Genomic DNA, 518,039 nt, shown 5'->3' with positions numbered 1-518,039 from the left:
AAAAATCCAACCCATAAAATAAACAGACTACAGGAGTTACCTGTGACTCCCACCACTGCCGTAACTTCAAGGTAACAAGAAGTCAATAAACCCCCATCAAGAAAATCCCCACTGGGATTTGGCAACTGAGATTCTGAAGCAGCAGTCATCAAGAGAAACTAAGTGATTCAGTAAAACATTAACGTTCCCAGAGGAACCGTATTTGGGCTGCCTTGATTTGGTGAGAGAGGCAGCCCTGACCACTTAACGAAGGCAAAGCGTAGGCCATTGAAAATGCTCCTGTTTGGATGACGTCTGTACAGCCGCTCTGCTATCGACTTGCTTCCTGCCTGTGATTAGGCTGTGTATCATCCCTAGCTGTCCAGATGCCAAGGCAGAAGGACCCTGGGGTAGTACTTTCTCATCCTACACTAGATCATTTCACTGCTCAGGTGGGATTCAGTCTCTGTCTTTCTCTTCCCCCAGATCTTGCAGATCCCCAAACTGATGTCTGACAGCGCCTTCAGTTTGCAGCATGCAGTAATTCTGATTTCAGTGGGGAAAGCAAACCCTGCTTTTGCCCTAACGTAGCTGAGATCAGTAACTAATTTTCTCTCTTTCTGGGCTCTTTCAGCACGGGCAGCTTTGTCATGTCTCCCCCAACATACTGTGTTCTCTACAGCAAGGAGAGAAATGCCACCTCACATGGCTGAGCACATCGTTGCGGTGATCCAAACCAGCCATGTAACAGCCAGGACAGATGCACGTACCGAACAGATAGGATTTAGGAATCAGTGGGCTACTTTCCGTTGCTGCCTTCTCAGATAGACAGATCTACTTACAGTCAGGCTCTTATGGTCTCCAGCATCTCAGCATCAGAGCATATTCTGATAATGAGTACATAGAACCTTTCCACCCCACTGTCAGGTGGGGAAGGACACTAGTTAGCTTCATTGCATGTATGGGAACCCCAGAAAGCAAAATGGATTCCTCTTGTCTTACCTCAGCTGTTTAGTCCAACTGGTTATTACAGCTATTAATCAGGGAAGCAAGGCCACTACCTCTGCAAGACTCTTCAGTCCATCTGATGCTATTGGACAGATCTGACATTAGGAATATCCTGTCTCTCTCTGCTGATTAGTGATTTGGTCTTCAGCTGGGACCGTATACCTGATGTTCAATGAGTTGAATCTCACCCTGGGGGAAGAGGGGCCTTAGGGAGTTACGTGTGTTAGAGCAGGGAACAAACCGAGCTCTCCTTAGTTACAGCCATGTGCTCATACCACTGAGCCATTTTCTCTCTTATTTGTGTAGACGGAGAGGATTTGGGCTTCCAGCAGGGTAAACAAGGATTTAACTGCTTCCTCCCTCCTCCCAAATAACTTTCCCTGAAATTAACATGGTAAACACAGCCCTCATTCTCAAAAAAACGTTCTGCTTGGTGTTGTTTTTGTAACTGATCCTCTGCTGGAAAACAAGCAACTCAAATTCGTGCTAAAAACAACCCAAGGGAACCTCTTGGCAATAACATTACAAGCAGTCTTACACCCTGCTCCACTGGGTCCTGTGACAGAAGAGTGGATGGACACCCACCCATGAATGGGTTTATAATCCTGTGTGATAAAGAAACGCTAGGGCAGCTGGCAGCACACAGCAGCACAGAGTGCCTGGCTCCCCTCCAGCTTTGTGACCTGCTTGTCAGACAAGAGTGGACAGAGCGGCATCTAGCACTTGGGGTGAGGAGCCAGAAAGAAGCTGTGGCCTCATGCTGGGCATGTGTGATTTGCAAAGGTGGTAGCAGGAAAGAGGAGGGATGTTTGACATAGAAAGCAGAAGACTTGACAGGCTGGAGTGTTTTCACCCTCAAATACTCCATTGTGAGAATGACTTTCAAATAATGACATTTTAGGAAATAACAATCTTCTGTTCGTAGTTAACATCATTTAAGGCTTAACTGCCTCGTGAAGGTTAGAAAGTTGTTCTTTCAAAATGAAAATTCTCACATAACTAGAGAATGTAGAAGTGGGTCTAACCTGCCTTTGCAGATTTTCCTTCCCTTCTGTCCCGTAACAATGAGTGCACACAAATGGCCCGATGGATGTATCCAGAGAAGCACAGTGGCAGAAATCAAAGATAAAGACCAAGGTGATGAGTAAGGAGGAGGCAGAGTCATAGACAGGAGAAAACCAGGGTTTGTGCTACTCCTTTTGACTGAGGACTAGCGAGAAATGTGCTGCCTGTCACATAGTCTAGGAATATGTGGTGGAACTGTGCCTTCTAAATGTCTTTACTTACAGTTAGGCCCAAACACACAAAGCAGCTTACAGCACTTTCGTTCATAGGTCTCAAAGGGTGCAGCACAGAGACGAGCCCATGGTAATCCCTACTGTAGAAGGGATAACAACAGCCCGGAGCATCGTATCACTGAGTAGCGAAGCTGGGAATCTCACCTGCATCAATCCTGTCTCCGGACAAAGCTGCTACTTCTCTATGAGCACAACAGGTAAGTTTTTCACAGGCTGAGGCTAGGTTTTCTTTGGCATAGTGTGTACCTTTCCTTCACAAGGGAGCTGAGAATGACAGCTAGCAACCAGTCCTCAGCCAGAGCCTCACTGCGGCTGGAGGCAGAGCAGGGCCTGCAAGGAGAGTGTGTTGGTACAGTAGGACAGCAGTTCCAGCCAGGACGGCTGAGGTGAAAATCCTGCACAAATCCGTATGAGACACTCTTGCAACTCAAGACATCCATCAGCTAATCCTCCCTTTGGCAAACTCCTCACTTACCCTTTCCATCAAAAAAGCTTGGATTACAACGGCTGCTGTCTTAATGAGTGAGACTCTGAAGGAGGCTGGTTTCTCCGCGACAAAAAAATAAAATACTTTGCACTGTCTGGATCACCCTGCCTCTTAAGATCACCAGACTTTTAACAAACTGTTACTGAGCCTCAGGAGAGAGGCAAGTACTAACCCGGGGAGCTGTGCTATGAGTTGAGGCTGAGAGAAGCTAAGTGCCTTGTCTCATGCCACAAAGTAATCATGACGTGAACTGGGCACAGAGTGTGCGTGTCCCACTGTGCAGGTTTTTGAGCAGATTGTGAGGCCAAGGCCCTGGCCATTCACTGTCACTACAGACCGAATGGTGTTCTTTGGCAGAGGAAAGGTGTTAACTCACGTTTCCTGGCCACACTCCAATTTGGCTGACTATATTCTTGCTTTCTTAAATTCCTGCCCCACCCAACCAACCAGTCTTGACTGCTGATTCCCCCAGTCGCTTGTTGCTGTTGGTTGTGGAATGCCTCTTTTTCACCCTGGAGCTCACTGCATCGTGTTGCTTAAACGATCTCAGGTTGTAAGGTTATCTACCATGACATTCCCTGTTCTGGAGAAGCGCATTTGCAAGACAGGTTCCCCTCATTCCTTTCCAGCCCTTGGAAGTGTGACTGTCACAAGAAGGATGGTGGAGTAGGGTGGTCTCATCTGCTGTTGCAGAGCTGATGTGCTTACCGAGGGCTTTCCAATTTCTCAGTTCCTCTCATCGCTATTTTGCCTGTAACTATCGGAACAAACTGCCCATGCCACTCTAATCAAAGAAATGTGAAGTTAGCAAGAGGCCCCAAATACATTTCCTGGCAACAAGACAAAAGTAAGTCTACTGAGAAGTTTATGCAAAGGGAATATTTCTAGTATATACAGTTCTGTCTTGTTCTCAGATGCCCATACCAAAGCAATTACTGTATGGGACATACCGACTAGCTGGAAGAACCTGTTCATTCTGGGTCTGTAATGGCGTCTGTGAGGAGCTCAGCTTCCTGGTGTGGAAGACGGTAAGTGTGTGTGAGGAAGGGAGGCTGGGACATGTTTATTTGGGAGGGTAACCTTTCTGGGCTGGGAGCCTAATTTTTAATTTATTTGGTGGTCCGGGAAAATTTGTCACATCACATTCTTCAGCTCCTATTTCCACTGAGGCGATTACATCACCCCGGAGTCTTAGCTAGCTAACAGGGATGCAGCTGTATAAAGCGCAGGTTGGCCTTTTCATGATGGCAGCAACGTGATTTGTCCCTAAGACAAACAGAGTTGCCCAGGAGAGGCAAAAATCTGGGTCTAGCCAGGGAAATGCAGATCCAAGGCCAGCTCTGAACTTTGAGCCAGCTCACGGATGTTTTTTTCCATGTCTACTTTTACCCCACCCTTGAGCTCCTCACATCAGATCCAGACACGCATGTGGCCTCTATGTTCCTGTAAATACAACGGCTGCTGTTTCTGAGTTCCCAGAAGAAATGCCCAGGATGAGTACCAGGGCTTTCCAAGTGATAACTCCAATGGTCTGAGAAGCATTTTGATGGTCTGGAGTTGCAGGGCATCCTGCCTTCTTGACAGCACTGTGTTTTGCAAAACAGGGATAAGGGATAAAGGCCTGCAGGAGTTGGGGCAAATACTGAGACACAGGGTTGTGGCAAAGTGCTGAGAGCTGAGGAAGGTGGAAGGGGAGAACCCTAGAATGTGGGGTTTCCACGGTAGAGAATCAGTGGCTCTCCTACTCGCATACTCACTTTTTGGTGTCATCCTACATGCTAGCGTGAATACAGGAGAAAACTTGGTGTCTGCTGGGTCACAACCACTTCCTATGGCATGCCTGGGTTCAGACTCTCACTGTTCAAAGGGACTTTGGGGTATTTACTCATGGAGTCTCTCAGCACCTCTGAGAGGTGTCCAAGTCCTTTACTACTGTTACAGCAGTGGTAAAGCAGTGCGAGGATTCGCCTTTCACAGCCAGAGAGTGCAGCAGTGTCAAAGGCAGAAGGAGAAAACCTGGGGCTGCCTGGTGCTCAGCTCGCCGAGTTCTCTTCCAGACCCTGCTGCTTCCTCTGTGGAATGCTGAATCTGCTTGTGAACCCCCGTCTCATGTTTCTAGTCTATCTTTACATCAAAATCTTAACAGCAGTTTAAAACTGGCTCAATTAGTTTTGATAAAATGCATCTCTAAGTTCTTGCAGGCAGGGATTCTGTTTTCAAAAGCTGAACTGTTCCTCCTGCAACGCAATGCAGCTGTACTCTTCAAGAGTTAATAAATCCATGCGTGCCCTTTAAAAGAAAAAATGAAGAGGATTTTTTAGACATTTTTAGGCAAAGCTTCTTTTTTTCTTTTTTTTTTTTTTTCCATGAAGCCTCCTTGGTAACCAGTTAAAACAAATTCCTCCAGACTGTAAACTAGAGATAATGGAGTTCGCCTTTAATCTCAGTCCGCTACAGATCAAGTTACCTCTTAGAAATTACTTATCCTGGCCAAGCAAATGAATTGGAATTGATGTTCTTAATTGTTTTCTAAATTGCTGTTCCCCACTCCCTTCCTCCCCTTCTCTCCACACAGCTGTTTTGCATCAGGGTCTAGTCTAATGGGTACTGTCACTCACAGGAGGGGGTGAAGTCATGTGGTCATAAAAGAGAAAGATTGGGGGAAGAGAGGGAAATACCACCCAGTGCATTATCTGGCTGTGACACACACAAATTGAATAGAAATAATTCCTCCAAGGGGGCTAGTCCCAACAATGGACACAGTTTTGTCTTGGGCTAGAAAAATGTGGAGGCTCACTCCGTTCTCTGATACTTGTCTCTCTCTCATAGAGAAGGAAGATGATTAAAGTGCTAGTTTGGGACACAGGAAACCTGAGTTGAAACTGCTGACTCTGCGGCAACCTCCTTTGTCTGGTTTTGTGCAATTTGCTTTGTTTATGCCTTCGTGGCTGCATTTGTAATACATAAATAATACAGTTCCTTTCCTTTTTCCTCAGGGCAACAATGGTCTTTCATTAGCTGTACCTTACAAAACAGCTTAACCTGCTCTCCATCTCCAAAAAGTGCTTCAGTACTCCCTATAGGTGTCTACCTATATTAGTCTCCAGCTCACTTGGAACTTGCATTGCAGAGCCTTTGGACACTGGGAGTATCAGGCCAAGATTTATCAACAGAATCCCATCCCTCCACATCCTCTAAAGTGGGGACAGATCTCAAGTCTTAAGCAGGAACCATTTCCTGAGGATATTCTGCTCATATAAAAATCATTCCTGCATATGAAGTGTATAAAAACAAACCATTTCGCCAACTTCTGTGTCCTGCCACTACGTTCCCTCCCAGCCTGTAAATGACCAATAATCAGTTTTGCTGCCAGCAGTTTTCCAGAACTCAGCTGTTCCCTTTCAGACCTTGTACTTCCATGGACTGGCAGTTGTTTTCTGCTCATCTGTCCATTCAGAGTAGAACCTAAAAGAGCAGAGGTTATCCTCTTCTTAATCTCTCCCAGAAGGTCTTTCTTGACAAACAACACTCTATCACTTACTCTCGTTACACTGGCGAGTTAGTTTTCTGAGGGAGACCAGGGGGACAGTGAATTTGCTGCCCAGATAAAATCCTGAAGTGCGCGCTGGAAAAGCAGCAGACTCTTTGATACCTGTTTGTGATATCCGAGAACACTGTGTAGCGTAACTCCAAGAAAAAATGGCAGGAGGAGGAGTGTTACACAAAATGAGTTAAAAAAATCATGTTAACTGCTGAAAACAGTGAGGAAAGCCAACTACCATAAGTGTGGAGACTTTTCACCTCCTTTCCAGTAGAGAGAACATAAAATTGTTTGGGTTCATTGCAGCACTCAACACAACTATGAGGTACCAGATCATTGTTGATACTAGCAAAATCATGTGCATTTATTCTGCAAATGCTAGCCTGCGAGAACTGCACATTTAGCATTCTTCATAACTGGAAAGAGACTCTAACACTGACCGGCCTGTCCTTACAGACACAGCCACTCTGTTTAAGCAGCCTTGTTTCTTAGGAAGTGTAATGCAAATAGTTACGATGATTCATAATAACATCACGGTGCAAATACCCTTACCTCCCTGGAGAAAGAAGGAGAAGAAAATCTATGTGTGACAAACCTCAGTTACATGACTGGGAGGTGACCTGATGTGGTTATGGAGAAAATGGTGTGAGAATCCAGAGGGGACAGATTTTGCTTTGCTTTGTTCTTCTGCAATTAGTCACCTCGGAAACAGGTAAGGCCAAGAGCTGGTCACTGTCCTGGAAGGAAGAAAATCAAATATGCAGGTGTTGGGTGTTGTAAGCGAGGTTTGCAAAAGCATGAATGTGAGTTAGGAGCACAGCATGTTTGCATGTTTGTGTGAATCAGGTACTCTTAATTGTCTCAATCTGGGATTCATTCAGCTGTCTCGTAGTCAAGGTGCCCAATTCAAAGCTAGTTTTCAGAGATCTCTCAGAACTGTGTAGTGTGACAGGCAATTCCTGAGGCTGATACATCATGCCCATCGCAGGCAGCATGCTAGAAGGCAAGGTGCCTCTATTAGCAGTCAGAGGAGTGGTCCCTTACCTGGTTCTGTCAAAGTGATGCAAACCAGCAAAGACTTAGTATTTAAAGTGACTAAGTATGACTGTGGCTCACAGCAGAATGACCTCTAGGAAGGGATGGCTACAAAAACGTGTAGGTAGGGACTAGCATCCTTCTTCTGCCTTCACACATGGGCACTATTTTTCAGTCTGGGAGGGAAAGCAGACAAAAGGTGATTAGAGCAATGCTCAGGAAGGAACTCTGGCCTTCTCATCACAGCTTCCTTGTATCACAGGAGGATTTTTCTAGCTATCAGAGCTATAAGCTGAGCTCCTGCTCTTTTTGCTTCTCACCCCGTTACCAGTAAGGAAGAATCTGCAACCAACATTTTGCTGAAGAGGTGCCGGGAAGAAGGGAACCCAATGTGCTTTTTCTGTAGCAGTGTGTGCTAACAGCAGGAAGGAGAAAAAACTCATTTATGTCAATGAAGCAAACAGATGTGACCCTTAGATGGTGCTACCCTTGCTGACATTAGGTACTTGCTGACTCCTTGAATAGACCCATTCAAATCAATGTAACTGCTCTTGGAGCGAGGTTCTGCTCAGTGTTAATGAAGATGTCAGAATCTGGCCCATGGGGAATAAATGTGTTTAGCAAGAAGGGGCTCTTTTATAACCTCTTTCCTAGAACATGTTTGGAGGCCTACATTTGCAGCTGGTTCCTATCTCAAAGCTGGGCCAAACCAAGCCCCCCTCACCAGAAGATGCAAGCATGCCCAGACTTTTGGAAGTTCAGCCCCAGATCCAAACATTAGGCCTGATCCAAAGTCGATAGACTCCCACTGACCTAAACAGACATTTGGCCCGAGCCTTCGTGACTTGGGTCCATCCTGACACAAAGCAATACACTGTACACCAGTACTACTGGGGTGTCTGGGCCTATGTCTGTAAGAATCTGATCCCATTTCTTTTTTTTCCTCATGCTTTTACATTTTTTTAGGGAAGGGATTGGTCTCAGGGAGGCATAAACTCCCTTCTTTTCCATCCCTGATTGAGTATCAAACTCCTCCGCTGAGATTTCTCCATGGAGACATTGGGTTTTCCTGGCAGGCAGGGTTGCAAACTACTCAGCGGAATGTCTACAGCTCTGCAGCTCCGGAGGAGCCAGGAGGCTGGGCATCCCAGCCAAGGGAAATACTGCTGTCGTCCCAAGAACACTTTCATGGAGACTGAGGTGCATACTGGATTAGAGGCGGCTAAGCTGTGTTCTTGGGAGGGGGTTGTTGGTTTCCTTTTTCCCCTCGAAAATCTAAAGCACAGGGAAGAGAAATCCATAGATGAGAAATCTGGGGATCCTTGTGGATGTTGCAAAATGTGGTTTGTTAATAGATCTTTTTACTTCTGGTACTTCTGGCTTGTTCAGCACATACGCACACATACACACATACAGAGAGTAACTTGGCGAGCTCATGTTTTTGTGGCACAGCACCAGGAAATGGGAGTTCCCCTCCCAACAGAGAAGATCAGGGCAATGAGGCAAAGGTGGGGAATCAGACCCAGCCTGAGTCTCAGTGGAGCGCTGGCCCGGACAACTCTTACACAAATAATCTCCAGGAGCTCTGAACCCGTGCTTCATTGTGGACACAGACAGTGCTGTAGAAAAAACAGACTGAAATTGCTTCTCTTTCATGGCATCTGTAGTGTAAAAACGGTTTTCGTCCAAGACATTTGTGGTCGGAAAATCCTGACACCTCATAAATTATCTTCGAGGCGCAACAAAGCTTCAAAAAGATGAAACCCAATGCTGAGGTCAGCAGGAATTTTTTTGCATCTTCTGCAGTGGAGGAGCGTTTTCAGTCTCAGGAAAACCACCACAAAAAGAGGCAGCAAGAAAAGAGAATATATCTTGGCACAAGAGCGTCAGTGCTCAGGGGAGTTAGGTGCCTTCTATTATTTATTTTTGGCCACCTCTGTGTTCACACATCATCAGAACATGGTCCAAGAGACCAGGGGCAGCCTGATAGCAAGGTGGCTGCTGCAGTTAGGTGACACTTCCAGGTCCACCCAAACACTTGGGCTAATTACCCCTGCATAGTGCTGGGGGTTACATGGGTTAAGCATCTTCCAGGATCGGTCTGACAACACTTTGTAGGTGAGGTGGGTGCAGGATGGGGGTGAAGTACTGCAAAACCACAGTAGGCTTCAGTGTGAGTTTGCTGAGAGTGTGGAACAGTGTTGTGAAAAATGCTTTATGGACTCTATCAGCTCATACACACAAGCAGGCAGCTGGCATTTTTTAAAGCTGTTTTCCTATTCCTCTTGACTACAAATGCAAACCCAGCTTCTGGAGCTCTGGCTGCCCTGCTGCTTGAGGCTAAGCAGGCTGCTCAGTCCCTCACACCTTCCCATAACTATAGCTCATCTGAACAGGGACAACTGCCTGGCAGCTGCCCTTGCTTTCTTCTTGGATATTTCTTCTTTGCTACATAGAGGAGAGTTTCCTGCTTCCAGACAAGAACAAAGTGGAGAAACAGGACCATGAGGGTGATGCCACACACATACAGCCCTTTTTAACACAAGAACCTCTGCAGGTTCTTAGTTACCACATGTGGGTATTGGAGTGGCAACCAACTGTCCTCTGCAGCACATCAAACCCTGTGTTGGTCAAAACAGAGGGAAATTGAGGTGGTGCTTGAAAGGAGAACAGATACCTGGTGTCCAGGATGACCTGTGGTTCCTCTGCTGTGGTGTGTGGCAGGAAGGACCTAGCCAAAGCCAGTTAGTTCAGGAAAGAAGGGCTTTTACATGGGGTGAGAAGTGGAAGAGATGTTTCTAAGAAGGCAAACACTACTGTCTCTGACAGGAAGAAATCATCTGTCCTGTAGCAGGCCCTGTTGCTGCTCCTACCAGCCCGCTGCCCGAGGTAACTGCTGCCATCCGGACCTATGCCTGGCCTTGCCCTGCCATGACTGTGGCAGGAGGTCTGGGGTGCCATGCGGCGCTGGAGCTGGGCCTGCAGCCCAGCGAAGGCTTCCTGCGGAAGGTGATGCCCAGGATGCGACAGCCAGCCCTCTTGCAGGGTTGCAGCATGAGGGGATGCTGCCAATGTAAAGCCAGTTTTCAGGCAGGGACAACAACCCCGTGGGACAGGCAGGGGGTTTTAGGGATGTTATTTATCCCCTGTACTGAGTGATCATCAAAAGGGCTCCATTTTAATCTGCAGTGTTGCCTGTTGCTTTTACGTGCCTTATTTTGGAGAGCAAAGTTATAGGGTAAGGTACGAACTGCTTTCCATTTTTGTGGGTGAACAAAACTTTCGGGTTTAAAACTTCTCTCCATATGTTCAGCCCTCTTTGAGTCCCTAGCAAGGTCTGACCTCCCTGCCCACTTAGTAAATCAATGGTTTCTAAGGCATGTAGGACTGATTTTATGGCAGCGAGATGCATTTCACTAGATTTATGTTATTAAACTGGAGGAGGGGAAGCCTCCTTTTATTTGGGGCAGTCCTTGAGTTTTACAGGCTTGTTTGAGTAAGTAATTATTTTGGTAATGCTGGGGCCTCCTTTATTGAATCGTAAATGCATCCTGAACAGCTCTTGGAATAACAAGCAGACTTTTCCCTGAAAGTCTATGGATTGCCCTGATTAGCAAATCTGAGCATTAGTAGTTTACTCTCCGATTAGCTTTGCTGCTGAGGGCTGCCTTGGTTTGCTTCTCTGGGGCTACTCACAAGATTAAGCGTGTATGTAAATGTTTGTAGGATCAGTGCCACAAAGGAAAAAAAAACCCAACCCAAAAGCCGTTTCTTTGGAAACATCCTCTCTGACCATGTTAGGAAAAAGGATCAGATAATTGGGATCTTTATGATGCTTATTATAAAAAATGTTCTGGAACTAGTTCAAGCACCAATCAGAAACCACATTGTTCCACTAAATCACTTTCAGATGCCATTTCAGATACAGAATACAATTACTCCTAGTTTAAAAATATAAATGTTCCCTTCATAAAACACACACACACACACACAATTTTAATTTCTTTTATTTTTATCTGTCTTGGCTGGTGTTCAGGCCTTCCACAGATGATCTATCAACAGATTTTGTACCATTTCTTTCTGCCAGGCGCTGTGCAGAGCCCACCGTACGGTGCAGAAGAGCTCTGCAACATGGACATTGGGACTTTACGTACAAAAGAGCTCTTGCACAAGCTGGGGGGCTGGAGGCCCAGGCTTGGATGTGTATGTGCTTAAGAAATCAACTCAAAGCAAAGCCTGGAACAAAGATTCTGCCCGAGTGTTGCATTAAAAACCCACCCGATATGCCTGGAGAGGTTCCTGGCCTGTCATGTTTTGTTGCTGGATAGCTATGGGTTTTGTGAAGCAAACTCCCATCCCTACGTGGTGGCTGCCACCCACGTGCTATCCTTGTTGTTAGGAGAGTGTGGAGGCCATCTGCGATGAGCTCAAACTGCACGTCTGGCCCTGTTCGCAACCAGAGGACCCACCTGCCGTCCGGGCTGTTTATGTGAGAGCACACACTGAGGTGCAGGCGAACGGGGAGGCGTGAAAAAGCTGGAGGGGGAAAAACCTGTTACACTGCAGGCTGGATGGGCTGGGCACCCTATGCTCGCCAGGAGCCGGCACAGCGTGAGCCCGCTGCCCCAGCACAGCCCCTGGTTAAGACATTTAGTGTTGGCAGACACATGCGACCACCTTCCTTCTGAGTCAACACACAGATGGGCACCTCTGGAGGGTTTCTCAGCCTCTCTGTAAGGTGTGACTCGTTTCCTAGGAGGGAGCATCTCTGCAGAGAGTTACAGAAGGAGCCAGAATAACTCGATAGCTAACCACTCCAGGGCTTTGGTAGGCAATAAGCTGGTTGGAAAAGGTCCCAATCTGCCCAGCAGCAGCCCTGGGGTGGGCTTCTGAGCCTTGTACTTTCCCGGTGTAGCTGCTGGGCTGCGCAGGGGACTTTTTCCACCTCGCCAGAGCACCATGCTGCCTCCGGGTTGCGACTGTCTGGGAAATTTCTAATGGAAAGTTTTCCTTGTTGTCAGGAAATCATCCTTCGTCATTTCTGAAATCCTTCTCAAGAGCGGTTCTGTTTTGGTGAGCCCAGCCACGAGTCTGCAGGAGCGCAGCCTGCTCTCCTGCCAGCCGGCTGCCTTGTTTTCCAGGGCTTGGGGCCCCTGTGCTACATTCAATCCTGCTGTGGGACGGGAAGCCCACAGACACCCAGTGTTGCCCCAGAATCCAGACAAACCCCCCAGAGATGCCAGACCCCCAGCGACCTGGCAAGAAGCCCTGGGAACCTGGGATCAAAACAGGGATAACAAGGCTTAGCTTTCTACCCCAAGGCTAGGGATGCTTGGGGATGCTGCCATCTTTCAGACACTCCACGGGCCGTGCTTTTATTTTTTTCTTTTTCTGGGGCGAGCAGAGGGATTTCTCAGCATCAGGGCAACGTGAGAATCCTGGGGGCTGCATTTTGGAAAAATTTGTATGGAAACATTTTCATACTTTCCAAAACAAAAGATGCTAAGGGGTTTGTTACTAAGGGAAAATTCCTCCACTAGTTTTGCAGAGGCTGAGATTTCTTAGTTTCCTTAGCGCCACTGATGGCTTCTTTAGGAGGGCTTTAGTCCCAACATTGAGAGGAATGGCCTTTGGACTCAGTGGTAGCTTAAATACAGCATGTGACATCCTGGCCCCAAGGAAAGCAGTGGACTCCCAATGACTTGCACCAACAAGTGAGATCAGGAACTCCGGCGTGGTGTGTTAGCTGATGTTGCTTGGGCCTCGTGGTGGAGTAAGGGATCTTCTCTGAGACAAACCCTTGGCTGGGATGACCACAGACCACTTTGTTCCTGGGTCTCCGATGGCTGGGAAGCAAAGTCTGAATGGAAAACAAAGCCATTTCTGAAGAATGGATGTTTAACCTGATGTACAAGTTGAAGAAGCATTTTATAGCAGTCTGAAATATATCCGAGAGAGGGGATTTTCAGAAGCACAGGCTGTTCTTCCTACTGCCAGTGGCTGATTTTGCAGTGGGAGCAGACTCCGACTGATGCAAGGTGACTGTGGAAATTCGACCTGCAGTGCTCAGGATTTTTAGTGTTTCTGGCCAGAAGACTGGAGCTCTTGCTGAGGTGTGATTACATCTGTGATGTTTTGTTGTTACAGTAGAGTCACAGAGCCTCATTCAATGGCCAGGACCTCCCTGTACCTTGCCAGATCCCCAGAGAACATCCTGGAGATTTGCGATCCAACTGGGCAATACCCTACCCAAGTCACGAACAGCTCATGATCCACTTCAATGAGGATTTTTTAATTGTTAGATATTAGTGTCATTAATCACTTTGTTTTTCAGCAAGATGGTTGTGGCCTTTGCTGCAACATGCTGGTTTCTGTTTAAGAGACAGGTTGCTGACAAATGTTTCACAACCCTTGCGTTACGATGTGCTGCTTACCTCAGCGATGCAAGCGTGCTCTGCAAACAGGAACATTTTCGACTGATGTGATGGGGAGATGTTACAGATCCTGATGTTGCTAACCAGAGATGCATTATCAGATTTGGGGCTATTCATGAGGCACTAGTCATTGGTAGTGTGTGATTATTCAGGCCTCTCAGGTTTTCTATTTATGAAGATTATATTCCTAGCCCTTCTGATTACAGAAAAATTTCTAGCACCGCACCTGAAAGCCTAACAAAACCTAGAAAACCAGTAAAAACATGTCACATTTCTTGTTCTTTTGTCTCTTTTTCTTTCTTCTCTTCGTTTTCATGCCTGCCTCCTGACTAAATACCAAGGCTTGGCAGCATAGAAAACTGCAGTGAGAAGAGAGCCGAGATTGTGTGCATGGGTTTAAGCTGCAGTATCAAAGGTGCAGCTCCAGCCTCAGATCCAAATATCACCAGAATTCAGCTTCTCTTTGCTCTGATGGTTGGGCTTGAGCTCTTCTGCACAAAAAAAGCTTAATTCACCTATGTGGAGGTGCGGAAAACCAAGTGTCAGTAGTTATTAGCAGCAGCGGGACAAGTGCCATGTATGCGCCTCTTCTGGGGCTCACTCCTCATTCCATGGTAACGTTGAAAATGCCAGAGGAAGCAGAAGCAGCAGGAGCAGAGGTAATGGGCTCAGAATGGTGCCAGAAGGCCACGAGTGAGTTTCCTTGCAAGCTGCCCATGGAGAGGGCCCGTCAGTGTGCACCAACAGAGCCATATTTCATTTGCACTTAAGAACCCAGGATTGTCCTGGGAGGCTGCATAAGAAATGAGGCTCCGTGGTCAGTGCAAAACCAATAACAAATACTGCGTTCCCTGCTACCAAGAGATCAGAGCACAGGGGGGGTGCCTGCAGCAGAGGGAAGCTGGGACAAGCACAGAACAGCAAGGGTGTTTGTTAGTTCTTCATTGTATCTCTCACCAGGTGTAACTAACCTCACCACCATCAATAGGGATTGTGTCCATGGAATGAACCCAGCTCTGGGACCTAGTGGACAATTTTCATTAGAAGATTTTTAAACAAGACATGGTATTTTTTCTGCAAACATTAAAAAGTACCTGTTTTGAGTATCTTTTTTTTTTGGAGAAAAGCAAAGAAAACCCAATCTTTCCCAAAATGAAGCGTTTCTATAATGCAAGGAGAAAGTTCTGTTTCTACAGTTTTTGAGTGTTCTGAAATTTTGTATTTTCCAAAATGAAATGTATTTTGTAATAGTTTTCACAGAAAATCAGTGTCAAAGTGGAATTTGTGTGCTCATAGGTCTATCAGTATAGTTGAAGAAGTTTATTTTCAAAATCACCAATATAAAATTTTTTTAGCTGCTCTGGAAGAGCAATGGAATTCAAAATCATGGAAAAAGTTCATGAGATGGAGGACTAGAAAGAGGAGAAAGGAAGGTGGCAATGAAGAGAAACAGAGACGGGTTTAGGAAGGAAACAGAGGGCATACAATGAAGAATCAGCAACATTAAAAATGGAGAAAAGCAGGATGAAGCTGCTTGCAGGATAGATCCCCTGGTGTGGAGAAGTCCTGTGTAGGAGGATGACTCTACATAGTCCACAGGCCTTGACCCAAGTTCAAGAGGTTGTGCAAGACTGGAGGATGGGGACGCGGTGAACACTGTATCCCTTTGTTTCGATCTATGTATACATTTTATGCAACCTACCATAAAAAATAACAGTGCTAAAAATGTCATGGGCTTCGACTGTCATGTGTCACCAAAGAGATGATCCCTTAGATCTCCAAGAAGGTTGCAGAGATGGGTCTGTGTGTGCTTTGATTAGTAGCGTGAGCAATACACAGAGGCCTGGAGGTCCGGTTTCTGTGGGGTGGTATCGGAGCTCCTGGGTTCAGGATGAGCAGGGAGGGCCCCTGAAGAAGGCAATGCTGCAGGCTCAGGAAACGTAAGGAGTACTGTTCCTGTGCACTGCTGGGAGCCTGGAGATCATCCAGAATAGGGCAGAGCTTAGCGAGCACCACAACAGCTTCTCCATGGCCAAATACCGGAGCGGGGCTGACAAAGGAGGAGGATGAAGATGACGCTCTTTGCTCCCAGCACCCCTCTGTCACTGGCAGGCAAACCTGTCCCCGAGGGCAAATTCTGTAGAGCCAGCTGCAGCCATCTCCTTCTGCAAAAGAGGCTTGCGGGGGGGGGAGGGGGGGGGGGGGTGGCCCTTGAAAACCGCCTCTTGGGTGTGCTCCAATCTTGAGTAAACACTTCAAGGACACCACGGAGGTCCCCTGCCTCTGAGGCAGCACGAGCCAAAGTGATAAAAATTGAAATAAAAACCCCAAAACAAAGACAGAGGAAAGAGGGAGAAAATGCTGTGAGGCCCAAAGGGCTAAGGATGTGGGTACTGCTGGGCTTAATTGTCTTCTTCCGTGCTCTGCAAGGAGGAATGTTGCTGGGACAGCGTTCCTGTCTTTTGGATTGTTACTGGTTGGGGGTTTTTTTAGTATTTTTTTCTTCCCCCAAAGCAAACAGGCAAGTGACGTAAAACAAATGGAATTGCAGTTCTGAAGCTGGGAAAGTTGGAGATGAACCCAGGCTGCAAAACCCAGATCTGGGTTTTGAACTCCCTGTGTAGCCTAAGGCTGTGGAGGCCTTCAGCTGGGCTAGGTCTGCTGCGTGGAAGAGGGGGCGAGCGGCCAACTTAAGATTCGGGTTCAGGTTTGGATTCTGAAACAAACCTCCCTCACTGAAAGTTCAGGGCCATTCTCAGAGGCTCAGGAGGGAAGCGCCAATTCCAGCCCTTCTCCTCTAACAGGTTTTGGACTTACTGTAAAAATTCATCTGGGTCCCTAATGAGGAAAGCCATCTTCTTTGTGATGACAGTTAAATATGTGCTCAGGCTCATTCCTCAGTCAAAGGTTTACATTATATTAGGTTTACATTATTTCTGTACTGTGGGTGCACCCTGATTTCACAAACCTTGCAGGCTACTCTTGCTTAGAATATGAAGAACTTCTAAAGACTGTTGAATTAAAGCAGGTAGATGTCTTCTCGCAACCTGCAACCTTGTTTCCATTATCAGCCTTGAATCCACATCATTGATGTGTTCTACAGGGACGTGAGGGGCTGGAAACATCTGGAAATGACACATAAAACAAAAGCTTTGAGCTCCAATGATGACTGCAAATCTGTGGTTGTTCCTTGGTTTGAAAGCTGGAATTGCCCCCAAAACTCATGGGCTGACTGGACTGTCCACTGGATGGTTGGAAAGGAAGCAGTTATGATTTGATCGATGTTTCAAGCAAATCAGTGAGGTCGATTAAAAGTGAACTCTGAGAGCCTGTCCGCATTGTGGGTTAGCTGCAAGAGACTTGCTTGAGCTCTTAAGCCCAGAGAAAGTATTACAAGTCAATCACGCCTCCGCATCCTCATGGCCTCCACAGGCACAAAGTTGAAGGGCAGTTCAACGAGATGGAGCTGGTACGCACAAAGTAACCCCAGAGTCTGTGATTAACTCTGGTCGGTGAAAGAGGAGTAAAGGGAGTGCAGTTACTGGGTAGGAAATAGGGTCCATGAAGCATGCAGGGATTTCAGACACTGGGATTTTTTGCAACATTTATTGGAACAGACAGGCTAAGAGCGCTAAGGGATAAAGGATCCCAAATCAAACAGCCTAATTGGTCTCAAATGGAGTGACTAAGGAACTCCCTCCATTCCAAAATGGGTCAAATTGCATTTTAGAAAGAGATCTCTGAAATTTGAGTGGGATGCCTGGATGGAAAAGCGAATGGATGAACTCTAATTGACATGGATTCCATTATGGCTAATACCTGTGTCAGAGCTGCCACCGAATAGGGCCTGCAATCCAGTCTGGGGGAATTCCCTTCAGAGATGTGACCCAGGTGAAGCAGACTATTTGCTATGAGCCTGTGAGGAACTGAGACTTTAATTGCAAACATATGGCTGGGTAACTTTCCAGCAAGTGAAAACTGGGGGATAGAGACCTGCTCTGAAACAGATGATCCAGAAGGGCTTTCATCATCTCTGATCCTCATAGTGGGTTTCTGTGCTCTCATATCACTTTATGCTGAACAGAAAATTGTAAGGAAAGGAAATAGGATGTCAAAATATAATGTTGGCATGAAGAATCAAGTGATTTTAGGAAGAATGAGGGTGAAATTAAGTTCTCTGTGATTTTACTTTGATATGGTTCCCTGTTTGTGTCTTCTAAAAGGCAGCGGTCTAATCTTCAGCTTGCTCCTGTCCTGGAGAAGATGTAAGGTGGCTTGTGTAACGAACTGTTCTGCCTGGGATCAATTCTAATTAGAGAAGATGGCCTGCAGGACAAGATCATCACCCACTTGTGATGGGTACCAGTGTGGCTGCTTAAATTGCCTGTCCTGGTGTTTGGCAAGCAGGGTAAGTGCACTGCAGCAAGGAGGACCTGGGTATCAGCTCCAGGACCTGATTGGTTCCAGGGGTGATAGGGAACACCTCTGCCCCCACGTCCAGGATCAGGATCAACGAGGTGTATGAGCACAGGCAGAACTACAAGATAGCTGAGGCAAAGACCAAGGGCCCGAGTTCAAAGGCAGCTCCCACGTGAAGTGGGGAAGGGCCTTGTAGAGTTATTTCACGTTGTTTTTCACAGAAGTCTGACCCCAGCTTGCAGTGGCACTGTATAAGAGCTGGCCTGTAGCACAGGCGGCCAAAACCCAAGGAAAGGTGAGAAGCTGCAGAGCTTTTTGGTGCACTCAGGGCCCAGGGAATGCAGACTGTGGGTTTCATCTTGTTTTTTGTTATCTCTTCCGACTGTTCTGAAGGTTTTCCATGCTTTGTAGAATACCTTTAATACACGGACTTTAGGCAGTCCGTGTGTGCTTGTGCTTTCCTCTGGGACCTGGAAGCATGTCCTAATCCATAATGAGGGGCATAGAACTATTGCCCTGAGTGACTGGGAAAGAGTGAAGGGGAACGTGGGCTGGCATTGATCACAAGAACAGAAGGGATGAGCTCAAGGAATTTTTCTTTTCTGAAAGTGTTTTTGTCAGGTGACCTTGACAGGACAAAAACTTAACAAGACAAGAGCCACCTTGTAGCTAGACAGGAACGTAGCTGGGTCGGTCAAGTTTTGTTAGGTTGCATGGCATCTTGTGGGTCCTGGTTTGGGAGAGGCAGCTCCTTGGTGTCGCAGACAGCCAGTCTACGGGTAACTTCGGCCTTTTCAACACTGGAGTCATTTGACTCCTGAGTGTTGGATGCTCAAATTCTGGAGTGGATTGAGCAAAGCCCGTACTTGCTGTGGAGAAGGGATTTCTCCTTCCTTGAGCAGGCATCCAGGTAAGGCGAGCAGCACATCAAATGTCAGCTGAGAGGTTGGCTTTTGGAAGAGAGACAAAGATGAGTTTGAACAAATATGGCAACCTGTGAGTGCTGGTCTTGTGTCCATAACTACACTCTTCCACGTGACCTAAATATTAAGGTTTGAAGAGGCAAAGATTGTAACTAACTTACAGACTAATTGCTGCTTTGCGATGATGTTTAGCAGTTCACACAGGCCCAAAGCACCAATTTTGGTCAGGACAATTTTTTTAAGAGGAGTGTCCGGGACATCTCTGGCAAAGGCTCTGGTTGTGCCAAGTAGTCCTGCGAATGAAACCAAGAAAAGTTGGGTCTGCAAAAACTGAGGCATTTAACAGTAACTATTCCCTAAACCAGTGACCACATGTCTGAAAAGGAAGATTTATGCAAAATAGGAAGGGAAGTTTTGTAACAGCACTCTGTAATAAAATAACAACAGTGACGTATGCACACATGTACACATACACTCATTCCAGATAAGACCAAATATTCAACACTCCAAAGATGAAACATTTTTCTATTTACTTTTCTCATTGTGACTATGAAATATTATTTTTCTTGAACTGACAGTTCCAGGCAGAAATGCTGTAGAGAATTCTTTCAGCCACTGCTGGTGGTGAGCTCTCACTTTTGCTTGTACCAATGTAAGTACCCCAAGCCTTTCCTGCCTGTAACTCTTCTTGCATATCCCAGTCCTCCTGCCCGTCAAGTCTTGCTGTCTTTGCTCTATGCATCCCTTTCGAGGACACTGGAATGCATCTCCACTTAGATGTTCTGTTGTCAGTGATTTTAGCAGATAACTTAGAGGTAGGGATTGGAGTGGAGCCATCAGATCAATAGTGGGATCTGTTGGAATGGAGGAAATGCAGAAAGGAGAGAGAAAGAGGTGAAAAGATCGAAGTAGAAGAGAGAAGTGAAAAGGAGAAGGTGGAGAAAGAAGAGAAAGAAAGGATAGAAAAAGCAAGGATCCCAAAGACTGACAAATTACTCCGCTGAGCCATGTTATAAACTGCATAATTTGTATTAAATTGAAATATTGTTAATCTATAAAGGCTGTATTGTTCTCTTTTTCTCTTGGCCAACTACTGCTGACGTAAGCAGGAACTCTGCTCTGGGCTGAAGAAGTCGAGAGTCTAGCAAGCAAGCCTGGCACCCAGACTGGAGCTGGAAGTGGGATTTGGCCTCTGCTACAGAAAGACTTTGAGGACTGAGACTTAGAGGAACCCAGGGAGTGTGAGGCTGTTGTTCAAGCTTCAGACAGGAGCTTTTAGTCAGTGTTTCTTCTACAAAAGCTAATAAAAATACATCTTCAAATCTCTTCCAGGAAGATGTCAGAGATCTCCTGCGGAGTTAATGTGCCCAACATAGAGACCAGCTTAGTCATTACAGGACAAGGCACAGGGGTTTAAATCCTACTAGGAGTTCATATATCCTGCAAGCTTACTAAAGGACATGCTGCTTACTCCATAATGTGTATAAATGTATGTGCATAGGTATAAATATATATACATGCATGTGTGTATCACTGTGTATAAGCTTATGCAGCTATCTGTTTTCTCCTAATAATTCAGGAGTTCTGCCTTCGGCTTTGCAGACTCCAGGATCCTGGCCAGCTGGAGTGGGAGAGGCTGCCAAGTCCATCAGGTTGATGGAGCCAGCAGGCTGTTCCACCTGACTGTCTGGAAGCATTCTTTTGCTCTCTTGAGAGGTTCCCAGTGCATCTCCATTTCCTCTGAAAGAAGGTTCACCCATGACTGCCAGCATCTCTGTCAGGTCTTCTTTCTGTGGGTGCTTCGGCTGCAACACCCAGAGACCCATGGCCCTTCTCAGCCATCTCCCAGCTGCACAAGCCCTGAAAATGTCCAAAATGTAGCTAATGAAGCAAATTAAAAGACACAGACTCTTGGCTAATGCTATAGCTGCTTTACGGGGATAGAGGGGATGTTCTTCTCGAGAATTCTTTATATTTCACAACCTGGTGAAGACAGTAACAAACCATATTTTTCTGCTCTTTTAAAGAAGAACTTCTTTGTCAACAACTGAGAAGATCCTGAAGGGTCCCAAGGTGTGTGAGGACATAACAAGGGGACAGCTGAAATTTATGTCATTGTTAAGTTTCTGTGCTAATCTCATGAATGTTCATGCTGAGAAAGTAAATCCTTTGCAAATGCTCATGAATCTCTGGTATTCAGGTGTGCTGCTAGAGAGATGCAGAGACATAGAAAAGATTTTCACCACTTGATCTCAGCGTGTGGCTCTCATCTGGTGCTGTGTTCTGCCTGCTTCTTGCCTGGGATAGTGTTCAGAACAAGTGGGGTTTTTAAAAGTGATCCATATAGGGGAGAGCAAGAATATTCCTGTTTTGCCCCCTGCCCAGGCTAAACCGACTGCTCCAACTGCACCTCCCCTTCTGGGACCTCCTCCCAAGTTAAGGTGAAGGAAGCTTCTTCACAAGACTTGGAAGCAGAGGTTTGCACATCGCTTGCATTGACATTTCCGTTACCCGTTGTAGTCATGTCCTGCTGTTGTACTGCCTAATGGATAGTGTTGTCCCTTCCTGTGTTTCAGCCTTGTTTTACACCAGAAAGTACTATCCGAAGTGCATACACAGCAGTGAGGTGGAGCCCCGAAATGGGAGAGACGGACAGTGGAGAGAAAGGACAGGGGGGAAAAAAGCACCAGCAACGAGCCTGGGAAGTTCAGTGAATGCATAAGCAGTACCATTAGTGTGCCCTTGTGAGATATCTAATACGTAGCAGAGAGCAGCCTTGCTGATTCTGGCTGACTCGAACAGCAGGTCTCTTTTACCTGTCATTAACACATGAGATGTCCACTCTGGCGAGGAAATCTGTCACTTTTTGTTCAGCTCACTGTAGCTTGTCTGACATAGAAAAGATATGCAACTCCATGCTCTTTCTCTCGTCCTTAACGCAGAGGTTCCCAAACCATGGCAAAGATCCCTGTCAGCCTTCTTCATGTCTTTTGGAGCACTTACACTTTTCTTATTCAACTTTGAATAGACAGTTTTTAAGACTGGTTGGTTCTTCAGACCAACTACAAACTTTTATAACCTCACCAGCCATCCATGGATCAAGGGTGGGAAGTGCTGTTTTGGCCAAAAAGATGCCAATTTTTATTATTTCCTCTCTGATTTTTTAAATATAACAAGAATTCTGGTGAAGAAAAACTGCGTGTAAAAAGGAGCTGAGGATTAATGAAGAAGCAGATGGGAGATTTTTTTCGCTTACGTGGAAAGGGAGAAAAAATAAAACGGCTGTGGCTGCTTGTGGAAACATGGAAGATCTCCAGTATAATGAATAATAAGAATAATTTCAAATACATTTTCTGAGATCTGAACAGTATTTACATGCAAATACAATCTCAGAAGGTAGTGGAAAAAATCAGCTTTCCTAACATTGGCTGGAAAACAGGATTTGCAGTTCTGGAAGACTTGCAATTTCCATAGGAACCAGATGAGATGAAGTAGAAAGACTTAACAGCGGTGATTAAAAAGTATTTTGTCCTGAAAATAATCTAGCTGAATGACATAAATTACATTTAAGGGAGCAAATGGCTTTCTAGCAAGTTTAAAGAAACATGCCAGTATCTGCCCTTTGGTAACTATGTGTGAAAAAGCCTTAGAGAGCAGAGAGCTCAACTTTAGAGCACAACCTTAGACGAACCATGGGCACATCTTTGGGGTGGCACACTGAGTTGGTGTAAATCTAGTTTATGCTACCAGAATTTTGGGGTCCTGTTAATATTCAAATACATGCAAAAAACCCCCGTGCTTCACAAATAAAGAAAAGACCTTCATTATTTTCCCTTGTTCTGAACAGAGGTTGGAGGTGAATGATGTGGGCAGAACACTTCATCCCTACTGTTCGGGGATTTTAACGAGAGAAACAATTATGGATGATATCTTGCATTAAGAATTTGCCTAATTTTGTGTTTTGTTTTGGTTATTTTAGCAGTAATAATTTTGTGGTTTCTGTACTCACCTTCCCAAAGAAGGCAGCCATCACAAACAAGGAAGCTACTTCCTCTGCAGTGCTATTTCTGTTTTGTTTTATTAGTGAGCTAAAAAAAAAAAGCTTTGATCTACCCTCCAGCTTGATATGTAATGAGACATTTTCATTAAACTCTGCTCTTGACTGAACTTATATTAATCTCAGCAAGATAAATGCAGATACATGTTCTTATGTGTTTCTGGATGGTCATACGGGAACCTGCACTTAGACCTTGCTGGTGCGAGTTCAGTGGACACCACTGCAGGGACAGAGATCTTTCTACAGAAAATTCATTGCAGGCATTCAGAGCAAATGCATTTGGCCTGAAGCACAATTAATTAATGCATGGGTAAAGCTTGCTTATATGTGTTGGTCCTTCTCCCATTGAAGTTGATGGCAAAACTCCCGTGGAGTTCAGCAAAGTGGGATGGAATCTATACAGAAATTATTTTTCCCAGAACAACTTTGCAATAACCAGTGGATTTGCAAACTCCTCGCTCTGACACATTGAAATAATTTGGGACTTTCATTCCATTTTGCTTTAATTGGACTTACGCTACATCTGAGTCTTCCTAAGTGGGTTGCTGTGCCTAAAATATGTGCAGGCATGTTTGCACTCTCTGAGGGAACATGGAGGTTAAACTAGAAGGCGAGGTTATGTTAGCAAGGATATTTTCTTTTTATACTGCTTCCAAAGGCAACCCTATTTTGGGCTCACCACTCTGCCTTGACCGCTCTGTGCCTCTCCGTACCAAATCATGCTGGGATTTGATGATAAAGCACATCCTCTTTCCAGGAGCTGAGCCAACCCCTACATCCTAACTCACTGGTGTTCTGGTACCTTAGGCACTTTGTGGTCAGAAGGCAGACGGCAAATGCGGGTATTAGCTGTGGTGACGCTGGAATGTCCAAACCCTCTGAAGGAAGAGAAGAAGTTTCTTACAGAACTGCTGCCCATTTGACTCGCAGTTCCTTTGTTTTTACGTTTCTCAGACTGTGCCAGCTGAGATCGCTCTTAGCTGGATACCAGCACTTGCAGGGCCTGATTTGGTTCATGTCTTCTATAAAAGTTTCCCATCTCTGACCAAGGTATTTCAGATCAGGGTAAAAATGTGAGTAAATCAGAGCTGGCATCTATCCCAGACATATCAATTCCCTTAATTCCCTTCTTCCTGTGGCTTTGGGACAATCAAAATAGGGAATGTTTCCATTGCTATACCTTTGTGAAAGTACAATATGTGAACGCCATATCCTGAGTGCATCTCGTGTGTTTCCTTTGCTTGGTCATTACCAACGGCACAGCTTTCTCTGGAAATTATGTGAAACAGAGTACTGCAGTAGAGTAAATCATTTGGCAGGGCTTGGTTCCAGGGAAGATCAAAACCCCCAGTGTGACAGTTAATGAAACAAGGGGAAAAAAGAGGGAAGCTATCATCCCAGCCAGCCAACACTAACAGAGTCCGAAGGCAACTGGAGGTGCCAAGGTGTCTGCTTGCAAAATTTGGAGAGAGCTGCAGGGGTCGTAGAGAGGGCTGCACCGAGGCCAGTTCTCCTGGCAGGAAAAGCTGCTTATGGTAACAGAGGAGCAGTGGAGACAACTCGTCCTCTCCAAGAGGACACGTACTGTCTTTTTTAAGATACAGAACAAGCTGGCATTCTTCTGCATCCCTTGGGCAATGGTACTTTGCCATGGAGCTGACCTGGGTGGAGTACATGGAGCATGGCATGGATCCAGGGGTATAAAGTGAATGCACAGTAACTGCAAAGACAGGACGGTGTGAACTGAGCAGTGCAGAGCACCTGGTCCCCAGGAGAGACAACCAGCACCCTTCGGTGGGCAACGTAAAGGAGTTAAAGACAAAATGGGGCAGTCTGCTGCAGCACAAGCCATAAAATAGAGCAGTGAGCAAGGGCCTCCTGTAATGAGCCTATTTATCTCTAAAGCAGTGTGTCTCAGACTCTGATCTGTGGGCCTTTGGTGGTCTATAAAAACATCCAGTGGTGGCTCATGAAACAATAGTAAACCCTCTCTCCTCCTCCCCAACAGCCACAGAAGCAAGCACGCAAACAAAATGGGAGAAAATGGAAGCTACTATAGATTAACTTTCAAAGTTTAGTCTTTTGTTTATTTGATTTGATGTATGAAAAATACACAAGTTGGCCTTTGGATTATTATTTTTTTAATGAAAAAAGGTTAATCCTTGGACTTGAGAAGTTTAAGAAATGTGGCTCTGAGGGTGCTATTTTTGGAGCCAATTACAACAGCATTGAAATGTTGAAAGATTAGGCTGAAGCCCTTCAGTCTATAAAAGAATAATAAACCATAGTAGGATAAAATACTTCATTGCAGTGAGGATACAAAAGCCACCTCAGAGTGGTACGTGGCCTGGACAGAGGCACAGGGCCGACAGGGCTGGCACTGATAATTAATAGAGCTGTCAGTGCCCAGAAAAATAGACTGTGAGCTCTTGCTTTGTTCAAGTTACGCAATCTCATTCTCCACCTCCTGCCATCATCTAGAGCTGATTTGGTAGCATTTGCAAAACAATACGCGTTTACACAGTGTGCCCAGTGCCTGTTAGTCTCCTTCAGTTTTGTACAATCTACTCCAAAACGAGTTGTTAGAATGGAAGGATTGGCAAATTCATGAAATCTTGGAGTGAAAACTAGCTCTAACTGACCTTTTCTTCCTTGCCAATATTGTCATCTGTCATGTTTCTGGTTTGGGGACCAGGCAGTGTACATCTTGCAACTGTGTAGAGTTTGCTTGTCAGATAATCCCACTTTGACAAGTGTGGTTTCTGGGTTATTTGTAAAACACCTTGAGATTCATCAGTAGTGAGGATTATGTAGCTGTGCCTGCCTCTGATTTTGTGCAAATTATCTGCAAGCGTGGCTTACTGGAGGGTATGGCTGAGCTGAGGACCTTTCTAATGGAAGGGTAGGTTTGAAGAGAGGTAGGCAGTCCAAGGTGCAGAGACTATGTGAGAAAATGCCTTTGTGTTGTCTGCCTGAAACAACATGAATCCAGCAGTGGGAATGGCAAAAAGCACCTCGGTGCAAGGGGTAGGTGCCTGTGTGACACAAACAGCAGGTGACAACGGTGTCACTGGTTATGGGTGAGTGCCACATGTCCCCGCAGGCACATGGAGCAAGAACTTCACAGCCAATGAGTCAGCAGAGGTGCTGCCCTCAGGCATCTGCCCGAGGCTTGTTGGGCAGCAGTGGGTCATGGCCAACAACCCCAATCAGGCTGTTGATTTTGGAAGTTTCATCCAGCCCTTTCCCTCCCCAGCTGAGTACTGCTCCTGCTACCCCAGCCTGTTCCTGTGGCACGCTGCGTTACGTGTCACACCGGGGTACGAGCACAGCACTAACAGATCCTTATGCAAGGGTGCAATGTTGTCCTTAACACACCTTGTGCTGGTGACCAGAAGGTCAGACCACAGCTGTATGCGCCTTTTGGGATGTGAGTGGGTACGATGTGTCTCAAGCACAGAAAGGGAAAGCTGTCTTCATTCCCCAACCATGACCCAAACCAGAATTATCTCACGCATCCTTGGCATCAGAGCTTGGCTTGGCATGCTGACAGGGATGAATCTTGGGGTGAGTGATGGAGAGCTGGGGTCTGTGCCACATTCAGGTCTTAAGAAACCAGTCTCACTGGGCTTTGCAAGGTGGACGGAAATCTGCCCACCCTCGATGCTGTGAGTTTGACAGCAGAGCGGAGGAGCCTTTGGGGAATGAGGGGGAGGAAAAATAAGAGCTCTAAAGAAACTGAATTCTACCCCACATAGCAATTCCAACAGAAATGGAAAACAAACCTTATCAGAAAGATCCTTCAAACCAAAAAACCTAATGAGCTGCATGACCAGCTCCTGCTCACGTGGTGTCTCTGCCTTTTACTGGATTTAGTTCATTAGGCTTGCACTGAGTCGGCTGCATCAACTTAGAAAGGAGTGTAGATCCCTGGGCAGGACTAAGGTCAGGGGACTGCTGGCTCCAGGCATTGAGAGCTGTCCTGAGCAAGGATTTGCTCCTTGGGCTTGTGCATCTGCTCCCAGACCATGCTGGGGCTGCTGTCAGAAGGGCAGCTCAGAAGGGGATCCATCCCTGTGTCTGTGTGACTCAGGTAGCTCTTGGCAGACCCATAGGAAGCTCTGACTCCTGCCCTGATGAGTTTAGGATTGAAATAAGAATGATACGACATGCTTAATCCGCACCTACTAATTTGGTTAAGTTTTGAAACTCGGCCTCCCCTTTGCACTGAAGCAGAGCTATAAAAGCAAGTGGGTCTGTGAAATAGGTGAAGCCAGTCTACCTCTTGGTGTCTAACAAGAGGACCTTGTTCGTCTTCCCTTCACTTGGGCCCCCAATTTGGATCTCTCTCCCCTGTAAGGGTATTTTATTGTCATTAATTTACTGCTTCCGAGATTTCTGCCCCTTGGACTAAATGGGTTTCAAAACCTACCAACCCATTTGAATCTGATGAGGAAACCCGGGTAGAGGGTTAGCGCATCAGTGGTGTTTCCTTAGGAAACTGGCCGGAAGACCTGCCCAGTGCCCTTCTGCCTGCCCCGTTTCAGCTTTTTTTCAGCTTGACACTGAAGTCCCTTGGTGAGCAGCAGCTCCCAGGAGTGGCAGAGACCAGTTCCACCATTCACAGCCACCACGAGCTGCCAGGTGCCCAGCACATGGCTGCTAGTTCCGGCCCGCTCAGCATTTGCTCCAGCTGTCCAGCGTCTGCCAAGCTGTTTTGGGCAGCCATTCCCACCTGGTGCAGCCATGGCGCATCCCCTTCTCACCACCGAGCCAATGATGAACTCGGGCTAAGCAGGTGATGTTGGGATGGCTCAAGTTTTGTGGATGGGTCCTACTCTTATCAGGTTGTGTGGGTGGCGCTCCAGGGGCAGCACCAGGAGCCGCGTGTCTAATTCCGGCCTTTCGGATTTAGAGGATTTGGGATTTCGAAGGGGTCTGATGGATCCGAGCAGACTATAACTTCAAGCCACTTCTCCTCCCGATGCCAGCTCAGCACAAAAGCACATGAAAACATGCAGACACACAGAGGCATGGACAGGGCTGTCTGATCAACCCTCCTGATGACAGCAAAGCGCAGTCCTGCCTGGGTAACAGAGTCAATCATCTCGGTAAAGGAGAAGAGCGGTGGTGAGAGACATGCGACTTGAGTCAGAGGCTTTGCCAGGGGCTGTGAAATCAGGGTGGAAGGCAGGGGTTTCCAGAACTCACATTAGTTACAGGGAGGGGGCTTTCCCGGAAGGAGGAGAGGTCAGTTATGCTGGATAGTGCCTTGGCTTCAACTTTTCTAGGAAGTTATGGCCCAAAAGATTTCTTTTCCCTGCCAAGCGAGAGCCAGTACAACGACACCCTTCCTCCAGGCCTCCACCCTCTGTAACGCAATAATTGAAAAGGAAGATTATTTTTCTCTGTGCCACACATTAACACTGCAGCTGCCGGAGCCGCGTTCCCGTGCTGGATCCACACAGACCGGCAGCATCGTGGGGACCATGCCTGCAGCCCTGCTCTGGGGTGCAGGGTCTAGCGAACAGGGCAGCCCCGGATGGGCCCCAAAAACCACTGCTGTGCTGGAGGCAGCAGCAAAGGGTGGGAGCTGCCTCTCCGCAGCTCACATCCCTGTCCCCTTAGCTCATAGCTGTTGAGCTCTGAGCTTGCACAGAAAAGCCTCTGCCTTTTCCACCGTGCTCTTTCCTCCCCTGTTGCCTTCCATGTCCTTTTTATCACTGCAATGGGTCCAGGCTGCGCAGATCAGACTGGGAATCTGCTCAGAATTAAAACCACCCCATGGAGGCTGCAGCTCAGCCCCTGGCTGAGACAGGCTTGCAGGGCGGTGAAGTTTGAGTTTCTATCTTATGGGACTTCCAAAGGCGCGAGCCAAGCCCAGCTCCCAGTAACCATCCAGGGGGTCCTGACAGAAGATGGAAGACCCACCCATGAGGACCAAAGCCCTGGCAAGGGCTCCCCAGAGAAGCACACTGTCCTCCTGCCTGGGGGGCTGCAGAGAGCCAGGGGAGAATGTGCCTCTGGGGCACCAGGGAAGCATCACTGGGTGACACCACGTGTCTTGAATTTCTCCACTCCGTCCTGGCACTCCTTTTAGGGAGCCGAGGAGCGGCATATGGCTGGGAGGCTGCTGCTCTCAAAAAGCAGCTGAGTTTGCTGATCCCCATGCTTCATTTCAAAGCAAGCTTCTCTCCAGGGCGCTCTCTGGGCACGTGAAAATAACCTAAAGCCTGTAGCTAGGGCGAAGCACTACACAACTGCTGTGCAAGCCCTACACAAAGAAATTAGATTAATCTCTGACTGCTGCCCCTGCAGAGAGCTCCTCCAAACATTGCTAGGCTTGCACCAGTGCCTCCGAGGCAAAGCGGCTGCAGTTGCTCACCCTGCGCCTGTAGGTCCCCCGGCAGCAGCCATGCAGCCCAACTGCCACCCATTTCATCACGTACCATCTGTCACGCTGGAGGGACAGGCAGTAATGTCATCATGGACATCCCTGGTGTGTCACAGCCACTGGGATTCCTTCCATGTGGCTTCTCGGGTCCCGCTGCAGGACGGGCGAGGGTGGGAGCCGTCTCCACAGCTGCTTGTGGCAAGCGATGCTACTTTCATCATCAAAGCGGGACGTCTGGCAGCATGTGTGGGGATTAGCGTCAGATCCTCCGCTTGGACCAGAAGCTTCAAGGCCTCCCAACTCTGTCCCATCACCTTCACCCACCGTGTTTGCATGAGCTGTGCTTCTCTGAAATGAAGGAGGGTGGCCACAGGCTTCCTTGGCACGGCCACCGAGATGCACCAGGGGACAGGGACCCTGTGCCCCATCTCCAAGCGGGACGAGCCAGCGGCATGAAAGGGTTAAGCCGTGTTGTTGATTGTCACATGGTGCTGGGAATGCAAAGGGAGCGAGAGGCTGGGGAGCCCTGCGGCAGCGGCAGCAGCACATCTTGACTGCACATGTGGCCTCTACCACAAACACTTCAAAGTGCTTCCCTCAGACTGACGGAACAGCCTGACGCCGACTGTAAATGCCCTTGACACGCAGAGTGGAAAATATCAAACGCTTCGGCGTTCCCCCCGAAACGCAGCCTGTTTTCGCTGGGGAAGGCCTTAATGAACCTGCGCGGGAGAGGAGGAGGGAGGACGGGAGGTGTGACGGGTGGTTCTCATTTAGCCCATGTATGGGTACGCACCAGCCCAGGCAACTGGACTTAAATCTGAGGCAAATCCAAGTGCTCGAGGACATTTTAAGAGAGGCTGGGACATCAGCTCCAGGCGGCTCTGTGTCAAGACCCCACCGCGCCTTCTCCCCCACCCCGCCGCCTGCCCTGAACTGCGCCAGGAGGAACAAAAATGTTTCCAGACTGGACGTTTCTCCCTTTCCTTGAGGAACCCCCGCCTCCACCCATCCCTGTGCTGCCTCTACTCTACCACCCCCGGCCATGAAGTGCCCACCCTGACCTGGTGCTTTTCTGTCACTGAAATCCTCTCCAACACCGGCACAGAGCAAGCACCAGAGGAAACCTCATCATGGCCCTGTCCCTCTCTCTGGGCTCTGAGACGGGGCAGACCTCTTTTCCCCATCTGCTCTGAGCAGGACAGGCCTCTCCTGGGACATGGTCCTGCTCCGATGAGGAGGAAAAGCCTTGAGGATTGCAAGGGCAGATCTCAATCACCAGTAGCATCTTGGAGTCACTGGGGGCCCCCTGCCTGTGGGCAGCATCCGCCCATGGTCACCCACAACGTGCCAGGACATGAAGTCCTGGTTCGGAATGCTCATGGCAGGGGGGTTCATCTCATATCTGCTTCTTGGGTGATGCCTGCCAGGTCACTGCTCTGTGGTGGGGAAGAAAGGTGGCCTCCAGTCATGGGAACGAAGGTCCATGCCCATCCCATGAGGCATGACCCCATCTTGTGATGGAGGACACCAGCCTCGTGGTTGCATGAGGGACCCGCAGAGTCACAAAGCCCATGGAAAGGGCAGCAGCTACAGTGTTTCTTTCCCAAACCAACTGATGCTGCCCACAGGCTGTGCCTTCTCCTGGCCAAGGAAGGAGAGGAGCAGAGAGCAGGCCATGAAGCAGGGATAGCCACGTTGGCAAGACACTGCCTGCGCTGGTGGAGAAGACATGAGGTACTGAAGTGTGGCTCTTGACCAGCAGCTCTGGACCCTGAACCAGCATCAGAAAGATACAGAGTCTCCAATGGCCCCTTTTGAGCGTGATCCCCGCAGATTCAAGAATATGAGCACAAGTGATGGCTGAGAGAGCAAACATATGCAGGCAGACACCAATCTTCTGCCCAGCCAGATGCAGAAGAGGGGACAGAAAAACGATGGGCCTGTGTGCGGTCTCCTTGGCTCCAGCGCAACACACATCACCGGGAGGCTGAATGGGGCTCTGATGACTCTAGGCAGGGATCCATTGGTTATGACACATTTGGCATGAACGAAATTGCCTCATAAAATACTTCTCAGGTCAGCAAGAACTTGAGGGATCTCAGGAGGGAATTGAAGGAGAGGAAAGTTCAGATGATTGGCGGCAAGATCCCTCCTCACATGTTGGTAGCAAAAGCAGACAGGGGAGGGAGACCACCAAGGGGGAAAAGGTGTAAAATGGAGGAAAAATGGAGGTGTTTCAGGTCACGGAGCATCAGGTCCACTTTCTGAGGGAGCATATGAGCTGGACCACCTCCATCTCCCTGGGAGAGCAACCAATATTCCGGATAACAAACAAGGTAGAGCAGTTAAGAGGGCTTTAACGGAACATCTTTGGGGAACAATATTAAGAGGGTAAACAGAAGGCATAGGCGCCACCATAAACTGCTGACTCCTGGCAGCTCCAATGCTAAAAAGCAAACCTAGAAGCCTGGGCAGTAAACAAGAGGAGGCAGAAAGAGCCACTGGAGCCAAAAAAAGAATGGCTTGGGGTTTCCGAAACCTCACAGGAGGCTTTACCCATGAGTAGGCTGTTGGTCATACCCTCTGTTTGGAAAAGATGATATTGCCTTCTTTAGTGTTGCTGGTTTTTCTGAGACAGTGGGAGTCTGCTCGGGGGGAGCGGGCAGTGAGGGAGACAGGGTCCGGTGCTGGGGAACCCCCCCTGGAGCTGGTGGGGGATGGCAGGCCAGCACAGCCAGGGTCCTCCTGAGCCGGTCCCCGTGCTGACAGATAAAGATGGATTGATCGCTGAGTTGCAGATTGATGACTGCTGTCAGCCGGTGGCCTGCCTCGCTAGCCAAGAAAGGGAAGCAGACTCCATGCCCGGTCCTTTTAAAGGCTTTTTGCCTCAGGATATGATTTATTGTTAGAAAACAAAGGATGTTTAAGGAAAAAAGCCAACACAAAATAAAACATCTCAATTGATGAAAGCTGTCTTTGGTCCCCAGTGGCTTTTCCCCCTCTTCTTGAGCCTGGGAGCAGAGGGGGGATACATCCCCCCTCCAAACAAAAAACCCCAAAACAGCTTCCTTTGCCTTTTAGGTATGCGACTCCACGGTCTCATGATGGGCAGGGACTCCATAACCTATTCCCAGGCTGTCTCCCTGCCAGCAAGCATGACACTATATGCAAACACAGAAAAGCTCTGACTGGTGCTATTTATATGTGATGAGGGACCGGGTGTTTAAAAGCACAGAGGTGCCCAGCTCTAGCCGCTGATTCTGGAAAAAGAACAAATTCCCTGGGATGAAAATAATTAGGAGTAAAATTAAGGAGTGGAAGGAATTATTTAAACATGCATGCATGTAAATTGTTGATGTTAATGGTAAATAAAAAAGGAGGAATCTGATAGCAGTGAGTAGAATTGGGGAGAAGATGCAGACACCCGGGAAAAGAAGCTAAAGGCAGGAGTGAAAAATCCTGGCCATTAGAGTTAATGATAATAAGAAATTGTTTAAATGTATCAAGAAAAGCCAAATCCCATAACAAGATCCCAGACAATAATGGGAAAATATTCAGCCTGTGTGTAGAACAAAGTTATTTGTTCAGCATTTATTTTTCTCTTTGGGAAGAAGTAGGATGACACGTTCATACTTTAAAGAGATAATGAAACACTTTGTATTCTACCAGTGACGAAGCCGAATGTTAAACAGCAGTGATTAAAGTTAGACATTCTGCAGGATCAGATAACTTGCATCAAAGGATAAACAAATTGGCCCAAGAGCTCTCTGAACCATCAGTGTTGATTTTTAAACAAATCTGAGAACTCTGGGGAAGTTCCAGAAGACTTGGGAAAAAATCTGACACCGGACAAATAAGGCAGTAAATAAGATGGGCCATGAAAACAAGTGGTGTTTGGCAGGACATGGATCCAGAAAGACTGATCGTAAGAAAAACCTTTATGCAACACAGTCCATATGGACTCACAGTATGTCACGTAATTAATGTCAATCAGCTGCGGTTTGCAGAAAATAGAGCCTTTTTATTGTTTGTGATGCGATAAAGACCTTAATTGACAAGGTAGCATCATCCACTTTGGTTTTTGTGTGACACTTGGCTTACATCTTCATGGCATCCCAATAAAAATAAAGGAAAAAAACACCCCATCCCTGTACAAAACCAGTGCAGTTGGAATTGGTTTTACAGCCCTATAACCGAGTCAGTTGGAAATGTGGAGATGTTGTCTGGTTGGATTGTTCCTTATGGGACCTTGCAGGGGTCTGATTAATAAGAAGGCTTGATCATTGCTGGAGAAATGGGCAGACAGTCAGAGGAGGGGTAAAGCTCTACGTGGCCAGACAGGTCATTTGAGCTCTGTCTGCGCTAACCAGTCCTTGTGTCTTGTTCTCCAGCCTCTGCAGGGTAGGGAGCTATTGCGATGTGCCAGCATTCCCATCTGGGTTTCCTCTGTCTGCAAACTGAGGCTCTGGGGTTGCTGGTACATACCCAATCTGGAGCTGGGGCGCAGCCAAAGCATGCCTCCAGATCTAAGATTTGGGAGGCATTCTGGGATAACCTCATCTAGACACAGCCTGGGTCCCTTGGCCAGGAGGACTCCCCTCACCAGTACGTGTCTTAACCCAGCTGTATCTGGGGTCTTCTGTAGCTTGAAGTTTTGACCACCTGGCACCACAACTCAGATCCTCAGAGCAACGTAGCTCCCCACAATCTCTTGGGCTCGTGAGCAACGGGATCTATCAGCCGGAGCAAAGGTCCGTGTGATAGCAAGCGCTGTGCATCCTTCCCACAGCTACAGCTCAAAACCAGATGTTCTCAGTCATACTCATTTATTCTTTCAAGTCATGATAACGATCATCTCCATTTCAGTGTGTGTGACAGTCTGGCTATGCCCTTCAGCCAAGTTTCCACAACAGCAGTATTACAGTCAAATGCTTGCACCCAGAAGTATAGGCTGAAATGCTGGGACGAACATTTGTGGAAGCCAAGTGCCCAATTATTCCAGCTATGTTGTTTTCAACCTACTATGCTTTTTGGAGTCCTAAATCTTTTTCTTGAGGGTTAAAGACCTCCCTTAGAAATTTCTGATCTGTATATAATTACCGAGCACATATGAACTTTCATTCCTTATTCACTGCAGGGGTAGCTTGCAGTATCTTGACTAGGTGCTGGGGCACAGGCCATAGCCCCTGGCTTAAAAAAAGGGAATTGCTGACCCTGCAGCGCATGGAGAAGGTCAGGCTAGGAAACAGCTGGGGTCTTACATGGTGCCTTTGAGCCTGGGATCTTCCAGTGGTTTGATGTTGTAGAAACACCACTCCATGCATGGCAGGGGCACATCTGCCCAGGCTGAGGAGCAAATGCAAGTGGAAGGTTGGGTAGGCAGAAGGTAACTAACCCAGCACAGCATCTGTTCAGGGGTGACCCCCTTTCCCTGGGGAGTGGCCTGTCCCAGAGCAGTGTCATTTGTGGGGACCGGTGGCCATGACCATCCATCTCTGTCGTGCATTTGTGGGGTCAGCAGGACATGAAACCAAATTTCCTTTCCCTTGGCGAGCTATGTGCTCCATAACTCAGTGATGCAAACGACCACATGTTTGGCTGAAAAATGATCATCCTCAGGAAGAGAACAAGTCTATCACGCTAAAGGAAGGGAACAACTCAAAGCATAATGTGCAGAAATGACACCTCAGGGCTTCAAATTTGTTCCCCGTCAGTGCAGAGGAAGAAAGCTGACCTAGACGCTGTTGAGGTTGACAGGTCTTAAATTTAATCTGCTCTGAAGGCAAGACATGACCCCACTGCTGCACACTACAAGGCTGCAGCTGTTTTACCCATTGGCTTTTCCTACTCTCTGCCCACCTTGCAAACCTCTCCAGCGGAGCAGAGAAGTATTCCTGTCTGTGCAACTGACTGTCAAACGTGGACTTCAGCTAGGACTGTCTGGACCGAAACCCAGCCCCGAGGAGGGGGCTGTTGCCAGAGGATGCTGTCCCTTCTCGGGACCTGGCTGCTCTCTGCTGAGCAGGAGCCCCTCTCCAGCACTGAGGGTCTCCTGCCCAGCAGTCACGGAGGTATACCAAAGCCCCTTTGTTCCCTGCTAAGCCCTTTGGAAGACGTCTGGCTGAGCTGGACTTTCTCAGGGCCCTCGCTCCGCCTTCCTCAAGGCATGTACGTTTCTTCCCATTTAATTTTCCTGGAGCCCCAAGCTGGGTTTTTCTGGGTTGGTTTGTCTGCTGTTGCTGCTTTTGCCTTTTTATCAGTCTTTGTTATACATCATCAGGGACTTCTAATTTCAGACCCTGGTTCCTGCAGCCAAAACTGGGCTCTTGATCCACTCGGAGTCATGCCAGGGATTCTGACGACCACCACCCTGGGGGCTGGTGGTCCCTCCAATGTTCAGGGACCCACAGGCGTGAGACCTGGCTGATGGTCCCATTGGGCCCCACAGTTACTGTAGGCACAAAGTCTACCTGGATCATACTTCAGCTGCAGCTGCTGGAATAACCACGGGGTTTTTTTATTTTAGCGATGGAGCCAGAGCCCTGCAGAAGAAAAGGTCCTGCCAAGTCAGCAGAACACATCCATCTTCCCGGTGAAGCGAACAAAACTGGGTTTCAGGTTAATTGAACTGCCCCAAATGAAGCATTTTGGTTTGGCCTTCCTCATTTCCCTGTCTCCTCCTCTGTTCTCCCGTTGCGACTGTTTGGATTTAGGATCTGCTGGGTTCAACCCAAAGCCACAGTGGGGTCCAGTCCACTTGAATTAGTAGCAGACATAATCCGTATCTAAAAACCTGCACGTGCTTTTAGGTTCAATAATTTCCCCTATCATGGTCCAAAGACTTGCGCTCTGCGGGACCTTTGTTTATTTGCATGAGATGCTGTTCTCTTTCAGCACTGATTGTTCATCAAGGCAAGGACTATATTTAAGCTGTACCCTGTGTTTACACAGTTGGTTGATGCATTGTTGTGAAACTGTTGATTGAGGCCCGTTAGAAGATGGAGAGCACTCAGCACAAACGGACTTTGTGCTTCATGCATCTGCCAAACTCCAACCAGCCTCTGCTATTTCAGAGGCTCATGATCTGACTGACTTCGGGCGCTGTCACGAGGATGGAGAAAGGCCCGTCCTCTCACTCAAGGGACACTTCTTGCCAAGGCCGGAGGCAGTGATGCTTCTCAGTAAAATGGTTGTAATAATGTTTTAACATGAGCAAAAGAAAAAATAAAGAAAGAAAAGACCTCCCTAAACCTTGTTCAAAGGGCTGGTGGAAATGGAGTCATGGAATTTTTTGAAAAATACAAAACAAAACACAGCCCGAGGCAGAAACCCAGCATGGAAAATTGGAGCCTGGTTATAGTCTGGCAAAATTATAAGTGGAGAAACTTCTCTTCTATTCTATTCTGATCCTAAAAAGCTGCCTGATGTCTCCTCTCCGCTGGGAGGAGAGAGTAAGTACATGGTGGGTACCAACCTCGGTGCACAACTGGAAGGTGTTTGCATTCATCAAGAGGATGATGATACAAAAACCTTGGAGAACACAAGAGCATGAGATGTTCACCAGGGCTCAGAGGCCTCGTGGAAGACATGGGAAATGAAGAACCGCAAAGTCCTGGCCCTGCTTCAGCCTCTGATCGCATGGTACCGAGGGAAATGTCAGAATTCACCTTTCTGTCTTCCCTCCTGACCATCCTTTGGGCATGAACTAAGCAAAGGACCTTCCTACCTTCCTGGGGCTGGTTTTCAGAGCTGGTGGGCAGGTGGGGCAAGAGGGGGGCTTCAAGCTTGGCCACAGCCTCATGTGCCTCTGTGTCCCTATGCAAACTATGCACCCCGTCCTCCAGCACGTCAAGAAGGGAGGATGGGGGCAAAATACTGTGTAAGGGTGGTGGCAGAGGGGATCTACTTACTAAAGCCAGGAGGAAATGTGTTTTATATCTATAAGGAAATGGAGGCACCACATAATTTTCCCTGCTGGGATCTCTGTCCCACTATCACCGTGTGCTCACAGTGAGCGGGGAGGGCTGTGAGTTGTGCAGTGCTGGCACTGGCAGGATGGCCTGCATGCCCCAGACCAGCCTGGCCATGTCCTGCTTTCTCCATCTGGGACATCCCCGGGCGGTGAGTCAGAGGCCCTCAGGAATGTGTGTCTGAGCCACTTCCCCTTGGCCATCTGGGGAGCATCCTCTCCCTGCGAGTCATCCTTGTGAGGCCGAAGACTGCCCCTTCCTCCACTATGGGTGGACCTCAGCAGCTCTGCTTTGGGCACATCCACACGTGGCATCCCTCTGCTTGCCATCACCACAGCTGTGTCCGGAGCTCCTGGCTTGTCCTGCACAGACCCAGTCATGGCTGGGCTGCTCCATCACCTGATGAAATGAGACTTCATCTCTCGCTGTCCCAAACCTGGGCCTGGCATGGCCAGTCACGGGAAGAGACTAGGGAGAAACAGCAAGCTGCACGTGGCCACGGGATATCTCAACACTTGAAGACAAGAAGCAGTGGGACTCCCAAATCTGCCTGGACTGGGGAAGGTGGGGCAACAGAGAGGGCATGGCTTCTGTTGATGGATGGACAAATAGGTCAGAGGAACTGGCTGGCAGGACAATCTGTCACTGCAAGGGGCCAAAATGAACCCAGTTGGGGTTCATATAAAACTCAGTGGATTCCATTTCATATAGCATTTGGGTTTTTGTCTCATGTTCAGATAAATCTGGATTGGAGACAGCAAGTTGCCACTTGAGCTACTCTGAATGCTGTGGCTTATGAAGATGAAAATGAACTATCTGTCTCCTGGCTGTTCAGGCCCTGGGAATAGCAAGCTTTTTGGGGAAAAAAAAAAAAGAAGTTAAAAGCCTTACTTGCAGTCTTGCCTTTTTTTAGGTACCAAGGTCCAGCTCCACAAAGGTACGTTAGAAGTCCATCTCCTGTGGGAGCCTCTGTGGACTCCCTTGATCCTGGAATGAACTCCTGCTTCTTTTTTCGTTTGCTTAGGACATTAATTCAGCATTTTCCCAACCAGGGAACACCCAGCCAGGAGGACTGGGCCCTTTCTTGGGTTCTTTCTTGACAAAAACATCATTCAGTCTCAGGTACTCCCTGGATGCTGCCGGCTGGTATGAAGGCAGTGGAGTTGGACTGCAGACATACCAGAAGGGGTCTGTTGTACCTGGTCTGAACGGAAAGGGGACAGACTGCCAGCTCGAGCGCCTGGACGGACACACTGTGGTTAGAGTAGTCTTGACTTTTAGATGGCAACGATATTAAATGTGCGTAAAGCAGACAGACTGGTGCTAAAGTACTTACTGGGAACATTAATAAACCGTGGACCACCCTTCCTCATCATATGATGTGGTTCTGTCTATAGGCAGGATATGTAAAAACAATTTAAAATTAATTTAGCTTTTAAACCTTTTAAAAACATATAAAAACCCCAACCTTTTGATATAGGATTGGGCTGTTTTTCCAAGTGGGAAAATGTTCACATCAGGATTGATTTAATTTTTTTTCCCCCTTTTAAATCATAAACAGTCCCGGTACAAGAAACAGTAGCTGTTATTGATTAAAAGTTCATTTGCCTTGTCTTTGCTGATGATTGATATTTGGGAAGGAGGGATAGAAGAAGGGAAGGGTGTTGTACTTTGGAGAGAAAAAGAAAATGTGTCACATGCTACCTGCATCTTAGAATAATGTTAGTGTTGGAAGGCATACAGGTTGCGAAGAATAATAGTTGTTTTAAGGTTCAGTAGATCCTGGTCCTTTTTTATGTGTGTGTGTGTGTGTGTGTTTTAATGTGTCGGACGCGCCCTCTTTAAATAGCAGTGTGATGCAGGAGGGGAGCAAGGCAATTGCATTTCCAAATGGGATTTTTATGGCCCGTTGAAGGAAAGCAGCTACCCACTGCATAACACCGCGCAGTTTCCAGTGGCAGATTGTAAAGGCTTCCTTTCGCGAGCACGTGTGCCGCGCTGCTGAGCAGCGGTGAGCACAGGAGGCGCCGTGGGATGCTCAGGAGCTGGCGGGTTTGCCCCGACACCTCTGAACTTTTATTGGGCCCCGAAACCCTGAAATCATGCGTGAGAAACTGCGGGGACAAGCTGGCGTTGCAGGACATGGCCGGTGAGCTGTCTGGGGCTGAGATGGGCCATGGCGGGGGTTCTGTCCTTAGTTCCTTGCCCCGGGGCTGGTGGGAATCGGTGCACCCATTGCCCCAGATGCTGCTCTGCGTGCAGTACGCTGGTGGCCCAGAGGTTTTATAAAATCTCTGATCTTCCGGAAATCTCTGGTTTCAGACAATTTACAGGAACCACACTAGGATGCTGGAAGTGGAAGAGCCATTCGCTGTGAGGCCTTCAAAGGACTTAGACTCAATGGGGCACGAAAGGCATTTCTCGGTCAAAATCCTTTCCAGGCAAAAAGGACGGATTCAGAGAGGGTGAAATTCTCTGAATTCATCCCCGTTCCCCAAATTGTTGAATTGGGAAGAGGGGAAAAAGGGAAATGTTTTCCTAAGATATTTTCAAAGCAGAATGTTTCTAAGGGGTTTTTTTTTTCTTTCTTGGCCCAGTCTTTGGTTTCAGGACCTCCTTCAGTTTCAATAAAAAAATAAAATTCTTAAAAAAATATTTAAAACATCTGTCAAAACAGCAGCTTCTCAGTAGAACTGAAATCTGCTTTTTCCAAGACTTTATAATTTGCTGAAAATATTTGTGGCAAAATTTCTTCCCAGCTCGTTCCCAGTGCAAAACGCCTGTGAACTGGCAGGGCATGTGCACGCTGTGATTTGTGGAGCTCTTGGGGGCCTTTTCCCAGCACTTCTCTGAAGGTCCCTCAAAGTGTGAAGAAACCAAAAAATAAAACCAAAATAACAAATTTCCCGATAAAGGAGCATCAGGGTTGCGTCACATGTACTTTCAGACTGTTTTAATGAAACTTTATTGATTATACATGGAGATGTGGTGTAGTGGGAAGGTGCGACTCATCTCCATCAGCTTGACTTGCTTAAAAGTTAAAGAATTCCCCAAGCCATTGCTGCCTCGGCTGCCCCTGCCTGTCCTGGGCTTCACGTTTAGGGGCGATGGGGTGAGCTGCTGCTCTCTTCTGTGGCAGCAGAGCGCGGATCCCCGCGGGGCGGATGATTTTCGGGGAGACGGTTCTAGGACGGCCCTACCCACCTAACGTACCCTTCGTTAGCACTGATTTACACCTCGGCACAGCAAAAGTTGACTGTATGCTCATTAGAAACAGCGAGTAGCCCAGAGGGAGGCTTTCACCTAAAAGGCCAGAGTTAAGGGTGTTTTAGCCTTAGGCTAAGGTAACTTTGACTTAATCTGATTCATTACACGTTCTCTAAAAATTACTATGTCCATAAGGCAGAGGCATCTGGCATTTTATTGCACTTCTCTATGTTTTGAATTGATTTGAAAGGAGAGGAGAAGAAGGCGAAGGCAGTCCTCTGTCTGACACATATGGATGTTTTCTGGCCCGCTACCTGTGTAAGGGCAGACTTCTCTACATCCTCCTGATGTTACTGCTGGCTCTCCCATAAACACTGTGCCCTGCTTACTGTTTCCTTACCCTGGGAATCCCATCCTGCTCTTCTAAAGCAGTTTACGGCGGCGAGAAGCAGAAACCCATCTGAGCCACAGATCTGGAGCCGGGGTCCCTCCAGGGACAGGTCTGTCCCTCACCGCAGTGGTGTCGGGCGAGGGGTAGATCCTCTGCTGTTCCAGTTGGTTATCGACAGCAAGGCAGCCATGTTTGGCCACATCAGTTCACAAGTCTGAACCTCTTCCAGTTTAGATGGTGCAAAATCCCACCTCACGGGGTTCAAGCTTCTGGGATTTTTCAAAGTACGACAAGTTGGACTGAAAGAGCTTGGAAAGATCCCTCCCCTCCAGCTCATTAATGACTTTTGTTAATTACCATTAACCCTTTGCTTGCCCTGGCATCATCCCCAGCGCTTTTCATCCCACACCACCAGGAACGCATCCACATTGCAAATGTCCTTTTGAGAGATCCCACTCAGCAGAGAGGTCTCAGTCCTACAGGCAGGCACAGGACCTGGGCAGGAGTGACAGGGGACGTGTCACACAGGCAGGCCACCCCCTCTGCAAGGCATCAGCCCATCATTGCCCCGCGCTGAAGGGGCTGGTGCTAACCCTGAGCTGCCAGGGCATCGCTCCCTGGCTCCCTCCCCTCTCCCTCTCTGGAGGAGATGGAGTTTCAGGCTTTGCAGCACAGGCACCCGTGCCAAATCTCCTCTCCAATGCAGGCGCTCCTAATCATGCATAAATACGGCGGTGGATATAGCCGTCTGTGTTGCTCCAGAGAGAGCCTTTGATCCCGGATTGAGAGCTCATGTTTCAGGTGTTTGGGCAAATCAAAAGTACAAAATAGAAACTCCAAATTGCCTTGTAATTTTTAAGAGGCAGATCAGGAAGACACTGCTCACTGGATGGGGAACAGATGTCTCTCCACCGACTTCACTGCTGTCCGGAGCCCCCCTTCCCATGGGTACCTGCAGGCAGAGATGGTGGTGGTTTGGGGAACGTGTCTCAGAGCTTTATGGATCCTGTCTGGCAAGGGGGCAAGTCTGTCTGTCTGTTCAAGCACCAGCTCCGGTTCAGAGCTAGCCCTGCCCTCCTGCTCCTTTCACCTATGGATTTTTGGGACCGCAGCCCATCAGCAGCCTATCGGCCCTTGTCTCAGGGGCTTCACCAGAGAATCAAGTCCACCTGGGGAATAAATCAGCTCCCTGTGAAGCAGCTGGGGTTGGCAGCAGGATGGTCCTCGGGCCAGGCACCAGCAAGAGGCTGATGGAGCCACCTGAGGAATGCTATAAAAAGGGAGGGAGGAGGGCTTGCCCTCCTTCAGGTGCAGCAGTGGTGGGAGCTGAGGGAGGACGGGGTGAGGAGAGCTGCAGCCATAGAGAAGAGCACCCTGTTTAGGGAGCATGTGGGTTGTTTCCAGTGTCACCTTGGGGGCCTTGCCCTTCTGGAAGAGGAATCAGGTGTTTAGGGATGCTCTCATCTGAAAGTCCCTTCCACCAACCAGGGAGGACACACAAGGGGCACCCCACGGCAGAGGTGGTCCCACGGTGCCTTCAGGATGCAGGTATGTGAAACTGGGGTGCACCCAAGGGGACATCTGGCTGCACTGGAAAGCATATGAGGAGATGTGCCTGGACCCCATTACTGCCTGGTGATTGCCCCCCATACCAGCAGGGGTGGCCCAGCCTGGTGACCGGACGGTGCGTAGAGTGGAGCCCGGTGAGCCCCTGGGGGTGAGCCTGGGGCTGGTGGCCGGCTGGATGCTCCAGCAAGCACGATGCCCAGTTCCCCTTGCTTTGGTGCCTTGGCTGGATCTCCAAACCACTCAAAAGGCATCGGGGCTGTTGCTCGTCGCTGCCTCTGAGTCAGTGGAGGAGGCAAGTGGGAGCCTTGAGGTTAGGGCAGAGCCTGCGAGTCACGGCTGCTGGAGCCGCCAGGGCAGCAGCTGGATGCCAAGATGCTTTTTGACAGAAAACAGAAAAAACTGCATTTGGCATTGAGAGAAAACCTGAGCAGCAGGGCCAGGCCAAGAGGCTGCTTAGGGGATGGGAGGGGACAGTTGTGTTCGCCCTGAAGGCTGGTGACTGAGGGAGGTCTTAGTACCTGGGCAGTCCTGGGCTGTGTTGGAGTGGGAAAGGGCTTCCTCCTCCTCCTCTTCGTCCCCACTGAGCTGCCACCTTGGGCAGGTGGATGCATGGAGACCTGTTCCATCCATGGGGCTGGCCCTTCCCCAGGCAGGGTAAGCCAACATTTTGGAGAGAAATGGGATGTGGGGGAAGATTTTCCGGCAGTAGTGGTTATTTCATCCCCTTGGCCTGAAGTTCTTGGCTGTGCTGTGGGAAGCCTAAGTAACTCCTCAAGACACGATGTGCACTGATTCACACAGCAGAGAGCAACTCTGAAAGCAGGGACGGGCCTCGCTGGTGCCGCGGCTGATGCTGTGGAGGGGTGTGAGGGTCTGTGTGGCAGTGGCTGAGGCCAAGCAGTGGCCAAAAGTCTTCAGTGCTGGGGTTGGGTTGTGGATGGGATAAAGGTAGAAACCAGCTCCTGGGGCTGGTGTTTGAGACAGCTGATGGCCTCCAGATCTGGGGTCCCTGAATGGGCTTTAAGGATGTATTGGGAAGTTTCTCATGGAGGGTTGATCCCAAACATCCCTGATTATGTCAGAAGGGTTTTGGATAGAGGTTCCTAAGTTAGGCTGGAGTAGAGCATCATCAGCCTTGTACCCAGTGTGGTACCCACTGCTTGCTGTGTTGGGAAACTTGGGTCTATCTTGCTGGACCATGGCACAATCTTTTTTGTCACCCTGGGGAGAACTTCTCTGCCTACTGCCCTGCTACCCCCCCACCCAAGAGACGTGTCATGTCATCTGCAGCCCCCAGAGCACAGGACAGATCTGCTCATGCTTTGGCCTTCAGAGTCTGTGATTTATGCTCCGGGCAGGAGGCCTGTCACTGAGAGCACAACTTGGCCAGGATCCCTCAGCTGGGAGCAGACCGAGCGTCTTGGCCATGCCGAGTCTGACCTCAAGCTGACAGATGCCAGCTCCAGTGCCATGTTTGTGAAACTTCAGTGCTGTGTTCCCCTAAATCCTCCTGAATGTGGGGAGGGGGTGTGGGATGTGATGGGACAGCTGCTGTGAATTAGTCCTCTCTGCTAAATTGCCTCTGAGCCCTCCCCCCCCTCCCTGAAAGGCAAGCTGCAAACCCCTCTGAGTTTATGATCTGTGAGTTCATGCAGCCTCCATTAATTTTATGAGTAGATTTTCCTATATCTACTCTCATATATCAGCCACGGGAGCAGGAGGTGGTGGCAGCGGGGGAGCATGACGTAAGCTTGGTCTGACACACATCACTGCTAAGAGGGAGGGCATGAATGCCTGGCCTCGACGTGAGCATCAGTCCTCCCTCCTCCAGTCCTCCCATCTTCTCCCACTAATGCAGGGAAGTTCTGGGGATCCCCATGCAGAAGGGGACACTTCTAAAGTCCTGGTGGAGGAAGAGCAGCTTGTCATCTGAGCAGCCCTGGGAAGGGGCACCTCATGCTACAGGGTGAGGGTTGTCCCATCCTGCAGGATGAGGGACTATGGAAACCTCCATCCTTGGTCAAATCAGGATGAGAAATGGGAAAAGACTATAAATCACTCAGGAAAGCAACGGAGTTGGGAACCCAAAAGTCTCCGAAGTCCCAGAGCACAGATTGCTGGGCTAAGCCTCCTCTGAGCAGGGCCAGCTTCTGGTCAACAGAATTGGTGTGACCTGTCCACCCTGCGTTACTGCTGCTTTGAAAGGACTGATGTATGGTAGGAAGCTGGGATGATGAGCTGGATCTGGGGTGCCCGCAGGAGGTGTGAGCTGGGGACTCACCACAGGAGCCAGATGGGTGGCACAGGCTGCTTTACTTTCCTTGGAAAACCTCAGGATCCTTCCCCAGAGGCATGAAGGTGGCCAGGAAACACATTTGATGTGTTAAGGTTAAAGCTCCAGTGGGCAGGATAATGGGGATAACGAGAAGGGGCTGGAAAAATGCCCATTTTTGGCTTTAATTTGCCTAGCCTGGGTAGTGTAGGTGCCTCTTGAGTACAGGGAGCGCTAACCATCCCCAGAGCCCCTGGGGTAAATGGGCCACAGGGGCAGAATGAAAGAGGGACGCAAAACCCCAGACCCCCCCTATAAATTTGCGGGGTAATTGGCAGCATTGCACTTGCTATGAAACCCAAGAAGCAGCTAAGTCCCCACACAGGGGAGAGCTTTGGGAGGAAGGTGCAAAGCAGCCTGCTAGAAACCCTGGCTGTATTTCAGGCTCAGGTTCTCCTTCGCTTTCCCCTGGGGACCTGCTGCTTGTGTGGCTGAAGCCCAGGTGGGACTTGCTCCCTGCTCCTGGGGAGGAGCAGCTGGGGATGCAGGTGTGAGGACCCCCAGAGTGGGTCCTCTGCCCTGGGAACTGCCAAAAAGTCCTTGTCTGAAGCTTTGATTCCTCGAATCACTCCATGTCCGAGCAGGCTCATCCACCAGTAAATGCCGGTCTAAGTTTTTTGGCAGTGCGTTGCGCTCGTTGAGTTGTTGCCTGGAGACTGGCTCGCCATGGGGGTGCCAGGAGCTTGGGGTGGCCTTGGGAGATGCAGTGGGGCGGGTTATGGGGGGAGAAGGTGCTTGGCTTTGTTCTGCAGCTTTAGCCCATGCCAGTTCCAGGGTGGTGGAGAGCCTTCTCCATGCTGCTGGAACAGAGGGTGTGAGGCTGAGATGAGGCTGGCTCTGTCCTGGGGCTGCCAGAGACTTTTCCAGTGGCGCTTTGTTTCCACTGATCACCGGGGTCACTTTCCAGGACATTTTTTGATGATCTGGTCGTTCTTTTTGAACAAAACCTGACCATTTTTGTTCATCTTTCCAGCACTCTGTCTGTTTCCTGACTGGCAACACTTGGGAATTTTTTAGCAACTTTATGTTGAAAGACTTTAGGGATTATTTTTTTTCCAGGATCAATTTTGCAGTGGAAAAATCCCATTTTTCAGCTACCTCTGTGCATTGAGTCTGACAAAGCACCCTGTCCCAAACCAACAGTAACCAAACCACAAAAATTGTTCTCAAAGAAGCAATCAAAAAGGAAAGAAAAAGGCACCGGCGAGGATCTCTTTTTCTTTCTATATTCTGAGAAAGCATGTGAATTACCCTCCTTCCAGTTCTTCCCAGAACATCGTAGTAATGTTACAAATTTAGTCATAAAGCTGCGGTTGAATTATAGTTATCATTGTAAAACAATAATAACTATGCAGATACTTATTATGGTGCATTAAGTTACAATGATAGTAAATCTGTCATAATAACCATGGCAACCCTCTTAGCCACGCAGTAGGGATCCTGCGATGTTATTGATAAAATCTGCTGAACTCGGCTGTCTTACCCTCCGCAGAGCCTCTGTACCATTTTATTGGGAATGGTGATTAAATGATGTAAACCATATCTCCCCCGGCAGTCATTTGTTCTCTTCGTTTGCGTGGAGCCCTACAGACGAGGCATTAAATGCTCTGTCATTTAACACATGGGGCCAGTGATAATTGTGGACCCTGGGTGAGACTCGCCTCTCTGGGAGAGTGGTTTGTAGGATGGGCTCAGGCCGAAAGGAATGGCGCTGGGGGTAGGTTTGGCTCGCCGAGTGCTTTTTTTGGGGATGGCCGGTGTTTGGCTGGGCTGTGCAGGGTTTCTCATATCGGGGTGGGCTCTGGGGCTGGCCCAGGGGTGGCTCTGCGGGGATGGCTGGAGCCTGCGCCTAAAACCAGAGAGGTGTCCCCCAAAAGAGCGCAAGTGCAAGCACTTGGTGGGGAAGATGCTGAGCCTTCCTTCAGGCTGGAGATGGTTAACAGTGCCGGGAGTGTGCTAGAGGCAGGTCGGCGGCCATGGGCTGACTCAGGCTGTGGTCAGGCCTGAGCGCCCAGCGCAGAGGCTCACCTCGTGCGGCTGCTGCTCTGACATGTTTTATGGCCCTGCGTCGTCTCACTCCTGCTCCTGTCCAGCCCCGCCACTGCCAGAATAACCCACAAGAAAGGCTGTTCTCATGAATTTCCCTGACTTGTTTTGGGGTGAGGGAAGATCGTGCCTCTTTGGGCACCTCTGGGAGCCAAACCACAGAGGCTCCTTCTTAGTTTCCATCAATCTCACTCGTGTGTGATCTTACGCAAACGTGTGGGGTGATGCCAGGGTGGGCACCAGGTTGCCCAGGCAGGGATGTGCACAGAGGCCTCAACAGCTTCCAGTACCTCCTGGTCTCATCTCGGAGACCTTCCTGCAGCCTCTCCCCCTCTGTCCCATGACAAAGTGGGGCCACTTTTATCCTAGAACTGCCTCTGGTTTTGCCAACCTGGTTTCCTAAGGGCTGTGGGATCGCCGTCTGCCTTTTGAGGCTTATTTCAGATGAGCATGGCAGAGGGCTGCGGTTTGCAGGGATGTGGGAGATGGTGAGTTTCTGGGGTGGTGGGGGGCTGCTTCTGTGCAGTGTGAGGGGGATCCTGAGCCCAGCTCAGCCATATTAGCCAGCGGAGAAGCCACATGACTGTGCTGGGCTCTGCCTGAGCCATGTGTGAGCTGGCTGTAGGCTCAGACACACACCAGCACGTGCCGGCTGCTGTGGCCGTGGGTGGCGTGGGCTGTCCAGGGCTCGGGAGCCAGGGCTGGGGTGCAGGGGGAAGAGCTGGGCTGCGGCAGGCTCCGTCCCCTGCTGTGCTGAGCTGGCTCCCGCTCCCTTGCCCTTGTTGTCCTCCCTGCCAGCGCTGCCAAACATGGGCATGTTTCTCCTTTTGTCATTTTTCCATTGTAATGTTTCCTGCTGGTTTAGGAAAAAAGGCTAATAATTTATCACCGTAATAAGGATTTTCTGGCTGAAGAAAAGCCCATTAAGGTCTTGCTGAGTATAGGAACCCAAGTTCTGTTGTGAGTGTTTATATTTTCTAATTACTCACAGATGACTCTGGTTGTGTCAGTGTGCAGCTGGGTATAGGACTCTGAGTGCTTGCTGGTTTCTGCCCCATTTGTTTACTGGTACTCCATGTGAGTCTGCCATGGTCGGGAAGAAACTCAAAGACTTTGCCTGGAAAGGAGAGAAGATGCTGGGATGTGCCGGCCTCACTGAGCTGCGGTGGTCCTGCGGGATGCTTTCGGTGTTTGCTCTTCTTTACCCACCCTCTCTGCCCCAGGAAGGGACCGTCTGCTGTCTGACCGCAGCTGGTGTAGGTCAGTGAAGTTGCAATGAAATGAGGCAACCTCAGCTCTTGCCAGGGAGAGAGCTGGCCCTTCTGAGTAACACTGTGTAAAATGTAGCAATTAAAATTAAAAAAAAAAAATTCCTTGAGGAAAAAGTTTTGTTCTTTATTGGGCCCCAGGTATTCAACTGAACTCACCCTAGGCTTGAAAATAGTGCTGGTGGGGCATTTTCAGTACTTCAACGTTTTTATTTAAATACTAAGTTAGGGGGAATGTGTCTCGGTATAAGGCAGCTTTCTCCATCCTTACACTGGGGAGTTTCCCAGCCCTGTGGAAATCCACCTGGCTCCATGTAGGTACCAGCAGAGCATGTGATCTTCGGTCTGAGGTGATTTGAGGTCTCTGGCTGGAGGTGGGAACAGCCCCTATGGGGTCTTGGGATGCTCTCCCCATCCGAGCATCGCGCCTGCCTTCACTTGTGTGGGTGAGCGTGGGTTTGAGAGGTTACAGAATCACAGAATCACAGAATCAGAGAATAGTAGGGACTGGAAGGGACCTCTGTGGGTCATCTAGTCCAACCCCCCCGCCGAAGCAGGGTCACCTACAGCAGGCTGCACAGGACCTTGTCCAGGCGGGTCTTGAATATCTCCAGAGAAGGAGACTCCACAACGTCCCTGGGCAGCCTGTTCCAGTGCTCCGTCACCCTCAGAGAGAAGAAGTTCCTCCTCATGTTCAGACGGAACTTCCTGTGCCTCAGTTTGTGCCCATTACCCCTTGTCCTGTCACTGGGCACCACTGAAAAGAGCTTGGCCCCATCCTCCTGACACCCACCCTTCAGATATTTGTAGGCATTTATAAGGTCCCCTCGCAGCCTTCTCTTCTTCAGGCTGAACAAGCCCAGTTCCCTCAACCTCTCCTCGTAGTGGAGATGTTCCAGTCCCCTCACCATCCTTGTAGCCCTCCGCTGGACTCTCTCCAGTAGCTCTTCATCCTTCTTGAACTGGGGAGCCCAGAACTGGACACAGTACTCCAGATGAGGCCTCACCAGGGTAGTGTAGAGGGGAAGGAGAACCTCCCTTGTCCTGCTGGCCACACTCTTCTTGATGCACCCCAGGATCCCATTGGCCTTCTTGGCAGCCAGGGCACACTGCTGGCTCATAGTTAACCTGTCGTCCACCAGGACACCCAGGTCCCTCTCCGCAGAGCTGCTCTCCAGCAGGTCCACCCCAAGCCTGTACTGGTGCATGAGGTTGTTCCTCCCCAGGTGCAGGACCCTGCACTTGCCCTTGTTGAACCTCATCAGGTTCCTCTCTGCCCAGCTCTCCAGCCTATCCAGGTCACACTGAATGGCAGCACAGCCTTCTGGTGTATCTACCACACCTCCCAGTTTGGTGTCGTCAGCAAACTTGCTGAGGGTACATTCTAACTCTTCATCCAGGTCGTTGATGAAGAAGTTAAACAAGACTGGGCCCAGTACTGACCCCTGAGGGACACCACTTGTCACCAGCCTCCAACTAGGCTCAGCGCCGCTGATGACAACCCTCTGAGTTCTGCCATTCAGCCAGTTCTCTATCCACTTCACCGACCACTCATCCAGCCCACACTTCCTCAGCTTCCCCAGGAGGATATCATGGGAGACTGTGTCGAAAGCCTTGCTGAAGTCAAGGTAGATAACATCCACAGCTCTCCCTTCGTCTACCCAGCCAGTCATGTCATCGTAGAAAGCTATCAGATTGGTCAGGCATGATTTCCCCTTGGTGAATCCATGCTGACTACTCCTGATAACCTTCTTTTCTTCCACTTGCTTGATGATGGCCTCCAGGATAAGCTGCTCCATCACCTTTCCCGGGATGGAGGTGAGGCTGACCGGCCTGTAGTTCCCTGGGTCCTCCTTCTTGCCCTTTTTGAAGATTGGAGTGACATTGGCCTTTCTCCAGTCCTCGGGCACCTCTCCAGTCCTCCAGGACCTCTCAAAGATGATGGAGAGTGGCTCAGCAATGACATCCGCCAGCTCCCTCAGCACTCGTGGGTGCATTCCATCGGGGCCCATGGATTTGTGGACATCCAGATCGCTTAAGCGATCCCTCACACAGTCCTCCTCGACCAAGGGAAAGTCGTCCTCTCTGTAGGCTTCTTCTCTTACCTCCGGGGCCTGGGATTCCTGAGGGCCAGTCTTAGCACTGAAGACTGAAGCAAAGAAGGCATTCATTAGCTCTGCCTTCTCCGCATCCTCCGTCACCAGGACACCCGCCTCAGGTTGGCATGAGGCATGCCAAGAGGAGGTAAAGGCTGGCAAAGGATGGTCTGGTGGGATACAGGTCAAGTCCTTATCGCTCCTCTTCTGCAGCCGGTGACCATCTTCCCTTCCGAGCCGCGCTGTGCTCTGCTCTGCTCCCAAAGACCCTCTGCAAACATTGCTTTCAACTGCTGGGATACTTTCAGTTTTGTGTAAGGACTTGTGGACAGATTTTATCATTAAATCTTAGGTTTAGGGGTTTTTTGTTCATTGCTGATTGGAAACTTATCAGTATAATTACACAAGCATATGTTTTATAGGTTGCATATTAACACTATTAAATGGCAATCTGGTATTTACTGTAAGTTATATTAACTGTTACTGATTACTATTACAACGAATGCTGACATAATTATTGAATGAGGGCCATTTTAAATTGCAAACTCCCTATATATGCCACTGTGCAATACTCCTCTCTATTACTGAACTGAGCAAAGGGACTTCAAGTATCCAGACTCCTTGATGTATTTATGTGGCTGAAGGCATGATGGATTTCATATGTTGCAAAATCTGAGGTCTCATTTAAAAATAATAACTGGGCTCTCCAGGTTGCCAGCTCTGCTCAGTGCCCTCTTTCCTCCTTACCTTGAGCATTGAGAAACACCCTGATAGCCCACACACCTTTCACAGTGCCTGAACTCCACCAGTATGGTGCAGTTTTGGTCTTTTTTTGATTTGCCAAAGTCTGCAGACACTGTCTCAAGGACTTTCAGCTCTCAAGGCAGATTTCCACTCCACGGTGAGGGCAGGGAGAGATGTGCTCTGGACAGGGGACATTGCCACAGAGCATGATGGCCTCATCCTGCCATCACCATGGGACTGTTTGAAGGTTGGGATCACCTTCAGGTTGAAATGTATGGAAGTGGGGATTGCTGTGGTGTGGCACCCTTGGAGCAGCCCTGATGAGGTGCTGCTTTCCATCGGGTCTGATGTGGAAGGAAGTCAGGGAAGCTGGAAAGGTTTGATACGTCAAGAGAGCAGACATTTGGGAGCTTGTTAAAATTGGGGAAGGGGGGGAAGAATATTGGTTTTATAAAAAGGAACTCTAAATGACTCAGGAAGCAATAAAATCTCTGTTTCCAGCTGAGTAGGTTGGGTTACACTTCAGGTTGCGAGCTGGGATGGGGGGGGAAATAATCCTGTGCCTCTCATTTGGATGTGTGCATGGGGATGTCTGTGCAGGGATGGGGCATGACCTTCTCCCGGGCCCACGAGGGCTTAGAGGGACATGAGATCCGGTGGCTGGAGTGGGTCCCAGGATCTCTCCTGCTCCATCCGCTTGTGGGACGGCAGCAGTGCAGCCTCCAATGGCCACTTATTAAGGAATATGCCTTTGATATAGGGCACCTGGGAGCACTAAATAATGACTTATAATGGGCCATATAAAAATAAAGACTCATTTCATTCTGGCTGTGGCTCACAAATGAAAGTTATCATTTCTCTGGCTCTCCGAAGGGACTGGGAAGCCTCTGCTGTCCTAGCAGTACGAAACCTTGCATCACAGGAGGGGAAATGAGGGGGACTCAGGTCTTCTATACTGGGGTTGTGAAGCCTTGAGTCTCTGTTTCAAAAAACTTTCTCCCTTCCTGGCTCTCTTGGGGGAAGATGGGTCTTGAGGAGGAGTCTCCTGAACGCTGTACTGAAGTTGCCCAGCAGCAATGTGTTCTGGGACAGCCATTGGGGGTAGCTTGGTCAAAGCTTCAGCAGCTATATGGGGCTGCTCTGCTGGGGAGCTTGGGAAAACCCCTTCTCATAGTTTTCCTGGCTGTGGGACAGAGAATCATAGAATCATTAAGGTTGGAAAAGACTTCTAAGATCAAGTCCAACTGTCAACCCATCATCACCACGCCTGCTAAACCATGTCCTGAAGTGTCACATCTACATGTTTTTTGAACACCTCCAGGGATGGGGACTCCACCACTTCCCCGGGCAGCCTGTTCCAATGCCTGACCACTTTTTCGGTAAAGAAATCTTTCCTAATATCGAATCTGAACCTCCCCTGACACAACTTGAGGCCATTTCCTCTCATCCTAGTGCTAGTTACTTGCAAGAAAGAGCAGATGACTGAGGCAAGCATCATCTATCCAAGCATCCTGTCCACTAGGACACCTTGCCCAAAAGCAATGTGGAGGGTAAGGAGTGAGCTTGTGTGCTGTTAAACCACCCGATCCTGGAGCACTAAGGCTTTGCTTGTCTAGTGGAGACCTTCCCTGCAGGGCTGGCTTCTTTTGGTGGCCGTGATAACTGGGTTTGAGTGTCTTTGGCCAGCTGCAGGGTCACGGGCTGTGTGGAGGGGCAGTGAGGGATGGTGAGGGGGTGGTGGGGGAGCAGCCCTTGCTGTCACAGAAAGGCATCTCTGCATCACCTGCAGGTTTAAGAAATCCTCTTGGACCAAATGAACAATAAAGGGGAAAAGGTCCAGTGCAGCAGCGTCTTTTAGGATGTTCCCAGCCCAGGGAAGGAGCATCCAGTTTCTGCTACCCCTCAGGTTTGCCCTACCTGAGATGCATTAAATGCACAGCTCGTTGTGTGCATGCTAGTGCTGTAAATTCATAGCTCGCTGTGCTTATTGTGTGTTTCTAGTCTGCTTTCCCAAGAAAATGAGTCTTTTGCAAACAGCTTTCTGCCTCTTTTCCCCTTTTCCACCCCACAATCTGCTTTCAGATTTGATCCACCTGCTGACAGCGAGGCAGAGGTTTAAGGTTTCCGTGAGCTTTGTGAGAAATGGGAGGTGATGAGCAGAGCTGGGCTGGGGATGTCCCCACTGAGGACACGGTGGCGTGAGGACCTGGCGTTTATCAGACACCAAAGCTTGGGAGCTCGTGCTCTGCGGCTTCAATCCTTGGGTGCTGTTGGGGCTGGGAAGTGGTGTTGGGCTGCTCTGCCTTGAGCAAAACGCAGCATCCACAGAAGCACAGGTGGGTGCTGTTTGCTCTCACGGCGAAAATAAAGTTCGCAAGTCTAGAGGACTTCACTGCCTTGAAGAAAAAGCCGCTCTCCTGCCTGCACCGTTGTCCCTGGAGAAGCATTAAGGAGTGCAGAGTGGACCTGGAGGAGACGTCACCTACCAGCCCTGAGGGCTTGCTAATCGGCAATATTTTACATCTAATAGGAGCAAAGAAAGGCAAATAGTCTGTGAGGAGAGATCCACGGCATATACTATTGGAATAACAGATGGAAATATTATATTTTTTGAAACATTCTTGCTGCAGAGCTGCCTCTTTGAAGTGTGTTTGAGCAGAACACACCGTGCCAAGAACAGGGTGAGAAATTATTCGTGTCAGCAGAGCTGGGATCTGGCGTGGCCCAGATGATGTGGAGCCCCAGCTTGGGAGGGGGGGAGGGTACAAGGGTCTGGCTGGACCCGTCCTTTGCAGGCAAATCCACCAGCTGTGCCCAGGTGAGATGGTAAATCGGGGGCTTCCCAGAGATGTCACTCCCTGCACATGGGGCTAATGGCCTGTGCTTGCTGGCAGTGCTGCCCATTACATTTGCACTGGCACTTTTTTCCCCCACAGTGATAAATGTCTTTCAGGGCAGAGGAAAGGAAAGGATTAAAGCTTTATGGGACCTCTCTCTAAAAAGCATTAGATCGTGGCTTTTCCTTCCACCTGATGCTCTTTTTCTTAGAATGAAAAGTTTCATATTCTGTCAATTTGGGGGAAATTAAGGTGGGAGCAGGGCACCCCCAGGATGGGGCATTAGATCGGAGGCTGCAAGGAAGAGATGAAGGGAAATGGTGATCGAGGCAGGTTGCAAGCATCCAGCACCACTGAGGGAAGGGAGAGAGAGGTCTTCAATGGGGGAAGTGCCCCGCTGCCTGGCTCCCACCAGGTTGGCTCTGCAGGGCTGGGGGACACCGAGTGCCGGGGCTCAGAGCTGGGACAGCACTGTCATGTGCCAGGGCATGGCTCAGTCTCCCCAGCTAGCAGGAAGAGGTTTGGGTTGAAAGAAGCTTCCTCCAAAACATGCAAGGAAGGAATAAAACAAGGTCAGGCAGAGTGACAAGGCTCTCGGCTCTGTTTTAGGGGTCCCTTTGGGTGAATAAATACCTCTTTGCTCTGCAGCAGCTTTTTCCAAGGCCTGGCTGTGGAGGAAGGGGGCTTTTCGTGCTGGGCTGGTGGGTTTGCTCCTGAGATGCTGGCAGAGATCTCCAGCCTGGAGTGGCCCTAAACTTGAAGTGGGTGTCTTGGGAGGGCTGTCCTGTGAAGCCACCATCCTCCTTCTTGGAGGTGTGTGTGCAGTGCCTGCTGTCCCAGGCTGGGCTTGGCAGTGGGCACAGCTGGGAGAAGAGCAGCTGTGTCCCCTGCACCAAGTTGGGAGGGGAACGGAGTCCCTGGTGGGAGAGGAACAGGGCAATATCTTTTCTTGGACATGCTGAGCAGGCAAGCACTCATCTCCAGGGCGGTGGGAAGCAAGGGAGGCTGAAGCCCTGAGTGGGCTGTAACAGCCCTGCCTGGTACACAGCAAACCCACACTGAAACCAGAGGCACCTTTGCTCTTGGTGGCTGGTACCCAGGCTCCCTGGTGCAAGGAGAGCTTTGAGGTGCTGACCTTATCCAGCAGATCAGTCCTCTGGGGTTGTAGGGTAAACACAAAGAGTTTCAAGGCAGAAGCAGCCCTGACACTTCGCAGCTTCTGCAGGCCCTCTTGCCCTGCCGGGGAGGATGTTCGTGTGTGCTGGGTGCGCAGAAACTGCATGGCTCCAGCTTGTCCCCAGCTCAGCCTGGCCAAATGGGACAACTGCAATCCCCAGAAATATTTCTCTCCTTCCAAGCAGACAGATGTGACTGTCCTTAGGGCTGACATTGTGCTATGGGTAAGTGGAAATGTGTAGGTCCTGAAGGATGCTGTGCCTTCTGGGGATTAGCAGGTGAGGCTGACTTTGTGCTGGTGGGTTCCCTGAGTGGGTCTGGCTGTACAACATTAGGACGAGCGTATATGGGTCCTCTGTCACGCAGCTTCAACATGGCTTCTCTTCACAGCATGGAGTGGTGCTAGCTGCTGGGGGCCATCCTGTGCCAGCAGGCTACAATGCCATCCTGTACCTGTTTGATCTCATGGTGCAAAGACGTGTGTGTTATGAGCTTGTGATAAAGTTCCTGTGATAAAGCAGTGAAGATGTGACAGCTCCAGACAGGCCCCAGCCCGCGCTCTGGGATACAGATGTTGGCTGTGCCACTCCGCATGCTGCCGGGGGATGTTCCCAGCAGAGCTGCACCGACAAGAGTGTTCAGGACTTGCAGATGTATTTAGAAATTTGCTTCCTTTCTGATGGGAAGTCAAGTTTGTGATGCTTTAGGGCTCTCCCCAGAGGGAAGCGGGACATCAGAGCTGCTTGCGGAGTTTCCCTGGCACGGCAGCCACAGGTCCTGGGTGCACCTCGTCCTTCCAGGGGGTAGAAAGAGGAGCCACGAGAGAGCAGGCAGTTTTCCATTTCTGGCCTGGGCTATGCTGCTTGTTAGCAAAGGCTGTGCTACTTCAGCAAGGGGGATTGATTTGGATGAGGCTGCAGAGTGTGCGTTTGCTTGGGGCTTTTCCTTCCAGCTCTGACCCACCTTCCCCCTAAGGGATGGGGAAACTGAGGCACAGGGACTCACCAATGTCCCTGCGCTGCCAGCAGGCACAGAGCAAGGTCACCCATGTCCTGCCTTTGGCTCGGCACAGAGAAGTGGCTGGACACAGCTCTGCTCCGAAGGAGCCCTGGTCTCCCACCCCACCGAGATCTTGGGCAGCCGCAGCAGTCTGCTTCCACCAGCCTGATGGCAGTTCCGCTCCTAATAAGTTAATCTGATGGGTTTTGTCATGAGCAAAACAAGAAATCACGTTTTTAATAATAAAAAAGGGTCCTGCATCTTGTTAACATCTGGAGTTCAATCATTTCTGTGCTCAAAACTGTGGAATGCTTCAGCACAATATAAATCTTGCCACTTGCTGTACATGGGCTCCAGATGGGGAGGGAGAGTTCATGTTCACTTGTAACCCATCTGGGTGCCGGTGGCTCCGAGCGGAGCCACCACAGCGTGCGGCTCCTCTGGTCCCACGCCGGGGGATAGCGGTGAACCTCCCGAGCGGGCTCTGGCACCGCGTTCGGCACCGGATGTTTGGCACAGGAAGGCTGAATCGTGGCACTCCCATACCCACGGCGCCCGTCTGGAGAAGGGTGAGGTCTCTCCCCCGCCTAAACACTTGCGATGCTGAAGGTTTCCCAGCACCACAGGGTGATGGAGCCACAGCTCAGTGTTTCCATGGGACCAAAGCAAAGACCAGGCTGGGCATCTCTGCTGGACGATGCACAAACTGCTGCCGGCAGCCAGCAGCAGGGCCGGAGCTGTGTCCTCCCTGATGGCACCTGCAGCCATCGGACGGGACAGCCCATGGTCAGGGTGATGGGACCCTGAGCCCCCACGGGCTTGAGTTGTCTGCAAGCATTGTCACCTCATTCTTCATCCAGATCACCGATAAATACATTAAATCCCAGACCAGAACTGTGGGACGCCTGATTGTTAACCTAACGTCAGGCGGAGAATGGAGCATTTATCTTTGCTCCGCTCCTTCGCCAGGCTGTAATCCGGACCAGCTCCTTCCCTTTCGCACAGCGGCTATTTAATTTCCTTAATAGTCTCTGGAGGTGGGCTGCTTTTGAAAATCTGAGTGTAGCTGTCACACCACGAGCACTTTTAATGAAAGCAAGAGAATTTATTCGCTCTGGAAGTTTTCTTTAACTTTCATTTAAAAAAAAATTGAAAATTGCATTTTTTGGTTAAAACCAAGATTTTTGCAGCTCGACACCAAAACTCGATGTTTTCTCTAGGTTTTTTGACATTTCAGTCAAGTCAGGCAAATTTCCACAAAAAGAGGTTTTCTGTTCTTCTAAAGAAAAAAAAAAAAGTTGCCTTTCACTGAAAAATGACCTGCTAAAAACTGTTTAGATGGAAATTTTTCAAGCAGCCATAGTCGGGGCATTGATGTGAGAAAGGCAGTAGTAGAGCTGCAGGCAGGAATAGGAAACGTGTGCTCGGAGGGTCGGGAAGCTCCATGCTGCTTGTGGTTTTGTCGGCATTATAGGTCAAGCGCAGCGTTTTGGCTTCTCTATGTTTTTAGGGACGTCTGGTCCACCAGCTCCGGGCAGAGTTAAGATGAGGGGAAGGAGAGGAGGGAGGCTGGAGGTGATGCACGACGAGCACGGGTCCACGGCCGTCCTGAAACGGCAGAGCTTTGCGGCCAGGGAGGATCTGGCCTCCCTGGTGATGGGGATGTCTAGAGCAGAGACATCGCGTCGCGTTCAATAAAGTGATGCTGCGGGGCTCGCACTGCAGCCGAGCTGGAGGTTGGGTTTTCCCTTGCAGGTGGTTTTCTATGATAACATGAAGGTTTATAAGCCCAGACGCACAGAACATGTGCCTAAATCTCTTCAGGAAAGCCACTAAAATTGTTTTTTAAAGGCATGTAGGCACCTCAAGCCCCTATCCACAAAAGCAGGTAAGCTTTTAATTCCCATTAAAAACCCTTGAGTGCCTAAATACTTTCCGGGGGTCTGGGTTTTACCAGCTGGTATCTAGGTCTTATCTGTTCCTTCAGGCATGTAGCTATCTTCAAATTGCCACAGTTCCCAGTGGCTTCAAAGGAGACTGGAGATGTGCCTGCTGGCTTCCCTAAATAGAGATCCTTTCCTGGACGAGGGCTAGATCAATGTTCTCAGTGTGGCTTTGATGGATGACCTACTGCTCTGGCAACCCCCTCCCCTCAATTTCCATCGCTGCCTTATTTATGGGGAAATACGGAGTCCGGGCATATGAAAATCAGTTTTCACTTGTATCAGTTTGGCTGGAAAACTCAATCTGCTCCTCCATGAGGGCTGAGGAGAATTCAGTGCTGCTCGTAGGCAGCTCTTAGTCAAGAGGACAGTGGTGAAGTGAGGGTCTCAGGGATAGGTGGGTGCATGTGCTCCATCCTGCTGGCTGGGACCTCTGCTTTGGTTTTTCGGGTGGTCTGGAGAGCATTTGGGGATCTACGTGGGCTGAGATCACCCGTGTTTTTTAAGAAACACGTTTTCCTGTGTCAGGGCAAGCCTGAAGAGGAAGCTTTTGAGACATACTTTGAGGCATGGAGCTGTTCTCACCTGGGCTGCTTTAATTAGCGTTGATTGATGCCAGGCTGATGGTAGAGAGGGTATGGGTGTCCCTGCCATGAGTGGAGGGAGGATGCCAGCGCCTTGGCATGAACCTGGTGGAGATGGCTCTAGAGGTGTGTGAGGAGACAGATGCTGGTCACCAACACAGCCAGACTGGTACGCTGGTCAAAACTCGGCCTTTGAAACTCCTTTTTCCTCCCTGGAAGGCTTGACTTGTGGCAAATTGAACGTTTCTACATAGAATGTCAGTCCTCTTTTTGAAGAGCTCCAGTTTTAACTGGAAAACCAAAAAGAGCCAAACTGGAAATGAAAAGATTTGGGCTGGAAAATGTTAGATTCACAGAAATTAAAAACAAAATAAAACAGGCTGAATTGTTTTCGTTTCAGTTCTCAGCTTTTCCTCCCTGCGAAATGAACTACCCCTTGTTCAACAGGGGAAGAGACAGACAGGCAGAATAAATCCATGGCGATCTCTGCCAAGCTGATCTGGGGGGAATATTCCTTCCTGACCCTAAAACTGGAGATCCGGTAGCCCCAGGCGCTAGCAGGATGCTCCCCCAGCCACCGGAGTGGTTTCCCAGCACCCCAGGACTCCCCGCAAACCCCCGTAGCAACTTAGCTAAGACCCCCGAGAGGGGATGGGGAGAAGACGGGTTGGAAATCATCTCCTTCAGATCAAAGCACTCTGGGTGTCCATCAGGCTTAAGAAGCAGGCGTTAGTTTTATCCGTGGCTTCTCCAGTACGGGTTTGCTGCTGCTGGCCAGCCTCTCGCTCTTCCATGCACTGATAACCAGGTGAGGAGGAAGGCTCCTGGCTTCTTCCTCAGCTTCTGTAACGGAGATGCAGAAGGCGACTCTCTCAGTTTGCTTTCCCCCTTGTCTATGGTTGAATATCTGTTGATGTTGTTTGCTAAACAAGAGCGCCGGTGGCAGAGGAATTAGAAGAAATCCCTTCTTAATTGGAAACAGTGAGTTTGTGTATTTTTTCAGTTGTCTATTTTGGGCCTTGTAAAATTAAAGTTATTAACTGTAATGCAGTGGTTTCCAGATTCCCACAGCCCTTTACAATAGCGGGGAAATTCATTCCAGGTCACTGGGAGCCTTTAATGAATACATTAAGGCTTATTATTAAAATAAAGTACTTGCAGCTTTATGGGAGACATCTGGCAAGGATGCTTGTCTCTCTGAAGGCAGCAAGGCTCCCTGAGTGTCCTCTCCCGGTGTGCACAGCGGCAGAGGCTTTCAGGAGCGGTTCCCTGCACGAGGATTCCCACAGATGGGTCTGGGAGGCAGAGAGGACCTTTGCTGGATGTGATGGAGAGTGGTTGTACCAGACCTGTCTCCGTGCTCGCTTCACTGACATTTCGAGAGCCAGCCAGCCCCTCACTGGTGCTGCAGGTACCGGTGAGAGCCCTGCTAGGATGCAGAGCAGTTACACCAGGATAAAGCTGCTTTGTTCACCAGATAATGTGATGTGCAGGCAGCGCTGAGCTTCAGCTGACCCCAGGAAGGAGGAGAGGAGACCGGGCAGAGACAGCTGACCTGGGTGCAGGCCGGTCAGCTTGGAGCCAGCTGTTGGCCAGCTGTGCTTGCCCAAAGTGCTGAGCTAGCAGGGTGCCGCATCTGACGTGCGTCTTCGTATCACATCGTGTGAGCTCACTGGTGTGGCTGCACCCACGCAACATCTCCTCGCTGCAGGGACACATCATAAACCAACTCCTTGGTGCTGCATGGAAAGCTGGGAGCCCAGTCCCTGGGGTTTAGTGCCATAAAGCTCCCCGGGGTTCCTGGCCCGGCACTGCTGGGAGCAGGTAACTTGCAGCCAGGGTGTTTGCGTGCTGATGAGAACAAACCACAGCCGGCGAGGCTGCAAAGGGCTCTGGAACAGCGTGCAATCTTATCGCTGCTTTATCTCTATCCAGGCTTGATCCCGGCAGAAAGCAGGGCCACGTGGCAGTAATTGTGTTAGGAAAACAAACTAATCTCCGAGGGGACAGAGAGCAGCTGTTGGGCTATCGGCACTATCGGGAGAAATGGATGTGGCCTGCCAGCTCGCAGCAGGGGCTGCTTCGCTGCTGGGGCCAGGCAGGGGGTGGAGGGGGCAGAAAGGGAAGAAAAATAAGCTTAGGCTGCCAGGTGGGACTGAAGGAGCTTTTGTCGTGGCGTGACCTGCTCAGTGTTGCCTGCCTCGCTTTGCCCAGAAGCCCTCTGCTTGCCAGAAGGTTTGTGGAACATGGTCTGGTGGATCAGGCGTAGGAGTGGGGAGAGCTGGGTTTAACGTATTGGCTCAGCAAGAGCCAGGTTTAACCTTGGCAGATCACTTATCGCCGTCTGCCCTGACGTCTCCTCTGTGCTCCTCACCTAGTTAGGCAGCAGGCTTGCAGAGCTTCCTCTTGATGTGCTTCATAAAAGTTTTGCTCTGTGCCCCAGGCATCCCAAAACCCAGTGCTGACCACAGGTGAGCCATAGGGTGCTTGCCCTCCCTCCCCACCCCACTCCCACCTCTTCAGCCTGGTCTGGTGGCTCTGGACAGGGTCTCAGTAGCAGGGCATCGCTCCGGGGTGGAGGGGCTGGACTGTGAAGGTGTGCTGGGGAGATGGGAGAGGCTCTTGGACACGCATGCGGAGACCGGGATGCAGCAGAAGGAGCCTCCCTGTGCACCCCCTCCCCAAATTTGCAAGGGAGAGGAAACACAGAGTGGTCAGGCTTGTTTTGAGCTGGTTATCTCCTGTGAAGCTGATGGCAATAAATTAATAACAGCGATCCTATACCTGTTGTTCCTGGCCCTCCCCACATCTCCCCTCTGCGCCCGAGTCTCCAGTCCAGGAGCTCAGGCACTGCTGTGTGGTAAAACACTACCACAAGATGGGGATCCCCCCCTAATCCTGAGTGTGAGCGTCTTTGGGGTGGTGGAAGGGGAGAGGAAAGCAAATGGCAGAGGTGGGTCAGCCCCACAGGTCACACGTGAGACCTCCCTTCCCTGAGAAGCCGAATCGAGTCCCTGGCTTCAAACAGTCCCAAACTTGGGGAAGGTTAAAATCCAGCTCTGAAGGGTCTGGCTCCGACCCAACACAAACATTATTGTTGTTTCTGGATTATGTAGTTTAACAGAAAAGAAAATCCTATCATTAAGTGATGCCAACAAGATACACACTTGTGTCTTGTATTTCGTCTGTCCTATGAACTCTGCTAAGGCTCCAATGGAGACGGACTGAAAAAAAAAAAAACTGAATTACGCAGCTCCCAAAAGTTTTCCTGAAAATAAATTTTTGCCATGTTCCTTCCCAGCAGTTAATTAAGACTTCTATTAAATGCTGACAGGCACTTGATAACGTTATATATTGCAGCAGGCTCTGTTCGTGGTGTTATAATTATGGTAGTAAACCAGTTTCCATTATAGCCCTTCTTTTCATAAGCTCATAACTTTTGAAAACATTCGCTTTTCAGGTTGAAATTTTTGCATGCCTGTCCCTTAACCAGCGGGGAATTTTTTGGAAACTGTGAGCAAAATCCACCTAGTCCTTTATGAGTTACGGAATAGAGAGGGAGAAAAAATTAACGTCTTTTTCAGTGGGAATATCAGTGGGGGGGGAAAAAGGTACCGACATAATTTTTCGAAGTAGATGGATAGCAAAAACATGGGATACCTGATGCTTGCTTTGGAAATCGATAGGGTAGGCTTTGCAGAGTGCCTGGGGCATGTCCCATCCAAAAAAAAAATCCTCTCTGACTTAAAAGCCTTGGTGAAGCCAATGGCAGAGCCTTGGGAGAATCTGGTTGTCACCCATGGGAAGTGACTCTTGGTTGCAGGTTAAAAATAGAGGTTGGTAATTAATAACTCTTCCCTTCTGGCAGCATTTTTGAGGTACTGACAATATTTCTCATCTCTCGTGGGGATGAAGAGTCAGTCCTGAAAAATTTTGTGAACTAAAAAACTGAAGGGTAAGATCTTTTTAGGTCAATGAAAATATTTTTCTTTGATAATTTCAAGCTTCCTGTTTTGATAGGTTTTTTTCCTACAAGCAGCCTAATTTTGAAGAGAAAAGACCCTTTCAGCTAAAACCCTGGGATGTGTCACTGAAGGAAATGTAAAAGCCAAACATTTGGACAATTTGGAAGCATGTGTCAATTTTTTTCAAGTTGAAACAACTGTTCAAACCACCCTCGCCTGCAAAAAATTAAATGGGCATTTTCCCACCAGCCCCCCTCCCCTTCCCCAGTCCCTCGTATTGGGAGTTTCCCAGCTGGCCCACGTTAGATGGCGGATGACACTCAACGATGGGGCAAATGTGATGGAACCGCATTGGCAGGAGCAACGTGAACCACTCTGAAACCTCACTGGACTCTTGATGGGTTTTAACTATGCCAGGGCAAAAGCCCTGGGTGGCTCTGAGATTCATCCTCCTTTCCAGCCACCACCGTCGGGGTCCTTCAGAAGGGTCTCCAAAGGCACGTGGGTCCCTCGAAGACGTTGAAGATAGAGGTGAACCTCTACTGCAACCTTCACAAGCATCTAGGATGATTAACAGCCTACCTCCTGATGGGGTCTTTGTACTCCTCGTCAGGGCTGGTTCTTCTTAGTTGTCAGCAGCAGTCAAGGAAGGACACGTGGGAGCAGGGTTGGACGGAGTATGGCTGGAAAGCGATGCCTTTGCAGCATCATGTCACCTGGTGCTCTGGGCTGTTTTTTCAGACAGAGGTAAAAGAAAAGGTGTCCTGGAGAAGGATGTGGGGGATGAATAGAGGCACAGACCTGCCCAAGAGCAGGGCTTTGTCACTGAGAGATGGCAAATGCACTTTGGTAATGCTAATGAGTGATAAAGGAGAAGTAAATCGGCCACTCTCAACCCCCTTGTTTTTTAGAAGTGGATCAAGCAGACATCTAGCACTAAATATAGCAGTATACTTCCCCCTCTTCTCTGTAAAATGGGGCATTGACTGCTAAATTCAGCTGCGTACTTATATACGGCTTCACATTCCCCACTGATGGCTGCAGGGGGTTTCCAAAGACCCACTGGGTTTTCTGCAGTTCCTCTCCTGACCTGCTGCAGAAGAGACGACTAGTTAGGACCGTCTGCATGGCAGCTGGCAGTGGGTCTGCAGTGTGTGCTGCCCCTCGTGAGCTTGCTTTTCCCCTCCACCATGCCCCTGTGTTGGGGTCCAGAGGGACCGATGCCCTCCCTGATGCACTGTGCGCAGCCCCTGGCCGGCCCCGCTGCTTTCTTTGGCACGGCGGGAGCTCTCTTGGCTCTGGCGAAAAAACGTGTCTTGATACTGATGTAATTGAAATCCAAATATCGCTGAAGGCAGCTTATCTCCAAACATGCCCAGCTCTGGAGCCAGCATCTCCAGTGCGAACCCGCTGCCGCAGGCAGTGCCAGGAGGGTTGTACAGGTGGTGTTAAGTAAGTCAGCTCGAAACAACGGCCGGCAGCGGCGACTCGCTGGGGATAGAGCACTCGGGATGGAGCCTGTGTGCTGTGATCTTTAGAGCCAAGGGTCGTACGTGGCCTTGTAATTTTCAAATAATCCTCAATAGATCAGCCTTCCTAGAGCATGAATTTATTCCTTCATCCCTCCACGCCATCCTCTGGTGTCAGGTACTACAGGACCCTGTGTATGTAGGAAAAAGTCTGTGTTTTTTGTGCTGCTGGCAGTGGCATGGTGCTAATTTTCAGCTTCTTACCCCAAATTCCCAACAGAAGTGGGGGAAACTTCAACCACTGCTGTTCTCGGCGGGTCCACGTCACCAGTCTCACTGTGCTCAGAGGGGGGTTTGTGGCCAAGTGCTTCCCCCCGGCAGCAGCATCAAGGTGCGGGAAGCTGGGCTGCCTGCGAAGAGCTCACTGGGCGTCTCTCGAGTACGTGCTGGTGCTGCACCGCGCGGTTGGGTTCAGACTTCCCCGCTCTCCAGCTAACCTGCTCCCTCCACCCCAATTGTTTTTCCAGACTGCAGCAATAATTGAATGTGCAGAGGCAGCGGGGCACGGATCCGTGTCTGAGCCCTGCTCGCCTTCCGTACCCCGGCATGCTTTTGGGGGAGGGAGGAGGAGAAGCGGGCAAAGGTTTTTATCCCCTTTTAAAAAGCAGGAACATGGGACGTGCATTAGACTTTCTTCTCCAGAGAGTATTTCTGCATTTCGCCTCTCGGAGCCCGTCTCTCGAAGCGCGCACACCCCGCACCCCTCCCCGTGCATTCCTGCACAAACCCCTTTTGTTCGCTGCCCTCAGCCAATATACAGGCAGAAACAGCAGCCCAGATGTTCCCTATCAAACTCAGAGCCATGCCAACAAACTTTGGCACACATGAAAGTGTGCTGAGGAATGGGCCTCCACAAATACCATTTATTTTTTTCCCTCCACCCTCCCATTCCTGCAAGTATTTTAAATGTTAATGGCTTCCACGCCGCGACAGCCGGTGGGGGCTGCCAAGCCGGGCTCCGGGGGAGTCCGGCAAATTAGCAGTTCAGGTATTCCCGGCGCCTCGTCAGGGCTGTGCTAACCTCAAGCCCCTGCCCCGCATTTTCCCCGATGGCTTTCCAAGGTCGGGGCTGAGCCGGTGGTGGTTTCCCATGGGGGATGCTGTTTGGAGGCAGCGACCCGCAGCCCAGCCAATGGAGGGGAACGCAGGCGATGCTCTGGGGGGCTTTCTGGTAAATCTGTTTTCTCCTAGCACCGTCGAGGCTGGTTTGTGGTGACCTAGAAAAGCATAGTTAAAGATGCCACGGAGGCTGAGTGGCTGCTTTAGCCAAAGAACAGCGTGGCCAGGACTCAGCACAACAATTTGGAATTGAGCTGGCTTTGGCCACATGCGGATGGGTGAATGCACAAGTGAAAACCTTCCTCTGTCCATACAAAAGTCTACAAATCTACTTCTGAGGAGTAAAACACAATCTGCATGCACATACTTCAATAGAAGAGCTTCCTGTTGCACCTTGGCATGTATATGTAGTTAGAAGTTGCAGCAGGCAGGAGTTGCCGCCTATATAAGCTGCTGTGCAGGCTGGGCTCTGCTCCTCATTGCAGATGTTTCTCCTCCAATCTCAAATGGCAGAGCCATGTCCCACCTCTCTGGCTCCACCACTGAATCCCATGTGGTCTGTGCCAGATTTGGTGCTCACCGCCCTGACTTCAGAGAGATGGGCTGAGGCAGGAGGTGGCAAACACCACCCCTCACCCAAGCCCACGGTCACTGAAGCAAGCGAAGGCAATTTCTGCTTAGAACCATACAATGCTTTGGGTTGGAAGTGACCTTTAGAGGTCATATAGTCCAACCCCCATGCAGTGAGCAGGGACATCTTCAACTAGACCAGGTTCCTCAGAGCCCCATCCAACTTGACCTTGAATGTTTCCAGGGATGGAGCCTCCACTACCTCTCTGGGCAACCTGTGCCAGTGTTTCACTGTTCTTGTCTAATTTAAACATGAGAAGCCCATTTGTTCTAGCACCAGAGCTCTTCAAAGAGAGCCTGAACGCCTTTTTTTCCTTCTGCTATAATGGCAGCAATGTACTTTTTCACTACTCTCTCACATTGTAAAGAATGAAGCATTTTTGCTCAAATTAAAAAAAAAAAAAAAAATCCATCTGGATGAAGACCAGATCTGGCAAAGTTTCCACAGAGGGCGGTGAAACTTCTCCCCAGCAATGGGCTTATCTGAGATCATCCCCTCAAGGAGTGTGCCAAGATTTCCACGCTGGAAAAAGACCCTTCTTGGAGGGTTTTGCACAAGAAAGGACGGCACGAGCCATTGCAGGGTGAATCTGGCCAAGAGAGGAGGAGGCAGACAAGGTCCCAGAGGAGGCAGCACAGCTACGTTTCCAGCCCAGAGCTGAACGGAGATGAAGCAATGATTGCGGAGAGGTTCAGAGAAACAACCAGATGTGCATGCGATAGCCAGGGCTGCAGAAGGGAGAGAAAATGGGTTTGCGCAGTCCAAGTGCTGGACTCATCTCTGGCTGCAAAGGCGTGCTCTGACGGGCAGCAACGACAGCCGCTGCAGAGGGGGCTGACTGGGTGAACCGGGCAGCACACTGGGCTGGATGAGGGCAGGGGCCACTTTCAGAGACAGCCTCCCCCCACCCCCAGGCTTGTGCCTCTTGCAGCGGGGACAGTGACCCTCAAAAGACAAAGTCATCTCTGTATCCTTGTCCTAGCCAGGGACCTCGGAAAATAAATGTAGCCTTGGAGAAAAGGTTAAAATAAAGAGGTAGAGGAAGAAAAATGGTCTGAGCTGATGAAAGTCCCCCCTTTCTCTCTCTGGGGGGAGAGAGAAGGGGAAAGATAGATTGTGGTTATGTTTTTACAAAGGATCTGTAGGGACTATTTCTAGAAAGCAGGAGAAATTGAGCGCCAGTCCCTGGTCCCCTTCGTTAAGGAGGGAAGGCAGCACACTGAATTTGCCATTAAAATAGTAATAATAATAATGATAAAAAAAAAATACTATAGCCACTAAATTATCCTATTGAAAAATAAAATACAAAAATTAAGAGGTAGTTTCCATTTCACATGTGGTCTGGTTTAAATCCTGGGAGCAACGTGGCCCCCGAGATCTAACCTGTTGGAGCAGATCCCCGCTGTGTTCAAAGGCAGTGGCGAATCCTTGAATTTGCTCTCAGACTTGGGATGGGGTTGCTCAGGTTTTTGAAGCCCTGAGCAAAAGGAAGATCTCTTTTCATGACCAAGCAGTCTGTGGGAGAAATATATTGGTAGATTTGCATGAAGGGAACGGTCTGGGATATGAGGCAAGTCTCTCCAGATGCTTGCTGGATTGTTTTGTGGCTTATGCAGAAAGTCTGCAATCTTTGGGGCTTTATATAAATCCTGGAGGACAAAGGTCCTCTCTGTAAGCGCAGACACAGTCAGATTCCCTCAAATGAGGCCGATTTCAACAGTTGATCTTCGTTTAATGCTCCCAAGCCAGATGCAAAATTGCAGACTGAATCCGACCATGTGTACTTAAAAGGGTTTTCTAGTTGCTGGTGCACAGGTGTTGCTACAGGGAGGATGCACACATACCCTGATCTATGCTGGCCAAATAATCCCGCTTTTCTGAGCTGGACAGTCCATACTGGATTAAAAAGTAATGCTGGCTTGTTATCAGAACTCAGGATATCTGTTTGTCCTCTTTGGTTCATCTTCAGTTTCTCTGTTTGCAAGTGCATTGCTACACTGAGCACGCGGACAGGGACAGAAGAGCCTTTTCTCCTGCTAGGAGAGGAATCTGGAAACAATTACGAGCTGCTCATGCTTAATCACTCGGGTAAACCTTAAATGCCTGCCTTAATATTTTGCAGGACTGAAGATGGCATCTGAATTTTTGCGGTGCACAGGTTACACGGCAGAGCACACAGACTTTGACGGTTTTGCTCTGTTCATGTTTCAGGGGGAGCTGGTCCGGAGGACCCCACAGCTTCTCTGAAATTCAGGTACAATTTCAAAGAATACCTAAATACAAAGGAAAGAACCCCAAGTGTTTGCTTGATATTTGTGCAAATTGTCAGTTCAGTCATGTTCTTATGAACCTTTGATGAACCTGACCATTTGTACCTGAAACTGAACTGGAAGAAAGTATTGAATTAGTTTAAAAAAAAATAAGTCCCCTGTGAAAATGAAGGCAAGGAAAATAACTCACAAATCTGGGCCGAAGTCAGCCAGTGACAAGACAAAACAATAGAAGTCCTTTCCTTCCTTCAATATTGAATTGTTTCACTTCAGCATTTTCAGGCTGAAGCAGTTTGCTGTTTGAAGATCATCCAGTTTGAAGCTCTCTCTTTTTTTTTTTTTTTAATTTTCAAATGGACCTGAATGTAAGAGGAAAAGAGCTGTGGTTTTTAGGGGTTTTTTTGGGTTTTTTGTTTTTTTTTTTAAGATTAAATAGTTTCCAAGCAAACCAGAACATTTTGTTACTGGTCAAGCAAAATGTTTTTGGTTGACCCAAAATGAAACAAGTTTTTCTCATTATATTAAAAGTCTTTCCTCTTCAGCTTAGCTCCAGAACCAGAATTTTCCACCACTAGAAGAAACCAGTCATCCTGGTTCTCACCTTACTGCTGCAGCAGTGAAGTGTCTCATTTTGGTTGCCCCTTCTTCAATCACAGCTTGTTTTATTAACATTTATTGCTAGCTGAGATCTGTGTGATATCAGTGTTTGTAGCCAGGGTGTGGTGCAGATTGCTCTCCAACTATCTCAGATACCTCATCAAAGAGCTGTTAAGCCTCTGGCCGTCAGCCTGCTCATTTACAATATCTATAGCTACAGCTCAAACCCTGGGAGTGACACTGACGCTTGGAGATCTTCATTAATATGTGGCCCTGGTAAGCCTTGTGGGTGTCAGCTGGGTGTGCAGTCATGACAGTATTCGAAAACTAAAGAAAACACTCCCCCCTCCCCCCAAGAAACTGCTGAAAACCAGCTTCTACATGAACTCTGTCAACGGCAGCTACCGACTGATGGCATGACTTTCCAAAGCCATGAAAGGAAGTTATCTACTAAAGCCAAGTACTCTACAACTCGACGACCCTTTGAAAACCTCCTCCCAGATCCAGCCTCGGCGAGTAGCAGTTCTTCACTAAGAACATCCATAAACTCATGGGGTTTCACATCCTTTTTGTGCTTGCTGCAGAAAGAAAGCATCAACATTTTGTGAACTTTATTACAGGAAAGATGCAACGTTTCACCTTAAAGACTTCCAAATTGTACCACGCTTTATCTGCGGGGTGGCTAGCGGCCAAGACTGTGGGTGGAAGTAGAAGACCATCCCTCAGGGCTCAGTGTCTGCTCAGGTGCTGGCCGGGTGCAGGCGCTCCCAATGTGCTGCACCACAGGTAGCGTTTGTTTAAGATCATGCTGGACTGCTGCGTGCAAAATTGGCCACGCTATCTCAGAGCACCTCTTTATGGTGCTGAGAATAACCTGGCTGACTTGGGCTTCTCCAGCCTCTCACTGTGGTTGCAGGGCAGTACCAGGCAGCTGAGGGGACAGCGAGGTCCTAACCCTGCACATCTCTATGTTGCAGCTTGTTTGCAGGATGGGGAGGTGAAGAAAGCTAGTGCATGTCCCGAAGAGTCTGCAGCTTGCTGGTCTCCAAATGGGTTCCTTTGCCATGGGAGATGCTTGCTTGGTCATCCTTAATGTTTGTGTTACAGACATCTCAAGAGACCCTGAACAAGGAGGAGGTGGTTGTGCTCTGGACAAGACTTCATGAAGAAATGTCCAATATCTGACTGCGAGGATGCAGGAAAGGTGAGGGGGTGGCTTCTTTTGCAAATAGGTAGGTGTTGTCACACATCCTCCTTTGGCACTGAATGTGTGACCTGACCTGGTGTCACTTCAGCCACCTGGGCTGAAAACGAGCCAAAACAGTGTAAACTGGTTCTGTGCTAAGTCTTCATCACACGAGCAGCAGCACTTCTGGGGTACCTTGTGGGGATGCAACGGGACGAGAGCAGGGTCCCACATCACTCCCTGAGGGTCACCAATGTTTCATGTGCAGAAGGGATTTGTCTCACCCCGACTTGCTGAGTTGCAGCGGCCTTGAGCTGGGAGAGGTGAGAGGACAGCATCCTCCAGCACATGGCCTGCATAGCTGGAAGGAGATACATGGACCGGCCCTAGCACACGTTGGGCTCTGCTGTCACACTGGGGATATTTGGCACTTTATGGTAATAAAGTGATTTTCACATCATATAATGCTCCATTGCAAATACATATTACAAGCACTGCTGGCTCTTGGGCTTGGCCACCGTCTGTCCTTCTGTCTCGCCATGAAAAGATGATGATCTGCCACAGAGACTTTTGCAGAGGTGGCAGGAGCTACACAGCTGGCTGATCCCAAAAGTGGTACAACCGGCAGTGCAGACGTGCATGTCCATGAGAAGGGTGATGGGGCCACTACAGCAGTGGGGAGAGGTGGGAATGGTGGGGGAAGCATTAGAGTCACGGGAACAGGGCTGGGAGAGGTGTCAGGAGCTGGCCAGTTCTCAGCTGGCAGCCAGCACACCCCGATGGGGATCTGGGTTATCTAGAACGGGCCAACAAAAATGATTCGGTAAATCAAGGTCAAAAATGTTGCACAGCAGCCTGCACCCGTGGGGTGTCTGTGGGTCCCCGTCTCCTCTAGAACCAATCCACACACCCAAAATCGCCAAAAATCACATCTTGTTGTCCCAGGGGTGCACTGACCTTCCCTCTGCCTTGCCCAACAGATGTTTGTTGTTAAAAGTATCCGGTGATGGAGACTTAGGGTGTTCTGACCTCAATTCTCTCCATGTTTTGCTGCCCTAACTGCTGGGAAGCCCATCCTCATCTCTAGCCTGGGTCTCACTTCCTTCTTCAGCTGTCCACCATGGACACTGAAAACACATTGCCCTGTCTCTTTACAGCTGCATTTTATATATTTTAAGACTATTATCATGCCTTCTCCCCCACAATTCTCTCCCATCCAGACTAAACAACTGTAGTTCATTCACTTGAGCATGTAACAACAAGTTTGTTCGATGAAAATTAGATTTGTTTAGCGCAGTGGTTCTAATCACGTTATGCCAAAGATAACAAACATTTAGCAAATTGATCTTCAAATCTCTACTTTTGTCAACTGTTTTGACAGTTAGATTATAATTTTTACACAAATGGTTAGAATTAAGGCAATTGCTTTCTAATTTTTCTATGTAAATGTTTGAACTACCACTTACATTAAGAAATACAATTAAAAGTATTATAGAACTGTCATGAAATATTTGCTTCTAAAAAGTATTCTTTTAAAGATATTTAAAAACTATTTAGAAAGGATCTTTTTAAAGTCAGTAGCTGCAAAAATATTTCTTTAGCTACATGAAAATATATATAAATGACTGCTCATTTCCACTTGTTTTACTGAGCTCTGGTTTTGCCATTCACAAGTGGTAAATTTATAATCTTCAGGATATTTCTGGTCAGGATAAATTTTATTTTATTTTACCAGCTTTTTTCTTAAGGTGCCTTTATTTAGACTGCTTTTAATCCTGTTTAGATAGAGATAGACAACATTTTTGTCATGCAAACATTTTAAGAAGAGGAATTACTAAATAATATTTTTCTCTGTGTGGAAAATCTATCTTAAATAGTCTCAGCGAGGAAAGGAGGACCCCAAAAAGGTCTGTAAAAATTCTCTTTTTTTTTAAAAAAAGAAAACATATTGCATGCTGAGCTTGCTTTCAGTTCAGAAGCTGAACTCACCTTAAGGAAAATACCCAAAAGTTTAAACAAGAAAACATGGGGTGGGAGCCTTAAAAGCGGAGATGTTTTGAGGCTCAGTTTCAAAGCAAACACATCAGTGTTATGAGAAATGTCCTGGAAAAACCCGCTGCTCTCCCCACCCAGCTCCGCTTGCCACCAGCCCCACTCACGACACACAGAGGAGTGGGTTTAGCCCTGGCGCAGTGCGGAGGTCCCGAGCTTGTGCTCTCCCCCTGCTTTGGCTGCTGACAGCCCCGGGCACCCTCGGGAAGGAAAATCAGTGTCTGCACGTCCAGCTGGAGAATTAGCAGCCTGCTGGGATCCATGGCAAAAATCATACTGAATTCTGTAGCCCTGTGCTGTGTTTTCATATCCCATGCCCCCGGCGGTATTGGGACTTTTTCCTTTGGTCCAGCCCCACTGGTGCCGCACTCGGCCCTGCAGCATCCTGCAAGGAGAGGAGAGCAATCTGCCAGGAGCCCTGCTAGGATGTGCCCCCTCTTTCACTGGGATTTGGGAAGGAAAACTTGGACCTTTTAAAGTAAAATAGCTGTGGTTTCAAACATGGCCTTAGCCCAGGGGTCGGGAGACTACCCCTAAGGTCTCTGTGAAAGGCAACTCAGAGGAAACAAGGTCACAGCCTTAAACGTGCTGCGCAAGAGTCTGCCTCTTCACTAGAAAATGTGAAAAGAGCCACAAATCAGAAGATGTTGAAAACCATTGGTTTATATGGTTTAAAAAGCAGGTTTCCAAAGTTGTTTTTTTTCACTCAGTAGCTCTTTAGATAAGTGGATTTTCGTTTCCCTCTAAAAAATTCTTACAAACCAAAAGACTGCCTTGGTCCCAGGAATGACAGTGCTGACAGTTACTGGGCAGCTAAGGGGAATAGAAACTGGGGAGACAGAATAATGCTGTGTTTTTTAATTCAGTTTTCTCACTTCACTCCAGAATGAGGATAATGCATTCTACAGTAGAAACACTATTTCGATGAGGGATAGTTGCACAAATCCTCGAGGCAGCCCACTGCAGGATGGATGGCAACTGCAGGACAACGCTAGGGCTGTGTTCTCCCAGCATTACAGGGGTTTGAATCGCTGGCTACGGTGAACCAGCAAAAAAATGCACTGCACACAGAGACCAGTATGATACAAGGCTCTAGGCAGAGTCTAATCCACAGCCTGCTGAAAAATGAGCAAAACCCAATCGCCTTCAACGGGCTGCAGAGGGGTTACAGCTCCGTATGTGGGTGTCTGCAGCTTCAACACCTGAAGTGCCCCCTTGTTTCCAGTGCCACGCTGAGAAATCACATTGTTCGTCTCATGCCTGGAAGCTGCCTAGATAGTTCAGCAGAGAATCAGCAAAAGAAACATTCACAGTGTGGATGTCAAAAGCAGCCTTTAAAGGACAAATTAAATCGTGAATTGTTCTCGAAAGGCAGGATTTGCTCCTTGCTCACACAGTACCACGGCTTGGCTGGACACGGTGATTCTTCCTACGCCAGTCTGCATTACGCTCTGGTAAAAGACGGGACAGTATTGAGATGGATACAGTTTGATAGATTTTTTTCATTAGGAAGAAAAATAAACAGATTTAGGAATTTTTGGCTCTGTTTCTTTCGGGATGGTTTTTCCCTCAGCCTCTTCAATTATATGTCAAAGTCTTCGGGAAGTCATGACAGCATCTGAAACACAAGCAGAAAGGAAACTGTCCTTCCCTGTACATGTCTTTCCCTGCCTCACATTAGGGCTTGGTCTTTTACTGGGAAAATGTTGCTTTGTGTGTTACTGCGACAGTGCAGAGAGTGGTGAGCATAATTGGATTAAAAATATACATCTGAGTCAGGGAGCCCCTTGCCAGAAGAACTTATTTGGCTCTTAAAAACCCCCGAAGTTTTCAGTACGAACCAAACCGATGCAAATTGATGTTATGCCCTGGTACAAATCGCATCTGTCCTGGGTTGAAATGTCATCTGAGGTCTGACCCTGAGGTCTGACCTGGAGAGTCCAATTTGCCAGCCAGTGATGACGTTTCCACGCTGATTTGGGAATTGCACAAGAAAGGATGTTTTCTGTGATCTGTTGGCACTCACTGCTTCTAGAGCCAGGAGACTCCAGGCCAATTAGAGCAACAGAAAATGGATGCCGCAGTCACAGAGATCTCCACGTCTGCTAGCGAGATGGCAGCTCTTGAAGCAAAAAGATACGGGACTCAAATCCAGCCCCAGATGTAAAAGGAAGGTTTGCATTGTTGCTTGGGATGTTGTTCCAGGGGATGGAAAAGAAGGTTTCTGTTTTCACCTGGCCTTGTCCAGCCTGTGGTGCAGAAACGTTTGCTTGGAAAATACTTTATTCCTAGGTGGCAAATGTCCAGTGCCATGCTACGCTCACAGAAATTCAACTGGTCGGTAAACACGGCCAGCCTCCATTTTCTAAATCTGCTGTTGCGCTGCGGAATGACTTTACTGTGTTTTAATTGTTCCTGGAGAAAGCTGGCCCAACGGCTGGTAATTAAACCCCCGGCTGATGGAAACTGTTAAAATGGATTTCTGCTTTGCCTATAGTGTTATAGTTAACAACTCAAAAGTCTTTATACTTCTTCTATAAAACACATGGGAGTTTTATGCCTGGAATATCTGCGGCAATAAAGTGAAAATGCTGCTTCAGTTTTGTTTGTGGTATTAGAACTTGGAAGAGAAGAACGAACTAAGGTTCAAGAATGAGATCTGGCGTTTGTACTGCATGACGCACATTCGGTTGCTATCTGTGGGTTTGGTACAGCCCGTTACGGTGATTTAGATACCAGGACAGATTTAGATTCCAGATTCCTACACAGGCATCTAAAAGGGCATTAGGTGCCTACACCTTGTTGTGGGGCTGGCCAATGCTGATTCATTGTAAAATTCAAGCTGACACCTGGTTCTGCCATCTGGACTCACTGGAGTTTGAGAGCGTTGGAGTCAAGGTTGGATTTTGGATCTCGTTCAGATCTTTTCTGTGCTTGGTCAGGTTTCCCGGAGGAAGCCATAATCCCATCTGAAGGGCCACTCTGCACCCCTCAGCCCCAGGCTCAGCCGCGAAAGACCTCCCGGTCAGCGCTGACGGATTTGAGCTGATAACCACGCTCCCCTTCTCCTCCGCTGGATGTCTGTGACACCTCCACTTGGTATCAAGGCCTACAGCTGAGCCATGGGTGAAAAATGGTGGCACTTCTGTCCCCCGAAGGTGCTCAGCCAAATCCCATCAGAAACACTTACCGCCTGCCAGTGAGTGGCAGCTCAGGACTGCTTCTCCTCTGACCAGGGCTGGTATTTATGGGACGTGTTAGTCACGCAGGAGCTGTTAAAAGTGCTACTGCAATAAATTGCAAAGTCATACACCATCATGGAGTTATGAGTTTGCTGTGGGAGACAGCAATACTTCGGAGCTTGACTAATCCCTCACAGATTGGAAACGGGGAGGGATGTGGTTAGGCACTGAAAACGTCCCGTTTTCTGCCGATGATGTATTATTTAAGCCTCCAGTCCCCTGGATGGCTTCAGCTAAGCCTGGGGCTTGTGCCTCTGTGTTCCAGCCGGCTTTCTCCTGGTGGGAGGCCAGCTCGTCTGCAAGACCTCTGATACGCTTAGAATGGCCACAAGAATTCGGGCTGGATGGAAAAAAATGCGCTTTTTTCACGGCTACTGAGAGAGTATTGCTGTACATTGCAGGATCCTTTCAGTTGATACCTATGGAGCGAAGTATGCGTGCGCATCCTTGCACACAAGGCTCAAAGCAGACCTCCAGAAACATCACTGCGGGGAAAACACTACTCTTCCTTGCCGATTTCCTCATGGCAGTGTCACTGTAACTTAACAGAGGGCTGGAGCACCTTTCCTATGAGGACAGGCTGAGGGAGCTGGGGCTGTGCAGCCTGGAGAAGAGAAGGCTCCGGGGTGACCTTATTGCGGCCCTATAGTACCTGAAGGGGCCTACAGAAGGATGGAGAGGGGCTTTCACAAGGGTGTGTAGTGATAGGACAAGCGGAACGGCTGTAAGCTAAAAGAGGGCAGATTTAGATTAGATATGAGGAAGAAATTCTTCACCATGAGGGCAGTGAGGCCCTGGCCCAGGTTGCCCAGAGAAGCTGTGGCTGCCCCCTCCCTGGCAGTGTTCAAGGCCAGGTTGGATGGAGCTCTGAGCAACCTGGTCTGGTGGAAGATGTCCCTGCTCATGGCAGGGGGGTTGGAACCGGATGATCTTTAAGGTCTCTTCCAACCCGAACCATTCTATGATTCCATGATTCTATTATTAAAGCACACCAGCACCTAGGTGTGCAGCTGGCCCTGCCTCACGGCTCTCTAACTACCCAGCCCCCAAGGACGTGCTCCGTACACCCTGCAAGCGCTAGATGCTACAGAACAACCACCCAATTACAAATTATTAAAGACCGGGGGGGGTCGTGAGGATGCTCCTTGGCGCTTGCTTGACTTGGGAGCGGCTCCTCCTCTTCATTGCTGCCTGATAAGCTGGGGCTCACCGAGCTCTTCAAGGCATTACACGCTCAGGAGGCTCCCGGGATGCCCCACCACGCACAGCACCGGGGCCAGGCCCACAGCCGCCCAGCTGCTGGGGCCCGAAGCCCCGCCGCCCCGCCGCCCCGCCAAGGGCCAGCCCCGCTCTCTGCTACCCGACCCCTCCCCATCCCCTCAGGCCGCCATCTTCCCCGCCCCGACCCCGCCGCGGAGGCGAGAGGCCCCCGGCGCCGCCGGCCGGGGCTGTCCGCGGCGTTCGCCTGCGGCGCGGGGGCGGCGGTGGCCGGGGCAGCCGGGGGGGCCCTTCCCGCCGCACCGCCCCGTCAGCGGAAGGAGGAAGCGCCATGGCCGAGGCCTGGGCCGGCTTCTCGCAGGAGGAGCTGCGGCGCCTGCGAGGCCAGCGCCCAGGTATGGACCGCGACCGGGCTCTGGCGAGGGCCGGGGCTCCGCACCGGGCCGGCCGAAGGGCCCGCACCGGTTTGCGGGGGGCAGCGGGGCAGGGCGCGGAGCGGAGGAGCCCCCGTCCCCTCAGCCCCACTGTCGACGCCTCCATCCATCCCCGCGTCCGACGCCTCGGCTTCTCCAGGCAGCCCCTCGCTTCCCCCCGGCGCCGTCTCTCGCTGCTCCCTTCCGTCCCCCCCCCAGCCCCCCCCCCCCCCCTCTCCACCCGCACCCTCTCTCTCACGCTTCCAGCCTCTCCAGCCCTTTGTCCTGAACCACATCTGTCTGTCCCCTGCCCCGCTCGTGTTCCTAGCCACCTCTTTGCCCATTTTTCACTTTGTTCTTCCCCATTCTTTATAAACTCCCATCGGGCTGCCTGGGACCCTGCTTTAGCCCTACAGCCGTCTCTCTATCATTCCCTCAAGGGCTGCCTCCAGCAGGTGCCTCCTGTAGTCCCTCAGCCCAGGCCCCATTGCTCCGTCTCCTCATTGCAGATGCTCAGGTCCTCTACAACTCCTCATTCTTAGGTTAACAAAACACTTTCAGGTTCCTGGGTTTGCCCCCATGTTGCCTTCCATTGACACCCTGGCATGTCGTTTCCTTAGGTTGGTTTTACGCCAGTGTATTTTCTTGCCCAGAAAAGCAAATTCACAGAGTCTGTCTGTGATCTTAATATCTGGTTTTAATGCTGTCTCTCCCTCTCATCCATTGATAGACTTGTATGAACCCTTGGAGCAGCAGCAGCGTCGCCCCCACACTGGGAATAAGAGTCGGAAGCAAACGCCAAGGGAAAAAGCCCTCCAGCAGCAATGTCAGAAGCTGGGGCTGCAGGGTGGAGCAGCCTCTGTTCCTCCTGAGCAGTTGCTTTCTGTACCAAAACACAAGCCTTCTCATCCTCAGCAGCCTGTGCCACCGCCTCATCCTCCTTCAGCAGGAGATCAAAGGCAAAGTGACGACCGAGACCAGCAGAAGGAAGTGACACCAGTTGATCCTTGTAATGGCAGTGACAATGCGCAGACCCGCCCTGCAATGCCGAACTCCAAGGTGGAGAAAAAGAAAGTGGAATTGTTAGTAAGTCGGTAAAATCAGGGGATGGGTTTTATTCTGTATTGACTCACTCTTTTGTTCTACAGGAAAGCGAACTTTCTTTTATCTAAGAGGAAGGTTTGAGAGATCATGTTTCCTTCCTCTGCATTGCACCTTTGTTTTCCGTCTCTACTTGAGTTAAACCTGATTCAAGACCAAATTCCGTAGCGTAATCCGTGCAGATAAGCACCGTCCTGTCTGCAGATCATTTCCTGTGGTAGTGGGACTGTGTATCATGAAGTGCCCAAGATGCGGGACTGTCTTAATGGTTTCCGAGTCTCACCTCTGTCGTGCTGCATAGACAAGCAAGCAGCCACAACAAAAAGCTCTTCTGGAAGCAGATATGCTGTGATTTCTGTAACTTTGTGTTCCCCGTCACAGTGTTGCTGCAGATTTGTTAGTGCCAGAAGTGTTGGTAAGGAGGCAAAATTTCAGGCTTAAGCAGTTCTTTAGCTTTTGTGGTTCAAGATGAGACCAGTCTCAAGGCTCTCGCCCTGGGCATCAGCCCACTGTGGGGTGCCTGTCTCCCCAAACTTTTCTGCCCAATATAATCAACAAACAATAGCTGGCAACCAGACTTCCGTCCATCATTTGTATTCCCCCAAAACGGAGCAGCAGCTTTCCAGGTGTGGAATCTCTGGTTAGATATGTCCGTAGGATCTCGGAGGGGACTGAAGAGGTCTGAAGGTGCTTCCCACTGGAGATGCAGGACTGTGGCAGTTAGCAGCACTTGTGTGGGGAAGCAGACTGTGGCTTCTCTTGAATTCAAAACTCAAAAGGATCCAGGAGGTTCTGTTTTGCACAGATGTGCCTTGAGAGGCTGCAGCTGCTGGCCGTGCTACCTGCCATTTACCTGTGTGGCTCCTGGCTGGGATCCCCCACCTGCAGATAGCTGTCCCCGCACCAGAACAGCAGCGCTTAGAAGAACAGTTTCAAATACCTCATGTGGGTGCAGCTCACCGGTAGTACTAGCTGTTCAGCTCCTTCCTGGTGGTGAAAAATACTGATGTTACATGACAGGGGAGAAGACAGCTACAGCTTTGCGGAGATGTTTTTTGCTGTGAGGGGAGCAAATGACATTTAGCTGCAACAACCACCCCCTGAAACGGCTGAATTAATCTCAGCCTGTGCACTTGAATTTAAATCTTAGTAAAAATATTTCTCTGTATGAGCTTTAGGAATAGGGTGGTGAGGAGAAGTCTGAAGAGATATTATTGTGCAGAAATGGTTGTTAAGATTAACATAGCTGAGTTATTTGGGCATTTTTGAGCTATGCTATTTTCAAGCTGCGTCTGCTTAATAGAGGGCGTGAAGAACACTACAGGGTGGAAAAGCAGCAAGGCAGTTTTTGTTTCTCCTTCATCCTGCCCAGCTGTGTTTGCAGAGGTTGTCCCCTCTCACCTGAGACCTCGCCTTCCATCCTCTGGGACTGGCTGTATCTCTTGGTAGATGTGGCCTAGGAAATGGAATCCACATAACTCTTTCCCGGGTGGCAAAAGTGAATTCTTGTTATTCCTCATTGCTCATTTTCATTGTAGCTTTTACCAGCCTTTCCTTTGTATCAGTTTAATTATTTAGGGGCTGTATTGTAAAGCAGACCTGTGAAAGGATCTGTTTTATAGAAAAAAACATTTCCAAAAAAGAGGTTGTGTTGGCAGACTGAACAGATAGCGACTTCTAGCAGCCAATAAGAAACCTGAAACTACTTCTACCTAGTGGGGAAGCACATCCTTTAAATGAAAAATTCCATCCATTTCGGAAAAAGTGCTTTATGCTCTTTCTTCCAGCAAAGCTGAATTAACCAGCAGCTTACTTGCTTATGAAGATATTTGCTCTGATCAGCAGATTTCATCTGGAAATGTTTTATTGGTCTAAATGACTTCTTGCAGACGATTCTTCTTTCCTCAGAACTGAAACATGTTTATTGTTCCTTTGACATTTTAAGAGTTTGCTCCAGGAAATATGATGGTGAATATTTGTATCGTTTGGGGAACAGGGAGAGAAATGAATACTCCATTAATTTTGATCTTCTTGTCAATGAGCAGGCAGGAAAAATCACGATGGGAAATCCTCCAGCAAGAGCAGCGGCTGATAGAAGAGAAGAATAAACGCAAGAAGGCACTCCTGGCCAAAGCTATTGCTGAGAGGTAAGGCGCTACGCTATAAGGGCTGAGGCTGAGGAAGGGATTACTTTTCATCTGCAACCAGTTGCATATCTTCTGTTTAAATCTCACTTTTCCTCCTCTCTGTGCTCTGTATGTACTGCTCCACAAGTGAGCATCTGTGATCGACATTTCCCTTTTATGACAAGTGCTGGCTAAGAAGTTGTGACTAAGCTTTTCACACTTCTAAAGCTGCAGCTCTGTGCGCTGATGGAACAGTTATCACACAATTTGAGAATTAGCTGAAGTCCTTGTGCCTGTCAGTAAGGGCATGTCTGAAAGCTGGGGTGCTCAAATGCACATCCCTGTTCTGTTCCTGATCAGTTTTCACTGGATTTAGGGAATATTTATATGATTTCTAACCTATGATGGGAAACAATAGCTGTTTCTATTTGGGCTTTTGACTCTTTCTTATTAGTATGTGAAAGACGTTTAAAAGAGAAGATGATCAACTTTAAGAAGGTAGCATTCTACCACCAGCTGATTAGAAATTATAAAAATTCAGTTATTCTCACAGTTGTTAGCTCTTGCTCTTCAGGTGATCCAACTTTAAGGTATTGCACAGTGTTGTCCACTGAGATACAGGCAAGGCAAGGTTTGTAGGGAAGGGTACTGGAGCAGCTGATGACACTGGATTGAGGGAGGAGATGTGAAGCTTTCCAGCTCGCAGTGCTCTTGCGGACATGTGTTATGTTCTGCCCATCAAAGCTCTTGGGTAGCACAGGTGGACGTAGCCAGTACTGTGCAGAAGATTCTCTTTGAAGTTCTGAAAGTTTTTGTTTTCCTTTGCCAGGCAGAGATAAAACACAAGTACATTTGGTCTGACTCACTGTAGGACAGCAAACATGGGTGTGACCACCAGGCTGGGTTCTTCGTGGAGGCGTGAGGAGAGAGAGGAAGACTTGAGAGGTGATACCTAGGGAATTAACACCTGATATCCAAAGGCCTTCTTCAGGCTCTAAGCAATGTTACAGGATGTCTGTTTCTCTCCACCTGCATCAGCTGGTCTAACGAGAGATGGTGTCACTGCCTACATCTAGTCTTGCTTTCAAGTACCCACTTTGGCATGTGGAGCAGTGGCTGAAAAGCATGGTTTTGCTGGTGGTGATGAATGACAGCAAAGCGACGTGATGTAAAAGCTTGTTGAGAGTTACTTAGCTTGCTTGGGAGTGAAATCCATCAAAGCTTGCTGCCCTTAGCAACATCTAGTTTTCAGAGCATAGGAATGAGTAGGCTGAGTTGAAAAAGGTTACATAAGGCTTGATTTAAATCCTTTGTGTTTGATGTCAGACTTTCCATTGACTTCATTGGGATTTGGCTAGGCCTTTTGGGAATAATTTTACAAAATGGAAATCAAGCTTAGGTTTGGCGACTTTTTGGCCCCTACTAACTGGGCTTCTTTGAAAGGGAATATTTGGAGGGCTAAAGACCCTTCCCCCTCTCGCTCCCCCCCAAGCCATTTCCTGTTTCCTTACACTGAGAACTGCTTAGATACAGCAGCTTCTTGTGTGTTTCCACAGTGAAGAAACAATCCATTTTAGGCACTTTGATTATAGTCATTACGTAATTTTGCTGTAGTCCTATAATAGCAGGTATTTTAGATTCCTGTGGATATTATAAAAGATCAAAAGTCTTAAACCATAAAGGAGAAACCTTCTGAATAGCTCTTAAAGAAGTTAGTTGCTCTGCAAATGAAATGGGGCCCATTATGTCAAGAAGAGAGGCTTGAAGGGGGGGGGGGGGGGGCGGGGAGAGAAAAAAAAAAAAGAAGCTTCTTCCTTTTGCAGATCCAAAAGAACTCAAGCTGAAACAGTGAAACTAAAAAGGATTCAGAAGGAGTTACAAGCTCTGGATGACATGGTATCTGCTGACATTGGCATCCTGCGGAACCGCATTGATCAGGCCAGCTTGGACTACTCCTATGCCCGGTAAGCAACAAACAGGGAGGAGGGAATAGCCCTGCCTGAGTGGAGGGAAAAAATGCTGTTTCCTGTCACCGAAGCAGTAATGGAGTTAGGTCATTGTAATAATGTGTAGTTAAAGCGGTCACAGTCTGGGGGGCTTTCAAATCTTGAGGTAAAAAAGTGTGCTTTTTATTTCCTAATTTTTCCCTTGGAATCTGGAAACTGAAGTAGGTTTTCTGACTGCAGACTGTGCTTTCCAGCTTCATGCTGTCACGAGACATACTTACTGCTTTAACTGTGCAGTTGTCCATAAGCCCTGCTTTATTGTTTCAAGGTTGTTTATTTCTTCTCAGGGGGAAAGAGTTTTTTTTAAAAGTCCTAAAATGAAAGTCCTTTTCAGGGAAAATTGCTTGTTGATGACAGCTCTGGTCCTGTTGGAATCAATGGGACCAATTAAGCTTAAAACATGTAATACTGCTGAAGTGCTTTTGGAACTGGGACCAAAAATTGAAGGAAAAAGCAAGCTTTCACCCTTCACAATGTAGCTTTAATCACTCTGGTTCTGATGAGTTCCTTAAATGCAAGAAATTAATAGGAAAACCCTATTAGTTGTGGGTAAACCACAACATCAGTAGATAAACATCAGCATGTTTGTGTAGCCATTTAGTAAAATGGAAGTGTTCGGCTGCGGTTTTTGGTTCACGATTCGATGTGTTAAATGTGTATTTCTCCTTATGACTTCTCTGTACGTTGACCACAGGCCAATAAACGTGGTAATTAGCCTCTAAAAAAATAGCGGCAGTAGCTAAAAAATAAGTTTTCTTTTGTATAATTATCATTTGAAATATCTAAGATTAACTATAGTTTCAGTAGCGGAGTGCATATAAATACTGAATTTTTTATCCTCAGAAGGAAAAACATTTCAATGTATTTTAGGTTTAAGTCTGGTTTCTAAAACCATTAAATGCTCCTGGAAATTGCCTTAGCAAAACTTTGGAATGATGTGTCTATTTGAAATGCTTGATGGCAAAATAGCATATAACACAAGTGGCTCTGATGTTTGGAAGGCAGTTTTTGGTGAAGATAACAAAAGGGGATGCTGGTAGGATGACGGGGATAAACTTCACAAAATACTTAATGACTTTCATGAACATGGTAAGTCTTTCTTTTTGTGAGGGAGGGATTTGGAAATGCGAGTTAGATACTTTGTGTTGTAGCTTTTATGCATTATGAGCCAAAGCTGATTTAAGTGGTGTCTTTTTGACCAATTTTTTAGTTCTTGCCTTATATTTTAGGGCTAAAACACCAATAATTTCAGTGGGTCAAAAAGTGCAATATTAAATAGTCCTGAGCACATACATAGTTTGGGGCATTTGACAATTGCTGTGGAATGGAATTTTCATAAATATGATGTGAAGAATATGTGTGAATTCAGCCCAAAGGCTTAACTGTGCAGAAGTTTCCAGCATAGCGTTAGTTTTTTCTATTTCAGATACCTGGCCCAGGGAAATCTTGACTTTATTGTGAGGGAAACGTAAGCAGGCATCTTGTGCCCACTGCAGAAATAGCCTTACAGCTGCGTCAAAGTTTTGCAAATAATTGTATAAAGGAACAAATTTGGGAAGGCTTTTCTATGTCTTGCTTCCTTCTATTTCTCTAAGCAAAGGATCTCTCCTATCTTTCTGTTGCTTTGTTAAAGCAGATACTTGATTCTGGATTTATAAAACAGCTGGATTCTTTATTCAACCACCGTAAAACTAGTATTAGTTTTATGAATGCTTTGTAAGGTACATTTTGTAGTCAGTCTGCAAAAGCCTTTGCATGTTCCCTTCCCTGATGAGCAAGATTGCCTCTATCTTTCTATTAATTAAATCAGAATTAATATACAGATTCACTGAATGTAGTGGAAGATGCATCACTAATGTGGACACCAACCATTAAAGTGCTAGATATCCCGGATATATTAACCTCAATAAATATTTGGAATATTTCCTTTTTGCTATATTTGTCATGACAGGAAGTGCGAATTGGCAGGAGGTGTGTGTCAGGGGGATGCTTACAATAAAATTCTACATCTGTTGCCACGCAAAAGTTGTGATCACGATTGATGTCATCTGCTGTGTCAGTCTGTGCTGCTCATGATTTTCTGAAAATACATATGGGTGGCCGGAAGGGACCAGAGCCGAATGTAAATGTGTGTAGCGCCATTGTAGCATCTGTATCTGTCAGGTGGATGGTTTGGTTAGAAAAAACACAAAGCTGTTTTGCAGTGTTTCGGTTCAATAGGCAGGTGTTCGTTAGAAGTGAGAAAACACTACAATTTCTGATTGTTTCTTTCTGGTGCTAGTGATGCATCTCTTAAACAGGCAGTAAAATTGCTTGCTTGTGATTCAACCTGTAGATTTCAGACAAGCAAATTAACTCTTGGATTACAGCAGCAGTGAAGGCTAATGTGTCTGGAGGAGAAGATTTGATCGATTCACGCTGATTTTCTTCCCTTTTACTAATGCCATGAAATAGGTGGCATAATGCATTGCAGAGCACGTTGCATTTCAGGGATGCTTGAGGTATCTGTCCGCGTGTCAGACTGTAAAGTGCTTTGAGAACTAACTCCCTAGAAATGATGATGATTTTGCAGGAAGCGGTATGATAAGGCGGAGTCGGAGTATGTGGCGGCCAAGCTGGACCTCCAGCACAAAACGGAGATTAAGGAGCACCTCACGGAGCACCTGTGCACGATCATACAGCAGAACGAACTCCGCAAGGCCAGGAAGCTGGAGGAGTTAATGCAGCAGCTGGAAGTGGAGGCAGATGAGGAAAATCTGGAACTTGAGATAGAGGTGGAGCGGATGCTGCAGCAGCAGGAGGCAGAAGCAGGGAGACAAGCCAGCCAGTCACGCATTCATGCTGGGACCGCTAAGGAAAACCCCACTCCCAGTGCTGCGGCACAGGAGAGTGAGCATGCTAACCGTGCTGTTGCTGCTCTTGCTATGTCTGAACAGTTGGTTCAATCTGAAAACTCCGTTGCCGAATCCCTCTCCAGTACGGACAGCCAAATTCAGGCAGTAAATGTGACTCCAGGAGACTCCCCAGCTTGTTCTGCTACATGACTACTATAGTCACATAAGCCAGCCGGTTATGGACAATATGCTCTCTGCAGGCTCGTGTGCTGTATGTTATATCTGGGTTTCTGCCACGCCAGTAACAGGCACTTCATTTCTCTTTTCCTTTTATATTGTTTTCAAATTTTAGAGGGTCTTTTTCTCACAAGACTCTCATTTGGGGTTCACAGTCTGTCTTCATCGTTCTGGTTTAAGTTCATGTTCTGATGCCCAGCTGTTCTTGGGGCTTTGTACCTTCCTGCAACAGGATACTTGGAGGTGAACAGTAGGGTTTTTCCAAAGGCTTTCAGCATATTGATATCACAGATACCTGTTCTAAGCAGTGTGCAAGAGATGCTTATCTGCGGGAGGAAACGTTGCAACTTACCTTGCTTCTGAACACATTCTGTCCTGACAACTGCGATGGGATGTTTGTCTGTCTTTGTATCCGTAAGGGATTAGTTTTGAACGGTTTTTAATCCTGTGAAACCCAAGTACTTATTTTAATTATCTTCATAGCTGATACTCTTGCCTGTACCTGATTTAAAGGAAATCCGCATATTGAGGCAAATTGCGAAGTCAGTTGTAATATTTCCTATTTATCACTTTGCCAGTTTTTTTCAGATCATGCTAGATCACACAAAGCTATATATTGCTAGCATTATCATCTATTAAATCACAGCAGCAAGGATTTAACAAAAATGATGGGTTACAGTTTAAGACGTTGCAGAATGTATGATGTAGAAGTAGAAACACACAAATGAGACAGTGTTACTATTAAAGCTGTTCCATTACAAACATTTTTCCCTGTCGTAATTACCTCAAAGTTCCAATAGTTAGCCGAGGATCTTGTAATGAATAATCCTCACGGTATATTGGAAGCGAGCCCATTTTCATATAATACTCAGTGCATTTTCTTGCCTGAAGAGTGGGTTTGTACCTCACAAGAAGTTCAGCTGTTTTGCTCTGTTGCTGTTGAAAGGCTTTAAAAAACTATTCCAGGTGGAGAAGGTCTCCAGAATGAAAACAGAGGACCTAGGACAGCCTCCCATAGACCGATGCAGCTGCAGACTGTGGGGACAGTGTTCATAGTGATCCGCTTTGGAACAGAGGAAGGCTGCTTTCGTTGTGGAAATGGTTTCTGTAATACCTGACCTGAACGTGTCGGTCAAAGTTTATGAATGAGCTACTGAATGACATCATCAAGCAATCAAGCATATAAATGGGACACTGATTGTCTCTATGGCTTTAATAATGGAAAAACATGTCACTACATTTCTTTTTTATTCTATTAATAAATCAGTGCATCTTCTATGCAGTGTGTTTACTTTCCGTTGTGATACCTGATACCAATACAAGTATCCCAGACTGGTTTTCCACAGGAGGGGATAAATGACAATATCAGATCTGTCCTTTGGCAACTTTCTGACGTGTGAAAGTAAAAGTTTTTAAAAGGCCATTCTGAAATACAAAAGCTTATCAAGCAAAGACATGGCAGGATGCAGCTTGGCAGGAATCTTTTCAACTTAGCATGGCCCAGGGCAGCAGTGGAAAATCTCTACTGGTGCCTCCCATACACAGGAGAAAGAGGGATAAATCTGCTTCCTAGAGAAACCAGTCGTAGACAGGGCTTACTGATGTTTGAGACACGTATGAAGCATTGCTCTGTTGTTGCTGATACACTGTGTTCCCTGCTATTTTGCTGGAAGACCTGGCCTAAAAGCTGCAGCTTTGATTGTGTTGTGAGAAGATTGTGACTGACTCCCTTTGCTCTGCAGAATGGCTTGTAGCAACCTGACGATGGTTTTCAAAACTGGATACCATTAAGTGCAATAACAATTTAATTGTACCGTTCTTGTTTCCATCCTCTGCAGCTGTCCCCAGTTGCTCCTCCAGAGAATCTAAGTCCTAGTGGATAGGGCTGTTCCCCATTCTCGTTGTATTCAGCTCGTCGAGGGACATGCAGGAGAGCATCTGACAGAGAGTTGAATTGTAATGGCATTTACAGGAAGCACATGCATACCCTTTTGTATATAATTTGTGGTTATCTAATAGGCTAAAACGTGGTTGAAATAGTCCTACTAATTGCACCTTGTTACGGATAAGATTACTGTTTGAACAACTCGAACTGAAAAAGACAAAAAATTGAAAGTCCAAAGATCTTTTTGACAACTACTGAAGAATATGAGTTTCCTGGAAGGGAATAAGTTTATACCCTACAAAATTACTTAAAAGCTGAAAAATTCCTATGTGCCATCCTGATGGTGCTGGCGCTATTTCTGCCTGATAGGGAAGATGCTATGGTTAGAATCAGCAGTTTCTGTTCTCTTGCGAGTCCCTCATCGAAGTTCTGGCCAGGTCTATCTGTCTTTTAACTTCTGAGCTTGCAAAATGAAGTGAACTGGCTGGAAGCCACATGAAACAGCCGTAGGAAATAACAATAGGCAGCCTAGCATTTGGTTGCTCTCTCAAGACAGGGAGCTCAAGAGTTAAATTGTTTGATCTGAGTTATGAAGCCTTTCTCTGACGTGTGATATAAACCACTACCATGGTGTCAGTTCCACTTTGGAAGTTCGCAAATGTTTTGATGGGTGCCAGTGTGCTGGTTTAACATTCCCCCTATGCCGGAGCCAAGCAGTCCAGTCGTAATTGTAACAACATGTGCGCTGGTCAGAAATGCCAGGAGATGATTTTGGTGCAACAAAAGGCTTGGTTTTTTTTCTTTGTTTTTCCTTGAAGGAAGAGGAACAGTTGGAATTGAAGCTCTTCAGACAAAAGCCATTTCTACCTTTGTAGCAGCTGATGATTCTTACAACGTTTGACTCTGCTGTCACTGGAATGCATGGAAGGCAGGTGTGCTGCCCGCTGAGCTAGCGTGTTGTATCTCCTCAGAGAAATGGAAAAATGAGAAGTTCAGCGTAGATCAGGAAAGGGGGGGTAGATTTTTAAGTGAGGGCCTCTTGCAGGTAGAGGTAGAAGTCTGAATGTGAAGCCTGCAGGGGCTGAGCACCCATGGCAGGGAAAACAGCAATGTGCGATATCTGACAGTAACGCTGCAGGGCTCATCACAGTGCGGTTTCCTGTGGTGATGTACCCATTTCTGTGTTGGGCCACCGCATTACCGTTGTGGAAAGCAGTGGAAAACACCAATGTATACCACTGTGAGAATATTACAAAGCACAATATAATTGCCCATGTTGCAGTTTGGCCAGGATGTCGGGATTAACACTCCCTCCTCTGTCAAGAAATGTTTAAATGAGCACAGATGGTCATGGCTCGGCCTGGGGTTCCCATGGATGTCTAGTGCATGGTGTAAAACACTTGGACAATCCCCAATCTGATTGTATATCCAGCCAGATGAAGTTGGGCTCTCAAGAGGTTTCAGCTCAGGGTAGTTGTCTGGGGAGAGACTCAAGTTCTCCTTCAGCGATTCTTCTTCCTAATACCTTCTGCGATGCAGTGGAGTCTTCCCTTTGAGCTTGTATCCCATCTAAACTGAAGGAGGAAAAGCTAGTAAGAGTGAAAAGTAGTGGCTGGCCTAGTGCTTGGGGATACTGTGCTTCCTGACCAGCTGTATTTAGAAAATGCTAGAAAGGATTGCTTGTGGAACAGTTATGCTATTCTGGGGGAGTTCTGGAGCCAGAGAAAGGGGCAGAGCACTATCGAATTGCCTCCTGTGCTGGGATTCCCTCTGTTCTGCATTTTCTGCTTAGGACAGTAGGATCTGTAGACTTTCTGTTCCTAACACCCTTTTGTCAAGGTTCAAACTTGGATCAAAACACCTGCGATATGGATTGTCCCAGCCTGAGGCCTGGTACTTTACCATATGCCCCTCCTGTGGGATCTTGGAGCATTGGTGGGTCCTGGCCTGACCTTGGTACTTTTGTGTGATTCTGTGTCGGCGTAGTGTCTTGGGTTTCTATACTCTGCTCTTATGCATGCTATAGCTGTGTATAAGGATTCATGCAATTGCTGAGAGCTAGGTAAAATGTTTCTGCAAGCCTGATCCAACCCAGAAATTGAATGTTCAACACTTTGATATTATATCATGATGCCTTCTCCAATTCTGTGGGTATAAGCGGGTGTGGTGAGCAAGGGACAAAGGGTTTTGCCAGTGGCAATGCAAACAGGGTGTAGAGATGTGAGCTGGTATAATAGAAACCACATGCTTGTTAAGTGCCCTATTTAGGCTTGTCTGCGTGGTCCTATTAAAGCGAGTGTTGGCTCCTTTGATGGGGCACGAGACTGGTTTCCTTCATCATTTCCCCTGATTTATGTCCCAGCAGCAAACTTGCATGTCAGTGGGGAAAGACCAAGTAACAAGAGAAGTTAGCCAAGCCTCACCCCTGCGGCATGATAGGACCTCAGATCCTTCGAATCCTTGCCTTTGGCAGCCTGTTAGTTACAGGGTTTAAATCATGCCTTCCATGACACAGGTAGAGACACTAAAAAGCTTGGGCCTTTCTGAATTAGGGCCTGGATTGTGCAGTTAGAGTAATTTTCTCAATTAGCTAAGCATAAATCAGTATAACGAGGCGCTTGGGAGCACTGGGCAGGTTTAGTACCTTGTCTCTCCTGCCTCTGTCCATACCACTCCCACCTGCTTGTTTGGCTGATCTGCCGGTGATTTTATTTTTCCACACTGCTAGAGCTGAGCAGTAGGTTTTAATGTCTGAACTGGTTTTCACACCTGGCACATGTGTGCGAGAGGTGAGAACTGGGAGAAATCAAGCAAAGCTTGACCTCTTGCGTGGCAGAGATCTGGCAGTCTCAGCACCCCATGTCACAGCATCCTGCAGAGGATGGGGACAGTGCCCTATTGAATAGACAGTGGTGGGTGGTGGCATGAGTGGAGAAAGTCTAGCGGCAGCAGCGATGCCATTCGGTGTGGTATCAGACTGGAAAGCACATGCGGGGGCCAGGCGCTGCATTTGTACTCCAGAGCTGGGGAGCCAACCCGTGACTCCTCTTTCCAGGACTACACCATGTAAGGGCTGTGCTGCTTTCTGGACACTGCTGAATAATTGAGATGGGACAGGGTGCCCTGCAAGCCCAGTTCAGCCCAGTCTTCTGGTAGAGTGCTGGGACCCATTTGGGCAGTTGGTAAAAGCTTGGAGGTTCCTCACAGCGAAGCATGAAACCCCAGGAGCTGGAATAATCCATATTGTGCCTTGTGATCCCATTGGAGTGGATATAAACCATCCAATGGGAGAACTGCAGTGCTAGGGACACCTCTTCAGTCTCCTGCCTCTTGAAGAATGGGGGACGATGTGGAAAGATGGCTGAATGAAGGCACAGAATCACTGTTCACCCAGACCATGCACGGGCTGAAGACGTGGCCCTCGCTGAGTCTGGTTTTGAGGGTTGGAGCTGAGTAAGACAAAAACACCCAAACCAACCTTCATTGCTCTGTGGAAGTGAAGCATGGTCATAAATAAACCCCTGAATGATGGCCCTCTCTGACTTTCTCTATGCAGGGTTTCTTGCTTTTCGCTGAAGCAGCTGGCAGTGCCGGTGATGTATCTGAACTTCACATCTGATGTGATCCTCTCATGTTCTTGTTATCAGTGCTGAATCTGACCCTTCAGCTGTCTCTCTGACATTTAATTTCCCTGCAGTGAGCAGTGATGGGTCTTTGTTCTGGTTTGCAGGTGTTCCCTGATGATGCAGGGCCAAATTAAGCCCAAGATCTCAGTTTGCTCGTTCATTGGGAAGGCGTTGCTCTGAACTCATTGTGGCTTGGGATCTCTCAAATAAATACTGCGATGGGTGTGTAACGGAACAGCAGCAGTCAGGGTCTCACTGACACACATCAGAAGCAGCTCCAAATGTATAACTGCTGACCTCTTGTTGCTTCTGCGTTAGTACCTAAAAGCCCTGAAGGAGACCCATTGAATTATTTCACATACACGGCTTCCTCCTTCACAGAGCCCGTAAAGGAGGTAGTAGAACAAAAGACAGAATCACTCCATGAACTTCAAGCTTAGCAATATCATAAGGCGTCTTACTAGCAATCAATATCAAGTGAGGCCCTGGCTGCACTGCAGTCATAATGTCCAGCAGCAACAGAAATGGGAGTCCTTTAGCTACCTGCCGTGTAGCTAAAGGGCAGCTGACCTTCTTGACCATTGCCTCCACATGGCTGTGGACCATCATGTCCCCAGGAGAGCTGAAGGGCTGGAGAACCCTGGGAGACATTCCTAGGCAGCAGATAACAGCAACTCACTGTTAATGTGACTCCTTCACTAAAGGATGGAGCTAGGTATCCTCCAACTGGTGTCTCAGCAAGCCATGTTATCTTGCTTCCTTCCTTTCTCTGTGTGGAAGGGTAACCCTTTACACTGCCACAGCCTTAGGAGGTCATGAGCCATCAAAACTTTATAAACTCACTGGAGACCCTTGCTGTGAGCCTGTGCTGAAGTCTGGGCCGAGTATGCTCACAGTCTTTGCAGCATGAGCTCGGTACAGTGAAGCATCTGTGTCTTTGCAGGCTCGAGACACTTTTCGCATTCCAGTGTAGACAGATCCTCTGTCCCAAGGAAAGGTGAATCCAATTCAGACATCATCTTCTTCAAAGTTTCCCCATTTGGATCTGGATTAGGCTTCTGAATATCACCCAAACCCCTGCATCGTTGTTTTGAGTAGTTCCGTAGCTGTTTAGGTGATGCCTCTTGTTGCTGACTGTGCGTATTTCATTGTCTGTAGTGCTGGTGATGTCCTGGAGGTTGTGTCTCTGGCTTCGCTATCGTGAGAGCTGCAGCTGGTCCCATGTTTTGGTGGTTAGCTTCATGGCAGAAAAGATGATACTATTTGGCATGAGGATGTGCTCATAAAGAACCAGGTCCGTTCCAGCATTTTTCTAGCATGCTTCTCTGATCCTCCAAGCAGAACATCTTGCAGCTGTTTTAAAAAGTCATGCCTGGTTCTCTGCAGGATTTTCTCCTTGCTTCCAGGCATTTTTTTTCCCTGTCTGCTAAAATACCAATTGTTTTCTTTTCTGTGTTCCTCAAATCAAAATATTTAGCGATGGACTTTTCTCCATGACATCTCACTGCACCCCCTAACTACTGTGGAGCGTTCATCAGTCTCGCTGACATTAACCAGTTCTGCAGGAAACCAGCACTGCCAAGCGGGCAGGCTCCCACCCCTGGACTTGCTCAGCGTATCTGGTATTGTCAGTGACAGTCCCGTTGATGCTCTCACTTGCAGAACTCAAGAAGCTACTTTCCTTGGCCTGGCAGTTGCACCGGGTCATGCTTGGGACACTCCAGATGCTCCCTTCTGGCCTTGACATCCACAGAGCTAAATCTGTGTTTCACAGAGGGGGGAAATCACAATTTGCTTTCCAAGCCCTAGTCCATCTCCTCTGTCCCAACTGCCCACAGTGCTGGAGTCTTTCATTGCTCAAACCCTCCCAAGCCACCAACTCGTTTTCTCTTTCTGTGCTTCAACCAGTTGGCCTTCCTCCTTCCAGCAGCTGCCGAAATACTTCCTGGACCCCTCTTTTCTGCAGGCTAGGCAAATAACCAGGGCTTCTCAGAGCCCTCAGGCGGAGCAGGAGGTGGTGAGCACAGGGTGATACTGGAAGTGCTTTGGTTCATACAATTAAAACTCAGTAGGATTAAACTTGCAGCCAGTGTCAGAAGCCCAGGTCCCTGCTGCACTTCCCACTTCTCACAGGCTTTGGGGTTATCTGTATTCACCATTACACCCTAAATGCTTGCGCTTGGAAATCTTTGCTTTCACCTACCGTGTCTGCGAGCCCAGAGGTGGCTGTTTTGTGTTGGTCACCTCCGGAGAGGTGATGGATGATAACCCATCTGGGCATTCCTGGAGAGAACCAGAGGGAGACTTCCTGACGGGGGCGAGGCCTGGGGAAGGCATTTGGGATGGCTGCCATCCACAAACACATCAAAGGTGCGAATGGCTTTTATCAAGAGGCAGTAAAACTTTAATCCAAAGTCCACTTTAATGTATTTGCCACATATTTAAAAGGGAACCGATTTCAGAAATGCTTTCGAGAGTTTTAAAAATTCTCCCGGACCTGTGTCTTACAACTCTCTCTGCTCTGGAAACCTGATGCTTTTGTTTCTGGGCTCCCAGATGTTCAAGACTCACGACTGAGGGGAGAATGAGAACTGAAGCCGTTTCTAAACCTCTTCTGAAACATGGGCACAAATACCTTTTTTCCTAGCTCTAAACCTCTGTTACACTCTGATTTGTTTTTTTAATCACAGACCACGCTTACAGCAAATACCAGCTCCTCAGTCAGAAAGTGAGATATCTTCCCATTCAGTTGTCAAAAATCCCTCATTTTCAGCTCAGGAAGGCTGCAAGACTCTTGCTTTTTGACCTGCTGGGGTGCTTGCCTCTACTCCAGAGCTTTAGGCGAGTCCCATTTTGCTGGAAGAAATATACCTTTAGCATGGAAAACAGGAGCAATTCCCTGGCAAGATCAGAGAAACTGTAGCCTTTCTCGTTTTCTTTCTTTTTTTCTTTTTCTGCGGGAGAGTTTAAACATCACTGCTTTCATTTGGAAAGGGCGAGTGACTTTCCCATGCCGTAATACCCAGCAAGTGTTGAGAGAATGTGGTTACATAAAACCATATTTTTAATACAACCGACAGACTGTCTTGAGAGCTAAGTGTTTTTTGACAGTTTTTATGCACCTGTTAATTCAAAGCTCTTAACATGTGCCAGTTAAAAAGAACCAGGCACTAAAACATCCACGCTGTGGACGGCAGGGGCTCAGCTGCACACCAGAGCACAGGGAATCCACGCAAGGTAGAAACTTGGCTTCTCTTACAGGACCAACAGCTACACGACTAATTCTACTCAGAGCTTTTGTTTCCAGGTCCTGCTTGGATTTGAAGATTCCTGCTTCTGCTTTGGACCTGAAGAACAGCTGACGTTTCTCTGGGCTGCTTCTGCGTGCTTTTCACAGCTATTGCAGTTATCAGAAAGAAAAGATGACAAACCTCCTGTCAGGGCCATGTCCTTAAAAGAGATGTACCGACGATAACTCCCCAGGCTCCTCTGCTAAATTTGTGCCTCCTCATTTTCTAGATAATGGGGTTGCTTCTTCCAGTCAATGCTGAGGCAGGCATTGGCAAAGCCCAGATGGAAACCTGCCCCTCAATCCTCCAGCATGTCTGCTCGGGTATTGCCTCCAAGGTCCACAGCCTTGCTATAGACACATCAAGTGAGGCTGGGAAGTCCTCCTCCTCTTCTCTAAAATTTTCTTTCCACCCCTTCAGTATTCTCAAACTCTCGGTTTAGAGATTTTCTCATGGTCATTTTAAACCTCACATACTCCGATCTTCCCTCTTCTTTCTAGGGCTTTCTCCCCACACCTTATTTGCTCACATCCCATCTCCACAGAGTTTTGGCTGGCTCGCTGTCCACACTGTGGGTCACCTGGTGGCCTCATCCCTGTAGAGAAAAGTGTGAAAACTCAGCACCATCTAACATAAAGGCTCAAAAATACAGAAGGCAGGTACAACAAATACAAGAAAGCTTGGGAATTTTAAATACTCGCAGGTGCTGATACCAGAGTTTCTGTGATAGAAATGACCAGCTAACCCTGAAACAAGAGGCCACTCGTTTTTTTGTGCAAGCCTTAGGCATTTACGACTGTGCATTTGGGATGTGTTTCTGTGTAAGGCGGGGTTAGCATGCCACTGCCACTTTCCTGCTGTATGAACTTAGTAAACTTGATAATTGCACAGCCTTCAGGAGATGGAGCTGTGGCATCTCTAGACCTTTCCTTGATCTCAAGGCACGTGACGACAGTCTTTAGCGTTAAGCCCAAAGCTTTGGGCTCTGAAGAATCGAGGCACAGCAGAGAGGTGGGTGAAGGCCAGGGACGATTGTCCTGTAGGATTGGAGATAGGGGTTGGACAGGGAGGGAAAATGGCCCTGGCTCCACAAACACATGCAGATGGCCTGTTGGGCTGTTTAAGGCAAGCTGTGGCATCCATTCTGCGGTGGAGGTGAATCCAGCTGTCCTAGCTGGGTTACAAGCAGGCAGCAGGTTTGCCTGCAGCAGTGAAGGTACCAGGAGTTGGCCCTCACCCCAGCTGAAGGGAAAGGTACTCTCAGAGGACACAAAAGCATATATTTGCAGGACAAAGGTGCCTTGATACAGCCTGCATGTTGAGCCCAAGCTGAGAAGATCACTGCAAGGTGGTCAGTGGAGCTGATGGGACATGGAGAGAATGTGGGATGTCTATAGGCGAAGGTGAGAGAAAGCTCTGCTAGAGCCTAGCCTTGGGCACAGAAGGTTTGCTATGTTTGTGTGCTTTGTGATGCAGAGCCTCGTGGACCTGCCTCAAATTACAGCTCCAGTAGCCTGGACGGTTGGCTATGAGTGGGTTCTATTGCCAAGAACAGATCAAGGGTTGCTTGTCTCATACACTGCTCAGAGCTGATGCCTGTGACTCTTCTTCTGGGGATTTTCTGTAGTGGTACTGAACATCAATGTTCTTTCTTGCACCTCTACTGAGAGGCATAAATCCCTTTCCCTACAGGCTCCATTTGTAAACCCGATTGCTTGAGAGTGGGAAAACTCATAATGAATGACTTGTCGGGACGGTATTAGTATCTCTGAATGCTGCACATGAGCTTGAACTGACATGAGGGGGTTTTTTAAGCAGGAAATTCTAGGTGAGAACTTGTCAGCGCAATAGACGGAGCTAGGATTCCACATCCTTAACACACAGTGTGTGTATTGCAAAGTCACCTGGCAGGACAAACATGATCCAGATCAGGTGTGTGCACACTGTTGCTTTGTGTTGAATTAGCTAGAACATCTATACAGTGTTTATATTGGCTTCATGTTTTACATTGGCTGCAGGAAGACATACGACACCCCATCTGGCATGAATTCTGTTGGACTAAAGTTACCCCGTAACAATTCAGAGGATAAATTTGACTAGGTGGGGTGGTGTACACTGCATCAGTGTTTTGCTGCATGGGGTCACAGCAGTTTTAATCCAGTCCTGGGTACCCTCAGACAAAACTTTCTGTCTCAGTACTGCTTAACTGTGCAGGTATGTGTGATGCTCATGGGGATGTTTCTCTGAAGAAATGTGAGCTCTGCTCCTGCTGAGAGGTTATATTAGCATTATTTCTTAGCTTGCTACTTCAGTAGCTGTTGTGCGTGGACTTGACCTGTAGACCATGTCTTTTTGGGGTGCACCTTCCAAGCAAGATTCAGGTGCAGGTAGGGTGACCTCCTGTTCAGGAATGACAGAACTGGAAAGGATCTCAAGATGTCCTCTAATTCGTAGCTGCAACCAGATCCACCCTGTCTATCCTGACATAATTGTCCGCCAGTTTCTGCACCCTGCAGCGACGGAGAATCTGTCTTTCAACAGTAGAAGTTTACCCCAAGGCCTAACTGGAAACTCCACTGTTGCAGTTTAAACCGGAGTCTTCCTGCGCCATTAATGGTGTTTGACGAGAATGGTTTTGCCCCTTCCCAAGGCACAGCCCTTTTTCTGTTACTCTTGAAAACATTTGCACAGCAGTCTCTGCAGTGAGACAGGGAGTGAAGTATGCATGGTGGGAAGCATCCAAATCTTGCTCCGATCTGCACTGAGTTTCCAATGCTAATCGAGCCATCTGTGACTCATCTTCATGCTTGTGCGTCAACTCATGTAGATATCCCTCAGAGCAAGCAGAGCGCTGGATGACTGCATGCTCGCGTGGACAGCAGCACCAGGCTTCGTGGTTGTTGTCCTCCTGTGGGGACAGAGCTATGAGGCAAGATAAGTTCATAAGAAATGTATGGTGGTTGTTTACTGCTATGTTCAAACTCTGAAACACGCTCAATTTGCAACTACAAGGAAATGGTAAGAGTCATAATCCTTGCTGAGAGTCTGACTACTTTTGAAAACAAGTTGTCTCTCCTTCCATCTGATTTAAATTTGAGAACCACTCCATGTCCCAAAGCTGAATGATTTTATCACCTCTTCACCAGCCAGAGTACGTGATGACAGTTTTTTTGATCAAACTAGAGAATAACTTTGCTGAGAGTTTTCAGTTTTCACCCATCTGAGAAGCCCTGATGTTTCCTTAGAATCCCCTGGCCCTTTCGCTGCAAAGGTGGCTTGCTCTGAGCGCAAAACAGCTCACTAGGGCCGGAGAGCAAAAGGAGGTTGCAACACCCGCGGAGAGGTAGGAGCTTCTTTCATTAAGCTCAGAAGAAGATGCGTAATTACGTTTTTTTAAAGAGTGTGCTAACTGCATTCAGTTGGAAGCACTGCTCATGGGCTAAAATGTGTAAACCTCATTTAAGATGCTAAAATAGTTATTTTAATTGTATTGCTTTAAAATATGCAGAATAAAATAAAGCTGATCTTTTTTCCTGGCTTGCTCTTCTGTGGAGCACTTCCTGAACAGCCTGTTTTTGGATCGATGATGATGCACCATCTTACAGCCAAAAAAAGCTTGGTGGAAAGGTAATGCGAATGAGACCTTAAACATCAGAAGGCAGCAAAGTGCTCGAATGCCGATGCGCTTTTCCCAGCTGCTGCTGACAAATTAATTTCCAGGACAGATGCAATAACCGATCTGTCTTGGACAAAGGTTTTCCTTACCACAGTCACGTGCAGTAGTGAAAACAGCAATTTCCAGTGATGCTTTCTGCCCAAGAGTAGATCTGTTGCAGACCTCACATCCCCTCACTTCAGCTATCTCTGAGTCCAAACAGGACAGCTTGGTTCCCTCTAAAATCAAGTGGCATGTTCAGAGTGTGGATTGTCCCAAGGATCTTGGGCTGGAATTTCTCACCGTCAGCTATAGAGGGAGCCTTGATGAATGACTCAGATCTGGAACGGCTTCAGCACAATAGCAATTGCCCATATTAGAAGGAAATTCAGTAGCCAGAGCTGCAGGGAGAGCTGTACTGATCTACTCCTTAGGGTTTCTGGCCAGCCATGTCCTGGGGGTGAATGATTGCGACCTGGGTGAATAAAGGATGCCTTGTACTGTGGTCGGATTCAGATACCTGGGGGTGGGGACCAGGGAATGAAGCAATTCTGTTTGCTTTGAACCAAGACAGTCTTAAAAAAGGAAAAAAAAAAAAAAAGTAAAATAAACCAGAAATTCTGAGTCAGTCTAGGACATGGTGTTTGATCTGAAACACAATGTTCCATTTTACAGTTTAATTTCATTTTTTTCTAAAGTCAGGTTTTTCAATAAAACCTCCAAAAGGCTCATTTCACAAACACCTACATGGAGTCAACCTCTTTGCTTTGAAAACACTTTGGAATGAAATGTTTTGAATTTTAAAAAAGAGCCTCCTGTATTAGGCTTGTTGGGTTTGTTTGTTTTTTTGGCAAAAGGTGCTTGTCAAATTCCGCCCAACTTTGTGAATGGTTTATGTCCCTCCAAAATGAAACCCTGGTCAAAGTTACTGTTCACTGCACAAATTCACCCGCTGTATCTATGAATCCGTCGAAGGCAAAAACGGAGTCTGTGATTCAACCCGGAGCTGTTCCACCTCCTTGGAACCACGGAGGAGAACCCAGGGCGTTTTCATAAAGGCAGTGATTCAGCTCTCGGTAATCAAAACCCAGGCCCCTGCTTCCTTTCCAGGGGCATCTGGAGTCCCCTTGCTGCGAGTGGCCAAAATTCCCATTGTCTTCATGAGGAGTTAAAGCGCATCCTGCCACCGAATGAAGAAAAGAGAAGAGCATGGGAAGAAAGGGCCCAAACCCCTTTTATTTATCTGCTTCCAAGAAAAAACAGGAGCACGAGACACAAGGTTTGTTTTCAGGCGCTTTCTGATGACTCGGATGAGCCAACGAAACAGAGGAGAGCGGCCAGGAGAGCCCTCCGCTCCAAAAGGGCAGAGAAATATTTGCCAGTGCAGCAGCTCTGCAAATGTGTGAGGCTGTTAAGCTCCTAATCCTGTGTCTTATTTTTATGAATTTTCACACTAGTGGGATATAATGAACGTTGAGCCCAAAGACATTAATTACTCGGGTCCTTTTTTTGAGAGGAATTTCGATGGAGTGTAACGTTTTAAATTACAAGGTGCGAAATAAGCGCTACAAAACTTACAGCTTTAGTGGAGGAGCTCCAAAATCAAATAAAAATGTGAAACCGCTGATGAAGTCCAATTTACTGTAAAATGCCCTGGATCATGGTGTTCCAGTAATTTTTTTTCCCTACATACTTTGGTTAAAATAATTTATATCCGCTGCAGTGTTTATGTACCTTAAGCTTTATTTATTAAAGGATATGTATATTTCAAGCCCAGTTTTAATGAGACATGCTGAAATCTGTAAGGTACAGTGCAACTTTTGTTCTAATCAGCACTAAATCTCTTCTCTTTACTTTTTCTGTGTTGAAAACATTCATGTTGGACGGAAAGAGCTGTGTGTGTATGTGCGTGTATATAAATTTCAGATATGTATAAATATATATGTAAAGTAATAAGCAAAATTTATTTCTCTTTTTCTATCGGCAGGGCAAATACTCCATCATTGTTCAGTCTGAGCACTTAAAATCACGGATGGATTTTATCCTTATTCTTAGAACGGGACAATTACTTCTCTTTTTTAGGCAAATTATGTATTTGCCACAGATTGTGGCTGAAAATGTTTGTGAATTCACATCAGCTTGACGAGCTGTTGCGGCAAAGGAAGAAAAAGAAAGCCAAGCGTTTTGGCTTTGTTTTCTAATGAAATATTTTGAGGTTTTGTTTTGAAATGACACCCTTAAAGTGAAGTTAACATCAACTAAAAAACACTCCGGAAGCTTAGAAACTTCTTAAAATTGGGCATTAATTGGGGCCTTCGGGATGTTGCTTAGGGGATTTGCTTTGAAACTTTCTTCCTGTGTTATCATTCTTGCAAGGAAATAGAAAATATTTTTGCTCAGATGGATGAATTTGAAAACTATAATGTTTAGGGCCATTTCAGTATAGCATTAGGAGTAAGTTCTAAAAATTCTATTAGGTTTCAGGAACTTCAGCCGTATTTTGAAGACACTGTAGAAAGCCTGGCTGTCCTTGACACCTGAAGACAAGATCAAAGGTGTTTAACTGCTTAACCTTTACTGATAGTACTGCAATATGGATATGGATCTGATCATGCAATGTCCCTTTTAGTGCCTAAACTGCTATTAAAAATGGTACATAGGTTCTTAAACCCCTTTAAACATAGTACATAGCATGCGTATCGTGGGCAGGAAAGTGACTCTCCTTCCAAAACAGTTTTTGATGAAAATGAAAAAGCCCACTTCTGCCAATTTTTGCTTTAATTTAATGAAGAAAGGAAATAGAAAAATCTTCAGTTTGAAGATGCCCGTCACAGGGAGGGCAAAATAAAATCTCTTCTGTTTCTAGAGAAGTGGAAAATGGAAAATTTATGGTAAAGATCAGCTTTGCTAGGCTTTTGCCCAAACAGCTGCGCTTCAGAGGCTATCTGTAAAGTAGAGAAGGTTTCAGGTCTGGGAAACTTGGTTTCCTCCCCGTGCTTTCCTCTGTGCATAAAGCCACTTATTTTTCTGATGAAGTTAAAGACACAAGCTCCCAGCCGAGCAAAGTGAAGTCTGGGGGCAGACGGGGGAGGCTTTTCTCTGTCTTCACGGAGAATGTTTGCTTTAGAAGCGAATGCATTTCTTGAAAGCGAACCCCGAAGCCCAGAAATGGCTGACCAAGGAATTTAAAGGGAGAAACACTTGGAGTCGGGGAGCAGAGTAATAAAGTACAGGTTTGTTCTGTAACAAATTCCAGTGCTTGCAAGCCTTTTTTAGACATATGGAAGTCCATTTAGGAGGAAAATTGGTTGCAGCCGCTGATTCAGAACCTATTGGAATCAGTGGAAACATTTCCATTGTCTTCTGTCCTGAAGAAATGCTGTTTCTGTCCTTCCTTCCATCCCTAGCCTGCGCTTGCTCTCTGGGCCATATGGATTTCATCTCCCTCAAAGATATGTAAGAGAAGAGGGTTTGGCTGTTTAACGGCATGACGTAGCTATGTGGACAGGAATGGTTGATTTCTACTTGATTGGCTACAAATCAGGTAACCAACGCCTCGGCTGCACGTGGCTGGCTTCGGAGCAGTTATCTGGGTGCATCTGGCTCTCCTATCGTGGAGCCGAACGTGGCTTTAATCACATCAGCACGCTGACTGTGCCCCTCAAGAAGAGCTTGGAAGAATGAAGGTCTGTGTTTTGACAACCATCAGATTTCTTTATTGCCGACCATAATTGCTGGGCTGTCGCTGGGAAAGCGCACTGGATAATTGCTTATCTGGGTAGTACCCCCCTTCAGCTATTTCAGCTCAGAAACTTCTCTAACTTTAAACCCAGAGCCAAGTTGCCTGCAGAGGGTGGGCGAACCAAACCCACCAAGAATTGATTTTAAAGGATCGACTCCTGGTTCTCTATCCGCAAGGCAGGTTCCCAAAAATGGGGGCACAGAAGAGGATGGATGCTCACAAGCACTCCCTGTTCTCATAGGGTGTCATCACCTCCAGATGTATCTGCGATCCCCACCGCTATCTAGTTCCTGCCATCGAGGCCAGGACAAGTCCCCACAGAAAGGCTGGCAGCCTGCAGAGCCAGAAATGTTGAAGCATTTCAGCGTCTAGAAGAAAACGTCGATGTTTTCGGGCTGGAGCTAGGTTTGAGAGAGAGCATGAGATCAGATGTGAGATGCAGGACAGAGGTGGTTTTCTGCCTTCAAACAACACCCATTTTACTGGAACTGGTCCGAAAGAGGCCTCTACCAGGCACGCAGAACGTGTCAGCAAGCAGCTGAGCAGGGCTCCTGGAGCAGGGCTGACACATGAACGCGACAGACTACTTGCTGGCAGCGGAGGCAGAAACCTGGGGTCTGCGTTTTCTGGAGGAAATCACGACAAATCTGTGAGCACACATGGCAGGCTGAGAACGCAGGGCTGGAGCTCAGCTCCCCCTGCCACCTTGGACCTGCTGCGTGGCCCAGAGAAGTCCCTTGCTTTCACTGTCCCTCGTCCACTTGCGTTCACGTCTGCCTTGCTCCTTGGATGCTCCACATCCTTTGGGATAAGAACTTTACGCAGAGGTGCCTGTCTCCACCTCCTGTTTGTCATGCCAATCCCAGTGCTACCGTCATCTCCAGAGGAAGAGGACCTGCCGGCAAGAAAACCTTCCCTGAAAGCAATTCTGGGTATCAGCTGGCTCTGTCCCCCTCCCCTCTCTGGTGAACTGCAAGTTTCATGGCGATCTTCTCTGGGTACTCTGGACAATGAATGTGTTCCTTGTCATGTAATTGAATTAACCACTTTAGAAAGAAAAAGATGTGGTTTTTGCTCCCATTACAAAAACAAACAAACAAGGACTGATATTTATTACAGGCCAAGGCTACTCAACAAGTGTTTTCTGGAACTCTAATAAATTGCTGAAGAAAGTTCACAGCTGAGCCCTAAAGATGGTTTAGTTTTCCAAGTGGCTGGGATGTATTTATTTCCCATTTTCTTAACCCGCAGCATGGTGAACAGCTTAACGTGCTCTTTCCAGGGTTCAGACGGTGTCAACTCAAACCCATGCTCTTCGCCCCGAAACGGTTAACCGCTCTTTAATTAAAACCATGCCAATTATTCATTTTCAAGTTTTGCATTTGTTTTTCCCCATTAGCGCAGCCTACTATTTGGTTTTGCTTCCACGTCATTAAAACGGCTTCCAAAAAAATTAAAAAAATTAAAAAATAAACCCCCCAGCCACAGACCCAAACCAAACAACATCAGTATCCGGCAAGGAGCCTTTCAACCAAACGGCGTTTTGGGTGTCGAGAGCATATCTGTGAAGCAAGGGGCCAGGAAGGTTAGTGACGGTCGTGCTTTGTGGCATCTGGAGAAAGCCTTGTCCTCTAAGCAGTGGGCGAAAAGAAGAGGTGGGCTTGACTGTTAGACTCGACTGCGGGAAACCCTGAGAACACCAGTCTCAAGACTTCAGAAGGAGAGGAATGGCCGTTGCCCATCAGCGAGCGGGTCAGGGCACCCACGTGCAGCAGCCATGAGGTCTCCATCCTGTTGTGTTGCCCACGCAACGAGTAGTCCAGCAGCTCCGCAGCCAGGCCAGGGGCTCTCATCCTGCAACAGTTTCAATCCGGTCCTCACTTTGAGCACATCGCGTGCACGTGAAGATGAGTGTGGACAGATGTCCCTGTGGGAGCAAGGCACTTCAGTACAAGTTGGCTGTTAAGCACGTGCTGAAGTATTTGGCTGGATTAGCAGACTGCTATTGAAATGTTTGCCTTTTGAGAGAGCCCCCAAAACATTAGAAAGTTGACTTTTCTTCAGTTCATTACTGGGCCTGCCAATGACATCACTCATTTGCAAGATGAGGAAAAGTGTTTAAACGAGATTAAAAAAAAAAAATTAAACAAGACACAATTTTAATGACCACTTACAAAGGAGATTTATGGACGTGCATAAAGCTGCTTTCCATGGGAGAGGGACTAAGCTTTTAGCAGTTACCTTCCTTTGGATTTTTTTTCCCTCTTGCAATATAATACCCACAAATATTTGTGAGTTGTGACTGTGCTCCAAAGGGTTAGTCCTCTACCAGAAACGGGGGGTGGAGGGAGAAAAGATGAAAACAGTGGTGCCAATTTGTCTGCCCAGACTCTGATTATGGGCGGTGATTGGGTGTTTTTTTTCTTTCCTGCAGGGGAGAGAAGCTAGTGGGACGCTTTCTCTCTCCGGGGTTAGGGATATCTGATATTCAGCCCGAGAGCAGTCCAGCAGACTGAACTTTCATCTCCAGCAGTGAAGGATTTAAAAAAAAAAAGAACCAAAACAAAAAAACCAACCAAACCTTGTGGATAAACTTCTCAGCTAAATTTGCAGGAGAGTTTCTGCTGGGGAAATTGGGGCCATTTGAACGTCTGATTGCAAAAAGCAGAGATCTTTATAGCTTGCATGGAGAAGGGGAGAGAGGGAGGAGATGGCTTGGAGGAGCAGAGGTGGTTTCAATACATCTATTTGTTTATTTGCGTGCCCCGGGCCCTGCCCTGCTCCCGCCTGGCCTCCTATCCACTGACCCTCGGTGCTGATTAAAGCTCCCCGGTGACCTCGGAGTGCTTTCGTTACCCTGCCTGGTAATAAAACCCCGGTTAAACGGCTGGCTTATCCAAACCCGCGGCTCCTGACGCAGCCGGCTGTGGAGCCAGCTCAAGTCTGAGCCCTTGGGGACACGCGGCTGAGCACTAATTTAGCTTGGCTAGCTCTGTTTAGCTGGCCTGGGGGGTTCCTGGGGGCTGTCTCAGTGCCCCCAGGTAGCCATGGTAGGTGAGCAGGCAACCTGAAAGGGCCGCAGGCTGGTTTCTTACTAGGCAGAGCCCTGGGTCCTGAGGCAGGTAACCCCACTGAAATCCTTGAAGGGGATGGAGCAGGCTTAGTGCGATGAAGACAAGCACCATCCACCTGCAGAACCGCATGCTGTCACCCTGTGCTCACACGGCTCCTGGCCGCTGGACCAAAGCCACGGTAGGGAGATGTTCGTGCTGGTACTGCTGCGGTTTCCTGGTGGAACCCATGAATCCCCGTCTCACGTTGTCTTGAGAGGCTGCTCCCTCCAGCTCGGAGCTGATAGCCGCATGGGCATCCCTAGCAAGAGCAAAGCCAGGGAAGTGAAGGGCTGAACTCCAGTTCAGATCCACAGACCATCCCGGCAGGAGATGAAGACACTCCCTTCCTCATAGCCCCTCTTCCACTTGGTGGAAAGCTTATAGAAAAAGAAAATGGGAAACCAGTTCTTGGCATTGCCAGCCAGCAAATGTGCTTGTCATCTCTGTTGAAAGCTAGGTGGCAACTGTTGAAACTCAGTCTGTCTTGAAATCTGAAAACTGGGACTTGTACAGACAAACTGATGAACAAATTTCCACTCTCTCCACCCTCTCCTCCACTTGTGTTTTATAAATAACAAGGCAAGGGAAGGACTCCAGCCCTGACTGGGTGGGGGGAGGTCTGGGCAGGGCAGATTTGAAAACATAGGAGCCCTGTTAGACAACTCCAACCCAGGTGCTGCACAAACATCGCAGCTGCCCCTACCCTGGAAGTCAAAACTCTGAGACTTGAGGGTTCTCCCAGGAGCCGAACAGATGGGACTGTGCAGAAATACTATTCAGGAGGAGATTTCCCTGGCTGCATTTGGACCAGGAGTCCTTCCCCAGCCCTTAGCTGGTCATGCCACCAAGCCTGCTATGTGGTGCCAGTTGCCGTGATGGTTCTGTTGCTATGAGGTGGCTTTATCTCGGATTGGGTACCACGTACCTTCCCATCCTTCCTCACCCTCACCCACACGTGGCCAGAGGAGATGGCAAACAGAGAAGCCCTTAGCTGGTATCCTGGGGCCACCTCCCTTACAGCTAGTACCCAGTGAAAGAAGTGTTAAGTGTGTGGCCTTGCCCCACCATCCGTGTGGGGCTGGAGCCCCATGCGTTGTGCATGTGTGCACGTCCTCTCCTGCCTCAGGTTCTAAATCTTGTACAGTGTCGATGCTGCGATATTCCTAAATAAGCTCCCAGAGCCTAGTATTTATCACCCCCATGAACCAGTAACAAGCCACCTTGCGCTGACTGGAGATGTGATGGCACTTCCAGGAATGATTGTGTGTGATGTGAACTCAGCCCCTGGTTCAAAATATTATGCAGAGGAATAATAAATCTCAGTTTTAAATTGCTGCCCCACTTAAGCTTTGATTAGACTCTGATGGTCTGTTCACCCTGGAGCTGCTGGTATTAATCTGCATGCTAAACCCTAATTATAAACTGCTCATGGCATTTCCAGATGATATCAAGATGTTTGGGATTAAAAGAAACCCTGATGTTGAGTTTATGGCTTGAAATGACTGCAGACTACCTGATCCCCACAGATCTAATAGCACACTTCTGTGGGGGGAAGAAAGGAAGAAAAGAGGGAGATTGGACTGGAGCATGTAGCAGGAGTTTGCGGGGGAGAGGTCTGGCTCCAGACTGGAGTGTGTATATACACCCAAAGGCTCACACACACGTGTAAGGTGACACCCCTCTATGCACACGCATGTTCCTGCAGGTGCTCGCTGTCTCCAGCTCAGCGTAGTTCTTATCCACTCCTGGGTAGAGCAAGTGTAAAGAGGCTTGAGACCAGACATTTTGGTGAACCAGCGTGGCAGGGTGATGGGTAGAAAACTTTCCAGGGCAAAGGGATTCTCGTTTGGCTCCCCAGCACTTGGGCATCAGCAACAGAGTCCAGCAGTGGGGATATCGCTGGTCTGGACAAGGGATGGGACAGTACGGATGCAGCCTGAGAAACGGCCACCAGCAGAGAGATGCTCTGATTCGATGCCTCTCACCAGCTGGCCCCTAAGGAGCTGCGGCTGATGTTTGGGGGTGCAAAGGGGTGGAGGTCTCTCTCGGAGCACTCCCTCTCCAAAGTAGCTGCCGCTTATGGGCCTAGGAGAGGGGTGAGCATCATCCGTGCCCTCCCATCCTCTGCATCGCCCATCCGAACTGCTCGCACCCGGTTGAGGTCCGCAGCAGAGCGGTGCCGGAGGGCACCCAGCGTGTCTTAGAATAGCTGAGCACCTCGCACAGTTAAAGCCAAGGGGTGCAAAGCAGTAATAAATTGTGTGCGCGTTTTTGTCAGGTTTCCTAAAGGCACACACTTGTGCACTGGTGCTGGCTGTTAGCTCCTCCTTCTCCTTCTCCCTGCCGCCCTCCTGCAATATTGTTTTCAGACTGCTAGGATGAAACAAATTTGGCAGATCAAAAAAGGGCTGTAAGACATTACATGCTGACAAGCTTCGTGAAAGTAAGGTAGAGGAGGGAGACCCAAACTGCTTTCCCTCACTGAGCAAAACACCTCACCTGAGTGCAATAATATTATTAGACAGCTGAAAATCCACACCTGTGTGTCACAGCCTCCACAGGTTCTTCTGCCTGTTTCTTGTTTTGTTGTGTTTTTTTTTAATTCAGGTAGGAGAGAAGATATTTAGGGCACCTGGAACAAGTGGGTAGTCTATGCTGGGAAAGGCATGTGGTGTGGTGGTTGGTGCAGAAGAGCTGAGTGTGGGAGCAGAGCAGGTGAAGCCTTGGCTTACTCAGTGTTTGGTGCCTTCCTGCACCCCACTAATGCCAGCTACAAGGTGTGTGAGCTGCTCATTTGCTCTGAGTGTTTCTTGTTGGCTGCAAGACCCTTGGGAAGGTTCTCAGCTCCTGTTTGTTGTACCTGAAAACTCACCATGACTGCAGCTGTAGGTGCGTGGAAGCCCCTATTCAGACAGATGCGAATGTGAGAGGAACATTTCTGAGGGCTTATAGCATACTTGGGTAGCCAGTACATCGGAGCTGGGAGCCACAGGAGCTGTTAAGTGCTGGGTTTCACAGGAAATTTCAAGAATCGGGACAAATAGTCAAGTTAGAGACTTTCCCACTGACACTGCAGGTCAAGCTTGTAATTTTCTATGAGAAAAGAAAGCAGAAGCAAACATGTTGTTCATCTGCATAGGTGCAGATCTTTGGTTTTCCCCTTCTTGAAAGGCAACTGGGAGAGGGGGAACGGCAGAGTTTGTGGTTTCTGCCTCGCCTGCTCTGAGCATCAGATATGGTCACAGCGTAGGAGGTAGGTTTTGAGGCAGGGCTCCAGCTGGTGAGTCTCATTGATGTTCTTCAAAACTACAACCACTTTTAGGAGCAGGAAGGGCCAAACTGGGGTCTGGCTGCTGTCTGCAGTGTGAGGCTTGGCCTTTCAGCTGCGGGTGCTTTACTTAGCAGATTCCTAGCTATTTCATGACCTTTGGGCTTTCTCCTCTCCTACCCTGGCAGCAGAGGCTCAGAGGTCCCTGCCTTGCTGGGAGCATGAGCAGCAGGCAGTCATTGCCTGGGCAGCCTGGGAAGGTGGAGGAATGGGGCTGTGAGCAGCTGCCAGGCAGGCGCACGCTAGAGAGGAAAGGTGGGATGGGAAGATGGTGAGAACAAGAGCTACCTGTTCAGCTTGACAGCAGGCCAGCGGTGAGGTGGGAAATAGATGTCTAACTACCTTATGGCCTGTGGGATGTTGAAATGGTATCTGCATTTGCTGTCATGGGCCATCTGTGGCATGGGAGTCCTTTCCAGGCTCAGGGTCATGAGAGCTGGGGTATCCTATCGCCTCTGCTGCGGGTTGGATGCTGAGGACAAGCTGCCTTTGCATCAGTTTCCCCATCTGAAACAGGGGGAAGCGTGTTGAGATCTTTGGATAACAGCAGGCTGTGGAGTGGTTCACACCTGTCCTGTGGGTATTTATCCTGCAGAAACTTTTGGAAGTCCTAGGGTGAGTGCGCAGGCTGGCTATTGGATGCTCGTGCAGGAAGAAACTGATGCATCTGAGATGAGCAGCAAACGCCCTGTCCTTTTCTGCCTTCACTGCTGGTGGCTGGATGGGGGGGAAGGTAAATGCTAGAAGGCAGTACCCTTGAGCATTCAGGTAAGGTGATGATACCTACCTGTACTCTAACCTGAAATTTCCTAAAACTTTGAATCAAGTTAAAGGAAACGGCTAACGAAGGGCTGTTCCGTGCTTGTCCTGTAAAGACGGTCCTACTTCTGTTTCAGTGGCAGGCTGGGATCTGCAGCTATGTGGAGCCCTGGGACCCCTTGGCTTGCTCACCCAGGAGCTCAGAGAGCATGTCCTTCATCCCCTCTCTTTGCTCATCTTTCTGATTCTTTCTCTTCTGTTTGTCTTTTGCTCATAATCTTTGTGGGTCACTTTGGTCCATCGTTTACTTCTCGTGTGACTTATTTCCTGCATGTGAAGGTCCCTTCATCCATCCCACCCATCCCCTCAAGCTTGGACTGATCCTCAGTACAACAGGACACCCTGCTACTAAGAGCACATTCCACTACTTTCTCCTCGTGGGATTTTTCCCCTGGCACTATTGCTACCTCTACGTTCCTTAAGCTTCCCATTGGCAAACCATGCTCTCTGTGGAGGAGAGTATCATGGATGCTGCACTAATTCTGCCCTCAGGCACACACAGAACAGGGCAGCATTGCTTTGAAAGACTAGCTTGGGCCTAAAGGCACTACAGATGATCTAGGGAGAGAGGCATTTCATTATCTGAGGTGGCAGGACGGTCACCAGCCCTCCTGGAGTGCAGGGGCTTCCTACCATTCTCATTTCCACACTGCAGGCTTGCCTGGGCTTGGGGCCTGCCTGGTCACAGCAAGTTGAATGAAAAGCTGCAGTCCCGTGGTGTGTTGTGCAGTCTTTGAGGCCTCCCACTGTTACCAGCCCTCTTTCTTTTGAGACAAACGGAGCTGGAAGAGTTTCCCTTGGGTTCATCTTGCCCTTCAGCAGAGTTCTCCCACCTAGTCACAGAAATCCAGTTGTGTTGCAGGAGGCATCTGGGAAAGGAAGTGTTTAGACTGTTTATGGAACATGGATCTCGTGTTGCCATTCAGCCTGAAGGTGCTGTGAGTACAAGGAGCACCCGTGGCTCACTTGAGGGTAAAGCCACAGCAGCTGGTCTTGGAGCTGGGCCCCTTTACTGCCTTGCAAGAGAGACTCTCCCTGTGTAGCAGATGCACACATGTTGATGCGGTCCCCCACAGCACCATCGTGCTTTCACCCACTGTCATTCTAGGGCATCTGCTACTATTGGGCTGCATTCCCAAACCCTGAGGCCGGGTGGGAGGGTTGTCCGAAGGATGCCCTTAGGCCTAGGGGCATCTAAGGGGAAATACTTTTTACCAGGGATGTCAGTGAAGGTGGCACAAAGAGCTTTTGTTCCGGTTTCTGTGGCTTCTGTTTTCACCCCCATGGCAGAGGTTGCGGGGGGCTAGGAGCAGAGCCCTTGTGGAAAGGGATGTTTATGGCTGGGATGCCACAGCACCCACTCAGAAAAAACAGGTCAGTTGCGATATCCATTTGAAGGAAAACAGGGAGAAAGAGGGTAAAACCCAGCTCACCAGGAAAAAAGGCAACCAGATCTCTGGGAAAGGCAGAGAAAAGGGTGTTTCACGCACAGGGCAGCCCACATGGGTGTGCAAAGATAACTGTTCTTCAGAGCATGGAAGCGTGTACACCCTGCTGTGCCTAAACCTGGAGACCCTGAGAGCCAGGGTACGAGATGCCAGTGCACAAGAGCCAGCCAGATGCGGCCCTGCGCGCCTGTGTGAAGACACAGCTCCTTCCTCACCCAACGCGTGGGCTGCAGGACATCACGCACAGATGCTCCCTCACCTGCGGTGAAAGGGCCGTGCCGGTATGCGGCGAGGCGCAGGGATGCACGCGCAGCGTTTCGGGTGTATGCACACCCATGCGTCGCCGTGCACACGGGCAACCTTGCCCCGTGCTTTTCCTGGTCTCTCCAGCCTGCGCCTGCCAGCTTTGCTCGCCCCAAAGCCATGGACAGCAGAGCCCTGCCGTGCTCACTTGGGTCTTGGAGACTGCAAAGGGTAAACCGGGGCGGGGGGGGGGGGCCTGAAAGCAAACTAATGATGAAAATGTCTCCTCCATGCCTGTGCCTTAATTAAATGCATGGAGAGGCTCGGGGAAGCACATCTGTTTTCAATCTGGAGCCCTTTGATGGCATCAAATGTTCTTTTCCCCAGATCAGGGGGGATGGAAATTCTGGGCTGGCTGTGGCAGCTCGGAGCCCAGGCTCCAGGCACCGGGACGCAGCAGCCTTTCGCTGCCCCTCGGGGCCCTTCTGCGGGCAGCGAGGGTCCGGGGGTACCCCCCTGCACCTCTGCCTGTCCTGGGCCATTAGGACCAGGCCAGACTGGGTGGGACCTCTTTGCTCGCTGGCCTGAGGGGCTGCGAGCGCGTCCTCCTCCTCCTCCTCTCTTTTTGCTGTTTCTCTTTTTGGTCTGTTTTTTTGGTTAGTGTTTCTTCTCTCCTTTCTCTTCTGCTCTTTTGCTCTCCTTTTGGTCTGTCTTCTCTTTCTTAGTTCTGTTAGGCTTTTTCTTCCCCTTTCGCTATTTTTTTCCTCTTCCTTTCCTCTCCCCTACTCGCACTTTCTCTCTGCCCCCTTTTCATTTGTATTTCTCATCCTCGCTTCCCCCCCCCAGTAGCCCTCCACGGGCTCACCCCCCCACCCCTCCAGGTGACAAGGGCGGGGGACGACGACTCTCCCAACCGGGGGCTCCCCCAGCCATCCCGGGGGGGGGTGGGGGGAGCCGCGCCGGTGCCACGTCCCGGCGGGGCCCCGCGGGCCGCCCGCCCCCCCGGTGCCCGGAGCCGCCCCCGCCGTTTGAAGTGCCGGAGGGGAGGGGAGGGCAGCGGCGGGGCGGAGGGAGGGAGGGGAGGGCGGGGGGACGGGGCTCCCCCGCCCCGGCGGCCCCACAGCCGCCCAGCGCCTCCCGGCCGGCGGCAGCAGCTCCCCGGGCCGGCCGCGCCAACACTCTCCCCTCCGGTATGTTTTAAACCCGGCCCTGCCCGCTCCCTTTCGGCCTTCCCCTCCCGCCGCCGTCGGGTCCCGGCCCGGTCCCCCCTCCTTTGGTCCTTGCGCATCCCCCCCTCGAAGGACCGGCGGCTGGGGGGGGGGGGGTGGGGGCGGTGGGCGCCCGGGGGGGGCGAGGGCAGAAAAGCCCCTCTCGACGCCATGGCGTCCAGCTATGCCCACGCCATGGAGAGGCAGGCCCTGCTGCCCGCCCGCCTCGACGGCCCCGCCGGCCTGGACAATTTACAAGCCAAGAAGAACTTCTCCGTGAGTCACCTGCTGGACCTGGAAGAGGCGGGTGACATGGTGGCCGCCCAGGCGGACGAGGGCGGAGGAGAGCCCGGACGGAGCTTGTTGGAGTCCCCCGGGCTGACCAGCGGCAGCGACACCCCGCAGCAGGACAGTAAGTGCGGGGACAGCCCCCTCCACACACACACATTTCCATCCCTTCCCGGGGCGAGGGGCCGCTGGGTTTTGCGGAGGGGGGGAGTCTGGTGGGGAAGCGGCCGGAGGAGCCACCCGCCGGCACCCGCTGCCGTGCAAAAACGCTTTTTGCCCCCTTTCCCCCCCACCTCTAGCCGCCTCCCGGTATGTGGGGAGCGGGGGGCTGCACTGGGAGCCGGGGCGGGCAGGATGGGGCCGGAGGGCTGAGCCCCCCCTTCCATCGCTTGGCTGGACGGGGCGAGGCGCGGCAGGCGGCTGAGCCTCCATCCATTCCCCCTTCCATCCCTCCATCCATCCCCCCCTCCATTCCGTTCTCCATCCCTCCCTCCATCCCCTTCTCCATCGCTCCATCCGCCCCGTCGGAGCTGCGATCGGCGCCGGAGCCTACGGGACACCGGGAACCGACCGCTTGCCCGCCGACCTGCCCGGAGCATTGCGGCTCGCAAACAGCATCCCGACGGGGTGGGGGGTCCGTGCGCGGCTGCCGAACGGAGCCGCCGGTCCGCTCCACACCGAGACCCGGTTCTCCCGCTGCGGGGCCCGATCCGGGCAGGGCGCGGACCGGCCTCCGAACCTCCCGTCCTTAACGGGTCGTGGCTTCGGGAACACAAACAGCCGTTAAATATGTATGTTTATATATATATCTATATATATCTCCCAGGGACTATCTGCGATTTTCGTTGCGGGCTGATAGCGGCCGCGTCTCCCGTGGGGTGGGCAGGGGTCTCGGCCGGGGGGGGGACGGGGGACACCGTCGGGGAAAGGCAAAAAAACAAAACCACGAAAAGCGAACGAAAATTGCAATTTTCGTTCGCTTTTCGTGGTTTTGTTTTTTGTTTTGTGGTTGTTTTTGGTTTTTTTTATTCCCCTCGCCGGGGGCCGCCTCCGACCTTCTTTTTCCCGCGGATCCGATGTGGCTTTCTCGGTATCCCGGAGGAAAGGGGGAACCTGCCAAAAAAGCAGCCGTTCCTTGCACCCCCGGCCCCGGGGGTCCCGCTGCGGCTTTGTCGGGGGGTGCAGGTCGGGACGGGGGGTGCGGGGCTGCCGGAGCTCTCCCCGTCCCTCCCGGGGAGCCGGCTGGGAGAACGCTGGAAAAAACTTCTCTTCTCAGGACCCGGAAAAAAACCCACAACTTCTGGCTCTAAAGATGTATATTTATATATATTTTAGTGTATATGGCTGCTCCCCCGATTCAGCTCCCTGTGCCACAAGGTTGCGGCCAGGGAGCCCCCGAGATGCTAACTAAAAAGTTACGCAGACAACTCTTATTTTTTCCTTTTCCCCTTCAGTTCCCCCCCCCCTAGTTTCGTTTATTATATTTTATATGGACCTTATTTACTCCTGATGCCGCCCCTTGCCAGCTGCTGGGTTCTCCGGCGCTGGCTCCATCAGCCTGGAGAAGAGAGGCTGTGTTCCCCCGATACCCACCCTGCTCTTGGAGCACGAAGCGGACCAGTAATCCCAGTCCGAAGGGTGTGTTTCCCAGCTGGCATTGCCGAGCTGGGACCAAGATACAGCTTCAAATAAATCAGAAGTTCTCTGAATGCTGTAAAAGTTTTAATGCTGGCGCAGTGAATTAAGAAAGTTTTAAAAGTATTCTAAAGTAAGAAAAAAAAACCAACGGGGATAAATCCTCCGTGGTGTATTGGGCAGAGCTGTCAACTGGGCTTTCTGGCTCTTTCGCTGCTGCATTTAGCAGATCCCATCGGGCTCCGTGCCTCAGTTTCCCCACCTATTGCGTGTGTTTTGCGAAGCATTTTGCAATCCGGGTGGGAAAAGGACTGTGCCGGAGCTGGGCAGCGCTGCAGAGGGGTGGGCTTTCCTCGGTGAAAAAGGAGAGCTGGTTCAGTGGAAAAGCTAACGCGGGGCTCGGTCATTCTCCGTGTTACTGAGGGAGAGGAGGTAAAAACCATTCGGAGACAATGTGGGGTGTCTCAGGAACACTAAAAAGGTTCTTCCAGCCTGGAGGAAAGTCAGCTAGTGTGTCACCGATTTCTGTCCCAAACTGAAGTGAAAAGCCAAATTATCGGTGCCGTTTTTGTAATCCAAAATGAAGGGGAAAAGTTTGACACAGAAATGACAGAAGGTTTAGTTTGGACGTTTGCAGATTGAAGGAACGATTTCACTACTAGTTCAATTGAAAGAGGTTCAGGAGAAAACGTTTCTCTTAGTAAAAAGAAAAAAGCAGCGTCCCTGGGAGTAGCTGTGATCGTGATATTTACAGGGAGAGCTGTCAGCGTATTAAAGAGCTGATTTTTCAGCAGTGCTGCGAAGCTGTCACTCTCCCTGACTTTAGTTCGACTCGTGGCTCTGAAAACCAGAGGCTGAGAGCTGACAGAATTCACAGCAAAGCTCCCCACCTCTGCCGCTCCGCCGGGAAGGCTGCGTGAGCCGAGCTCCTTGTCGTGGCAAAGCCACCTGTTAGGATACAGCCAACTCTCGCTTTGGGAGCAGGGCTTCTGCTAACTCTGGCTAAAAACGGGATGGAAACGCGGGTCCCGGCTCAGCGATCGGCTCCGGTTGCTCCCGTGCCCTTTGGGGGTGGCAGAAACCTGTCGGTGGCCGATGGCTTCTCAGGGCTGGTGGCTCGGAGCGGGATTAATTCCTCAAACCCAGAGCTGGTAAACTATTAAGCTATTAGCTTTTTTTGTTTTGGTTTGGGGTTTTTTGTGTTTGGTTTTTTTTTTAGGATGGCATTTTCAACCTCTGCTTTTTGTTTTTCGCTTGGTTTGTTTGAGTCTCTCCGTTGATGGCTCGTAAAACCATGTGGAGAAAGCATGAGCAGCGAAAGAAAAACTGTTGCTCTCGGCTTTCTTTAGTGAGGAGCGAATAAACCCTGCTTCGGTCCGGCGCGTGCACGAGTTCTGCGTACTGGGTTATCACTGTGCTTTAATTTCCCTTCAGTATAAAAGCGGTGGCGGTTTGGGGGCCGTGTTTCTCTCCCAGGCTGGCAGATCACGTCGGGCTGTCGGGACTGGTTCGCGATTCAAGCTGGGGCGCAGGCTGCCTGCAGCTCCCCACGACTTCTCCCGCCTCGGCGGGCGTCGTGGTCCCTCGGTACTGCTGCTCCGTCCCGAGGAAGCAGAAGCTGTGCCAGGTCGGCCGGGAGGAGGTGAGTTGCTTTGCTCAGGACGGGTCAAGCAGAGCATCTCTGCTGGCTTCAGCCCCCTCTTCGCAGCTTAGGAGCACAAGGAAGGGCTTGGGCTTTCCCAGCTGGCACCTTGCTTGGTGGTGGATCTTGTTGCCGCAGGGTTTTGCAGAGGTCAGGAGCAGAAACGGTTTCAAGACAGGACGAGATGAGTTCAGGGAGGGCTGAGGATGGCTCTTTGCTGTGGCGGGGTGTGGAGGCAGCGTCCAGCTCCAGGACTGGGAGGATGAGCTGGGGCAGAGATTGCTCCGTTGCTGCCTAAGCTTACACCCTCTGACTCTGTCGTTACTGGCAGTCTGAGACAGGATCCTGAGCTGAAGGACCTTGGGTTTGCTCCCGCATGGCTGTTCTTTCTGCTTTAATTGCCTCTTTTTAATCAGAACAAGTGAGGTTGCTGCAGGAGTAAAAGGGTGCGTGTAAATATTGAAGCGGTTCAGTGTTTTTTTGCTGATCCTGAGGTTGTCTGCCGTCCCCACCCTTGACAAAGAAAACATATGCCTACTTAAAAAGGGTGGAAAAGCTCTGCCACCGCTTTGAGATGTGAAAAGCGATTCAGCTGAGTCTTGTGGAGGGTGACCGTGAGAGGAGGTGCCAGGGACGACTGCAGGGTTTGCTTTGCAAACCTTTGCTTTACCTTGAAGTACCAAGTGGCTCTTTTGTTAGTAAAGCACGACCCTGATTCCGAGAAGATGCTGAGACTGTAGACCGGGGATGTCCAAAGAACAGAAAGAGGAGGGGGGAAAAATGCAGGGGAAATGGATTAAATGTAGGAGATAATTTCTTCCTCCCCTGTCCTGCATAGCTGATGGGCAAAGGGAGATGCTGCGGGTTGCAGCTGGCTGCCCACGTCCCCAGGTTACGGATCGTGAGCCGGGGAGACCGGTGCCTTTAACCCCGCCGGCAGCGGCCAGCGTCCTCGCAAGGGGCTGCCAAGAGAGGCTTCCCAGAACCAGTCCTTCCCTTCCAGCAGCTGATGTGGAAAAGCTGAGGATCAGGTCAATATGATTTTTAAGGCGCTGGTTGTTTATGCTGTCTGCGTGAAAAACACAACAGCTTGCTTTTTCTTGGGGGAGTCGTCTTTATGCGTGCCAGTTGCACTCTGCATATCCTAGAGGCTTCTTGCAGGAAGAGTGAACTGGTGTTTGCTAAAGGTTGAACACCGGATAACTAACCCAGAGCCGTCAGAAGTTGGATTAGCTCCTTTCCATTTATGTTCCTTGGGCATATCTATTTAATTTCACTCTCGGGGTGGCTGGCGCGCGGTCATTCCGGCAAGTACCTCGTGGTGTTGGATATTTTTCTTACATCACTGCATCCTACAGTTTGGAGTGGAAAAACATTTTGTGTTTTTCACGTAAATTTTCTAGAGCTTCTGGATGCAGACAAAAGATGGAAATGTGACTGTGTCGCAAACTTGGAATCTTAAAAAAAAAAAAAAAGATAAAATTAATTCACCAAAAATCAAATGAAAATGGACAATGTTCTGTCATGTACAAAGGGAAAAGAGCCATCTGAATTTGAAGGAGGCAGCTGACCCAGTTTGTGAGTGCTGGCCATGCTGCGCTCCTCCTGACGGGCGAAACTCCACTTTTATTTGTTTGTGAATTTCACTTTTTTCTGATCATAATCAGTTTTGTTTCCTGGTTCTCATGGTCTCATAATTTGCTGATGGTATTTGTGTTTTCAATCCATCTGCACAAAGCTTCCAGCTTTTTAATTTGAAAAAGATTTGCTGAAGGTTTTCACTCCCATCCCCCCCCCCAATGTAATGAAAACATTTCCATGAAAATTAGATTTTGAAATCTCTCGTAAAACTTAAAGGTTTGGTCTAAACTGCTAGAACACTTTTAATGAACATCAGCTTTCTGTCATCTGCACCGAGTTTCCACTACTAGCCAGCCTATTTTCCATCTTTTTGGTGAAGTATAAAGCAGTGATTGCAAGGGAAAATATTATCTCAGGGTTAATTTGTGCAGTCCTTACTCAACACGAGTCATTGCGTGCAGTTCAATGGACCGCTTATGTGTATGCCAGTTGATTAGTATTAGCGTTTAAAGACTTCACCAGCAGCCTTGAGTCACGCAAAAAGCAGTTTTTTTGGGAGGGCTGGTGGAATATTTCTGCGTGGGCATGACACGGTTTTGCTGTCTGCGTTCGGGGGCACGATCCTTTTGCCTTTCGACAGGGATGCAACGCGCATCAAAAGACGCGACGTTAGGGAGCCTGGAACAAGAGCATGGATGGACTATGAGCAGGAGGGGTTGGGAGGGTTGGGTGTTTGACAGGGCAGATGCAGAATTATGGGGTCGTAATTCCTTCAAGGATATATTGTTGGGTTTTTTTTCTCCCGGTGACGGAGTTTTCTCCCATGGTTTTTGACATCACCAGAATGGCTTGATGGGATTATAGGTGTTTATTCCTGGTTGGAAGTTGTTTATGATATATTTAATCGTTTTTGAAACCCGTATTAAGTAGCCCTGAGGGAGCTGTGCTCCTGCTGGGGCTCCGTTGCATAATGAAGTACATCACGAGTATTTACCAAGTGTCACAATATTCCAGACTTGGGCCTCTGTTCCTGGGGAGGATGAATCACTGCGCTGCTGGTTCCCCACCCTCCTCGCCTCTCCGAACGGGGAGGCTTGGGTTTCAGGGCGGGTTGTGGAGATGTGCAGCGCAGATCATCACAGCCTGGCTGGAGGAGCTGTTGTCCAAGGCTCTGCTCTGACGTTCTGTTAGAACCGTCCTCGCGGCTTTACGTGCAGGGCACGGAAAGGTTTCAACTTGTGCGCGGGAGGTGGAGGACAGAGCGTAGGTTTTAAACCTGGTCCCCCCCAAGAATAAAACCTTGTATGGTCGCTGCACATAGGAAGTATCTTCTGAACCCGCCGTCTGCTCTGGTGGGAGAGAAGGCGGCTCAGAGGGGTGTGAAATCCCGGCGGGCTTTGTGGCAGTCCGGTGGGGTGTGCAGAAGGATGCTAGCATCCCTCCCCCCGAGATGAGTCTGCAAAGGCCAAAGCTGAGAAGAGAGGTCTGATGAGCAAGCCAGTGAGCATCTCTTTCAGCTTACGTAGCTTTCTGGGCTCCTCTCTCACCTCCAGAGGCTGAGAAAAGGTTATGCCTGTGTTTAAAGCACTGTCTCAGACAGTCTGGATTTGTCGTGCCCATATGAAGTGAACATTTGCCTTGGGGTGGCAGCCCAGGACCTCCTGGTGCCTTGTGTTCCTGGAAGGGAAGGGTAGAGAGGGGTGAAGGGAGCCAGCTGCGCTCTTAACAAGTCACCACATCCTATTGCAGCCTCTAGTTCATGTTCCACCCAAATTTTCCCCCATTTTCTGGCTAGAGAAATTTTCCTACCGGAGAAACTCCAGCCAGTCAGCGAGACTGCTGGGCAGGGCAAACATCCAAAGAGCCGCTCAGTATCTGGCGAGGACCCTCTCCACATCTTGATGAGCTGCTCAGGCAGCAAAACTCCTTCTGCACCGAGAGCTGGAATTCGTAAGGAGCCTGGGGACATGGCTTCCTGCTCTGAGCCCACCAGTGAATGAACTTCTCCTGTGGCCTCCTTGACCAAAGTAAAACCATAGTTATCTGTGGCCCCATGCATCTGGGGACAAGAAAAAATTGCCAGCAGCAGCCGCTGAGCAGGCAAGCTTGGAGATGGAAAATGGCATCCAGCTCTGAAGCAGAACAGCAGTCCCAGGGGCCCTGGGAACAAAGCCCTGGGGTGCCTGCGGGTGATGGAGCAGCGTGGTGGCTACAGAAGGCAGCGTCCAAGCCGCCTCTTGTAGACACTGTAGATGCTGGGTCAGTCAAGGTTGGGTAGATTTTTGAACCCATGGGGACCTTGAGTAGTCTGCTGTTTGCTCTTGATTTTGCTGTGTTTGTGGCGGGTGAGTTGGGCTGAGCTGCAGCCCGTGTGCCAGCGAAGCCGTGAAGACCTGATCAGCGCTTCTGGAAATTATCCTCCTTTCTGGAAGCGTCGCTAATACGACCCATATTTAAAAAAAAAAAAAAAAAAAAAGAAATCATGCTTGCGGCTTTCAAAGAGCCGTCACTTCTCCACGTCGGCTCAGCGGAGTCGGGGCTCTGCGGGGATGGATTGGACTTTAATAGGGAAAAGTGCCTGAGCCATAACAGTGAAAACAGACTGTTAATGCTCTGGGCCTGGTGCTGCAGAGAGGGCTGCCCTTGCCGGTGGGTCTGCAGGCAGCTCCTGTCCCCATGCAGTCTGGGCTGGTTTCCCATAAAGCTTTACAGCGCTCTCCCTGCCCCATGGCTTGGAACGCCGGTAACGCTTCATACTCGTTATCCTTCTGCGTCCTGTGCAGCATTGCGTTTCCCCCTGGATGGAGGGCACGGAGCGGAGGTTTACGAATCCAGCACCACGTTCCTGCTTGGGGTGGATGACTCCCATGCTGGCAGCGCTGGAGAAAGCTGGTGGCAAGCCTGTGCCTCTTTCTCAGTGTGCTTGGTCCCATTTGGCACTGGGAAGGCTGTCTCCAGACACGAGCTGATAGCACAGCCTGTCCAGTCTTGAGTGCTTGAGGTTGTCGGAACAAATGTATTGGTGATTTTGCAGCGCGAGAGAGGAAAAAAAGCTTTCGAGACTGGTCCAGAGCCAAGCTCTGCATCCTGCTGCCTTCACTCTGAATGCTGCCAGGAATCTGCCCCTCTCTGGATCAGGGATGGGGAGCCAAGGTGGAAGCACAGGTCTGGATTTTATGCACACACGCAGGGCAGCCTGCTGGGGAGGGCATTTGTCGGCTCCACGTGTTCCCCAGGCAGCGCAGGGCAGGATTTGTAGGGTGCGGCGTTTGCTCATGCTGGGAGCAGCCTGCCCAGAGAAGGCTTGCACCCAAAATCTAAATGGAAGCAGTGGTGTGGGTGATTGTTTTTTTTTTTTGCCCTCCAAACATCAGTAGGGATGTTCCAGTAGGATGACCCAGCCTGTCTTTTATCATGCCAAAATGGCTTAGTGCCCTGGCCTCAGTCTTGAGGTCTTTTTTTCTGTATCCTTGCTGCCATAACTTGGCCAAGTTCACCTCGCCGTGCCTCAGTTTTCCTACCCGTGTAACTGGGTACAATCCTGACCCCTAATTAGGGGATTTGAAATCTGCTGGGGGTGTGTTATAGAAGAGCTTGGCTTTAACAGCGATTCGGGAAGATTCTCCTCCCTCTGCATCGCCCTCAGCAAATTGCTGTTTCATCTGTCTCTGGAATCGACCACCTTCCGTGTTAATTAACTGATTAGCATTGAGGAGATCCCCTTCCATGAACTGGTGTGACTTCCAGCAAGTTTGTTCCTGCAGGGAACCCACCTTCTGCTCCAGTGCACCCGAGTGCACCCGATGCCCCTGGGGCGAGTTGTGTTTGCTGTGTGAACCCGGCTGTGGGGTGAAACAGTTTTTGGTGGCAGATCTTTGTGTACTGACTGAGATCTCCTGAACATCATGAGGTGCTTGGGCTCTCCACAAACCCAAAGAATGCAAAGAACGGCACGTGCGGGTCAGCTGGAAGGACCCTGGGGCGTTTGGCGACAGGCGGTGAAAGTCCCGGTGGCTGGTTGGGGTGGTCGTGCTCTTTGTCTTGGCTATAGCCTGGTCTTGAAGGTTTGGCCAACAAGATCTTTACTTACAGTTTGTTTCATTTGGACAACTGCTGATACATCTTGTGGAAACTAGGGGAACTGCTCAGGAGTAAGTGCTTGCGACGCATGGCTTGTTTGTGATTTGTTTTTCATTGTTTCTCTTAAAAAAAAAAAAATCAACTAATCAGTAAAACGAAACAATCACCTGTGATTTAGGAGAGGGATCTCTCACTGTAAATAACAAATTAGTGTCGGGAGACCGGGCAGACAGAATGGTTGATGAATATCCTGCAGGCTGAAAGTTGTTTATCAAGCCTGTTTGAAGACTTATGACTAACAAGCTCATTTACGGAGTTTGGAGTCTGTTCATGAACCGTTCTCCAGCTGGGAGGATGTGGGAATCATCAGAAAATGTATTCACAAGTTACTCGATCATTTAAAAAAATGATCAAACAAACAAAGACTGGGTTTTGGAAGGGAACTGTAAATTCCTCCTCCCCCCCTCACTGGGTTTTCTGAGGCATTCCCCTTAGGAAAACGAGGGGCCCGGAGAAGAATGAAGAACCCCACGTTGCTCACTAATGACCTATTTTGGTGCTAACCCTTCCTCTGAATGCCCCGCCACCAGCCAAGCCCTCCAGCTGTGGGAGAGCCGGTCCTCCACAGGAAGTGTGCTGCGAGGTCCGGTCACGGGTGCCCAGCGGGACAGCTCCATCTCATCTCCACCGGTGATTCCCAGGGGGGAGATTGGGCTTGCTGGGGGAAGTGGCTGCTCTCGCCTCTCTGATGAGCTTACGGAGCAGATCTCTCCCACGTCATGGCCCGGCGCGTTTCTGCATGGTGCCCTGTGAAGGAGGGTGGCACGGGAGCCGCTGGTGTCAACCTGCTGTCTATAAAGGGGGATGAACTCGGCGTAAGGAGCCTGTGCTGGAGCGTTGTGGCTCCATGCCCTTTGCAAATCTGCTCGCCTGGCCTTGAACCAGCTCTCCTGCTCAATGCAGAACGCTGCATCTTTATGAGGAGAGGCAGATGTTTTTCACCCCCAGCATCTCCTGTAGCTCTGCGTCATTTGTGGAGCGTCCTCTTGTGCTTGGCTGTGAAGAGGGCTCCAGGTGGGCTCTGTTTGGGCAAGCTGCATGCCAGAGAAGATGCGGACCGAGCCAAAAAAAAGTCCAGAGAAGGAACGCAGTTAAGAAAAGCTTCAGCATCCAGTTTAGGAGGAAAGAAGAGGTGCTTAAGCTCAAGAAGAGGAGGGTGTGAACTGATCTCCAAGCCCACCTACTTCTGTTGCAGCGAGGGAGCTGTAAGTGAGGCAGTAGGGAAATCCTCCCGGGTCTAGTGAGGGTGGGGAAACCCTGGAAGAGGTGGTGCGAGGGTGCTGTGGAGACCCTACGCACAGATCTGATGGAGACAAACGTGTGAAGGAGTAAATGGCATAGAGCTGGTCCTACCTTGGGAAGGGAGGAAGAGGGGTCCCTTGGACATCCTTTCCCCAAGTTTCAGTGACTGCGTGACTACAGTGAGAGTGTGCCTGCGTGCCTAACCCTGTCTTTCATCTGTCCTGGCCAGCACAATGGTGCTGCTTCCAGTTTTCTCCCGTTTTCCAAGCAGGTTGCTGCACTGTGCTCAACTGGGGTGCTTGTGGGGCAAGAGGGAAAGCGTGTGGGTGGGAAGGGACGCGCTCACTGGGGGTGACCCACTGCTGGGAAGCCAGGCAACAGATTTCCTAGACGTGCGTTTTGTCTTGGGCATCATGGGCTGTAAGTCACTGGTGTGACTGGAAAGACAAACTAGTCTGTGATTAGCAAGGAAACCGCCCCGGAAAGCTGCCCTTCACCTGTCTGGGCAGGCTGGTGAATGCTGTGTGCTCCTCTGGCCAGCGATAGCCTGCATCTGGGGGAGGTTACAGCGAGCAAGTGGAGAGGACGCCTTGTTCTCGGGGGATCGGAGCGCTCTGTACAGAGCCGGGTGCTGACTCCCGATGTTCTCACCGGCAGCGGCGCTGGGCTCCCTGTTCTCCCTGTCCCTCTTGCTACACGCGGCGCAGCTCTCCAGGCTTCCTCGGAAGGGCTTTGCTCTCTGCTGTGCTTCCCTGGTCTCTCTTGTTTTGCTCGTGTGATGTATCGCTGTCCCTCTCAGGTCATTCCGGGCACTTGTGATGATGGGTTTGAATAGCCGTTTCCATGACTCTCTAGGAAGAGGTCTTTCTTTTTTTCTCCCCCCTCTTTAATCCATCAGGGAAATGTAGAGCAAGAGCCAGTGGCTGGGAGCAAAAGCCAGACATGCATTCAAAGGAGGTAGGAAACATGCATTTTTTAACCATGAGGTGCTGTGTAACCACTAGAAATAACTCCGAAGGAGAGCATTGGCTTCTCCATCCGTGAATGTCTGGAAGCCCTTTTGGAGGAGCTGCTTTTGTCCGCCGTGAGTTGTTGGCCTCGCTAGCCGGGGTGACTGGGTGAAACGCTGTGGCCGGGTCTCGCACAGAACCCAGCGGACTGGACAGCTCGGCGCTAGCCGTGGGATGGATGGACGCGCTGCAGCATTCCTGCGCAGTTCGATGTCGGGGATATTCCTGCCAGGAAATTGGATCACAGGACCAGATGGAGAACGCAGATCCACTCGACGCGAGTCTGTTTACAGGTTTGAACCAAAACACAGCGAGAAACACAAAAGAAAAGCGATGTCCTCATCTCTGATCGTAACTCGGGCCCGTATGTGAACCAGCTGCCACACTCTTTTGTAGGATAGTCACCTCTTCCAAATCCCGCTGTTAGGAATAGCAGAGATAGGAAAGCCTCCGCAGAGCTACAAAGGGTGAAGATCGGACGCAGAAATAGCCCGGGGTCCTCTTGTACTTCGGGACCTCTTCTGAGATTACTGCAGCTCTGAAGAAAACAGGCTGCTGCGTGAGATTTCTGGTGTTTTGGGCCAGATTGAGAGTCTGTGTGAACGGTGCCTCTTGTAATCGCAACCCTGCAGTTTTGGGTAAAATAAGGAAAACAGGGAGAGCTGCAAAGCTAATCAGCAGTGGGGAGGGGGATAAACGTGCTCAGCATCCTCGCGGGACAGAGGAGCTCTGAATCGGTAGGGTGGGCTCCCTGGGAAGGTCAGAGGTGGCTGTGCAGGGCTGGCACCAAGGAAAGGGAGCAGAAGGTTTTGCAGGGCCGCAATGATCAGAGCCATCGTTCACCGCCTGCGTCTGCTCTCCATTTTGCGTTCACTCGTCACCAGCCGGGGAGGAGCCTGCTGAAATCGGGAGTAGCCAAAGAGCCAACTCCTGGGAGCATTCATAGCACGAAACCCTCATGGCTTGTCCTCTGCTTTGCCACCAAGCCCGCGGGGACGGGAACCTCTCTGTCCCTGGCCACGCTGGGCATTTCCCAGTACTGATGCTCAGTGTGCATGGACATGCTGTTGGCCAGGGAGGATGGAGACGCAGAGGTTTCCAAATGATCAAACTCCTCTTAAAACTTTGCCGGGCTGAGCTGCGTTCAAAACTCAGTCTGGCTGTGAAAAGTCAGAAGGTCTCTGAATTTGCCCCAGGTTTGACTCCGGGCAGGATTCGAGCTTCTGAAAAAATCCTGGTACCTCCATGAGCACATTAAACCTTCGCCAGGCTCCGGGGCGTTTGGCATCACTGCTCAGTGCTTGGGTACACCTCGTCGTGCTTCGCAGCCGAGCCGGGCGCTTGGGGGATCCTGTCTGTCTGCAGAGAGCATCCCTGGAGACCACCGTCGTCTTTGCCCAGGTCCTTCTTCCGAAAACGTGGCTGTCCACTGCCGCGATCGGGAGGTACCACAAGGTACGGATGTGAGTAGGGTCATCCCAAACTGGCCATGACGTGGAGTTTGCTGCAGGCCGTGCCCTGGCTGTTAATCCTGCTTTAGCGTGGTCTCTCTGTAAAGAGAAAAATTCTTGCACGCCCGGTGTGCAAGAGAGCGGGAGTTACCTCCTGGGGGAAATGCCCACCTTGACACGAGCCGGTCCTGTTGCTTGTTTTGAGAATGTTGAGGGGATGCTCAGCCCAGGGGGGTCAAGGATGTTGTCATTAGCTAATAGCAGGAGCAGCTTAGGGAAAAGTACTGGACTTCCCTTGAACAATGTCAACAGTCACAACGGCCAAAGAGAAGGGCACTTCTTGGGTGAGTTGCTTTACGTTGAGAAATGGACATTCTGTTCGACTGCAGCAGGCAGGAAATTTCTGTCGGTTCCAGCTGGAGGGGAGAAACCTCCTCCAAATTAAAGCAATTATGGAGAAAGCAGATGCTGTCGGTAAATACTTTGATTCTGTTTTTCATTTAAAAGCAGCATCTATGTTGGGAGGGGGGGAAAGATTTTTATAAGCCTCAAAGTGGAAAGAAACCACTTTATTTTACTTTCTCTTTTTTTTCCCACTGAATTTGTTTGCTAAAGCATTTAGAAGTAGTGTTAGAAACCAGTTCCAAACAGGCTTTTAATGTAGAGAGCCGAAAGCTCTCGGTTGCTGCCAGCGCCCGGTGCCCAGAGGCGTTGGGCGTTGGGGGTGATGCTGCCGGAGGGTTTGGGGAGACACGGAGGGCAGAACCGGAGGGGCTTTCCTGTTATTCTGGTGCCATCTACTGGTCCCAGCCCACGGAAGGGGCTGTGGCAGCGGGAAAGGGGAGGGAGACATGGGTGGGCAGCGTGGCGTGGCCGGGGTCCCACGCAGGAGCGCGGGCTGCTCGCCCTCCCTGAGCCAGACACGCGGATGCGATCGGTGCCGCAGCCCCCGTCGCCTCCATCTCTGCTTTCTCTGGGTTAAATAAAGATAGCACAGCCGTACCGAAACCCGGAGCTCAGGCTGCGCCGTCTGAGCCCTGGGCTCTTCCAGCTCCGGCCTTGCTGAGGAAGGCGAGGGGGTGTGATGTGGAGGAGGCAGCCCTTGGCGACAATGCTCCTCCAGGTTGGGATGTTGGTGGAGCAGGCAGGGCTGAGCTCTGGTGGGATTTTCCCTTCCCTTTGTCAGAGCAGCAACGTGCTCTGGTGTGGGTTCTCGGGTGTCGTGTAAGAGCGTGGGCTCACCTGGCTGCTTGGTCTCTTGCTGCCAGCGTGAACAATGCTGCTTTCCCTTTACTGAACCACCAGGTTTTCAGGAAAACTGTAGGAGCTGAATTATCTTCACAGTTCCCGTTCAAATTGTCAAATTGTGGTCAATATCAGCCAATGACTCAAAAACTGCCAGGAGGATCGGAGACGAAGAGCGTGTCGCATCGTAAGCGATGTCTCCGGAAAGCCATTTGAAACCGGCTGGGGAAGCTGGGCTGCCCTTGTGGAAGACATCTCCCGGGGGCTGGGTGCCCGGAGCAGCCCACCCAAGGACGTGGTCTCCTCTCCAGGTGCCTGGCTCCCGCAGAAGGCTGGTGCGAGCTCTGCCCCACGGCTTCTTCTGCGTCGCTCCTCTCTCCTACCACGCGTTGCGTGTTGGCGTTACTGTCCCGGTGGCTGGGCCAGCTCCGCGCGGTGTGTCCCTGCAGAGAGGATGTCCTCTTTGTTGTGGCTTCTCCAGAGGGCCAAGGCCCGTCTTCGACTTGCTTCGCTCCAACGTGGCAAGCTGCGCTCCGAGCAAGAGGCAGCCTGCCTTGAACTCAGCCGGCACAGGGAGCAAGGAGGAAGGAAAGCCAGGAGAAGCGAAGAGATCTTCAGTGGGGTTTTCCTACAATCTTTGCCGCTTTTTTATTTTACAGTTTTAAGGCAAGACCCGCTGCAGGAGACCTAATGGCTTGGGAGCAGCTTTTCTGCTGTGCAAATGTACTCTCTGCTCTAGCAAACACCCATTCGGTGACTGTCGGTAGTAACTTTTCTAAGTGCTTGGGTTTCAAGCCTTGACATTTCCCAGGTTCATTTTCTCTAAGGACTTGAGAGAAGGCAAAGCCCTTTCTGGGTGAAAACCGGAGGCGTGGGGAGTTTCTGGTGGCAGGCTGTACCTGAAAGCTGGCAAGGCTGATGCTCGGGTACCAGGGACTGCTGGGCGGGAGAGGTTCCCCCCGAGCTGCCGAGGCAGCTGCAGGGATTCAGCGCTGTTTTAGGGCAGCCTGGCCTGTTTCAGCCGGTGCTGGTGGAGCTGGTGGTGGAGCTACGGGGCGGAGGTGTGGTTAGGGTGGATGAGGACACCGGTCTCTCCGGACATGGCTCTGGGTGAGTGCAGCAGCAGGTCTCCCAAGGCAGGCGGCGAGGGTGGGACTCTGGCTTTGGCCGTAGGCTGCCAGGTAACCAGCCTGTGCCCGAGGGTGAGGAGTTTAGTTAGGATTTTATTGCCTCTGTGTCAGGGTGATAGATCCAATAAAGCTGCCAGAGCAACTGCAAAGCAAATGCCTGAGCAACAGAAGAGGTCTGTGGGAGAAACCTGCGCGTCATGTCACAGCCCGGGCTTGGCAAGCAAGGGGTCTTGAAGTCACCTGTGCGTGAATGATGATCATCAGGAGTGCCTTTGCCTCCCCTGTTCGTGTAAGGCAAGATCCGAGTGCTGTTAGCCAGAATGAAATGTAATGTTTGTTTTAGTGACACGTCCATCCTTCATTGGAGATGACGGGATGAGTTCTCTAGCTTAAAAGGAGCTTTTAATCTCCAGCTCCTGCAATCCTTCGAATGCTGGGAACAGAGTTGGTCAAAGTATTACTTCGGTTTAATTTATGTGGAGACTTGGGTTTTTCTTCCTCTAGCTTTTGATTCAGGAAGGCGTCTCTATTCATCAGGGGCATTTCAACTATCTGCAGAGTAACAGCAGTGTTGAAGCTGGGAGCGGTCCCTGCATCTGCTGTGGATTCGGCAGGACCGAGCCAGCGGCAGCAGATGATGTGCGGTTTGGTACGCTTCTTCCCGTCAGATGTTGGGAAATAAAACAAGATTCCGATACAATCATTTGATGACGTTAGCTTGGTCTCCCTGCGAGTCTCTGCGTAAGGAGAGGAGACTAAAAAGCCCTTTTCTTCCCTGACAGAAAGCTGGGAGAGGACTCCAGGGTCTGCCCTGTCGAAAACGCTGCCTGACTCCTGGAGCGGGGAATGGCCGAGGTTTTCCCATGCGGTTGTCTCGAGCTGGGCGTTTCAGCCCCTAGTTAGGCGCCTGACTGCGAGTGGCTTGGGCATCGGAGGGCTCTGCGGATGGGTTTAACTCTCACACTTCAGCTTTTAAAATAGGGCCAACAGGCTAATGATAGACCGTTACTGCCAGGGTGCCAGCTTTTGCCTGGCTCACTCACAGTGCCCGAAGCCTTTATGGGAGAGCTGTTGCTTACCACGTGAATATGCTGTGCCAGTACGACGGGACCTGTTGTCACTGCTGCAACTTCTAGAAGGACCGTGGCTTTTAATTCATTTTTTGGTTTGCTTTTTCTTTATTTTTAAGCTTCAGAGTCTGGGGTCATGTGAAAACTTGGGGTAAAAAAAAGTACATCTCTGGCAGCGTGCGTAAGTCAGAAGGATGAGACTCAGCCAGCTTCGAGGTTAAAAAAAAAAGCAGAGGGTGCACCAAGAGAAGGCACAGTCTGTCCAGAGCCGGTCTCCTATGGAGGCATTCGCACGATTCTCGGAGGGTCCAACCTGTGGTCCGTGGACGTTTAGGTTGGTCCCGCTTTGGCTGCTCCTGCTGTGCACAGACCACACTGGTGGCACAGCCGAGGCAAAACCATCCCCGCTTTCCCAGCCCAGTCAAGACTCAGACACACTTTCAAGCCAAGTGACAATTCCTGGGCTTGCAGGAGCGGGGTTAACTCGAGGACTGCAGGCATTGTGCGGGCTTTTACAGGGTTTTACAAGTGGAGCAGAGCATGCTGACGCGGGGCAGGCTGCCTGCCACAGGCTGCAGCTGCCGGCAAAAAGTCTCCTTTTCCCCCTCTCATTCTTGTTATTGCTGCACAAGTCCTGTGCACGGTTAAATAGCCTGCCAGGGCAAGGGAAACAGAGGGTCTTTGCCCGGTAAGCCCCTGTCTTTGTAGGTCTGCTGTCGCTGCGTGCCTCTGGCTCGGGCTGGGGAAGGAAACCGTAAAGCTCTTGCAGAGCGCAGGGATGGGAGCGTTTTACAGCTCGCGGAGTGGGCTCCGGGCTTGCGGCGGGAGAACAGAGCTCTGGCTGACCTCTCCAGAGCCCACCCTGGGAGCCGAGGCAGAGATTGTGTCTGGACCAGGAATCTCTGTCCCTTTTTCCACGTTGACTCGAGATAGCGCTGGCCCGGTGCCGGGGGCTGGTGACGATCTTTGCCTTCCCCACGCGTACCCGCTCTCCGCAGCGCGCTCCTGCGCGGACGCTGCGCTCGTCCGGAGCAAACACCAGGAAGGTTTCCCCGCTCTGAGGTTTCCTTTTCTGGAGCGCTCGGCAAGCTGGAGCGGAAAGAGGTTTGAGGGCGTGGGGAGCTTGCTGGCAGAGCTCTCTCCTCCTCTCGGAGAGGTGGGAATAATCCCGCGGTACAGGGGCTGGGCTGTCTCTCGTCCTGGCACACAGCTGAGCTGTGCGGGATCGGGAGGTGATGGAGCTCCCAAATCGCAGAGCCGGGTAACCCACCCATGGGGCTCCGTGCTCCCCTGACCTCTCCATGCTGCTGACTTCAGTCTGTCCCAGCTGAACATCCAGCCTGGAGGAACGGAATGCTTCCCTCCTGTTCCTCCTTAGTGCTAATGAGCCATGGGGCTAATGAGCTTGGGGCATCTTGCTCCGAATGGAGCAAGACGCTGCTGTGTGGCTCAGAGGTTCTCTGTAGCCCAGTTAGAGCCAGCGCAAGCCCGGCTCTGCCGGCTGCCCGTCGGCTCTGCACGGCCCTTGGAGAAATGGGCTTGTCGTGTCCCGAGCCCTGCGGCTGCCCTTGGCAGGCACGTGAGCTGGAGGACGGGGAGAGGGGTGTCACCAGTCGAAACCAGGCGTCAGCCTCCTGAGGAGGGGTGGGAAGCGGCGAGTCCCTGGTCCCTGCCGCTGAACTGGCAGCTGGCGCTGAGCGCTGCAGCCGAGCGTGTTCGCAGCATTTTATGGGGCATAATCTGCTGTCATCGAAGCCGATGGCAAATTCCGTACTTTCTGCAGCTGATGCTAAATAGGTCTTTTGAAGGTTGTAATTTCTCGTTTAACCGATGCCAGTTGCAAATACTTTGTGCTGAGGAATAACCCCTTAGCGCCAAATAAAACACAGTGGAAGTCTGCGGCGTGTTTTTCAGCGTATTGTTAGTTACAGCCCTCCTGACAGAGCACATTCTATGCTGAAGATGAATGCTTCGGAGTCTCTTGCCAATTCATGTCCGAAAGGGCTTTTCTTGGATGTCCTCTTCTCTGTGGAAAATGCTGTTCTGTTTTTCCAGCAAACATTTAATGAGCTGTGCTTAAAAGAGGACCTATTTCAGGACCAGACCGTTCTGCTTTAGTTCTTTCCGAGCTGGTTTGGGGCTCTTTGGGTGCTCTGATCTTTGTTACACCACGTTGCGTGGTGATGGCCTTTGCATAGCAATTTGCATGTTCCAGGACCTGCATGGGGGGTGTTTTGGTCTGCCCAGCACGACTCTGTGGTGTCCCTCGTGCCTGGGGTTGAAGGGTATTCGCAGTGTCTCGGAAAATCCAGGCTCCATCCAGGCTGCAGGTACAGTCGTTGGTATATTGGGACACTGGATTCCTGTGCTGGGATCTCAATCTTTCCGTTTGAATTCAATTTCTGTGACCGAGGGGTCGCCTGGAGAGCTGGTGTGAGCGGGCTTGAATGCGGGGCTGGTTGGAGGATGTGCCCACAGGGGTTCAGGCTAGCAGTGGCCCGTGGCCAGGAGCTTCGTGCCTGGCTGCTCACAAGTCCTGGCTTCCAGCATGTGGCTGGGACCTGGGGCTGGCAGGAGAGGGTGTTCAGCCTGAGCCATGATGACCATCCCTGGTACCCCCTTTCAGGGAGGTGTATGGAGAGCTGCAGGAGGAGGAGGAGGGAGGAAGCCACCTCTGGCAGTGAGTCACCTGCACGCTCTCTCCAGTGACCAGAGAGGTTGACAGAGCTCTCCTGAGTGAAGTGGAAGGCCCTCAAGGTTTCTGTGAGCAGCCAGGAGCAGCTGAGCTTGCTTTCCTAGGGACAAGGTGATTTCAGAAGTCTCCTCAAGGGATGCTGCTGGTGGAGCAGAGTGGAAAGCCCATCCCATGGCCACTTCTGCCTAAATCGACCCAAACATCCAGCCACCTGGGGTGGTGACTTGGTAGGTCAACGAGGCTGGGAGCACCACTGCACGGCAGAGTGAGGTAATGTGGGGACTGTGCAGGCTTGGTGCTCGCCCACCATCCCACGGCCACGGCTGTGGCTGACCCAGAGGGGACCGAGCCCGAGCTTCAGGAGCTCTGTGCTGCCTCAGACCGGGGACACCCCAGCACAGGGACACAGTGGTGCTCATCAGCTGTTAGGGTGCTGTTAGCCCTGCTGACCTGAAAGAAGTCCAGCAGCCTTCGTTTGTGAATCAGAATTGATAGATTTTCTGCAAAGGGTTAAGAGCAGAGCCGGCATCGATGTGGAGCTTCACTGCCAGCACTGATGATGGCTAGGAGCTTAGTTTGCAATACTCACAAGTACACCAGCTCGTATTTTTGTATGCAACTGAAATGAAATAGCTGCTGTGTACCTTCGTACCATACACTGTGTTTTAATTACTGGCTGTTAGTTTATTCTCCGTGCTGTGAAACTCAACAGCATGCATGGCACAGTTGTAACGTGAATGCATCCCGCTTCTGGTTTATTTTGAAGTGGTTTGCTTGTTGTCTGTACCCTGTAAGTACGGGACTACAAGATGCGTTATGGGCAAAGAGAGCATCACAAGACATCCTCCAAGAGTGGGATGTCTCAACAGACGGGCGAGGCGAAGCGGGGAAGGAAACGGAGGTGCAGAGGAGCAGACTGGCTTGCCCGCAGTCATTTAGAAAGCTGGAGCTGGGGAGTTTCCCTGGCTGCCAAATCCCACCCTGCTCCTCTGTCTGCTGTACCAAGCTTTGCTTTTTTGCTGGTTTTGTTGCCATCTCCCAGAGCTCTTCCCCCAAACACAGCTTCACCAGGAGCCGGGAGCGTGGCGTGGGCTCCAGGGACACGAGTCTGGCAGAGACCTGATGAAGTCGTGTCGCCAGTCCACCTTTCCCCCAGGGCAAGGTCGAATTTGCATGTGCTTTCCAGCCGACGCCAGTCCTGACACAGTTCCTCTAGTTTTAAGGACCTCTGATGAGGTGGAGGAATCTGTATAATATATGCTAATGCCCCCCTGTGAACTGGAGTCTGGTGGAAGGTCGTTTACTGGTTTCGGGAGGGTTTCGATCTGGAGCAGAAGCCATCATTCTGCAGTTCATGGGGAGAGGGACTGGAGAGGGGTGGTTTTAAACCTACGCTTACATACTGTGTTGAACGTGGCCCTGAGGCTAGCTGTGCTTTCTCTAAATATCCTCAAACATCATTGTTTTTCTAGTGGAAAAACATCACCTGGCTCCCATAGGTTTTGTGCAATAGTTCTTTACTATTTGGAGAACTTTTTTTTTTTCCCCAGGTTTCCCATTGCAATTCATATTCAAATATCAGTGTTTCTTGGCTTAAAAATTATTTGTACTTGACTTATTTTATTTTTACTTTATTAGTAAAAAATGGGCATAATGAAATAACCAGCAAATGATTTTGCCAGAGGGTTGATCAAAAAAGTTATAAGATGTTTTCCCAGGGAAAAAAAAACTTTCTGTTTAAAAATTTCTCTTTAAATATAATTGACATTTCTAAATATGACTGACACTAGGAAGTTTGTAAAAATCCCCGTGCTAAGAGGCTGGGGAACAGGAATTTGGTGTGTTTGAGAGGCTGTATGCAAGAAGGATGCAGCGCTGCAAGCTCGGCAGCGCGGCTTTGCCAATGTGTCTAGACAGCCCATCTCCATGGGGGAGAGGGAGGCTTATTTCTTGGACCCGCTCCATCCACGGCTGCTCCGATGAGACCAGACCGCTTACGCTCTCCGTTATCGATGGAGACTTTGCCATCCAACCTTTGGGGTTGTGCGGGGCTTGCTCAGCCTTCATCACATGGTGACCGGGTCGTCTGCGTGAGCAGTGGTGGGTGGGATGGGGCGGCTGGAGCTGGGGGGACGGGGCGCAGCACAGGCGCGTGGTCCTGCTTCTCCAGCTTGGGTGAGCCATCAGATCTTCTGCTGGTTTTGAGATGCTCCTCTGCTAGGTGAGGATGTGCCTAGCCTGGCGGTGAATGTGATTCGTTAGCTAGAGCCTTTAAAAAGGCTTAAATTCTATTAAACTGTACTGGAACAGCAGCGATCGTCTGCTAGCCCTGCGCCAGGACGAAAGCAGCGCTTTGCGGCTGAGAGACCCTGCGTCTCCATACAGGTCCCCTAAATTGTCTGATCCTCCAGGTTAGGGTAGCTGACATTTCAGCCAGATTAAGGAAAGCAATGAGCAGATATCTGATAATATATTCATCACCTGGAGGCAAAGATTATTACTCTGTGTTAAGGAGTGTGGTTTTCACCATATCCCTCGTTTGCCCCAGTTCACAGGAGCTCTGACGGTCATTATTCTGCCTCTGCTGGGAGCTGTGCTTTTCAAACTGCAGTGAACTTCATGGAAATACAGAGGTTTCCATTTTTCAGCCTTTTGATTTAAAATCTCTAGATGATTGTTCGACTCTGGCAGGGAACCATTCAAAATACATTCCAAAATATTCATCATTCCAGCAGGCTAAGAAACATAAGACGTAGCAATTTATTAGCTAATGTGAAATGCATTCACCGTCCAGAAGAGGCTGAGGATGGAGGTGGATCTGAGCCTGATTTCCCTTCGCATCCCACAGAGCCGGGGCGTGGAGCACGCCGGAGCCCGTGGTCCATCCCATCCGCCCTCCTGTTTTGCTGAACGTCCCCGTGTCCAGCAAAAAGCCCTCAGAGCCCAGCAGCAGCCTTGTCCCTCTTCCCTGTTCCCTGGCCTTAGAAGAGCAGGTTTCGCTGTGGACCTGGAAAGCAGAAAGAGTTGGTTTGAAATGGCTCTACGCACTCTAATCCCTTTTGCCTCCCGTAGCCATGCGGGGCGTAAAGGTTCTTTATCCCCCACCCGAGGAGTGCGCTCCCGGTCGGGATGCTCAGCCCTTGGAAGAGGCAGGTGGGCTGGATGGTGACAGCCAGGCTCAAGTTCTGTTATTTCTGGACCTCGGATGCCATCATTTTTCCAGTTGTGATCAAGAGGGACCCATAAAATGCATTAGTGGTCAAAGTCTGGATTTCTAAGAAAAGCCCGATGGCAGTGGCGGTGCGATTTGGTTGAACCACATTTGTTCTTGGATGCTGATGAAAGGGAAGCGCAGCCTTTGGAGAGCTGGTTTCGATGTTCTCGCCGTCGTTTGCGCTTCCCCTTCTCCCGGCCTGCGGCGCGCCTTAGTCCCGGCATGGTCATTCCGTGCCGTGCCGTTTGCAGTCCTGGATATTTCAGCAATAACCAGATGAAATATCCATTGAGAACAGTGTTTCTGCCTACCAGTGGGGCCAGCTGGCGTGCTCATCCCACCGGTCTGTCTGCTCACACAGGTCCCACGTACCAAAAAAACACGTCCAAGTGAATTGCCAGATCCAGTCAGGATGGGGCTGTTTAATAATGGCACTTCTCAGCAGCACGGTGGTCCTCCGTGGGGACCCCGACAAGCGGAGACGTTCGTGAAGCCGGTCAGCTTGAGTCAGTCTTTCCTGCTGCAGGGGGGGAGATCGCTGGGTAACGTTTGGAGGCTTTTGTGGCTGCTACAGCATTTGGAAATGAGCCAGCTGAAAGGCCCAAAATGCCAAGTGGTTCATCTGCAACGTATATACGGAATGAAAAAAAATCCCCCCTTGAAGCAGCCCCTTTCTGCCCTGGCAAAACAGTGTTTCTTTTTTTTTTTTTTTCTTTCTTTTTTTACACTTATCATCTTCTTGCAAAAATATCTCTAATTTTCCCTATTAGAAAACTTCTAGCTGAAGTTCATGAGGATTTTTTTGCCACCTTTTTTAAAATACAAAAAAAAAATTAATAAAAGTAGCGTTGCCTGGAGTTCAGGTGGGTATGCAGTGGGAGGGAGACCACAGGATCCCCGATTCGTGGCTTCTGGCAGGTGCGTCCTTTTACATGAGTACTAACAGGGAGGCTCAACCTTCTGAATCTGTAGCCATCAGAAGAGTGTGGAAGTGGTCTCAGGAGCTACTCTGAGGGCTGGAGAGACCTTGAAAAGACTGAGGGGTAGCATCCCGAAAGGCTGGAGCACCTGCACTCAGTATGGCCAGCCTTGTGCCCCTGGCTCCAGCACATCCCATTAACCCCTTGCCCAAGCACTCAGCACCGCATCGTTTTTGCTCTCTCCCAAGGACTCCTTCCTGTGGAAGGAATCAAAATCCACCCCACGCTTTGTCCCTGCCATGCGGGAGTCTCCCTAACTCGTTCTGTGTTTTGTTGTTAAAGTCTTGTCCCAGCAGCTTGGCATCAAAGGGCGTCCTGGTCCCTGAAATGTGGTTGATGTCCAGCTGTAGGTCTGTGGGTCACCTTGGTGTGTGAAGAGAAAGGGGACAGCAGGTAAATCCAACAGGGAAGCGGGTGGAAATAATACTGTGTGCCTTTTGTAACCCTATGGAGCTCACTGATGAGGGATACGAGTGTGGAAAATAGATTAATAAGCTGTCCTTGCCTAATTGGTATGATGGTTCATTGCCACTGTCTTGGAGGCAGCTGGTGGTATCCAGGTGGATGTGGATATTGGCCTTGCTGGTGCACCAGTCTGCTCCTGCATGGGAAGTCCTCGTTACGCGGTCAAGCTAAGAGCAGTGTTGACTCTTAAGAAGAATACCCTTGGCTGTTGTGCTGGTTTGGATGTACACCACATGCACACTGGTGTTGAGAGGGGCGGCGTTACACAACTTGGCTTTTCAAGCTTTTGCAGAAAGGACAAGAAAGGGTGCCGGAGAGGAGAAAGACGTTATCTGGAATTAACTAGGTCTGGGAGGGGACCAAGAGCGTAGAGAGGCGGCTTTGGAAATGAGAAAATACCGATGGAGCAGGGCGGAGGTTAGGAGGTTTGATCTTGGCTGCCTGAATGCCGTTCCTAAGATGAAACATCAGGACACATGGCATGGGAAGGGGAGCTGATGGGAAGAGGATGTGGGCGTTGGAAGTCTCTTGCAAAGACGTGATTTGACATGGGTTCAGCACTGCCAAACGCAACGATCCCGGGTCCTACCCAAGAATAAGGAGGGGGCTGCGGAGGCTGAGGTGCTCCAACTCTCTAGGGAAGGTCTGGTGGTCATACTGGCACCAGCAGCTGGACATCATCGCAGCCGAGTGCTGCGCTGCAATGCGCAGACTTGTTTTATATACAGTAGCTTTGGGTACGGTGGTGGGGTTTGGCTGGTGGAGCTGTGTGATTGCATTTCTGCTCCTCTGTTATGGGTCCGATGGTTTTGTGGCATCGGGCTACCCTGATGAGGGACTCTGGGGGGACTGCAGCCCCCTTGGATCCTGTCATGTGTGTCCCCCCCAGGGCTGGTAAAACCACCCCGCTGGATCACCGCCACGGTCTGGTGGTTTGGTCTCTTTGTCAGTTACAAAGTGCAGTCTCACAGAACATGATTTGCTGCTGGCAGGCTTTTAAAATATGTGTTTGCTTTTGATTATATTTTTTTTAAATTAATTTTCCAAGGATCAATGTGGTAATGCATATAAAAATTACAATATGTAAAACAAAGTATAAAAGCATACAAGGAATTCCAAACACATAACATACTGTGCCTGGGAGCTTATGAGATCCATACAGTGCTTATTGTATTATGGGAACACTGACCCCAAGACCCGGCGGAAAGGCTTGTTAGAAGAGCAGGACTAAACCATGTGCCTTACGAGCTGTAGGATGCCCAGAAGGAAAACCCTAGCGAATACAAAAGCAGAGCTGTTACAGCAGAACTCAGACTGGTCTGTGGGATCTAGGGGGACTTTCAGTGGCTTTGTACCAATTTCTGAAGGAGTACGTATAATTTTGCCCCCGCAAATATTATTCTCCCAGTAATTAACACTTAACATCATGTCTTTCCAGGGAGACTCTCTGGATTTCCATTGGATCGTGATTACTTTTTTTTTTTCTCCCCTGAACATCATGTCTGCTGTCAACTCCCAACAAGCAGGAAAGTTGACGTGGTTAGGGAGGACACACAGCTGCTATAACTGCCCATGTGCTCTGCAGGTTCCCACCAGATGAGAGGCAGAGCACCAGAGCTGAAATCACCCTGAAAAGGAGTTTTGCCTTACATTGGCCGTAGGAGAGGGCTCTTAGCTGCTATGGAGGAGCTCCTGCTGCCCTGCCTGTGGGTCAGGAGCTGAACAGGTTGCGGTTGCAGGAGGACCTGATCCCCAGCTCTGCAGACCCCCAAAATGCAGAGCAGAGCAAGGAGGATGCCTCAGCACTCAGGTCCCTGCAGCACCCAGCGAGTCAGGGTGAAGACTGTTTGCATGCCAGAAACAAGTCTGCAGGAGCTCAGAGGTGTCCACAGGCTCTCCACCGCGAAGGTGACAACCCTAGGACCTCATTCTTGGTGGGAAGGAGTCAGCGGCTGGTGCTGTGCCTTGAAACCCACCTGGAAATGTCTATTTTGACCATGGCGCAGGCAGGAGGTCCCTCTGCTCAAGCGCTGGTCCTGGTGGAGGACAGCGAGGGTTTCACCACCGGCCCCGGTGAAGCCGTGGTGGTGCAGGACCTCAGTGAGTTCCCCTAGTCTGGCAGGCAGAGCCGAGTGCAACAGGAGACCGTAGGCATGCTGGCCATGCAAAAGCTATTCACAGCTCTGTAATGATATGTAATTGTTTGTATGCGGTCAGCTAAAAATTACCCTGATAGGTTCCACATTGCAGACACTTCGGAGGGGAACTGCCATAGTCCTGTGGGTGACGCTGAAAATACGCGCACTTTTCCATTTAATATTAAAATGCGGGGTTTGTATGAAAAATTCAATATTGCCTTTCTGAAGTTCCATGCTTGTGCACAAAATAACTTATTTTTTATGTGCAGAGATTGAACTGCGTTAGTTTACAAGATAATCGAAAGCAAAGGCTTTTCAAAAGAAACATAGCGTCTGTTTCTTTGTGTTCTTCCTTTTGTTTTTTCTGTGTTCCTGGTGATCTTAACAACATTGGAGCATCAGATACTTGAATTTTCTGTTGAATTGACATAATTTGAGGTCTTGGGCACAGATGGTGCAGAAAAAACCCCAAACAAATAAACTGCAAAGGTTAGAGAAAAGCTCATCCGGTGTTGCGTAATGGGAGAAAAATGAGAGGTAAAAAATCTCCGTAGTCTGACCTGTAATCACAAATACCAAGCTGCTGTTGTTGCGGCTGAACAGCTGGGCTTGATGTTGCTGCTCATCAGGGCTGGCTTCAGTATGAGACTTAATACGCGTCTCCTACCTTAGCATACTTAGTTTTCTTTTAAGTGTCGTCTTCATTCCGTATTGCCTACATTTGTGATGTCTGGTGTAGGGTAATTATAACTTCTCTGTGTAGCATTTGTGTACCCTGAAGTTAAACCTTATTTGCATTTGAAAATACTTTTCATGCATGGAAATATGTCTAAACCAGAGTTTGTGCTCTCCTGGGAGCTTTTAGAGAGATACCTCGGGCAGCTCTAAGCACAGAATCTTATCCGCCTGGGTCCCCTTGCTCCTCTTCGGTCCCTGCTCGCGTCTGGCGAAGACGACGGATGCTGCTGGGCAATGGGCTCCTGCTGCCCGGAGGAGCAGGGTCCGTCCAGGCGATGCTCGGGAAGGGAAGCTGCAAACCCAGCCGTGGACCTGGCTGTCCAGCCTGGTCAAAGGCATGGAAAAGAAGCTGAAGGAAAACAGAGACGCGAGGCTTTTTCCTGTTTTCTGCCAAAGCGATGTTTTCAGGCTGGAAAGTGGCTTTTCGGATTGAGATCGGCTCGTTTAGGGTGAACCTTGCTCTGTGCAGGCTTGGCGCCGAGCGCTGTTGCTGCTGATCTCCAGCATCCCGCACGAGTGGGAAATCGCTTGAGACCCGTCTCAGATCGCTTGGGGCAGGGCTTTGTAATCAGGTGGGCTTTGTGTGTCCCCGTGCCTGCTTCCCACTCTCCTTGCTGGCACCTTGTTTTGGCTTTCTTTAAACGTTTTGAGTTTGGGTTTTGCTTTTTGTTTTATAATGAATCGAAAGCAAAGCAGAGCACGGGTGAACGTGAGCCTGCAAAGGGCGGTAACTTTGGGGATAGGAGTCTGCCCAGAGCCAGGAGGGATCCGCAGAAATATTTCTGCTCAGGCTTCTGAGACTTTTACTTTAAATCCAATAAAAAAAAATTCTTCTCCCTTCTATTCTCCTTTTTCCGTTCTTTCCCCACCACTCTGAATAAAACTTTTTTTTTCTTTTTTTTTGGCTTGCAGGGCTTATTTTTATTTAAAAGATTTTTTAGTTTCTAGATTCCCTCCCCCCCGTGAAATAATTTGTTTTGTTTTTTCTTTAATTTTAATCCATGTTCAGACTTCAGCAGTAACAACTTATTTGGAAGGCTGTGATTATAGCGTGATTCCTTATTCTCTTCCTGGAATCCTTTCTCAGTTTACAGTTTATGTAACTGAAGTGACAAATCTTTCCTGCCTTACCGTATACGATACTGCGGTTAAATGTCTCTGTCCCTCACTTAATTAAATCCAATTGTTTGTTTTCGATTCGGATGCAATTAGTGTACTATAGTAGCTGGTTCTGGTCTTAATAGAACTGGTCAAAACTTGTCAAAACTGCCCACACAATGTAAATCCCATCTGGAAATTAGTTTTTGTTCTGACCTGAAATGAAAACAAGTATGCACAAGTATTGCTACAAACGGGAAATCCAAGATATGTTGCGGTTGCAAGTGTTGGTTGAAAAAAATACCCATCTTGTAACTTCTATCTAGGCATTTAGTTCTCCACTCTGTTTTGCTTTGTATCACATTGTGTTTTCAGTGTGGCATCCCAACAGGAGCTGTCTGATGGTACCCCAGCGACAGCCACAGACGTTCGGGCAGCCGCTCGGCAGGAAGGAGCAAAGATCAGAGTGTCCTCAAACGTGGATCTGCCTTGTTGCACAAGGAGACACGATGAGCAAGGGAAAAAAAAGAGTAGGACGTTTCATACCGTGTCACTGAGGAGCAATTAAAAATGCTTTGGTGCGTCCTAGAAGTGCATTTGTGTATGACACCAGGATTTGCATGTCGTGGGTGAATGTAGAAATAACACAGAAAAACACAAATGTGGAAACCGGAAACAAAACCCCCCTGGCCAACATGAAAGGTTGGGATTTGGAAATGAAATTCCCAGATTTTCCAGCGTCGGGTTCCTGAGAGGAGAACGTGCGTTTCGGTCTCTCTGGGGGATGCAGTTGCAAGCAGCTCAGCTTTTGAGAACGCTGCTTGTAATAAAATTTCTGATTACAAGAATGTTGATGAAAGACTTCTGACCCATCTAAAAAGCTTGAGAGCTCTTTTCCTCTTCTCTCTGTTTCTGCTGATGCCAGTCCCTAGTGCTGTCAACACTATTTAGGAATACCATTTTTCAGTGTTCAGCGTTGTTTCCTGATAAAGAAATAATGGCAGAAAGGAAAAAAAAAAATACTGTGCTGACACGTTGAAGGCAGCCGGTGACTGCTGTGAGCAAGGTGACATTTGCAGACACCTGGGGTTTAGGTGTCTGCAATCCCTCGTTAGCGGTTTTTAATCAGCATATGACATGTCTGCATGGCAAAATGCAGGGAGTGATCAACACAGCGGTCCTCTGGGCTGATACGGATGTTATTAATTTTTTTTTCTGCTACCCACGTAACTCCTGTAGACATTTGGATCTAGCTTCGCTGTGCTGTTCCAGAGGTGCAGTGAAAGGAGATCTCAAAATCCCATCCCCTCTGTGGCACAGGTTATGCTTTGCTGTCGAGCCATCTCCATCTGGCTTCATCCTGGAAAAGGGGTGACTCACGTCCCCGCTCCATGCCAGGCGATGCTGGAGGTGCGTTGGCCAACGGTGACCTGGCCATGAGTCACTGCGACGCGGCCGCTGCCCGCGACGCTCCGTTCCTTGGCCCTGCTATTTTTGGGTCCGGTAATTCCGAGGTGAGCTGTGAATCACCGGATTCTCGCTTAGCGTCGGGAGGAAACCAGGCAAATTGTGTTGAAGTGCTTGGCAGGAGGGGTTCTTGTTCTCCGGCGTTTTACAGGCTTTGGCCCTTCTTCTTGCTCCCCAGAGCGATGTGCTCACCCTTCCTGATGTGTAACGGTCACGCAGGATCTGAGCAATGGCCAGACAGCCTTGGGCTCGGGCTCCTTCCAGCCGGGTGTCGTCTTCGGGGCAGGAACTGATGCTTCAAAGGCCTGGAAGGTATTCCCAAGGGGTCTCGGAGGCTTTTACTGATTTGTTCATCCAGTCCGCGTCGGCAGGGTTTAGATTAGAAAACATCATTGAATGGAGAAGTCAGAAGGGGGACAGGCACCCGTGTTGACGTTGGCCTCGACGGCAGCTGGTGTTGCAATGTTTCTGCCGTTCAAAGGGACAATCGTGCCCCGAGGCTTGTTCTGCTGTCGGTTGTGTGGTGTGGTGCATGGCAGCACAACTATGTTGAAGCTCGCCAGTAGAGGCTGGGGGAAATCGCCAATCGTTTTTATAAAGGCTTTGATGATGATTCAGGAGAGAAACGTGCAGGACTTCCCTGCTTCTCCAGATGGGATGGGCCCCATGATGGTGCTACACCCCGCAGCAGGTGGAAACGTGTGCATGGTGTTCTGCGCAAGCAGCGATGAAATCCCATCCCTCTGCTTCGCCGCTTCGCTTCCCACCGCCTGACCGGGACAGATTCACCTGTAGCCTTCTTTCAATGCCCCAGGATTCCTATGCGCGTTTGTTTTTTTCTCACACATTGCTGCTTCTGCCAGTCCCTTCCCAGCTCAGCTTTACGATTCAACGTGCCTCTTCAGAACTGATCTCCAAACGCTTCTGCTCAGATGCATGGAAACCGAGGACATATTTTTGCACCTAGGAATCCCCAGGCTGGAAAGGAGTCCGCTGGGGATGCTCAGGCTGTTGGAGAAGGACTGGGGACAGAGGAGCTGTAAACCTGTAGGAATATGAAAAAACTAATTTAAGAGGAATGTCCTTTTGTTCCCAAATGGATGGGCCTCGCTCCAAAGGCATTCAGGTGCAGTAACTGTTACCAGATGGGCTGTGAAAAGCAACACAAGCAGGTGGTGAGGACAACCACCGTAGACTTTAATTTCCTTGGCAGCTTTTCCCTGTGCCTTACACACCCCCTGGAGAACAGGAGGATGAGGGGAGCTGTCATATTTCTATATGACAAAGGGAATGACCACCAAGGGGATATTCTGCAACTCTATATAGCAGGTCAAGCGCTTGGACTCTCAGTGGTGAGAGTGTCATCCAGGCCAAGGTGTGCAGTGATTAACTTAAAATATAATTCACTAGCACATTCATTTTTATAGATATGACGATCAGTGTATTTTAATACATGCTGACATGTGTATTGGCTGAGATCCTCCCAGGTGTAACTACTGTTCTTCCACGTGAGACGGCGGGACCACACTGACATTGCCCACCTGGGTGTGCTCAGCAGCGTTGAAGGCTGGGGCTGCAGGAGCCTTGGTGATTTTGATGGGGCCCCACGTGTACGGGGGCACTTGAAGAAGGGTGAGTGCGAGGTGATGGCGTACCAGTCCTGCAGCCAAACGGGGCTCTTCTACGGAGGCAGCGGTGGCCTCCGGCTGCTGCCTTGCTCTCCGCTCCCTCCTCTGTGGCTTCCCACGGTAACTGGAGCATTTGCTGCCCTGTGACTGGTGTGATGAGGAGTGAACATACTTCGGTACGGGTAGGGTTGAAGCAAAACCGGTGCCGTCGCCACCAGCTTGTCTTTGAATGCTTGAAGAGCGTTCAGCTCTTCAGAAGAGCATTGAAACCCCTGGAGCCGTTGCTCGCTGCTTGCCAGTACCTGCGAGTGCCCATGCTTTGGCAGCTCCATCGCTGCTGCGACGTTGGCGTATGCACTGGAACAAGGAGAGATGGTGCAGAGCAGATATTTGCATAGAAAAACCATTTCATAGGTAGCGCTGACGTTGCTCCAGTGACCCTAGGCACAGGCAGTAGTGATAAGTGTGACTCCAGGTGTATGGATGTATTTATTTATTGCTGGAATAAATACAAACCAGGCACAAAACAATAGTGCTTTTATGGGACGTACAGTTTGTGCTCACCACCTTACTGGTCTGGGCAAGGCAAGGAGGGTGCTGGAGAGTGCACAACTGTTCTTCAGTCAACGGTGTCCAGCTTGCTTATGCTCAGTCTCTCTCTTACTGGGTTTTTGCTTCCTAGCTGCAGCGCTATCCATGTCCATCTGACTGTATTTCCGTGTCCTTGGCTTGCAAGCATACAAGTGAAACTGGTTTTTGTGTTTGTCTTTTGTTCAGGCCCCTATCAGTCACGCTTCATTTCCACTGTCTGACACCTCTTTGTTCACAGCTCCCCATTTCTGCCCAAATTGACGCCTCTCAGTCTGGATGCGAGGACGATAAGAGAATGCAGTCCTCATTTAAGCCAAATGGAGTTATGTACAGAGAACAGCATTACCTTGACTGTAGTCAAGCTCAGAATAACAGCTGTTTCCTTGTGCTTTCCTTACGCAGAGATGGGCACACCTTCTCGTGGTCAGTAAGAGCTGGCGCAGGACTTGTGCTCACCCCAGAGGGCTGTGTCATGTCTCGGTGAGGGCAGTCCTTGGAGATCTGAAGTCAAGACAACCGGGGTCGGTGATTCTCTGTGGTCAGAAAAGGTCTCAAGGATTGTCAGGAATGGGGAGATGCATTTTGGACTTTTTTCTTTTTAGAGACAAGGAAGCTGAGGCACGGGGTAGCTTAAGAGAGCTGCTACAAGTCTTACACAGTTGAGCTGGGAAACAAATGCTTGGGATCCGTGCGTTTCAACCTCCGTTGTACATGAGGACTAACACAATGCGGTTAATGTGTGGTGTTGAAATTGTACAAGTCCATTCCTAAGTCCTTTCCATCTTGAAACCGTTGCAATTATTCACCCCATTGCTGTGGGCTTTTAGCTTTCTAGCCTTTCACACCTCCAATTGTCTCTCCTAGATGATCAGCTGAACTCAGAAGAGAAGAAGAAAAGAAAGCAGAGAAGGAACAGAACTACCTTCAACAGCAGCCAGCTCCAGGCATTAGAGAGGGTCTTTGAGAGGACACACTACCCTGATGCCTTTGTACGGGAAGACCTTGCACGCAGAGTCAACCTCACTGAAGCCAGAGTTCAGGTAATCACCTCAGCTTGTATCCAGGCACACCTCACCTAGGAGGGTCATCAGGCCATTCCAGTATGGCAGTAGAAATCCTGCGTGGCACACTAGGGTCACCAAGCTTCTGGGTCATGCTGTATTGCAGTTCCAAGCGTTCCATACTTTGAGGAGGACTGCCAGGCCTGATCTGCCACCATACTTACCACCTGCCCGGTCAGATGCGTTCATATGGTTTGTTCCATGCCAGGATGCTGGATGTCCTGTGCTCAGGCTGCTCACATTATCTTGAGCTGCTCAGCTCCTGGCTCGCAAGCCTGCACCTTCTGAAGGTCAAAGCAGACCATGGAACATGCTGTGTTGTACAGCACTCCCAGGCCTTGCTGCCTTCAGCATGCAACGGACCTGGTAGCACAAGGATCTCACTGCGCCAATTCCTCGCACGAGGGCTTTACCAGGCAGACATGAGGATTGTCTTGTCAGTAGAGTTTCCAGTGACAGGCATGCCAAAGCAGCCTGCTTTTACAGAGTCCTGTCTTGCCCGGCAGGGCGGAGGTGGTGTGGTGAAAGGGTGAGTGTTGCAGCAGAGCTGGTTGTGATGGTTGGTGGGTCTGTGTGCTTCCCACCCCAGGTGTGGTTCCAGAACCGGAGAGCCAAGTTTCGCCGAAACGAGAGGGCGATGCTGGCCAGCAAGAATGCCTCTCTGCTCAAATCCTACTCAGGGGATGTGACGGCCGTGGAGCAGCCCATAGTACCTCGCCCAGCTCCGAGACCCACCGACTATCTCTCCTGGGGTACCGCCTCGCCTTACAGGTGAGTGAATAACCCCTCTGGGGCTGACCAGTTTCTGGCATAGTGTAGAGCAGCCCGAGAGTGGCCCTTAGAGAGCTCTAATGGGCTATTTGTATTTGGGTGGGACAACTGGAACATACAGCAGTATGACCACCCCACTGGGTTTCCTTACCTGTTCCCATCCCACCCTATCTCACCGCCAGGCTTCCAAGGTGGGCTTGGTTCATCATCATTGTGGCTTTTTGGTCCATGGGGGGTTGCGGCTTCTTTTTTTGGTGGTCTCTGCAATTCAGGAAGCTTTGAAAGAGGATCAGGGAGAAATACGTGGAAACAGAAGGGATTGCATTTGCTTCCCTAGTGCATCCAGTTTAAAGCAATGAAGAAACCTTTCCACTGGGGATGGATCCAGGGGAGGCGATGGCAGAGCACTTGGGGAGGCTCAGGCACTGCGCAGTGGCCAGAAGAGGGAGTTCTGTGGCTGTCCCATGGCAGTCACTGGTTGGGACGCAAGGAAGGGCTAGGAACTCACACCGTGTGTGTTGCTTCCAGGCCTCCCCTCTGTGGTCAACAGTGAACTGGGGAGCAATTTCTAGCTGCTAGAGCACAAGCGTGTGTGTGAACAAGCTGTGCCGTTATGCGGTGCTGTGATTTGCCCCCAGTAAGGACCAGGTGTCTCTGGGTGGCAGACTGGTGCCCAAAGGCCATCTCCCATGGCCAGTGCTGCTAAAGGGGTGGCAGGACAGAAGTACAGATGTGGCAGCCCCAGTATGCTCAAAGGATCTGGGATGTCCATGCCTGTCACAGGCCTTGCTGTCCTCTGTGCTGTCCACAGCCCGGCAGGTGCTGGGTGTGGACACAGGTTCCACAGGATGTGTTGGTTTGCGGGGAGCCAGCTGGCTTGTAGGCAGTTAAAAATGAGTTTGGTGGGTATTTTTTAGCACAGTGGCTTCAGTGTTGGTCAGGACCTTCGAGCATTTGGCTGGATTTCTGCCTGCTCATCTGGCTTGGTCACAGCCAGCTTCCCACTGGCTTCCAGGAGCCACACCATGCCCAGGACCTCTCTTCCTCAGTCACCTTAAACCCCTTCTTGCACTGCAAACATTGTTTGCACAGTTGGGTCTGGAAACACATGGCCTTCCTGACAGTTTGTTGCTTCAGTGCCATGGAGTCCCCATCATCCACCCTGTAGTTCCAGAAGAATAAGTCATAGGTTCACCAGCTTCAGATACTGAAAAGGATGCTTCTGATTACCAACACTTTGGTCTTAGAGATGGCCCTTATCCTTTGGATTTTGTGTGAGGATTGCTGTCTGGCAAAATCCGCCTTTTGGGGTTAAGGCTTTCTCTCTGTGAAGTGCTCGTTGGTTTGGCATCCTAGGGAGGTGTTGAGTTCAGGGGAGAGAAGCACAGGTCCTTCCCCACCGCGCTGAGACTGCTCTAGTCACAGTACCAGATCCCTGCTGAACACTCGTGGCTTATTTCTACCTCTCACACTTTTAAAAATAGATCGTCCCTCCCAAGATGTTGTTTACACGAGGGGCTTCATAACGGCTTCTAGGAGAAGACCCTGCAAAGGTAACTTCTAGGGGCACACTGGGAAGGGCTGTCTGGGGCCACAATGGGCAATGAGAAGCCCAAGGCATTTGGAGTGTGCAAATGAGGAGAGCAAGGGAGAAGGGAAAGCGTTAGGGATGGTTTTTCTCCCCCTGAGGTCCACACCTGGCTGTGCCTTTCCATGATGTGAAGATGTGTCTTCACTGTCTTGATATCTTCCCCTTGTCTTAAGCCAAGGTGTTTCAGCAAAGACATTTGCAGCTTACAGCTGTCCCCTCTGGCTGACAGGCCAAACCAGGACAGAATGTCACTGCTCTGCAGTGGGGTAGGAGGCATTGGCAGAGGAGCAGAGCAGGCAGTTTCCACAATGTGGGGCAGCCAAGACCCGCAGACGCTTTACAGTCCCCGGGCTTTCTAATCCTACAGGTCATCTCTTAGCAATCACATTCATCTTAGTGGGCACCTGGGCCAGGTTGTCACATCCTCATTAAGGCTTTTAACAGAGTAGGGTTCTTAAAAGTATGGGACACTTGGTGAAAAACAGCTGTATGGAGTGTTTGCATGGCCCTCTGCCCCCTCCCCATCTCCTCAGTGCTGCTGTATGAGCCCCTGATTAACAGCTGGTCCAGGAGAGGGCTGAGAGCTGCACGGCCGATGTGGTTTTCACTCTTAGATCTGGGGAAAGTTTTCAATCACTGTGTTTATTCTCCAAATACATTCAGCCACAGGTCAACCAAAGCTATTTGCAGATCTGCGTCACATAGATAGCCAAGTAGAAACTATTATTTTTTTGAAGTTGAAATGTTTTGCCTAGACGTTTTTTAGCATAGGTTCCTAAGAAAACAGGACTAGCAGTCTCTCTGTCAGCCTGCACTTCCCACTCCAGCAACCTTTGACTCCACGGGCCATTGAAAACCATATTTGAAAGAAGGATTTTAGGTCTCAGAACCATGATGTTCCTTTGTGTTCCATGAAAGCAGGCAGATGAGTAGAGGAAGGAGACTATTTTTGTGCCTGAATGGGCAGCAGGGTGACTTCAACCCTTACTAGATCCTAGAGAGTCTCTGGACCAACCCTTCAAGCTGTACTGGTGTTTGGAGACAGCCTTCTTGGGTGCTGGTCTTTGTGGAATAAATTGCTAAAAGAGAGCATTACTGTAGATTTTTGGTTTAGCAGAGATTTCATTGGGCAACAGTAATTTTCCCTACACCTCTGGGGAGTGGAGAGCAGGAGGCACCCCAGGGTTTTAGACTAGACTTGGGCAGCAGTTATATATGGGTTTTGAATGGGGACAGTTTACACGCAAGAGTGGAAAATCCTGTTTTATCTAAGCTAGAGCATCCTTGAGGCTCTTATTTTTTCCAGCAGAAAACCAGTGGGGGAGGTGCACCCTGTGGAAATGAGTGGGAAGGGGTGCTTCAGTGGCCATCACCTATAGACTCTGCAAAACTTGGCAACGCCTCTGCAAGCAGTGCCGGCTTCTTGCATTGCTTCTGAACTTACGGTGGAGAGGGCAAAATCGCCAGCCCAAAGTCATAAAAAAATCATAGAATCATAGAATCATTAAGGTTGGAAAAGACCTCTAAGATCATCAAGTCCAACCATCACCCCAACACCACCACGCCTACTAAACCATATTCCGAAGTGCCACATCTACTCATTTTTTGAACATCTCCAGGGATGGGGACTCCCCCACTTCCATGGGCAGCCTGTTCCAATGCTTGACCACTTTTTTGGTAAAGAAATTTTGCCTAGTATCCAATCTAAATCTCCCCTGATGCAACTGGAGACCATTTCCGCTCATCCTATCACTAGGTGTTTGGGAGAAGAGACTGACACCCACCTCACTGCAACCTCCTTACAGGTAGCTGTAGAGAGCAATAAGGTCCCCCCTCAGCCTCCTCTTCTCCACACTGAACAGCCCCAGCTCCCTCAGCCGCTCCTCATCAGACTTGTTCTCCAGACCCTTCACCACCTTCATTGCCCTTTCCTGGACACGCTTCAGCACCTCAATGTCCTTCTTGTAGTGAGGGGCCCAAACCTGAACACAGTACTCGAGGTGCGGCCTCACCAGTGCTGAGCACAGGGGCACGATCCCCTCCCTACTCCTGCTGGCCACACCGTTCCTGATAAAAGCCAGGATGCCGTTGGCCTTCTTGGCCACCTGGGCACACTGCTGGCTCATGTTCAGCCGACTGTCGACCAATACCCCCAGGTCCTTTTCCACCGGTCAGCTTTCCAGCCACTCTTCCCCCAGAGAGGGAATGGGGGGCGAACGGCCGGCCGGGTAAGGTGCCAGGCACACAAAGGATAAGTCTGTATTTTTAAGGATATACCTGTATTTTGATGTGTGCATTTTAATGTCCATCCTCCGTATCCTTCCAGTAGCTGTTAGAGACTTGCAAAGTGTCCTGAATGTTTGTTCTGCTGGCGAAAGTTTTCATGGTTTTTGCTGGGTGTAAGCAGCTGTATATCCACGAGTCTTACCTGTCATTTCCCTGGGTGTAAGCTGTCATGTTTCCACCAGTGCTGACAGTTCCTCCATGGGGAAGTTCTTTTCCCTGATTTTAAAGTGAGTCAACAAGGGCAAGTGCAGGGTCCTGCATCTGGGGAGGGACAACCCCATGCACCAGTACAGGCTTGGGGTGGACCTGCTGAAGAGCAGCTCTGTGGAGAGGGACCTGGGAGTGCTGGTGGACAACAGGTTGACCGTGAGCCAGCAGTGTGCCCTGGCTGCCAAGAAGGCTAATGGGATCCTGGGATGCATTAGGAGGAGTGTGGCCAGCAGGTCGAGGGAGGTTCTCCTTCCCCTCTACACTGCCCTAGTGAGGCCCCATCTGGAGTACTGTGTCCAGTTCTGGCCTCCCCACTTCAAGAAAGATGAGGAGGTGCTGGAGAGAGTCCAGCAGAGGGCTACAAGGATGGTGAGGGGTCTGGAGCATCTCTCCTACGAGGAGAGGCTGAGCAAGCTGGGCTTGTTCAGCCTGAAGAAGAGAAGGCTGCGAGGGGACCTTATAAATGCTTATAAATATCTGCAGGGTGGGTGTCAGGAGGATGGGGCCAAACTCTTCAGTGGTGCCCAGCGACAGGACAAGGGGCAACGGGCACAAACTGAAGCAGAGGATGTTCCATCTGAACCTGAGGAAGAACTTCTTCACTCTGAGGGTGACGGAGCACTGGCACAGGCTGCCCAGGGAGGTTGTGGAGTCTCCTTCTCTGGAGATATTCAAGACCCACCTGGACAAGGTGCTGTGCAGCCTGCTCTAGGTGACCCTGCTTTGGCAGGGGTGTTGGACTGGGTGACCCACAGAGGTCCTTTCCAACCCCAAACATTCTGTGATTCTGTGAATCATTTGGCCTGGGATGGAACCTACTAGTATTGCCTGGTCTGGATCTCTTGGAAGCCTGAGGATTCAGACAGCGCTGAATTGCATTTAAAAAATGCCCACCTCCCTCAAGGGAGATTTGCTGTCGCAAAGGCTCTTCCAATCATGGAGGTCGGCACTGGAAGGAAAAAAAGGAAAAGAAAAAAAAAAGGAAAAAAGCAACCTATCTTATTTCTTGAGCTGTGGGTGGAGGAGAGCGTTTCCCAGAGTCTCAGACATGAGCCGCTTGGGCGGGCGGTTGGAAAGGGTCGGCACCAGACCTGAGCTTGCCTGCTGGAGAATGTTTGTGGTTTCCTCCTGAACATGCTGGCTGCATTCAATGGGTGTCTCCAGTCCGCACAGTGTTTTTCAACTGGTTTTGATCTGTGGACCCACATGTAGGAAATGCCACATGTCAGATAGTTTGCTCTTTTTCAGGGTGGAGGGGTTGCTTTTCACAGAAGCCTGGGACACATGGGTTAAACAAGTTTTCTAGCAGTCTGGAAAGCAGATTTGCAGATTTTTGGTAGGATGAGAAAGGGCTCGGAGATCTTTGTTCAGCCTTCGCTGACAAAAGTAGTGTTCTTCATGAATAAAGACATGATTTGAAGGGAGAAAAAATGTTTTGGTTTTTTCCTATTCAGCCTTGAAGGTATGCACTCTACGATCAGCTGAAGTTTTGAAGGGAAAAAATGTGGATTTTTTCATTCCAAGTGGCTGAAACCAAAAAGCATTACAAATGTTGAAATGGGTTTTTCCCGGAATGTTTCTTTAACATGTGTTTCAGAAGTGACGTCATTTCATAAGCAATAAAACCAGCAATTGCTCTCATCAAAAAGACTTTGCTTCCAGTGGGAAGATTTTCAAGGACAATGGTCTAACTGGCAGGCTGGGCACCCTGACCTCAGTGTAAAACTTTTGGGTTAGAAAATAGGAAATGGAAATGTTCCTGTTCACTTCAACCGGCTGTGGTGTTGGCTGTCCCTGGGTAAGTGAGCTGCAGCGGAGATATTTACAGGGATGTTAAATAAAAAGTGGTGTAATTCCCAGCTCACACAAGAAATACATCCCACGTGTACGGAAACCCCAGGGTTTAACCTCGCTGCAGTGCGTGTCTGCTCTCCACGTGGTGTGAAGACCACGTCTGATGTGATGTTTCTCTCTTTCCATCTCACAGTGCCATGGCCACCTACTCCGCCACGTGTACCAACGCCAGCCCGGCGCAGGGCATGAACATGGCCAACAGTATTGCCAACCTGAGACTGAAGGCAAAGGAATATAGTTTACAGAGGAATCAAGTGCCCACAGTCAATTAACGACTGGAGGCAGCTGCCTTGCAGAAGGAGAAAATGCAACAGCACCCGTCCTGCTTCGCAACTTGTTTGTGCTGAAAGAAAAAAAAAACACAAAACAAAAAAAAAAAACCCAAACCAAAAAAAAAAAAAAACAAAAAAAAGAAAAAAAAAAGAAGAAAAAAAGCCAACCCTAACCCAGAACTGAACCTGGGGACCAAACTGGTAGCAAACTGAACCGCTCATGAGTGACAAGGTTCCTCCTTCCTTTTGGGATAATGCCACCATTTTTTTTTCTTGTTATTGTCAGGTTTATTGCTTCTGCTCAATATACTACGAGCTTCTTCAGTAAAGGACAGTCTCATCCTTGTTGGTTTCTATTTTTGTATGGGACTGCGAAGAGAAACCTCTGCCGATCTCAGCCCGTGTTCATGTCCCACCCGCCATCACGCTGAGATGCAAAGCTTGCTCCTGTCCCCCCTGCCCCAGCTCACCCTGGAAGAAGGTTTTCGGTCACCGGTTTCCGTGTATCCACCTGACCCTTCATCCCTCCAGTCCCTTGTGCCACAGAGGCAGCGCCATTACCATTGGTCTGCGAGAAGCCTGTTAGTGCAACGAGATGGGGTCGTCCTGCCTGGGCTGCCTGGACCGGTCTGAGATGTGAGGAAGATGTCCTTGGGCTTCGTACTTCATTGCTTGCTTGAGTGTTCCCGGCACTGCTGCCTCGAAAAGCCAAAGAAGAGAGAAAAGCCAATGTGGGTGTGTGAGGGGGGGGCATAGTAAGAGGGATCGCTCTGTAGTGCCAAGAATAGGACTGTTAGGACACTCCTTTCTACGCCTTACAGTTTGCGCCACAGGGAAAGGTGTTGTCCAGATGCATTTGTTTTATATATACTGTATATATTTATATATATAAGATATACATGCAAGCTTGGTTGGTGTTTTTTATTAAACGAAATAAAATCCATTGAAAATGTTTGGGATGTTTGTGCTGCATCCAGGTTCCTGGAGCCGTGCGTTGAAATTCCAGCCACAGCCTCTCTCATCCTTGTCAGAGCTCTTCCCGGTAGCCTCGGGCAGCACTTGAAATGGCCAGCTCACGTCTTCTCCACGAGAAACCCCATAGAAACAGGGCTGGAGGGAACCACACTCCTTTGCAGATTTTCGCCATGGGTATTTGCCTTTTCATGGAATGAGAGGAGGATCTCCTCTCCAGCCAGATAGGTTCACGTGGCTCTTGGGAACACGCAAGGACATCTCCATGGAAAGTCTGCCAGTACCTCTGAGGACAGGTAACGTCTCAGCAGGCAGCATCCCACACGAAGATCATAACTCCCCTCAGTTCCCATAACACTGCCCAGTGAGACTTGTCCTGTAGTCTTACCCACTCCCCTTTGCTCTCCCTACCTGCTGTCCTCACTCCTCTGGGTCTGGAGAGCTAGTTAGGACCGAATTTCCTTCTCTCCATGAAGAGTAGGGGAGATGCAACCCAAAAGAGTTTTCTTCCATGCAAGCATCCTGAGGAAACTGGGATCTTTCATGTTGCTGGTGAAGCCACTCTCAGATTTGAAGGGAGGAGGAGGCTTATTTCTGGCAAACAGTGCTTGTGCAGGAGACCTGTCCTAGGCAAGTGGGACTTTGCCATGGAATAGTCCCACTGAAGGCATCAGAGCTACTCCATGGTCCAGGCTGGACCAGAAGGGAAGGAAAATGAAGCTGAGTCGTGAGGGATACTTCTGTTAGAGTGGCTTAGGTCTCAATCTTGGTGTTTGTGGCAGACACACTGGGCATGTGTAGATGTCTGACAGTGGGCTTTGGTAGGCTACAATAGCGTGTTGCAGGAAATGAGAAAGAAGTCTCTTCAAAGTGAAGGTGAAAATTAAACTGGCAGGGGAGGAATGGAAATCCAGCCAAAGTATTTGAGCTAACAGTGGGGAAAAAAGCCCCAAATCCAAACTGGTGTAAGTTGTGCCGGTGATTGTGTGTGTTGCTGCTGGAGTTCTTTTCCCCCTTGTATGTGTAGTTTTATAGGACAAAAAAGACATGTGTATGTGTTCAGGACACAAAGCTAGAAGTTTCAGATTATGTCTGCAGACAGAACGCCAGCAGGGGAAGCGAGGCAGGACAAGCACTGCATTTTAAGAAATCCATGGTGTTCTGTTTGATCGCTCTTTTTGGCCTTTCGTTCTGTAGCCTGGAGAAGCTAACAACTCTAAACCAAAATATTTCTATCATAAGTAGTGTGGTTCCAGCTCCTAGAGCCAAGTGATCGCATTGGAAACCTCAGTCTTCACTTAGAAACTCACTGTTGGTTCCTGTGCCTATGCAAACAGGGAGACTATCAAAGAACAAGTCCTGGATGATCAGAAAGAAAAAGGGCGCAGTGCCATGTGACATTACTCAGAAGCTGAACCGGTCATTGAGTGCCTTAGCCTGGTGCTCTCCCCTCTCCTCGCCTTGCTGCTCTCCTCCACAGTCCACCAACATCCCAGCAGCAACAGCAGCCTGAACGTACTCCCCTGTGGTGGTTTCAGCTGTTTGCTTCAGCATCTTGATGGTCTGTGGCATTCCCCTAGTCTTTGCTCACCATTTCTGCAGTAGAAGAATCACCCTGATCAGGTTGCTTTGGTGTCTGCGTACAGGCACCCATTTCTGAAGTTAGCAAGGAGACAGCTCAGAGAGCGTGAAGCTCCTGGTACCCTGTTATCCATCTGTGGACCGAGATATCCAGCTCTACTCCCACGCTGTGATGTTTACATGAAGGGGCTCACATAAACACCTGTGCAAACCCTTGTTTGCCCTCCCCACTCTATTCGGGTGAGGAACTGAATTGACTCGCATGGGGCTGCTCCTGCAGGAAGGCTGTGTAAGCGTTTGCACTTCAAGTTTTAGTTGGGTCTTGCCTTGCGTTGGGCTGCTTGGTTGGGGATGCCATCACGGCTGACTGGGCTGTTGTCAGTCCAGATGAGACCTTTCCATCACCTTTGAGCTGGGTGACATCAAGATATAAGCCAGAGCATCCAAGATGATGTTGCTTCATTTACATGGATTTGCTAAACTGAGGCCAGCTGGATGAATGGACAGGTTTTGTTTTTTGTTTCTTAATTGCTGATGACCTCAGCCAACAGGCAGTGTCTAGTTGTCTGTCAAGCCAAAGCGAAATATTATGATTGTGTATGTTTAATCTGTATTTTACTGAACCATGTAAATATATGTGCGAATTAAGGGCCTTATCCTGAAAGCCTGGAGTTCTCCAGGCTTTTAGTAAACTTCAGGTCGCAGCTCCTGGGAAGTTGCCATTGTTACCCCAGTTATCACTAAGTTTGCGTACCATTCAGGGGAGAAAATGGTCTTGAGGCACATTCCGCTTGCCTGCTCTGTAAGAACGCTGATTTCTCAGCCACCCACTCCCCACCACTTCTCGACACAGAAATAGGTGGCTGATTTCCCTCTAAGTGGGATTTTTGAGCGTGACAGGAATGGATGATTGATGAGGCTGGAGCTTGACACGTGAAGCCACGGGAGGGATTCCCAGATCGAACTGTATCCTGTAAATTATCTCTTGCTTTGTGATGTAAAATGTACAGAGTTTGCACTAGAATAGATATGATCATTTTCAATAAAAGAGGGAAAGGACTCCCCAGTCCTTTCTATAAGCTGCCATATGTGTCGCGTGTTGCTGCCCTGAGGTGTCCTACAGCGTTGGCTGGAGCTGGGAACATGCCGGAGCCTTCGGTGGGGGGAAGCCAGGACCAGGGCCCAGGACCAGGGTCAGCAGAGCAGGGTCCGGGGCCATCCTTCCCAGCAGGCTTATCCTGGGAATGCCATGCAGCGGATCAGGGGACTGCAGAGAGACCCCAGTGGAGGTGGGTACTCCTCTGCAGCATGTGCTGTGTGAGCCAGCCAATGGGCCAGGCAGAGATGGACATGGTGTCCAGAGCCCTGCCTGAACCCCAGGATCCTTCCAGCAACGTAGGCAGCTGCAAACAAGTTCAGCAGGAGCGTGAGATGGGAAGCATCCATGAAGACATCTCCTAAAAGAGATGGTTTGCAGGAAGAGGTGAGATGCCTCCAGCTCCCTCCACTGTACCAGGCTGGCAAGACTCCAGTGTGGGGCTGGAAGTGGGGTGGGAGGAGATCAGGGAGGTCTCTCTTCAGAGAGGAGCGAGGGCTGGACATCCTTATTTGGGTGCTGGGGGTGGGTGACCAGCACAGAGGGCTGGGAGAAGGGAAAGCTGCAAATTAGGAGAGGAAAAGATTTGAGTCCCATGGCCTGGGTAGGAAGCAAGAAGAGATGGGGTCAGGAGGGAAAAGCCTCCACTGCAAAGCAAGGGAGATGGTCAGAAGGAACTCAGAGGCTAATAAGGGCTAATTAGTGCAGTAGGCTATTAAAGTAGGGGTCAGGCAGGTGCTGGGGAAGACCTTTTACTGGGGGAAGACACCAAGCTGGGCTAGAGCTTGTGGGTTGTGCTTCAGAGGGCAGGTATCTGCTGGGAGCTGTTGTTGTTGGGGAAGGTGAGGAGATGTTGGGGCTGGTGGCTTTCTGCAACTTCCCTTCTTGGTCTCAAAGTGATTTATTCAGATTTGAGCCAAATGTTGGGAATCCCGAGTGTGTCTGGGTTGGCCTCCTGTTTCCCTGCTGATCTGGCTTTTGACCCACCATGGGCAGTGAGTGCTGGGGTTGTTAATCAGGCAGAATGCAAGGGGAAGATAAGGTTCAGCATCCCAGCCCACAGAAAGACCCTGGTAAGGGGAGCTGGGTATCTCTGCAAAGCCCTCTGCGGTCGGCCAAGCTTGCATTCCTTGCAAAGCTGATTACTCACCCCTCTGAAGCTGAAATAATAATAATAATATCAGCCTCTTACTTATTATTTCTTGGTTGCCAAGAGCAGCAGACTTGCAAATAGCATAGCTTCCAAGTTGATTTTGAGACTGGAGTGGTTTGGACTGAGTTGAAACAAGCCTCAGATGTCCATCCAGACCCACAGCCGGTTCATCTGGGCTCCCTTTGGGTGGGTGTCCATCTCCCCCACCTGGCACCGCTGTGCTGTGGCTCCTCACCTCGTGGCTGCCAGTCACCAATGCACCAGGTGTTACCAACCCATGGAGCTCCTGCTCCCAGTTCGGCCTGGATTTCCCAGCAGGACTGATAAAAGCTATGGCAGAAGCAGCGTGCGGCAGCCTCCCCGCACGCAGCAGTAGCTGGGTGCGGGAAGGCTGCCGCACGCTGCTTCTGCTGGTATCTCCTGAGCATCTGACCATACATTACACCCATGTAGTATTTGCCCCACTCCATGGGAGCAGATACCTAACTCACTGGGGCTTCATCTGTCTATCTAGGAAAGTCCTATCTCCTGCTTACCACTTGCTGACAAAGAGTGACACTGCTTATCTTCATCACAACCTCTCTTTGGGTTCAGGAGGAGTAGATCCAGCCCATCTTACTCCGATGGTAACAGGTGTCAGATTAGTTTTCACCTGGAGAGTCTTAATGACAAACTTGTGGATGCAGGCACTGAACATGAGACTTCTTGATTGAGGTTTCCTTCCAGTGAGGACACAACAGCTGTGGGAATGCTGAAAAAGAGATTGAAGTTAGGGTAAGTCCTTGATCCTGTCGTGGATATGGCTTTCTTTCCACCTGGGGAGCCTGAAACCCAGTAGCTGGGGAGATGCAGAAGGAGAGGTGCCGGTCCCAAAACGCACCATGCCCCTGGAAACCTTCCCTCTTGGCCGTGTGGCTGGTCCCTTCTAGGTCCAGCTCTCTAACTGGTGGCTGCTGCTTGCACCCACCTGCATGAGCTGTTGTAGAAAGCCAGGAGCTAAAGTTCTACCAGCACTACTCCTCTGGCTGTGCCCAGCACCAAGCCTCTTCCGGGACCCCATCTTACACGATGTGTGTGCCTGAGTCCATCTTCCCCCAAACTTTGACATGGCTTTGAGCTTGCCCTTTGCAGCGTGCTGGAAGGATCTGGGGCTTCCCGGTGAAGCCATGGGGGCCCTTCACCCTCTTGCCTTTCTCTGCAGCACCCCTTCCTGCTTCCAGGAATATTTCACAGTGGGGCAGCTAATCCCTGCATCTGTCTGCCAGATTCCCCATCTGTCCCAGAGAGATGTCCTGGCTATTCCTGTAGGGAGTAGTAGGGAAGGAGAGGCTGGTCATGGCTCAGACATGACTGGCACTTGCAAAGCAGATGAAGCTGTGCCCAGCTGCTCTGGGTACTTACAAAAAAATCCCTGCCCAAAGGTGACCCAAAACTTGGACGAGGGCTTCTTGATGGACTAGAAAGCCTGCATTGCCTAAACCCTGCCCTGCAGTAGGGTTGGATGGGGTAGGGTGGTGGGACTGGGGGACTGGAAGTGCAGAGGAGCTGGAGAGCTGTGAGAAATGGGAATGTAAATTTTCCAGCCTAACAGAGGGTTGGAGCTGGCCCTGAGGTTTTGGACAGGTTGTTGCTTTCTCCAGGGCAGAGGCTGGCCCACAACCCTGCCCTCCCTGTCTGCTCCATGCTGGTGGGAAAGGGGAAGATGCTTAAAACATCAGCAGGGTGGAGAAAAGTTGTGTGGCTGTAGAACTCTGCGATTGTAAGAAAACAATAATGTGCCAAATCATTTTTTTGCCAATACTGTCTGCCCAGGAGGCTGCTCAGCCCTTCATCTGCAGTCGTGCAAGCACAGCTCTGGGCAGGAAGAGGACAAACTCAGACCCTGTGGCCAGGGTTCACCCTGGCACCAGGGCAGTGCTCCCTGGGGTCTCTGCTTTCTCTTGCTGGAACCTACTGAAAAAAAATGGGCATGTTATCCCTAAGTAATCCCCATCTGCACTTTAATTTGAAAGCTCCATACACCTGAGGCTTTGGGGCAAAGCTTTCCAAAGGGGCTCTAGTGACTTTGACTCCTGTAGTCCAGCAGTCGTCTGTGGAAATATCGCTATTGCTCTTAAACTACAGCTCTGGCTCCTACACCGTTGTTGTGTGTTGGGCAACTGCTGCCCCTCGCCTACACCACCTTGTTTGTGCGAAGCCCCTGAGAGTCTCCGTGCCTGGTGGTTTGCTCGTGGGGGCTTTCCTGCTCACCCTTCCCCACTTCTGCCCCTGCAGTGAGATTCCAGGCGAGCAGGAGCCGCTGCCTGGGGGTTTGGTTGGGTCTCTGCAAGCCTGGATTTGGGGCTTAGCATCGCTCCTGGGCTCCCATTCCTGCCCCTCACAGCTTCCCCACCAGATCTTGTTTTTCTCCCCTCAGCTGTCCAATACACCAATTGTTTTTACCTTTTTAGGCCTTTCAGCTAGGTGAGACTCAACAGGGTTATTCTGCGGGATTCTGCCTGCTCCACAGATGTGATGAAATCACATCAGTTGGCAAATTTCAAAAAAATAGAGGAGTGGGGAAAGCCCGGCTCCTTCCACAAGCCTGGGGTACCTGCATTTCCTACCAGCAGACAGTTAATCATAGAATCATAGGTTGGAAAAGACCTCTAAGATCATCAGGTCCAACCCTCTGCCCAACAACACCATGCCTGCTAAAGGATGCATGTGTACAGAAGGGATGCAGTGTGCACCTGAGGCTCTTCAGTGGTTAGGTCTTACTGAAAAAAACAGCCTCTAGGAGGGAAGAAAGGCCAGCAATCACTTTTTGGGGGCTGGTGAGGACCATATGCTGTGCCCAAACCCCCTTCCACACCCCATGGTGACTGCTGTGGGGCTGCTGGGACGAGAGTACCCTGAGTGGGGGGAACCCCAGGGAGGTTGTTGCACCATCTAAGAGCCAGGTGGTGATTTTTAAATTAAGTTGACAAGTAAGGGATTGTCCCCTATCAAGGTGGGGCCAGGAGATGGCTGGACCTTGCCCTGCGCTCCCCTGCAGCCTCCCAGCCCACGTGCCGGGGTCCCGGGGACAATGCTGGGATGGGGCCCTGAGGTCTCCAGCTGTGAAGATGAAGCCCAAATGACTTTGAGACAGGATGGGTTGACATCTCCACATCACGGCAGGGAGAAGCGTGGTGGGAGTTAACAGCAGGCTGAAGGATGACAAATGGCAACCAGCATCTTATAACATCTCATCCTTTTTTTTTTCCAATAACTTTTTTAAGATTACAGTTACTCTTTCCAGTGTCTTGGCCAAATTCTGCTCTCTGTCTAGCTGGAGTCCCTCAGCAGCCTCGGACAGATGCTGTTTTCCTTCTCTTCCTGCCTCTGCCTGTCCGAGCGATGCCAGATGTTGTCTCACAGCTGCTGTTTTCCAGCCCAGAGGTGGTTTCAGTGCGGGGCGGGGTGGAGCCTTCCTTGTGAATGGGAGGTGTTAAAATTAGCCACGCTATAAACACATCTCAGGACACCACAAAGCACCCCATTTTGGTGGCTGGGGTGCCCCAGGGCTGGCCAGTGAGAGCAGTCCCACTTGCCCAAAAAGCAGCTGTGTGAGAAGGAGAGGAGTGCTCCTCCATGGCCAGTCTCAAGGAGCAGAGGAGGCCTTGAGCTTTCCTCAAGGTGAGTGTGGGATGTGTGGGTTTCCAATGGTTCCCTCCTCCTATCCCCACCATGGGACTGATAAAGTGGGTGCAGCAAACCCTGTCCCTGGACAGGAAATATCACACCATGCTTCTGAGGTGAGTCCTCATAACACTGCTGAGCTAACGTGATGGCTTGCCCTCCAGCAAGCATGCAGATCTGGGACTGGTCTGGTAGCACGTGGACTATGGCCAAAGTAGAGACAAAGGCAGGATTTACCTGATGGGGTGTAGCTCTGTGAAAGGCCATCTGTGGTTAGTGGAAAACCAAATGCAGCTCCAGAGTGTGCTTCATCGCCTGCTACAAGGGGTGTGAGGACAGCTAAGGGTGTCTTCCTCCTCCACAGGACAGCGCGCTCAGGTGAAGAGCCATCCTGCCTGGGAAGCGCTGCTTGGTGTGGACCAGAAAGGCATGTGTTTGACCAGGAGGACAAACCAGGTCTGTGACACAGTGGAAGGAGGTGACTCCCACGGTTTCTGGAGGAGCTGTGCTGGAGAGTGGACGTGTGGGTTGACACAGTTGAGCCAAGGCTGATCCTGCTGTAGAGCTGGGAACTGAGCTTCTTCCAAGCCAGGCCCATCGTTTCCTCTCCTGCCTCAGCAACAGAACACAATTCTTGTAGATATGGGACCGTCGGGAAACGTGGCTGCTTGGAGAGCTGACGAGGCATGGGGAAATAGCCAAGCTCTCCGCTCCTCTGGCTCGGGAGGGCTGGACAGGATAAGCAGACAGGGAGCTCTGCCACGTGCCCTCTCTTGCTGTTGCCTCCCATCAGAGAAGCAGCCTCTTGTGGGAAGCTTCTGTCCATCCTTGAAGGGGTGAGACGGCAGCTCCACTCCAGGCTGGCTGGGGGACAAGGACCTTCTGGACCATGTTGGGCCCTTATCTAGGAGGCGAGTGCAGCTTTCCAGGCTGGCAGAAGATTTATCGCCATGGCCGAAAGCTATATCTAAAGCTGGTTGAAAAATGGAGTTTCGTTTCCTGTGGCAGCTTCCAAGATTTTGCATATTTGACTTCATCCCAAATCAGGCTGAGGAGTGGAAATCTCTAAAAATACTGTAAGGAAAATGCAAATATGCGCGAGCATGGCAGGAGCACTGACATGGTAGATTTTCCAGCCTTACTGAAGTGGAACATGTTGAGCCTTCGCAAAACAAACTCCAAGAGAACCATTGCATTTCTGCAATGCCTGTCTTTGTGGCCCAAGTGAAATGTCCGAGCGGGATGCTTCATGTCCTGAGCTTGGCAGGATGTAGGCCGTTTTCTCTAGCATCTCTGCCATGCACTAGCTCTGGGTGTCTCCTCCAACTGTGCAGTGAGCCCTGTGGTCAGCCTGGGTGAATGGATCTTGCCCATCATCTCTACAGTAATTGCGTGCACAGATAAAACCACATAGCAGGTTCAGAGGACAACCTAGGTGCCTGCTCCTTCCCCATCAGCCAGCTCATTTAAGGCTGTGAGGGCCCCATGATGCCATCCAGGTTGAGACACAGGGCAGGGAGAGCAGAAGCACGGGAGAACAGGCTGTCCAAGATCATGGAGACCAGGGCTGGGAGTTACAGTGACACATTTATTGGTTATTTTGGCAATGCATGATACTTGATTTTTTTTCCTTTTGTAAGCTGTTCGTCTAGGTGGGGTTTCACTGACGGAATGCAAATGTTCAAGAAAGTTTTCAGAGGTAAAAAAGGGGAAGCCTTCCAATACAATGGCTTGCCTGTTGCATGAGAAGAGAGCTGGAGGTCTTAAAGGCATTGAGCACGTGCAGCAGTAATGCATCCCTTACACCATAGGGCAACTTCTCCCTCTTCGATCAAAATCTGCAGGGGGGAGCCGTGGCCACCCTTGCTTTACCAAGGAGAGCTTGCTGGCCAAACATGGCAGTTTTGAATAATAAATAATAATAATCTGTCTTTAATTTCCCCTCCCTCTTTTTGGTGATGAATGGCTCCCATCACAGCATGTGGAGGAGAAGCAGCTGTTGACGGGGAACAGGGTGGCTTCTCCGGGGTTTATTGTTTTAATCACAGCCTGAGTGAAAGTGACAGCCTGAAGATGAAATATCTGTGGAAAGGAAATCATAACTCTGGGTGACTCCACTTAGCTCCACGACCATTAAGAACGTATTTTTGTTGGACACAGAGGAACATGATTTCAACAAACTATGCGCTCAAACGCCGTTTCTGTCTGCATTAATGCTGTTGGGTTTGCAATGTCTCTGGTGTCCTGGTTGGGAGCTCTTTGATGTACCTGGAGTCTCACATCTGAGCCTCTCCAGCTTCGGCAGGTCTGGATTTTTAGTGGATCTGTGCAGCGCTAAGGAACGGAAGCTCTGAGGCTTCACAATGCCAAAGGACACAAGGTGGGAAAGATGATGGGCATGGGGTGTGATCCTTGCTTAAGGGGAAGGACCCTCCCAGCAGGGGCAGAAGGATGCCAGCTAAGGGAAGAATGCATTGGGTGACACCTGCACGACTTGCACCCACCTGGTGACCATCCTCACTGGCCACCTCTCGCTCTGCCCAGGCTCTCATGTGCCTCTCCGGATGTGTGCAGCGCTTGCCACAACCGAACCCTGCTGTTGCCCCACTGCTGGCTCAGAGCCAGCACCAAAAGGTGCATTTTGGGACTGGGTGTTGGTGCGCAGAGCGCTGTGCCATGTCCTGATGGTGATAGTCTTGGTGTTGGGTGCTGTAAAGCTGTCAGATGGACAGGAAGGGAATCAGCCTACAATGAGCATGGTCGTCCCACCACCCAGCCATCAGACTGGGACTTCTGCATACCTCCTCTCCATGGCATGGATGGAGTTAAGTGGTGCATATTGCTGCAATATGTTTAAATTGGCGCATCTTTCCTCCAAGCACCATAAATATGGGGGAGAACAGTTAAAAATAGCATCTTCCCTGTTCCTGAAAAATGTTCTCATGTGCTCTGCCGGCTGTAGCTGCTGTTATGAAACAAAATATTTCCCATCAACAGTCATTAGCCTTTGAGTCTGGGCTATAATGTTGTTTATTACAATAAGAGTCGTTACCGAGAACGGAACAGGATTAGGATAGAGAAGTCAGCAAAGTTATTATTTTCCTAATTAACAAAAACCCACATCATAGACCACTAATGGTGCCAGAACGTTTGCTCTCCTCCCACTGGGTGGCAGCCCTGGCAGCGCCTTCATTGCTGTGGTCAATCTTCAGCTCCTGCCATTCCGGTGCAGGGGGCCAAGGTGGCACGGGGAGGGTATAAGCGTGAATGCTCCCACGCAGCCACATGTACACGTGTGTGTACCACCCCCCACGCACAACCTGAGGAAGCTGTGCAGGCAAAGGTGGGTCCCGTTCAACACCTTTCCTTAGAAGAGAAGGCATTGCTACGTGTGTTATTAGCATCTTCAAGTTAATTGCTGCATGTATTGGCTTTGCTGAAATCACCAGGGAGAAGCGCATGCAGTGGGAAGGTGCTTGTGCCCAAAAATATGCGTTTGGAGAATGTGTTGCAAGTGCTGCATACCTGCGTCTCATGTTTGCATGTGCTGCATTAATACCTGCGGACATTTTCTTGACTTACAGCTGTAGGTGCAAGAGTTGGGACAGCAGTGGTGAGATTTGATTTGTTTGGTTTGGTTTGCATATCTCCGCTTCTACAGGCTCCCATCCTGTCTGGAGGAGCCCTAGTGGGACCTTGACCAAGGACGCCAGCCGGTGTGGGCATCCCTCGGCAGTGGATTTACAGCAGAGCACAGGCACGCCACACTCCTCACGTTGCTGCATGGGGAACAGTTTGCACGTGGACCTGCAACAGAGCTGTGACGTTGCCTCCAACTCAGACCTCACAGCACTGGTACACCTGTGGTTGCCCTCTGAGGGTCCAGACTCTGCTCTCCCATTTGGCCACCCTACGTGCCCTTTTCTTCATCAAATGCTGATGGGTAGCACTGCTCCACTGGGTCAGCAAAAGGAAGAAGGGAAAAGAAAGAGAAAGGGATGGAGAGGACGTAGGTCCTAGGGAGGGATGGGGTGAGTGTGAGCAGAGCCTGGAGGGAGGGTCTGGGACCATGCAAGGGCTGGAGGACCCCGCTGGAGAGAGCTGGGATCAGCCTTTCTGGCCCTGAGCCTGGCTGGTGCAATGGGGGCTTTTGTCCCAAATGGTCATTTTCTGGAAGGGAGGAAGGGTGAGTTTGCATTAGTGTAGCTGAAAAGCTGCTTTCTCTCCATGTATTTTGTTCATCTTTCCTCGCTAAAAAAAAAAAAAGAGTTGGAGGGACTTGTTTAAAAAAGAAAAAAAATTGTTTCTCCTGGCTGCAAAATACACTGAACAAACAAATCCAAAATCTTTCAAGAGAAGACTGAAAATGTGAAAACCTCTTCCAAAACTGTTATGTACTCAGACGTCATTTTCTAATGAAATCTAACAGTCATGGTTTATTTGACACTGGGTGACTCTGCCTATGCTTGTTTTTCCTGGGATACCTTCAAGGTATGGGTCATTAACCAAACACTGCTTGAAGAAGCTGGCGTGCTGGCTGAGATGGCAGGGCAGCCATCCATGCCTCGTTATGAATGAGTAACAGGGACACGTATGCTAGGTGATTAATAGCAATTCCCACATTAACGACAAAAGCGATGAGCTGGAAGGAGCTGTGTTTCAAAATGTGGTGTGCTGCCTTGCTAACCCAGGGAGTGCCGGCTCCTTCTGGGGCAAGAGCCTGCTCAGAGCAGTTGACCATAGACTGGCCAGCGAGGAAGAAGATTTTTAATTTTTTGATACTTTCTTTTTTGTTTGGTTTTTTTGGTCATTCCTAGGAGGTGCAAGTTGCTTTACTCCATCTCTCAGCATTTCAGGATTGGATGTATCTATCCTGATGCATCCTGATGTTGTGTGGACATATCCAACCACACAACAAGCTTCTTTCCTCCCAGTTGAGCTCTGGCAGCTCAGTGGAGGGTCTGGCTGAAGGACACTGGGACAATTCTGCAATTAGTAAATGTTACCCTCAAGCCAAAGGGCTGCTGAACAGAGCAGCCAAAGCATGTCCTGGTCTCTTTTTCATGAGGCTGAACAAGTCGTGGTGCTGCTGGACACAGCTTCACTGCAGGAAATTCGGTGCTATTGTTTGCAGAAGTAAAGACTGAACTTGTCCTAATAACTGCCAGGAGTGAAACAACATCTAAAGCTATTTTAATTTTCATCAAACCCAATCTGTTTTATTCTGTCACCATGAAAGCTGGAAATCAAAGATAATGCAGCTCCCGGCATTGTGGTCCTTCAGCTCAGCAGCTCCAACGCTCCACTCTGGAGCCGTGTTTCTCCCTCCAGCACCTGCTTCTTGGAAAGTCAATCACTTTTTTACAGTTCTTTTAATCATAGGAATCTTGCTGATGATGTATGTCTAGGCTGAGACCCAGGAGGGAACAATTTCAACCCAAAGAAATTTGTCTTGGGAAATACATCAGCTGTTGGGACTCAAGGAAAAGCGATGCTCCAGAGCTCATGTCCCAGGGTGCAAGTGATCCTCTCGCAGGGCTATCACGCTTGGAAGTTTACACAGACTCTGCCAGCTCTCCTAAACAAAGGAAAAAACGTGGGGTTTTTCTTTTTTCCTCTCCTTGTACTTTCGAAGATTTTTTTGGCTTGCTTTCTGGCAGGAAACCTCTGACAGGGAAATTGCAAAGACACCAGTCAAACTTCTAGCAGTCAAAAACCGCTTAAGGAGACTGTCCCAGCAGTGAGAAAGATCTCCTGAACTTGCTGGAGACAAGGATTCGTTTCCTATCCAACATCCCTGGGAAAGCCGAGGCACAAGAGCTCTCTCATACCGGGACTGCTCTGGAAAGCCATCTGAAACACTGAATTTATGATTGTTTCTAATGCAGCTTGTTCCTAACTCCTACAGTTTGCACTCAGATGGCAGCATTGTGAAATGTTTGGTTTGGAGAGCGACTGGGAGACATGGTCCTTCTCCATCTCCTGGTCTTCATCCCCGCTCCGGGCACCCTGCTGCTGCTTCAAGGCTCTTGTCAACAGGTGATTGTGACCCTTTGAGGGGCAGCTCCAAAGGACGATGTGGCAGCAGCATGGTCACCCCTGGCCTCTTCCCAGAGAGAACATGAACTAGATGATAGGAGGCATAGCCTCTCTCCTGGGGGCTGGATTGTGGTGTGTTCTCTACTGCCCTTCCTTGCTCGTCACAGAGCTGGAGGAAGAGAAGCACAGTACAAAATGCTTTCCATCACCAGGCAGCTCTCTTAGCCCTTGTGTTTAGTTTTATTAATGAGAAACATTAGCGGGGCAATATGTCAGCAGGCTACAATGCTCCAGGACTTGGTGTCTCCGAGGAATTGCCCTCGAGCAGTAAGACACAGGGATCTCGGTGTCTCTCAGACGGCACCTCCTGTAACCCTACCTCTGACGGGCCCTATAAATCCCACTCAGATTGCTGATGGGACATAAATCTCCCCAAAACCGCGATGCTTACCAAATAGTATTGCATTATTGAGACATAAAACCCACGTCAGCTCAGTGAAATAGCTGTGGCTATCAAGTTAAACAAGTCAAGACAGCTACTTAACTATTGCCAAACATTAGCTTATTAAAATGCAGGCAAGGAGCATATGAGGAGCAGCACAGAGGAGATGTTTTCTGAGCAGCCGTTTGTCGTGCTTGTACAACAAGTCATGAACAGGTCCATGATTTTCGGTTGTGCCTTGAATTTCCAGGAATGGAGATACGTCTGGGAAGAGCAGATACGGGAGGGTCTGTTCAGATGCAGCATGAAGGGCTGGGGCATCAGCCTGATAGCTGCAGAAAGGACCATTTTTCTGCTGCAGCCAGATGGTGCTATGGCATTTGCAGTTTCCACTTCCCAGGAAAGAGAGGGGGGCTTCCCAGAAAGGGAACAGAGATACAGATGCACGTGGAAGGCTTGTGAAAACCAGGCAGCTCCAAAAACCCACAGTGAGATACAAAATTAAGTACCAAGTACTGTCATGGCTAAGAAATAATGGAGGTTTTTGACATCTTGGGAAGGGGGCAGGGGGTGGAAACTTTTCTATGTCATATTTCAGCATCCCGGGCTGCAAATGAATCTCCGTCTCAAGCTGAAGCACAGTCCATAACGGCAGCGCCCAGGCTGAAAATCATGAATCCACTCCTGGAGCTGCAGCGGGTGTCTCCATAATGGGAAGGATTTACAGGATCTCATTCCCGTTACCCTCTCCTTCGGCAGCTGCAGCAAGGGTGCCCTTCTCCCTTGTCTAGAGAGCTTCCCTCGCTTCTTGCACTTTGCTTTTTCTTGCAGTGGATAATGCTTCTTCCCCCTGAAGCGCAGGTGAGGCTGTTATTCTGCATCAGCTTTTTGACCCACCATCACCCATGACAGTGGCCTGGGACCGACGGTGCCCGGCAGACACTGGCAGACCACAGCAGGGGCTCCCAGGAGCCAGTCCTTCTGCAGGCACTGCAAACCGAGCCAGGACCGCAGAGCCTCTTTGTGCAACTGGCCAGAGAGATCTCCCCACAGGAAAAATGAATCAAACCCGTCGCCAACTGGGACAACCCAATTAGGTTGTGTTTGCTTGAGATCAGGGGCTGGGGAAGGAAAGATTTAGAGCCCCTTCTCTCCAGGACATGAAGCCCCATGATTTGGCCACTCCAGTGGCTGTTACGGTCCATGACAGCGTGAAATGTCAGCACAGTTGCTCTGAGAGGCCCATTTGAACCGCTGACACGGGAGCATTGCATGGGCGGGCGCCCGAATCAGCACCCAGCGCTGGGACTGTGCCCAGCGTTTATGTAAACTCTGAACTGCGTACGGCTGCCGAGCTGAGCTATAAATCTCCCAAGAAGTAGCTCTCACAAGGATGCTGGTCTTTCCAGGGTAAGCTGGACCTGGAAGTAGAGGGAGAATAAACTTGCTTGCCGATTGGCGCTGCATGGACCTGGATGGAGTAACCTCCTGGGGGATGTGCAAGGAGATGCTGTCTTTGGAGAGTCTCCAGGGCTGTGTTCAGGACCAGCCCAAACACTCCCTCAGGGTAGAAAGCAGCATCCTATTAGGCGTCAACCTATCCCATCCCCAAAAGGCCATGATTTCTAAGCGAACACTCATACGTGCAAGCCGTCAAAATCAGCAAATACTTCTCTTTCCTCTCCAGCGATGCTGTGCTTGTCTCAAAAAAAACCCCATTTGCAGCATTATTGGAAGAGTTCAGTAGGTCAGCCCATCAGCTAATCCACTCAGTAGCACATCCAAAATATGTAGGACCAGGTAATTGAAACATTTTGAGCTCTGTTGGTGCATGCTCTGAATGCCTGAAAGTGAAAAAGGACTTTTTCCCGTGGAAAAAAATTAACACAAGGATTCCTGATAACTCAATTTTTTCATGGAGTCCCATCCATTGCCTCACATCCTCCTATAAAGGCTCTTTAAAAATTGTAACATAAAAGCAAAACATCTTGCAAGTGCCCCCAGTTCTTTAGGAGACTGTTTTCAAAAGGAAGTTTCTCTTGGGAGATGAAGTCCCTTCGAGACGATGTGCTCAAAAATCAATTGCTTTTGGAAATGTAAGTTTGGCATCTGTGAAAAGCTGTCAGCAGCTAGAAAACCATTCCGCAATCCCAAAAATATGTGTTGAAAGGAGATTCACATCATACTGCCACTTGCTTACACCAGACCTACAGTCCCAGTCTCCTGGGCTGGTCCCTGTCATTAATGCCCAACCTTATTTGCATCCAACGGGCAAGCAGATCTTGTGCTTCATTTACTGAAATCATCTGACAGTGCTACCAGCTGGGTGGCCCATGCCCAAAGTCTAAGCATCACACACAGGCACGAGCCGCTCTGTGGTGTTGGCAGGAGAGGCACCACCGTCCCCACTGAGCGGGAGTGAGCAAGTGAGTCCAGACCTGTAATCCCAAACGGAGGGAAAAAACAGCCTAGGGGATGTCATCAAATTAACAAGCCAAGCAGTTCCTCCTCCAAAAAACTCTGTTGGCTTCTTCCCATCCAGCTGGGCTTTACCCTGTGGGCTTGATCCCTCGGAGCTGGAGTTCAAGTGACCTACGTCTAATTTCTCACCGCCTTCTGATGAGTGTTTTCATAACACTTTTCTCCTTCCAAGTTTTGGGAACCTGCCAGAGCTCAGCCAGAGCTCAAATCCTTCTGCTCTTTGACATCTAATTTTCTTCTCCACGGGACATTTCCTGGAGGGCTCATAGGAGTCTTGAGAGAGGCCGCCTGGCCCTGTGGTGGGAGGAATCAATGCCGGCAGGGATGACGGTGATGCTTTGTGGTCTTATAAATGGTTGGCAAGCACCAGGACTGACTTGGGTCCATGCCAGGGGTACTACAGAGCATATCCATCAGCTGGTTGATGCCTGGCTGTGATGCAGAGGGGCCGAAGTGGCTGTGGTGCAAGAGGGGAGGAAGGTGGGCAGGGGTGAGGGAGGGTAGCGCATCTCCTGCCCAGCCACATCCTCACCTCCTCTGCCAGTGGGTGACCCCCTGCGGTTTGATGCAGGATCATGGGCCTGTGCCCATGCATGGACCTGGGGCGCTTGAGGCTGGTCCTGCAGCCCTGGCTCTGCCTCGCCTCGGGAGGGATGGCGAAAGGCTGGACGGGAGCAGAGGGAATGGCTGGAGATGCAGGGGAGAGCTGGGAGGAGAAAGGTCAAGCAACAGCTCTTTGGAGAGGAGCTGGGGAACAGGTTGAGGATGTAGATGGGGACAGAGATGGCTGCGCACCTGGGAGGAGCCAGCAGAAGTGGAAAGCGTTCAGCCACCATCTGAAGCTTGTTGCTGTGCTGGAAACCAGTGGTCAGGTGGGACCGATGGCATGGGGTGGCACCTGGCAGCGTAGGGGGTGCAAGGGGAAGGTGTGTGTAGGAGGGTGCCAGCTGCCATCCTGCCATCTGCACTTCTCTGGGCTGTGCTGTCTGTTGGCATGGACAGAGTGCTGACCTGAAATCGCTGGAAGTGGCGTTGGGGGCTCCATGAGAAGATGCTGAGTTACTTACAGGAGAACTGATTGCACTGATGATGAAATCCACTTTGATTTTACAAGGACTGGAATACCGCATGTGGAAGGGAGGCATTTCTTCAGCCTTCTGCCTGTGCTGCTCTTTGCTTGAACTATCCATTTTCTTTCCCGATCTTTGCAGACATTGGCCCTCCTACCTATGCCCTCATCTCCCTGCTGTCTGGCTTCTAGATGACATTATTTTTGCAGTTTTTTGTAGTTATGCTTTTGCTCTAAGTTCACAGCAGAAGGTGCACCTTCTGGTCCCTGCTTCCCGGCGCTGGTGGCTTCCTCACAGGTGCTTTTAGCCAAACAGCCACCCAAGAGCTGCTAACATTGTGACATCTCCATCAGTCTGGGTTTATTTGATCAGACTGGATTGGTGTGCTATGTTCTCTCCTCCACTAGTTCTTGTGGTGTGTTGGGAGGCTTTGTGGCCGAGATGGAGGCCTCTGAGCCTCTCATGCTGCTTGAAGCCTGCAGCTCTGGAGATACGAAGTACTTTGGGTAACACTTTGGGTTATGTAGCTCCATTGGCATGGTAGGAAGCCCATCCCTTACAGCCTTTTCATTGCCCATTGATCGCTTTGTGGGACAGGGAAGCTGTCATGTGTGCCCTGGACCCAGCAGCCATGCATTGGGAAATGCCCCTGGCCCGTGCAAATGGAGAGGAGCTGTCTTTTGGTGCCTCTGCAAGTTAGACGTCTCTGCAGCCTGTTGATGCTCCTCTCACATAAAAGAGTCTGAGCTGGTGCCAACGGCCCTGCACTTTGACATGAAAGTGGCCAAACTCTGTTTCTGGTGTCCTTGGCTCTCTTTGATGTGTTGCCTTGCTGCCCCAAGCTTACACACCCCAACCCATGCTATTCCCCAAGGTGGATCCCTCTTTCTCAACAGCCATGAGAAACATCCTCCTTGTGGTGTTTCCAAAAGGAAAAATATGTCCTTGGTTGCTGTAAATAGCGCAGAGAAATAATTTCTCATGATCCTGTTAGGACCAGTGTTTCTGTTGCTTGAGCCTCATAAGTTCCATGGGCAAATGTCAGTGGAGAGCCCTTCTCACCACTCTGTGGCTGGGACCTTCCCATGCTGTTGACTTCACATAGGCCTTTAGGAGCCCCTGGGGAGCCAGGAGCTGGACTGTCCCAGGTGCTGTGAGAAACAGCCCTTTCCTCTGGGAAGTCAAGCGCTGCAAAGGGAAGATGAACATGCCCGCTTTGCACGTGGCAGACAAAGCTTGGAGACCCTCGTTGAACTCAAGTTGCCTGATGATTAGGTGTTGAACCTGCAGGTATGAGTCTGTGACCCTTTCATATGGATAGTAACTGACTTCTCCTGATTGTCTGTCCTATAATAGGCATCTCAGAAGGCGTTCAACAAATGTTGGCACTGAGATGTCTGTGGTTGGGTGAGGTGGTCCTAATTCTACCTGAGAATGTTACAGTGCTTGCAGTGTGACTGCCGTTCACTTCTGCCCCACCCCACATGGCCATGGGTTTCATACATCCCAGGCTGTGTCCTGTCTACACACTGGCAAAAGTGGGGAGGGAAAATAGAGCAAACCTGTCTTACCCTTTCTGATTCCGTCTCTAGTCTCGTGCAGAAGCTCTACACCTGCAGCCCAGAGAAGGGTTCCCAGGTGAAAATCACGGATGCTTCTCCCCTCCTGTGATTAGGTCCAGCTTCATCCGCTTTCTGAAGGTGTGGCATGAGCCGGGAGAGGCAGAGATGCAGGGAGGCTGCAGATAGCATCTTTTTGCTATTGTGGTGACTGTGGCAAAACAGCATCTTCCAGGCCACCTGTGTGGTCACTGGCAGAAGAGACTGGCCTGAATTCACAACCATGGGCTCGTGCTGTGCAGAGATAGAGCAGCAAATTGCAAGGGTCAGAGGTACATCTGGCCTGGCCAAGAAAACCACGTGGACCAAGGGAGCCATCGCTCCCTCTGTGGGAGGGCATTCCCATCCAAAGGAAGTGGCAATGTGTGCCCAGAGCACTCCAGGTGCAGTCTGGTAACCACACAAGTCCCCTGCATCATCTTCCTCATGCCTGAGGCTGCCCCATGCATCACTTCCAGGCTGGCACAGAGAGAAAACTGGCCAGGGAAAAAAGAGGGATTTCCCATATGGAAACAAGACCATACATAAGGAGCTCCGCTCCCAGCTCCCATGCTGCTATGAATCACCCTCTTCCCAGCCCTCGGGGAAAGTGCCGCCAGAGGCAGACCTGGCATATGGAGATTTTAGCCCTGAAGTCAAATATTATTTCAAAGCTAATGACAAACAAAATCTATTTTTGCAGTGGTCTTGTTTCAAACATTTCCCCTTAATCCTCTTGAAATAGCAGTAATTGAAAACGGTTCTTCGAGATGCCAGTGCATGCTTCTTCAATTATATCCCGCACTGCCTGTTTCCAATGAAAGGGCCCTATCTGTTTGCAGTTACTGGCCTTATGAAAACCAGGCTTGGGCCCAAGTCAGCGGGAACCCAAATAAGAAACATTTCCCTTCAGAGGCACCATTTGAGCTAATTAACTTTAATCAGCCCAGAAACATCTCTCTGAGATTTCTTCCCCTGCCTCAGAGCTGGTGCGCAACCAAGCAGCCCAGAGGGTGAGGGCTGGCGGGGCAGAGCCGTCCCTTGGTCCCTTCATCCCCAGGTGACCGGCACGGTGGCAGTCCTTGCTGATGCACCCAAGTGTCCTCCATGAGAGGCTGAGGGTGGCAACACAGGCAGTGGCTGAGCAGGGCTGCAAAATCTGGTGCGAGGGAGAGAGAAACCCTCTTCTGAAGCAAAAACTCAGGACTTTACAGGCAGTTTGAGCTGATGAAGCGTTGTCTTTTCCTGGGGTGGGATAGAGCAACAATGACCTGCAATTTATAAACCTGCGTTGACCGTGTTACAAAGAGAGACCAACGAGCCTCTGGCCAGAGCCACCATCATCTTCCGGAGGTGAGGACCTGACCTTCTGGTGAGGGAGTTTTCTGGGTGGGGAGCGGGTGACGTGCAGCAGAGCAGCTGCCATGGCGCATCCCCAGTGCACGAGCCAGAGCATTGCCAGCGCAAGCAGGTTGGTGTTTGAAGGCCCAGGCAGCAGGAGGGCAGCAGTTATGAGCAGGTGGCTGGTGGGGCATCTTTCCAGCCCGGGGGGGTGGCACACGAAGCTGGGAGGGCTTCTCCAAGCCAGGACTGCGAGGTTTTACCCAGACTGCTTGTAACAGCAGAGGCAAAGCAGAGCCCTGTCACCACAGCACCAGCAGTTAATTATAAAGAGCATCGCTGCGCTTCAACAGGGGCTTAAATCTTCGTGCTTTCACTCCTCTGTTTCTGTGAAGATGGTGGGATTGGGGTGATGCTGTCACCCAGAGGGGACGTGGGGTTTTCCCCCAGTTTACGGGGTGACGGGTTTGGGTGTGCAACCAGGGTGGGAGCTCATCCTGGTACTCGGCACAAGCCCGGGGTTGGCAGCTCCGTGCCGTACCATGGAGTCTCATTAAAACACTTCATCAAAAACCCCAGCCCGGCGGCGGAACGATGCAGAGGGAGCCGAGCACCTGCGGCTGCTGCGATGCCTCCAGTCCCTGCCCGGTCCCACGAGGCTCAGTCCCAGAGCAAGGGGCAGGCTGAAGAGCAAACCGGGTCGAGTTGGGTACCGTCAAACCTCCCCGTGTGGGTTGCAGGGGTGCTGATGTACTGGCGTGGGTCTGGTTGTGGGTGCTGCGGGAGGAGCTGGCACACGGACTGTGGGGCAGGCTGCTGGGTACCTGCAGGTAAGGGGAGAAGGAGAAAGGCAGATGTGTGCTCCGTGCACTTTCCACCCACCCATGTTCAGTGCCTGGGCTGTGCGTGGGGTAGAAATGCAGAGTTTCCCCCATAGTCTGGACCCCATAGCATCGCGGGGGAGCCTGGAGCTGGGGGCAGAGAGCTGGCCACAACCACCCTGAAACCAGTCTGGGGCTGGTAACCCTTCTTGACATAAGCATCTCTTGCTGCATCTGGGCCAGCTGGACGAATGCCACCAGATGCTTCTTACCTGCTGTTTAACCTGCACCATGACTAAGCCTAAGGGAGGACCTGACGTCCTCAGCCTGAGTGTCGAGGTCCTGAAGGCACTGATGGGCTTTAATTGCCCCAAGCAGCCTCACCTGGGACAAACACCCCACCTACTCACTGCCAGGGGCCCAGGAGTCCCATTTAAGCTCAGGCTTAGACACTCATCCTCTTTCTGAGTGTTTTCTCAAGTCTTTGTGTGTATTGAATTTTGAGTGGGGATGGTCCAGTTTTGACACCCTTCCTACTGAATTTGTATTTTTTTCTTCTTAGGAGATAGGATACCTTCCCAAGCCAAGTGAAGTGAGCTGGAATTTTAACTAAATTCAGGCTGGATGGCACCTTAAAGTCTCCTTCTTGGGTGGGCTGTGTGCTCCAGTGCAGTCCTGGCTGAGCCTGAATGCCTGCAAACCCAGCACACAGCTGCACTACCCTGAACAGCAGCCAGCAGACCCTGCTGTCCCATTATACGTCCCTGGACTGACCCAGGCAGAGGCAGTGACAAGACCAACCCGTGAAGGGCAAGTTCTGCACCACTGCTTGTGGAGGACTCCAGGCTCATTCAGAGTCCAGAGGCACACTTAAAAGTCCAATAGGTAAGTTAATTGATACCTTAATGCAAATAAGCTCAACCTCAGAGGCAACATCTTCTATCAGCTCCTTAAAAACCCTGCAGAGAACAGGCTCTTCGCCTTGCAGGAGCAGATTGTGGTGTCACATAGCCTGCCTGGTGCTGGGAGCAGCAGACTGCATGGGACAGCTGAGTGCTCAGACCAAGCAGAATGAGCACTGTCTTGTAATGTTGTGAAAGGCTTTAGATGGGAATTTTGGGTTTCTTTTGGGCAGCACTGAGGAGCCAGAGATTATAAAGGGTCTGCCAGGAAGGTGGCAGCCCCAGGAGCAGAAGGTGCTGCAGCAGCCCAGTGAGTCCCAGCACAAACTGGGTCCCAGAAGTGGCATTATAGCTGACCAGAAGGCAGGGTTTGGGCCAGGACCAGCCTGCATGAAACTGGGGGTTTTTCTGCCCCAGATACCCAAATATATTAGTGCTGCATCTGTCAGGGCTTCCAAAGTGCCTTGCTCTCAGTCTCCTGGGCTGGTGATCCAGGGAAATCCAAAGGCAGGAGACGAGGGCTGTGAACAGAAAGTGATGGTACAGAAAAACAGTGAAAATATTATTTGCAAGCTCATTTGCTGGGGCATTTAAAAGTAGTTACAGGAGCAGAAATGAGTGATTACTCACTTTGCTGTCTGTTCTCTGTGCACTTGGAAAGATTTATTGACTGGTAGCAGAAGATCAGATCCCCCATTCCAGATTGTCTGTACAACTGAGCACTAATTATGGTTAATTGTTATGTGGAAGTGCATAATTTTTTTTCTAGCACGACAGCCAGAATAATATGATTTAACAATGTCCTTATAGCAAAAAGGCCAGAAACTGTTCTTAGGTTATTTCTGCAAGTTTTGCACAACAGGCAGAGCAATGACAAGAAGATAATGGGAAAGGACTTTGGCATGGAAGGAAATCGGTCCTACTGATCCAGGGCTTGGGATGGGCTTAGCTAACAGAATTTCTCCTCCACCTGGGTAGAGGGGAGCTCCAGGGGCAGCAAGCCACAGGGGAACATCCCCAGTGATGTTTTGCCCTGCAGGGATGTTTTTCTCCAGCTTCCTAGGCTGCAAGGGACTTATGAGTGCATGGAGCAGAGATCTGCTTGCAGGGAGGCACACAGGGAGAAGTGACAGCCACGAGTCTTCTTCACCCAAAAGCTGCCAGCTCCTACTCAGCAGATGTGCAGTGGAGAAAAAGAAGTCAGAAGAATAGCTGTGTTGAAGCATAGGTCCCAAAGAACAAGGGGGCTGTGTTGCACTTTTTGCTGATCAAAGCGTTTTTGCTTTGTATCACGAAGAATTAGATGCTTTCACTTGAAAACCAATCTGATCTCTAGGACTGTCTGGGAACAGGGCATGGGAAGTATGGATGGGTTGTGGGTGCAAAGGTGAGCAGAATAAATAAGATGAGCAAAGACATGTTAGGAGTTGGGGTATTGCTGTTGAATGCATGATATAAGGAAGTAATAAAACATATAAATACATAGAACAGCACACAGAGTCACGGGATACGTGACTAAATGCAGCTTGGAGAAAGCAATCTACAGGGCAAATAAGATGTAGGCTAGCAGATCAGGCTGGGGCAGCTCCTTTGGGCTGGCTTCCCTGGGTCAGCAGTGACTTAGAATCCTGAAAGGGCAGAGCCAGCTGGAATGCGAGTGTGGATATGAAAACCAGGACTCAAGGTGGGCTTTTGTGTGATAGATCCAGACTTGGAATGGAAAAGGCAGCGGGATTTCACTTGCTGATTCAGAATTTCTCCCAGGTTACCTGGCACGGAAATCAAACTGGATCGTGTGTGTGATGCCAATGCCCGTTTAAGCATCTGGATGCGTTTTGCTTTATATGTGTGTTGAGTAATTCCAGTATATGACTGGGAGCTATAAATATTCCCATAGTGACAGTAGGATACTGCTTAGTAAAGATTTATCCAAGCCAGGTTTAGAGCAGCCTGTATACAGGAGTCACAGGAGGGAGCTAGAGATGAAGTTTAGGCTTTTCTTTAAGGTGTAGAGGCTCAAATTTTTCCTTTTTTTTTTTTTTTTCTTCACAATAGGCATAAAGGCTAGAAGTCTCCATTGTAAAGAAAGCTGATACTCCTCTTTAACAGCTCAGCTCCACGGAAGGTGGGGCTTGAGCAGCCTTGCCTGAGGCAGCAGGGCTGTCACTCCCCAGAGATGTTTTCCATGGTTTGAAGTTCTCTCCACGCTCCCAGTTCAAAATATTCTGCAAGCAAAGCTCAAATTATCTGCCTGGCTGAAATTTAGATTTGCAGGTTGGTTTTTAAAGGAGCCTGCTTTCCTTGGCTCCTGCTCCAAGCAGCTCTCAAGGCTGCAGAGAATTTTCACCCGCTGGGTCACGAGCTCTTGGTGTGGGGAACACTTCTCTAGCCTTCCCAATGGTGGGCTGGGACCTTGGCACTTGGTCTGTCCCATGCCCCTTGTCCCGCCTTCCCAGCCTGCCGATGGACGCTTCTAGGAGGGTTGGTATTACTTCTCCCTTGGCATCCCTCAAATGATTGTGTCCACAACAAATTTGTGCAGAGGGAGGAGAAATCAGTAAAAAATCCTCCACCTGCAGCTCATGTGGATGCTGTGGAGTCAGGCTGCTGCACCCAGAGACCATCTCCTGAGCACGTCCTCGGGGCTGGAGCACCCTTTCAGAGAGGAGAAGGGATGTTGTTGTCTTCAGGTGGGTTTCTTGTAACTGGCAATTAGCAGCCCTAAAACCATAATTAATCAACCTGATTCCTTGCTGTTGGGGAGCAGCAGTGGCCTGTGAAGAGAAATGGGAACTTGTGCAGTGCCCTGAGAGGGCCAAACATGAGGACCTGGCTGGATGTTTTGCTTCTGCTCTGCCTTGGAGGAAGCAGCCAGGCTAGTGTGGAAGATGTCCAGCTTGCAAGAACCTGTCTCCTCTGGCTCCTAAGCACCACCTCATCCTGCCAGCCCTTGGTGATAGCAGCATCATGGGGAGGGCTTGCAAACTCTGGGTTTGCACTAACCTGCACCCGGATACTTGTGATCTCCACTGAAGGAGATGGGACAAAAGCCACTCATGTGGAAATGCAGCACTGGAGGTGCTGGTCTTGATTAGCCTTCTTCCTTCTGCAGCCTTCATGCCATTGAAGGTCTTAAACATCTGGCAAACTTCTCCACTGAAGCAAGGAGGGCATCCTTGCCTTTCCATGAGGCACATGAGCAAAATGCAGTGGATCAACCTGTGGATGGCAACTTGCAGCTCAACTCATCCATGCCACCAGATTTGGAAGGCATGAAGTGGGGACTTGTACGTGCCTGTGGAGGTTTGGTCTGGTGGTAGTGGCTGCTGTCCTGCTCCAGGGTGATTAAGCCAGATGCCTTCTGCTGGGTACCTCTCACCTGAGGACAAAAGGGAAAACAGGGTTAATGGTAAATTAGCATGAATTATGTGATAGTTAAATCCACAAAACCTGTTCCAGGCAGGTGTGGTCACAAAGCACTTGGGAGAAGTTTTGTGCTGAAACTTGAGCGGCTGGTGTCCTGTTTGCTGAACAAAGGCTGTGTTTATTCCTTCTCCAGCAGAGGTGTGCAGAAAAACAGCTCCAACCTTGCAATCCCAGCCTGGGACCTCACCAACAGTTGGGGTTCCAAGTGATAACTGTAAATGTAACAAATGTAACATGTAGGGAATGTTATCACTTCAGGTGGTCAGAAACAAGTCTTGGTTCTTTGTGAATATTGGGATGGTTGCAAGACAAGAGACTCCTGAATAATCCCTTTAGGCCCTGGGCCTTGGGAGAACAGGTATGCAAACTACAGCGATAAGGAGGCTGCAGGATAATCTGAAGACCCCTGCCAAGAGACGCCAAACAAACATGTGCGACGGACATTACCATATATTAATGAATTCTTGGAAAAGCCATTACTATGATAAACATTTCTTGGAAATGTAATGAATATGTATGTTAACATAGCATAAATACCTAGTAACTGTGTCTCTTCGGTGCACACGTTTGGAGGAGAGATCCCCCGTGTGCCCGGCGCCGCAATAAAGAATACCTGCTTAATAGTCTGCTGACTATTGAGTCTTCAATTCCGGCTTTTCACGGCATCATTTCTGGCACCCCAGATGGGACCCGCTCTGCTCGGCTGCAGGACCCGCTGAGAACAGGACTTCCTAGGGTACCCCCGGGATTTCCCGGAGGGACTCCTCGCCACACTCGGATCACTGCGGGAGCAGACAAGGACCATCTAAACGAGTAAAGGTATTCTTTTTTTTCCTTTCTTTCTCTGTTTTGGTATGTGAGACCGGTCATTTGGAGAGTTCTCATAAGTCATAGGAGACGTCCTACGCTGAGTGCTGTACACCAGGCTACTAGTGCCTGAGGGTGTACGTCTTGGTACGTTGGTGCAGGCACGGGTTAAGCTTTGCACTTCTGTAATAACGTGCTTTTGGTAATTGTGCGTTGGTACAAGCATGGGTTAAGCTTTGTACTTCTGTAATAACGTACTTTTGGGTATTGGTGCGTTGGTGCAGGCATGGGTTGTGCTCTGCACTTCTGTAATAACGTGCTTTTGGTAGTTGTGCGTTGGTACAAGCATGGGTTAAGCTTTGTACTTCTGTAATAACGTACATTCGGTATGGTACGCTTAGGAAACCCGCTTAAGTTGTACTTCTGGCGATACGGATTTGTTGGTATTGAACTCGGATATCGGATATCTCAGATACTGGCTTGTTAACATACCCATCAGGCATCGTAAAACCAAAAAAAAAAAACAACCAAAAAAACCACCTTGCACGGTGAACCTCTTTTCTTGTGACCAGAATATTAATTGTGACATTTTTGGAACGTGGTCAGAGCGGGACAGAAGGGGACGACAGATTAAAATTGTTAAGATAAAGACTAACAGAGGTACAGAATCAACAAAGTAAAATGGGGGACAGCAAAGCAGTGGTATTTTAAAGAAAAGCCCCTTAGGATGTATTCTAGCACATTGGAAAGCTTGTGTGACTGTATGAAGCCTCTGTGTGAAAGACAAATAAGTCAAAAAGAAAAAAAAAAAAAGAAAAAAGAAAAAAAAAGAGAGAAAAAAAATGGTGAAGAAAAAAAAAAAGAAAAAAACACCACGTACGTTTGGTATGTTCTGCTGATTTCCGGTTTTTGACTTGGGACTGTTGTATTTGAACTCTGAGTCTTCGGGGCCGTGGTTTATGATTTCTTAAGTATCAGTGCAGGGTCTTCCTGCGGGGGGGATTTTGAGAGCCTCTCCCAGGATCTAGACGGCAACATTGGGAAAAGTAGGGGGAGACCCCTCACTCAACAACATCTTAATAATGTATGGGGTTTGGTTTGCTTAAAGAAAATCGGCATGATTTAGGAATTGAGTTGGGAATTTGGGGATTGGTTTTAAAATACAAGTTGGTATATATTGTGGGGTTACAAGTTCTCTAGTTATTTGGCATTGATCGATCATTTAGGGACTCTGGTTTTGGGGTATGTATTAAATATACTGTATATATTGTTTTGAAAGAGCTCTATGTATATAAACATGTTAACTGAAGTGGTTTGCCTGTATATATTGTTGTACTTAGGTGATACAGTTTGTAAACAGAAGGATTTCAAAAGATTGCTTCTAGGTTGTGTGTGTGTGTGTTGTGTTAACCGATTGGTGGAGAAGTTGAGAAGTTATTTTATTGTTACATGAGCTTCGGAGGGAGGTGATGCCCTCACAAACAATTAATTGAATTATGATATGTTGTTAGAATTGATGCGGTTTTGTGGACAATTAAAAAGTATAGGAGATGAAAAGTTTAACACGGTATTGAAAAAAAAAAAAAAAACCAAAAGGAAAACCCCTCTGGATTTTCCGAAGGATTGTGTAAAGTGATTAGGACAGAAAGGTATCAAGTTACAAGCTGCTTTGCTAGCTGCTGCTCTAAATGAAGAAAGAAAAAAAAAAGCAACGTTCTTAGAAGTTAAGCAACAGAAAAACAAAATGAAAAAGAGGGGAAACAAGGTAACTTTTTACAGTATGGACTACTAGTGGAGTGTGAATCAGAATACAATACTCCTGTGTTACCAGTAAAAAAAAAACAAAAACAGGTGGAACTTATTGGGTAGTACAGGATTTAAGAGAAGTGAATAAGATTGTTAGGGATGTACACCATGTGGTAGCAAGTATGGTTTACAGTATTGGATTTAAATGATGCATTCTTCTGTCTGCCTTTAGCCAAAGAAAGTCTGAATTTATTTGCATTTGAGTGGGAAAATCCTACCACGGGTAAAAAAACCCCAGCTTGCCTGGACAGTGTTACCCCAAGGTTTTAAGCATAGCCCAACGATCTTTGGAAATCAACTAACACGAGAACTTGAAGCATGGAACCCTTCCTCCAGAGATGGAACCCTTTTACAGTACATTAATAGCAACTGAAACAAAACCTGACTGTATACAGTGGACTATCAGCTTGTTAAACTTTTTGAGATTAAATGGGTATCAAGTCTCTCAACAGGAAGCTCAGATGGTGCGGCAACGGGTAACCTACCTTGGATGCAAGCTGTCTGGACAAAGAGAACTAGGAACAGAACAGAATGAAGCCATCTGCAGGACTCCCCTCCGTCAGACGGTAAAAGAGCTCAGGACCTTTCTGGGACTGACAGGTTGGTGCTGGTTATGAATTTATAATTATGGAATAATAGTGAGACCCTTATGTGAACTTTTGAAAAACAACCCCACCCGATTGATCTGGTCCAAAGAAGCTCAAAATGCATTTCAGACACTTAAGAAGGATCTAATGAAGGCCCCGGCTCTGGGCCTGCCTGATGTTACTAAACCCTTTTGGCTGTTTTCTTATGAGACACAAGGCATAGCTCTGGGGATCCTAGCTCAACAACTGGGACCCTAGAAAAGAGCTGTGGCCTATTTTGCTGAACAGCTGGATGGAGTAAGCAAAGGATGGCCAGGATGTCTGCAAGCTGTGGCGGCGGTGGTCTTGACTATTCAGGAAGCCTGAAAATTCACCTTGGGCCAAAAGATCACAGTACCGATCTCACACAGAATATCAGCTGTACTGCAACAAAAACGGAACTACTGGCTTTCCCCATCCCAATTTCCACGATACCAGGCCATTCTAATTGAATAATATTACGAACCCAGCTTCTTTTCTCAGCGGGTCAATCTCTGAACCATCGGTACATGATTGCTTAGAAACCATAGAGACTGTGTACTCCAGCAGACCAGATCTGAAAGAGGAACCCCTGGAAGATGCACAGGACTCCTGGTTCACTGATGGAAGCAGCATTGTCGGACAAGGTATTCGAAAGGCCAGGTATGCGGTGACAACAGCAGATGAAGTAGTTTGTTCTCAATCACTACCTGCTAGAACATCAGCTCAAAAGGCTGAAACTATTGCCCTAACTAGGGCTCTGGAGTTAACAAAAGGAAAAAGATAAATATATGGACAGATTCCAAATATGCCTTTGGAGTTGTCCACGCTCATGGGACAATTTGGAAGGAGCGAGGACTACTAACTGCTGAAGGGAAGCAGATTAAATATGCTGATGAAATCCTTCGACTATTAGAAGCCATTCAGCTACCAACAAAAGTTGCCATCGTGTACTGCCGAGGACACCTGAAGGGTAACACTGACCAGGAAAGAGGTAACAGGTTGGCTGACTCTGAAGCTAAACAGGCAGCAGAGAGAATGTAAGAGATTTTAGCCTTAATTCCAGATTATAGAAATAGAAACCTGAGTGACCAAGAAAATGTTGAGTATTCTAAAGCTGATGAAGAATTAATAGAGGGATTAGGGGGCCAAGTTCCATCCCAGGGTGGGCCTACTTAAGTGATGGCAGAATTATAATCCCTGCTAAACAGATATGGGGGGTGGTTAAAGAAGAACACAATAGGACACACTGGAGAGCGGACTCCCTGTACAAATTTTTAAATCAGAAATTAATAGGGAAAAATTTGTATACTACAGTCCGACAAGTAACCCAACAGTGTGAAACATGTTTAAAAATAACCCCAATACAGGTAACCGGGTACAATTAGGAGGTATTGGGAAGGGAAGTATACCAGGACAACATTGGCAAATTGATTTCTCTGAACTTCCAAGAAAAGGAGGGTACAAGTACTTATTAGTACTTATGGATACCTTTTCAGGTTGGCCAGAAGCATTCCCTTGTAGAACAAATAAAGCAAGGGAAGTAACGAAGGTATTATTAAATGAAATAATACCTCGATTTGGGGTACCGACAATTATCTCCTCAGATAGGGGGACGCATTTTTGTGCAGAAGTAGTGCAACAGGTCAGCAAACTGTTAGGAATCAATTGGCAGTTACATACGCCCTACAGACCACAAGCCAGTGGGCAAGTAGAAAAGATGCAAAAATATGCCAAAAAGCGAATCTATATTGGTACCAAGCATTGCCTATTGCACTACTTCGGATACGTGTAAAACCTAGGGCCAAAGAAAATTTGAGCCCTTTTGAGATACTATATGGGAGACCATATCAGGCTAAATATCAGGGGGAAGATTTGAACCAGTTGGGAAATCAGTATCTACAGAATTATGTTATATCCTTAGGAAAACAATTAGAAAGGATTAGTAAAAATGTTTTGGGTACCAGGGCTAAAGGGGTAGATCACTCGATCCATCCATTTAGCCCTGGAGATTGGGTTTATGTTAAGAGAATTTTTCAGGTGATCCACTGAGAGAGAGAAGTGGAATGGACCTTACCAGGTATTGCTGACTACCTTCACTGCAATCAAGATTAGAGAACAACCGGCCTGGATCCATTATTCCCGAGTGAAGAAGGCTCCTAAACCAGGATGGATGGTCAAAAAGGCTGGTGGTTTGAAACTATGATTGCGGCGGTAACTTTGTTAAACCTAGGCTTTTTAGGATACTGCGATCATGACAACTTGAACTACATGACTGGACCAGGATGTGACCTCCAGATATTAGATAACAACTCCCAGATATTGGTCAGCAATAATAGCTGCCTATGGAAAGCAAGATCCAACACTTGTTCGTGCTGACCCCCTTCCATACACACAAAAATTGTACTTGCAGAGATGGGTGGAATGATTATTTGATCAACAAAACTACAGTAGAAGTAGGAACTTGGGATTTGAAAGGGACAGGCACGATATATATAGATTTTTGTAACAGAACCCAATTAGAAACCTATAGCCCCTCGAACTGGGATTATTTTAGGAATGTACCAATTGGCTGGGTAAACCGTGGAGCATTTTGCAGAGCTAATCTCACAGCCACTGACGGGCCCTGTAAATTACACAACACGTATTGGTGGCTATGTGGTGATGGCATTAGCAGAAAGCGACTCCCTGCGGGTTGGAAGGGAATGTGTACCATAGGTCATCTAGTCAGCCAGGACCGAATATATAATCAGTCCCAAATACCTAAAGGCATATTAAGAACATCATGGAGACAAGCCAAACGGGAAGACAACCCACTTGTAAGTAGGGGAACAAAATTTAACCTCTTGGCTCCCCAATTTAGAGTGATTGAAACAATTGTTCATGGGAATGATCACACTGGTCGTTTTAGGAATACTTGTTTGCATGTCTCTCAAATGTCTCCTTTGGTGTTGTCGGGATTCAGTTGAGACACACAGTGATTGGAAAAAGGAATAAGATTAGGCACCAAATAGAATTATTTGAAAATAATACCTACAAAATAGAATAGTGAGGATTCATAGCTTTCTAGCTACAAATCCTCAAAAGAAAAGGAGGGATTGATAACTGTAAATGTAACAAATGTAACATGTAGGGAATGTTATCACTTCAGGTGGTCAGAAACAAGTCTTGGTTCTTTGTGAATATTGGGATGGTTGCAAGACAAGAGACTCCTGAATAATCCCTTTAGGCCCTGGGCCTTGGGAGAACAGGTATGCAAACTACAGAGATAAGGAGGCTGCAGGATAATCTGAAGACCCCTGCCAAGAGACGCCAAACAAACATGTGCGACGGACATTACCATATATTAATGAATTCTCGGAAAAGCCATTACTATGATAAACATTTCTTGGAAATGTAATGAATATGTATGTTAACATAGCATAAATACCTAGTAACTGTGTCTCTTCGGTGCACACGTTTGGAGGAGAGATCCCCCGTGTGCCCGGCGCCGCAATAAAGAATACCTGCTTAATAGTCTGCTGACTATTGAGTCTTCAATTCTGGCTTTTCACGGCATCACAAGCAAGGCTTGCACACTTGTGATGGAGGACAGCCGTTTCCCTGGGAATGTCATTGCCAAAATACTGGCATGGGAGGGATAGGAGAAGCAGCCAGGAGGAAGGGGTTTTCTTGAGGTAATCTGCAAGGGAAGAGTAACCCTTGAGATGATTCCCATGTCTGGGAGCAGATCCCGTAGGTTGTCTGTGTCTGTAGCACCTCTGGTCCCAGGCAAGTGGTGCTTCACCTGGGTTGTGGTGAGGGCATTTGATACTCATGTCCTTGAGGGCCTCTGCTCCTCCCGGCCGGGTTGTGTAAGCCTTGGAGCAGAGTAGAAGCCAGGTAAACACTTGGGTGCCTTCGTGCCAGGTGATTGCCCAAGGAAAGGATGATCCTGTGTGATATTCTAAGAGCCAGGTACCTCTGAGCAGCTTATACTGCAATGGGGGTGGCTGTGGCTTCCCGTGAGGTTTTGCCTGATGCTCTCAGCAGTTTGTATATGCTCTAAGGATCCTGTCTGCATCCAGACAGCACCTCTAGAAAATCATGCATGGGCAGGAGGAAAAATGAGTGAGGACAGTGAGGCTCTGCCTAAGGATGAATGCCAGAGAGGGTATGGAGATGAATCGGAGATCTGTAGGACACCAAGCTCCAGGGCTGGGTGGTAGTACAGGGGCAAAGGATTTAGAGGAGAGATATTGTTGAGATAGATGCAGTGAGATGTGTTATCCTGTTGTAACTGCTGTATGTAAAAAAGACTTTATGGGAGGCGTGGTGAGTTTTTTTGCTGGTTTGTCCTTGTCTGGGAAGATGACTGTGGGGAGCTGTGAAGCTCAGGGCAAGCAATGCCCTCAGAGTTCCCACCTCCGCTGAAAGGCTGCGGATCAGAACAGCTCCCTAGGGAAAGGCAAAACCAATTTTCAGGGCTGACAGGAGGGTTAAGGAGAGCAAAGAGACACTGTTACATTTGCTCCTCCATGGCAAGGCGTTAGCCTCTCCTGGGGCGCTCCATCCATCAGCCCCAAATCTAATGGGAACAGTCTTGGAGCCCTTTCCTGGAAGGATTTTTCTCACGAACAACACATGGGGAAGAGGGATGTGGAAAAGCAAATGATAAATGTATCTTTAGCTGCCTTCAAGAAAGACACAAGCCAGCCTGGGAAGCGCTCCGGTGCAATTAGTGCAGAACACATGCGACGTGAATGCCCTTGTTTACTGCCTCACTTTATGTAGCTCTGGCTGCGGATTTATTGTCCCCAGACCAGCCGTGGCTGCTGCACCACTGCTGGCTGCTGCAGAGGGCTCTGCCCAGCCTCCCCAGCGGGTATTTCTCATTTCACACTTCAAAGATGGTTGAACAATGCAGCTGCACATCAAAGGTCCGAGCGGAGCCGGAGAGATGTGGGAGGGGAGGACAACCGCTGGCTCCACCGTAGTCGTGGGCACCCATGGGGTGCAGATCCCACCACTCCCCAGCCGGGATGGCTGTGCCTCCAGCAAGTTCAGTTCTTCCCTGGCTGCCAATGGAGCTGAGAGCCCAGCTGTGGCTGGTGATATGGTCCGTGGAGATCAGAGGAGTCCCTGGGGACATGCCCTCTGTGAAGCCAAAGGCTCCTCCTGGCTGCAGGCTGGCCTTGGGGGCTAATTGCTGCAGTCAAGATGCTCCAGTGAGGCTTATTTGCCTTTGTACAGTGAGGGATCTTCCTCCTCCCTGCTGTTTCAACAGAAATGCTCCCTGAGGAAGCATCTGGCTCGAGGAGCCTGGTCCAGCTGAAGCAGGAGCTGTGTGGCATGTGGGCAAGCCACTGCCCAGCCTTGCAGCCGGGGTCTGTGCCGAGCATCCCTCCGGCTGCTGCCTTGGGGACCCTTCACATGCAGCAAAGGGGTCAAAACTGGAGGATTTTTTGACTCACTGCTTTGCCCTGCTACCAGCAGGAGGGTTGAGAGCAGCTGCACGGGGACCGTCTGTGGGGGCCAGTGACCCATACACACCACGCGCGCTGGGCCTTGGTTAATGAATATCTGTGTGTCTCCTCGTGCAGCAGCCAGGACAAACAGAGCTGCAATTGCACGGGCTGTGCACAAGGCCGGGGTCACAGGACGCACCAAGGTGATCCGTGCCATCAGCCTCTTGCAGCTCCTGTCACTGCAGGTTGTCCTCAGGGGGACTGCAGCTGCCATGCTGTGACACCACCACCCCCCCACACCACCCCCCAGGCATTGCGGGAAGCCACCTCCAGCTTCTAGTAGGATGCAGCTTTGGGCTGGAAGAACGGATTTTTTTTTTGTAGGTGAGACTGCTTTTTCCTGACTGTTCTTAGTCTTTTGGAGGTTAGGAGCTCTCTTCTGCCCTCATTTTCCTGTAGCATATGATAAAAAGTCAAACAGGAGTTTGCAGATGTTGGGCAGAGCTGCCTTTGGTGCCATTAGAAATTCTGATGGTTTTTAGTTAATTTATTTTCCCCCAGGGATTTTTGAATTCCTTGACTTTTCTCCTTTTTTCTGCCTTTCCACACCTGCAGTTCTCCTTCCCTTTGTTTTCCTTTTTTACAGAGTGAAAAAAAGTCCAAAATCTTTTTTTTTTTTCATTTGAGGAAAAGGGCAGTTGGGAAATGAGGAGTCAAGAGGTCCAGGGCCTTTTCCACTATCTAGTGCTATCAGTGCTATCACACTGGGTAACTGATTGACTCTTCCTGTACCTTTGTTCCCCTCCCTTTGCTTTGGGTTGACCTTTCCTGTCCCCATGCCAGGGACAAGGACAGGCATACCCTCTTGCTGTATGTTGCTCCTGGGTGTCACTTTCTGATAAATGTTTTGATTCGTTAGAAGTTGTGTCCTGCAGAAGAGGATCCACACCTCCTCTAGGCTGGGAATCTATAAAGCCAGCTTGGCAGTTTGTATGAAGTCAACTTAAACATGACTCCAAAGCTGTTCCCTTGGTAAGCCAAACCAGTTTGGTAGATAGTGGGAAAAAAATAGCAATTTCATTCTTTTTCACTTTGGTTGTTCAATCACTTTTCTGGCATTCTCTGTTCTATTTTATTTCAGGTTAATTTAGCATGAATCAACTGCCCAGCTCAGACAGCTTTAGAGACTCCAGCAACTTTCAAATGGGCGTACTCCCAGCTGATCAGTTCTCCCCCAGGACCTCTCTGCAGAGATTTGATGGATGAACTCGCACAACGAGACTTAGATGAAGAGTGCAGGGATGGATTGGGATCTGCAGACTCCTCTGTACTTGCCTATGCTTTGCCCTTCCTTGCAGATGTCCTCTGAAACACACTCATCCCTTTCATTACAATGGAGGAGTTGAGGTGCCACCACAAGAGAAAGTCCGTATGGACTTACAGATCTGTGCTCCAGAAACCTGGTTCTGGCCCTGAATCAGCCAGGTTAAAGGAGATTAGCTGCAATGTCTTGTTACAACCATTAGAAAACCCATTCGATGCTGAGCAAAACTGAAGCCACAAGGAAGTGTTGGAAGAAAAGATCAGCAACCGATTGCAGGGAGAGCAAACCCAGCCTGTGAGTTACTCACGGCAAGCCCTGCACTTGGGAAACCTGGGCCACTGCGTGAAGTGGTTGGGAATTGCCTGACTCTGGCAACAGAGGTGAGGGGAAAAGGTGGCAGAGAACACGTAGCCTCCTCTACGGTCTGCTGCTCTTGCCCTACCTTTATTCTGCCCATACTTCAGTCATTGACTCCTTATTTCTCCAATTTTTTTACTTGCTGAGGATGAACCCCCTCCAGACAGTCTCCTTGGTGGCCCTACAAAAAGAGAGCCCCCATTCCCATCGGCACGGGTGCATGCCAGCCAAGCCAGGGCCCCGTGGCCGCAGGGAGGCAGCCCCTTTCCTCCTGCCTTGCCCCATTTGGCCCCTCCAACTTTCCAAGTGCAGAGGAAAGGGGAAAGCAGTCAGAGGCTTTGGAGCAGGAACCTGCCCGATGGCAGGGTGCCGTGTCCCTGGGGTGGCACTGCCAGCTGCCCTCTTTGCAGGGGGATAACTGCAGTGCCGGGCTGGAAGGATGGGGTGAGGTGGGCAGCCTGGCCTCATCTGCTGTCCTTGATGACACAGGCATTGCCGTGCTGTTTTGGAGAGCTGAGTGTGTGTGCAGACAGGAGAGATGCTACTTGTCCCATGGGCAGAAGGCAGCTGCCGCTACTCACTGATCCTGGGCTCTATCTCGCAATAAGTTCAGCCCAACACTGTATTTTCTAATTTAGGAGGTCTTCACTCACAGCTCCTCCTCATGTTACAGCTCCTGGCTTGCTAAAGTCCAACCAGTGCAAGTTGCTCATCGAAACAACCCCTTGGAGCTGGCCCTGCCTCCCGTGCAACGGTGCATAAAAGAGCTTTGCTCTTGCAGGAGAGCTCCTCCGGAGCCACCGTTCGTCTCCGCGAGAGAGCTCTTGGGTACCGGGGAAAGCTTTTCCACTCTGCCCAAAACTGTTACGTACGTACCTGGGGGGCTGCACGGGAAGCAGGTGAGCAAGGATCTGCAAGAAACCCCTGGGATTATTTTAGGAGCTGGGGGAGTTTCTCTGGGGAGGAGGTGGCCAGCTCCCCTGGGACATTGCCGGAGGCTGCAGACCCACCTGGGTGATCGTGCCAGGCCGGTCTCCGCTTGGCACAGCCTCATTCCCCCACAGGCAGGACGACATGGTGCGGCGCGTGGCCGTGGTGGGCGCGGGCGTCAGCGGGCTGGCAGCCACCAAGTGCTGCTTGGAAGAGGGGCTGGAGCCCACCTGCTTCGAGCAGAGCGAGGACATCGGGGGGCTCTGGCGCTACACGGTGAGTGGCTTTGGCTGCCTGGCTTCAGAGCTGGCTGGGGAAGTCTGCGTCCTCGGGGCTGGGAGGCTGCACTCGAACCTCTGTGCCTGCACCCACTTGCTCTGCTCTGGCTGCAAATGGGAGGGCTTGGCTGGTTCAATACCGGTCACCAGGTCCCCTCGCTTACCCTGGGGACAGCCTGGCCATCACTTGGCTTGCTGAGCCAAGTCCCCTCTGAACTGCCAAGCCCTCTCCTTTGGGGATGCAAGGAGCTGCCAGCTTCTCTCCAGCTAAGGGTCCACAGCCCCTTGGGTCTGTTCCTAGAACATGTGCCCGTTCCCCTCAAAGCCCACAGAGGTAGGGATGGCTCTGAAATGCAAGTCCTGAGCCCTGCAAAAGTCTCCCTGGAGGGCTGCCACCAGTCACCCCACCCTGGCGAGCACTCGCTGCTGCTCAGGGTAGCTCTCAGTGCGCTTTTATGTAGTGGCCATGCACCACAGAGCCAGAAAGGACCCCAAATGGTTGGACCCAGAGCCATCTCATGCCATGTGCCCAGTCGCCAGCAGGCTGGGGCCGAGGGGATGGTTTGGGGTGTGATTGCAGTTGCAGGAGCAGCTCAGGGTGCCATTAGGGAAAGAAATTGAGCCTGCATGAGTTAAAAACTGGGGCAGAGGGTGAGGACAGAAAGCATATTCTGAGTGATATGAAATGTTCAGTTAATCTCAAGACAGGGACCACCTGTTTTCTGTTTTGTTCTGGAGAGGGGTCCAGTGAATTCCTCCAGAAAGTTTGGCAATAGTTTTTGATATGTATAATGGAGAATTTCAGAACAGAATGTTGCTATCAAGGGGAAAAGTAAAAACCACTTCAGCTCCTTATCTGTTTGGGTTTTTTTTCTTTTACTGGAAGTTGGCAATCATTTGGCCAACCGAAATATGAATTTTCCAGCACAGAAACCTCACTGCATTTTTCCCAGCTCTGTCTTGGCATCAAAGCCACAGGGAAAGGGAAATGCATTACCTGTGTTTTGTGCTGTAAAGTGCCCAGTGTCAGAGCAGACATAGAAGGTGCCCCCCTCATGAAGATGGCTGTAAGGCTGGCCATTCTGGGCAGAACTGGACCAGGTGAGCTCGGGCATCACTGGTGGATTTGGGGATTTTGGCAGATCCCCCTTGTCCTGACCTTCTAGATGTCAGTGGCACGCTGGCCAGCCTAATGCATTGCTGGTGGTAGGCACAAGCCTCCGTCTGTGTCCCTGGCCAGACCTGACCCTGTGGATGCATAAAACACGGACAGCCAAGTCTCTGTGCCAAAGCAAACGCATCTGGCCAGGGTTCTGCCTTCACTTGTGCAATCGCCAAGACTGTGCGCACAAAGGAGCGTGGCCAGGAGTGCCTGAAGGGTTTTGGAAGCTTTCCAGGCAGATCAGGAGGAACCTGGGCCCTGGGAGTTCCCGTGTTATTTGTTTCCTGTAATACTTTGCATGTGTCCATGTGCACGAGTTTCCTTGTGTCACACCTGACCTCCTGAGGCTTTCTGGACATGCGGCAGAGAGGCTCTGGCATGGTCCTTGCACAGCTCCAGCTTCCCTTGAGGTTTCCACTTTCCCCAGCAGATGCGCATGTAACCAGCTCCTAAACGCCTTGGGCGATGCAAACCCTCGGGCGATGCAAACCCTCCTCCTGGCCTGTTAGGACACTTCTGTGCTCACAGGGGTTATTTTGTTATTGCACTTGATGGCTTTGAGTTTTTCTCTAGCTCCAGCCCTGGAGATGGAGGCCAGGGGGTGATGGTATCTGGATGAGTTGGTGCGGGGCTCCAGGACAACCAGGGATTACGTCCCCCATAACGGGACATGTTCACGCTCCTCTCCCTCCAGGACCAGGCAGAGGAAGGCAGAGCCAGCATCTACCGCACCGTCTTCACCAACTCCTGCAAAGAGATGATGTGTTACCCTGACTTCCCCTTCCCCGATGACCATCCCAACTACATGCACAATGCCAGGCTCCAGCACTACATCTGCAAGTATGCTGAGCACTTCGACCTGCTCCGGCTCATACAGTTCAAGGTAAAAAGCCTGGAGCGGAGAGGGGCGGTGAAGCAAGGGGACCTGGGCAGGAGACATATCTCCACGGTTCCTGGGTTTTCCTGCTTCAGGGAAAATCCTGGGAGAAAATATTACAGGGGAAAAAAACCTCCTGGATTTGTTAAAGCAGGTCCCATCAGCTCCCTTCTCTGTGCACTTCCCAGAGCTGCCAGCACAAAATCACAGGGGCAGGCATCCCCTGGGCTCCCTGGGACCTCTGAACCCCCCCTGACTCCCTGAACCTCTCAGTCACCCACCAATCTCTTTCTTTGTTTGCTTTTGAAGACCCTGGTCACCAAGATTAAAAAACGTCCGGACTTCTCTGTGACAGGGCAGTGGGAGGTAGTGACCCAGAGAGACGGGAAGGAAGAGACAGCGGTTTTTGATGCTGTCATGGTTTGCTCTGGGCATCACGTCTACCCAAACCTCCCCCTCGCCGACTTCCCAGGTAAGATGCACATGTGGAATTCATCCGCTAGGACACAGCCTGGCAAATACCTTCCATCACAATGCTCTTCCCTGAAAAAAATGCTGTTTCAGCTTTAAAAGGTGAGCAGTATTTTTGGGGATGGGGGTCCATTCAGGAGATGAAAACCTGTTGTTGTGTTTTGATTTGGTATTTTTAAGAAAAAAAACTCTGTATCCAAACTATGTCAAAGCAGAGACAATGCTAATCTTTCACAGGGTAAAAAAAAAAATATTTCAGGCCATTTCCTTTAACAGAAGATTTTTTGGTAAAAGAATTTTGTAAACCACTTTTTTTGGCATTTTTCCATGTTTTCTAGTACAAATGTCACGCGCGTTACCCGACAGCCTTTGCTTCTTTGTGTACAGGCACATTATTGGGAAACACTTTCTCTCTGGCAAGAAATACTTGGTGCTGGGAGTCTGTTTGGAGGACACGGGCTAGAGGCACCAGCTGCTCAGGAAAACTCCCCTCAGGTCCTTTGCCATCTTCTCTTCTAAAACCAAAAACTGCTTCCCTGTCACTCACTACCTTGAGGGTGTAAAGCCACGCTGAGGAGATGGAGTGTGGCTGTCCAGGCGCCTCGGGCTGAATTTGGGGTTGCAATAGTACCCTTTTGGGGTACAGGAATATCATGCAAAAGTATCCTGTGCTTGCACACTTTTTCTGTTTAAATATTAAATGAAGCTAGAGACAGATCTCCTCCCCCTATGGGTTTGCAGCATCCCAGGAGACACCTGCTGCTGTGAGAAATGCCCAGACAGGAGCTCCAGTAGTGTCTGCAGGAAGGGGAGATCCCCAGGCCAGCACAGCCTCTCTTCTTCATTTCTAGGGTGAATCACAGCCATTTCTGTTCTCCTCCCCAGGAATACAGAAGTTTAAACGTTGCTACTTCCACAGCCGAGAGTACAAGGAGCCAGAGAAGTTCAGAGGGAAGAAGGTGCTGGTGGTAGGCTTGGGCAACTCTGGCTGTGATATTGCTGCGGAGCTCAGCACTGTGGCATCGCAGGTATGGGGACCTACACCTGAGCCACTGGGGAAGGCAGGGTCCCCATCTGCTTGAACACATGCCACTACCGCCATGAGGCAGCCCTGGGGGCTTGCAGCCATCATGGGGGCAGCTGACCCCCACCTGGCTGTCCCCCCAGGTCTACCTGAGCTCCCGAAGTGGGTCCTGGGTGATGAGTCGTGTCTGGGACAAAGGCTACCCCTGGGACATGCTGGTCATCACTCGTTTTCGAACCTGGCTGGGGAATATCCTCCCCAGGGTGGTCAGCGACTGGCTGTACGTGAGGGCCATGAACCGGTTCTTCAAGCACGAGAACTTTGGCCTCATGCCACTGAACAGGTACACACGGGGCCATCCATCCTTAGTTCCCCCTGGGGTGCTCATTCTGGATGGGCTGGACCGTGCCTGTCCTGGGCCGGCAGCAGAAGCCATCTCTGTGACTGCACCACCACCTTTGCCCTTGCAGAACTTCTCGCAAGGAGCCAGTGTTCAACGATGACCTCCCAAGCCGCATCGCCTGCGGTGTGGTGGTGATGAAGCCGAATGTGAAGGAGTTCAGAGAAACATCTGTCTTGTTCCAAGATGGGACTGTGCAGGATGACGTCGATGCAGTAGTCTTTGCCACTGGTTACAGCTACTCCTACCCTTTCATGGAGGATGATTCCATCATCAAAAGCAGGGACAATCAGGTCACCCTCTACAAAGGCATCCTCCCTCCTTGGCTGGAGAAGCCAACCATGGCAGTCATTGGACTGGTACAGTCCCTTGGACCCATCATCCCAACGGCAGACCTCCAGTGCCGCTGGGCAGTCAAGGTGTTTCAGGGTAGGTAGATGGACATATGTGGAGCAAAGGTCTACCTTCTGTTAGTTGGAAAGAGCATTTCCCACTAGCAGTGGGCAGGCTCAAGCTGAAAAATCAGGACGGTGCCTGAGTGCTGAGGAACACAGCGAGGTTTGGCCAGAAATACCAATAATAGGTTCTCCATGTGGTGGAGTGCTTTTTACCATGGGAGCAGGTCACTTTTCAGCCCACTGCAGATCTCCGTGAAGTCCCTGTGGTGGGGCTGAAGAGCCTCTTGGGCACCACTGCACATCTTTAAGGACAGGTGAGCCAATGCTGTCACATCCTTAACACTCAAGCTTGACCCAAGCCCAGCTCTTGACGCCAAAGGGAAGAGAGGCACGCAAGGGCTCAGCTGATCCCTGCAAACCCCATCTGCTGCAGGAGGGATGTCCTGGGCATCGCTTCCCTTTGCCTATTCTCTCTCTGCTCTTTCCAGGACAGTGCACGCTCCCCCCAGCCAGTGAGATGATGGATGACATTGATGAGAAGATGGGAAAGAAGCTCAAGTGGTAAGTGCAGCTCATGGCATTCCCTGTGCATGCGGAAGAGCCCTGCCATCGTCTCAGCCCCAAGTGGGATGGATACATGCGCTAGGGAGGCCTGAATCAGGCAAGTTTGGGTGGAAAATCTGTGATGGAAAGATTTTCCCGTCTGAAAAGGCTTGTATGCCATCACTAAGCGTTATCAGGCTGAAAAAACATCTTATTCACACACAATCAGTGTGAGGTCCCAGCAGAAAAAGAACATTTCCATCGTTATTCTTCAAAGTTACAATTTTTTTGTTTCATGAAGTCCATGGAAGTGCCCTGCTTTCCCCCTCTCTGAGCGTGTCTGATGTTACAGTGAAGCAATACCTTATAAAAACATGACTGTAATCAGTGAAAGCTGAACCTGGCGCAAGCAATGTTTTCTTTTGTTTTTAGAAACCGTTGCATTGGTAGAAATTTTCCAAAGGCAATGTTTTCTTGTCAGCCAGATTACTCCACTTACAGCTGCAATGATGCATGTCCCCTGAAGCCGTGGCCCCCCGCCAGCTCTGCTCCCCAGATCTGGCAGCGGAAAGCAGGGGACAGACTCTGCCTTCACTGTGGTTAAAGGAAAAAAATAAATAAATAAAAAATAAAGGCAAAAATTTAAAGCAGCCCGTTTTCTCCTCTCCTCTCTCCCCTGAAGGTACGGGAACAGCACCACGCTGCAGACGGATTATATCACCTACATGGATGAGCTGGCCTCGGCCATCGGTGTGAAGCCCAACGTGCTGAAGCTCCTGCTGACGGACCCGCAGCTGGCCCTGGAGGTCTTCTTCGGCCCCTGCAGCCCCTACCAGTATCGGCTGATGGGCCCCGGGAAGTGGAGCGGGGCCAGAAAAGCCATCCTCACCCAGTGGGACCGAACACTGCAGGCCACACGGACGCGTGTCACCCCCACCGTCCCCACTGCCTCGCCCTGCCTGGCTGTGCTGGGGTTGCTCTTCCTCCTGCTCCTCCTCCTCTCTGCCCTTTACTACTAGAGGACCCCAGGGGGACGTGGTGGGGACGGGAAGGGATGCAGGAGTATCAAGTGGGAGGGGTGTGGGGGGGGATGCTTTCTCCTGCCAGGCAATGTCTGCTGCTGCTCTGCTTGTTACCTGGAAAATAATTCACTAAGAGATCCCTAAAAAAATGGCATTGATAAATCGGGTGCAATCTCCACAGCTGGTAAATTTGGGAGGTTTCTCAGCTGGGGCTATGGAATAGTGTAAGTACCATCCCCAGTAAGTAATGCTGGTTATTTCATCCCTCTAAATGTGTTCAAGTAGTTGTGCATTGCTATGTGTCTTTAAATATCCCTGTTTGCTGTCTCTTTTGCTGGTGAAAGACTGAAATAAACATGTTTGGTTTTTTGAGGAAAGTTTTGGTGTAGAGCTTGTGCTCCAGCTAGAAGGACCTTGCCTGAATTGGCCTTTTAGAAAAATAATTTTCATAACAAGTAAAGAAAAACATCTCCATTTTTCTTCAGTGGGAAAGATGCCCAAATGAAAAAAAAAAAAAAAGATCAGATTAAAATATCGAGAGAAATACTCTGCTATATGAATAAACGTCCCACCAACTCTCAGAACAACATCTGGACTTCGCCGGAACATGTGGGCATCCAAAAGCTGAGATGAACTGTGTCTGCCAGCCAAAATGCCCGGCCCAGCTGGGGCTGTGTAACCCAGCACTGTCACTGCTGCAGCCATGCCGAGAGCATCCTCGGCGAGATCCCTCTCCATGCCACTTTGCTTCCCACCGGGCATCAGCAGCCATGCAGCCACAGCTCAGATTGGCACCTGTTCCTTGGCTTGCCCCTCTCTGTGGCACCCCCCCCCCAAGGTTTGTCCAAGGGTGAGGGGGATGTGCCATCTGCCCAGTTACCCACCCTGAAAGGGGTAAAGCCTCCAAGGTTCACTCTCACCTGAGCAAGCGGGGAGGAGCTGGACTGATCCTGGTGAGCTACTGAACTCCAATGGTGTAATTTTGGTGCTCCCCAGGAAGTGCTCTGCCTGTGAGCAGCTGCAGGCATCTCAGCTTTTCTCCTCCATACAGCAATAACTTATAGCTCTGCAAAATGCTCCATGGTTTTATGAAGGGCATCATGTAAATGCAAAATAATATCGTTATTGTGAGCTCTAGCCCCCAAAATGAGACTACAGGGTGCATGCCATTCCCTTTCACTGCCTCTGCCCCGGTGCTCTTCTAGCATGCTTCCTCCTGCCAGGAGATGAAGAGTTTTCCTGCTCTTATTTCTTCCAGTCCGAGTGATGTGTACCTGCAGTGGGAAGCAAACCCTTCCTATAACTGTGGTCCGACTCAGAAAACCGCTCTTCCCTGGGCAGGCTGCAGGGCGTTACTGCTGGCCAGAGGATCACAGGAAAGCTATACCCGGCTGCCGTTCTTGAATTCCTCTGTTCTGCAGCTGTTCTCACGTTCTCAAACCCACCCTGGGGCCGAATCCCCAAGCCCAACCACATCCTTCCAAATGAGGGCACCATGGGGTAATTCTCTGCAGAGCAGAGACGTGTTATCTTTTACACCAGATTCCACCTTCCTCTGCCATTCGAACAATGAATTATTTCACACATGCACAAGCAGAAACCACCCATGATACTTTCACCCAATACCAGTTTGCTCCAAAAAGCCAGTATTTTAGCCAGCATTTCATGATATTGCTACTGCTGGATGCCTTGGGGATGCCAACACTGAGGCCGGCTACTGGGTGAAGAACAAGTGAACTTGCACAGTGTCCTGCAGCCCAAACACCACAACCGTTCTTTTTGCTTTGCTGGAGCAAGTGCTCCACCTAGCAAGGACGTGTTTGCCAGCCCAGCTTGCCTCCCACAGCCCAGAGCTCACTGCAATGGTGGGAGGAAACAGCATGGGTGCTGGGGGATGCCTGCTCCCCACGCACCATACCACTGGGGCCGGGCTCTCTGTCCCTGTGCGGGTCAGTAAATGCTGGTTTCCCAGAAATCTCCCACCAATTCAAGGAGGACAAGCCAGGAGGGCCTGAGCTGACCCATTACTTACAGCTGGCTTGGCTATTTTAAGGCAAGTGAGGATGGGAAGCGCAACTGAGCACCCAGCTCTGCCTGTTTCACGTCAGCAACGTGCGGGTTGATGTACTGATGCATTTGCTATGGTTTTCTTTCAGACCACAGTCATCAGGGTAAAAAAAATCAATGCCAGGACTTCTCAACCACCCACCACTGGGTTGTTGTCTCCAAAACTAATGGAAAGGAGGAACTGGCCATTTTTGATACCGTGATGGTTGGTGTTGGTCACCATATATGCATGTCCTGCTGGAGTCCATCTGAGGTAAAAGTTGTTTATGGAGTGCTGCTACAGGCACATGTCTAGGAGCAGGGTTAACAAGCTGCATATGTACCAGATGGGGAAGTTATGTGCAGAGTAATACCGGCTGAGCAGCTGTAAGGTGGGAAGCTGGGCAGGTGGTTGTCTGGTCTGCAGCCAGCTGGGGCTGCCGGTGCCTGGGACCCAGCTTACACCCCACTGCGGGGGGGGGGGCTGAAACCTAAGCCTTCAGCCTGTCTTTGGCTGGAAGCAAAAGGACATTCACTCTGAGAGTTGGAAAGGCACCATCCTGCATGGTCCGAGGAAAAGCAGAGGAACAGCCCAAATGCTGAGCCATCACCAACCCCTTCCAACACCTTGGTGTTGCATCCAACGCCGCGGGGCTACAGCCGGGCTACAGCAGCTGTCCTTGGCTGCTGACATAAAGGCCACGTGGCACAAAATGGATGAATCACCACTATTGGATTATTCCTCCCTTATGCCTCACAAAATGAGACTTAGACCTTTGAAAATATATCACAGCTGTTTGTGCTTGTGTTTCTGGTTTCATTGGTAAAGCCCAGGCCTGATGATATTCCTGGAAGCTGTGCGGCTGTTACTGGGAGCCAGTGCAAGAGGCAGATGATGCAGACCCATGGTCTCTAGCTGGGTTACCACACTGCTCACACACTTCTCCAGAAAAATCCACCTAACTCTTGAAGAGGTGGCTGCAAAAAGAGACTGCTGTAGCTGCTTCCTCACTTTCTCACCAGCTCAATCCCTGCCATAGCCCATTGCTGGAGATGTTGGCAAAATCCCACCCAGTGGGCAGGGCAGGAGCTCCCATCTGGGTTTACTGCAAAAAGGCTGTTTGTAATTCCAGCTTCTTGTCTGTCCACATCCCTGCCATTTTGTAGCAGCAGTGTTGTGCGAGTCCTGTGTGTGGTGTTGGGAAACGTGGAGCTGGGAGACAGGTTCTGCGCTCAGGGTCTTTTTCTGGGGAAGAGGCGGATGGTGAGGAGCAATGTGTTTCTGAGCTGGTCCCATCACCATGTGACATTGCATTTTACAGTACAGCTGTCAGGGAGTAGCATATGTTCCTGACTCCCCTCCCCTAGCCAGTCTTTAAATGTCTGCCAAAAAATAACGTGGCTCTTTCACAATATTTAGCAAACACAGCTCCCATTTCTGCTGTCTCAGCAGCAAGACAATCTTTCAATAGTTTTTACAGGCCATTTACATGCTTTCCTGAATACTTACATTTACTGCGTTCGTTCACTTCTCATAGCTCATTTTTTTCCAAGGATGGATGTGTTTCTTGTCAACCATCTGAGCTTGGGCAAAGGCAGCTCTGTAATGCAGCGGTCCTGAAGCAAGCAATGAAATGGACCCCTGAGCTCAGCCCTGGCTTCTCCCACCTTTCTTCTGTCTCCTGACCCAATATATTTAATCTGCCTTGTCACCACCACCAACGTCTGGGGCCCAGCACCCTGGGATTTTAGGTTGTACCCAAAGTTGCGCTGAATATTGTAGTTCAAGGCTCCTGAAGCCCTGGACACTCCTGCCATCTCTTCTCCTTGCAGATCTTGAGAAGTTCAGGGGCAAATATTTCCACAAGACCACTGAAGAATGCAAAGGGAAGACCATTTTGGCATTTGGCCTGGGGAATTTGGGGTTGGACATGGTGGTGGGGCTCTCCCAGATGCCAAGGAGAAGGCAGACCGCTTGAGAACAGAGGGAATGGTCCCTGCTGATTCGAAGATCCGGTAAGAAAAAACCTAACAGTACAATGTATACTGTTAAGCAGGTATTCTTTATTGCGGCGCCGGGCACACGGGGGATTTCTCCTCCAAACGTGCACGCCAGACACCCTGTTGCTTCAGGTTAAATACAATCACACAGGTAATTGTTCGTTATATTTCTCGGAACTAATTAGCATATGTAAATATCTTTCACGCATGTCTGTTAGTATCTTTGGGTGGTCTTTGGGGGTCCCAAGATGAAGGCCCATCCTCTTCATCACGCTGTTCACTGATTGACATTTGTTTCTGCGCAAACTCAGTTCTAGCATCACGTATATCATGTCCTTCAGGTTGTTTTGCTCCAGTCTTGTTGCTCTCTTGGTGCCTCCTTATCTCTGTAGCTTAGCGCATTTGCCCTCCCAAGGCTGAGCTGTCTGGAGTAGAGTTATTTAGGAGTCTCTTTTATCCCACAATTATCCCAGTTATTTGCTGAGAATCAAGACCACTTTTGTTTCACTTAATTATTTTGTCTAACGACTAAGTGATAGCTTGTGCCCATGTCCTTCCACTACATTCCTTAATGAGAAAACAGGGATTAGTGTAACAGTTATATTGTTAGATCACTATGCATGCAGAAATACAAGTTACAGTACTAAAGACTACTAAAAACTAGAAAATATTAAGGCTTTTTGTTATAGTTTCACATTTCTTACAATCTCCTCTATCACTGCCAGGTGGTCAGTCCTGGCGGTGCCTTTCCATATGCCCTAAGGTCACCTCCTGGAGCTAACTCTCTGTTTTGCAACTCTGTGATCTTTCCAAATGTCTTCAGGAAAAACAGATATAGCGGAGATTATCAGAATTATTGTGAAACACGGAGCACGAAAATGCTGGGATTTGCGTCCTGTAGACCAACGTCACCTCAGCCCACACTTTCTCTTTAGATAAGAGGAAAAATATTTTTATTATGCATTTGCTATCATGAATTTTCTTGTATTTTGTGACTGACGTATTGCAAGCAGGTGGTTCTACCATGAGGACTACGGCCTGATCCCGCACTACAGGTATTTCCGAGCTCAGGGGACAGAGGAGTTAATCCCTGGGAACACAGGACAGGAGATAAGTCTTGTCTCCAGTCCTGACCAACCCACTAATTACCCTCTGGACACTAATCCTTCCAGACAATAAAGGTTTTATTTTTTATTTATGTTTATATTATTTATGTGTTATTGTGGAATTGACTACGTGTTTTGCAACCTGAACAAAACAATTGGGAGTCCTTCAGCAGGGGTGAGGACTGGGCTGTCAGGAGGAAGCACTGGAGAGCCAGTATTGCTTTAGAAAAGGCAGATGTGGGGTGGCCGGTCTTAGGATTTGCCTGTCCCGGGTCTGATTCAGATCAAAATAACCATTAGGAACAGCTATTGCCAGGTTATTCCATGTGTCACTGCTCCTGTTCCATGTGGTACGGATTAAACTGGAGATCCCAGGCTCTTTTCTTTCCACACCCTGAGGTCAACGTGTTCCTCCTCCTTCCAGTCAGAGGGGACAAAAGGGACAGAGCTTGGCTCACAAGCTCCCCCAGCAGCATCACGTTTACTTGCTGCACCTCTCTGTGCTGCTGTTTTTCCTCCTGCCACCCACCCTCTCATGCCATCAGTCCATTTGCTTATTTGCAGTCTGGTTGCCTTGGCCATGGTGGTCCAAGCTCTCCCAACCCTGATCTCATCAGCTGGGTGAAGATCCCAGAAAAACAGCTCAACCCTCTGACTCCTGCAGAACAATTTCCTCATTAAAAATAATTTCCAGAATATAAGTAGGACACACCAGCCAGAGGGGCTAATCTTCAGCCGTGGTGAGTAGCCCCAAGGCCCCAGAACCACCTGTGAGTGTTCAGCAGCTTCTCAGACCAATTAGCAAGTCAAGGCATAAGCCAGTCAGAGCTCTTCTATCAATTTAATCTGGAAAGTTCCTGTTTAAACTAATGAAGAGGTGGTGCTGCAAAATCGCAGTTATCCCTGTATGTCAGCTAACATCTGATCTCAGCTGTGGAGATAAGAGAAAACTTAATGGCTGCTCCAAAAGTAGTCATGAAGATGTGTGGGAGGTGCTGGAATCTCCATCATCAGAGGTTTTTAAAACAGGAGAAGGAAACAAGGTGATAAAGGTTAGCTAGAGCTGGTTTTGGAGGAGAAGATGGGTGAGAAGTTCCTGAGGTCCTGTGCGGTCCTGTCCTGTCTTTTAGGGTCTGGTGAAGCTATCGGAGGTGAAAGAAGATCTGCCAGCTGATGTGAGCTAACCTAGCTCCACAGTACCTGTGGTGGTTCCTCGACAAGGTACTTTTGAGTGGTCTGAGAGTAGCGCCTTGCTTAGTGTAGGGGGTTTTGTCCTCATCAAAAAAAAAAGAATTTTAGGAATAAATGCACAAAAGTACTCCTAGGTGAGAGGCTGGTGTGGTGCAGGAGCACTTCTCTGTCTGAATTAGGAGTGCTGCTGTGTCCCCACGCCAAGGGACAGGAATGTCAGCCATGGGCACACCTCTGCTGGAGACGTTCTTGGAGAGGTGGCAGGAATTGAAAGCATTTGACCTGCCCGACATGCGAGTGTGGTCAGTATTTATAGGAAGGGCTCAACTATGCTGACTGAATTTTTGAAAACACTTGAAGGCTGATGGATGACTTCACCTGGTAGCAGCGGTGGTAGGAAGGCGTCTTCTGGTCGGCGTGTGCATGTCTTAACCATGTGCTCTCCAGACAGCTCTTCCTTGTGATTAGTTGCTTATGCGTTTTACCTTAAGTGTAACTCCTGATTGCTCAGGCAGTCTCTTCAGTAGTTGTGTTTTATTACCTGTGAAGTGACAGAAAGAGACCCCTTAATACTGAGGTTTGGCTCAGAAGAGCTGAGGGGGGGTCTAAAGGCTTTCTTAGCGCTGCATGCTGTTTGGGTGCATCTCCCACGGCACTTGGGGAGCTCGTGTGTTTATCGGCTTTGAGTCCTGATACAAAAACATGGCGAGCAAGGGAGGGCCGCTGTGTCCATCAGGGTTGCTCTTGTGAAGATTTTTGAGCAGTTGTCTGGGCAAGCTCTTAAATGTACATTTTAAAACCCCCAAACCCAAGAAGTTAAAGCCTGGAGAACTGCAGTTCTTCTCAACGCAGTAAGTATAACAAGGGTAGCAGCTTCCTCTTGACAAATTCTGCAGGTTACACGCCTGGAAAACATGGTGACTTATTAAATCAGGTTAACTTTGCCAAATGTGTTGGAGCAAAACACTTGTGCCCTTCACGCAGAGACCTCCTTGCCTAGCAAGCATATCCCTCTCCCGTAGTAGCTGCTACAGCCCACGTCTGCTCCAGCACATCCTTTGGGTCTCCTTAACAGCGGTGTCTCTTGAGAGGTTTCAGGGACAGTCCAAGATATTCAATGTACCTAGCTCTGATTAAAAAGAAACATAAGTGTCCTGCCAGTGTTTGTCCCTGGCAGTGTCCTCTGTGTGCTGGGAATAGTAAAGTAAATAGGAAAACAGCCCCTGCTGCTTTGGGTAGAAGCTTTGTCGTCTTTTTTTAAGCAGAAAATTGCCTTTTGGCCTTGAGGTCAAAGCATAAGCAATTCTTTCAAGGCCAAAATCCAAGCTCTAAGAAATGGCGGGGGGGGGGGGGGGGGGGGAGATACTTTTTCCCACCAGCAGCTGCTTGCAGCCTTTGTTCACCCCATGGATCGTGGGAAGCAGTGGGAGACAACAGCCACTTTTGGGGCAGCCTCACCTCCAGGCGCAGTAAAGAAATGGTCATTAAAGGCTTCTGGTCAGTAAGAGGAGGCAGTGATAACATTGGAGAGGGGAAAATTAAGTTTTTTGCTGATGAGCCCAGACCCCACGTCGTATTAGCTCCTGAGTGTATGTGGTAGCAGCAGCTGCTTGAGAGCACGTCGTTTTGCTCAGAGACTGGCTGAACAAGAAACTCCACTTTTTTTTCTTTTTCTTGTCCCCCTCCACCATGACACACACCAAAAGCTGCTGATGCAAGCCTAGAAAACAGCAAAGCGGGCTGTGCTGAGACTTGTTTGTGCACAGATTTACCCCTCCTTGGCACAGAGTGTTATTTTAAACAGAGATGATAAAACCTGTGCTGGAGAAGGTGCCTTTCCAATCTGATGGAGACTAAATGGATATATTCAGTTTCTCCTTTCCTCTGCTTTAAGGATAAAAAGCCCATTGCAGAGCCCAGGCTTGTGCCACAGTGCCGGGGAGCTTTGCCCTTCAAGGGAAGAAGGGGCTCACCAGTGGGCAGGTGCATGAGCACCCTGTTCCTGGTGCTCCACCTGAGCCACCACCACTTAAATTCAGGCCCATGGCTCCAGGAGCACCTTTGTCAGCGGCAAGGTGATGCTTTGATGGGGTTGACAACTTTTACCACGTCCCCCGCACTCATGCTGTGGAGCCTCAGTGAGCTATCTGCTGTCACCCCCATGGTACAAATGTCTTTTCCTAAAGAGCCAGTCCTCTGTCAACTGTCTCTCCACAGCCTCTGTGTCCAGCTGTATTCATTTGCAGAGATTTCATACTTTATCGCCAGTCACTGCTAGATATCTTGAGTAGCTGAGGGAGAAGCTGCATCCAAAGCCACCCTTGTCACCTTCATTTCCATGATCATTCCCCTGGGAGACACCTGGATGGGTGTTCTGTCCTGCATTGATATTTCAGCTAGCATTTCCACTTTTTTTGTGCTTAGGACCTTGGTACACTGGTGTTTGTGGCCATTTCACGCACTCCCAATTTGCACTGCGGCCAAAGGCACGATGCAGCCTCTGCATCCCCTGAGCAGTGACCGCAAAACCAGCTCTCTCTTTTGGAAGGTGCCCTGGGTGCAAAGTCCCATGGAAACCCCACTGCCCATCATCTGCTTCGGGTCCCTTTTGGAAGGCAGCCATGAGGTGAGGGAAGACATCCCACAGCTGGAGCTGCTCCTGCACACACGAGTCCTCCTCGCACGACTGTGGGACACACTGGGATCATTCTGGTCTCTTCCACCCACTCGATCCCCTTTAGGGATCACCAGCAGGGCTGTTTGGCTCGCTCTGGATGGCAGCAGGAGAGCGCAGCCGCTCCTCCCACTGCAAACCTGGGTTGTGCAACCACCGTGGGAGTGGGGTGGCCGTGCTGGGGTGGGGGGAGCCACCCACACTCCTCTGCCTCTGCCAAAGCACCTCGTCTCACCTATAAATCGGGAGCAAGAGAGACCCTCCCTGTTGCGGCGGCGAGACGGAGCTCAGGAGGCCGAGGCTGGGAGGCAAGCATCCCCGGGGGGGCTGCGAAGCCTCCCCATCCCTCCCTGCCCCACTCTAACGCCCCACGGCTTGAGACTTCTGAGGTTAGCTGCTACGAATACTCGCAGCGACAGTATGGAAAGTGTGGCAGAAACAGGCACAGGGTAGCAGAGACTGTGTTTCCTGAACTTTATTTCTAGCTTCTCTGCAAAACAGTAGGGAATTAAATAGTATACATAGCTGGGAGATGTATGTGATGTAAGTTAACTCTCATCTTGCACCCCCCAAAACAAACCCCAAACAGTTAACGATGAGCAGTTTATGCTAGTGCTTTCTTCATTTAAAAATGGAAAAAGTCCATTTTTCATTCCAGCCTTGGAAAGCAGAGTATTCGTTAGGTGCTGCCTTCCTACTGAAAGTTGAAATTGCTCGTGGGGAATTTGGTATTTTTTTAGTAAATCTTTGCCCAACCTCATTTTTCTACTGAAGACTGTTTTTTTTTCCCCTGATGAATGCACCGTGTTCTGGTGGAAGCTGAAAGTGCTGCTCAAGGTAGAGGAGCCTGTGCCACCCGGCCGTAGTGCCGTCCCAGTACGCCACGATGCAGGGTGTTCCCCACTGGTGGTGGGGTTAAACCAGGGGTTGCAGCAGCACCCCAAGGCACCTGCGTGGTGGTCCTGTTCCACAATGTCCAGCCCGAGCCACGGCACCTGGCCATCACCCCTGGTTCATTGCCTGGCACTGCTAAGAAAGGTTCGGATCCACCATCCCCACTGCAGCCCTGGGAGCCTCGTAGGGCTGACGTTGAGATGGCAGCTGTTGACTTTCGAGCCCCGGAGTGGAGATGTTTGCAGCCCTGCAGCAGCCAGTCTGTCCAGACCAGACCTCCGCAGCAGGTCAGCTTTGAGTGACAGACACAAAAGCATCCCTAAAGCCAAGGTGGGCTGCACCCACAGACCCTCCATTGGCCTCGGTGCTCATGTCGAAGTCAACAGCGTCTTCCCTGGGGACGGAGTACAGGACCCGGTCAGTCATGCAGAGACTGAATAGTTCCGGTGCAGTTTTTTTTCTTTTTTGAGATAGGCAGGGGCAGGACCCTAAAGATAAAATACAAATATTTGCAAGACTGATAAGGAGGGATAGTTTAAACACAACTTGTAAATAAAAATTGGCAGTGAGTTGTGGCTTAACTACACACTTTCAAAGCAAGTTTCCAGGGCAGCTGCAGGGTTTTGGAAGCAGCCTGGTGAGCACACGGTAAAAGTAGATGGATTTACTAAAAAAAATGTTTTTAAAAAAGAGATTATGAAGATTTGAAGACATTTAATCTAACTTGTGAAAGAAGAGCACAGAATGCTGGTAAAGGGAACGAAGGTTTGGGGGAGGCATATGGAGAAACGCGCTATAGAGGGTTCACCAGCAGCTGCTCCTTGAGATGGTGGTGATCATCTGAGGAGTTTGTCCCAGGTTAAGCCCCGTTTGCAGCCGAGGATCCCAGCAGAGACGGCAGGGATGAGAGTGGCCGTGGTGGGCGCGGGCATCAGCGGGCTGACAGCCACCAAGTGCTGCCTGGATGAGGGGCTGGAGCCCACCTGCTTCGAACAGAGTCAGGACCTCAGGAGACTCTGGCGCTACACGGTGAGCTGGCACTGCTCGTCCTCCTCTCCATGGGAGCTGCAGCTTTGCAGGGTGGTGAGCAGGTCAAGATAGGCTCCAGCAGGTGGGGAAGCGGTGCGAGAGCTTGCTGGGTGCTGACCTCTCTGGGCTGTGCTCCCCAAGACCAGGGGAAGGGGAGCAGAGGAATGGTCCCCACCCCGGGGCGCAGGGCTGATGCAGCCTGGGTGCCATGCCAGGAGAACATTGAGGCAGGCCAGCCAAGCCTCTGCCCGTCAGTCATCAGCAACACCTCGAAAGAGATGTCGGCATTCTCCGACTTCCGCTGCCCTGAGGACTTCCCGGTGTTCCTGCCCAATGCCCAGCTCCTGGACTACCTCCGGCGCTACGCCAAGCGCTTCAGCCTCCGGGAGCACATCAAATTTGGGGTGAGTGATGGGTGTCCCGCTGCTGCCCTGCTCCCCATGCATGCTGGGCACCAGCAGTGACTGCACTTCGCTTCCACATTTCAGACCACCATCATCAGCGTCTGGAAACGCCCCGACTTTGCCACCACGGGCCAGTGGGACGTGGTCACAGAGGCAGATGGGAAGCAGATGTCACACATCTTTGATGCTGTTATGGTTTGCAGTGGCAGTTTCTCCGACCCATCCCTCCCCCTGCACTGTTTTCCCGGTACGGTACACGGCTGCCTGCTGTTACCTGTTTCCAGGGGCTGGGAGGACAAGGGTCAGAAGTTCCTTAGGGAAAACGCTTCCTTCCTTTTCTTACTTCTGCTTTTCAAACCTCCTGGCATGAACAGCAATACATCCTTGTGCTTCAGCAGCTTTGACTTTGCAGGCCCTGGTCACTTCAGAGCAAACTTCCAAGGTAGGATGGTTTAGCCTCAGCAAAACTGTCCATACAATCTGCAAGGTGCGACAAGGTCCTCTCAGTGAAGCTCCAGCGTCTTTGACAGGGTGAGATTCATCACTGCTGTAATTAATCTCCCCGGCTGTCAGCACAGAGAGGATTGCCCTGTCATCAGCGTTATCGAGTGCTTCTGAAACTGCTTGTAGGACAGGAGAAGAGCTTTACTGGCTTTTCTGAACCCTTGCGTCCCTGTCTCCGAAAGGCTGAATCCCGAGACTGCACCAATACAGCTCTCGCACATAACTGCCTTTCAAGTCCCACTCAGCATGTGTCCCTGCTCGCTGTGGCACAGGGATGTGTGAGACCCTGTCTGACGGAGCACTGGAACAGGCTGCCCAGGGAAGTTGTGGAGTTTCCTTCTCTGGAGATATTCAAGACCCACCTGGACAAGGTCCTTTGCAGCCTGCTGTAGGAGACCCTGCTTCAGCAGGGTGTTGGACTGGATGACCCACAGAGGTCCCTTCCAACCCCCAACATTCTGTGATTCTGTGATTTTGGAGAGGAAGCACCAGTTCTGTGTGCGCGGGATGGAGGCCTGGCCCTCCCCGAGTCGCCGGTGACCAGAGCTTGCACTTCCTTGCTCTTGAGATCTGGATTGTTTCTATGTCAGTTCTCCCAACAAAAAAAACCCACAAATGCTCAACTAATTGAAAGCTTTGTTTCTTTTTCCCCAAGGCATCGAGAGGTTTCAAGGCCAGTACTTTCACAGCCAGCAGTACAAGCATCCCGACGTGTTTCAGGGGAAGCGCATCCTCGTGGTCGGCATGGGCAATTCGGGAGTGGACACTGCGGTGGAGGCCAGCCGTGTAGCCACAAAGGTACCGCCACCCAGCCACCCCAGAGGTGCAGGGAGGGTGACGCTGGGGGCAATAGCTTAGTTTGCCATCACTGCAGGGAGAGCAAGCTGTGCTTACCCTGCATGGTGTCCAAACAGTATTTCTGAACCTGTATTTCTTGGTCAAAAACCTACCCTGAAAGCAAGCTGGTTGTTCTGTTCTCTCCCATTTCACCTCCATCTCCAGGTGCTGGGAGGTCTTAAAGATGCTGTTGCTGTTTTTTCATTATGTAGCTGTCTGTGCCGTGCCCCTCTGGGGTTACTTTATGAAGGCAAAACAGCAAATTCATCACCTGATTTGTTGATTCTCCGCTCTCTCCAAGGTGACTGTTTGTACCAGGCGAGGTGCCTGGGTGTTCAGCCACGTGTTTGACCACGGTTACCCATGGGACATGGTTTTCAACACTCGCCTTATGAGCCTGATGAGAAACAGCCTCCCCGGACCCCTTTCAAGAGAGTTGATTAACTACAGGGTGAACCAGTCATTCAATCACAGAAACTATGGCCTTCAACCAGAGAAGAGGTACTTCTTTGTGGCTCTCCTCCTATGCGGTATCACAGGGCTTGTGCTGCGGGCAGGGAGCAGATCTCCAGCAACCACCATCAACTGATGCAGCAACCAACACCCAGACTGGGATGATCTCCAGTGGGAAGTTTGTAGCCTAGCGGGAGAAGATAAGCTGTAGCACCCTTAGGTGCTGTGAGATGGAGCTCACTGGAAAAGCCCAGGAAGCACCAGAAGAGCCTTCCTCATGAGGCTCTCTGGGAAAAGAGGAGGAGGGAGGCTTAAGAGGAGGAGGGAGGCTTATGGCATGAATCAGCTCCAAAAAGAGATGGTTTCAAGAGTTATTGAGTGAATGGAGGAAGAAGGCAGGAGATGTCCGCTAGTCACTCAGGCTGTGAGACAGCGTGGCAACATGTCAGTACTTGGAGAGGGGGGAGGCATAGCTGTTTACTCAGAGCAAGTGAAACCAGGAGGCTGTAGGGCTGGAGGGCCCAGGGGGAGGAGCAGGGGCACTGGCAGGGCATGTTCGTGGTCTCCAAAGCTCAAAGCCCCTCGGCTCTCCACAGCTGCCTGGTGCGCGAGCCTGTATTGAATGACGACCTTCCAAGCTACATCCTTACAGGGAGGATCACTATCAAGCCAGGTGTGAAGGAATTCAAGGACAACTCGGTCATTTTCCACAATTGCCCTGAGGAGGAGCCCATCGATATCATTGTCTTCTGCACGGGCTACAAGGTCTCCTTCCCATTTCTGGAAGAAACAGTTGTCAAGGTGGAAAACAAGCACGCATCCCTCTACAAATACGTGTTCCCGACCCACCTGGAGAGACCCACCTTGGCCATGCTTGGGCTGATCAAGCCGTTAGGAGCCATCATGCCCATGACAGAGATGCAAGCACGCTGGGTCACCCGTGTCTTCAAAGGCAGGAGAGTTAACACGAGCTCTCCTGTGTACCAAAATGCAGTTCAGACCAGAGATGTCTTGTCCCTTCTATGCACCAAGAGGGATTTCTCTCCTTGCAGACCCCAGAGCTAAGCAGCTCATTTCAAAGTGGACAAGGGAGCATTTCTAGAGTTTAGGCTTCCCAAGTTCTTTTATTTCAGCTGAGCTACAGCAACATGAGTGCATGCTTGGTCCAAGCTACATGCAAGTTTATGACATCTACTTTAAATCACTTTTTGTTGCCTGTTAAGCTGGTGCTTTTAAGCTAATGCTTTGCACCCTGCCTGCTGCAAGCCAGGAGCACACGCTCCATTCCTTACTGTGATTCAGCTGATTCCTGTACCTGAGCCTGCAAACTACGGTCTAAACTAGGTTGTTCAAGACAGTATTTTCTCTCTAAAATACTTTAGAAGTCAGAGCATAGAGATGGATATGCAAACCTGGATGCACAGATAAGAGTTGTCTTTAAGATACTGTGGTGGATCCATCCTGGCAGAATTTGCTGCTCTTTAAGGGACAGGGTGGTTTGTTCACCATGACTATCAGAGGAGGAGAGTCCCATTTCCCCACGAGAGGAATTGTTTGTAATTATTGGAGTGGGAGAAGTAACCTATTGTTCTTTTGGATTTTTTTAATAAAAATGATAACCTCCCACTGGGCTGGTGTGGAGGGCTGCATCAAGGCTCCTCCATAGATCCAGGGGAAGCTCTAGGGTTTCTTTTTGGGATGATCCTCTCTGGGGTTTGCATGGCCCATCTCAGCCCACATCATCTGCCTGTGCCCTGACAGCATGAATCTATGAGAGCAGGAAAAAGTGCAGGTGAATTTGTACCACTGTGGAGGGCTGGTGTCTGGCAGAATTGCCACTGCTGAGCTAAATCTGAGCAAGGAGGCTTTCCTGACCTCCTGGGGAAGGGCTTCCCACCTTCTGCATGACTGAATGAGTTCACAGGTCCCCCCAGGAGTTAAGCTTTGCAGGACGCTTTCTTCTTTCTTCTAGGCTTGTGTCAATTGCCTCCTCAGTCTGTCATGGAGAAGGAAGTAAACGAGAAGAAGAAAAACCACGTGCGAAGGTAAGCCAGTCCCCGGAGCCCCAAAGGTTTTTTGGTGGGTTTGAAAAGACCTTGGAGTTTGGCGGGAAGAAACACGCAGGCTCGCACACTGCGGCTGCTCCCTACACACACAGGGGAAGTGAGAGGGGGATGCCCAAGTCCAGCCTCCCCTTTATTCACTTGTGCTGAGCCAATGTAACCTTTGATTTGATGCTGATATTTTGCCTGCTGACAATGGGAAGAAATTAATTCAGGGTAGTCGAGGAGGCTAAAGCTTGCTTGCGAGTTGGGGAAGCGTGCCAGGGTCCCCAGGGACTGAGAGATAAAATGGCAGAGAAATTAATGGAAATAAATGCAAAGTAATTCAGCAGGGAAAAAAAAGCCAGCCCGAGGTGTACATACAAATTTTCTTCCCTCTCAGCATGGAGATCTGACTCGCTGTGAATAGGTGTCTAATCACACCAGCACGCAGTTCACGGGCAGGCAAAAGGTCAAATCACAAGTTAAGAAATGTTATTAAATGAATGAGAAAAACCCAGGAAACTGGGCAATCTATTAGTCTACGGTTCACCTAGATCGCTATAGTAGAAAAGGTACGGAGAGTGACATACAGAATTGCAAAGAGCACTTGCTGCACAACACAAGGCTAAACGCACATGGCTTTTTTCAGCCCACCAAAGGTGGGACATGGAGCTGTGAATTCTGCAGAGACGAGCTGGAAGCAATTCTCCACTTCACCATGCATTTTTGCAATACTTGGTGGAAATGAACGTCAGGGAAATGAAAGGGTGCCACCTTCCTCTTGCTGCACATGACTTCTCCGCAGAGAGCAAATGGAAAACCGGTTCTAAAAAAAGCCCAACTAGTTTAACCAAGTCTTTTAGAAAAGGTCCACCAGGGTGAAGGGGGTCAGATGCAGCTTGTGGGTGGTGAAATGAAAGACCAGTAGACACACAGGAGAAAGGTGTGTGCCAGAGCCAGCATCACTTTACACGTGTTGTGTCACGGGCAGGATTCAGGCCCAGACAGATCCAGCTTCCCACTGCACATACGCCCAATCCTTTCTTAAGAGGAACCCAGTTGCATTTGGATGCAAAAACACAGAGGATGCAGAGCATCTGACCTCTGGTTCCTCTCAGCGCTGTTGACACCGATCCTTCTCCCACCTCTTTTTCTTCTTTGATCCATTAAGGTTTGGTCTGTCCTTTGATGAAGTCCTCAAAACTGATTGCCTGGTCTACATGGACAAGTTCACCTCCTTCATCGGTGCCAAGCCCAGCATGCTGGGGCTGCTCTGCAGAGACCCCCGGCTGGCCCTCACCATTTTCTTTGGCCCCTGCACCCCATATCAGTACCAGCTGGGGGGCCCTGGGCGCTGGGAAGAGGGCACGCCAGGCCATCCTCACCCAGTGGGACCGGACCCTCAAGCCCACAAGAACGCGAGTCCCTGCTGGATCCTCCAGCCCCTGCCCATCTCTCCTGACTGTGGTGGGGTTCCTCCTGCTCCTGGCTGCCCTGTTTTTTGGTTTCCAGTAGATTTTAGAGCCTGTTTAGTTTTTTTTTCTTGTCCTTGCAGATGTTAGCTCAGATCAGGCAGCTCCACAGGGTGCCACATGACGGGGGAAAGGAATTTCAGCATATCACGACAAATTTAAAACTTTAACGAGCAGCACAAACCTCTCTCTGCTCCAGCTCACCCCCAAGCACAGCTTCGCAGACCTGATGAGCTGGGGATGGCAGCCCCCCCCCAGCATTTATCACTCCTCTGCTGCTCTCCTGCCTGCTGCCATGAGCAGAGCTCGGCTGTGTGGCATGGCCATACCCAGACCACACCAGCAAGGAGACAGCAGGGGCAAGACCAGAAAAAATGGCTTTGGGTGTCACAGCCAGAAAGAAGCATGGGTGTCCAGCCCCTGCCCCAAACCAGCCAGGATCCGGGGTCTTTAGCCCAGCAAGGTGTTGTCTGGGCTGGGTAACGCAGCTCAGGCCGTCGCTTCTTCCGACCTTAAACTCTGTGACCCAAAAATCCCAGTTCGGGTTGAATCGGTGCATCCTTCCAGCGAAGGGGCCCTGGCTACGGTGGCTTTTCAGCCCTGAGACTGGTGCTGGGACCCTGCGGGGCTGAGCCCTCCTGCCTCCGCTTCCCTGCACTCCTCACCACCAGGCAGTCCCGGGGCTTCGTTTTGCTCACTGAGAGACTTTCAGTCAATAAATTTTCCTTGGCCAAGGCGGTAGTATGCTGCAGGCTCCTGCCTCATCGTCTCCCTGTGTGCACGGGAAGAGCCGGGGGGTCCCGTGCCTGGGCTGGGGCCATGCCACCCGGTGCCGTGGGCAACCCACAATGCAGAGGCAGCAAGGGCTTTCATTGACCACCAGAAATCAGGCACCGTGTCCCCCATCTATGCTATCTGCTGGCGCACAGGCAAAGGTGCTGTGCTTTGCTGAGCTCCCGGGGATGCCAAGCGAGCGCCCGCCCAGCGTGGGCAGCACACGGGGGACATATGAGGACAACCCCGAGCTACTGGCAAGCCTGGGGCAGCGGCAAGCTGCTGAGTGGAAGTCCTTGGAAAAGCGGCCACCTCGGGATCACAGTCTGGATTTCCACCCGGCACCACCGCGGGAAGGTTGAGAACTTTCTGCCGGCGCATTTAAGCAGAGCAGAGCAGGGAGGCGTGGGTGTAAAGGTCGGTGGTGCAAGAGCCGCAGCGAGCTGCCTGGACTTCAGCCTTTCCTTTAAATCTGCGGCGAGGAAACTTGAAGTAAAGTTCAGCCGAAGCCTGAGCGGCAAAGGCAAGACACTGCCCTGCAAGGTTTGCTCCTCGCTTCTCTCCGGCTGGGTTTTGCAGGTTTTAAAAGCAGCCAGGCAGCTCTCCAGCGTTTTGGTGTTCGCTGCTGGCTGCGCTTCGCTGACGGGGAGGGGAGGGAGAACAGGGGTGTCACAGGGACCCTCTGGAGCAAAGACACAGTGCTGGGAAAGGGGGGTGACTTTAGCAGCCCGGGCACATTGCTGCCCTTTCCCAAAACCAAGGGAGGCTCTGGAAACGGGGGGCAGGTGAGTGTTGCTATGTCCTGCCCTGTTCCTGCAGATCGAGGAGCAGATCAGGCTGGGAGCAACTGGCTTTTGGATGTGGGGAGGGGTTTGCGTCCCCCTTGCTTTTCACTATCTGCAGTTTCCTCCAGCTCCTGTTTGAGTTAACTTGCTCTTTTGACACAAAAACCTTTTAAAAACAAGTCATAAATGACTCTTTCTTCCGTCTTTGCCGGAGTGTTTGCTATCTAATCAAAGTTCACGCGGGTTCATTTTTTTTCCTAGTTTCTTTGCGTTCCAGCCAAGCTCGGTGCAGCTCAGTTTACACACCCCAAGCTTTGAGTTCCTCCCATTCATACCCTGCGTTTCCTGGGTTTCTTACCTTTTGTATATGCTGTAATCCCAAGCGCACTTTCACGGTGCTGTCTAACTTCTGAATCGCTGCGCCGTGCTCCTGTTCAGTCAGACATCCCTTTTTCTTAAAGAAAAAAACAAAACAACTTTTTGTTTTCAAAAAAATGCCATTGAACGGGAAATTAAAGAGGAAAGCGTGAAAACAAGCCAGCTTAGCTGAAAGTTTTCCTTGAAAAGAGCGTCGGAGGATCACTTTGTGCAGCAGAAGTGGACGGTTGCGAGCCCCTTCCCCTTCTTTGCACGCCCTGGTTTGGGCCAGGAAAAGGAATAAATAGAAGCAGCAGTGCAGCAAGGTTTAAAAACGCCTCCTTTTCCCCTGCCTGTGGGAGGGAAATCACTGGGCCCTCAGCATGGGCTCAGCACAGCGGCAAGGGTAAGGAGCAGTGACCATCCACAGCGCTGGAGGCAGGAGCTGGCGACAGCTTTCTGCAGGGACAGTTCTCCTCCACAGACACCTGCAGCCAGAGGAGACAAGGGTTGTTTTCCCAGGGATGGGAAGAAGGGAGCGGTGTTTTCCTAATCCCTGGGTTATTTTATTTCTAGTGGCTCACACGCCGGCCCGTTGCCTGCTCCGGGACAGCATGGTGCGGCGCGTGGCTGTTATCGGGGCCGGGGTCGGTGGGTTGGCCTCCATCAAGTGCTGCCTGGATGAGGGGCTGGAGCCCACCTGCTTCGAGAGGAGCGAGGACATCGGGGGGCTCTGGCGCTACACGGTCAGTGGGCTCTACCTGAGTGGGGAGGATCGGCCCTAGGTTTGTCCCCTCCCTTGGCTGCGCTTTGCCTGCAGCAAAGAGGAGAGGGTGGCCATGCCCTTACAGAGCATCCCTGTCCCAGGCACGGGGCTCCCACCAACTCCAGGGTGGAGAAGGAGCAGAAGCCATAGTCACCAGGAGCCAGTCCTGGTTTATTCCTTGTACCTGAACACAAGGAGAAAAAATACCCAAATACTTTGAGGGGAGAAGGTCCTTCCCCGTGCACCTGCAAACTGCACCACTGGCTTCACACAGGACTGCACAGATGGTGGGAGGGTCAGCGTGTACCGCTCGGTCATCACCAACACCTCCAAGGAGATGTCCTGCTTCAGCGACTTCCCCTGCCCAGAGGATTTTCCCAGTTTCCTACCCCACCACCTCCTCCTGGAGTACTTTCGGATGTATGCCCGGCACTTCGACCTCCTGCGGTACATACGCTTCAAGGTGAGCAGGGACCCCAAATGCTGTGGGGAGCAGGACCATTGGTGGCTGCAGATACCAGGGCATCGCTCAGGTGGGATGGGACAATGCCAGGTGCGATTCCACAAGGACCACGTGCCTTTTGCATCCTGAACCCAGCCTTTTTGGCTCCATGTTTTAAAACAGGCTGCTTGAACATGGGCTGCCCGGTGCATCACCTACTCAACGCCTTCACCAGGGGAGAGGTGCAGGGTGGGATTTAACAGCTCCAGAGGTGACCTGTAGCTCCCTGGGGACCCAGCCCAGCCCTGGCAGCCCCGGCAATTTGCAGGCAGGTCCTCTCCAAAATGCAGGGCTCTCCCTGACTGCTGTTTTGTCGGGCTTTGGTGCAAGACAACAGCTCTCAGCGTGAGGAGGCACCCGGATTTCGCCACCTCGGGCCAGTGGGAGGTGGTCACTGAGACCAATGGCATCCAGGAGTCACACGTCTTCGATGCCGTCATGGTTTGCACCGGCCATTTCCAGGAGCCCTACCTACCGTTGGCTTCTTTCCCAGGTAAGCCCTGCCTCGGCAGCAGGGTAGGCTGGGACTGCGCCCCGGGGTTTCCTCCAGCACCCATGGGTCCCTTAGGTGCATTTTCCTTTGCAAGCCTGCCTGGTCCATGAAGTCCTCACGCCGGGGCATGCAGGACCCTCACCCCATGGGAATGGCCACGGGCATTCCTGGGAATGGGAAGAACACCTCATAAAGTTGCAGCCAGGCTCTTGCATAAGAATTTGCAAAGCAGAACCAAGATGAGAAGGTGCAGAAGGGTGGCATCACCCAGGGAGCCAAGGCCTCCACGGGCTTCTCAGCTGCAAGGAGAAGCAGAAGGTCTGGGCATGAGGTTGGGGCAAGAGAACATGTCTGGTGGTAGGAGATGCTCCCTGCTCTCTGCCTAGGTATCGAGACCCGCTTCAAAGGCCGGTACCTCCACAGCCAGGAATACAGAGATCCAGAGGCTTTCCGGGGAAAGCGTGTCCTCGTGGTTGGCATCGGCAACACTGGCGGCGACCTCTCCGTGGAGCTGAGCCGTGTGGCTGCGAAGGTACAGCTCCATGGTGGTGCCAAGCCTGGCTGGGTGCCAGGACAGCTGGCAGCTCAGGGTATGCGCAGGAAGCTTTGCTCACTGGGTTTCTCAATGAATAACACTTCAAATTGAGGGCAATTGAAGAAGCTCTGCAGTTCCTTTAGAGTTTGGGCTACCTGAGGAGTGGCCGTTCAGCTGCCATGGGAACTTTGCAGAAGCCACCATGACTGTTCAGCTCATCCGGATGCCATCTCCTTCCCTCTGGATAACCTTCTCAGCTCCCAAGCAGAGGAGATGGGATTTGACACTCAGGGCAACATCAGCAATGAGATGTCTGGGCAGGAGGCTGAGACCTGTCTTCTCCCCCAGGTGTTCCTCAGCACCAGGAGCAGCACTTGGGTGCTCAGCCGGCTGTCGGACCACGGCTTTCCCTTTGACATGGTCAACACCACCCGCTTCAACCACTTTCTTGACTGGCTTCTCCCATCAGCCCTCACAAAGAGGATCAGGTTTCAGAAGTTCAATTCGTGGTTTAACCACGCGAACTATGGTTTGGCTTCCACTAAAAGGTGTGTTTTCTGACTATTTTGTTGGCTGGTCAGGGGGAATTCATGGCATGAAAGGCTCAATTTTTAATTTCAGGGGATACTTGTGGAATAACAAACCCTTGGAGGAGAACTCTGGTTACAAACAATGTTTCAGGTCCCTCCCAGACACTAACATTAATGTCCTTCTCTTTTCCACCTGCAAGCTCCAAATTTAAGCTCATTGTCAACGAAGAGCTGCCGTTTTGCCTCCTCTCTGGGACCGTCGTGTTGAAGCCAAATGTGAAGGAGTTCACTGAAAGTTCTGCTATTTTTGGAGACGGGACAACCGAAGAAAACATCGATGTTGTGCTCTTTGCCACAGGCTATGTCTTCCCATTTCCCTTCCTTGAAGAGTCAGTCCGCAGCCTCTTCGACGACAACCGTTGCCTCTATAAACGCATCTTTCCTCCCAAGCTGGAAAAACCGACGCTGGCCATCATCGGCTTAATCCAGCTTACCGGCTCTGTGATGGTGGGAGCAGAAATGCAGGCTCGCTGGGTGACAGGAATCTTTGCAGGTGGGAGACGGGGTGCAGGGATGGGGGGATCTGCTGGGGTGGGAGGTCTGGGGCAGCCTGACCTGCTGTCCACACAGCCTAGGGCATATTTCGGCTCCTGCCACGGTGCCCGTGGTGGCCATGGACTTTAGTAGCACCGTAGCCTCTGCCCCTCAACTGCATCCCCATATCCCTGCTTCTCCACGCACACTGCTGTAACCAGTAAGCACGAATGTTCTTGGTAAAGCGGCTGGGAGCATGGGAACTTTTTAGCTTAAGGTGCTGCTCGAGGTGTCTGATTTCTCTGTTCTTCTCAGGCTGGAACAAGCTCCCTCCCGCCAGCAGGATGATGGCTGATGTTTTGAAGAAGCAGCCTCTGGTCAAAAGGTGCGTGATGCTCCTGCACTTAGGGTATGCTGGGTGCCGTGTGCCAGGATAACCCCGGGGAAAGGGGGGCCCTATGGTGCTCATGGGAGGGACCCACCTAGGACACCCAGCTCTTCTTGGATGCATTCATTCCCTCACCACCCATAGCGAGGTGGGGAAATGCTTCATGGATGATGGACCAGAACACCAAGGGCAGGGTGCTTTGGAGCAGCTTATAGCAAGATCCAGGACCTGCAGATGCCTTCCGCTGGGCCTCCAAGACATGCCCTCATTGCCAGCACGTCAAGATGGAGGTTTGGTTTCCTCCAGACTAAGGGTGCCATCTCGTGGCTTCTCCTTCCTAAATCCAGGCAGCAGGGAGTGCTGGGGTCAGGGCCAAGCCCCATCGAGAAACCCCAGTGGAGCCAGGCGGTGCGGGTGGGGGCAGTTTGGTGGCAATTTTTGACAGGTCAAGATGAGTATTAGACACGGCTGGAACTCGTCCATAGCGTACATGGCAGGTGACGCCCTGCCTTGTTGGCACCGGTATTTTACAGGAGGTGGAGACGTGTTCTCCAGGCTGTGAGACGGGTGATGGTAGACATGCCGCCTCCCAGCAGCTTTTGGGAGCAAGGAGGGGACCTCGGGGCAGGTGGGGGGCAGGCTGGGTTAGGTCTGCCAGCAAGGCAAAGCTGGCTCGTAGGACACTGATGAAAATCTGGGACAAAACAGAGCCACGGGGATTGTCACCAGGAGCCCCAGCTATAGCAGACACACGGTGCTGTTACACTGAAATACGGGAGTCTGAAGTGCAACGGAGACAAACCCGAGGCTGTCCCGAATGTGCTGCAATGGATTCAGCACACGTCTTCCCTCCTGAGAGGGAGCTGCGACCTCAAGCAGAAGAATCCCGGAGGTCCCTCCCAGCACGGGAAGGTTTCCACATCTCCCAATTTGTCCCAGTCTCCTTGGCAGTGTTATCTGCGAATGTCTACTCCTCCAGCTCACAAAACCAGCCAAACCCCAGGGAAGGAGGTAGTGTGGGGATTTGCGGCGTCACGACGACAGCAGTATCATGCCAGAACCATTTTTGAGGCCACAGGCAGGTTGCAGAGACAAAACGAGCTTCCACCTCTTCCCTGCCCCAGGGTACCTGCTGGGAACCAACCCCGCAGAGGCTCCTTGGGTGCCCTGACGTTTATTCGGGGCTGAGGGAGCTCGGGCCCAGAGATCAGGGCTCAGCCGGTGTCTGTCCCCTGCAGCGTGGTGGCTTGTCCGAGCCCAGGGCTTTTGCTTTCCATGAAGTCAGGAATCCAAGGTGGGAAGACGCTATTTGATTTTCTTTGTCTGTTTTCTGTCCCGTTGAAGGAATCCATCTGAGAGGGAGAACTTGAAGATGAGTTTTATCAGCTACACTGATGAAATTGCTTCGTGTGCTGGCATAAAGCCCAGCGTGCTGCGGCTGCTCCTCACGGACCCCCGGCTGGCCCTGGCCATCTTCTTCGGCCCCTGCACACCCTACCAGTACCGACTGGTGGGACGGGGGAAGTGGAGCGGGGCCAGAGACGCCATCCTGACTCAGTGGCAGCGGACGCTGAAGCCCTTGAGAACTCGGGTGCTGGATGACTCCTCCGACGGCTGGTGCTGGATGTGCCTCCTGGCTCTGCCGGCGGCTCTCGTGGCGGGTTTCCTCCTCTCCAAACACCCATGGAAGGGCTGGAGCCCCCGGGCAGGTCTCCAGTTGTAGAAGGAACCCGGTGAGACCTGGTGCACGGTGGATGCTGTTGGAGGGGTGGGAGCTGGCCCAGCGCCGGCAGAGCCCCGGACCCCAGCGCTGTCTGGCGGCCATCCTCCGTACCCCAAACCCACCGCGACCCGTGCTGGCGTTGCACCAGCACCAGGCTGGGTCTCCAGAGGACTTTTGGAAAGAGCCATTCTGGGGTGTGCTGGGTCAGCCTTCCCCCCCACCCCGTTCGCTCAGAGTTTCCTCTGTAAAATTTTACCCAGACCTTGAGGTTTTCTGCAAGGCTCAGCGTAGCGATCTGTGCGTTTCTCCGGTAGCTCCCGGGACACGAAGCAGGGAGCCAGAAATAAACCACGCGGGTTTGCTCGTTTCTGGTGGTTTCAGTGACGGTTTATTATGGGGGGAGGGGGGGGCAACGCGGACCCAGGACGCCGCGCTGTGGCAGAGGGAAGAGCCCCTCGGTGAGAAGTAACCCATACAGCGACCGACCCAGATGGGCGAGCGTCCCCGCCACCGCCCGAGCCCTGCAGCCCCGCGGGGAGCAGGCAGAGCCTCCCCACGCACCCGCGGCCGCCCGCACCCGGCGATTTCGCAGCAAACCCCGCGGCTGCAAACCTCTTCCCTCCGGGAGAGCGGGGCCGCAGCCGTGTCCCCCTCCCCCGTCTCCCCCCCACCGCTGCCGGTCCCCACGCGTGGGGCGGGGACGGCCACGCCACCCCGCGCCGCCAGGGGGCGCGCCCGGCGCCGCCCGCCCGCCCACCCGACTGCGGCACGGCGTGGCCACGTGAGCGGCGGCGCGGGGAAGGGAGGGGGCGGGGCCGGCGGGCGGGCGCGCGCGCGCTCTCGCTCGCCGCGGCGCGGTGAGGTCAGACGTCGCTGGCGCCGGCTTGGCCGCCCGCCATCTTGGCCCCTGTGTGGAAGCGGCTTGAGGCGCAGCGTCGCGGCGCCGGGAGTGGCAGCGGCCTCGCCGAGTCCGGGGAGCACCCCCCCCCACCCCGCGAGGCCGGAGCGCCGGCTCGCCGCGCTGCTCGCAAGGTAAGCGGCGGTGGAGCCTCCACTTCCCCTTGGCACCTCAGCGGGCCCGCGGCGCGGATCCGGCGGCGGGAGGAGCGGGCGGGCGGCCTGCGCCGCATGGCCCCGGGCGGGGGCGGCTTCCGCCGGGCCTGGCGGCGGCTTCTGCGGGCCCGCGGCCGGTGGGGAGCGGGGTGTCCCCGGGGACCGGTACCCCGCTGCCCGCCGCGGCCGGGCGGAGGGAGGCGGCGCGGCTCTGGGCCCGCAGCGGCAGGGCCGGGCTGCCCCGCGCCGCTGGGCCGCAGCGCAGCGCATCGCCGCCTGGGGCCGGCCGCGCCCCGCGTCGGGCACAGCGCCGGGCCTCGCCCGGGGGCGGCGGGAGGGACCGCTCTTGCGGGTGCGTTGCTTTCCCGCCCTCCCCGCCGTCCCCGTGTCCCGTCCCCCCCCCCCCCATTTCTTTTTTAACGGCTCCAGATCTCTTCCTTTCTCTCTCTCTCTGGGGATTGCTGGAGAAGCGCGCTGCCCCCTTCGTGCGACTGGGCTCGCTTTGTGGCTGTGATTCTTCCTCCAGAGGCGCGGGGAGAGGGGAGCCTTTTCTTACAAGAAGCTGGAGGCACACGCAGAGAGCGGCGCTTTCGTTTTGTAACTCTGAAATATTCATTCACGGTTCTTGAGGTCTGCAGTAAAAGGCTGTTCTTGGGTTATTTGATATGGGGCTGAGGGAAGCACCCTTCAGGAAGGTATCGTTTGTGCTCCTAGGGACAAGATTTGTAGGAGTGGAGTGAGCAGAGTCAAGGGTATTCTTACTGATAGCGCTTAAAAGGATGGTGTGAGCGTGGTTAGATGATACGGCTAAAATTGAGGCAGCTGGTCTGCAGTGGGCATGATGGGAGCCATCACCAGGGGATGCAGGGATGGAGAATCTGGGGGCTAAAGATGGCGCAGATAGTTTCCGGTTCAGGCCCTCATTACGGGGAAGGGGAGAATGCATGGCGGGATGGTGCTGAGCATTGAATGGAACATTTTGTTTCTTCTGTTTCTTTCTTTTTTGTGTCTCACGTGTTTTGTAAGCTTGTTCCTTTGTGAAATGTGTTGGGCGCTGCATCATTGAGGAAGGACAGTTTTTTCTTTGTCGCTCTTTGATTACTGGGGTCAGATGGGTACATTAGTAGAAATTAGCATTATTTCCAACAGAAGGAACGGGACTCTGATTTTCAGTAGCTTTGTTTCTTTTGCAGCGAGGTATCAGGCCCACACCTTGGGGTAGAGTCTTAAGAGCTCTGCTCAGACAAGAAACTGCTTTTGAAGGGGGGAGGAAACAGGACATGATCTCATTTGTCCATCAGTGAGAAACAAAAGGATTACCCTTTAACACTGACTGTCAGGAGCTGAATGGCTGTCAATTTTCTTTGAATTACACAGCCTAGAGAATTCTTCTTCGAAATTACTTTTGGGGTGTTTTAGTGCAACTCTGCTACGGTCTCCTTGGGACTAAGGAATCTCAGGGTTTGGGGAGTTCTTTGAACTTGGCAAATGTTAAATGAAAAAGCGATTTGTCCCTCTGAATATTGCGCTCACTGAGTGAGGAGTGTGACCGCTGTGGTGGAGGTGTGTGCTTAAGAGGTGGCTGTTTAAACTGGAGTGAGAACTGGCATAGGCCAGTGCTTGTGTGTGGAGACTAGGATTCTGGCCTCTGTGTGTGTCTGTGTCACCTAGAACTCTGCCTAAGTGTATGTGTTAACAGCATGAAGTATTGCTTTGGTAAATAATAGCTTGTAAAATATGTATAAATCAATACACAATCATTTCTGTGGGTTTTGCTAATAAAAATGTGCTATCTCTTTGCAGCTTAGTAGCAATTTATAATTTCTTTACTTTCACATAGACTTCATAACAGGAACGCTAGCTTTTTGTAGAGCAACCTGTAAAAATAGTTACATCAGTTTACAGCTGTACCTTGGAGTCCTCCTTCAATGGTACAGATTTATGGTATGCATCTTCTGTAGGTTCTGTTTTCCTACATCCTGAAGTCTACTAGGGAAAGTGAAATGGGCCGCAGTGAGCAAGGAAAAGATGATGCAGTTCAGGAGGGAGCTCTGGTGTAGGTTTTGTTCTGTCTGAATGAATACTGAATGTCAATAAAGAGAAGGAATATAGGTCAAAGCAGTGGGTATGTTGTATGGGGTTGCCTTCGGCCAGGTGTCGTAGGTTACTGAAAGTGCAAGCCCTTTGTTGCAGAATATTTTCTAGGCTAACTAACGGGAGTGATGTGAAAGTGGAGATAGGGTGGAAAATGTAGCCTAAATACCGTAGAAGGCTGGCGTGGATAAGAGGCTTAGAAGTGGCGATAGAAAGAAAAAGGTAGTTCTTGCAGAAGGATTAAACCGTTGCATGGCTTGCTGTTCCAGAGGAATAAACCCTCGTATAGCATATTGGAGATGTGAGCAAAGAAAAAATACTCTGCTCCCTTCACTTGAAGGGAGAGTGGGACATCTTCAAAGGCTGTATGCAGTAATGGAGGGGGGGGGGGGGGATCGTCTGCCCTGAAAATGCGCCACCTTTCCACTAGTTGGAGATGGATGTTGGGCTTGTAATGATGGGACTGCCAGTGGTGTTTTACTGGTAGAACCAGTTGTTCATCTCCTGTAACAGATTTTTTTCTTCACTCAGCTTCATGCCCTCAGTTTTTTTCGTGTCTGGGTTTCACAGAACCCTGTAGAAACTTCTCATGAGTGAAAGCAGGTGTAAAAATGAAAACTGAGATTTGTATGAGGAGGTGGGAGAAAATAATACTGCGTGTGTGTTGGTGAAACAAAAACCGAGTGAACAGAAGTCTTAAAAAATGCATAAAGAGCTGAAGAAGATGAAGTCCTAATAAAAATCAGATGAAGACAGCTTTTATGTCTATGAAGAACAGGCTAAAAGAAATAGACTGTTTTTATTACAAATACCTCAGCCATTACATAACATTCTAACTAAATGCTAATGAACTAGTCTGTTACAGATTGCAAAGACATATTAAAGGGAGAAGCCGTGGATTATTGATATTGTTGATGTTTTTATGTGTCTGACACCGTCTTGATTAACGGTAATATTATAGTGCAGAAACAACATTATGTATCTTCAATCCAAAGTGTGATGGTGGTAAGTTTTAGCTGATATGTGTTTGAAAATGTGGACTATGCTTTCAGGGGCTTACAGCATCAGAGACAGGAATTACTGCACTTTACATTCGAGTACCTCAAATGCATAAGTAGTGCCTGAAGAACAGTGGCATCACCCGGTGCCTAGTGACTGAGAGGTGTCTATTAAATAACTCTTTAAGTCAATGTATAACAGACTCCTAAGTGAAATGGTAGCTTCAGTTTTTAGTTGGTTGGTATATAAGATGTAGCTCATGATGCTCAGAGGTACCAAGTGATTTTTCATAGTAAAAGCAGCAGAGGCTCGGTTGCTTGGTTTTTTGCTGCACTGCTTGTTTAAGCTAGCTAATTAAACTTTGTCTGCTTAGAAAAGCAAATCTTTTCAGGCTGTCCTCATTACATCATGTAAATGGCCACAGCTTGTTTTAAAACTAATATTTTGTAAGCATGTGACCTTAATATTCCTAGATCTTAGTCTTTGTAAATTTTAACTTGCACTTTAAAAATGTGAATGTAGACTTAAACTATTACTCCTGCAAATACAATTTAAGTTATTCTTGGCAGAAGAAACATATTTAACCGAGTTGAATCTTCACATAAGGTGGAAGTGCAGGAACATCTTCATTTTGTTTGAGAAGCCAATGATTTTCTCCCAGTTTAAGGCTTGATATGCTTTAGGACTTCATATATTTCTTCAAGTTCAAAGTAACTGTATATTCCACTGAAGGACCTCACTATCTTTAGATCAATGCATTGATGCTTTAAATTATTGTGTTTACAGGGCTTGTTTTATAGTAGTGTTTAGGACAGTCTGTGCTTCCTGTGCAAGTGTATCTAGGTATATATATAGGTGCACAGCAGAAGTGTGCTAGTGGGGAGGAACAATAGCATTTTCTCTTGCCAATATGTATAAATAGTCTGTAGGAAAGGATGTGTTCTAGTGAGAAAAACTTTCCTCTGGCATGTAGTATAGCTACTTGGTTGATTTGCAGCAGTCACTTTGGTTAGGAGATATTTTTCATGTGACAAATCAAGCTATTGCTGTGGACAGAGCTTTGTAGTATGCACTTAGCTTTGGATAAAGAAAAGTTTATTGATAAGTATTTTGATAATATATTGAGCCTTCATAATTATTTACATACTGCGTCTTGAAAGCTGAGTATCAAGGGCCACATGGGATTTTTTTTTTTTTTCCAAAGCAGCATAAACAGAACCGAGAGCAACCAAAGATGTTAAAGTTCATCTGTAGCCATTTGGCAAATGCACATTAACTTCCATGGAAAATGGGTTCTGTAATGCAGAAAGGCAGATACATAAAGCTGGGTGTCCTGATAAGGCTTTTCTAATTTAGCTCCTTGTCTCTTTTTTCTTTTTTTCTTCTAAAAAAACATGAATGAATCCAGCATAAAGTGGAGGGCTGCAGTTGACCCTTACTGTAATTAACCAGTGTCATCCAGAACTGTTGTCACTGTGGTTTTCACAGCTGCATCTCTTACACGCTGAGCATTATTTCCATGAAGAAGGAAAAGGTCTCTGTTCAGGAAACTAGCGAGTCACAGGGAAAAAGATGTAACTGGAGATCCAGGGGATAACAGGCAGCAGGTAGGAGAGACGGTGAGTAGCCATCAGCTCTCTCAGCTGAACCACACTAAGGAGCAAATTCTACCACTTTTGTATGCACAGGATTGAAGGGGTTTTATTTATGCTGTCAATGGTGTTTTGTAAGCATTTGGCAACCCTGGCTCTCGCTGTCACAGTGGTGGTATCTTTGATAGCCTTAAAAGCAAATATGCTGTGACATCTCTTAATGCAGAGGAGAAATTATGATTATTTTTGATGTAGATAAAGCAGGCTAGGGATATGGTAGGAGTTACAGACAACACAGTTTTTGTATATTCAGCAAGGTGGGAAGTTTTGAATGTGGTGACAAGCACCTGAAGTCATTACATAACTGATTAGAGTAACTGGTTTTGAACTTTTTTTTTTATCATGCTACTGTTGTACGGATCTCTGTATAAAAATATTCAGTAGATTCCTGCTGTTGATGATTGTGCTTCCATCTTCAGGTTGGACCCTTCCATAAGAAAATTGCCTTGGGAAGGTGAACAGAAAAAAGTTCGAAAAAATAGCTAGGGAAGAGGGAATTCACTGTGACACATCTGTTTCAAAGAGGAATCAAAATCCATAAGGATGTAGCCCTAGAGTGGTTCTTGGGCACTTCCAAAATATTCTGAAAGAGCTCATGAACAGAAGAACTTGTCTGAACATTATTTCAGAGGAACATCTGACTGATTTCTGAAGCATAAAACCTGAGATGTAACTAGTCATGTTACTTAAGGTCTGATTTATGAAATAGGGGTGTTGGAAAAACAAGTTTTGCATAAAAACCTCTACTTATTTGCAGGTGAGCTCAGGGATACTTTAAAGGTGCAGAAAGGTATAATGTGGAGAGAAATCCTCTGCCTGCAGTGAGTTGTGGTTCCTTGGGAAGAACGCTGAAACTAAATGTCACTTACTCTGTCAAGGAATGTTAATTATTACAGTGGGGCTTGGAAATTGTGATAAAGGAGCAGGACATGGAAGTCCTTGAAAAAGATTCTTTGAGTTATTCACAGCAAGAAATAGCTTTAAATTTGTCTCTTAATCTGTCCTGCCCTCTTCCACTGTCCAGTTCAACATGGGTTGGGTGGGGAGGGATAGAAATACGCCACGAGTTTGAATGGCATTGTTTCAGAGTGTGTAATAAAGTGCAAGGGCTTTTGCAGTAAGAGTATTAAAACAAAACGGAAAAGTGAATCAGTGGAGAGATGGGTAGTTTTAAATGGCTGCAACTTCTGCTGCTCATCTGTCAGGAATCTGGTCTGTTTTTATGTACCTATTGATGGTCTTTCATCAGCTTCCTAAAAGGAAGTGTTTTACACCAAACACTGTGACCGGCTTGAGGAGTCAACTCTTGTTCAACTCAGCTGTTGTTTCTGGTAACTTATCCCAGACAGCTGCCTGCAGAGAAACAGATCCTGAGTGCTGCAGCCTGCATCTGGAGTCAGATCTGCTGAAGTACAGCCGGAAGGGAACCACAGCTCTCTGTTGTTCTATGTGTTTAGAAATAAGAGAAAATCCAGTAAGATGTGGAGACTTGTTGCTCATACCTTTTTTGCTGTAAGGTGCAAGCAACTCTGTTTCCTTTACTCTTGCGAATGGATCCTCAAAGCCATCATCGTCACCAGCTCAGATTATTCTTTCCATGCAATTAAATCTACATGTAGCAAGTGCAGAGAAGTGCTGACCATTTGAATATTTTCAGCACTCTCATTTGCATGCACATGGGGATCTCTGTATGCCATCAGTTGTGTACCTTCTTTTGTGGCTCCACTGTGGACTTCCCAGTTGTTCCCCTGTTCTCAGCCTGACAGAACAACCGCTACTGAGGATACTACCAAGGAGGAGACTCCCTTACGTCGCTGTTTGTATGCTTGGGGACAGTGGACATGCTAGGATTTTTACCTGTCCAAGCTTCTGCCAGATGGCGTGATGGAGTTGAGCAAGAAACAAGGTGATACTTGTGACAGCATGCTAAGTGCCTTTGTAATTTTTTTTTAAGGGACTGTTTGTGATCTTAAACATTCACAGAGGCCTTTACAGAGAGCTGCTGTGGTCAGGATAAACTGAACTAACTTGGTTGGTAAGAAGCCTGGTGAAGAGTTGCAAAACTTTTTCAGTTAAAAAAGAACTCTGATAGGTAAGAGGTCACATCAGTGTTCTCTATTCAGAGAACAGTGCTGCGTATAAACCTACTATTTGAATACTGTACTTTGATAGCAGGTACACGGCTTATTTCTGCAAGAATTTGCCTTAATTTATTCCCTTATCTTTTTCTCAAATAGGCAGTGATTCAGTTTTGAGGGCTTTGAAGTTTTCTCATTCTTCTAAATAATGGAAATTTCTTTAATAAATGCTTTTGCAAATCTTGAAAATAAAAATCTCATTTGGCATCTGCAAGTTGAAAAGCTAATTGGGTGAAAGCACTTACATTGTTCTGTTCCCAGAAGTAAGAAGAATGCATCTCATTATGATTCTCTCTTTAATTGTATAGAAATGTTCTTTTTTTTTTCTTCTGGCGTTGGCATCCTTCCAGCACTTCAAAACTCCTGCCACAATTAAAAATTTACAGTTTTAAAAAGTTTCTTAACCAACTACATGAAACTGAAATATCAAATACCTGTCTGGCAAAAAATTTGCTCTAATGCTTAGTGACAAAGAAATAAAGACTTGTAAAGATATTGTCAGGCTAAGAAGGAACAAAATAGCCTGCCTTAAAATTGAGCTGCAAAGAAGTTTTTGATCTTACATTTTCAGAAATGAATACATTTTTAGTTGAAATATATTCAGTAATCTTGCAAAACATCTAAATTATTGTAATTTATGTTTGAGGATTATCAGAACATGGCAAGAATAGCTGTGTTGTGTTAGTGCATTAGCTTTATGGTGTGCTAGTTCTGACTTACGTGCGGCACGCACTGTCAGTCTCTTTACTAGAATATTTTGAAAAATCCTTTTTGGCAAAGAAGCTGTTTAAATGTACTTTGATAACTTGAAAATGGGCTGGTACTTGAAGGAATGCTTCTAATACATTACAGTTAGTAGTAGTTATTAGTCTTTGTCATTTTTACTTGAGCTGTGGTGGTGGTATTAAGTTTCTTTCCACCCGTCTGGTTTGTGTAGAACAAATGAGTAAATGAGCTGAACTTTTGTCATACCAGTGAAGGCTGTAGTATATCTTACGTGGTCATTATACCCCACTGGTGAAATTTTAGTCTAGTAACTGTGTTCTTCTCATGTGATCTAGATTGTAGTCTTTTCAGGCTCTGGAAGCTTTTCGTTCATGCGTCAATGAGAAACAAGATTGGTTTTGCATTGCTGCTTTTTTGTGTCTCAACATAAACTGGGGATTGCTCTGAAAAGAATTGTAAGCTCATTCCGCTAGCCTGTCAGTCATTACTATTTGAGTTTGCCAGCAGACTTCCAGAGAACTATTTCTTCAAGCATGAGTCCACATTTACTTTAGTCATCAGTGAGAAGCTATCTGGGACAAATGCAACCTTCCAAAACTGTGACTGTAAGGACAGATGCAAGATATGCTGGATCAGTGTTGAGGTTGGTGTGTTTATACCAAGATCATTCTGGTCCATTCCACCAGAGGTGAATGCTGAACCCAGTGTGCATTTGGTCTATGGCACATACAGGGTTTCTGATTCTCATAGTTTTATGGTGCCTGTGACACATGCAACTATGGGGTACAGTTTCAGCCTTTAAGTCTGTTCTCTTTGTTATTTGGCTTTATGCAAATTCCATTAGTATGTTAGCCTAAAGAACTGTCCCTCGTGTTGCGAAGAAGTTTGGAAAAGTGACCGAAGTAATTTTTCTAATCTGAGAGCCAAATTAAAGTCATTTCTGTCTAGGTCTTTTAAGTCAGTCATAAATTTTTTTGGCTACGCAGATTAGAGACGTAAGGCTGTGTCTGGACATTGCGTGTTTCACTTCTTGAAGGTACTTGGATGCTGGACTAAGTTCAGGAGAGGATTTCTGTAGGAGTATAGTATGCCTAAAGGTTGTGCTGCTGGAGATGGCAGATGTTGGATTTTCAGTTCAGAATTATGATGTACGTATTCTCAGCAGAATGGCTTTTTGGGAGCTTGTGCATTTAGTTTACTATGAGCTGCATAGTGATTCTTGAATTTACTCAACTGTACTCCAGGTGTTCGGAGGGGGGAGTACGTTTGGCTTTGAGTGGTGGAACATGGAGGTGCAGTGATAAGTCTAATGATGTTCAAGACTTGGAAGCTTATAACTCTCTGGTGGTACTTGTAACTTTTTTCGTTATCTAACTTCTGGCAACTTAAATAATTACATTCTACTACTGTTTTCTTCTGAAATTCTGAAAATGGTGTTTAATGGCACAAGAAAGAGGGGGGAGCTTTGGAGCTGTAATTTTGTCATCTGTATTTAGGTTGAAGATAGAAGATGCATTCAGGGGAGTTTCTTAATGTGACCTTGGCGTGACTTTGATACTTTTAAAAAATGATTTCTAGTTTAATGGTAAACTTACCTTTAAAATGCAAAGCTATTGTCCTTGCTTTACAGAGGATGTAAATTTACTAGAAGACTGGCTAGAAAGAATGAAAACGTTGATGTAGTTAGTGACATAGGGGCAGTAGTCTGAGGGAACGTTTTTCCCTGGTGGGAAGAAGGGTAAGGGTTGGTTACTAGTTGGTCCTGACCCCCCTTTGAGTCACCTGTTACCTGTTGCTGGTTAGTAGGGGTGTGTGCTCTAGGCATCATTTGCTGCCTCTTGCTTGGGAGCAGATGTTGATTTCTTAGGTCTCCTTAGAAATTTTGTTTGTTGTCTGGCAAGCTGCAGTGCTACCTCTTGAGCTTGTTTGTCTCTTAGTAGCTACAAAGTATAAGTTAAATATGTTGCTGGTTCCTGGTGCGCCTCCGAATGGTAACAGTGAAACTACCTTTAAAAAGTTACTAGCCACTCTGCTAATTTGAGGCACCGGGTATTTGAGCTCAAATCATACTGTGTGGCAGTTTAATTCTCGTTGCCTGTAGCAGGAGATAGATGCCTGAATAGATTCAAAAGACATGGGTTTAGTCTGAAATTTAATTTTGGTTCATCAGCCTGTTCCAGTGAGAGAGGTAATCCTAGTGCTTTGTCCTTCCAGTTTTTTTCTTTTGAAAAGAGATTTTTTTTTTAATTATTTGAACCATTTCTTTACTATCTTTATTCTGCCTGATGTGATAAGGATTTAAAGACCTGCACTGGGTTTAATCACAACCAAAAGAATTCTGTACAGGGCTTTGGAGAGAAGCTTACTTGTAGTTTCAAGAGAATTTGCTTTCCTGGAGTATTGTGGCTGTCTCTTTACAAACACAACAAAAAAGTGTTTTTAAAAAAAAAGTTAGTCATTGTTTTGTCATATTTTAGTATCTTAACCTTTAAAACATGCTCTCTTTATACATCTCAAAAACTTGGCTTTTTGTTCTTTGATAACTTGTAACATGCCTGCTGTAGCCAGTCTTACATTTATTTTAAATATTTCATCAATAGCACTTTGTACGCTTTAGATTTGAATCTCCTCTTGTGATAAAACTGGATTTGTATCTCAAATATGGAAGAATCTGCAGCTGGAGGAGTACTGAAAAAGGCTAATTATAAAGCTGAAGTAGACAGGTATTGCATCTTCTGTACATACAACAGTTGAGAACTGAATAAACTTCTTTGAGAGGTGCTTACTAATCCCAGCATTTTGTTCATAGGAATAGCTGCATTTATGCTCAAATGCCTCTTTACATTACCTCCTTCCTTCCTTGTAAAAGACAAAAGTGAGTATAAGAGCTGTGTTTATGAACGGCTTCCCTTATACAGTAAAACGTAGGATACTGGTATTGGGCCACTGGTGTAAAACATGAGACGCACATACATAAACATTGACAGCCTTGAATCCCTGGGTAACAGTATTGCCTTAAGTAATATTTAGGTAGCATTTGTCAAAATATTAAACAACTTTATATGATAGTCTGAATATAAACATGCATAAACAATTATCTTCAAATTAAATAAAATTAAATCTGGCCTTTCTTTTCCCAGAGTTCTTAACTAGCTGAACTGGCATCGTCTGCCTGTGAGGGGAGGGGACCATAACCTCTCTGTTACCTGAGGTCACTTCAGAAGGAGATGATTTTGTAAACAGTGCAGGTATCAGAAATTACCTTAGCTAAAAGTAAGGATCTGTGGCACATGAAAACATTCAGTGCATTTTAGACAGTGTTATTGCCAGTGTGAATTTATCCTGTCTTTGGTCTGTTTGATCCCTTGTTGTGTGGGCACATTTAGAAAGACATGCTAGTCATGATTGATCCTATGGATCAAGCTTCTTTTGACGGGGCTGTTCCACAGGAATGTGATTTCTGTGCATGTTAAGTGAAATATTCATGCACGTATAGTTAAATATATAGTCAAATCTGTGGGTAGAGACCTTTTATCTGTGTGGTTTTTTACTCCAGCCAGCTGCTCTTAACTTGTTTTTCTTTTTGTTCTCAAGAATGCATAGGGGGGGAAAATTAATAGAACTGACAGATTTTTATAGTCTATGGTAATGTTTTTCTGCAGCAGGATGTGTCCTAAAAGTTTATTTAAAAATTGTTAGTCACTGTTATTGGTGCTGTCTTAGGCTTGAGAGACTCCTAATAAAAGTGCCCTGAGACCTGTGATTTGTTGCTGGTTGTCCTGTTGGAAGGCCATATTCTAGGTGACTAGTATTTCTGACTGAAGACAATTTGGCAAGCATCCTTCCGGTCTTTCCAAGGCAGCAAAATATTTGCTTGCTCTATAGATTGCTGGTTTAAGCTAACATATGCTTTGCGGTAAAGTTAGTTTCTATGTAGACTTTTTGTGGGTGGCTAATTTTGGTTGGTTTTCATTACTTAGCTTACTAGCTCTATTTAGACTGTTAGGTGTATTTTGGAACGATGCAGAATTATTTGTGGATGCTCATTTCGGGCATCCACAGACTGCTTTTTTATAAGATTCATCTGTGGGATAATGTCTTCAAATGGCTGCCTTCTGGCATGATCTGTTTTCCACCTGACATCTAGTTATGATACTGTTTTGGAAAAACTTTCTTAGGCTTTAAAGGTGAGTAATTTGAAGAATGATAGAACTAGCAAAGCCTGCTTTGCTGCAGCTTTGTCTCATGACAGTGTGCTTTGTTTCTAAGGAGCAAAACTCATTTTGATTTTCCGTTTGGTGGCCATTAATGATTCTCCTCTATAGATTGTCTGGTCCCTCAGGGATCAGCCTGTGCTACAGTTTTTCCTCTGAGGTGATGGATGCAGAAAAGGTGGTGATTAAAAAGTTTCTTTTCCTACTCAGCCGCCTACCTTAACAGAATGTGTAGAATCAATGCAATCTTTTCATTTTGTGCCCTCTTTCAAACTCTGCTGAAAACCAGTGAGCCCAAAATCTAGAGATGGGGAAGAAATATGGAGATGGAAATGTGTATTAGCCTGGCTTTCTAAGGAGATAAAGCTTAGTATAGGTCTTGTTCAAGAGAGAGTTGTTGTGAGATGTACCCAGAACTCTGTGAAGATCTAGAGAGCTTCTATTCTCGTAGATCATAGAGCAATGTCTGAGGTACATGAAGCTCAGAAGTCCCCAAAATCTCTACCGCAATTTTCAGCCTGCTTAGCAACAACCTACTTGACAATGAACCCTGCTGCAAATTGCTCTTGGCAGGTGGAGGGAAATCCTGACCTAAGAAGCTTTTTTATTAGATACTTTGACTTGACAGATTTTTGCTACTTGTGTGTTACTGGAGGTTTTTGAAGCTTGTTTTCATGTCATATGAAGCTGACCAGTGCTGAAGCTATTAAGAATTCTTAATAGTGGGATAAATGACCAAAACATTTGGTGTTTTTTTTAATAAAAATTGGACCTGAAGACCTCAGTCCCAGCACGATGCTTTGGGCACTAGAAAGTTGTGAATATAAGATTATCAATAAGAAATTGTTTGTTAGTGTCTATTGTTTATAAACATCTGTGTCAGAGAAGTGAAGTAAATATGTTTAATGGTATTTGTTATTTATTTGTTATTTGTGTGCAACCGTCTCTGTTCAAAGCCATGTATTCTATAATTACACAATATTTTTGAGTGTTGATTTACAATAGCGGGGTTCCTTGATAATAAGTTGGAAATAAAGCATGAAGAAGGCTTTTTTGGGTTCCAGGTACATTGAAGCCGGTATCCTATGTTTCTCTGTTTTAAATTCATTTTGTATTTCTGTGAATGATCTAAATTAGTCTCTCTTCTGACGATCACACTGTTATTTTTCAGAATTTAATATCTAGCTGCAGATTATGTTTAGGTTTTACAGTTAGGAGGCCACTTCTTCACTGAAGTTCTAGAATTTAAATATGCCAGACTTACAGTTGAAATGAAACCTTTCCTTTCCAGCTGAAATTTTTAATGCCACATTATTTATCTGAGGTTTTGAGTGCAATGGTCTTTTGAAATAAATAACACTGAATTTGGGAACATCTGCCTCTAACATCAATCAAGCATGTGGCAAAAAAGCTTCATTTTTTTTCAGATGTATTATTTAGTTCCAGAACTTAACTGGAACCACGCTCTTCAGTGTGCCAAAAACAAAGCTATTTTAAGAAAAGTGGAGTTATGGCTGGATACAAATGACAAATTTGTATAACTTTTTTGCCCCTTAGTCAGTTTCTTTAGTGTGCTTAGAATAGTGTATGAAGTCTTTCTGGATTTGTTTCTGGTTTTCTGTTTTGAGGGAGGTGCTGATGTGTCCCAGTTTTGAATAAACTTTCATGTAGTGTCTTTTATGACGTTTCCCCTCCCCCTCTACTCTGCCCTGGTGAGGCCCCATCTGCAGTGCTGTGTCCAGTTCTGGGCTTCCCAGTTCAAGAAACATGACGAGCTACTGGAGAGAGTCCAGCGGAGGCCTACGAGGATGATGAGGGGACTGGAGCATCTCTCCTACGAGGAGAGGCTGAGAGAGCTGGCCTTGTTTAGCCTGGAGAAGGCTGAGAGGGGACCTTATAAATGGTTATAAATTTTTTGAGGGTGGGTGTCAGGAGTATGGGGCCAGACTCTTTTCAGTGGTGCCCAGCAACAAACTGAAGCGTAGGAATTTCCGTCTGAAGACGAGGAAGAACTTTACTTTGCAGATGACGGAGCCCTGGAACAGGCTGCCCAAGAGAGGGATTGTGGAGTCTCCTTCTCTGGAGATATTGATACCCCGCCTGGACAAGGTCCTGTGCAGCTTGCGCTAGGGGAGCCTGCTTTGGCAGCAGGGTTGAACTACATGATCAACAGAGGTCCCTTCCAACCCCTACCATTCTGTGATTCTGTCATATTAATTGGAAGACCATAACATAGAGATTACAGTTATTTCTCATGGCAATAGTAAGAGTTGATCTGCCCCCACTAGAAACTGTGGATAAAGGACCTAACTTTCTACCTGAGCCTTTACACAGCTCTTCCCCTTTCCATGCTCGTCTGTACGTCTTCACCAAGACAACAAAATATCATAGCTTACACAGAATGTTGTTCTGTTCACACATGTATGTAAAACTGTTTTTCCGTATGTAGAATAAAACTACAAAATACTGAAATGGACGTGGTGGGAGAGAGGGAAGGAAACCAGAAGAGAATCGCTGAGTTAAGTTGTTAGATGTTTTAAACTTCTTAACACTCCAGTCCCCAAAAGTGACCTCAAAATATGTAATACTTTCATCCTTATTTAATCACATAAGAACTTTTTTCTGAGGTGGAGGTAAGATCTTCTATAGTCTGCGGTTGGTCCTAATGGAGCACTAGTCAAAGTTTACAGACATTCAAACTAGTATTTTACATTCTAAACAAGTTGTCTTGAGGAATTCTGAAATAATTAGGAGAGCTAGGAACTCAGTGGAAAAGGTCTGTGTGTTATGTATATGGTTTTTGTGCTTGCCGGGTTTTTATTATTGCTTTAGAAATACAATTCTGCAGTCTAGAATGTACTGCATTCTGTTTTCTCTTCTACCAGCTGTAAGTATCTAAGAGGTACGAGTAAATATTCCTTAACAGAGACCAGGATATGTAGAAATAATGGCAGCTACTTACCGGGCTAATTTCTGTACGCATGCTTCTGAGTTCGTTGCAGGAGCTAAGTAAGCCAACCAGTTGCTGTCTGGAAAAATAGTCTAGTGTAAAAATTACAGTAATAATTTTAACCTTAAAATCTTAAGGGCACAGTGAAGGTCAGTTAACTTATTTGGTAACATTACAGAGTGGCTGAAAGGTAATCTTTGCTCCAGAGTTTTGGGAGCATTGTGCCTTCTCTAATTATGCATAAGAGTAACTGTAGTCATTCAAAATGAACTGCTGACTTGCTTAAATTTCTTAATAGTGCAGTGAAACCTGTCAGCTGCTGGTATTGCTTGTACTATTGCCTGTCCTTCTGTTTGCTATCATGGTAGTTACTTAGTTCTGATAAGTAGTTCCGACTTACACGGCTGTCTCATGTTCTTACTCGTATGACAGTGAGTCTAAACCTAGCGGAGAGCAGCACTTTGCTTTTAAGGATTTGACTAATAAGAGTTCAGACTAACAGCTACCTTACTGATAATAACAAAAGATATGAATATTAGGGCAAATTGGGAATCACTTGCTGAGTCTAGTACTTGCCAACCTATTGTATGCAGAAATTAAACATGTCCTATGTTCAAAAGCCTTGTACCTGTGCTACAGGAGGAATGATTCCAGTGTTCCTGTGTAGGAATATAGCATATACAAGCAAAGTCTTGAGTGAAAAGGCAAAGGTCTCAAAGCTGGATACAGCTTGAAATTTCATTTCATATGGCTCGCACCCATGCAATTATCTCGTTACAACTGTTAGGTGGCACTGGGTGCTTGTTTAATGTATGACCTGACAGGTATGTTTGTAGGCGGCCAGATGGGCTCTTCAGAGGAAGGATTTGTGATCCCTGGATTGAGTACCTGGTCTAAAGTCTAATTTTGCAAGTGTATCTTCTTTGGCGACCAGTATCAGGTCTAAACTTAGTTAAATATGAATGTATTGACTGGCCTAATATAAAAGAGCACTGTTTGCAGGGCTCAATTTGTTTTCTGCAAGTCAGATTACTGAGGAGTGTGCAATTTTAATAAATTTAAAATATTCTGTTTCTTTGTAGTGCAGCTTTGGAAAAAACTTGTCAAACGGTATGAATTTTAATACTGTAAAAGGCACAGAGCTCAGCTGTAATGAACAGACCAATTTTTGTAAATTTGACATTAAAAAGCATTATTGGGGAAAATGGTCACCGCCTCCTTAAGCTGTCAAATGTTCTAGAAAGAATGTTGTTACAATTAAGATTTGTCCAAGTATGAATTCTGTCTTACTCTGAAGAAGAGTGTTGTGGTTAAGATTTTTCATGTTTGACCTCTACCAGAGGTACAGGCTTTAGAAAGTATGACAAAAACTCAACTTTATCTTAAACTGTCCTCAAAGTGCTTTCTGCTCTGCCTGCACCTGTTAGGGCTTCTCCGCTTTTGTGAAATGGGGGCCAAGAAATCACCGGAGTCGTTATCTTTTTTTTCTGTTTTTTTCTTTTCTTTTTTTTTTTTCCCCTTGTTTGCCAAGTTCTAGGTTATTTACCATTGTGAAGCTACTTTTGTTTATGAAATCTGGGGCTGGGATGAGTCTTGGGCTGAAAATTAAAACTGAGTGTGAGTTGTTCTCGCTGGAAAAGAGCATGTGAGCATGGCTAAGTATCAAGTAATTATAGTGTATTACATGATACGGTTTTATGCACACCTGAAAGCTTGTTTGCCACCCATGCGCTCCTGGTAATTATCTGCCCAATACCTTCTCCTCTTTTTGATGCTCCAGGATGATTGTGGTAGAAGCTTTATCATAAATACAAGTCTGGCGTAAGAGAGTAACAGGAGAACTGAAGGGAAAGAATCTGCAACGTTCTTTCACAGACGTTTTACTGAAGACCTTATGATAAAGTGCATTTCATTATAGAAGAGGCTAAGGCAAGGCCTAATGTCTGATTTAGACTGCAGCTTGATAAACTGGTCTGCCTGGATTCACATCTCCAGACTGGCTGAAAGCGGTTGCATGGCCATGAATAATAATAATGGGGAAAGCTTGACGTGTTGAATTGCAAATAAGTATTTCAGCAGCTGTGAACAGTGAATGGTTGCTTGAAATCTGCTTGACTGATAGCTCCAAAGATAAGCTTGTCTACATTCCTGTGTCAGGCGATCTGGTGTTGGTTTTTGTGGGTTTTTTTCCTTCCTTATACCTGTTAGGGTGTTTGAGTAGTAAGCTGTGGCTCCCAGTGAAAGCTTGCACCCTTGACATGTAGTTTTTTTAATAGATTAGGGGTGGCCTAACAGCCATATCTGAGGTCTGTGTTGCATGGTCCACTTGGTGGGCTGGGTTCACCCTGCTTCCACCCTGTATTTCATGTTTTTAGATGATGTGAGAAATGGCTGTTGGTACAACACATGCAGTCGAAATGGCCAAATGCAGACCAATCTGGCAAAATAATCCAGGAGTTGCTTTCTCCTTTTGAGAGTGGAGGATGTTTCTCAGCCATGTATTGTGGCCCTGTAGGAAGCTGAGGAACATCCCCTTGCAACAGTCTGCATGGATTGGAATAGAATAGCACCTGGCCCAACTCTTGCTGAAGCTGGACTGTCCCGAGGTTGTTTGGCATCTTCATTTCTTAGTCTTTTCAGTCACGGCTTGTAAATGGAGGTAAAAGGCAGAGGAGAATGGGAATGTTATCATTCCTGTGTAAATGAAACTTCCCTGATCTTTTGATATTGCTTAGCGTTTGGCGTGACCAAAGTGTGTTATTCTTTGGACTGCTTGCCCGTGCAGGCTCTGCTTGATACACGAGTGCCTTGCAGCTGAATGGAGTTCGCTTTTAAGGTGCTCTGAGTTTGACCAGGGAGTTCATTGATCACCTAAGAGATTCAGCAGGGTGTACAGCTCTGTCTTGCTTATTGCTGTCTGCTCTTGGAATGAAACAGAAGAGTGTTTGAGCATACAAAACTATTCTGGAATTCATATGGAAAGATATAAAAAAATCTTACTGTAAGGGGGGTAGCAGGGGTTTTGGGTGTTGTTAAGATAAATCAACTATATAATGTTCTATCTAAGTGAATGTTTACTCATGTTCCTGCCTGATGATGAGCAGCAAGTCTGTCGAGTTCCTTCTAAGAACTTCAAGTGGAATATGTGTGATAATTACCAGGTTCTTTTTCTCAAGGCCTGCAATCCTGGGCAAAGGGGAGAGGAGAGGGATGACCTGCTGGTCCTGCAATTTACTGCTGCAAGCAGAGCAGTGTAACTCTTGGTTTAAGGAATTCTTCACCCTCCATATCAGAACATATTCTGTTCCTAGTTTTGATAAAGAAAACTTCTGACTTGCTGTCTTTAATTTATCTAGCTGCTGAGTTCGTGATGATTTTAGTGTGGGGGGGGTGAAATTCCAGAAATACTGTACCACAGTTAATGGTATCTCAGTGCTTGGCTGCAGGACTGGGTGAAGTTGTTCAGCTTCGCTGGTGGGGTACTAGTTGCTGGTGGAAAATTTGCATACTTTTTTTATTTAGTGAGATCATAGACAATATTTACCACTCTTGCAGGGTTTGCTGTGAATTAAATACTAACCCTTCTTATTTTGTGATACTCAAATTATGGAGATGGAAATACTTTAAAAATACATAGTGTTACATAAGGCTTGGGGTTCCTGGGGCTGAAGTATTCTATGACATCTCCAGTATGCTTAAATGAAGCAGTGCGAACAGTGTTAAATATGCTGTCCACTTTTGTTATATGAATTCTGTCTTAAATGTTGGCTTGTATTCAAATTGTTTTACTTTTCTGGTGTGGGTTTGTTATTTTTCAGGCAAATTTTGAGGGGTGAGCAGGAGGTACCAGACTCGATGAGTTTCAAGCGAAATGTCGGAAAAGTCAGGCCAGAGTACAAAAGCAAAGGATGGAAAAACAAAGTATGCAACACTCAGTCTGTTTAATACTTACAAGGGAAAGTCACTGGAAACTCAGAAAACCACAGGTGAGTAAACTGACTTTAGTTTTGCCTTCTGTTTCATCATGACTGTAGTACTAATTAAGAGTCCAAAGTATATGAGCACTTAACCACAGCGAGATTTTTGAACTGGTTGATTCAACAGTTAAGTGGAGGAATTCTGGAAAGCTATCTTGATTATAGTTTCTGATTAGCTGTAAACAAGAGTATCAGGTCAGGGAGACAGCGTTTGCAGTCTAGTAGGAAGTAGAATGTAGGTAAGTAAAAACTGTTGTATAGCTGCAGTCTCCGTTTTTTGTCAGTGTATGACAGGCCATTTCCCAGCTGTGCTTTTTACCATATTTCAGGAAAAGTTTGTCTTACTGGAGGTGTTTGATTAACAGACCAGGTGCTTTGTCTGTTTTACAGACAAACACTAGGTGAAGCTGATACTGAAGTTTCAGATAAGGCCACTGTGTGCCTGCTTTTTCATGATTGATTGGATTGAGAATGAGGAGGGGAGTGACACCCTGAAGGCTTTGAATTTGATTTGACATACTTGCCTAAATTGAGGGGGTGAAAGAGGGGAAGTGTGTTCAAACTTTGTTAAAGTTTGCCACAATATTATTTTTAGAGGTTGAAACTGAGATGTTTGTAAAGATACAACATGCCTAGGGCAGTAACTTGTAGTTGTTCACCCAAGTTGGTTAGTTGGTAGATTGAATATCCTGCGTAGTGCATTAGCTTCATACTGCCTTTTCATAGTTGTGGTCTGGAGTAAATGCAGTTTGTAGGTATGTTTTTGAAAGAGCAGCATCTGCCACCTGAAACTGGCAGCAAAAAAAGAAATGGGCTGGACCCATGTCGGTATTCCTGGACTCGTCAAGGTATGTTAAACCCCAAAAGGAGCAAGAGAATGATGCTTGACAATATGTTACATTATATTAAGACATCAGCATCACATTTCAAATAGCTCCTCTACCTTTCTGTCAAGGAGCATTGTGTATAAAGGCTGCATACAGCCTTTTTAATCTCTTGAATAGGCTAACCATAATGTCTCGCTATTCGAAAAATACTCAAGTTCTCCCAAATCAACTATTTCTAATTCCTTTTTTATTTAAATTATGAAGAAATTTGAATTTCCAGTTCTTGTACTCTTGAATTTTTCTGAACTTCTTGCAAAACATTTTTATTGATTTATGTAGCTTTGCATGAACACTGCCTGCTAAACAGCATTGTTAACTTGCACTTTCTGTTCTGGGATGCAGTTGCCGCACGCCATGGATTACAGAGTCTTGGAAAAGTTGCTATTTCAAGGAGGATGCCTCCCCCAGCTAACCTCCCCAGTCTCAAAGCAGAGAACAAAGGCAATGACCCTAACGTGAACATTGTGCCTAAAGATGGCACAGGGTGGGCTTCAAAACAAGAACAGCATGAAGAAGAAAAGTAAGTGACCAAGGGGATCTGGGTTGTTTTTCTGTGCCATTTCTCTCACGTTTTCCCAAAACTAGGGGTGGGCAGGGCCTGGGAAGAAATTGGGTGGATTAGGCTGTCCTCAGGATAGCTACCAGAGAGGAAATAGCACCATTACTAATTTTTGTGAGGACGAATCTGGCTGTTTGGGGGGATAGTTTAAAAAAAAAAAAAAAAGGGCACAACACCCACCCCCAAAAAAATCGCCACACTGAAGTTGAAAGCAGTATGCTTATAAATTCTGTATAAGGGGATGAGTGTTTCCTTTAGCCACCTGTAGCATGTTTTTGTAAGATCAGTGTAATCACCTTAAAACTCTCTTGAAACTCTAGGAGGATCACTTAGGTCCTTAGCTAAATTAAATAGCTTGCAAATTCATGAGTGTGCAAAAATCTGTTTCCTTCAGTGTGATTGTGTTGATACATGGCAGAGAAAGCTCAAAAATTCTTGGTTTGTATACGTTTGGTTGAATCTCTGCTTTATTTTCCCAACGGTTCTTAGTAGTTGCACTTTTAATTTGTTAGTATACCATAAATTCTGCAGACTCAGAAAAATTTTTTATCTTAAACTTTACACTATTGTTTCCCACTCCCCCAGTATGCAATACAAGAAAATAGAAGTGATGATGATGTTGTTGCGCTGCTGTATATTGTGTATAGTATTATTCCCCATGCTCAGTACAGTTTCATCTGCTAAGCTAGTTTCATACTTGTACTGGAGGTCAGCTAACGAAAATAGAGACCAAAACTTCATTATCTAATTTGAAAGTATTTCAAAGCAAATTTTTTGCCATGTAAGCTCAAAATAGTACATTGTTCTCTCTACAAAAGTAGCAGTAGGATTTATGTATTTAGTCTTTGATGTATAAACTGTTCTGAAAAACACTTAAAGATAGAGGCACTGATTTTGTCACTAGCACTTCTGAGAGCAAAAGATGATTAAAGGTTTTCTTCCCCTTCTTGCTGTCCCTTTATTTCTCCTTGTATACTTTCCTACATTTAAGTATCAGTTTTTGACATCTCTCTGAAAAGCTGTTAGTCTTCAGGAGTATAGTGTCGTGTTTAGCTTTTTAGTTTAAGCTTACGAAACTATGAGTTTAGAACTTTCTGCCTGGTGTTTTGTGTGGTGATTCAACAACATTGTTGTGTACTTCAAGGTGACTTACACTTTGTCTGATTAAATCTGTGTTGAGACAGTAGCTTGTTTGACTAACACATGCTTTATCTGCGTCTTTGTCTGCCTTTCCATAGCCTGCTGCATGTGTTAGGAGTATATTCCAGTAGTTGATGTTGAGTTTAAAAATAAATTGCAGTCCACTATCCGCAACTGGAAGGTGTTTGCCTTTGTATTTTCATAATCATTATTCTGATAAAGGCCTCAAAGACCACATACAAGTAAAACTGGTATGGGGGAGGGATTCGTTCCCAGGAAGAGGTATGTATGCCCAGGCCATGAGTAAATTCTCCTCACTTCAGACTACCTAATGCATTTGCTCAAGTCTTCAGACCATATTTGTAACTACTGCTATATTTCTTCACTATTTCAACATGTTTATAAATGCTGCAGTTAACATGTAAAGTGTTTTGGTATTCCTCTTGAAAGTGTCATGGATAAAGGTAACATCTTGATATCGGCTTGTTTTAGTTTAATTCTTTCTCTTATATCACTGCCTGGGAGTTCACATGAGTGAGTTATTGCCTGTGATTATGAATTTTTTTACTCCTGCTTTCCTAAGTTGTCACTCTTTCTATGGGTGTTGCCTCAGTCCCTTTTTCCTAAATTGTGCAGCCTGTAGTGTATTGACTGATTAATTCAGCTAGCACCAAGCTGAGTTCTTTACCTTGTCAAATGGTACAGCTGTAGGACAGTGTTTAGATAACTTCAGTTCTAAGTGGGCTGAGCTTTGAAACAGTAGAACTACAAAAAGTAAACTCTTAATAGTCTTCTTCCTTGTTTCACTTCTGCATGTCAGAGTACAGCCACATAAGTTCCAGCTTCCCCAAAGTCTGTTCAGAAAATGTGCAACTGTAAGAAAATATAAATTAAGTGGAAAATGAAGAGAAGATTTTTTTTTTTTTAATTCTGATAATCTGTGGAAACAAATCAAAATTGCGTTCAGTTATCCCTGTAAGATGCCAGTGTCATGTGTGTGTGTGTCCCCGGGATTTTTTTTTTTTGGTGATGTTTACTTCTACGTAATTTCTGCGACTGCCATGTAGTGCTCTGAGCTGATCACTGCAGAATCCAGATGGAACTGACTTCTCAGTGACAGTCGTCAGAAATTTTTGATTACTTTGAGGTCTATTTAAAGCATTTACAGATGTTTACTGTAAGTTAACTGGCATGATATTACACTAGTTATCTCTTTACTGGTGTAACAGAGTGATTCTAGACTACTGCATTTGCCCCGTAATTCCTGCTTTGTCAAAAATGAGTACTACTGAGCTGGAGGTCTTGACTTCTGCACACTAGTGCTTTGGAGTCTTAAGGTATCTCAATATGCAGATTTCAGAAAGAACTATTCTTTCAAGAAGTTAAACATCATCACTGAATCTGTAGACTAGAAAGATCTTCAAGAATATTCCTGGTTTTTATATTGGACAAAATGAGTGCTTACATCTGCCCCTTTATTCTTAAGATGTGAAATTAAGACTTTGTTCTTAATGGACTTGCTGGGCTCCGGTTCATGGTACCTGTAAGTCTTTTCATGAAGTCTTTAGCTTTTCTTAGCAGTTTCTTTTGGTTTGTTATTTCCGACGTACATTTACTTTCTGTCAGTTCATGGTGGTTTACGTGCTTGCCCTCTCTTAACTCCTGAGGCAAGAGAACATTATTCCAAATTATTCCTTGCCATGGTTGTACATTGGTTAGGTTTTAATTGTCCGGTACACTACTTCAAAAGTTATAATTCTGTTCATACCTGACTGCATTTTCTGCCCAGCTGCTTTCATTCGTTCCTCTCCACTTTGGGAAATTTACTCTTGAAAGAAATAGCTAATTTATTGCAACTTTGAAATGTTACTATAACAACTCCTTTTATGTAAGAAAATGCTTTTTCTGCAGAAAAGTAGGTATTGGTTCTTCAGCTGCATAGATACATCATATCATTGACTTGTTTACGGTAGTAATCCTGATGATCTTATTGTGTGCTCACCCTCTTGTATTCACAAGTGATTTTCTTCTAATTCCAGACAGCCAGATGTGCCACAGACACAACCAAAACCTGCTGTTCCTGCTCCTCCAGAAGCAGCTCCTGTTGCCAAATCATGGGCCAACACCAAACCAGGTGGACAAGATGGTAAGTGATGTTCAAGGTGGAGGGGTTCTTGACTGGCCTAGCAGGCTGTGAATGCTGCTATGAGAGACCCAGACTCAGCAACCAATTGAGTCTTGACTGGGCCAGTTAGGACTAAGAATGCTGTGGAAGCAACTGTCTTGGCTGGCAGGTGAGCCCGGTCCCTTGTCACTCAAGTGAGCTCCAGCCTGATTTAGCAGCAGGTCTGACTGCCTTTTGAAGGGCTGGCACAGCTGCCTTTTTTGGATTCAAAGGGAAACGGTGGTGACAGCATAAGATCTTGAATACGACTGTGATGAGCAGGGGAAAATCTCAGTCAGTAGTTTATAACTCATACAATTTTGGCTTGGGAAGGAGAAACATAAAGAGTTAATGGTGATTCTGGTCATGATTTTGGATTGTTTTATGCAAAATGTGTGTAGTGCTTCTATTTAAATGTCTGCTACAACAATACTTTTCCCTTTATTTTATAGATTCCTTGGTTATGTTGTTTTCAGAGTGATAGTGTTCAAGTAAGGTTGGGTTGTTTTCTGGGAAACACATTAAAGGTGTATTTTAGGAGGTTTTTTTAAGCATAATTGTATGAAAGGATGGAGAATTATTTCCATTAGTGTGAATGTTAGCTCGAGTGTTTTCATTACAGATGTAAGATCAGGTCTAAATCTTTAGCAGATTTTTTAAATTGCTTGTAGAGTGAGAGGATACTTCAAGTTCTTGTGTCTCCATTATGAAAAATAAACTATGACATGTTTTATTCCTTAAATTTGAGATCTGCAAGCTTTCTGTAGCTATAAAATAAAGTTTTGGCTTCCAAGTTGAAGAAGTGAGCTCTCTTCTGGATTGAGATCTTAGAATAGTACAATCTGAATTGCATGAAGGTAATTTCTAAGCCATTAATTATTTGGAGTTTGTTAAAATGGCATATCTAATGATTTTCCTTTTTTTTTTTTTGCAGTAAGTGTTAACAATGACAATTTTAGATTCTCAGCTTCTTGCTCTCTTCTGTAATGTTCACTGCTTCCTTCATTGTCAGATATAGGGACTCTTGTCCTTAAGTTTCTGCAGGAGCTTTATAGAATAAAACAACAAAGGAATTAATACTGATGCAAAGTGATCTGCATAGCAGCCTTTCTACATAAGCTGATAACATCATCTCTGTGACACAGGAAATAGTGATTCGGCTCAGTGGCTTCAAAATGCATTTAGCTAATTATTTTGTAGTTACCATGGCAGCTTCTGTGCCAAGCCCAGATGGTGCCCTCATTTCATTCAATTAAAGCAGTAGTGGGTTTGCTGTTTCAGGAAGAAATGCAGTGTATGGATTGGCATCAGCTGCTTGCTCTCCTCCTCAGTTTGAAACTCAGGGTACACCTGTTGTGCTCATGCTTTCCTGATCTGCAGTTGGCTGGAGGAACTTGTAGTGTTTCCAAATGCCTTGTATGCTTTCCAGCAGTCATTCAGCCGGCTGCCTTTTGCTCTTGTAAGGCTTCATTTGAGTGAGGCAAGACTGAATTCTTCTCTGATGCTGTTGGTGGCAATGTAGAAAGAAAAGACTTCTATAATGTAACTGCAGAATGCAGTGGCTAAGAGTTGGGGTTAATTGATACCATACATATTCTGAATTCTTTAACTTTTTCCTGAACAATCTGGCTATTTCAGGTTGATAGCCTAAGTGCTGTCAAGCTGATCACTGAGGATGCTATTACTTGCAGGTAAAACATTGTCACTGTTACTGTGCAGACTTGAGCAGCTGTCCTGGGTTTGGCCAGGACAGGGTTAATTTTCACCGGAATTCAGGAAAGGGCACAGCCAGGCGGGCTGACCCCACCTGGCCAAACAGAGCCGGGCATTCCATACCATGTGCCGCCATGCTGCGTTCCGGTGGAGGGGGAGCGGTGGAGGGGGAGCGGGGTGGTGGGAACTCACGGCTTGGGAGTGCGTGGTGCCGGGCCGGTCCGGGAGAGCGGCTCTGTGGGTTGTGCGGTTTGTGTTGTGTTTTCTCCTCATCTGTATCGTTGTTGTTCCTGTTCCCTTTGTTTGCTGTTCTGTTAAACTGCCCTTACCCCGACCCACCAGTTTTTGCCTGGTTCTTTCCATGCTCCTCCGCACCCCGGCGGGGGGGAGGGATGGTCGCGTGGTGCTTTTGTTGCTGGCCGTAGCCAAACCATAACAGCAGCAAAATTTTTTGGGGATTCATAAAACTCATGAGTGTGGCATGCCACAGGACCTCTGAAGAGACTTCCTTGTCTGGCAGGCCATCTAGTTACCGTGAGTGCAGTTTCCAGTCCCATTAAGCAAGTTGTTGGATGTAGCTGCTTGGGAATGTCAAGAGTCCAGTTACCATTACAGAAAAAGCCAAGTAAACGTGATCCGTAGTAAGTGAAGTTCGAATGAAGATTGAAAGATTTCAAGACAAGTAGTAGACACAGGGATAGATAGTGGTATTTTCTGTCATGTCTTTACAAAGACAGTACAACGAGTAAGGACTTTATACTGTGCTTGACTCTTAATCTTCAGGAAAAAGAAAATCCAGGATCCCTGTGATTTATTGTTACGAAGGACTCTTTCACAGATTGGAGAGAATAGAAGCTTTTCTAGCTGTTAGCCAAAACAAAAACCCCTGTATCGTGGGGATTGGGGGATTTTGAACAGCATACGTTTAGAACCCTTTTTGTGAGTTTGCCCTCTAGACTATGTAGCCTAATAAGATGTCTCTTCCAACAGCCAGTAGTAAAAACCAGGTATAGGAACAGGGCATTATATGTTGGAATAGAAATCTTCTGTCAGTAAGATTATCAGTGATTTGGTACTGGAATGATGTTGACCTAATAGATAAATACCCATTATGGAGGGGGGTTGATTCAAAATAAATGCTTACAAAACCTGCTAAAGAGGAAGATGGTCTGTAATATGGCTTCCCTACCATGTGCAACAGAAGTCTTAAATCCCAATCCAGAGTTACGATGTCAAGGGTTTTAGAAATCAAAGAATGCTACAGTTCTGATACTTTTCTCATAATGTAAAAGCTGTGGCCTTGTGAAGTCTTCAAGAATTATTTTTCATTAGAACAGTAGGTAATGCTAGAGGCTTTTGCAGTGACATAGCTGCCCGTTCTTGGGTTGACTATAGCTGTAGAATAAAACAAGGGAAAACTTTGTCGGGGAGGAGTTGTTAATAGAGCTGAGGAACTTCAGGTGCTCCCTGTATAAAGTCTTGTTCCATTGTACATTTTTGCTCTCTGGTGCTTCTGAATTTTTCTCAACCTCAACAGATGTAACAGTTGGCCTAGTAAATTCAACAATTTTGGTTGTGAATGCTTTACAGGGATTGCTTTTTGCTTATATGAGTTGTGTTACCAGTAAATTGATGTGGCTTTAAGGTTCGTTTTTTAAGGATGATCAGGCTTTTATCACTTTCTGAAATGTGGTGACTTTGTGAATATCTTACTGCGTAGGTCCAGCTATTCCAGTAAATAGTTATTTCCAGCAAGAGTTTCCCAGTCTGCCGGCAGCTGGGGATCAAGAAAAGTCAGGCAAAGACAAAGATGCACCTGAAGACCTCCATGGATCAGGACCCAGCTTGCGACCACAAAGTAAGTATATACTACAAATTGTTGTGAGATTGTATAGATTTGTGTGGAACTCGGTTATTACAAGATTGCTTGTGCCCTGTACAAAATAAATTGAGGAATTTATTGTTTTAATCAACACACTCCTACACTGAAGAAACAGATTTTTGGGGCATTCTTCTGTTTTACCGTGTTCCTGGTGTGTGGTAAATAGGGTATTTAATCCTATCCTGTAGTTCGCTTTCCATTTTCCCAACCTAGTCAGTACTCCACTTGTGCTCTGAGGAGTGTTAGTTAGTTGCACAATACTGGAATTTTCTTAATTCCAGCTGCTAGAGGTCACAACAGCTAAAATACGTATTTAAAGAAACCTCCTAATATGAACTAATTATACAAATCATCATTAGCTTTGTCCCCACATGGTTAGTATTCAGAGTACCCTGAAAAATCCTGAACAGGAAGTGTAATCTACAGGATACTAAAAGAGCGGACTGAGATTTGAGAGGCTGAGGCATGTTTAGGTCATGGCTGAGTTGCTCTAACTAGCTGGATCTGTTTTGGCTGTGGGGGATTAGATTGAGTGAAAACAACCATAAACGTGCTGGGTTTAGATGTCTCGGGGAAGAAATGTGTATTGCTTCCCCAGATCCTTTTAATGGGAAGCCATTTGTGCCTGTTGCCAGTCAGAAATGAGATTCCCTTCTTCCTCAACAATTTGCTTTTGATGAGGTTTGATGGACTAGGGATCCTTTACTGCACTGTCTTGTGCTAGGGATAAACAAAATGTGCACTGCTTTTAGAGGGCTTGGGCTCTTAGGGAGCCTTTCTGTGTTACAGGCATCAGTCTTCCTTGATTTGTCTGTCGGGTCCTACAGACTGAGGCCATATGCTTGTTCAGGTCCTCACTTGATACTGATGAAAAGAGTAAGTTGTCAAGAAATTTGAGAAATGCCCAACATGAAATTAGGAAAATAGCTGCGCGTGTCTGTTCCAGCCTCCCGCAGGCAGTTAGAGTTTTGGTCAGCACTGTACATGCTATATTAAGCCCTTTTTTCCGGCCTGACAGCAGAAAGCTGAATGAGCTTGGCAAGTACTGCTCCTTTAGCAGCTGTGCTTCCCAGCAAAGATAAATCAAAGAGCTGTAATGGATAGTTAGGATTATAGTTTAACACTGCTTAAAGAGTTTGTGCACCTAAAGGAGCATGATTTACAGTGTGCGTCTGAATTTTTGTTGGTCCCTGTGGATCTGAACACTGCTGCTAAGTTGACTCTGTTTTTTTAGTCTTAACTCATGCTCTGTAGGCAGAAACTTCTAAATGAACGGACTGCCTGCCACAAGTGATAGGTCATTAAAATCCTTTAGTTTTCCTGGACTTTTTGCTAGATGTTCACACCTAGAAGTACAGCCCTCAGCACTTCTATTCCATCCTTATCAGACAGAGATACAAGCCGGACTCTGGCTACCTGTCTTCACTTAGAAAGGTTATGCGCAGGTGTATGTCATTTTGAGCTGCTGGAGAGTTTTGTGGTAGGCCTTCGCTGCTTAAGAAGCTTGATGTTTCCTTTGACAAGCGTCTTCACTCTGAGTCAACAGTGGCTCATTTACCACAGCTAAATCTGTTTTTTCTCCTGTGCTATTATCAGTATCCTTCCTAAATTGCATTGTGTTTTGGAAGGTAGAGTGGGACAACTAGAGCAGTCTATAAATGTAACTCTTACCCTTCAGGAACATAGCTGGATGTAGGGTTGAAGAGGGATAGAAAATAGCCTCTGTTTTCTCAAGTGGCCATTGCTTGCTTCAGTACCAGCTATGAATGTGTGTCTGCACAGATTCCCTATGTCACTGAAAACTGGGTAGGAAGAATGTGATTTTCATTATGCCTGTCTGTAAATCTGTAATATAAAGTCTGTTCTTGGTTTTTTTCCTCGTACTGATTCTGTCCATGCAGATGCTACTAGTTGGAGAGAAGGTGGCAATAAGAGCAACTCACCTGGTTCTCCAACTGATCAGGAAGCTAAGGCTCTTGGACAAGAAGATGGTAACGCTACACCAGCAGAACAAAATGATGGCCAGAAGGCAGCAGAAAAGAGGGATGTGCGCTTACCACAGATCCCTCAGCCCAAGCTGAATGGCCAGCAGCAACCACCTATCTCCTCTCAGTACAGAGCAATGATGCCACCTTATGTAAGTGACGGTTACATGAAAAGTCTTTAAGCAGCGGGATTGATTATTGGCTAGTGTGATTTCCTTAGGCCCTTTTCTCCTCCCTCCATTTCTGCTGGAAGGGTGGGATTGCAACCAACTCCTTAAAGGACATGGCTACCTGTTGCTGCTCCTGCTACACTCAGTTTGAACTTGTCCAGAGTTGATTTAACACTTGTAATCACTCCGCGTTGGTGACTTGATGTTCATGCCCTTGTGATATTAAGCAAACTGTCTTGAGTGAAGAGTCTTGCTTTACTTCCATTGTGATTCCTTTGATCTCATTGTGCTTAATGCAAGGATATTTTTTAACGAATGGCTGCTGTTTTTTAAACCTTTCTTAGATGTTTAATCAGTATCCTAGAATGGCATATCCTCCTTCCTTGCAAGGTCCAACAAGATTTCCCAATTCTGAGCCTAGCAGGTAAGAAACCTTACGAGTGGTGTTGTGTGGGTGTAAACTCTGACTGGGGCAGGAAGCAAAAATTTACACGGAGTATCTGGATTATGATCATACACTGCATAAGAGCTGCCACTGGTTAATCTCACAATTTTTGCTTGTGTGGACCAGTGCCATGGAGTGGTCTGTGTTTGATAACTCAACTGCAAAACTTGAGGGTATTTTGCATGTTACAGAATTTTCGATTGGGAAGAGCAGGAGTCATCTGGGGACACGTTTGAAACTTCAACCAATATTTTGCTTGTAAAAGGACTCTTCCATTGTTGTTATAAAAGTGGTTAAGTCCTGATTCTCAACTCTGCTGCTCTCCAATTAAAGTACAACTGTAATGCATTATAAAACTAGTTTACCTCCATGTGTTTCTCCATAGTTGAGGATGTCTTTCCATGTGTGTGAGAAAATAGGGGATGCTGTAAGCAACAGAGTACAAACTTTGACAGGCAATCTGTGGTTGGGATCAGGAAGAGGGCGGAAAGGCTCAGAGACTGGGAGAACTCGAGTATAGGAGTAGGGAGAAAGCACAGAACCTTTGACAGTGGGAGAGCATGAAAAGTATAAAGAAATGTCTCTGAGGTGGATAAATTGGTGTTAAGAAGGATGCCAGATCTATGCAGTGTGTTGTTTGAAAGTTGCAAGGCATGTGGTTTTCTGCTGTCAGCTGACATTTGGCTTGTTTGTGAAGTGTGCAAGCAAGGCTATAGCATCTGATCTTTCTCTTCCATAACGAACCATCTGGTGGTGTAGCAGTAATTATTTGAACTACAATAGTCGCACGTGTGGATGATAGTTCAGATTTATACTGTATTTGAAAGAACAGTACTGTATACTTCAAATAATTGTCATACAAGTTGACCTTTTATCTAGTCATTCTGTGGATAAATGGTGAAATTGGCCTTTGTCTCTTTTTTTAGAGGGCCAAGGGGAAGAGGACCACCTTCGTGGTGTTCAGAACCTATTGAGCGCCCATCCATTCTTAGTGCTAGTGAACTTAAAGAACTTGATAAATTTGATAATCTAGATGCTGAGGCTGATGAAGGCTGGGCAGGTAAGCACATCAGATTAATGGTTTCTGTTATTTGTACATTGAATCTTTCTGAAAGTTTAATAGAATATTTGCGTATGTATCAGGTGCTCAGAGTGAAGTGGATTACACTGAGCAGCTGAACTTCAGTGATGATGATGAGCAAGGAAGTACTCAGAAAGAGAAGGAAAGTGGGTGAGTTGTTGTTGCTGATTGGATGCGAGTGCTACTTACCTAGCATAGCTTTTGGGAAGGTTGAATGAAATAAGTGCAAGTACTCATTCCAGTAATTTAATACTGTATTGAGTTGCATAACTGCCTGCAGACTGCAGTCAGCGGGGCATGTTATAGAAATGATCCTTGTTGTGAGGAAGTTTCGCTCTTGATAAGAAACGTTGAGGGTAAAAGATAAATCACCAAAAACCTGTGCGGAGTACACCTTCCATTTTTCTAATTTCTTTGCATATAGTGATGAACAAACACCATCAAAAGATTCCCAGAGTCCTGATGGCCAGAAGGAAGCAGAAGACCAGACAAGTGCTAAATCTGCCACCCAGGTTTCCACAGCAGCAACCAAAGGGTCTTATGGCAAAAGCTCTCAGCTTGATCAGGTTTGTGTGGTGTTCAGCTCTTCTGGCAACAGCCTCATCAGGAGAGGTCCGACTCGGGTGTCTTTCCAAACTGTCAGGTCATTTAAGGTTATGAACATGAGTGAAAGCATTAGCTACTGCTTATCTGAGCTGTGGTAACTGATCGGGTGCTGCTTAGTCAACTTAGCTGCTCCTGGTCACAAAGTAAAAATAGCATGTCTTTATCTAGTGTGTTCTAATCCACGGTTGTGAGGGGGTGAGAACTCTTGTGTCAGTTACTGCGACTCAACTGACAAGCTTTAACTCAAATCTCTTGTCTGTCCATCCTTGTAACAGCGAATGAAGCCGATCTGGTGTCCGTCATGTTTTATAGTGGCACAGAGTAAATAGTGCCCAGCTGGCCCACATGCTTTTCCTGGGTGTGCAGGGGTTTTTTTGGTGTTGTGACCTACTTTATTCAGTGCAACTTAGCAGTAATGTGTGAGCTCACTTCTGACATCTCAAGCATCAGACCTATGCAGACCATGTAGAATTCATCAGCTCAGCTGTTTTGGATTTTAGTTTATCCTCTAGCAGAGGAAGATTAGCAACTACCTTGGTTTATGTTTGCTTCAGCTTCCTCCCACGCCAAAAAGCTACTGTTGACTGTATCTGAAATTTTCCCAGACATATTTTCTCTTGACGCCAGTAATAATGAAGATGGGAGATAGAACTGGTTTTACTTGCACTTTCTCTGTATATGAAGGTCATGTTGTCTTTCAGGGTTTGATGCTACATGGAATCTGAGGAAAAACAGTGCAGTAACATAAACTCTGAAATCTGGATGTGGGTATATGTAAAGTAATTGTTTAGCTCTCAGTACATAAAGTGGAAACACTCTTGCCCTTGTTCTGCATGTAAATTTGTATCTTACGCAGATAATTCACTAAGTGTAGTATGCTGGTGTAGTAGAAAACAGTAAATCTAAAATTTGTCGGCTTGACTGTTAACAAGCTTGCTTAACCCTGGTACTGTGTTTGATCCAATAGGATCGGGGCCCAGCACAGCCTTCTCTACATGAAAGAGGCGGTCCTGCTCTTCATCCGAAATCTAGTCTACCACCGGTAAGAAAGATTAGAATTGTCCTTATTTCCTTGAGTTAAAGTATTTAATGCTATGGTGGAGGGTTTTAGACTGAGAAAAATAAAAATATGCTTCATATAGGCATAAGCCTTTTCTTTAACAAATAAAATGATGGTAGTGCCTGGGGCCAGTAAGAATGGAACCCCAATGCAGCCGTGCTGCTAAGTGTGTAAAGCAGCCCCATATTGTAAGTGGTGTATGAAATGTATGAGCACTTCAAGAGCTTTCAGTTATCCAGCCCCGTTTGGGAACTGGGGAGCACAGGGGCACGTGAACGATGCTGGAGGCAGATGGGGAGATGAAGTCCTGAATGAAATGTGTATGTAGTAGCTTCTTACCAATTTTCAACAGTTCTTATTAAAATCTCAGTTGTCCTGAGCTACCTTGAATTTCTCTGGCTCCTGAGGGGGGACGTTTTTCTGAGATCTGCCCTGAGGCTCTGATTTAGAGCAGCCTGTGTCCAAATCTAAAAGATGTTTGTCATCTTTGCTGTCACTTTGCCTTAGTGATGGGGAAGAGTGACGTGAGCTCAACTGAATCTTTACCTCTCCTTTCTCAGCTCAGGTTGCATGAGTCTGAACTGGAGGAGGAAGGTGGGGGCTTGCTTTTTCTTCCAAATCTTGCTTTTTGAAGGTGCCGTGCAAGTACATGTGTTGACAAATAGTTAAATAGAATATTTCAGCTGGTTGTTTATAGAATACATGCTCAACTTAACTGGTTTTAATATTGCAGCACCCTCCTCCTCCTGATCGCCAGGTAGGACCTGGAAGGCAGGGACCCTTTCCCCCTAAACCAGTACCAGATGAAGATGAAATTTGGAAACAGAGGAGAAGACAGCAGTCAGAGATATCCGCTGCAGTTGAGCGAGCTCGTAAGCGGCGAGAAGAGGAAGAAAGAAGAATGGAAGAACAGAGAAAAGCAGCTTGTGCTGAAAAGCTAAAACGGTTAAATGAGAAATTTGGCTGTGTGACAAAACCCTCCCGGGAAGACCCTCTGAAAGACAGGGAGAGGGAGAGGGAGCGGGAGAGGGAAAGGGAGAGAGAAAGAGAGCGGGAGAGGGAAAAGGAGAGGGAGCGGGAGCGAGAGCGCGAAAGAGAAAAAGAGAGGGAGAGGGAGAAGGAAAAGGAAAAAGAGAGGGAGAGGGAGAAGGAAAAGGAAAAAGAGAGGGAGAGGGAGAAGGAAAAGGAAAAAGAAGAAAAAGAAAAACTGGAGAAGGCACAAGAACAAGAAATGGAGAAAGATAAAGAAAAGGAGATGGAGAAAGAAGAGAAGGAGAATGAGAAAGAGAAAGAGGAGGAGAAACCAGCACATGAGGTTCCTGAGCCTCTAGAACCTGTGACAACACCTGTAGTAGAAAAACAAGAAAGTGAAACCAGGAGTAACAAGGAAGAAAAAGGTATGCTTGCACGTAAGTAGGAGTTGTCTGTCTTAAAGCCGAGCCACAGATCATAGTTGTAATCTAGGAGTCTAATTTGCGTACCTAATTAACCTGGTGCATTTAGACCATCTATTTTCCTGGCACATTAAGCTGCTAACTGTCCTTTGAGCTGGACCTGTTTGCCCAACCCATCAAAAAGTTAAAGGAAAAATTGGGATCTGTGATTTAGGCTGGACTTTGAAGAGTACAGAAAGCAAAGCAGGCTTTCTTGCTAAAGAAGGGTCAGCAACTCATGTTGTTAAAAAGCAATGTAAATTATTTCAGCTATTCTGTTTTTTCAGAAAACCTAGAGAAGTAGGCACACAGAGCATGTATTTAAATTTGGTGCATTTTTTGTAGTGGAACTTGAATGCCACAAGAGAACTGTTAGACTGTGCTTAATAAGGTTGTGTTATCCTTTAAATGGATAAAAGTGGTTGCAAAACCAAAACTTGGTTCATAAAAAAAGTAGATTGAAATGTAATATGATAGTATTGATACAGCCTTCTTAAATCACATAATAGTTACAACCTAAATGCCAGTGGTTGATTACCCAGTGTATCTGAGTTTAAAAGGGACGCTGAGAAATGTATTAACAATTGTGCTGTTTTGAGGGGTTGTTCTTAACTTTTTTTTGCCTTTATTGGTTTTGGAAACTGACTGACGTTCCATAAGGCAGACTGTTTTCATTTTAGAATATCCTTGATCTGACATTCTGGTGGAAATGTCATAGGTTTAAGATTCACTCCTGTCTCCCACATGTGGGGTGATTTTTTTGTGTGGTTTTTTTGTTTTGTTTTTTTTCAGAAGATCAAACAGTCTTTACCCGGCAAGATAGTGGTCGGAATGAGAAAGAAATTTCACAGGTGACACATGAGAGTGAGCCAGATTCAGGATCTCAGCCTCGTCCTGCTGTTTCCTCAGGCTATTCTAAGCAGTTCCAGAAATCATTGCCACCAAGATTTCAGAGGCAGCAGGTAACTAACCAGTTCATTAAAAGGATGATGTCTTCTGCCTCGTTCTGAACAAGAACTTGACCATAGAAGTTTCAAAAAGCTGAAGTTGTTGCTTTCCAGCTTCTGTAAGACCTGTAGTATTGGCAGGAATTGCTCTGCGTGAAATGCTGCTTGTCACTTCCAAAGTATGTAAGTGAGCAGGAGGCAAGAGAGGCTTTGAGAACTGGCCATTTTTGCATCAGTTGCTGAAGTAGAGCATAGCCCTGTGGTTATGGGGAACCTGTAGTTTGGTGGTCATTGTTTCTGCAGCTTTTCCTTAAAGGGCGTGACACTCACTAATGTGATTTGGACTTTGGTCCTATGGCCTGAAGAGCACTTTGCATTCATGACATGCATGAATGAAGTATAGGTCTTTCTGTGTCTCAGCTGAGCACCAGCAAAACTGTAGCTATTCTAAATTGTCCAGTTTGGTTTTCCCCCTTTTCTCCAAGCTCATCCTGATGCATGTTTGAGATTAATTTTCAGAATGCTTAGTGTCCTGAAGATAACTGTACTCGTATCTAAGGGTTATTTGAATTCTGCTCTTCATCGTAACAAAAAGTTGTGTAATACTGTTTTCTGTTACGCAGGAGCAAATGAAACAGCAGCAGTGGCAGCAACAACAAGGTGTCCTTCCACCGTCTGCTCCCTCGCAGCCTTCCAGTGGCCCTGTCCCGCCTCCCCAGCATAGGCCCCTTTACCAGCCCATGCAGCCACATCCTCAGCATTTAGCTTCAATGGGCTTTGATCCACGGTGGCTTATGATGCAGTCTTACATGGACCCACGAATGATGTCAGGAAGACCTGCAATGGATATGCCGCCTATTCACCCAGGTGAAATCTGGCAGCATTTTTTGACTGCTGAACTTTTTCTGTGTTTTGAAATGGAAGTCTTTCCCTAACCACACTATGTATAGTAGCATCAAATGGGTGGGTTCTTTTAAAAAGAAAACTGTGTTATTTCATTGTTTTGAGACAAAATAGATTTTAGTAATACCGGAAAAATGATAGTCATGTGTCAATGTATATCTTTGACTATAAAGTAAAATTGTAGCTTTCTGCAGTATTGCAGGCATGTTAGTGACGGTTAAGGATGTATTCAGAATGTCAGCAAAAGCCTTACTTTGCTACAGATATTAAAGCTGGTATGAGTTAGGTTGAACTGAGAAAAATAGTGTATTTACCATTTGTGTTTCATTACATGTTAGCCCTGGATACTATATTCTTAATCTAAAATAAAACATGGAATTCTGCTGTATTATGTATTAGCACCTCTTACTAAGTCTTAGTAAATTTGTGTTTTCAGATTCTTGGCACTAAAGTCCCTTTTAATTTGTGGAATGGCCATGTGGCTTGCAGTTAGGAAAGTATTGTGCATAAATAATACAAGTCTGGCATGTAATATAACAGAGATACCCATTCCCTTGCTCATTAGCTGTCTAAGTATCGTGAATGAGTGCAAAGAAAGAACAGAGTAAATGGCAGGCTAAGCAAAGACAGTGAAAACTGTAGAATTTCTTTAACATGTTATAAAAAAAAATACCCAGAGTCCTTAATAAAAAATTACCTGTGTGTACACTCATCTTGCCTTTTGCAGTTCAGATCTTTCATCAGAAACTTCATCCACAAGTTTACAGGTCTACAGACCTGGTTCATCCCATTGTAGTGGAAGCAGGCAGCTTTTCTTTTGCTGGTGCATAGGGTATAGGGTACTAGTGCTGAATATTTTTTAGTCATTCTTAGGTCAGCTGGCAGTGAATAGACATTTAGTTTCAACCACAGGAGGTACAGAGGAAAGGAGATTGGAGGAGAGAGGATAGTTTTCTTCAGTACCTCCTGATACGCTTTGTTTGTCTTGAGGTAGGTTTCTTTGCTTGTGTTAAACTGATTTCAATTGTTGAACTTGCATCTGTCACAGGAATTATGCCTCCCAAACCACTGATGAGAAGAGACCAGATAGAGGGGTCAGCAACTAGTTCAGATTCATTTGAACATATAGCTCGCTCAGCAAGAGAGCACGCTGTTCCTTTGTCGGAGCCCCGCATGATGTGGGGGTCCGACCCGTACCCCCATGCAGAACCTCAGCAATCTAGTTCTCCTCCCAAAGTGTTAGAAGAGCCTGACGATTTGAGGTAAGCCTGAGTTACATATTCTTGCGTGTCACTTCTCCAAGCCATGCATACTTAACATGCTTGGCTGTGTAACTTACGTTGCAAAATGCAGTTTAAGCTGAGTTATAGCTGCTCTTCACACAAAACTTTAAAAGGAGTTGTGGCTGAGGGATGCAGTGGACTTGGCGCTGTTGTATAAAACAAAAGACATGCCTGCTTTGTAGTGGGGTGCTGAAGGACTTTTTGCCCCTTGTTTAGGATCCTTAACCTAGTTTGATGAATGGTGATTGCCATAATATTTTGAATTTTCGGGTTTGTACAACACTTTTGCAGTGTTGTCCTGTTCTCCATCCTCCCCATATCAGAGAACTTCTGTCTGATATATATTAGTTTTGAAAGTGGTGTGTTAACTACAGTGGTACAAAGCAAGACAGTCACTTTTGAGTTTTGCTGCATGATGAATGGTCAGGAAGGCTTCCGCTACATTTTAGAAGTACCCAATAATTCTTTTTGCTGTACTGCCGTCTGGGTAATACTTGTGATATTAGCCTGCTAACTTGGAGGCTCCATTTAAAATTGCATTTATAGCCATTAACAATAATAGATTCCTAAAGCTAATTGTACATTTGACGCTGACTCTTAAATCAGGATAGAACAAAACTGACCTCTGCAACTGGCAGCCATTGTGAAAATTAATACCCATTATTTCCTTGAGCTGACATTAATCCTTCATAGAAATAGAAAATTATTTAAGTAAATATATTTTATGAGTAAAATATTCCCCCCCCACCCTAACATTTGTAATTGCTTGCTGCTTAGGTCTGAGGCACACTTGGAGCAAGAACGAGTTGCTGTCCCTGCTGCTGCTTATCCTGTAGAACACAACCAGTTGGACTCTCATCCAAAGACAGACTTTTTCAGAGAATCAGGAGAAGTGGAGGTACAAAAGTTCCCAAGCAGGCCTTTGGAAGATGTACAACCTCTGCAAACTGACACACCTAATACGGCAGTTAATTTTGAAGGAGTAAATGAGACAGTTACACATAGCTCTCCAGAAGAATTGGTGCCTGTGGGGGAAAGTCACTCTTCACTAAAGAGAAGCATTTCCCATGGTTCAAGTCACTCTCTGAAATCAGAAGACCAGAGGAATGAGACGGCAATGAATATCCCTAAATTAAATAACAGGCCTATTGAGACAAAGGACACAATTGAGAGACTTGAGATTAAGCCAAAAAAAGAAATTTTGATCAGTAATAGAACATCAGAAGGACCAAAACCTGAAAAAACTTTTAAACTGAAGTCTGAAACAAGATGGGGTCCTAGGCCAGGTTATGGCAGGAGAGATGAAGGTGGTGATAGACCAGTGAGAAGATCGGGTCCTATTAAAAAACCTGTGCTTAGAGATATGAAGGAAGAGCGTGAACAGAGAGAAGAGCGTGAGCAGAGGAAGGAGAAAGAAGGAGAAAAGACAGCTAGTGAAAAACCTAGCAAGTCTGAGAAAATTGACAAAAAGGAAGCACCTCAAGTGCCTCTGCCTCAGGCTGAGCCAGAGACATCCGCCCCCAGCAGCGCTCCTCTGGCTAAGAAGATAACCCAGGATGCTGCTCTGACTCCAGCCAGCCAGGAGAGCAGTCAAACCGAGACCACAGCTAAAGCTCCGATTCAGCCACCCCCACCTCCAGTCCAGCAGCAACTACCGGCTGCCCAGCCTGCTGCTCCACAGCTTCCCCCTGCAGCACAGCAGCAGCCGCCTGCTCAGCCGGCAGCACAGCAGCAGCCACATGTTCAGCAGCCATCTACAGCAGTGAAGGAAGAAAAGCAGACTGAGAAGGTTGTTAGCAAGGAGGCTGTAGAGAAACCACGCTTGGAAACCAGACCAGTCAAAAGAGAGCCTGGCTTACCACCTAGGACATACTGGAAGGAGGCTAGGGATAGAGACTGGTTCCCAGATCAGGGATACAGGGGCAGGGGCCGTGGGGAGTATTATTCCAGAGGTCGTAGCTACAGAGGTTCTTACGGAGGACGTGGTCGGGGCAGTAGGGGCCACAACAGAGAGTACCCACACTACAGAGATCCTAAGCCTAGATCAGACCACGTGCCTTCAGGGCCTGTTAGGCAGAGAGAAGAGAGTGAAACTCGTAGTGAGAGTTCCGACTTTGAAGTAATCCCAAAACGGCGGCGACAGCATGGGTCGGAGACAGATTCTGACAGTGAAGTTCACGAAAGTGCAAGTGACACGCTGCTTTCAGACAAAGACAGTCTAATCAAAGGCAAGCACCCAAAAAGAGAAGAGAGAGCTGATAGCAAGAAACCTCCAAAGCCCTTGTCATTCAAACCTGAAAACCATATCAGAGTAGACAACAGATCCCTAGAAAAAACGTATATAAGAGATGACGAGAACAAGCCCAAACCAGGATTTCTTCCTAAAGGAGAGCCTTCTAGACGTGGCAGAGGTGGAATATATAGACGTGGTGGCAGGGATCCTGGTGGGCGCCCTCCACGTCCATCTACAATAAGGAGACCACCCTACAGAGACAATCAGTGGAACCCGAGGCAAACAGAGATCATTAAACCAGAAGATGCGGAGCCTCCAAGAAGAAATGAACATTACGGTCCTATACCAGTTGATAAAAGACCTCCAAAATTTGAGAGAAAGTTTGATCCAAACAGAGAGAGGCCACGAAGACAAAGGCCTGCTCGACCTCCAAGGCAAGATAAGCCACCACGCTTTAGGCGCCTGAAAGAAAGAGAGGCCGCATCAAAGATAAGTGAGGCAGTAACCAGCTCATCGACAAGTGCCACAGTTAGTAATGCAGTTAGTGAGCCCTCCAACACTGCTATCGATGTGTCAGGAAGTAAGACACCAGACTTGTCCAACCAGAATTCTTCAGACCAGGCAAACGAAGAGTGGGAAACAGCCTCAGAAAGCAGTGACTTCAATGAGAGGCGGGAGAGGGATGAGAAGAAAACAGCAGATGTAGCAGCACAGGCGGCTGCAAAGGTAGGAGAAAACGCTGGAGCCCCAAAAAGGGAAATAGCCAAGAGAAGTTTTTCTAGTCAACGGCCTGGCATAGACCGTCAAAACCGACGTGGCAACAATGGGCCAGCTAAACCAGGGAGGAACTTCACGGGGCCTAGGAGTGAAAGGCGGAGTGGTCCTCCACCCAGAAGTGGAAAAAGAGGGTGAGTACCAGCTTCTGTTCAGAAGCACATATGGTCTTAGTCTTGTGTTGTCCTCTTGTTGTTCAAAATGATTAGTAGTTATTTTAGGTTTGTAATAACTGTTAGAAAGGAGAATAAGACAAACACATGCGTACTTCCTATTTTTTCTGTTTATCTACAGACACTTGAAACATGGAGCTGAGAGCAGAGTATTCTTGTATGTATGCACAGTGTTAAAAAGCCTAGTTAAAAAAAAATGCAGAACTGTTTGAGTCGAGCTGTTTCTCAAGGTCTGGATGCAAGCTGAAATGTTAAGCAGTTTTGCAGTTTAAGACATAGATTGCTGCATTGCATTTTGCTTTTTATGTTCTTAGATCAATGACCTAATATAGATGAGCAAGTTGAGAAATACTTGCCATTGAGACTAAGTTTTATTACTCTATATGCTAAAATTTATTGAAACTTGACAATTATCTAATGTTACTATTTTCCCACTGTTTTATAGCCACAGTGCACAGTAGTCTGACAAGTGTGAGGCAGGACAAGACATTTTTTCATTGGATGCCTACCCTGTACTCTAGGGTCTTGTACTTGCATGTTCCTTTGTTCTAAGTTCAGGTTTTACCTGGGCTAAAGGTGATGTTAAGGCAAAAAGCTGGGTATTTCAGGTTCCACATCAAAGTCAGAATGCTGCAAATTGATTCTTACAGCTTCACATAGCTTTTGACATGTGAGCTTGTGGAGCAAGTGTATTGTACCTTGTTTATATTTGCTCACGTTGCATACTGTAAGCTTCTGTTTTGTTTTTTTCCATGGAAGACTTTACTGGAGTTCTGAACTGCATACTTGAGTTTTGGTGTCTCTCCAGAGTTGACCTTAAATTTATGCTTCTTCTAGTGTTTCTTTTTGGCAGCAAGGCGTTTGATATGTCCCCAGAACACCTTTTGCTGTTGAGCTTCTGCTCGTTGATGAGCTGAAAGTAAAAGTCTGGAGCCTACTAAGGAAGTTGCACAGTAGGCTCCTGTAACCCTATAATGTGATCTGCATTAGATTGTTAGCTCCTTCCTGAGTGTTCTCTGTGGCTGGTTGTGAATTTTCCCTTTTTTTTTTTTTTTTGTTTTTCCTAATACAGGCCATTTGAAGAGCAGACAGCAACTGTCCCTGGTGTGGATCCCACCAACAGCAACTCTGTACATCAGGAGGATGGAGGTGTTACTGCTGCAGGACAAAAGAACACCAAGGATGCAAGTGGCAAAAAGAGAGAAGAGCCTAAGGCTGGTCCAAAGAAGCCTAAGGAAAAAGTGGATGCCTTGTCTCAATTTGATCTAAATAATTACGCAAGTACGTACTGGTAATATGCTGACAAGAGTTTATAATCCTGCTAGCTTTCCTGCATCTAGAGCTAGATGTTTGAAAACTTACAAAAGAGGAAAGGTGATTTTTTTAAACACCAGTGTACTGGAGTATTGCTCCCTTTGGCGTATCTAATTAACAATGAGTGTGCCTTTCAAAGGTGGCAAATCTCATTGTGTGTTTTTATGTATACATAAGAACAATTTTGTTCTATTACCTAATCTTAACTCTGTTGTTCAGACCATTTTCCACCACACCAATAATTTGCTTAACCTTCATAAACAAAGGCAGTGGATATCCCTGATAAACTTACAGCTAATATTGGGGAAGGCTGTTCATGATTGTTTCAGTTCTTATTTGCTGGAGAGTCTGGTACAGGAGCCTCCAGTTTTTCACTTCTTAAAGATTAACTCCTTGTCTTGAACTCAACAGCAAAGCACTTGACAAGCAGAAGCTTACCTTTAATCAGGGCCACCATCTGTGTCTGTGGGGAAATTGCTTCCACTCTAAAGCAGATTTGGCTTGGTGCCCTGCATCTGAGGCTGTTAAAACAGCAGCATCTATACCTTTCCTTTTTCTGTAGGTGTTGTGATCATTGATGATCACCCTGAAGTGACAGTAGTTGAAGACTCCCAATCTAACTTGAATGATGATGGTTTCACAGAAGTGGTGTCTAAGAAGCAACAAAAACGCTTGCAAGATGAAGAGCGCAGAAAGAAGGAAGAACAAACAGTACAGGTACAAGACAAACATTTATAATGGGAAAGAGTTCCTTGCAGTAGTGAGAATGTTGTGAAGCGTGCAGAATTTTCTTTTCCAAGAAGCTATATTTCCATCCAAGTGTAGCTAGATAGTTGTATTAATATTGAGTTGTTCAGAATTAGTAAGTGAAATTTATTTTCACTTAGTCATGTTAGGATTCCGTACTTCCTGGTTGGGCACTGTCAGGCAGGTGGAACTGGCAAACTGGAAACACTATTTTTCATATTGTGATAAAGATTTATGCTATTACTTGTATATCAGCTGATTCCAAGAGGAAAATGGATGAGAAATAAAGCATTGTTCCTGTGGTTAAATACCCCTAACAGAACCTTCTGTAAGACCTGTTTAACCAGTTTGCTTTTTGCTGCTACACAGTATACAATTGTTTGTCCATACAGACTATCAGCTGTAAGAACAAAATTTGATTTCTTCTTACAGGTTTGGACCAAAAAAGGATCAAGTGAAAAAGGCCGAGGTCAGAATTCCAAGCTCCCACCCAGATTTGCCAAAAAGCAGCAACAGGCAGCAGCTGCAGCTGCACAGCAGGCACAAACTCAAGCACAAGCTCAGGCACAGCCTCCGTGTACAACACAGACTCCAGGTCAGCCACAGGTTTCTGTTCAGCAGCAAAACCAGACTGCAGGAGGGACAGCCAGCACGGAATACACAGTGTCAGGCAAAGTTCTGCAAAACACTCAGGCTCACAATGGTCTAGGAACCGAATTATGGGAAAACAAGGTGCCTCCTACAGCAGTTCTGAATGACATCTCCAAAAAGTGTAAGTGGTGTCTTCTAGATTTGAGACAGGGTTTTGGGGCATTGTAGTTAGAGAATGCTGATTGCGTGTACTCTCCATTAATGTCTTATTTCTACCTGCGAATGTAAATGTATTTTGCATAGAGACTAGAGGGCAGTATTCCCAAGTGCAGCCTTGTAGTATCTTGGAAAAGAGATTTTTGCAGTATGATAGGACTCAGTGTTTTACGTTGTCATGTTCTTCATTCACTACGAATGAGCAGCTGTCACTCCCTTCAGGAGTCTGTGTTGTCAGGCTTGGACATGCTCCCAAAGATGGTGATTGCCCCACTTGAAAGCAGCTAATAGGTAGCATTTTGTTAACTGCTGAACAGGTTAACAGTTTCTTAACCAAAGCTTATTTAATCAAGATATCTAGAATTTAATTCACAGTCAAATGATAACTTCAGTCGAATGCATTTAACAACTTTGGGTTTTGGGTTTGTTTTTTTTTTAACACTCTTTTCTTAATTGCCAGTGGGACCCATTAGCCCACCTCAACCACCTTCAGTCAGTGCTTGGAACAAGCCTTTGACATCTTTTGGTTCAGCTTCATCTCCAGAGGTAAGAATGGAGGCAAGAAGAGCAGTTATATGTGAATCTTTCCAAAATCATCTCTCGTTGGGATTGGGTGAAGATTATCCATGTATGCTGGCATGCACATACTTAAACTAGTATGTGTAGAATTCTGTGAAGTTGGGAGATAGTTCAGAAACAGAGGATACGGGCTAGTGCTTTTATGACTGCAGCATGGAAAAACTATTCTCTTAATAAAATCTCAGCCATTCACAGATTCTATTGATAGTTGTTATTTAGTGCATTTTAAAGTAAAAATAATGCCTAATTTGCATGCGAACATTTGTGTATAGTTCAGTAATGTAGACAGAAACAGGGTGTCTCCAAGGAACTAAGTGCTTTTTGTGTCCCTTTTTAAATCAGAGATATAAAAAGCAGTAGATGCTTTCTAACTGTCTTAGCTCTTCTTATCCCATGTAATTTGTGTAGTCCGAAATTTTACATTTAAAGTCCTGTGGTTTTGTTTTCTTGGGCTTTTTTGGTTTTGACTTTATAGTTTTGAACTGTAAGAATATGACTTAACTCTTTGAGAAGACCATTTTAACTGCATAAGGAGATCTGGAAATCTTTTTTAGTTTCTTACTGTTCCTCTTGAATTGAACACTAGTTTTTGAACTTTCAGGAGAGTGTTGTGAACCTGGATCTGGAATTTTGAAATTGCACTTGTCTCTCTCCCCCTTCTCTACCAGTTCGTTGCCTTGATCTTGTTTACATATTTGTTTGCTGCTTTTTTTGTTTACTCTTGAGCTGGTATAAACAGTAGGAACTTGAGGAAGAGGAAGTGTGCATTCATATATTGTTTACTCTTGCAAATCTGTTGCAGTCACAGATAATACTTTTGCTGGCAGAATATAAAAGTACCCTTTTGGTGGTTTTCAGCTGAGAGTATTTTGTGTTTTTTTCTGAACCACTGGTATTGTACAGATCAAGAAATTTTAGGAAATGTGTTAAATGTTTACCTTTTAACTAGGGGACAAAGCCTGGGCAAGAAGGTGGAGTCGATCTTGGTATAGAAACTATTCAGTTTGGAGCCCCAGCTTCCAGCGGCAGTGACAGTGAAGTTGGCCCTGTACTTTCTGAGAAGTCGACTGACAAGCTACCAGAACCGAAAGAGCAAAGACAGAAACAGCCTCGGGCTGGACCCATCAAAGCACAAAAGGTAAAATGTCTTATCTTTAGTATAAACTTTTAAACCTAAAGAAGCTCAGCCAGCAAGAGGTTATAAATACTGGAATACTCATTCGGTTAGGACTAGACCTATAAAAATTGCATTCCCCTTTTGTATTTCATAAAACGATCAGTAAGTTCGTTCTTGAAGAGAAGATAGGGAATTCAGTTCAAGAAGCAAGTGTAAGTAAACAGCATCCTAGCCCAGCAGAGTTCTGTCCATTGGCTCTGTGTTTGGAGCAAGGGATGTGGCTAGAGCAGGGATGGGCGTATGGATTTGTGATTGCTTTGAGAGACTATGGATATGGTCATGTTTTGGTTTTGTTTCATAGTTTGGGGTTTTTGGTTTTCTCTTGATCTTACTTCACTCAGGCTTTGAGAGCTGTTTTAAAGCGGGCATTCTGTTTCTGCCCTGGCTGTATCTTGTCTCAGTAGTTCTTCCTGCCACCGTGCCTGCCTTGCCCTCCTCTAAATGATGCATGGTGCCTTGCTTAGTTTTGTAGCCAGATTACCAAGATGTGTAGTACACCAAGTTGCAGGAAAAGAGTTGTTTTGAGAAGTGGGAGGACTGTTAGGGCCACTAATCTGAAGTCTCCAATTCAAAGGCATAGATGTCTGGATGATTAAATTTTTTTGCAACTACTGTAGGTAGACTGCATAGGTAATCAAACTTACTTCAATTTAAAAAAAAAGTGTATTGCTGACCCTGCAGAGATTTAGGGTCTCCATTCGTTCATCATCTTGTATTTCCATTGTTATCACTCACAAGGAGTAATATTTTCTTCTCCAGTTATTTAGATTACACTTGGTAATCTTTCATGTTAATGAAATGTACTTTCCTGTAATTTCCACCTCCAATGCGTACATATCTGTGCATCACTAATGCTCAGCACCAGCTGCTTACTCCCAGAAACAGGTAGTTATAGAAGACAAACTTGGCTGATCACTTATAGAACCAGCTATTTCAGTCCCTCTTGATGCCTGAGATTTGGCAGTGGTCCTGATGTAATTAAAGCCCTTTTCTCTTTCTAGAAGACCGGGTGTTTCTTTGTATTGGTTGTGTTTGGGGCTTTTTTCCCAAAAAAAGCTGAAATCTGAAAGTGCAATCACATTTAGAATGACTTTAACTTCTGCTGCATGAGGCACTCAGTGGGTATGCTGCAGTTCATGGGGTTTTTGCAAAATATAAAACCCCTATAGCAAAGAAATACGCAGTAGTTAATATTGCTGGCGAACTCCAGTAACCCAGCATGTTCAAAGCCCGTATCTCAGATATACTAGCAGCATGCCTAAAACAACCCCTGTGAAATCACTTAAAGATCCTGAACTCCAAAGTTAAATAGAGAGAGAGAAAGAGTCTACTTCAGTTTGCAGAAAGTTCCTTTTTTTTGGCTTGGTTGTAGCTCTCAAGACTCCTGTAGATATTGTGGAAAGACAAATGTGTGACTAAATGGTAAATTCATTGGAGATGAACGTTTTTGTGTGCTCTTCTGAAGGAGAAGGCTGTAGTCCTTTAACTGTCTTGATGACAAAGAATCCCAACAAACAATTTCTACCCACCCACCACTCCCGTGGTGATATTTGCTATGAAGCCAAAATACAAACTTATGTTCAGGGTTAGAGGTTGATATTGTTGAACTAATATGGGCAATGTAAGAGAACCGTACTTGAAACAAAGCAGTTTACCTCTCTAAATGCGACCTTAAAGTGTCTGGAGGAGTTTCTACCTCTGTAAACTGTTAGAGCAAAAAATATTTGGGGTGAGATGGATCTGATGTTCCTAACTGCTGCATTGGAGAGCTCAGGCATCTGTTTCTGCGCTTGTTTTCTTCCTTCCCTCTGAAAGCTAGTCTCTGCTGGCCTCCTGAGGGTGCCAGATACCTTTGGGGAAACTCCACCCTCCCAAAGGCATTCTGTTGTAAAGCCTTGTTGTCTACTGCGGAAAGCAGCTGGCTTGTATTTACAGAGACAATACCTTCTGTCTTTCCACTATCAAAGCTTAAGGAATAGGATTTTAAGGACTGCCTTTAAGGAATCTTTGTGCTGCTCAGTAGTGAAATGGGCTGAGTAGTCTCAGCCAGAAGAGATATGGCTATGTAAACAGCAGAGCATTCATGGTCCCTGAGGCCCTTCATTCTGCTTTAATTCAGCTGCACGAACAGGAACTAGTGAATTGCAGCAGTTATTCCAGCTCTGGTGTCTGCAATATAACACAGCACTTGCATGTAGGTGTTTTATTTTTGCTGGATATCCCTTTAGTGCTTAATTCCTAGGGAAACATGCTGCTAACATCCACACATCGAGATAGCTTCAAATGAAGGTAGAGTCTTCTGTTCTAGTTTCCTGGGGCCCTGTAAAATCCTGATTCTCTGAAAATTGAAATAACCTGTATCTATCTGAAGTCTTGTGGCTTCTATATTTTTTTTTATGCTTTTCTTGTAAGGAGAGTCAGGCTGGATTCCTCTTGTGGGTTTTAACTAGATCTTATTGTCGTTGAACTCTGCCACTTCACGTAAAACGTGTATTGCTTGAAAACAGTGGTTTAGATTCTTAATGTTCAGAATGAATGCACTTCAAGTACGTATCACTAACTTTAAAGTCTCAAATGACTTATTTGTTAGAAAATGCTTACCCTTCAGGAAAACTTTGTTAGATTTAAACAAAATTATTTTAAGCATGTTAGAATATTCTTGTGGGATAGGACATGGAGGGGAAGACATCACTGACAAGTTAACATTAACTTAGCTTCCAGACTTGAGTCCAGTAGAAAACAAAGAGTATAAACCTGGTCCTATTGGGAAAGAGCGTTCTTTAAAGAACAGGAAGGTGAAGGATGGTCAACAGGGAGAGCCCGAGGGACAGGAGAAGCCATCTCCCACCTCTGTCAGAAGTCCAGAACCTGTCACTACAAAGGAAACCAAAGCAGCAAGTGAACTGAGCACGGAAATAGGAACGATGATATCTGTCTCTGCTCCAGAGTTTGGAACAAACACAAAGGTAAGAAAAACATTGAGAAATTACCGAGTGCTCTGTGTAAAATAATGTTACAGTGGTGTAATTGATACTTGGTTGCCTGCTGGTGGTAGTTACCTGGACAGCAGAGCTGACTGAATAGCAGATATGATACATACTGCTTGAATTAAACAGTTCTCTAGAAGTGATGTAGAGACATGTTGTTTGTCATACCCCTGTACAGAGATCAGCCTGGAAGTTTTTAACCTTTTTTTGCTGCCTTACGGATGTAAAAACTCTGTCCTGAGCCTTGCTGTGGAGAGTGGCACTGGAGGCTGGTATAGGCGAATTCTGTAAACTCATATATGTGATCTCTGCTGAAAGTCAAGCACTCGTATGTAACTGGAGTGAAGTAGTGTGTCGCGATTGTTGGTCGAGTGCATGGATGACCTGAAGCTGTGAATTAAGTGCTGTTCTGTGGAAAAAAGAAATCTCTAAACTAGGAATGAGCTAAAGCCTTGGATAAGGCTCATTCAGGTTACTTAAAGGGTCTCTTTGTCAGCTCCTGTTGGCTTGGATATTGTCAAAATATCCCTTGCAGAACTCACTCAGGATGTTGAGGACTCATCATAGTTGTCTGTGTGGAGCTCCCCTGATTTCTCTGTAACTGCTCAGCAGTGAGATGATGACTTGCTGTCGGGATTCACTGTTCCACAGCTCAGTTATTAGCTGTGGTGCATCGATAGCACTGGTGGAAAAACATCCAAAGAGGCACTCCTTTTTGCCTAAGGACCTGTGTGGGGGCTGCCTTCACTATCGCAGCTTTGTGTCTTGAGTAAGAACTATGGTTGTCATCTCTCAAATGTAAAGATACCATGCAGTTTGAGTAGCTACTAGCTAATAGTTACACCTGCTTTGGTAAAGGAAAAATGCTTCTTGTACGTTTGTAAAGCAGTTTTATGAGTTTCGACTCGAGGTTGTTGCATGCTGTTTCAATCTGCCTTTTCCTAGTCTTAAGCAGAATTTTTGTGATGCCATTTAGGACAACTGATCTTTTGCAAAAGTTAGGTTAATAACTGAAGAATTTGAAATGCTGATCACTCACAATTTATCTTTGTCACATGCAGTTGGAAAAAGAACATAAAAGAAGGTAATTCTGGTAGTTTTTTGCCAAGGTGTCATACAAGCAGAAGATGCTACCTCAATGAAGTAGTGTTACAGAGCAAGTGTTAAGGAGGAGATTTGTGTCTGACATGGTAACTGCAAATTTGATTTTGAGTGCAATGGCAAATACGTTAGAATATTCAGTGCTGGGATTTCTCATCCTTCCTGGCAGTTTCCATCTTGTAAGTAGATGCGAATGCTTTATGTTAATACCAGAAACAGATAAAGTGTCCTCCTTGTATGCAGAATCTGAAGTGTAGAGCCATGAGCACCAGGTTGCTCAAGTATTTGCTAAGGAGACTGCGTGTGTGTCACATGCTTTCTTGCTCTCTGTCAAGCTCCACTGACCAGAGCTCAAGATAAGAGGAGGCACTTCTTCTAAGCCACCTATGGAATAGGAAACATATCTTTGCTGATTACTCCAGGCTGGCTCGATATTGAGTAACTCCACTAAAATCAGCATAATTGCGCCTCTATGATTTTTAAAGTATGAGATCTTGGAAATGGAAGTCTGGATTTTTTGCCTTCTTGGCCTTAATTAAACATGGGTTGCCAATGTTCTTTGAACTACCAAAGTATTAAAACGCCAAGCTTCTGTCTTCTGCAGGGAAAACCAGAGTGAAAAGAAAATTTCTGGTTTGTGCTGGATATGAAAAATCTCGGTAGTTTCTTCATTAAGTGGTTGCTAATAGAAGCGTTTAATAATAGGCCTAAATATTCCCGTCTCAACAGTTCCAGATAGCTTTTTTGAATTCCTTTGTCATGAGTAGTTCCCCGGGCATCAGTAAATTTTCTAGCAAAGGGGTGGTCGTATTTCATGTTTATTCTCTGGAAGTTGAACCAACAACCTGCAGGTTTATTGGAGAAGATAAGCTTCATCTAGATATTGCAGGAGTAAACCAGTCTTGCCCCTCTTTAAAGTGGCTTTTAAAATGGCTTCAAACACCGCTCTGGCCCTGGAGTTCCTATACTGATTTGTATGGCAACTGCTTTCTTCTTGTCTTTGTACTCTTTCTGTTGCTCATTAGTGAGGGAAGAGGTGATGACATATTTAATCTGTTGTTTGAATGTCAGGTGTTGAAGTTTTAGCAAACCTAAATGATTTCTGTTTGACACTCGTTAACATCCTTCTCAGACACTACTGCTCAGCTTCCAGGAAAGCACACTTTCTTTAGTGTATTGGGTGATTTAAATATTTGTAGAAGTCAAGCCAACTCCTCCTTCAGAAACAGAAGCTTTTTAAGAGTACCCCATCCATCCCAAAACAAACATCTTAGTAAGAGCATGTGCATTTAATCACAGAAGACTGTTCTACCTTAGAAACTGTATAAATATAAATTAACTCATACTGGTGAGATGTTTAAATTCAGAACATAAGTATGATGCTCTGAAGCAGTTGCAGCTGTTTCTCTTGGGTATTGCAGTATTTTTGGAGTAAAAGCGATCTGATGGTGTAAGTCTCTGAACTGGGTAAGACACCTTGCTCCTTGCCTTTCCCTACCCTACCATCTCGAAAGTTTTGTAGTTTTCAAATCACAGAAATGATCAATACCTGGTTGTGGACATGGCAATGAAATGTTTGCACAGGTAGTTGATAACAGCTGTGTGTTACAGGCTGTACTCAAGAATAAATTTTTAGTATCTGACAAACTCTCTGGTTTGAGTGAGTTACATAACTCAGGAAGAAATCAAATAGCGAGTTAAGCCCGTTGGTACCCTGATCCTTTATAGCAAGGTCAACTCTGAGGTCTGCCATATCCTTTTGTTCATAAAGTCACTTCGGGTTTTGTGATCTCTTCTTTTTGGGCAAAGTAGTTATAAAAAGGTTGCCTGTTCTTCTTCTTCAGGTATAAAATACTTGTAGATAATTCAAAAAAAGCATGTACAGCTTTTTGCACTTGCTATTATTACTGTTGCTAGTTTATAATAAAGTAATCAGTTGGTTTCTTCAGTAAGATAGTGGTACAGGAGAATCACTTTAATTGAATTGCAAAAGCTTATGATGACAAGCCACATCTAACAGCTTCTTAGACTCAATATACCAGTAAATGAAGGATGGTGGTTAACCTGCAGTTTCTGGAGTGGTGTTCTTATGGCTAAAGCATTGTCTAATCTGCATGTTTGGCATGTAACTCGCTCTTGTAGGATGGTTCGACATTTCCCATATACTTCTAAGGGCACCAGAGTTGACATGGTGGTTTGTTTTTAATTCTAGTGAAAAAGCTTTTTTTGTGCTGTAAGTTTTCAAAGTGAGACAGCTAGCAATAGTCTTGATCTATTTTTCTTTTGTTAGGAACTTTAGTCCTGAGACCTTGTAAAATTTGCATCCAAATCTTGGAGGAATTTTAATAATGTTAATTAAAAACTTCCTCTTATGCAGTAAAGCATCTTAAAAAAAAAGATAATCCAGTTAATTACTTCAATAGAAGGACCTTGTGATTAAAGCAGCCTTGTGTGCTTACCTGGTTCTACCCAAGTTAAGGTTGCCAGTTGGAATCAAATATAAATGTGCAACTTGCAGTTTGGTAGTTCGGATTGTGGGAAACATAGTATATCTTGTATTTCACAAGTTTAACAAATAAAGGAAATAACTGAATGGATAAAATAGTTCTCTCCGTTTCCTCATTAATACAAAAATAAGTCAATGTGCACATCATGTCCTCTCGCCCCATTATGGTTTAGCTTGTTGCCCTAGTCTTTTACCAAAATGAGCTTATCCTTCTAAGGAAGAATCTTTGTTATTTGCCAGTTAGTTTCTTGATGCTTTAATTGCTCTTCTAGGAGGTGTTGCCATAGGCTTGAGGAGTAAACTGAGCGTGCACTTTTTTAATAGTTTGTCATGCTGGCTGGATGCAATTAAACAAGCATATGTGGCTCATGCCTTCAAAATCATGATCTGTTTCAAGTCCAGGCACTCATCAACAGTTCTGCTGCTAATTTGTCCTTCAGTTCCTTCTTGGTGTTTGGTTCTTTAAAAACGATAGAGCCTTTTCTGTGCTTCAAACATGTACAACTTTGGAGTCTACAGTGCTTGCTAAAGAGTGGATCTTGGCTAATTCAGGGTCACACCATTTATCTAACGAAGTCCCTGGTTCAGGTTCTGAGAACACCTGTTTGCCTGTCCAGAATACACTCAGGCATCAAGTGACAAGAACTGAAAAATAGTGCTCAGCATGGCTTCACAGAAGTACCGGTGCCTTCTGTGTTCGTTGGAGGTAATGCTCTAGAGAGCTGGCAGTGTTACGAGTGAGACGCTTACATCGGGCAGTGTAATACCTACAGCTGCTATAGTCACTGGCTACAGCTACAGTGTTCATTGAATAAGGTGCACTTAACTGTAACAAATAAGCTTCAAGGAAAGCCTCTGGGCAGACTGGAAATTTCAGTCCTCTTCCTTGAAATCGCTGCCCAGTGCAAAAATTGGGAGGTGGACTTCACTATCCAGAGACACTGAGTCTTGTGACTTTCAGAGACAAGACTTAAAGGCAAGAAAATTGTTTTGCAAATTGCAACCATCCTTATATGTTCATTTTAATCTGGAGGGCCTTGCTTGTCATAGGTTTACCCAAGAATTTTCTGTATTCGTTTAAGGCTACAGAAATCTTTCAGCTTTTTTAAAAATTAAAGTATAAGCTGAAAGTGCCTACAGGTGGCGAAAGCATCTTGGATGACAAATGATAATTGGCTACAGCACCACAGTTCAGTATGCCTAGTGCCCAGCCAGTACATCACTCCGTATATTCTTGCTTTACAGTCTGTATCTTGACTTGTCTCCAGATGTACATTGCGAGGTCATGAGGCAAACTGTAATCTCCCAAGAATTTTTCTGACCTCAGTAACAATTCAGCAATAAGGATTTCTGGACATGCCTTCTGAGAAAAAACTGATGTGAAATTCTGATCTTCTGTTGCTTGGTGAACTCCGCCTGTAGAAAGGCTGACATCTGTCCAAGAAATTTAAATCTAATTTAGGTAAGGGAGATAATTTTAATGGAATTATTTTTCTTCACAGGAGTCTGTAACAGACTACACTACACCTTCTTCTCATCCTAACACAGTGGCTACTAGCAGTACAAAAATGGAGGAGACTTTGGTGACGAACGTAAGTCTGCTGCAGTGATGGTCTTGACTTTGAAGACAAGAAAATATTTTCACACTTCTTTAAAGCACAAAATAGTGCCTTCAGTAAACAAGTCACTAGAGTTTCTTTCATGTTAACTAGCTGTGCATTAAGCAGTAATCTTATTCAGAAGGACATTTGGTTTGATTACTATCTGTTCTGGAATTCTTCATGAATTTTCTTGTCTTTTGAACAACTACAATGAGCTAAAGAGCATGGAAAGTGGAAAAGATGTTTCTAGGGACAATCCTAAAAAAGACAAGATAGGCATAATGAGGGAGTGTGGTCTCAGCAGCAGTTGGGACTTGGAGCTGGTAACAGTAGCAAAGCTCTGTAGGTGAGTTTGAAGAAAGACTTTTAGCAGCAAAGCAATTTTGAACTGTAGCCTGAAATCACAGCAGCTGCATGTGAAGGGAGCAGCTTAATGGTTTCTGAAAGCAGACAGCAAGCTTCCAGTTGTTCAGTTGCTATGGAGATGAGATGATTGCAGTCGTTCTGAAGCCAGAGATACTGACTGTGAGTGTGGTGTAGTGATTGAGAGGACCAGCTGAGTTGTGACTTGTAGCAAAATCAAGTTTGTCTTGAGTGTGCCAGGATTTCAGGGAACTTGGATCTTGTGATTTTTGTTGTTTGAGTGGCAGAAATAGAATTAGCTCAGAGTTGAATCACTTGTTGATTGGGGGAAGAAAGAATCATACAGTAGGATCTCAGGGTTTTATGAAGATGCCTTGTGAATTCCGTCTAAGAAATGCTTTTCAGCTTACTGCAGCATCCTTTGATGCAGTTTTGAAGCAATGCGGGTTGTATTTACTCCTCTGCTGGATTTTGTGGTTGTGTTGTGATTTGTGCCTTTGGTGGTTAGTGTGGAAGGCTGAATTATTTTGTGTTGATGATGTTAGTGTTTGCTCCCCTGTGGCATGTTGGATTTCCAACACGGGAAACAGGGGCTCCTGGCCACAAAGGATCTGTGCTATCACTTGCTTCAGAGCTTCAGTATCTTTGTGTCTTTTGGTTTAGCCTCACCCAGTGAAAGTCCTGTGTTTTGAGTGGAGAAAGAGGTTGGGGAAGCAATAGACTGGCCACTGCAGTATTTTTGATACATTTCTTTTACAGCTTCTGGGAAATCCATCAGTCTTGTCTTAGGCGAAGATAGCAATAGCATTATGTCAAGTTTATTTCCTTAAGTTTCACATCTTTTGAAAGAGAAGAGAACTGAATTCAGTTATTGGATGGCAAATCTGTTCTGGTTTGTTTCATGGTCCTGTGACTTTGGAGGTTTATAGCTTTCTCTGTTCAGAAACAGCATCTCATACCTCAAGGTCATGTAGCCCCATGTACTGTATTGGTACACAGGCGGACAGTCTTGGCTTGGGAAGAATTTTTGCATATCAGTAAACTGAAATGGTACTTTAAATCCCAAAGCAGAAACTTGGTATTTGTTTATGCAGAAGACATGAACACTTCAGAACCTTAGTCTTCAACCTCTTAAAGAGAGGTGAGAAGCATCTCAGCACCTGCTGAATGGCCTTTCCCCGCCTACCAAATTTTCACCTTCTCCCTGCCAAATGCTCAAGCCTTGAAGAAATTGTAGCTCATTAATAAAGCTTGAGCTTTGCTTTTCTGGGGCTTTTGCAGTAGATGTAGTTAGAATGTGATGTGTGTTGCCTGCCTTTCAGGTGCCCCTGCCCCACACCCTTCCCCTCCCTAGGAGGGAGACTCTACAACAGAGCTCCAGCCTAACTCCAGTTTCTCCCGCTACCGTCGACCTCACCCTCAAGGTATGTACCACATCCCTCTAAGGGTTGTTTTCTTGCATGCAGGGGAAAAAGTAATGGAGAACTTGCTGGTGAAACTTTTTTTTAGAGCCTTCCTTTGTTTCCTCTGCTGAACTGCTTTTGCATATAAACGGATGGCTGAAACACAAGACTCTATCAAAGGATGCATTTAAATTATAAATCTCTAACCCAGGTTTGCATTAACACTTGGCATCTCAACCAATCTTGGCTCCCACTACCCTGAAAAAAAAAAGATCCTAGCATTTTAGCATTGTACCGTAGTGTTCATGACAAACCATCAGAATCTGACTGAGGTTTTTTTGAGTTTAGCTTAAAGTTGCCTGGTTTGGTACTAAAGGCTGTAAGGAGTTGCTTGGTAAGCCGAGCTTGAGTTGTTCTTAGCTGTAAGATTTTGGTGCGGTGATAATATGGTTTTGAGTTGGATGGCTAAAGTTCTAAACGACGTGTAGGTGGTGTGTCGGTGTCTATGAAGGGCAGTTCGATCAGCTAGTCAGAACATGCTTTGTTGTGTTAGAAATGTTCTGTTTTCTGCTCTCCGGTGTGGAGCAAGCGTGTAGAATATTTTGAATGGTGTTTTCCCGTTTTGTTGGGTTTTGGACTGTGTGCATTTATAACTCACTAACATAGAGTTGGGCTCTAGCTTTGCCATTGTATCTTTAGACAGTTTTGGTCTTTTTTTTTTTTTTTGTGTCCTAGATCTGCTTTGTGATTGTGACTGAACCAGTAGAAGTATTGTTGCTGCTTCTAGTATTGAGGAAGAGTGAAGTTTGTACTTAGTTTCTCTAAATTTCTAGAAGAAGTAGTGAAATTAGGGATTGGATGCGGAACTAACATTTTGGAGAAACTTGCTTGTACAGTCCCAGTGAGACTTGTGTCTTGCTGGCATGGTTTGACAGCTGCTTGCTCATGTTCCCTACAGATGATAGTCATTAATGATCTCTTGTGGAATCTTTGCTTTTCTTTTGTTAACGCTTTATTTCCTGAAAAAAAAAAGTAACATCATTTTAAAACAATAGACCAGCAAAAATGGGGAGAGGACTGGAGAGGGGCAGGTAATTTAACAAAAGTCTGGTTTTCTATTGCATTCATATGTAATAAGTTACCATAATCTGACTTTCTGGCGCCTGAAAACATTTTTCTAAAATAGCAGTCTCTGTTTAGCAGCTGGATATCTGATTCACATGTAATACAGGTAGGAATGTCACTATAGCTTGATGCTGTGAAGAATGTGAACTGTTCGGTTACAAAGCAAACTGTGGTGTTTGTGTCATTCATCTCCCAGTTTCTTTTTCTGCTGTTCCACTGTCGGTGATTTAATTGCTTTCTCAGTGGATGATAGATCTTGGGTGTGTGCTAACAAAATATGTCAAAGATCCATGTTTTGAGGCTACATTGAAGAACACTGACCAAAATCTGAATGGAAAGGCATTTGGAAGCACTTCTGTTGCTAATTTCTCTATTCCAGCCACTGGCTCTACCACCTTTTTGCAACTGCGGAAGGCAACAAGCTTGTTTCGAGGCATGCACAGAGAGTGTCACTTTCACAACAGGCCTTCTGGTCCAGACAGCGCTGAGCTGCTCTTTGTCATCCTCTTCTGCTAAAAGATACTTTTGGAGCAGCAGAGAGGAGAGCATGTCCATCCTTCCCTTAAAAGAATAAAATCTCCAGGCTCTGCCTCCATGAAGGAATAACCCTTGTGCCTCCTCTTTCCTCTGTCCTCTGTCACAGAAAGCTGTCTGTGAGGAGACATGGCAGGGGAACTCAGCCACAATTGCTCCCACTACATAACATTCTGCCAGGGTGTAGGTATAAGGTGCTCTTATTGGAAGGCTTGTTGAGATCCTGTGTTTCCTTGGAGTAAGGCAGACATCCTCTTAAGGACTTAGCTGACAGGGCTATTGGTAGGTAAGGAGCTGAGCAAAAGAAAGTCCAAAGCAACCTTAAACTGAGCTGCCTGGCCCTCTTCTGTGTTCCGAGGTTCCATCTAAAATTCCTGTGTGGGCATCTGGTCCAGAATCTGACACCTTTTGACTTTCTGATCACTTAAACTTTGGCATACTTAAGGATATGCACATTGGTATTTGTCTCCAGTTAAGTTTTGGGGTAGTACATACTGGACCGTTATTGCAATATGAAGGCCCCAGTGGGTCAGTAAAGAAGAGAAGCCTCAAGCAACCATGATCTCCAACCTCTGCTCTCCTTTTCCCATAACTAAGCAAGCAGTGAAATTACAGTGCCTTGCCCAGCCTCACTTAATTTAGAGTCTCTTACTCCTTCATAACTGGTCTGTAGGTGGTGCTGCATAGGTGATCCTAGAGTACCGATCTCTCTTGCATCTTGTTTTCTGACTTGAAGTTACAGATAGTTAAAGAGCTTTCTGAAAGCAAATCAATTAGAAAAGTCAGGACTATGTTACATGCCCTTTATTGCACATTGGTAGGGGTGTGGAATAATCTGGGAACTTTGGAAGACACAGTGCAATATGTAGACTCTAGCTTTTGCTATCAATAGTTTCTCCAGGACATCATGAAACTCACTGAACATAGTAGAAGCTTCTACACCTTCTCTATTCAGATACTCGCAGGTACTACTTCACTTTCCCTTAATACCAATGCAGTACAAGACCATTACCCTGTCTTACCAGAGGCCGTGGTGTTCAGAAGGGAGCCTGTAGTCTTACCTGTACTCCACCTTAAGCAAAATCCTTTCCAGCAGATTAATAATAAATTTAGAAGTTTGCCTTGTCTGCAAGAATCAGAACCAATTTAGAGGAGAATGTCATGGAGGGAAAACTGAATATGATTACTGGGGAAGATTGTATCAAAAAGGAAAACAGGTGACTTACCTGCAAATGATTTAATGTGCAACAAAGTTTCCCTCCTCCCGCTTCACTCGTGAGGAATACAGAAGTCTGTTTTCCATGTGGGTCTGTATTGATCACTGATCACCTACTTCTTTGGATATTGCTTTGCTTTTTTATCACTTCTGAAGCATCTAGACAAATAACCTAAGTCACGTTTGGTCTGTCCAGACTGTGTCTAACTCCTATAAAACAGAGTAGGTTGAAAGTATGATTTTCAGAGACTGCAAGCCCCAGTTAAGGGGCTCTGTTGATCCAGGCAGTGAGGTCAGACTTGTTGGTGAATATATGTTTGCCCCGTTACGTGTGCCGTTGAAGACAGCACCTGACCTTGAGAAGCTTACAGTCCACCAGATGAACAGTTTCAGCCTATGGCATCCAGCTCTGCCAGCAAGATCTTTGTTTGAACTGGGGACAGCTGAAAGTTGTAGAGAAGTCCAGGGACTGTGTTTAAGCCTTTAAATTAGCAAGTGTAGTCTGAACATTAGTACATCCTTTTCACTAGTCCCTCAAAAGTGTCTCAGTTCAGATTTGGCATTTTGTGTCTAATGTAGCAATAATTAGATTGTTACTGGCTGCAGTAAAATAACAGTTCTTTCCACTTTTGGTGGAAGATAAGTGTGTATAAAATATTTAAATGGGAAGCTTCATCTTCTTTGCTGTGCAAGACTTAAACTCGTAATTATTAGAGAAATAGAGGAGCGTGAAGCATTTTTTAGCATTAAAGTAGCGCACACAAAGTGTGTCAGCTCGTGGTTGCTCGTTGAACAGCAGTTGCTTTGGAAATCTGAACTTGACTACTCGTGTTTACTGAAGTGTGCATCAGATATTTTTAGTGGTCACTCGAAGTGGATGATTTACCAAGAAAGCAAGGGGCTGTTTCATTTAAATGGCCCAAATAACTTGTAAGTAAAGGACTTCGTGGAAGTATTTAGAGGGGTTTTTACCTTTCTTTTGCTCACTGTGTCTTTTGCTCTTCGTGTCGAACAAAACCAGGCCAAATCAGTGTGAGTGATTTCTCTTTTGAGCCTTGAGTGTTCAGATGATGAACTGTGCACGTGTGCAGTTGGAACAGATAAGAAGCTCCAACTTAAGGCCGTATGCTTTTTGCATGAACAGAGTTGCACGATTATGATGACTTTTAAAAAAGAGGCTCGCATGAAGCCTGAATTGCCTTTTGAACTGAAAAGAACTGCTGAAAGAGAAAGACTGTTTGACTAGTTCAGACTTCCTAATAGATGAGGAAATTTGTTTTCTTTCCAATAGATGGAGTCTGCACGCAAAGCATGGGAGAATTCCCCGAACATGGGGGAGAAGAGTTCTCCAGTGACCTCAGCAGCATCTCCCATCGCTGGTGGCAGCGGCAATAGCAGCAGCAGCAGCAACACTGGGCCAAGCAGTGGTACTTACAGCTCATTCTCTAGTGCATCAATGCCTCCTATTCCTGTGGCCTCAGTTACACCAACAACTTCGCTGTCAGGTACCAGATGTCAAGATTGTAGTATCCCATCATATTGTTCCTTGGTTAGGTTTTTCAAGAGACTGGATTTGCTTTGGAATTACGTTTAATGCAAAGGTAGCAGAAGTTTTGTGCTAGTATGAAATGTCAGCTCTGAACAGCAGCTTCCCAAATACCTTTTAATTAATGAGGAGGTACTGCACCTTTTTCACTTCAGTCAGCTGAAAGGAAGATGGCATCTCTCTACCTATGCTACTTATATGGACTTGAAAGAGGAGCTAAACTTCTCCTGTTGGGTGCATTATTGGTTTCATTTTGTTCAGCTGAATGAAGGCAAGTAGGTAGATTTTGGAGCAGATGGTAGTTCTGATATCCAGCTAATTGCAGTCTTACTTTGATTTGTGCTCTTGCTTCTGGAGTCAAAGCTTTGACAGTTCATACCAAAACCCCTTCGCACTAGGCAGAGCAAATGTCCAGCTGCTCTTTGCAAACAGTGCTGGCTTCCACCTCTGTTCTTTGCAGGAAGCAAAAGATGCTATATCTGGTTAAATCTTCACGCCTTAGAATATTAGAATGTGTACCCAAATCTCAGCTGAAGTGCTTGAAAAAGACCTTTCTTTGGAGCTTGGCTCTCAACCACGATAGGCACAACCACCATACGTTGCAATATTTTGTTGTGTAACTAACCAAGATGTCTACTTCAGTATTTTTTTATATGCTCCTATACTCAAGAAGGGAGACATGTTATGGTTGCAGTGTTTCCTGTAGTGAACGTAACAGAATTGTCCTCCCTGTCCATCTTACATTGATGGAAACTGCTGCATTAGGTTTCAGCGTTCTTTACCAGTTGTCGCTGTGCTTGCATAGCTGTCCCAACAGTTTGACCACTGACAGATGAGGCTTTGAAACATCTTTAGCTGTTTTATGATGTATGACTTGCTTCTCTCTTTCTAGGAGCTGGAACATACACAACCTCCTCACTGAGTACGAAGACTGCAAGCACCTCAGACCCTCCTAATATATGTAAAGTGAAACCACAGCAGTTGCAGACAAGCAGCCTAGCTTCTGCCAGTCACTTTTCCCAGCTGAGCTGCATGCCATCCCTCATTGCCCAGCAACAGCAAAGTCCCCAGGTCTATGTGTCTCAGTCTGCAGCAGGTAATAGTGTTTGTGGCTGAGAAGTTGCATGTCTGCTTTTGGAGTTCTGAAGCTGGAGAGTTGAACTGAGTTTTGATTTTGCGTGCAGTAAAGACAGAATGATGGAGAGCATTCTGTAAGCAAATATTCGCTAATTGTGTCCTCCTCCAAGTGTGTTAAGTTTCTAATTAGTGAGTAATAAAGATAATGCTGCTATTAATTTTTTGAGGAAAGTAAGTCTGAATCTCTTGATGTACCGTTTTGCTGTTGCAGAATGTTAAATTGCTATTTAAGATCAAGAGTGACTTAGTCTTGACTGCTTGAAGTGCTACAATAGTTTAGAATTATGGCATTTTTCTTTAAAAAAAACCCTATGTAAAATTAACCTAAATTGCGTGACAGTGTGACAGGTTCTTCCCCTTCCTTCACCCAAACACCTGCTTTGGCCAGAATCTGTTGCTTATCCCGCAAGAATTGCATGGGACTAAATATGCATATGCAAGACTGATAGATTCTGGGGGTGAGTTGGAAAAAAATACCAAAGCTGGCTAGGTACCCAGCTCTTCAGTTCTGTTTCTTCTCCCAGTCTCTCTGGTATCTATCGCACTGAGGAGTACTGACGGCAGCTGCGTCTCTAACTCTTGATGAAAACCTTTTGAGCAGGGAAATGTACTAATTGTATTGCTCTTCCTGAGGTACTGCAGCTCAAATCCCAGCATTTTATATGGATACGAGTCATCTGTTCAACACCCAACATGCACGTTTGGCACCACCTTCTCTGGCCCAGCAGCAAGGCTTTCAACCAGGGCTTTCTCAGGTATTTGGTGATTTGATTTTTTTCCCCTCCCTGTCCATACTGCCTTTCAAGCTCTGCTAATGAGTTAATGGGGACAGGGGAGAGTGGGACTAAAGACTCTGCAGAAATGAGGTCGTGCCTGCCCTTGCCATTTCATTCTAATACATGCAGATGGTGCTTGATCTCTGCTGTTCCTGAGAATGAAAGAATTTGTTGTGAAAGTTGAGAGAATATGCTTTCACTCGCAAATGTACTTTATGTAAAAGTACATATGCATGGGACATGTTTATGTGGCCATGTTCATGCAGGCTTATTCAACTTCTGTAGTACAAAATTTTATGCGATCTTTTGCAGTTGCTTTGTGTGCAAATCTAAATGATTCATTCAGTTTCTGCTGGTTATTTGCAAGGAAAAGTGTAAAATTCAACTAGAAAGTAATTTTCTGAATGGGAGCAATACTGGCTCTGCATGCAGCCTTGGAATTTGACATTCTTTGTGTACTTTTTATAATGTTACACAAATCCTGGCATGCATTTAACTGTAGTTTTTCTCTGTGACTTTTGTCCTTGGATATTTAATGGTTTCTTTTTTATGCAGCCTGCTTCAGTTCAGCAGATCCCCATCCCCATCTATGCACCTCTGCAAGGACAGCATCAAGCTCAGCTGGGTCTAGGAGCAGCACCAGCTGTTTCACAAGCACAGGAGTTGTTCAACTCCTCCTTACAACCTTATAGGTAGGTAGCGTATGCCAATTTCTTTGGGTTTTGAGTGGCAGAATTTATAGAACTTTCTTCCCTGAAGACTTTTGTTCTGTGCTCAATAGCTGCCTCATCTTCCCCAAAATGTCTTAACGTCTGTTTGTCTGGCTGAGAACGCTGTATGCAGATTGTCTGGCTAGTCTGCATGTGTAGATGTAGCTGTGAAATCGTGGGTTCAAAAATTATGCATGATATTTGTGTCTTTAGGAAACCAGGCTAAAAACCTGAAAACATCAGTCTTTCATACTATGAGAACAGAAAGAGGAGCCTGTCCCGTTAATTCCTGAATATTTGTGTGTTATTTTTGTAATCAAACCAACACTGGAGTCTTGAAATGCTTCAAAATCCTACTTTGAACCCCATAGACAGTAAAAACTTAATTTCAGATGTGTAGGGGACAGCAGAGTATGTTTTAGAATAAATGTTTTCTGTTTGCTACGAAAGATAGTAGGAAGACCAGTATCTCTCAAATGGCATTGTTAGCCAGACCAGTTTCCACTGTAAGCCTTTCCAAAGCTTCCTTGCATTCCTTTCGAAACTGATTCACAGTGGTATAATTCTGATAGATTTTGTTTGTTTCACTTTGAGAAAGTTTCTTTGGAAATTTAATTAGAGATTTTTGCATATGCTGTTAAAAAACCATGCTTGTTGCGGTGCAGAAGGCTGAAGCCACAGAAGGTTTAACTGACTACATGAGTATCCTGAATTTGTGCTTGGCTGACTTTGTTGGACCAAATAGTGCTTGTCCTGCCACAGCTGACAAAAATTGCTGCAAACACTTGGCTAGTTGCAGAAACACAATCAGTCTGGCATGTGGTCCAGATTAAAGAAGTGGTTCTGGCTGATGTGGTCATGCACAAACCCACTATTAATGGAGTTTTGGGTTGTACAGTTTGTAAAAGTATGAATACTTTTCCCAGATCTTGAAAGGTGCAGAGGAGGATAAGCTTTGAGATGTATAGGTTTCTGGTTTAAAAAAACAGAAAAAAAAAAAAAGGCTTGTGAAAAAGTTTTTGGCTACCTTGAAGACAGTCCTCTGCATACGTTCTGGAAAAGATTCTTCATTTGCTCAGAGTACAACTGTAAGAATGTTTTGCAATAAAGGAAGGGCGCAGAACAAAGTTAACCCGGGTGTTCCCTCAGGCAAGCACACGGCCGCTGCGCAAACAGATTAACAGGGCCAGTGCTATGCTGGTACATACCGACCAAGTGAGAAAGTGAAAAGTGTTTCTACATCAAGAACACTGTCCTCTGAGCTGAAGAGCTTTGAGAGGGGCATTTATTTAAAACCTCTGATTCTTCAGTCTGAAGGTGGCTATTCAGCAGGCTCTTAGTGGAAGCAGTTGGATGAATACTTCTGATAGACTAAACCAGCCTATCTGTTGTGGTGCTTTGCTCTACTGGCTTTGGTCGCTTGTAAACAAACTGCAACTTCCCCATGCTGATGACAAGGCAATTGAATATCTAGTTAAAGGCTGTAGTGTCTGGCTGTGTTACTGTTTTGAAGCCAAAGCATTCATTTGGAAACTCCATTTGTCAGCATCCAGTGATGTAACCTGTAAGTATTAAAAGTTGAACTATGGAGATCTGTGAAGTCAAAAGATCAAAGCAGTTCACTTTGAATAAATGGAACTACTCGCCTGAGGTGCTTCTCCACTGTCCTACCTCCTAGCACAGGAACGAAGAACTGGTAGCTTCTGTATGTTACAATTAAGTTATGCAAAAACTATTTTAGCACGCATAGCTAAGTGTACTTTAAGATGTCAGTAGAAAGCCTATAGTCATTTTTTCCTGTGGCCTTTAGTAGGATCTGTTATTTTGTGGTGTGCAGAGTAAATGGCAACTACCTTTCTCAGGTGAAAATCTGTTCGACAGAGCTAAGGGTTCGTTCTAATTCCATTTAAAGGATATAACCTGTGTTCTTAATTTTTGGTGGCTCAATGTTGAGCTCTGTCTGCATTTTTATGTATAATGCTTCAATTTCTTACAGATCCCAGCAAGCTTTTATGCAAAGTGGTTTGTCTCAGCCATCACCAGTAGTTCTCTCTGGTACAGCCTTACACAACTTCCCAGCAGTGCAACACCAGGAGCTTGCGAAGGCACAGTCAAGCCTGGCATTTCAACAGACTTCGAACACGCAACCTATTCCTATCTTATACGAACATCAGCTTAGTCAAGCTTCAGGACTGGGAGGCTCTCAGCTGATTGATACACACATTCTCCAGGTAGGAAACGCTCCAGAAGGCAAAACTTGCTTTGATACAGATAATGCAATAATAAATCAAGTATTGCTTAGCTTGACGTAAGCCCACCTCTGTGATAACTGCATGATAGTCAAGGTAGCAGGAAACTTAAGACGTTTGGAAGAGAATGTTCTTTTAATTTCATGAAGGTACATCAGCATAAGCTCTGAACTGAGGATTGTTCCCCAAGCTACAGGGCTCCTTGCACTTCTATCACTAATTGGAGCTTGAGGTTTAATTTCTGTTATGGTAGTTGATTAAGGGATCTTCTACCTTGCAAATGGGAGCTTTACCACAAGCTGAAACATTCAGGTTGTCAGCTTCCTATGCTGTGGTTTCTACTGTCCTGGCTGAAATACAGAATAATGTGCCATGCTGTCTTTGACCTGCTCTCCGAAGTATTCTTAATGTAATGGTGTCTTCACTCTTCGTAGGCCAGAGCTACACTCACCCAGGCTTCAAATCTGTACTCTGGGCAAGTTCAACAGCCTGGCCAGAGCAATTTCTACAACACTGCACAGTCTCCCAGTGCTCTCCAGCAGGTAAACTATGGCATGGTAAATTTCCTAAATTGTATTCTTCTTAAAAGCATATTGTTCTTAGCATTTTTTGTGGAGTGGGAGTGAGGGTGGAGGTGGGGGCTGATAAAATCTTTAATTCTTCTAAAATGCAAGAATTGAAAATTGTTAGCGAGGGGTAACTACTACAGCAGCACTGAAACTGAATTGCTGAGAAGTTGTGTGGCCTGCAAGTTCATGCTGATCATTCGTCTCTGGCATCCTTCTCTTAAATAGCTCCTTTCCTAGTGATAGGCGAAGATACAGTTGGCACAGTGATGTTGCTAACTGATTGTGGCATATGCTGCCTTTATGGGGGCAGGTGTCGGTCAGTGGTGGTGGAGTGAGAGACAAACTCCAGGTGCGTCGTGCAGCCTAATTGTTAACACCAAGTCTCACTGAGATGAAAAGCTCAGAGCTGCTACGTATGTCAACAGTATCAAACATGTAGAAAACAAATGACAAGTCAGCAGATAAATGATAATACAGACAAACAGGACAACCAAGTCAGTAAACTACATCAGGAGGTTTGTAAAATAACTCCAGCGATTCTAAGTTTTTTTTAATTATTTTGTGAAAGCTTTGTTGATCTGCTATGTTTTCAAGCAGCTTTTAAAAAAAAAAGCTTATGATGGGCTGCTCTATTTTAGTAGACTACTTCATATGCATGAAGAGTTGCCAAGGCTGATACGTAAAAGAGTCTTAAAAAATTGAGCCTCATCTGTTGAAAATCTAGCATAAAGTTTTAAGGACCTATGAGATGGTTTAGTGTTTTAATGTGTTCAAGCTTGGCTGCCTCTATACTTTTTAACCTGTTATCCTTCGGAGCCAAACCTTAAGAAGTCTTTCACATCTGGAGAATATCATATCATATATATCACATCATTCTTCTAGTTACACTCAAAATACAATTTTGCAGGTTGTGGATTGATGATCAGACTAGGAAATGTAGCAGCTCCTGCCAGTTAGTTCACCACTGTGTTATTTTCAGTTTATCCATACCGTTCTGTGGTGTTTTCAGCCCACAGCGCTCTTTGTTAATCCAAATGAGGGACAGGCCATGGTTGGGTTTTTGGGGTTGTGGGTTTTTTCAGGTTTTTGGTTTTTTTCCTAAAAAAAAAAAAGCTCAGAAATGCTGGCTGTTGGGACTCCCAGAAAGTAAAATCTAGTTTTCATCCTAACCAGTTCCCTTATGATGACTAAAATTATTTGAAGTTAAAATAAAAAAAATCGCAACTGGCTATTTCATTCTAGTGTATTTTCTGAGTTTAATTAAACTTACTTCTTCATACAGTGAAGTCGTATTGAATCATGTTGGAGTTAGTAGCTTTGCTTCTGAAAAGCAATGGCCCAAATGCTATTAGAACTGCTTATGAAGGTGGGCTAAACAATAGGTTCAATTATTTGCTTGCAGCTCACTAACCTATTTACTTTGTAGCTGAAATCATAGAGCTAGTAAAGAAAGTTAAATAATGGCCATTTTGTATATGTTACTGGTGATTTTGTACTTTTTTCCAGGTGACAGTACCTTTGCCAGGATCGCAAATTTCTTTGCCCAACTTTGGATCCACAGCACAGCCACTAATCGCCCTACCCCAATCTTTACAACCACCACTACAGCACACACCACCACAAGCGCAGGCTCAAAACTTAAGCAGACCTGCACAAGTAACCCAACCTTTCAGAGGACTGATCCCAGCAGGAACTCAACACAGCATGATTGCTGCAACAGGAAAGGTAAGAATATTGGTAAATCTACAGTACAAAAATTAATACAAAGCACAGCTGAATGCTGTTTTATAGAACCAGCATGGCAACCTGTGCTGACTCTTGCATCTAAGAACTTGCCTTGGCCTTAGAAGGTAGGGAAGGGAAGATAGAAAAGCCGGGCAGGATTAGTCATGGACTAGGAGGTGTTTCATGTGGAAGCCGTGTGGAAACTAATCCAGAGACGTTGTTTGAGCAGCAGGCAAACAACATTACACTGTCAGGCCCGGTTTCTGATTCTGGTCGTGCATGTGTTTGTCATTTTGCTCCAGTGTGAGGCTAGAAGCAAGCTGTAAGATTTCACTCACATGCTTCCAAACCACCAAGTGCACCAGCTGCGCTTGTAATGCCTCCTTCTGCTGTTTGAACCTATTATGCTATATACCTGTTGTACTGTCAAATGGGGAATGCCTGTGGTTCAGGGTAGATCTAGTCTTTACTAATACTGCCCTGTCCTCCGGATCGACGAGTGTCCCAGAGAACACCAGTCAGGTAGCTGTAGTGAAAAACACTGCAAGAGATAATTTTATGCATTTTTGTGTGGATAACTCTAGAGAAGGGAAGTTATCGCTTGTACATTTGTGAGGACATTAAAACTTGTTCTATGCTAGAACTTGAATCCAAGAGTGAATGTCAAGGGATGAAATCTTTCTGGTGCAGCAAACTGAAGTTGTAGGGGCTTTGATGGACTATGTATCAGCTGTGACCTTAAGCCAGAAGTAAATTCTACTAATATTGCTGGAGGTCTTTTTTTTCTGCATAGCACAGCAAGGTGCATAATGAGAATGTAGCATTGTATGCAAGGCAAGACCTTTGATGTGTATAAAGGGGTGGTCTTGCAGCTGAAGAAAACTCACCCTGAGTGACAGCTCCAGTAAGGAAATAACCCTGAAATAGTGCAAGAAATTTGAGTACCAAGAAGGGAATTCTCTCCTCTCCTTTATCTGGAGCTGCTGTGGTAATTGCTAATGAGAGGATGTGTGGACCTGGCTTCCAATCACAAGGCTTCTTAAGTGGAATCACAGATTTACAGGCACCTGGGATATTCAGATAGTGTGCAGCACAATGCAGTTGCAGCATACTTTTGGGTGAGCAGTGGATGATAACACTGGACATGAACACAGTTAAGGTATCTGTCAGATGTAGCAAGGTCTTTCCCCAGAGTAGGGAGTTATCTAGCTCTGGAGCTGCACCTGAAATCCTTACAGCTTGTGGCCTAGGTTTTAGGGTGCTTTTTGGCATAAAATGACCCTGCTGTCCCAATGGTTTACAGCTGTGATAAGAGAAATCCCTCTCAGGAGTTAATTCCATGTATTGGACAGTAATGACAAACAGAACTCCAGATCACCTAGATCAAGTTTTCATCCTGTCACTCACTAAGCAGAGTATATGGTGATTTTTGCGCCGTGCTGCTTTCTAGCTTTTCAGGATCTGGCCAAACCTTTTCACCTTTAAAATGTTTATTAGCCTGTTTTCCAGGCAGCAGCATGTTTCTTGCTACAGTTTTCGTTGGAAAATGTTCACTTACTTCAATGAAAAATGAGGAAGAGCTGCCGTGGGATGGTGGCCTTGGGTGACTTTCCTGCCCTGTATTAAGGGTTTCATTGTGTTCCTGCTAAAGAAAGTCAACTTAAAACAGCCACTCACTTTAAACTGATTGATTGTTGCCATTATGCTTCATGGCTGTGTATGGAAAGATACTGTTCCAGAGACTAATTTAGTCTGAGTATATCTGCAAAGTAACATACAAGATTCATTGCTTCCATTAAGAGTCTGGAGATGTTTTGTGTGAATGACAGCTCTGTTTTCATTGCGCTTTTTTTTTTTTTAAACTGGGTTATTTTATGGCATTATTCACTTCAACTTTTTTCAGGATTGTGTCTAAATATTTTCATGTGGTACATGAGATGGAGAAGGAAATGTCAACCCTGAAATATTTTTTAGGGCCAAATGTGTGAAAGGAGTCATGAATCCCGTTTCATTATGCAGGAAGATCAAGTTAGAAATCAAATACCAGTGCTGAAAGCGCTAAATAGTGCAGGAAAACTGTACACAGAGGTGCTAATGGTGCTGGGGTTGTCCTAATTGTAAGAAACCGTTCTGCAATCTGGCTTTCACCTCCGCTTAAATGATGTATTTTCATTGAGAAAAATGTGAGGTAAACTAACAGTTATGTAGTAAACGTAATTTTTATTTGACTTAGAATTAACATGTCAGTTGTGGTTTTTCAGATATCGGAAATGGACCTGAAGGCCTTTGGAGGTGGCATTGATGTTAAACCTGGAACACCGCCAGTTACTGGTAGAAGTACTACTCCAACCTCCAGTCCCTTCCGGTAAATCTCTCTTAAGCTCAAAATTCCTCAAAATCAAAGCTAGAAAATGTACCTAGTCATGCATGAGCAGCCAATTCTGAAAAGCATCGGGTGAGGGGCTACTAATATGAAACTCCGTGCTTAAAAGCAGCGTTCCAGTAGGTCGTCAGATCTGCTATAGTTGGCCAGAAGTATATGGGTCTGAAATAAAACATTAAAAATATTTTTCCGATTAAACAAACCAAGTCATATGAAGTCATCTGGGATTGCACCAGGAAAGCACAGAAGTGGCAGGGAAGATTTACTTTGGGCTAAAACTCCTAAGACAGTTTATCTTAAAACTGCAGTGCTCAGAGGAAGAACACTTAAAGGCTTACACCTCAGCTGGGCCAACAATTCTGTTGGACAACTAAGAACAGGTGCAAGATCTCTAAACTTCTTACAAGTGACATTAGTAAGCTGTTGCAGGCTCACCTCATTTATTGGCAGAATTAACAGAATCTTGCTCGTATGCAGATGCACTTCATGGTAAACCTGTTGAGCTGCTTGTGGGTGAAGTCATTAATGGGATGAAGGAACTTGGAAATGGAACTTTGCTTCAAGATTGTTTTGTTCTTGAAAGCTGCACTCCCTTGCATAGTAATTGTATTTGGGGGCTTTCACTGGAGCAGACTGATGGGGTTCAGGCTTTTCTAGAGAAGTAGAAATGAGAGTTGGACCTCCTACGTGCAATGGTCAAGTAGTGCCTCGGATACTTCACCTAAGAAAAAAAGGAAGGGCTGAGGAAGAAGAAACATTTAAATTCACAAGTTAGCATTTAGGATGATTGACTCGGTATATGTCTTGGAGATTCTACGGAAGATGTTTCTGCTCCTAGCAACCAAAGCAGGGCTTTATGGTAAGCTTTTGCTCGAAAGTGTAGAGCTACTGGGAAAACGACAAAAGCATAATATATCTCAAGAGCTGGAAGTGAAAACTCAACAGAGACTTCTTTAAGCTTACAGAATGTTGGTGTGTGGTGAGTTTAGCTGGCTTCCTGGCCACTAGTGCCTCGCTGCTCGTTTTATGTTAAGTATGTATGTCACCCACACACTCTGCTTGAGAACTCTGCAAATCAAGCTCCGTTTCCTAAAGAAAGCTGTTCACCCTTTTGTCTTCTCCAAGGGCTGCTTGGTGCCCTTCCCCCAGATAAACTTTCAGGCTTCATTTAACGCGTAGTGATTCAACACTTCTTAGAAGTTGTAGTGGAGGGTCATGTTCTTAGCCAAATAAAAGAGGGGGAGAGTGTTTTCTGTGAATTCTTGAAATCTGCCGAAGCGCATTTTGAAACATTTGACAACAAGTCAGAGTGGAAGCCGCTGCACATCGTACCTTCTGCTGTGCGTGCTTAAGGCCTGTTGTGACAAGCTCTGAACTTGACATGTTAGATCAAACAGTAAAGGGGCAGGACTGAACATAAAGGTACCACGGATGGGAAGGGGAACAGACTTTTAACGTCAGTATTTGTGTTAGGAATACTGTTGGGAAAGGTCACTTTCATACAGACCTTACCTTGGAGTCTTTCCATATCCTAACTAATTTCTGATTGTGGTTTCACTTTGTATTCTTAAGTTCCGAGTTTGTTTGCGTTTGAAACCAACAGTAGATCCAGAAGAATATCTGATACCAGCTGCTCCAAGAGATTATTTTTCCCCCCTCCAATGCTGAATTTCTAGTTAAATTGTGTCTAAAGGCAGAAGCATCTTCTGGATGAGAGCAGTGTGATTCTAACTGGCGCTCTTGTCTTTAGGGCCAGTTCTACAAGTCCCAACAATCAGTCCAATAAAATGAACAGCATTGTCTACCAGAAGCAGTTTCAGTCAGCAGCTGCCACGGTGAGAATGACACAACCGTTTCCTGCACAGTTCGCACCACAGGTAGGTGACTGGTGGCTTGCTGCAGATAAATCTGTGTCTCGGTATGACCTGGTGACTTTGTAACTCGGCTGTGTTTCCTCAGGCTTGATCATGGCCGAATACAAAATGGAATCCTTACAGAAAAGGAAATGCATGAGAACTGATTTCAAGATCAAGGCTAAAAATCCTCCTCTGATCTTGCTAACTAGTAGTGCAGATTTTGTGGTGTGTTTAATTTTGAGAGTTTTGTGCACGCTGAGGAATTTAATGCAAGTGATGAATAACGTGGAACAGACAGTTGTTCAGTTCTGCTGGCTTCCCCACGCAGCTGTAGTGCACCTCATCCTGCAAAAGCGTGTAATTTAGTTGGGGAAGGGGAGAAGGTTCATGTCTCGGAGGGGTGCCAGTGCATATTTTAAATCTTTAAAGACAAAGAGGGTTTGTTGTTGTTTGTCAGAGATGCAGCTCTAAGGTATTAACGGAGCAGTTCAGGCTGGAAAGCATCTCTGAAAGTCATACTGTCCATGCAGAGCGGGGCAATGGCAAAGGGTTTGGTTTGTTTCTAGCGTTCCAGGGAGCACAGCTTGCAAGGTGTTACACTCTTACAGGTGACCGTTTTCAGGCTGCTAGGGAAAATGTAGCCTCTGTAAAAACGTAGGGCATTTCTGGCTTTCTTGTGGCATTTGGAGGGTTTGACTGCAGGACTTGAGATTGGATTTTTGGATTGCCACTAGCAGAGACTAGCTAGCCTTTCCAGGGCTGCCTTTCGCTAGCGGCGACTCCACTGCCTTGCATGGGTCTCCTCCCTTGTTACATGCTGGTTTTAGGTTGTCGGCCCTGCTTTCGGGCACCACAGCACTACAGGGCTGTTTTTTTCTGGAGTTCGAGCATGGCCTCTCTTAACATAAAAGCCTATTTTCTTGACATGAGTTTGACAGCAGAGCGGGATTTTTTTCCACTTTAAGATAATGCCAACATGCAATCTAGTTGGCAGTTTTCTAATTGAGAAATGTCTCTTTTTGTTGTTTTTCCCCCACTTAGATCCTCTCTCAGCCTAACCTGCTCCCTCCATTGGTAAGAGCCCCATATGCTAACACCTTCCCAGCGCCTGTTCAGAGGCTGCCAGTAGTACTGCATAGTCAGATGCCATCTCAGATGACCACAGGCCTTATGAGCCACCCTCATTTACCACGTGTGGCCAGAGGTCTTTGTGGATCAGTATCTGGAGCCAGAGGCAATCAGGCCCAGGCTGCGATGAAGGCTGAACGAGACACGCAGGTTAGTATTTGAACAGCAGTGCTGTTAACACCAGTTCAGTCTTGGCAGCTTGTAGGGCAGGAATGTGTCTGCAAATCACGTCTTAATTAAAAAGCCTCTGGACCCAAAGCCAGTAGCCGGGCCTGTAACAGCTGAACACAGACCTTCTTTCTCTAAGCCTTGGGGGTTTTTTTAAGAAGAACTTGAGACTAAAAAATTGGTAGGGAGCTTCCTTTCTCAAGTGGTCTTGCGGTCAGCAACTGTGAAGCTGCCACAGGCAAGCTGACAACTAGTTTTCAAGAGCCTGCATTTTTTGAATGAGCGATGAAGCCTCCAAAGCGGACTGTTAGCTGTCATTTCACATCTGCCTCCCCAGCTCAGAGCAGCGGTGTGTGCTAGCCAGCATTGGTCCCCGGTGATTCTGGAGGTTGATTTCCCAGTGGTTGGAAATGCCCGTGATAATTCTCTGTGGGAGAACACAGTAACGTGGTACGCTCCACAGGGGAGGTGGCTGCATTTCAGTACCAGGTGATGAGAGTCATCTGATGTGTTAAAGCACTTTGGGACCCTTCAGGCTGAGGCAAACTCTTCTTACCAAGGCAGAGACTGCAATATGGGGCGTCTGCAGAGGGACACCATTGTACACTTAGCCTGTTTTCTGCAGAATAAGTTGCTTGTGTGAACAGATGATACTAAGGACTTCCTTCATCTACTGTCATTCACCATAACCCATGCATTGAGGTGTAAAAGAGTGTGCTTTTCCTGTGATTTCTGGTTGTAGAGGAATTGATTACCCCTTAAATTCTAGGTATTTTGTCCATTTAGTTTTCTGCCACCGGTTTACGCTGGCTGTAGACTTACCAGGTCATGCTTACTTAGTATGTTGTCTTGAGTCTGTACGGTGAATTGAACCTAGCCAGCCGTAGCAAATACTAATGCGCAGTCCTGCTTGCTGAATCTCCCTGCAAACACTGTTCAGAAGAATGCGAGTTATTCTGTCACACTTGGTTACTTGTGATCAAGTCATCCATCCTTCTGGCCTTAACCTCAGGGGATGGCTGAGATCTGTGCAAAAGATTTCAGGTGTCCATCTGCCTCCGCTAAAATCAGATTGTTGCTGCAGTCCTGCACACCGGCGTTCGCAGCCTTGTTTTCTGTTGCTGGTTGAGTTACCTGGAGCAACTACGCAGTATTAAAGCCAAGACCTCTTGTTTCACGCTTCTGCTCTTTTGTCCCCTCCTGTTGTGTGTGTGTCCTGCCCTGTTTTCTGTTTAAAAAAAAAGGCATAAAATGCTTGGAGAGGTGCATGGAGGATTAGTGTCTGTATCGTAGTTGGGGTTCCTTATGTTAAGATAGGCCTTTTTAATTTTAAAAAAAGGCATTTAACTGCACTGGGCTTAGTCGTGCGGCTTCCAGAAGATTGAACTCTTAATGTGGCTCCTGCTTTGCCCGAGTCTGGGCAGGAAAGCCAAGCGCTCAGTCTGCAGCACCTGGTCTGCACCTTGCTTCACTGACAAATGAAAGGTCGGGTGTAAAACTGCAACGGAAACATGTGGTTGCAAAGGCTGAATGGCGCAGGCGCAGGTGAAGGTTGCCGGTAGGATTTGGAGGAGGGATTTGAAGGAAGCCAGGCAGTAGCTCCTGCTTCCTGGAATGAGCGCCCGCTGTGAGTGGGGAGCAGTACGGCTTCGTCTTGCGCATAACGCAACCCTGGACCAGGTTCCCTTGCACGTCCCCACTGCAAACTCTGACGTCTGCGTCCAGAACAACTGGGGGGAAATAGCCTGGGTGCTCAGGGTGGGTTCTGCTGCTGTCCTACAGCCCCCGCGCTCAGGGAGTCCAGGCCAGGCGCTGGGAGAGGCGACAGCTGGGTGGCACTGGGTGCCAATGGTAGCGTCGGGGTGTGGGTGCCTTCGGGCCGTGTCAGACCTCGCGGAGGGGTGAAGCTTCAGTCTGAGCTTGCTGTGGGCAGTGCTGATACTTTTTAAGCCCTGCAATGATAGTGGCATGAAAAGATGTTAGATAGTGCTTTGAACTGATGTCATTGATTCCACTTGCTGGGTTGAGGATTAGGAAGAGCGAGGGAAGCCTAGGCACAGCGTTAAGCTGCTGCAGAGGAGCCAGGCGCCCAGATGTGGTGACATCTGCGGAGCAACTGGATGGACACAGCCTGTCTAGGAAAGTCTGGCAGCTGCGGTCAGTCCTTCCCCTTCCATTTAGGTTATACTTTTGTGAAGTCACTCTTACTCCAATGCCCTCTCTTGAGTAAATGTATTTTCTCCCTTTCTTAAGGCAAAGCAGAGAGCAGAGGTACTTCAGTCCACCCAGAGATTCTTTTCTGAGCAGCAGCAGCAGAGCAAACCCGTAGGAGGCAAAGCGCAGAAAGTGGATGAGAACGGGAGCAAACCCGCTGAGGCGATTGCTGACTCCTCAGGAGTCTGCCAGGACAAAACCGAGGAAAAGCCGACCCCTGCGCCTGCGACGGCAACGAAACCCGTTAGAACTGGACCAATCAAACCTCAGGCAATCAAAACTGAAGAAACAAAATCTTAAAGGCTGTGTTTCCATGGAGGCTGGGGGGGGGGGGAGAGGGGAGGGCGGGTGAGATCACAGCAGCATGAATTTGTAGCCCAAAGGATGAGACAGCAGCCCGCTCTCCCTGCAGGCTCGGTGTGAAGGGACATGGAAGCTGTCAGCATTTACGGGTGCAGACTGCTGCGCATCCACCCGGGCTGCTGGGCTCTTTGGGCTTGTATCTTCTCTTAACAGCATGACAGCTGCTTTTGGTGTGTGTGCACATTCTGCGCGCGTGCGCGGGTTTTGGCTTGCACACCTGTGTGCTTCCCCAGGTGGAAAAAAAAAACAGAAGTAGCAGTGGCGGGGAAGCAGGTGGTGGGGAGGCATGTTCCTAGCTGATGAGATGAATGCTCGTACTTTCTTCAGGCTGTGATCTTCAGCTGCTGTTTACCTTTTTGTAAACCTGTGAGTAGGAGAACATGCAGATCTGAAGATGGTGCTGGGCCAAGTGGTGTGTGTTAAGTTTTTAGTGACTTCAGAAGCTTCTATCTTGTACTAAACGGAGGGATTGGTAGAGCTGGCAAAATTACCTTTGCCGTGTGACACCTGACCTACGGTAACGCAAAGAGCTGTGCCGATGGAGTCGGCTTTACCTCCAAAGGCAGCGCCGTGCTGGCTGCTGCTTGGATGACAATACGCTGTATTTAGATCACCACATGAAACTGCTCCTTGGCCACCTGTGTTCTCTGCGCCCACTCCCCCCCACCCCCCCCCCCAGCCGTTCACCTCTGGAGTTGAAAGGTTCATGACGTTGATAGATTTGTTCAGTTCACCTCTGTCCGGCCATCTTTATACGACACGAGTGGTCTTGAAACGGTTTCCAGCTTATGTCTGTGTACAGCACCGAGCACTTCGAGCCGTGCCACCGGAATAAAAGAAACCTTAACGGATTAAAGAGAGTTTTCTCTAAAAGGTGCATTCTTTATATCGGAGCTGCGTCGCACCACCTCCTTGCCCACAGTGTGCTGGAAAGTAGAATCAAGTCAAATAAATGCCTTTTTAATTGTATCCTCTAGTATTATAGCTGTAGGACAGTACTGTATGATACTTCTGTGAATGTAAGATATCCTGTACCCGCTTATGATATGTAGTAGTGACTGTGCTATACTGGAGCTGGTTTTAATAATGTTATTCTAGAGGTTTTTTTTCCAGACAATGATTGAAAAAGCTAATAAAAAGCACCAGGTACCACATCAGTAGCAGAATTTGCTGGTTTTTTTCTGGGATTTTTTTTTTTTTACATTTTTTGGAAGGAAGAGTGAGTTGGAAGTCTGATGTGTATAATTTTGTTCAAATGACTGCAGAAGCTGGAAAGGCTGTTGCTGCTATTGATGCCTAGTGAATCGCTCTTGGTTATCTTTTTATATAAATATATATATAATTTGAATTTTTGGAAACTTTAGCTGTGATGTCAACTTTGGAAAAAAGTATCCCACTTGTAGTGTGAGTTGGCATTGTACAGAAATTAACAGCCATATTGGTCTAGAAATGTTAAACTTAATTTTTTTTCCATTTGTACAGGGGTAACGCACTGTATTAAATATGTACGGTCTTATTTACATGGGTTTGATTACAGAAACTAATAAAGTATTCTCTAAATAAAGCATCCGGGTAATCTCGTGATTAGCACAGTGCTGCAGGATGCAAGGAGAGCACCTGAACGTCGCGTGCCAAGCGAGGAGTGTGTGTTACGACCAGACCCGTAAAGAAAAACGGTTTGAAACAGCTCTGTTCTGTTTCCCCCAGTGCTTTTGATCTCGTTCTCCGGCGACGAACTTGCAGGACGTGGCTTCCGTCTCGCTCCGGAAGGAGCCCGCCAGTTGCATTCCCCAGCCCTGGCGTCTCCGGCGTCCTGGTGAGCTGCCCGGTGCTGGAGGCTCGCCTTCCCTGTCTGGAGAGGAGCCGCTCGTCGGAGGAGACCCGGAGGAACCCAGCCGGTGGGCGACAGCAAGGCGCTGTTAAAAGCGAGAGGTTTCCCGCTGGAGCCTTCCCTGGGACACGGGAGGCTCTGTTCTTGCGCTGCTCCTCCGCTGCTCCCCGCGGTTACCGACTCGTGCCCTGACGAAGGGGTCAGTGGCAGCCCCAGCACTTCACAGGCGTCCCTGGAGCCCGGCAGCTTGGCCCCGGAGCAGGCAGCCGTGGCTGGGCGGGAGGCCGAGGGCTGGGGCACCCGCGGAGCTGGATCTTCTCGGGGCGGTCTGGTAAAACCGGAGCAAATAAAAGTGCTTTAATCCACAGCTGGAGCGATGCGCAGAAGTAACCTCCAAGTAGGTGCCGCAACAGGTAAATCACCTTTTTTGCAGGAGCTGTACCCGCACGGCTACAGCGAACCCCCGGGGCAAGGAGGATGAAGGGAAGGTCAGGGAACTGGGTGAAGGCAGGCACTGGTCTGAACTGGGACTGTGCCATAAAAGAAATGGTTTCAATAGTAACTGAGTTCTGCTGCTGTTTCCCTCTCCTGAGGCTGTCTTCTGGTTTGTCTTGGGAGGAACCCCTGAAAACCATTCACTGGACTGTTCTGGTTTGAAGGAAACGCTGCTGGAAGGATTAATCTGAAATTCTTCAGCAAAGCCGCAAGGAAAGTCAGACGGATTTCCCACGGTCAGCAGTGGGAGTACACCAAGCGTTTGGCTGTTTCTTGCGCTGAGCAGAACAAGGGTAATAATATTTCTGCAGAAAAGTAATTAAAAGCAAATGCTTGAGCATTTAGCGCACCCAAATAACCTGATTTTGATGTGGGCCTCCCCGAAACAGCCCCCAGCCACCCCAGCTCCCTGCGAGGCCACTTTGAGCTTTCGGTCACTGACCGTGGGTCATGGGAATATTTTTATGACATTTAACCAGATACCTTGCTCCTGGCCATTTATGCTGGAATAGAGCTTGCTTTTTTTTTTTAATTTGAGCAGCATTTGGCGTGTGATCTCTTTTCTGGGACTCCGGTCATTACAAATAATTGTGCTGAACCTCCCGTAAATTACAGAACTATTTTGTTTGGGGACTTCTTTTCTTAATAATGTTCAGTCTGTGCAAAAACCGAGACTTTTCTCAGGGGCAAGAGCAGAAGGGGGTTAATGTGAGTGGGCCAGAGCCAGCAGCTGCTGGGGCTCGGGCTGGCTTCTCGCTGGTGGGCGGGAGGGGACGGCCGCTCCGAGCTCGTTTTCGCAAAGCCCGTTAAGTAAAGCTGGGTATTCAGCGCTGTTCAGCCCCAGCCCGGCTTTCTGGAAACCCTGTGTACGCTGGCTTGGCTTCGTTTTTTTTTTTTTTTTTAGTCAATTAAGTGCTGGACTCTGCCAGCTCCAGGGTGTTTTCAGGCTGGTGAGAGCAGTGAGGTGGGAAGGGCTCATCCAGGAGCCGTTGATGCTACTGCTCCCCGGGAGCCCCAAAAAAACCCTCCCGGTGCCTCCGGGGAGCTGCGGGGCGAAGCGGGGCTCCCCTCCTCTTTTGGGCCAGAAAAGCCCTTTTCCCAGCTCGGTGCAGACCCGTGGTGTCCTCGTGCAGGCCCCAGCCCTGGAGAAGATGGCAGAGCTGGTGCCGGGAGGGACGTGTCACTAACCCACCTCGTGCAGGTTTGGTTGCCGAGGGGGCACCGGTCCAAATGGGGCAGGGTGCAGGGTCTTGCTGCAGGTTGCAGGGCACTGCCGGGGCTGCACCCTGGCGACTGCACTCGTGCTGGCTCATGGCGAGGGTCCCAGCCCCCAACCAGCCCTGCCAGGGAGCCTGGAAAGGTCCTTCAGCCTCCAGGCACTGGGGTCCCACCCTGCAGCCCCCGGTCGGTTGCCCATGGGGTGCATCCCACCCCCACCACGCCTGTCCCGGTTCCCCCCTTCACCCTGGAGCAGCGTGTGCTGCCTGCAGCTGGGACCCCCTCTGCCTCCCCCCAGCACCCCTCTGTCTCCAGCCCCCCTAGAACGGGGTCACTTCTGCGCCGGGGCCCATCCCCGGGGCCTCGCGGCGCTGATCAGTCAAACAACCCAAACAGGGGGGCTGCCTCCACCCCACCGACCACCCAGGAAAACCCGGGCGCAGAAAGACGAGGCGCACAGCGGTGGCGGCGGGCAACGTTTATTGTGCCAGGGACCCTGCACATCCCCCAAGGGACGCGGCCGCTGCTGCCCCATCTGCCCCGAACGCTGGGGACAGGGGGGGAAAAAGCCTCCTACAAACTTCCTACAGTAAGCAGTTCAAGCAGCGTGTTTTGGCCCGGCATGGGGCCGTAGCTGCCGCGTGGCATCGGTGGCCGGGCACGGCTGGAAAGCCAAAGCGCGTGGCCGAGAGGGGCTGGGCGCGACGCTCTGCCAGCGCTCCTCGCAATTGCTCTCTTGGCTTCTTTCTTTCCCCCGATGAAACAAGGCACGTGCAACGAGTGTCCGTACTCGCCGCCGCTCTGGATCCTGCCGGATGATTTCCCGAGCTCCGGGATGCCCCAGGCACCCGGCGGTGTGGGACGCAGCGGGGCTTGCGCTCAGCTGGAGCCTGGAAACACGAACCCCCAGCCCCGCCGAGGGGATCGCTGCTTGCAACCAGGGAAAAACGTTTATTTTTTTTAGGTGGGACCCCCCCAGGGCAGCCTCTCCCCATCTCCGCTGCCTGCCCTGCCCAACCCGCGCTGCACCCGAGCCCTCCCTGCTCCCAGTTTCGGGCGGCTGGGCACTGGGTACCGCTGTGGAGACCCCCGAGGCCGGGGAGAGGCGTTCCGCTGGCCGGATCAGGCTCTGGAGAAGCGCTGAATTTTTCTCCGCTGCACTCCCTGGTGACGCCAGCGGTGCCAGCGGGGCCGTTGGTGGCCCCATCGCGGCACGGCTGGGCCCCCACCATCGCCTGGGGCTGTCTGAGGGGGGGAGCTGGGGAGCGAAGCGGGGTGCCGAGGGGGGGACACAGGGGCCCCGGCTCACGGCCGGGAGAGGCGGACGGGGTAGGTGACCATGTTGAAGCTGTCCCAGGCGAAGAGCTGCCGCTCAGTGGGGTTGTAGTCCACCATGCTGAGGTAGCGGAAGCGGTTCTCGAAGGGGATGCTGAGGACCCGGCTGGCGCCGGTGGCCGTGTCGTAGGCGAAGTTGATGGTGGCGTTGGGCGCCGAGTAGCTGCTGACGGTGTAGAGGATGCCGCAGATGACGAAGGAGTTGGCCACCCCTCGCTTGCGGATGTTGGTCTCCCAGGTCCGCCGGATCTCCAGCGTCTCAGGGTCCAGCTTGGAGAGGACGATCGCGCCCCTGGCCTTCTCGGTGCTGTAGATGACCCAGAGCCCCATCTCGTCCACCGCCAGGTCGATGTCAGTGTAGCCCCCCCAGGCGTAGGGGTACTGCCCATGGTAGCCGGCGCCAGGGATCTCCCTCTCGGCCGTCACGGCCTCTCCCCGCAGGTCGTAGCGAGCCACGGCGCGGGAGCGGCGGGGCTGGAAGAAGAGCCCGCCGCGGTAGACGACGGCCCCCGTGCTCTCCAGTGGCCGTGGCAGGACGTGCACCTTGGCAGGGTAGCCCCGGGCCAGCTGTTCGGCCGCCTCGTACTGGAAGAGCTGGCGCACCTCCGTGCCCACCGCGTCCACGCGCCAGGTGGTCTCGCGTGTGAAGGGGGGCACGGGCTCGGGGTCCTTCATCCACACCCCGTATTTGCCGGCGATGGTGTCTGCCCGGCCGAAGACGACGGGCTCCCCCACCCACACCAGCTCGCCGCAGCCTGCTCGGGGACAGGAGGGGAGAGAAAAGGAGGGGGGGGGGTTATTGCTCAGCGGCGCCCAGCGAGCCCCTCGGGAGGGCCCAGCGGTGACAGCGAGCAGCGGCGGCCGTGCCAGTGGCAGTACCCGAGTCCTCGCTCCCCGGGCGGCCAAGTGCGGTCTCCTCCAGCAGCCGGGACGCGGGAACCTCCGTTCTCTCCGACTGCAGCTCCTGGTAAGCGAGGGGCTGCGGGTCCCAGCGAGGGGCTGCAGCAGGGCCAGGAGCGGGGTGAGCAGAGGCCGAGCCAGCCCCCCTCACCGCCGCGCCTGCCCTCGGGGGGGGGCTCCGTGCCGGACCATCGCCCCCCCAAAACACCAACGCCCCGGCTGGGAGCCCGGTGTCCCGTCCCGCTGCAGCAGGGCCCACTCGTGACCCACTGACGCTGTTGCTCCTCGGGTGCGGGATTTAATGCTCCTTGGGGGAAACCCCTCGTCCCCCCGGATCAGCCCGTGCCCTCTGCTGTGGGGTGGGTGAGGGGGTGCGGGAGGCTCCGGCTGCCAGCCCTGACTCGGGGACGGGCAGGGGGCTCGGTGCAATGTCGGGCCGAGCCCCGCAGCGGGCGAGCGGCTGGCTGGGGCGCGGCAAAGGGAGTTGACCGGGGCCAGGCGGGGAGGCGGTGGCGGGGAGGTGGGGGGTCCCGACTTGGCACTTACCCTTGCTGGGGACACGCAGGGCGTCGCGGCCGGGCCCCTCTCCGCCGGGCGGGCAGCGGGTGGCCTGCAGCCGGGCGATCTCCTGGGCGCTGCTCTCCAGCCGCCTCCCCAGCTCCTCGTTCTCCCGCTCCAGCCGCCTCTTCTCCTCCTCCAGCCGCGACTTGGCCCGCAGCAGCTCGCCGTAGGCCCCCGCCTCGGCTCCCCGCGGCCCCGAGCCCCCCGCGCCCCGCTCCCGGCCCTCCAGCCGGCTCAGGCGGGCGGCCAGGGCGGCCAGCTCGGCCCGCAGCTCGGGTACGCCGCCGGCATCGGGGCAGGCGGCCTCGACAGGGCTGGCCACGGTGAAGGAGTAGGTGCAGCGCCCGGCGCCGTCATCGGCCCGCCGGACAGAGGCCGTCTGGGCCCGGCAGCCCAGGGCCAGGCCCCCCCAGAGCAGCAGCCAGGGCCCCACCATGGCTCTGCCGCACGCCGGGCTCTGCCGCCCGCATTTATAGGGACCGGGGGGGGGGGGGGGTGTGTGGAACCTTCCAGATGCCGGTGACGGTGCCTCTGCCCCCCCACCCCCCCCCCCCGGGGCCGCTGGCCGGGCTCCGGCTGCCCGCGCCGCCGCCAAGGGCTCTGCCGCCGGGGCCGGGCGATTCCCGGCCCCCCCGCCGCGGGCGCCGCCGCACCGCCAGGCCACGCCCCCCGACCAACCCCGCCCCTCGCCCCGCCCTCCACCGCCCGCAGGCCCCGCCCTTTCTGCCCCGCCCCCGGCATCGCTAGCTCGGCGCGGCGGGCGGAGCGCCGAGGCGGTCGATGGGACAGCTGACTGACCGCCGCTGTCGCCGCGGCCATTTCCCGCCGGCCCGGCGCGGAGCGGAGCCCGGTGAGCGGGGAGGGAACCGGGGAGTCTCCGTGTGGGCACCGGCTTTGCTCGCCGGCAGCCCCCCGAGCCGTAGGGCCCCGCGGGGACGCGCGGTGCGGGCGGCGGGGTAAGCGGGGCCGTGCCCGGGCCTCCTTCCGTCCCCTCCAGGCCTCCCCTCGCTCCCCTCCCGCAGGCAGCGGTCATGCCTCCGAAGTTCAAGCGGCACCTGAACGACGACGAGGTGACGGGCTCGGTGAAGAGCGAGCGGGTGAGTGTCGGCGGGGCCCGGCCCGCTCCTCCGCCCCCCGGGGGCGCACCGGGCCCGAGGCGAGGCGAGCAGGCCCGAAGGGGGGGTTGCAGGCCCCGGGATGGCGGCGGGCCGGTGCCGGGCTGACTGCAGGCCCCTCGGCCACGGGGGCTCCGGGTTCCGTGCGGCAGAGCCGGTCGATGTACGGTCAGACAAGCCCCGTGAGGAGAGCGGGCTGTTGGGAGAACCTGCTCCGGGTCCTTCGGGCTGGGGAGGTCGCGGTGTGCTGCGGCCTCCTGGCTCTCCGCAGGGCCTGGCCTGAATACGGGTCAGAGTGGTGCGGTTGCCTGTTCTAGACAGAGTGGATTTAACAAGGGGCAATGGGCACAAAATGAAAGAGAGGAAGTTCCGTCTGAACACGAGGAAGAATTTCTTCACTCTGAGGGTGACGGAGCCCTGGCACAGGCTGCCCAGGGATGCTGTGGAGTCTCCTTCTCTGGAGATATTCAAGACCCGCCTGGACAAGGTCCTGTGCAGCCTGCTCTGGGTGACCCTGCTTTGGCAGGGGGTTGGACTGGGTGACCCACAGAGGTCCCTGCCAACCCCTACCATTCTGTGATTCTGTGAACCTGATGTGCTTGTCCTGGGGTCATACTGTGCTAAACCTGGGTCTAAAATATTGCTGTAGCTCAGGATAGCTGTCAGGAAGATGAGGATCCTGCGTGGCCAAGAGCGGCTGGCTCATTCCTCGAGCGAGGCAGCGGCTGAAACTATTGCGTGGTCTTGCAGGTTGCTAAAGTTAATTGAGCAAGCGTGATGAGGGTGGAAATGTAGGTAAGCCTCGAACCACGAGCACTGCGTGTGCAGGTGGAAGCCTGGATTCACGCACGGGGGAAGCGGCAGCTGTTGGTGCCATAAGGACCATCCGAGGTGTCCCTAGGCCCACACGTGTAGCGTGCCATTTCCCCCTCTTGATTATTTTTGACCCTGATGCTGTGAAAAGCTGGAGCTGAAGACACAATAGTCAGAGGACTATTAAGCAGGTATTCTTTATTGCGGCGCCGGGCACACAGGGGATCTCTCCTCCAAACACCCTGTCATTTCGGGTTAAATACAATCGCAATATACATATTAATTTATATTTCTGAGAAATGCTTAGCATATTCATGACTTTTCCAAGAACTAATTAGCATATGTTAATATCTTCCACGCAAGTCTGTTAGCGTCCTTGGGTGGTCTTTGGGGGCCCTAGGTGGGGGTCCTAAGATGAAGGCTTATACTCCTCATCACAGTGTCCGCTGGTTGACGTTTGTTTCCGTGCGAACTCAGTTCTAAGATTAGCATACTTTGTCCTTCAAGGTTGTTTTGCTCTGGTCTTGTTGCCTTCTTGGTGCCTCTTTATCTCTGTACCTTGGTGCATCTGCCCTCCCAAGGCTGACCTGTCTGGGGTAGAATTATTTAGGAATCTTTCTATATTAGAGTTTTCCTGTCTTCTCAAAACAGCAAGGATCTACTTTAGTTTAATTACAGTCACTCTGGTAAGTGAAAATTTTACATTTACGGGTATGAACCCCAAGCAGATGTGGCTGGGAGTCCTCAGCTCTGCTGGAGAATTCGTGCTGCCCCGATATGAGAAACGAACGCTAGCGACATCTTTCTCTGAAACTTTCAGGCTTAAGAGGTATTGTAGAGTTGGTCTTAAAATCAGCCTTTGGATCGTCTGACGGGGTGTAGCGCAGCAGCAGACCCGAGCCCAGGAGGAGCCCTTCGGTGCGTGGTTGAGGAGCTACCAGACCGCTCTGCTTTCCAGCCTGTCCGTAGCCTTTGCCCAAGTCAGCGGTTTGGAGGGGCCGACCCCTGAGCCGTGCTGTGCAGGGAGCTCAGCGTGTTTCCTTGCAGTCGTCCTTCTTATGCCTGCTGCCATCAGATGGCTGGAGAAACCACGTCCTCCAAATCGGGAGTGGACCTGACTTCCCACGTGAGTGGGATACCCCAGGGTGGCTGCAGGCGATGCTGGCACTTTTCGAGTAGCTGCCATTGACGGAGCGCAGCACTGGGGATTGTCCCTTGAGCAGAGAGGGCCTTCCTTCCACAGCTCTGCCTGCTGCTCTCCAAGGCAGGGCTCAACATGCTGATGCGCTGGTTGCTTCTGCGGCGCGGGGAGTTGTACCGATCCCTAGAACTGGGATCAGAACCTGCACAGGCAACTGGCCTTTGAGGCAAATCCAGTTGGGCGCAGCGGCAGAGGTGCGAGCTGTCCCAAGTCAGAGCCGCAGAGCTGTGCGTCGGCCTGTACTGCACGGAGCTAGCAGATGCTGCCGAGGTGATAACAGCGGCACAGAGACAGCCAGCTTGGATTCTGATCACAAGCAGAGAGAAACAGCACAACTCCAGACACCTAAAAAATACCATTGATCCTCTCCAAAGGAGGGCTCGCGTGTAGCCTGCAGTCAGAGGATGCCAATTGCGTCCTAAAGGCTGGAAATAGGTGTGTGAAATGATGGTTGCATATTGATGAGGTGCTTTGGTTTTTTCCTGTGTTTGCAGAGGAACCTACTGGAGGAGGATTCAGATGAAGAGGAAGACTTTTTCTTGTGAGTTTCTGAATGGCTGCTGTAGGGAAGGCCTCTGTCTCTCAGACTGGAGGTGTCGAATACCACAAGCTGCTCCCCGCCACGCAGGTGGCACTCAGCAATCAAAACCTTTGATTCCTTTGAGATGATTTCCCGGAGCCTTGGCATCGAGCGTGAATTAAGACTTCACAGGGGTGACCGGTGTAAGAGCAGGGTGTCCCACATACCCTACTGAACATGGGAGGGACTGACGGGAGGCATGAGAACAACCCTCTGCCCACGAGGCAGTGGTTCTATCTTTGAGCGTTTGGTTTGAATACGTATGTTCGTTGTGTCTTCCATCCTGATTGCTCTCTTTTCTGCCCGTAGGAGAGGGCCTTCTGGACCAAGATTTGGACCCAGGAATGACAAGATCAGGCAGTAAGTTGTTGTTCCTCAGCGTCAAGCAGATAATATTTCATTGGGGCGCTGCGAGCTCCTGCTGCTGTCTTACCAGAGTATTTGTGTAGTTCTGAATGCGAACATGGCTTGTGCTTGCTTCCTTCCGATTGGCATTTCCTACCGTACATGTCCACAGCTAGGGGAAATCTCAAATTTGATTCAAGCTGTCAAAAAATGATGCACTGACACAGGCAAAGGGATCACAGTAGCTCTGGGGAGTTTCTGAAGCCCTTGCTGTATTCTGGTGATTAAGTGTTCCATACTTTTATGAGGCTCTTTTTCTGGAGCATTAACCATGAGTTTTAACCTTCACTAGCACCTTTTTTATTGTTTCGTTGCTTTTTTCCTTCATCCTGTAACTTGCTCCTCAATGTTTCAAGAAAGCAGGTGGTCAGAAGCACATCAGGACCATATTGTTCGGGTAGCGGCTGGTCCTGTGACCTCCCCTTCTCCAGATAAAGACCTGATACAGGTGACCTGGAGATGAGCAGTGACTCGGTGAGTCACTCCAGCTGCACAAACAGGAAACCATTACGGCTGGAGGAGGATTATTGACTGTATTAGGGCAAGCAGGAAGGAGTGAACACTGTGGATCCTTCTCCCATCGACTCATTTCCTGCATGATGCTTCTTCTGGGCTCCAGTTTGCCCTGTCCTTCCCTGTGAGGGATGCATTGGTGGTACTTAGTGGAAAAAGAGGGGGTTGTTCCCAGACCCCTGGTTTGTGTCGTGCTGTTTCCTTTGCTGACCTCCGTGGAGCCACAGCAGAGATCTGCGCGGGGACTGATGCCTGGGTGTTAATCAGACTAGGTCATCTCGCGTGCAGCCTGAGCGTTGCTCTCCATTAGGGATGTTTTTCATGCCAGGAAGAAGCCAGCGCAGCTCTGAGATGACTCATTGCCAATATCAGCATTAGGCAGTGCTAGCTTGTGTGCCCACTTGCTATGTTACCTCGAGGGGCGAAGTGCAGTTGAGTTAGAGAAGAGGCGGTAGGTCGGTCACTGCGCCCTGAGCATTCGGGGGACCTCTGTTCCCTCCGGGCTGTGCGGATGCTGTTGGTAGAGGCGCGCTGGTCCTGACAGTGAGCTGGTGTGGGACAGCCTCACTTCTAGGGCAGTGTCACGCTGGCCTGGAGTGAATGGGAAGGGTGAGAACTGGTTTTATGAGTGGGGTCCTGCCCCTGTAAAAAGGTGGAGAGGGGGTGATGCCTACCCCTTCGTCCTCCCCTGCTGGAAAGGGAATTACAGAGTGTCTTCTGCCTTCCATGCGTGGCGGGGGGAAACAGGAGCTCTTCTTTTCCCACTATCTTGGCCAGGCAGAAGGGAGCGGGGTAAAGGATGGCACTGCAGCTGTGAAGGGGAAGGAAAATGAAAGAATAATTCACCCAGGAGCTGGTGCATTCGTAAGTGTGATGTGACTAATGCCCAGCACACATGAGGCTTGCCCGTCGCCTGTCTAGTGGACCTGGTATGGGATATGTCTCTTGGGGCAGCAAGCGGCTACATCTATCTGGTATCTAGAGCCTCTGTTATAAAACAGTGTCCATTTTCTGCTCTCGTCGATATTGATTGCTGTGTTTCAAAAAACAGCATGCAGTCATGGTTTCTTGTCACGGAGTTTATTATGAAGTTTCTGATCAGACTGGCCCTTCTGCTGGATGGATCGATGCCTGGTCTCATGATGCAGTTTGCTCTGGTTTCAGCCAGAGGAGGAAAAGGAGAGTTGGGTTGCTGCTGAAACACTGTAAGGAAAAGACGTTTTAAGGAGGAATTTGAGCGTTTGGAGAGCTGAGGCATAGCTGGGCGAAGCCAGAGAGACTGTAGCTGTATGGGGCTGGAGGAACGAGGTGTGAAGACAGGCGTAAAAGGAGACTGGACGGAGGACTGGGCAGAGGAAAAAGTGATGGGATCATGGGAGCAAAGGTGCGGAACATGTTGAATGTGAGGGGCAAGACTGGAAACTTTTCCTGGTTGTCCTTGGCGGCAAAGGGGCTTGGGTCAGGATGGATAGTTTGGCAGCAGAGACCCTCGAGGCTGGCTCAGCTGCAGGAGGAGATGATGGGGAGCACTGGAAACCTCATTGGGCAAAGAGACGAGTTACAGCCAGCAGGAGTGGCAGGAGGAAGTGTGACAGTCCCCTCCGTGCTGTGTTTTGTCCTGATGTGTCTGGAAGCTCGGGTGCAGTTGTCCCAACAGCTGCTCGGCTGTCACGGAAGCTCTGCTGGTGACTGCAGTGGCCACATCGGGTGCCTTGGGCTGTCTCTGAGACCTCCCTGTCCCTGGTGTGGGCTGGAGCTGAAGGGTAGCTTTAAACAGGCTGTTACTGTTTTCCCCGAAGTTACAAGGAACGGGAAAGGGAGAGCTGATCGTTCTTTGCCTTTGCCTTTGCTTCCAGGCCTTGTGAGAAGTCCTGAATGTGTGTAGTGAGAGCTCTTAGTGCCTTTTCAGGTGAAGGTGGGATGTTCATCTTCCACCTGGGTTTCTTTTATTTGGAATAGGAGCCTCTCATCACAGGTCATCTTTTGAAAAATGTTAGCAAAATCCCCCTCCTTCCCTCCCGATTTTCTGCACTGCTTGACTTCCTTTACCACTGATGTTTCTGCTTTCAGGTGACTGTACTGCTGGATTGGGGTTCCTGCTGGTGCTGGCCATGAGGCTCAGCACGCTGCTGTGGTTCCCCGGGAGCCAGCTCTCGGTCCCCATGATTCCCCCATTGCCCTGCTGGGAACGGCCAGCATCCTCAGCCCCGGGGCTCAGCCCCAATGGCTGTGTTTGGCTGCAAGCCCCAAATTACTTTCTGAGGAGGGGGAGGGTTTGGGGAATGTCTTGAAGGCAGGAGGTGACAGCGGCTTCCCAGGGCCTGGCTGCTTGTCACAGGTGGCTGGTTGTCAGCAAACCCTATCCGTAGTTCAGGCTTTCATTTGAAGTATCATCAGGCATCGTTGTTGAGGGCAATCCTTTCGAGGACTGAAAGGCTTTGGAGCGGCGTAGGCTGCTGTCCCCCTCGCTGTTGTGATGAACCAGCAACTTAAAGGCAGGGATTTGTGGCCGGGTTCAGCGCCGATGCCCCGTTGTTGAGTACAGCAGACCTGCCTGCCGGGCAGCCCCTCTGCAGAGAGCTGTGGCTCGGGGAGCGCTGCCCTGCGCTGGCCTCCTGCCTTTGCACCAGCCAGCTTGGCTCTCCAGCCTGCTTCCTCTTCCCTGGGTTACTGCCGCGACGAGGGGTGTTTGCGTGTAATTTGCACCGAAATACACAGCACTATTAATATCACTGGGGTGGAAAATAGAAGTGTGTCATGCTGGCTGTAAACAGCTGGCTTGGAGACAAGTAGCAGCCTTGAGGCGCACATCCCATGGTGCGTGCACAGCCTGTTTACGACGTCTGAAGAATGCAGCACTGTTGTTAGCCCAACACCGTGACCAGCCCAGGGAGTTTTTCAGTAGCTAACCCAGGGCGGCCAAAATGGAAAGGTTTATTCTTCCTGCTCTGGACCTGGCAAAGCACGAGAAAGAGGAGTCTAAACCAAGTTAAGTGCCATTGGATCTCTTGTTGTTGCTTTGACAGTGTGCACTTGCTCTCCTTGTTAAAAGCATCATATTTGCAGTAATTAGTAAGAAGCAGGGTCGTGGGAGACGTATTTTATGCTTTCATCTGGCTCCCTTTCCTGGCAGGTAGTTATTCTACTATTTCGCTTGGAAATCTGGCAGGAGAGGAGCACATGCAATGGATGCGTGAAAAGCCAATAGCTCCCTCACAGGAAATACGCTTCGTATTAGAGGATTCATTCTCTCTTGCCAAATAAAACAAGAAAATATTTTCTTCTTGATGCGACTTGAGTTTCCAACCTCAAGCGTGCCAAACTAGTGCAGAACTGTTGAATTTGCTCTGAAACTGCAGGGCGAATGTAGAGCCTGGGCATCTTTCAGCCCCTGCCTGGAGAGGCGTCTCTTGCAGCAGTGATGGGTGGGTGGGAGAGAGCAGAAGCAAGGACTGGCTCTGGTTAAGGCGCTGTGTGGAGATCAAAGTTTCGTTTCCTGGCTCGGACTCTTCCTTCCTGTTTGTTTGTTTTTTTCCAGGGTTCTTTTTTACATCAGATACCAAAAGGTGTTGTGTCTCTGTTCCATGGGAGTTAAACACCTCAAAGTTTGTAAGAGTTTAAGCCTTGATTTGTCTGTTTCCCCATTCTCCACCTGTGAAATGTTTTGTTCCCTGGGGGACAGCTAGCAGCATGTCCAGGCTCCGGGTTTCACCAGCAGCTCGAGCGAAAGGTGGGGTGCTGAGAGGCAGCTTGGGCAGTGGGGGTCTGTGCTCCACAGGTGTCACCTAGATGCTGGTACAGAGCAGAGCACCTTGAAGCCACGTTCCTGCCCACGCTACCGTGAGCACCTTGGGCTGCCCTGGGATGGCAGCAGCATCTCTCCAGGCTCTGCCCTGTGCTGGTGGGGATACAGGCGGCGTGGCATTGCACTGCGTGTTCCTAGATGCGCTGTAAGCTTGTGTGCTCCCGCTTGTTAGTTGTACCAAGATAACTCGGTTACGAATCTGTTGTGGGAGGAAATATCTTTATTTTGAAGTCAGGAAATTATTTTAGAAGCATTTACATTGTTAATGCTCGGGCAGCGGCTTCTCCCTTCACGTACCATTCAAGGAGTCGCACACACCGCCCTGGACTTTAACTGCAGGGACCGGAGTCTTTGCAGCGTGAGCCCACGGGTGCCTCTTTGCGATCCCCCCCAACACTCACTCTCGGGTGCTTCCTCATCCCTCAGACTCGACCCTGGGTTTCCCAAAGCAGAGTCTCCAACACCACGTATGTGAGACAAATTTATTGAGTGGCACAGCAGTGTAAAACAGCTCAAGGTGGGTGCCTCCAGAGAGGGACCCCGAACAAAGAAATCCCGGGGCAATTCTACCCTTACAATCTCAGTTCCTGCCCCGCACAAGTTCTCCTTGTGGAGTCCAAGCAGCAGCTGGTCCAACGGTGTTATTTGGGTCTGGGGGCTTTTGTCCTTCACTGGGGCCCTTTGTTGTCTCTGGGCAGGCTGAAGATTCTTCCCTTATCATCAGAGACGCCCTGCTGCTCTCAGTGGATGACTTCACTTCCTTACCTTCTAGCTGCAGCTGAGTCCTTGGGGCCCTCCTTCACTGAGCTTGGCAAGGGTGCAACAAAAGTTTGCTGTGTCCTGGTGGCAGATTCACAGCGTGTGGCCTAAGGCTTCCATGAAGTCAGCCACTAATGCTAAGCAAGTTTGTACTCATGTATATAAACATGAGTAGTACACGAGCACACAAAACACTGACTCTTCTTACATTTTGACTAATTTTTTCTATGACATACATACTGTAAATGTAGTCTTCTGCCTGTGAAGCTGATGTGTAAGGCCTTAGAGTTTTTGCCAAGTTGGCTCATCTGGCATAGCAGAGGTTTGCTGCTTTTCCTCTCTTGCCCCAAGCTGTAGCAGCACTGCTGGCAGCTCAGAGCTGGGCCTTACCTGTTGTGCTGAGGTAAGGAAGCCCCCTCGCAGAGCATGCTTCCTCCCCACATCCTCACCTGCTGCCCCAGGGAAGGGCCACGTGTGTTGTGTGTGGGGTGGATGCTTTGCTCCACAGGGTACCACCACATTTGTTCCAGGCAGCATCTGCCCGTGTCCTCACTGCCGCCTGCTGTGCTTTCCCGTGGTGGCAGCTCTGCCGCTCGCCTTGTCCCTCGTAAAACAAATGGTGGATCTAAGCAGGCTCGTGGGCACGGGGCAGGCTCCTGCTGAGAGGCGTCTGGGGATTATCTGTGCCTTTCCCCTCCAGATGAGAAACTCCTGGCAGGCACTGCTGTCGATGTGGAAGGCAAGAGCTGCCACCGCACAGTGTAGGTGGGTGCAGAGAGACGCTGCTTCCACGGACTCTGTGATGCAGTACGGGGAAGGCAGGTTCCTTTCTTGCAGTATCCTAAATAAAGCAGGTTTTTACATGCGCTGCTGGAGTCCAGCATGTGCCATATGAGGGCTGGTGAGTCAGAAATTGGCTTCAGAGGGCTTGCCTGGCTGTTCCAGAGCTGGAAGGCGCAGTGCAGTGGTGCTACAGAGTCCGACCTGAAATGCTACGATGAGAAGCCCCTTCATATTCAAAGACCTGGAGCTCTTTCTAGAGCCTTTTGGGGAGGAAAAAAGCCTTTTATTTTAATGACTTTCCTTGCCTGTTTTTGGAATAGTGAATGTGAGCAAGGCACATGCTTTTCCATTGTGACCACTGTTGCTTGTTGCAGCTGCTCCTTCTGTGTGCGTGTCAGCGCAAGTGTCTGCGCAGCAAGAGGCACATAGCTGGTAGGGAGACAGGAGAAACAGGTCAATGTGAACCTATGTCTCTAATTAATTAATTAGAGGCATGGCGGCTAGGACAGGGCCCTGTTCCTCATTCTGCAGTGCCCCGTTGATGGGCCTTGGGGAAGTTGCTCTGGGTTTTCCTTGACCTCAGCTTCCCAGGCCACAGTGGAGGATATGCTGTCCTCATTGTACCAGGTGCGTTGAGCGTAGGTGCTGGACGATGGCTCTCTAAGTGGTAGAGTTGGGTCTGGCACTGCCGTAAAAACTCTTGATTTGGCAAATAACGTCTTTGAACATCTGCAAGATGGCAGTGGGGAGGAGAGGGTTTTGCATGGATCCAAAGAGGAAGATGTTCTGACTGGATACTTCAGGGAGCAGGAGAGTGTGGGCGCTAAGCACGTGCAAATGATGAGGTGGTGGCAACCCTTCTTCCCTTTGGGGACACCAGTGGCACACTGTTAATAGGAGGCCTGTGCTTGTGGAGACAGTAACGTGGTAACATGGAGAGCTGCTGAAGTGGCCTGTTCGTGCTGCATATTGGGAAATACCAGATGCACTTCGATATGTTTAAAGTGCTTAAATGTTTTTAATCAAGGCAACCTAAGCTGTCAAACCTAAGACTTAGGCAGAGCGAGTGGCCTGGAGCTATTTCTGTTTTGTTGCCCTGTGTGTAGCATTGCCTCCAAGACATCGCTGTTGCCATTTACTTTCTGGGAACAGCATGTCTCAAACAATGTATTGTCTCCCTAGGGCCCCAAGAAATGTCTTATTTCTGTCTCCAGGAAAATAAAATAATATTAGCTCCAAAATACAAACCAGAATGTAGCAGTATTTTTCCACCAGGACACTTTTTCTCTCTTACCAATGTGGCTTTTTTATGGAGTGAATAAATGCATTTATAATAACCCTGCGCGTGTGATTTAGGCTACCGCTTGCTGAAGCGACTACCCACAGAGTTACGCAACCTATGAGAAGATGGATTATAATAACTTGGTTTAGTTCATACTAGCCTTTTCTTTACTGTCCTCTTGATGCCCCTGGCAGAGTGGGTTTCATTTAGCAGCTCAGCTCCTGGAAAGGGGAGTGCACCTAGCTTTGATTTCACCCCATTATTTAGCAAAGGTGCAGTGCGAGGTTCTGTGAAATCTGGAAGGATAAGGTGTGGGTTTCATATTTATTTTTTCCCTTTGACATGAGCTCTTCTGCAGCAGAGGTGCCCACCGACAGCAATTAGTGCCTTCTCTTACTGCATTTGTGTGTTGAAGGTGTTACAGAGGGTGCCCTGCTTCTGCTGACTGCCCGGTGCTCTCTTTGAGCCCCTTGTGTTCCCTCACCCTTCCTGGCGTTGCCAGAGACCCACCTTGGGCGTTGCCATGCCTCTGGCTTTCTCAGCATCCCATCAACCTCCCTCCACTGTTGTCCCCTTTGTTTTTTGTTGGTGAGTTCCCAGACTCCGTCAGCCTGGGTGGCTCTGAGCAAGGGCTGGCACTGCAATGCAGCTGGTGGCGCTCGCTTCTGCTCCTCATGCTGCCTTTGCTCTGCTCTAGTGTGCAGAACCAGGTGGACGAAGTCATCGACGTTATGCAGGAGAACATCACGAAGGTGATCGAAAGAGGCGAGCGGCTGGATGACCTGCAGGATAAATCAGGTGCGATACTAAATGCAGTTCTGCTGGCCTTTTCCCAATGTCTCTTCCCTGTTGCTGGGCCAGGTTACCTGGTTTTGGTTCAGAACGTGCCTAATGACAGACCTGGGTTTTTATTTCTATCCTTCTTTGGAGCGGTGTTTCCCAGCCTTGGGCTGCAGATCTGACTTTCTGCTGACTTTCTGCTCTTTCCACCATTGCCTTCTGCCGCTCTGCGCAGAGGTGTTAGTTTGGAGGCGCTTGGGTGCTGTGATCTAGCTGGCCTTTCAAGCTAAGGTAGGTTGGTCTGTCTCCCAAAGGCCCTGAGCACTTCAGCTGTCCGCTCACTTGCTGGCTTGCAGAGTGAATTCCTGTCCTCAGAGGGCAGCCAGGACAAAGGGGGCTCAGTGGGACACGGCAGATCTGTGTGTGCTCTAGCGAAGGGCGTCACATTGGCATCTGCTGTGGCTTCGGTGAATCACGCTGTGGTTGGGTCTTTTCCCCTAATGCTGAGTTTGTTGCTTGAAACTCAGCAGAGTTGGTAGCATGAGTGGAGACGCTCTGACTGTGCGCACGCTGCTGAATGGCCTCCTTTCTTTCCTTCAACAGAAAGTTTATCAGACAACGCAACAGCTTTTAGCAACAGAGCCAAGCAGCTTCGGAGACAGATGTGGTGGCGAGGCTGCAAGGTGAGCAGGACAGGCAGGGGCGGGTTTGTGTGTCACCTGCCCTCCCTGGGAGGGGATGGAGAAGCTCTGCTTTCCAGCTGAAAAGATGCTGGAAGGCAAAGGCCTCCTTTCAGGTCGAAGCAGCTATGCACGGCACCCTGTGTAACACGCCTCTGTGCTCCCCTTGCAGATGAAAGCAATCATAGCACTGGTGGCGGTCGTTCTCCTGCTCGTGATCATCGGTGAGTAGCTCCCGGTCACCCGAGCCATGTCTGGCATTGAAATACTCGTGGCACTCCACACTGTGAGTGACACCATGGTGCTTTTGTCCCTGGGAGAGAGCACCTGAGCTGCTCTGTTGGGCCCCGCTCTGCCTTAAGCTGTCACAAGTGGTGCCTTTAGCCCACACCGTGCTCCTCTTCTGCAAGGTTTAAATGTGCATGGAGAGGAGAGCCTCAAACCAAATCCTACTGACTGTGGCCAAAGAAAGCCAACGTTGTATCAGTCCAGGGTTGGCACTGACTGTTTCTGAGGCTGGTGGGAATAGATGGAAGAGTTTCAGAGCAGAGCAATGTCTTCCAAAGGCCTCTCCGCGTATATCAACCATTTTGCAATGGGTCTGGTCCCAGCAAACGCTCCTCCTCAGAGCTGCCAGGCTGCCTAATTTTCAGCAAGTAGCTGTTGTGGCTTTGCTGTCAGTCCCTTCCCCTGCCCTCTGCCCTTCCTGGTCTCTCTGGGGAGAGAGAGAGCAGAGATGTCACTGCTTTTCCTACCAAACAGGTAATACTGACCAGAGCGTTTCCCTTCCAGGCAGAAAAGCAGTAATTTGTCACTCTGCCTGCAGAATGATGTGCTCCAGGGCTCCAAGCAGCCCAGCACGGCAGCGCAGCACTTCCATGCTGCTGGGTCCGGAGGGTTTTCCTCCCAGTGACTGTGGCCGGGGGCAGCTCTGCAACAGCCCTGGTTACTTTGGCAAAACCCTTGTGGCCTGTTGTCCCGCTGACACACAGCCTGCAGCAGGAGAGGTGGAGCTGGCAGCAGGGTGGGAGCATTGGAGAGAGAGAGAGACTGATGGAAAATCCCATCTGGTTTAATTTTGGGAAGCTGGAAACAGATGAAGGTGGCAGGAAATCTTGTCTAGCATGTGTGAGGGCAGCAGATTGCATTAGCTGGGCTTGGAAACACACTTTCCCTCACAGCGGCTTGGTGTTTGTCACTACAGAAACAGGGGGATCTCTCTGGCGGGGATGGGCGTTGCACGCGGAGGTGTGTGGCTGAGAGCCTGTTTCTTTGTGTTTTCCAGTACCCATAGTCCTGAAGTACCATACCTGACGAGGCAGCTGGAGGCTTTGGTGGAGCTGGCTCTGGGATAACCAAACTGCTGTGTAATTTAAGTGAGATATCTGTATATAGCTTTGTTTTTCTCTGAGGAGTGAGGAGGCGGCGGCAAGTAGCCAGTACTAACGGAGCGTTTCAAGAACTGCCAAATGACCTTTTTTTTTTTTCTTTTGATCGAGTACCTGCTCCTGCTGTCAGACTTTTTTATTAACAGAAGATTCAGTTCCCAAACCGCCCGTTTTGTGGAATTCTGGGTCTCTGGTTTGGAGCTGGCTACTTGCCACCACGGTTTATCTGTATATATGGTTGAGTTGTAATATTAATAATACTGTTTCAGCAGTTCCCTGCTGCCTGCTGTAGTAGGCAGAGGGGACTCTGTCCTTTCATCAGAGCAAAGGAGGGGAAAAATATCTGAAGAGAAACCTACCATTATGGTACAGGGGACTGATCCTTCTGTGGAGAACTGCAAGGGTGTTGTTTCTCTCTTGTTCAAAAAAAAAAAAGGGGGGGGCGGGGAGGGGAAGAGAAATCATTAGGTTTTACAATCCAGAAGACTTTCTGGTCCTGCCATGGGAATGCACAAGCTCATTGTTTTCAGTATCGCTGCTTACAGCTGTGACTAAAGACATTCCAGTAAACCTATTTTTGACTGTACATCTGGAGTTCCTGCACGTCTTCGTAGTGTTGTGGAGGACATTCAGGGCTCTCTGCTGCCGGGAGTCCCTAGAAAAGGACTATTTCAGTGTTTTCTTCACCAGAAGAAGTGTGTGTCAAGCCCAGCTGTTAGTCCAATGATACAAGACACAGCAGGAGGGCAGCAGCTCTCCTGAAACCAATCCAGGGTAAACAAGCCCATTTCATATTCAGAGCCATGCACCTTGATGCGGTGATGGCGGTCCCAAATGCCCGCTCTTTTCACTTCCCTGTGAGCCGGTGGGGTGGGGGTTGTTCCCAGACAGATGCGCTGGGGTGCTCGGGGAGGCATAGGACCCCTGTGCTGGACTAAACAGGAGCTGAGCTCCTCCATCCAGGTGTGGGACTGCTGCGTTTTGGCTGTCTCCATACTTGGTCTGGGGTGGCAGTGGCATTTCTGTCTGCCTTTTATTTTTGGGACCCTCATTCCTTCCGGCCCTGAGCCTGGGACTTTAGCTGAGCTGAGATCAGGCTCTCCTAGTTCTCTTTCTTGCTGTCTCTTTTCTGGTGAGAGAAGGATTGTCCTGCTTAGTGTGTGTCTGAAGTAATGTTGGAGAGGGAAAATGGTGCCCCAGAGAATTCTCAGCGCCAAGTCCCAACTTCCTCTTCTGAACCTGCCCCCAGGACCTTGTACACAGTTTCCACCTGAGTGGTGGTGCTGCTCCGTGCAGAGAGGGGGATTAGAAGCAAGCACAGCAGGCTGGAGGGGTGGATGTAATTACAAGCTTTGCTTGCCCAGCTGGAATATAAACAGGGCTTTTCCCCTCTGTGGGCCCTGGTCTCTGCAGGTGGGAACCAGAAAGCCAAGCTGGGTTTTTCCTCCTGAAGTGTAGCCTGGGTTTAAGATCATGCACTCAGTGGAAGGGACAAAAATCATCCTGCCTTTGGCTACTCTCCACCTGCAAGGGAAGAAGAGGGTGGATGAAGAGGTGCTGTGTCTTCAGGGAGGCTGCGGGTCTCGCTGAGCTGTTGGGTACCTTTTCCTGCCAGCTGAGAAGTGAGCTGACAGCACTGCAAGCCTGTGTAACGGCCGTGCTGTGCCTGCTCTGGCCTGCCTGCTAGGGCAGGCTTTACTCCTGCTGCTGGGGAGTCCTGCCAGTACCTCTGACTTTCCCAGCCCCATCTTGCCTTTGCTGCTGCTGGTATCACCCACTGAAGGACCTTGGTGCCGAAGCAGCACATCAGGACTTCCAATCCCTGCTGGCACCAGGTCTGAGCAAGAGAAGTTAAGTTTTGCAGTTGCTTGCTAGAGGCAAAGTCTGGCTTTAAAGCTGGACTGAGGGCCTTGGAAAACGGATGCCGGTAGGGTGAAGGCTTCACGGCAACCCTACTGCATTAGAGAACTGCTTATAGCTGCCAAATTTGGGAGCTGCTGCTACACGCTCCCGAGCCCTGTCCTTGCTGGGTTCGGCAGATCTCTGTCAGCCGCATGTCCTTAGGGACAGTTTCCAGGTAGCATTGAACTCCTCAGCACAGGCACCAGTGTACCACCCCGAGAACTGCTGCTCCGTTATCACCATGCCAGCAGCGCGCTGCTTCAGACAGGCACAAACACTTTTCCAGCTGCCCCAGATCCATGGGAAGTGAGGTGGCAAGGTGAGTGCCCCTGACCCTGGACCATCTGTGTCTTGTGCCTGCCTCGGACTTGTCCTTTGGCACCAGCAGGCCTGGCCCAGGCCCACTGCAGGCAGCTGAGCGCAGGTTCTCGCACTGGAAAAGCTGGCTTTCCTCAGCAGCGCTGCCGGACTGCTTTCACTGCATCTCCCAGGAGGCTGGGGTGCAAGCAGTTGTCTTTGATGCACGGCAGGGAAAGCTACCATGGCCACAGCCTTCAGTGTGCTTCCCTGGGTGGCCAGGGTTAGGTGTTGAATGGCTTCAGGTTCAAGTCACTGAACGCCGGGGCTGTCCTCAGCACAGACCTTCTTAAGGGACCAGCTCTGACTGTGAGAGGCACCAGCAGCAGCAAGTCAACAGGCCTAGTCAGTAACTTCGCAGTCATAGAATTTAAGGTTAATATTTATTTTTGTTTCCTCCCTCCCCCAAGGCTGAACAGACCATAACAATGTCTGGTCTCAGGTACGTTAGAGAGCAGTCCTCCCTATGTTCCTTCAAGATGCCGTGGTCTTTATATTGCAGCCTGTGCTGTCCCACCCTGGACTGGTGGCAGGGAGAGCTCCAGAGAGCGGAAAGGGTTGTTGTTTCCAGCAGCGTCTGCATGCTTTGGGGTTGGTTTTCACTCGGGAGACATCCCGAAGGAGATTTTACAGCAAAAATAATTCCTTCACCCAAGCGGAGGGTCTGTTTTATCCATTCCCTCTTTGTGCAGAAGACAGACCTCTTCATTAGCTGCTGTTTTCCACAGGATTGCTTTTTTTTACAGGGAGAACGGCATGTTTTGGCTGGAGTCGCGTGTTCCTGCTGCAGGGCCAGTTCCTCCCAGCCCTGCTGGTGTGACACATGCGGCGAGACCCTGCGATCCCCGAGGGCTGGGGGGGGGGTGGGGGGGTGTGCAGGGATGGATGCAGGCCGGGAGAGGCCTCCCACCTCGGGAGGCTGAGCCCCCCCCCGGGGAGTCCCCTTGCAAAGCAGAGGCTTCTGGGGGTGCGTGGCAGGGCCCTTCGGCTGGGGAGCAGGGACCGTCTCCAGCTCTTCCCCACCCATGTTTTCGCTACGGCCGCCAGCCGGTCCCGCCGTCACCTTCGCAAAGACGAAACCCGATCGCTCCCCCGGGGGCAATCCGGTGGCGGGAGGCGCAGATGCCGGCCAGAGGTCGCGGCCTGAGGCGGGGGCCCCCAGCCGCCATGGCGGCCCTCACCTCTCGCGAGACTGCCCGCGCATGCGCACGGGCGGCGCCGCGCACCGGCGAGCTGCAAGCGCCCTCCCTCGGTGGCGTCGGCGGAAAGCCTTTCTCCCATTGGCTGGGCGTTGCCGGGCGCCGCGCCGACGCCGGCGGTGATTGGCCGCTCAGCGCGCAGGCGCAGTTGGGGCGAGGATGGCGGCGCCGGCGCGGCGGAGCGTGGTGTTCGTGACGGGCAACGCCAAGAAGCTGGAGGAGGTGGGGGGGGGGGGCGGTTGCCTGGCAACGCGCGGCGGCCTGGCCTGGCCCGGCCCGGTCCGGCGGGCCCGGGGCCTGACGGGCGGGTTTCCCCCCCGCAGGTCACTCAGATCCTCGGGGACTCTTCTCCCTACGCGCTGGTAGCGAGGAAAATCGACCGTAAGTTGGCGGGGGGGCGACGCGGCGGCGCGGCCCGGCCCGGCCCGCTCGTCTCCTCAGCGCCGGCCCTTTGTGTCCGCAGTGCCCGAGTATCAGGGGGAGCCGGACGACATCTCCGTGCAGAAGTGCCGCGAAGCCGCCCGGCAGGTCGCTGCCGTTCTCCTTTCCCTTTTCCGCCGGTCGGAGCGGTGGGGTGGGCTTCTGACCGGGCCCCGAGGAAAGTCAGGGCCGGGGCCGGGCCGGGCCTGGCCTCGCTGCGCTCCCGTCACCCGGCTGTCTCTGCCCGGGCCGGGTGATGGTGGCTTCTCGGTGTGTAGGCAGTGCCGCTGCTGGGCCTCTGGCCTCCTGCGTCCGTCCAGCAGCAGGAGGACGTGACAGCTCCTTCAGCCCGGCCCCAGCGGCTGCGGGACACCGAGCTTTCTGTCAGCTAGAGCTGGTGATGGATCGCCTTCCAGAGCTGTCTCTGGGGTGGGTGTGTTAAAAGAATCAAGGGAGGACTGAGACCCGAGGAGCATGCAGGCGTGCCTCCAGGACGCAGGCTTTCCCCCTCCTCCTCCCACCATTCCTGCTCCCCAGGAGAGCAGGGGGTGTTCTCGTTTTTCTCCGTGTGAGATCTTCCCTACCACACTTCAACCACTCCGGCCTGCCTGGGGAGAGCATGGATTTAGTTATGTCTGCCTGATAAGGATTGCCTCCGAGGCAAGGAACTCTGGTGGATTTTGTGACATTCCCGTTATTGTGGAAATGTGAGAATAGAACAGAGCAAGAAAATGGGGTCGGAGGCAGTGCCTTCCTCTAGGTCTGATGTTTCCACCTCTCGGGCTTTTGCTGTAGGTTCAGGGACCCGTTATAGTAGAGGATACCTGCTTGTGCTTCAACGCCCTGGGGGGGCTTCCAGGACCGTACATGTAAGTAGCTGGGCACTTGCTTCACCTTCCATGTCTGAGAGTTAGGAGTGCACGCTGGCAGGACGTGCTCTGTGGGGGATTGTTCACACACCGGGAGCAACAGGGTCAGGGAGGTGGTTACTGGTGTGTGTCCTCGGCTTCATCCTGCGCCCCAGGGGCTGGCCTTGAACTCCTCGAGCTGCGCTGTAAGTCGCGGTGTGGGACGGGAGAGGCAGACCTGAATTATTGGCTCTGGCTGCCGATCTGCGGTGCCTTCTCTTGCAGCCAGCTTGGGAACCTGGCCCCGCAGCGGGCTCCGCATAGTTAAGGCACTGTGTCTTTCCACAGGATTCTGGGATGAGAGTCCTATAAGTTCTGATACAGACTGCTTTAATCCAGCAGATAACAAGATTATTACATTACAGTGTAACTCCCCTAATAAAATACTGCCTTAGCTCCTGGAATTAACTCTTAGTCCGATTAATTCTTCCAGGCTATCTCTGCTGAGCTAAGCAGAGACATATGTGAAGCTGGTGCTAGAACTGGGTGTAAGATGTGAACAAGTTGAGCTGAGCAATGCATTTTGGCATGTCAGTGCTCACGAGTGAGAAGTGGTTTTCTACGCAGACCCAAGTACTGCAGTGAATTAAATACCCCGCTGCTGTTGTCACTGTGTCCCATGCAGTTTAAGAGCTAAGTCTGTCGTTATTGGTAAATAGCCCAGAATGAGGTGATATCACAGCACATTCAAGAAGGATTCAAAGAGCTATGAAAATATAGGCAACAACGTCTCAAGGGTGGCTGTATTTCTGAGAAATACTATAAAAAATTAATCTTTCCTCTCCCCCTTCAGAAAATGGTTCCTGGAAAAACTCAAACCAGAAGGTACTGCCTCCCGCGTTGCTGCTCTTGCACGTAACTCAGTCCTTTCCAAATGAGATGGGTCCCTGCCCGTGCTGGGCTCTGCTGAGCGTGCATGCCCACTGCCCTGCCCGTTACGTAGCTGGTTCCTTTCCTGTCTGTCCAGTGCTGTCCCTGCGCGTTCGCTCCTTGAGCCTGTTCTGTGCCTTTCTTCACAGGGTGTTGTTTCCCCCAGTAGCTTCAGCATCAACCCTGGCTTCCCAGACTCTTGCCTCTGCAGGCTTCCGGGAGCTTCTTGTCTGTCACCAGTGTGACCTGGAAGACCTGCTGCTCCTTTGGCTTCCGTGCAAGCCCCTCTCCCCTAATGCTCACCTCCCTGGTGTGCCGTGACTGCCTTTGATCCCACCGTTAAGAGTGTGACTGTAAATCCCGCTCTGGTGTCACGAGCGTGAGCATTAATCATGCTAATTCAGAGTGGGCTTTAGTCCTCTCTGGTGCCGCATGCTCATTTGCTTCTGCTCCCAAATTAATAGCGGGGCCCTGGAGCTCATGCTGGGTTAGATCTGAGGTGCTGGCCTCAGTCGTACGAGGGACCCAGCCGAGCGCATCCATGTGCCTGAGCTTTGTCACCTCCTGTAGTTCTTCCTCTCCCGTGTGGATGTGATGCAGAATGCTCCCTCCATCCGTCTCTGCGTGGGTGTGTGGCACTCCAAGGGAAAGGGGGTAATGCCAGTGTCCTTTCTGTGTCACTCAGGCCTCTACAAGCTGCTGGCTGGGTTTGAAGACAAATCTGCCTATGCTCTCTGTACCTTTGCATTCAGCACTGGAAACCCGGAGGAGCCTGTGAAGTTGTTCAAAGGCCAGACTCACGTAGGTGTTGTGCCTGGGGAGGGGAACATGCTGAGGGAGGGGGGCTGTAATGTCAATCTCCTAACAGCGTTGGCTCTGTTGAGGACAATTTTAGCGGCTCCTGGGTCACCGAATGCCCTCGGAGCTTGCTGGGAGGAGGCTGAGGGAGGGCGTGGGCGGTGGGTGCTGAGTGCTGCAGCCGTTTTGCCAAGCGCTACGTACCGAACTCTGCGCCTCGGGCGCTTCGGCCCCCTCGTCTCCCTCTGGCAGGGTGGTATCGGAGTGCAGTTGTTAGCGCGGTTAATTGGGCTGGGGGGGGTAAAGGGGCTGTCAGCGCAGCGCAGCGTGACGGAGCACTGAGTTTGGGGCTGGTGATTTGGGTTACGTCCTGGGGAGGTGTGGGAAGGACAGCACCACGCGCCGAGCCCGTGCTGGCCGCGGCGTGAGCTACGGCTGCGCGTGGCTCCTCGGCCTGCGTTTGAAACGCGACTGCGAGGGAGGTGCTGCGACACTGACGGGGCTTTTTCGCTGTCTCGTGGCAGGGGCGGATCGTGGAGCCCAGAGGCCCCCGAGATTTTGGCTGGGACCCCTGCTTTCAGCCGGATGGCTACGACCAGACGTAAGTGGCGTTTTACCTACGGCTCTTTACATAAGGAGAGCCCGGGTGGAGGCTGTGCATGAGAGGAACCTGCTCACGCGGAAGGGTGGCAGGGAGAAAGCACCCTTCTGGCTTGGAGCGTGGTGGGTTACGGGGTGGGGGCCGCTGGCTTTGCCAGCCTGTCGCTGCGAGGAGACGGTGAGCAGAGGGGGAATTCGCGCTGTGGCCTCTCCGCTGCTGAGACTCGTGGTTCCTCTCCCCTCCAGCTACGCCGAGCTGCCCAAGGCGGTGAAGAACTCCATCTCGCACCGTTACCGAGCGCTCCGAGAGCTCTCCGCCTTCTTTCTCCAGAACGACTCAACAGAGCCCCGCTCTGCTCCCAGCTAGCCTCCCTGGGCCGCGGCTCCGCTCCCCGGCCGGCTGCCATTAAAGCTGCTCCCGGTGAACCCACTGGTGCCAGTCCCCTCCCAGTTTGTTGCTCCAGGGGTGCTGCGCGTCTGGGGTGTGGGGGGGGAAGGATCGCCGGGGCCGCTGTGGCTGCGAAGGCTCCGGGCCTCGGGCCAGCGCGGAGACCGGGGCGGTGCTCTCCGCGGCCGCAGGCGGCGCCGCAGTGCCGAGCGGAGCGGCGAGCCAATGGGAAGCGGCCGCGGGGAGAGGCGGCCAATCGGCTGCGGGGCCGGCTCGCCCAATGGGCTCCACGGGTCTCGCCGGCGCAGCCGGATGCGGTCAGCGCGCAGCGCGGCGCGGCCATGGAGCTGCTGCCGCGGAGCCCCGGGGAGTTCGGCTCGGCCCGGTACTGGGACCGGTTCTTCCGGCAGCGCGGGCAGCGGCCCTTCGAGTGGTACGGGGCCTTCCCGGAGCTGTGCCCGGTCTTGCACAAGTACGTCCGGCCCCGCGACAAGGTGGGTGAGCCGCTTCTGGGACTCGGCGCCCGGGGGTTGGGCTTAAACCGGGGGCCAGGCTCAAACCGGAGGCCGTGCGCGGAGACAGGCGATGCTTCGCCCCCGGTGTGCCGTGGCGAGAGGACAGCAGAGACCCCCGGTTGCCCGGGGACTAAAACATCCGCGTCGTCCCCAGACGAGGCGCAGCAGATGCGTCGCGGCGGTTCCCGGGTGGCTTTTCTGCGTGGAAGCCTTCCCTCGGGGTGGGGGTTCTGCCGGTGTGGTTTCCACGGATTTTTGCTGGCGGAACACTCCGGAGCGCGTTTCCCGGGCAGTCTCACCGTCCCGCCGCTCTTGTGCCGCTGCGCAGGTGCTGGTGGTGGGCTGCGGGAACTCGGAGCTGAGCGAGCAGATGTACGACCTGGGGCTGTGCAAAGACGTGGTGAACATCGACATCAGCGACGCCGTCGTCCGTCAGATGCGAGAGCGGAGCGGCAGCAAGAGGCCCAAGATGAGCTACCTGGTGATGGACGTGCTTCAGATGGACTTCCCTGATGGCCACTTCCAGGTGGTCCTGGACAAAGGCACGCTGGATGCCATCCTCGCCGATGAGGAGGAGGCCACTCTAGCCAAGGTGGACAAGATGTTTGCTGAGATCAGCCGGGTCCTGCAGGTCGGAGGGCGTTACCTCTGCGTCTCCCTGGCTCAAGCCCACGTGCTGAAGAAAGCGGTGGAGTACTTCTCACAGGCAGGCTGGGTCGTGCGTGTCCATCAGGTGGCCGGCAGTGGGGACAAACAGCAGTTTGTCCTACCCGTCTTTGTCTACGTCATGACAAAGTTCAGGAAGATCCCCGGCTCGGCGTCGCAGATCCTGGAGATCTGCCCCGAGGAGCAGGACAAGCCTCTGCGGGTGGAGAGTGCGGAGCAGCTGGTGGCGGCGGTGAAGGACAGGCAGCATTACGCCCTGCTCTGCAGCCAGCTGAGCAAAACCCCCTGCGGGGAGCAGCTTTCCCTGGATCTGTGTGACAGGGAGAGCGGGAGGCCTCGCTACACGCTGCACGTGGTCGACAGTCCCTCGGTGAAACCTTCCCGGGACAATCACTTCGCCATCTTCATCAGTGAGTACAGCCTCTCCTGCCGGCGGTGCGACAGTGCTCGGGCCGGGAGCTGCAAACTGGCCAGCGGTCCTGGCCCTGCCGAAATGGGGGCTGGAGAGGGAAGTAACCCGCCTGTGCGGGGTTCGGTTGATGTTTTAGTCCTGGCTTTATGGTGGGACACGTATTTACCTGCTGGTGCAAGCAGAGAGCTAGCGCAGAGCTTGCTGGCTGAGCGGTTGCCCGTCTCGCTGCCTGCCCGGCCTCCAGGGTGGTGGTTCCTGCCTTGATGCCGGTGGCAGCCGCCATGGCGTGTGGCTGCGTGGAGCCAGGGTGCAGCGGGCGCGGCTGGAAAGGCATCGCTGGTCCGTGCGGGTGTCCTGGCTTGCCAGGGCCAGGCTGCTCAGGGCTGTGCTTCGCTTTCGCGCTTACACCTCATGAAGGCGCGTCGGGCTCTGCCAGCAGCACCGTTCCCTCCCTGCGCGCCTGTGGAGCTGGGGCTGAGCACAGCCCAGAGACGGGTCGTGAGGCTGCTGGACACCCCTTTCTTACAAGATGTGGCTTTTCCAGCCTCCCGCATGAGCCTGTCCAAAATAAGGAAGGTCCTGGCTCTCTCGATGGTTGCAGAGCACGGCTGTGGGTGTGCAGTGCTACCCCCTCATGATGTCTTGCCATTCCCTGCGGCTTCTCTCTTGAAGGCCAGGGTGGTTGCTGGGGGACCAGGACTGGCCCAGGCTGATGGCAGCCCCTTCTGCAGTCCCACAGGGCAGAGAAACCGAGTGGCTCTTTGGGACGGAGGAAGGACGGAGGCAGCTGGCCACGAGTGCGGGCTTTGGGCGCCTGGTCACCGTGGCCCTGCACAGGGAGCAGCACTATGAGGGCATGGCCGGCATCCAGGCGGAGCTGTCGGGGAAGGTGATGGAGCTGGCCCCGCCGGGCCTCCCTGCCCGGCAGCAGGTGAGCCCCACTGCCCAGCCCCCTCGCTCAGCTTCCCCAAAACCAGGGCCAGGCTGGCTCTCCACCAGCAGCGAGTCCCTCTTCTCCGAGGGAGATCGAGCTGCGGTGCGTGACCTGGCTGCTGCGGCGGGGAGGAGGCTGGCCTCGGTTGTAGGTCCTCTCAGTTTCCCTCTAGCTGGCTGCCTTTGCTTGGAGGCAGGATTTGGGGTGCCTGTGTGGCAGGGTTCAGTGCGAAGTCCCTGCCCTCCAAAACCCAGCATCCGCTGCGAAGTCCCTGCCCTCCAAAACCCAGCATCCGCTGTGAAGTCCTTGCCCTCCAAAACCCAGCATCCTCAGAGAACCACGCATCCCGAAACCCTAAGAGCATCTGGCCCCTTCTTAATCCCAGCTTTATCTTCTCCTGTCTCTTCTGTCTCCTTCCTGCCCCAACTCCCCAAACCTGAGCCTTTGCAAGAAGTCTCGGGGTGTTCGTTCACCGTACCCCAACGTACGTGTACAGGGCAGGGGGGGAACCTGGTGTCCCATGCACTGGTCCCCAGCTGCCCTGTGGCTGCCTACAGCACAACCTGCTGCTCCTGCAACGTGTCCACTCCGTCCCGCTGCGGTCAGGGCAGCGGGATTGCCAGGGCCTGGTCTGTTCCTGTAGCCTTTCCTTCTTTGCACCGGTCCCCGTCCTCTCTGCAGGTGCCCTTCCTGTCCGTTGGAGGGGACATCGGGGTGCGGACGGTGCAGCACCGCGACACCAGCACCCTGAGCGGGGAGTACGTCGTGGAGGACGTGAAGGGGGACGGCACCTGCTACTTCCGCCGCCTCATCTTCCTCCGCAACAGGAACGTGGTGCAGTCGGAGGCTCGGCTCCTGGCCCCTGCGCCTCTCCCAGGTACGTGGGGCAGGTGGGGAAGGCGCAGGGGCCAAGGGTGACTTTTTGGCGTAGCAGAGAGTGACATTGATACAGGAGGAGGATAAAAGTCCCACTGGGACCTGCCTGCCTTGTCCTGGAGTGACTCTGGAAGCGTTTTTATCCCCTGCTGTCTGCCTCATGGGTGGCACAGGGGCTGGGGGTGGCTAGTCCCCAGAAAGCACCCCTGTCTCCCACCTTGCCTTACCAGCTGATGCCTCCTGTCGTTCAGGCCAGAAGAAACGGCGGAAGGACAAGAAGAAACCCAGCGCTGCTGAGCCACCTGCAGCCATCGACAAGAGCTACCTGTGCTGTGAGCACCACAAAGCCATGGTCGCGGGGCTCTGCCTGCTGGGGGGCCCCGATCCCCTCCCAGGTGACGAGGCTGGCAGTGGGAGGCCGTGCTGGGGGCAGGTGCCTGTGTGTCCCCATGCCCCAGCTCCTTGGGGAAGGGCTTTCCTGGCTGAGGTGCCCCATATGCCCTTCCCGAAGTGGTCTGGGGCTGGCGGGTGGGCCGGGCAGTGGGAGCGTGGCCATGCTGGTGGCTCACTGGGTGCTCTCCATTGGCAGGAGCCCTGCTGGCAGTGCTGGTGGTGGGGCTCGGCGGGGGCAGCCTGCCCCTCTTTGTCCACGACTACTTCTCGCAGGCCTGTGTGGCTGTGGTGGAGATCGACCCCTCCATGCTGGAGGTGGCCACGCGCTGGTTTGGCTTCGCCCAGGGCAACCGGATGCGGGTGCACGTCTCTGATGGCCTGGACTACGTAGCAAAGCTGGCGGCTGAAGGTACAATGTCGTGGGGCATCCTGGGCGCCCCGTTGAGCCCAGTGGGTGACATGGTGGGGATCGGAGTCCTGGGCTGCTTTCACCCTTTGCTTCCTGTCCCTGCCCATCTCCTGCTGTGTGTCACAAGCTCCAGCCTCACCAGGTCTCTGCAGCTCACAGGCGTCTCCTTGCCGACGTGTGCAGGGGACCTTGGATTTGCTGCCTTCCCCAGTGCCAAGGGCTGCTGCCCTGGGTTTCATTTGAAAAGAGAAACCCCAGGAGAGCGAAGCAGCCATAAAGTGGCAGAGAGGATGTCTTGACCACCCCATTCGTTGCCTTCCCACCGTGCATGGCTCTTCTCTCTCCTGTGGGACAACAAGTCTCCGCGCTCCCTCCCGCAGCCCCGGCCCAGTACGATGCCATCATGTTCGATGTGGACAGCAAAGACCTCACGGTGGGGATGAGCTGCCCACCCCCAGCCTTCGTGGAAAAGGCCTTTTTGCAGAAAGTTAAAACCATCCTCAAGCCAGAAGGTAGGAGGGGAGATCCGGCCGTCTTCCTGTGGCCAGGCTGGTCGATCCTATGCAGGGTTCGAGTAATGGGGCTGTGCTGTCGTTTCTCATCCCGGAGAACAGCGGCCGCTGCCAGGACTGTTGCGTGGCATCCACCGCTCCTGATGGGTCCCAGATCCGGGTGTTTCTGTGGGTGTTGTGACAGCAGGGAGCAGGGTGGAGCAGGTGGCCCGCGGTGCTGCTGGGTCCAGCAGGCTGAGACATCCCGAGGGGGCCAAGAAAGGTTGCATGAAGGCAGGAGGTGTAGGTGGTACCTGGGAACGGGTCGCGTGGCCACCCACGACCCGTGTGATGGTAGGGATGTGGAGCTGAGCCAAGGGCAGCGGGGGAGGACGCCGGTACTCCTTGTGCTGCCATGGAGGAGACGTTTGCACCAGGGTGGCACCGATTCGGCTGCGTTCCCGGAGAGGCAGGGAGCAGGGTGGTATACACCAGCTGGTCTGAACTCCCATCCCTCTCACCCTGCCGCAGGAGTCTTCGTGCTCAACTTGGTGTGCCGTGACGCCCGGCTGAAGGAGTCTGTCCTGGCCACCCTCGGGGAGGTCTTCCCGCTGCTCTACGCGCGCCGTATTGACGGGGAGGTCAACGAGATCCTGTTCTGCCAGCCCAGCCCTGAGGGTCGGCAGGACCCCACCGAGCTGGGGGCACGTGCCCGGGTGCTGGAGAGGTCCCTGCGGCAGCCTGGGCGCCCCTGGGACAGCTCGTATGTGCTGGCAGACATGCTGCAGGCCGTCGAGATCCTTTGACGGGGGCCTTGATGCTCCTTGAGCGAGAGAGGTGTCCCCATGTGGGTGCTGCGGCCCCGCAGTGGAGGGGTGCCCGTGGCTGGGATTGCTGACCCTGGGGGGGCTGGTGGAGGCCGGGGTCTGCCTGAAGGACGGGACTGGTGCGGAGGGGTGGTCCCTGCAGCCTGGCTTCCGGGGACGGGGCCTGGGGTTGTGAGGGGTTGGGCAGCGATGGGGTGGTGAGGGGAGGAAGGTGCTGCGGGTCTGGCAGGACTGCGTGTTTGGCTCTTTCTCTATTGCTTTCCTGTTGTGGGACAAACATGGCTCTGACCATCTCCAGCAACGCTTCTTCTCTCCGATGCTGGCTCTTCCTGCATCTCCAGCACCCCTGGTCACTGCGGTCTGCGCAGAGCTCCAGCCTTGCCCCAAGCCTGGTCGTGGATGCGCTTGTGTGGGCCGAGGGCTGTGAAAATAAAGTGCTCAGGGCTGCTCCGAGGCCTGCAGTGCTTTGCTAGGCTGATTTCTGGAGTGCCCAGCACCCCTGGAAAAGGTATGGTCACCTCCACTCCTCAAGGGCATGTCCTGGGGGCAGGCAGCTGCCCTTTGTCCCCCACTGCCTCCTCCCACTCGCCTTCCCCAGACTGGACCCCACCATGTGCCTGCCCCCTGTTCTGCGTCTCTCCAGCCATCGCCACTGTGAGCTGGGACCTGTAACCCCCTGGGCCCCCAACGCTGCTTCTCCCAGCCCTGTGCTCGGGCCCCTGGGCACACCAACCTGCTCACCCAGCTGGCGCAGGTCAGCCCTCCTGCAGAATGCAAGGGCAGCAGGAAAATACCCATCGGGGTGTTCCCACGGCACCTCATTCCTGCCGAGGCGGCTTAGTTTGTCTCTTCTGAAGGTTTCAAAGCCCAGTTCCTGCCTGTGAGGTTTAGCTGAAGGGCTGACCTGTGAGTCCTGGTTGGTTACAGAGCAGCTGACCCACCAGTGCTCCCTCATTCATCAGAATTCATTGAGGGGGTCAGGGGGGCTTTCCTTTCTCCCCTGCAACAGCTGGTACCAAAATGGGTTTGAGACATAGTACTAAAATGACTGGCGTTCAGACACTGGGGCACGTTGGCAATCCAAGGGACAACCTGTTAGGCACCACGATGCTTCACCACTGACCCCACACCCTTGCCCCATGCTCCCTTCTGCTGCTGGCACATTGAGCGAGGACATCGTTTGTCAGTTCCCCAGCCACCCTTCCACAGCCCAGGAGTGACAACGACCCACCAGAAGCAGCTCCAGGCACGATCTGATCGGCGCGGAGGCAACAGCAGTCACATCTCAGCATCGCTGCCGGAGCCATGGTGCTGGCTGTGTAGCTCGTGTGCCTGCCGGTGCCTCTCGCCGGGCAGGCTCCCTGCCGGCTGTCCTGTCCTGCCAGGGTGTTGGTGGGCTGCCACTCGTTGCCCTGTCCTTCCTCAGCTCTCCTGCACCTGCGGAAAATCCAGTTTTGTTTAGAAAGCCGAGTGAGAGGGTGCATGAGCTAGAGGGTGTGCAGTTCCCCAGCCTGGTGGGGGCCATGGAAAGAGCGCCGCAAGGGCTCTCACCCCCCGAACCGGTGGGGACCACAGCCACCATGCCGATGCAGGAGGCGGGGGGCTGTTGATGCCTCGGAGGCACTACGGCAGCTGTGCCAAGAGCAAGCATATCCCTCCAATCAGTGGCTGTCTCGCTGTATTTTTAATTTTAATTTGCCAGCAGGATCTGCTTTGGAAACTGTTCTTTTCGGATCTTTTCTCAGATGCTCCCTGCCTTATTCCCCTTCACACAGAGGGACAAACCGTTGCCCTACTTTCTCCCTAGTGGTTGGCCCACTTCTAGGCAGAGGGAGCAGATGCTTTTTTTAAAGAAGTGCTGGTGATGGTTCCCAGGTGCTGGGGAGCAGAGCTGGCCTGCTCCCTGCCTCAGATAAAGGAAGGCAGCCTGGGCACGTGCCTGTGGTATGTTGCTCACCACCTGGTTGCTCCTCTGTGCCGTGGCTTGTTCGGGGCAGCTCATGGTTGCTGGTCAATGGGAGAGACGAGGCTGGAGGTCGAGCTGGGTGGAAGTCTGCCTGCCCCCATGCAGTTAGTTTCTAAAGGTCCTCTGTGGTGAGGACTTTTCTGAAAGGTGTCTATTATCCATCCATCTTAGCAATGACAACTTTCTCAACTGGATCAGCAGTGCTGCATTTAGTCTATTTTTAACTTAGTTTTCAATTCTCAACATAATTCCAATGACATAGGTTTGTGTCACCATCTCCTTTCTTCCCCAGGAGCTCATACAAAGGCTGTGTTCATCCCTCCATTGCCCGGTTCTGCCTTTCTGTTGTGCTTCCTAATGGCTGGATGATGCCACATCCTGGTGGAAAAACAAAAGCCATCTATTAGAAACAACGTAAGGATGAGATCTCAGTTCATTGCAGCTGTCCTTGCAGCTACTGACAGCCCTGCATGTTTGGTCTGGAAACACATTTCAGCTGGAAAATAGGCAAATTCACGAGTGCTGCAAATACCTGAAATCCGAGGCTGGTAAAACGCTCCGAGGCTGGAATAATTGATGTGTAGTAAATATTTATCTCCTGGCAGCCAAAACATGCAGCTAAAACGTGTATGTTTGGCAACTGTGTTTCTGCTGAGTGTTTTGGCAATATACTCGTGTTTACATCCCTTACTCCTCGCTTCCTTCCTTCACAGCGTAGGCTCGCTGCAAGCGGCGGGATGGAAACAAGCGCTGCCGTCACTTAGCAACCTCCGCTGGCTTTGAGATGTTGACTTTATTCCATTCTGGATTTCCCAGCACAAAAAGATATGGCCGCGTAACTCATCACTAGCTGGGGATGCTCTGGTCTGGTGCAGCCTGGATCCCTCTCGGAGCATCACATACGTGTCCTGCCGCCGCTCCAGCGAGCGAGGCAGTGGGAGTTGGTGGAGTTTGTGATCCAGAGCAGTGGGGATGGCTTGGCCTGGGGTAACTCTGTGGCCGGCCAGGCAGCTGGCAGGACAGTGATGCTACGAGGCAGGCAGCAGTGGGGTGCCCCACGTATACCCCATATGGTGTAACCTCCTTCGGTGTCACAGCTCAGATCCCGGCTCTGCAGAAGGACTGGAAGAGGCTGGGCTCTCGGGAAGACGGTGGAGGTGGATGGGGGACATGCTGTCACCAGCTGAAAGTACATCAAGCAGCTGGAAGAGATTTTGCAGTAATAAAAGCTGCAGGGACTGAGTGCGAAGGCTGATTCCCTCCAGCTGGGGAGAGCTCTGCCGGGGTGAGCCTGGCCCCGCTGACTGGGGATGCTGCTGCTGCCCGGGCATGGCAGCGTCACTGCACAGTAAGGGCTGCAACAGCCACGTCCCGGAGGGTAGAAGCGCCCGGGAAGTGATTTTTCCATGAATTCTTCTTTTGGGGGAAGCACTTGGCTTGTCTGACTTTGTGACCAAGGAAGCAGGCGTGCTGCCAGGGCTGCAGTGAGGGAGTGCATCTCTTTCCTGCGGTGCTCAGGGCTGCAGGGAAACATCTCTGCGGGCTACATTGCAGCACGGTGGCCTCTTTCTACCCAGCATTTGGATGCACCCGACCAAAGGATGCAGCTGGAGGTCGCGGGGCAGGAGAGAGGCCACCACGCCAGACGGGGCAGGGCCTGAGGTGTCACTGTCCTGCGGTCTGTGAGTCACCAATGCCACGGGCTGCAGGGGAGAGGCAGAAAGCTCCTCCTTACGCTGGCAAATGCTGCAGCCGATACATCTCATCACAGCTCTGCAGCCACCCGGCTTGCTTTCGTTAGCTTTAATTCTATTGCAGCTTCAAGGTCTGAGCTCTCCCGCTGGCAGATATGCGGGGTCATGCCAGCACTGCAGAGCCAGGCGCTGCTGAGAATCCGGGAGCTCCCCTGTGCTGGGGCTCCGTGCCCACACCTCCTTCAGCTGCCTGAAAGCTCTGCAGGGCTCCGGGTTTGTGTCTGAAACAAGCAGGAGGTGGGGAAGGTCCCTGGGGAGAAGACGACCGTGTGTGAAGGAGCCTGGCTCTTCTAAATGCTTCCCTGGGGGGGGGGAGGACACAGTCTCGACTGTGCTCTGCTCCCCTCGGGGTCCTGCCTGCTCTCCTGGCAGGGAGGCATGCCTGGCTCTTCACTGCAGGCATCTGCAAATGTATTTTATATATAACTCGTTTTTCATGAAGGGAATTGTACCAGTGTGCATTTATAAAGCAGCCTGGGGACCTGATCCAAATGTCCTCAGTCTTAACGTCACGCTGCCTGGTTAGGAATTGTCTGTGGGTAAGTTTATGGGCTCAAATGCTACGGCTGCACCCTGAAACCAGCCTATTTTTGCCACCTATTTTTGCCATCTATCTTTCTGGAACTCAGGGCAGGACAAACTTGCTATCTGTAGGCTTGATCTGAAATATGCTGGAGGCTTCGGCAGGGCTGGAGGCCCCAGGCAGGCTGTGCCGGAGCTGGTGACATCTGGAAGGGAGCTGACGGGGACAGCAGTGCCTGGGGGCCTGGCCTGTCACCCTGCGGAGCAGGGCACCCTTCCCGCTGTGCTAGCGAGGGGTGGTCAGCGAAGGTCTGCTCTCCTTGTCGAGCCTGGCACGTGGCAAAAGGAAACGATAAATACCGAGGGGCACAACTGAGTGCAGGGTAAAAATAGAGCGTGTTTGGCTGGCTCACCAGTGAGCAACGCAGCTCTGCGCTGCCGCTGTGCTCTTGGAGATTGCACCCGGTGCACTCTGGGAAAATGGTTTCTTGCATGGCCCTCTGACACTGGTTTGGGTCTTTTTTTTCAGGGTTAGTCATTACAAAAAGCTTTGCAATGGTTTCTGCTAGTACTGCCCCCGTTTCCTTTAATTTAGCCACTCTGAATCTCGATAAAGCCAGGCTGGGCTCTGCACAGGGATTTGGAGCAAGCTGTCTGGACAAGCCAGCTAGAAAAAGCAAGGACCTGAAGATATGCTTGGGTGCCCTTCCTCTCTTCTCTGCGCTCTTGGAGCTGTGGGAAAAAATAAGCACCCTTGTGATAACATGGACATGAGTAATGAAAATGTTCCCGCTTTTTCCAGGAGGTGGGAAATCTATGCTTGGCTATCTGTGGCTTTTTTGGGTGGAAAGCAGAGCTTTTTAAAGTGATGGAATTCGCGGGGTGAGTGTGGTCACTTAGCGGGTTTAACTCAGCTTCAACAGACAAAACGTTTGGTTTGGAAACTCCCCAGACTTGGGGGGATAAAGCAAACTTTTCCTCATCATAGCCATTTTCTCATTTTCTTTTAACTGTGGAAGCAAAGAAAGATTAATTTAAAGACCTGATGGAAGGGATGGTTCCGAGATTATCGATTTGAAGGTGCGCATAGCGTTGCTCCCAAGGCATCCTGCCTTTTTAAATCTTTGCTCTCTCTTGGGGAGATGTGGTGCTATCACCAGGCTGCTTTCCTACTGATCTTAATTACTTCACTGGGGCAGCATGAAGTGCTCAGCCAGGGTGGATTTGGCCAGAATACGATACTGTGCTTCCCGACTTCCAGCCTCCGTAGAAACCCATGAGCTGGAGGAGGGCCAGGCGCTCCAGTGCCTCCTGGCATTGCGCACTCACTCAGGAGTACGGGGAAAAAAAAATAAATCATGCTGCTAATTGGTATAATTATGTCAATAACCCCCAGGCCTCATCTCGACAGAAATGATGGCCAGGGTTTTCCCAGAGGCTGCGATGCTGGGGAGGTGATCCAACCGCAGCGGCAAAGCCACTGCCAGAGAAGTCGTCTCCGTGTTACGCAAACGGTAAACTTTTTAGCCCGAACTAGAGCAAACTGTTTGTTTGTTTGCAGAGTTAGAAGTCAGTCTGTTGTACAGAGTCATTTTCTTACACTTATTGAGAGCTCCAGCCAAGAAGCTTTGATAATCCTCCAGCTCTTTGGTGTCCGTTGGCCCACGGGATGGTCGCAGGTCCCTGTTGTTTTCACGCCGAGCGAGGCCGGTGTCTGGCTCCACGCAGAGAACTTCTGTCACTGCAGGACTCCAAAGCCGATGTTTCAGACATTTTTGTGTCGTGATCGCTGCCGATAATCACAGACAAACCTCACCTCTGTTGTTCGCCGGAGCTTTCGGCTCAGCCTCAGTGTGCACTTTTAACTGAACCCCCCGCAATGGCGTGGCGCGGACCTTGTTACCGCTTCCCAGGGCGCTCCCGAGCCGCTCGCTGCCGCCAGCCCCGCCGGGCCCGGCTGCTCGGGCCTGCCGTGACCCGGTGATCCCGTGGCTGAGCGCCGGGGCCGTCTGCCAGGGCCCCTCGTGTGCTGCGGGGCCGGCCCCCGCTCCCGCCCCCATCGCGGGTGGGCGCCGGGAGGAGCTGGGGACGGCTCCGAGGCAACCCCGCCCGGGAAGCGCTGAAGGCCGGGACCCAGCTCCCCGTGCTACCCCGGTTCGGTACCGCACCGCAGCCCTGCCCGCCCGCACCGGGACCCGCACCGGACGGGGGCGGGGCCTTTCCGCGGAGACCCCGCCCCCAGGCTCGGGGGCGGGACGCATGCGCAGTGCGCCGGCCGTTACCTGTCAGCGGCGGCGGCGGCGGCGGGATGGAGGGGCTCATCCCGCTCGTCAACCGGCTGCAGGACGCCTTCGCGGCGCTGGGCCAGAGCTGCCTGCTCGACCTGCCGCAGATCGCGGTGGTGGGCGGGCAGAGCGCCGGCAAGAGCTCGGTGCTGGAGAACTGCGTCTCCAGGTGAGGCGGCGGGCGCGACGCCCCCCTCAGCGCCCTGCCCCGGCGGCGGCCGCTCCCGCCGCGCTGCCAACGGTCGCCGCGCGCGACACCCCTCTTCCCCTCCCCCCCCCGCAGCGCCGCGCCCCCGTGGCGGCGGGGGGGAGCGCGGCTGCGAGCGGGGATGTGTGAGGTGATGGGGGGGGGGCGGCTCGGTGCCCTCCCCGGTGCCCGCCGCGGGGGCGGCGAGGCGGGCCCTGGCACGGCAGCGTCCTGGGCTTGCGGGGAAGCCGCCGCAACTCCGCTGCGAGCGCGTTCGTGTGCCCCGTGCGTGTGTGTTGGGGGGGGGTGTTAACCGCCGTCTGGGGAATAAAAAACTGGTGTTTCAAGCCCCAAATCCTAATTATTGTGCTGGTTCTGGGTCTGGTCGGTTAATGGTGCTCCTGCCATTGCTTACGCTTCGTGCCGTCCTGATGCTTGTGTGGCTATTAGTATTTTTTTCTTAAAAATTAAAGATAAATTAAAATTAAACCCAGCGGTTCAGGTGGTGCTTTTGACGGGCGGTGGGTCTGAAGCTCTCCTGAGGTAAACGCGGACTTGACGCGCTGTCTCGCAAAGTTCCCGCTGCTGCGTTTGCGGCGCGCAGCATGTGGGCTGCTGGAGGGAGGTGGTGTTTGCAGAGCCCAGCTGCCGGCCTTAGCCGGTCGGTAGGACCAAAAGTGCTGCTGTGCGTCGGTGACTGGGGAACTTTCATGTGCGGAGATCTTCGTTAAAGGTAGTATTACATGCTGCGTCTCTCTACAGCCTGGCCACGTGTCGAACTACACCACCTCTTGACATGCAGTATAAAAATACTATACAGTTGTTCTTTATCTCCACCTCAGAATTTACTTTTACTGTGTTAAATGTCAGTTCTTCCTAGCTAACTACTGATGTTGACAGTACTGCCAGTCTCTGGAGTTTAGAAAGCACGAGTGAGGTCCTCAGAAATCACTGTTGGCCAGCAAGTTAATGGAGTTTTTCCTTACACCAGTCTTCACAAAGTATTTTCATAACCTTTTGACTTTTTTATCTGTGTGCCCACAAAGCTGTGCAAAGCACATGTGCTGAGGAGGAAGGGCATCTTCATCTTTCTTGTCAGTAAAGATATTTTGGTCCCTGTGGCAAAGCCTTGTCAGGGGTGGCACCCACCTGGGATCCGGGCTGAGTGTCTTCCTCTGGATCCAGCTGTGCTGATGAAAGAGGTTACTGCTCCCGGATGGTTGTTCTTGCTCCCTGCTAGAGGGATCTGCTCCACCTGATCCGTGGTTGGAGCTGCTCCTTGGAGTGCAGCACACTCCTGCCCCCGTTGCCTGGATGCACCTGGCTGGAGCAAAAGGTGAAAACGAGCAGTTTGTGCTAATTTGGTCCATCTGGACAAGAGCCTGGAACCAGCTGCACAAGTGAGATGAAGACATTTCTAGCAAGAAGAAAAGCTGAGGACAATGACTTTTTTCACCCACAGTTATGCACCATGCAGCCAGTGGACACTGCAAGAGAGTCTCCTTAGAGGAGAGCTTACGGACTACCGTGAAGCACCAGGGTGTTTCTGTCACGCAGGATCTGGAATTTGGATTCTTTGAACCCCACCTCAGACTTCCACATCATTGTTTTATGCAGTAACTTCTTGAGATACGGTATCAGCTGATCTGTAGTGCCTCCCTGCTTGCAAGCTTGGAGTTTATTGCAAATGTGATATTAAAATGCGTTACGCCAAACCTATTCCATGAGACTTAAGCAGCTAGGTTTTACTGGTGCCTTTCCTCCAGACCGAGGGAGTATGTGTGGTCTGCAGATGTGTGGTTACTTGTTAAGCTGTGAGAACTTGATTGTGAACCCTCAGAACCAGATTAATAAATATCCAGGAATCAGAAGAGCATTTTGCTTGTCAGATCGGCAGGCAGAACGGTCTGTGGCAATTTTTAGTAAGCCATAGGACATTTCTGGTTTTATGGGATAATGAAGCTGCTCTCTGCAAACAAGAAGTTTATTACATCTGCGTCTGTCTTAATATGGTTTGTAGAGGTAGCACATCTCATAGTAGAGACACGTTGCAGTCGTTTCTTTTTGTTAGTGGTACATTGCATGATGATGCTTACCACAGGGTAAGCATTCATGCCGAAGTAATAGCAATGCAGCTTTGAAATTCACATCAAAATCAGAGTCCTAGCATTGCTCTGAAGATTGACCGTTTATTCTCATGGATTTTTGTTTGGTTTCTTTTTTTTTAATCACGTGAATCTTTATAATTAATAGATTTTGAACTCTAAGCCTTCAGAGAGACGCTTAAGATCTGTTCACCTTCAGGAATAGCTGTAATTGGTGGGAGGAAGGCATGCTCTCCTCCACGTGGAGGACAGGGTCTTGCTGCAAACATACTGTTGGTTGATAACCTGAGTATTTGCTAGTGGAGCTCTTGTGACGTTAGTAAGGTTATTCTTAACTCTAGGATCAGATTGTCATTCTCTGCTGCCTGTAGCCACTAGACCATGGTGCCCGTTTCAGTCCTTCACGGAGTCTTTGCTTGTGCAAGGATGACTCCACCCCTCCCCTGGACAGAGAAAATGCATTTTCTGGCTTGCAGGTGGTACCAGAGTTGGCGCTTCTTTGTGGAGCCTGGCCACCCAGGAAGTATGTTGGCCTGTACTGTGTTACCCACCATCTAGTTTGTGCATTGCCATATTTTTTCCGAAGGATTGTGAGGGATCTGGCTCTGGCATAGTTCTGTGGGCTGGCAGATGGTTCTGGAAGTGGGATCCAAGTCCTGTTATTTTCTGAAGCTGCTGAGTGACACGCATCCATCGCTGTCCCCCAGGTAGCACTGTTACCAAGCCGTGTTTAGGCACACACAGCATCCTTAATCACTAACAACAATCTGTGAGTATGTTGGGTTTAGATTGCATGTTTGATCTGCATTGGTGCTGGAGTTGCATGAGGATGAATTCTGCATGCTTGCCTGCTCTAGGAGTTGTGTGATGACCAGAACTGCTTACGTGTCACTGCAGGTTGGCTTGGAACGAGGCTGGAGCGGGGCAGTGTCAAATCTCCCAGTGCAGCCATTGCTGTTACTGTTTGGATTAGCATCGCTAAGTTGTTTGAAGAGTTTGCTCAGTCCTTATCGCTCCTTTGTGTGCAAGGAGACTTTTCTGCTTTTGGACTGTGTTTGAAGGGTTTCCTCTCAGTATTCTGGTGGTTATATTTAGATGAAAACAGAGATTCCAGAGAGCACCTGAGGACAACAGTCATTTCCATTTATGAGTTAGACCTTCACGTGTTCCTGACTGGAGCTCGTGGCACTCATTTGAGGAAGTGGGTATTGTCTGAAGAGCAAATGTTCTTCTTACCTGCTTCTTTTTGTAACAGAAGTAAATGTGCCCTTAAAATACCGAGCCTGTGTTTGAAGCAATGGATCTAGTGTGGTATTCTGGGGGAAGCTGGTGGGAGGGAGATTCAGAAGTGCAACGGGGAGTCAAACACCCAATACCAACAGAATGACCGTGGGAGAGAGGCACTCCACCTGCTCTTACTCCTTTGCTGCAGCTGAGTACAGGACCATGACCTTCTGCATTGTTTGTGCTTTTTAAACATTTTGCTTTTGATAATAATAGGGTTACTTAAAAAAAAAACACACCAAAACACCTAATGGCAGGAAGCAATCCCTGGAAACTGTATTTGGAGAGAAAGCATTTTCTATTATTTCATATATCCAAATGGGCATTTGAGATAGCCAAAGGCACAGATGGCAAGCTGCCTTGTCAGGGCCTCTTTCTCCAGATTTGAATCAGAACCTGATTTTATTCATACAAATAGTGAGAAATTAATAATTAGGTTGCAAAGCTGAAAATTCTTTACTTCCTTCCCTGCATAATATGATATGAACTGCATGTGGCCAAATAATTGTTGCATAAGAGATATGAACTCTTGATTGTAAGCCTGTCAGTCATAATCAAACAAGCACTTTCATTTTAAGAGCCTGAGGTCTGGTTTTGTAATACAGCTTTACAGCTTTTTGACCGAACGCTTTTGATAATCTTACAGCCACTGCTTGTTGTATAGCTATTTATTATGACATGTACTAATTTTTTTTTTTTTCAAATTACGATTCCTTGTGCGCTCAGCTCATTCTTTTTCCTTGAGATGGCGGTTGTGAAAAGACTGCGTTGAGTCATTAGGGGAAGAGAAAGGACTTTAAATCCTGCTGTTGAAGCAGAGAATTTCTGCAAAGAAAGTAGGCACATAGATTGTGTGCTTCCTGGGGGAGATATAGTTACAGTTGATACAGATATTTTATTCTTTCAGTTACTTGTCATTGACAGAAAAACTTTTTTACGGAAAATTCTCCTCTTCTGTGAAACAGGCATGAAAAAGCTAAGCAGTTGGAGATCCAAACTGAATTGTGGTGCCGTGAATTGTTTTTTTAATCTTAAGGATCTTCTGGAAATGAGAATTAGCCACTCCTTTTCCTGACTAATTAAGCCATTTTACAGATGTAGTGAGTGTATTAGTCTAGTTATCAAAATACTCTGATGCGCTGAAAGCAAGAATTCTTTCTGGGTATTCCATTAAATAGAAATAGCAGCAAATGAGACTGGCTCATTTAACTTTCTTCCCCAAATACTTTTTTACATTTAGAGGTTGCAGAACAAACTTGGCCATTTAGATGGGCTATAGAAAGCCTACTTTTGTCCTTAAATGTAACTCCGTTGTGGATTTTAAGTTCATTTTTATGCCAAGTCTTGAGAACGGAGATATGCGAAGTAAAGCAAACGTGTAGTTAAAAACAGATATGCAGACAAATGCTGATTCCACCCCCCCACACACACTTGTAAAGTAAAAGTTTTCCTCTAAAACTACTTTGAGGATCCATTTCTCTTATTTCTGGCATTTAAATTTTACTAATTAAAGATTTCTTCAGTTTTAAGAAAAGCTATACTCCACAGGGAGGCGAAGTATAGGGAGCCCTGGCTTTTAAGTTCAGTGTATCAAGCAGTTTACAGAGGTGCTAAATCAGTAAGAAGTAAGACTTTTGTAAAGTGTAGCTGCAAGAATACATATACTTAAAGTCTTTGGCATGCTAGATACGATCAGAGTATTGTAGCAGTCCAGTGAACACAAGCTTAGTATTTGAAGTCTGAGATGTAGACTTCAGAAAACCCTCAAAACCCTGCAAAAAGCAATGCTCGAAAACCCCCAGTCTGGTCTTGAGTGCCTTCTGAGAAATCAGTGCTACAAATTCAGTGGCAGTTGTTACTGGAAGTTCAATTCATTAAGGTACTCAAGGCGACTGCACACCTCTGGTCATTTTTAAGGATGGACAGTCACCTAGTCAGAGGTTTGTGGGGGTCGTTGTCTTTTTTTCTTTTCTTTTTTTCAGACCATAGGTATCCCCTTAAGAATCATGAAAATTAGACAAAGTTAATACAGAGACACTTCTGGTAATTCAACAGATTGTCTGACTCTGAAGGCTCTTGTATGAGGTTATAAATCACGTTACCCAATGCCTTCAGGAAGGAGCCCGCACCTGGAATTTGGTAACAAGCTCCTTTGTTGTCTTGCTGATGCTTGATGGGCATTGCTCCTGCTAATGTTTCAAGCTTACTTTATTTTCCTTTGTAGATGAAACAGAAAACAAGGCTTTCCAGTTTAGATAAATAGATGTTAACAATATGATTGTTTGGACATTCACCTGTAAACATAGGGGGAGTGATACTGCTGTGGATTGCAGCAGAGAATTAGGTATGGATGCTGTTCTCTTCTCTGCCACTGATTTACTGTATGACTCTAGACTGTTTTTTAAACATTACTCGTATCTGTATCCACATGTATATGCCTCTAGTCTTTACTGTGTCTTAACTGTATGTAGGATTTAGATTTTTATCCTTTTATTTTTTTGTTACTTCTCTTTTTGAAGGAAGAAGTTAGCGTATAACCTTAAAATCAGTGTGGAATAACTGTGATTGTAGTCTAAAACTTGCTGTTATGCATTTTCTGCTTTTGAGTGATGGCTCTTTTGGATATCCATGACACCAAAACAGTGTATTGGATTCTGCTTTGTACAGCTGAGACATAGCAATGTTTCTTTTTCCAACAAGGGACTCTTGCTGTTTAGTTTGTGCCTCCAATAGCTAGTCTTGAGAGAAATCATGTTTGTGGCTTGGTATCCATCAGTTGATCAGTGAGCAAATTGATGAGATTCTTTTAAGTATTCATGGGTTTCTGAAATAATACCTGCCTAGATTGCAAGCACAGAGAGGCAGAAGCCATTTTTGCTTTTTCTGTTTTGTTTTTTTTTTGGGGTTGTTTTTTTTTTTTTTTTTAATGGTATGTTTCAAACTAAAGGCCTGCTAGTAAATTGAAGCCTGTGAACTCCCCTTGTTTGCTGTGCTCATGTGTAATGGGTTACTGGGAATCCTTTTAATGCTGTGTGCCTGTAGTGTAAATATGCTGAGAACAGGAAATGAGCATTATTTAACTGTGACCTTGCATCTTTTTCTTCAGCAAGTTGCACTGAGATGAACAAGGCAGCATTATTGAACTAGAGAGGAGCAAAATCCCATTTAACTGCATGCCAGGCTTTGATGTACTGCCAAGTGCTGTTGTCTGCGATAGCCTCTGGGATGCAAAGGAGACTGTAGCTATAGATAAGAGAGGTTTTCAACCAAAGTGTGTAGCGATAATGTCAGCTTTTATAATTTGTGTGTGGAAGTTATGCTTTTCATTCAGTACCTAGTATGGTGTTTCTGCGTCCTAGTTCCTGTGCAAAACCACCAAGATTTCTTTCTTCAGATATGCAGGAGATTTACTATTTGCTGTAATACAGCTAGGTTTACACCCCCATAGATGATATAATCAGAGTTAGATTAACCTTAAGCACTTGGTACTTTGTTTACTATGTACAGTGCAGATGCCTAAAAATGTACATGTATATTCAATGGTGCTTGGCTTTAGAGGATGCTCTAAAATGGTCTGTATGTAACTCACCTGCAGAGAATACGCAGGGCTCTGCATGGCAAGCACGAGAACGATCCTAAGACATCTCTAGCCTCTGCTGCACGGCTGGAAACTGCTGAAGAAATTTTAGCATAATCCATCAGAGGCATTGTCGTGCCCTTGCATGCTCACCTGTTAGTTTGTTTAGGTGCTAAGCAAATGTTGACAGAAGATCCCCAGTGTCTGTCAGATCTAGCAAACAGGCTGGAAAGCCTGAGGAGTCTGGCCTGAGACCTCCAGCTTTATGACTTTGTTAGGGTTCTGGAAAGAAGCAGCATAAGGCACTGTTTTGGTCAGACTTTTAATATAAAATTTTCTTGTGGTAATATTTCAGTTTCTGCTGAGCAGAGACATAGGAGATCATGGCTGAAACTAAATTTCAATTTTTAGCTAAGCAGACTTTGTCATGGATAATATATTCATTTGGACGTACTACAGGCTCAAAGCAGGATAAATAGGTGAAAAAGGGTAAAATGGCTAGAGAAAAGTTGTTTGAGAGACTTGGATCACTTGTTTTGGAAACATCCCCTTTTCACTCTTCCTTTTGTAGTTGTCTGTCTATAAATTCAGGCTGTCTTTACGCTGCAGTTCTCATTGTGTATACATTCTGGAGGGAGTGGAAGAATTGAATCCAGTTACATTCCAGCCCTGCAAAGTAATCTGAAAAGGCTTGTATTGCACGGAGAAAGGTAATCACACAGTTTGACACCTTGTCCACCAGAAAAGAAATAAATGTATTTTCACAATTCTTCTGAAGTGGCAGAGTGTTTTTGGACTTGACTAGGACGTGGCAGAGCTGATTGTATGCTATACCACTGTTTAAAAAGTCTGCGTTGATGGATCTGAGTTCAGGACAGAGTGATTTGGGAGGAAGGGTGGGAGCTTATTTTGTCTGTTTTTTTTTTTGATGACACCACTGAAATTTGTAATATTTAAAAGTTTTGTTGTGACAGAATATCTGGAGGTGAATTATTTGCTAAATGCAAGTAATTCTCTAGTAGTTAGCTTCATGTTGCTGATATGCTTGCAGTGTTGGGGATGTGTTGTTTTCTTTCTGATCCTTGCAATCAGAATTTGTTTTCTGTTTATATCTGATTATGTTATAGAGGAAAACTTTTTACTGAAGTCTATTCTAAAGAAACATTGTTAGTAGTATTTGGCAGCTGTAAGTTATAAAACAAAAAAACCAAAACCAACCCAAATTCTATTTAGAGCACTGACAACAATTTAAAGTCAGTAAAGAATTTTTGTTCCTCATTTCTTGTATTGAGATACACAATCTTACTGCATTAGTATTCATCCTGAGAATGGATGGGCTTTTATGCACCAACATCCTATGCAAATTAGTCCTTTCCTAAGAGCAAACATATCTGATTAGGGAGAATACAGTTGTCCTGCAAAGTCTGCTTTATACTTTTTGATGCAAAATTTCTGAGAATTGTTGAGATTTTTTTCTGTTTTGTGGTTTCTTCCCCTCCCACCCCCGGCTTGGAATTGACGGAGAGTACCGTTGGGCAGGAAATAGCAGAAGCTTTTGTAAAATCTTGAAAGAGAAAGAGGAAAAAGGGCATTTTCACGAATGGAATTAGGATGATGCAGCAAAGTTTTGGATGCCTGCCAGGGAGGACAGATGCATCATGCATACAGTGGCTTGCCGACGAGACTGCACGTTGGCAGCTTCCCGATCTGTTAATACAGCAAGCCTACAGCCCGAGCATAATCACTGCAAACAGAGCACTGTTTATCTTGCCACTGTTGTGGTTTTGCCTGCCAAGTTTCCATAGCTGTGTGTGGCAAATTTTCAGTCCTATAAATGTTATTAAGACTTTAGAACTTTTTATCATGCAAAAGATTTTTTTTTTTTTTGATAGTAGGAAGTGTGTTTTCTTTCCATGCTTCAGTGAACATGCTTGCCTGTTTCTGTGCAGAAATGCAATGTGTGGTACTCTCATTGCTGTCATAATATGACATTAGACTTAGGGTACTAATAATGGTTTGTGCCTCTTAGAATTCTGTTCAAATGTCCTCTGCTTCGGAGTCCGTGTTGACTCCAGTCATCTTTAATGGAAGAGTTCACCACTGAGACTTTTGGCACTGATTTTGTCATAGCCCTACAATGTTTACTTTCATGGGGGAGATGTAATAATTTCTGGCTGCTTATTGAGCAGAAATGCTGTTATGACCTAAAGAAAGCATCTTCTAGATAAGAGAGAAGTATGATGACCGTGGTTCATCATACGTCCAGTCTTCTGTATGAAGAGGAAGTCTCAAGCTTTGCTTTCTTGCCTTAGTGATGCCTAAGTGTTGTCACTGATCTTAGTTGTTACGGAGATGCACAGCTAGTGTGACTGAAGTCCCTTGCTGTGTTATTTGAAGTTCTTCAAGGGCTTTTAAAAAATACCGTATTTCTCACCTTTAGAGTCAACAGTCTCCATATTCCCATGGTTAGGTCTGTTTGGGTGGATTTTTTTGTACTGTTCCCTGATGGATTTTTGTATGGTTGGTCTTAACTCTGTAAAGGAGTAGGGGCAAGGAGACCAAAAGAGCCATTTTAGGCTGCTAGGTTGTAGTGCTGTGTAAGAGTTTCAAGATTTTTTTTTTTTTTTTTTTTAATTGATTTGACGTGTGTGCTTACCTGAAAGTGATGGATAGGATAACTGGGGCATCCCTACTTTGGCTGTTCAGTTCCAGTAGTTCAGCAATGATGAAGGACACTGCTGGGTTGGAAAATGGCTTCTCAAAGACACCAAGTTTGTCCTCCCTGCTTGAAAGGAAGAGTTAGTTAACAGCCTTAGGATGTCTGAATACTCAGTTTCTCACCCCTAAAGACATGCCCAAGCTGCATGAGCTGCTGTGTGTAGTTACTACTTCTGTTTTGATTCAGCAGGTTAATTGAAGTGGTCTCTCAGTTGAAGGAAGATTTACCTTGAAAGAATGGTTGCTGCAAACTGAGACCAAATTTCATTAGAGAACTTGAACTAAGCACTAAAGTGTCGTGATAAGGATGCCAGCATCTATGCTGTGTGGTTTTCAGAAAACCCTGGAAGACTGGTGTGGAGCTTTAAGAGCTAATATATCCAAGATCATGAAAAATCCACAGCCTCTTAATGCATTTAGCTTGCCTAGTAGGCCGTATTAAGATAGGTATCGTTGGTCTTCAATAACGAGGGTTAATTATTTTATACATCTTCATGTAAACCCCATTATGTGAGGCTGAGATTTTGCAGCCGTTGAACAAAGCTGTGGGAGACTCTTTTGATTGACAGACGTTGTGCCAAAACAAAAAGCATTTACTCTTCTGTAACTAATGAAAGGAGGTGAGGGATCAAGTGGAGACTGATAATAAGAATTGGTCTCTGTACTTTGAACTAAAGAGGAAGAGCATATATAGCCAAATATCAGTGTGATGCAGAAAGTGATGTATACTACTGTATTACTGAAAAATAGAATGGTATGTGGTTGAGAACATCAAAGCACAGCAGAGGTAGTGCCTGAAAGCTTTTGTGACTTCTTCAAAATGTGTCCCGGGGTTATATTTGTACTGTCATTTGGAGGGTAGAGGAATTGTTTTTCCAAAGCCAGTAGGAAGGAATAAATACGGTGATGTCTAGTGTCAGTGATAACAAGCCTCCCCTGAGAAAGTACCTCACTTGACGTTATGAGTTTAATTCCTAAGAAAGCCTCTGCTTAAATGCAAAGTATGCTCCCCGTCGCTTGGCCGTACCTTGCTTTGTAATGAACGAAAGTGATCCGTGAAGGATCTACTGCTGGGTCCTCTGTGGTGTTGGGGAGCACAGGAACAAGAGCAGGCGAGACGGAATGAACACGTCTTCCAAAATAGGTCTTCAAATGTATATTTTTAGCATTAAGAGTTCTTTAGTTATAAACTAACTGGTTTTGGTGTATAGGTTTTAAAAAGTGAATCTGAGGAAAGAAGTTGGAAATTATCAATGTCTCTCTTCTGTAGGCTTACACTGGACCATGTTTTTCCCTGTTTAGTTCTTTTTTAGTACTTTGAGGGTAAATCTAAGTGCAAGGAAAGTGAAAGCCTTTGTGGTACTTCTGCACAGCGTCCATTTGCCACAGAGCTGGGAGATGCTTGGCTGTGCAGGCACGTGTAGGTGTTCGCTGTGAAGCAGTGTGCTCTTTTGCACAAGGTACAGCCATTCAGCCGCCAGCATGAGCCGCAAGTGCTCCAAGTGTGCCAGGCTGGAGTTGTATAAAACAATAAACACTGTGTTGGAAAGAAGCCCAGGAAAACTGTTGACTTTTGGCAGAATTGCTTCCTATTGCAGTTGAAGCGGTGTTACAGTCCTTGGCAAATCTTGGGAGTAAAGGCCTGTGTGGAATGCTACGGCAGCAGTGTTCACGTGAGCAGCCCGTGGAATATTCTGCGTTTGAGGGAAGGTTAGTGGAAAAACATTACCAGTGTTGTCTGGCAAAATGAAATAGATTTAGATGGGTTGTTTGTGCTCTTCTATAAGAGAATTATGGCTCATGTCTGGAGTTTGTCTTGTTTCTGGCCTTTGTGAGAAAAGTGGAGCGTTTTTCATTGGAGGGACTTGGGATTTTTTTTGACAATTCATTGCTGTCAGTTTTACTTGTTCCTAGCTCTTCAATGCAGTTACTGTGCAATCATTGATGTTTTCCTCCATTATTTGATTTCCTGGATTCTCCTTAAGTTTTATATGAATTCATTACATTTATATTAATGTAAATTAATCACTGTATCGTGTATAATACTGACCATGTAACTGATCAAAGTGCAGAATGTTTCTTAGTACTATACTGGCAAGGTAAAGCAGATTGAAGTGACTCTTTTAAAAACCACGATTAAGTTTTAAGTGGTGATACATCATTGCTCTTCACACAAACTGGGGATTCTTCTGCTTTGTCTTTTTTGTTTTCTTCTTTGTTTTTTTTTAACATAGTAAATACTGTTATTGTACTAGAATGAAAACTCTTCCCCTACCTGGAAATCCTCTTGGAACACATTATGTTTATATTTTGTTTGTTTGACGTGTGTGTTTTTTCTTTCTGAACTGTAGTCCTGCATTATAATGAGACAACCTCACTGAAGGAGCCCCTGTCTAGTTTGCTTTTCAGCATTTCAGTATGGTTTCTTCACTTTCTGAGATTTTAAAGGGTGTTCCCATCTCTGCCATGGGACTCTTCCCATTAGTGGAAACTGCTTTTTCAGTTTATTTGCTTTCTGACCGTCAGTCAGAGAGGATGGTATGATAAAGAAAAGACTATATATAGAGACGTGGACGTTTCTTTTTTATTCTTTTTTCCCCAATAGTAAAGTTGTCTACTGTGGCAAAGATCAGACCCCAGTTGTCTTGTTACTATAAACTGCTAAGGTGTTGGTATTGCCATTGATAACTTTTTTTGCCATCCTGTGAGGTCAGTTTTTGAGACCTGGGTTTTTGCAAGTCAGTTTCAAACTAGTATCTGTTACCTTTACACATTAAACAAACATTTTGGTAGATAAGCTTGTCCAGATCTCTGATACTGGAAACGAGCTGTATTAGAGAGCAAAGACAGTATAATTTATGTTGTGTAATAAGAAATAAGTAATTTTATAGTTTTTAGGGTAAAAATTATATGGCCCTGAAAATATTTTGCTCTTGAAAATATTTAATGGTATTCTAACAGGTGAGCACATTCTAAGGTTGAAGAGTTATTGAAGCGATGTTGTGGAAGACCTGGCTGCTTGCATCGTGTTTGCATTTAATACATTCAGTACTGGCTAGGCAACACTGTACAGGCTGTGCTGCCGCTCTCCAGATGGCCATGTCACAGCAGCATTGCTGCTGAGCTAGTATAGCTGTTGTCAGCAGAGTACCTTTTGTTGAGAATGCTCTGAGAATAAAGATGTAAGAGTAGTTTGAGTCTTAATGTAGGATGCATGTCTTTTAAAGGAGCATATCTTCCATTCCCATCTCTGTTCTTGTTCCCTGCACCTTGTTATTGTGAAGTGGTCTTGCAGTTGTGCCCACAGGTACTCACAGGCTCGCTCCCCCCACCACAGATGATAGCCTTTTCTCTCCCTTGTTGATGTCTTCGTGCACAAATTCTCAGGCATATCTCTTTTTCTAGATGGATTTCTTTGCAACTGCTTCAACTGTGATGTGATTTTTCTCCCAACTCTCATGAAACATGTCTGTACACACCGACCAAAAGGTGTGCAAAGGCAGCTATCTCAGACGTGTCCTTAAAGGTGTTAATTGTGCCACCAGGACACTGAGGGGAACTATTCCTGTATTATATTCCATATTATTATTATGTAGTGTACTATATGGTATATTATTATAGATTAGAATCTATTATTATTATATCCATGTATTATAGTATTATTCTGTCATATACCTGTGTGGCTTGTCTGTGTTCAGTCTTATTATATTTCTTGCTGCTGAAGCTCCTCCCCTTCCACCTTTAAGAAACATTTTATTTAGGTAAATATTTTGGGGAAAAATGAGGGTGTAGGGCCTCATTCCTAATACTCTGGGGTTTTTTATGGCACCACTAAAACCTTGCTTAGAAAGCTTTCCGTATCAAGGGGAGGACCTGCATCCAATCTTGTGGATGTCAAAGCAAGCATTTCTGCAGAAGCAGTTGTATGCTATTTGATCTGATTCCCTTGCTGCTAGAATTGTAATGTGGTACTATGTTACTTTGCCTAAAAAAGCACAAGTTATGTCTCAGATTTGACTAACGCTTCTGTGTGGGTTTAAAGAAATGCTTTTTTCTAGCAGTAGAGTTTAGGTATTTATTCATAACATCTGATTTGGGCTGCGCAGAGAAAGTGCACAGATGCCATTGCCTCGTGGCTGAAGCTGAAATTTCAAATGTTTTTTTAAAAAAAAAAATTTCCTGTCCCTGTGGGGGCAGATTTATTAATTGAGGTCGATGCCTCTCTTTCATAGAGGTAAAGCACCCATTCAGCACTTAATTGGCGGGGGGGGTGAGGGAGTTTTCTGCTGAACTATCCCCATGAACCCCCTTTTTTTTGTCATTTTTTCCTCTTTGAACTGTACATTTGAAGCAGAAGCCTGATGTCTTTCTGCTGCGTGCTGTTTAGCTGGTTATGTGATCAAACTAGCTTGCCCTCTCACCGAGCAGGAACCTCTCTCTGCTGATGCTTGCTGGAATGGACGATGGGCTTTTCGACAATAGTTCAATTTGTTAGAGGGGGTTATCCCATCTATTTTGGACATGTTAAGAGAACATTCTGAAGGACAATTTTTGTCATACATTTCTTTCTAATTTTGCTTTTGAGGGAAGGTCAGTGTTGTATAACTAGGAGTTGCATTAATGTAGTGTTCTTTATCTCTGCGTGTGCTTAGTCTGAAGCAGAAAATCAAGAAGTCTTTTGAGCCTTTGACTCCCTGAAGAAGGATTTTACCACCTCATGGGGTGCTGTAGAGGACCCTAGTTTGTTCTGTGTGATCAGTTTGTCCTGAATGGCAATTCCTTTTAGCTTCTGGATGGAAAAACATTTGTGGTTTTTGTTTTGTTTTGTTTGTTTGTTTTTTTGGTTTTTTCCATAAGATCTGAAATGCTTGAAAGTCAAAATACAAAACTGTCATCTCAGTAGACATTTTCTACATCCTGGGCTAACGTCATTTCAGTGCATACAGAGAAATTAATATGTTTCTATAAAAATTTCACCATGAGAAAGTATCGGTAGATGGCACTGCACCAAGACACAGGTTTCTCTCCATTGGTAGGTATTGAAATTGTGGTAAACCTTTTGAAGGCCTTTAACATCTAAGCTAGCCCTTGTATCCAGTTGCTGTCTTAAGTGTTGTAAAACATCACAGCAGATATAAATCATTATGCCTGTTGTTTTTGCATTATCTTTGTTGTGTAGATTACTTGAATTCCTAATTAATCATACTTTTGCCTGCAGATCTGTATTTGGGTATAGAAGTTAACGAGCTACCCTGTGTTTGAACAACTTCTCGTTTTATGTGGTACTTTAGCTTTAGTTTGCAGAGTAACCACGCTGTAAGCATGCTTTAACAGGTACTGAGCAAGTGAGACTTTTATCTAGAAATTAACTTTGTTTCATTCAAAGTGCTGGGAACTTCGAAAGTGGTGTGAGGCACAGCTGTCAGCCAGCCTTGTTCCTCAGAGCCTTAGAACTGCTTGCTTATGTAATTTTTTTTTTTTTAATTTAAATTTTTTTTTTTATGCCTAAGATGTTAGGTTTGGAAGGAAATCTGCAGAGCTTGTATCACAGATAGAGTTCCCATATTTCTCTTATGCAGGCTGCTAAAGCTTTGTTGGCTTGTTGGCGCTGGGTGGGAAGTTCACTGTTGTTGCGTTTCTGAGCCTGTCTTGACCCGGGACTCCTCAGACCTAATATCCTCCGATTTGCACAGATAACATCATGAAGTTTGAACTATTTGTATGTTTTATTTTTCATAGATGTTCCCGCTAGGCTTGTTTTAAACCTTGTAGGTTTGTGTGCTGCCTTAAAGGAGCTGCTAAAATCAGGCATCGGTTAGGTAGCACAAGGTCAGTATGATGATATGCAATGATTATAGGTAAGAAGTGATTTCTGAAGTGACTTGAGCAGACCCATCTAAACAGTTTTGTCTAAAGGGATGACAGGGCCGTATCCTTCTTCCTTTGACTCTTTTGGCCTTCTCCCCACCCTTCCCAAACACACTGCACATTCCTGCTCACCCTTTGTACTGGCACTAGCACAGGTGACAATACGGTCACCCAGATCAGCTCTGTGATTTGACTGAAAATTTGTGCCGTAACCATTTGCTGCACTGCACTGCTTTTCACCTGAGCTGGAGAGGTGTTAGCAATGCGGCTAAGGCAGGCAAGAAGGTGATTCAGCATCCCTGCTAAGGCGGTGAAAAATAGGAGATTTTGATGAGCTTAAGCTGATTGTGAAACGGTCTGTTTACATCTGAATTTTATTCCTCTGAATACGCTTATTTGAGGGAGCACTCTTCAAAGCCTCTCACTGAACCTCATCTCAAAGTTTGTAAGAGTTTGATAGGTATGGAAACTGGAGAAGACCCTGGAAAGAAAAGTCTGTTATTTTGCTTTGGGTTTCTGATCATTGGTTTTGCAACTAACGATTGGTTCAATGTTTTTTCTAGGGTTTCAGTTGCATAGGGAGCCTCCCTGTCTTTGGAGGCATGGAAGGGATCATGGGGGTGCATAATGATATGACAGAGTTGCTGTCTTTGCTTCATTGCTTGCTTTCTGGTCCAAGGACACTCCCTCCTGCTGTTCCAGAGCACTTCTAGGGTTCAGCTTTCACTCAAAAGCTTCTGGGCAGATGTGTTGCTGGAAGAGTCAACTGGCTATCTGAACTCGCAGAAGTTGAGTTGTGTGAAAGAGTAGGTGCAGAGTGTTGGCAATTTGGTTTGGCCAGAGCTTTGGTGTGGTGTGAGAGAGTGCGTGTATTCATATGCCCGTATCCTCTTCAAATTAAGTATAGGGTGAGGACACGTTTATTTACAGAGTCTGATAAATGTGGGCATAGCTTCAGGTCCTCCTACTATGCAAGATGAATTTTGAAATGTTATATATGATGGTCATGAAGAAAGAGAATAAGTAATGCCTTGAGACAGTAATTTAGTTTTAATACGTATTTGTCTAATGACCTACGGCTATCTCAAACCAAAATTAGCAGTCCTACTTTATATGAGTGTTTGATGTAAATCTGTCCCCACCAACTTTCCATTTTCATTGCAGCTGAAGGTATAGAGGAGGTTCCAAATTAGCCCAGTATCTTCTGTAACTGGACAGCGCTTTTGGGGCAGTAACAATTTTTTTTTTTTTTTAATGTTTCCAGGGATTTTCTTCCACGAGGTTCTGGAATTGTAACAAGACGACCATTGGTTTTGCAACTCATCACTGCCAAAACAGGTAACCTATCTCTCTTTTTAGTTCAGTGCCTGGACAAAGTGCTGATGTACTTCAGCAGGAGGAAAAAAAAAATTCTAGGAAAATTGAAGCCGTGCAAAGAAAGGTGCAGCTAGACTGTCTGGAACGAAGGCCTGCTGCTTCAAAACTGTATGCTCAAGACCAACTAATCTCATTGTCCTATCTGGGAAAACAGTAGAATCTAAATCGTAGAGCACATAGTAGGCATAATCGAAGATCAAACTTGAAACAGTGTAGAAACACTACTATATACAAAGTGTTCTAGAAATTAGCTTTGATTTATTCATTTCTTGATGAGCTTTACAGCTGTATTAGTTAGCACACCAACATTGCTGTACTTCTGCCTTTAACTCGTGCTCCAGTGCACACAGATTTGATTGCACACAGCTTGTTTTCGTGACTTGTCTTTTTTGGTTGGGCTCATGGCACTAAGTAGAGCAGAAGGTAGACTGGGGGAGAATAAGGCTTCTGCGTATTTGTGCGGTCAAAAAATAAAAATACAGTATTTGTATACCACTGAGCTCTGTGATGTATTGAGATCTTTCATCAGAATTCACCACTTTGTACTCCTCCAAGGGGTGCTTAATCTGCTGTTGTGTAGTTCAGTTCCCTAACATTATAAAAGCAGCCATGGTTTTCTATACTTCATATTTTTTTGTTGTTATTTTTGCTTCTAAACCACTGTAAGCAGCAAAATCCCTGGTGTACTATTGAATTCTACTTAAAATAGTAAAAAGAAATTAAATAACGTCCAAAACAGCATTTAAAAATAAAAAGTGCTCTGTAAATTATGGAGCATGATGAAACTGGGGAAGAAACAAAATTGAACCTACCCGTAGAACTCTAGTCTGCCCATAAGTGCGAGGTGTAATTAAGTTTTCGTTTGCTTTTTTTTCCTAAAAGGTCTTTTCATTGTTCATCAGGAAGGTAGACTTCAGTCTCCCTAAGCTTCATTTATTTTTTTCTGAATTACTACTTGTAAAGCACGTTCATATTTTCAATGCCTCTATGAAATTTTCCATAGTGTTTATACTATGAAAGAGAAAAGAAAAACTGCAGAATCCGGTATTTCTGTATTCTCAGCTTAGAAACTTGAGAATTTTCAAGTGTGTGATAGGGTTATAGTGCTTTATATATTTTAAATGATTAAGTTTGTTTTAGGTGGAGATGTGAACACTTGCCATTTCTGCGTATCTGGCTTTTGATCTCTGACAGAGCACGCAGAAATGCATGAATAAGACCTAGCTATGGAGAATCTTCATCTAATTTTCCCAGCACCATGTAAGAGCAGAAGAAAGAAAAGAATTGCGCTCTGTGCTGGCATTCCTAACAAAATGACTAAACTGCCGGGACGTGTGAACTAGTAAGTAAACTCTTACACTCTAACCTCAAGTGGTTAAATACTTAGACACCCATCCTAAACTTACCCCAGCTGGTCTATATTGCCCTATTTAGCAAAATCATCAATGCCCCTTGGTTAAGGGCGCAATGAAAGGGCTTCTTTCTCATTCTGATGTTTTCCCTATTAGCGTGTTCACATAGTAGAACTAGCTTTAGGTGGGCCTCTAGGTTTTTGTATAGGTACCTTCTCTACTGAAAAGTAGTTCTTCACTGTAACTTAAATAACACAACAAAAACTTTAACAATTCTGAAGATCTGAGCTTCAGCCTAATTTTGTGTTTCCTGGATTTCAAGACATATTTCTCCCTTTGGGAAATGCCGTGTATTTCTTGTTTGGGATTAGAAGCCAAGACCTTTAAAGTGCAGGCTTTAATTATTTTGTTGCTTTCTTTAAACTTTGTTCCGTCGTTGTTTTTGGTGGTGAAATTCCAAATAACTTTATCTTTTAAGCCACCTTTATCTTTCTGAACTAATTTTAAAAAAACAAAATAAAGAAAACTGCTTAGAGAAGCACAGTGTTCTTTTACAGGAAGCAGATGCCGGGCTGATTTTTATCAAGTCCATAATTATCTAAAATGTTATAGAAAGTAATGAGAGGACTGTATCAAGTAAGTTCTTCCTGCTGTAGCAAGCTTAACCGATCTGTAATCCTATGATCTTTCTTGACTCTTTTAAACTCTTCTTAATCTTATAGTATTCCTTAGGAGGGAGGGGGCACTTTCTATATACTGTAACACGTGGGCATGCAGAGATGACTGCAAGATATTTTAGCAGCATTTTGGAACAGGCTGAGGATCTTTTTGGAATGTCAGTTTGATTGACAGAGGAGGTTGAAGCTTCATTTAACTTTGAGTCATTACACTAAGGCATAAAGATTGGCAGCTGAGGCATTAGTGCACATAAAGAGGAAACTTTGACCACTCGTTATTAGGGTTGGACGTGTCATGGAAGGGTACAGCAGGATATGGTTGTGAGGAATTATCAGGGGCCCTCCAACATCTGAGAGATGGCACATCTGGGTAAAGAGCTGTCTTTGTCCTTTAAAAATGTGAGTATGAAGGGGTGATGTGAAACAATTCAATACTAAGAAATTTATCTCACGAGATGTGGAGTATATATATTATTTTTTTTTTAGAATTTTGTTTACTTCCTCTTTTTTTTTTTTAATTTTGTGTAATTAGTACAAAGCTATTTTGTAGCGATCTGTTGACCTCTTTTAATCACTAACGTATTTAGGTGGGAGCAGTGCAACTCCTAAATGGCTCTATGCCATTTGCACTTCCACATTCATGCAAATACTGTACTCTGCTGAAATCCTGGAGGCAAAGACAAAGGTTTTAAGTAAATATTGCAACTGACAAGTCAGTCTTTAGTAGTTGTGACTATTTTCCTCTGAGTCTGATAATGTGAGAAATACCTGGTAGCATGGAATAAGTCAAAATATGTATGTTTAAAAATAATTTACAGTCCTCTGAAGGACTGTGACTTGTTCTTGACTATCCTACTTTGAGTCTCTTTTGGGACTGCTGAGCTGCATTTCAAATGAAATTGTAAATGTGGCCTGTATCTAATAAACTACCATAGTGGCTCGGGGGGGAGGGGGGAATCTCCATATTGTAATTATTTTGAGGCTCCAAGGTGGCTTTGTTCTTTCAGTGAGAGGCTGATACTCCTTACTTGTCCCAGAGTAGTTCATTTGCAGCCCTCTAGGTATGGTGACAATTTTTCATTCTTATTCTTCATCTGATGTTTTCGGCTCAGTTGCTCGTCTTCTACTGAAGAAAAATGGCATATAAGATGTCTTGCTGGAAGAGGGAATTGAACTGAATAAGCATTTTTTTAAACTTTTTGTTCTGTAGTAAATAGACCTAGATTCTGGTAAAGCAGCTTTGTTTCCCACCCAGAACTCACAACTGGAAATAAGTTCCCATCTGACATCAAGCATGCTAAGCAATCCAAGTGCAGCTTGATATTCTTCTCTCTGGTCACTGCATTTGGCCCTGGGCAATTCCACAGCATTGGGAATGTCTGGTGTCAGGTCTAACAAAACTCTTGTGCCTTCGTTGTTGCTACTCCCTGAAGGAGCTCAGAGTACAGAACGGTTTTGGAGAAAATAGTCCCATCTGGGAAAACGCAATTGAGAATTCTTAGAAAGCACAGGTGTGGACAGGGTGCTGTCTGATGGTGAACTTCAGGTTTTAGGAGGCAGGCAAGACAGCTGTGATAAATTAGCTTAGCCATTCAGAGGATGTATATGGAAGGAATTCTCACCCAGGAAAAGAGCAGGGGGAAGATGGATGCGAAGGCAATTTACTTTGTGACAGACTGTCTAAATTCAGGCAAAAGACATGCTGGTTCTTTCAGTATTTGGCTGCTTGTTCTTTCTCCCCTGACAGCATTTGTTTTAAATACTAAACTGTTGTGATATTTCAGCAGTTACCGATGAGTGTAGAGCGCTGGTCACTTGCTTATTTACTCATGATTCCTTTTCAGGGGGAGGAATGCGTATGTGTTCCTGTAGTTGTGCTTTTAGAAGGATTTTTCCCTGTGTATCTTTAAGATGTAAGTGTTGGCACACAGCTGACCTGGGACAAGAATCTTGAGGCTGCATTAATGTCTTGGAGCACTGTAATTGAATTCTGTGTAAGGTACATTAGTTCTGTTTCAACTCTTCTTCTCTTGGCCAGTTTTGCCAGTAAGCCTGCTGACCTGTAGCTCTTTGTCATTTGTTACCGTCATTTCTTGAAGGAGGGCTAGTGAGCTGGTGAGTTTTTCTTCCTTTGAGCTGGTAATTTATATGTTAAAACTTAAACATTCTAAGTTTTTGTTTCACAACTTTCAGTAGGATTCCTAGCTTGGAGCTGATACATGAGTAAGATTAAATACTTTTTGTAGGAGTTAATAAATACTTTTAAATGGTGCTGCTGAGTAAGCTTTGGGAAGGTAATGACTTGAAATGCCTGAGAAGGTCTTGAGAGGTGGGTTAGGTTTTTTTGCTTTCTTTTCTTTTTTTCTGTTGCCACACATTCTGTTTAACCTTAGGCAATCTGTTCTTCTTCTAGCTCTGCTTTCTCCTGCCTGTGGAAGTGAAATAATTGCTTTTTAAACAGCAGTGACAATAAAAAATGTACTTAGGTGTTAGGTGAAGCCTTTGTTGTAGGTCTTCTGTTTGTTAAAAATACATTGCCTGCTATATAAATCTTGTTATTTGTTATTTACATGTTAAAATATCTTGGCTCTAGGAGGGTTATTTGATATATGTATCCTCATTTTGATAACCATGTTTGGAGAGATTTCAGATTTGCTTCATGGTCTTGCTTTAGTCTCTGCGAAAAGTGGCAGATTAACAGATTTTGAAAATCATTACTGAGTGGACATTTTTAGATGACTGAGTCATATGTACAATATTCACATTTGTTCTAGTTCTGTTAATTAGAACACGAAGTGGGAAGTAAATCACCAGAAGGTTCAAGAGACATTCTGACTTTCTTCTGAAGTCTGGCAGATGCTCTCTTCTATTGAAGTTGCTGAACTTTAACTCAAGTATCTTTTGTTGTGAGACTACTTCTCATGCATGCCCATCTTTTATTGCCATCTGGTGGCAAAAACAATCCTCTAACAGAAAATGAAAAAATTATGAAAAGAGTTTAGACTGGTTATTTCAGCTAACGCAAATGATCTTAGAGACTTCGTCAGCAGGAAGGCATTTAGAGGTCTTCAGGGACATAAACTAGAAAGGTGCCACAGTGCCAATAGGAGGGGAGAAACTGGACAGGAAAGGAAGACAGGAGCTGCTGTTTTCTGGATCCCACACTCTGGCAGCTGCTCATTCAGATGATGAACAGGGATGCTGTAGAGACCAGTAAAGATGTGGGAGGTGCATACCCTAAAAACTTAAAAAGTGACATCGCTGTGGGGAAAAGGTGGTAGTGACCGGTGACCCCTTCCTGACACAAGACTTACCACCCGCATTAAGACTAATGTGCTGGAAGAGGGATAGCGCTACTGGTCTGAAACTTGAATTTAAGCTGTTAGTGTAAGGTTGCAGAGACTGCAAATCTTCCTCTGCAACTGCAAGTCTTCCTTGCTGCTGTCTGTGTCTGTGACTGTACTAGTAACGGTGCCTGGAGTAACCTGAGCTGATCAGCAGTGACTGCTGAGGTCCGGCGGTGTTGGTCTGAGGGCATGTCCGGTTCTTCCATCAGTGCCTTCAAACAGAGGTATGGGCTTCAGTGCATGCTGGGACAAATGAATTGTACCGACGAATACTTGGTTGCACAAGTGGTTTTGCCTGGAAGGTTTTGTTTCCTTGATCCCAGGTTGATGCTCAGTGACATCAGGAAAGGTGGAATCTCCTCACTGAACGACTGGAAGAAGGCTCTATATTTGCCCATCCTCAAAAAGATAATAATAAGTGACAGAAAAATCAGTCAAAGTTCACTTTTTAGGAGAAAGAAATCTGTAATTAGTTATTAACTAACAATGTGAGAGGTACTTGAGATGAATAGCAGCCAACACAAATTTATCGAGGGGAAAATACCCTGTCATATCAGTCTGATTTGTTTTTTTGTTATAGGGCAGCAGGCTTGTAAATAAGGGTGTGGTAGGTTTCTTTTATCTTGGGTACAGTGAGGGTTTTTAAATTGTCTTGCATGGTTTTTTAATATAATAAATAGTCTCAGGAAACATGGTCTAGAAAGGACTTCTATAAGATGGATGTGCAGTTGTTTACAGAGTGGAAGGGACATCCCTCCAGGTGATGTTCGGTATTTAGTGTTACTGATAGGATAACAGAACAGGGTTTGTTTATTAAGTTTGTATTTAGTAAATACAAACGAGACTGTGAATATACTGGAAGGCAAAATTGGAATCCAAATGGCTTGCAAAGGAAGAGAAATGCCCAAAAGTAGGAAGAATTTTAGCTAGGATAAGGGCTGTTTCTGTGCTGATGGGCTGGTATTTGATTAGGTAGCTGGTTTTCAGAAGGGACCTGGTGCTCACAGTGCATCTCTAACAGAACACAACTCAGTGATGCCATCCTGTTGTAAAATACAGAAGTGAGTATTGTACAAGATGCATCAACGAAAATGCAGTCGTCTTAAAAGGATTTCTTCCACTTTTTTTCATTCCTGGAAAGATCTTGGCCACAGCTCTGCCTCTGTAGCTTAAGAAGAATGCCTGGCGAATAGCTGTGTGGGTAATCGGAAGTTTACAAGGCATGATCTGTTGAAAGATCAGAGATACTTCTCCTACAAAGAAAAGTTTTCAAGGATGTGAAAGACTATTGCATCGAAAAGAATACTTTTCCTCCCCTGGTATGAGTGTCTACCCTTATAATTAACCATTTCATTGGATCCTAAGAGCATGACCTGGTATTTTATGCTAGTTACTTTCATCAAATTTATGCTGTTTTCAATGTTTTTAATCTCTCCTGCTACGATATTCTTGTCATCCTCTGCATTGACAGAATTTTCTATTTTTTTTTCTTCAGAAAATACCAGGGAATTTCTGGGGGTTTTTTTTTGTTTGTTTGTGGGGTTTTTTTTAGTTTTTTTTGTTTTTTTTTTTTTTGTAGCCTTGCTGCTTGAAGGTTAGCAGTGGAATGCCCGAGTTTTGAATATTTTATCTTCAGCTTGTTAGCAAAGCTAAAGAAATGGAGAAAATTAGAAGAGGGATTATAGGTTGGATAAGACAACAAGGGCTTTTGATATTGCCTCTCTTTTCAATGCAGATCTATTGAATGATTTTCTAAGGTCTAAATAGATTTATTTAACTGCATTTACTTTGTTCAGAAAAAGCTAATCCATCATCAAAGAAAAAGTGATGTACTTTAGCTCATGATGTTTATTTGCATGTATTTAAATCACTCTTTTGAAAAGCATTCTGAGGCTTTGTGGAGTGCTTTGTTGAAGCTATAACAAGACTGTTGTCTCTTGGGTGACATCTCCCTAAGGGACTGGAAGATAGAAGACGCAGCAATAGAAGGTATTCCCTCTTTGCTATAGATGTTTAAAATGTTTGCTATAGCCCTGCAATTTAATGCACCACCTTTTTGGAAAACTCTGAGCTGGAGACTTAATTCTTTTGAGTATGTTAGAGTGCATACCACCACGGACTTGGAACAACTCTGCTTTAAATCAGGTGGGGAAGAGTTCTGAATCCACGTCTCATCTTTGTATTTCCTGACCTCTCGTAACAGGTTATTCTGTGTAGGGTGAAGTCTTTGGGCTTTCTTAGACTTTGAAAGATCTTGGGCTCAGCCTGATGTAGAACAAGCTCTGCCATATCTTGTTACTTGGCATTATCTGACTTGGCTGTCTTCAGCTTAGAGACAGATTTATGAAAAATCTCAAGTGTGTATGTAACTTAAGTGGATTGAAAACAACAATAGCTATTTATTGTTAATAACAATATAACATTGTGCTAGATTAAACTATAAAAGCATAGGGAGATATAATTCACAGGAAAAATGAGGAGCATTTTAAAAAACATTATCCCGTAACATTTGTTTGTATGGCTTGTCTGATTTAATCAAAATTGAAGACATAAATAATAACTTACCACAACAACTTGTGGTTGGACGCACTGGAGAGAACTATGCTGTGGTAGCTTTTTCATTCTGCGTTATCCAAGGTGCTTTGAATGAGTCTGAGAAAAAAAAAAAGTATTCTACATGCAAAGACAATGTTTTAATTTTTTTATCTAATTGTTCTTTCTCTTAACGTAACTTCAGTTTTGTACCGAAAGTGCACATCTGAAACCTAGATATTAGGCAAGATCACTTTTTCTTTGGCTTTGTGTCCATTCCCACAAAAATGTAAATAAAGTGTTTTCCTAGTTGTCTTCTGTGTATGGAAGCTGAAAACTGAAGATTGCATTAAAGCATGTGTTTATCCGGTCTGGCAAAAGGCATCATTGCCAAGGACAGGCTAAGGGCTGAAAGGAGCAAAACAAAGCGCTGCTTGTTCATTTGAATTTTTATTCCGTAGGCTGTGTGGCACCACAGGTTATGAACCGTTGTAAAGTCTATTCCTTCAGAACCAGTGGGACCACAGATGTCATTGAGACGAATGAGCTATTTATAAATACTAACATAGCTAAAAAGTAGTGAATATTTTCATTTGAATTACCTTGAAGCCATTTCAAACAGGGACACTTTCTGTTCCTGAGTGTTAAGGGGAACAACGAGAAAAGCTGCCTTGACTATCAGCTGCGTCAGTCAACTGATTACAACTAGGCACCAAGTATTAATTATTGAATTTTGATATATTTTTCTGAGGAAATCTGATGAACCCCTAAAAAAAAAAAAAAGCAACTGAGAAGAATACATTTTATTTTATGCCGGGGCAGTGCATGAAGAGCTGGGACAAAACAAGAACTGCTTGCCAGTTCTTTTATTCAGTAGGTAGCTATTTTCCAACTTTGAGATGACAAATTTTACAGTGTGAGTTCTCAAATGTGCTAGAGCAACTGAGATACTTTTTGTGCACCATATTACCTTTCACTGTGAAATATTTGACTATTTTTTTTTTTTTTTTGAAATAAATAGTTGACAGTGAAACAGACAAAACCCCCATTCGTTATCATTTTGCTCCTAGAGCAAAAAAAGGAATATAAAATATTCTGGAATTCCTAAGTTGTCAAAAGTGAGATGGAGGTTTTTGTTAGGTGCTCTCATTTTTAAAATAAGAGATGTATTATTTTTGTCTTAACAAGGGTGGGTTTCCCTGTCCCTTGTACTTTGCATCTAGAGGGATTTTGATATTGGAGTGCAGAAAGGTTGATGTTTGTTGTTTTCCCCTCCTCTCTCCTTTTTTGACTCTGTTTGCTTTAACTATTGCTATGGTTTCATGTGTGGTATTGACTTTTAACAGCTCTGTCAACAATAGTAATAAAGTAACTTTTGGGAAACAGGCTGCAGTACTGATACATATGGCCCTGTATTCGTGTATAGTCTTGGATCAGGTCTCCTGAGCTGTTCTTTCTCTGGCTAACCAAGAAAACTCTTTGCCCTGGTATTTGAGTTTTTTTTACTAAGAAACGTTTTCTGGGGAAGAAACATCTAAGTGGAACTTTGAGATCATGCCTTGATTGCAGGATGAAACATACTGGAACATACACAACTTTGTTCAGCCTTTCTTCAGTCTAAGCAGTACTTAGACCCCGTGGGGACAGGACGTGAGCTTATATCTGTGATTACCATTTATATAATTATTTCTGATTACAGCCTTGTTGTGTGTGATAAACTTTTGTGTTCTGTTTTGAAGGAAGAAACCCTAGTTTTAAAATCCTGAGATGTGCTCTTGGTTATGCACCTCTAGGGCAGCAAATCCAGAAGGTTACAATAATACAAGTTCTACAACGACAAGTATAGGGTCCTGCACCTGGGGAGAAACAACCCCATGCACCAGTACAGGCCAGGGCCTGACCTGCTGGAGAGCAGCTTTGTGGAGAGGGACCTCGGAGTGCTGGTGGATGACAGGTTGACCATGAGCCAGCAGTGTGCTCTTGTTGCCAAGAAGACCAAGGGTATCCTGGGGTGCATTGAGAAGAGTGTGGCCAGCAGGTCGGGGGAGGTTCTCCTCTCCCTCTACTCTGCCCTGGTGAGGCCCCATCTGGAGTGCTGCATCCAGTTCTGGGCTCCCCAGTTCAAGAAAGATGAGGAACTACTGGAGAGAGTCCAGCAGAGGGCTACGAGGATGATGAGGGGACTGGAGCATCTCTCCTATGAGGAAAGGCTGAGGGAGCTGGGCTTGTTCAGCCTGAAGAAGAGAAGGCTGCGAGGGGACCTATTAAGTGTTTACAAATATCTGAAGGGTGGGTGTCAGGAGGACGGGGCCAGACTCTTTTCAGTGGTGTCCAGCGACATGACAAGGGGCAATGGGCACAAACTGAAGCAGAGGAAGTTCCAGCTGAACATGAAGAAGAACTTCTTCCCTCTGAGGGTGACGGAGCCCTGGAACAGGCTGGCCAAGAGGGGTTGTGGTGTCTCCTTCTCTGGAGATTGAAAACCCGCCTGGATGCGGTCCTGTGCAGCCTGCTCTAGGGGAGCCTTCTTCGGCAGGGGGTTTGAACTAGATGGTCCCTTCCAACCCCTGCTATTCTGTGATTGTGTAATTAGTATCAGTATTTAGATTGAAGAGTTGGAACAGGGACCTAGTGTCAAGTTTGAGTCTAACAAGTTAGACTGTATCTGTCACTGGTCCCTAGTCGGTGGCCTTTTAAGGTAAGAGGGCAAGCTGTGTAATATTGAAGACTTAGGAACTGATTGTGTTATGCCACATAAGCAAAATCACAGCTTATCTATAGAAGCTTTTACAAACTTCTTAAGCATGGTTTGGATTTAGACTACAAGAAATTTCTAGGAAATGAGGAGTTGTGTTAAAAACATTATAGTGTATTTAGGTGATCTTATTTGTATTACGAACTTGTAAAAATGTACAGAACTCCTTAGTTAAAATCATGTGTAACATGGACTGTTAGTTTTTGAACAACAAATACTAATAGTCTTTCATGATACAGAATTTGAATTACTTTTCTTCAATTTAGAGATGTATTACAGGCAAATGTAATCAGATGAAAACTCAGAATCTGATTCACGATCTGTTGTTTATTCCATTAAGGATTTATTAAGGATTTGAATCTTTCCAGTTGTTCCAGAAGATGATGTGCTGAAGATAAAAGCAGTAAATCACATCCAGTCAACTTGACTTTTTAACTAACCCTTTCTTGTTGTAGGCTGGGTCATGTACTCATATATAATGCTTTCCTGATATCCATGATGACACGCTTTTGTTCATATGGATCTGTAGAATACTAGGGGCTTGAAAAGTGGGTGGCCAAGTCTGTAAGTCTGTGAAATACAGAGTTGCTATTGATATTTTTCACAGAATATGCTGAATTTCTACACTGCAAAGGGAGGAAGTTTACTGATTTTGATGAAGTTCGTCAGGAAATTGAAGTAGAAACAGATAGAGTAACAGGAGTGAACAAAGGCATTTCTTCAGTTCCTATTAATTTAAGAATATGTTCTCCACATGGTAGGTAAAATCATTCTACTTCATACTTCTGTCATGTAACGTGTCATGTAGCTCTGTCTGTCTAGCTGTCTCCTTTTTGTATGTGTTCTCATTACTCAAACAGAAGTCTTCTGGGACAAAAAAAGTTCTGAGAATGAGTTGAACCAAAAGTGAATATGTATCTGGAGGAATTCTCAACTTCTGCTGTGTTACAAAACCACTCAGTGGTGGAGAGCTGTTGCCACTAGAGCCATGCAGAACGCAGACTCTCTATCCCATTTAATATTCTCATTCTGCATCAGGATGAAACCAGTCTCTCCTGCAGTGCATGTACCATTAGATAGTAGCTCACTAGTAAAGACAAATAATAGGAGATGGAAGACATAGTGGTAATGATTCTTTTTGCCACCCTCCAGATGGATTCCCTGATCAGTGATCTAGAAAGTCATTACGTCTCCCTGACCTATTGGATGTTTATTGGTTGCTGTCACTAAAACTATATTTACACAATAATGGTGTTTGAAGCTGCCCTGTGTTGTAGACTCCCAGTGTACATCAAAGTTAATTCCTTTGGTTGCCATCTGCCCAATTTAATGAAGGCAATCTAGAAAAAATATTTTGCATTTAATCTGTTTTGGATACAGGAGAAAAGTGGTATGTTTGGCTGAAGCACTTCATTTTTCTAGCCACCTCATCTGACGGCTTCATTATGAATCAAAAGACAGAAAGAGCAGAATAAGAAGAGAGGTGATTAGAGAGATGCTGAACCTCCCTTTGATATACTGTGAGCAGCCTTGGCTCTAAACAGATGCCCCGGAGCCCCTCTCTGCTGTAGAGATGTGGCACAGCCAACTGGAGAGGAGCTGAACTAAATGCCCTGCCTCAAAGCTTGTTTGCTGAACGTGCTGACTCCAGGAGAAAATGAAAATTTCCAACCTAATGCTCTTACTTTATTTTATTAGGATCAGTCTTTTAGTTCAGCACCTGTTGTCTGTATTAGCCAGACCCCAGATATTCTTCTGGTGTTTGCTTTCTAGGAATCACATTTTTGCATTTGTCTAAGGGATGCTTTGTTACCCCAGTACTGGCTGAACGAGCTGGGATGCTTCTAGGTGGCATTGTGGCCTGTACTGGGGAAATCACGCTAGAGCAAAACAGGTTTTTGTAATGGGTAAACTTTCTCATGTTTCTTACTTTACTTCAGAAGTTACAGAGTTAAAAAAAAAAAATCCCCAAACCAGTACAACAAAGTACCCCAAACCCTCTTAACAACAATTTTGCTATATAAGTTAGGCTAGCTATTGACTGTTTTGGAAATTGTTTAACTGGGGACGCTGTTGAATGCATGGTCAGAGAAGGACTGCATTTAAAAAAACAAACAAAAACCCCATAAAACCAAAACCAAACAAAACACCCTCCCCCAAAAAAACCAAACCAAAACAAAAAAAAACCAAACCCCAAAAACCCTAAAACCCCAAGCTAAAACCACAACCCTGTTTTGGGTTGATTTGAAAGATGCAGTGGGAATGGTCTGTTGTCTGTGCTCCTGTTAGTGGAAAAAGCTCAGAAGGCCGTGTTCATTTGTCTGAGAGCCTTCAAGACTATTCACTATAAGTATCATCCTTCTATGCCAGTTGTAATGTTAATAAACACAGAGATGAAAGACCAACAGGGAATCAAGTGTACTTTTCAGTTTGTCAGGCATTTTCTTTGAACTGTTCACAATATTTATATGCTTATACAAGTAATTATGTGGGGATTTATGTGACTAAAATTTGTCTGCAGCCATAGATGTGTAGACTTCTTTAGACAAGTCTGGTGTGCTAACCAGTTTTGTTGTCCTGTGTCTTCCATACAGTATTAAGCCTGACTCTTATTGATTTGCCGGGAATCACTAAAGTGCCAGTAGGGGATCAACCTCCAGATATTGAGCAACAGATCAGAGACATGATAATGCAGTTCATCTCTCGAGAAAACTGTCTGATACTGGCTGTGACTCCAGCTAACACTGATCTGGCCAACTCAGATGCACTGAAGTTAGCTAAGGAAGTGGACCCTCAAGGTAAGTGTGACCAAACGTAACCACTTTTTGTTCTCAAGTGTAAGAACAGAATTGGAAGTAATAGACCAACTCTTGTCTGAAATATAATTTACAATATATATTATAGATGTATAAATATACGTTCTCTTATAGGCTTCAGCTGTTTCTGTTTGTTAGGTCAGTATCATTTGGGTAATGATGCTTTAAATGTATTTTTAAAATTTTGTCACTATCTCTTATAAGCAAGTGGGACAGCGCCTATATAGAAATTTTTGTAGTCCCTAGCAAAATGGACCATGGTGCTGATGGGATTTCTGGATGCTTGCATCATAGATTTTGTACAGTCATATCATAGGAACCCTGAGCCTTGTTAAAGAGATTTGAGGAATACATTTCAGCACTGGCAAGGATGATCCCTTCTTTTCCAGACATACTATAATTTGCAGTTGTAACTGGTATTGTGTGATACAATGCTTTGAGACTGCCACATGCCTGTTATTATATAATTGTAAGATGTACTTGTTTTTCCTGGATATAAATGATTCTTCACTGTCTTTTTCCTCCTGCCTCCACCGCGGTCAGGCCTTAGGACCATCGGTGTGATCACAAAATTGGATCTCATGGATGAAGGAACAGATGCAAGAGAAATTCTGGAAAATAAACTACTCCCTCTTCGTAGGGGTGAGAATGTTCATTTGCCTGTATTCTTTGTGATACAGAAAGTGGTCTGGATAAGGGTGGTGGTTGATAGTCCTGGAGGTAAATTAAAGGTTATGCTGGACTTGATGATTTTCCTAGCTTTAATCATTGTCTATTCTGCAGACATAAAAGGTGGCTGTGCTAAAAGTATCCTGCAAGTAAAATAATTTTTTTTTTCCTGGACCTGGAAAATACTCTGCATATTCCAGAGGAAGCAAGAAATATCAGCATAAGTTGTTAGTCAGTTTTCTATTCTAGAATAACGGGTTGCTGTTGCTTGTAACAAAAGAATCTTTTTTTTTTTTCCCTCACTGTAAACCAAGTTTGACCCCTTCCAGAAATTTTCCATGAGATTGTTCTGGTAGCTACTGCCACAGTTGCTCATACAGTTAACAATATCAAGAATTTTGATTCTAGTTATGATTTACTGATGAGACCACCATCTCCTCCCATGGAGCGTGTTGGTCCAGCAGACAAGAAAAAAAATTTCCTGTATTTTGCTATTTTCACGTAGGTTATCTACATAGACCTGTGCATTTTGATTTTGTTTTGGCGTTTTTCGGTTTGTTTATTTTTGAAGTGGTTTCTTTGAGGTACACCAGAGTTTCAGATGTTTCTGTATTTGAATTGGTGATTTAAAGGGAAGTATATCTGTTATGCATAAACTGGATGAACAACTTAGACACTGTTAAGGTCATTACAGTACTTGTAAATGATATCTGAAATGCCTAAATTTGGAAGTTTTGTTTGAACTGAGGCAGTCTAGTTCGATTCCATATGACTTCAGTAGTTCAGGCAATAGCTGCATTGACTTACCCATTGGTTTTGTGTTGTTTTAGGTTATATTGGTGTTGTAAACAGGAGCCAAAAAGACATTGATGGGAAGAAGGACATAAAGGCAGCTCTTCTAGCAGAAAGGAAATTCTTCCTTTCCCACCCAGCATATAGGCACATGGCAGATCGGATGGGAACACCGTACCTCCAGAAAGTTCTGAACCAGGTAAAACCTGAAGTCTTTGTGGTGAAAGGCAGCTTTTATAACGATAGGACCAATATAAAATCTTTATTAAAATGGATGTTGGTCAGCGAACCTCATTTTTTCTTTCCTGCTTTTAACCTTTTTAGTTTTCACAATGTAATAAGCAAAGCTGCATATTACATGTAGCATATGACAACTTACTGTGAGATGTAGTTTCTGACTTTTACTGACAGTTCTGCTCTCCCCTGTTCTCTTGAATACTGAGTGTGACCATAAAACATAAGATTTTTCTCCCTTCCTGGACGTATACCATTCTGTTCCTTAATTATTGCATTTCTTCTAGTTTAACAGGATTTTTAGAATTCACATTTGGAAATTAGAGAAGAAAAACCCATGACATTTTTAGAAATCATGTATCGTGAGGGTTCACTGTATGTCTGTACTTCAACCTCAAAATCTACACTTTACTGTAGTTTTTAATAGAAACAGTATACCATATACTAACAATATAAATGACTAGTACAGTAATCGGAACGCTTTGTTCACACTACCTATATTTTTGCCCAAACCTTTGCTTTATTTCTATGAGTCCATGCCAAACCGTGTCAGATCGGAGCTTCCTTCAGCAGGAAACAGAGTTCTATTTCCCAGTTACCTGGAGGAGAAACACATAGCTTACCGTCCTAATGAAGTCACTGCCTCCAGCAGACTGGGAGGAGTATATAATTCTCTTCCACCATTTGTGTCTTTGGGTATTACTCTTTACACAGCGCCATCCCTGAGCTTGAATAGCGTATGACCCTAATGATTTTGAATCTCAGCAAGTTGGAAGAGAAAAAGATCAAGTCATGCCTGCGTCTCTAAAATTACTGGTGATGCTATGATTTTATTTTTTTTTTTTAATTTTTTAATAAACTCTAGTTTATCAGCTGACCAGTCAAACTGGATAGTTTTTTTCCGGTTCACTGTCAAATGACAGCTTGTAGTCTGGAGTAGACAAAGACCAGGTCAGCCTGGCTTCGTCGATTTTGGACAGCAGCTAGAAACAGCAGAGAAGTTATTCATTAAAGTAGGAAACTAAGTGGCTGACCTGCTTAATTTCTTGCTACAGTGACTTTGCAGCTGTAACTTAACAGCCAGGTTATGGCATGCTCTGGACTCACTTAAAAAAAATGCTAATGACATTTATTTGTGCCTCAGAACCAAGGTCTTCAGCGGGATGCAAGAACTCGCTTGTATCTTGCTATTTTGTCTATGTTTAGGATGTTTTGACTCTTTTTATATTTTTAAAGTTTAATCCATGTGTCTTAGTTTTGAGACTGAAGCATGAGCTGCATATACCTGTAGACCGTCTCATCTGTCCTGATTTACATTCCTTTATGTATTAACTTTTTTGTGAGCTGTTTTGTAAATTTACCTGTATCAGTATGAACTGTTGGTCTTCTGTTGCTATTATTGTGTGTAGAATATTATACAGGGGAAGATCTATTTGAGTTTCATCCCCAAGATGGTAAGCGCCTATTAGTGTCTGTGGTTTCAGGTAATATTTCAGTTTCTCTGCATCCACAAGGTGGTGCTCCAGGGAAACTCCAGCCTTTGATTTTTTGTCTGCTGAACAACTTTTGTTTGGAGTTTACATATTTTGGTATGTGTTGTTCTTAATTTATGGCTTGTCTGGTTGGGGTTGGGAAGAGGGTTAGCAGCATAGTGCAAGAAGTCCACTTTAGTTTTAATCAAGGAGCGGGTACAATGCATGAGGAATTTATGGCACAGGTAAGATGTTGACAGTGCTGTCCAAACACATTACAACATATATGTGCAAAAGTAAGCGAGGTAAGGTAAACACAGGTCTGGTAAGCCTTTTTCTACTCTCCTTCAGTTTATTTTCCAGTACCTTTAGGCCTGTTTTCGGAAGTGAAAACCGATAGTCCTGAGTGGTAGAAACTTTTTCAGCCAAAAATCAAATGTTTAAAAAAGGTAAAGTTCTATAATCATTAATGTGAGGGCAAAATCTCATCCCTTTTAGTATACTTAGTACAAGGGAGCAGAAATCATGTGGAGGTGACTTTTCTCAATGGTGGGGAGGACCAGGTAGGTACTCTGTATGTCTAAGCGTCCCTCCATCTCTGTTCTCAATGGGCTGTGGGTGCTCAGAATCTCTTCTTTGTCCCACATTGCTTTGTGGCTGTAAAGTAAAGGAGTTGTCATGCTGAACATATATATAGGGAATTGAGAAACGCCCTTAGAAAAAAAAATGGGAGCGGTGGCATACGTGCTGAGTGATGAGAGGTGGTTTCAAATCAAACATGTAATGTGTGTAACTAAACAGGTATGTAGTAACAGGGCTCAGTGAGTGAGAGGACAAAAGAATTTTTCAAGCCTCCTTATAATGTGTATGCAAAAGGGATGCTGTATTGTTCTTTAACAGTCTCCATTGCTTCAAAGATCAAAAGGAGCTACCCTGGTAAACTAGCACAGGTCATGGCTGATATGCTTGGCAGTCAGAAGGAAATGATTGTGCTCTTGCTTTCATCTTTATTAACAGTATGAAAAGACTTTTATTTGCTTTTTAGCAACTTACCAATCATATTCGGGATACCCTGCCAGCCTTCAGAAGCAAACTCCAGAGCCAGCTGCTTTCTATAGAACATGAAGTAGAGGTATACAAGAACTTCAGACCAGAAGATCCAACCAGAAAAACTAAAGCCCTGTTGCAGTGAGTGTCTAGTCTTTTGTCTGCTTTTCCACTTTGTATAGGTTTTTTTTTCTTTTTTCTTCTTTCTAATGGCTTTAAATGTAAAGATTAGGATATAGTTAAGGATTCTGTATGCAAACTCCAAAGAACTCTGTGCTTGATGTTGCAGAGAAATGGATCTAGCTCTTCTTTTATGTGACTTTTCATATTCCTACTCTGACTGGTTTCAAAGATTTTCAGCCTGCTCAGTTCTCTGGGACAGGTGGTAATATCACTGGATTATGAAAAAGCCTAAGTTCTGGACAGGATGCATTCGCTAATTAAAAGTCTGGAATTCAGAAGGGAAAATGGTCACCTGAACCTAGAGAGGCTTTCTTGAGCCTGCTGAAGCCTCTGATTTACTCCTTGTTTTTGTAACAACTATGTCTGAAAGAGTAGACATAAGCCTGTCATTTGTGACTCTACTTCTGATGTTTTGGTTGCGAAAACAGGGGGACATCACCTTTGACTCTCCCATGACAGTACAACACAGGTTTTTTCGTTGTTTTTTGTTTTGGTTTTGTTTTTTACTCTGTATATTTGGTGACTTAATTGCTACAAACACATATATGAAGTGTAGTGAGTTGTTAGGTGTTGTTGGTATCTCACTCGTGTTCTACTCTTGTAACATGTTCTATAGGAAAAAGAATTTAATTCCATTTCAGCCAAAGTCATCCTACTTGATACTTCTTTGCATAGGTTTTTCTAATTCCTTCATTATAAGTAGATGCTATATGAGAAATTAACTTCTTTTGTCAGTAAAAATTATCACTTTCTCTTTTTCTTTTGGGGTGTGGAAGGTAACATAACTAGAACCCTTTCCTCTGATTCTTGAGAAGTTGTTCTATAATGCGTATAAGAAAAAATATCTGCCTCACCTCGCCCCATAGATGGTCTTAAGTTTCCGCAATTCTCTTCAAAATTTGAATTTGAGGCCCTACACTTGGGCTGTTTCTATAATTCTGTTAACCTGGCCATATAGGTATCTGAGGTTTATGTGCAGCTGATACGTAATGTTCCTTTTAGGCAGAATCTGTTGTTTCAAGTTTTATGACCAAATACCTGTACTTGAGTTAAAAAAAAAAAAAGCTATCCTTGAATCTTCCATAACTGGGGGAATTCCCGTGTGTGTTCTTCTAAATGGTCCTGCTGCAGAAGTCTAAGGACAACCAAATAAGCTGGAGCTTGTGGTACTGATAGCTGCCACATTGACATGTTAGTACTGCTTACAGGGCTAGCTTTTTGGCATGGAAAAGAAAGTTCCTTAGCAATCCCTTCCAAATTTTCCAGCACTGGATCAACTTAGTGGCTTGATTCACATCGTGCTGTTGGACTGTATCTTTCTGAAAGACATTAGAAAGATCAAAGGGTCATTGTGAAGAAGTAAGCTCTCCACAGATGGTACATTTTGCCGTAAGATGGAAATTTTTGCTTGTGGTGGTCTCCCTGGTTGAGCTCTGCAGTTTCTGTAACAGCATCTAAATATGGGTGTGCTTTTCTATTCAAATATAGGAAGTATTATAACTTAAATGTTAGGAATTTTGTTTGCTTATCCTATTAAAAAGACTGCTATCACTTTTTCTTCTCTTAAAAAAAAATATAAATTTTTAAATAATTGTAGCATGTACATTTTTTTGATCATTGATAAAACACGAGTGGCCTGGTACCTCGCTGTATTTGTAGCTGACTTTACTATACAGTTTCATAAACAGTATTTTTTAAAAACATTCATGAAGAAAAAAATAATACACTGAGCTACATCCTGCAAGACAGAAGGGGTGTAGGGGTGCATGGGGCTGCGTAGGTATGGATTTTAAGGATTGGCAGCTTGGATGAATGAATTGTTGTTATAGATACTTTTGTCAATTCCTAAACATGTTTTAATAGGGCACTAGTAGTCACATAATACTGGAGTAAGAGTTGGTAGCTGACATGCTTAAATGGTTCTGTTTGGTTTTTTTCTCTCTCCTCTTTGAAATTTAGGATGGTACAACAGTTTTCAGTGGACTTTGAAAAAAGAATTGAAGGATCAGGAGATCAGGTTGATACACTAGAACTTTCAGGAGGTGCCAAAATCAATCGTATTTTCCATGAACGTTTTCCTTTTGAACTGGTGAAGGTATTTATCCATCATGCTGGTGTGCTTTGTGTTTTATTTATGTGTTCTCACATTCATATTGATAGTAGTAAAGCCAAGAAAAAGTTGGATTGGAAGAACATGCTCTTAGTTGTGGAAGAAATTACGTGAAGTGATAATTGAGCCATGGGGCTTCATTTCTAGTTTTAGACACTGGATCATACTAAGAATTCTGAAATATAGTAATTAGAATATAATTATAGCCCCAATTATTACCATTTTCCATGCATTTTTGCTGTTTTATTACCAACGACATCTTCCTTCTGGTTAAATGGGGCAGGGAAGCTACTACAGTTGGTAAATTTAAGTTGTTGTGTTTAAGTAGTTAATACCTATTAAAATTAGAGTTATGGAAAATAGCCATTTTCTGTGTTTTCTACTTCCTATCTTCACAGCATTAAACCAAAGCCAGCTTTCAGTCCTACATTTTCAGAGTGGGAGGTGGAGCAGAAGCAAATTTGGTGTTTTGAGATAACATTTGTCCTCTTGATACTTCTCTTCTTGCTTACCCATCCTTTGGGTAACAGAATAAGTGAAGGTTCAATGTGGTGTAAACTAATGAAACCTGGCTCCCTATGAGTTTGTGTTACATATTCTTTGATTATTTTTTTTTTTTGGTCTTTGACTCCAGTGACTTCATCTTCCCCTCACCATGAACTCTACTGTATCTCTAGTCCCCATTCTTTTACATCTTTCCTAAGCTTCCCCTGTTTTATATTCAACTGCCTTGATATCCCCTAACATTCAGTTGGATAAGGACCAGACAGGGCTGTGGCTGATTCCAAGGTTTAAATGCGGTAGGTCAACTAGCAGTCCATCAGAACAGACAACAGTCAGGCTTAGGTAATGACCCATTGGTTTGTGACAACACTAACTTCTTTTCCAGCTAGCTGGCTTTCAAGAAACTGGAAAAAAAGCGTTACAGCTTCATAACTGAGACCACTCCTCTCTTAGATTTGATTGAAAAACAGTAGGATGGGAAGGGGAGGATAAATGGAACATAATCACAGAATTTGCATCACTTCAGGAAACCAGGCTTAAAAAAAACGTTGCTTCTTCCAAATGCTTTTTGTGGCTTACTCTATCAACTCATGTCTCTTTTGGGATGTTCTGTCAAATCATTTTAGCTGTTGCATTATCTGCAATGGAAGGGTTCACAATTTTTTTTTTTAAATCTGTACTGCTGCCTGTAGCCTTAGTGTTAAAATGTTTTAAAATATTTCTACTTTCTTAGCACAATTAGAAATTACTCTTTTGCCATTTGAACTTGCCTGTCTTCCAGTTATATTGGGACAGGTAATATTTTCTTGTTTATTTAAAAAATTACTGTAATATGATCTCATCTGCTTTTGTTCCTCTAGATGGAATTCAATGAGAAGGAACTGCGGAGAGAAATAAGTTATGCAATCAAGAACATACATGGTATCAGGCAAGTGCTCCTGTGTTGTCAAGCCCAGTCACATTACAGAGGGTGTTTTTATAGAGGTCTCTTTAACTTGTGGATGCGCTGGCTATTGAGTGGTAAACTATATTACTGACCCAGTGCTCCCAGCAGCCGACGTTTGTCTTCCGCTCCTTCACGTTTCTGTTTCTCAGGTAGCTATTTTGGGCCAAACAGCTGGTTTGCCCAAACAGGTTTAATTTACCTGGAAATCCTGGAAAATTATTTTACAAGAAAAAAAAGTAATTGATTTTCTCTGTAGTGTCTGCGGTTCCACTGAGCCTGTATTCCTGAAGCATTATAAGTTTTATGGGTAAAACTTGTGTCTTGATATGGAAAAAACCCCCTTTCGGCTGATGCTGCAGCATACTCTACTACCTTGCTCCCCTTTCTCTCAACTGTTTCCTGAAATAACTCTTTTACAACTGAGTTGGCTGAGGTTTCACTTTGTGGATATGTCTGCAGTGTATTATTAGGTTTGGGAAGAGAAGGTATTTGGTTTGGAATGCCCTAATTATCTCACTTTGGAATGACCAATCTGCTTTGGGGGGACACTTTATCAGATGCATACCTGTTTTTTTGTTTTGTTTTGTTTTTTTTTTTGACAATAGAACAGGTTCCAAAAGGCTTGGGTGGTTCTTTTGTGGTTTTTTTGGGTAGTGGTGTTTTGGTGTGGTGTTTTGTGGGGTGTTTTGCTTTTTTTTTTCCCCCTCCTCCTACCCACTTGTGAGTACAGAGTATCTTTTGAAAGCATTGTTTGCAAGCTTTGTTGTTCTTAGTGTTTTGGAAAATGTTATTTGTATTACTTGTACAGTGGTATTGTCAAGGTGACTTGGTGAGCTCTCAATCCTGAAACCTTGAAGTAATGGAATACTTTGCAACAGCAAATGAAGAAGTGAGAATGTTATGCACATTATCTGTAGTCCATTTCTACCTTATTTGAATAGTATAGCTTGTCAGAGGAAGTGATGTGAAATCGACTATCCCAGTTTTTCCAAATATGTGGGGAAATTGGTATTTTAGGCCAAGATAAAGGGCTGAGGTTGGAGGTTGCTATGTATCCCTTATCTAAGGTTGGGTGCATGCTGGAGAGACTCTATTGCGTTGTATCAGCACTCTTAAAGTTCTTGCAGTCATCTTCGAGTAGTAGGGCGTGTTTCTACTTCTATATTCCAACTCTCAATGACACATTGTGTTTTAAGGAGAAAGGAGAAAATATAATTTTGTGGAAGGCAGTTTGTGTTAATGGTTGTTATTACTCAGCTGTAAGTCTCTGAAAATGAAAATTATGAGCAATTCAGTAAAAAAAAATATCTTCCTTGCAAGTTGTTTGTATTACCATCTTACATATTCTTTTATCTCCACAGAACAGGTTTGTTTACTCCAGATATGGCATTTGAAGCCATTGTTAAAAAACAGATAGTCAAGCTGAAAGGACCTTGCTTAAAAAGCGTGGATCTGGTGATGCAAGAGTTAATCAACACTGTCAAGAAGTGCACTAAAAAGGTAAACTGCAAATAGATCTGGTAATGTGAGTATAACATAATAATAATACAAAGCCCATCTTACATTTTAGAGTATTATAAGAGATTTCTGATCTAGTCACTTGATGTGCAGAATAAGACTCTATAGAGTAATTACAGTTTCTGCAGAACTCAAAACAATGTGATGCTGAAAATCTTCATTTTTTTCACTCCTGTGTTTTGAACATGTATCCACCTCACGACTGGAATTTTGTGGAGTAAAGAGTTGCCCCCAATTTATTCTTTAAAACCATGTTTTCATTGCTACTGCAAACAGAACATAGTCAGCAGTTCTATGGATGTGTAAATCAGCAAAAAAGTTTGTATTTCAAAGTTTTCTTTTCCAGTGCTAATGCAAGGAAGAAACAGTGCAACTTGTCTAAAGCAAAGGCCTTAAATGTGTTCAGAGATGTCTATCAAGGAGAGAAAAATGCTCTTTCTATATTGAAACTCTTCTGGGTAGCACCACAGTTCTTTGAGATATAAAGGATCTACAGCTTCACCTGTGCTTTTATCATACACAACAGCTGTCAAAATGTTAGAAGTGGAAAGCTAAGATGATTTAATCTCCCTTGTATTTCTACATCCTTGCATTGGTGTTGATGAATGAGCTTGCTGCACAGAAGTGCTGAACGTCTAAGTGGAAAGAACTGCTGAACATTGACCTTCCTGATGTGAAGGCTGTGTGCGTCAATAAAAATTTTAACTCAAGATCCTGCAAGTGTAATAAGTTAAGAAGTAAGTTCATCAAAACTAAACATAGCGTTACTATGAGTTACTCTGGGAATGGTTTTCCTGAAGTGTGTACTTGTGTTGGTGTGTACACTTAGAATGAAACCTCAAACTTCACAGCCCCCAGCTGTGGCTAAGGAAGCATGTCAGATACATTAATAAGAAGCTTTTTTCCCCTCCCACTCTTCCCCCCTCATAGGAAAGTTGTCATCTGTCAATACTGTGACTCACTTGTCTAAAGTATTGACAACTAATGGTTGCTGATTTTCAGTTATCTTTTCTCCAATTACTCTGTGATATTCTAGAAGATCTCACTGACTCTTGCAGACTCCGTAGCTAACTGGCCTCACCTTCTGTTCATCTGTCTTACCCACCATCTCAGCGTGCCGGGTACCCTACTAGTAGCAAGTACAGGAGTGGTTCTGGCGTGTAAGCACGCATATGCTGAAGTTGTTGAGAAACAGCCTGTCATGTCCTTTGCATTCGAGTAATGTGTTTGTTTTTTTTTTTCCTACCAGTGAGCAGGTAGAGCAGCTATTTCTCAATATAGGAAAGGATAACAATCTTTTGACAAAGAACACAGAGAAGCAGATTCACCGCAGTATTTTGAGCGGAGTTTCCAGGGTTTTGCCACTTTTGTCAAAGTTTGGAAGATATGTCACATGAATTAATTGTGCAGATTCTTTTCGAAGTGCTATTGGCCAAATTTACTGTTGTGTTTTGCTGTTCACGTTTTTGTTACTGAAATTTAAGGATGTTGCCACAAGGTGGAGCCTTCATAGAACAAGAAAGTTGGAAATTATTTCAAGTGCCACTCTGGAGTTAGGCACAGGAGAAGAGAGAGGCATGGAGAAACCTCACCCCAAGGCCGATAAGCTGTGGATCACATGTCCAAAGTGTCTTTTCCTCCATATTCCATGCAGTAAAGCACAGACACAATTCAAGGGTTAAGTCTTTCCGGTTTCTCTGGAAAATGACCATTAGTAGCCAGTAAGGCTTGCTTTGTAGTGTAGTTAACTGTTAGCCCAAGCATTTATAATAATTGCTTTCCTCAAAAGAGGAAAGCTGGAGGCTTCTCTGTTTGTATTCTACTGAAGCTACCCTGCAGGTATAAATTTCTATTAATTTTGCTTTTCAGTTGGCAACATATCCGAGGTTGTGTGAGGAAACAGAAAGAATTGTTGCTGGCTACATTCGTGAAAGAGAAGAGAAGACGAAGGATCAGGTGAGAATAAATAGGAGATCTAATGGTTTGGGCAGATCTGCAGAGGAGGAAAGTTCTTATGCACAAAGTACAGGAAGACAATGAAAGATTTTTTTTTTCTTTTTTTTTTTTTTGTTTTTTCAACAGGCTGTACACTTTTAGAAGGGAGAGAAATTGCTCCTCTACCATTGAGCTTTGACAGGTGAAACTAGAATTGTTACAGAAAATGCTAGTCTGGTCTTTTAAGATTAGGACTGGTGTCTTAAAGTAGCATCAGCTTGTTCCTGTTGGCACAGTGTGCCGCCATCTTAGCTGTGCCACAACAGCTGTTTGTGGGAAATCGATTTGTAGAATCATAGAATGCTTTGGGTTGGAAGGGGCCTTTAGAGGTCATCTAGCCCAGCCCCTCTGCAGTGAGCAGGGATATCTTCAACTAGACCGGGTTGCTCAGAGCCCGATCCAACCTGGCCTTGAGTGTTTTCAGGGATGGGGCCTCCACTACTTCTCTGGGTAATCTGTGCCAGTGTTTCACCACCCTTATCGTAAAAAATGTTTCTTCCTTCTATCTCGTCTAGATTCATGATTAAACAAGCACACACAGAAGTACCCAGCCTTTTTTCTACTTTGCTTCCTTTTTTTTTTTTTAACATACCAATCACATGTTCTAATTACAGTGAGGCCCACAAGCAATTGTACTGGGACTCTTGCGGGAGTGACAAGCTGTGTAGTTGATGTCTGAGCTCCGGCAAGCGTTGGTGCTGAAGTTCTGTGTTGCTGAACAATAACGTTAGCTGCAGGCTGAGCCGAGCAACTTGGCCCCATCTGTCTCTGGCTGTGTTTACAGGCTTGCTGAGGTGCATAGTGTAGAACCACTGGAACTGGCTCCCGAGGGCTTTGAAAGGCAGTATCTCAAATCTGAAAATTAATAAAGCAATTTCTCCTTTGGATTCTAAAATCGGTAAGAAAAAGATTCCTCCTATGGCCATTCTAAAAGGCAGGGACTGCTATCAAGTTGATGACTTTAGGTTGTGGTATTTTAAATTCAGAGTTTCAAGCGTTTGTTAACCAGCACCATTCCAGCTTCATGGATGTACAGCTTTTCTGACCACTTCTTTCCCTGCAGTTAAAAAAACAAACAAACAAACAAAAACACCAAAAAAAAAAACAACAACCAAACAAAAAAAAATTTCAGAGAAACTTCTTTAGAACATTCATCACCCAGCTAAGCACTCCGAATCCAGGAAACTTCGAAGTTTAGATTACGTGTGAGAAAATCCACTGGACGTGGGAAAACGAATTATTGTCTGGAGAGTGCAGAGTGTGACAACAGAAATATTTGGAAGAAGGTCTAGGCAGAACTCCTACGATGTTCTGGACTCTTGACTCTCTAGTCCTGTTCCTGTGTGAGCTAGGGAGCAGTGCAGCATGTCTTGCTTCTTTTCCTTTAATCTGTCCCGTGAATGTAGTTTTAAAAATAATTTTTTAAAAAATCATATTTGGGCTTGTACTTGCAGGGAGTTCTAGTTAGCAAACTCAGTTATTTCAAAATCTGGAAGAAGATACAAGTTACTAAGAATAAGTGAGTCTTTTTTTCTTATTATTCTATTCTTCGTTGTGTGCATATACCTGGCAATTTCCTGGAACAAATTACCAGCTTTCTGTAAATGCCAAGAGCTGGTCAAAAAGGGTTATTGTCACATATTCACTTCATTATTTATGATGTTAGTCATTATTGTTACTTTATCAAAACATTAGTGAGAATATTTTCAGAGGTAAGAGCTAGACCTGGGTTCCCACTATCTTTTGCTCTGAGTAAGGCACTTCGCTTCTGGAAATTGTAAAGAATTTGGGAGTGATGCTGTGTTTGAGGAGCTGTACAGAAATAAATGTTGTACACTTTGAAGAGATTAAATGTTACCATTTGGTAGCAATATGTTTCTTCCTTGCTCCCTGCTGATAAACGGGAGCCTGAAAAGATAGGGGGAAAGTGCACTCTCATGCATGTGCAAGAAGCTGTTGAAGGGTAGGAGTGAGCTTTCTCTGTCTTCGCAAGTTGTTTGCTGAATTAGATTATTAAGTTTGAATCAAATTCTGTCTCTGGGCTATTGAAGGCCTGGCAAGTGACAAGTACAGAAATCATTAATTCTGTTATTTCATTGACTAGCCTATCTCTCAAGCCAGATGTGTGCACCAGAATGGCTGTCTAGTACCTGGACTGTACATTTCTGGGACAGGGCTAGCTTAAAGATCACTTCTTTGTGTAGTACCTAAAGAAAATTTAGGTACACTGATTTTAGGTTTAAAGTTTGGTTTCCTTGCTAGCTTGACTGGAATGCTACAAATAGACAGAATTTTGTGTAACTTGCAAAATGTAGAGCTAGAATATATATTATATATTATTAATCACTCTCTGGCCATGTATGATTGATCTTAATAAAGCGTACAAGGGCAAAGATGATAGAAAAATGAAGTCTGTCAGGAAAAAAGTAGGAAGAGCTCTTCTGTAGTCTAGCTTATTAAACAAGCGCATGAACAGAAGTGGTAGGATTTAGAAAATATTGTTGCTTTTGGCTTGAGCAATTATGAAAGGAATATTCAATAATGCAGAAAACTCAAAAGTTCTCTTCTTTTCTCCCATCCTTTTACTCAATCTCTTTCCTCTACCGTACCCACCCATTTTTTGCTCTACTGTCTCCCCTGATAGGTGCTGCTGCTGATTGACATCCAGGTTTCTTACATCAACACCAACCACGAAGACTTCATTGGCTTTGCAAAGTATGTACATAGAGACTTTGTTATAAAGACACTTTGTTATAAAGACACTGTCAGCTGTTGGTTTTTTTTTTTTAACTAAGTTTGAAACACAAGTCCTGAAATGTGACAGCGAAGCTGCAAGCTGCAAAGTCCCAAATATGCAGGAGTGTGTTTCTCAATATACACAGCATTGAATTCTGTTCCACTTGTAGGGGATTCTTCACCCCAGTTTACAAGCCTGGTTTCACTGAAGCTGAAGCTTATGTCTTGGTCTGGAATCACATGCATCTCAGGAAGCAGCTTTGGCAAGCTGATGCCCTCACTGTATCCATTTTAGGACCACAGAAATGTATGATATTGATGGTCTTTCCACATTGTTGTGAATGCATATTTTGGGAGCTGTGATTCTGTGTGAAACAGTTTTGCTCAGAGTAATGAATGTCACTGAATTATAAGTGTGCCTGCTGTTTGGGTGTAGAGAATAATAGTAGCAGAATGCCCTGCAGGGCCTGGTTTGACGTTCTCCTCGCTCAATTGAAAAGGCTGTGAGAGTAGTCTCTAGAATGTTCTCCCTTGGTTTCCAGCAATTTGTACCTCAGGGACTTAGTAAAAATGTTGAAGATGTCTTCACTCGTTGAAGAATAATTGTTTCTTCAGTCATATTCATGCCATATTTGCCATAACAGTGTTTGGAATCACAGCAGGTTTCATCCATGTGGGATGTTGGCAATAGTTTGGCATCACAGTACGTATTATACTACGGCCTACTCTAGTTAGCAGTGTGAAGGGAGGTCTACATCTTTGGCATTATGCCTTGAAGGTTTAAGATATGGAGTTCAGTAAGCTGGGAGGGGAGAAAGAAAAGCCAGGCACTGTTTATGTGTTTGGTTTGAACAACTTTCTCTAGAATTGTTTGCAGCTCCTAGATATCTTTATCAGTCTTGACAAATGACAGGATGTTGTAGGAATGGTAGCTGGCCTTCCAGAGGTCAAGATAACAACCTGCCTGCTATTTACTTCTTTTCACCCTTTTCTGACAGGAAAAAGCCGGCTAAAAACACTCCATATATAATCTTGGTGTGTGTTGTGACCTTGGGAAGTCACATAGTCCCAACCTCCTGCTCAGAGGAGGGTCAATGCTGAGTTCAGACAAGGTTACTCAGGGCTTTGTCCAATCAGAGCTGGAAAACTTCCAAAACTGGAGATTCTACAACCTCCCTATGCAGCCTGTTCCAATGCTTGCCTCTCCTCCTGTGAAAAGACTTTTTCTTGTGTCAAGTTAGAACCTTCCATGTTTTATGGTCTTGGATTCTGGAGTGCCAGGTGTATCTGGAGCTATTTCGATATTTCTGTCCCCTGGAAGAATCCCCCTCGTGGATGTTGCTGCTGGGGTCTGTAATTCAGTCCGTGGTCCTCACTGCTGTGTCTTTTCCAAGGAGTTGCAATGCCAGAGTTCAGTTTCTTGGGAAAGCTGCTTCCTCTTTTGCCAATTGAGATCTAGAAATGCCCAGCATCTGTGTGCAGGGTATAAGCAGGCAACTTCAGTTCACTGATAAACTTAAGCAGATGTTTCTATAGGTTGAAACTGGTGGGAAGGGAAGTATCTTTGTTGACTTGTGCTCAACTGGAAGAGAAAACTTGGATAACTAAGAAAAATTTAAATGTACAATACATTAATATGAGTTAAACAGCAGAAAATACACATTTTTAAACTATAAACATATTATTGTTATAATAATCGTTTTAGAACTGGAAAATTAAATATTTTTGGGGGTAGCATATGGACTTCTGCGGTATCTAAACATCTTGGACTATAGATTCCCCAGATTCCCTGGTTTTTGCTTGCTTTTGCTGAGTCTTCTAGCCAGTTGTCTCATGTGACTGCAGTGTTTTAGAAGGGTAAGTCCTGTGAACCTTGCTCATAAGAATGAGAGCACAAGACATTTCAAACTACCTTGCAGCAGTGCAGGGCCTAAGGCAATTACGGTGCGATATGAATTGACTTGAGAAGGATTTAAGAATGCCAATTTTTAGAACAACTTTGCATAGTTATGAAATTGTGAAATCTTAGAATATTAATGTTAGTCTCATTTAGCAGAACAAGTGGTAAAATGTTGGGATTGGGTTTGTTTCCAGTTGGTGTAACTCAGGCATAGCTACATGCTTCAATCTACAATAAAGAGTAATTTGTATTTAGAACAGTAGGTAGAGGATCAGCTGCTGGGCTATTTCTAAAAGGCGTGGGTTTCTTAGTATGATGTTAGTGGTCTATTTAGCTTTCCTAAGGCAATAAAATAAAATTTAAAAAAACCCCAACCAAACAAATGGTGATTAGGTTTCCTAAAGCCGTCTCATGTGTTTCTCAAGCAACAGATGGAAATTAGTGAGGGGTTAGTGCTGTGTTTGCTGTGTGCATGTTACTTAATCATTATTTATGCACCAAAGCTTATGCAACTCAGGCGATGCACCAGAGACATTCCATGTTATTTGGTCAAGTGATCTGGATGATTGAGAGCTAAGCGCAGTGAATAGGCACATGGAATAGACATCCTGGTGGATCTTCTCACAGACAGCATGGGGCTGCTGGTTTGATACGAGTGCGGTCTGATGTATCAGAGTTGGGCCAGGGCTGAGTTTGGTGCTTCAGCGATGCTTTGGAACAGCAGCTGTGCACAAAACAGTTGCAGGATTGGCCCACAGGCTGTAATCCAAGCACATCTTTCTTACTCTGAGCAGTATTTGTAGCTGATCTAATACATGTGCTTGTTTCTTCAGTTATCAGTGCCTGCCTCAGTGGTATATTCTAATCCAAACAAAGCTTTCTGTCACCAGTGGCCGCTCTGGTGGTCAAGTAGCCTGCTGGTTGAACACTTTTTTCCTCTTTCCAGCAGTATTTTAATTTTGTGGCCTAACACTTACAAACTACCACGTAATGCAAATGCTTGTAGAATTAATGGCAACTTGTATGTTTTTGAGACAGGAGAGTGTTTTCTTTCAGGGACTGGGATTACCAGAGTTCAAGAATTCAGCAAAATATTTTAAATATGTTTTAATTTCAAATATGCTCAATTCTTACAAGTTTCCAGCTTTTTGAACCAGCTTTGTGATTGCTTCACCCATTGGTTATATTTACACCCTCAACGTTCATATAAATATTAGAATAATATCCAAAACAAACTGTCAAGACAAAGCTATTAAAGAGCCTCCAGCAGGGGAGGATTTTGTTGTACTGCGCTAAATAACAAAAATGGTTTGCTTTTTGTCTCTCTTGAATATTTATAGAGGCTAATGTTTCCAGAGTGACCCACGTGAGCCATAATTTCTCTTTGCTTTTAGTAACCTTTAGCAATCCAAGTAGGATGTTGTTATGAAGGAGAAGATTAGTGCGAGCTGTCTGCTGTGCATGTCCCTTCTGTCCTGAGCAGGCGTTCCTATACTGTAAGAAAAAGTCATTGAAATATGCACATCTATGCAATGATTTTGCTGTGTTTCTTTGTTACTCTAGCTTTCTGTGCTGGAATCAGAAGTAACTATTACTGCTAAAATCTATTCCTCGGGAACTGGCTTAGTTCGAGTTTCTTCAGTATAACTCTTTTCCTCTGCTTTCCTTAGTGCCCAACAAAGAAGCAGTCAGGTTAACAAAAGTGCAGTGGGAAATCAGGTAGGCACCTAACAGAGAATGAATAATGGCATGTGCAAGTTAATGCAAGCTGTGTTTATTTGTTATAAGTGTATCATTTACCTTTGCTGCTTCAGACATATATAAAATGCATCTTCATTGCCTTGTCCTACTGAATTTTTTAGAGCCACCTGGCTTTAGTTATTATCATCTGTTGTTTAATATCTCTGCTACTGCTTGCACTGCTGGTTAGTGTCTCCCCTCCCATGCCATTTAGTGCATTGAATCTTTCATGTTACACATCAATGTATTTTGTCATTAACTGTAAACTTGTGAATTTCAGAATCCAAAACACTGGTGAGTACTTGCTTGTGTGTGCTTTTGTCATAGTTGTTTTACTAGTTCTTACCTGTTCACAGCTTAATAGCAGTGAAGGGGCAATTCAGCAAGCAAAAGTGGAATGGCCTTTACCTCTTTTTAAAACTTTTCCGTTGACTTCATAAAGATGTTTACTATGTACCATAGTCCTCTCTCAAAGTAAAAAAAGAATAACTGGCTGGTGGTCTCAGTTTAACTGGCATTTTCACTGAGATTCGTTAATGAAATTACTTGTTTGTTTCTTTTTATCACATAAGAATATGGGATTGATTCTGCAAGATGCTAAGTGCTCCGGAACTTTGCTTCCTTCTTTGCTTTTGTGTGGGCCAGGGGTGCTCAGTACTTCACAGGATCAGTCCTGTTTTTCATATGACATAAAAGTAATGAAATTTCTACAACCTGGAGGATTTCTGCTCACTTTGAGGGTTTTGCAAAGTCTTAAACAGAAAAGAAAATGTTATGGACTTAGTCCATACTTTAAAAAGAAATAAAAAATTCTAGTAAAAATAAGACAATGAAATTTTTTGTCAATAACTACCTGAATTGAACGTCTTCCTGATGTTTTCATGTGCAAATTGGTCAAATGGTGCTCAGGAGTGCAAGGTCAAGTTTTTCAAATGTGACTGCTGAGTTTAGAACGCTCAGGTGATAAACCTGAGATTTCAGAAAGTCTCCTATACTGCTGTTGTAGATGAGAGTTCCAGCCTTTTTTGAAAACTTAGTCATCTTTCTGGGAATAGAAATCCAGCCTCTTCCTCCTACCAAGAAATTTCTAGCTATTTTTGAGATACTAGTTAAAACAATCCATTCACTTCTTGGATGCAATGATTCCCCCACAGCCTGACCAGCGTGAATGGCATTTTTGATGTAATGTATGGTTTGGACTAAAATGAAAAAAAACTTGAAAGGTCTAAACACTTGAAATGGCTTCAAAGACTAGTCTCTCCTCTCCAAGGAGAGATTTCCTTCTTATGTAGCTGTGCCGGAACATGTGTCAAACACAGCAACCATCATCACTTTGGAGTGTCCCATAAAAGGAACACTGACCAATTATCTGACTTTTCAAAAATACACCAGTAAAATGAATGGGTTTTTTAATTAGGTGAATATTCTGCCTCTGAAGAAGTGGAGAAAAAGCTTGGCATTTTAAATTAAATGTTGAAACTGGATTACTTTTGGTATAAAGGACTTTGCTGAACCTTTTATTTTAAAGATAGTAAACAGATGTTTGTAAATTAATTGTTTGGAGTTGAAAAGAATGAGAAAATGTTTCTGAAATAAAACTTCATTTTTGCAATTTGCTATTTCAGGGAACCAATCTACCGCCTTCAAGGCAAATTGTACGAGCTAAGTTCTGTAAGCTTTATTGTTGCTTTTTCATTTAGCTTATCAGAGGGCAAAGTTTGTCTCTAACTCATTGGTTTGTTGAATACTTGCTACTAAACTACTTAACATTAAACTGTCTTGTCTGTAACACTTCCTCAACAAAGTATAATTGCGGTTCATCACTTAACTGCTACTGACATGCTGTTACAAGTATGAACTAGTATAACTTAATGTTATAGAAAACTTTGAATGAAATTAAAATTTTATAAGTTACTGAGTTTCTCAAACTAAAATGACTAATTGATGTTTATTTTATTATATAACTGGAAAGCAGTATTTATCTGTTGTAAGTACCTCTATTCATAGGAAACCTCTGCTTGAAAGGTGGGCAAATAAGTTTCTAGTAACCAAAAGGAAACATTAGCTATTGCTTAAATGAACGTGCTGTTATGGGTACAGGTACTGTTACTGGTATTTTGTTTATACAAAGGAATTACTTCTGATAGGAAAAAGTGAGTTTTCTTAATAAGACTTAAAAATATTTAAAGCATTTTTAGCATTCTTTTCGTAGCACCAGGAGGATGAATACATCATGGACAGGTTCCTTTCTAACCCTTCCACCTCATGAGTAAATAAATATGTGAATGCCTTTAATATTACTAATTAGAATTAATTGTCTAAACAGCAGTTAATTTGATAACAAGTTACTCCTGGTATAGTGATGGCTAGGCGTAAGTAGTAAATCTCTGTATTGTGTGCATTCTTCGATAATATCTATGATGAAAACATACATTTTTCCAGTTGGTTGCCACATAATTAAATTATATTTGTTATCATTTCGAACAAACTTAAACTAATGTTGAATAAAGGAAGAAGGACTAGGTAGCACTAATTCTAACAGCAGTTGAATTGAACCTCTCGGGAGATCAAGATCATTAAGTTTTCCCAAAACAGTGGGATGCTCGTTTGCAATCCATTGCTTTTCTTTTGTCGCTTGCTTTGAACTTGAAGAGTGCAGATAACTATTAACTATTTCTGTGAATCTCGGAAATAAGATGAGCGCAGCATTATTGTGTTTTTGGAAGAAGCGTGGTGCCAATTCCTCTTAACATGTTTTTGCTCATTTTTCCTCTCTACTAATTTATTCTCTCACACTGAATCTTTGGCCTTTTTTGTTTGTCTTTCCTTTGCTACCGCCTGAGGTTTTGACCTGACTGCACAAAGTTTCTTTTTAAGCCACAGGTTAGTCTATATTCTAATTTGCTTGAAATAATCGGTGTAGTGCTTGGGTTTTACACAGCACTCTAGCAAGATCTGGCTCCTGAAAGCTGACACACTCTTAACTGCGTTATTTTGTGTGATGAGATTTGTTTTGGTGACTAAAAGTTAGTGTTTAAAGCTTCCCTTCCTGTCAAACCTTTGAAGATGAAGGTATCATTGCTCCATGTGCCCAACTGATTCTCTGTGTGTGAGAATGCAAGATAGTCAGATTATAGAGGATTATATATAGTTTACATGAAATCCTGTTTAGTGCTTTACTTCTGCAGCAAAATCTGCTGCTGTGCTTGAAGTAGCCCCTCTAACTGGAGCAGGGGCTTAACCTGAACTATGGCATTCCAGTCATGGGCCAAGTGATTTGGAGGTTTGGGTTCCAAGGCTTTGTTTGACCCACCTCTTTTACAACCTTACACTAGCAATCTGATACACTTGTTCTGGACACAAGTAGCATTCAAACCCCATCAGTTGGTCTGAACTGTTGTGCTAGGAAGTAACTTTTTCCCTTGTAACCCCTTTGGTCTTTTTTTGCTTTTTAATCTTGCTTTGCAGCATACTTTGCTGCTTCTTTTCTTCAGGTCCACTTAAATCCTGTTACCTTGCATGACCCAGGAAGAAAATGTGTTTACAGAATTTTTTTTCAGCAAGTAGATGGAAGTGGAAATTTGTGCCAGGGTCATTGAGGTGGTCATGAAAAATCATGACAAAGCTGTTTTGTTAAGAAGTGTTGGTGTTTCTGTAAAAGATGTGGACAACCACATGATGCTAAATTTTGAAATATCCTTGAATGAGACATGCTGCTGTTGAATTTTCACCTTATCAAGACTGTTGCTGTTGTAAATGGCCTTTAACTGGACTTATTTTTTAGGTTAACATTCTTTCATGGTTGACTTAATCACCTCAGTCTTTGTTCAACTACATTTGGAAGCATATTTCAGTTTTTCACTACTGAGTGGTTTGCTTCAGTAAAGACTAAATTTTTCTTCAAAGTAGACATGGGTTTACGACTTAAGCCACTGTCATTATTTTTAAGTTATGTGATATGTTGTGCAGTGATTTCGGAGGAAGCAGTGTCAGAAGGCCTTATTTGTGTTCAGTGTCAGAACAGATCTGATCAGTTTATCCTCTGACATTGGGCAAATTACAGTGAAATACTGCATTAAATTTCCCCTCTCATCTGTTGTTCCTTTTTAGCCTCTGTAGTGTAAGAATCTTTGTATTTGAACCCGAAGAACCAATAGCTTGTAAGGATGCCTCACAGAGTAGTTTTCGCAGTTTTTATTCTCTCAATGTGCTTACTATTTGGTAACACATGCTGTTATCACAATAATTAGAAGATAGAGCAGTGCTGGGAGTTGTTGTGCATTCAAAATTATTTCAATGGCGTTATGTGACATAACTTTAATAGAGTGCTATGTTAACTCAACAAATGCTGCTGCTTGTTTTGTTGCAGAAGTAGCCAGACTCATGATTTCCATACTTGTATTTCTGTCTGCCCAGCCAATTTCATTTATCTCTCACTTACCTTGAAATCATCTTGCAAATACTGCTTTTAAAGAAATAGATCACTTTCTGATTCTCCAGTGTATTTCTTCTACAAATACCTTATTTGATTTAATGGAATGAATAAGTCCTGCAGCAATATATAAAATGTACCTCTTGTGTCAAATCCTGCTTTCCTGTTTATCCATGAAGTGGTGGAGAATAAGAACAGCAGATATGATTTGGGGTTTGTGCAGCTGAACTATCAGAAAATGACTTCCTTCTGGCTTGTTCATGTGCATGCGTACCCTCTAAGTTTCATTTTTTGGGCACCCAGATTAGATATCAGGACTCTGAAGGAAGGAACTGTGTCATCTCTTGTTCATCCTGTACGTGGAGTCCAACTACCGGTCAGAATATTGTCTTCACTAGCTTCTGGCAGTGCCCATATTTTTCACCTTCCTGAAGTCCATAACTCATGTCACTAATATCCGGTTTGCATAGAGTTACATTTAGAAATATGACAGAAAATACTGAAGGGGATCTCTTAAATCCAAACCAACCAGAAAATGAACTAGTAAAAACAATAATGAAACCCCCTACTTTCATTTTTCAAGCTGAAGTACTATACAACATAGTTAACACAATAGTTTTAAAACCACCAACACCCCCCCATCAGAGTTTTTTTAACTTCAAAAGTAGCTATGAAAATCTTTGATGCTTGTTGTCCATGGAAGGACACTTATTTCTAAAATATAGCTTGAGTTATTTTTTGAGAAGCTGGCTGGAGTCTAAGGTGTAATTCAGCGTCTTTGGAAAGTAAAAACTATGTTGCTTAATCTCACTTTGTTTTGTACTTGCACCTTGATCTGGCATCTCCCTCTGCCCCAGCCCCAACACTGGTACTAAGTGTTTTGGAAGTGTAGCTTTTTCTAGTTAACAAAATGTACCTGGGAAAGTGGAACAATTCAATCAAAAGAACACGAGGCTTAACGCGCTAAGCTCCTCTTCTCTCTCTTGATGTCCCCTGGAACTGTTTCCAAGTATTCTGGATAATTATGATCTGTTGTAGGGTCCATGATATTTGAAAGAACACAGTACCCTGTTTTCCCAGAGGGATATAAATAAACAGGCCTGGAAATTTGCACATAAAATAGATCTGTCCAAGATATCGCTATAGCTTGGTGCCTTGCTCTTCATGCAGTGTTGTGGGGGAACGACAGCTGGATCTAATCCTCAGCACACAGGATTTTTGAGGAAACAACTGGCAAATTCCTTCCTTTACAAGACAGTGACCAATGTTTGTATTAGCAAGTCAGCTTGTTTTTGTCCACACCCGGTGATGGTTATGCATCTATAGGGCAATGTGTTAGACTGGAGCAAGACAGTCTTTTGGAGCTACGCAACTAATACAGTTCCTACACTAGATGCATTAAAAGCTTCATTACTTCTTAAAAGGTTTGTATAGTTTAGATTTTTAAACCTTAGCTTGGTCTGTTCCAAGACCTTTGCCCCAAATGCGTTCTTGTCAAATTGAGAAAATCTGACTCTCTTAACACGCTACAAAGCCTATGGTAATGATGAGGGAAAGCACTGAATGGAATAAGCAGAGTGTGCTACCTCACTTCCCTTTTATGTGCTCATCACTTTTAAGTTCTTGAACATGCTCTTCAGGTATTTCTCACTAGTTTACTTTGAAAAACCAGCCCTTTATCCCCACTGCGAGATCTGTCTTCAAATGTTTTACCCTTTCCAAGATGTGTCCCCATGCCAGTTTTCAGCAGTGTGCTGGCCCTGCTGCCTGTGCTCCCTGTGTGTGCATACGTGCTTTAGAGGGAGCAACACGGCATTTTCAATTGCAGACAGCATGGTTCAACAGCATCTTCTCCCATAGCCTCTTATTTCAGTTTCTTTATGATATGAGAATAACCACCTTTGCACATTTGCTGCGAAGTATTTAGTCTGCTTTACAAATATAGCTCACTTTGTTGTGAAGCCAAGTTCAAGTGGTTGAAGAACCTGAATTTCCTGGATTTTTCCTAAAATTTCTTCCACTTGCATTTGTGTAGCTCAGTGAAGAAAGAAAATGAGATTATCTTGGTTCCACAACTTGTTCTATGGCAGCTGCCTGAAGGGCAGTACACTGGCTATATGTGCATGTTCCTTGTTTCCTATTAAAAGTTTATTTCAATAAACATTGTAAAGTAAAATGAGGATTTGATGGATAATCAAGTTCGTATCAATGTTTCCCTTAACTTACACTCGGACAAGCATTCCATGTCTATTTGTAAACAGTAATGCCTCCTCTCCACTTTTTTTTTTCCAATGAACATGAATATCAAAAATAATGACAAACTTAAGCAGAAACCTTTGTGGTACAGGCTATTTCATCCAGTCTGCTCGTGCTGTACCTTTGGGTCTCGCTATGGGAGTCGCGTCCAGTTCTCTCATAGCTTACTGGGTCTTCAGAACCAGATCAGTGCTTTCTTAGCAGTTTTCTTACAGGCTGAAAACCCATAGACCATTTTTGGATCTTCAGTGGTTTTCTTACACTGCTGGCCTGGATGGTAGCGACACAGAAGACATAATCATCTCATCTGAGATGAAATCGATATCCTTGGATTATGTGCATTACCAATAGTTTTACCAGCTTTTCAGGTGCAACTTCTGATCTCTTTCTTTGGTTTAGTTATCAAATATATCTTAGTCCCTTGCTCTGTGCAATACCAAAGCTGTTTTTTGCAGGGAGTTTGCATGAACATGCATGCTGAATGGGAGTGAATTCTGATTCTGAAACTTCTACAGATGACAAGGAATAGATATAGAGCAATGTGCTTCCCTGGCACTCTGTTGCTGCTGGAGTTACTGGTCTTGTAAAGCCCTGTGAGAAGAATGTCACAGTCTTGTTTATTTCCCTGAAAGCAAGAGGAAACTCACGTTTGATCACACAGGTCCATGCTTGTGGGACTTGTCGAGGGAGTTCTGAGGGCTTCTCTGAGCACTTCTTTGCATCTCAATACTTCATAGGCAAGTAAAAGGTGTTGCCGTGGGGAGGAACAGAATGGTTGAGGTTCCCTGCCCCTTTGTGATTGGGAGGAGTTCTGTTGTCTTGTTTGGGTTATGATAGGAAGGAATGTTTGCTTTCTCTTGTATATATTGGAAAACAATAAATGTTCCAATAAAAGGGGAAGTTTCTGCGTGATCCATAAACCAGTTCTCATGACCATTCTCTCCTTCACCTCTGGAGTTGTCTCATTCCTCTTAAGTTTTTTTTTGTCCCTCTTTCTCTTCGCATGATGTAGCTTCCTGGCCTTAGTATTTATAGGTATGCTGTTCCCATCTGTTCTTTCATCTTTGCATTGTATCTATTTTAAAAAGCTCTGCTTTACCCATTTTCCCCCTGATTTTTATTGCCACCTTAGTGTGTTGTTTTTTTTTTTGTCTACCTTATGAAAAGGAAAAAGCTCTCATACACCTCTCCTATCTTAATTTCAAGTTAACTGTAGAACACCTCTCTGCTTTGTCACTTCATTCAGCCTCTTCTGAAGATTCCCAGTGCATGCCAGAAGCTGCTCTCTTTGCCAGAATCTAGGTGCTTTTCCTAGTATCCAACTTTAAAAATGACCTTAACAATTAGACTAGAACAGAGTAGTCATGTATGAAGTTGTATGGACTTTCAGAGTATGTTGTTATATGGCAGATATCTTCAGGTTTACACGAGCCTTAATGCATTCATACTTGCTGTAACTACAAAATGATAATACTTAGGCTTCTCCCTCCAGCCATTTCACTGAAGACATTATATTCACTTTGTTACGTTTCTTTTTTTTCTTGAATGATAGGAACCTGCAAAAACTCTTGAATTTGCCAGAGACTGAAAAAATGCACTTGTTCTTGTTTTATTTACCACGTCTTTACTCAAAAGAATGAATGCTGCAGCAGAATTATGTCAAGTGAGTAATGAACTAAACATGTGCCTGACTGCACCTCTGCACAGGTGATCCGGAAAGGCTGGCTGACCATCAACAATATTGGCATCATGAAAGGAGGATCCAAGGAATACTGGTTCGTTCTAACTGCAGAAAGCTTGTCCTGGTATAAAGATGATGAGGTAAGGAATGAGCAATGTTTTTCTACTGGGGAAAAAAGCCCCAGTATTTATTCAGTCTTCTGATATCAGCTTAAAGCATTAAATCAGCTCGTACAGACTTAACTGAAAGAATGTTTTAAGGTTTTACCTGCATCCTTTAAATTTTCTCTTTCTGATTCATAGAGAATGCTGACCCTTCTAAGACTTCTGTTGAAATTTTGGTAACATAAATATAGGGTGTTGTGTGGGGTGTTATGGGGTGTGGGGTTTTTTTTTTGTTTCCTTTCTTCCTGTGGTTTCCACAAATCGGTCTAAAAAAACCCCCCAAAAACTGCTTTGGAATGTTCTGTTTATTGTCCTATGCCTCTTTGGACTGCCTTTGCGCGTCTGCTCTAAGTTGGTACGGATTTTCAAATTTGCTACTGAAAATCCAAAAAATGTACCTTGATAAGAAATGTCACTACTGATCAGTAAATCTGAAATGCTAAAAAGCATTTCTGTGATAAACAGGACGTCCAGGTTGTGCTCTCTTTATTGAATATGTTGTTAGGCAGCTTTGGGAGTCATTTTTTTGCTAGTCTGTTCTGCTTAATTATTTTTTCAACAATATTAGTAATGTTACTCTATAGGCAAAAATCAACAGCAGTCCTGCTCTTAACTCATAAAGGTTAAAATGGGATTATTATGTGCGCTATCAGGTTTACAATAAAGCCCTTGTGGGTTTTTTTAAGGTTTATGTTGGTTTTCGTAGAAAAAATGGGCTAAATTAAAAAAAAAAAAATCCATTTATTTTCCAGCTCTTTTTTTTTTTTTAATGTTTTCAGCAAAAATTTAGTGATTTTTTAGGGTGAACCATTCATTGGCTGGAAGAGGCACTGGTAAAGAGAGAGTTTTAAATGAGCTCTGAAACATCGCTCAATCTTTCCATCGTATTCTAAGTAATAATCAGAATGCTGGCTTACCCCGACAAAACAGGGAGTTGATTGACGGGGACTATGCAGACAACTCATATTCTGTTTAACCAATTTAGCGTTTTACTGCAGTGGATTTTGTAGAACCACTGGAGAGAGGACCTGCAGTGTGTGTACATACGCCAGAGCTCTGCTGAGTCCTGCAAAGCCAGAGTGTGGTACTTACCAGAAGTAGTTCCTTCAGGAATACTGCTGATGGTGGAAATTGCGCTGGTCAGTAGAGGGTTTTTTCCTGAGTCGGTAGCCATTTTGGGCTAGACTTTTTGGGATAGACCTTAAGATTGAAGGACAGATTAAGTTAATCTTGAAGATTTTGTCCCTTGCCATTTTAAGTCTTAAAAAGATTCAGATGTATTTACAGGAAAATGAGTGCCTGTCAGTGGGGAGGAGCCGCCAAGTGCTAGGTGTCAAGAGGGAAAGTTTTATTCTGAGAGTACGTGAAACATAATTTGAGGTACTTTATTGCAATGACACAAAAATGAATATAAAACAAATACAAAGGTGCCTTTATGAACTTGAAGATTTGAAGCTGTCTTTTTTTTTTTTTTGTGATCTACCTTTAAGCTACTAGAACTTGCTGTCTTAGATTAGTTACAGGTAACCGTAACTAAAGTAAGTGGAGAGATTATCACCCCTTGCTATGTTCCATCTCAAGCACTTGGAGATGCATCTAAGATGTGACACGGCAATTTTGGAGGTGGTTTGGGTGTTGCTTTTTCAAGTCTGATCTCTGTTTAGTGTGAAGTATAAAAATTACTGAAAATACTTACGGAATGCCTTCTGCTATGCAACTTTAGAAAGAAATTGTTTGTTTTGGTAGTCTGCTAGAGAGAGTCACCTGGGAATCTCAGAATAGTACATGGAGGGAATTGGTCACTGATTTCCATATGCATATTTGGAAATAATGTTTCTTAATTGCCAAACAGTTATGTTTGGAGAGTCATGAAAACATCAGTAGTTAATTCAGGCCCGTGTGGAAGGTAACTCAACAATTTCTTAGAGTGGTAAGAGAAGATAACAGCATAGGATTCCATGCTTTGCTGGTGGAAGAATTTCCTCCTGAAGTACGGATTTGCTGTATAATTTGATTATTCTGTCCTGGGAAAGACTTCACAAAATTATGTTGGTGGGTTTTTTTTTGGTTTGGGTTTTTTTTTTTTTTCTTTTTTACTGGGCCTTTCTCAGTAGGACTTAAAAAAATAGTAAGGTCTGTTTTAGTTACTTTCTGAAGATGGTCAAAACTGCTACTTGACCATGAGGTTAATCAAAAGACTGGTGACTTTCTGTTTCGGGAACAGAACTACTGGCTTCTGAAAATAAAGCAGCAAATATTTGATCTCCTGGGTGAATGCCAGTTGTTACAATTACATTTCTCCTCACTTTCAGCTTGGTTTGGTAGTTGTCACACCCTGTTCTCAGATGATCATTGAAAGGGCTGCGTGCTGGTGTATTTCCAGCCTGGTAAGATATGTAGTCTTCAGTGATGTGTGAAGTGATACCCATGTTTATGTGACTGTCTGGCTGTGCACGCTGTAGGGTCGCAGGGAGTTCAGTTCCCCCGTGCCTCCCACTCGGGCCGGTCGCTTCTGCAGTCCTTGCGCGGCAGCGATAGCCTCTCTGTCGCAGCTGGGGAAGATGTAGAAAGCCTGGTCTCACCGTCATTCTCCTGCCACGGGGATGAGTTTGTTCCCCCTGTGCCTCCACCCTGAGTAAGGAATGTAGCAGCTTGTGTACCAGTGAGCTCTGGCAATGTATTTTACAAAGCTGGAGTGTTTGCTAGGACCTCTACGGCTGTGTACCCCCTCTAGTGTAAGCTGAGCCCGTGTTCTGTAATCCGGAATTTACTCCGAGATGAAAATGACTCTCTGAATGCAAGTGGTTCCTTGCTAGTGCCGTTAGAAGGATGTAAATTGTTTCCTTTATTTGTGAGTTTTAGCTTTTATAGTGAGGAGTCCACAGTGGAATGCACTTTGAAGCAAGTTACTTTGGCAAAAGATTTCAAAATATTGTGTATGATATCAGTATGACAAAAGAAGTGATTGTTTTCTTGACATGGTTTTGTTGCTGCTGAAAGATACAACAGGATTTTATTCCTTGAGGAGATGGGAATCGGTGCCTAAGTGCTTTTTAGGCTTGTAATTATGGAAATATCAAGTTGATGTTTGAACAGTGTGGGTAAAGCTGTATTTACTATTAGTTATGTAAATCCTAATCTGAATTCGTTTCTGATTCTGCGTACAGTTGCTTGTGATCATAACCTTGTTGCATGACCAGTACCATGACTTTGTGCTTTTCCGCTTGCTTAAAATCAAGCAGGAAAGATATTGTGTACCACTTTAAGGCTGTTGTAAATAAGTGCAAGATTTGCACGTTCATTGACCTCACAAATACAGTTTTCTTTTGTATTCAGTGTAATGCTAGCTAAAGTATTGTTAGGCATTGCTACACAGTCAAAAAAAGATGAAGTTTGAGCATCTTAGCTCTCAGTTGTTACTGTTCTGTTAAGTAACACACAAAGCTGTAAGTTTTTGTCCTAAGCTTCATTTGAGAGTCAACCTGCACGTTTGAAGTTTGCGAATTCTCTACTTCTACATTCGGATAAAATGGATTTTAGGAAGGTGGAATGCCATCCTAGCTTGTGAATCAAAAAGGATTTTACTGTAAACAGAAGGATGCCATTTGTAAAGTGTTGTAGCATTTTTACAGGGCATGGTCAGCAAATGTGATTTATTATTCTTTCCAAAGCATCCAGAGATTTCACTGGCATTATTGGTGTGCAAAGGATGGTAAGATGGGCTGTAGGGTAAGAACTTGTGGAAATGTGAAAATTACATTTATTGGAAAAATCCCCTTTAGTCTTATTTCTAAATAAAATATTTCCATTCTGTTTCAATGGGGAAGGACAGTATTATCAACAGCCAGTGATAGATGCAGTTTGTATTGTAATTTCACAGTTTATTCCCAATTGTAAAATTCTGTGTGGCTTGGGAGGGAGATATGAAAGTAAGTGAGGAGGTGAGAGTGGAAAGGGGAGAGAGAAGTTACCCTAAGGTTGAACACGGTGTACGTTTACAGAATTAACTTGCCACACAATAAGCTGCTCTTGGCTTCTGTGGCGAGCAGGAGCGTTAGTGACTTTTGTACTGACAATAATCTAACAGCGCGAGTTGCTCGAGTTATGCCCAAGAAGTAATTGGGAAGACAAGACATACCATGGTTCCGCAAAGCTACGTAGGAGTAAAACTTAGGGAGTTAATGAGAACAACTAGGAAAAGAGTACTATAGGAAGCACAGTAAAAATTTCAGCAGTGGGTTTTATTGTATTTTATAGGCAGTGTTGGTTTGACTCTAGATGGGTTGCAGTACGCGGCTTGGTTACTGACCGGCCGTCTGAGATCCAGAGTGACTCTTGGCTGGAGCTGTTGGTGAAGAAGCTCTGGTGTGTCAGAGCGGTTTCCCACTGGCGGCTGTCCCTCAGGCTGGGTTGTCATGCGACTGCCTGTCTGTGCCTGCTGTACAGGTGAGAGGATGTTCTGCACAGCAAGTGTAGACAGGCAGACACATGACAACTCCGTCCAGCCAGTCCCTTGGAGCCATCACCGCTGGTGTGCAACAGTTTGTACCATTCCAGTTTGGGGGGCTTTGATGGGGGGCGGGGGGAGAACACACATAACAGAACTAAACTTTAAAACATTGGGAGCTGTAGAACAAGAACATAACTTGGTTTTATTCGGAAAAGAAGCATTTCAGTACATCAGGTATCATTGCGCTGACATGTATCAGAGATGCGATTTCAACAGACTGGTCACGCTGAACATTTGGAGAAAATAAAAGGATTGAAGCCATGGTTTATTTTATATGCAATTCATACAGGATTTTGCCTGCATATTGTACTCACACACAGTGACTTAACCAGATGTTTTTACTCTTCTTGGAAGCACAGAAATACTGAAGTTCAAGATAAAGGATATGTTTATACAGTACATATTTTCTAGGAGCAGATAAGTACAGTAATCTGGTATGTTAAAAATAAAAATCTTTCTGTATAAATGGAGGCAACCACTTGCACATGAACCCAGTTAAAGGGAATGTACTGGAAAGAAAACTGGTTGCATTTTATATCGATTTTGCTAATACATGGGCTATACATGTATGATATTTCTTTTAGTGTTTTGCTTTGCATATTATTTGGATTTATCTTTCTCTCAAAATCTGTACTTTTTAAGAAAACAAAATAACTTTGTAGAGCTTGAGAAGTTTTTTCAGATAAATACAGACTATGCTATAAATGAAAAGCATGCAAATAGCATCATTTCACATCACAAAATGTGCTAATTTGCTAAACTTTCCTGCATATAAAATACACAGAGTGACTGTAATCCAATTTGGCAATGACATTTGCAGCATCACTGAGGTGTTGTTTCAAAAGGTAAAAAACACTTTGGGAGCCTAAAAGGGGAGGGGGGGGGAAGAGTTGTATCGCTTTTCTGTGCAGATTAAATGATTCTGTTTTAGAATGGTATTCTTAAATCACTGTTGCTCTCTAGTGCCACCATTGGTAAGTAATAAACTTGTGCTTTCAAACCCTTCTCAAACATATCCCATACAGAACAGCAGCAAAACACTTTTACATTCCAGCCTGAAAACTTGTTATAAAATAGATGAATTTACCAAAAGGCTGAAGGTGGGGATAGTGTTGAGGTTTTAAATTAGACTAATAATAAATTAATATGTAATGATTCAGGTGTTCTACCTCTAATCATTGTTTTACCATAAAGAAAAAGATGCATTTTAGCTAATACACAAGTTGAAATGTACAAATTAAGTTTATTAATTATGCAAATAAAATTTTTGTTTAACCTAACAAGATGGAGTAAGATGTCTTAAAAAAATGAATCAAGCACAAAACATGACTAGCTAATTCAGACATGAAAAATTAATTCCAGGACATTAAATATTCTTGCTTTGGTTTTATAATATACTTAAATTTTTGTAGCTCTACGTAAAATTTTAAGTGTATGCTGTGAGTTGGCATGTCTTTCTACCCACTTGACCATTTTGAAGGAAAACAGAAAAGGCAAATCAGAAGCACTTTTAAAACAAATATAAAACACTGCTTGTTTTATCAATTTCATAATATTTAATTTCTGCATGTATTTGTTAAACAAAGATCTTTAGTCTGGGAGAAAATTAGGTCTTTTTTCTTTTCTGCATTTATTTGTTAAACAAAGATCTTTAGTCTGGGAGAAAATTAAGTCTTGGTTTGTTATGGATCCTTTTGAAATAGCAAAGAATTGTACAGTAAAATTCATTGGCAACCTCTAGTTTAAAAGAACTGGAAGAATTAAAGTATGCATTTTAATAGATTTTCTATTAACAACTATCAAGCAAGTTTTGCTGGGAGTAAAAGTTGTCAGCGGAAAGATTGTGCGGTCTTTCTAACAACTGTACACAAGGAGAAATCATCAAAGAATCAGCAAATAGCTTTATATCTTGATCTGAGGCAAATTTGTTTTGCCTTCAATTAATTCACTGGATACTACTAGTGACTAGAGAGTTATCTCCACTTGATTCTTATTTAAATACTGATATTCCTTGAAATTGTAGTTGATTTGCTAAAAAGGCTTAACATTTTTGTGTGCTGTATCTGGTTAATTCATTGAGTCAGTAAAGGGCTCGAGAATATTTTAGAATACTCGTAACAAGAAAAAAATCTTGTGGTTGCCAATATTGTATTTACAGAAATCTCTATTACAGATCTGACTTTAAATATTGGTAGCTTGGAAACCAAGTTGAGAATTACATTCTCTTCAACTGTGATCAGGACTTTTTTATTTAAGAACAGGTTGTTATTTTTAGATACTGTTTTGCAGTGCAGCGTAGAATGCAGTACAGAAGTACAGTAGCATTAGTCAGGAAAGTTTCATTCCTAACTGTGGCATTTCCTGTCTTTTTGTAGGTTTAAACCTGACCCTTAATATTATTTCAATTAGGATTTTTTTTTTAAATAAAGTACAGTTCAGAGAGCAAAGCCTTTTGCAAGTAAGACTAAAGTTATGCTCTTGAGTAAAATTTATTATTTAAAAAAAACCCGCCACACTAAGATGTAGGGGGTTTTATTTTCCAATTTGCTTAACACATTTTGATTAAGAGATTATAATAGTTGAATACTGTGTTTAGGAGATTGGAATTTTTGTGCAAGTATTTTTCTGTTTTGGTTATAATATTTTCCATATAGCAATGATAGTTGGGTGGTCTGCAGAAATGTCGGTGGACACACAGTGATAGTACAGGGAGGAGGGCAAGGAGCGTGGGGGGAGCATAGCAGTGTCTTTTAGTCTTCTGAATACACAGATGCATTAAATAGCCCTGGTAACAGTAATACAGAAGACAACATGCAATTTAATGACAAGGCAGAAAAATGTCAAATGAAATGGGGTTTTATTTTTTAGTAAATATTTTTTTTCCAAATTTGGATGCTTATTTGATCTATTTTTATTTCTGTAAAGTGACTTTCCCCAACCTTCTTTGCCTTTTTTGTTTTTTTTTAACATTAAAGGAATATGTAGAAAAGATTTGAAATATTTTCTTCCTATTCCCTATTTAATTTTGTTGGTTATTCTCCTTAAAGCTGAAAGAAGGTCCATTATGTTGAAACACTCACCTATTTAAGTGTTCGTACAGGCTTTAATTTTTTTTCCTTTTTTTGTGCATTTTATGGTAATATGAACTGTATCATTTAGTTCATACAACAGGCTTAAGCATTGGTATTATCCTGGTTTCACAGAAATCTCACTATTATTTATATGCATTGGATCCTGATAATTTTTTTAGTCATTACAAAAAGCGAGGTATAAGGTTGTTTTTTTCCTCGTGAGGTATTTGTATACAACTATCTTGTGTTTGTTGACATGCAGATGTAAAACCTCTTGTTTTATAACTAGTGAAATCTCTTCTGTATGATTATGATCGACTAGAACTTGTTTCAACTAAACAAGCACTGTTTTAAGAACCGCAGTATCACTTAATTCACTTTGAGAATGTTTTGGTTACTGAGCCGAAGTAGATACACTTCCTTATTCATTCCTAACAATACAGGCTTTCTTTCCGTATCTGTTGCTTTGCACGCTGCATTTCCCACCCACCCCCCCCCCCCCCTTTCCAAGCCCCATGCCAAGGGAGCCTCTGAGATCTCAGCCTTACAGACTAAAAATGTAACTTTGAAGAGTCATGAGTGTATGGGAGGGGAATCACTTCCTAAATCCAGAAGGGTCATTTAAAATAAAGATTAATGCAAATAGTGCACTAGAGATAAGAGAAACACTAGTTCCGTATGTTTACATCGTCCTTGCTTATTTAGCAAAAGTTAACGCAGGCTATTCAACAGTATTTTCACTAAGAGCCTATTATGAACTGGGCAACAATACTTCCCATCTTAATTTCTAGATCAAAATTATAAAAAAATAAAAGTAGCTATGCAGGTAAGCTTTAGATAGAAAAAATATTTGCAAACGATCATATTCCCCTTGAAAGCATACTTGAGCAAGTTTCTTAACAATATTTGAAAACATTTTTCTACCATTTAAACAAGATCTAAGTCATAAAACTTTTCAGATTTGCTATGCCTAAAACAGCAATCATACTTAAAGAGAGACTGGGAAATATTAATACAAGTTTGAATCTGGTTCCATTCCTTTATTTTCTTCCTGTCTCTTCAGATTTTCTATTAATAACTACATTTGACTGTGTGTTGTAACTCCACTTTAAAGCAGAATGAGAACAAAAATTCTGTCTACTCATACTATAATGGATTCAAACCCACAAATTTAATCCTAATCCGAAAAATAATCTTCTGCGAAATAAAGGAAGAGAGGGTGGATAATCTACAAATTTATATACATTAAAAAAGAATTCTTTTAGTCAGGATACGTAAGCTTTGATGGGAGGCTAAGGGAAGTGACAGTGCTAGTTCTTGCTTCGCAGGCTTTAAGACAGCCCGTATAGTCACAGTCACACTAATGCTACGCAACCTTCTCTCCCCAGTAGGACTTCTATTGATTATTGAAGGAGCAATGAAAAAGGTAATAATAATATACATATTTAAAAAAGAATTGTACAGCATCAAGGCTGTCTAAAATCTAACACGCATTCTGCAAAATTGATGGGTTATAATACTAATGGCTGCATATTTATGCTAATTCTTTTTATAGTATAGCTATTCAAAGCCTTCCTGGCAATAAATGAGCGCCATATAGATGGGATTTTTTTTTTCCAGTTGCAGTAGTTTCTTCCTAGTGTTAACTTTAGGGGAGCTGACTCTGGAGTTCAGCTGGTATCAAATTGCAGCCCAGACTTTTTGTATTATTTTGTCCGTGGGGATTTCATTCAGCCTGAGGGTTTTTTTCCCCTACCAGGACAGCTGGAAATTCACCAAAGCAAACTTCTGCATTCGTTTACAAATTCCATTTTTATCAGTGGGATTCAGGATAAAATAACTTATCATTTTGAATGTTAAAAGAAATATCAACGATTCAAAGTACGCATGAGAGCGGCAACAATCAATCGATGCTGATCACTTACAGGCAATGGCCAGCCAGGTATCGGGATGGAAAGCTGTTTGTTCTGGTTTATTTATTTATTGGGGTTTTTTTCCATCTCATCCTGAACTTTCAAAGGTAATTTTTCCTGACAATCAAGTATTTTGTATTCTACGCAGCAGAAGCCTAACATGGAGTAGTCATAGATTTCCTATGGTTTCCCTCCCAGTTTCCATTAGCACATATAGCATAGGTTACTTGCAAAGAAGTTTCAGCTGCATATAAAAATCTAAGTACTGTTCTCCCCAAAGTGATATAATATATTTTACAACAATTTAAAACAATATTCATGCATTCTTTTCTATTATTTTATTACTTTAAAATAAAATAATTTCTTAAAATTGATCTTCAGATCATAGATCACAACAGGAGCTATTCAGAATACATACTTCTAGCAAGCCTTTTCTGTGTTTAAAAAAAATTATATACTTCTTAAATATTTATATTGATTGCTACAAGTAAAAAAAAATATTAAATTTACCTTTTTAGTTTGTGGGGAAAAAAATGCTTTATTTTAAATTAAAAAAAAATAAAAGAAAAAAGACATGACCGACTTTAACTCTACTCTTGTACACTTCTCTAGGTCGTTCACCTCTAGGCAATATACCTCTCTCATTTCTTGCATAGGTTTTAGTAACCATCAGAGCTCCATCTTTCTTGCAGTGATGACTGGAGGAAGGGGGGAGGGGAGTCACCTAGGTTCGCCAGGTCATAGGCCAGGTGTTCTTCCAAAGTAGGCCTTACCAGAATGTCTTCCCCGCTTTATTCTGAAGTCCTCCTTTTTCACAGTGTCCCTTAGCGTTTCTTATTCCCTAGTGTGCAAAACCTGTGAAGAAAAATACTGTATATGAGATCTGAAAGGAGCAATAACTGTCTTCTCCTTGGCAATAGCGACTTGCGTCCCCAATAGTCCATGCCGCTGCTTTCCCTTGCCCAGTCTAACCAATGTGCAGACTACTGTACAACAGCATTGTCCTGAACAGGTAGTCTGAACACTGGGGCGACGGAGCAGGATCTCCGGACGTGTCTATTTATTTATTTTAAATCCTCTTTTAGTCTCGGGGAAAAACTGCCTTCCTGCATCACGGGTTGTGCTCGGCTCTCCCTCACACTCTGCAGCACTCACTGAAACACACTGAAGTGCTGTGATTTCCAGTCTTGACGTGGCACATTTGCAGCAGGCTGGGGATCTGGCAATGAATTTAGGACCAGGAAAAGGGGGAGGGCTGGGCCTGAGAGTCCATATATGGGATGATGTCACCCTGGGGAGGTTTGGGTATGCACTGTGCCGCTGGTGAGACCGCTAGAATTGCCTGCTCTCAGACATGGGTCTGTGTATAAAATGGTACCAGATGTTTTAGTGTAATGTTAAGCAGTCATTTCATCTTCGGGCCAGATTTTTTTCTTCAACTGGGCAGGAAGTGGGCCCCAGTATGGAAAAGCTGTAAAAAGTCAAGATGTACAGTTTCGCTGCAGCCAACGGAGAGCGAGTTAATGTAGACGCAGAATTTGCTGTTTTGTGAAAGCTGAAAAACCAAAATTATAAAAAGGATTCTGCCCGGGACGCGAGTGCAATAAGCCGGTGCTTATTTTCTTTCTTTTTAATGACTCTAGTTGTGCTTTTCTATTTTGGCATTTCAGACCAAGAAAAGGGCAAATAGGTTCATTTTTTCTTGGAACTGTCAGCGGCATGCAGGCTGCTGAGACTTGAACAGTAATTAGAGTTACTTCCTGAAAGTGAAGCCCCCATGAAAAGTCTGGAGAAATGTTCTTTGTCATAGCCTCTACATGAGTAATTAGTTCCACATGTGGCCTTCCTATTTCCCTTCAGCTATTTTGGCTGGCTGGCTGAATACTTTGCTATAGCTCAAGACTTAAAGAAGCTTTAAAGTTTTCATTTCAAGCATCCACTGTGAAAATAGCTATTTCTGGTGTCATAATAAATTGCTTCTGGTAGATCAGTGCTATTAGGCCTGGCATTGTTTTTCACTGGTAACCCTGCTGGTCCCATTTTTCTTTTAATGGTACTTGGTGGAATTATCCTGCTAAATTTTATCTTTGATGTTTACCAGATCTGTTGAATTTTGCCAAGTATGACTTTAGCGTAGATTTTAAGATATTCTCCCCACAGGCAGCTATCCTTGTTCTCCTGTAAACTTTTTTTCTTTGTTACTCGTGCTGTTGAATCTGAGTGTTGTACCTGGTTGTTAGTTTCAATCTACCTTAGCCAGTGGTCGAAAACAACAGCTAACATATCAAGTTAGTTCTTCTGAAGTCAAACCTGGAGGTGATTTTTGGATAGATCTGTATAGGCACTGTACGGAATTGTCGCGGGTAGCTGCTTTTCTGCCTAGAAGCCTGAGGCAAATGTCAGTATTGGGAGTACATTCTGAAAGGGGGATCTCCACCAACTTCTTGGGCAGGAATGTATGTAAATCGAAATGTGTGGTGTGAGCTCTGGTGTCCTAAATAACTTCTGCATGATTCGGTTCTTCCTAGGCAATGGCAGATTCTGAGAGTGCCACGGCTCCTAGAGGCACGCACAGGGCAGGCTGCAGAACTCTTAACTTGAGGGAGAATGAATGCAAGAAATTTGGAACGCCAGGGAAGGTGGAATCAGAATCTCAGGCCAATGAAAATGAAAAGTGACCTTCAGGCTGCTTTGTGATGGTGGCAGGCCAAGCGCTGTGTGTCTGCTTCAGATTGTGCATCCGATTCTACCGTTTGGACTCACAGTAGGCTAGGATGTGTCCAAGCAGTGCTGGAGTTTGGTGCGGTTTTTTAATTAGCACAGGTAGTGGTTTGGAGAAGCTATAGAAAGCGGTCCAACGTGCAGAGTGTTTGGCTTTCTTGGAAACAGCAGCACCACATCAGTGTGTAAGAGGGTGAGTTGTTGGGCAAGAGCTTTCAGAGATAAAGCTGTTATAGTGGAGAAAGACTACACCATTGATAAACCGGGAGGGCTCCTTGTCTGAGTGTCACTGCATGTGTAGGAGCTGGCTTTTTTATTATATTCCCACTTGGCACTTGCCTTGTGGAAGAAGAATATGATTTTGGAAAGATTGAGTAGTGAGAGATTTTTGTGAGTGGGACCCTCAGTATAACAGGTCAGATTTTCCCCAGTGAGGAACCATTGGAGATTATTTGCTGCACGTGCCACCAAGAGCAAGAAATTATGTTGTCAAGAAAAGACAGTGTTCCAGGGATCTTCTTTCCATACTAGCAGAAAGGGAGGTAGGCTGAATAAAACAGGAGGCAACATGTTAATGAGCCAAGCAGGCTTAGGGGCTGAGGGAAGTGAAGTTTTGAATCTTTCTGCCGAGTGCAGCAGCGTTAGTCTATGGATTTTTCCCGAGACGGTTAAAATAGAACCAGAACAGCTCACCACATTGTGGCCTGGAAATTCCTTCTCTAAGTTTTGTTTCCTGGCAAAAGCAAAGTTTTAGAGGAATGGAGTACAAGAACAGGGGTTTTGGGTTGTTCTGGGTGCCCAGAAAGATGCTTTAGCCTTGTCAGGGAGACCCTCTAGTATAGTGCAAAACTATTCAGACCTCTTATGCACATTTTCTTTCCTTCCTAAGAGCTGCTCAGCTAGTTACACGCATCTGTGTTAGACATTTAGACCCAATCTCTCCTTTTCCACTTGATTTCTGTTTGGAAAGGAATGGGCCCAAAAAGCAATTGAGATTTCCATTCCTTCTGACACCAAGTTCACACTATACTTGAAATACTTGAATTCTTCCACTAAATAGCTCCCTGGCTATACTGTGGGATTTAAAACTGCTTCCGATCAACTTCCGAGGCTCTCTGTTAACTGTAGTTTATCAAATGACAGGCTGCTTTCACATTTGCAGTAATCTTGACTCAGAGAGTCCATATTAATAATAAATTGTTACCCAGAGCTTATCCTAAGTGCCTTCCAAAGGTGGTGATAAACTTTCATTTTTCATGAGTTTATCATCATGTTGACGTTTCTGTCATGCCTATGAACTCAGCCCAATGATTAAATTATTTTCCACAAGCCTAAAAAATTCTTTGATTTTTAACTTGGAGGAAACTAAGGATTTTGAGAAGTCCAGTTTATTCACTGATGCTTATTTGGAGGGCTACCGTGAAAAAGAAAATAGCTGTATTTCTGCTTGATTGTTTTCTTTTCCTGGCAGACGGTGATGTAGTGCCAGGCCACTCTTCATGCTAAATGGAATGGGCATTTTTGAAATGGTCATGAAGTGTGTAGGTAGCACAGGAGCTATATGCTTCTTGTTGTTTACAAAGCATTCTAGGCTGCGTTTACACTAGTGAAGGTGGCTGAATTGTTACCAATCTGCATTTTTACATTAAAAAAGTTATTGTAGGAAGTGTCCGGACAGTTGTAAATTTCGTATCTCTGTCTTTTCAAAAGCTCTAGATACGATCCAAGGAACTACAGAACAGTAAGTGGGATGTCTGCAGTCGATAAATGAGTTGAAATAATGGCAGATAATTGAACACAGTTATTTTTGAAATTCTGCAACATAAAGTTGTCCGCCATGATTTGTTCTAGGTGTTTTTGCACATCCAGTGGTACAGGTTAACCCTTTTCAGCATTCAAGAAGCTAAATCATGATTTAAGAGGATTAGAAACAGGTAGGCATAGGATATAGGGAACAGTACAGATATTCTGTCATTGCCATCATAGCAAAAGACCCATGCGAAACTACCTCTAGGGTCTGATTTTGTAGCTGGGTGAACAAAATGAGTGCAGAATTTAATGCAATGAGAGTGAACAAATGAAAAGGAGTAGTCTCAATTTGCAGAAAATCCCCTGAGTTACACAGTGAAATGATGTTCAGTTTTATCCAGAATGCTTGGGGTATGGATCCAAGAAGATGGGGATAATGTGGGGAGAGGAGGTGAGGGTGGAGGGAGCATCAACGTAGGAGGCAAGAGTATCTGATACTTGCTTCTGCAGGGTTTGTCACCTTTCTGTTAATCAACGAGTATCACTGGTGTTTGGGCAAGGTCGCATGCAGTGTTGCAGTCCTGCTGTTTCTTGGTCCTCTGCTGCAATCTGGCCCACTAATTTTTTACTGTTTTTTTTTTTTTTTTCTTTAAATGGTTGCCCCTTAGAAATTTTGTTACTTCTGGCCAGTGCAAGTAGAAACGATCTCTGCTTATAAGTAGCTGTGCCTCTTGTTAGGAGAACGCATTATGAAATGTGTTGCTTGTTTTCACCTTGAGCTCGTACCATCAGCCTCATCTATTGATCGTAACGTTGTTTTTGATGTCTCAAAAAATTATGAGGCTGGCAGCAGTTTATCAGTGCTGTCTGAAGATCCGCTTTGGTAGGGACACCTGCATGGCGGCTATATGACTGCTAAGAACCACACCTATAAGCGCTGCTCAGTTTTCTGAGCAGTCTGGCCTTGGTATTGCAGGCGATGATTTTCTCTTTTATAAATTACTTTGGTACAGCTGGGTGTGTGCTGGATCGTGTTCCAGCCTAATCACAGCATGGTAGGCGTTGGAAGGGACCTCTGTGGGTCATCTAGTCCAACCCCCCTGCCAAAGCAGGGTCACCCAGAGCAGGCTGCAGAGGATCACGTCCAGGCGGGTCTTGAATATCTCCAGAGAAGGAGACTCCACAACCTCCCTGGGCAGCCTGGGCCAGGGCTCCGTCACCCTCAGAGGGAAGAAGTTCTTCCTCATGTTCAGCTGGAACTTCTTCTGCTTCAGTTTGTGCCTGTTGCCCCTTGTCCTGTCGCTGGGCACCACTGAAAAGAGTCTGGCCCCGTCCTCCTGACACCCACCCTGCAGATGTTTATAAGCATTTATGAGGTCCCCTCGCAGCCTTCTCTTCTTCAGGCTGAACAAGCCCAGCTCCCTCAGCCTTTCCTCATAGGAGAGATGCTCCAGTCCCCTCACCATCCTCATAGCCCTCCGCTGGACTCTCTCCAGTAGCTCCTCATCTTTCTTGAACTGGGGAGCCCAGAACTGGACAGAGTACTCCAGATGAGGCCTCACCAGGGCAGTGTAGAGGGGAAGGAGAACCTCCCTCGACCTACTGGCCACGCTCTGTTGTGTAATGCCCCTCTGTTGTGCAGTTCCTGTGAGTAAAACATACCGGACAGATGAAAACTGTAGCCTCTAAACACTGTTCCCTGTTCCCAATGCTTCTTCTTCCTCTACCTCTTTTTCACTTGCCCCCTCTGGCCTGCTTTCCCTCCGCATCAGACATATAACTTGGAAGAATAAATATACTAAAGCATCCAACTACTCCGCAGTGTTTCTCTCCCCAGTCCCACTTTTCTGCTCTGCGTATGTACTTTGCCTCACACTTTGAGTTTGCGGGAGAGACATGAATGGGGAGAGAGTGGAGCTGGAAGGGGTCGGTCCGGCTTGTTTGGGCGTCTAACAGAGTTGAAATTCATAGCCGATTCTTTAGCCAAGGTCAGTATCTGCCCTTGCGTATTGGAGGAACTGAACAGGAGGTTCAGTACTGATGCCACTTTTTCTTACCTCACTAGCAATCTGGTTGTTTTCATCCCGGGAGTAGTGTGTGCATCATTTTGTGTTCTGTATTGTTCAGTATTTTTATTGCCTTTCTAGCGAGTGGTCAAAGTTTACCAGTGCAGAATTGGAAACAGTGGAAAATAACCGGTGTACCATAGAGCAGGAATTTTCATGTATGAGTGACTTCATGCTTGCTCTGTATTTTCCAGCCTAAATTTTGTGTATGCGTTCATGCATGTATTTGAACATCTGAACTGATTTTTGGATAGTAAATTGTTTTGGGGGAATGATGTATGCTCAGCACAGTCGTAACAAGTGATTATAACGATTGGCAATGTTTAGACTGCATACAGGTTATTTCATTGCTGCTGAAACAAATAGCTGCCTTGTCGAATTGTTGTGGCCTGATGGGAGGTATTCTCCCTGCCTGTCATGTTTTTCTTCAGGAAAAGAACAGGATATGGAATAGCTTTGACATTTCCTTAGCCATTGCTTACTCATACACAACACACAATTAGTGGAGATGCAAAATTAGCTGAGCTAAGTTAATTTTCAGAGTGGTGGTGAAGATCACGGTATGCCCTGGATTAACACTGTCTTCTTTCTTGGCTGCTGTGATCTCCTCAGACTTTGTTTTAGCCCTGAAGCACGTTAGTGTTCAGATTTTGGACCTTTTATAAAACCCGGATGTGCAGCTGAATCAAGTGTTCTTTTTCCCCAGTTGGACTCAAATGATTCAGTCAGGTTACCACATCACTGGAAGATCGTTGCTTCTCTCATAGAAGATGTCACTTCTGCTACTAAGCGATTGCAGTATGCAATAAAGCAAAATAACTGGACGATAAAAGGGGATGAAGCATTTGAGTGAGTGTAGGGGCGTGCTGTGTGCTTTTTACCCAAAGCAAACATATATAATGGATAAACTTCCAGTGCTTTTTATTTCTTCTTTCTTTCCTTTCTAGAAAAAAAAAAAAACCTTTTTAAAAGTGGAGCTGTCTGGGTGACCAAAAAATTATATACTTTATAGAAGTTTCTGGTTAAAAATCCTGTGTCTTGTTGGGTTTAAACTGCTGGTTTTGTCTAATTAGAATTTGGGGTTTGATTTAGCCCTCAAACATATTTTTATGAACATTCTTTCTTCTGTCCAACTGAGAGACAGTTTGTTGCTACTCTGGTGTTTTTTTCTGGCAAAATTTTGTTGCAGCTATTTCTATGTTTCAGTAACGTAATACACACTCTGGGGGCAGATCTTGGAGATCTTTGACTCTAATGAATAGCAGTCACGTGAGAAAAAATAGATGATTTATTACTTGAGTATATTTTTGATAGTAATGCATGGAGATTGTTTTAGTGGGGGGAAGGGAGAGCAAGAAAGAGAAGGATGCAGTTGAAAGAAATTAGTGGCAAAGTGATGTTAACTCTCACCTCAGTTCAAGCCTGTGATTTGCAATGCCAACATTGTGAATGATCCCAAAATAAAAAAACATCCATCCTTTTCACATTTAAGAATAATCTCAAGGGAACTGTGTTATAGAAGCAGATCTTAAAATGAACACCAGCAATATTGCTCAGGGCCTCTAAAACTGAAAGCCATTTCTTCTAGTATTTATTGTCTTTGGCAGAATTATTATCCTCTCTTTATATTAACTGCTGCATGAAGTGTCGTCTTTGTCTTGCCAAAACTTCTGTTCGTAATATAATTTTTTCTTGGATTGACTTGCTTTTGATAAAGACTTAACAAGTGATCCAGGTTCCCAAATGTGAAATTGAGAGTTACTTTCCTGAGGCTGTATATAGAAATCTGTCATTTGTGCTGTGTGGAGATGTATGCGCTAAGAAGAGGTGACTGTCAAAGAGCCTTGGTGAGCTCTATTGCTCTAGCTCCGTGAAATGCTTTGAGTGTGCCCACGTAACAGAACCATTCATTTTCTTTTATGACTGAGTTCTAAATCACATTTCCAAAGATTCATAAGTGACATCCAAGAAGTAGTCACGTGAGTAATATTTTGTCTGATTTTCTGTAGGTTCTGAAGGTTTAATCACCTACTATCTGACTTCAGTTCGTAGGCATAAACATTTAAATTAGAATTAAGGGTCAACTTAAAAGCATTTTGATTGCTCAGAGAATTTAAGCAGTCCTGCGAAACCTGATTTCTGCAAAATTTTCATGTGAACGGGTGAATGCTGATTTTCATCATTTTTAACTAGAGTATCCCTGATATTTATAGTTGCTCTTTTTATAGAATCATAGAATCATTGAGGTTGGAAAAGACCTCTAATATCATCAAGTTCAACTGTCAACCCAACACCACCGTGCCTGCTAAACCATGTCCTGAAGTGTCACATGTACATGTTTTTTTGAATACCTCCAGGGATGGTGACACCACCACCTCCTTGGGCAGCCTGTTCCAATGTCTGACCACTCTTCCAGTAAAGATATTTTTCCGAATATCCAATCTAAACCTCCCCTGACTTGGCTTGAGGCCATTTCCTCTCATTCTATCGCTAGTTACCTGGGAGAAGAGACCCCACCTGCCTCACTACAACCTCCTTTCAGGTAGCTGTAGATAGCAGTAAGGTCCCCCTTCAGCCTCCTCTTCTCGACTAAACAGCCCCAGCTCCCTCTCAGCCACTCCTCACAAGACTTGTTCTCCAGACCCCTCACCAGCTTTGTTGCTCTTCTCTGGACACGCTCCAGCAACTCGGTGTCCTTCTTGTAGGAAGTGTCTCCCAGGAAGACAGATTTCAAAATGGCTCATTATCACTCCCCTGTATCTTCCAATTAAAAAGAATAAGAAATTTTTACTTGTCACTTGAGGTTCCATAGCCAAAAAAGAGATTGTGTCCTGCTTTCATGGCAGTATATGTTGGTTGTTGTTAGTCAGTTAACCAAGGTATGATTTATCAGTTTAAGATCCTGATAAAGCTGAATTGCTAACAGATTCTCTGTCTGTTATTTACTTCACCTGGTTACTTTACAAATAAAGTTTTAGTGCTTTGCCTTAGCTTTTGCTTTACATGCAATACAAGAAAATGTGTGTTTATTGTGGCTTTACTAATGTCCTCGTAGCAGTTGATACAAGTTGTGTTACGGAAACCTGTGACCCATTGTGTTGGTCAGGTGAATATTCCCAAGTGTTTGACAACACCCAACTGTCTAAATTCACTGTAGCTACTAACCAGTAATTTAGTAAAACATACTCTATTGAGGCCTGTTATGTTCGTGGTAGAGTTTCCTTTCTCAAATTACTAAGAATTTTTAAATGTTTGTGGAAGTTGTAAAGAAACTAAACAAGTTACTGAGACAGTTTGAGAGATGGAGCCATGTGAGGAAAGACTATGAAGAGCTTTTTAATGTCTAGGTGTTTTAGGTCCCTTTCCTTGTGGATCTTCTTGATCACAGGGGATGCTTTAAAAATGTCTGTTGTGTGGTGTATTCATGACACAGACCTCGATGCCTCTTGGCTCACACTCTGCAGAGAACAAAAAGTTCTTCTCCCTCCCCGTTATTGTCTGAAATCATAGCAATAACTTAACCTTTACAGTACAGAACCCAAAAAGGAATAGTGCTCCTTCTTGAAGTCCCTCTTTCTGCTTCATTTCTGCTCTGACATCTCTCACTGACAATAACCTTCACTGTGTATTGATCTGTTCCTTTCACAGCAGTCTCCAGAGCTTCATTCCAGGCCTCCCTTTTGCTGATGGAAACACCTTTCCTTGGATGTACAGAATTACCCCCTCTGCTGTCCGGTTGAGTACATCATCTTAAGATAGCAAATACTTTATCGAAGTCTGTCGTGTATGGCCCTTATCCTCTTGAGAACCTGATCTTGATTTAAAAACAAAACCAAACCAAAACCCCCCAAACCAACAGCAACCTCCCCTCCACCTCCCCAGCCCTCTCTAGGTCCTACTGTAATACACTAACACCCAACATCAACTCGCCAATATTATTGCTCACATTTTACATAGCTGCAGTGGTTTCCTTTGTTGCTTGACAGACTTGCATCTGATATGTGAATCTCAGTATATTCTGAAGATTGCCTAAGGTTTAGGCATGAAGTAGACAGCTATGCTTTTGATTTCATAATGGACCTTTGGTCATCTGACCTTCTGCCATCTTTTACTCCAGCTACAAGGTGTGTTTATTAGATATGTCTTTTCCTAAAGCTTCACAGAAGCCGGAACTGGCTGAGAAACACTAGGGAGAAGTCCTGGGTTATCCCACAGCTTCCCTCCACAGGTAGACGTATATGTATTTTGCGAGGTAGAGATTGATGGACAAAGAAAATATTTGACAGTAGACTTGACACTAAAAATTAGCAAATTTAAAAGAGTTGTCAGGTACCTGAGAATTCTCTCAAAGAAAATTCAGAGTTTGGGAAGTTAAAAACTTAAGAAGATTGGAAAAAAAATATTGGGAAAGTGGAGGGGAATAGCTGATGGAAAGGTTTGTTTATGTATGTTTGGCCTTGTTTGGAAGTGAATTTAATGTGAAGACTGCGATTAGACAGTGTTGTCCTAAGCCTTGAATACCTGCTGCTTTTTCAGCAACGTGACCTGGCCCAGACTGTGGGTCAGCACTCAAGAATGCTAAGATCTGAAGTGCGAGGTTGGACTGTGCTATAGACTTTTGTGGGGATGCCAGATAACTTGCTACATTAATATATATATTTAAAAAAGGTAATTGCATATATATTCATATATTTAATATTTTTGTAGTTTTCTACTGACTGCTTCTTTCACTAGGTAACATTTTTCATTTTCTTATGCACAATTATAAGGAGACATAGAATCAGCAAAACTTCTTTTCTTTTAACATATCAAAGAATTCTCAGTCCACAATTCTCCATCGAAGAGAGACCTGCATAGCAGGTTACCTTTGTGCTCTTAGTTTTTCTGAACAGGCGTATAAATGCACAGATGCTGAGCACCTTTTAAAGCAGAGGCGATGTCTGTCAGGCAAAATGATGTGTTCATCCGATGCCTGTGCACATTCTCTCAAAGACAAGATACTGCCATGTATGATTTTCCAAAGTGTTGCTAAACTTGGTCTTTGCTTCCACCTTGCAAATACGCAAAACTGAAGTGTTTTGTCTTTACAGGGATCAGTGCTGTGTTGTTCTTATGTGCTAACCAAGTAATGCTTCTTGAGAACGTTATTTTCTCCACACACATTCCCTCCTGCTTGCACTTTTACCTTAAAGAGGAAAAAGGGAAGGTGCTCCAACTTTTCTTCTATTGCATTTTTGCCTCCCACTCGCGCCCCCCTTAAAACCCATCTCTAAAGGCGAGGAAATCCAAGCAATTGTTAACTCATGGAAGCAACAAATGTACCTGACAAACAGCAGCTCATCAGTCATTCTCTTCCATTGGCATGTAAATGCCCTGATTGTGTGTAGGGAAAGAAGGAACTTGCTGCTTTGTAAACCTGCCTTAGTGTCTTGATGTCAAACGTGGCATGCTTGCTTTGGTGTTTTTCTGTCACCAGGAACTGCTGAGAACGCGGGACAAAAAAAAAAATAGTATCAGCTATGAGGAATAGGAGGAAAAGATGCATTTTATGTAAACAAAGTCAGAAAGACCTTGGAAGTAATTGTTTAAAAAAGCTAGGAAAGCTAATGGAATATGATAGTTATGGAGGCCTCTTGGCGGAAGTAGTATTTATTGGCTGGGTTTAGTATAGCGCAGAGCATGTCAACTAGGTATAAAGTTGTGAGCGCTAGAAAACTCTGTGTTGTGAACAGGCATAGAATGCAACAAGCTGTGTGGCGTGGACCAAGCTTAGTATGCTTGAAAACGGAAAACTCTCTGGCAGGTTCACGCAGACACAGCCAGCATCATTTGAGTGTGTGTATTTTATATACACCGATTTATTAGCTAGATCCAATGGTACTTTTTAGGAATGATTTACCCTAACGAGATAGAGCACAGACGTATTGCAGCATTTTTATGCTCAGAGAGTTGTCTCCTAACTCCTGTGCTGACAAGATTCTGAAAGCGGACTTCAGATCCGGATTTGTGGGAGGGATTTCTGCATTGACTGTCTATGAAACATTGCATGAAGGAAAATAGAAACCGTGTGCAATTCACTACACGGATCAGTTTTTCATTTAACTCTTTTCCTGTATTATATTTTCTGCTAGTAGAAGAGAGAGAGAAACAAACTGCTAGATGAATAGTATGGAGCTTAAAATAAAAGGCAGTGTGTTTTGTTTGTTTGTTTTTAAACTGAAGAAAAAGTGGTATTTGATCAGTAGTATAATTTCACGTAGGATTCTATAGAAGGAGGACAATTTGTATATAATATGCTGGAGCATCTGTTGGTTTAAGTCTTAGTGGATTAAAAATATCGAATGATATCAACAGAACTGCAAGGTTGTTGAGTTAATAGAGCTGTACCATTCTAGTAGTGGCACCACAGTGTATAAGATTTTATGTCCTCTGCATGCAGAATTAAAATATATAGTAGTTTGTAATACTGTTCCAAAAATCCTTGATCTGGTATGGAGTTGTGGAAAATTTCACCATCTCTGAAAACAGTCCAGTAAATTTACTCAGAGTCTCAGAGTTTGGATTTTTTTTCCTAATTTGAACAGAAGTTCAGTTTTTAAAAGTTCACTGAGACTCTTTAGTGCTGAGGTAGTCGCTTGTTTTTTGCACAGAGCCTAGGAAAAGAAGCACCGCAGGACAAATAAAAGAGAATACAGAGCTTTAAAAAAAAAGTTGAGCATTTTAATGTATTGGATATGTTATACTTCAAGTTCAGTCTGTGAATGAAGGACTTAACTGGCTTGAAAGGGAAGTCACGAAGATCTTCTGCCTCTTGGACTTCTTGGAAGCTGTACAAAATGGAGATCTTCGGTGATAATTATCAGGTGCTCAGCAGTGTGTGTGCACGCGCATGGTGAACACCTACATTTGTCCAGTGATTTCAAGCCGTGCTATCCAGCAATGTAAACAGCATGGTAAGGAATCTCTTTCATTTGGTCAGGGTAGTAGTGAAAATTAAGCAAAGGAGGTGGATCCCTAGAACCAGTTTTCTCAGAGTTCCAAGGATAACATTATATAAATGTGGCTGAAAAATAACAACAGTATCATATAGGAACATTGCAGGCATTCAACAGTGTTTATGCAACTCCTGTCAGCTGCACAGATGAAGGAAGGTTGAAGGACCAGTTTCAGTTGCTAGATCTTTTTAAAGAGACTTTCAGTATTTTAATGTAACTATTGAAAGAATGTTAAAATAGCTTCTGAGCACTAGAAATGCACAGATCAAATGACAGCACACACTTTATACAGAGAACCGCACAAAGAGGCGTTAAACTCGCCAAAGTAGTTAGAGAGACTTTCAGAAAGCCTCATCAGATTGCACACTGATGACGCTGCTGTCATGCAGTTGGTTGAAATCTGGCTTGATTTAATTAACAACAAAGACCTGAAGGCACATAAGGGCATAACCGAAAAGCAAGTCAGAGAAGCCATTGAATGTTTCTGCTGTTTTGTCAGTGTCGCACAGCTCAAATGTTCTCTCAGAGTATTTGAATTCCGAGCAGGAAAAGAAATTGAAATGTGATTCAATGGAATGTAATTCTGAATTCCTGATTTATTTTTTTTTAACAATAAATACAGGAGAGAATTGTTTCCGCTTCATTCTTTTTGAAAAGGTGTTATGAGATACACCTAATTCTTGTATTTGCTTAGTTTTTTGAAATGCATTGAGATTCCTGCCCTGTGAGAGTAGCTGCAGTGTCATCTGGGGTTGGTGTAGCCAAAGTTTCATAGCAAACCATGCGTTGGGGTGGGGTGGAGGGGGAAGGACACTTTTATTTATGTAGTAGTAAAGTGCTGAGTGGAGAGGATATATAATTATTGTATCCTTGTGTCTTATTGACAAAGCATGTAAGATTTTCTTTTGATTGCTGTAGAATAATTTGTAAACATATTTCACTCCTCAAAAATCCCAAATTAAAGAACTCTAACAAAATGATGTTAATCCTTATATACACCTATATTTGCCTGGTGTATCTTGTTCCCATTCAGTCCTCTCTGCTTCTGTCTTTTAACTGTAAGCACTTCAAAATATTGTCTGTGCATCCAAATCTCAGTGTAAAAGATGTGAGTTGAAGTTATGGCATTCAGATCCTGCTATAACAAAAATATTTACTACCAATAGTATTAACATTTGGCTTGTGCTTTGCTTTACAAAATCTCTTTTCTTTTTACAAGTTTTCTTTTGGGTTCCTTAATTTTGGAGGGACGTGAAATATGTTTTTTTTTCAGGTTGGAAAAATCATAGTGCTGTCTTTGGTCTGAAGTTTTCCAGTTTGGTAGAGAGAAGCGTGTTTTTCTGTGGAAAATTTAGCTGTTTGAATGTATCTGAATTATCTGAAATTTTATTTATATGCTTTCCACCTGTTTAGAAATATTTGTGGTGTTCTTTTAGCTGTAGTTCATAATTCAAGCCCCTGTTTTGAAACTTCATATTTGGCATACTCTGAGGTATTGACAGACTGTTGCCTTGACTAGGAAAAACAATCATGGACATTTAAAAAAAACATTCTCTGTAGTGTCTCTCCCTTCCTCACTTTGAAGATGCACCAGGCGTTTAATTAAGTAAAGTCAATATGCTGCTATTTTGGAAGTCTCAGTTGTGTTTCAAGATGCTGTGTATTCAGTTCCAGGAGTGTTAGTGTTTTGTGCATTCATAGAAGGGCTGACAGAAAATTTCCTGTGCAAGATGGCAAGCTTCTATAAATCTCCATGGGATGGGAATATTTGTTTTCATGACTACAATGTAATGTCTATTACCCCATTAGCTTTCCTTTTTTAAAAACTGCGCATCTCTTGCAAGTGTAATAGAATCATAACATAGGAGTTGAAACAAATATGTAAGTTGATAAGTGATAGGAGAGACATAGTAATGTGTAAGGGCAGTATTTAATTACTTGAAAAGGAATGACCATTACAGACTGTCCGATGTGACAGATTACACAGCCTGCTCAGTAACTGCAATGCCACTGTCCTTCCAGCAACCACATCGTCCCTGCAAATCAACTTGTTCTTAAAGCAAGCTAGAAAAAAATCAATGAAGAAATCGGCTCTAATTGCAGATGGTACTTCAAAGAGAGGCTGTAGCCCTAGATGGAGTCTGCATAAACCTCTTCTCCTAAGGCTGAGACTACATATGTCTGTATAGGTACAGTGCTTCATATATTGAAGAAATCAACAGGACCGATTGTGGGTTTTTTCACAAAATGTTCATTTTCATTATAGTATAGACTTGGGGATTTAAAGGCACGATGGTAATGATGCCTTCCACAGGAGGAGATGCTGAAAAAGCATTAGCTCAGGAAAGACAGAAGGGAAGGAAACTTCATAGTTCACCAGTGTAGGAAATATTTAGAGTAATTAAATGTATTTATTGATGATAACATGTTGGGAATAAGCAGTATGATTGTAGTGAAAATTGAATCAAGATTTTTGCCATTGTCTACGTCACCTACTTGTATGACATCGAGCAAATTCTTTCTACTTTGGGTTCTTTTTCTTTTCTATAAAGCCTTCAAAACAAGACCGTGTTACAGTGTGACGCAAAATACTTGTAAAATGCTGCAGTAAAATGGCAGCAAAAGCAGGCAGTAGGCAATCTTTGAAGTCATGCAAGATATGCTAGCTAAGTATGCAATGGGAGATGGATTGTGTATACACAGTTATGTTTTGTTGACTCTAAAACTAGATTCTGTCCCACAAAATCTTCTGCAGTGTCCCCTTAAGGATAACTCTCAGAAGTCCTGCATTTGAAAAGCTAGAAGGGGGGAAAAAAACCTCTTTATACAATATATTGCCTCAGTCTTAGGAGAAGATGTTTGCAGACAGATCATGCTTGGATACAACCTGTCTTTGGAATATAATCTGCCAGTTAGTGGTTTTGGATCCTTAATACCCGTGAAACTTATCTAAGACTACTTCAGACTTCAGTGAATTGGATTGTTTGGAACGGCAGTGGAGTTTCCTTTGTCACGTGGCCCTAAAGCCATGTTTTTCAATCTGTGGTTTTGAAAACTCTCTTAATCTCTTGAACTGATCCGCCAACCTAACTCTTTGTTCCACCGGTCTGAAGCAGAGAGGTGTTTCCTTTCCTGAGAGGTGAGGAGTGGTTTCCTGCAGGCCTCAGTAGTTCTTTCCCTTCCAACTATCTCCATCATACTACCATCCCCATTTATCAATCCCTTGCTTCAGGGACCTTCAATTCCTCCCCCAGTGACTTTCTCTCTTCCACTGTCATATCTGCAAGCCACAGTCTCCTAACAACTGCCATACAGGGGATGCAATACTGCAGTTCTTTCTGCAACCAGTCCCTTTCCTCCCCGCAACCATTCTGGTCCCACAGAACCATTCCTACACTCTTCTTCTCCCTGTCCAGTATATTTCAGTTGCATCAGAAACTTCAGTGATGTATAGTTCCCATTGCTTTAGTTAATTCTTCACCAGTATTTCACCAAAACTTCCTTGCTTGGGACATTACTCCAGTTGCCAAGGACGACCTCCCCAGATCTTTTTGTTCTTTTCAAACTTCTTTCTTCTTTCTACACAGATATCTCAGCAATATTTGATGGGTTTAATAGTCACCTCATTCACTGGGCGTAGAAATAAAAAACACAACCAGAAATATCGATGTGTCCCTGTAACTATGTATTTCAAGGGCAAATAACTACTAATGTGCCAAAAATGTGGGGGTTTTCTCACATGAGATTTGGGAACCAAAAGATTGTTTTCAGTAAGGATTGACTGTTCTAAACAAAGAACATTTCTCTCAAGGCTTCGGTCTGTTTGGTGTTGTGTTCACTTGTAATGGACTTGAGTATTCTGCTGGAGATCTGGGTTTTATTTTTCCTTTTATTTTTCTGTTGTTTTACTGCTTTGCACTCAACTGGTCATACAGAAGAAAAGCTGTTAGTTTGTGGCTAAGCTGTCATAATCTGAGACCTTGCTGTACCACATGCGGCTGGATTTGGAGAGAACATCCTCTAGGAGAGGAACCTGTGGAAATCGTGCTGAACTTATTCATCTAATTGCAGCTGCAGTCTAATCTCACACAGAATTTTTTTTTACATAAAGGTTATATTTAACTTTGTTACCTATCATAATTTAAGTATTTTAAAATAATTAATAAAGATGTCTGCTAAAGGCCAAAAAACTAATGGTAAATTCCTTTTACATAGGGTATGTGCATATAATTAAAGAAAAACATTCTGTCAAGCCAGGAAGTCAGAAATGAGGCCTTGCTTTGTGGTCTCAGAAGGTAACATCAGTGGGAGCTATTAAACACATGCTCAATTTATAGTCTTCTGTTCTGGTATTTTACACCATGCTCCGCTCCTTATGTTTATGAAGGTGTTGGTGATTCGTTCTTTTAACGTAGCTCTGCTGCTATCTATGAATTTTGTTCTCTTGAACGTGCTTATCTGACTGAGTCTATATTAAAAACAAAAAACATCTTTCATGATCTGTGGTGAGATTAATCTTAACTCCTTTGTATAGATAAATCATAACTCTGTTGCATTTTTTTAAATTATTTTGGGCTACCTTCCCCAAGTTAATATGTGACTTGATTTCAATGATAATGATATACATGACCTGAGGTCAGAAGAGTGAGGAGTAATGCCAAACTGTGGCCATCCCAGTTTTTATCCAGGGGTATCCCTGTTAAACCCTAAATGATCTGGATACCTAACCATACTTTCGTCGCTCCCACCCGTACAGATAAACCTGTAAGTGTGAAATAGCTTCCATCAAGGTTTACTTCTATTCCTAGAAAGGGAATTTGAATTTTTTTTTCCAGCAAAATTTGAGTGATAAGATAAGCTATTTATTCATCTAAATGTTTTTAGAAGCGCTTGTAAAAGCGCTTAAAAAGTTCTTCCAAGAATTTTACCATGTTCCAAGAGGAGGCAATTGAAATTGTTCAGTTTGATTTGTGAGAGTAAATGTTACTGAATTAGCCTCATCTTGTGGATAGTCTCCATGTTCTTATTTCTGTGGGCCTTGGGATACATTTGTGAAGAAAGGAAAAGTGGAGCCTATGTCAGTACAGTAAAGGAAAAACAGGAGAAAAGATGCTGAGCAAATACTGTCAAATGGAAGGAGATGGGAGAAGTGGGGACAGCAAGCTTGGGAAGGAAGAGTTGGAGAGGGAGTGCACCTAATAGGACAGTCTCACGTGGAAGAGGTGACACTACAAGTCTTAGTGTATGTTGTTAGAAGGTATTGCACTCCTGACGTTTTGCCTTGTCTCTCCTAATCCAGTATGAACATACAAAGACCTTAGGCTTAGCAGACCATAAGGAGCCTAAATAGTATTGGCAGCCTCCCAGAAATCTTCATGTGATGGTTTTAAGGTTAATGATAAAAATTAAACTTGTCAACAGCACCTAAGTCCTCCAACAGTTTGTGGCACAAATGCAGGTGTTGGACCCTGGAAGAGCATCCAAAGGTTCAAGCAAGTATGCTTGGAGACCTTGTTAGCTGACTGAGAAATGGAGAAGTTGGTATTTAGTTAATCCTTCAGTCTTAGCTAGGTGGCTGCTTAGTAATGAAATAAGTTGTGTGGAAGCACAAAATTAGCACTTTGTCTATTGTACCTGAAGAAGTTTACCTTGAACTGGTTTGAGCACGTGAAGGACATTGCCTGAACACTTGGACTAGGTAATTAAAGGTTAGCCTTAAGAAGCGCTTTGTGTATACTTATTACTCGCTATTCAAACTGGTTTGCTAATATTGTTCTGAACAATATTTATTTTGAATCAAAGATGTTGCTCTAGTGTGTGGAGGGGGGGAAAATCCTGCTTTCCTGTCCTATAATGATCTCTTACGATTCCTGAAAATGAATGACCGTTTGTACTTTTCAGCACAGAGGTTATGTACCAAGGCCATCGCTAAAGCATGGTTATGTATGTGAACAGAAATCTCTACTTGCTTCCATACTACTTTTTTAAATAAAGCCATGTTTAACCTGAAAATGCTGCATTCTGGTTCCCATCTCCATGAAGACCCACTGTAAGCCGTGTTGTGAAAATTCCTGAATGAATTGCAGTACTGGAGACCTGCTTACCTGTTTCTAATAGACATGACAACCCCAATTTACCTGAAATGTTTAGTCTGTCTGGTGAAAAACTTGAATTTGCTGAGGGAGATCGCCTTCAGAACTCTGTCCCAGCATCTTCCCAATGTCAAAGGGAAAGTTGAAGAATTCCTGCAAATGCTGGGTAGCGTGGAAGGCAACTAGAAGAGGAGATAAATATGCAGGGAAATATCACACCTCTACTTGTATTCTTGTCAGTGCTGACTTAATTTTTTTTGGTGTTTGGATTTTAATTTTACTGCTTTCTTCTGCTCACTGCCCTACTCGCTCGTGCCCCTGGGAGAAAGTAAAGCAGAAATGGTAGTTTGCTAAGTTCTGTTTGCCTCCACCCAGTATAAGTGCCCTAACAGTTAAAGGAGATGAACGAGGAGATGAATTTAGGTGAGTACCTGAAACTGCAGGATGTCTGTTACTTTTGAAGATGTGGCACAGTTGACAGGGTTTTTCCTCCATGGGCCCTCAAAGTAGAATCAATGAGACCTGGTAATATGGGACCCTTGAATACTATTTTACAGTTGTTTTTCAAAGTCGAACCACTGTTTACTGATCAGCGCTTTTAGCTGGCTAAGAAATCTGCTTGGGGGCTATGGAGTAGAAGCATCGTATCTGTATTGATCCATTGCCACCTGCTGAGTCAGCAACTGCGTTGTGCACTGTGTCTTTTCTGATTGTAGAGTTGCGTTGAACCAGCTGATGCTCTGGTAGTCCAACTTAGGAGTAAAAGCTACTGCCTGTGAAGGCACGTTTCTGGAAAGTTGCAAGAGGTACTTTTTTTCTTTCAAGTTGTGTTGGATAAGATTTGTGCCCTCTCCTGCAGGTAAGGACTTTTGCTTTACTAAAACAGCCCCATGACCTCCAGTAGCTTTAAGGGAAAACAAGGCTTATTTTATTTATTACTATTTTCCTTATATTTTTTGTAAAAGTGCAATTAAAAAGCAGTTTACTATAGGTTACCCTCCAACTCCCACCCCCACCCTTCCTAATTGTTTACTTGGAGCTCAGAGAACACAATTCATTGTTAGGAAGAAGGAGAATAATTCAGGCAACTTGGTCAATCAATGTGCAGCTTGTTTTAATTTTTACACTGCCTCTATTGTGTGGAAAATATGACTTTTATAAGCATGATAGTGCAACCATGAAATGAGTTTTTGAAAATGTTACATCGATAAAATGAGAGGGTTTCAGAAATTGATTATATACTCGTAGACGTTACTGTAATGTCAGTTGTTGCAATGTTTTTAGGTGTATGCTGTACAAATATTACAACCAAAAATCTACATGAAAAGAACAGTGCTTGCAAAGTCAAGTAAGTACTCAGAAGCTAGGAAATACTGGATTTATGGTTGTTTGTGCAAATGTAATTCTCTCGTCTTGTATGTGCTTTCTGCACGCTGAATGAGGCAGGAGTCCTGGAGAAAAATAGTGTGCAATCACGTAATCAGATACTTAATCACAATGCATACGCATATGGAGCGGAATGAAGGTTGTATGTGCAACCATAAATCTGACATTCCCTGACTCTCAGGTACTTGATGTTGAGAGAATTTCATTTAAGTTGCGACATTTGTTGGTTTTAGGTATGATTTCCTAACTTTAAAAATGAAAAGGCTGAAATACTTTACGCAGCTGCTAAGGTTGGATGCAACTCTAAGGATGGAAGTTCAGGGTGAGGGGCTGAACTTCACAGCTGCTCCAATTCTGAAGTAACACAGCATGATCCATTTCAGACTGGAGCAGTTCGATGCCAGGGTCATTAGCTGTGCCTGCCCCAGTAATTAACCCACTGCAACTGTAACCACTCTCACTGCCTTTTGGACCTTCTGCCTTCAGCATTGCGGTAGAAATGATTGAGAGAGGAGTTGTTGGGATTAGCAGTGGTGGCTGGCAGGATGAGAAAATTGTCTCTGTGCAGTGGCAATTAATTGCGAGATTCAGGTATTGCGGGCATGACGAATTCCAAACTCAATCTGTTTTTCCTTCTGGGCGAAGAAGAGTGGAGAAGAATTTCATGGGTTGGGGGGAAAAAAATCTCCTGGCTTGTGGAGCATTTTTTTTTTCCTGCTATGTATTATCAAGAGTCTACTACAAATTGCACAGATTTAAGAGATCTTGAAAGATAAATCCACAAGATGCATTAACAATGGGAAATGTGAGGGAGTTAAAATACTTTTGATTACTATCACCTGCTAAATCTGACATGGTGTGCCCAGACTGACTCTTTTACAGTGCATCGAGATATTTGGAAAAGAGGACGTGGTTGTAGGAAGGTTTCAGTTCAATTTATCTTCAGTAAATAGCCCACCAAGCTTGATGGATAATTGCTGAAAAATATAACAGCCATGTTGCACAAAACAAGCCAATCCAAAACCCAAAACAAGCTATAGCTGTCCGACTGTTCCTGCCAGCAGCTGACTGCTTTTGGACAAGCTTTGTAAACCGGGCACAGTTCAGCTCCCTGGTCAGCCTGCCTTGACAGCTACACCGCAATGTTGAGTCGCCTGTGGTGCTGGAGCGTGAGTGGGACTTGTGCACCCTGCGCTGTGTTTGGGTCAGGATGCTTGCAGTCAAGTGAGCAGATTCCTGCCCTGCGACCACTCGCTTTTTAATACATCACCGAAGTTCTGTGGCTCTCATGTGGAACTGCGCTGATCAGAAGTGTAACGTGAAACTGATTTTGCAAAACAATAAATTGCAGAGAGCTTGAAGAAACAGGTGGTTTTGGTTAGTAAATTGCACATAAAATACAAAACATCAGTAAATGGAAGCCTTGGCCCCAAGAGAGGAGAAGTGGTGTTTACCCCCCTTGCTTTCCCTGTTCTGGTGATTGGTTTGAACTCCCTTGCCTTTGGCCCCAAAGACGGCTGTTCTAGCAGCCCAGAATAGTCAGAGCACCGCAGAAGCCCAGTCACAACCTTCCTGTCCGTGTTTGCTGAGGATTGTAAATAGCAAGTTACAGCAGCAAGGAATCGGAGTTTCTTTCGCCTGGGAATACCTCCGGTGCGGGGACTTCCCAGGCTGCTGGGTTTGCCAGCCCTGTGCACCCTGGTAGTGGCCGGAGTGGCATAATCTGCTAGATTATCTGGACCCCTTTGAGGGTTTACAGCGCTTCTCTTCTTTGTGATGGCACATCATTCGCAAAGACAAATGAAATCATACCAAGAAAAACTAAAAGCTAAAAAAACACCACAACCCAGCAACAAACCTACAAAAAAAAAAAATCCTTCCTTTGCAAATTATGCTGAATAACTTTTCCATGAGGCTCAAACTAATTGCCACAGTGAAATGTAGTTGATACTGAATTAATCTTACCAATTTGATGCGTGTGGTAAGGATGACGGTTGCTTCAATCCTTACTGTACCAAAGATGTATAAATGCAAATTGTGTTTTCTGAACTGGAGCTCTCTTTAATGTTGACTTCTAGCTGTGTTGCAGCTAAACCCGTGTCCAGATCCAAGACTGCAGACGCTCACACACAATTAATCTCACAAATTTATGAATGCCAGAGCGTGGAGCAAAATGAAAACAACTGGAGGAATGTATAAGGAGAATAATTGGACTGTATCCAGATGTGCATGTGTAAAACATCACCGAGTGACTCCTCCCCCATATCCTGTCTGAAGAAAGGAATTTTTTCAAAAATAAACTGGGGTTATTTGAAAGAAGTTGTGGTGTCTGAATGAAATCTAATAGGCAGGATTACTGGTAATTAGGTACATTCTTTACTCCTTGGGTTTTTTTGCTTTTGTTTTGTTTTTTTTCAGCGCTCTTAGTATCATTGAATTTAGCAGATTCATTGCTAGTTTCAGTGTTACCGCTGCAGCTTTTGCTTACACGTATTTGAGCTGCAGGATAGAAGAGGAGAATCACAAGGATTCTGTGAGTGTGTGTGTTGTGCATCGAAAATTTTGAGTAGCAGCTGGCGCTTGTAAGTTGTATGTCAGGGTGTTTTTGTAGTGAAGGCTGTTTAAGAGGCAGAGACGCTTGAAAGGTTTCATAAAGAGACACTTTACTACACAGAAAAAAAAAGCAATGGCCCTTCCTCATGTTGTATTTGCAGATTGGAATAGAAATGGAGGTAACAAACATGCTCTTACACACATTTTGTTAAATTCCTGGCTTTCAGTGAGAAAAGACTTTTGCAATGTACGCAGTTAGGGCCAGCGTCTTCCCTCTCAGCCACGACTGTATACTTTCTGACAGATCTGTGATTGCAGTGGGGATGGGAAGAGAAGAAAAGGGGAAGGGAAGGAGACCAGTCTAGAGTAGAAAAAAGCCAACTTTTGCTTTACTCCTTGGTTGATTTTAAAAAAAAAAAGATAAATATGTTGTTCCCCTAATTATTCTGATGCACTTTTAACATTCTTTCTCTGTAATAAATTGCATTGCCCACCTTTAAAGACTTGTGTGCTTTCTCAGCACAAACTTTTCCTAGACATTTTGTAACACTTATTTTTCTCCCCAAATTAAAATAGCAGGAACCTTGGCTGAGTTTCACAAAACACCCTCACAGGCTTGCTCTACTGTTTTATGTTTTCTTTGGTTCTATACCCAAATAGGTTGAGAAAAAAGAAAGAAATAGTACTGAATCTTCTGAAAAGCTGTAATTGATACTTACTGCGGGGAGGACTCGTAATGTTCTGATTCTTTTTCTAGTCCTTGCTCACACAGCAATGTCCCTGAAGCCAAGGACATGAAAATAAAAAAAAAAGAATCTTTGGGGTTTGGACCACGAGGCTCTAGCCACCTCCCTCCACAAAAGCCTTTATCACAGAAGCACTCTGTGCCGATTTCTTTTCACAAAATCTTGGTTTGGATTTCAACCTTTATTTTAGCTCTGCTTAAAATGGACTTGAAGCAGTAGTACAGTTTGGCTTCTGTTGAAGGGATGGGTTAGAACTTGGGCTTTCTGTGCCTCAAGGAGTTAGGCTTTCCCCCACCCCCCGCTCTAATGGAAAGGGACATGCTCAACTGTCCAGGCGGGCTCGTATTGTTGCCACAGATGTAAAATTCTTGCACTTAACAGTGAATGAACACAGAGGCATGATACTGTTTTTACACCAGGTATAAAATTGCCAGACACAAATCTGATTTAACAGAGTATGTTTCTGAACTTAGTGTCACAATATTTCCACTAGAATATAGTGCAAGATATTTTTGAGAAATAGCGACAGTCCTTGGATAAGGAGCCCCAGAGGCTCATCTGAAAAAGCTTTATAGTTGAAAAGACTCTTTAAAAACAAAAAAAAAAATCAAATTGCCATTGCTCCTCATGTTGATTTGCTGAAGTTGCAGCAGCTGTCGAGGTGAGATGGAGTTGCCCTGGCAACAGCACATATTGTATAACAGTACCACACCACCATCAAACCATTGAGGTGAGAAGTAGTTTAAAAGCGTTACTAAATTTTTATGATATGTCTGCTACATTTTCAACCTTGTGGTTGGCTGAGTTTACCCAACTTAGCCTTCCTGAAGCCCAGAAAGCTCAGCTGCTGAATACTCTTCGGTGAAGAAGGGGGGTGAGAAGGCAATCCTTAATCTGTGCTTTTTTAAATGGTGAAGTTAAGCTGTCTTGATATAACTGTTCCTGTTAATTATGCTCACAATGCAGAGTTACTGGTGTGTGTAAACACATTTCTCCTTTTTATACCTTCTATTACAAGCAAGAGTTGACTTTTCCCCACTGTTTTGGGTAATGAAACAGGACATATTTAGAAAAATCTATTAAAACTTGGCCGAGGAAGCCCCAAAAACATGAAATTGGCCTGGTTTTATGGTTGCATTACAAATTTGGGAAAAATCCCTAAAGCATTCAGATGGTGAGGTTTCTCCTTTGTGATGACACCTAGGTACTGTGCTTTCTTTCCGCTTTGCTTACTTTCCAATCCTTTGTGCTTCCCACAGCTGTTTAATTTAGCACACCGTATGAGCACTTGCAACCACATTATTCACGGGGGGCTATCTGTTGGAGTGCCCCACCCTCTATATCAGACATTCAGGTAGACAACTTCAGTCTATTGCTTTACCAGTCCAGTGGCCTCCAAAAGATCCTTAAGGCCCTTTTCAGCAGTTCTTTACTAGCAAGCATGTGCACTGATGAAATGATTGGACATGTACATTTTTCACCTACCTCCACCATTATTTCACTACTTTCTGGTTAATTTTGACGAAAGTTCAGGTCATCTTTTTTTCTGGGCTGTGATATTTAGATGGCTTTAATTAGAAGCCAGGCATCAACCAGTGGCTAGATTATTTCATACTTTTAAACTTAAATCTGAAAACAAAAAAAAACCCCATGAACAGAACTATGGTATCAACCTTAAGCAGAGGGGGGGGGGGGAAAGCAGCAAGAGGAGCAAGTGTTGTGAAAACCCTGCAAATCACAACCACCTGGTTAGAGTAGCGACTCCCATGTAACTTAAAGAAGAACTGACTTCAGTTGTAGTGTCCAAAAAAACAAACTTGCGAGATGCAGTCCAAAGCACTAGTTAATAGTTACTGCATACAGCTTGGAGTCGACCCAGATTGTACAGTGCTGTTGGATCCTCTCATGGCTTCATGCATACCACAGTGATTATTGAATGCTTTTTCAAGGTCTATTGTATGTTCTTACTCTGGGATTTGGTGCCTCTAGTGTTGAGCTGTGGAACTATTTAACAGAGCTGTGTCAACAGCAGCTATGGTAGCATTTCTGCTCTGTACTGATCTCATGGTCTGTGTAAGTTCAGTTGGTTTTAAGCATGCCATGCAGACCTGAATGAAGTGATTTCTTGTTTCTGGGAGCTGATCTAGCTGTAGAATATGTTGTATAAGTTATTCATAGCGTACTGAAGTGTTGTTGGAGTTGCTGTTCTTCAGAATCATAGGGTGTTCCAAAGGCATCTCTCCTGCTCAGCTGCATTTCTGGGGACTGGCTTGTGCATTCGGTGTCCTGATTCGTGAAGGGATGCTGAAGGTGTGTCCTTGGGCACAGTTTGCTCAACTGCCACACTTGGAGCAAGGGCGAGGTGCGTCGTGCTTGTATCGTATTATGCCACTCATTGAGTGAGCTTACAGCTGTTCTGGAACCAAAAGTACTGTTACCACATCTGCACAGGTACCTGTGCTGATAACCTTATCAGAAGTCAGGGCTCACTGGCCTGGGTGCAGCCCTTTGGAAACAGGTCCATCTTACTTCCAGATTTGGGCTTGGTCTCTTTGGTCAGTGTTGCCCTGTGGAGGAGGATGATACCACACTGACGAAACTCAGTTTGGCAGAGTTTTCTGCGTTTTGTTCTCCTGTGTCCTTAACACCGGTGATGCTGTGTTCTTGTTTTCCAGTATTGGTCAGTCTAGCAAAGGATATTTGTTTGTGGATTCTGAAGACTAGGAAGAAGAAACTGAAGTAATAGTGATGAGGGAGGAATCTTTCCTTACAGTTGACTTTAATGTCTATTAAACTATATAGTCCAAGCCCTATTTTGTTCCTAGCAGATGCAGTCTTGCTGTGTAGTTGCACAGCTTGACACTCCGTACTTAATTTAAGTGAGGCTGCATAGAGCAAGTCTTAAAAAACAGTTATCAGTTTGTAAATAACCCTCATTTGCCTAACATGATATGGTTTTGCAGCCTTTGAAATAGGGTCTGGCTGCAACATCAGAGGAAAGAGCATGTTACTGGAAGACTGCCAGATGACCTCCAAGCTTTTAGTGAAGGTGGTAAGGATTGTTAGCCCTTGAGGCAAGAAATGTTATGAGTATTTTTACCATGCCAGTTTGATGTATTCTCTGGATGCTGCCACAGTGTAAGTGATGGTAACGGTTCTGTCACCGGTCTCGAGTTTAGCAGTAGATAGACAATATCTGTATTTCTCAGACCTGCCTACCTTCTTCTGCTACCATTGCATTGTAGACCCGCACATTTGAATGTATATTTTTACCAGTAATGAGAATATGTCTGAGTTCTACTGAGCTATCTCTCTTTATTAACCACAAGCAACAGACCTAATAACTTTTGCGTTTTTTGGCTGAGACATGTTGTTAATTGCTTATTTTAGTTGTTTGAATGAGTGAGTCTATTAAATCTTCCAGTAGTTTTAAACAATAACTTGATTTTTGGAAGCTATTTTCTATTAGCTGAGGCAACCAATTATTGTCTTGGCAATCAGAGCACAACATATGTACCAGAGCAAAAACTATTAGGAATGTGGTCAGAAAACTGATTAGTACATCAGACTGTTAGTTATCATGATGGTTTCTGTGTTCGGCACAGGAGAAGCTTCCCCCTCCCTCCCCATATAGCTTTGAAGGCAGTTCTGTCCTGTGCTGTAGAGAAAAGGCATCACTATTTTTGGTTTGTTGATAACCTGCCACGGAGGACTTGTATAGTAGATGCACTTCTTTGTTCCTCTTTTCCATTCATTTGGGGATTAGCTTACTGATAGGTTGGATCCTTAAATAAATGGTATTTGAATTCATTCTGTCTCTCTTCGTAATGGCAAATGAGAGAGGCTGATATTTAAACACACTTAGTTTGGAAGAATTACCATAATGCTTTCTTTTGCATTAATGTTCTTTCTCTGCCAGTGCTGAGGGCACAGACCTCATGCACTAGAGTTGTTGAATTGTCTGCTAGCTTGCTTGTGTTTCACATCTTGCTGTCCGTCTGTGTAAATGGTTGTCATCACCATTGGAGTTAACATCCTCTCTTCTCAAGTGCATATGTAGCAGTTACGATCCATAACTCAGTGGATTTTGTCATGATGGCCATCTTGGTACATCTCATTGGAGGACAATGAGAATATTCCTGAAGCCTCATGTCTTGATGCCATTTGCGGCAGGAATAGCAATTACACTCTGATTGCCCCCACTTGAACCTCATGTAGGTCCAAGTGGGAAAAGCCAGGCAGGTAGTGAGTGCACACCCCCTAACTCTGATAACGCTGCTCTGATAGCTACCGCAGACCGCGTGTGCAGTGGAGCATTGTGCATGTCCCGTGGACAGAGGCTGGTATGGATGTGCGTGTGGTCTGTCTGCAAGAGCATTGACTTCGCAACCTGGCTTCTGGGAATCCTGAACAAGTGACCGTGACCATTCTTTTCAGTTAGGAAAGGCTTCCATAGGGGCAAACGAGTATTTCCAGGGAAGTGTTGTCATATGGTGCCTGAACTGGAACACATCTATTTTACTGATTGCTAGAATGTGGAGCCTCAACAAAAATAACACACTCAAACAGGAATAGAAAGAAATAATTTAAGTATGAGTTGGTGTACGCTTGTGTTCTGTTAAAGTGAAATTTGCTATTTTCCCATCCATGGAGTCACCTGATAAGCCGGAGAGACTGAAGGTGGCATGAGGATGTTAAAAAGCATTTGTGTAAAAGATGACAATGACTCCAGTCTGAAAAAAAGGGTTATACAAATAGGAATGTTCTTGTTTGATTTAATAGTGTGGGAGTAATCATTGCAGATAGGTTACAGGACTGGGTACAGTATCTCTTCTGTTATTTGTTTTTATATAACTTGTCGTCATTCCTTGGCTATTGATAAAGGTCATGAAAACAGACTATAATCTTCATCGGTACAAGTAGCCTTTATGTGATACATCATCTTGAACGAGGGACATCCCATGTGCTAATCCGTGTTTCTAAGCATATCTAATGTGCTATCTGTTTATTTAAGTTTTTTCCTTTTAGTTGCCCACTTTTGCACTGCCCTTTTAATTTTATTACCTGTCTAATAAGTGGGAAGTAAACTCAGGGTAGTGGTTTAAACATTTTGTGAGAAAGAATAGCCTTGTAACTAAAACATAGGATGAAAAGTTGAAAAGTTAAAACCCATGATTCAGTTCCTGTTTCTACTGTTGATCTTGTTAAACTCACTGTAAGGAGATACTGTCAATGTAAAATCGGATTTCAGTCTCCAGTTTTGTTATCCGTTAGACGTAAACAAAATTTTACCATAATGAAAAAGCTAAGGAAAAAAAATCTCCACTTCTGACATTGTGTATTTGACAGCATTTTGAAAAGTAGCAATTCCTGTCCTGAATCACATCAGTGTGTTTGTGAAAGCAGCAAATGCCAGATGCTAAAGAGGAACTAAATCTGATGGACTGCTACGGTCCCCACAGGAGACAGTTGGGCAGCATTTGGCTCACACCCTGGCCTTATGAAACTTTATTTTCCTTCCATGGATTCCCTTTTTCTTTTCTAATGCAGCTGGGGGCATGCATAGGAAAAGATTCCTGGAATCACACTGTATTCTTAGTCTCAAGGATGCTCGGCATCAGTGGAGGTCATAGCTTAAGTATGTGCTTTGTTTAAAGAAACTTCTGTTTATCAGCTTCCACAGGGGAAAGGCAAAAGTCAGTCACTTGTTTGATTTCATCTTCTGTGTATATTGGAGAAAACAATATTTACAAACATAAAAAATTAATTTTAAAGCTACAGAATGGTAGTTCGGTGCTTAGAGGAACAGGTAGAACCTTACACTACTGAATACAGTATTAGTTTTGTTTGTTTTAAATAAAACCATCAAATTAATGTCTCTCTGATTGAAAAATCTCTCACCCATAAAATATCATGCATCTTGCCTTTAAGATTTCAATGTAATAATTAATGTTTATAGAGAGTGCTTAGATCCCTTATGAAATGCATAAAGGCAAAAAATATATGTTGCCTAAGCATTTAAATGCCAGTGCTCAACAATGGGTTAAATATACTGCACATTTTTGGTAATGCTAGAAGCCCTGATGGGTGGAGTACAGCAATGGGCGTTTTAGTGTGGATGGGTTTACTAACCCTTTGCTGTACAGCTGAAATAATACAAAAAGACTGAAGTAATGCCCAGCAAGAAAGTGGGTGCTCAGGAAGCTGTGTTTAATGAAGCCTGTTTAAAAACCTTTTCTGTGGAAAAGAGATTTAGTGTTTTCTGCTGCAGGAGGAGCAAGGATTTTAACCATCTTCTAATCACTAGCTTTTTCTTGTAAATACTGTAGGAAAAGCATTGCAAGAACAGCTTTATAGAGTTAGGAAAGCTCATTAGCAACCAGTTGCCGAAATATCTGTTTCTACATATTCTGCCTGAGTTAGAATAATCAAATTAAATGAAAGATGGTTTTTACATCTGGTTTTGAATCTGACAATAAGTTGATACAGACAGAGATTCACTGGACAGTTTAATTGCTGTAATAAATTTGCAGTAAACCTTGTGGAAATAGTATTTCCTTTTTTCACTGTGAGGATGGGTACATCCTTACATGAAGAGAAGCCTGCTTCCTCCTTTGTCTCACGGCTGAAAACTATAAATTTTCAGTTAGATTTCTGTACTGGGTAACTACACGTAAGAAATCCCACCTCTGTGAAAAACTATGGAAAGTGTAGGCATCCACAGAGGTGGTCCATAAGCTGTGCTGCTAACAACAGAAACTCTAGGAAGAAATGCCTTTTTATTATTCTTTTCAATAATAGCCTCTGAAGATTCCCCACGGGTGCTTTTTGGGAGGGCGTCCTGCACTGTGGGAGCAGAACAAGTGCCTTGAGGCATCTGAGGTCAAAATGGGAACAAGGACTTAAAATATTTGTAGTTGTGTTTCTCCCCTCTTATGAAAAAAAAAAATCTCAACAGTTTAGGGATAGTTTATATAGCATGCTTAATTTGGGGATAACCAAGACTTTATTGACACAAGTTATATGAAACTTAGAATTTTAAGTTCCCTAATATTTCCATAATGACCTTCTTTGCTATGTACAGTGCACAGGTTCCCATAGCCTTCGTGTAAGACACATGAAATGATGCTTTTCCGCAAATTATTTGCCACTGAGATGATGGACCAACACCCTGCCCTACCAAATGGAAAAGCTGAGTAGCTAATCCTCGACTAGGCTGGTACCCAGCCAGGAGGGCATAAAGGAAGGTGTGGTGCGTTCTTTCCAAGAGTCTTGACCCCTTTGTTTCTGGAGCAGAACCAGATGTTGACTTCTTCTCTGGGAGATGAAGGTGCATCTATGGATTGAGTCTCCTGCTCAGCTAGACTTGCTGTTGCATGGTGGAAGGCAGATGCCCGTCTTTTCTGGGTTTGGTTTGTACTCGCAGCTTATTCCATAGACTGGCAGTTCTCATGCTGGGTAAGCATGGGGTGCTTTCAGCCCCGCACTGATAAGCAGTTGCACCATTCCTAGTAAACCAAGTTCTTCAGCTCTGTTGTTAGAACCCCTGTCTCATGCTTGTGTCTCAAGAAGCTCTGCCGAGCCACCTCTAACACACCACTCCGAGCACCTTCCTGAGGAGCCTGGTGTGGGAGCTGGGACTTTCAAACACCAGTTCTGGAGAGAAGGAGCTAGTGGATGCAGGCCTAGAGTCTGCAAAATTGTCTGCACTGGTGTAGAGCAGGGAGGAAAGAGAATGTGCTTAAAATAGAAAAACATTTGAGAATCTCTGAGTTAGGCTGTGTTTTCGATGAAGATTGCGTGTCATCTTGTACAGCAGAGATGCTAGCTGCAGTGTAAATAGCAGAGTAAAAGCAGGGCTTCGTTCCAAGGAACTCTTGTGCTTTTTAAGTCGGGTTTGCTTTTCTGTTCACTCTGTGTGATTTAGATAAGAGGTTTACACACATCAGTTACAGAGTTTTTATTCTTATGGCTTTAAGCTGTTGATTCTAAGCTGAGGCACTTGAGAGAACTGAAAGAATGGGGGGAGCCGTTACTGAACTTATTGAACTATTGAACTTAGCAGTATAAACTGTTTGATTTTCTTTAACTTACTCTTTTTTTCCTAATATCTAACTGTAATAATTTTTATTTCTTCTTATCCTTTTTAGTGAAGAGTAATGTGAAAGAAGGATTGAATACTGGAGCTTTCTCAACATTGCCTGTTAATAGGTTTCCTTCTAAACCAAGCAGTGGGTCAGTTTTTTCTGTGGTGGCTCTCTTTTAGTTAAACACCTCATTATCATCAAGTCATGTACCGTGAATCATTATAGTGATCACTGAAAGTCCTGGCGATGGTGATGCACATGTTCTTTGTTCCTTAGTTGCCTCCAGGAAAGTTCAGAACATCTCTTCCCCTGTTTGGTGTCAACCCCACGCCAATATGTGTGCTTTTGATATGAAAGATGACGCTTTCCCAGCTATTTTCTGTCTGACTTCCTAAAAGAATATAAAGATATGTCAATTTTCCAGATTATGTGAATTATCCCACTAGGTGTCTATTAGATCGATTAAGTAATGATTTTGATTCTGTATTGAAAATTTCTAGCTTCTCTGGTTTTTGTGTGCCGTTACTAAGTCAGTTAGATACCTGTGCAGCAGTTTCTTCTGTAACCCTTCCCTAACTTTACTCCCACCTCTGCAGCCTCCTGTCCAGGTCACCGTGTGTTGCATTTATCAGGAGGTCTTTCTATGTTCTCCTTTTCATCTTTGAGATACTTTGCTTTAAAGTTCTCCTCACTAGATTCTTCTCCCCCACACTCGCACCTCCCCTTTAGGATATGGATAAATAGGGAACAAGTGTTGTGATTCTGTCGTTGACAGCTTTTTTTTCTTTTTAAGAAGTGCTGTTTCTGTGTGAATACATGTATGTGAGGGCAGGGAGGATTTTCTTAGACTGCAGGGTAAGTTGAGAACTTAAAGCCTAATTGAAATTAATTAAAAATGTGTTCTTATGAAAGTCAGCACCCGACATCAGTCAATATTTGTGCTAAATGATCCTAATAATGAAGATCTCTTTGGCTCTGTTGTTTAAGCTCAGAAAATTTAGAAGCCAATGATGATTAGAATATAATTATTTTAGATTAAGTGGCATAAGCCTGTTGTTATATACAAAATTTTCCTCCTTTTCAGTGAGCATAAGAAAAATTCCATGATGTGCTTCTCTTCGAGATGATCTTGTGTCCTAGTGTTCAGAAAGGGTCTGGGATTTTGGTTGTGCCTGATGAAAATATTGAAGGCCACTGTGTTCCCATCTTCACTTACCTTGAGGAAGGAGGTAGTGCCTATTTTGTAAGACTGCAACATATGGTTTCAGTCTCTTCTCTAAGCAAAAAGTCCCTAGAAGTCATGGTCTGTGTCCACATACGATCTGTGGCTTCTTGGCATTTCAGTATTCCTATCTTTAAAAACACTTCTCACACCAAATGCCCTCAGCAGGCGGTGAGAGGCAAGTGGGAAAATGGAAGTGAACGCAAGAAAAGCAAGGGGAATTGGGCTTCACCTGTGAGGACTCTGTGCAGCTGCCAAATGAATTTGATTTTCAAATCTTAGGTTTGTGTTATTAGACTAAAGTGTATTTTTCCCCTGTCTGAATTAGGTTCCCCCCCCTCCCCGTTTTCTAAAGTGCAATTTCAGGGCGGATTGAAATGTATTTGAGGTATTCTGTTTCCATTAGGGAATGTGAATTTCTTTTAACTGCAAATTTGCCAGGCTTGTAATACTTGGTTTTGGTAGGATTTTTTTTTTTTTTTTTTTTTTTTTGAGTAAGGGCAATAGTTCTGTAATGTATTTGACTCAAATATACATGCATTTAGCCTTGCCTATTGCCATCTACTTTTTTCTGGGAATTACTAGTAATTATATGGTTTGGTAATGTATTAGTATAAAACCCTCATTATTTCAAACTATTTCAGTGTAATATACTATCAGACATTTAAAACAAATCTGAACTGCTAGACAATCTAGTTTTTATAACCTTGGGAGTATTCTCAAAGGGGAATAGCATGTTATTTTAGCAAAACAAATGGATTGAGAAAATAATTAAAATATACATTCAGTTTGGGTAATGTAAATGTAAAAAATGGATTACAGAAAATGAAACTGCTGAATATGATGTTTAAATAGCTCTTAGGCAGACTTGGAATATTTTTAATGAGCATTTTATTTCAGTATTTTTGAGGCTTTTGGAGGGCAGAGGAGTAACTAGCTGAAACCTTTTCTTTGTTTTGTATTGTATTTTTAAAATTTTGTTGCATGGACAACTTTGCAGTAAGCTGTCCTCCTTGCTTTGTATCTTTGAGTGTCTTGAAAACAAAATGAGTGGAAAACATGTTTGTCTAAAATGTTCTTTATTACTTTTGAACATGCTAAAAGAGTATCTCTGATATTAGGAATTAGTGTGTGAAATTAGCTCATTGACTACTAATGAGACTATTTACACCAGTACAGCTTAGTTGTATGAATTCATTTTTCAGAATCGATCTTAGAATGAATTTATGTGTTGGAAAAGTATAAACTTGGGAGTTTTGGTACTTCATAGTTTTTTTCACTATTACAGGTTCCTTACTGAAATTTGAGTTTGTACCTGTATTTGTAAGTTAGTTATCTTCTTTTTACTTGGATTTTTGTTGTCACCATGCCTCTTTCATGATGAAACAATCTCAATATGTCAGTGTTAGAAAACAGTCATAATAGATTTTTTTCCAGCAGCAGTTCCTTGTTGTTTGCAGTATCTGTAGAAGCTAACGACATTAAGGAGTAATGGAGTAGATCTTTCAAAGCACAAGTATCGAGTAATAGGAGTGTTTTGACATAGTGTTTAAGAAAAAAAAAAATCATGGAATTTGGTTTCCTGCCCAGAACTTTGACTGAGTGTCTGGGAATTCAGTGCTGTACGTCAATGTTATGTGGAGTTAGTGTACGTACTTTATAGTGATTCTTTACAAATATAATAGTATCCTGCAGGTTTAGGGCCAGTGTATTGACAGTCTACAGTGTTTTCAGTCAGCATTGATGAAGACCTATATTCTTGAGGAAGTGCTACGTTTCCTAATAAGTATTTCACATCCTTCCAGAGAGAAGTGTTATCTTTCTCGTCTGTAATACAACTGTATACGATAAAAATTCAGTGTTTTTGTAGGCATGTTTCAACTTTCAGATTTCAATGTACCTTTTTTGTTGTCTTTTCTGTGTTTGCAGTAGTGTCATTATCTCTTGTGTTGTCATTGTTGGGCTTTTTTTATAGCTCTGAAACTCCTGGAGACTTTCTGAGACGTTGTACTTTTCATAGGTTCTTTTAGGTTAGGCAGGTATAGACAGTTCTGCTGGGGCAAACCTTGGCATCTTGTTTATTGAATATTTAAAATCTTGTTTTCATAATATCACTTCACCAACAACAGCTATCCAACCTGCACGTTGCGAATTTTTAGGAGTGTGATGAAGATGGTTCTTACAGCCATTTTGATCATTGCTTAGAGGTTTTTTCTTAGGAAAGAGCTTCTTCCCTGATTGTGTTCTCGGGGAGTCCAACAGACAGTATCTTAATAGAGGTGATTAAGTGAATGCAGATGTTTGTCGTCTTAACACGACTTCTAGTCTACACAGTGGTATATTCCATTTGTATTTTCCTCATGAAGCAAACAGCATGAAATAAAAGAGGCTGTTAGGTATGAATCAGAATAATGCTTGATTACAGGAATCCAGGCAAGGGAGAACTGGAATTCTTGAAAGAAGAGGTTATTTTTATACAGAGGAGAAAGGACATATTTTAAAATGTCATAGAAGACATAAAAGACAGGGTTTGGTGTTATTTTGGATTGAAAGAGATACAGAGAAAAGTAGAAGAACAATTACAAATATTTTTTGTTTATTAGTAAAGAGGTTATTTTGCAACAGCAGAAGAATATATCTGCAAGGTTCTTAATCTGGCAGTTACTGAAGACCTCGTTCACCATGCAGAAGCAAGGGAAATTCCTCCTTCTCCCAGGTGTTGATACTTGAGAGATACTCTCATTGCCCAGTTTTTGTGCTCATTGCTCACCGCAGTGATGATGGAGTCTCTGGTTGACTGAGCCTTTTGTGGCTGCTTTGGTGGAAGTTAATCTGGCAGCCAGAAGCATCATAGATGTTGTCTCCTGGCTTCAGCACCCCACTTCCCTCCAGTGCCTCTCGCGCTGCACAGTGGCAGTCCTGCTTTGTTCATAGGTCTTGGTTGCGGCAGTGCACGATCTGTCTCAGCAGAAGCCTCCAATGTAGTGAAACTTATACCACATGACTGACAATTTGCTTTAAGTTTATGCTTGCAGAGTGTCTCACCGGCCTGTTGCTTAGCTGTGCGCTGTGTTCTACCTGGCTGCAAAACATAGCTTTGTATAATCTGTTACTGGACATAAGCGTTGTCTGCTCTGGGCTTGCAGAACTGCCTTTGGTGCCAAGTATTTGACAGTCTCTAAGAGTTTGGGGTATGAGTATTATCCTGTCACTCTGATTCAGCAAGGACACCAAGGTGATGTGTCAAGAAATTAATTAAGTTCTGCCATCACACGAGAGGGCAGTGATGATACTTGAACAGTTGTGGTTATTTCTGTTCGAGGATGTCTATTCCCTTCCAGGAGTGCTGCTCCAAGCTTCCTCGGACTGTGGTACCTCCTGCTAACATCCGTCCGAGTTTACCATCTGCCGTGGTGTTTGAAGGGAGCATGTGGCCAACGCAGTAGAACTTGTCCCTCTGTTTCAGTTCTATGTTGTTAAGGTATGCTGTAAGCTAGATGTACTTTTCCCTTAGGATGATCCTGGAACAGGGCCTCTGTTTTCTGTATCCTGCTGCAAGGGAACAGCTGAGCAGCATGATCGAAATAGCCAGCAGTGTGTCGAGTGTCCTTCATGGCGTACACGCATTCGCATGTGAAAAAACAACATACCATTATCAGGAAAGAGCTGCTTGTGGGTGAGCAATACTTGGGATGTTTTCATTTAATATGCAGCATCTGTAGACTGAAAACTACTATGTTTGGCAGCTGTCCTACACACACTTCCCTCCCTATGTACTCCTAGGCATAGGAGTCCGTAGTAGATTAACACTACCTAGCGCCTTACAGTCACTTTTTTTAACGACAGTATCTTTAAAGCATGCTTTGATGTTGCATCTTTTTTTGCTGCTGTCCTGTAGCTCTTGATTGTTCTTAAGGCTAATAGTTTCATGATGTCTTGGATGTTCTGCTAACCTTTTTTTCCACGTTCCCATGCCCATGTTTGTCAGGTTCCTTTTTCTGAGGTCAGTTATTGTTCAGGGTTTGCTGTGATAGTCTGCAATCCCCGCTCGTGTTCAAGTACCTACTGGGCCAGATGACGTACACTGAGAAGCAGCTTCTGTCTTTAGAGGGTTACAGTCTAGAGACAACTTCAAGTCAGCTTGAGGAACAGCTTTCGCTATGAGCTTCAGGAGCGTCTCAGTCTGGGACAGTTTAATGGAAACAGTCTTTCTGATGAATGTTGCTAAGGAGGCTTCAATCTAGTAGCTATTAATTTCCAAGGGCAGAGGGTTACAGGTTTTCCTGCACATCACCGTAATTATTTTAGGCTATCTTTTGTCAAATTCTATGACACATTTCAAAACCCACTCCCTTGAGACTTGATGGCATATGTCACTTGGCGTTTGAAGGTAAGATTCTTGATATAAAGTAGAAATAGTGCTTGATGATTATGGTGTATTTAATTTTCTTCGTTTGTTTAATATAGGAACATCCCCAGGGCTACTTATTTTACCAAAAAAACAGAAATGTTGTTATGATAGAGTAAGCAAGTGATTTTCTCACTCTTTTGTTATAATTAAACAGTTTTTCTTTGATGAAATTAAGAAGCCAGAGTATATTTATACATATAAGTTGGGCAGAGAGGAACCTGATGAGGTTCAACAAAGGCAAATGCAGAGTCCTGCACCTGGGGAGGAACAACCCCATGCATCAGTACAGGCTTGGGGCGGACCTGCTGAAGAGCAGCTCTGCGGAGACGGACCTGGGCGTCCTGGTGGACAACAGGTTAACCATGAGCCAGCAGTGTGCCCTGGCTGCCAAGAAGGCCAATGGGATCCTGGGGTGCATCAAGAAGAGTGTGGCCAGCAGGACGAGGGAGGTTCTCCTTCCCCTCTACACTGCCTTGGTGAGGCCTCATCTAGAGTACTCTGTCCAGTTCTGGGCTCCCCAGTTCAAGAAAGATGAAGAGCTACTGGAAAGAGTCCAGCGGAGGGCTACGAGGATGGTGAGGGGACTGGAGCATCTCCCCTACGAGGAGAGGCTGAGGGAGCTGGGCTTGTTCAGCCTGAAGAAGAGAAGGCTGCGAGGGGACCTAATAAATGCCTACAAATATCTGAAGGGTGGGTGTCAGGAGGATGGGGCCAAGCTCTTTTCAGTGGTGCCCAGCGACAGGACAAGGGGCAATGGCACAAACTGAAGCAGAGGAAGTTCCAGCTGAACATGAGGAAGAACTTCTTCCCTCTGAGGGTGATGGAGCCCTGGCACAGGCTGCCCAGGGAGATTGTGGAGTCTCCTTCTCTGGAGATATTCAAGACCCGCCTGGACAAGGTCCTGTGCAGCCTGCTGTAGGTGACCCTGCTTTGGCAGGGGGTTGGACTAGATGACCCACAGAGGTCCCTTCCAACCCCTACTATTCTGTGATTCTGTGATATTAAGTAGATCAAGGAGGGAGATATCTTCAGACGGCTGTTTCAGAAAATAATGTTTTACATGATCCAAGTGTCTTGGCTTGCTTAAAAAATTTTAAAATAAAAAAAAAAAAGCTGAAATGTACCTTTCAAAAATGCTGCTATAAAACAAAAGAGGAGTAGTGAGGGTGAAGTCTTGACACCAGAAGCCCTGTCACAGCAGAGTTTCTCTCGGATGTCTGGAAAAAGTCTTACACTTCTGGGATGGTTTCCAAAATATTTTCAGTGACCATTACCACAGGCGTGAACTCCTTAATGCATTTTGCAGTAATCACCACAGTGAAATTGATTACTGTCTGAAAGCTTTTAATGATAACAAGCAAGTAGGGCAGCAAAACTGCCATGAACTAACTCATGTGTGTGTATTTTGTTGCATCTTCAGGAGTCTTGCAGAGACAGATGTGTTGCCTCAGGAAAATCCTGCTTAATGTTTTTTACATAATTATGTAATTGCATATTTATCATTTTGATTTTAGTAAGAAGGATTTTTTTTTTCGCCCTCACACACGCATGCGCACACACGAAGTATCTAGTGTCTCTCCAGATACTTCAGTTGGTACCCAAAGAAAAGTATCTGGTGGCTTCCCAAATTTAAGCATTTCTAGGATTCATTTTATGGAAATTGAAATGCATTGAAAAGCTAGAAGAGCTTTAAGGAATGCCTTTCCAGCAGAAAACAAGGGTACTGTATCAAAGGTATATCATCTTAGTGTACCTACTAAGGAATTTCAGGAGGCTTATAAATGAGAAGCTCTCTTTTTATGTGCAAGTTAAGGGAGTCCAGGAAGCTGAAAATACAGTTAAACTTACTGCTTTTTTTCAGTCTTAACTTAGTATTCCCAATACAAGAGGTCATTAGAACTGGCAAGTTTTGCTCACCCAGACCATCACCTTCCCAAGACTGAAATCTGAGCTGCACTTCTATTCAAAGAGAATAGGTTTCAGGAGTTATGTTTTTGCTTTAAAAAAAAAAATCCCACCACCAAAATGTGTGTATGTGTACATATATATAAAAATATTTTTATACACACACATATATATGTAATAAGGAAAACTGTAAACTATATGACTGGAAAGCTGTACCCAGCTGAAAAGCTGGATCTCCCAGGAACTGGTACGTCCTTGCCACTCCGTGCCCACAGATGCGCTGCACCGAAGCCCTTCATCCTGCACTGCCGCTCCCAGAACCCACTGTGATTGTTGGATCATCTGCAGTAGGTGAAGAGTGATGAATAAAAACTTGAGCACTGGTAGAGAAAAACAAGCTGTCATAAGCAGGCTTCATTACAAGGGATAAAAAGGTCAAAAATACTTTTTTTTTTTCCCCTCTACCTTCGGAGCAGCCACCAGACGCATCCAGCAGAATTTTTCCAGACTGTCAACTGGCTCACCAGTCGGGGCTTTCTCTCAATTTTAAATGCCAGCACCACTTCAGTGCTGAGGAATTGCTGGCTTCTTTCCCAGACAAGATTTCCCAAATTCAAAATGACCTTTCAAGATCCTAACTAATAGGAGCTAAACAGAGATTTCCTCTTCATCAGGCCCATTCTCAGATTGATCCTTTCACTGACAGCACATCCCCACAGTGCAGACCAGTGAAAGACCAGCCCTTCCAGTTGTGATAATAAACACCTCTTTTGAAGAGGGGCAATCTTAAATCATGTTGAATTTGTTATATATTCCAGAAACTATTACACTTCTGTTTGATGCACTGATTGTGTAAAGGCACAGGGAGTACCTGTGAAATAACTGGATTTTTTTATTCTTTTAATCCAGCCGTTCAGGCTGTGCACTAATTCAATGGGATGCTGGCTCAGCCACCCCTCATTATGGAGGGAAATGAGAGATGGATGATGGAAAGCTGGCGGTCTGGGTCCCCTAACGTGGGGACTGCTGTGCAGGCAGCAGCCACGTGGAGTTAACTTGGTGCAGCAGGTTTGTTAGCCCCCACTTAAGGGCCAGCTTGGTTGCTTATCACAGCACTCTGCAAGGATTCTGGTTGTTCGTCGTTGTGTGCTGTGCCCATCCTCTCCTCCAGGCATGGAGGAGGAAGTATTCAGGGCTGCCCAGCTCTGAACAGGTGGATTGTGAGGTTGTGCTCTGGTGTGTGCTGCATGAATGCAAGCTGCAGCTTCAGCTCCCGGTAAAACCTCAGTTAAAGTTGGACAGCTGTGCTGCAAAATAGTGATGTTGAGACGTCCTATATCGATGTCCTTTTGTGAAGTCTTGAAAAGCGGGATAGTAAACTCCTTTCGAGACGGACATCAGCGACCATTTCTTGAAAGGATGAAGTATTTCAAATACAGAGGTGTGGAGTCTTGTGGTTTTATTCCTGAAGAAGTTTGGGCAGAAGGAAAGTGCAGAAACAAATACAATATCAGTTCTTGTGAGAGAAAAACACTGTGGGAAACGAATAATACACTATAAAATGAACGACAAGACCAGACTAAGGACTGATTTAACATTAGCATCAGATTCTAATCCCATAGTTGAATTCAGAAGAAACACCAGAGATATAACATGCCTCTTGAATGTTTATAAGAATACATTTTGGGAAAAAGTACCAAAAGATTGGGGGGAAACTGGAAGTGCCAGGAGTATGCAGAATTGCCTAGAAAATATATTACAAATGCAAAATATAAAAAGGTAAAAACTCAAACCTGAGGTAGCTTGACTCTATCATCAGATCTCTCTTTTTCAGCTGCGGTTTCAGGTTTGGCATTTTCAGGTTTGATTTGTATAAGGAACTCATTATCTCCACCATGGCAGAGGATAAAGTCTTGTAACGTTGAGGGAATATAAGATTTGGTATCTGCTCTGTGCCATGTGCAGCTTTCTTCTAACAGTCTGGCTTATTGCCCTAAGCTGTTGTCACATTTTTGTATTGAGATTTTCAATTTGGAGCTCTTGTTTCATTCTTTAGCGTTTTCCTAGAGTTGTTTCTCTTATATGTTGCATAATGGTTCTTCTTTGTCTTTGTTGATGTTTAATTATATATATGCCTATATGACTGCTCTCTAGTATGTCATACCAGATTATTCTTGTCTATATAGATACAAGTAATGAAACTGCTCACTAGGTACCATCCATCCATAGTGGCGTGGCACAGCTACAGAGTTCTGCGAACACATGGTAGAGGAGAGCAGGAAGGGGAATGGTGTTGCATCGTGGAGGAGTAATCTGCCTGCCTCTGGAGGAGTCTCAGGGAGTCAGACAATAACTTTTCTTTTTTTTGCCTAAAGTGTTTGTCTGAAAACTTTCACTTGAGCACACAGGGAATAATTTGTGCATATGAGAGTGCTTCTTGATGCCCATGTACCTGGCTTTACTGAAGAATCAGAATCTATGGTAGTTTGAATCTGGTTTCAGTGGTCAAAGAAAAGAAACCCTTGGAAAAGTGCTTGGCTTCGGTGCTTTATTATCCATAGCTAAAGCCATGTAGGAGTTGATGGTAAAAGACTAGAGGGAGAGGTGCATAGGTGGAAGGAACGTGGTCTTGTCATCTGCAACTTATTAAGTATTCTTTTGCTATGCTTTTCATAAAAATGTTAGAATGTTTATGTATGCGGTGATTTTTAGTTAAAGCAGCTCCTCTTTCATTGTATAGACAGTTTAGAATTGTTTTCTACACCTGTACCCAGGAGCGTGTTCAGGCCTGAATGCCACATTGATAAGTTGTCCGTAAGAAAATAACTTGCCTTGTTTATCTTCAAAAGTTTGCAGTAATATGAAAGTATCTTATGCTTCATTTTTCAGAAGATGCATTAAAACCAGGTGTGGTAAAGCAGGGACCATTGTGAAGATGCTGTGTGACTTTCAGTTTGTTTTTCTCTCTAGAGAAACACAGAAACATAGAAACACAGTAAAATACTCTTGGGTATCTTTAAATGTAGAATTGGGTTAAATCTTGGATATTGATTTAAATACTACAAAAGTTGCTATGAAGCATCTTAATAGTTGGCATTTTCATCAAATGTTACAGAGTAGGCTGTTCTGCACTGGCAGTGAGAGCAGCTCGTAGGTGTGAACAAGGCTGAGCTTTCCTTTTCAGGAGTCAACAGGCATAGTTTCAGCCCACCACGAGCATTGCCTTACACTTCGTTTTTTCCTTCTTCTTTCTTTAATATACATCAGTCTGTCTCAGTAGGTTCACAAGCCACTGCTGCTTGTGTCTGCTCCTGTCTGTAAAATGGGGGTAGCAATCCAGCCATCTAAGAGAGCATAGTACTGTAGAACATCTTCCTTTTGGTATTATTTTCTGCCTCTGCTGTTTAACTGCTTTGCCAAGGAGTTGCTCGGCTTTGGTGTTCCACCTACACATTTTAGCACCCTGACTGCAGGATACCTTAACATGCCCTGCTGTCACAAACCTTGCAGCTCGCAAAACCTAAGGTCTAGCACTATGTCTGTGAGTCAGGTAAGTGTTAGACCTGAGTTACTAAGGTGGAAACAAATACAGAGTAGTACGGTGTCGGTCTGGAAATCTAGTTCTGAGGCAGAAATGCCGACCTTTCCATTTGCCCTTCCCAAGCTTTAATTCAAAGCTGCCCTTGCCTGCTGTAGGTGACCCTGCTTCGGCAGGAGGGTTGGACTAGATAACCCACAGAGGTCCCTTCCAACCCCCACCATTCTGTGATTCCTCAGTTTATGACTTTAAAGTAGTTGACTGTTTTGCCTCATTAATGCCCAACACTTGTTAATGCCTAATACTAGTGGCAGAGGCATTGCATGGATCCCTGTATTTGCTATCAGTGCGCAGCAATTACTCGTGAGAGTTGTGCTTTCAGTACAGAGGGTGCACAGAATGGATCCTACCGTAAACCAGCCACTGTGCCGACTTCTCCTGTGTGGCCTGCGCTTCCAGTTGGGAGCTTGATTCCTTCGGACTTGTGGTCCCCACAGTCGGCACAGACGGGTCTTGGCTGGTGTCACGACCCCCAGATTGGAAGCTGGTGTTCTAAAAAGCATTACAAATCCCTATGCAAACCGGCTCAGTTCCCCGTGATGTAACTGCAAGTACGATTAGGCCAACACTCAGGCTCCGACCTGCCTTTCGGCGTCTGAGCTACATATATTTGAGTTGTCCTGCATGAATTTTGTTTCTGTTCCTCAGGATACAAAATTGGGAATAGAGTTTGTCCTACATGCTGCTGTGGCGCAGTGGCCATCTTTAAATGGCAACTAAAAGTGAGAATCACCTTTGATAACTAAAGGAAGCTGAAGGAATTTAACAATCTCTTTTCTTTGAAGCAAAGGAATTCTGTTCCCCTTACAACCCAGTTAGCTGACATTGTGTTCAAGGTTTTTTTTCTTCTGACGGAGCCTATGAACTTCCACAACAGGGAATGATTTCTGCCCCTGGCTGAAAGTGAAGTTCATGAGCTTGGAAGCGCTGGCTGAGACCTTCCTGGGGGGAGGGGTCCTGCTGTTGTATTTTTTGCATCCCTTGTGCCATTTTGGACTTCAGCACTATTTATTTTTAGTACATTTAAACACTGCAGAAGGAAGGGGTAGTTGTAATATGGCATATTTACATCATGCTGTCAGTTCCTGGCAGTTTACTCGCCTGTCAGAGAACAGAACTAGTCCATTAAGGATGTGAGTGCTACTTATGCCCACGAGTGGTGAAACGTCGTCTCAAGGGTGGGAAGGCCTCCCCGGGCTCGCAGGTTGGTTTGTTTTTCTAAGGTGCATTATGGGGATTTTTTTTTTTTTTTTTTGCATGCCACAGACAGGAACGAGCCACGCTACCTCCGAGTTTTTCCTTCTGCTCTCCTCCACTGTGTAGGAAAAAGAGAGGCAAAGTCTCTACGTGAGATCAGCATGTGCTGGTTTTTCCCCTTGTGTCGCGCTTAAGTTCTCTGCCCCATTATAAAAATAAAAATCTATAAATAAAAAAGAACAAATGCTATGGGGGACAAACTGGACCCACAGTTATGTGCATGTCATCACTCGTAGAAGTGTGCCTAGCCCCATTCCACCCAGCCGTCTTACATTCCCCGTTTCTTATGCTGCTAGTCTCTCAGGATGCAAAACATGCACAGATAGTCCTGGCTGGAGCTTTATTTGCCAAACCATAGCATAATATTCATTGAGCTCAGGCTGAAATGATGTTGGGCTCATCTGCAGTTTAATTAGCTCGTGCTTCTTTGGGAAGAAAAAAAAAAAAAAGTTGCTGTGGGTTTAGCTGCCACACTTTAATGTCGCAGTAATACCTTTCTCCGGGAATTAAGCAGTATTTCGGTCTGATCTCTCATATGTGACATGCTGCCTCTGTTAGCTTCCAGCATAGACACTCTCTGATTCCCCTTTCTTGGAAACTGCTCTGTCTCAGCATGTGGGTAGGAGGCCACATAAATAAATACCAACCACTTCTTAGCCTTCAGCAGGCATTTCCTTTTTCCTGGTGGCTACAGAAGAAATGCTTTCTCACAGTTTGGCATCAAACATTTATAAAACTTTCCTGCTTGTGGAATTTTTGTTTAGACAATCAGATCCTTGGTATAGCTTTTTCATCAGTTTCTATTTTTACGCATCTGTGGTTGCTTGGTTTGTCACTAAGTAGTGTCTGTCAGAACAAACACTTCATCAGAAAGTTCTTAAATTTCTGGTAATGGAGTAGTAAATCATTAGAACCATATTCTGAAATAGTGAAAGATAAGTTTTAAAGAATAAAAATTAAGCTTATCTAAGGTTTTTTCTTAGTTACAATGGAATGAATAACATTGATATTTCTGCCCCAAAGTTTGTTTGTTTGTTTTTAATATAACCTGTCTTAAGTGTTTGAAATAGAAAACAAAGTATTTTACATTACCATGCAGTCCAGCTTTCAAGCGAAAAAAAATTTATTTGCTTTTAATACAAAGCTTAATATGTGTTCTCTTGAATTTATATCCTAGGATATTTTTCAAGTGTATGTCACTGTCATGGCAGCAAAACTAAGACATTGTTACCTTTTAAGTGCTACCAGAATTATTTAGGACATAAGTTTATAATATCAAAACAGATCATATCAATAAAAATCAGTATTAGAGGACAGTGTACTTCTAATTTTCATATATAAATATCTGATCTATAAGTTCTTTATCTAGTTTCAGTTACTATTGTCTATTTACTTTTTTACTGGTAAATTATGATTTTCCTTTGCTTAGTTTTATTTATCTCAGTGGTATTACTTACTGAATGATGACAGTCTACTCTCCCTTCAAGGAGAGCCCCAAAGATTCAGAGAATACATGTTCCCTGGAAGCAGAACATAGCTATGAACTGTGACAAATAGCTATAGACTGTCACAGAACTAGACTCCTTCATCAGGTTTGTTGTTAGATGAGAGAGTGAAGAATATACATATGTATGATCTTCTGTGGGTAATAATTTCTAGGATGGCTAAGCCAGAGGCAGTTTGAAAATCCATCAGATACTTTTTATCTAATACTCCCACACTGGATTTGATAACTTTTGTATTCAACGAAACAAGACAGTAGAAACCATGCTTTTCCAGAAGGGCCTTTGAAATATGCTTTTTCCCCTACTGAGCCCTGTTATGAAGCTGTCTAGGAAAGTGATCCATTGTTGGACACGTCACTGTATTTTTATAGTTTCACTCTTAGGTACGTTCTCATCCAGTTTAGTTTTGCAATCTGCTGAAGCTTAGCCAAGCTGAATTGCATCTGCCCTCCCGGTACACGCATCTCAGTCTAGCCAGGACTTCTTCCAGTTCTGCGCAGTGGAAGTTACTTTTGTGTATTTCTTCTGGGAAATATGTATTGAGAAAAACGAGTCCTAGTTCGGTTTGTCCCTTTTGCCCTGTTTCATGGCATACAATAAACTATTATCACGTGCATATTTCTTACTTGAGCCAACTGCCGTAAGCGATGTCCTGGTTCACGATTCACCAGCAAGTGCAATGCGTGCTAGACGTCACAGCTGGGTCTGGCGATGGGTAGAGACAGACGAGGCAATCTTGCTTCATTTTGGCAGATAAGGGACTGTGAAGGAATCTTAAGCTTTCCAGCTCTGGTGGTTTATTGAACTTCTATAGGGTCATTGGGTAACCAAATTCACAAGAACCTCATTTGGTATCTGCTGCACAAATTCTAGGGCATAAATCCTCTCCCCCCTCCATTGCTGCCATGGTGACGGCACTAGCCTTAACAGAACCTTGATGGCCTTTGAAAGCTGTTGAACTCTGTACTGTGTTAGCGCCCTGTCAGCAATGTTATCGTGATGTGCAAAATCAGAATGAGGGTATGAGGATACAAGTGTTGCCCCTCTTGTCCTTGGATCACTTCTACTTAGCATCAGGTGCATTTGCAAAGCAAAATGGAGAGGTTTGCCCTGGTTTATCCATCAGTACAAGGACTTCACAAAGGTTAACACAATGGGAACAGCTAATTAGGGCTGTATTGTTCTGACATAGTGAGTAGCTGAAGAGTGTTACTAGTCCTTAATTTGGAGTGAGAGGAAGCAAGAAACCTAGAATAGGCAAAACTATAGTGATTCTGCTGTGAATGAGAAAGTGCTGTAAATGAGAGTTGTGATGAAAATGCAAAAAGAATTGGCAACAGCAAGAATGAATAGGTCATTCCTGCTGTTTGGAGGAACAAATTGGTTAGATTAGAATCTGGTTTTATTTGTGTATGGTATATATAAAACCTCAATGATGGTATGATTTTGATTGATTTGTATGATTCTTGTGTTTTCCACTGGAGGAATGAAAATTTACCCCTGGGATCATCAAATGCCACCCCTAAATAATTCATTATAGTAATTCTAGATAGAGACAAATTTTATGTTACAGGTTACTCCAGTTGCTATGCAGACAAGGTAAAAGAATTCTGTATTGATTAGACATTTTCATTTTACATAAGTCTGACCCTTTTCTTGTTAGAATTTGGAAGAATGAAGAAGAATAAATGTAGATGCTTATGTGTTTGAGATGGCATTTTTTTATTAGGAAATGTCTTAAAAGGGTCAGTGAAAAACAGAACTGGAATTGAGGTTTCACTTCTGTTGCAAGTATGTCTATGAAAGATAAGCAGACATTTTAATTTTGGATATTACCTTACAGTAGTAAATGTACTGAAGGTATTACTGACTAAACAGAGCTTGCTGAGATCAGGCTTCTTTGAGACTTCTCACATAGTGCTGTTTTAATCTGGTTTTTTGTTGTTTCCCCCCCCCCCCCCCCCCCCCAGGAAAAAGAGAAGAAGTATATGCTTCCTTTGGACAACTTGAAAGTGCGAGATGTTGAAAAGAGCTTCATGTCCAGCAAACACATCTTTGCGTTGTTTAACACAGAGCAGAGGTAAGAAAATGTGCTATTCTGCAGATACTTCTATAAAACTGTAACTGGCTGAGCATTTTAATAACTGGGAGTGCAGTTCTGGTATTTCCACTATGTTGAGTGAACAAAGGTCTTGATGCTCTTTATTTATCAGCTTCTTTGCTGTTGCATAACCATGGGACCAAAGGTTGGCGTCCTCCTAGCCACGCACAGGGTGAAACAGCTCCATGATGAGTCATCTTCTGTGTGGCTGAATAATCATCTCCTGATCCTAATTTTGTTTTGTTTGGCAGTCACCTAGGCTTACCAAGACATTCATGACTTCTGTACCTTGTGACCAGATTCAACTGGTGTAAATCACAAAAGCGTCATTGCTTTTCACTTTTTTCCAGTGGAAAATCTTGCCTGTCTCTAATCTTGGGAGTCATTCTGTTGTTTGTTTGGGTTTAAAAACTGCTGAATAGAGAACAAATGAGATTCCTCTGCTTCCCTAATTAATAGAATCTTTGCTTTGTAAGTGTTTGCGTCATACTTTTCCTTTCAGACTCCATCATCTGGTGAAGTGGTCTGGGTCCTCTATGGAAGCCTACTGCTGATGCACAGCCAATTCAGATTACTGTGCACAAATAAGTCAAGGAAGCATGACAACACTTAAAGACATACAAGTGACCTGTAAATTGTCGGGGTTTTTTTTTTGATTTAAGAGGAGAGTTGCATTTGCAACTGTCTCAGTGGAATTGCATTTCAGCAGACAAGGTGCAATTTCTGCAAGTTCTTTTTCAGGAAAAGAAGTAAAATTAATTGTAGTGGTAGCATGGATAGATGCCCTTGTTTTCCTCTTCTCTTCTGCCAAGTCCCTTCACACCCACTCACCCCTTGCATCGCCAAAGCTTGGCAATACATACAGTTATTGCGCAAGATGGTGCGGGCTGGATGTGGCTCCCTGCAGAGCCAGCTGTTGTTGCTCCTGAACTGGCCAGAAATAGTCCTTTCAGAAGCAAGGAATGCCCCTCCCTCCTGCAAAGCAAAAGCAAGGCACAGGATTTCTGGGCTGTCAAGTTTCTGCTGGCCCCAGAAACATGAGGATGCAATGTGAGTCTTGCTCTGAGCTACCCCGTGAAGGCTTTGCCTACATCTGCTGACATCTCTGCTAGCCTACATGTGGACATTGTCTGCCAGGAGGTGCCCTTTGAAAGTATGTCGCACACATACTTGCTGGGAATAGGATTTCAAACACATGACCACTTGCATTTCTGAAGCACAGAAAAAAAACTTTGAAAAACTTTTCATGTTTTTAAAAACATAAATGATCTTCAGATGCTGAAAATTAATGTGATTCTGATTATTCTGCTATAGGTATGTGTGAATCATCCCAACATTGCATGTACACCAGTCAAGAAAGATAACTTTGTCCTGGTGGCTTGATATCAGCTGCACATATTAAGTTCTTTCCACAAGAAATCTGTTAATTTTAGCTCATTGTTTCTCCTTTGTTTTGCTTAATGGCTTTGAATATTTTCATCATCTTAAATATTGATCGATGAACTGCTGTGAAAACCCAAGAGAAGCATGCATTTCCACTGGCAAGTTTGGGATTTATTTGGGTGTTATATAGCTGCACATTTGCATTTTCACTGGATCTTCCTGCGCACTGGACAGCAAGGATTTCAAAATCGGATATCTAAAATGTTCGCCATGTCTGTAATAATCCTGCCCACTTGGGCTGCGAGTAGACCCTTCAACATCTGCAGGCTGCTCGAAAAACACCCTTATGTCTATATGGGCATGTTAAGACATGACAGCGCAGCGATAAGATGACAAAATAACTTTGCCTTGGGTGAGGCTGTTTATGAAGACAGTCTTTCAGCTTAAAAGGAGGCAGAACTTGTTCTTGAAGAAATATTTATTGAATTCTGATTACAACAGCAATTCCTCTGTCACTACAAAACAGCTATTTTTGATATTTCTAAAAATCTGCCTGCTGGCACAAGTTGGTCAAAACGAGTTTAGTATCACTTTCCACTGTCTCCTAAATTCACGGACTGTGTCAGCAGAAGCAGGGATATTGGGGCTCGAGTAAAATGATCTGGCCCTCGACTGGGCGCTGTGTTCCCTTTCCCAGATTCTGAGGGAAACTGAAACAGGGAATCGGTAAGCTTCTGTTGAAATAAGGAGTCTCATCGTTGCTTTACTCTACGCTAATCCGTTGGTTTCTGGTTTCTGAAGGGGGGAGAAGTGTGTGTAAATACAGCCTGCTTTTTAAAATTAATGTAGAAAGTAACAGTTTCTGGTTGGGATTTTTTTTTGGGGGGGAGGGATGATGTTTGGGTTTTTTAATTAAAAAAACCTTAGCAATTGAGAAAGAAATTAGCTTTCTCTTTCTGACTTCGCCCACTGAGGGTTCTGGTTATGGAACTATTTTGCTATTTAAGATGTAGATCATTAAAGAACAAAGGCGAAATCATCTGTTCAAGCTTTCGTGATAGCATGGAGATTATTCTGTATCTCTTTTTTTTCCCATAATTTCCAGCATATTTTTTTTTCATCAACCATGCAAACTGTCTTAATGTTCAGTTAAATTATTTTAATTTTCAAGCAAAATCCCTTTAGGAGAAAAACTTTATTAAGTTTGTTCTCTTTTTCATTCCTAGCCCCTCACTGCATAGGTATTTGCTACAGCCATATGTTTCTGATACTGTACATTTCAATAGTTTCCTGGATTATGCACTGCATTTTTTCCATGTATGAAAACCTTTCCAGTTCTGAAATACAGTTACCAGGAAAATGCACATTTCACTGCGTACAAGGAAAAACAATCTGGAGTGAGCTGAGGCTTGGGGATAGATACAGAAGGAAACTAACAGTATCTGTCACTTTGATTTACTGCAGAAGTCAATAGTTCTCTGACAGGAATCAAATGTGACTTGGTAATGTAAGTAAATGGAGACTGTGACGATTGATTTCACAGTGAAGATAAATTCTCATGAAATGAACATAATTGTATGTTTATGTAAAGGCTGCATTGTGAAATAATTAAATTATTTCCCTGTTACTTTCTAATTAAAATTTTTAAAATAGGGCAAAAAAAAAGGAAAACTCTTGGTGTGAAATAGATACAGTATTTCTTAAAGAATGGGGGGTGAGTGTTACTTTTCAAGAAACTAAATAATTTATTTAAAGTTTTTGAGTGGGCCCATCTACTTAGTTTACAGACACTATGGGAGACCTTTGGAGATGGACTCCTCTAGTTTACTTACTTTAGCAGTACTAGACATTAACACAAAGTATATTAGACTGAGTGCCCTTTGACTCCTGGATCATTTTTGGCCGTGTCCATCTGCATGAGTCTGCTTTTAAGCAACTGAAGTTGAGCTGTATGGTCAAGCAGTACATGTCGAAACCTAAAGCTTTCAAGAAAGCGAGTGCTATTTTGTGTTTGCCATCCTTTTCTCCTCCATAGCAAACTGCTGGCAAGTCTTCTAGACCAGAAAATAGATCAAATATATGAAAAGTATTTGAAAATAATTACAGTGTAGGAAAAAACCTAATATTTGCAGTACTACTGTAGAACATAATGTGTAGTTGTGTAGCTGTAGCTGCTTCTTGACTTCATTAGGAAGAGCTAAGAATGGAGGAGAGAGGACTTTGTCAGTGCCTGTGCTTACATACATTAGATTAACCTGTGATGTCCTTATTGATGAATGTGTGTAAGACTCTTGTGTAGAGTTCAAGAACAAACAAAACAAATTCTGCCCATGCCAGAAAGTTTACTTTCCTTCTAAGATTTCATTCCAAACACTTCTCCTATTCCCCACGTATTTCCTGTAAAAAGTATTTGCTGATTGGCGCTTTTTTTTTTTTTTAGCTAAGTACTGTAGTCTGGGGCAAGAACTGTAGTGTTAAAAGTGTTTCACTTTAGGATCCATGCAACGGTCCCATCTCTCCCTAATTAAGAAGGGCAAGAAGTCCTTATTTCTCATGATCTTCCCCAGTTGACTACAGGATCTTCACGGCACTATTTTACAAATTCTATGTCGTTCTAAAGTAGTCCTTTGCCTTTGCAGTAGAGTAGTTGCACTTTTTTCCTAATTTATTGGTCAATAAATTGTATTACTGTATACTGTTACAACTCCATCTAAATAGTCTTCTTTTTTGTAAAGGAGGAGTTATGAGTAAAAGCTCTCTTCTTTTGCTACAAGCAGAAAAAGCTTCTTTTCCACCTCTCTCCAAGTCTGGAGAGATGAATTCTTTCTTTTTTGTGGAAGAAGAGATTCTACTAGGTAAAGATTTTGAGGGTTATAAAATGGTAGTAGGCTGAAGTGTGTCTTTGAGTTGGTGATTTTTCAGGCCTTTCCTACCAACACTGGGATTAGCAGCCGTACAATGAGGAAGAGTTACCTGGTGGAGAGTCCCTTATCACTAGTCTTTCTTATGCAGGAAGCTCTTTTCCTCTCAGACTCATTCCTTTCTTTGGAGCCAAAGAAGCAGCACCAGTGTGGGAAATTCACTCCTCCTTGCAGAGGAAGATCCCACCAACTCTCTCTGACTTTCTTGCCCAACCAGGATCCAGATGAAACCAAATAACGTGTTGTTTTCCTCACTTCTATGGCTCTACGTGATAGGGGAATGTGAGGAGCAAATTCAAAGCACAGAACTGTTCCTGTTTGCCTTCACAAGAATAGGTTCGTGAGAGCTAAGTGCTCCTCAATAATCATGAAGTAATGTGACGGAACCTACCATCCCTGCATGAGAGCTGACTGTCTGGAGCAGGCTCATTGCAGAAACAGATCCTTAGTCTGAGAAACAGATGAATGTCAAGAGGAGAGCGATCAAAAGGCAGTTTTGAGGGCACACAATAGGTCTGGAAATAGAACTGCCAGATGATAAATTTTGGCTGCCGGCTCCTGCGTACACTCTGACTGTCAGGAATCATATTGCACAAGAAAGTGTGTTGTCTGGTAGGACCCAGGAAAGTACCTTTCACTTAGTAGACATAGCATATGACAGTATTTATTTTGGGTGCATGTTGTTGGCTGAATGTTGCTCTAGAAGGGGATGGAGCACAAGTCTTCTCTGGGACTCCAAATGCACTAGTGCTTTAAGTACTGAATTTCTTCTTATGGGCAGCAGCTGGTTAACTGCTATCCATATATAAGGGAACTTGGGCAAGAGCCAAAATAAAGGGAACTAGTAAAAGGAGACCGGGTCAGAGGAGGTGTTGGATGGAAGCCAGGCTAGAGGAGAAAGCCTAAGATGAGATGTATGTTTAGTTACTGTTTTTGAATTACTCAACTAAGCCCCAGGAAGAGCTGGACTGTAAGCTATTCAGAGCCCTCTCTGCTAGAAATAGAAGAATGAGAATCTATTTAATTTAAAAACTCTACAAATTCAATCCAGAATAAAGCTGCTAACATTTGTAAACAAACTTGTAAGATGCTGGTGAGTATAATATTTAAGAATAGGAAAAATATACAAACCCGATTAATAACTAGCCTTTATGCCCTTAGTTCATTCCATTAAATAATAATAATAAAAAAAAAAGGTTTGGTTTTTTTTCTGGAGTATTTCCTTTTTGTCATTATTGACAAGAATTCTTTGTATGATAAATAAAGCATAGTTTGGTGGTTAGGTGGAGGTACAGGTATAGAGGTATAGGTATAGAGGTTTAAAACTGGCATTACAGAGCAAAAAGGGGTTCTCAGGGAAAGAAACAGCAATGCCAAACCCATACCTTAAATACAGTGGTTATACTGTACTTCAAGAAAATTCCCTAAGTGATTGTGTGGGATCTGAAAGGTTAGGGGCACCTACCAGAGACACAGGTGTTGTAAGCATGGGCCAAGTCATGGCTGGTAAACTTGACTCAGCTTGCAGGACAGCTTCACCTTACTTGCTGACAGTGACCCAGCGAGGTCTGGGTCCCCCTGCCCCATCCAGAGGCATGGGGCTGGAGCAGAAGACGAGCTCCCTCCGTGTGTGATGGGGTTCTGACAGCTGGGAGCAGCTTCTGGGTCTGTGTGGCCCCAAGGCAGGTTCTGAAACAGGCTTCCATGCCTCACTGTGAGAAGGATCAAACCTTCTTCAATGGGGAGTTATGGGATATTCTAGTTCCAGTTAGTGTTACTACTGCAGATTTTGACCTATGGGGTGTTTGGGCTGAATTTCTGTTCTTGATTACATATAGAACTTTAGATACTTCATCATCAAGGCTTGGCTATGTACTGATCAGTATATCTTCTGTTCATTTTCACCTTAAAGTTGTGTGGGTTTGTGTGTGTGAACTTGAGAAGATCCCTATACTTCTGGGAGACTAGTTCCATGAGCTAGGTGTAAAATCCGTAAGTGCTATTATTTCTTGACGTTGTCTCTCTGGCTTTTCTGGATATTAAGAAAAAGTCTTCAGAGACATGTGTAATTAATTTTAATTAGCATTCACACTGGGCTGATCTGAAATGGCACGCCTTGATAGAAAATGTTAGTCATTTGCTGTTAACTCAGAGCAGATGGTCATTTTGGTTCCTTTATAATGTATCATTTACGGAGCTTCTAGCAGAGCTTTCTTATATGAAAAACAGTGCATATATTCAAACCAGCCATTGAGGAATTACAGGTATCTAAAATGGTAGACTAAGATTGAATAAGCAGAGTGTATCCAGTGGAGTTGCAGGTGGAATAAGTAGAGAACATACAGTACAGCTTCATCCAAGATTATCTTTCTCAACTGAGCATGTATATTTGGAATATCTGGATTCTGTTATTTTCCCTCTTTTTCATTTTAGGTCACTATTTATGAAACCCATATTCTGTATGATTTCATTTTCAGTCAAATAAGAAATAGCAAAGAATTTGATCTTTTGTGCTTTTCGTGGAATTAAATTGGGCCGATTTGCATTTGGTTCCAGATTTTTAAAGTTCATTTTAATTCTGCTTTACCGAAAAATCGTTTGAGATGATACAGTTGTCTGAAATCCTTGTAAAAGAAGATATTCCTTTATCTTTCAATCTGTGAGTAGCGTCACTTGTTTCAGTGCAACTGCTTAAGTTATATGTGGCTTTGTGTTGTTTGGAGCATTGAAGTGGCTTATAGGCACAATTCTAAAAACTTCACTAATATTCTTGCTCTGTAATTGCTATTCTGTCTCCTCCCTTATTGACAAGGATAAATGCATCTTCATGTAATTTTGGTTTGTATTTTCTCTCTATGTGAAAAAAATTACACGCACATGCAGTACATCTTTGTCTACTGATATGTTCCAAATCCAACTCAGTCTAAAAGCTGTCTATGCATATGGATAATATGTGGATACGCGTTAATATATATGCAGGTATATAAAGTAAATTTGTAATGTCTACAGTGGTTTCCCTTAAAATCTTGCCAGGTTTGTTGGAGATAAACATTTAACCTTATCTTGGTATTAAGAAATTGCAAGAGATACTATACCCCTTGAGGTCTAGCAGCTGAGTCTGCTCAGACAGCAAGCAGTTTTGATGTGCAACTGCTCTAGAGGGAAACATACTGGTATTGCCTCCACTCTAGCAGGCAATTAGGAAGTTCTTTCTTTGAGATTTTCAGTTGTGTGTAATTCACCCGTTGGTTCTGGATTGTGTAGCTCTGCTGTTTTACAGGCGATCAGACCTTCCCTATGCAATGTCGACAGTCCAGGCTGGGACAGCAATCTTGGTAACTCTCAGCTGGGCTGTCTTCAAACTTACTTGGCACTTCTCCATTTCCTCTTGCACACTTCCAAATACCTTACTCCATTCCTGCATTTTCATGTTAGGATTCTTCTGTGATGGGAGGGTTTAAAGAAATACCTTTGGTCAATGTAAAGGTAATTTCTGCATTAGAAAGTTCACTTTGGGCCCTGAAATATATGGGGAAAAGGAATCCAGTATGCTAGAAACAAAGGTGGTAATAAAGTGAAGAAGTTGTTGGGTAAGCAAAGTTACAGCTGGGTGTGTGCTAGACTTTCAAGTAATGGTCCTTTTATGATGCTTTTAGTCCAGTTGTACTTCCATCTCCATAAGCAATGGTGGTGTGTTTTTATGGAATATAGTTCTTAAGGTTTATGTATCTAGAGTATAATAAAACCTGCAGATAACAAATGGTAACCTTCTGTGTTTTTCACTCTGGAAAAAAAGTAGTATTGTGTTAATTTCCAGTAGTGCCCCTATAGATACATTTTCATGTACTATGCAGGATATTAAATTACAATAATGAGTCTCTCTAGGAGGAAGCAGCATGGGTAGATGTGGTATATGCATATATTTTTGTACACAGTTTCCCCGTTTGTGTAGTGACATTTAAAAAATGTTAAATATTCAAGAGAAATGTTCCCATTTATTGTATCTGTTTTGTTTCTACAGTCCCTTAGATTTAAAGATGTCTGAATACCAAGATTTGTACTGTTGAGAGATCATCTTTTTTGCTTCTTGGTGTCCTGTATTATATAATTTTCTTTGATGTATAATGTCCCATTTAGCTGCTAGAGAGATGACAATGAGAACATGACCTCGTGGTATTCCATACGGAGTAAGTAGGTGAGGACTGAGTAGTAACTGTTTCTGTACTGATATCTTCAGCAATTTAAAAAAGTAGAAGAGAGGATAAACCAGAAAATCTGAATTGTTTTCAAGAACATTTTTACAGCTTTCCATGAGACGCCAGTGGATTCCTAATGAGTAAAACATGTTAATGTGTTTTTGTAGGATTCCACTAGTAACAGAAAAAGAACACACTCTTTTCAGAGGTTGCTTTTCTTTTTATTTCCTTTGAAAAGTTCCTGTGCCTGTCAGCCTTTCTGGAAGAGAGAAAGGCAAAGGGAGTTTAGTAGCAAAGAAGCTGCTTTGGGAGGCAAGCATCCATTTACCTGCCGTACTGTAAGCTTCCCGTGAGTTCTGGCTCAGTGCACGTATCCTTCGGTTCCTCACTTATGCTGAGAAGCTGAAACCTGTGCTCCTTTGTGGTGGTGGTGGTGGTGGGGTGGATTAGCTACGCTAAAATGGTGGAGCTCTCAGATACTGCAGTGAGAGGGACCTTGGACAACTGGAAACATCGGTAGCTTGGTCATAAGATGTCCCTAGACCTTGGCAAAGTCTTGATATGGAGACAGGAATGCAGGACTGCCAGCTCCCATGTGTTCAAAGCGGTTGGCTAAAATCCCTCTCGTACAGCTACGCTTGATGTAGCAAGTCACAAAATGCCAAAAAGTTTAATATATAACATGACAGTTTTGAAAAAATATTTTCACAAGCTGGTGTCATGTTGTTTTGCTCTTGCAGATAAGTATTTTTGGAACTTCCCTATCGCTGTGTTTTACAGCCTTTATTTGCTCTATTGTTGTTTTTAGTCATCTTTTCTGAGAGTACCCTTTTACCATTTCAGTTTCCTATTTCTTCAGAGTTATAGCTGCTTAGTTAACTTAGCCAAAAAACTTATCTCAGTAGAAATTTCTCCTAGCAATAAATTAAAGCATTTTTTTTCCTCTGGGGATTTCATTTTTCTTCTCTTTTTAGTTTTATTGAGTTCTTTATTTTGTTCAGTAACTGTTGACTTGGAGTTCCACAATATTGCAAATTGAATAAAATTCAAGTGTTTTGTCATCAGTTCTAGATAACGGCATCTGAGGACATCATCCAGGCTATTGTTTGCCGTGAGGCAGGGTTAGTACATTTGGAGTCAGGTCAGAAAAAGGTTTAATTTTACATTTCTAATCAATAAAAAAAATCCATAGAGCTTTCAGTCATTTATACTGTCAGTGACTTTGCCTAAACTGTGGGATCTGTCCCTTGAGTGTGTCTCTTTGTCCCTTGAGTGTGTCTCTTTGTGGCTTTGCGGGCTGGTTTCTCTGGGAAGGGAGAGCAGTCTGCTGTCCTGAGCAGCACTGAAGCATGCTCCGGTGGCATCTCCGATCCGGACGCTCGAGCAGCAGTGCAAGCCCGGTGCTGAGCACACACGCCTGGCTGCCCAGACGTAGCCATTGAAATTGGTGAGAATTATGCCACTGACATAAGGAAATCTGAGTACATCCTTTATTCTTTGCAGTTTTGAATGCCATCCATAAGCTTGCTAAAAATACCCGATTTCCCTCTATTCAGAGGTGAGTATGCTGAGATTGCCCTACTGTGGTTTCACAGCTGATAATCTAATGATTACGTGTCATGGCTTCTTAATGATCAGGCACAAACACTTACTGTTCAATAAAAAATTTTTCTACCCATCTGTTTCCTGAGACTGCCCCAGAAGACAGGGATAGGAGCTGTCTGGTGACATTGTTGGTGAGGGAGAAGCACTTCTGTGAGTGGGAATCGCATCAAGTCAGTTGTGTTCTGGCAGCGTGACGGTGAAATCCCAGCAGTCCCTGAGCGCTAAAGAAATTTGTCTAGGTAGTGATAAAATAGCTTTATTTCCTGGTTCTGTAGTGTATTCAACTTGATTTTTCTCAAAATATGGTGTAGAAATGACCTCTGTAGTTGCATAATGAAACCAAAGGACCCTTTGTCTCTGTCTTTGAAAATGAAGTAACCTCCACCAGCCCTCCTCTCCACCCCACTCCCCCTTCTCCATCACTTGCTAAGGAAAGAAAACAGTCTGGTTGCGATGGAAGACTGAATCTTGTGCGACTGTTAAGATCTAGCAAAATCTGGTTTCCTAACCTTTCTCAGCTAAGCTTGTGGCCTTTCCTAAAAAGACTGTTGGCTGACGAATTTACAGCAATCTGGTCTGTATATAGAATTTGAATTCGGAAACTAATGGCTAAACCGTAAGGGGAAAATCTGTTCTGTTTATTGGAGAATTTACAAGTACCACCTTCCTACATATTATGTATTTTTCCTCCTTTCTCTTTTCTTCTATTAAATGTCTCCTTATATTTATCTAATTACATGAATTACCTGCAAGAGGTGTTATTTAAACGTGTCCCAGTTTTCTTACTATGATGGCAGACATCAAAAGTTTGTTTCGTTTTTTTAAAAGATCTGGTTATTGTTATTTTCTTTCCCCTTTTACTGATGATGTCTAAAAGCTGAAAAGGGTATGTAATGCACTGAAAGTACTTAACATGGGAGAAAGTTGCATCGTTAATTATTTTGCTATTTATTGGTTACAGCCGCAATCAGTCCCAAGACATGCAGTTTTGTTGGTGTGTCTTATGTGTTTGTCCTCCACATCGAAACAGCCTTTTTTCCTAGAAGTGCCCTACTTTGGCAAAAGCTGGAAAACTACTTCTAAGTAGTTTCACGGTGCTTTCAGATGATTATTATTTCCAGAGCTGCACTGTAGCATTCGAAGATATTTTTAAGTACTCCATGTAATTATTAAGCAAGCACCTGTCCCATAAACTCTGTTGTCCAAAACAATTACCAAGCAATTTCTGATGCCAAAAGATTTTTAATTTAAAGTGCTGTGTGCATGATACAGAGTAGTAAAATGCTAGTTTTACAATGTGGTGCTCTTTGTTCTAGGAACGTTTACAAGGATTACCGTTTCCTTGAGCTAGCCTGTGACTCCCAAGAGGAGGTGGATAGCTGGAAGGCATCTCTGCTGCGAGCCGGTGTCTATCCTGATAAATCCTCAGTAAGTTAAACAGCTCACTAGTTTTCCAGTAGCCGCTCTGTTTGAGACCGAAAAAACAATCATGTCATCTGGGAAATCTGGGAAAACACAGTGTCTGCAGATATCTCAAGAGATGGCAGCCTTTTCGTTGTACTCTTCTGTGGTGATTTTGAAATATTCATAATGAAATATTTTAAGATCAATGTATGCATCAAACCTCAATATTAAAAAAAAAAAGAAACCACAAACTAAATCTTCCAAATTTTTTTTCATTGGATCGGTGTAGTAAAAGCGTTGAGCAATTTGGGGTTTCCTGAGCTTCATTGCTTCTTTTAATGTCTTCTAAGGTAAAGATGTGCGTTGAAGAGTTTTTATTCCCTCACGCTCTGTATTACAGAACTGGCAGAAGCATTCCAGGCAATTGCGTATATTTATTTTACTGATTCACTGCATGTTTTTTGTGTATGAAACATGCTAAACCTTTCCAAAGGCAGTTTTACTCAGCTAATCATCATGTGAAGCAAATTGAACAGGATACAGTAAAAAAGCCTCTGTTAATTGAGCAGCAAAGACAAAGTCAGGGAATGGAGTATGCCCAACTACCATTTCATATTTTTTGGACATTGTTATTTTGATATTTAATGTCAAATGAAGGTTTGAGGAGGTGGATCCAGAAAGAAGGCTAGCTCTAGCAAAAATACCTGTAATTTGAGCTTTTGAAAGTTTCTCTGATGCATGGTTCACCTTTTCTTCAGTAAGAAGAAGAATCTAGCTGGTCTGCTAGATTCCTGCAGTGGAAGATCTGTTTTGAGAAATGATGCTTTGATTTTGATGGAATTTGTTGTTCTTCCTACTTATTTTCTGTGGGAAGGCCACATCCCTTGAGTCCAGGGTCTCGTGCTATATTCTGTCTTCTTCAGCTTTCTCTTCCTCATATTTCACTTATACCTGTGATACCTCCATGGCCTCCAGTATGATTCTGTCTGCATCTCCTCTGGCTGCTATTTATGCATACAAACAACCCTCAGCATCCTCTCTTCATACCAAGTTCCAAGGCTACCATCAAAAGATAAATCAGAGAATCCTTGAACTTCTGGATTCTCCAGTTATTTTAGGAATAAACAGTGATGATGATGATGATTTTTTAAAATGGGTCAAATAGGAATTTAGCAGGAGACTTACCGGGTATCTGGGTCGTTACCTTTCTTTTTAAAATAATTTTTTTTGATGACTCTTCAGTATGTTGCCTGTCCCAGCAGATCAGTTCTTACCTAAGACCATCAGAAGTCATTTTACAATGATTAGTTTTGAGAGGTTACCTAATGAATTACTACGATCAAAATAGTGTCTTGGGTTTTTTTCTTGCTTAGGTTTTAATGATGATGTCAAAACAGCATGTTGCTGCCTCTGGTTTAATCTTGCATTCTGTGACATGTTTATCGTATTCATGTATCTGGTATTTTATCTTTAAACAGGACAGACTAGTTGGATTTCTAAAAATCTCCTCCGTCTCCCTGTCTTTCCCTTCCCCCTAAAAATATCTTGTATTCAAAATATGTTTATAAAGAATTCTTGTCTTTGTTTACACTTAGTCTGTCAAAGGAGTCTTAGACACAAGATGAGAGACTGCCTTGAAAGACAAAAGTAAAAGGGAGTCAAAATTCAGTTCTCCTTTGAGCTGGAGTTATATTTATGTTACAAAAAGAGTGAATATGATTGTTCCAAACCCCTGTAGCCTGAAATTCACCCAGTAGTCTATCGAGCTGCTCCAGTCTTGCAAAACGCTTTGTTCCTACAGGACTACAGGTCTGAATGTGGACTGCAAGTCTGCTGTTCAAGTTTTGAATTTTGCAAAGCAAAAGCTCCAAGGCCCAGGGTACCTCAGAAGCTGCAGTGGAACTTAAATAAAAATCAGCAGGGTTTCATTAAAATCCTGTGCACGCTCCTTAGTTTCACACCTTTCTCTGACAACATAAAATAGTTTTAGGACACCCCCCTCCCACCAGTCTTTTATTCTCCTTCGATGGTTTAGAGACCGTGTTTTTATGTAAGAGAGACTGCCAGGAAATGGCAGCAACTTGCGTTTACTTCAGTGCTTCCCCACAGCTTTGTGATCCTGGAGTTAAAAAGGCAAACAGGTACCCTAGCCCCTTCCCAGACTGACCTTCTTGCTCTTTTTCACATGAGAGTCACAGCTGGTAACTTTGAGTATCCAAGGCTTTGGCACCAGAAGGAGAAAAATTGCTGCTTAGAAATGAAAAATAGATTAATAGTGCTGTAAACCTGGAGTGTTGCAGTGGTGAAGCTGGCCTGCTTTCTGTAACTGCCAGAGCCGTGTGCGCAGCCTGGAATTTGAAAGCTAAGCTGTGTGCTTTCATGACCAGTTCTGCTGCTCGTGTACAAGGATGCTGATACAAAACCCAATGCAGTTGCCCCTAGCTGAGTTCCTTCTGCAGCGGCTAGAAGAGTAGGAATTTGTCACTGAATTAAAAAGATTTGTTCTGAATTCGCACCGGGGGCAAATCTCTCAACTAAGAATATTATTTTTTCTGTTGGTTTTTTAGTAGTGCTACTTAAAATTGTGTGATTACAGTGGTAATGGGGCTCTGTACTTATTGCCACTATTATGAAGTCTCTATTACTAATTTAACCCAGTAAAATAAGCCCAAGGTTGTTGATTTTTATTTTTTCATTTGGCCTAAATAAATCTCGTTAATATATTAAAAATGAGAGGCCAGGTATCACGCCATACCTCCATTTCCTCGCTTCATTTTGCCTGCCTTCCCTGGCCATCTGCACATGGGGATGCACACTCACGTTCATATATTCACTCTCATTAACTGTCTTTAATCTGCCCTCGGTGTTGCTCTAAGAGCCCCCGAATTCTTTTGCAGTGTGCCAAGTCACCTCCTTCCCCCAGGAGATTTGCTTTTGTCAGGACGTGGGCTTTGACAGCCACCCGGATAGCAATGAATCAGTGTTTTTATTTTTCCAAGCCATATGTAAGTCAGCTTCCTTGATATAAATCACACTGTGGCCAATTCACTTTGAAACGGGATATCCATTTACCAGCTGACTTTACTGCTGGGTTTCTGGACCGATGCATCCAAAAATCTCCTTTTTTCAAAAATGACTACAACTTTGTGACTAACCTTTCCAGACTGTTTCTCAACTGTAGGCTGGTGTTTATTTTGGCTGACTCCCCACTGTATAATATACACTGTTTGTGCCAGCTCATGGCAAAACTCACAATTACAAAAAAAAATAATAGCACAGATGTTTGTCGTAACTTGCTCTGCACGCTTTACCTTGCTAGCACTGTCCATTCTTTTTCCCCTCTCCCCTAATGCCATCTCCTCCTTATTTTTATTACTAATCTAAAAGTTCAATATTTGCTTTATAAAAAGGATTGGATCATGAAACTTTCCTTTCACTGGCATATCGTAGGGAGTGGCTGTCGTGCAGGGGTAAGCAGACATGTTTAGCGGCTTGCTTTGCGTACTGGAAGTTCAGTCTTCCCAACGCACAAAAATCCCTCTGGCTTCCGTCCCAGCCCTAGATCATTTCAGGCCTCGTTTTCTTCTCCCTTCTGTTCATGTCCACCGACTTCCCAGGAGCTGCCTTTGATTTACACTGGGGGAAGCAAAAGTGGAATCAGAATGTTTGTGTAGAGAGGAAATTCTGAAAAACAGTGTGAATTTACAACTGTGCTGAACATTTTAAATCCTTTGCGAGTGTCCTGTGCTCCCCTGGAAGCTGTCTGACTAAAGGATTCAGTGAACATTCTTTGAGTCAGTTCCTCAGTTAGTTCGAGTTGTTTCCAGAACTGTACAAGTTAGACTGAGTGCATGTAAAATAAATGTATCTAATATTTCTTTTTTTCCCCCTCTTTCCTCCTTGCTGCATCCTGCAAAGGGGAACAACAGAGTAAGTTCTTTGTCCTTTTACAAAATCCTTTTGTATCCTGTCTCAAGGGTTTTATCAGGAAAATCTCTTTGGATTCACCCAACTATTGCCTGCATACTCTTAACAGCAAAATCCTGTTACAAGTGTGGATGCAAAAGTGTGTTCTAGAAAACTATTAATGGCTTTTTGTTTTAATTTTGGGGAAGGAGATGTGTGAAGTGTTGCTGACTGTTGTTTTTTAAGGCGGTTCAGTAAGAATGATACTATAAAACAGTATTGGGACCAAAGATTATGAAGGTATAGTAATAAAGACCTTCTGAGGAAAGGTTACTGATGAAACTAATTACAGCTGGATTTTTTGACCATACATCAAAGCTTGTATTAATGGGCAGTTATAAAAACCCAGCACTAAAGTCTTAAATAACAGATTTGCTGGCGTTGTTGGCTAAGCTGAACTAGATCAGTGTACTGGCTTTGAAGGTGCCTTAAAATGGATGGAGGAGGGTGGGGTCAACATTTGACTTGGCTTCTAGACCCTTGATGTGTTCCAGCTGGACAGCAGCAGAAGGGTGTGGGGTGTGGAGAGGGAGAACTGAAATATGCATGGTAGGTTTTTTTGAAACTAAGCAGCACATAAAAAGACAGTTTTGCTGATGGTGATCTGATAAACTAACAATCAAGCAGTTCCCAGGGTTAGTACTTTTTTTTTATGCCATTTTTACTGAGCGTAAGAATGGAAATTGCACATCTCACACTTTGGAATATGATGCAGAGAGACTTTGTCATACCACGGAAGTTATACAGCTTTTGTGCTTTCCCCCCCCGCCCCTTTCCTGTTTTGGTGTATTAACCCTTAGAAAGATGTGTCTGGAGCATCAAAAGATGCTTCATAGCGGTTGTTGAAACTAGCCCCTGAAATATTGCCTGCAGCTTCTCATTGTGAGCTTGAAGCATTTCTGGGGTGTTTGGGAAAGACCCAGGTGGCTTTTAAATGATCTGAAGGTTGAGGAATTTTGTCTGCTTTTAATTTTTGTATTTTTAACCGGTTTTCGACCACTTCTGTCTCCATGGTAGCTGGGCTCAGAAGCACTAAAAAAAAATCTTCTGTTTTGTTGGCCTGCCTGAGAAAAGGGGCTCTTCATGTTGGATGAGGAGGGGTTAAGAGAAGTGGTGTGTTGATGGCATGGAGAAGAGGGACTTTACACAGGAGGTGGTGTGAAATGTAAATGTTAACTGTGTACACTAAAATGTCAAGGTAATGTTTATAATGTTTCTTTACGATATGCTGACTTAAGGCTTTGCTCCTGCAGTGGATGCTGATCTGGTCTCCAGAGGAGAGAAGTTAGACTGTAGGTGCTCTGTCAAGGGAAATGGGGATAGATGGGGCACCAAAGAGCTCTTGGGGCTGGCAGAAACAGAGTTTGGAGGTTGGGAGTTGCATGGACCAGCTCTGTTCTCCAAGGACCTGAGCTATGGGGCACCCCAGGGAGGTCAGACTGGTAGCGCCTGACATCGAGTTAATTGTTAGCATAAGGCAGGGTACCTGTAAGCAAGCATGAGAGACCTGTGAGATGTGAGGACTGGTGTAGCTGTTAGCTCTCCTCTCATTCTGTAGTGTTCAAAAACATTCTCCCTCTGGTATGGGCTGTGAGCCAGAAGGTAACTCTGAAAGAAATCTCCAGAAAACTATCCTGATCCTTCTCTTGGACCCAGTTCCTTGTAAGGATTCTTGAATCCTCATATGTGTGTCCCCCCGCCTTCTCTTTCACACAGATCATTCATGCTGGATTCTGGAGGTTACATTGTCCTAACTAGACAGATAGAATTAACCTGCAGCTGCCTGCAGGGACTCAAACCCCACAAACATCCTGAGATTTCTGCACCTAGTGGAGTAGAAAATGAAATGGGTAAACCCGAGAGGTGACAAGAGAGTTTTTGAGAAAGGGTCAGGGGAAGAGAGGAACAGCAGATTGAGGATGATGGTTTCTCAAAGCTTCTAATGCAGCTTTATGCTGCAAAGCTGCATGATCCTTCCCTGCTGTCCTGGTGCAGATTTACTGGGTAGCTAGCAGAGCTATAAACCTCCAACTAGTGCTGCCCAGTGTGGCATTCATACTGTGGATCACGGCATATGTAAAGATCTTGTATCCACTCACCCGTTGACATTGTGGCTGCTCTTATACCTCTGCCTTTAGCTTTGCGGTCTTAGATTTAAAAATTGGAGTAATGAGTTCCTAATGAAATGAGGGGGAAGGGAAGTGAAGAGAGTTTATAATCATCAGTGGACTAGTAATCATTTTTATTTTTACGTTTTATTGTTGCACAGTCATTAACGTAAGTGAGACTTCTCACATGGTTAAAGATAAATATATCTTCAAAAGCTTTGTTGGATAAAATCTGTAAAAGGGTTGTGTAGAATGAGGTAATGGAGACCTACCTCATTCAGCAAGCGCATGTTGGCAAGCCCCATCTCACTAATATTAAAACTGAACTCCGCTCTGCAGCCTTGCGCAGAGGAAGAGTGGGGCATTGCGCAGAGCGTTGTAGCTTCAGTCCAGATACCGAAGACAGAGGAGCTGAACGCTTCTGAGTGTCTTAATCCACCATTGTGAATTTGCTTCCTCCCCTGTGCGCCTTCGTTAACCTCATTTAAAAAAAAAAAAAGCCCCCCCCCCCAAACAGCCCTCCAGAGCCTGCTGTTTGAAAACAACAGCAAAACCTGTCACAGTCTCATGAAGTCCATCTTCAGTATGCTCCTAACATTGTTAGGTTAAAAGATTAGACAGATGCTGTGTCCCTATGAAATTTGGATTCCAAATCCCTCAGTGGTCAAGCATATAACAACAACAACTAACCCCCCAAAAACCTGAAGTGACACTTTAATATAAAAATAATTCACCTTTCCTTTGTCATCCTTAAACCCTGAGTTAGCCAGTCATTTCTGCTTAATCTGAAGGATCAAACACTTTAATGCTGAGGTCACACCTGTGAAAATTCAACTTGGGAAATACAAATCTGATTAAATTTCTTTTTGTGGATAAAGTGACTAGAAAGTTCTTATCTTCTAATTATTTTGCGTTACTGTGCTTGCTGATACCCTTTACAAAGCATGTAGAACTAAGTATATAAATAATAAATTTGCATCTCAGTTAATGGAGTTGTCGCTGTGGATAATACTGCGCATGTGAACATTCACTGTATATAAAGTCAGGTGGTGTAATTTAGTTTGTGTTTTCTCTTGTGAAGAACAGAATTCACTTTGAAAGGAGAAGGAAAATACTTTCCCTGCCAGGTCAGTTTGCATGTTATTCCTTAAAATACTTCTTGGTGACATATTAATTGCTTAGATTCAAGTCTGGGTTTTTTTTGTTTTGGTTTGGGTTTTTTTTCTGAGGGGATAGTTTTACTAAACTTCCTGATCAGCTACTTCATTAAGAAGAGCAGATGTCCTACTGTCTCTTGAGACAATCCTGGAAAATGGGAACTTGGTGACATCAGGATACTCACTCCACCTGCGTATGTGACAATAGCGCTCTCAGTTCATCCATTTCATGCTTGGCTGTCGGCATGTAAACGCAGATACAGTGCCAGAAGCCACGCGTAGCTTTGCATTGTCATAAGGCTCTGATGCTTGCTTTTTTCAAATTCAGCCATGTTTCGGAAGGGTCTTCAGTCGCCTCCCAGACATAAACCCTGACTCAGCCAGTTGCTGGCTGTGGTGATGCTCTGCGAGTGCCCCAGCCAGATTCAAACTGAAAGTAAGTGGTTCTGCTCGGGAACTGCGGAAGTCCGGGTTTGAGTTCAGTTCCTAAACTAGAAAAAGTAAAGACCCGTTTGGGTTTGTTGCATAGCAGTAAGTTGAAAAGCAAACTGTGCTGATATATCCGAGGGTAGAACGGCGTAGACAGAAGTGTAAGCTGTGCATTTACTGGTTTTATTTCCTTTTTTTTTTTTTTTTTCCAGAACTAATGTATTTAAGAAAAGGAAGGCATTGAATTCTAGGAAAAGAAGAATCCAATTCAGTTATGACTAAAATTGGCTTCAGGCCAACTATGTTTAAAAATAACTTCTAAATGAAGAAGTGTTAAATTTTTTTTTTTAAAGTGGAAAAATGCCATAATTTTATAGACAGTGTTTCAGTCATTGCTTTGAACAGATGAATTGAATTTGACAATGAAGTCACAGTGTAAAGGAGCAGACCAAACGAGTGAGTGTGCCTGCGTGCACACGCTGGGTCACAAGCAGTCCAAGACACAGGGAGGAGAGGAAATGGCAGGCTGTCTTTCAGTCCCTTTCTTGCCGCCTCACTGTTTCAAGGATGTGAAAACGTTTCAGATAAAAACCGTCTTCTTGTTCTCCTAAATATTTACTAGTTCAGACAAAAACTAGACACAACCTTGCTCCTCAAATGGTCCCTGAGAAACAGAGCAGGCCTGGTTTATATTCTTGTAAGTCAAATAATTGCTGGCACGAGAGAGTTAAAAGACGTACAGTGGAAAAAGAGATTCGTAGTATTGCATCAGTTGCACTGACTGGAACAAGCTGCAGGCTAATGGACTGAATGATTTCAAAACCAGTCCTGGTGAAGCTGGTAACTGCCTATCAGGTGTTCAATAGCTGTCACAGGGTTTTACATTTCTGTTATTAAACGGGACTGCTGACATTAAGCAATCTCCAGGAAATTTAGAAATGAGCAAACATTTTTTTTTTCATTTCTGTAATGTATTCAGGGGGTCTCTTCATTGTGCTTTTGACAAGGCATCTGCACATTGAAAATATTTTTAAATTCTTCATTCTTTATGGCGCAGCTAATTTTTGCACCACTTCCACTCTGATGAAGGATTTCAGTGAAGCTCTACAGAAAGGTGAAAACTCCCTGGTTGTGAAGTTTCAGATCGTGGAGCGCAAGTGTCAGCCCTGTTCTGGACATGCAGTGAGATTTGCCCTGGGGGAGGTAGTGAAGGCAGCCAACCTCTAAGGATGCGTTCCCAGCCCTGGTCAATGAGTGGTGAGAGTTGGGTGGCAGAGAGAAAGGTGCTTCTGGACTGTGCTGTGCCAGCCTCAGCCACAAAGGTCCTTTGGACTCCAGGCTGTTACCTGCAGCTGGAGTCCCGGTGTCTCCAGGTCTCGGAATAGCTGCAGTCAGAAAGGTCTGATTGCCCCCTTAGTGCAACAGTATGGGGTCACCCACGAGAGGGGCCGAACAGAAGGGGAATCATGCTCATGGGTATCACAAGACTTTGGGACAACCCTAAAGTATCTTCCTTGTCTTCCAAGCCAGTAATTGCACAAAAGCATACTCGCAAGTAAGAACTGGGAGTAAATAAAAATTTGGAAGGTTTTTTTTTTCTGCCAGAAATGTCACCAGGCTCACCCTTCCACAGCGTTTACAGTGTAACAGGAAATGTAGTCATTGGACAGGAGGGTGGAGGGCAGCTGGTGAACGGCCAGATACTTCTTTTTTTTTTCTCATTTACAAGGGAAAGCAAGATGATCAGGAGAAACTGGATGCTGCTTTCCCTGACACTGCTTTGGACAAAAACTAAGATAGGCGATATCTAGTCTGATACATAGTTCCTCCTAGATTTCTTTAACCTTTCCTACCTTTCCTTTTTTGCGGAGATAGGTTTATAATTACTTTCCACATGCCGAGTCAAACTCAACTCCCATGATCTACATGGAAAATCCTCCGTTCTGGAGCTGCATTCTCCACTCTTGTAACTCTCCTCCCATGATGTCATGTGTTCCTGTTCTGTGGTCACTCCTCAGCTCCTCTCCCACCTGCTTCCCAGATCCATTGTGGCCTTTGATTGACTGATGTCTTCCCTGTCCTTCTCTGTTGTATTGTATGACACTTGATGTATCAAGTGTGCTGATTTTGGGTAACTGGAATTTCCCACTAGGAAGAGCTGGCTATGGACATGTTGTGCAGTTTGATCAGTGCGACTCTTTGGTGCCTTTTCATACCCTTGTTCCTAAAACCCCTGTTCTTGCAGTTGAGAAACAAGTGGTCTCACTCGTTTTTCTTCACGTTCTTTCTCTATCAACCTCTGCTTTTGCTCTTTTATAATCAAGTTATTTGTAATTCAAAGAGAGAATTATATATCATTGACTATACCACTAAGTTCAAGTAACATCTCTTAAATTATTTGGGTAGGTGTAAGCTCTGTGGTGGGTAGATACGAAGTTACCATGAGCTGTTACACAAGGTGTCAGGCCTGTATCCAGACCATTTAAATAGCAAATACTCAAACTTTCCAGGCACATTTGTTGCACATTTATCTTGTCCTGTTCAACAGTTGATGTTTTTCTACTGGGTGGCAGCATACCTGAGCGCATTTAGAGAAATCAACTAAAGAAAGTAACCCAGAGCATGGAAGATAATGTCCATGAGAAAAATTAGTCTTAGGCAATGTAATTTGGCATTTAGTTGTAGTTTGATGGTTTAAAACTCTGCTTGATTTGCAGACCTAGATATTTTCCAGTGGAAACAGGAACCTCCATATAATGAGTAGAAGCCTTTCCAGTCACAGGCCAGTTGTCCCTAGCTGTGTTCTGCAGGCACTGTGTGGAAATGGTCTGTAGTTTCTCAGAACCACGGTGTGGAAACCACTGCTATACACAACTCTAAATTATAGTTATTAAAAGTTATCTGGCTGATCCAGATAGCAGATTCGAAGAAGCACTGTGAGCGGGATTGTCCTTAGTTCCGCTGTGAGGGCAGTGAACAAAGTGGCAGAGGCTGCTCTTTTATCCACTTTTGCAGCTGCATACAGTCAGGCATCCTCAAATAGCTCAACCTCTCTTCCCCATCGCCTGCGACCCAAGATGTGGCTGCAGACACTCAAGAGACGTGAAGCTTTTGTGCCAGCTCTTCGCACCAAGGAGTTTTGTAGGCATCGTTCCTTGCTGTTCCTCAGCTGAGGGCTTCGATGTAGGTCATCGTCGGAGTTTATGAACAATGACACCAGCAGGCAGCCTCAAACACATTGGTGTCTAGAGCTGTGGGATTATACATGAACCAGAGTTGGTATATTTATATGTGAGCCAATGTATGATTCTGTATGTACGTACAAGTAACCAATGTCCTACGCAAAGGTGAATTTTTACCCTCATTTGTAGCACTTATTTACTTCTAGAGTAATGGCTTCTGGTTAAGGGCTCACTGCTGATTAAAATGTTAAAGCTAAGGCTAATAGAACAAAATACGGCATTGTCTGCAGTCCTTAACACCATCTGTGTTGGCCTTGGTATGGTGAAAATCAGGGCTCTTGCTTTAGGAAGCTCGTCTTTCACTTGTCTTCAGTAGTTTGAAAACATAAGCTCTCTGTGCTCTTTGTTATATACTGCTCTGCAGGAAATATCTCTTAACCTGACGAGTGAACGCATACACACAGAAATGCTTTAATTGCAACCGATCTAGGTCATGGATAGGCTGGAGGATGGGCATGGTGAGGTCAATGCCATCAACTTCCAGAGGGTTAGAATTTCACCCGTTGTGAGTGGGTGTGTTGTCCTTTGTGTTGTAAGTTTTCAGGGGACTGTTGGGGTTTTTTTCTGTGCTTTCTGTAGTCTGATTAGTGTTCTGCTAAAATAAAGTTCCCCTTTCCTAAAACCAGTCTTGGCATTGTCTGACTGGGGCTGTGATTTCTGCCCCATGTCATATTTCTTTTACTTAGTTCCATCTTATTTGTACAGCCTCTTTTGTAAGCCACAGCGTGATGCCTTTCCAGCAGCTGTTGTTAATATTGTGAATAGATATTACTTGTCTAGAAGCTGCTGTTGGGGACCAGGATCCCATTTTACAAACTTAGACTAAAAAGATGGTTCCTTGTCAAAGAATGAAATGAGAGAATTGATGGATAATCACGGAACAGTATCCTGTCTGTGGTTTTTGTTAAAGGTTTGTCACTAGCCATTGACTGCCTCTGGAAACAGAGGGTCTTGAAGCAAACCACCTGTTTGTCACCGGTCTGACTAGCAGCAGACATGGGGTTTAGGATTATTTTTTACTAATGAATTCTGTAAAGGAGCACGATTTCTTTCACAGGAGTTCTCCCTTCAAGCCTGCGAAGACAGTATTATGAGTGGTTTGGAGCAGGTTTGGCAAAATGTCTTCATCTTTCATTCTTTAAAATACCTCACTCCAACATCTGAGTATGCAGTGATTTCTTTCTGCCTGTCTTTTAAGAACGAGTGGTGATTCATCCTCCTGTTCTGCTTATTTACCAGACTCTCTTCAATTCATCTCTAAAATTTGACACTAGTTCATCTGAGCATCCCTCCTTACCTGGTGGAAGCATCTCAGCTTAAAGTATGATTGGAAATTTGCTCAAGCAGTTTTGTTGGGTCAGTTGTTCAAGTGATTTAAAATCAGTAATCCTTGTGAGCTAGCCTAGATGTAAGCATACATATGAAGTTCTCCATTCTTTTGTTGGTTTAATGAAGGGGGAAAAGGAAAACTTTGGATAATTATTGTTTCAGAGGATTTTACCCAAGACAGAGAGAGTGTGTGTGTCTGTGTGTGTGTGTCTGTGTGTCTGTGTCTGTGTGTGTCTGTGTGTGTCTGTGTGTGTCTGTGTGTGGGTGGGTGGGTGTCTGTGTGTGTCTGTGTGTGTGTGTGTCTGTGTGTGTTTGTGTGTCTGTGTGTCTGTGTGTGTGTGTCTGTGTGTCTGTGTGTGTGTGTGTGTGTGTGTGTGTGCATGCTCAGGTACGCTGAATGGGTTTCCTTCGGTGTATACAGGTATAAACATTTTCTCATCAAAATCCAGATCTTTTCTGATAGGGTCCCACTGGGGAACTGCATGTATTTCTAAGGATCTGTGTCTAGAATAATCTGTGATTATTCTTTCCACGTCTGAATCTCTTGGCTGTAGACTACTTCAGTCTCCCTTTGTAGACAGTGGGGGCTTGGAAGCAGAAGCTCAGCTGTCCTGAGTGCCAGGTTCCTAGGTAATTCTCTGTGGGCAACAGGACAGGAAAGCCAGGGAACTCAAATTTGCAATGGAGTGCTTAAATACACGTATTCTCTCTGGTAAGGCTCAGGAATTCTGTTCCATGGAAAAGAAAAGGACGCAGTACTTCTCAGTGTGACCTGTTCCTCTTTTGTGAGTTGCTGGATTTTGAGGCAGAGTCCTTCCTGCCTGTGCTCTTTCTAGTTGAATTTTCTGTTTTAGGTGCTGGAGTGGTTTACTTGACCTAAAAGATGCTCCTGTTTTAAAGCAGTTACTTCTGTCTCACCTGCAGCTGCATTTTTCCTGTGTGAAGCTCTTAATTCTTCAGTACTGGTGGCCTCTAGGCTGCTCTTTCATAGCTTTTTATAAATTATATTTCATCGTATACAGAAGAGCACTAAGCTATCTACCAGAGTTTACAGATAATCACAAATACCTGAAAGATTGTCACAAATACCCTGTTCATTCCAAATTCAACCCCTGACTGACACTGGAAAATTACAGTTCAAACATCAGTGATGCTACCTCTTTTGTTGCTGAGCATTTTGGTAAAAACACTGCTTTACTATGGTAACACCACAATCCCTTGGGAATGACTCTTCAATGCTTTCAACCTTCAGTTTTTTTCTCGACAAATTTCTGGCTATACCCTGGAAAACTTCTGGACTCTGCTATGGATCTACAGCAGCTAAAAATATGGGGAGCAGCATAAACAAAAACACGTTACGTTTGGTATGAAAATTAATAACTTTGGGCAGGGGAGGTTTCCAGTGCAAATTAAAATGTTCACATTCACACTTAACAAGCTAAAAACTCATTAGAGAGCGAGGTAAAATTACTAAGAAGTTGTTACCAAGTTTCCACTCTATCCTCCTGGACATCTGCAAAAACTAAGCGGCTTTGCCACAGAACATAAGCTCTGCTTGACACAGAATGCTTTTGTTAATATTCCTACCTGGAATCTCCAACAGCAGAGTTTTTTTAGTCAGTCCGAGTTCAGGCATCACGGTGTTCAGATCTGGTCATTTGTTTGGAAACCACTGATTTTTATGAACTTACTTTACTGAGTTTAAAGTCTCTTTGCTGGAAGATGTTAAAAACACACAACATGCTTCCAAAATGTTGTGCTAATTAAAAAAAAAAAAAGGTAAAAAGAAAGAAAATGAAAGAAAACCCCCCTCACAGCCAAAGAAGTTATACATTGCAAGTTAAATCCATCCCTTCTTTGGACAGAGTGCTAGTTCTTGCACAGCCTGCTGTGCCTGAGAATGTCTTCCAGAGAGGCTGTGCAGGCAGCGAGCTTTGCATTCAGTTTCTTTGGGTGTAGTACGGCAGGGTATTTGAATCCGTAACACTTAGTTATGAAAGATGCAGAATGTGTTGAAATCCAGGCATTTCTGTATCTTGGGAGTACAACTGCATGTAGTCAACAGAGAAGCACTCTCCAATGCTGTAACAAAAAGCATTCTTTTCACGTCTCTTCCCTGTTTGCATTGGCCATGTCACACCAGAGCTAGAATATGAGGCAGACTTTGCAAACAGCTACAGCAGCTCTTACTGGGTTTTGGGTTTCCCAAAGAGAGCTGTGCTTGGTAGGTTGTTCTGCTGCCAAAGGTTTTATAATGTGGCCTGAGTATCGTAACGGAACAGACAACACCATCTTCGTGTGTTTTCAGACATGTTATTTACTGGGGTTTCCCTGAAGAAAGCTTAGGGATTCTTTCCTTATGAGTCACTAACCAAGTGATTGTTTTTATATAAACTTTCCTTCAGTTGGTTAGGGTTGGAACACAGTGTCTTCTGCTCCTTCTGGGGTCTGACTTTTCATTTCTTTTAATAGTTGTTCCTGCAGCCAACAGGATGGTTTGAACCTCGTGGCCTTCCCCCGCACCCTCTCTGAGTTCCATAGTCTTGAAAATCGCTGGTCTAGCCAGCAGAAGTGCTGGTGGCAATCACTATGTGTGTGTAATTCCCCTTCTCGGCTTTCGGTCTTGTGGTGCTTTTTCAGCTCTGCACCTTACTTGTGGCTTAGGGAGAAAGTGCTGTTGACATTAGCCATACTGGAGTTTGCATTTTATGCGCTGAATTAAAACAAAATGTTGATATTTGACTTCAGCGGCATAAAGGTTAAAAGCTCTAAAGTGCTGCGTTTCCATAATGGAAATCGCTGAAGCTGGAGAGACACATGCCTTCTCTTATGTACTCCTGAATCCTTTCCCACCCATTTTTGGTGGCTGCAGCGGAGTCCTCTTTTGCCAGCGGAATGGTGCAGAGTCACTTTTAATTACCTCCTTCCACTGCTTTTGATTTCAAGCCCAACTGATGGCGCCAGGGGCTGAACCACAGGGAGATCTCCAGGCAAGTCCTGCCTGTGTCAGGCAGCCTTGCCAGGCAGATGCTGTACAGCCCGCTGCACATCCTTGCGGTGTTTTTGTTACTACATCTTAATTTTTTTAGCTTGAGACAGGAGCGATGTTAAAATCGAGTAACTCTGTAATGCGCTTGTACATGTGAAATTCCAGGTTATGGTCAGCAACTTCTCTTCCGCTCCCTGACCTCGCTTCAGATATTTATACTCCGCATGTACACGTATGTAATTATATGTATGTTTGACTTGCCAGGTAACGTGTCCTGTATATACAGACTTGTTAAAATGCATGGCATTATTTTAAGCCAAGAAGTATGCAGAGTTCTTTGGGTCTTTTTCATAAACCAAGCTTGGATTTCTTTATTTTTACAGGAACAGGAATGGTTTAGCTGGAATGAAAATGTTCATTCCACTGCATCATTAGCTACAGGCAATCTTCAGTTGAAGCCTGGCCCATTTTTCATGCTAAAACTCTAACAGTTTGACTATTAATCAACATGTAGGATGTATTTCTGGGGCTGAGAGAGCTTGTCTGTATGCCTGTAATTTAAGCTGAACTTTTTTTTTTTTCTTACGAAAGGAAGGTAGCCAGAAAATAAATTATATTTTAGAGAGTTCACCTCCGTCTCACCCCTTTCTACCATTCCTCTTCTGATAAACACCCCAAAAGTTTTCACTGGACGGATATGGAGGTTTAGCTGGAGTAGCAGATCCTCAAATGTGTCATTTGATCCTCCAGTAATTCTAAAGCAACCCTCTGTTAGATGAGGGTAGTCACTGACACGGTGATTGTCTCAGGTGTGCTACTCAGTACTGAGAGTCCAGTCCAACTTGCTTTTACCAATGTAAATGTTAATTTTAGGGTCGCAGATGAAGGTTTTCTTCCCCTTCTCCATTACTAGGAAGCTGTAACCAGCAGCCCACATGGTAACGGGAGCATCAGGATCTTTAGTCAGCTGTTCACCTGCCTTTTCAGCAGCCTGCTCTTTTCTCTCACAAGGATCACACCCTGTTACCAAGCTGGGTAAAGGCTTCTGGAGGGGTGAGAGAGAAGGTGACAAGTCATCTCATGGGACCAGCTCACTGTTGTGACAGTTTCTGTTTGCTCCTCCTGCCATTCAGATCCCTCACTCTTTATGGCCAGGCCCCTCTCCTCCCTACATACAAGCCTGTAGAAGGTGAAGATTCAGAGGACTGATCCTTCAGTTCAGCAATGGGAATGAGAAAATCATACTTGGAAGGGCAGGAGTTGCTTCCTTACACCACTTCTCTACTCTAGTCTGGCCAAGCTCCCGAAAGCGCTCTGCACATGCCTGTGAAACATAGAGTATTTCTCCAGCCCTCTCTGAAGAAAGTGGTCGAGCAACAGTCTCCATGGCAGTGGCTTCTTAAGAAAAGTCTTTTCCGAAGGCCACATTCCTCTTGTACCGGGACTAGTAAGCAGCAGGAGCAGCTTTGGGTCTATCAGCGTGTGCATGGGAGCTGTTGGACACCACTTCGCTCTTTCCTCCCAGGTATACTGCCCAGCTGAATGGGAGGGCTGATGCAGAGCCCTTTCCGGCTCAGAGGCAGGGGAATACACTTTGGAGAACGGACAAGGACCTTGTGGGGGAGGAAGGAAGAGAGCCATGTGGTTCATATACGATGCAGAGCTATTTCAACTGTCTAGGGCTCTCAAAGACTGCAGTGCTCTAACCTGTGGAGGCTGAAAAGCAGTTTCAGTGCTACTGTCCTAAAATCCTCCTCTTCTAGCCATGCAGTTTCCTTTGACTCTTAAGGAAACAGTGCAGCAACTCTGGAAAAAAGAGAAACATAAAAAACCTTATCTTTCAGCAGAAGGCACATAGCCTCCTCCATCAGTGACCCAGACAAGATCGCACCAGGACCCTACCAAAGGGTGTTCCCTCTGTTGGACCTGCATTGCTCATAACACAGACTACCACCACATTTGGTCTTTTCATTGACACATTATACCAGTGTCTTAGAATTATCTGATGCTTAGTTAGAGGTGTTTGGGCTTTCTTTTCCTTTGTTATTGCTAGCTGATGAGCTCCCGGTCCAGCACAGCAGCTGTCATTAGTCCGTCAGTATATAACTATTATTTTATCCTGTTTCTGTTTTTCTGATCCTTGAAGTGATCAGTGTCTCCCAGTACACGGTTCAATCCCCCGTTGTGCTGACAGTACCTCACAATTTTGTGTTATGAGCAGAAACAAATTCAGCTGGCAAATTCACACTATTTTATTTCAGTAAGACCGATCCATTGGACACTTTGGTGAAATCCTTCAAGGCTGCTACTTCTTATTCCCATGTGATTATTTATTTATCTGTTAGACAGGGGTTTTACTGTACCATTCTTTCATTTATACTCATCTTTATAAACTTAATTGCCAGTGTCATAAGGGTATCACTTTGCTGAACCAAAGATCTGTCAAGTTTCCCTTAGTCAGAAAATCAGTTAACTTATTGAGTCTGGCATGCTCTGCCATCTTTCTTTTTTTTTTTTTATTTATTTTATTTAAAGTCTTTAGAAACATGATCAAAAGCCTTGCATACAGGCATGGTTCAACTAACAAGCCTGTGCTCGCATGGCTTTTCTTCCCATTTTGCTGAGCGCGGGCGCTGCACTTGCTGTCCTGTAGACCCAAGGACCATGCTGATACCTTCACGCTGGGATTCTCCACCCACTCCATGGGCAGCAGCAGAGCTGTTGTGTTACTGGGAGCTGATGGCTGGATATGGGTTTGTATCAATGGTACTTTTAGGAGATACTACACAATGCATCTTTCTTTTCTGAGGGCAGCATTTATTCCCTCACTGCTTCCCTTCACATCTCCTGTCCTGGCTAGGAAAGACTGATAATGATGCAGCAAGTTTTCTTTCACCTGAGACAGTCGGTACAAGAGTGCAATAACTTTTGTCTGTGAAATCCTGGTAGCTGAAATACTTTGCTCTGAGGAACTCAGTGGAAATTATCTTGTCGTATAGCAAGCTTCAGGGCCGATGACTCAGGTTTTTCCCTGCTCGGGTCTGGATGAGAAGCTGCCCATGACAGCCATGAGGAGCTGCAAGCAGTAATTCACCCTCCTGTGACACAGCATTTTCTGCTTTGATGTTATCAGTGAATTGCACCCCGAAATACAGCCTGCAATTCCAGACCATGGCCTTCCCTCCGTGCCTCCTTTGCTGCTTGCCTGGCCACTGACTGGTTTCCCTTTTCGGGGCTTTTCATTTTTATACTGCTTCAGTTCCCGTTCCTCTTCCAACACTTCCAAACACACAGTCGCGTTCCCTCAGGCGAGTTGATCTGTTAGGGCGTGTTTTGTGTAAGCCTTCACTCTCTCCAGCCATGGTCATTCATGGTTCGTGTGAACCAAGGCTCACATCATTGTAGATTTTCTTGCCAGTACCCATTGCCCTTGTGCACACGCGTGGTATCTGTGTGAGGGTGTAAAGAAGGGAGTGCGTTTGTAGGCATCTGAATTTAAAACGTGCCAGTTTACACTGAGGTATGTTTCTGTCTAATTCTAGAGAGTATTGGACACAAATAAGAATTGTTTAATGTGGAATATGTAATTATCAATTGAAAAATATGCCCCCTCTCAGATGCCTTGTCAACATTTCATGTCTCAAAATGTGTCGTATCCAGAGAACTGTGGTATTAACCTTTTCTAGTCCAGGCTGAACATGTGAAAAATCAGTCTTTTTTCTATGTTTGCATGGGATCTTTGTTCGCTGTGATTAATGGTCCACTAACAGTGTCCAATACAAGTTCAGTGCAATGTACAAAGTGCCTTTGATGCCAGACATTCTACAGTGCTGTGCAGAAACTAAAGCTAATAGTCATAAGCCTGAGAGGACTGGAATATTTTCAATTTACTTTCAAACAAATGACTTTATTGTGCCATTCTCACATGGGAGTAAATTCCACAGCCTTAGTGCCACATTGGACAAAACTTTTTTACCTGCTGATTTCTGTTTATACTTGGAGAAAGGAAATTAACCTCAGTTAGGGATTGGGAGGAATAGGACAGGACTATTAAACTCGGTGGGAATTTTGCCCGGGGCTTCGCTAGGAGCAGAGTTGTATGCAGGAGTACAGGACGTAGCTGAAGGACGATTTGTGGTGCAGAGCGGAGTTCAGGAATTCTGTGTGCCTGAAAATCAAACTCACGAAGGGCACCTGCAGGAAAAGCTTTACAACACGTTTTACTGCTCCCAAAACACAAAGGAACTGCTGTGGTAGTCTGAGTAAATGCGGGTGGACTTTGGGAGGAAGATTCCTTGTGACTGCAGTTGGAGATACATAAGGCCCAACTCCTGAAAGGAACAATTCTTAAGTAAGTAATGGGCGTCTGTAGCCATACAGGAATGACCTCCCTTGATCCCAAGGAGAGAAGGTGCCTCTGAACTCACCGCATTGCTGTTGTAATGGTAAAGATTCTCAGACCAAGACAGGGAAGTGTTGAAGGAACAAGTCTTCAATGCTTATAGGATGGTCTGATACCCTAGATTTTTAAAAATATAAAATACTTGCAAAATGTCTAAGTAAGGAACATGGATCCATTCAGCGTTGCTCCAAGTGGGAGACCCTCTAATGCTAATAAGTTCATCATAGACTTCTGATAGGTATAATTCAGAACCCATTCCAGTAACTCCTTTTGATCACAACATCAGTGTACATTAATTACTAACAGAACCAAGAACACTGAATTATTAGGGGTTTTTTAACTGCTTACTAGATATTTTTTGTACGAAACCTTCTTTTACAGGGCTTTTGTTTTGTGCATGTTCTGTGGTTTTCTTGCTTTATAAATCCATAAGCAATGAAGAAGAGGTTTGAGTTTTGTTTTGACTAACATTTTTACTCTTACTTTGGCCATCTACAATTCGTTAGTATTTTATGTTACACATCACTGCATGGAAATCCAAATGGAAAAACTGACCAGGTTAGGTGATGCTGAGATAAATGCAATTTCAGAAATTGGATAAATAAATCCACTCACCTGAAAATAGCTTTAGGGCCTTTTGTCTTCCTCTGATGTTTCTAACCACTGTCTGGTCTTTTCCAAAACAATAAGTCTCTCTTGCTCAGCTCTGTACAGTGGCTTCCCACAAAACCTTACCTCAGTTACAAAATGAACGATGTAAATGGTGCAAATCGTTTTGCAGCATTCTCAGAGCCGTAAAGCCTTTGCTGCGTTGATTTGGCCTCGAGTAGCTGTACCTCCTAGAGGAAGATACTACAAAAGCTTTTGTAGGCTGTCAAGAAAGATACGGAAAAGAGTGTGAGAGCTATTTCCATTTCGATTGGTAAGGCAGGGAAATTCTGTCCAGTTTGCGTCTAGCTTTCTTCAAAAAAATGGTGTACATTGATTGTTACTGGGAAGAAACCAGTATGTGTATAGAAGGCGACAGCTTTCACATAGCCAAATGCTGCGATGAGTCAAAACTGTGATCAGGAGTGTTACTTGGCAGTGCTGGGAAGCTTCTCGGGGTAAAGACAGCGCCAGTTCCTTCCCAGGTGATGCCCATATGTGGTTTATTTCCATGAGCAGAACAGTGATTTTGTTACAAATCTGGATTTTCTAAAAAGTCTCCGATGTGTTTCAGGAGTTGTAAAGCCTCTCTCCCTGCGGCGGGGAAGAAACCGTGTAGGAGAGGGCAGGATGGCTGTTGCTGAGACCAGGCTGGGTGTTACTGGGCAGCAGCTCTCCATCCTGTCCCAGCAGCAGGTGCCCGGCTGCCCTCTTCAAATGGGAAACACGACTGTGGCAAGGGAATATCAGTAGGGCCCAAGGCTGTGTTAGCTTTCCAGGCTGGGTACGATGAGGAGCAATTACGTGCTTTTGCCTAAGGCTCTTCAAAGTCTCTCCCTAACCCGCTCGCTTCCTGCCCATCTGGAAAGGCGGGCCCCTCGCTTGCGAAATGCCTTGGGGAGAGGAGAAGGGAATAGGCTGCGGTGGAAGCATCTCATCCCCTTTGTCTCCCAAAAGCCTGTCTGCAGCAGGGATACAGTCTGTGCTTAAAGGTGGCTCCCTGGGGGGCCCCAGTTTGGCAGGCAGACTGGTAGGGAACACATGCTCTGAAGCCAGAGGGTGTCTCAAATGAAATGATATTTAAATCTCGCTGTGCGGGTCTTAAAAATCCATGAGTCTTAATATGGCCATAAGGCTATAAATTCAGGGATTTTGACCTCAAAGTCTTTGAGTGTGTTTAAAAATAGCTCACCCGGCCTCATTTTATCACTTCATACACTCTGACACAACTTTGGAACCTGCCTCCGTCCCATCTAGCAGGGGAACACTATAATTAAGAATCAGTTTTGAAAGCCTGTTCTCTCTTAGCTCAGGGCAGAATAAGGCTTTATATATTTTGCAGGAGATTATAAACAATTCGTCAGCTAAAATTAGCAGTAAAAAGGGAGTCCCAGTTCTTTCCTGCGCTGTGGTTTGTACCACAAAGACTTAATGTTTTTAAATCATGACAGAGCTCTCTAAAAACCTTGAAAGCATATTATGTATGTGTCACTTTGGCTCAGTTAGGAGTAGTCTCACCTCGAAGCCAGAAGGCCATGGGTTCAAGTTCCATGCCCGCCCTTGGATTTAGCTGTCTCACAGTCATTTTATTACAGAAAACATTTTAAAATAGAAGCATGGGGGGAAGAAGAGTGAAACTTTTATATCTGTAACTGTACTGTGACACATTCGGTCACTGGGATGATACATTCAACCACTGCTCTTACTGCATAAAGCTTCTGAAAAGAGAGGGGCTAGCCCTAATGGTGTGGCAGTTTTGTCTCTTCTTGACAAAACCAGTTATAATCCTTGGAAGTGTCTGTGAGCGGCTGCTCCCTGTCTGAAAGAAGTTTGCGTTTTCATTGTGCTGCCACAGGGATGGGGTTCCTTAATTGTACGTTGCTGCGCAAAAGCTGAAAAATGAGAGATGTCAGATGAGCCTTGACTTTACCTTTTGCTGCTGACCAGTCACAGAACTAAAAATGCTATAGGTCATTTAAAAAGTTATTTTGCCAAAGTATCCAGCTGAAGTGTGAGGTTAGGGTTGCGTGGGGCAACAATGAAGCCAGGTGATCTTAACTGCAAATGTAAAGGTCATATTGTGTCTGCTTGAACTTCAAAGCAGAGTGCGAATCACTGATGTCCTTTGACTTCCCCGCAGAGAGGTCAGAGTGACTTAAGGTTTAAACTTTAGCGTTTCATTTCAGTTTGTGCCAACAGTCGTGTGGTCTTATAACATTGAAGTGTTTATGTTTGTTGCTTACAGACGTGTTAACTTACTGGAATCTCACTGTCTCTTAAAATACAATTTGCTTGTATTTTAGGGAAGAAAAAAAAAATCTTTCATTTCCTACTGGTTTTGTAGGATACTTAGAATGGTTTTGGCATATTTGTACAAAATGGACGCCATGTCATAAAGCAGTATGTAATTTCATTTGATCCAGGATTATGTGCCGCATAGTTGCTCACAACTCATTTCTTCCCCTGAAAATAATTTTACCTGATAATTTTCAATTTCTGTTCTGGTGGCATGAATCCAAAATGCTCCTGGATGGATGATTTTCTTTTGTTTAGAAATATTTGTTACACGTCAGTAAAGCTCTCGGGTGTTTTCAAATTCCTCCTCTGACCTGTTTTGAGGCTTTTCTGCTACAGGAATGTTGCAGCTCAAATTTTTGCTTGCAAAGTTAAAGGAGTTCTTTAAATGGGGAGTATGGATGGTGGTGATCATTGACGCTCTACTAGGGTAAGAGTTCCTGCCAGAGTTTGTAGACCACTGTCACTCTGCCTGATGGAGGGCTTATGGAAGACCCATTAATGTGCATGAGGGCTTTGAATCCTAGGACCTGAGTTATCAAATGAAATGTTTTGACGAGAACTCTGGCCAAGATATATTTGGCATACGACTAACATCTGGGAAAGGTAGATTTATCTACATGAGATGCTGGTGGTTCTTCTATGTCCGCTTCCTAAATTAGACTAAATACATTCCTGTTATTCATTTTTTTTTTCTGATAAGCAATTGCTGGGGGTGCTACAGAGACTATGAGAATTGGGGCAAGAGATGGGGGGATAATCCGTCTTGTCATGGCAGGAATGCTGGCCCATTTAGTCACATCTGGGATGCAGGTGGGGTGGTCTGTGCAAAGCTTGAGTTGGTAATGGTCTGTCAAAAACAGGGGTAAAGGTGAGGCTAGCCAGCTAGCCTGTGAGGGGAGGTGTCCACAAGACAGATTTCTGTACTAAGATGAGGTCCGTTCTGGGAGAAAAAGATTGAGAATCCTTCCTGTAGAGCCTGCCCTAGCAGCGTTGACTGAATGTGAGGCAAAGGGGAAAGGAAATGGTGCCGCTCCGGAGCACAGTGATCCGACTGTGTGAAATCAGTGTGGGTGCTATTAAAATGCCATCTTCCTCTCCCTTCCCCTGTCCTTCCTCCCTCCCTCCCCCTCTGCTGTCGGCCCGGCCGAGGAAAAGTCAAATAACGTACGACTGTGTTCCTTGGCATCACAACTGCAATTTCCCTTTAGGGTCTTCAAACTTGAGAATGGGAGGTTTTAAATCTTGCTGATTCGTGCTATTCCAGCAAGCATATGTGTGGGGAGAAAGAACAATGCCAGTTCAAAACAGAAATCACAAGTGAGAAATCATTGCTTCTAAATCAGGTGTTGCAGAGGCCAGTGGAAAAATCAGGCGCTAAGAAAAGTAGGAAATTGCTTTGTTTAGAGCTGGGAAGGTTAATGAGAATGAATTAGAAAATTCTCTCTGTGTATTCAGCCCCTAAGGATTTGAGCAAAGTTGGAGGGATTTATTTACTGATTATCCAGACTATACAACTGGCAATAAGATTAAGTGAGGAATTTTGGAACATGCTGACATTTCTTATTTGCATCATTTACTATGGAGATCGTTTGTCGGTACTGCACTGAGTTTGTGGTGAACCAGGGCTTAGTCTGGCCCAGCAGAGACAGGTCTGGTACTTCTCATGGCTCAAGGGATGTGGGGGTGAAAACAGTTTAACGTCCTCTTTTGCGTCTCAGAGAGGAAACATCAAGTTTGTCTAGGTGCTTATCAGAGGCGAATTTCAGAATATTTTCCTAGACACCATTAATTATGGAAAAGACTGCAGTTATAGGTGACACATTGCATTAGATCAACTGAAAATAAAAGACAAGGCTGTAATTTGTAGAGCCCCTGCACTGGACACTGTACAGAGCTTCCCCAGTACAAGGCCTCCTCCGAGTCCGTCCCTCCAGCATGCATACAGATACGCACACTGCCCTGCTTCTCCTGACTTCAGATTGCTTTAAACCAGGCTCTAAGTACTGACAAGTTACCATCGCAGCTGGAAGAAGTGAAGGGTGCCATGGTGCAGGAGTTCAGTACTGGATCTAGGAAAAACAGAACTGTGATTTTTATTCTCTGTTCTGGGTGCCTGCCTCTAAAATGATCACATTTTGTGAAAAACGTGCAACTCTTCTATATTATAGACACATGAAGTTATAAGCTATGCTTTAAAGATGTAATCTTGGGCAATGTGTTTTCCAAGATTTGCTTTCACCAGGCCACTGTCCATGCACTGGACACACTGTTACTCTCATAAAATACAACAATTCCCTGTCCCTGAAGGAATCCTTCAGCCGACTCTTGTGCACTGTTGCTGGAATAAGGAAAATTTTCTCAGTGACTCTCTCTCGCATGGTTACTGCTAAGTAAAACTCCTCAATAGTGATCAGTTCTGCCAACATTTTTTCTAAGAATGGTTTTGGTAAGGAGGTAAATAACAGAGATGAAAGGCAAGGTGTTATTTCAGTCTTCGTGATAACTCTTAATGCTTCTCTGATCAGCATCACGGATGACTAATTCTCCTGCTTTTTATCTTCATCATCTTTTGTAGAAGCTCCAAGACTTGTGTTTGTTTTCCTTCTTAGGGGAACTGCATACCACAGCCAGTAGTTTTAATCCTTTAATCCTCAGATGTCCGGTTGATGCCTCCACCCATTGATTACCTCCTTTCACAGCAAATGATCCTGTTCCCTTTACAATTAATGTCTGCTACTGGATCAGGCTGTGGTCGCTGGGAACGTGTTTCATGCATTTGGTAACCAAGACACAATAAATTTCAGCCTGAACATCCTGTGGGCTAATCATCACACTTTGAGTCTTCATCATCATGACCTGAATTCTAGGGTAACCCACCACTATTTGAGACTTCCCAATATCAATTGACCTCCTTCTACACTGAAACAATGGCAAATATCACACCAATACTATCTCACATCCTAGATTTTTTTTTCTAATGTGCTCTTATAAATGTGGGGCACTTCATGTGTTGTTATGACAAGGAAATTCTTTGACTGAAAAGTTTGCAAATTCCAAAGTAGTATTTGTTTTATAAACAAAGGTGCTGTTTTCCTTATGCCAGCCTCTTTCTGCTTTTGCTTGTCCAGCAGTCTGTTCTCAAAGGCACGGAGCAGCTGTTGGCCCTGAATCAAAACTTGCAGCGCAGGGAGGGTTATGTAAAAGTCCTTTGTGTGAGAGATGTACACGGCAGCAAATGGTGAAATTGGAGTACACGTTCTTTGAGGGGAGATGACTACTCACGGCAATGTTTTGTTTTTTTCCTTGATCTTTGCACAGAACAAAAATAAAAGAAGTTATCATAATATTTTTATGGATTTTCAGAAATACCTTTTCTTGTTGTAGTGTTGTTGGCTGGTAATTTCATGCTGCTTTACACCCAGTATCACCCACTAGATGGAAGGGCTGCAGGAAGCTGTCTAGTCCTTTCCCCTGCCTCGAGGCAGGATCTCTGTACCTAGGCCATTTTGAGGGATGTTGGTCTCACCTTTGGAGGAGATTCTGTAGCTCTCCTACTCCGTCTATGTCTGTGCTTCGCTATTCTTACAATGTAACACTTTCCAAATATTTGTTTGACATCCTTTCCTATCCATAAAGACATTCAGTTTCTCCCCTTCTGCAGGTCATTTCTTTTGAACTCCTCAGTCCCAATTCATCTTAATTTTTCCTTTCAGGTAATATTTTACACAGCCCTGAACATCCTCTTTGATGGCCTCCTCTGAACACACTCAAAATGTGCCACAAATTTGTTGTAGTGTGATAACCAGAATTAGATGCACAATTCTTGTACTGATTTCATAACAGCAAGACATTGTTGACTAATATTCTATTTATATTGCACTGTAGACACAGTTTCGTTTCTGCTGAACTGCTCCTTAAGTGGCCATTCTCATGCTGTATGTTTATAACTGATTTGTTCCTGTCCAAGTCAAATATTTTCTATTCGTAATGAATTTCATCTACATTTTTAAACGTTTTCTCTGATCATTGCAAATTCTGGTCCCATCATCTAACGTATTCTCATCCCTTCCAGTTTCCTCTCATCTGTATATGCAATAAGCACAGGCTATAATCCACCATCCTGAGCATTAAGGCATTAATAAGCACATTAAAAAGCGCAGCCCATATGAAAGTCCCCTTGATAGAGTCTTCCAGTTTGACAGTGAGCCACTGGCAGTTTTTCTATGGCAATGAGCATCCGACCAGTAATTGCAGGGAGAGCACACTTCCCTTTATGAAAACGTCACTGGAGATTGTGTCAAAAAGCTTTGCTGGAGTCTGAAATATGTGGCATCTAAAGTTAATACCTTACCCACAAGACCTGAATCCCCGCGCTGAAAGGAGATTGGATTGATTCGACATGATTAGTTGTCAACCTGTTACGAACCAGAAGACAAAAGTAACTCCAAATGTGTTGGAGTTCTGGTAATACATCATTCCTTTCCGTGTCATAGTTCCAAATCGGCTTCTTGATTGAAGAAGGCAGGAAAAGAGCCTAACACAGATTTTGAATGTTTGGGATTGTTAAAGCTATGTAAATATGTGGGGAGCAGTCTGTGGGTTCAGCAGAAGGTTTTAGGTCTGTACTATACAATGTCTGTAACCACAAAGAAGAATCTAAGTAGGTGATTGTTTAAACTCATCCAGAGGTTTAAATACTTTTGAATCAGCTTGAGCTAGACTGTATCCTTCTTCTGCGGGGGTATGAAGGGAGGGAGATGGTGTATGCAAGGGAAAGCCAGGTCATCACCTCTGCTTAGAGCAGTTCAAGGCTGCTAATGAAAGCAGAGTAGCTGAAAGGGGCAGCCTGTGGGTGGCTGAGTAAAGGCGACAGCAGTATAAAGTCAGGAGATGCTGAAAGCTTGGAAGAGAGTGGCAAAGTCACCCTCTGTGAGGGAAAAGGACGGCTTCCAAGCTACCCGGGAAATGTTCTTCTTCTGCTGCTTGCTTTGTTGTAAATACACAAAAGTAATGTATTGTCATTTCCTTCTGGTTCCTTCCAGTAAGAAAACCTCACTGTGTGAAGCCATCGTGTGGTTTCAGCAGTTCTCTGGCAAAAGGCACGCTATGTACAGCTGAGAGTATATGAGCTAAATTATATATACAGCATCAAACTGCAATGAAGAGAGACTATCAAGAACCAGTTGTAAAGATTTAGGAAAAGGCGGGGGGGGGGGGGGGTTAAGACGACTGCAATGTGCTGAGTTGTTGGTGCATTAAAGAAAAACCTTACTTGGCCAGGAACAGATAAAATAGATTACATATTCAGCAGCTGTGAATTAAAATATAAATACAATCTGGAGGGAATAATTCATTTTCAGGTGGTGGCTGTTATGAACTTCCATCTGTAAAGGAAAGATACAAAAACAGCCTTTAAATGCTTGGTTTCTCACTGCAGCCACGGACTGGCTTCTTAGCACCCAGAGCATTGCTTTGGTGCTGCTTTGACTGCTACCCTGCAGTCAGTCACCTTCCAAACTGCTTCCTCTCAGTCATATTTAACAGAATGCCTTTTTGATTACAGAAAATTGGTTGATACACTGCTCTAATGAAAATGCTAGACAAATGCTCCTCCTTGGAACTGACATCAGGAATGTTATACAAGACATTCTTAAATGTGCTGGCAGCTGCCCTGAATGTAATGAAATCATGGAAATTAGAAGTATTGCGCTCTCTGTGTGGCCAGCTCAGGACTTTTTCCAGTATGTTACCAGTTTTGCTGTGATTTTCAAAAGGAATCACTTTTCCTGAAGTTTTCTTGGGACATTCTTCAACATGCTTATAACTCCCTCAATCAGGAAAAGTATCCTGATTCCTGATATTCTGAGGCACTATTCTTTTTTGGTTTTTTTTGGATTGCACATCATTCCTCATGCCTACATCCCTTTCTACCACACTAAACCATTCCTCCTGCAGCGGAGAGTTTAGTCTTCAGAAGACAGATAACTTTTCTGGTCAAAATGCATGTGTAGGGTGAAATCCTATTCCCACTGCAGCCAGCAGTAAAATTCCCACAAGCTCAAGTGGTTTGGATTTCACATGCAGTTTTTAGTCTTCTCTTGTATGACACTTTAGTTAGTCCTTAAAATATGCTTAGTACAGAAGGTATCTAAATGCAGGAAAGGTAGAAGAGTGGCAGTGATGCATACTTTGTGTTTCACCAGCACCTTTCCATGCAAAGATCACAAAGCAGCTTATGAAAGACAGGTGAGACCTGCTGCAGAGCACAAGGAATGGATATGATTTTCATTCTTTTACAGTGCAGAGAAAGCAGAAGGGAAGGACTTCCTCTCTGTGGCAATGTGTATATAAATGAAATGACCATCCTGGCTTCCATGTTACGTTCTCTTTGTCCGTGTTTTCATTCACCTGTTGCTTCTCTGTAGCTTTGGTCTATTTTCATCAGATAGTCTGAATTTGAGTTTTGCAAGATGAAGCTAATTTTCTTTACCTGGTTTTTAACACTCTAGATTCTTCCGTACTTTCTTTGTTGGAGGCTTACAGAAGTTCCTGAAGTAATTGCAGTTGTGTTCATTTGAAATAACAATATTTCTGTCAACAATTAATAGCAGTATTAAGCAAGAGTCAGCTGAATGAAAACTTAGCCCAGATTCCTATGCTGTCACTTAACACTTGCTGTTGGAAATAGCAAGTTCTGGCCTGAGGATGAGGAGCATTGAAATGGGACTGTAGCTGCTGGGAAAGAAGGCGCAGAAACCTGTTTCAGCCTCTTTGATCCGCTTTTCCGTTCAGCGTGAACGTTCCGTTCAAGAGAGCTGTGAGGGTTTTCTTATGTATTCTGGTTTGGGTTGTTTATTCCTTGCAACGGACTTGCAAAAGCCTTTCTAGAACGCAGAGGGGCAGGGACTGGGGCTCACTGGTGGCTCGTACTGAAGCGGAGTCACCAGGATGCTCAGTGAGAAAACCAGCCGTTTTGAACGGATGAGATGGAGGTGGAATAGGGTGTCTACATCGTTTCCGTCCTGTTGTGACGCCCAGCTTTTCCAGGAAACCTCGCTCTCAGATGCTGCTGTTGGCACCATGCGGAGACGGCTCACAGAAGAAAGCCCGGCAGCGCTTCTAGGTGTACTGGCGAGCACAGAAATCTGTTAGGAGCAGACTTCCGTGTGCATGATGCGATGCAAACAAGATGGTTTCTGGCAGGAAAAACCTTCAGTTGAGACATCAAATCATTAAGAATACTATGGCCAGAGGCTTTCATAATAAGTTACTGTAAACTCGTGAAAGCTTGATCTTTTTTGATTTCAGAGAAAATAAATCAACAGTATGAAGTCAGCTCTATTACAGTTTCAAAAAAGAGACGGACTCCTGAAGTATTATCCACTTTCTGTAAATATCACCTATGAGCCTATATGTAAAAGGTTAAATGTTTGCAGACTATTGCCCTTTGCTTAAAGATCAGAGACAAATTACTATTTTTACATTGCATTCTCTCGATGAGGATAATGATAAACATCTGTCATTTTGCTGCTTACCCAGCGAAGAATCTTATTGCAATCTGTAATTTGAACAGTGAAGGAAAAAAAAAAGGAAAAAACATACATGGACAAACTGCACTTTAGACGGCAAAGAAGAAGAGAAAGGGAATAGTGAAATGCAGGGGAACTGGGAAAGGGGCATTTTTCATCTGCGGTTACTTGGCTAAAATCTGTAGATATGATAGATCTATGTTTTTCCATTTATTTGGTATTTCACGGGGAAAATTACAGTTAGTTTCTCTTCAGACATGGAGGCTAAGGAAAATAATCTGCATGCTGTGACTTTTTGTTGTGTGCAGTTTATTAACGAAACGGTTAAGGTTTATAGGGTGGTGTGTCTACTGGTGTTACAGAACTGGAAACACTGTTTTCATCAAGAGCTCTTTCAGTGTCCTCCACAGTCCCAAGATTTTTAGGAAGCACTGCTAGTTATTTTTACAGTCCACAGTTCAACTGGTTTTCCAGTAATTCGTCTGTAATTAAAACCAATCTGAACTTTTGAGATTTCTTTTACAAACATTTAGTTTTGTTTCTAAATGGTACATTGGATCTTATTTCTTAACAAAACTGTAACTTAACAAATCACAACCATCGCCTTTTGATTTAGACTGGACTGACCAAGCCATAATTTACAGAGTAATTATGAAGAAGAATACCTGCCAATGCTGCACGAGCAGAAGCAGACCCTGCGTTAGGAGGTGAAACTAGGCATCTCTTTTTGGCCCAGCAAGAATGTATTTCATGCAGGGAGAAGCCTCTTTGGTGACATGTTTGCATATCTGGCTCTAATGGTGTTTCGCTAATGGGTTAGCTACTGAGCTCCACTGCTCTGGGAATCTGTAAAGCACTAGGGATGTGCAAATTTTAGCTAAACGTTGGATTGTAAATGGAGTTGTGCCTGGTACATAACTAGTTCTCGTTACTGGGTTATTCACTTTTTGCAAGTACTTTCTGTTGCTTCATGCTATGCTTCTAGGTGCCAACAGAACAGATTTAGATTTTATAGTTCATGGTAGTATGGCTTCGGTGGTCGTTTTCAGGGAGAAGTATTAGAGTTTGGGGTAAGAACATTGTACTTTCCAGGCTGAAATTCCATTCTTTTGGCATCTTTGAGCCTCAGAAAACAGCTTGATTTTCACCAAAAGGCTACTATTCTTTTCTTAGGTTTTCTTATATTTATACAGGCCAGACCAAAGCAAAGTACATGCCTTATAGCTTCCAGTTAAAGTTCCTGGTATTTTCTTTAATTAGGTCAGCTGTTTACATACGAAGAAATTTTTTTTCCTGTCCAGTGAAAAAGAGACCTTTAATATATAATCCGGCCTATGTTATGCAGAGCCTTGAGCGCTGGAACCAATGACGCTTTTGCTGTTACCCTTCATAAATCCTTTGTTTACATAGATGCTATTCACATCTAACAAGTTTGAGGCGGAAGTGTGGAATTTGTCATAACTGAATCAGTCTTAAATAACAAGGATGGTTTTTACCCATAGGAGGGTAAAATTCAGCATCCAGACTTACGGTGCTGCTTCCTTGCATGGGTCAGGCTGGCTGAATTTGAACGGTATAAGATTTTATTATAAGTATTGCAGTAAGTGATCTGAGAGAATTTCTTGGGGGTTCATTTACCACCACACATCTTTGTCTGAAAACTCTAATACAAAATTACAAATTTGCATGGAAATAGACAATGTACTTTGTGAAAAAGGTCTTGCACCTCATATTGCATTAACCTCTGTAAGTCCAGATTTCGTGTAAACAGTAATGTTAAACAGGCCAGCACTTCATGTTTTAACCTCCAGACATTCTTTGTATGAGTTACGTTGCTGGATTACTACAGTGTAAGTCCAGGGTTTTTCCCCAATATATTTCCAGTTTACTGCTCTCTGAAGGACTTTTCTTTTTTTTTTCCTTCTTTGTAGACTGAAAATGATGAGAATGGCCAAGCAGACAATTTTTCAATGGACCCTCAGCTGGAGAGACAGGTGGAGACAATTCGAAATCTGGTGGACTCCTACATGTCTATTATCAACAAATGTATCCGAGATCTGATACCCAAAACAATCATGCACCTTATGATCAATAATGTAAGTAACAGCCAGGGTTCTAAATTCTTTTAATGTCTCTGTCAAATCTGTTGCACTCATACAAACACACCTCTTGAATACAGCAGCAACAGCAGCATGTGCTAAGGAGAAGAACACGCTACCATAAACGCCACACTCTTCAACAAAATATTCCAGTCTTCTGTAGCAGTAGGAAGTCCTGCAGCCCTCTGAAAGGCTGGCACGCTGCCTTGAGTGCTTACTCCAAAATGCTGAAGACTGAATGCATTTGCGTCTTAATCAGAATATAAGTTATTGTTTAAAGGTAAAACAAGGAATTTATTTTTTGTCTTTCTTTTCATATAACAGGCAAAGGGAGTTGAGAGTGGCAGCCTCCACCTAGGCAGTCTGGGAGAGCAACAGAGCAGAGCTGTGCTTCCTTGATTTTCAGTCTGTAGCCCTTTGTCATGGCTTCTTAAAGCAGTTCTTATTTTATTTGGGTTTCTTTATATTTTCAGGTTACCGTTTTCAATGAATAAATCAAGAAGCCTTGGACACTGCTGTTTAGATAAGCAGATGTGGTTGTTTGATTTATTATGTGTGTCTTTCTTAGATCTGAAGATTATTTGGTTAAAGAAATGGCTTTGAGATATCATTGTTTTTCCACTGCACTAGTATCTCAGCCTCCGCTTCCTGGCAGAGTTCGGAACAGACTTTGTTGAAAACTAAGCTGACATCTAAAGTAATAATGGAGAGCACAGCTCCTGTTAGTTACGGGTAGCACCTTTTCTGTCAGGTCATCAAACCAATCCGTTTTTAAAATACAGTATGCCATAATGCGAATCTGTTTAGAAAGTAGCATTTACTTTTGACTCAGAGCCACCTCTAGCCTTAGTCTGATGGATTTCATTAGTCCTGTGGAATTTGTGTTGCACTTCAGAGTGAGGTGGTTGGACAGCAAATTTCAATGGGATTTCCTGGTACATATACTAGGAGCAGAATTTTTGCACGAGGTGAGAGATATTCCATTGACTTCTTTAGGTTTAGGGGAGTCAGGCTCCAAATGATGCTCTGGTCATGGGCGAGTTTTTACAAAAGAGCATGGGAACAATGGAACTGCCCTTTTTTTTCCTGAAATCAGCCACGCTCTTGAATTTGTAGGGTGACCATGTTCGCTCTGCTCTTCCCAGATCACAGCTAGCAACTCGCTCCTTCAACTTAGCACAACTTCAGTGCGTTTTCAAAGGGCTGTTTTTCAGCTCTCATTTCATGAACTGCAGAGTTCGGTGAGCATTTCCTTTTGAAAGTTGACATTAAATTTTCTGCCGCTCACCTCTTCATATGGAATAGTTTAAGGGTTTCTGAAGTGGGTGCTCTGCTCAGAAGTAGAATACTTTAAGATTTTGTACTTTCAATCTCATCAGCTGTTATACTGGTAAAGTCTGTCATGCTGGCTGACCATGGCACACAGAAACAACGTACTTACAGCATCGTCTACCTTTCAGCTGACCACACAGTCTGTAGCTGTGTCTGGGCTTGCTAGTGAGCTAAGACCTACACCTCAATCCTAGAATTTAAATGTGTCGCAAAGAATGAAAACACAGTGAGACTAAAAAAATTAATGCACTTGTTTCTGTGCAGCATAGGCAGTAAAATAGCATATTAAAAGCAATAGCTAAAATATAAAATTTTAAAAATCAGCACTATTAAAAAGAGAAAGAAGTGCTTGAACTAAGACTGCTGAGCCATGCTTTTGGTTGTGCAAAGACCTGGAAAGCAGTGGAGCTGTGATGGAATGTGGGTCCTGTTAAGCTGTGTGTGTGTTCCTTGGAGTCTTCAGAATTCCAAGCCATCCATCAAGAGTTAAGTGAAAACACCCTCCCTCCCTCTTAACGAGCAAATTCTGTACTTTCTGCTGCCCCATCATGTTGCCTCCAAAACTCTGGAAACAAATCGATCCCAAGGAGTTTGTTACCATGACAATTGTGACCTCCCAAGTCCCCCTAGAACTTCCTTTCCACTTTGTGGGCCTGTAAATGAGGACTTGTAATTCAAGAGAAGTATCGTATTCAAACTCAGTGTACAGAAAATAATTAGATGCTGTCCCTACGCATATTTTGAGGCCTAAGCCTAGATTGCTGTATTCCAAATGCATCCCTTATTCTCCCCTTAGGGTGGATGTTGATTACCTTAAAAGAAAATACATGTACCACACAGAACTGCATTGAGTTACCATTAGCAATTCAAACATGCACAAACAAGACACACATTTCAGAACTTGTGTTTCACGGTGCCTAGGTATCACAGGTTATATGAGAGGGGTGGTCTTACAGTAGACAGTGTATACTCCTTAAGCAGAGCTGATATTAATCTCAGCTGACTAGTAAAACTCCAAAGTACTTGTTACTACCAAAGTTAAGGTGAAGGAATGGCTCGTATTTGCATCTGAGGCAGTGAGGGATGTTCTAGTCTGCCCGCTGATGAACGAAGCTGCAAGCCTACCTTACCCGGCTTGGGAGTGACAGGGCAGGCTTCGTGGCATTGGTGTTTCAGGTGCTTGCTATGGTTCAACTTTGACTGCAGGTCTGATATCTGTGAAGGAAAATGTTTTAAACTGTGAGTCTGTTTTCTAGAAAGGAGCAAAGCCGTGAGTAAGTGTCACTTTCCCTTCCTTTTCCAAGCTGGAGAAAGTGGCTATTGTGGAAGATCTTCCTCTGTCTTGTACAGTGCATCTGATCGGAGAAGGAAGGATGCTGATCCAAGAGCCGTCCCTAATGCAGCAGTCCTCCCCTTCCAGAAGAGTTCAGGGAGTTCCTCGAGTCTCCTGCTAGTGGCAGACAGGGATCTCTCGTGATAATTGTCACAGGCTGATTTTTTTCAAACAGATATTTGTGGTTTAACAATGCTTTTACAATCAGCTCTGGCCTTAATCTAATTTTAGGACTTCTTATTTTGAACTGATGCCATTAAACTGCTTGTTTCATCGACTAGAATGCGATGCTGTTTAACTATGATATCTGTTTTTAATGTGGAGTTTTTGGCAATCATGAGGAAAGTAGTGTACTCTGGCTCTTGATCAGTACCATCTACTGGAAAACAGCATGAGACTCATGGAAAATTTTTTCAGGCGTTGCTAAGAATTTGTGCATCTCCTGTCATACGTGAATGGGAAATGACAGCCAAGCCCAGGCAATATGGTTTTGTTTCCCCGTAAGGTCTGTCCTGGCCGCCTTTTCATTGCTAGGTGACCATAAAGGGTCCCATGCGGTTCGACTGCTCTCACTGAACTCGTCTGAACACAAACTTTGCGTTAGTCTAACTGTTGGGATTTAAAGCAGTGTTGCTAAACTAGCACAAAACCATGTGCAAACAGAGCTCAGGTTTATGTAATCAGAATCTTGGGAATGTATTATCACTCTTATCTCCAGCTCAGAAAAAGCTTTATAGAGCAAAGAGCCAGACGAGAAATAGATCAGAGCAGCAACGAAGGTCTCAAATGCCGGGATTTTGTAGGTCAGCAGTTGGTCTATTTGCCACAGTCTTATTTCATCAGAGTACCTCTAGCTTTTTCTGTCTCCTAATGTGGCCCAGGTTTCCATAACCAGGGCAAGCATAACAGGAAAACAATATAGTAAATTAGATTACTTGGAGACTTCTCCCTCCAGTTTGAATACGTGTGGATGGGTTATTTAGAATCTGACAAAGCTGCTGGAGATGAAATACTGTCTACAGTACGGTAAATTGTTGCTAAGAAAATAATTGACAGAGATGCTATAAAGCCTGAAAAATCCCATTCCCAGGGGAATTTAGTATCTGATGGTATTGCTAACGGCTGCCATTTACTTCTCAGCCCTTTAGAATAGACCAAGATGCCAGCTGCCTCTGGGAGCTGCTGGGAAGCCTGTTTGAAATGAACTGTAAACACAGGTGTCACCTTAGAGACACCAACCACTGCTAACTCCAACCATGTCCAAAGTTTCAAAGACAGACACAAAAAAAGGCCACAGTGCATTGTGGAGCGACTGCACAAAACCATCTTATCCTCACATGTGAATTGTTACCTCAGAATGTGGCTTAGTAAGTGTGTTAGGCCTGTCTGCGTGCAGGCTGCTGCTAAAAGGTCCAGTCCATCCTTTTCCAGCTGCTTTGCCCAGCTGTGTGTGCCAGCCTTTCCTTGGGCCACAGCTAGACTTCAGGCTGCCGCGCCATCAGCTCAAGCTGAGTTCAGCAATTTTTAGTCCCTGATCTGACCTAACAAAAACTACGTGACCGGTAAAATGGATGTGAATAAGGTAGTAGGAAAACCAGATTAAATTTAGGTATGTCTGTCTCCTGGTTCTGTGGATCTCACACTGTATTTCTTCAGTATTGTATTTTCAGTAGGGCTTTTTTTTGTTTATTTGTTTGGTGGGGTTTCTTTTGTCTGATGAAATAGGTAAAAGAATTTATCAACGCAGAGCTCCTGGCTCACTTGTATTCTTCTGAGGACCAAAACACTCTAATGGAGGAGTCGGCTGAGCAGGCACAGAGGCGAGATGAAATGCTCCGCATGTACCAAGCACTGAAGGAAGCCCTAGCAATCATTGGCGATATCAGCACTAGCACTGTCTCAACCCCAGCACCGCCTCCTGTAGACGACTCTTGGCTCCAGCAGGCCCGCAGGTAAGGATCCTTCTATCTGTTTTGCAATGAAATTTAGGACAGGCTGACTGTCACCATCAGCAGCTCCCTCCCTACCTTGTCTCTGTGGGCAGCTACTCCTTCAGGTCTTTCAGGACATTTGTGAGGGAAATCAGAACGTTTTCCCACATACACATATTCTGTAGATATGTATGTGAACATCAGACAGGATATTTGCCTTGTAGAAGACCATCCAGTGAATTTATAGTTTGACTGGTGCTTCAGATAGTCGGGGTGACAGAAGCGGCTGCTGTGCACCCACAAGACCTCTTCTTGCAAGCTGTTCTAATAATTCAGCATCTCAGGCTCCACGTCCTAGAAAATCCACTTAACAGAACATTTAGAACTCTAGTATTAAAATCCATTACATTTACCTCTTTGCTTGTATGTTTGACTATCATTAAGTCATGCTGTCTTTGGGAAAGTAAGTGTGAGACTTAGATATGTGATGCTCTGACACAGCAAAGGAGAATGCCAAGAAAAAACAACTGTCATAGGCATAAAAAAAGGTTTTAATTTCTGTTTAAAAATAATAAAATAAAATGAACCAACCCCCAAAACCCACTGTACTGAACTTCTTAAATCTCTGATATTTCACTAGATCACCTCCTCCAAGTCCCTCAACTCAGAGGAGGCCTATGTTAAACAATCCCCCAACCAGACCTTTATCTGGTCGAGGACCCGCTCCGGCAATCCCATCCCCAGGCCCTCAGTCAGGGGCTCCCCCGGTCCCGTTCCGCCCAGGACCACTGCCTCCATTTCCAAGTGGTGGTGAAGCTCTTGGAGGACCTCCCCAGGTTCCCTCTCGGCCAACCCGGGCTCCTCCCAGCGTCCCAAGGTAAGATGTCTCATCTTTCTGGTGGGGGGCATGGTTCTCTCCCTCTAGCATAACAGACAGATTCTGCACTGTGTCGGAAAGTCGAACACCGATGTTGAGTAAGTCTTGTAACAAAACAAAATTGGGCATTCCCTACAGAGAGTCAAAGGCGTTTTGAGGAACCAATTTTTAGCACAAATTTGACTTTTTGAAAAGACAGGAAGTTTTTTCATGAAAAAAAAAATCCAGTCAGTCAGTTTGAAGATACTAGGTTATTTTACATTATGAACCCCCGTTCTGGTTGCGTTGTACCCACGCAGGGGTTCACAGAGAGAGAGAGGGCATCTACCCCTCCACCAGAAGAGGGGCAGGGATACAACAACTCCCTTCTGCCACTCTGAGTCCTCACCAGAGGAGGTAATGGCTCTTCTGGGAGAGAACACGAACAGTCCTTATAGAACCAGTGGAACAAACTGACAGGAGTCTGATTTTTATTCCACAAGGCGAGTAGTTTACAGCCAGTTGAAAACAGTCCATAGTTGCCTAATAGTGCAGGTCACATGGTACAAAACAATTAGCTAAGGAACAGCATTTTCATGACCACATCGTTTCCTTTCCTTCCTAGGGCTTTAGCAGTATTTTTAAAAGTAGCTGTGTGTATTTTACAATTTTGTGTGACATTAACTGCTTTTTATATATAAGTTATACGAATAAAATGTCCTTAGTATTTATTTTCTCAATGATAAAATACACGTAATCACTCATATGTATATATAAAAGCCTCTGATTCCCAGGGCTTTAGTAAGCTCCTAAATTATGAGAGGCATGGGCAGATTAGGCAATGTTGGAACAAAGGGGTTGCTCCATTTTTAATAAATTAACTGTTACATTAAAATTAGTCACAGTTTGCAAAAAAATGCCAGTTAAATAGAAACAAAGAGAAAATGTGCACACTTTCAATTTCAGAAATGGTAATTGAGAAGAGAATATTTGGAGAAAAACTTTCTTTTAAATAGGTGAGATCTGTTGTAGCTGTCAGTAACTTAAATACAAGGCTCAGTTTCTAACATATTTATTCTTCATATTATAAAGGGTAATTAAATGAGGTATAGAAAAATACTTCATTCCTTTGATATATTTGCTGTGAAAAGAGCGTTGTTGCATCAGTGCCCAACCATGAAACGCACTCCTTCATCTCGGTGGATTTCCCGTGGCTCGCAGCAGGACCACTGGGGAGAAGCCTAGAATTGCCTTTCTGGGTACGAAACTTCGTGCGGAAAGGGAAGTAGTCCGAGCAGCATCCCCTCGCCGGTAGAGCCTGGGACTGAGCTGAAGGGCACTGGCCCCTGTGCTATCAGGGGATAAATGACATCGGAGATAGAGAAATGAGGGCCAGTGTTTTGTCAGTTGTACTGCTGGAGAGAACCATAGCTCCCTGGCGTTGCTCACCTCGCCTCACAAACGAGCATGTCTCCTTTGTCCTGCCTGGCTGCAATACTGCATGAACACGGCTTTCCTGAGGTGGCTTGCCAAGCGCATGTCTGATGATAATCTTTTTGATGCTAAAGTGATAGGTGGGATGGAGACCAGAAAGGAATTTTCTAGCATACAAAAGACACTCGGGTAAGCAGTCCGCGAACAAATCAATTTGTGACTGCCACTCGTGGCATGCGAAGCAGTGGCTGATAAAGGAGGTCAGTGTTTTTAAAACACTGTAGCTGGATATATAATTGAACGTACGACCGCCTGACATTTTTGTGGAAAACATATCTGCAATACACATCTTCTGGACTGGATCCTAGATGTCTTTTTTAGAGCTATGAAAGCCTCAGACATAAAATAACACTCGGCTGCTTAAGAATGAAGGAAGGGTTTGCCGTTTTGCTGAAACTTCAGGTTTCTCCTGCTGACTAAACTCCGAGAGCGGAAATCCCAGGGAAGGGGCTGCAGGGGAAATCACCTGAGGGGGACAGCGTAGCCGGCTCCTGCGCCTATTAAACCTTTCTTTTGAGCCCTGGAATTTCTGCTACGCTTGGTCTGGTTTTAATAACAGCCTTTGCAGGATCATAGGAAATTGAGTCAGAAAATGGGTCTGAGATATTAAAAGGGAAAAAAAATAGTTCTAAGGAAGAGTTCTTGTGGAAACTTGAGCTTGCCCTGTGACTTATTTTTGAACTGGTGCTCTGTGCTCTCACTGCTCTACCACCATTTTCTGCAATGATTCCTTGAAGTGTCAGGATCTCTCGTATCTAGGGCAATAGTTTGGCTTCCTGAGAAGAAAGCTGTATTTTTAAAGTTCATCTAGCTTTCCAAAGGAGCTTTTTGTTGCAGCCCCCGTCATTGTCACATGGAGCCGAAAATCCTGACATGCTGAAGAAATACAAGCTTTCTACTTTCTCCTGTTCTGCTTTACGATAAAAAGCTCATTTTCAGGGCTAAAACTCGGACCATTCTTTTCCAACGAGCAGCTGAGCACTTTTGGTTTGGAGAACTGGGCACCTTATAGTGAGATACAACGCCTGCCTTTAAAGAAATCTTTTTTTTCCTCAACTTTATTAGCGTTTAATCAAAAGAACTGTACAGAAATGGTGAGCTCTTGGCATTTTCTTACTGTTCCTTGCTTACTGTACAGGGAAAGGAAAAGGGTTAGAGGAGCAGGAAATAATTTTCTTCCTTGCTTCGCTCTGATTCTAAAGCTGTTTTGGGTTATGTGCTCTGAATATTTCTGTAAGGAAACAGAAACTATTTGCATGATACATGCCTCTTCTAATTAATCCCACTTGAGGTGGGTGGATCTCTCCCAGCAAAGCCTGTGAGTAAAGGCCCCTGGCTTTAAGGGCTTGATGCCAAAGCATATATGATTTGTGAAATATTCGCCGCTGCCAGAATTTAGATTATTCCCCCTCTCTCTTAAAAGGCTGCAGTAGTATTATTGAAAGAAAATGCAGCTGTGCGCTCCCTTTGGTAAGATGGCTTTCAGCAGGCACTAGAGCCACTTCAGCTTACCATGATGTGCATTTGCCTGCCTGTTTGGAAAGCCTGATTTTGACCACTTTTAGTTCTACTGTGGATGCTTTGATTTATGGCTTTTAAATGTCCTGAATGAGAATCTCAGCTTTGCTACAAGGAAAACAATTGAATTGGAAATGTTCTCCTGGCAGCGGGGCCCATGGTGTTAGTGGGGGTGGGAGGGCACTCCCCTTTTCTCTCCATGTCCAGCTCTGCAATGCTACTGTGGATTGATGAAGGCTTTCCCAACGAAGTACTGGAGATTGTTACTCACTTTGCCAGTAAAACATACATGACCCTGCATGATGTGGAACCCTGGGACCTGGTTAAACAGGGGGCTTGAAGGGCTGGACCATCCGCTCAAGGAGGCAGGAACATAAATGCACTCGAGCACATGCATCTTGCCCTCAGGCATGCTGGTGCTCGGTCCCTGAGGCTGAGGGTTGCCTTTGCATGTGGAGAGAGAATTCGTGCTGTGCTGTGCGCGAACAGTCCCATAGTCTCCCTAGAATTTACTTCAACGAGCAGCCAGCCAGCATGGAAGGAGTGATGGCTGCTATGCAGCTACGTTTTATTATGCCACTGAGGCTAATTACATGACCCTTTAACTAATCTGTGTTGTAAGCCATCATTACGTATTTCTGCCAACCCAACACAAAAAAGTACTTATACTCGACAGTAATTACAGTTAGAAAATTCCAGACAAAGTCAGAAGCACAGCAGAGGGCATCACTGCCCGATGTTTCCTGGTCTGCAGGCTCTGCATTCAGCTTTTTGATTGCCAAGTAGCAACCACTAAGTTAGTTTTCTATGATGGATCTTTACAGGTTAGAGTTCTTTAGAAAGATTTCATGTAATGTCTAACCCTGCGCACTGAATGATAAGGGGATCCCTTGCAAAAACTGCATGTGATCTTCTGATTAAAATCTGTCATGGTGCATAGGTATGTAAGGCTAGAGGAGTGATCCTGCCTGAGCCTGGGAATCTCCTCTCTTCTGAAAATTTGACCTTCCAGCCTTAAAAGCTTACTACTGTATTTTTTAATGGAATGTAAATAATAATCAAATAGCCATTGCATCAAACTCTTCTGTCAGGATGCATAAGTGCCCACCTTAAAGCATTTGCATGCTGAGTTGGATGATCTCAGTCTGAACCCCCAAGTAGACGGGCACAGCTCCGTACAACAGTAGCATCCACTTGTCCTCTTTGAATGGATCTTTTGTGAAGGTTATATTCAGAAGGTATACTCAGCAATTAGGAGTGTTTCATGCAAGCGGAGAGACAAGAGTGTTATGTGGAGGGATTTCAAAACCCTGCTGAATTTCAGGGGAAAAATGAAGCCAAAGAATAACCAAATTAATTCTGCATATATATACAGCTAGATAGACAATGCAAAGCCAGAGCCTGTCACGGGAGGGGATATTGCTCTTCCATAGTCAGTATGTTTCCAACTCTGCCTGTCCAAGGACCCCAAAATCACAAGAGTTACGAGAATATCAGTTATTCTCTCTGCGATGTCTGCCCGGGGGGAAGACACCTCTGTGTAATTTGTTACCAGTCTAATTTACATTTCTTGCTGAAATGCATACCCAGTAGTATGTTCCTTTTGCTGCTGGCTGCTTCAAGCAGAGGATTACATTTATTTTCCTTTATCTCTTAGAAAGGAGCTTTGCTTTTTCCCCTCCTCCACTGTCTCCTTCGTCACTGTTTTGTTTTCCCTTTTTTCTGCCCTTCCCTCACTGTCCCTTTCTTGACCATCCTGTTCTTCCTCTTTCACCTTCTCCCTTCACTTGGTTTCCTGCCCAGTACATTTGTCTCCCTTCCCCACATATTCCCTCCTTTCCTTCTCACCGTCTTGTCTTGGTTTCCCTCCAACTTAGCCCTTCCCTGGCACCTTTGTAAATCTGTCTCCTGCTCCTTGCGTTTTTGTCGTCTTTTAAAGTTTTTCAGACAGTTTTCAAACCATACAATGCAATATCTGGCAATCTTTCTTAACAGCAGCCTGGTGTCAGTGGCTGTGACAAGCATCAGACACAGTAGCTACACTGCTTAGGGTAGCCATGCTGCCATGTGCAAAATCAGTCGGGGAACAGTGGTCATCTAACCTGGGGCCATCTGGCAGCTTCAGTCCTAACAGAAGCAGTGGAAGCAGCAGCATTCTGAATGAGGATAAATCTTGGAGCGACTGGCCAGGAAGCAGGTCACAGCAGGTTTTAAAAACATGTAAAATATCACAATACAACAACTCTTGTGGTTTCACTATAATTCTGCAATATGGGAAATCTGGAACTGTAATGCCACGAGAGATACAGGAAGGTCTCCGCTTCGGCTCCAGGAGCTTCACTGATTGCTGCCCCTGAAAGGATGGCTTGCTTCTAGACTAACAGTAGGATTTTGTTCACTGCCTTCCTTCATATGCCTCTCCTCCAGATGACTGCCCTGAAGATTAAGTAAAACAAAGTTCATGGGAAGTCATACATCGCAGCCTAGGTACTGTATCTGCTGCCACTGACTTTAACTCCCAGCAGCATGTCCTTTCACCAGCCACAGGCAGGCTCTCCACATCTTCAGTGGTCTAGGAATTTTCTGATGGGCAATACGCTATCACAGTTGAACAAATGTATCTGAAGAGTCACTTGTTCTACATGGAGTTTATGTTTGATCTTATTTATTGTATCTCAGGTAGTTTTGATCATCTTTAGTATTGTTCCTGAGCTACTACTTCTGCCTTATTCAACAAAAAAGTTGTTTTTAAAATGAGGTGAACTAGGGGAGATCCATTTGATTGGGACTGTTGCAAGTTACCTTCAAATTTCAGCAAAGAGGGTCAGGCTGGGAAACGGCTCTTCATCACTCTTAGTGTAGACCAGTCCCATGTGATGGGGAAGGGTAAGTAAAAATGATGCAAGAGAGAGGAAGACAGAAAAAGAAGGAACCTGAGAAGAGCTGAAAGAAGTGATTCTGGGATAAAGATGATGTTGTGAGTCCTCAAACACGGTGGAAGCCTGCTTTGGGAGTGTCAGCTGGTGAACTGAATGAGTAAGTAATTTATTCTGTTAGGTATTTTCAGCAAAAGCTTTTTTTTTTTCCCCCTTAGCCATTTCTCTTTCATGATACTGTTAGTAGAAGGAAGTGGTTTTTATTTTTAGCATCTCTCAACTTGAAAAAGAACAGCAGAGTCGAACAATAGCAAACGTTGTTTGCCAGAAATACAGGAACCTGAAGATGTGTTTTGTCCTCAGTAATTATTTAATCTCGTAACAGAGTAGCTGAATAACAGTTGCCATGAGACCTATGCAGAATTAGAGCAAGGGTGTTTAGCAGGAAATTTCCTGCCTGGTCTGAAAGAGTCAGCAGAACGCAGTGCATTTCTAGCCTTCCTTCTGCTAGAAGAAGAAAACGTATGACAGTGAATAGAGAAAAAGCAGTGATGACTTGAACTCCCTAAGCCTGCAGGCATCTTGAAAGGCTCTCCTCGAAACTCTCCTGTCCCCTGTAAGCTGTACTGGATCATTAGTGAACGAGGGCACTCAAGGGCTATATTAACAACAGTGACACTGATAATCACTTTAGGAGTCATCACGGACAAGAAGAGGTGCAGCTCTGGTTTTGATCCTCTTGACCACCCTGACCGAGGGTTTCTGAAAGGCTGGGACAGTCCTCCACCAGTGTGTTGTCCGCTTGCTTACTTGACATGTTCCCTGCTGAAGGGCAAACAAGAACACACGGTTTGTTAAGATTAATAGTCTTTCTTGGTCGCTCCATTGAATTAATTTTTTTGTTTATTCAAGCTGAGTTTTCCATATGGCACATTAATTCCCTGAAATGACTAATCTGAAAATGCAACACCCACATAAACACACAAACGTATTTGTGTGTGTGTGTGACAGATGTTAATTTATGATAGTCATATAGAAAATGCAGCTTGAGCTGCAAATAATAAATTAATCTAGCGGAGCATCATATTTTGGACCTCTTTGCCTCTGCATAGAGTATCCCTATTAAGTTAAATCATGCACAGTGGAACCTCAGTAACCCTAATCCTTTAGAACAGTGTTAACATTTGAATTGATGGCAATGTATATTGCTGCAGTGTAGTGGTGGCTAGTGGAAGGACACATTCTTCCCATTCACTTTTGTATTTTTTTTTTCCTTCCACTTAACAGAAATAGGTATCGGCTAAAACAGCATAATCTAACAACTTTAACTTGCTTACATTTCAAACAAGAATTCTTCCACGGACAGAGTATTGTGCAGCTGGGTCATTTGAAATAGTGAGGTTCAGCTGTATGTATAGCTGTGCAAGGATCTGGCAGTACAGTCGCAGCATGCCCTCTCTGCATCTGTGGAGTCTGCTCCATATGCGTTCAGCTGGAGAGCTACTTCAGAACTGGCATGCATCCCCCAACACTGTGCTGGGTGCCTCAGTGCCTCCGCTCCTGACTTGCCCACCAATAGCAATCATGCGGGCATGCTTACTAGAGACATTTCATGTTGGACAAAATGACGTTTTTCAGTACAGGAACAAATCAGAGAGACTTTCACTCTCTTGGACCATTACACTGGGGCAAGGGACCATCTCAGACAGATATTCCCCAGCGAGTTTTTCCTTTCATCACCACTGAGAGCTGTTTCTCATTTCTCCCATAATCATCATCTCCTGATTCCGGTCCGTGATTCCTGCTTTACTCCTCTTAATGTCACCATCCTTTTTCTGCTTTTCCTACTTTCTTATGACCTGTGTCACTAGTATCCAGTGCCTTTCTTCCTCTTGGTTTTCCCACTTCCACACAAGATCCTTTCTCCTGAGCTGATGTTCGTGAGACTCCGGAGTAGCCATACGGCATCTGCTGTATGCCAGAAAGAGTTTTAAGTACACATAGACTGCAGACTAACTAATCAGGCCTACAAACCATGTCTCGCCTCTCTTCTTCAACCATGATGGCTACAGTAGTTTCACTTCTGGTTTAGATTGTCTGCCAAATCTAGAAGCTGATAGAGGTTGAGAGGTACCATACAGAAGTTAGACAGGTTGGCAGAAGAGCCCAGAAAAGCTGTGTGGGTTTCTCAGGATCTTACCGAAACAGAGAAAACCGTATAAAATCAGTCAAGGCATAACTATCTCAAGAACAAGCTACTTAGTCTCTCTAAATAATCACCCAGACAAGAAACTATATTTATTCCTCACCTGAAGTAAGTCACTCTTTATTCCCTTACTGTATGCCTCACATCTAGATTTGTATTGTTACCTAAAATAAAATTTGCCTGCAGTCAGACTTAAAGCCGCTTAGAGATTTTGTTTAAATACTTTCTTGCTAAATTCTGCAAAGATGATGTCGCATATCAGGGTACTCGGAGAGGGCTGCATTGCAGGGAAACCAAGATCATGGAAAAGGGAGAGAACAGTGGACTTCTGGTTACAATTTCAGATCTATAGAACGTATCATAAAATATAGTTATGTGCATGCCTTCTGCAAGCGTTCTCTGGTGGTCACGAGCAAACAGGAATGTAAAATGTCAGTGGAAATGAAAGCCCTTTATTCAGAAGTACGTTAGCTGTGCTCCGAGGAAAGAAGCCATCTCCGAGCGGGGCCTCCCGCGGTAATTACAGCCATGCTTTACCGAAAGCGTATTTTGTGGGCTCTGCGTGGGGAGCGACAGCACTTCTCGAAAAGCAAAGGCTTGAAGAGCTCCCAGATGTTTCTGATCGAATTTTAAGTCTAGACTTGCTTTATTTAGTTTCTTTTTGCTCTGCGTTTGCCTAGTTAAAGCTTTTAGGAGTTCTTTTAAAACTGGAAAAATGGGGTGTGCTGCTTAGGTTAAAAATAAATGTGAAACTTTTCCTTTTTTAAAACGTTTCTGCATGCGGGTAAGAGTTATCCTCCATTCAAACCCCACTGAGCTCTTCAAAGGAGGAGTCTCTGCAGCGACATCAGGGAGTTATTAAATACATACTTAGTCCACAGTTTTCATTGGTAAATTCTGTCTGCTTAATGTGTGCTAGTTAGAAGAACTGATTCTTTCTGCAGACCCGTTTACTCAACCCTGGGGACCTATGATCCCCTGCCCCTCTAGCACTAACTTTTACAAACACTGTTTCCTTTCTAAAAAAAAAAAAAAAAAAAAAAAAAAAAAAAAACCGAAAAAAAGAAACAAAACCCCAACAGCCTGCGCAGCCCGTTAGAGGGGCCAGACAGCGGGGCCCCGCACCTCAGAGCCCCAGCTGAAGTGCTGGCGGCGGTACGCGCCCGGGGCTGCCGCCGCGCCGCCATCTTGGAGAGGCGGCCTCGGGCCCCGGGCGGGGCTCGGCCTGGTAACGCGCGGGCAGCGCGGCCCGCCGCTCCGCCACTGCCTGCTGCCGGCCCCAGACTAAACACGGAGCTGGGCTGAGTCACCTCTTTACTCACCGCCATGGCAGCCGGCGCGGAGCGGGGCCCCAGGGCGGGGGGTGGCGCGGTGTTGTTCTCCGCGCTCCCCCGCTCCGGCCCACGGGCGGGCTGGAGCTCCCCCTGCTGCTCCCCGGCCCGGCTGCGGCCCCGTCGTTCCCGCCTTCGGGTGACCTCGGCTCGGGGCAGCGACGAGGCTTCCCTCAGGCCGGGGCGACTCCTTGTGCCGGCTCTGGTACCTCAGGGCGGTGGCTGGGGTGCCCGGGCTCCCGCACCCCTCTGTCCCGGGCAGCGCTTGCACCTCCAGCCACTGCTCCGGGAGGGGGGGAGGCCGGAGGTGGGGATGGGGTGCCTCTGAGGGGGATGAAAAGCTCTGAATCCTCTTCCCAGTGTAAAAATGGTCGCGCAGTGACTTGTCACCTCGACAGGGGAGCGCAGCAACAGGCACCTTCTGGCCTCGTCCTTTCCCCTGCTTTGAGCTGAGGTCCAGCTCGTACTGGCAGCTAACGAGGCCGAGGTCTCTGCCCCTGGACTGGGAGCATGGCCGCTCCCTGGCCACCAGCACCGGGAGCCCGAGACTGCCCTGGAGGTTGCCAGCAGCAGGGCTGGGGTGTCCCCTTGGGGTATCGGCTTCTCCTTCAAGTGGTGCTGTGGAGCGGAAAGCAGAGCTTGCTGCGGGTTTCTTCTGTTTGGGTCTGGACTTGGCTTGAATGAACATTCAAAATAGTGGTCAGGGTGCAGTAACATCTCCAGCTCAAGGAGGAAATGGGGCTCAGACCTGATGTTGGTTCAGTTGGTTATATCCAGGAAATCCCCCTGCTGTGCTGTCCAGTTTCTAATCCCGCTGAGCCACATAGCAATTTGACTAAATTGCATTATTTGAATCTAGTGTGCTGCATTCAACCTGGTATTAAAATGCGTGCTTTGGCTTGTACCTTTTAAATTTGATATGAAGACAGCTGTATGCTTTTTCCCTTGTTGGTAAATTGTATACACATGATACGATGTTTTCAGTAAGCGCTAAACAATGCAATGTGAGGCATTTCAACAAAGGAATAATTTAATGCAACCCAGCAGAAATGTAGAGCCTTTAGAAGTGGTTCTTTATGAAACTACAAATTTTGGAAATGGGTCCAGAAGACCTACACTGGAGCAACACAAGAAACAATAGTTAACACAGTAACATTTTTTCTGTAAGAAAAATACACCATGAAGAAATTATATTTTGCCTATTTTTTTTAGCTTGTTGATTTACTTGAATGCTTCAGTTGGCATATTTTTTATTCGTTGCATGTTAGGGATTAAAGTTCTCATTTCTTCACCAAAAGAGAATATTGTCGCACAAGATGCACTTTGAGCCAAGCAAGACTTTTTTTTGTCAAGTGTAAATTTGTCTCATATTTTGTTCCAGTTCAAAGAAGATCAACACATTGTTACATTCTTTTCCTTTTCTGTTTAGCTCTACCAGCATGAGGCACCTTTCCTTTGTAATCTGTAGAGACAGGAACTGTTCCTGCGTTCACAGGTGGAGGACAGCATTAGAGAGGGCCATACGGTTTGTCTCGGCCATTAATGGAATCTGCTGAAGCTGGTTGGGAGCTGCAGAGCCCTCGGCTCCCCACCCCGTTCAGACCCTGGGTTCAGGCGCTCTCTTGATGATCTGGGCTGGATTAGGGAGTGAAGAGAGCACTGGCACTTCCCGTTAAAGAAAACAAGGAGCAAAACCACTGTGGATGGAGTAACCGCAGCAACAGAACCGTGCCGGAGGGTGCTGGATAGGCAGCCCGGGGAGCAGGCTGGCTGTGAGGAGGAGCTCTTAGGTGTGTTCATACAGCACCCAGCAGCGCTGGGCAGAACTGTCTGGATGAAGAGTTAGAGTGTACCCTCAGCAAGTTTGCTGATGACAGCAAGCTGGGAGGTGTGGTAGATACACCAGAAGGCTGTGCTACCATTCAGCGTGACCTGGACAAGCTGGAAAGTTGGGCAGAGAGGAACCTGATGAGGTTCAACAAAGGCAAATGCAGGGTCCTGCACCTGGGGAGGAACAACCCCATGCACCAGTACAGGCTTGGGGCGGACCTGCTGGAGAGCAGCTCTGCGGAGAGGGACCTGGGTGTCCTGGTGGACGACAGGTTAACCATGAGCCAGCAGTGTGCCCTGGCTGCCAAGAAGGCCAATGGCATCCTGGGGTGCATCAAGAGGAGTGTGGCCAGCAGGTCGAGGGAGGTTCTCCTTCCCCTCTACATTGCCCTGGTGAGGCCTCATCTAGAGTACTGTGTCCAGTTCTGGGCTCCCCAGTTCAAGAAAGATGAAGAGCTACTGGAGAGAGTCCAGCGGAGGGCTATGAGGATGGTGAGGGGACTGGAGCATCTCCCCTACGAGGAGAGGCTGAGGGAGCTGGGCTTGTTCAGCCTGAAGAAGAGAAGACTGTGGGGGAACCTAATATATACTTGCAAATATCTGAAGGGTGGGTGTCAGGAAGATGGGGCCAAGCTCTTTTCAGTGGTGCCCAGCGACAGGACAAGGGGCAATGGGCACAAACTGAAGCAGAGGAAGTTCCAGCTGAACATGAGGAAGAACTTCTTCCCTCTGAGGGTGACGGAGCCCTGGCACAGGCTGCCCAGGAAGGTGGTGGAGTCTCCTTCTCTGGAGATATTCAAGAACTGCCTGGACGTGGTCCTCTGCAGCCTGCTGTAGGTGACCCTGCTTCGGCAGGGGGTTGGACTAGATGACCCACAGAGGTCCCTTCCAACCCCGACCATTCTGTGATTCTGTGATCTGTGATTCTGTGACTAGTGCCGGCGCTGGAGGCCAAACAGGTATTGTCATCTCAGGTTCTGCACAGGCTTTGCGCAGCAGTGGGATGTTGTAGCCCAGGTGGAATGGAGCATTAAGAAAATACTCTTTGTAACTAAGCTGATGGAATTATCTCCACACAGCACTCGTATGAACCATGTACCCTAAATACAGGCAAGAATATACAAGGTAATTAGGTCGCTACCAGAGAGAACCTGTCTGCAGCTCACTACCTACCCCTGCTCAGCGGGACTGCAGGTGGAACATGCTCAGGGACCTTAACGCTGCTGTCTAACTCTGGCACTGTGGTCTCTGGTCAGATGACAACGCAGTCCAAATTGAAATGCAGGGGTTTGCAGCACACTGGCTGAATCAGCCATTTGACACAGGGGCATAAAAACCTTTAAGGCCTCCCAAGAAACCTGGGACTCCCCTAGCAGTTACTGAAGTTGACAGAGGAACACACTGATGGCAAATGAAGGAATCCAGAGCCATAGCCAGGGCTAGCATTTTCATAACTGGCCACTGATGTAAAGCTTGAAATTTGTGCCCCAAATTCAGGCGCATTGGCGTGGCTCCAGGTGGCCCGCCTGTGTGAGAAGCTGCAGGTTTTTCTGCTTCTGCAGACAGCAGCTGAAGTGGCGGCGGGCTGTGTTCCCAAATCCAGCTGGCCGCTCTGAAACGTGCCCGTAAGGCCGCTGTGTGGCTGCCCAGGCTGGTACTGACCCCTGAGGAAACAGAGCTGTGCCTGGGGAACAGCCGGGCTGGGGACCGGAGAGGAGAGCAGGCCAGCACGTGAGAGGGCCGAGGCACGGTGTGCATGTGGCAACCCCATCGCTGTCTTCCCTGCTGCGGATGCTTAGGGCTGTCGTGCCTCAGGGTGCACGGAAAGAAGATTGTTGTGTTCAGGTGCATGTGCATGTATGCATAGCGACAGCAAGAGCTGCCAGGTTCGTTCTCAGTGCTTGTGCTTATTGTTTCTTCTCTCTTTCTCTCCAGTCGAAGACCACCCCCTTCACCTACTCGGCCCACTGTAATTCGTCCGTTAGATTCATCCCTGTTAGACTAAAAGAAGTTTCTGGCATGTCATTCATTGTTAACCAAATATGTGGAAGCAAATTGCTTGCTAACTGTTGCAATAACCAATGTATAGTCGCATGTCTGGACATCTATAGGCAAGTAACCAATTTTACTGATATACTCTCTGTCCATTCTGCATTGTTTATGAGGTCTTCAATGTTTTGGGAAGGTCTGTGCTGCCTTGACTTTTCCTTTTGCAATAGCTAACTTACTGACACACGTGTTCACCCAGGCAACTGTGCTCCCAGTCTTGTACAGCCAAAGGAGGGCTTGACTTTGTGTGTGTTTGTGCACGTGTTGACTTGATCTGTTTCTTTTTTCCTCATATCCAAAAGGAATCTTGCTTTTATTTGTATGTTTCAGGTTTTCTGTTGTTTGGAATTACACAGTTATGTCCATTTTCTTTCTGAATGGCTAAACTGGGCAGAGAAAAATGACGTGGTTTCTTATCAAGCTCTTCTGAAAGCCCCACACTTCCGTGTCTCTCTTGCAAGAAGCTTGCCAGATGGCTGCTTGTCCTGTAATTTCTCCTTACCCAAAGTCTAGTTTTTCAGGAATGTTGTTTAACAAGAAGGGTGTGTATGGGACAACGCATGTTTTACTTTCTTTCCACCTTGGCAGCTGACATGCAAAGTTGGTTGGGTGGCTGGTAAGGACCAGGCTGCAGCACCTCAGCTTGCAAAGCTCAGCGTGGAGCCATCTCACCCTGCAGCAAGGATGTGAAAGGGCGGTTTGAAAGACCAGTACGTGACAGAGCAGCGTGTGCCAGCTCGTTTCGTCCTCTGCGAGTGCTTGCTCACAGTCGTACTCCCACTGAACTCCTGGGAAGCCCTGGGGGTATGCGAGTGCCGTGTGATATGTATAAATGTACTGTGCGTCCGGATCCAGGGAACTGAGCATTGGTTTTGGTCACAGGAGACAGAGATACATCTATATGCACAGCTGTAAATGGGCTACCGCTCTTTTGGCCACTGTGGGGGCCAATTCACAGAGCTGTGGCCTAGATTTGCATCTGAGCTTCCCAAGGGCCCGGTTTGGATTTGACATATTTGCTCGCACCAGTCAGTAAAGTTCCCCCATGCCTATATAAAGATACCACCTGAAGTCCCGCACACCTCAGATCAGGGTCGCTTTATCCAGCTAGGTACCGAGAAGTGCTCAGCTGCGCATCCTGGCAGTGGATTGTTTCAGCAGATGTTCGCTCGCAGAGTTCTTCTCTGCCTGTTGTTTTGCACGTTATGTATTAATGAGCTATAAAAACCTTTTGTCTTAACTGCACTGCTTCACTTCAAACACTTAGGGTCAGTGTCACCCTGGTAGTTTAAAACTTAATGAGTTGGTAGAATTAAACTAGAGATTAATTTGGCCTTGATTCTTCAGCCAATTTTAATTGCTGTTATTACAATTAAGGTTACAGATCCCTAGGCAAAGCAATTGGTGGTTTCAAAGGCCCCTGGTATAGTCAGTCTAATAAATTTATTTACTGAGACTGCATGTAGGGCTCCAGTATGCTGTAGTCCCATGGTTAGGAAGAATCCAATCAAAGAGCCACAACCAGTGGGGATTTTGGCTGTTGAGTATTCCCAGACTGCTGATTAACTAACAGTTGTGCTCACCACTGAAGCAAATCATGTTCCAGCTTGCATAAGAGAGACGAGCTTGGGAAAGCATTGTGATTTGTGTGTTAGCTTAACTTCAATTTCCTGTCAGCCTTGTACTTGTGACGCACACCTGGGGAGTCTAGAGGTCAACATCTGAAGCACAGTGAAGATGGAATTGGTCAGAGCACGGGCATCTTGGTGATCTCAGAAGACTGCTTACGTGGCCAGTGTTTGTTTGGAGGACAGGCCCAGATCTCTAACACCAAGCGTACGGAATCAGCTTTCAAGGAAAAAAACAGGTTGCAAACCCAACTACAATCATACTGATTTTTACTACAAAAAAGAAAACATATTTTAATTATTTTTCTTGTGTCCTACAGTTTTCCACTGCGTAGTGCTCTCTGCTGTAGCATTCAATCCATCTATCAGATGTATTTTAATAAATAGCTGTAGTAGTCCGTAGCCAGCAAACCTGTAGATTGTTTATCAGAACTCTCCGTTACTGCCCGGCAGGTGCCCGCTGACAAAACGCCAAGCTCTGCGCCTCTTCCACCCTAGTCAGTCGCTTTAACCCCGGATTTTGAGATTCATTCTGGGATACTGCAAGGCCGTGGTCTGGGCTTACCCCACCGTACCTTAAATGCTGGACTTAGTTGTCCAAGGCCCCCTTTGCTCAGTGGAAAGAGGCGGCACCTCCAGAAGGTGATTCAGACTGGTGTGACTGCATGGGAGACAAGGGTGGTAATGCCGGGAGACTCAATTAGATGACATAGATACTGACCTAAAAACGTGTTTTTAAATCCTCTGTACTTGAGACTCCTTAATTTACTTTAATGACTGTTTCTGTCAAGCGTAAGGAATGAGGTAGCACAGTTCAGCACTGTCCTTAACTCTGCACCCCAAGAAAGTGTATTTCTCAGCAGCAATCAAACGTAAATGAAGCTCTCATGGGTGGATTTACCCAAAAGAGGAGGAGGCGGCAGTGAGGCGCCTGTGGCCCCACTGTCAGCACTGCCTGGTTCTGCGCTGGATGCTGAGGTCGTGGGACACAGCTGCACAGCCCTCCCTTCCTCTGCATCCTCACTCAGATCACATCTGAATCTGGCCCTGCACCTGAAACACAGCATTTTTAGGCATGCAGGTTAATACTGAACCCTGAGCACAGATCCAGAGTTTGATGGTTTTACCTCTAACTTCTTGCATATATGCTTTTCAGAATCAAATACATAGAATTGTTGTTTCTAGGAAAAATGCTTAGTGCTTCCCAAGAAATTGCCACATCCACTTGAGCAAGTACTGTCCTCCCAACCTCGGCCCTTGTCCTCCTGCTGCATGGTGCCAGGAGCAGGTTTGTTTGCCCCGCTCGCTCCGGACACTGCCGAGCTGTGTCTCTCCTGTTCCGTGTTCTCAGAGGAGCAGCCTTGGCAGCAACTCGCTCTGTGCCGACGGACGGCAGGACGAGCACCCCAGGGAGCTGCCCGCGAGGCTGGCTGCCTCCGGCTGGCCGCGGTCCCCTCTGCAGACACCCTTACGCAGGGTGAGCAGCCCAGAAGCGTGGGTTGCTCTCCCTTTCTTCGATTCCCTCTGTCAAAGCTCAGAAGGTTGCCAGGGAGCCGTGGAGATGCCCGTTAAGCAACAGCAGGGTTTCTGATCGTGTGTGAGGTGCGTAATTAGCTGGGCGATGCACGTAGCGAAGTTTCGGGAGGGTGCTCACCTAGTGTGGCATTTAGGCTGAGCCTGGGTCTCTGCCTGGAGAGCATGTTCCTCCTCACCTTGTCGTGGCTGACCGACAGCTGAAGAGCTTGCGCATGCCGTGAAGAGCTCTCGGCCTTTAATCTCAAGGGATCTCGTGTTAGGATGAAAAAGATTGTATGTTCAATGAAAAGGTTTATGTACATAGCTAATGTGTGTTTATTTTATTGCTGATCTTGTTGCACTTTCTGAGTAAGCCTCATAAAAGTAGATTATTTATTATATTAAAGGAGATAGCACTATAGGTTAGGGCATTTCGTGTTAAAGCATAACATAGAAAATATTATACTCTCTCTGGCAGACAGCTACTCTCTCTGGCAGACAGCTACACTAAACCACGCGTGTACAGCATATTGAGATTACTGGCTAGTTCTGTCTTGCTGTCTTCAAATAGTCCAAACCCCCTGAACTCGGAGCAGACCTGTTTCGCGCCTGCCACACCGGGGAGCCGTGGGTGAGACAGTTCCTCCGGCTGTGGCGTCGAACCCCCTCCCCGGGCTCGAGCAGAACGGCTCCCTGCTGTAAATGAACGTTACTCTGCCTGTCTCCTCTTGCTTTGTCTGCAGGCGAGCTGATACCGATGGCTCCTCCCGTCCAGACAGCCCTCCGCTCTTGCTTGATATATGATTTGTCCCGTCTTGCCGGCTGTTTGCTTTGCTGCCTGTCTCTTTACTTTTCCAGGATGGTGTAAGCAATGACTTCTTTTTGTAAGAAGCAGATGCTTAATTTCTTTCTGAATTTTGCTCTGTGTGTTAATGCCCTGCTCCGTGTGAACCAAAACATCCGCCTCTGGTTTCATCATCTGTAAATGGTTCCTGGCGTTGACCTTTGAGCACAGCAAGTTGATTCCCGAAACCATGGTCATTACCGAGCACCGCATACACCTGCTGTAAAAATGTTGTGCTGCATTTCTGAACCTGAAATAAACTGTAACTCTCGACGGGCTTTTCTTATTGCTTCCTGGGTGCGCGTGAGTGGGGTTCTGTCCCTCGCGCCGTCGTCCCGGCCTGCTACGCTCCGCCTCTGTTGGGGCCGCGGTGAGGATTTGTCGGGGGTGCGTGTTGCAGCGACTTCACTGGAGATGTCACTGAAGGAGGAGAAGGGGGAGAAGGAACCCAGGGGAGCCTTCAGCCTGCTGCCCTGCAAGGGCTTTGGAGTGCTGCAGAGGTGTTTTGCTGGGAAGTGGATGAATGTTTTTCAAGCAGTACCTGGTATTCATCTCGTTGTTGGGGAAAGCGTGTTCGGGGGGAGGTTCAGAGCTGAGCAGAAGGCCAGACTGAGACCTCCAGAGCAGGAGGTGGAGTAAAACTGTGCGTGTGTACGCGTCATGTCCGGAAGGGATTTCCCCCTGCAGTGGCTGCGTACGAACGTGCAGATGCCTCGATCACTCAGCTCCTCCTTCAGATCAGTACCAGCCGAGTAACTGGGGTGGGTGCTCGGGGGAGATGCCCTGCATGGCACGACAAGCACAGCAGCTGCCTGCGGGAGAGGACGCTTCTCACCGAGCGCGGCAGTCGCTACGCTGGTCCTTAGGCTTTGGGACAGGGCAGAGCGAAACGTGGGACAAGCAAGGCAGCAACGTCCCTCATTGCGTTCACTTGCTTGCTGTAATGTTTAGGGATTACATTTTAATTTTTATTTCTAATATATTTTTTTAAATAGCCTTTAATGGCTATGCCCAAGGCAGTCCGCGCACTGCCCGTCAGTGAGCAGCAGCATCACGCACATCCCGTCTGGCCGGGGCACGTTGCACGCCCCTGTGCGAGCGTGGTTCCCGGCCTGTCGGTTGGCAACGCGTCGGCGCTGGGTGCTGGGTACCTGGAGGAGCAGCTGCTCTAAGCGCTGGCCCATCAGCTGCTGAGGGTCTCTCCTGCTAGGGCTGGCAGTAGGGTCACCGCACCGCCATCACCCATGTTTTTAACCTCTCCCAGCAAGGTCCCCTCTGGATGCCCCACTCCAGCCCACAGACCCACCTTGTCTGATCCCTCCCCATCTCGCCGGAAGCTCCCTTTGATAAGTTCTGCTCCAAGAACAGCGTCTGAAGCAGGCAGTGGTGCAGATTTCAAGGTTGGCTGGGCAAAAGCTCTTCCAGAGGATATTATTTGCTGCGAGAAAATTAGAAAGCCTGTGACCAGCGATCTCCATGCTTGTGACAGGATTGTCCTCATTCCCTGGCGCCAGCGTGTCAGAGGGAAGCGGTGAGGATGAAAGCCCAGGCTGTGCCGATAGCCAGCTGATTCTCATCTTCCTCTTGCTCTTAATGTGCATGTTCTGTGCCTTTTTCTCTTAACCCATTTTATTAAGACAATTTTGTATATGAGTCATTTTATTGTATCTTGACCTTTTGTTTTATATCTCTTCTCTCCCCCTTCCCATGAATTTTGGGTTATTTTTTGTCTTTTTCGTAGGCGACCTCCACCAGCTGTTCCAGGAAGATCATCCTAACACACACATTTCTTTTTTGTTACACGCAATCTGACTTTTTGGTTTTTTTTGTCCAAAATTATCTTTAATTTGCACTAGCCTGTTTGTAAATGACAGATTTTATTTTCAGATGTCAATGATAAGTCTGAACATAAAGAAAATAAAAATTGTGACTACAAAACGAATGTGTGCTGCTTTTCTATTGAAGAATCTACCCACTCTTTCTCAAATGGAGCCACCGACACCCCACGGAATCAATTGCCTGGGCTCCGCGGAGACTCCGACCCTCCGAGGTGGTGGAGGGAGGGACGTCCTGCTGGGATTCCACCACCACTCCCGAACTGATAAAACAACCAGGATTGCTGCGTATAAATGG

At 46.1% G+C, this 518,039-nt stretch overlaps 11 protein-coding genes across 41 annotated transcripts; 10 read left to right on the top strand and 1 right to left on the bottom strand.

Annotated features, from left to right (window-relative positions):
* Window positions 1-76,790: 76,790 nt before the first annotated feature.
* GORAB (golgin, RAB6 interacting) lies at window positions 76,791-99,433 on the top strand. Of its 5 annotated transcripts, none has more exons than XM_075422461.1 (5): window positions 76,791-76,884; window positions 77,633-77,996; window positions 80,049-80,150; window positions 81,953-82,093; window positions 94,025-99,433. In XM_075422461.1, the coding sequence occupies exons 1-5, from the start codon at window positions 76,821-76,823 to the stop codon at window positions 94,077-94,079; spliced, it is 726 nt and encodes a 241-aa protein (XP_075278576.1). In that variant the 5' UTR covers window positions 76,791-76,820; the 3' UTR covers window positions 94,080-99,433. The 5 variants fall into 5 exon arrangements, with proteins under 5 accessions (XP_075278576.1, XP_075278575.1, XP_075278574.1 ...); XM_075422460.1 differs by lacking the exon at window positions 94,025-99,433 and adding an exon at window positions 84,708-86,484 and having other exon boundaries at window positions 77,633-77,984; XM_075422459.1 differs by lacking the exon at window positions 94,025-99,433 and adding an exon at window positions 84,708-86,484.
* A 12,044-nt stretch (window positions 99,434-111,477) lies between these two features.
* PRRX1 (paired related homeobox 1) lies at window positions 111,478-151,178 on the top strand. Its single transcript, XM_075422468.1, has 4 exons — window positions 111,478-111,975; window positions 143,876-144,051; window positions 144,662-144,843; window positions 150,918-151,178. Exons 1-4 carry the CDS (start codon window positions 111,735-111,737, stop codon window positions 151,054-151,056), a joined length of 738 nt encoding a protein of 245 aa, XP_075278583.1. The 5' UTR covers window positions 111,478-111,734; the 3' UTR covers window positions 151,057-151,178.
* A 37,505-nt stretch (window positions 151,179-188,683) lies between these two features.
* On the top strand, window positions 188,684-195,469 carry LOC104333717 (flavin-containing monooxygenase 3). 3 transcript variants are annotated; one of them, XM_075422455.1, is made up of 10 exons: window positions 188,684-188,855; window positions 189,052-189,193; window positions 191,052-191,240; window positions 191,544-191,706; window positions 192,093-192,200; window positions 192,591-192,733; window positions 192,873-193,072; window positions 193,200-193,558; window positions 194,016-194,088; window positions 194,753-195,469. In XM_075422455.1, the coding sequence occupies exons 2-10, from the start codon at window positions 189,062-189,064 to the stop codon at window positions 195,087-195,089; spliced, it is 1,704 nt and encodes a 567-aa protein (XP_075278570.1). In that variant the 5' UTR covers window positions 188,684-188,855; window positions 189,052-189,061; the 3' UTR covers window positions 195,090-195,469. The 3 variants fall into 3 exon arrangements, with proteins under 3 accessions (XP_075278570.1, XP_075278571.1, XP_075278573.1); XM_075422458.1 differs by having other exon boundaries at window positions 188,763-188,886; XM_075422456.1 differs by lacking the exon at window positions 192,093-192,200 and having other exon boundaries at window positions 188,688-188,855.
* Window positions 195,470-205,863: 10,394 nt separating this feature from the next.
* On the top strand, window positions 205,864-212,330 carry LOC104333752 (flavin containing dimethylaniline monoxygenase 1). The gene is given in 9 exon segments (XM_009939294.2): window positions 205,864-206,033; window positions 206,249-206,437; window positions 206,522-206,684; window positions 207,597-207,739; window positions 208,080-208,279; window positions 208,828-209,183; window positions 210,204-210,276; window positions 211,448-211,637; window positions 211,639-212,330. Coding segments are annotated over 9 exon segments (1,593 nt in total). The 5' UTR covers window positions 205,864-205,907; the 3' UTR covers window positions 211,792-212,330.
* Window positions 212,331-212,822: 492 nt separating this feature from the next.
* On the top strand, window positions 212,823-219,486 carry LOC104333753 (dimethylaniline monooxygenase [N-oxide-forming] 4). Of its 4 annotated transcripts, XM_075422452.1 has the most exons (9): window positions 212,823-213,065; window positions 214,241-214,410; window positions 214,705-214,893; window positions 215,263-215,425; window positions 215,812-215,957; window positions 216,309-216,508; window positions 216,691-217,043; window positions 217,340-217,409; window positions 218,757-219,486. In XM_075422452.1, the coding sequence occupies exons 2-9, from the start codon at window positions 214,279-214,281 to the stop codon at window positions 219,133-219,135; spliced, it is 1,632 nt and encodes a 543-aa protein (XP_075278567.1). In that variant the 5' UTR covers window positions 212,823-213,065; window positions 214,241-214,278; the 3' UTR covers window positions 219,136-219,486. The 4 variants fall into 4 exon arrangements, with proteins under 4 accessions (XP_075278567.1, XP_009937597.2, XP_075278568.1 ...); XM_009939295.2 differs by lacking the exon at window positions 212,823-213,065 and having other exon boundaries at window positions 213,076-214,410; XM_075422454.1 differs by lacking the exon at window positions 212,823-213,065 and having other exon boundaries at window positions 214,323-214,410; window positions 214,532-214,893; window positions 215,223-215,425.
* Window positions 219,487-220,002: 516 nt separating this feature from the next.
* On the top strand, window positions 220,003-296,227 carry PRRC2C (proline rich coiled-coil 2C). 17 transcript variants are annotated; one of them, XM_075422449.1, is made up of 35 exons: window positions 220,003-220,167; window positions 238,780-238,947; window positions 240,168-240,345; window positions 243,564-243,670; window positions 247,122-247,259; window positions 249,185-249,420; window positions 249,783-249,862; window positions 250,810-250,943; window positions 251,027-251,114; window positions 251,389-251,530; window positions 252,538-252,612; window positions 253,364-254,039; window positions 254,856-255,025; window positions 255,634-255,877; window positions 256,962-257,175; window positions 257,974-260,337; window positions 261,449-261,657; window positions 262,253-262,407; window positions 262,870-263,209; window positions 263,705-263,790; window positions 264,773-264,961; window positions 267,715-267,966; window positions 273,097-273,186; window positions 274,881-274,982; window positions 279,128-279,341; window positions 280,275-280,478; window positions 281,162-281,274; window positions 281,851-281,987; window positions 284,002-284,236; window positions 284,689-284,796; window positions 286,330-286,548; window positions 288,810-288,913; window positions 290,682-290,808; window positions 291,829-292,065; window positions 294,337-296,227. In XM_075422449.1, the coding sequence occupies exons 2-35, from the start codon at window positions 238,833-238,835 to the stop codon at window positions 294,595-294,597; spliced, it is 8,343 nt and encodes a 2,780-aa protein (XP_075278564.1). In that variant the 5' UTR covers window positions 220,003-220,167; window positions 238,780-238,832; the 3' UTR covers window positions 294,598-296,227. The 17 variants fall into 17 exon arrangements, with proteins under 17 accessions (XP_075278564.1, XP_075278553.1, XP_075278555.1 ...); XM_075422438.1 differs by having other exon boundaries at window positions 281,153-281,274; window positions 284,689-284,811; XM_075422440.1 differs by having other exon boundaries at window positions 249,170-249,420; window positions 253,364-254,027; window positions 254,859-255,025; window positions 281,153-281,274; window positions 284,689-284,811.
* A 2,440-nt stretch (window positions 296,228-298,667) lies between these two features.
* Window positions 298,668-301,624, bottom strand: MYOC (myocilin). Its single transcript, XM_075422432.1, has 3 exons — window positions 300,986-301,624; window positions 300,419-300,538; window positions 298,668-300,294 (listed from the first exon to the last, which is right to left on the bottom strand). The coding sequence occupies exons 1-3, from the start codon at window positions 301,434-301,436 to the stop codon at window positions 299,510-299,512; spliced, it is 1,356 nt and encodes a 451-aa protein (XP_075278547.1). The 5' UTR covers window positions 301,437-301,624; the 3' UTR covers window positions 298,668-299,509.
* Window positions 301,625-301,738: 114 nt separating this feature from the next.
* Window positions 301,739-315,690, top strand: VAMP4 (vesicle associated membrane protein 4). 3 transcript variants are annotated; one of them, XM_075422431.1, is made up of 8 exons: window positions 301,740-301,850; window positions 302,023-302,097; window positions 304,624-304,670; window positions 305,019-305,069; window positions 312,954-313,054; window positions 313,640-313,719; window positions 313,889-313,940; window positions 315,002-315,690. In XM_075422431.1, the coding sequence occupies exons 2-8, from the start codon at window positions 302,032-302,034 to the stop codon at window positions 315,028-315,030; spliced, it is 426 nt and encodes a 141-aa protein (XP_075278546.1). In that variant the 5' UTR covers window positions 301,740-301,850; window positions 302,023-302,031; the 3' UTR covers window positions 315,031-315,690. The 3 variants fall into 3 exon arrangements, with proteins under 3 accessions (XP_075278544.1, XP_075278546.1, XP_075278545.1); XM_075422430.1 differs by having other exon boundaries at window positions 301,998-302,097; XM_075422429.1 differs by having other exon boundaries at window positions 301,739-302,097.
* A 3,019-nt stretch (window positions 315,691-318,709) lies between these two features.
* ITPA (inosine triphosphatase) lies at window positions 318,710-322,588 on the top strand. Its single transcript, XM_075422428.1, has 8 exons — window positions 318,710-318,784; window positions 318,886-318,943; window positions 319,026-319,090; window positions 319,778-319,851; window positions 320,684-320,715; window positions 321,446-321,561; window positions 322,083-322,159; window positions 322,405-322,588. Exons 1-8 carry the CDS (start codon window positions 318,722-318,724, stop codon window positions 322,523-322,525), a joined length of 606 nt encoding a protein of 201 aa, XP_075278543.1. The 5' UTR covers window positions 318,710-318,721; the 3' UTR covers window positions 322,526-322,588.
* A 239-nt stretch (window positions 322,589-322,827) lies between these two features.
* On the top strand, window positions 322,828-328,519 carry METTL13 (methyltransferase 13, eEF1A N-terminus and K55). 2 transcript variants are annotated; one of them, XM_075422426.1, is made up of 8 exons: window positions 322,828-323,040; window positions 323,390-324,137; window positions 324,871-325,070; window positions 325,755-325,950; window positions 326,180-326,344; window positions 326,539-326,751; window positions 327,132-327,263; window positions 327,774-328,519. In XM_075422426.1, the coding sequence occupies exons 1-8, from the start codon at window positions 322,888-322,890 to the stop codon at window positions 328,046-328,048; spliced, it is 2,082 nt and encodes a 693-aa protein (XP_075278541.1). In that variant the 5' UTR covers window positions 322,828-322,887; the 3' UTR covers window positions 328,049-328,519. The 2 variants fall into 2 exon arrangements, with proteins under 2 accessions (XP_075278541.1, XP_075278542.1); XM_075422427.1 differs by having other exon boundaries at window positions 322,830-323,040; window positions 326,201-326,344.
* A 6,067-nt stretch (window positions 328,520-334,586) lies between these two features.
* DNM3 (dynamin 3) lies at window positions 334,587-517,776 on the top strand. 3 transcript variants are annotated; one of them, XM_075422424.1, is made up of 21 exons: window positions 334,587-334,765; window positions 351,600-351,673; window positions 362,983-363,132; window positions 364,970-365,173; window positions 365,735-365,833; window positions 366,691-366,851; window positions 369,404-369,546; window positions 371,548-371,683; window positions 373,063-373,130; window positions 374,510-374,648; window positions 376,536-376,622; window positions 379,306-379,376; window positions 382,968-383,016; window positions 384,663-384,692; window positions 391,433-391,546; window positions 449,328-449,437; window positions 460,880-460,991; window positions 492,996-493,160; window positions 497,554-497,780; window positions 498,400-498,636; window positions 517,648-517,776. In XM_075422424.1, exons 1-21 carry the CDS (start codon window positions 334,620-334,622, stop codon window positions 517,682-517,684), a joined length of 2,559 nt encoding a protein of 852 aa, XP_075278539.1. In that variant the 5' UTR covers window positions 334,587-334,619; the 3' UTR covers window positions 517,685-517,776. The 3 variants fall into 3 exon arrangements, with proteins under 3 accessions (XP_075278539.1, XP_075278537.1, XP_075278538.1); XM_075422422.1 differs by lacking the exon at window positions 517,648-517,776 and adding an exon at window positions 511,806-517,638; XM_075422423.1 differs by lacking the exons at window positions 384,663-384,692; window positions 517,648-517,776 and adding an exon at window positions 511,806-517,638.
* The last annotated feature ends 263 nt before the right edge of the window (window positions 517,777-518,039 follow it).

Source organism: Opisthocomus hoazin, chromosome 6 (genome assembly GCF_030867145.1).
Source record: "Opisthocomus hoazin isolate bOpiHoa1 chromosome 6, bOpiHoa1.hap1, whole genome shotgun sequence".
Taxonomy (NCBI): domain Eukaryota; kingdom Metazoa; phylum Chordata; class Aves; order Opisthocomiformes; family Opisthocomidae; genus Opisthocomus; species Opisthocomus hoazin.
This window is presented reverse-complemented; position numbering and strand designations above follow the sequence as displayed.

What these genes read in the sequence shown, in the direction of transcription:
- PRRX1 (XM_075422468.1), top strand. Translation starts at nt 111,735, where the DNA reads ATGGCGTCCAGCTATGCCCACGCCATGGAGAGGCAGGCCCTGCTGCCC. An exon ending in TCACTGAAGCCAGAGTTCAG is followed by an intron (nt 144,052 to 144,661) that starts GTAATCACCTCA and finishes TTCCCACCCCAG; the next exon opens with GTGTGGTTCCAGAACCGGAG. An exon ending in GGTACCGCCTCGCCTTACAG is followed by an intron (nt 144,844 to 150,917) that starts GTGAGTGAATAA and finishes TCCATCTCACAG; the next exon opens with TGCCATGGCCACCTACTCCG.
- DNM3 (XM_075422422.1), top strand. Translation starts at nt 334,620, where the DNA reads ATGGAGGGGCTCATCCCGCTCGTCAACCGGCTGCAGGACGCCTTCGCG. An exon ending in TAAGGAAGTGGACCCTCAAG is followed by an intron (nt 365,174 to 365,734) that starts GTAAGTGTGACC and finishes CACCGCGGTCAG; the next exon opens with GCCTTAGGACCATCGGTGTG. An exon ending in AAGAGAAGACGAAGGATCAG is followed by an intron (nt 376,623 to 379,305) that starts GTGAGAATAAAT and finishes CTCCCCTGATAG; the next exon opens with GTGCTGCTGCTGATTGACAT.
- LOC104333753 (XM_009939295.2), top strand. Translation starts at nt 214,189, where the DNA reads ATGGGAAGAAGGGAGCGGTGTTTTCCTAATCCCTGGGTTATTTTATTT. An exon ending in ACCGTTGGCTTCTTTCCCAG is followed by an intron (nt 215,426 to 215,811) that starts GTAAGCCCTGCC and finishes CTCTCTGCCTAG; the next exon opens with GTATCGAGACCCGCTTCAAA. An exon ending in GGTTTGGCTTCCACTAAAAG is followed by an intron (nt 216,509 to 216,690) that starts GTGTGTTTTCTG and finishes TCCACCTGCAAG; the next exon opens with CTCCAAATTTAAGCTCATTG.
- PRRC2C (XM_075422433.1), top strand. Translation starts at nt 238,833, where the DNA reads ATGTCGGAAAAGTCAGGCCAGAGTACAAAAGCAAAGGATGGAAAAACA. An exon ending in GTTCAGCTTCATCTCCAGAG is followed by an intron (nt 263,791 to 264,772) that starts GTAAGAATGGAG and finishes CCTTTTAACTAG; the next exon opens with GGGACAAAGCCTGGGCAAGA. An exon ending in AGCAGGTAAACTATGGCATG is followed by an intron (nt 284,812 to 286,329) that starts GTAAATTTCCTA and finishes ACTTTTTTCCAG; the next exon opens with GTGACAGTACCTTTGCCAGG.
- METTL13 (XM_075422426.1), top strand. Translation starts at nt 322,888, where the DNA reads ATGGAGCTGCTGCCGCGGAGCCCCGGGGAGTTCGGCTCGGCCCGGTAC. An exon ending in TCACTTCGCCATCTTCATCA is followed by an intron (nt 324,138 to 324,870) that starts GTGAGTACAGCC and finishes CCCCTTCTGCAG; the next exon opens with TCCCACAGGGCAGAGAAACC. An exon ending in AACCATCCTCAAGCCAGAAG is followed by an intron (nt 327,264 to 327,773) that starts GTAGGAGGGGAG and finishes ACCCTGCCGCAG; the next exon opens with GAGTCTTCGTGCTCAACTTG.
- MYOC (XM_075422432.1), bottom strand. Translation starts at nt 301,436, where the DNA reads ATGGTGGGGCCCTGGCTGCTGCTCTGGGGGGGCCTGGCCCTGGGCTGC. An exon ending in CCTGCGTGTCCCCAGCAAGG is followed by an intron (nt 300,539 to 300,985) that starts GTAAGTGCCAAG and finishes GCCCTGCTGCAG; the next exon opens with CCCCTCGCTGGGACCCGCAG. An exon ending in CCCGGGGAGCGAGGACTCGG is followed by an intron (nt 300,295 to 300,418) that starts GTACTGCCACTG and finishes GTCCCCGAGCAG; the next exon opens with GCTGCGGCGAGCTGGTGTGG.
- ITPA (XM_075422428.1), top strand. Translation starts at nt 318,722, where the DNA reads ATGGCGGCGCCGGCGCGGCGGAGCGTGGTGTTCGTGACGGGCAACGCC. An exon ending in GGTAGCGAGGAAAATCGACC is followed by an intron (nt 318,944 to 319,025) that starts GTAAGTTGGCGG and finishes TTGTGTCCGCAG; the next exon opens with TGCCCGAGTATCAGGGGGAG. An exon ending in GCCGCGAAGCCGCCCGGCAG is followed by an intron (nt 319,091 to 319,777) that starts GTCGCTGCCGTT and finishes CTTTTGCTGTAG; the next exon opens with GTTCAGGGACCCGTTATAGT.
- GORAB (XM_075422459.1), top strand. Translation starts at nt 76,821, where the DNA reads ATGGCCGAGGCCTGGGCCGGCTTCTCGCAGGAGGAGCTGCGGCGCCTG. An exon ending in GTGGAATTGTTAGTAAGTCG is followed by an intron (nt 77,997 to 80,048) that starts GTAAAATCAGGG and finishes GTCAATGAGCAG; the next exon opens with GCAGGAAAAATCACGATGGG. An exon ending in GCCAAAGCTATTGCTGAGAG is followed by an intron (nt 80,151 to 81,952) that starts GTAAGGCGCTAC and finishes TTCCTTTTGCAG; the next exon opens with ATCCAAAAGAACTCAAGCTG.
- LOC104333717 (XM_075422455.1), top strand. Translation starts at nt 189,062, where the DNA reads ATGGTGCGGCGCGTGGCCGTGGTGGGCGCGGGCGTCAGCGGGCTGGCA. An exon ending in CTCAGGAAAACTCCCCTCAG is followed by an intron (nt 192,201 to 192,590) that starts GTCCTTTGCCAT and finishes TCTCCTCCCCAG; the next exon opens with GAATACAGAAGTTTAAACGT. An exon ending in ATGGGAAAGAAGCTCAAGTG is followed by an intron (nt 194,089 to 194,752) that starts GTAAGTGCAGCT and finishes TCTCCCCTGAAG; the next exon opens with GTACGGGAACAGCACCACGC.
- VAMP4 (XM_075422429.1), top strand. Translation starts at nt 302,032, where the DNA reads ATGCCTCCGAAGTTCAAGCGGCACCTGAACGACGACGAGGTGACGGGC. An exon ending in AGGAATGACAAGATCAGGCA is followed by an intron (nt 305,070 to 312,953) that starts GTAAGTTGTTGT and finishes GCTCTGCTCTAG; the next exon opens with TGTGCAGAACCAGGTGGACG. An exon ending in TGACCTGCAGGATAAATCAG is followed by an intron (nt 313,055 to 313,639) that starts GTGCGATACTAA and finishes TTCCTTCAACAG; the next exon opens with AAAGTTTATCAGACAACGCA.